The sequence below is a fragment of the Orcinus orca genome, chromosome 3, assembly GCF_937001465.1.
Source record: "Orcinus orca chromosome 3, mOrcOrc1.1, whole genome shotgun sequence".
In the NCBI taxonomy this organism is placed as follows: domain Eukaryota; kingdom Metazoa; phylum Chordata; class Mammalia; order Artiodactyla; family Delphinidae; genus Orcinus; species Orcinus orca.
Window position 1 is genome coordinate 92943928 of NC_064561.1, and position 487587 is coordinate 93431514.

Sequence of the window (487587 nt, forward strand, 5' to 3'; positions counted from 1 at the left end):
ATTCCCTATGTAGAAGACATTTCCAATTTTTTTCATTCTCTCATTCTCTCTAGAAAGTCACCTAACTTGAGTTTTGGTGACCAAAACTCGCCCATCTGAAATGTGAAATAAAGTACAAAGATTGTTGGTGAATCTCTTACTAGAATGTTCAAAGAGAAAATGCAGATAACAACAAATAAACCATAGAATCTGAGCAAGAAAACTGAAGTAATAGTAAAGTACATAAAGACAAATAAATGAAAAAACAAAACAAAACAAAATCATGAAAACCCTTTCTGCCCTCAACCAGCAATTTTCCATAGCAACCTATTCTAATCACAAATAAGAGTGTTCCTGGAAGACCAAGGCTATTGAAAGCATTTTCACTGCCCAACACAAATGTTCTCACGTTAAAAGTGCTGTCAAACAGGCTCCATGGATGGAGCATGTAGGTCACACCACTGAATGAGACATTAAGATTTAAGGTAATTGCAGCTGTCTGCCAACAGTGGGTCAAAACCTGCAATCCAAGACAAAGGCATTCAAAATTTAAAACCCTAGAAATTTTTTAAAATTATAAAATATTTGAGACAAACAAAAAGGTCTAGGATATAGTATAATGAGCACTCATTTACCCATTTGTGTCTCCCCCCATGAGCTTAAGAACTAAAACATTAAAAGTGCAATTTAAGGCCCCTATGTGCCCTTCCCTGACAGCACTATCCTTACTCTTGCCTTAGATTATCAGCATTCTAAATTTGGTGTTTGTCTTTCCCATAAATGTCTTTATACTCTTACTACATATATACATATCTTAAAATAATATGTGTAATTATTTTGTAAAACTTTAAATAAATTGTATCATACTGTCTGCATCCTTCTTGCTTAAACATTGTGAAATTTATCCATGATGATATAGAGTGCTCCTGTTTATTTATTTACTCTGATATAGTGTTTCATTGCACATACATACAATTTGTTTATCCATCCTTCTAGTGATGAACATTTAGTTTATTTCTAATTTGTTCTATTGCCAACAATGCTATTATGAACATTCTTGTTTACTTATCTTTGTGTATATGATTAAATGTTTCTTTAGGGCAGAAGTCAGCAAACTATGCCTTTGGGCCAAATCTGGCCTGTCATCTGTTTTTGTAAATAAAGTTTTATTGGAACACAGCCATATTCATCTGTTTATATATTGTCTATGGTTGCTTTCACGATACAGTGGCAGAACTGAGTAGCTGTGACAGAGAATATATGGCCTGTAAAGCTGAAAATATTTATTATCTGTCTTTTTTACAGAAAAAGTTTGCCAACCCTACTTTAGGGTATAAACTTAGCAGTCATCTGTTTGAAGACTACGTAAGTATTCAATTTTACCAAATGTTGCCAAAGGCCTCCCAAAGTAATGTACCAATTGAGACTCTCTTCAATCCCTATTCTTCAATCCCTATTCTCATTGTTCCTCAACCTCACCAACACTTGGAATCTCAAAAACTTTCAAATTGTGTCCATTTATTTTGCAGTTTCATTTCAAATATCCTGGATTTATTATAATGTTTCATGTCTATATTTGTGAGGTATGTTTCAAGGTAATAACTGAAATGGTAGAGCAATGGTATAACTCCATCCCAAGGTCAGGCTGAGGCACAAAAGTGCCAAAGGACATCTCCCTATTTGTTTCTACATAGAGCTCCTCGTCACAAACATTCCATCCCATTCTCTTTCCCGACACCTTGACCCCAGGCACACTATCTCTAAGGATCTGTGTGTCTGGATCATGTGTACCAAGTTCTTCTATAGCTCATAATTTGATAACTGCTGAATACCCCTTCTACTCCTTCTGTTCACAGATAAATTGCAAGATGAGACATAGTCTCAGAGTGCTTTTTGTTTTGTTTTTGTTTGTTTTTGATGTGGACCATTTTTAAAGTCTTTATTGAATTTGTTACAATATTACTTATGTTTTATGTTCTGGTTTTTTGGCTGCCAGGCATGTGGGATCTTAGCTCCCTGACCAGGGATCGAACCCACACCCCCTGCACTGGAAGGCAAAGTCTCCACCACTGGACTGCCAGGGAAGTTCCCCAGAGGTTTTTTTTGAATAGGGAGAAGAGAGGAGAGAAGTCCTACTGCTTCAGTGTGGGACACATGGTCTCCACACTGTATCTCTGAAGGGCAATTTCTACCACCTATACATGAGGCCAACTAGCTAGGCAGCAGTGAGAATATGTTGAGAGAAGGAAGGATTCAGCTGTGCCTCTGGCTACTCCGAAGGTGAGGTTCCCTGTCTAGGTAACTCTGGATTATCCAGTTTGTTTGTTTTTTTTGCGGTACGCGGGCCTCTCACTGCTGTGGCCTCTCCCCGTTGCGGAGCACAGGCTCCGGACGCACAGGCTCAGCGGCCATGGCTCACGGGCCCAGCCGCTCCGCGGCATGTGGGATCCTCCCGGACCGGGGCACGAACCCGCGTCCCCTGCATCGGCAGGCGGACTCCCAACCACTGCGCCACCAGGGAAGCCCGTGGATTATCCAGTTTTGATTAAGCTCTTTGACGGAAGGAAATCAACTTTTTATCTTCCCAGGGCCTGTAATTTTGTTCTGGAACACAGGTGTTGATTTACAAGAGTCTAGGTTATTATTATTTCATTTATTTAGTTGGCTGTGATAAGGGAAATTCTCCTCCTCATGGATATTTCTATAACCTGGGTAGGTAAATGAGGCAAGAGGGTAGCAGGGGAAGGGCAAGAAGTAAGGGAAGAAGTTTATATGTGACAGTTACTGGCACATACTCAGAGCAATGAAATGTCAAGTTTGCTTCAATTTTGCAGTTAAGGCTGTTGATCTAGGTGAATTTAAAGGCAGATAAAAGAGAAGAGGGAAAACTGGGTGAGGAAAGGAAGAGAGGCAGTCATGATGAAACAAGAACGTAAGGTAGATAGCTAGTGGGAAGCAGCAGCATAGCACAGGGAGATCAGCTCGGTGCTTTGTGACCGCCTGGAGGGGTGGGATAGGGAGGATGGGAGGAAGGGAGATGCAAGAGGGAAGAGATATGGGAACATATGTATATGTATAACTGATTCACATTGTTATAAAGCAGAAACCAACACACCATTGTAAAGCAATTATACTCCAATAAAGATGTAAAAAAAAAAAAAAAAACCAGCATGAAGAGAAGTTGAAGAGAGCAATTAATAATAGATATGAGGGCTTCCCTGGTGGCGCAGTGGTTGAGAATCTGCCTGCAAATGCAGGGGACACGGGTTCGAGCCCTGGTCTGGGAAGATCCCACATGCCGCGGAGCGGCTAGGCCCGTGAGCCACAACTACTGAGTCTGCGTGTCTGGAGCCTGTGCTCCGCAACAAGAGAAGGCACGACAGTGAGAGGCCCGCGCACCGCAATGAAGAGTGGCCCCCGCTTGCCACAACTAGAGAAAGCCCTCGCACAGAAACGAAGACCCAACACAGTCAAAAATAAAAAATAAATTAAAAGAAGGCTCAACATTTAAAAAAAAAGAAAAAAAAATAGATACGATAAGTAATGATTAGCATAACTCCAGCCACGGTGAGGTACAAGTTGGGCAATCATAATACAGGAACGTGTGCTGATACTTAAGGACAAGAGGCAGGAACTTCCCACCATGGGGGTGAGTGATTCAGGGCAGCATAGCTCAAAGCCCTGGCAAGCACATACTTCCCAGAGGGGCAATGAGGAAGCTGGTGCAGTGTGCAGGGAGGCCACTTTGCAGCAGACATGGCCATGGCCATGATACACCTTGGGAATGATTCAATGAATTTCCACTTGAACACTCTGTGCATGGGTACAGGATCATCTGAGGCCATTAGTTTTGTTCCCAAAGATTTTCTCCTGCATTACTGGCAACCTCCTGCACTGCTGTCTTTTCTTCTATCAGACTGGTTGTCTTCTAAAATGTCTGGCTTTTAAGCTTTATCTGAGCTTGCTTTCATTCTCTGGGCATCGTGTGTCCAACCAACATTTATGGAAGGCCAGCTCAATAAATGAGCTTAATTACTAGGAAAACAAAAATTTAAAAAGACACTTCACAGACACTTAAGTCACATTACAGAGTGGAAAGGAGGAGAACATGAACCAAGTGTCTAGACGGGGAGCATGGAGAAATATACTCTTCCTGGGGGAATCGAGGTATATTTTCAGAAGATTTGAGCTAGGTTATGAAAAATAATGGTGAAAGGGGAGAAGGATAGTCCAGGTAGAAGGACCAACATATGTAAAGACACACTGATGTGGAAACACATGGCATGTTTAGGAGAAATACTTTTTAAATAACCACTCCTAGGGGATGGGAATTCTTAGCTTCATGTCCTTGAAATACGAGCACAGGTACCTGTGGAAGTACCAGCAACTGTAAGATGGGTTAGGGCCAGAGAGTGAGGTGTATGACAGCGAAGGAATTGTGACATTATCCTCTAGGGCCCCACACATCTCACTAATGTGAATTTAATTAAAGTGAATGGATATCTAATTTTCAGCCAGGAACATGATTAGCTCTCTCATGACATTCTGGCCAAGATGGAAAAACATGGGCTCTATGATGGCACATTTGGTATATCATGTGATCATCTCCAGATATTGGAAGAACTGTCGGGTAGAAGATGGATTTCATATTTTATGCCCAGATCCAGAGAAGAGCTGGAACTAATAAATGAAAGTTACAGGGAAACATATTACTGGTTTGGGTCAGAAATGCAAAGTAAGAATAAATACGTGAAATGGAAGGTTCCCTTCATGTTACAATGAGGACAGGGAGGTCTAAGCAGTTAAATGCCTCCAGTGTTTGCACAGAGCTAGAAGCTGGGTCCCCAGATTGTCTGGGGCCTTACCCTCGGACCATGCTGTACCTACCTTCTGCTAGGAGCAAAGAGAGGGCAAGAACAGGATGTTAAATAACTTTTTGAAAAATACATTTTGATGACTATTGGTAACCAATACAAAAGACTGACTAAGTGCAAAATGTTGCAGATTATATAAGGACTAACCTATTGTCAGAAACAGATCGATTATTTTAAGAAGAAAAAGAGAGAGTATATGTATTAGTCTGCTAAGACTGCCATAACAAAACATCACATACTGAGTGACTTAAACAACAGAAATTTATTTTCTCACAGTTATGGAGTCTGGAAGTCCAAGATCAAGGTGTCAACAGGATTGGTGTCTTGCCTTTCTCTTTGGCTTTCAGATGACTGCCTTCTCACTGTGTCCTCACATGGCCTATCCTCTGTGTGCACACATCCCTGTGTCTCTTCCTCTTCTTGTAAAGGATATCAGTCCTATTGAATTAGAGCCCCACCTTGATGGCTTCAACCTTAATCACCGCCTTAAAGGCCCCATCTCCAAATACAGTCACATTGGGGGGTTACAGCTTCAACATATGAATTTTTCAGGGACACAGTTCAGTCCATAACAGTATGTAACAGACAGGGAGACACGTCCAGACAAAAGACAGCAGTGTCTGCATTACTGTTCCAAAGAATTCACTCTCACCTCTACCTTGCATGTCCTGTGGCATCTAACTGACCTCTAACACCCTACTTTTTTGCCTTTTACAATTTGTCAAAATAACTATTTATTTATTGACTTTATAGTCAGCTTTTCAACTCTTCCTTTGGAACTCTGAACTCTATTCATGCACCTGCTACTTGTCAGTTTCTAACACAAAGACTTGATCCTCTTGAACTCTCTTGTTTGCCCCAGTTTGACCCTTTCCTATACACTGACTGGAGTATGATCATCCTTCTCCCCCAGCCCCATCCATCTGTGTGCTTTCAGGCTTCTGAGTGGGCCACATCTGCCAGCACAGCTTCCCAATGGAGCTTAAACTATCTGCCAGCAAGTGTTCTTCCACCACTAAACCAGAAGGTCCTTGAGACAAGGACTATGTCTTGTTCATACTTGTGTACTCAAGGCCCACAATAGTGCTTGAAAACATAATAATTTTCTGAAAAATGTTTTGTGTTAAGTGACAAAGAACAAATCAGGTTCCCAGCGAAGATACATGAGGAAGAAGGCTAAATGAAATTGATAGTGAGTCTGGATTTTTTGTTTGCTCTAGTAAGGAAAATGTATCTCCACACGCATTGATATTCTCCTCTACAATCACACTCACCCTCTGCCTGCCTGACATGTAGATGGAATAGGAAAGCATATGTAAAGGGTTGTGGTAAGAGTCACACTCCCAGTGCTTCATTCCTTCTCTCAACCAGCACTTTTTAAGCACCAGCTACAATCAAAGAACGATCACAGTCTGTACATATCCAAAGAGGAATACCATTCTTATACTTCTTAAGGTCATAATCTGTTATGATTAACAGATATGTTAATAAAAGAATAATAATATTGAGTATTTTATTTATATGCCACCTCATTCTACAAAAACAATTTAGAAATTTTACAAAAATTTATATAATGCAGAAATATAAAATTAATAGTTGAGAAAGTTCAAAAAAAAGGAAAAATTTCACATACACGCAGGCCACCCAGGACTCTGTATCTACAGGTGCTAGAAGTATGTTACTAATTGGGCTATAAACTACCTATGACTAATACAGAGAAAAAAACATTCAGTTACAAGACTTGTGGTAAGAAACACAACTTGTCCTTATGTAGAGACCCATAAGTAATTTCCTTCTGTGTCTGTATGAGGGAAACATTGCAGAGATTTTCAAGTCAAGATGACATATTAAGTACACTTAAGGACTTAAGTCCTCACTTCTACTCCAATAACCAAACTACTAAATAAGATATATAAACTATACTTATTTTTATGTACATAATCTGGATGAAAGGAATAATGAGAAATACCCAGGTGTCAGCAATTAGTGCTTTTAGGCTGAGTTCTGGCAGCTCATGGTATAGGAGGCAGATCCTGGGAGTAAACAGAACCATGGGGTCTGTATTTCAACACCAACATGAGGATGAGAGTTAAGAGTTACACATCTCACCCCTGTGGTGAAAAACCACAGTTGGGCCTCCTGTGAGAGAACAGGACCTGGTAAGCAAACCATCCACTCAAGCCATGGTTGGAAATAATTTCCTATGGAATTCCAGAATCTTGGATCTGTGTCATATGATTGCCTAGTTACACTATCTTAATCCAAAAAACCCAGAGCCAAAACACAAATGTAAGAACTTGCCCAGGGACAGTGAAAGCCCCTAGGTAAAGCTGCAAGGGGAAATGTCCACAATCCAGGGTATACATGAGGGAGCTCAGAGAAAGGACGATGCTCCAGGAAAATGAACTCACAGACAAGGATGACACAACACATGAGAATGTCTGGATCCCAAAACCAGACAACACATATAACTCACAGCAAAGAAATAATATGACAATGAGCAATAGATTTTAAAATGAGTACTTTTAAAGTCTTCAAAGATATGAAGAAATTGTTTTTGTGAAACAAACCCAGAAAATTATAAAATAGTAAATTGATATTAAAAGCTCAATAGAAGAATTAAATACTATATTAAAGCAATTAAAAAGAGAATTAATATATTTGAAGAGAAACCTAAGGACATTTTCCAGAATGAAAGAGAAAAATTAATTGAGTTGACAAAAAATTTTTCTTTTTAATTAAGAGACATGAAAGAGAGTATGAGAAGATCCAAAACACATCTAAGAAGCATTCCAGAAAAAGAGGGTAAATTTGGGAAGCAGCAACATTCAAAAAGATAATAGTTGAAAATATTCAGAAGTGAAGAAAGATGTGGAGAGCTTGTGATCTAGAGCTCAAGCTCATTCTTCTCCATTCTTTGATCAAAGAATAAAACTTTCCTTTGCTTCTGTACTGAACTTGTTCTCATTCTACTGGCATGAAGGACACTAGGCAGAAGGACCCTTGTTTGGGCCCAACTCAAAAAGCTCTGCAAAGGTACCTAGAATAAGGGGCTGTCAGGACTGGAAGTTCTAGTCCTCTTTCTTCCTGTCCTACAAAACCACCTCTAAGCTCGGGAGAGTGGCCAAGATGGCAGAGTAGAAGGACTCTAAGATCACCTCCTCTCACAAGCACACCAAAATCACAACAATCTGCACAAGAGTCATCATTGAAAAAGACTGAAATCTACCAGAGAAGATCCTCTACAACTAAAGACATAAAGACAGAACCAAAATGAGACTGTAGGAGGGGCGGACTAGCGGTATAATTAAATCCCATACCCCCCCAGGTGGGCAACCCACAAACTGGAGAATAATTATATTACAGAGTTTCTCCCACAGGCGTGAGAATTCTGAGCCCCACATCAGGCCCCCATCCTGGGGGTCCAGCACTGGAAAGAGAAGACCGCAGAACATTTGTCTTTGAAGGCCAGCGGGGCTTGACTGCAGGAGCTCCACATGACTGGGGGAAATAGAGACTTCACTCTTAAAGGGCACACACAAAATCTCATGTGCACTGTGACCAAGGGCAAAAGCAGTAATCTGATAGGATCCTATCCTTCTGAAACTATTCCAAAAAATTGCAGAGGAAGGAAAACTCTGAAACTTATTCTCTGAGGCCACCATCACCCTGATAACAAAACCAGACAAAGATACCACAAAAAAAGAAAATTACAGGCCAATATTACTGATGAACACAGATGCAAAAATCTTCAACGAAATACTAGCAAACTGACTCCAACAATACATTAAAAGGATCATACACTGTGACCAAGTGGGATTTATCCCAGGGATGCAAGGATTTTTCAATATGTGCAAATCAATCAATGTGATACACCACATCAACAAATTGAAGAATAAAATACCAGGACTTCCCTGGTAGTCCAGTGGTAAAGAATCTGCCTTACAATGTAGGGGACACAGGTTTGATCCCTGGTCAGGGAACTAAGATTCCACATGTCTCAGTGCAAATAAGCCCATGCGCCACAACTACTGAGTTCACATGCCTCAACTAGAGAGGCTGTGTGCCACAAACTACAGAGCCCACGTGTTATGGAAACCGTGCACCACAACTACAGAGCCCATGCGCCCTAGAGCCTGTGCGCCGCAACTAGAGAAGAGAAAAACCCGCACACCACAACTAGAGAGAAGCCCACGCGCCTCAACAAAAGACTCCACACGCCTCAAGGAAGATCCCACGTGCTGCAACTAAGACCCAATGCAGCCAAAAATAAATAAAGCTTAAAAAATATTTTTAAACTATATGATCATCTCAATAGGGGCAGAAAAAGCTTTTGATAAAATTCAACATCCATTTATGATAAAAACTCTTCAGAAAGTGGGCATAGAGGAAACCTACTTCAACATAATAAAGGCCATACATGACAAACCCACAGTTAACATCACACTCAACTATAAAAAGCTAAAGCATTTCCTCTAAGATCAGGAACAAGACAAGGATGCCCACTCTTGCCACTTTTATTCAACATAGTTTTGGAAGTTCTAGCCCCAGCAATCAGAGGAGAAAAAGGAATAAAAGGCATCCAAATTGGAAAAGAAGAAGTAAAACTGCCACTGTTTGTAGATGACATGATGTTATACATAGAAAATCCTAAAGATGCTATCAGAAAATTACTAGAGCTCATCAATGAATTCAGTAAAGTTGCTGGATACAAAATTAATATACAGAAATCTGCTGCATTTCTATACTGACAATGAACTATCAGAAAGAGAAATTAAGGAAACAATCCCATTTACCATCGCATCAAAAAGAATAAAATACCTAGGAATAAACTTACCTAAGGAGATAAAAGACCTGTACTATGAAAACTGTAAGACACTGATGAAAGAAATTGAAGATGACACAGATGGAAAGATATACAGTGTTCTTGGATTGGAAGGATCAACATTGTTAAAATGACCATATTACCCAAGGCAATCTACAGATTCAATGCAATCCCTATCAAATTACCAATGGCATTTTTCACAGAACTAGGACAAAAATTTTTTAAATTTGTATGGAAATACCAAAGACCTTGAATAGCCAAAACAATCCTGAGAAAGAAGAATGAAGCTGGAGATATCACACTCCCTGACTTCAGACTATACTACAAAGCTACAGTCATCAAAACAGTATGGTACTGGCACAAAAACAGAAATATAGATCAATGGAACGGTATAGAAAGCCCAGAAATAAACCCATACACTTATGGGCAATTAATCTATGACAAAGAAGGCAAGAATATACAATGGAGAAAAGGCAGTCTCTTCAATAAGTGGTGCTGGGAAAACTGGACAGCTACATATAAAAGAAGGAAATTAGAACATTCTCTAACACCATATACAAAAATAAACTCAAAATGGATTAAAGACCTAAATATGAAACTGGATACTATAAAACTTCTAGAGGAAAACATTGGCAGAACACTTTTTTACATAAATTGCAGCAATATATTTTTGGATCTGTCTCCTAGAGTAATAGAAATAAAATAAAAAATAAACAAATGGGACAATTAAATTTAAAGCTTTTGCACAGCAAAGGAAACCAATAAACAAAACAAAAAGGCAACCTTCAGACTGGGAGAAAATATTTGCAAACAATGCTACTGAAAGTGATTAAGTTCCAAAATATGCAAACAGCTCATACAGCTTAATATCAAAAAAACAAACAACCCAATCAAAAAGTGGGCAAAACACCTATATAGATATTTCTCCAAAGAAGACATACAGATGGACAACATGCACATGAAAAGGTGTGCAACATCACTGATTATTAGAGAAATGCAAGTCAAAACTACAATGAGGTATCACCTCACACCAGTCAGAATGGCCATCATTAAAAAGTGTACAAATAAGAAACACCGGAGAGGGTGTGGAGAAAAAGAAACCCTCCTACACTATTGGTGGCAATGTAAATTGGTGCAGTCACTATGGAGAACAGTATGGAGTTTCCTTAAAAAACTAAAAATAGAGTTACCATATGATCCTGCAATCCCACTCTTGGGCATATATACAGAGAAAATTTTAATTTCAAAAGATACATGCACCCAAATGTACACAGCAGCACTATTTACAGTAGCCAAAACATGGAAACAACATAAATGTCCATCAACAGATGAATGGGTAAAGAAGATGTGGTACATGTACATAATGGACTATTACTCAGCCATAAAAATAATGTAATAATGCCATTTGCAGCAACATGGATGGACATAGAGATTATCATATTAAGTGAAGTAAGTCAAACAGAGAAAGACAAATATCATATGATATAACTTACATGTGGAATCTTAAAAAAATGATACAAAGGAATTTATTTAAAAAATGGAAATAGAATCGCAGACATAGAAAACAAACTTATGGTTACCAAAGGAGATAGTGGGGAGGGGGAGATAAATTAGGAGTTTGGGATTAACATATACATACTACTATATATAAAATAGATAACCAACAAGGACCTACTGTATAGCACAGGGAACTATATTCAATATCTTGTAATAATCAATAATGTAAAAGAATCTGAAAAAGAATATATATTGGGTTCACCAAAAAGTTCATTCAGGTTTTTCCATAACACCTTACGGAAAAAACCTGAATGAACTTTTTGGCCTACCCAATGTATATATGTATGTATATATAACTGAATCACTTTGCTGTATACTTCAAACTAACACAGCATTGCAAATTAACTACACTTCAATAAAAACACCAAACAAAAAAGATGTGAGTCTTCATTTTTAAAATGCCAATTAAGTACACTGACATACAGTGTAGTGATATTGCAGAATATCAAAGTTAAAGAGAAATCTTCAATTTCCCAGACAGGACAAAAAGAGATTGCTTCCAAAGAATAACACTGGGGGCAAGGGGTGTGGGGGGGCAGGTTTACAGACAAATTGTATATATGAGAAACGAAAGGGGTAACATCATATATAATTGTGATTTGACAAAATAATATAGGTACTTTACCAATTTAATGTCAAAAAATTTCAAAATTTGTTAAAATGGGAAAATTTCTAGGAAATGTTGAATTACCAATATTGAACCATAAGGGATTTTTAAAATCTCAGTGGATCAATACACATTAAAGAAATTGAACAAGCAGTTTACTCCTTCTCACAAAGCCAGAACAATACACCTTTATCAAGCTTAAAGCATAGATAATCCCTATCTTATATAAATTCTTCCAGATAATGCAAAAAAAATTATCTAATCCATTTTATGACATTAGTAAATTTATGCTGAACCAAGACAGAGTACCAGAAAATAAAATTATAAAGAAATCTCCACGTATGACATGAATGAAAAACTTTAAATAAAATATTAGCTAAGGCAGTCTAACTTCATGTCTAAATATATATATAGCTTAATGTAACAAAATACACTATGATCAAGTAGGCTTGGCTGTATAGTTCATCATTAGAAAACTTATCAAGTTAAATACATTAGGGAAAATAGAGATTTTAAAAGTCACAAGAAAAGCATAAAGAACAAAACATATACATTTGGTGACACCAAAATTTTAAAAGATCATCTCAATAGATTTTTTTAAATACTTGATAAAAAATCAACAATACTCATTCATGATTCAAACAATGAAAAAACCCCAGCAAAGTAGTGATAGAAGAGAACTTCTATAAGGGAACTTTCAAAAACTAACAGCAAGTATCTTATGTAATGACAAACTTTAGAAGCATCCTCCTGAAAGCAAGAATAAGGAGATATTTTTCATTATGTAATAAAATTTGTGTGCAGAATTGTTTGTTTCCTACTTCATACAAGGAAAATATCAGATGGGTTAGGGAACTAAATGTGGAAATTAAAACTGCAAACCTATTTAAAAGACAACATGAGTTTCAGATGGGAAGGTTTTCTTAAGCAAGTTACAAAAAAAGTCATAAAGGAAAGATAAACATATTCGACTAAATAAAATATACAATGGCTAAACATCAAAATATACTCTAACTTACTCCATACGTTCATTCATGTAAATTTTAAGAGCAGGCAAAACTAGTCTATGGTGATTGAAATCAGAATAGTGGTTACCTTTGAGGAAGGGATGGGTGGGTAATAATTGGAGAGGTTTATAGCAGGGGGCCTCTGAGTGCTGGTGAAGTTTTTTCTTCCAATCTGGTTGATGATTCCACTTTTTGCAAAGACATCAGGCTGTACATATGTGTGCACTTTTCTGTATGTATATTAACTAAATTTAAAATTTTAAGTAAACACAGATATCTAAACATGATTAAAATGCAGTGTTTGAGGGTATTGGATTAGATATCAAAGAAACTGAGTATCCAGAATATATATTTTTGTAAAAACTCACAAAATCAAATTAAAATAATGTACCAATTTTTTTAACCTATAGCACTGATAAGAACTTTTAAGAACTCGAATATCAAGAGTTAACAAAGAAGTGGAGAAAACTGCATTCTCATACGAAATCAGTGAAAAAATAAACTAGTTTAAACATACTGAAGAACAATTTAGCATCGTTTCTATACAAATTGAAAGTTCATATACCTTACAACTCAATAACTCCACTTTTGCATATACATCATAGAGCAGTATTTTTCAAACTGCATGCTGTGATTCATGAGGGGGTTCTTCAATCAACTTCATGTTTTATAACCAGGTTTTTTTATCATGAAGTGTAAAAACAATAAAACATTTGGAATAAATACCAAAATGCTATACATGGAAAGCTGCCAGCCCAAGACATGCTCTTCACTGAACCAAATGAAGAAACAAAAGAGTCAAGTTTTCCATAAAACCAATCTGATAATTTAATATTTTAAATTCTGAGATTGTCCTTACAACTTTTTTTTACTACAGAAAAGCTCTTTCTATTGTAAATTATGATGACCAAATATTAATGGTGGCTGTTTTTTAATGTTTGCATCTGGCAAAAGTAAAAGTTGGCAAACCCGTGTGTATCCCCAACTTTTTGTTTTTTCTGAAATTTCACTGATCTCTGACATCCCAAAGTCTGGGTGTCACTATTCTACTCCATACCACAGCAGTTCCGAGCAGATCAAAGTCACAGACTGAACCTTTCACACTGTAACTACTGAACTAATCACTCATTCTTTAACACATTCAGTGAATGGATGTTGAGGGGACTGAGGCATAAAGGTCAGTTAGCTTGATTTAATTCCACAGTAAGGTCTTTAAAAATGTGTGCCATTGTTCACAAGGGCATGGCAATGGAGGTGGATGGATTATTACAAATCCATCATGATCTGAAAAACAATCCAGTGGATGGGTCAAAAGCTTCATCTTTATTTGAATATGATAGCATATGAGTGCAGTGCTAGTGATCTAAATAAGCAAGAATGTTGAGGATCAAAAAACAGTGAAGGTCTAGAGCCCACTCGAAGTTGCTCACTGGAGTGCTTGTGACAAACAGAAATGGAAAGAGGTTGGATTCTGAGATGGAATTTACCAGAGCTTTCTTAATCTGACAGTAGAATGAAATAACATTTGATGGGACACAAATGGTAAAAACATGCTAAAAATATTCTAATTTCATCTATAATATTTTCTGTTCATTTAAACTACTTTAAAGAGTTTTATATGGTATTTTAGAGTTGAGCCTATCATATTTCTAGCATGAAAAATACATCCTTTTATTTACTCTACATTTATGATTTTCAAGTAGTCCTATAGTTCCTGTGTATAATTTCTGCTGTTTGTAAATCCTACACTTTAGGAAGTGTCAAATACTGCTAATTCCCTAAAGTCTCCTGAATCTATAAACTAGAGATTCCAAATTTGAATGCTTTTAGGGACTAAGCAATAACATAAACGTGTGAAGTGACAATTTGGAGTAATGAGGACTTAGTGAACAGATTCATGTCTTTTTGTTCTACATGGATTTTGAAAACATGTAGAAACTTAACAGGAGTGTTAGAGAGAGTATCAGTGAGCAATTAGCAAAAACTCTAAGGAAGAAGGGGAGAGAAACTGAGATGGTCCTTTAGAAATGAAGGTCCTGCTTTCTATAACTTAGGGCTCCAGTCAAGGGTACAGTCAAATCTCAGGGAAGGTATAGCAGCCTCCATAAACACAAAGCTCAGGTTGCCTCAGTAGTCCAGTGCTAATACCATGCTAATACCATACTTTCATGCTAATACCATGACCAATAATGACCAAACTTTGTTTTTAACCAACTGCACTTCTTTTCTTACACCTTATTTTTGCCTGAGAAAACCTGTTCATTCTTTAGCATTAGCTAAGAGAAGACTACCCTAAACTTGAATCATTAAAAAATAAATCACTAATTTCATTCTTTAACATGTAGCTGTCCAGTTTTCCCAGCACCACTTACTGAAGAGGCTATCTTTGCTCCATTGTATATTCTGGCCTCCTTTGTCATAGATTAGGTGATCAGAGGTGTGTGGGTTTATCTCTGGGCTTTCTATCCTGCTCCATTGATCTATATTTTTGTTTTTGTTGCAGTACCATACTGTCTTGATTACTGTATTTTTGTAGTAGAGTTTGAAGTCAAGGAGCTTGATTCCTCCAGCTCCATTTTTGTTTCTCAAGATTGCATTTGCTATTCGAGGTCTTTTGTGTTTCCATACAAATTGTAAAATTTTTTTTCTAGTTCTGTGAAAAATGCCATTGGTAATTTGATAGGTATTGCATTGAATCTGCCGAACACCAAACACAAAAATAAATTCAAAATGGATTAAAGACCTAAATGTAAGGTCAGGCACTATAAAGCTCTTAGAGGAAACATAGGCAGAACACTCTTTGACATAAATCATAGCAAGATCTTTTTAAACCCACCTCCTAGAGTAATGAGGATAAAAACAGAAATAAACAAATGGGACCTAATTAAACTTAAAAGCTTTTGCACAGCAAAGGAAACCATAAATAAGATGAAAATACAACCCTCAGAATGGAAGAAAATATTTGCAAATGAAGCAACTGACAAAGGATTAATCTCTAAAACATACAAACAGCTCATGCAGCTCAATATCAAAAAAAACAAACAACCCAATCAAAAAATGGGCGGAAGACCTAAACAGACATTTCTCCAAAGAAGACATACAGATGGCCAACAAACACATGAAAAGATGCTCACCATCATAATTATTAGAGAAATGCAAATCAAAACTTCAATGAGGTATCACCTCACACCAATCAGAATGGCCATCATCAAAAAATCTACAAACAATAAATGATGGAGAGTGTGTGGAGAGAAGGGAACCCTCATGCATTCTTGGTGGGAATGTAAATTGATAACAGCCACTATGGAGAACAGTATGGAGGTTCCTTTAAAAACTTAAAATAGAACTACCATATGACCCTGCCATCCAACTACTGGGCATATACCCAGAGAAAACCATAATTCAAAAAGGCACATGCACCCCAATGTTCACTGCAGCACTATTTACAATAGCCAGAACATGGAAGCAATCTAAATGTCCATCAACAGAGGAATGGATAAAGAAGATGTGGTACATATATACAATGGAATATTACTCAGCCATAAAAAGGAATGAAATTGAGTCATTTGTAGAGACATGGATGGACCTAGAGACTGTCATACAGAGTGAAGTAAGTCAGAAAGAGAAAAACAAATATTGTATATTAACACATATATGTGGAATCTGAACAAATTGGTATAGATAATCTTATTTACAAAGCAGAAATAGAGACACAGATGAACAAATGTATGGATATCAAGGGGGAAGGGGGGTGGGATGAATTGGGAGACTGGGTCTGACATATATACACTATTGATACTATGTATAAAATAGATAATAAGAACCTACTGTATAGCACAGGGAACTCTACTCAGTGCTCTGTGGTGACCTAAATGAGAAGGAAATTCAAAAAAGAGGGGATATATGTATACGTATAGCTGATTCACTTTGCTGTACAGTATAAACTAACACAATATTGTAAAACAACTATACTCCAATTAAAAATAAATAAATAGGGCTTTCCTAGTGGTGCAGTGGTTGAGAGTCCGCCTGCCGATGCAGGGGACACGGGTTCGTGCCCCGGTCCGGGAATATCCCACATGCCGCGGAGCGGCTGGGCTCGTGAGCCATGGCCGCTGAGCCTGCGCGTCTGGAGCCTGTGCTCCGCAACAGGAGAGGCCACAACAGTGAGAGGCCTGCGTACCGGAAAAAAAAACCCAACAAAACCCAAAAAAGAACAACAACAAAAAATAAATAAATAAAAAGAAATCACTGATATGGTAGATGAGCCAATGAAAAGTAATCCACATAATAAAACTGATGTACTCATAACATTCCTCACATTTTCCAATCCTCAACCCTGATAGCTACGCTGCTGAAAAATCAGTATCACAGAAGACATTGTCAAGTACTTTTTCTTTTCTTCTTTAATAGATGTTTCCCTAAATACTCAGTGAATGTGTCAGAGAGTGACCACATCTCAGAGGAACTCTCTGAAGCAGAATCTATAACCCTTATACCAAAATATCATTCCACCAAGAAAACACAGAACAAGAGATGTTTAAAATGGATCATCAAAACCCAGTTCAGAATAAGAGGAAACAAAGAGAGCAATTTGAGAATTGAAGGCAGTCAATTAAACAAGACTGAACTTCTTCCCTGTGGCTCTGTCCATAAATGTATTTTAGGGCTTTCTAACAGGCCATGCTGTTTTCATAGCTGAATTTATTACAGATGTTTCTATGGCACCTTACTCAAATTCACAAGTTTCATATAGTCTGTACTCAAGACCAAAAGCTAGTAAGCTTGACAAAGAAGAAAACGTAGAATGAAGTGATACATGATGGAAAAATAGAAAATTACAGTAAGAAGTGACTCTACTGGTTCAACTCCCTCGTTTTATAGAAACAGAAACTGAGCCCTTGGTAGTGACATGCTCAAATAAGGTGAGTGGCAATCTTGTTCATTTTCTACTACTCTATCTCCATTGGTAAAGGCTTTTTAAAAAATTCTTTCAAAGCATTATCAATGCATATAGGAAAGCAAATTAAACAAATGTACATTTTAAAAAACAATAATAATAAAGCAAGAACTTGTGTAAGCACTACCCATGTAAAGAACTAAAACACTGCCAGTCCCTTGGAAACCCTCACATGCCCCTCCTAATTGCACCCTCTTCCTTCCCTGAAAAGGAAACTAGTCCCTCACTTTAGTGACAACTGTTCACTTGCTTTACTTTATACTTTCACTACTTAGGTACTGTATCCCTAAACAATATATTTTTAGTTTTGTTTATTTAGTGGGATCACATCATTATACGTAAATTTTTATTTCTGACATTTTTCATTCAATGTATATTTGTAAGATTCAACTAAGTTGATGTGTAAAGCTATAATTTGTTCATTTTGTTGCTGTTTAATATTCCATTATGTGAGCATGTCATATCTTATTAATCTTACGGGTATATATCTGTACAGAGTACAATTTCTATGCTGTAGAGTGTGCACATAGTCTACTTAGAACACTTTCAGCAGGAAAAAATATGTAACTCTAATTTAAAATGGCTTAAGCAATAAGAACATTTACTATTTTGCATAATAAGAAATCAAGGCATAGGTAAAGTCCAGTGTTACCTGTTTCAGTGGCTCAACAACGTCATCAAGGACCCAGGCAATTCCATCTCCTGCTCTGATCCTTAATATCTCTCTCACTTTGTTCTCAGGCTAGGTCTTTCATAATCACAAGATAGCTACAGTAGCTTCAGACACCATATCCAATCATGATCACATCCAGAGGAAAAAGAGGCCATCTTCTCCAATGTTTCTCTCTTAAGTGTAACATAACCTTTCCCTGAAGCCCCCAGCAAACTTTCTCTCATCTCATCGGTAAGAATTACATCACTTGCCCCACCTAAATCAACCACTGGATAGGGAAATAAAACTCATCTAAGCCAATCAAGGTGTTCAATACACACTCAGAGGCTGGTGACAGGCCCTGTCCCTGAGCACCTAGCCATAGGAATGAGGTTGTATGCTTGATCTTTTTTCCCTTAAATTTTGCTATCATTAAACATAATGATATATTTGTTTATGGTAGAAAATGAAACTTTAAATCTATAGAAAAGCATAATAGAATAGAATAATATTATAGAATAATAGAATAGAATAATAAACCCCATCCCATGAAACCAGCTCTCAGCTTCACAATTAACTCATGCCCCATCTCCTTGCATCTATATCCCATCCATCTCCCCATTCTCTCCCCAGATTATTCTGAAATAAATCCAGCTGTCATGTTACTTCATCTGTAACTACATCAGTATATGTCTTTAAAAGATAAAGACTCTTTTAAAAAACAAAGCCCCAATACAATTATCACATCTTTAAAAAAAGTTCCCTAAGTCAACAAATATCCTGTTAGTATTCAAACATTTCCAATCATCTCATAAATATGTATCTGTGTGTAGTCTGTGTGTGTGTGTGTGTGTGTGTGTGTATTTACAGTTTGTTTGAGATCCAAATAAGGCCAAAACATTCCAACTGATTGATACATCTCCTAAGCAGGACCAGGTATTCTTGAAAAAAAGTCAGGGTTTTGTAAATGAGGAGGATGGGCATTTAAGGAAATGTGAGCACAGGCTGGAGCCCCCAAACTAACAGGCCTCAACCAGGCTCTGAAAGGTCTTCCTAAAAGACTCATGGACCATGGTCAGTGGCCACACCTAGAAATGTGCAGGTTACAATCTAGAAGACCTCTGTCACTCAAAGGGCAAGAAATATTAAGGATCCAGATTTCTTAGGAAAAGCATATCACAAAGAAATGAGCATCATTAAAAGTTGGGTGGGGAAGAGCATGAAATTAATGCTAATGTCACTGCAGCAAGAATTTGTTTTTAAGAAACCAACCATTAGCAAAAGATTAATAAAGATGGCAAAAGACTAGAAATTTATAATTCCCTGGCAAATGACCCTATTGATTAAAATAAAAAGTATAAAAGATAATGACTTCAACTCACCACTTCTTTGTAGTCAATTTTGCTTTTAATCTACACTTAGTTTTAAAAATTAGGTTGTAAATATTTGAAATGATTGGTATTGAATTTGAAATTGTGATTTTTAAAAAAATGTGGAGTTGAGATAAACTGCTAACAGAAGAAATGATATAGTGCTAATAAGATTTTATGGTATTGTTTATTAATAACTCTCTGGATTCTAAAAATGATTTGTAGTAACAAAGTAAAATATATAGACTTGATAAACTTGGAAAAACATCAAAGCAGAATAAAGGCAAAATTCAAGAAATGAGAGAAGGAAAGGAGATTAATTAAGCAGAAAACATGGGCTAAAAGAAGAGATTGACTATTTTTTTTAAATAATAAAACTTTTTAAAGTTTGCTGTCCTCCTGGGACTTCCCTGATGGTCCAGCAGTTAAGACTCTGCACTCCCAATGCAGGGGGCCGGGGTTTGATCCCTGGTAAGGGTACTAGATCCCGCATGCCACAACTAAGGGCCTGCATGCCGCAACTGAAAGATCCTGCATGCTACAACTAAGACCTGGCTCAGCCAAATCAATCAATAAATATTTAAAAAATAAATAAAAGTTTGCTGTCCTATGTCTCCACTTTTCCAACATATTTTTTTTCTGTCTGACAGTCACAAGACAGAGATAGTAGTTCAATGAGCAGAAAAAAATGTTTACTATCAGCACAGCTTCTCCAGGCGTCGGGCATGGCAGGATGTGCTGAATGGACTAGGACAGTGCTTCTCTACGAGGGAAATCTAGTCCCCCAGGGGACATTTGGCAATGTATGGAGACATTTTGGCTACGTTTATAGCAATAAGGGAGAGGTACTATTGTCAACTAGTGGGTAGAGGCCAATGCTGCTGCTAAACATTCTACAATGCACATAATGCTCCCCTTTCCCCCAGTAAAGAATTATTCAGCACTAAATGTCAATAGGACCAGGTTAAGAATCCCAGATCTAGTGGATGGAGATGCAGAATAATTCCAAGGCACCAGCCCACCATGCATCATTAACATATACAGAAGGACTTCTCTCTCCTTTGTCCAATAAATTCTTTCTCTACAATTTTCTTTCCTCGTTATTACCTTCACCGCAATCAAAATGCATGCTTTAACATCTCACTTCTAGTTTACTGAAAGCTCCCAGATGATCTCCTGGCCCACTTTAGTTCATAAGCTCACAGTTGTCCGACTAATATTTTTTCTGACATTGTAATTCACCCCTTTCACCTAAAGAATGGCAATGGCTTCTGTTTTCCTATGATGTCAAAGCTAAAGTCCTCATCCTGACACCAGACTCATCACCCATTAATGGCTAATTCTTCACTTTTGTAATCTCACCTTAAATCCCCATAGCTCCTCCAGCCAAGACATCTTTCTCCTTTTACTTCCTTCACCTTATTCAACCTGCCTCCTGGTTGTCTCTTGCTGCTTTGGTAAAGAATAATTCTGGGGCTTCCCTGGTGGCGCAGTAGTTGAGAGTCCGCCTGCCGATGCAGGGAACATGGGTTCTTGCCCTGGTCTGGGAAGATCCCACATGCCGCGGAGTGGCTGGGCCCGTAAGCCATGGCCACTGAGCCTGCGCATCCAGAGCCTGTGCTCTGCAACGGGAGAGAGGTCACAACAGTGAGAGGCCCGCGTACCGCAAAAAAAAAAAAAAAAGAATAATTCTGAAAAACCCAACTGCCTTTTAGTTGTTTCCACTGTGATAAGTGGGACAATAGCAGAATCTACTACAAAATTCATGTACTTAAAAGAATTTAAGTATGTTCCTTCTAATATTCTATGTCAGGAAACTGTTTTCAACATTAAAGGTTGAAACAAAAAAACATTTTCAGGCAAAAACAATGTCAACTAATTGTAACTGAGTGCCCCCCAAAACCAAGTTCCCCTGACAGGTTTATGATTAACTTCTCTATCCAAAACTTTATTCTCCTTCTTGTCCTGCCCCCTGCTCCTCTCAGGACTGGGGAGTATCAAAGGAAAGGGGGAACTGAAACCAAGCAGGACCCTATGGGGACCTCCAGAGTACAAAAGCCTCACTGTGTCCCCTGTTTGTTGTTTGTAGAAAAGGGCTTTAGTCTCCTAGGCCTCCCCTGAGTTCCAAAGAGCAGACTTAAGTAATTACTAATTAGGTAAGTGAGGAAATGCAGAAACAAAGGAAAAGCAGTTAAGCAAGAAAAGTAATGACAATAGTTCAGTGATAAAACAGAGTCCTAGTTCCTCCTCAAGGATATACATAACAATTTGATGCATATCTTTGAGTCATTCTGCAAGAACCAAGACCCACAACTAGGTAGAGGATGGTGACTACATGCTGAGCACAAACACATAGAGCCTAGACTGGTTGGAACTAGAAGGTTGATGATTAAGATTCCTGAAACACCACCCTGTTACTTTACCACCAACCAATCAGAAGAAAGTCATGCCTCCTGCAACCCTCACCTCAAATGTTGCCTTTAAAAATCCTCCCTGGAAACCACAGAGGAGTTTGGGTCTTTTGAGTGTGAGCTACCTGTACTCCTTGCTTGGTGCCTGCAATAAACACTGTAATTTCCTTCACCACAACCTGGTGTCAGTAGGTTGGTTTTGCTGCAACGTGGGCCAGGTAGACACAAGTATCGTTTAGTAACATAATCATAATTTTTCCATTTTCCACTCGTCTAATTAATGGAGATTTTCTTTCATGAAAATCTTGGTTTGGAAGCAAGGAAAATTAGGGAGATATCATTCACGTATTTTTTTAAAATTTGGGGTTTTTTAACTTTTAAAAAAGGTACTGCAGGGAGAAATTTTTTAATATACTGAAACCTACTGACTCAAAAAATAAGATTAAAATAAAATACGAAAATTGAGTTTACATTTTTCCACTAAACTCTACTGCAGAAGAGAATTACTCCCTTATTTCTGATAATGCTAAGTCAATATTTATAGTACAGAAATTGAAAACGTTCAGTCTGAATAAAAGAAACATGGGCACTATTTAAAAATATTTAAGAAGTTGTTACACAGAAAGGGGAATAGATAAACTTTCAAAGTTGCTCACAAGGACAGAAGCAGAACAAATAGGAGGCAGTTGCCAGGAGTGAGATTTTGGCTCAATATAAGGACAAAGACCTGCCGCCACTTGATTTTGAAGGACCTTCAGCAATGTTTCAAGACCATCACTTCAGTTAGGAAAATGTGCCCTAATCAAAAACTGATGGCCTTGTCTTCAGCATTCTCTCCTTGATGTTTTATGTACACTACACATGCAGCCCCATTACTTCATATCCTTGGTTACTCAGACCCCTGGGTGTCAGTTTCTCTCAGCATCTGGGCAGCCACCAGTCTCACACACCATATTTCGATGTAATTATGTTGCTTCTTTGCTCATCTGCAGGAGTCCCCTGCTGTGTCCAAAACAAAGTCATAACCACTTAGCATGATTTTCAAGGCCCTTCACAATCGGCAGGCCACCATCAACCTACTCCCCCACCCCAGTGGATAAGTAAATATTTTGATGTAAAATAGGTCAATTTTTTTCAAATTTATTGTTATTTAGAAAAAAGATTTTAACGGAGTTAAAGGACTGAGTTGGTGAAATGTCATAGATAGAAAATGCATCCATATAGTATAAAGGAATTTAACAAAGTCTCTGTAAGACCTTTGTAGTCAAGTTAGAGAAATGTGAACCAGATACTAGGATATTTAGGAGAATCTATAACTAGAAAAGTGACCATCAAGGACTAACTAATTAGGCTGGATAATTACCAGCCTAAAAAGAGATTTCCAGTGGTGGATCACAGAATGCTGTTTGTCCAACAACATGTTTAAAAATATGGAACTCACGTTCATCACATTTACAGATCATGATGCTGAGAGGGAAAGCAAATAAAGTAAATGGCAGAAACAGGACACAAAAAGCCAGGAAGCCGGGATGCTGGATGGAACAAAAGAAGATGAAATTCAACCAGTTCAAAAACCAAACTACAAAAGTACAAGACAGGAAGACAGTGATATTGCAGAACCATTTGTGGAAAAGGCATAAATATTTTACTCAATTGCAAACTTAATATAAGTCAACATGTGACTCTCTCTCCAAAACGAAACTAATATGACCTTGAGTTGTATTAATAGACATACAGTAGCTATAATAAAGGAGATAAATGTTCCTCTGTCCTCTACAACCTAAATTCAAAGGAACTGGTGATATTTAGCCTGAAGAAAGACGGTGGATTGATTGCTCTCTTTAAATATTTAAAGAGGTGTCATGTAGAAGCAGCCCTCAGAAGTCTGACATACAATGGGTAAAATATATGAGGAGATAAATTTGGATTCTTCTTCCTAACAGTGCAAACATCCATGGGAGGGAATAAAGCCTCTATTACCAGACTGGACATTTTATACATGCTGTAGGTTGGATTCAAGTCCTGGAGAAGTGACTGGAGTGAATGAGGTAGGTATTTTGAACTCTGAGATTCTACAACTTGGAGTAACTCACAAAGCTGGGGGTCACTGGGTAAAGCTGTAATGGTGGTGGATTGGGCAAGGTGGGGATTAGTGAAGGAAAGTTGCTCCATCCTCAAAAAGTGTGAAGCAGAACTCTGGCTGTCTCTCAACAAATTTTACTAGAGATGAATTGCACTTCCACACTCATTTGGAATAAAATTTAACAGAATTATAGAGAAAATTCTCTTTCCATTGTATACTTTATAAAAACTTTAAAATGTTTTCCCTTCCTAAACCTGATCTGCAAACTCTCTTTTCTAAACTGTGTACAATGTAGATTTTCCAGGAGTAATTTTTCAACTGTAATAAGTAAAAGCCTAACAACAAGTTGTAGAATAAATCTGTTCCTTGGAACTAAAATGTGTGGTTCTAAATTTATTTTTTTGTTTGAATTTATTTTGTGTTCCCAAGACATCATAAACCTATCTGCCCACATACATGGGTCTCCTCTTCTTACATCAATGTCAAAATGATGGTTTCGGTCTGAGTGTTTTAGTTCTCAACATCAGTGACAGGCATTTGGCCAACATTCCTTCGGGATTTACCTGTGCCGGTTTTGTATCAACAATCCACGGACATGCTCATTCTCTCTGGCTCCTAGGGACTTCCTGGCCTCTAGTCTGCATTTATTTTCCATTCCTACCACTTCACTATGCATTTTTTGAGGCAGTAGCTAAGTCTAGAAATCTTGCTGGCCAGATCTCTTATAGCTTCATTTGCCTGCTTTTCCTTTCTCTTGAGGTGGTGGTTCTCACATTTAGAGTGCTTCCTAATTACCTGGACAGCTGGTTAAAAAATATGGATTTCAAGATCCCATCCTCAGCTGTTCTCATTTAACAGCTGCCTTGAGAGGGGTACACCATTTTTAACAAACCCCAATTCCCCTAGAAGGTTTTTTTTTTTTTAATTTTTTACACAGGAGGTCAACAGATTACACACTGAGAAACAATCTCTAAAGGATTCTAAATTGGAATGAAGAGATGTACTATGTGGTCTTTTTCTCATCAGACCTGAGGAAATTTGTTGATGACCTACATTTTTACAATGATTGGTTAAAAGATATCTCCCTCATCCAAGAAGAGACAGCAATAAATGTAGTTTCATGAATATCTGCTATTCAAATGGTGATCTGTGCAGAGCTTTTTAGAAATACCCCACTCCACACCTACTGCAGAATCAGAACCTGAACTCTAACAGGATATCTGGGCAATTTATATCAACACTAAGATCTGAGAAGCAACTGTGCTAGAGCACATGAAAAAGTGACAAGCAACGTAAGTCATCATACCAGGATTAGATTCAGCTTCAAACAACACAGACCCAAAATAACAGTAGCTTAAACAAGGAAGTTTCTCTCACACATAAAAGTCCACCTATAGGTTAATTAGGGCATATACTGTAACTTTGTTCCATGTGGTCCTCAAGGATCCAGGCTCCTTCTAGATCAGACTGTCGTGTTTTGCTATGCAGAATGTGCACTGCACAACTCTAGGACACCTTTCATATAATAATCAAAACAGATTTGTGAATTGATTATGACAGTTTTCCTGCATCTGGCAATAAAGGGCTTATAGAATGGATGTTTTTTTCTTAATCACAAAAACTTGCTCTTCTGGGCTGATGGCAGAACAGTGTCTAGCTTTCTGCTTATCATCCTTTTGTCCTCCTGCTAAGTTAGATTTCCAGATGTCACATTCACTTTTCAAGCAGAATCCTGGAGGATGGGGCAAAAAGTATGCACCAGCTATCTAGTGCTACTAAATTTATCTGGTGCTGCTACAGTCTTAGCATACATCCCATTGATCAGGCAGGGTACCAGGGATACCCTTTAGCTGCAAAGGAGGCTGGAAAATGTAATCTTTATTCTGGGTAGCCATATGCCCAGCTTAAAAGTCTATTATGAAGAAGAATGGGAAAATCGGCATGAAAAACAACTAGGAATCATATATTTGGGGACAAAGCCATGTAATTCTGAGATTTCTATAGCAAAATAGTCTGCTCTTTTGGAACCTTCTCCACTCAACTAGACGAGTCTAGTTCAAAGTTGAGTCTCTCCAAACTGCCACATTTGATATAGCAACTTCAGCAATGTTTGACAATGTCTCAGTTTTCTTTCCTTTGTCCTGGAGAAGCAGGGGTAGGAAAGTGGTTAGGAGTGAGGCTAGACAGAGTAGCAGAAATGCAGGTGCCAGTTCTGAGGTATAGAGGAAATAATAAAAAGAAAGTAGAAGAAAAACTAGCAAACAAGGTGACCTAATACTGACTCTTAGGGAGTTAAGCTACAGCTTCTTCAATGCTTGTGCTCAAGGCAAGGATTGCCCTAAAGGCAGGAGAGATTGAGTGTGCTAATGGAGGGGTCACCACTCTGGGAAGCAGGTCCAGCTCCAGAATTCATGCAAAATAAAAATGCAGGGTAATTTGTTCAAAAAGAAGGGAGAAGATGCAGTTAAAATATAAAGCTGTTTCCTTTAAAAATATTTTATTATTTATAAAATGTAATAGGGGTGGTAGTAATATATGAGTAAACAATAACTTACAAATTATACAAAAAATAATACTTTGGTACATAATTTTATAATAAGTAATATTTTATTAATGTAATCTCTTGATTGATCACAAGATTTGTTGGATCATTTTTCTGCAAATTCATTTACTAGGTCATCACAATACTTCATTTTCAATTGATATAAACTAAAGTCACATAAATTGTTCCTGGCAAATAAAAGATAGCAAGTAATTTTTTACAGTATTTAATTGTGAGAAGGCTCTTTCAGCTTACATAACTGTTACTAGAGCTATTAAGAGTATTTCATAGACTGTGTCAAAATAGGGATAAATTTCTGATAAACTATTTTGAAACATAAAGTTTAGTATATCTAGAACCAATGATTCTTGCAAAACTTTTTTTTAAAAATTTAATTCCTCATACAAATCCATTTCATGCATCTGAATTTAATTATAAATGTAAATTAGTACAATGGCATTTAAGTATTTCCTCTAAGAGTTCCTGAAATGGAGGTTGTACAAGAAACCAAAAGTGGCGTCATGAATTTGCAAATAATCCAGAAATAATTATTTGCAAATAATTTGCAAATAAACCAAAAGTGGCGTCATGAATTTGCAAATAATCCAGAACACTTGCTTATACATCCTATCATATTTTCAATTAAAAGGAAAAATAAATTTTACAATTGTCATCTTCATTAGTAATTGGTTCATCTGATGCTTCATATGAAAACAGTGTTCTTTTCCATCCAATGGGACAATCTTTACATTTAATTTGTATTTCTAAGCCTGTGGCTATTGATACTGAGCAGGGCCCTGTGGGGCTCCTGGGCACAAAGCCTTTCTGTGTTCCCCATTTCTTTGATTACAGAAAATAGCCTTCATTCAGCCTCCATGACCTTCCCTGAGTTCCAACGGGCAGATTCAGGCAGTTGTTAATTAGGGAACGGAGGGGATTTGAGACCAGGGAGAAACAGTCAAGAGAAACAATAGTGCAACCTTGGGGCAAGGTGCTGGTTCCCTATCAAAGGATACATACAACAATATCTTTGCCTGTTTTGCAGATACTGAAACCCCCTCCAGGTGGGAGAAGTTAACTGTTAATGATGGTATGCTGCCCACAAACGTGTAGACCCCGGACCAGTTGGAACCTGAAGGTTGACGATGCTGACTCCTACTTACCTCACTACCAACCCATCAGAAGAATGTCCACAAGCTGATCATGTCCTCTTTGAACCATTACTATAAAACTTCTCACTATCCTCTCCAAGGGGGGGGACACATACTTTTTCAGGGCAGGAGCCCACTGTATTGCCCTTTGCCTGGCAAAGTAATAAAGCTATCCTTTTCTACTTCACCCCAAACTCTTGTTTTCGAAATTCGATTCTGCACCAGTGTACAGAGAAGCTGAGCTTTTGGCATCACTATTTGCTTTACAATGTTGCAGCAGCTTTCAAACCCAGGGATTCTAAACTCTTTGAAAAAATAATAATTCCCTAATATGCTTTATTGCAAGGTCCATATGTACACTTTTATTTTGCAGATATTTATTAGCAAAATTTACTTAACTGCTGGCAGTTCCTATACCAGCGCTCAGTCCAGAGAATTAATAGTTGTGCTAAAGCCCTAGGGACAAGCTCTCAAGACAACAGACAAGCCAGGGTCATAGCCCCGTCTCAGTACTACAGCCTTCCCAAGGCTGCGCTACTGGCTGTCACCACCGCCAATCTAGACTGGGTCCTGGCCCCAGTGGCTCCCTCCAGGTCTCACATCACCCTAGACTGTCCCAGGACTAAGAGTGCATACAGGGCAACGCTTGGTGCACACACTGCTGCCCACTGCCCGTGCGTATAACACAGTGATTTTAAATTTTTAAACATTACACTCTGTTTAAAGTTATTATAAAATAGTGGCTATATTCCCTGTGCTGTACAATATATTCTTATAGCTTATTCATTTTATACGTGGAAGTTTGTACCTCTTAATTCCCTACCCCTGTCTTGTCCCTCTCCACTGTCCCTCTCCCCACTGGTAACCACTAGTTTGTTCTCTTTATCTGTGAGTCTGTTTCTGTTTTGTTATATTCATTCATTTTATTTTTTAGATTCCACATAGAAGTGATAACATACAGTTTTTGTCTTTCTCTATGTGACTTATTTCACTAACCATGATACCCACCAGGTCCATCTATGTTGTGGTAAATTGCAGAATTTCATTGTTTTTTTGGGGGGCTGAGTAATATTCCTGTGTGTGTATAGATATATATACACCACATCTTATTTACCACTTCATCTGTTGATGGACACTTAGGTTGCTTCCATACCTTGGCAATTGTAAATAATGCTGCTGTGAACATTGGGGTGCATGTATCTTTTCAAATTAGTGTTTTTGTTTTCTTTGGATATATACCTAGGAGTAGAACTGCTCGAGCTTATGGTAGTTCTATTTTTAGGTTCTTGAGGAACCTCCATACTGTTTTCCAAAGTGGCTGCACCAATTTACATTCCCACCAACAGTGTACCAAGGTTGCCTTTTCTCCACATCCTTGCCAACATTTTTATCAGTGGTCTTTTTGATGATAGCCATTCTGACAGGTGTGAGGTAATTTCTCATTGTGGTTTTGATTTGCATTTCTCTGATGATTTGCAATATTGAGCATCTTTCATTTCTTTTCACAAGCCTAAATCAAAGTCCTAAGTTTTGAATCCTTCATTTGTGTTTAGTAAAAAAGGCATATTTGTAAATTATTTAGTGTATATTTACATTTAATTTCTCCTTTTTCTATCCAAGTTACCAGGCTTAATGCTATTTATCTGCCCCTAATTTGCTATAAAGCAAATTGTTTCTGAAATACTTCCCCAAATCACATATACATATATATGTATGCGCTCTATTTCAGTTCTCTATCACTGAACATTTTCCCAATGCTCTGAGTACTACCTACATTTATAGGCTGTAGGCCAACAAGAATTGAGACACATACTGAAAAAACCCTTACCTGAGTCTGTTGCCTTGCTTTCCTATAGCTAGTATGTTCTGTATGGCTTCCTCTTTCCCCAGTCTTTACTTCTACCAATTATTTTGGCTCTGGCCAAGATTTTTACTCTTATTGGCTCACAAAATGTTTGAAAGTGATAGAGTTGGACTTTCCCAAAGAAAGCAAGGAAAATATCATGTTTTATGCTGTATTTATACAAGTTGTAGGGCAACTGATGTTACCCTCAAAGAAAGAGATGTGGAAACATAGGGTGAAGCTAGGCAGACAATTCCGGGATTGGTGGAAATTCAGTGACATTAGAATGGCATCATAAACATCTCTGTAGTTTGGGATAATTGACCTGCCATTGTTGGAAAAACACCTCGAATAAAACCGGCCCTGCAGTAGTCTTGACTTCATGTCATTTGAAGAGAATGGAAGATGTACTGTCAACATAAAGTGCCAGGAATTCATAGTGTTGACAGCTGTTCTGCAACAACCTTATATGACATTGCTAGCAGTCCTATTTCCCAAAACACATCCTCCTTGCCAAACAGTGTGCGCATACATCATACAACAGCATCTTTATATAAAGCTCATCATTACAAGAACTACTGCTATTTAATTTAATCTAATATTAAAATAATTACTCAGCTAACATGAGTTCACTATATTTAAATTCATTTTCCACTTAAATTGCATTTTCAAGATTATCGTATACCTATAAAATAATAGTTGGCAACATCGTCTTTATCAAAACCAAGAACCTATAATGTTTAAGGCACTGGAGAGACACAAAGGTAGGATATATTGTCTCAGCTCTAAAGGAGTTTACAATCCAGTTTGAGGAAAAGGAAAGTATCAGTGAGCATTTACTGAGAACAAAGGCTACGTGAGTGCTGAGGATAGAAAGGATGCCCTGGTAATTAGGAAAAGATACAGAAGGCAAGTGGAACTTGAGCTGGATGCTAGTAAGGATTGGACCTCCATAAGGGGAGAGACTGGTGACAGTCCCAATCCAGAGGTGTGGAGGAAGGAACACAAATAAAGTTTAGGAAGTTGAGTGAAGCACCTGAATTAACTGAAGAGCTTATATAGGCAGTAGTGAGGATGACTGCAATACTTGGGAACCGGTTGGTTGCTTATGATAGAAACTCAACTTGAACTAGTTGAATCAAAAAGAGGAAATCAGGATAGCAGAGTGTCTTACACAATTCAAGAACAGATATCAGGCACAGAACCTGGGAACAACTGGAACCAAGGACTCTTGTCTGTCTTCCTGTTCCTCTGGGCTCATGTTTCATCTTCTCTTCTACTCTGCAGACCAAACTATATGGTAAGAAACATGGATGCCAACACTGCCCCAGTACACATCTTACAGCCTCAGCAATTCAGAGAGAGGGAGAATAGGCTTTGTTCCCAGTTCTAAAATCCCTGAGAAAGACACTGACTGGCTAGGGTATATGACCAGTAGATCCGGAAGCCTAAGGATTAATGTAAGGGAAGCAGGGTCGTTTAGGAAGTGATGAAGTTCTAAGAAAAGTTTTTGAAAAATAAAATGGTTATATACTAAAAATATATACACGTTACATATAGAAACAATATCCATAAACATAGACGTTCACACTGAAAACTAAAAACGCCACATTTTGTGTTCCTTAACTTGGAATTAAAAATGCTAAAAAAACTCACCTCAAAATGCTAACCTGAAATAGATTTGATTCATTCCTGTTATTCTTCCCTAAAATAATTAATTTCACCTGCAACTATTAGAATGCAATGCATTTATCTTAAGGACTCACCGCTGCTTTGTATTCTATGCCAGTGTTTCATCAAATGCACATTCCATCCTCTTGCTTTTCTGTCTTTAAGTTAGGCAGCATATAGAACTGTTTTACAAATTAAGCTGCTTTTTCTTCTAGTTGAAACCTTTTTTTAATGATAATTGAGTGGAACTAAGCTAACCCCGAAGTATAGATTAACTATGTTATATCATGATTTTACGGTACATATTATGTTTTGAGGCCTAAGATTTTACTAATTTCATATAATAAACTGTACTATAAGGAATCATTACTGCCTTCATTCAGAAAAAATTGTATAACAGCTTCTGACTTAAATACGAGCTCTGAATATTTCAATATTATAGTGAAAAGTGTAGTTAGAAGCATGATAGAAAAACTGGTATTTGTTTTATGGCATCCTTGACACTTTAAGAAATGCAGATTCTAGTCTTATTCAAACAGTTTCCACATCTATGACTGGCACGTTTATATTTCCAGGGCTGGAAAGTAGAATACGTCCCAGAATACATTCTCACGGATCCTCAATAGGATTTAACTCTTCCCTTTCCCTGCATTTCCATGGAAATGCATTTATGTGCTTATAAGAGTACTAGTCATAGTCTCTCATAATAAATCACATAATACATTTCACCGTAGTTAGCTCTTTGTGCTAGGAAGTGCTCAATAAAAATGCATTGACTTACTTAGAAAAGCAAAAAAAAAAAAAAGAAAAGAAATGTAGATTCTACACCCAGTGTTCCTTTCGGAATAACTCTGACATCTGTTTCCTAGCACATTACCCTTTGCTGCAGCCCAGTGCCTTCAACCCAAGTCTGTTCTACCATATACCAAAATTTGCCACCCCAAAATGTATCTCCTTGTCGTGAGGATTTATTTAGGTTGATCATTTTTAAGAAACTGAAGACTCAGGAAGTCTTTCTTTTTATCTTCCCCCCTAACTGCTCAAAAGAATGTAGACAGAGGACTGTTCCAGGAAGGGAGCTATCACCATAGATAACTATAGTTTGAACTAGGTGTGACAGTGAGGAAACTAGCAAAGTCTGTCTGTTACAGTTCATCTCTGTATCTCATGTATCTACATGGCCCAGCAAACATTTGCTTTACCAAACATTTGCTTTTCATCTCCATGTGAATTACCTTCCTCCCCTTTGAAGTCCCAGACCCTTACCCCCAACATCCTCTTTTGTCTTTAGCTGTATTTAAGGTGAGGGTTTCAGCCATTTTGGTGAGTTACTCCCTGTTCCTGGGTCTCTCCCATGTATACATGTTATTAATCTTCTGTTTGATTTTCTCCTGCTAATCTGTCTCATGACAGTTTAATCCTTAGAAAGAAAATTTCTTCCTCCTCAACATACCTCAAGGCCAGGGCTCAGCCTCCACTGGAGCAGGAGCCGCATTCTATTCCAGCACCTGAAACGGTGCCAGGGCCACTGGCATTCAGTAAATATTGAATAAATGAAAGCATTACATAAAGTGTTGGCATTCATAGACATAGATTAATAAACACAGAGTAAAAACATCCCCCAAGTAAAAAACGCAAGGTTAAAATGAAGAGGTCAGTGAGGCAGGCCAAACAGCCTATAATTGCTTCCTTTCTTTAAAAATGTCCCTTCATATGCATAAACAGTAAATTATTCTTCACATACAGAGCTGAATAATTCCAACTCCATTCATTCCAATTCTGTTAGTACTTCAGTCTCTAAAGGACAAAGTTTCTTGCTCAGTGTTGGCCAGATGGCTCAGGACACAGCTCTGAAGTACATTCTGATTGTCCAAAGTTTCTTTTGATAAACAGCATGATTGCAACTGACTGGAAAAGTAATTCCTTTTATCAGAAGATACTGGCAACAGAATCATTCTGGACCATAAAATTGCAAAAGGAAATGATAAGAGTGTCAGAAAATTTAATCAATAGGATGAGATCAGTTTTTATTGGGTTCCTTGGATAACCAAACAACACATAGCATATTCTGTGAATTAAGTCTATCCAAGCCCAAACACACAGTTTCACACACTGCACCACATTTCTTTCTGCTACACCCAAGGCATTTTCCTAATTAGCACAAATGAAGGGCATATGGTGGGAAGGAGAGAGACAGCAGGAACCAGGAGTTAGAGGTACCTATGGGGCAATCCAGTGGGAGATATGCAGTAGCAGATATAAAAGTCTTAAGATCAGTAATGCTAACTGATTAGTAATGCTAATCATAGCTAACATGTATTGAACACTTGCTAGGCACTGTGCTATGACCTTCACCATGTGACCTCACTTAAGCCTTGCAACAGTCCTCTGAGTATGCTCTACATCAATCCCCATTTTACAGATAAGGAAATATAGGAAAATATATAAAATATATAAATATATAAATATATAAAATATAAGGAAATATAGAGGGATGAAATAATTTGTTCACAACTAACAATTGTGAATTGGTGAGTTAAAGCTAGCTGATGCCTCTTTCAAAGAAAGAACAGATCTCATGGCAAACACTGTCTCATTATTTTAATCTGCTACAGGAAGAAAAATCTGTTCATTCATTAGGGAACCCACAGAAGCCCAGCCTGATAAATCAGAATCCCACCTAGACAGTTTGTCCTCCTGAAACTGAGCAGGACCCAGTGGGGCTCCTGGGCATGGAAGCCTTTCAAACAGTTGCTAATCAGGGAACAGAGGGGATGCAGAGACAGGGGAGGAGCAGCCAAGAAACAACAGTGCAGCCTTGGGGCAGGGTCCTGGTTCTGCCTCAAGTGATACACATAACAATATCCTTGAGCTCTTTATTGAACTAAAACGTCAACAAATGGAAGATGTTAGCATTCTTCATTCCAGAGAAGCTCAACAAGAGACCACCTGAGGCCAGATTAAAGGAGTGTAGGCCCTGCACACACACTGATCCTTATCAGCAACCCTGCCCTTGAACCACTGCTATAAAACTCCTCACCAAATCCTCCCAGGTTGGGACACAAGTTTTTGAGGGGCAAGAGCCTGCTGTGTCCCCTTTGCCTGGCAAAACAATAAAGCTATTCTTTTCTACTTCACCCAAAACTCTGTCTCTGAGATTTGATTTGGTACTGGTTCACAGTGGACAATTTTCGGCATCATTCCCACCATCATTTATATACCCCAGCAAATTTTTCTTTCTCCAAATAACAAACGTTGACATTCTGAGCCAAAATAGACTTTGAGGCTTTGAGAAATCCCATAAGCCTTTTGCTGATGGAGGTAATATCTCCTCTTCTTTACACCCATGTCACAAAATCTCTGGAATTACTAATGCCCATCTAAAACTTCCATGGTAACCCTGTCTAAGGTTCTTGCCTCCAAATGGTGCTCTCTCTTACCTTTTGAGTCCAGGTAATTCAATTCTGTTTGCCTCCCTTGTTCTCAGTTCCAAATTCTGCAGTTATTTCCTGTACTGCCCCAGAAAACGGAACTAATCTTATCTTGTCCAAGAAATATCAAAGATGTAGTTAGCCCTTTAGAATCTGATACGCTGCCATTTCTTTTTTTCTTTTTTTTTTTTGTGGTACGCAGGCCTCTCACTGCTGTGGCCTCTCCCGTTGTGGAGCACAGGCTCCACACACGCAGGCTCAGCGGCCATGGCTCAGGGGCCCAGCCGCTCCACGGTATGTGGGATCTTCCCGGACCGGGGCACGAACCTGTGTCCCCTGCATCGGCAGGCAGACTCTCAACCACTGTGCCACCAGAGAAGCCCTGCCATTTCTTAATGATGATTTAGGACAGGGATCCCCAAACTATAGCTCACAGGTCAAATCTGGTTTTCTGCTTGTTTGTATAAGTACACTTCATTGGAACACAGCCACATTCATTTGTTCAGGTATTGTCTGTGGCTGCTTTTGTGCTAGAAGAGCAGCATTGAGTAGCTGCAAAAGACACTATATGGCCCACAAAGCTTAAAATATTTACCATCTGGGACTTTACAGAAAAAGTTTTTTGACCCTTGGTCTGGGAGGTTAGATGCGGCACTCTATCACCAGTATGCTTTCTGCAAAATACATAAGATGTGAAAGACAGCAGCCTTAACATAAGGATATTTATTGCTTTCGTAACCTAGAGTCAGCCAGGTTCTAGTTGGTTCATAGATTCAACAATGACATCAGAGACCCAGGTTCTTTATACTTTTCCACTCTGTTATCCTCAGCAGGTTGACTTACCAGTTCAGAGTTTTCAGATGGCTAAACAGCTACAAGCATCCTCACAGGACAGCATCCATAAAAGAAGGAAAGTAAAGGGCAAAGGAGACTTTGACTATATTAAATTCTTTTTTTATCATGAAAGCAAAGCTTTCCCAGAAAACGTCAGTAGAAATTCCCATATTTGGTTGTGTGCATAGCCTTGGACCAATCACAAAGGAAACTGAGATTGCCATGATGGGCTTGGAGCCATGGCTGTCATGCCTGGTTGCATATTAGAATTACCTGCAGAGTAAACAGCAAATTAGAAAACACCAACATCTGTGCCCCATCTCAGACCAATTATGTCAAAAACTCTGAGACTGTTCCTAGCAGTGGCATTTTTCTATAACTCCCAAGAAGATCCCAATAGGTAACCAGGAATGAGAACCACTAGTTAGACAAATCATGATTCATTTCCTGGAGCTAAGCATACTTCCACATGAACAAAAGCAGAGTTCATTTGTCTGGGAAGAAGATGGAACAACAGATGGTTTGGGGTAGGCAACCGATGGTGTTTGCCACAGTCATATACATGGACACTGAAGTAATTCAGATAGATGGTGGACTAATGGGGAAGAGAAGATGAGCAAGGATCCACCCAGAATCCTCAATAAATGGGGAGAAGTACTCAGAAAGTTTCTGGGCAACAACTCCGAGAAGAGTAGAGGGCCATGAACATCAGTGAAGGAGGAACACGCAGATGGAGATCACAGGGGATAGGGAATGTCACAAGAAGCAAGGAATACAGGAAAGAAAGGAGTGCTGAGGATATAATTGGTTCAGTATTAGGCACATTGAGGGTAAAATGTCTATGTTATTTCAACATTCACATGTCTAAAAAAACACCCATCAGTCTAGAATTCAAAAAACCATTCTTTTTTTTTTTTTTTTTGCGGTACGCGGGCCTCTCACTGTTGTGGCCTCTCCCATTGTGGAGCACAGGCTTGGGACGCGCAGGCTCAGCGGCCATGGCTCACAGGCCCAGCTGCTCCGCGGCATGTGGGATCTTCCCAAACCGGGGCACGAACCTGTGTCCCCTGCATCGGCAGGCGGACTCTCAACCACTGTGCCACCAGGGAAGCCCAAAAAAACCATTCTTTATAAGCGTTTTGAGAATGATAGGCAGGAGCCTACTAATAATTTCCCCAGGAAATAGGCGTAAAATGAGTAAGTCTGGAGAAAACCCTATCTATGAGGATGGTGGAAATCATAAGCCTGCGTGAGGTTGTTCTGTGAGATGTGTAAAATACAGAGAAACGCATATAACAATCATAAATCAAGTCTGCTGCCAATTGTTTTAATAGACTAGATGTTTAGAACTATCCTGAACTACTTCTGTTAAAGATAATAGAAATTTGTATGTTTTACTTGACATTTTAAGCCTTGATACTAAAATGAAATCACACTGTTTTCAACTAATAAGACAAAGACAATTACCAGGACAAATCCAGGTCTTCTAATTCCAGATCCCTTGGATTGAGTCCTCACTTAATCCAAAGAATGATTTGCACATAACTGGTAACCACAGAACCTGAGTGACCTTTTGGTCTCCAATGAAACACCCTGGGAAAATTGTTTTCACTGCACTCATTTAAAAACAGTAACTGCTCTACATCATTTAAGATCTTTTGTCAAGGGAATTCAATTAGCATCAGCCTGAGGTCACCTCAGGACTTCTTAAACTTTTTCATCCTGTAAACTCCCCTGGGTTTTCCATGACTCATATCAACTGTCCACAGAAAAATAAATTCCATTTTCACTGTACAGATTCTGCAGTAGCTCTGGTCTCACCCTCAGTATCACATCAAATCTGAAAGGAGGAAGCACCCAAGGGGAGGCAGTAGGTAAAGAATGCCGGGTCACCCATAGTTCACTGCCTCTTCTCCAAATAGCTACTTGGAGCACTGGACTACAGTCTCTGTGACTTCCTGAGAACAGCCCATGATCTCCCTATGAATCAACCAACTCCCAGTGTAGAAAACACTGGGAAAATACTGAACATCTACTTGGTGTAAGTTAAGCAGAACCCAGGAATGCTAAAATAATAATTTGCCAAAGTTGCTATATCAATAGCATTAAAATATCAGCTTAAATCAATAAGCAAATATTTGTTTGCTATTACTAGTAAAATTAAATATGTCACATTCATTAAACTATCATAAACTGAAAATGCCATTCATCAGCCTTTAGTTCAACAAATACTTGAGTGCCTACTATATGCATGTCATGTGCAAGGCCCAAGGTTAGTGGAACACAATTCCTGCTCTTCAGGAAATTTAAAAATCTAAAAATCTAAATAATACCTTTGTTAAAAAGAAAAGTTAATATGATATTTTAATTTGGCACAAAGGTGTCAGAGTAAGCCTCACATTCACTCTTAGAATTCAGATGTGCCTGATATTCCACAGGCTTGATTTAATAGGCTGACCAGGAATCCAACCAAAGGAGCCTCTTGCTAAGATGTCATGAAGACAGGATTAGGTAGGTAAGCCTGGCCTGGTAGAAATGTACTTGCTGTCAGAGGAAGGTAATTCTGACAGCCTTGTCCATCAATTGGAAGTTTCCTCTGCCCTTTGTGTAAAAGCAGAAACAGCTGTTTTCACTAACATCTATAGGTTATTGGAGCAGACAGGACCACAGCTTGGTACTCTTTTTTCTAAGCGACAGGTCTATTAACATGACCAAATCTTAAGCAAATTCAGTCATTTAACAAATATTTATTGAGAGCCTACAATGTGGCAGAAACAGTCACAGGGCTGTGTGGCCTGACAAAAACCATGTAACAAATGAATAATGTACATAATCCATGAAGTAATCAAGCTGATATATTTTAAATTAATGAGGTCCTTATTGGAATGGAGTGTCCAATGGGTGACAAATTTTTAAAGGACATGTGAAGGCTAAACAAGATCCAGAGGACAATGGTAAGGATGATTAATTAGGAAAGGAAATTAGGTTCTATGAGAAAAAGTTAAATTAATTCCAGCTTTAACTTGGAGAAGACTAAGGGCTTACTTGATTATTATCTTTATGATCAGGAGTGGTTTTATGCTTTTCTTTCCCTTAAAGGCCTAGACATAAGAAAAATGGGATAAAATTAAAGCATTTATTTAGGCATTGTTTCAATCAATAAAAACACACAATACAGGCACTGCCTTGTTGCCTAACACAATAGGAGATTGCAGAAGCACAAAGATGAATTACAACATAGTCTCTGCCAGTAGAAGGCATTTCATTTCGCCATAAGAAAGAACTCCTTTGACCAACTAGGTGATAAAATTCAAGAACTGGCTGAAGGAACATATATAAATGCCTAGAGATTGTCAAGAATAATATTGACTGCTATTCAAGATTGTTATGATCGTTATGATCATAGAACTAGATGATTACTGATGTTCCTTTCTAGACTGTGATATAAAACCTGTACCTTAGTTTTACAATCAACAGTTTCCTACAAGTGATGTTAGAAGTGACATATTTGCCCATTGACTAATATTATGATTTCATGGCAAATATTCTTATGTCCATTTTTTAACTGATTTAATTAAAAGCAATACCTAACTCCTTAGATTTAAGTGAAAACATCTGATAAATGATTAAGACAAATGATTAAGAATTTAAACTCTGACAAATGATTAAGAATTTAAACTGTATCAAAATTATTGCCAATAAACAGATTATAGCTATAAAATGAGACTATTCAGAATATGATCATCATCTATATTTTAATTTGGACTGTCAGGTTGAATACACAGTATTACAGACTAGAAAACGAACTATGAAAGCTAAGTCCTTTTCAAGAAATGTAATGAGTACATATAACCCTGAAGCATAGAGTCACACCTAGAACACTTGTTGTTTAACAAGAACACTAAAAAGAATAAAAATATTTGAAGCTGCCTTCTAGATATTTGTACTTGGATATCCCACTAAAATTTCAAATTCAATGCAACAAGAAAAGCGTGAGAAAGCGAGCGAGAGAGAGAGACTTCAACTCAAACCTGTACCTTGTACTCTTTATGTCTTTTAATTATAGGTATCACCATCTTCTCAGTACTTCAGAATAGAAATGTCAACCATCTTTGACTCCTCACTCTCCTTTGTCCCCCAAATTAATTAATTTAGCAATAATTTACTGGGCACTTATCATATGTCTGTCACCACATTAGAGGTTAGGAGTGCAAAAATATATGTCACTGTATTTGCCCTCAAGTATATGGCCATGTAAACCAATTTTCAGTACCACATAATTAGATTGTTTTTGTTTTAATGTCACTGAGATCACTGTAGATTCACATGCAGTGTTATAAGACATAATACAGAGAAAGCTCCTGTACACTTTGCTTCATTTCCCCCAGTGGTAACACCTTACAAAACTACAGTGTATCAAACCAGGATATTTACATTGATCCAATCCTTTCACCTTATTCAGCTTTCCCCAGTTTTACCTGTACTTGTATGTGTGTGTGTGTGTGTGTGTGTGTGTGTGTGTGTGTGTGTGTGTGTGTGTGTGTTTAGTTCTACACAGTATCATCACTTCTGGAGGTTCCTATATCCACCACCACAGTCAAGATACTGAACAATTCCATCACTACAAGCGCTGTGTTGCCCTTTTACAATCACACCCACCCCTATTCGACTGATTTCTAGTCCCCATTTGGGTATCCTTAAAGACTCAGGGATCAGTCTGGCTTCCTTTTGTGAATGTCTCCCAATCCCCTTCCCTCCTCCACCCCCTGATTTATGCTATTATTCTTACTTTAGCTTTCAGCATCATTTTGCTTCTATCATGAAGCTACCAGTGTACTATAGTTTAAAAACTCCTTCTAACATATGTCTGTGGACATCAAATCCACTTCTGATAAGTTTATGGAAATGCAGAAAGTGAGTTGCACATCAATGACGTTGCCAGTTCCAGACATTTTTCAAATACAAGGGCTCAAATGACAAAACTGCCAAGAGTGAGGTCAAGAGGACCACTCATTACGTGGAAGATGTGACCAGACTATTTTTTAATAGTTTTCTCTTAACAATAATACCAATATAACCTGAAACCTTAGAACAAATAAATACAGGATGCAATGCAAAATTTATCCCTTGGTGATGAGCCAATGAATGTGTTGATCTAGTTTGAAATTTATCAGGAAAGCTTGACATCTCCTGCCCTTTAAAAAAAATTTACATAGGGCTTCCCTGGTGGCGCAGTGGTTGAGAGACTGCCTACTGATGCAGGGGACATGGGTTTGTGCCCCGGTCCGGTAAGATCCCACATGCCTCAGAGCGGCTGGGCCCGTGAGCCATGACCACTGAGCCTGCGCGTCCAGAGCCTGTGCTCCGCAACGGGAGAGGCCACAACAGTGAGAGACCCGCGTACCGCAAAAAAAAAAAAAAAAAAAATTACATAAATTATTCTCTAAATCAAGACCAAGTAAATGCCACTTTATTTTTCTCTAATAAAATTAGTATTCTATTCCTATAGTGTACTGATAGCACTCAGTGTATCTTCAATTTAAAGAAAAGGAGGGCTTCCCTGGTAGTGCAATGGTTAAGAACCCGCCTGCCAATGCAGGGGACACGGGTTCGAGGTCCGGGAAGATCCCACATGCCACAGAGCAACTAAGCCTGTGCGCCACAACTACTGAGCCTGCACTCTAGGGCCCATGAGCCACAACTACTGAGCCTGCGTGCCACAGCTACTGAAGCCTGTGCGCCTAGAGCCCGTGCTCCACAACAAGAAAAGCCAATGCAATGAGAAGCCTGCGCACTGCAACGAAGAGCAGCCCCCACTGGACACAACTAAAGAAAGCCCGCATGCAGCAACAAAGACCCAATGCAGCCAAAAATAAATATGTATTTAAAAAAATAAAGAAAGGAAGAAGGAAAAGGAAAAAGGAACAATGCCATACTAACCCTTTAATGTATATAAAATAAATACCATAAAAGGTTAAAGTAGGATTGCTTGGTCTCCTCTCCCCTGAACACACAATCATTAGGAGCTGATCACTGGGACTGTTTCTGAGGTTCTCATATAAACTAAACTTTTATTTGTTTTTATTTCCTGAGGTAAAGCAAATATTTTTTACTTTTTGAAAGAAATTCAGAAACATTGAGGTCATGATTTATATTAAGTCCTAAACTTATAGCCATTATTTCAATTGCATCTTTCGATAGACCTTTAATCAGTTTTTAATCTCACTGACCACAAGTTCCAGGCATGGTAATCAAAATTTCCCTCTAACTTATTGGACCTGAGAGGAGTATAATCTTTTGGAAATTCCAACATAGGCTTAGGTGAACACAGAGATTTCTTTGGAGCCAAATTTTATTTTAGCCCTCTTTTCTGATTAGAAATGAAAATAAAAACTATTTAACCAGTAGGTGTATCAGAGAAATGAATGGCTAGCTGTGCCTTCAAGGGGAAGTACTGCCAGCTAGGCAGGACCCTCATAAACTAATGATAGGCTCAGTTCAGCCATAACGGATAACAGTTACTAATAAAATTGATTTATATAAATGTTTCAACTTCTGTACTTTTCTCCTCCTTTAATACTGAAGAAAGTCAAAAGAAGGAGCTTTAAAAGGAGACTGGAGGAAGGGAAAAAGAAGCTCACTGGAGGGAAGTCAGAGGGTGGAAAAGGAGCCATGGCAGGGAAGTGCAATGAAAATTTTTGATGGATCTATGTTATGTATTAGAGTGTAATAAGAAAATAAATTAAAAAGGAAAGAAAGGAGAGAGCCTTCAAAAGTCCGCCAATGCTTCAATAACAATAAAAATAATGCTAATATAAATAGCTCCCATCTGATTTGTGTTTGGAACTTACAGTGCACTTTCACCCACACCCATTTTCTTTCCTAATCCTCACAATAACTCTTTGAGTTAAAAAAAAAAAAATTACTTAGTTTTATACCACCTAATACTGCAGCATTCAACTGTAGGAATGGCATACCTCTTCTTAGTCGCCCTCTGCATAGACTCTACATTCTCTATCTTTAAACATGCAAGTAGAGTGGTGGATTCAATCATCCACAGTGTGAATAAGATCTGCCAAAACTGCATTGATCTGACAAGATTATGGAATGTTGATTCCTGTGTGTACCTGACCCTACTTCTCAGTGCTCATGTCATGTACCACACTCTAGAAGCTACTTCTTTACTTAATGTGACTTCTGACGATATGGCCAGCGTAAGACATCCTCTCTTAATGACAAATTTGATAGAATTAAAAGGCAACTCGAGGGGCTTCTCCATGAATATGGCAATCTTGTAGTGTTATCTGACAAATCTTTAATTTTTAATTTAATTAGACCTGGTTAAATCCATGTGAACTGAACAGCTGCAATTTAACTGGAAAATTCTTGCCAAGTTCTTCATCCTATTCGTGAAACTTAAGCCTTCAAACAATGATTGGTGGGTCAGAAATGAAAGATAACAGTTTCTAATAGAGTTGCATTTACAAAAATATTTCACATGTTTTGTTAGTTTGTCATCCAGTACATATTTAGTCTAAAATAAAGCAGAAGCCATGAATATTATTATTGTGGCCTGGGTTCTGACCACATGAGACATATATGGCCTCAGACAGAGCACACTGAGTCCGCACTGTGGTCTAGAATAAGGAGGAATTAGCCTTAGATTGGAGCTCATGTCCATGGAGTAGAGTCACATGGACCAAACAGCTAATGGAGTTGAGTTATCAGTGTCTAGGGGCTCAGCCAATTATTTCCCAACTGAGGAGCTTTTTAGAATACAGATTCACAGGCCATTCCCTGGATCTCTTTCACCCATATTTCTTGGTATACTTATGTACCTGAATTTTTCAAAAGTTTCCCAGGTGACTGGATGATCAGTAAGTTTTGGGAAACAGAGGGCTAAACTAAAATTATTCTAAGTGGGCATAAAAAAGGGGAGAGGAGTTCTCCATCTGCTCACAGACAGAAAAAGCCTCCTTAAACTACTTCAGCATCCAGCGCTGCTAACTAGAAGTTTGATTACAATTTGACTCTTACTGCTTTCTTGGCCATCTGTTTGTGTGATTGATTGATTGGTTTTCTCTCTGGAAGCTTTAAACTTTGGAAACCAGAAACCTCATTAGGATGTAGCTCTTTAAGGGCATTCTATCAATCTGAAGACCCAAAACCTTCGGCTCAAGGGAAATTCCTCTAGCTCCTTTTTATCACTTCCATTTCCTATGTTCTCTTTTCCTGAAACTCCTGTTTTATGGGTGTTTAACATCAAGGATTAAAATGCTTGTGCTTCAGGGCTTTCCTGGTGGCGCAGTGGTTGGGAGTCCGCCTGCTGATGCAGGGGATGCGGGTTCGTGCCCCGGTCCGGGAAGATCCCACATGCCGCAGAACGGCTGGGCCCCTGAGCCATGGCCCCTGAGCCATGGCCTCTGAGCCTGCGTGTCCGGAGCCTGTGCTCCGCAACAGGAGAGGTCACAACAGTGAGAGGCCCGCGTACCGCAAAAAAAAAAAAAAAAAAGCTTGTGCTTTAATTTTTAAGTCATTTTTTCCTATCCCTTTCTCTTTTTTCTCCAAATTTTAAAATATTTTATTGTCCAGAACACTAATTCAGCCTTCAGCAATGTTCATTCTGTTTTTCAACCCTTGCATTTGATTTTTTTTCCCTACTCTGCCAATGAGATTTTTAATTTCTAGAACCAATTTGTGTTTTCTAATTACTCATCTTTGTAAGAGTCTTTTCCTCTCCCTCTCTCTCCTCTCCTCATCTTCCTCCTTCTTTGCTTTTCTTTTAATGGATAATAGCCACTTGACTTTCTCTAAAGATACTTTTTATGTGTTTCTTATTAAGTTTGCATCCATTTCTTGAATTATTTCTTTTATAACCTTAGATCTGTGGTTCTGTTACTTCATCTTGTTCCTTCTATTGTTTTTCATCAACTACCTGGTGATAGGTGGCTGTCCATTAATAGCTGGCATGGGTTACTTCTGCAGTGATACAGTTCCAATGTTGCAGCAGGCCTCAACTTTGACTGAAAAGACTGCTTTAAGTTTTTACATAAATTGTTAGGGTGGGTCAAGCAGACAACACCCCTTCAGGCTCCCTGGGCATGGGCAGGCAGGCAGGCTGGGTACGCATCTGCTCTACACCTTGCCAACTTAGGAAGATGTGTACATTGGCAGAGAAGCACTTCAGAGCTTGAAACTCCTGGCAGAGCAGGCTGTTCCCTTTTTTCCCTCTGTGCCTGTGTGCGTTTCATGTCACCACATGATCTGCTCTCCTTCTCACTCAGACCCCTAAAGGCTTTATTTTGATAATACTTTTCAGGCTTACCCTGACACTGAATTTCACTTGTGCCTGTCATACAGTTTAGTGGGGGAAGTGAAAGGACTGACTGTTCTGCTGCTCAGATTTAGCTCCTGTTTAATTACTCCGAGGGCTATTCCTTCACCTCCCTCTCCTCTATATTAGGTCACTCTCAACTTGGAGGATCTCAGGATTGCATTCTCTCTAATTCACAGAAATTCTCAAAATTTTCTGCCTGCTGATGACATTCTTCCTCCTTTTCCAACATTGCTCTGAAATATATACATATATTTTATATACACATACACATTCAGCCACATAAGAGATTCAGGACAAGAGGAAATTTAGATATGCTGTCAGTCTAATCTCCTACAATAACTTCTCTTAGATTTCTCCCATATTAAACCACTGATACATTTGACCCCAGGCACAAACACAAACATTAAACCACACCTTTCCTAAAATACATAAGAAACCAGTGAGTAAAAAAGCCACAAAACTCAAAGGCTAATGACATCTGTTTCTTCATGAAAGCATAAATGGAGGAATTATATTTTATATTGACCATTCTTTTTTTTATTTTCTTTTTCAATGAAAGAAGTTCTATCTGACAAGGTATCTTCTTTGGTAAAGAGGAGCATTGCTAGAGTTGATAAAGCATACCGTTCGACTACATGTAATAGTTTCTATCATTTTCAAAGTATTTAGTCCCAGAGAAACGTAAAGTGAACCCATCATCATGGCCTATTGTGTCATATAAGTTTATAATAAGAATGATGCCTGCAAGGTACTGTGAAAACCTACATTAATAATTCTAAATCTCTTGGATGGTTATCAACCATCTGAATTTACTAGTTACACAAGGAAACTGTTTCTTGCCAAAACACAGAACCACTGGCAGAGGGTTACAACCTCCTATTAATCTGCATACATGCTTCCCTTAGAGACTGAATTTTGAAATCACATAATTCGATATTTGTAAATTCACTCAGGTACATGCTATCTCCCATCTGCCCATAGTGAAGAATCAGGAATCACTCATAAGTCACACACCAATTCTATGTGTCCACCACAACATTAATCACAAATGTGTGTATATATGTATATATATATATATATATACACACACACACACACACACACCATCCAGTTGTGATGTAAACTCAAAACTAAGTGCTTTAGAATCTCCTTATCCTATTTCCAATTCACATCTAGATGGTAAATAGGACGCAAAAAGTGACCTGTAACAAGAACTTGCCTGTCACATATTCATGCATTCAGTTTGGTCTTGAGTTGATGGGAGATGACATTCTACATGGACAAAAATATAAAGGGAGAAAAGCAAAGAGTTTTGATATTAAATGGTAAGTTGTCCAGACTGCCCAGAGCAGTAAACTATAAAATTAACCAATGGGCCAAACGGCCATGAAGGTAAGTTTGAAGTATTTCTAAACACCAGGAGATGGAAATAGAGCTGTAATGGTAGTGCCAAAAGTTGTGATTATCTTTTCTCTGTGAACTTAGAGACATCCTCAAATCAGCCATGTCACACTAGGCTACCCCCCAAATTATAAATTAATAGCAAGCCACCACTAAGGTAGAAAAGAAAGAATCTGAAGAAAGTAAATGCTCGTGCTAGCAGAAGATCCTACAGTATATATGCAATGGAAGAAAAACCTGCCTTGCGTCCCAGAAAGCCAGGGATCTGACAGTATTAAAATGATACATAAGGGACTTCCCTGGTAGCACAGTGGTTAAGAATCCATCTGCCAGTGCAGGGGACACAGGTTCGAGCCCTGGTCCGGGAAGATCCCACATGCCACGGAGCAGCTAAGCCCATGTGCCGCAACTACTGAGGCTGTGCTCTAGAGCCCACGAACCACAACTCCTGAGCCCAAGTGCCACAGCTATTGAAGCCCAGGCACCTAGAGCCCATGCTACGCAACAAGAGAAGCCACTGTAATGAGAAGTCCATGCACCACAACAAAGAGTAGCCCCTGATCGCCACAACTAGAGAAAGCCCGCATGCAGCAACAAAGACACAAGGCAGCCATAAATAAATAAATAAAGTTAAAATGATACGTAAATCATATGCAAAGACAACTTCATTTTGATGGCCTAAGTTGAAAATATTTCCAGTCAAGACTGTGTGTCATGTTATGTTGAGTTTGGAAAAAGAAATAATTATATTATGATCTTTTATTTGTGTATAGAAATGTATTGGACGGATAAATCTAAAAATGTGTGAGGCGTTTCAGGCAGGAAAGTCTGGGGAATAAAGCACCTGTGCTGTATTAGCTTTCTAGAGCTGCCTTTCCTCTATACCTGTGTCCAAATTTCCTCCTCTTATAAGGGCACCAGTCATATTGGATCAGGGCCTACCCTAATGGCCTTAGTTTAACTTAATTACCTCTGTAAGACTCTATCTTTATTTTTTTTTAATTTTTTTAAAAAAATTATTTATTTATTTATTTTTGGCTGCATTGGGTCTTTGTTGCTGCGCACGGGCTTTCTCTAGTTGCGGCAAGTGGGGGCTACTCTTCATTGTGGTGAGCAGGCTTCTCATTGCTGTGGCTTCTTTTGTTGCAAAGCACAGGCTCTAGGCGCGCGGGCTTCAGTAGATGTGGCATGCGGGCTCAGTAGTTGTGGCGCACAGGCTTAGTTGCTCTGCGGCATGTGGGATCTTTCCGGACCAGGGATCGAACCCGTGTCCCCTGCATTGGCAGGCGGATTGTTAACCACTGCACCACCAGGGAAGTCCCAAGACTCTATCTTTAAATACAGTCCCATTCTGAGGTACTGACAGTTAGGACTCCAACATACGTATTTTTGAGAGGACACAATTCAGCCCATAACACATGCTATCTATTTTTGCTATGTTTTTCTGTAAAGAGAGCAGCAGTGAATGGGTGAGGGCAAGGGGGTGGTGGTGGGGAGACTTACCACTGAATTCTAAATAAATAAGTTCACCAGAGCCCACACAACTGAATTAAATGTCAAGCAAGAGCCCACACTCGATGAAAGAAAAACTTCTACATATTCTTGACAAGAAAAGAAGCAGTGGCAATTTGAAGGAGACACACTGGTTCTTGCATGTGGGCCTTATTAATTCGTATTAACAATAATAGTATACAAAGGTATAGCTTCATCAACAAATTAGAGAAACATTATTAATTGCAAAGTGAACAGATAATCTAGGATTATTTAGGATGAGATCAAAGTTAATTACGTATGAAGCTCCTTTACTGGAAAATATGATAAAGTATTTGTGGTATTATTATGATTCGGATATCAAATCAATAATATTGTCTATACTATCTTTTTTCCAGTTTTCTGGTTTCTATATAGCAGTTGGTTTTCATTATTAGGATCAGATTGTTGATTGAGGTGTCTGGCTTCTTTTTTCAATTTTTTTCTTTTTTTTTTTAGAATATCATTAATAGCATATGAGTAGGAATATGAGTAACGTGAAATTTCCTGGCATTTTGACTCTTACTGAAAAATCAGGCAGACCAACAAAAAACTACAGCAAATTCACTTCAGTAGGGTTTTTGACTTTATCTTTATACTCTGCCCTCCAGACCTCATCAGCTCTCTGGAAATGCCACCAAGCAGTCTAGGTTTAAAGAAGTCAAAAGCATTGATGTTTCTTGGCAAACACATATTCCTCCTTTCTGAATCTCAGTCACAGCTCTAAAACTCTATGGGGTGATGCTGGGACCTGCTTGGTTTACCTTGGGATGTGACCTGTTTTAGCTCTTGTGCTGGTGACTCACTGAACACATCTCTTTTATTAATCCTTGTATCTACTGCTATCAATCAACACTGGGGCTGAAACAGCTTTCCCAAATGTCAGAAATAAACACAGTGTTTTCCTGTAAGCTCAGAGGGAAAAAAAGAGATGAGGGCATTGACATATAAAACCATATGCTATATATATTTGGCTTAGAAAGCTAAAGTTTTTAAAATCTGTATTTTAAAAGTTGGGAACCTATTTAATTTTCTCCACTCAGATTCTAGGGGACGTGATTTGTCTATCTTAGCTTTTTTCACTTTTCTGATATCTATATGAGATTGATTGTCATTATTAGGACAAGATTGTTGGTTAAAGCATTTGTATTTTGTTGCTGTTTTTTGCTCGTGTGGTTTTTTTATTCATTTATTTGGAGGAGTTTCATTTTCCATTCATTGGTTTTTCCTGGACAGCCCTCTGTCTCTGCTTGCCATAGTTCATAACTATGGTTACTTTGAATCTTCTCAAAAACAAAGCAAAATCTTTTATCCAAATGAACTGTTTATCCTAAATATTGTTTCCAAACACCGTTTTGTTACAGAGCTCAAAACAAAAGTACCAGTAAACACTGTATGTCTGAAAAATAAAAAGGATAGGATGTGGGGACTCAGCCTCTCCAACACAGAGGCAAAATATAAACACATTTGATAATGAAAGCTTTCTTTTAATACAAATCATAGAAAAATCTTCACACATGTGCTCAGAGACATATAAAAATATTTATGAAGTATAGTTTGAAGTAGGAATAAATAAGGAAACTATGTGTGTTAATGGAGGAGTAGTGAATAAACTATGAAATATCAAATCAATAGAATACTATGCGGCAGTTAAAGGAATGAGGTGGACCTGTATGTATGTAGCAGACATTTACCAGGTCTCTATATTTTGTTTTGCTTTTGGCCATTCAGCCTGCAGACCCATTTCTTTCTTTCTTTTTTTAAATTTTCTAATTGTACTTCTGTTTGAGTTGAGAGGCATTTATTTATTTATTTACTTTTAATGGCTGTGCCGCACAGCATGCGGGATCCTACCTCCCCAACCAGGGATCGAACCTGCGCCCCCTGCATTGGAAGTGCAGAGTCCTAACCACTGGACTGCCAGGGAAGCCCCCCATTTCTTATCTGAAGGGAATTCTCCTTTCACAAGATAGAAACACTTGGTAGATTTAACATGTGACTTGCCCATCTCCTCTATGTGCCCCTGGGTAGGCCCACAAAAATATTCTTTATGCCAAAGATTTTGGATATTTGGTGAAAGAGATACCAGCATCTAGAACATTTAGAAACAAGAATCAGAACAGTGCCTGATGCATAATAAGTGCTCAGTAAGTGTTATCTATTCCTATTATCCATCTACACGGAAATCTACAGCATTAACTGGGAATGTATCAATGCTACTGCACTCTGGCTCTGAGCTAACACTAATTCCTGAGGACCCAGAATATCACTCTAGACTACTGGTCAGAGAGAGGGTATATGGATTCAGATTAAAATGGAATGTTGACAGCCTCGAAGTGGGTTTAGGAGGACCCTGAATTACAAACAAATACAAACTCAGGAGCTGAAGAACGGATATCCTTAATCATAGAGCCCCTCATGATAGCTTCCTGATTCACAGAGTAAAGAATAAAGGACTAAGTAACAAATGAAATACTCTGGAACACGTATCCCTACCACAATATTCAACCAAAAGCCATACTGCAATTCTGAGGACTAGCCAATGTGGTAACACCAGTGAAGATTTGAAATGAATGGGTGGTGGCTTCTATTCTACTACCATTTAATTCTCCAGTTTGGTTGGTTGAAGAAAGATGGAAGAATACTGGAGAGTAACAGTGGGTGAACATAATCCATCTAGTAAGGCTGTTCCCAGAAGCACTCCATTATCAAACAGAAGTAGATTTAAGGATGAGGTTTGAGCAGTTCTGAAAATCCAAGTAAACTGAAAAGGAGATTGCTTATACTTATTTCAGTCCAACTGCAAAGCCACTCTATTGCTGAGAGGATCTTGGAAGCATTTGCCATCAGACTGTGACTGCCCTGGTCCATCTGGCAAAACCATTCCTCTCAAGAGATGGAGACATCACATATCCCTGGACTGGTGCCACTGTGCACTGAGTTTATTTAAAGTCCCCTTCTTCTGGGTCTGGGATTACCAAGACACTGTGATTCCCAAGTTGTTTAACTTTAGGAAAAGAACAGACTGATAATATAACTTTTATTCCTGAAATCATTGTATTTTTCCCATGGTTTCTAACCATGATAAAGCTTCTCAAGAAGGTTTGTATACAGAGAAGGACTGCGTTGATCATGCTCTCACATATACGCTCAGTCCACACAATAGTTATATTTTCCTTTGTTAATAAATCATCATTCTGTGTCTACCTCAGTCATGCAAGTAGTTTGGTAAGCATGAGTCATATTGTCAGGGCCTGGTCACTCCTGGGAAATACAAGTCATTGGAACTTTAAAAGATGACCAAATTTAGCTGGCCTCTCTTTTAGATGACACTGCATGCAGGAGCATATGTCCATTCAAAGCATTTTGAATTTCCTTCCTGTCTTTTAGCTGTTGGTAAGTACCTGCACTTCCATTTTTATTCCTCCATCCTTATTGCATGGTAATTCAATTTCCAGTTACTCTTCTACTCCAAGGTCTTCACTGAAGGTTCTAGAAGGGTTTTCTGGGAACCCACGGTTTTATTGATATTGTTGTCGCTGTTGGAGATTATGGTCACATGATAAAACTAGGCCAGGCTCCAATTTTTCCTTCTCTATCCAACTGTGTCTAGAAACAATTAATACTTGATGTTCATATAACTGAAAAACTGGCTTCTTTATAGGTCTGTGGGATTTTTTTTCCCCAGAGATGCATGTGCTTGTTGATGCCTCTCCAAGAACTCTGCATTTGCCTGTTGCCCAAACCTGTTGCCAAAGCCAGTACTCTTTACTTCCTGAGTCTTACTTAAACACATTAACCTGGATTAAAAAAAAAGCAGTTTTCTGCTGACCTGTCAAAAAATCAACTCCACAAATGATTAAACTTTTCTCAAGTCTTCTTCCAAACAAGTACTGGATTGCCCAGATATTTATCTTGGCAAAAGGAACACTGCAAACCTAGGGCATGCTGGGTAAAAATCCCATCATTAATCCTAAAGAGGTGACTGAGTTTGCTTGGTATTCACCTTTGGCCTTTGGCCAGATATGTAGAAACTTTTTCTTAGTGACAAAATAGACCTAAGGATATTCAGGAGAGAAAGGGAGAAAAGGAGGGAAGAGAGGAGAAGGAAAGGATAATAGAAACATGTAAATAAGAAATGTGTTCCTTTGGGCTTATGCGTCATAGTGTGTTATACTCAAATCCCAAATATAGGTTGAAATTTTATATTGTATTATTTTTGTAATTGGCTTATTAAGAGTAAATTCCCAAAATGGACCTATTACATGTCACAATTTAACAATGGAAGAGCACAGAACTTTAAAAAATTGTTTTAAAAATAATTGATTCTCTAACTCATGAGTTAGCAACTGAATCATTATAGAATAAATGGCTCACCTAAAAAAAAATCTGTTAGAGTTTCATATAAAGTTAGTATTTTTGAACTATTTTAAAAGTAAGTAGTTGTATCACCTAAAATTAAGTTTAGCATTTGATAAAGTCACTTTCCTCAAAGCTCTAAGGATCTTATGTTAGAGCAGTTAGTAAACAATCACATTCCTTTCTTTTTGTGGTTTGATCTGCTTGGTTGATGCCCCATTTAAAAAATATGCTTCAATTAACTAATTCCTTTTACGTGGGATGCCCTATAATATAGTGGACACAACTGTGTTTGTACTTATATGCCTTAAGTAAAATTAATTAACATATAGGATGTTTTAGTTTTTTAGGCCTCCTCAATGGGAAAAATTTATCCTAAATCAATGAACTAGAAATTTAAAATAACACGTGTACACTTATATTAATATAAAACAATAATGATGATGGCATTTACACCTATAGAAGCCATCTAGCTCAATTTATAGATAAGGGCACTGAGGTCAAGAGAATTATAAATTAGATGGCATCTGGCTTCAAAATAGTAAAAATATTTTTGTCCTCTTCTTTTAAAAATCACTCTCAAAAAGCATAGGTAACAAGAAACAGAAACAAAACTTTGACTTCAGTACGACTGAGGCTCTCTATAACCCTGAACCAAATAGTATATGAAAGCTGAGAGCGGATGGAGAAATGGTAAGTGGCTTAGCAGGCAGCAGGAAGATTAAGTCTACAACAGCATGATACAAATGAGAAGCAAGCCATTTCTATCCTAGAATCCTGGAAAGTCTTAGGAAATGGAGGCAGCAGTTGTTAAGGAAGCCAGTTGGAAAATCTCTACGAGGAGCAGTGAGAAGTTCAGGTCCCCACCTCCATAACCAGGCAACATACCTCTTCCACCTCCAACAAAAACTGAACCAGAGGGCCCTAGATTGGGACACCAAGCACAGAGCAGGGTGTACCCTCCAGGCAGGAAGCTGGAAGATCCTCTTTCTGAGAAGAATTGTTCCAGAATAAAAATCAACAGAATCTCACATCCAGAGGGAAAATCTTGCTGACCATCTTGATGGGATCCACCAATCAGTAAGACCCAGCCAAATACACCAATTCCAATCAGTATTTTACTGCTTCTCTCATAAATATAAACATAGTCAAGACTGATTAGACGTTTGAGATATGTGAAAGACAGAGATCAGATCTGCCTTGCTGGGCTTTATGATAATCATATGAGTTTGTAAATTCACAGTGTCTGGCAGTGTGAAGGTGCCTGCAAAGCATCCATAAGGTTCTCAAATAATACTGAATTCAAGTGTACATTTTTCCCCTCCCCAAATCACCAAATATGCATATTTACAGTATACCTTTAAAGGTAAATGGAGCATTTTGTTGCTATTGCTCTTGTTGTGATTTTTGTTTTTAAATAAAGTGGAAGGACTATGTCCTCAGCAGTTTCAAGAAGGATATTTGGAGCATGGATACTATAAAAATTGGAAAATTCCTTGTCTGAAATGCACATTCATGGAGAGTCACACATCTAGCTACACAAAGATTAGATGCACACTTTTCATACAGGTGTGCAAATCAAAACCTCCATGTCTACCTGGAGGTTCTGGAAAGGGATCTTTCACACTGCAATTAAAGAAATCGAAAGCACAGTGATAGTTTTTCTAGATAGGGTGTCTGATCACCAATGTAAATGGCAAAATACATAAGATTAATGTTAATCTGAAGCTCTTTCTCCTCTCTCTTACCAACCCCATCAGCTGGAACAGTCCCACACCTGTCACAGGATCTTTGCTGTGGATCCTTGTGTGACTCCTCATCATGCATCCTTCTTCCTTGAGTAATGGGCCTGGGTGGTACTTCTTACCAACTCTCAGACTAAGTGGTTCACATGGAACCAACTCCATCCTCCCATCCTCAAGTCTAGAGGTGGACACTTGATCCTTGAGGTACAGTCAGAACATCATCCACCTACTCCCAAACACAGTAGTCAGTTAAGCAAAGAGAATATGTCCACATCAGAAAGTTCCAGGCCTTTGGCCATGGGCACAGGGTGAGAATTCTTTCCTTTCTGCAACATGAAAGATGTAAGTCTGAGCTGCTACGGGACAGCTCAAAGAGAAAGCCTACCTGAGAGGGAAGCCAACTTCCAGAGGGATGCAAAACCAAGATTAAAAGGGTGATTTGGTTCTGATTACATCAATACACTGGATCTAGCAGTACTCAAACAAGAAATACCCTAGACTTTTCATGTATATGGGCCAATAAGTCCCCTCTCTAGCTTAAGCCAATTTGGATTGGGTTTCCTATCACTTGAACTAAAAAACCCTAATATAATCCTGAATTTGTACGTAAGTATATTCAAGATAAAACTTTATGGTATAATCTAGTCTCCTTCCTTAGATTGTATACGCTAAACTCCCCCACACATGTCTCACATATAGTCTTCCAGCACAAATATCTATCATATTAATAATAGAGGCTAAAAGTTATTTTTAATTTTCCAACATCTAGTATACTTAATAAGGAGTGCAAAATGCTCAATAAATGTTTATTGAATGATTTGAAAATGACAGGCTGAATAAATGAATGAATAATGTACATCCCTGACCTTGTCTAACATTAATGCATGCAGTATAGATTCTCTATATAGATAATCATTAATCCTAATTTAATGATTTCCAAGAATCGTTAGAAGCTCCCAATCTCCTTCAGTGGAAAGAAAAATATGAAATTAGCTGTATCTAATGCAAACAGAATGTGCCTAAAAAATTCTTAGTGCTTGCTTAGAAATTAAAAAAAAAAAACAAGTTAAACTGGCATTGTTCTTGTCAACTAGAAACTCATCAGCTATTATGGATAATGTATGGAGAGAACTCTAAAGGAAATATGAATCTACAACTGCATGCATACAGTTAAGACAATTACTTTTTAAAAAAATCCTCACATTATACTGATCCCTTTATAGACCTGGGAATTTTCCTCTAAATATACACTAATCTGTTTGTACAATAATAATAATTAAAGTCATTTATTAAGCAATTACCTTGTGCCATACATTGTGAGAAATTCTTTATATACATTACTATTTCTTGAACTCCTCATACCAATTGTACTTAAGATAATTTATCTGAAAGTTTAAATACTGTAAGCATTCAAATAACTAATTTATTCTTAAAAAAAGGTTTTTCATGATTGTCCATTTTTAGTTACACTGTAATAAAAGAGGAGCATTTTGCTACAATATTCTGTGCTAAGAGATGGTGTGACCTCCAAGGCTGCAAATGATAGGAAGGTGATGACAAAATGGACAAGGCAGTGAGGATTACAAAGGATGGTTAGAAAATGATTCTGATGAGGGTCTTTGATGTTGTGAAAATTTCATAAATCCCATGGAACAAAATGTATTCATTGGTAAACAGAAGTTACTCCAAATGCATAGGATGGGAGAGAACCTTGAAAATGAAGGAAGGCACAAGCAAGCAGAGCCCCTGCCTGATCTTTTCCAAAGACCTACTGTATCATCCTCTACTGTGGCTGCTATAGAAAAAGCAAATCCTGATGGTTAGTGATCTTACAAAACCTCTTTCTGCAGATTAGGAACAAATTTCATGTTTTTAAAATAAATTTTGTGCTTAAAAAAATTACCAGACTTTTTTTAGCCATTTTTTTTAAGGAAATCAGTATGGCTTATAAAGTCTGATTTTGCAGTAAAAATTTGGTGGGCAAAATATATAAATATATATAACAACATTTACATCATTAAATATTTATATTTTATGTGATACATATTTTCCTTTCATGGGTAAACAAATATTTTCATTCAGAACATTCGGGCTTCCCTGGTGGTACAGTGCTTGAGAGTCCGCCTGTCGATGCAGGGGACACGGGTTCGTGCCCTGGTCTGGGAAGATCTCACATGCCGCGGAGCGGCTGGGCCCATGAGCCATGGCCGCTGAGCCTGCGCGTCCGGAGCCTGTGCTCCGCAACGGGAGAGGTCACAACAGTGAGAGGCCCGCGTACTGAAAAAAAAAAAAAAAAAAAACTCCACAGATACACAATGAATTCTTTAAGTAATTTGCACGGCATTCAACTCATAAAAAAGATTCTGTAAGACATCTATGCATATTAAATTTGTTCATTTCTTATCATACTTGACATCTCATATTATATACCAAAACTGTCAGACTAAAATGTCTTTTGTAAATCACTGCGCTATTTTGGAGTTAAGATACCTAAAGTAAGAAACATTAATCTGGAATGGGTCAGGTCCTGACAGTCTAAGTAAATGATCTTTTACTGTAGGTAAGAGTACCCACACTTTATTGATGGGGAAAGTGGGGCTCAGAGAAGTTAAGTAATTTTTCCAAGGTCAAAGTGAGCCAAGATTCAAATCCTTGTCTCCCTGATTCCAAAGACCATGCTCTTAACCAGTGTGATTCAAAGAGTAATGACCAAAGGAAATGCAGTATGATTGGTCTGGCATAGCCCATACAGAATACAGTGCATTACACTAGATACAGCAGTGCACAATAAAATATACCAGAATATAACTCCATGAGGTCAAGGATTTTTATTTGTTTTGTTCACTGTTGTAGCTCCAGAACCTATGACAGTTACTAATATATGAGGTACTTAATAAATATTTGTAAAACAAACAGAAAAATGATTACTTCCCTATACTCACTATTAACACAACCTCATGCTTAACTTTTTTAGCAATGAGAAGATAACAGTGTCTTGTATTTACATCTAAAACTCTTGTTTTTTCTCATAAGCAAATGGTAAGTCACAGCTCTTCCATCATGTAAATGTGAAGTGTTTTTAAATTCTACGGGGGGAGAAAGACAATAAATCTGATAAATAAATAAATAACATAGTATACTGAAAAATAAACAAGTGCTATGTAAAAAGAAAAAAAATAGAGCAGGATCAGAAGTGCTGGGAGTTGGGGTGCAGGGGGGTGCAATCATTAGTATTTAATAGTGTGCCAGAGCAGACTTACCGAGAAGGTGACATTTAAGCAGGAGGTTACAGAAAGGCACGCAGGTATCTGGGGGAAGTGTGCTGCAGGCTAAGGGAACAGCCAACTCAGACCCTAAGGTGGGACTGCGACTGGTGTGTCTGAGCAACAGCAAGTGGGCCATTGTGACTGGAGCAGAGTGAGCAAGGAGGAGTCTAGCAGAAGATGAAGTAAAAGTTATGGGAGGAAGGGCAAAGCATGCAGGCTCCAGCAGCCACTGCAAGGTTCTGACTTTTACTCTAAGTGAGATGTAGCAGGATTTTCAGCACAGGCTGCTATATTGAGCACAGACTGAAGGCACCAAAAGCAGAAGCAGAGAGACCAGGAGGAGTTTCCTGCAATAATCCAGGCTAGAGATAATAGTGTCTGGGTCTAGGGTGGTAACAGTAGAGGTGATCAGATGTGATGAGATTTTGGATTTATTTTGAAAGTAGTGTCAACATGCTTTCTCAATATACTGGATATGGAGTGTGAGAGAAAAGGAGACAAAATCAAGGTTTTTAGCCCAAAAAACTTTAAGGATAGAATGCCATTAAGTGAGACGGGGAATGCTATAGATGGAGCAGATTTGGCAGGGGGAAATCGTTCCTAGACAACTGTAAGAATCAGGCATTTGGGAAGGAGATCTAAACTGGACATGCAAATTTGGAAGTCACCAGTATACAGAAACCATGAAACCAGATGATCATCGGGCAATAAATGCAGAAAGAGAAGAAAATCAAGGAGTGAGCCCTACTTCTAGGGCTCATAAAGAAGAAGAGGTTGCAGAGAAGAGAAGTAAAAGCAAACAGACTGAAAATGAGTAGACAATAAAGTAGTGGTAAAAACAAACTAGAATGGTATCTTGGAAGTCAAAGAAAGAATATATCACCCAGAAAGAAAGAGGTAATCAAAGCACCGAAGGGTGCTAACAAATCAACTAAGATGAGGATGAAGAGCAGTTTTAAAAGAATTATGGGGGCAAAATGCTGATTAGAGTGGCTTTAATAGAGAATGGGAAAAGAGAATTAGAGACATTGCCAAATAGACTCCTCTGAGGAGTTTTGCTGCAAAGAACTAAGGCAGAAGATCTAAAGAAGACTTTTTAAGGTAGAAGAAATAATAGTAGGTTTATATTCCTGTGAATGTGATATAGTAGAAAGTGAAAAAAGAAAAGACATTGTAAGAAATCGCAGAACTCCTGGAATTATTTTCTTGAGTAAATGAAAGGGGTGGAATCCAGTGTATATGATGATGGTTTTATGTCTGGTTTAACAGTTTATCTCTCTAGTAACATAAAGGAAGGCAAAGTATGTGGGTGCAGAGGAGATGATGATGGGTGATGTGGAAGTTTTCATGAGATTGCTTACATTTTTTTCAGTGAAAAAGAAGGAAGGTCATCAACTGAGAGTGAGAATGGGGAATGTGATAGTGTTCGAGGAGAGAGAGAAAAAGCCTAAACAGTCGTGTGACAGACTTGGAGAGGGAAGAGATTAGGGACATACAAAATGATCAGTGGCAGCATTAAGGGCTCACTTCAGGTTAGTGGTCATGAATTAAGAGTGAGGCAAGGGGGACTTCCCTGGTGGCCCAGTGGTTAAGGATCTGCCTGCCAATGCAGGGGACATGGGTTCAATTCCTGGTCCGGGAAGATCCCACATGCCGCAAAACAACTAAGCCCGTGCGCCACAACTACTGAGCCTGCGCTCTAGAGCCTGTGAGCCACGACTACTGAGCCCTCGTGCCACAACTACTAAAGCCCACACGCCTAGAGTCCGTGCTCTGCAACAAGAGAAACCACTGCAATGAGAAGCATGCCCACAGCAACAAAGAGTAGCCCCCGCTCTTCGCAACTAGAGAAAGCCCGCGCGCAGCAACGAAGACCCAACGCAGCCAAAAATAAATAAATAAAATAAATAAATTTATTAAAAAAAAAAAAAAAAGAGTGAGGCAAGTCTGCAGGGAGGTGGGCTTTTCTTCAGTCCTGTTTATCCATGGATCCATGTAGAGAGTTGGATTTACCCAGGGTTGTGGTTTTGTAAAGGACAAGGCAAGAGATGGGCAAGTGAGTGATTATAATGATCAACCATGAAATTAGGCTTGGTGAGGGGGAAATAGAGAACAGCAAGGGGGTAAGAGACAATCAAAGGTGGTCGGTAAAATCAATGGAGTTGAGGTATTGAACTTCATCATTTTAACTGGAGCCATTTTTTTTAGCCACTCAACTCTTTTTGAATCTTAATTCTGTTACTAACTATACTGCATTTTTGTATTACATGAAAGTAATGCTAAACTTGGCACTAAATCACTCATTCATTCACCTATTCAAAAATTTTTTTACTGAGTACCAGATGCTGTGGGATATAAAGTTAAATAAGATTGGTCTTTGACCTCAAGAATTTCACAGCCTACAAAAGGAAACAGGCAGGAAAAATGAGGAATTACAGAACAATGTGGTAAATTCTATGAAAAACTACTATAGCAGTACAGAGTGGAGATCTCTAAATCAAACTTAAAGATGACAGAAGACTTCTGAGGTGGTGTTTTGAAGATCAAATAGACAAGCAAACAGGAAATAGAAAAGGGCCTTCCGTGGCTCATCCAAACCATAAATCAAAACACTTATTGAAGCTGGGCCAACTAGAGTCTTGTGGCACACCTCTAAAAATCACCTCCTAAATTATACAATTTCACTAAGTAGCCTTAGCTGTTCTACCAGACCTGACCATTTCACCCAGCTCTGTTTTCTACATCTTGTCCATGAAGCCACCTTGAGTAACTACTTCAAATATCTTGCTGGAATCAAAATGCTCTATACAGTTTCTCTGACCTCCCAATGCAGGGAACCTATCTAAGGGAGAGATTGGTTTGCCATTTGTTCTCAGAAAATTCATTCAGACCCTCACAATTTATCACTGACTTTTTTCCTAAGTGCTAACAAACCACTTGTTTAATATTCTGTTTTAGGATTTTGCCACTAACTTATATCAGATTCATCAACCTGTAACTTGACTGCTTATACAGGATGAAATCAGGGTGGGAATCAAAACCTCATTTTGAAAATATTTTAGGGAGATGACAGTGTTTGAGAGTCACTTTCATGCTAAGGGAATTGAGACAGGAAAGTTATGCCTAAGACAAAGGATGAGGATAGACAGGGTAAGATAAATGGAAAGAAAAGAGAGAACATTAGCCTGGAGAAATGGAGTGTTATTTAAAGTGTTTGCATTCAATCCATGAAGGGGAGTAATCCAGGTCAGCCTGGATAAAGTCCTTAGAAGTCAAAGACTATGTCTTGGTTCTGACATCTGGTAAACGGCTCTCTTGGAGCTTGAGATAAAAGCCAGACTAACTGGGGAAAAACTTGGAAACCACTTTTAAATAAAACAAAGGAAATTCTTTTCTATGACATCACACCAACTCTGCCAAATCCCAGTTTGCCGATGCTTGTCACAATGTTTACAATTAAGAATTTGCATACATAAAAGTCCTTGGCTCCACTGCAGTTCAGCAAGGCTGCCAGGAATCTGGAATAACTCCTTCAAGGGGAAGGGAAAAAAATTTAATTGATGACCGACAAAGAATCACTGCTCAATCCAGATAAAAGAGATTAGTGGGTTAAAGAAATTGCATTAAATGGGTCGGTGAAGGCCTATCTGATAGCCAAGCCACTAATTGCTTTTCTTCTTGTCTTAATTGTAAAAGTTAATCCCCAAGTTTTGTTTTATTTGATTCCTTTAGTTGCCTACATTAATTTTTCAACCTTAAAATCAAAATACAGACTTAATACTGCTTTTATCAAGGTTAAAAACAGTGCCTGACAAGGATGAGGATGGCCAAGGGAGAGACTACTTTTGATTAAATCTTATTTAAAAAAAAAAAAAAACTTTGCTTGAGCAAAGTATCTGACAAGCAGAAAATCCAATATTCTCTGTTGAGTTTTTCCTGGGGAGGCAGGAAATGGAAGCTAGAAATCCTGAAATTGCCAAAATGAAAGCAGTCTGATTAAATTTCTCTCAACTTAACATTGAGAACAATGTATTATTATTCCAAGATTAGCCAGCCCTGAAAACAAGCATGTTTCCTTCAGGGAAGGCAGCTAAGGCAATCAGAACAATATGCCAATTGTTGCCTTCTCGAATATCGTTGAAATACTCCTTCCATTTCAACAGAAAAAAAATTGTTTTAACCAGCATTATTTATGAAACATCAACCAAACAGTGTGAATAATTATATGGGTGGGTACTCGATGGGTAGGTATTGTCTTCTCTGTTGTTTTATATGCTCTGAACAGACAACCATGCTACAAAACCAAGAAATTTTTTTTTTTTTCTTTTTTTTTTTTGCGGTACGCGGGCCTCACTGTTGTGGCCTCGCCCATTGCGGAGCACAGGCTCCAGACGCGCAGGCTCCGCGGCCATGGCTCACGGGCCCAGCCGATCCGCGGCATGTGGGACCTTCCCGGACCGGGGCACGAACCCGTGTCCCCTGCATCAGCAGGCGGACTCTCAACCACTGCGCCACCAGGGAAGCCCAAAACCAAGAAATTTTGAAGACTAAGTCACATGAATAGTTCAAATGAAATATATGCAAAATCAATCTGGCATATTTAATGATGGATCATTGTTATTGTGATTTTATGTTACTGGTGATTATGCATAATTGAATTGGTTTATATATTTATCATAACCAGCATTTTAAACAATTTTTTTCTCTTTTTTTTTTTTTTTTATCTCTCAGTGCCTGCTGTCAGTGTTGCTTGACAGTTTTCTTCACTCCATGGTAGATTTTAATTCTCATCACTTTATTCCCGTCATAGAAGTTAAATTTCTAGACTTGGCACCTCAAATTTAGGCCCAAGGCTCTAGTCTGTGGACCCCTGCCCTACAGGGACTTGCTCACTCCCACCACCACAGCAGGCCTTCAAATGCCATGGAATTAGTCTCCATTCAGGACCCTTGAATTCCTGCTGGCTGAAGAGTGAAGAGAATGAAAATGTTGGTTGTAAGCCTGTGCACGAGCTGGTGATATGGCAAGCACATGCGGGAAGAGGTGTACAGTGCAGGGGTGGAAGAGCAGGTCAGTCTGCCTGCACAGACTGACAAAGGGGTGGATGACAAAGGGAAGAGGCTGATGCCAGGGAGCAAACAGATGTGGAGTTTATAAGCCTACACCCCAATACCTTCTGAGAAAACACAAAGCTGTTTCCATTGTTTTTTTCCTATCTACCTTCTCCTGACGTTTAGCCTTAATATTGCCAGATGCCTTTAAAAATAAGGGACAGCTTATCTCCACATTATTTCACAGACATCTTTTCCGTTTTATGCACTGCCTAGGACTTAGCGTAATGCCTCATATACTATAGGAACTCAATGAATAATTCTTGAATACATTATTTTTAACCGTTTTTGAAAGAAACTGCTCAGTATTGTATGTATATTTCTCACTAGAACCAGGTCATTGACTCACCTAACCAGTTCATAGCTTATTACTAAATTGTTGATCCAGAAACAGTCCAGGCATCCAGGGTATAGCAAGGAGAGAGTGCGCCTGAGTCTAGTTCTGGATTGTTCATCCAGTGTTCTAGGTATAAAACAGGTAGAAATCTATTTTCTGGCTCAAATCTACATTTTGTCTTAAATAATTGTGTGAATTTTTTTTTTTTTTTTTTTTTTTTGCGGTACGCGGGCCTCTCACCGTTGTGGCCTCTCCCGTTGCGGAGCACAGGCTCCGGACACGCAGGCCCAGCGGCCATGGCTCACGAGCCCAGCGGCTCCGCGGCACGTGGGATCCTCCCGGACCGGGGCACGAACCCGTGTCCCCTGCATCGGCAGGCGGACTCTCAACCACTGCGCCACCAGGGAAGCCCAACTGTGTGAATCCAGCTGCTAGATCTTAGAGCATATAGTTATTATACTACCTAGGTTTTCTTGTCTTTAAGAAGAGGGGCTCAACGGGAGAGGCCACAACAGTGAGAGGCCCGCGTACCGCAAAAAAAAAAAAAAAAAAAAAAAGAAGAGGGGCCTATTCATTTCACTACATTTTATTAAGCAGGTCCTGCCTGCAAAGCATTGTGCTCCACACTTCTATAGAGGAGAAACATGACAGTACGGTGCCCTCTATTTTCTTCAGGAGCCGAGACCACCCAAAATAGGTAGGTCTCTATCCTCCTCTAAACATTCACAAGGAAGGGTATTTAGGAACATCTCTTAATAAACAATGTTAATAAAAGTAATTCTTCCTATTTCTTTTCCTTAAATGCCTTTTGGGATTTAACAAGGAAACTGATAAAATGCCTTACATTCCCTAGAGTTAGAAAGCTTTTTATTTCTAATCTAAATCCTGTGTGCTATAGCTTAAATCTACTTCCTCTTATTCTGTTCTCATGCAAGACAGAGAAAAATCATTCATCCTCTTCTATATCCTCTATATAATAGTTCTTCATGTATTAAAGATTTCAGCCTTCATTTCTCCAGGTTGCATAATGCCAATTCCTTTCATTTTATTCATATATCTTATTTTCCCAAGCTTTTAAATTAATTCCATTGCACTCCTCTTGGACTCTATGGATAATGAAATAGTCATGCAGTCCCTTTCAGGTTCCAGTTGGGTAATAAACATTCAAGGAGGGAAGTATTTTTAAACCTTAAATCAGAATCTCATATGACCTGCGGTTTAAAACATTTTTGGAAAGCAGGAGGAGGCTGGAAAGCACATATAATATTGTCACAGAAAGCATGGGAAGAAGTAGGAAAGTACTGTTTGGGTATTGTTATTATTTCATAAAAGAGAAAATTAAAGCATGTGTCACAGCAAATAAGGAAAAGATGCAAGATTAAAGTCACATTTAAAATAACCAGTTGCTGATTCCTGGTTTCCTACCAAATTACTGTCAAATGACTATGATATCTGATCACAGTAATCTGAATTTAAGTTAAAAAAAAACAACACAGTATCACAGTTTAATTGGGCAGTGGGAATTCACTCTACACTGTGGTCATATCATTGTTCTAGAAAGTCTTCCAGTTTTCTCCTCTTCCCTTTCCAACCAAGTTCTGCAGAAGAATTCCTCTCCACTGATATATTCTACAGGGAGAAGTAAGTACAACCTCTGAGATTGTTAACCTACTAGACTTCATCTGATATCTAGAATCAATTAGCATGTATATGAAATATTACTTGCCTGAATTCCTTAACTGATGAATGGATAAATAAAATATGGCATATCCATACAATGGAATATTATTCAGCCACAAAAAGGAATGAAGTACTGACACATGCTACATACCATAGATAAACCTTGAAAACATTATGTTATGTGAAAGAAGCTAGACACAAAAAGCCACATATTGTATGAGTCCATTTGTATGAAATGTCCAAAATAGGCACATCCATAGAAAGAGAAGACAGATTAGTTCTTACCACAGGCTCTGAGGAAGAGGGTTGGGGAGTAACTGCTTGATGTGGACAGCATTTCCATTTGACGTGATGAAAAAGTACTGGAACTCGATAGTCGCGATGGTATTGCAGGGCTCACAAAGCGATATCATCTTTGTGAAGTTCGCCTTATGGAATGTACTTAATACCCCTGAATTGTACACTTTAAAATGGTAAATTGTATGCTATGTGTATTTTACCACAATAAAGAAAACATCAATTTGTATTCTCAGGGAGTGTATGTATTAGCACAAAATGAAGCATAAATAGAGGTGGGACACAAGAGGACCCTTTTGCAAGTTGGTAATCAGTTTAATATTTATTGAGAGCCTACTAAGAGCAAAGTATTGGGCTGAGTGCAGAAACATAGCAGCAAACAGAGACAGATGTGGCCTCTGCCCTAGAACAGCAGTTTAGTGGAGCAGCCATTTTTCCGTTTCTTCTCTCCCACAAGAGATATGTTCACATTCTTAGAGAAAAAATAAGAGGAAAAAAAAACCCCAAAAAGAAACAGACTCTACTGAGCCACCAAATATACCTCTATCTGTAAATAAACAACCAAAAATGAAGCAAATACCTGCTAAAACAAACAGCTGCTAAAAGTTCATCTCGGGTCCTAAAATAAGGATTGGCAAACTTACAGTTAAATTTACTCTTAACCTTATTGGATGCCATGAAAAAGAAGGGATACTATATAGTGTATCTGCACATGATTTCACAAATAGTATGATCCCTATTTGTAATATAAATTACATGTAATTTATCATAAAGAATAAAAATTACAAGAGAGTTTGGATTACTCTTCAATAAACACTAACTCCTACCCTTCCTCACTCCTCCATGGGTTTGGTATATTCCCCTGCCCCGTGGATTAAAGCCTTGGCCACATGACTGACTTTGGCCAGAGGAACCTTAGAGGATGATGGGTGTAGAGAGTTTCTGCTCTTTGCCACAAAAAAGTGCTCTGAGCAGAAACTGGTCCAAGGACAGTGAAAGGGACACAAAACTGAGATAACTCCAATTAGCAGCCTTAAGAAGAATTGCCCAACTGTTCTGGGCTAGATCACTCTGCAGTCAAATATACGCCTTTGAGCATGAGAATAATTTCATGTTGTTGTTTAAGTCATGAAGTTTTGGAGTATTTATGCAGCATTATTGTGGTAATGGCTGATTAATACAATACATACATTGGAATCAGCTGACCCAGAATTCTCCCACAATATATGATTTTTTAAAAAATACTTAGAAAGTTAACCAGCAATAATAAATTAACTTTTTCTTTATATATTTCCTTATTCAGTTATAGATTTAGCATTAAAAATTGTCAACTGTGTAAAATGGAAATTTACACTAAGTAACCTATCTTTTATCTATTAGTATAACTGGTAAGATATGCAAGGATATACTACCGAGATGTTAAGAAATATAGAAACTATATTTGCTTCATATATCCTGATATAATCAGGTTCCAATAAACATTTTGATGAAAGCAAATTAATCACTAATTTGACATTTTCTTTTGGCAAATTAGCACGATTAGGTTTCACATTAAATGAAATGTGTTTGTGCTTAAGTACTTCATCAAAGCAAGATCACTGGTGGCATGGCTAAAGGGATATAATTCAAGTAAATCTCTTCACTATATTCTCCCATTTCAGACATTTCTATTCTTAATTTTCATGTTTTCAGGCCTCAGGCAGAGCTTATAAAGCAATATCACATATTTTTGTGAAATTTTCCTTATGAAATATTGAAGAAGTTTATAGGTAAAGCATCTGGCACGTTCAGAAAACCTTATGATGTTTTTCTTTTAATCTGTGTCCCTCCATTGGTCCAGGTGGAAAACTGACAATACTGTACAGTGACTATTAAGAAGATATTTATAAAAACATTGAGTCTCTTAAAGAAATGTAATTCAGTTTTAACTTTTCATAGGGTGTAAGTTGGTATTTTTCCTAATAAAATGTTAGCTTATGAGGTAAACATTGTTTACAAACTATGATGGAACATCTAATGAAGTTAATTTTCCTCTCATTGGACACTCCCTGCTATTCACAAAAGTTCACTGGATTATGGAAAAGTGCAAAATAATAAAGAAGAAAAAGATGAAACAATGCTTATTAAGAAACACAAACCAAAAAAGGAATTTAATCTTTATGATAATTAGAAAAAAATACTTTAGGATAGATAAGTAATAAAGGCAGGCAAAGAGACACAGTATTCTACTTGCCTGGGATAGCTGAGAGTTAAAAATAACTGTGAAAAGACCAAAACACCCGCCTAAATAGCCACAAGATGAAGTGGAACAGAAACTGCTATTCATTCAATAAACATCAACCATACAGTACGTACTTGATTAGAAGCTTAAATAAATCAAGGGAGTGGAGATTACAGGTTGTAGTAAGTCTGAGAAACTTAAATAATGACTAGAGTAGAAAAACACATCAAGGAATCATGAGTTCTGCCCTGAGGGAAAGAGTAGTCATGAAAAATTCCAGAGGCAGGTCTCCAAAGTAAATTCATTGCATGTGTCCTTTGACTAAATTAGAGCCATGGAAACCTTTTTCTTTTTTTTATTTTTTAAATATTACTGCACTGTAAAGCAATAGGCCTTGTGATCAGAAAGAAAACTTACAGAAAGCAAGAAAAGAAAGTATTTGAGAAGGACTCAAATACTTTAAATACTTCAAAATGAAATCCATCTCCATAATCTTGACCAATTTTTGTTTTTCTTAAAAAGATAACATCCCTTAAGTAAAAAGGGAAAATACCAATGGCAGGTTGAACCTTGAGGAAGAAAAATAGCATCCACTAGAGTCATATCTGCACATCCAAGGACAAACAATGAGACAAGGTTGAAGATGGTACTGGGCCCTGTGTCATCTTTATTTTGTGTGAACCTAACTGGGGTAATCCATCATTATGATCTTTAAAACAAAGAAAATTAGAAGGCAGTACCTCTTTCCCATATATTACCCCAACTTCACGCCCACACATACACCCAGAGTGAGACATGTCTAAAGGCAGATGATGTATCATTTCTGGAAAATGTTTAGAAACAACATACTTGAACTAAGGCTACAGGCTGCCTGCTATCCTAGCTCACACATCAATGCCCCCCACCCCTGACACACACACATAAAATCTTACTTTCCATTTAAGTTTTAATGGGACGATTTAAACAATGCCTACATAAGCATAATGGAGATCCCACCCACTCTCTGACAAACAGCAGATCAAGAGTCTTCATTTATGACCCTAACCCCAATCATCAGGCATCAAGGAGGCCTGTTCACAGAAACTGAGACCTATCCTCCTCTAGGCCTTCTACCTAGATTACCAGTGATAAAGGTGGGGGGGGGGGAGTGTCTTTGCACATTAAGTGACAAGTTCCCCCAGAATCCCAATTCCGCTAAAGTTCAAGGCAGAGCCTCTCCCATCAATAGCAAATCCCAGACTGTGTCTAGTTCAGGGAGATGCATCCCTTAGGCTTTCTAACCCTATGATACAGTGTCAAGCTGGAGTTCATACACTGTCAAAGACCCACTTCCTCATGTCCTGTTGCCTCTGCCAATAGGGATCAAGAGGGAGCTTCAAACACCCAATTGTTCCTGCCCAAAAGACTCAGCTTTGCTACCACTTTCTGCCTTGAATCAATGAGAATGGATCTCACTATAGCCTTTAGCCTTGTATATGTTAATCTTTAGACCAAGGTGTCTAGGTCCACCCTTATCTCCTACCTTGTAATCCCCACAAGGTTCTGCTAGCTCATCTATTCTCTTCTCCCAACCCTCCTGTACTCCTATTACTAGACTTTTGAATTCCATTACTGGCATGGTCCCAAACATCCCCAGCCCCTTCTCCGATTCTCTTTATCTTCTTACTCTAAAGGAAACCTGGAATTGCCCTGAACACACTGATTCCTGCACAGCCCTCTCAAGCGAAGGCTGATTTTCTCCCATAGCCCTTATGTCCCTGAGCACAGGAATGAGGCGGATATCCTCTCTGTTGCTCATTCCTTTCTCAGTTCCACTACCTAAAAACCTCCAGTTGTGTATTTCATGGCATCAGATTATATTATCTCCCATGCCTCAATATTGCTTTATCTACAGATCTTCCACCAGGTTATTCAGTCTTGTGTCTCAAAGACTTTCACTTCTGGCTCATTGTCTTCCTCTCCAGACTACTCCTGTCTTAATTTTTGGAGATTTCAACATTCATGTAGATAATCTTTTCAAGTCCCTAGCTTCTCAGTTCCCTGAACCCCTCTCCTCTAGTGATACTGTTTTCCACATTATTTTAGCCATCTGCTCCCACAGATTTTGTCATTATAACTTCAGCCTCTCCATAAGCATTATTTCACATATTCTACTATTGGATAACCACCTCCTTTTATTCTTCTCACTGTATCTAGCATGCAAACTGGGGCCATCCTTTGGCCCCACTAGGACTCCAGACCACTGGTCTTACCAACTTCCACTGTACCTCACCTTCTTGCTATTTCTCTCCCTTCTTTAACCAGCTTTACTATCATAATCCTTAACTCTCTTGTCCTTCTCTTCCATCATTATAAATACTTGGAAATTTTCTAACCCTGGTTAAAACCTTTCAACCACTACATGTATGCACCTCTGCAGCTGGATGTGGCTTTAAAAAACCACACAACTGGGCTTCCCTGGTGGCACAGTGGTTGAGAGTCCGCCTGCCGATGGAGGGGACACGGGTTCGTGCCCCGGTCCGGGAAGATCCCACATGCCACGGAGCAGCTGGGCCCGTGAGCCATGGCCGCTGAGCCTGCGCCTCCGGAGCCTGTGCTCCGCAACGGGAGAGGCCACAACAGTGAGAGGCCTGTGTACCACAAAAAAAAAAAAAAAAAAAAAAAAAAAAAAAAACCCACACAACTACCTTGATTGGTATCACTTTGAATTCATGATCACAAACCTCAAACAATCCCCTAATGCTCTCTTGCTATCATACTACACTTCTGTAGCCTGTTCATTTTCTACTCTTCCAGAAATTCATTTTACTTTTTCTCATTTCTCCTCAAACTTCCATCATCTCGTCCTGCATCCAAACTCTTGATTATGATTTTGCTTCCAACTTCACTATGAAAACTGAAGCAGCTGGAGGACAACATTCACAAACTCCTACTACCACATCTACCCAATTGCCAGTCTTATATATGTCACCTGTTACCACAGCAGCTTCCTGACTTTCACAGACGAAGCAGCTCCCATAGTACACCAGTTCTTGAGGGCTAGTCTGGGAATCACTCTTGGTGACCCAGTCTAAAACCTGCTCCTCATGTCTTTCCAGATGCCATAATACAAACTTTCCAGCCATAAATTCCTTGTGCTTAAAATAACGAAAGTAGCTTTGTTTATCTGCAGCTTAACTCTCACTGCTACATCAGTCAAAAGTCAACAAAATGCAGTGGAAAAAAATCTAATATGGTTGATAGTTTTTTTTTTTTTAAGGAAATAAAGGAACATACCCAACAAATAACAGATGAAGAAAAGATTTTTGAAATGGGAGATACTCCAGAAAACAGAAGAAAATTTTAGGCAAAACATCTTAAATAGGTAATTGGATCAAAAAGAAGAGATGCAAAAGAACAAAGGAGAGATGCTATTTCAAGTGAAGAAGCTATAAAAGGGAGCCAGAAAAGCTAAGGAGAAAACACCATTACAGAAGTAAAAAATAGATTGAAAGCAGAAAGACAATGAACTAATACTGGTGAAACTGCAATTGTAATATGGAGGGAAGCTCAGGAAAATAACAGAGAAGTGAAGATAATAAACTTCTAAGGTAGTCAATACATAAAGCGGAGAATAGAATGTAAAAATTATTCACCAATATTTCTTTTCTAAAATAACACCTATATGTTAACGTTAAAAGGGCTAACTGTGCTCCATGAAAATACAAAGAATTGTATTTACTAATGATATTATTAGATGTCCAAAACAAAGGAAGACTCTTATAAGTACCTGAGGAAAAGAATCAGATCCCCTACAAGTGTTAAATAAAATAAAATAATCTCAGGCTTCACTTCAGCAACACTGAAGGCCAAAAAAGACAGAGGAACTACATCTACAGACGGTTGAAGGGAAAGGAATAGGATCTAAACACTGTATATCCATTCAGGCTGTAGTGTCTGATGTTATAATACCTAAGGAATAAAAACATTAAAAGCTCTTCTTGAAAAAGAAATATACATGAATTCTTAATGGAGCCAAGTGAAAGATGATCTGGAGTGCAGCAAAAAGAAAAAAGAGAAATGCTTCCTAGATCATTTATAAAATAGATATCACTGCTACCATAATCATACAAAGGTACCTTTAAAAAAGAAAATATAGGTTAATTTCACTTATCTAGTGATAGCCATTCCAGAAAGGCAGGGATGGATCAAAACTAAGAATTCTATTAATAATGTTCACCATATACTCATCTAAATAGATAGCAAAAATGCATTTGATAAAATTTAATTATTTATAAAAATTGGTTTGAAATCATTGATTCTTGATTTTTTAAAATTTCAATAAACATTTATAGTTATTTAATTAACACGGTAGCATATACAACCCCAAAGCCAGCATTATGCTTAATTTAAGACACCAGAAGCATAAATGTTAAAGTAAGCAGTAGGATGAAAAGATGCCTAACATCACTATGACAGCTTCACTTTGCACTAGAAAAAGTCGGAGAACAGAGCACTGGACTAAGATTTAGAAATACAGAAAAGAAAGGCAACATCATTACTATTTACAGACTGTATGACTCTCTCTCTGGAAAACCAGAGGGAAGCAACTTTAAAAGTACTAGCAGGAAACAAAGTATTCAGCACAGAGCTGGATTCAAAATTAATATACAAAAGTCAAAAACTTTATATATTCTTATAAAACGTACTGAAAAAAATATTTATAATAGAAACAAAAACTATAAAACATCCTGGGAAAACTGACCAGAAATACATATTCCCTATAAGAAAAGAGTATAAAATTCCAATAAGGGCCATAAAAGACTTGAAAAATGAGTTTTATTTTATTTTGGGGTAGAAAGACTCAAGAGTTTAAAGCCATCATTTTTTATCAAATTAATCTATAAATCAGTGTTATAAAAATCAATATCCCCACTGTACTTTTAAAGTTGGGTCCAAAATTTGAGCAAAGGAAAGTGAAGGTCTCTTAAATATTCAAATATATTAAAGCCACCATAATGAAAACATCCCAGGATCAGCACAGAAATAGACAGAATTAATAAAAGAAAAGACTCAAGTATATAGAAACATAGTATTTGATAAGGATGGTATTTCAAATCAGTAGAGAGAAAAATGAACTATTGAAAGAAGCAGGTTGTACAATGAACCTGTCATTTGGAAAGGGATAGCAATTTGGAAAATAATTAAATTGAATCCATGACTTATATCTTGTTACAAAATAAATTCCAGAAGAATAAAAACTTACATATAAGGCAAAAAAGTAAATTCACAAATAAACCAAAGGAAACAATGGCAAATGTGTGTCATAAACTTAGAATGCAGCAGGTTATTTCCAAGCATGACATGAAATCTAGAAGCAATAAAATAAATGGACACATACGTTCACATGAAAATCTGAAACTTCTGCAAGGCAAAATATACCATAACAAAATGAAGAAGACAGAGTCGATCAAAGTATAGACAATACAGAGAAAAAACAAAAGTCTAACATCCCTAATATATATTAATATATATAATATATTTATGTATCATATGTTAACATATTAATATATGATATATTAACATTATATAAAAGTCTGTATTTAAAAAGGCAAATAACCCAACAGGAAAAAAATACATATGAACAGGAAACTCACAGAAGAAATTCTGTGGGCCAATAAACTTATAAAAAGAAGCTAAACCTAACAAAGAAATTTAAATTAAAATGGAATTAACAAAGATTAATAAAGACCAACGACAGATACTAGTCAGTATTAATGAGTGTCTAGACAGGTGTAGCTTAATACAACTTTATTTGGCAGAGCAATTAATAACATATCAATTGGCAAAGTATTTACTGACAATCTACTAAAACTCTAAAAGTTCAGAATCTTTGATCTAGCAATGCCACATGTACTAATTTAGAGTACAGAAAGAAGAGTGGGGGAATGAGAATGGGGGGATATGGGGAAGAGGAATAAGGAGAGTAGAATGAAGGGAAGAGGAAGAAGAGAAGGAAAAGGGGAGGAAGCCAGAGGAGGGGGAAGAGGAGGAGGAGAAGGGAGAGAGTCCTATAAAAAATAAAAAATAAACTCTGGAAGAATATAAAGAATATACACAAACTGTTAGTGACAGTTACTTCTGGAGGATGAGGAAATTGCACCTTACTATCAAATATCTGTGTAGCACTTAATTTTTAAATAACAAAAAAATATTATTTTTGAAATCAAATATTTCAAAAGTGAAATGAAATTGCAAGCAAGCTTAGAAAGACAGCATTTCTTCTACATTGATTTCATTGCTAGGTTTTTCCTGCCAAGTGTATATTTAGAGCTCCCATAGATAAAATTTCTGATTTCCATCCCAGTTGTGACCATCCCATCCCCTCTGTTCATGCACTATAAAAACAGAGGAGAATGGAATGGTCTCCATCAAAGCTTTACCCCTTAACACCCAACACTGGCACAATCTATTTCCCCAAAGTGCTCAGATTGTTGATTTTACGAACCATTAGGCAAGAAATGCTGTAAAGCTAGGACTGAGTTATATAAATAATGATCTGAAAGGAATGAAAATGATTGTACTTTGCCAAGTCAGCAATCTAAGAATTCTGTTGGAGAAGGAACAGAAAGTTGTTTACATCAAGATACTCTGAGATGTTTCCAATAAAACTAAAAATCAAAGAAGTTACTTGGACAGGACTGCTCCATAATTAACACTTTGGAAATGTCTTATCAGCAAAAGGTCTCCTAGGAATTGGTATCCCCGCTCAGTGAAGAGGAGGATTTTGACCTTTTGACTTAAAATTTTTGAATCTTTCCTACCATTGATTCAGTACCCAAAAAATCCAATTTAGTATTGACTTCTATATGATAAACAAGATAGTAAATGGATTTATACATATTAATTTTTATGCCTCTACATATTTATATTTTCATAGCCTAGGCAATGATAAAAATGATGAAAGGAACTTGGAAAAAATAGTTTAGTAACCAATTCTCCCAATCAATACACAAATTATTTCAAAGACAGAGAGTCAAAGTTCTCTGAGGCTTTAATTTTCTTCCCACTGAAAAGCATAGACATGACTCAAAGAAACTGAAGTCAACATCAACCCATCTTCTGTAATTTGGAGATAGTTTAGGGGTGTGTGTATTGAATACAGACCTTGGATGGTCCTCTGTGTTCTCTGTGAAGAAAAGCAACAGCTTGCTTCTCTATATCGTTCTCATCTTCTGGGTGACATCTCTCATAGTTGCTAGAGAGCTGTACTTCACAGTCATTTTAATTCAAACCTCACTATGCATTTAGAGTAAAGTAGTCCTTGTCTTTTGTAGTCTGTTTCTAGTTTAGTCTTCAAGTTGAAGTATGTGATCATCTTAAGACAGATCCAAAATTACGACCCTCTGTGAGTAAAACTCCACCACGGCTGACATGGGAAAGAAAGAAATTTTGGTACCAGGTGTTCAAGGGTTAAGATTAGAGGCAGATCATGGCTGAGTATCCATAGAGAATGTACAAACAAGATGGTAATTCATAAGACGTCTTGATCTCATTCAATTTAGAACAAAAAGGAACCTCATACTTTGATAGACATTATCACTGCTCACTAATATCCAGGTCTTCCTCCTGGACACATAATACTGCACCTCCAGGCACACATGTGATTTGGCAGGGTCTAATAACTAATTCTGGTCAATGTTATGACTGGAAGTGCTGCATGCCTCTTCAGGGCAGCAATATTCAATTACTGGCATGAGACCCTACCTGCTGTGCTGACCAGATAAACACTTTATGAAATGAAACTGTCGTGAAATGGTAGTGCATTCTTCATCTTGGGACCACAGATGACTGTGAAGAGCAGAGGTCTACTGCCGGACCTCACTGGGTGTATTCTTGGTTTTAAGCCATTGAGATTTGAGGGATCTGTTACAGCTGCATAACCCAACCTGTCTTGAAAAATGCATATACTCAATCAATTATCATGGTAAAAAATGAAAGATCTTTTTGATGTCATCATTATGACCCACAAAGGTGAGTTGGGGGCGAAGTATTATCATTTCAAATCTAGAATAAAGTTCATGACATAGTTGGCTACACACATAAATGAGCACATATATAAATTGGTGGATAAAAAGATCTTTATAGATAATTTACATAAACTAATAATTGGTTTTTTTCAATTTGCCGTTTATTTCCAAATACTTTGGTTTACTTTTTTTAGTGAATAATATTCAAAGGAGAAAGAAGATGGAGCTAAAAATATAAATTCATCCTCATGTGGTTAACAGCATGTATTATAGGTAAGAAGAGTGCTTTCTCTCTGTTTTAGTAATGGGAAGGAGATATTGTTAAATCAACAATGACATGTTTATAAGCCACAGATGTACCATATAACATGGGGATACATGTTTAGCCTGAGACAGTTCTGTTCTAATGCGACAATTAGCTAGCTTACTGGATATTTTATATTTGCTTAATACAGGTACGTTATCTCTCCTTTCACCCTGCTCTTACCCCACAGGCTCTCATGAATTTTGCGTTCAGCCAACAGGGATGCTCAAGCAGCAAATAAAGAGAGAAGAGAATATGGTCAGGGTATTACGCCCTTAATTCTCTCCTTGGAAAATCACCTCAACCTGGCTGTGTCCCTCAAAAGAATGTCATTGATTGGTTCTCTCAAGGAATTATGCCCTACTCTCATCCTTCTGGCTTCCATTAACATCTCCCCTTGTAGCTTCCAGCCTAGGGGTGGTAACAGCTCCACTATTCCTAGCTCCAGGTTGCTGCACTACCCTTGACATCTTACAGAATTCTACAATAGATCAGACTTAATAAAAGAAACGTTTAGGCATTGGCTCTTACTGGCTATTGAAATGGGGGAGAGAGAATTTATCATTATTCCTTCCATTGAATCACAACACTTGATTTTAAAAACAGAAGTATAACGTAATAAATTGTTCATAACAGAATCCAATTTGTTATTTTACTAGGGCTATCACTTCATGTTTATATAGTATAATAAAATACTTTTGTAAAGAATCTGCACATAAAAAGAGCAATCAACTAGATAGGAGAACAAAACAACTTTTGCAACAAAACTAGTCGACAAAAAAGACCCACATACCCCTAAACACAGCAGGTAACAAAAAATTAACAGCATCCACAAGTTGTACATGGTGTCAGTGTCTATGTGGAAGAAGACAAGAGAGAAGAAATGGGGTGTCTGGTGGATCTGAAAAATGAAAGAGCAAAATAGTGCACAGGTATTCACTGAGAAACAAGACCAGCCAATTTGAAAACAGCAGCCAAAACTGGAAAGCATTTTGCCCAACTCAATAGTAGATGACTGCAAGGGACCCACAGTAAAGTCTGAAAAAGACTGAAGCAGTGTGGGTCACATGAACTGGCAAGACCAAACAGCCAGAATTTCCTTTTGAGAGATCACCCCACGATGGGGAGAAACTTCTTAGAATGAAATAAAAATTCAGGAAAAATTTGGACAACATAGAAAAATGAAAGATAGGGCCCAGGTAAATAGGGAAAGGGAAAGAGACCCAGGAAATCTCAAAAAGTAAGGGAACATATGCTCTAATGCTACAAAAAATATAAAAACTGAAGTGGGAGCACTAAAAATTAAGAAAACTACCTTGAGTAATAGAGCCATAACTTCTAAAAATGTAGGAAAACTAGTTTCACATAAATATGAGCAACAGAAGAGGATCTAGGTCAAATCCAATATAAAGTTATAGGAGGAAAAAAGAGAAAAACCATATACTACCCCTCTGGACACTGAAAACATACTAGAAAGACATAAGCACAAAACAGATCTAATCATGACCTCCCAGATCAAATGAAGCTGTTAAGAAAACTATATAACTTAAAAGAACAACATAAATCAGAATTATAACTCAGAGTGTTAAGAGTTGTTACACCTAAACTGAGCTGTCAGGCCGTTTACACTGAACTCACCATCTCCCTGGCTCTGTACCCACCTGTCACCCACCCACCACCACCTTCCTTCCACTGATTTATGAGGGAAGGTGAGAACAACAGGGACATGGCATTGCTGTCAGGTCAGGAGGCTCCAAGTGCTCCAGCATAAGCCTACAGCAGAGCATGCGGGAAGATCTTGGGAGAACCTGATCATCTTCCCCGGAACCAGGGGGTCACAGAGCTTGGTTTACCCCTCTCACCTGAAGACGTCAGCTGGCCCCAACTGAGAGTGAGAAGAGCCCCTGATGGGTGCAGGCACACATCCACCAATGGCAGGCAAGAGCACTGCCTGCAGGGGACCAGTTCTACCAGAAGGAGGGGGCAGTGGACCACCAGGAGCCGGACCTGAGGGTGAATCTAAAAGCGTCAGTGTGAAGAACGTCACCTGCACCAAGGAAGTGCAGATGGAAGATTCCCTATGGTGAAGCTTCCTAAGAACTCACCAGGGTGGCCTGTGAGAGGAAGAGCACTGAGCAGTTGCTGTGAGGAACACCAGCACCAACCTGGTCGGTTTAGACTCGCATGTCCCATTCCCTCTCTGTCCTCCTCCCCACCCTCACGCTGGAAGAAGCAGAAACAACCTCAAGGACAGGGATAAAGATGTGGAAAACCCAGGAGGTGTAATCATTGGTCAAACTGTGCACACCTTGCCTACTATAGGTTTCACAGGAGCAAGCTGTGAAAGGGGAAAGTTTTTAATTGAGTGAGAGATGGACGTTGCATTTAGACAAGACTGAACTTTCTAATGTCTGAAAATGAGACTGTCTCCAATGCCTGAATATGACCAGAAGACGATGAGATCTGTCCTAGATAATTTCCTGGGGTGGAGAAGGGAGATCAGACAGAAAGGGCTGATCGAGGGCAAGGTGAAATTAAATAATGAAATAAAGTTGCTCCTGCTGGTATCCTACCAATGAAGTGGTTGCACGGTAACATTTCTGGATCTAGCACAGAAGAGCTACACTCTCTGGGACTCCTGAAGAAATAAAATTAACAGATGGTGAGGACTGACTGTGCCCACACTCAGTGTGGGCCCTTAGTCCTTACAACCTAATGATTCAGTACGGATTCATACATTCTAAATCTTACAGGTAAGGAAACTGAGACTCAGAAATTTTATGTAAATTCCCCAAGGATGAAGCTGATAATAAGGATGGCTAGGACATTTGCTGAGTAGGCTGCACCAGCTCTGTGCTGAGTTTTACACTCGTTTCTCATTTAATCCCCCAAACACTTTACGGGGTAGGTTTTATTTTTATGCCCAGGTCAGGAAGTCAAATTCAGGTCTTTGGTGCCTCGTCCTGCTTCACTACCTTGGGCAGTCAGGTGCTTTAGGAAGCCAAAGAAAAGCTTAGTCCAGTGTATCTTTTAGTGAGGAAAAGGTCCCATTGGCACCCTCAGAGCCAAAGAAAATGTGTTCTAGATTTAATGCCCACTTTTCTTTTCATGTCAGAAGCAGGTAGTCGCAACAAAATTACAGAATAGAGTAGATTTTACTCACTATCCAGTTGTATCCCGAAATTACTTGATTCATACCAATAGTTGCTGGGCTGTTTTAAAAATACTCATTTTCTCTATTTAAAGCTGTCAGACACAAACTCTTGGGTTGCAGCCTGATGTAAAATTAACTACCAAGCATACTTCTACTGCCAAGAATAAAAACTCAGAACCATAAAATGTAGATGGCTTACTGTGCTAGAGTTAACGTTATAGTTAGCATTATTAGTTTTCTTCCTAAGGAAGAGCACAATATTAGGTTTGGGACATACCGCTCAGTGCCAGGCAGTCACAGAGAAATATACTTCCAGGAGTCATTGAAACTGTACTAGCTGGAGAGGAAGGATAGATAATCATAGTACACAAGTACACAAATTACACAAGTCAGAAGGACAATGGAGCAGACAGGAAGATGATAATCCTGGTTTCCTTGGGACAGTATAGAATGTGGTATTTGTAAATCTTAGTTACGATGGTACTGAAATCTACAAAGACACCCTCAGTCACGCCTGGGCCCTTTTTTATTTTTAGCTACAAAGTGAGGTTACATTCTGTTCTGTTTCAGTAAGAAATGGATTTTGTTTTGTATTCTCTAGGCTCTGTTTTAATTAAGAAATTCTATGACAAAGAGACAAGTTAATTTCTAGAAATTAATTTTATAACCAAAATCTCTAGGCCCTCCACCCTTTGGCCAAGCTTGTTTTTAGTAAAAATGTATTCTGTAACCAACATCTTTTGTTCATTTGTTGTGTCAGGATTTGTTTTCTGCATTCTTAGTATATAAGACATAGATAAATTCTATGACTCTTGCTGTCCTAGAATTGGTTTTCAAGGTGGACAATGAAAAACGGAGAATTACAAAAGGACCTATAGGAGCCAAGAAACTTTGTCAGATTTCTTAAACACTTCTAACTTCTTAGAGTTTCATGTTATTATCTCCTTTCTTTCCCCCTTGTGATGAGTAGTTGTTAAACCATTAAAATAAAAAGATTCTGTGTTGTCTTTAGGTACAGAAAGCAAAGGAGTTCTCAAAGGGCTGCATCTGAATCCTCAGGCAGAATCATGGAAAGAGGAAACACACACACACACACACACACACACACACACACACACACACACACACACACACACTAAGTATGCAGTAGCATCATTAAACAAGGAAGGATTCCAGGTTCAGGTAAAAAGGAAGACCTTCAAGAAAGAACACCAGAGCCCTGGGAGCATATTTGGGCCAGGCTGAAGTGAGTGGGGAGAACGTTGCGCCACAGCAGTTACAGGTGCATGATCCAAAGGACGCCAACAGGTTTGCATTTAGGTAAAGCGCCATGCCACAGCGAGCATACCGAACCCAGCAAGGTCATGTCACACAAAAATCTTTCTGACTTTCTCCATTTTAAAGGAGATATGGCCAGACCACCTCTCCCTACTAAGACAGTTGGTAGAGAATATCGTAGCATTTATTCTTCTCTGGTATTGTGGGCCTACCAAGCCAAACTAAAAAGCCCCCTTAAACTAAAGACATAAAGTAATTCTCCACAACGTGGTGTGTTGCACAGTCTCAAAATCAAAAGACAATGGATAGCAGAATTGGAAAGTGGATAGGAGAAATGAAAACTGACTGAGTCCTCATATAGAGAAGTTCCCCCTAAAGGAAGCTTTCTTTAATAGCCCTCCCAAGAACAAGCCTCCAAGGAGAAAAGGAAAAAAAAGATTTGTGTACTTTGCACATATTTGGATATTCATACTTGGAACGTCTTTTGAAAACCTCAACAAAATGGCCACAGAAACCTGGATAAACACTGGCAATTTTTAAAGTAACGACTGCTCCCTTCCAAACCAATTTCAGAAGCAACAAAGAGTATAGTACTGCAAGGAGTAATTGAGCAGTCCATAAAAACAATTCTGCTTTATGAAAGTGGGTGATACTCATGTATTACAAGAAACAGGAAACATTCTCTGTTTCTGAAGCATTTATGGTCATGTGTTAGTATTTATATTAACCTGGATTATTCGCTCTTTAATTGTAGGTAATATAGTGCTATCTAAAGTTAGGTCTCTTTTTTTCTTTGTTACATTTTTCTTATGCCACATGTGCTTTTGGGTCAACATTAATGGTGCAGCACAGAAACACACATGCTGGTAATTATATTTTCCTTAAGATGCATTTCTTCTCTGTTGTGGATTAATTCTTATGATCTTTCTCATGACCAAGCAAATCAGATTTATGTTCATGGAACTATAACAAGAATTTTGGAAATGTTTGTAATGGATCCCACATGTTCTGTTTGCTTAGACTCATAAAGCTGGAAGGGAATTTCAAGAGATCATGTGGGGATTTTAGAAACTGAATTTTATATGATCAGATATCATTTACTAATTTTCCAGAAGGACAGATTTCTAAACAAATGGGTAGTTTCTCTTAGGCCTCTGGAGTTCTCACTTCTAAGACTGAACCCACTTTTGTGTAAGAGAATACACTGTTTATAGATAAAGGGAATTCTGATGTCACCCCTGTGAAGACAGCAGAAGGCAAGTGACAGACACCACAGAACACCTTAAACAATTCTGGTATCAAGAGAGACAGATGACACCAGAATTCCAACCAATTAAAAGCATAAAAACATCTATGAGGCATGTATAAGTAGTCATTATTATTTCCTAAAGGTACTAGTGATGCAATATGCAATATAATGTATGTTGAATGTCTGCTTTCCACATGTTGAATCTACAAGGGATAATCCTGCTCAATTACTCTTCAATCAGGAAACTGTTTTATTATTTGGTGTCCCAAATATCGTTTGCCTTGAGGAAACTGAAAAAGTTTAGTCATTTTGGCCAGCCCCCTGCTGCTCAGGCATCCATATTTAAATCATCCAAAACAGGTGGTTGCTTATCTAGTTTTTAAACCCTTTCAAAAACAGGGATCTCAAAACCTCATTACACCAAAATGCTTCCTACATGTAAATTTGCCCTTTGTGTTACTACCAAACTCACTATAATGAGTACACCTTATCATGGCAGCAGATAGATTTTGTAAGTTGGTAAAGAATTAGTAATGCATGATAGGGAGCAAAGAGACAGCTGTAGGAAATAAAGAGGAAGCCTGGGATTAGCTCATGAGCACATGGTGCCTGGTGGCAATTCTCAAACTGTGGCCTGCATCAGAATCACCTGGAGGGCTCATTAAACAGATTGTTGGACCCAGAGCTTCTAATTCAATAAGGCAGTTGTAATGTAATGCATGAAAATTTGCATTTCTAAAAATTTCCCAGTGAGGCTGATACTGCTGGTCCAGGGACCACATTTTGAGACCCACTGGCCTCAAGTATTTGCACCTGCAAAAGCCCTAGCTTCCTGAGATACAACAATATATACAATATAAAGACAGAACAATCTTAGGAAGAAAAAGTTTGCTTTCATTTCTCCTAGAAACATTTTTCACATACCATAAGGATTAGATCAGCAACCATTTGTCTCCCTAATGATGGAGTTAACTGCTCTGATCCAAAAAGACCCTAAATGGTTACTGCTCAGCCTGGAGTGTTACCTCCCTAGGTATTTACATTTCAAAGAGGCATGAGCTCCAAAACTTGAAGACATCCCTTGGTGGCAAAGGTCACATGGCATTCTGGTTCCTGGAGAGATTTTATTTATAAACCGAAGGGCTGAAGTAAAGATTCAGGCCCATTACGTTTCCAGGGAGACACTTTCAGGAGGGGAGGGGTACAGCTGTCTTCTTCCCATTATAAGCAGAGAAAAATCATTTTCCTTGTCTCTCACCTATGGAGTGTTCAGCAGCTCAAGTAGGACATTTGTCCTGTCTTTTTTTCTTTTTAACATCACTTTTTATTTTATTTTATTTATTTTTTGGCCATGTTGGGTCTTCGTTGCTGCGTGCGGGCTTTCTCTAGTTGCAGCGAGCAGGGGCTACTCTTCGTTGCGGTGTGTGGGCTTCTAATTGCGGTGGCTTCTCTTGTTGTGAGCACAGGCTCTAGGTGCGCAGGCTTCAGTAATCACAGCACGCGGACTCAGTAGTTGTGGCTCACAGGCTCTAGAGCACAGGCTCAGTAGTTGTGGCGCACGGGGCTTAGCTGCTCTGCGGCCTGTGGGATCTTCCTGGACCAGGGATCAAACCCGTGTCCTCTGCATTGGCAGGAGGATTCTTAACCACTGAGCCACCAGGGAACCCCCTTGTCCTGACTTTTATCACATCACCCTAGAGGTGAGTTCTGGGGCAAAAGGGGTTGATGTGTTTAAGAAACCTCTCTTACCCACAATACTTTATGTATGCATTTAGGATAAAATTAATAAAAAACAAATATTAAAATCCAACAGCATCCCAACCCTAAATCAGCTCTACTGTGATTAGGATACCTAGCAACTCCTGATAAAGATCAAGACTGCTCCCAATTGATTCAGTAAAAGGAATATTAACAAATTTTATCCAAATGATTTCTTTCTGGTAGAAAAAATAACCCCATATGTTACAGTGTATTGCCTTTCAGGCCATTAACCAGTTTCCAATCTAACTTAAAAATCTCATTCTAAGATTCTCTTATTGAATTTCCTATAAATGTCCAGTTTCTGTACATGTCCAGTGCTACTGTAATCAGCCTTTCATCTTACTGGTTCCTTCATTATTTGATAAGCTAAGTGATATTGTTGACAGGTTGTTTATATTTGTATGAGTTATACTTTTAACTTTGAAAATTTTGTTTACAGGAGGGTCCAGTAGTCATCATTCCAACAAAGCCTGTAGCAACTGGGCTTGCCCCTGGTCTGTGCTGCTACTGCATCTCTACTACCTACTCATGGAAGTATTGACTCTTCTCTTGACAAAAAAGGACTCAGTTTACTTGGGCAGGCACAATCATTCCTCACCTAACATCATGTTCACTCTACCCTGATTGAAATGGGGAAAAATGTTAGCCCTTATATCTGCTCTTCCTTTGACAAAAGGTTCTCCTAGAGCTTTTAAGTAGCACAATTCCAGGCATCCACAGACATTTATATAACCCCCATTTAAATGATGACCTCTGGAGTTGTGCAATATGGGTAGCTCTTGATCAACCCCACTGAGTCTTGTCTTGGGAGGTAAAGATGGATCATTAAAACATTATTTATATTTTATGAGCCTGTGGTTGTAGAACTACACACTCAGCCAGAGGAAGAAGAATCTACTCTGTGTCCACATTTGGAGTTATAAAACTAATGAAGAAGGAGGAAGCTCTAGGCTGCTTAAATGTATATGATGAGCACTTTCCATTTTTCTTGTTCTTATGCAGACAGTCATTCTTTCTCCATATAAGTAAATACATTTAGTCACTTCGTGACTCTCAAGCACTGAAGGAGTACAGACGGCCAGGCTCAGCTGTCTCTACCTGTTTCTTTCCAGAGCACATTTGCCTCAGAAGCAAATTCTGGTTCATCCATCCAGCTGTATACATGGTTTGTAGTGTAACAGCCCTTGGTAGGAGTGATTTTGCTGAACTGTTGTTGGATGTGAAGCCACTGATAATCAACAACCCTGAGAAATTATCAGTGCACCACAGAACTCTGTTGAGAATACCATTCTTTACATTACAAGATGCCATCTCCATTAAGTCTTCATTCAGGAAACAGCTGCCTGTCCCCAGCCTCAGGGATATTTCTGTACCTCTGGAGCCACAGATATGTTCGTATCTTATGTACAACTGACTCCATATGCTTCTTTTCTGAATGGCTTCTAAAATATCAGACATAAGCATAAGGGCCTTTGTAGATCTTTGTGGTTGACTTTTTAGATTATTATTATTATTAATGTTATTTCTTGCTCCATTTTAATATCCATGCCTTTGTGTTGCTTACTTCTCTTTTCCTTTAAAACTGTATCATTTTGCTTTCTCTTGTTCTCATTTCCATCTCTTTCTCTCTCTCCAACCACCCCAACTGTAATACAGTCATACACACACAGACACACACACACACACCTGGAAATGTAAGATCTTTCTGGAACAGGCAGGCAGTAGAAGAAAGAAACTGTGGATTCTCTAAGTCAAGGACTTAGTACTCTAGTTGTCTGTTAACATATGCCCTCATGACTCCACACATTATTCATCTGTCATCCCCCCCACCCTATAGTTTCCAATCTTTCTTCCCTACTTTTATCAGGAACACTAATCAGCTTATCCAATATTCAGTAAGTTTTCAAAAAATGCAGTTCTTGATATTAGGTCGTTCTTTCAATGTTGTCAGGAAACTGGGATGTATCAGTTAAGGGGAGTCATTTGTTTGGGGGAAGCAGTTTTTTGAATTAGTAGGCAGTAATATGTGTATTTATGTCTCTGTGTAGCAAAAATAAAATTTATTACTGCAGAATACGTTTCTGATTGTTTTAAACTTTCATTGACAACCAGCAGCATATGAAGTAACAGAAACAACAGCATTAGACCTAATTATAGCCCACTGGGCATGCTGCCTAAAATGGTCATTTTCTGGCTTCTGTCTAATATAATTCTGTATATTTGGCTTACCCTGCCAATTTAGGTTTTATTTGTCATCACTTATTCAACATTATTCTTAAAGACCTATATCTATCACTAAAAATTCCCAAGCAACTCTAATCATGTAAAGAAAAGAAAAATCTAATTTGTAGAAAATATCTGAGTCCCAACTTTGTTATAAATTCTGAGATTTATTTCTTTAATAATGTATCAAGACAATTTGAATAACAGTCTTTTTATAGGTTTTAATGTTGTAAATTCTAGATGTTAAACTTTTTGCTTTAATTCTCATTATTTCCAGGAACTCAAGTAATTTGGAAAATATTCCTTCAGGTACATAGTATACTAACTAAGGCATTACAGTTTCTTATGTATCGTGATTACTCGTGTAAGATAAGAGCAAGGATAGGGTGAAGGTTACCATTTCCTACCAAAGAGGCTGTGGTACTAAGATCTTCATAGTTCGTGAGTGCTACCTAAATATTTGTTGACTGTGAAAAGAAGACACCCCTTCCAGGGCCCAGTTCCGTCATTCAGTCCATCCACTGGTCTTGGGATACTTGCACTGTGCTGTTACAGCTCTCACTGTCCTTAACCTCTATTCCCTTTCAGCTTACCATGATCTTTGGCTCTTACGCAGACAACATAAGCGGGAAGCATCATTAACATCAAATATGGGGAAAGGTGGGGAAGCTGCAATCCCTCTTCCTTTATTTAAACTGCATAAAAGTTCACAAGGCAGTCATATAGAAAGAAATCATATGTCTCAAATGGATAGTTGTAAAAGTTCCCACACCAGGGCAATAGAAAATGTGAAATGTAACTCATCCCCTTACTCCAACCCGATGATATTCCAAACTCTTCCAAGTTCTAGGGCTGGATCAAGAATTCATGCATGTTGTTGGTTATTTCTAAATATCCCAGATAAGTTACAGCCATTTGGACATGCTTCCTTTCCTCAGAATTCAAAAAAAAGTGACTGAAATCTAAGGCCCACCCCCACCCTATCCCTGGAGACAGCTGAGTCATTCCAAAGCATAAGAAAATTATCTATTCTGGCAAAATTTCCATTCTCCCCTGCTTGCCTCATCTTTATGGCAGTTAGAAACCCATTGCAAAGCTTCTGGTTACATCTGATGACCACATGCATTCACCTAGCCTAACTTGCATAACCCCATTAAAATGACAGGGAAGGAGAAAAAAACAACTATGCCTTATATTAGTTTCCTGAAGCTGCTATAACAAATTATCACAAACTCGGTGACTTAAAAGAAATTGATTCCCTTACAATTCTAGAGGCTAGAGATCTGATATCAATATCACTGGATAGAAATCAAAGTGTTTGCAGGGCCTCTGGAGGCTCTAGAGGAAAGGCTGTTCCTGCCTCCTCCAGCTTCTGGTGGCTGCCAACATTCCTTGGCTTACGGCTGCATCATCCTAACCTCTGCCTCCATGACCACATCCCCTTCTGTCTGTAACAAATCTCCCTCTGCCTCCCTCTTACACGAATATTTGTGGTTGCATTTAGGGCTCACCTGGATATCCAGGATAGTCTCCCATCTCAAGATCTTTAACTTAACCACACCTGCAAAAGTCTCTGCCACATAAGGGAACACTCAGTTTCCAGAGACTAGGACATGGATCTCTTTCAAGGGGGCCATTATTCACCCTACCACATGCCTAAAAAGATATCAGGAGAAGAATCAACAGCATCTAAGGAAGGACAACTTTTTAGATGATTAAAGTAGATGAAGCAGCTCAACATCGCTAATATCAGAGAAATGCAAATCAAAACCACAATGAGACATCACCTCACACCTGTCAGAATGGCGATCATCAAAACGAACACAAATAACCACAAATAACAAATGTTGGTGAGGATGCAGGGAAAAGGGAACACTTGCACACTGTTGGTGGGAATGTAAATTGGTGCAGTCACTGTGAAAAACAGTATGGAAAAAAGAATACTAACAAAAAGTGAGCCACTGCATCCATCCAGTGTCTTTCTCCCAACCTGACAGGAGAGCAGAGATTATGCTGTGGAGAAATAAAGTCAGAAAGGCCTTGCAGTTATGGCCATCAAATAGAATGGAGGAGAGGAGTGTGGCATAGGATGAAAACTAGGGGATAAATTCAAAGTGCACTAGCGAACTAAGGGATATGCAACCCCCTTCCTCTGACCCACTCCCAAAATGCCATCGTATAGCCAAAGGTCAAAGAAATGAGGGATTCCTCTCCGGAAGAAAATAAACAATTTCAGAAATATGCATCTACAAGTAATAACATTTGGGGGCATTCCAATGAAAAGACCAGGTCCTCCTTCTAAGACTTACAGTAGCATGTCTCAAATTTTTGGTCCCTGCACCTCCTTATAGTCATAAAAATTATGGATGCCTCAAAAGAGCTCATGTTTATGCAAATTATAGCTATCAAATTTTACCATTTTAGAAATTAAATTGGGAATTTAAAAAATACTTATTAATTCCTTTCAAAATAACAATAACAAACCTACTACATAACATAAATAACATTTTTATGGAAAATAATTATTCAAAACAAAAAATATTTAGTGGAAGAGTGGTGTTTTGGCAACCTCTTTAATGTCTGTCATAATAAAATACATTTGGGTCTTCATATCTGTTCCTGCATTTAACCTGTTGCAACATGTTGTTTTGTTGAAGTATATGAAGAAAATGCAGCCTCACACTAATATATAGTTGGAAAATGGAAGAGTATTTGAACACACTTTTTGGATAAGTGCAGATTGAAACTCCATCACAACTTGAAAATCAGTAGTTTCTTAAAGGTTACCTTCAGGTAGATCTGAAGTCATATCAGTGAACTTTTTCTACTCTGTTACATTAAAGTCCATTGGTCGATCTTGTACTTTGAACGTATCTTTTGATTTTGTAACATCGTGCATTTATCATTTGGAAAAATCATTGCTCACTGAGTTATAGAGATCTTCCAAATGTTGACACATTTTACTACACAATATCCAAAAAAATCATATTTGTTAATATTACCACTGATTTCATCAGAAAATTCTGTAAGTATTGGTAAGCTGTCAAGTTCCCAGTGACTAATTCAAATGTTCCAAACTTCTGATATTTCTTGAAAGCTTGAATTTTATCATTGGCAAAAAATATTGTGAATTGTTCTCCTTAAAGTGACATACTCACTGTATTCATTTTTAAGAAAATGTCTACAAGATATCCAACTGTGAATGATCATAGTTTGTCTATCACTCATTTTTGCAAATAAAAAGGTTTCCATGAAAAAAATAACTTCAACTCTCAACTCAACTGCACTAGTGCTTTTCCTTGAGACAGCCACTGTATACAGTATGTAGCAGAAGTGCCCTAGGCAGACTTGCCATTTTCTAACACAAAATGTTAAAAAAACGTGTACTCAATTCAAATTTTACTATCTCACCAAGGTCTACCTTAAGTGAATCCAGCATGTTTTCCAATAGCTTGTAGTGGTGAATAATACTGGTATGGTTTGGTGCCATGTCCTTTGTTCATGGCAAAAGCCTTCAGCACTTTCATCCACCAGTGCTTTGCACCATCAGTGCAAATGTTAACACAGTGAAAAAGCAAATAATATCTGGTATTAACATGAAAATAATTTTGACCTCATGAACTCCCTGCAAGTTTCTCTGAGATCTCAGGGGTCCTCAAACAACACTTTGAGAACCACTGCCCTATAATCAAATGAACAAACCCTATCTTTATGTTCTGAGAACACTTTGTGCATTTTAGTCACTTACTTAAAAATATGAAGAGTTAATTAAGAATAACTTTTGTGTTAGGGTTTTTCTAAGACCACCCTCAGGGTCAATGATCACTAGAAGGACTTACAGGACTAGAAAAGCTGTTATACTCATGGTTATATTTCATTACTATAAAAGGATACAGATTAAAATCAGTAAAGGGAAAAGGTATGTGGGTTGAAGTCCAAGAAAAGCCAGGCACAAGTTTCCAGGGTTCCCCTCCCAGAAGAGTCGTATAGGGATACACATAATTCTCCCAGCAATGATATGTGACACATGTAAAGTTGTGCCAATCAGGGAAGCTTGCTGGAGCCTGAGTATCCAGGGTTTTTATTGGGAGTCAGTCATGTAGTCAAGCAGTACTTGTATGACTGATCTCAGCTGCTGAGACTTCAGCCTCCCTCCCCCAGTACAAAACCAGGCATTCACCATAAATCACAGTGTTAGCACAAACTATTGGATCACACTGGTACAGTGTGGCCCAAGGCCTCAAGCTTACAAAATCAATCTTATCAAGTAGAATATTCCAGGGGCTCAGAATTTATCTTACAGGAGCCAGCCAAGGGCCAGTTCTGAAGACAGGCCTTTCTGTGAAATGTGCTGGCTTTAATCCAGGCCTGCTCAGTTAACCCTTTCCTGCTCAACCTGCCTCCAACGTGAAAGAAGAAGATAAAGAGCTCAAAGGAAAATAGAAGAGACAGAAACAAAGCAAAAGAAGAGAAAAATTCAAATAAGTTATAAATAACATCCTCAGTGAAATAAAAGATACTGCATTCATAAAATAATATGGGTAAGCTACACAATGATCAGAGGATAAGAAAGAGCTCTTGGGAATTAGCCATCGCAAAACATCCAAAATAAAGAAATCAGGGCTTCTCTGGTGGTGCAGTGTTTAAGAATCCGCCTGCCAACGCAGGGGACACTGGTTCGATCCCCAGTCCGGGAAGATCCCACATGCCGCGGAGCAGCTAAGCCCGTGTGCAACAACTACTGAGCCTGTGCTCTAGAGCCCATAAGCCACAACTACTGAGCCTGTGTGCCACAACTACTGAAGCCCACGCACCCTAGAGCTCGTGCTCCTCAACAAAAGAAGCCACAAGAATGAGAAGCCCATGCACTGCTACAAAGAGTAGACCCCACTCACTGTGACTAGAGAAAGCCCACACACAGCAACAAAGACCCAATGCAGCCATAAATAAATAAATAAATAAATAAAATTTATTTAAAAAAAGATCAATGTCTCCTAGACTAGATTTGAATCTTAACAAACAAAAAAAAAGAAATCAAATGGTTGAAAGTTAAAACAGAACATATCACCAAGAAACTAGAACAAAAAAGTAGAGTCAGAAAATATGAAAACAATGGTTAAAAAAAAAAAAAAACCCACAAAAATCCCTCTCGAATTGATCCGGGATGGCCAATGAATGAAAGGAGTATGAAAATGAGAGACCAGGGACAATGGAGAGAAATAGCTTAAAGAAGTAACACAAGACATTTTTCCAGAACTATAAGACAAACGTCTACAGTTTGAAAAAGTCTACTGAGTGACTACAGCAATGAAAGAATATGCATCATTTCCAAATTTCAGAATGCCAGAGATAATGAGAAGATGCTAAAACCTGCCAGAGAGAGAAAGCCTGTCAATATAAAAGAATGAGAATGGTATCAAATTTCATAACAGCAATACTGAATGCCAGAAGAAAGTGGAGTAGAGCAATGCTTCAAAATCTAAGGGAAAATATTTTTTCTACTTAAAGTTCTATCCAAGCCAAAATATAAATAAAGTGTGAAAATAAAATAGAGTCAGTTTAGACCCTAAAAGTTTTTTTTTTTAACTGAATGTCCCAGGCACCCTTTTGAAGGATATGCTTCAGCAAAAAAGGGAGTCAGTCAAAAAAGAGAAATTTGTGCACTGTAAGCTCCAAAAAAGTGACTGCAGCAAAGGGCAGTAAGAGTGTCAAGGAAGGTCCAGAATTATCCCATGCATCACTCTGTTTCCTATACAAGTAGGATGATTGTTCAGCCTCTGTTTGTTGGGACAGTACCAGTTTATACAAGTTGGTCATAAAACCTCCTTTAACTCTCAAAAATGTCCAGGTTTGACAATAAATCATATGGTCACTTTAATTAAAAGCCACTGTATCAAACAGCCTAGCTAAGTTATTCTGTGATAACAAACGACCCTAAAATCTCAGTGGTTGACAACAACGGGAATGGAATTACTTCCCTTTAGTGTTTACCATGGGTGTCTCTTCTCCACATCTTCAGTACAAGATCAAGGGTCAAGAGTGGACTCTAGCTGGGGCACGCGAATTGCATAGCAGAAGGAAAAGAATGACAGCAGAACCACATTATGGCTCTTAAATTCTCTGCTGAGAAGCAGCACTTATCACTTCCATTCACGTTATGGGCCAAAGCAAGTTACATGGCTAAGTCTGACACCACTGAGTTGAGAATTAAAAACCTTCTCTAGTGTGATTCCCAGTAAGGAGAGAATCAATTGGGGTTGACGGGAGTAAATTATGTTTCAAAAGTAATTTACATTACCACAGGTATTTAGAACTATTTAGTTTTAAAACTGTGTGTACTTCACTTTAATCAAAATAAAAATTGACTTTAAAGTAGCAATTCATGAAAAGTCCTGATTCTTATCTAGAGAGCAATCAGTTGGATAGATGTGCATTAAATAATCGCATCATTCCTCAATATAGATCTAATGTTGTTTCAGGGAAGTTAGAAGTAGCACCAGAGCTTTCCAAGTGAACAGTGTAAAACACTAGGTAAGACTCTACTCACTCGTGACTTACTACATCACAGGCAAACTGACCTAAGTCTGCTCATTCATTCATTCCTTCATTCAATACACATGTACTGAGCATTAGAAATCCAAACTCAAATAAGATTATATAACTTCCTACAAGGAGCCCTAAATCTTAAGGAAAAAGATGTGAAAATACTGATAATACAATGGGACGTGTACTTTATGCTTTTAATAAAGTACTTTGTGAGCACTGTTAAGTTGATCTTGTTCACTGGTCTGAATCTCACTATCTCCCTCCTGCTCTGGCCTAGCTGAGGCGCTTGGAAATATCTGTGAATTTTTAAACTATATGGCATTTTTATAAGGTGGTTAAATATCCAAATAATCTACAGTGACACTCTTCTCCTTAAGTTCCATGCTAAGTAATCATCTCATGCTATCTACCGAGAGCATCTTTCTCTGGATTGACAGTCATTGCCTACAGTGTAAAGGAAATGACAATAACACAGAAGCATCAGTATAGAAGATGCTATTTCCCAAAGAATATCTGATTCCAATTATGACCATTCACATAAGAATTCTGATTAAGGGAACCTACAATTCCACAACTGTAAAACCCCAAATTATCAGCTAACATGTAAACTTTCACTAGTAAAAAAAAAAAAAAAAAACAAAAACAAGCAACAACAACAGCAAAGTACAGTTGACCCTGAGCAAAATGGGTCTGAACTACACAGGTCCACTCATACACAGATTTTTTTCAATAGTAAATACTACAGTACTACATGGTCCAGCAGTTGAATCTGCAGACGTGGAACTGCAGATACAGAAGAATGACTGTAAAGTTATACACGGATCTCTGACTGGGGTTGGGGGCTCCATGCCCCTAACCCCCACATTCTTCAAGGCTCACCTGTAGAATGAAAGTGTAGAGCATCGTAAATCAAGGCAGAAGGTGAACCAGATAAGAACGAGAGTAGGGGAATTTTCAGGCTCACATTGATGATGCTTCCCTAAAGGCTGCTCCTCACTGGTCCGTGTATTCCTTCTCTGGGTTGAATATTCCTGGCACTGCAATACATCTCTTCCATTTTTCCCTTAACCTCTCCTCACTTCATGAGATTGTACATGCCTATTGTCCTAAGAGTCAAGCAGATCTCAGGCCCCATCTCCTTAATCTCGGGGAGAATGTATTTCCTTCCATTCTCCCAAAGCTAAGATCACCTAGGAGTAGAGAAAGATGAGAAAGTGTAGGCAAAAACCTTCTGAGAGCTGTGCCTTATTACCTACTGGAAATAGCTCTAAGTGCTTTGCATGCAACATCCCACTTCATCTTCCCATGAGACCCATGAGAACTTTTTTTTAAATCTCCATCTTACTGATGAAAAAAATTGTGTCCCAGAAAATGTAATAGTTTGTCCAAGGTCACATTACTAGTAACTGGTGGAGCTAGGATTTGAGCCCCTGTAGGCTTCAGAGCCAATGCCTTAATTATATACTATACTATACCACCTCCATAGCAGCAAATATGAAAGAGACTATAGTGATAGAAACTGAAAAGTAACAAACATCTTGAATATGTGCCAATCCAACAATCTGCAGATAGATTCCACGGAATTAGAAACTTCTGTACTATTTTATGTGGAACATCCACCTTTCCTTTCAAACAACCCCAGCTAGAACAACAACTTGCCAAATGGCTTGAATGCAGTAAGAGCAACTAAACATCTCAAGAACTTATACAAAATCATTTCACAATATATGTAAAACAAATCATCATGCTATATGCCCTCAACTTATATAATAACATATGTCAATTATTTCTCAATAAAACTGGAGAAAAAAGGAAAAAAAAAACCTTAAAACCTAAAATGTTTTCATAGTTACTTCACAGAGCTAGTTTAGCAACTTGATTTATAGTCAACAATTTGTTCCCTGTGGAAAAAAAATTTTTATCATACAGTAGATCTCATATGAATATTCACTCCAAGTTAGTATGAATTTTAAGCATAAGCATTGTGGGGGAAAATAGTGTTCACTTTTTAATTGCTTAGTGTTTAATTTTAAAATATTTCATTTCTATTCAAGTTGTAATCTGAGCAACATAGCCTGCCAAATATTAAAACAAAACTTGTCTTAATTATTAACCATATTTTATAGAAACAAGTTTTATTTATAATCTATTAACAATAAGGAAGAAGACATATAACAATACACATTATTTTTCAGCAGAGATCATCAAGAGATTTGTATTTCAAGTGCTGTATATACTTCAAATATCTAAACCCACATGTATTTATTCTTTGAAAGGAAAAAAGAAAGCAAAAAAGGTCAATTTCTAATTTCACAGAATATTAGTGTGTACTTTGAAAGTACTGATTTTGCCTCTGACAGTTATTTCACTCCATTAGAAAATTATGGCTTAGAGGTTATTAGAAATATAGCAGAATATTACATGTGCATGATGGCAATTTATTACTAAGCTTTCTCAATTTTATTCCCTCTATACTTCCACTTTCCTTTATGCAGACTGCCAGACATGCCACACTACAAAAAAGTAATAATAAGAAATTTTATTTGTTAACTGGATTAGAAGACTTTTCTGGATCATCATTAAACCATTACTATATTTCAAGTTATATTATTCACATACTCTTAGGAATGAAGATAAATATATCTGAGTGTTTTTCTTAGCACACATATTTCTTCATTGAACATGTCTGCCACTTCCTTAATGATTTGAGGATTTTTTTTTTTACATCTTTATTGGAGTATAATTGCTTTACAATGGTGTGTTAGTTTCTGCTTTATAACAAAGTGAATCAGTTATACATATACATATGTTCCCATATTTCTTCCCTCTTGTGTCTCCCTCCCTCCCACCCTCCCTATCCCACCCTTCTAGCTGGTCACAAAGCACCGAGCTGATCTCCCTGTGCTATGCGGCTGCTTCCCACTAGCTATCTATTTTACGTTTGGTAGTGTATATATGTCCATGCCACTCTCTCACTTTGTCACAGCTTACCCTTCCCCTTCCCCATATCCTCAATCCATTCTCTAGTAGGTCTGTGTCTTTATTCCTGTCTTACCCCTAGGTTCTTCATGACATTTTTTTTTTTCTTAAATTCCATATATATGTGTTAGCATACGGTATTTGTCTTTCTCTTTCTGACTTACTTCACTCGAGAAAACATCGGAGGGTTTTTAATGGGGAGGTAACATGACCCAATTTACATTTCTAAAACATCTGTACACTGTATGGAGAATGGATTAAGTATGCAAGAGAAGATGCCAGAAGACATGTAGTGTTGAGATTACATAGGTAGGCTTAAGGTAGAGCTCTAAGATGGAGAAAAGTAGACAGATTTATCATATATTTGAAGGTACAGTCCATAAGACTCAGTGATAAATCTGATAGGTGTTGAAAAAGAAAGAATGACTCTTGGTTTTAGCATTCTATCAATTAGAGATAATTTTATTTTGAGTCATTTTTTCTCTATGTATGAGGAATTTGGATCTCTATTGTATTAATTCAGAGTATATTTTATGAGTATACTTTTCCCACACTTCGCCAATCTGTCAGTACAGTTGATTTCACATCATCAGGGCTATTGTGCCCTTGTTGCCCCAACTCCTGGTGGAGGATCACCCATCCCCCACAAAGGAATTATTTCAAAGGGACTTTCTCAAAGGCCGGGGGAGGCAGAGGTCTCACATAAGCATTAAAACTTCATAGCCTAGAGTTAGGAATCAAACACAAATAAACAAAAGGTTGAATCTTCACTTTTCCTGGAAAAGACTTCTCTTTGGGGAAATATAGTAGAATGCTGATATTTGTAAATATTTAGAATCCAGTGGATTCTATTTGAATATGCTTATGTTTCATAATTTTTCTGATTATCTTTGTTGTTTAACTGAGTAACCACTGGTTTTGACAATCTTCATAAAGCGCTTTTAAGTGGCAAACTGACAGCTTTGATTATGATTATAACAGAAATTGTGTAATGGTATAGAAGTTATATAAAAGTAAAAATAACCATATAATTCAAAGTAATCTTACTTGAGCTCAGTAAAAACTCTGCATTATATAAGAAAGTAAACTGCCTCCCCTTACAAACAGCATTGAAGACCATAAAAATAAGGTGCAAATAGAAAACTCACTTTGTCATTAATTGACATTTACGTGTTTCAATTATATCTAAGTTATTAAAATATAAAAGTTTAAATATTACACAAGAACTTTATGAAGATTGTCTCAGAAGAAAAATATGCTTACTGCTTATCACACTGCATGTGGATCAACTGAAAATTAAGTTTACAATGCTGCTTAAAAAGAGACCAAAAGAATGTCCTAAAGTACTAATTCTGGTTGGTGGTATTATGAGTATTATTCATTTTTTCTTTGTTTATTATATTTTATAATTTTATACTACTAACATGTAAAACTTTTGAGATCAAATAAGGGTTATCGTATTAAATGTAAAAGATAAAGGGCATACATCCTGACTTCAAAGCTACAGAAATTAAAACGTGTGGTACCGGCACAAGAATAGACAAATAGGTCAATGGAACAGAATTTAGAGTCTAGAAATAAACCCTTACGTTTACATTCAATTGGTTTCAAGAAAGGTACCAAGACAATTCAATAGGGTTTTTCAATAAATGATGCTGGGACCACCAAATATCTACATGCAAAAGATGAAACTGGACCCTATCTCACACCATATACAAAAATTAACTCAAAAATTGATCAAAGACTAAACATGAAAGTTAAAGCTATAAAGTTTTTAGAAGAAAACCTAGGCATAAGTCTTTGGGACTCTGAAGTAGTTTTGGGGACTGTGAATTAAGAAATCTTTGGTTTCTTATATGTGACACTAAAAGCGCAAGCAATGAAAGAAAAAGAGAAGTTGGACTGTATTAAAATTTAAAATGTTTATGCTTCAAAGGACACCATCAAGAAAGTGAAATAAGGGGCTTCCCTGGTGGTCCAGTGGTTAAGAATCTGCCTTCTGATGCAGGGGACGCAGGTTTGATCCCTAGTTGGGGAATTAAGATCCCACATGCTGCGGGGTAACAAAGCCCATGTGCCACAACTACTGACCCCATGTGCTCTAGAGCCCGCACGCCACAACTAGAGAGCTCACAAGCCGCTACTACTGAGCCCGCGCACTCTGGAGCCTGCGTGCCACAACTACTGAGCCCGCGTGCTCTAGAGCCCGTGTGCCACAACGAAAGATCCCGCATACCGCAACAAAGATCCCGTGTGCTGCAACTAAGACCCGACACAGCCAAATAAATAAATAAATAAATATTTTAAAAAAAGAAAGTGAAATGACAACCCACAGAATGGGAGAAAACATTTTCAAATTATATACCTGATAAGGGGTTTGTTTCCAGCACATATTTATAATATATGTAAAGAATTCTTGCAACTCAACAATAAAAATCGAATGTCAAATTTTAAAATGGGAAAAGGGTTTGAATATACCTTCTTTCTCCAAAGAAGATACATGAATGAAATAAGCACATGGAAAGATGCTCAACATCATTAGTCATCAGGGAAATGCAAATCAATAACACAATGAGATACCAGTTCACACCATTAAGATGACCGTTATCAAAAAGACATACTGTAATAAGTGTTGGCAAGGAGGTGGAGAAACTGGAACTCTCATACATTGCTAATGGGAATGTAAAATGATACTGACTCTCTTGAAACAGTTTGGCAGTACCTCAAAATATGATACATCGAGTTACTATATAACCCAGCAATTTCACTGCTAAGTATCTACATATGAAACTTATAAAGAATTACGTCCCCACAAACACTTGTTCACAAATAGTGGAAACCCAAATGTCCATCAACTGATGTAAAGACAAACAAAATGTGATCTATCCATACAACGAACTACTATTTGGCAATAAAACAGGATGAAGTACTGATACAATAAGGATGAATGTTGAAAACAATGTGTTAAATGAAGGAAGCCAGACACAAAAGGCCACATGTTATATGAGTCTGTTTACATGAAATGTCCAGAATAGGCAAATCTACAGAAATAGAAAGTAGACTAGTGGTTTCCAGGGACTGAAGGAAGAGGTGAGGTGAGGGTAGAGAGTGACTATTAATAGGTACAGGGTTTCTTTTTGGCATGATGAAATGTTCTAAAATTAGATTTTGCTGAAACTTTCAAAATTTTATAAATATTATAAAAACTATTGAACTGTATGTGCACTCTAAATGAGTGAAATTTATGGTATTTATGTATCAATAAATATTTTTTAAAATATTCACGGCAATAGTGTGACAACATATTATCCTGACAATAATCCTGATATCCATTAACAGTAGAATAGATAAATAAACTTGAATATTTACACTCTGCCATGTCCATGGTGGTGGAAATGAGTGAGCTATATACTAAGAGTATAAATAAAGAAGAATCTCAAAAACCCATCACTGAACAGTAAAAGGAAGGTACAGAAGTACATAGAATGATTACATTTATAGATTTCAGATAGGCAAAACTAAACAAAGTAACTCTTCTCTGACTTGATTACTCGCTTAAAGGGAAAACAAAATCAATGTCATGGTTAACAATTTGTCCCTATTATAAAATCTTTAAGTTTTAAAGTTTAAGATTATTTTGTGGGAAAGAAGCCCTTCTTCTCTAAAAATAGACACCATCAATATCTTTATCTTCATTCTGCACTTTATTTTACCAAATTCTTATTCAAAGAAAATTTAAAAAAAAACTCTTGATAGAAATGTCAATATAAATGATGAAAAAATACTAAACATTACAAAAACATCCACTAAACACTGTAAACATAAGGGTAGGTCCATATTTTATCCCATAGTGATTGATGGCAGATTAAGAGACTGCAATTGAGAACAACAGCATTTTTTGTTCCAATTAGTGATGAAAGATTTCATAGAGTCTCATAATACTTTAAGATTTGTTTCAAACACAAAGAGATTATGAAGTAGAAAGCCTTTAAAACTAAACTGCCTTTATTTTGAGGCCATTTTCTCATTTTACAATTCTCTGCTTATATATTTAAAGTCTGATTGAATGAGAAAGCTACAGTATCCCCACACTTATCAATTTACTATGTGGTTTATAAGATGATTTAGGTTGTATCATTTTTGAAAGAACAGTGAAGGACAAGATTAGTGGGTTCCTGGAGACTCTGATTCAACATTTGAATATTTGAATATAAACATTTGAATATTTTTCAAGGCACCACAGGGAATTTTAAGGAAACCTTTGAATTAGAGACTTTTTAAAGTCCCAATTCCAGTTTTACACTATAAAATACAATAACCATGTAAAGCAACTAGTTAGTAACAACAGGATGGTACTAGGTTAGTAAAGTTATCAAATCACAAATCTTGGAATATAAACACACTGCTTTGTGATGAGCAGAGTAGCTGTTCTATCTGGTAAGAAAAATTGAAATCACATCCACTAGGAAGGCCTGATAGGCACTGAACACAAAATGAGTAACCAGAATTCATTCTTTTAATAAGGTACATTCTTCAAGGCACTTACTCACAGGGAAAATTAGAAATTACGTGATAAGGAGTTCTCATTATCTAGCTGTATGGTAATATTTTTCTTGTAGATATATGTAAACAATCTCTATGCTGTGATTAGATCTCAATTTTTACCCAAAGGTTTTTATGCCTTTCTGCAAAAATGGACATTAGGAATCAAGAGAAAATTATTAAGATTCAGATTTCTCTATTTCTCCAACTTGGCAATGAAGCAGTAACATGGTATGTCAAAAACACCTAGAACTAAAGAACAAATTTAACTCTGCATACCTTATCCATTTGTGGTTATTTACATAATAGTTATCTCCTACAGACTTCACAGAAATTTTAGAAGGCATCTGATTTTTTTTTAAGTGGTTGTCTCATAATATCCTTAAATTCCTTTCAAAGGTAAATTCTCCCTTGGGTTTCCCATGTATGTCCCTTTCTGCAGACATATGTCAATGGAAAGCCAGAGGAATTACCTAAATAGGATGGAGAGAGGGCCAAACATAGTAGTCCAGGCCTGTGTCAGAGTTGAACCTCTTTTGGTTCTACCAATTCCCATCCCCATTTCCACCACGATCCCCTCCCAGCATGCATTATAGGTCTGCTTCTGAATGGTCCTATTTCCACAAAGCTACACATCAACAAGCAAAAGTTTCCTCTTATGTTGTTATTTCTACCTGCAATTGATTTACTGGCTCAACTTCTCTAACGTTCTTTGGAAAAGAAGTTACATAAATAGAAACTTTCTTCTGGTTAGGACATGTTGACTAGAACAAGGTTATCTTTGATTCCTAATATATTTTGAAAGAACAAATACCAACAATTAAACACTGAACATCAATATGTCTTTTGTTTTTTATTCTTTCAAGAAGAAGAAAAATATGAGAATAAGAAAACAAACAACTCTATTAAAAAATGGCCAAAGACCTTAACAGACACCTCACCAAAGAAGATATACAGATGGCAAATAAGCATATGAAAATATGTTCTACATCATATGTCATCAGAGAAATGCAAATTAAAACGACAGTGAGATTCAACTACATACCAATTAGAATGGCCAAACTCCGGAACACTGATAACACGTGATGCTGGTGAGAATACAGAGCAACGGGAACTCTTGTTCATTGCTGATAGGAATGCAAAATAGTACAGCCACTTTAGAAGACAGTTTGGCTGTTTCTTACAAAACTAAACATTCTTTTACCACTTGATCCAGCAATTGTGCTCCTTAATATCTAATCAAAGGAACTGAAAACTTACATCCACACAAAAACCTGCATATGGATGTTTATAGCAGCTTTATTCATAATTACTAAAACTTGGAAGCAACCAAAATGTCCTTTAGTAGGTGAAAGGATAAATAAACTGCGGTACATTCAGACAATGGAATATTATTTGGCATTAAAAGGAAAAATGCTACCCAGCCATGAAAAGACAGAGTAAAGTTAAATACATATTACTAAGTGAATAAAGCTAATATGAGAAGGCAATATACAGTATGATTCCAACTCCATGACAACCTTGAAAAAGAAAACTATGGAGACAGTAAAAAGATCAGTGGTTGTTGGTGTTGAGGGGTGAATAGGCAGAGCACAGAGGATTTTTTAGGGCAATGAAAATACTCTATATGATAATTATGAATATATGTCATATACTTGTCCAGACCCATAGAATGTACAACACCAAGAGTAAACCCTAAGGTAAACTATAGACTTAGGGTGATTATGGTGGGTCAATGTAGGTTTATACTTGGTAAAAAATGTACCATTCTAGTGAATGATATTGATAGTGGTGGGAGCCATCCATGTGTGGGGTAAGGGGGTATGTGGGAAATCTTTTTACCTTTCTCTCAATTTTATTTTAAACCTAAAATTGCTCTAAAAAATAATAAGGTCTTAAATAAAAACAAATATTAATAAAAGGCTGAATAATTTATCAAAATATCACTATGTGCTTTTTATTCTCCCATCCATAGGTATTTTCCCCTCTCCATCCCAAGATTTTCTAAGCTATGTGTCCCCTTGCCTTGCCTCAAATGTTTTCGTGTCCAAATATAAAACAGAAGCTTTTGAGTACCCAGAATATAATACCTTCTCCTGGATTTTATATTCGAAAACTTAAACTCATAGAAGGAATTACTGGGGTTCCAAAGAAAAAGAAGAGAAAGTTGAGGGAATTGAGGTAGGGGGAGGAGGAAGTAGGAGAGCTTCTCTTAAAGAGGTAGGGGACCACAGCTCATCTCCACACAGATGTATCCACATACCCTCTTTCCAAAAGGTGAGTAGCTTTCTTATGGCTCTTAAAGGTAACCTGTGGAAGAGTGATGGGCATAGAATACTAAGAATCATGTCCATGGGAACCTTAGGGAAAGATCTTATGCCCAGTCTTGGCACAGAAATGACAATGCTATAATGTAACTTAGGATATGAACAGTCAAGACTAAAGACTGAGGGCCACAAAAAAGAATGAAATAATACCATTTGCAGCAACATGGATGGACCTAGAGATTATCATACTAAGTGAAGTAAACCTGACAAATATGATGTCACTTATATATAGAATCTAAAAAAAAAAAAAGATACAAATGAACTTATTTACAAAACAGAAACAGTCTCACAGACTTCAAAAGCAAGCTTACAGTTACCAAAGGGGAAAGGTTGGGGGGAGGGATAAATTAGGAGTTTGGGATTAAATATACACACTACTATACATAAAATAATCAACAAGGACCTACTATATGGCACAGGGACCTCTACTTAATATTCTGTAATAACCTATATGGGAAAAGAATCTGAAAAAGAATGGATATATGTATATGTATAACTGAATCGCTTTGCTATACACCTGAAAGTAACACAACATTGTAAACCAACTCTATCAATATAAAAAAAATTAAATAAAAAAAGACTAAAGACCGAGGATATAATGTTCTGAACTGTAACGAACTCTTAAAACCTTTGGGTGATAAAGGTGGCAGGGAAAGAGCCTTAATAATGATTAAGATTTAATTTCTTGGCAGTCTATCAGGATGGGAACTTGGAGAAAATCTGACCTGGAAAAATGAAGGGGATACAATAGTTTCTTATCGCCTCATGTTATAGAATAAATACTAAATTTTCTACCATAACAACATTAGTAGAAAAATTCCATGTATATACACCATACCTTTTCAGCTCAAGTTTAGACGACCAGACAGAATTCTTCCAGAAAACCACTAATCAATTTTTTCAATTTAAGTAAGGTCATCTATAGAACCATCAAGATATTTGATGCAGGGCTTCCCTGGTGGCACAATGGTTAGGAATCTGCCTGCCAAGGTAGGGGACACGGGTTCGATCCCTGGCCCAGGAGGATCCCACATTCCGTGGAGCAACTAAGCCCATGCGCCACAACTACTGAGCCTGCGCTCTAGAGCCCATGAGGCACAACTACTGAAACCCGCACACCTAGAGCTTGTACTCCGCAACACGAGAAGCCCCCACTAGCCACAACCAGAGAAAAGCCTGCGCGCAGCAAAGACCCAACACAACCAAAATTAAAATACATAAATTTTAAAAAATGATATTTGATGCAGTGGCCACAGCAGAAACATGTCTTGTGTGCACAGTAAAGAGTATAAAGTATAACAGATTTCTCTGAGTAACACATAAAAGCCAATCATTTCTTTTCACTCAGTGGAACAAAACCAAAAAGAAATGAACTATAAAAATGCCAGACCTCCACTTCTAAAAGTATGTAATTTTGTTCTCACATGCATGGAAAAAGTCTAAACTTTTGAAGAGTCAACTCAATTCTTTGTATTAACAGTAGGCTATAATTTTTAAAAATAACCTCAGAGAGAATTTATATCTAATTTTAGAGTAGACATTTTCAAATTCACTTGACTATCTTTATAGGAATACTACAGTATAGAAGGTAACTATCTTTATAGGAATTTACAACTTACAAAGCCTGATACTGGAGACAAATCTAAGGAATAAATATAATGCTTGTATGTTTAATTATTTCTTATACACTGCACTTCTTGAAGGCAACAGATCATTCACATTGTAACCCCCTTTGCCCTAGTATATTGCTTTGCACATAGTAGGCATTCAATAAACTTGTTTTGAATTAAATTTAACTCTTTCCTTAAACTTCAGGTTCCTACCCAAAAGTAAACCTGTAGTAGATGATGTGCGTGCCTCTTTTGTTTTTTTTTTGCGTTACGCAGGCCTCTCCCGTTGTGGAGCACAGGCTCCGGGCGCACAGACTCAGCGGCCATGGCTCACGGGCCCAGCCGCTCCCCCGCACGCGGGATCCTCCCAGACCGGGGCACAAACCCGTGTCCCTTGCATCAGCAGGCGGACTCTCAACCACTGCGCCACCAGGGAAGCCCGTGGGTGTCTCTCTTAAATCCCTTTTACAGGTTAATATGCCCATTTCCCAGCTCTTCAAATTGCTATTGCTAACAGCTTGTACCTGTGACCTTCTCCAGAGCATTGCCTCAGCAGGAGATGCCTTGGAAATTATATCACCGTAATCATCCCCAGGGGATGGCCAATGATTGGTCGATATGGGATACAGAGTCTGGTCCTCTTGCCTCAAAGCAGGACAGCTCCAGTTTGGACCATTTATGCCTCAGAGCCCTGTGAATCAGGTTAAGGCTAGACTTTACCCAAGACTTTATCATTGCTCAACTTCTCTGCCTTCCTTATCCTGCTTCCTTTACTCCTTTACAGATTTGTCCTGAAAATCACTTCCTCATCAACTCACATATACCTAAATCTGTGTCTTGGACTCTTCCTTTAATGAATGTGATCTAAGATACAGTGACTCTCGTTCTTGTTTCCCTCTCCCTCTCTCATGCGTGCACCATTCCATTAATACAACCACACCTTCCATAAATTGACTTCAGGTTTATTTCTGCTTAACTCTGCTTAATAAGTATTGACTGTTGCCTGGACTTCACCAAGCAAAGACAAAGGGGTGGTTCCTAAAAAGGCAGAGGGTCCCACACAGGCCTGAGAGGTTTTTCAAGAGAGAATCTTGGAGTTTGCTCCTGCAGTATCAAGACTATTTGAAAGTGTAGTTGCAATGCTGAACATAACCAAATGTAAAATTCAACTAAGGTCTAGATTTTAAGAGAAAATCAGGCTCCTGGCTCTGTGGGAAAAATTCACATTAAAATTATTTGTCATTACTAATTATGACTTAAAATTGTACAGTAACTGGGAAGACCACTAAGATAAGAATCTGGTGACCTCAACACCAACAAATAAAGTATTTAGTTGGCTTACTGTGCAAAAGTTTATAGTAAACTTATATGTGAATATTATATAGATCACAATATTTGAATTACTACAAGATAAAACTTTTTCATGAACATCTAGTAAACAGAAGAGTTGAGGTAAAGTATAGTTTTTACCAACAACAAGGATGGTAAAACAAATGACTACCTTCAAGAGCCAACTCAGTCAGAGGCTTACACTTCCAACTCTTGCTCAGTGTTGATAAATCAGATGACTTCAAGCTGCAACTCTATAATTCTCTTGTTCTTCATAGTCTCAAAGTGAATACAGAAGCTCCAAATATCACATTTCCACATCACTTTCAAAGACAAAAAAGCATGGGGAAGGGTAGCTTTCTCTCACCGGGGAAGAAATCTTTCCCAGGAGCCCCCAGCACATGTCCCGTGGCTCAGATCATTTTCTCTACGTGAAATGTGAACAAAATGGGAGGAGATGGTGGAAAAAGTTTGGGGCCAGGCAACAAACAGTTCTGCTATAGTCAACATAAGTCAAGGAATCCCCTTTAGCAAACCTATTTCCAAGTCTCCTTCTCAAAGTTATAAACAGTCATTTGACCAAACTCAAAGCTTTTTCATCTCAGACAAGATACACTGCTAGTTGTAAGGGAGAGATACATTCATTGCAATTCAAAGTTGTAGACAGTGGCATCGTATAACTTTTCTCAAATAAGGAAAAAGGCCTAAAAATAGAATTGCTTTCCTCTGCACATTTTACAATATTACATAAATGTCCACATATAACAGCTACTAGGTTCATGTTGTCCACTAAGAGGGGGCATGGGTGTAAAGTTAAGAGCACAGAAAGCCAGAGAGAGGTGAGTTCAATCTAGCATCCTTCACTTACCAGCCACGGACCTTGGGTCAGTCATTTTACCTCTGTGTGCCTCAGTTTCACTATCTGCAAAAGGGCCCTATCAATCCCTACCTTGCTCTTTTGAGGATGAAGGTTTACATTTTAAAAAAAAAAAAAGCAGTTTCTGGGCCAGAGTAAGTAGTCAATAAGTGTTAGCTATTATTTTTAGTTCAAGACTCTAAAAGCTGAAACGATGACAGTCATCTAGCCAATTCCCATTCTCTCCCTCAACTAGAGCAAAAAAGTAAAAATGACCAGGATCGGCTTCATCCCTTTCCAACCTAAAGGTTTCTGAGAAGTTATGATTTACTGGTAAGTATTTACAGGCCTGAATGATCCCTTCAGAGAGACTTCCTAAAGCAGGCCTCCTAGAAGACTTGTGACTCACTGGACTTAGCTTCTATTATTCCCATGAACTGTAGTATGGAAATGCAAGAGGGGCTAATCTCATTTTAGTCTATTTTTCATTACCACTAATGGCTTTCACATGTCTTGGTCTGAGTGGTAGGTTTTGTGTGAGTATCTCTTGTTTCAAATGTAAAATAATTGCATGATTATAACAAACATAATTTCCATCCTGTAAGCCTCCTAGACAGCATCAGTTACCCATGCTGAGAAGGAAACAATATTTGGAATGCTTTCCTACATTTCAAAAACACTGTCATCTATGGTACAAAACATATTTTTATTAGTGAAATTCTTCTAGATGCTTTTTTCTCTGCAAAGGTACACCAACCACACGTTAAAGTGAATGGCTTTTCTAACCATACTAGTAATTTTACAATATAGTTTTAAATTTCTCTTTGCTATTCCAGTTATTATACCAAATAAACTATGTCATGAATTAACAATACTTGAGATCTTTAAGTATATAATTAAGAAATTATGGGCTTCCCTGGTGGCGCAGTGGTTGAGAGTCCGCCTGCCGATGCAGGGGACACAGGTTTGTGCCCCGGTCCGGGAGGATCCCACATGCCGCGGAGCGGCTGGGCCCGTGAGCCATGGCCGCTGAGCCTGCGCGTCTGGAGCCTGTGCTCCACAACGGGAGAGGCCACAACAGTGAGAGGCCCGCGTACCGCAAAAAAAAAAAAGAAATTATATAAGTCAATCCTCAGTTCCTAACCATAACTGTCCTGTATTTCATTTTGTCTGGGTCCACTGGTGGAAGGCATCACAATGTACCTAGCATTAAACACCTTCTTTTCGGAACAGATATTTTTGGTTTACAGAAATAAAATACCATGAAATAAAGACAATAGTTTCCAGAGACATTATGAAAAATACATCCAGTAAGAAATTTAAGTCTCTCTCATAAAAAATGAATAAAAATGGATGAATTACTTAACCATATGGAACAATACAGATAACTACATTGCATGCTGTTATACCTAATACAATATATAATAAAAATATATGTCAGTTTTTGCTGCATAGCAAACAACCACAAAATCTCAGTGATATACAACAAAGGCACTTATTGCTTGCTCACTTGTCTGTAGGTCAGTCGGGCTTCAGCTAAAGGCCTGGCATGGCCAGGCTTGACACAAAGCTGTTAGATGATTCCAAGTCCATTCTAGATTCCAGGTCTGTGACTTTCCTTGTCTTGGGCCCAACAGGTTACCCAGGGCATATGCTATCATGGAGATGGCAGAAGAGCATAAAGGCAAGTCCAACATATATAATATGAAACCATTCATGTAAAAGTTTTTAATAAACACAAAAGCAAAACCATGCATTCTTTATGGATATACACATGTATAATAAAGAATAAAAACATGAATGGAAATGGAATGACTTCAATATAGTGAAATGGAGGGAGACGAGATAAACCTGGAGTTTTAGCTATAAAAGTAAAACCTAATTAAAAAGAGAGTCCACAAAAAAAAATATGGCAAAATATGAACATCTCTTAAATCTCAGTGTGTGGTGAGTAAATACATGTCGATTATAATTTTTGTATATTCAAAATAATTCATAATTAGAAATTATGAATGATTTTAAGTTTTTGAAAAACAGCATAAAGACTAACCAATTGCCCATAATACTTCTGGAAAATACTGTTTCATGGGAATCATAGATTAATTGAGCTGAAACAGTATTTGAGAGGGTCTGAAGACTCTACAAATGTCCTCAGTAACTTAGCCATATATTAATAACTCTCACTATCTAGGACTTCCTCTCCTTTCATTGCCATCAGGGGCTTTGTTCAAAACATTCCCATAATTTATGAGAAATCTTGATGTTTGATGACAACTTTAACTGTGCAGTTGACCACACGTACTGAACAATCTGATATTTTCTGGCTTTTTGTCATGCTTATAACTCCCCAGGGGTATTTTTAATACATGGAGATTGTAAGTAGCTAATAGAATGACAGCCAAATCTTATCACCTTCTTTGTTTTAAGGACAGCTCTTATTGGGTTGCAAATAGAGACTGAATTAAAATCTGGATGTGTCCACAAAAAGAGAATGCTCCAACCTGAAAATGGGGTGTTCGGCCAAACTTTACCTAAGGAAAGAGAGCTACCAACATGAACACTGAGTATATATGTTAGCATTTGTTTTACATGTATTTTCCCACAGAATCTTTGCGGGGAGAGTATCCCTTCCTCCATTCTGACTCTCAGTTGAAATTATCACTGTTGTCGTAGTCTCAGCTAAGTGTCACGAAAACAATTTTAAAGGCTGATTCATACCAATATGTAACCTATGTACACACCCCTGGAATTCATACCAATATGTAACCTATGTACACAGCCCTGGAAACAGGTGTAAAAACAAAGTTATTATACTGTGACTGAAAGTGAAGACTAGCTATAATTTCCTTCAAAAGACCGAAATAAAATAGTACTATAGTGTAGAGATACATGGAGATGCTCTAAGGCAGTTCTATTTAGTAAATAAATTAATTAAGCATATTACATTTATTTAGAAAATGATTACAATTGTTCATGGATAACATTAATGAATTTGGAATTCCTGCATCTTAGAACAAATATGGCCAACCAGACAACTCAATGTTTTCCTTAACCTAGAGAAGGCAAATGAAGACACCAAGAGAGAGCAATGGCCCCACAATAGCACAATCTCACTAGATGATAAAATTTTAAGTAAGAAGAAGAATGGTCAAACATACATTATTGGGCAGGAAGTTCTATTTCCCCTGCAGGAATACATCACAGCCCCCGGACTAATGTATTCACCCAATTTCTCACTTTAAGCCCCAGAAGACACCAGCAAGTCTTCTTATTCCATAGAAGAAATTAATATTTTCCCTTCTTTGTAGGCCTGTATCAACTACCTACATAATACAACATACTAGAGGAGCCATGAATAATAGCATGGATTTTAAAAGCCTTCTAAGGCAAGTAATCTCCCTTCTGCTCAGAAAACAAGGCTAAAGTCTCTGACAACAAGCATATAACTAAGTACTCTATAGGCACTATGCTCATTCAACAAGTATTTACTGAGCACCTACTATGTGCCAGATATAATGCTAGACCCTGAGGATACAGTTGATGGCAGGCAGCCTCTCACCCCCAGTAATCCCTACTCCCTGTTATTCATCTTGTGTAATCCCCTCCCCGAGTCACTAGATCCAGTGACTTCCTTTTAATGACTAAAAATGGCAGAAGTGATTGGATGTCACTTCCAAAACTAGAATATGAAAATACTGTAGCTTCTGCCTTAGGTTCATTCAAATTCTCTCTCTCTCTCTCTCTCTCTCACCAGTCACCCTAGGGAAAGCCAGCTTGCCAGGGACAGAGGCAGCCCTGGCCCACATAAATTAGCTTAGAAGTAGATCATCTAGGCCTGCCAACAACCACAGGAGTGAGCTTGAGAGGAAATCCTTCGACCCAACTTCAAAAGAGAGCTTGAGCCGGAGGTACCCAGCTATATCACACGCACATAAATCCAGACCCACAAAAACTGTAAGATAATAAATGTTTGCTGTTTTAAGCTGCTAAATGTGGGGGTAATTTGTTAAGCAACAACAGAAAACTATTACACTATGATTTACAACACAAACAAGGTCCTTGCCTAAGTGCAGCTTACAAATGAGCGGGTAGACATGGATAATAAACACAGACATAGATGATACAATTTTGTATAATTTTAAATGCTATGGGGAAAGTAAAACAAAGTAATGGGATACAGGGTGACTGTATAGGTGGGTGGAAAAAGAAGATCTCTCTGTGGAGACCAAAGTGAAGAGGACCTGAGCAAAAGGATATGTGCTACTGTAATAAATTAAATGAAAAAGTGGATATGAGAATCCAGCTATCTGCTGTTAAGCCAAACATTAAAGAAATTTGCAAAAATGTAAAGCGATGCCATTCTTTTCAGTAATTTTTTTGTTTCGAAAAATAGTTATTTTCAGTAAAATGTGATATGTACTATGTATTATTGCTGTCTTTAAATGAATTAATATTTTTCAATTTTAAAATTTTGTTTCAATTTCTAATATAATAAATCTAAATAGTTATAGCGCACGTAAACAAGGTCTTTTGAGGATCCTCAATAATATTTAAGAGTGTGAAGGGGTCCCAAGACCAAAATAAGTAAGAAAGCTGGTGTAGGTCATGTTATGGTATGGGGTATGGATCTTACTTGAAGCTGAATGGGACTAAACTCCATTGAAGGTTTTTTAAGCAGAATGATATGACCTGATTTAAATTTTTTAAAGATTATTTGGTGTTCCATAAGGAGAACGAACTATGTGGGAGAGAAATGTGGAAATCTGTCAGAACTCGGCAAATAACTACCCACGGATATTTTCATGTGGACCTAAGGAGGACAGTTCATAAACTGAGGGTTGAATTTTTTACAATAGAAAAAGAAAATCCCACACGAAAATAATTTATATCTCTATTTTGCAACTAAAGATTTGCTGGTGTCATATTAATAAAAGATTTGCTAGTACCATATTAATAAAAATAAAGGAATAAATGAATCCTGATGATTTAGACTGCAACATGGAATTTCCTTTTCACTTGTTCCTCAGACCCTAGTGATTTGTTCCAAGCCTTCATGTTGTGTTCTGTGGACTTTACCTAGGCACACCATATAATTTCTAAGCAAAATAGCAAAATTATACTTTGGTGACATTTTCTACAAGACGAAACAATCAGAAAACAGGGCTACCTGCTGGCTGCATTCAGCTTTGCTTTTGCCGTTATGAAATTCATGCTTCTATAAACTGGCAGTAATAGAATTTCATCTGCCTTATAAATAGCACTTTTCGAGATGGATTAAATGTTACCTCTAACAGTGGTGTGCCACAGAAACAGAAAACAAACAAATCAAACCAAAAACCCTCTAATTTTTGCATTGTTGGATGACATGTGGTGGGTTTTTTTTCCTGCCAGGTATCAACTCACAGAAACAATAGGATCTAACTTGAAGTTCTAAAAAGTAAAAATTTCAATTAAACCGAATTACTATGGGTGTTTCAGATATCTTTCCTGAACTTTTCTGCCAACACTAAGGAATACCCAATGCTGTTGATGACTAATAAGTCTAGCTTGATTTCTCTCCCACAAGTAATGTTTCAGGAAATACAGTTAAAATGCTAGGAAAAACAGAAATTATACGTCTTTCTGAACTAAGTGAATTTCTGACCTTGCTCATATCCTCCTTTGTGAATTAATCAAGCATTGAGGTAAATGCCTACCTAGTGTAGCCTAAATACAATATCACATATTTCTCATTACCTTCAGTAATTTCCCTTACTTTACAAGACAAGAAAAGGAAAGGAAACAAAGGAAAAACCTCTGATAATTTTTTTTTTTCCTGAGAAGCAAAGACAAAGCTGATGGCATCAAAGAATAAAATGTAACAGCACAAAGAGAAGTGAAAATCTCTTAAGGATTTGGTGTAGTGTTCCTGAATTGGTCTACAGAATACACTTTTGGCGTAAATTTCTCATCCTGTCTTTCAACACTGAGAAAAGCAAGCAGAAGTAAGATCAGATTTTTTACTTCTCTTTGAGCCAACTTCAGGCAAGCAGTTTTAATACAGCTATTGACCAGTGGCAGAACAGAAATTATTTTCATGGACATGTGATTATGTAATCAAATGTGGAATAAATGCAAACAAACTTGATAATAAATAAGTACAGCTTCTATGAAATGAAAGCATAATTATTTTTTATGCACTCTTTGTAACCCAGTGGAATTTACCAGAGCAAATTTTAAATAGTATGTTTGAAATAGCACTTTATTTGCAGAGATTCATTTACGCAAATTTTCAAAACTGTATTTAAAGTAAAGCACGTCAGGCTTATTAAATTATTTGCCTGATAGCTAGAACAAGGAAACCCTGGAAGTTGGTTTAATTCCCTTCTATTTCTCCCCATCCCACATCCTTTTCCTTCACTCTTACTGAAAAGCTCTCAAGACCTGACTGTTCCAGCTCTGTAGGGTACTAATTGCCATATGAAGCAGGAAGACTTAAACAGAAGAGGCATTAAGGGTGCCAGGGCCAAGCACCTTTGGTGTGTGGCAGCTGCCAGCATCATGTGATTTTAAAAGTTCCAAAAGTCTTCGCTACCCGTCCCCCGACCCCGTCCCAACTTTTGCCCACTGGCTTCTATCTCAGAGCCAGAAATGTCTATAGGTTCCACTCTTTGACCCAAGGAAGTACAGACTCTTGCCTAAATACCAGTATTGCAGAGGAGAGATAGGATAGCAAGATTTAAGTGGAAGGGAAAAGAACTGTGAATTGACACATTAGTGGGAGACTGCAAAATTTAAGCTTATTAAAGTTGAAATGTCATCTACAATATATTTGTATGGGTAAAATAGTACAGGGTCACTAGACTAGAACCTTGGTAGATAAGTAACATAGTGAGTATTGGTGCTCACTTAGTGGGGAAAAGTGAATCTTCCCACTGGAGCAAAAATCCAAAGTCTTGAAGCAAAGCTGATTCAGGAGCTACAGAGAAAGCCAGGCACCAAAGAAGCAAATCAGGTACACATCAGAGGAGTTTTGCTCTGTGGGCTTATTAAAAGAATCATGCAACCTCCTATCTGATAAAAAAGAGTATGATCAGCTTTGTACTCAAACGTGGCCTGGAAATGAAGTAGATTGTCCAGTAGGTTGGCACTAAGGGTCTGTAACTTAAGAGAGAATACTGGACTGGTCATTTAAGATAAAAGAATTACCCACAGTGAGTTGATGGAGGAGTGTGAAGAGGCAACATCACTAGCAAAATATATTAAAGAAACTAGGACAGAGGACATAACTATGAAGACCAGGAGTAGGCACTGAACCAGAAAAGGGGCAAGAGAAGGATTTAGGGAAGGAAAAGAGGAGCCAGAAGGGTGTAGATAACTAAAGAAAGGAAAGAATTTCAAGAAAAAAAAATGTGTGGACAACAGTGTCACCAGAAAGAGAGAGTTAAGCAGAATAAAGACTATTAAGTGATGCTAGAAGAGCAAAGTGGAGGGCATTGGTGAACTTTCAATGCATAGACTCAGTGGAATAGGAAGAAGCATAGGCTTTTACTGAAGACAGTAAAAAGTGAGCATAAATAGGCAAGAAGTGTTCTCACCACAGATCCCTCCAGAAAAGGAACCGGGAGAAAGTTAACTCCCTCTCTAAAGTAACAGATATTGGCTTCTCCTCCAGAAACTTTTGTTAAGGAATGAAGGATGTTCCTCCAAATACTCCCCACTCCATTCCATCCTACCAGCCGACCCACCTGGCAACACTATTTGCCTTCTAGCAGTTTCCCATTCACAGGGTCTCAGTCTACTCCTTTTCTGTACCAGGCCTGGTGGTAAGAATCACTCCTCTCCCTATTTTCAACTAAATCATCTACTTGCCTCTAGATCAGGGTTTCTTGACTTCTGCGCTACTGTCATGTTGAATCCTGTAATTTTTGGTGGGGGTGGGGATTCCTGAGCACTGTAGGATGTTCAGTGGCATCCCTGGCCTTTCCCTGCTAGATGTCAGTAGCATGCTCTCCTACAGTCCTAACAATCAAAAATGTCTCCATATAATGCCAGATGTTCTTCTGGGACAAAATACCTCATCCCCACATCGAGAATCACTGCCATGGACACCTCTGTCCACTGATTCTCCCTGAAAGCCGGTACAGACCCCTTCTCCCACCCAAGATCTCCCATACTGCCTGTCTCTGAAACAAGCAAATGAGATATATATATATATATATATATATATATATATATATATAGCAACCATTTTTCTCTGCAGGTAAAAACTGACAAGGCTTGACAAATATAATCCTGACAAAAGTCCAGTTTCAAGAATGCTAACAAAGTGGCCATGCCCTCATATTCCAGAGAAGCATGATGGAAATGAGGGCTGCAGTTTCCATGCCCCCTTCCTGGGCTTCCTTCTTAGCTAAGCACGGGATATAGCTGCATCCCAGTTATGATGAGACTGGATGCTGGACCCACCTCCTGATTCACAGTCGCACTGGACACAGATATGGACTGCATGGACATTAAATCCAATACGATGGCTTCTTTATTTCATTGTTAGGTTTCAGCTTCATGGTCACCCATTTATGCCAAAAGTCAGTGTAATTTCTCTGCAGTTTGTTCTTATTCTGTGGGGCTCCCCACGCCTATCCTTCAAATATTCAGATTGCCCAGGTTTCAGTCCATTATTTACAGAACTTGCATCATAGTTAGAGTCTTAAGTTTCCAAGCCTGGGATCTTAATCCTTCTCTGGGCCCTTGGGTCAGGAATAGCATCTCCCTTTTGACTCCAAAGCTCCTTCCGTGAATCTCAGGCTGCCCTGCACTAACCTGCACTCACTCAGTTAATGGTGGTGGTCTCCTGGGCTCTGGCTATGTGATCTCCAGTCTCATTTTTCTCTGCACCTTTCATTTGTCTAAAACATCTTTTTATTTGAATGTTGAGAATAGTTTGACATGTTAAGAGTTCCAATAAATTCTTCTCACAGACCAAGCAACATCGTGGGTCCTTAGCTCATTTGAAGAGAAGAAATAGTAGATACACCTTGAGTCCAATAAATTGTTAATATATTTCTGATGGATTACACTAGCTTTGCCTACTTTTCAAAAGCCTCTCTGAGTCATTATTTATGCCCTTTTCCTCATGTCTCTGAGGAAATGTTCTTAACCAGGTAAAGCCATTTTACACAGACAGTAACACTAACTAATAATTTAGTTGACTTTGGGATACATCCCTGACCTGCTAGCCAGCAAAGACATTAAAAGCTCTTGCTTTTAAACAGATTGTCCCTTTCTTTTTGGAAATGTATTTGCATATCTCTTTGGAACCCTCTCTTTGAAAGGCTTCATTGGTTGAACTATACAGCAATACTGATTGGTCCTATAAAAAGGAAAGATGTGCTGTCTTCTATCTTCCTCGTGTTTTTATCATCTTGAGGATGGTTACCATTTATCAAAAACCGTCTATCCTTAGCAATGCTTTCCAATTCATTCCCAGATCAATCAACATGCCTGTAAATATTTTCCTTTCAGCCCTCTGCCCTCATATAAGCATAGAGAGGAATAAATTCCTTCTGGCTAATTCATTTAATCTCTGCTCCAGAAAATAAGCAGATACTTCCTTAAGGCTTTCATTAAAAGACCTTTCCAAATCCTACTGATTCTCCTCTAAAACTATATAGTCTAACATAACCACTGACTCTAGCATATGCTTAACTTGCTTTTAAAAAGAAAAGAAAAAAAGGTCCCAAAATCTCCAAAATGTCAATACAAGAGTCCAGGATATCCACCACGTTACCAAGGACTGATAGTACACACGCACAATGAGATCAGGCCCTCCCTTCAGTGAAGACTCTTGAGAATCTGAAGAATATACACATTGAATTGATCTCTTCATGTCATGGATAAAACTGACAGGAGAGAGCCTTTAGATCATTCTGCTCCCTAACCTGCAAGGTGAAGAATTATCATTTACAACCATAATCTTTTCCCCATTATTGAAAACTCCATAAATACCAGTAACTGTAACTCTTGGTTTATACCAAAACTTTTTATTTAACTGACCTAGGAAGGTTGATTAAAATTCCATTTGGTGTTATACTTTAAAAACACAAGTGAGATGACACCTCTAAGAATACATATACATCCACTTTTTTGAGTCATTTGGAAGGATTATAGAAATAAATGAAATGCACAACAAAAACAGTAGAAGTGAGAATCAGTCCCTGTGGGTGTATGGGGATTGAGTATAAGAGAGGAAGTGATAAACTGGGAAAGGAGAACAGGATGCATCTCTCTTTAGGACACAGAAAATAAAACAGGAAACTGGGGAAGAGTGTAGGAAGGGTTTTCTCCCACTTTTTTCCTCCCACAGGAAATCACTAATACTTTCTGAGAAAAGAGATAAGCCATCCAATTTTTACCCATTAGTGAAACAGCAATTTCTCAACTTAAGCATATTAGTGAGTACTATCCTTTATAATAGCTCAAGAAAATTCTGCTTAGAAAACACATGACAGTAATCCCCACTGTTTCTAAGGTAAACTCACCCTATTTTAAACGTAACTCCAAAAATGTGACTTCTAAAGAACACCAAGCAGATTAATATAGGAAATTCTAAGACCCTGCTAAAAACATGCCAGTGTAATATAATCCTTATACAGAACTGACTGAAGCAAAATGGGCAATATGCAGAAATGTATGCTTTTTAGGGAACATTTTACATTTGAATATATGACATGCCAGCCTTTTTGAGAACCTTTCACAGAAGCAGCTAAGTGGAGCTACTTGGAGTCCCCATTTCCTTCCCTGTCTCCCTCTCTGAATATGACCACCTTAGAAGTAGGTTCAGCTCATCCACTGATCTGGCATTCTTAATCCAGAGTGACCCTTTAAGAGACCAGGCCAATTTTCATGAAGGATGAGGCTGGGACATCCTCCTTCCACCCTTCACTTCCCCTATTCAGGGCTTCACTCCCTGGGCTGTCCCCAGAATTAACCTGGAAGTCCAGCAATCAGAGCAGACAGATATAGATTTGATTTGGTAAAAATCTCCAGGATCAACCCCCAAGCTAACTTCCATCTCTAGAATTTAAGCACCCACCAGCCTTCCCCTAAGTCATTTCACTAGATCATGATGAAAGAAAGTTCAGATCTCTAGTACAATCACAACTTCTGATTCAGAGGAGGAAATCATGGCATTAAAAGTCAAAGCTATTGACAGAGTTTCTCAGCTCATCTGCCTTCTGGTAATATGTGATTCTTTGCATAGTTCGATATTTTATAGCAATTGCAAGAAATAGGTTCTGATCTGTTTGGCCATTTATAATTATTTCAGGATCTCTTTCTACACTTAAAGACTTGAAAACAATAGAGAAATTACATTGTTGACTCCCATGAAATAGCATATATTCAATATAATATATGAATGTGAAATGTTGGGACAGGTCAGAGTTGGTTTACATGAATGTGTTGTAATCTGAATGAAAATACCCCTACATTATTAAAAAGAATATCTAAATTTCATTACCATTTGGTATGCAAGGCTCTGGAGGATCTCCTTCCCCATTTCTGTTTTAGGATCTCTACTCTCCACACATTTGCTAACTCAACTTGCATTGTTTTCTTGACATATATGGGGGGGCGGTAAATCCTACCAGGTTAGCATTTTGACAGCTAGAAGACTAATACCACTATGCAGCATATTCATATATTTCTTGCCTGATAATTAACATCTGTATTTTTGAGATCCAAAGAATCTCAATATCCCAGAAATGCCATGTGACATTAAATATTTCTGTGCTCTTCTTTCCCACTGTTAGAGGCTGAATTGTGTCCCCTCAAAATTCATACGTTGAAGCCCTAACCTCAGAATGTTACCATATTTGGAGATAGGGTCTTTACAGAGGTAATTAAGTTAAAATGAGATCATTAGGGTGGGCCCTCATTCAATATGATTAGTGTCCTCGTAAGAGGAGGAAGCGTGGATACTGACACGTACAGAGGGAAGATGACGTAAAGACACAGGGAGAACATAACCATACACAAGCCAAGGAGAAAGGCTTAGAACAGATCCTTTCCTCATGATCATCAGAAGGAACCAATTTTGCTGACACCTTGATCTTGGACTTGTAGTCTCCAGAACCGTAAGACAATTAATTTCTGTTACCTGAGCCACTTAGTCTGTGGTACTTTGTTATGGCAGCCCTAGCAAACTAATACACTTACCATAGGAAGAAGGGTGCAGGAAGTTTTAAGACGCCAAAAAGGACAGATTGTAAAACAGTAGGAAATGGGGAAGTTCATTAAGATGACAAGTGGGAGCCAACAGGTTACATAAGAGTACAACTGTTAAGCATTCCCAGTAAAAGAAAGGATTAATTTTAGGTTCTGCTGGACCATTCAAAAGGTGTAAATTAAAGAAAATGATCTATCTGTTCCTAGGTTTAAAGAAAAAAATAGAAGAACATTGAAATTCATGAAGATGCAAAGTAGCTAAAAGAAATCTGCCATATTGAAAATATATTAAGATACTGAGTTAAAATAAGTAGTCCTAACATTTGAATACATAAGACATAATACGAAGACATAAGTCTTTGAAGCTGCTCCGTGGCAAATTCTAGGGTTCCTTTCTAATGCTTAAAAAAGTCTCACTAACCGATTTACTCACTGGAAAATGGCAATAGAAAGAGTCCTAAGATATTTGTAGCACAATGCAACCCAGGCTGGTAAGAAATAGATTTCAGTTAAATTGATAGAATAATTGATGATGGATTTTTCCCAATATAATTTTTTAATACATATAAATTTTCTTCTAAAAAACACTGATACATGTATGGCAACTTCAGGTAACTCATTAATCAATTTTGGCCCTCTGTTTCCCCATTTATAAAAATGGAAAATATGTGGTTTATAGCTACATAAATATTTGAGATACTCAGATTGAACTTTTTATCTTCCTGGATAGGAGCCATCAGAAGTGGTACAAGAAAAGGGCATACAATATAAGTGACTTTATTTTTGTTCTCATCATCTTCATTATATCATCTCACTCACTAGGGTGGAGAAATATACCATCTAATGTTTCACAAAAGATAAAGCATTTTTCTGTCTTTCATATTGTGAAGAAGGTTGAATTCTCTTCATCATACATTGCGTTTTTTGTCTCAAGCATCAACCCTCTCCTTTGTTTTCTATTCAAGAGGCAGAATATTGGGTTGATTATCATCCTTAAAGCACACCCTTTGCCAAGGTTTACCATTATTTTTCATTAGTTTCAATTCTGGAAGGAAGGAGCTAGAGCCTATGTAGGTGATGGATGGGGTTAAGGGCCCAAGGACTAACACGACTGTATAAGAAGCTACTGCTGGGTGATATATGGACATATTGGAGTAACACACGCTAAAAATGAGGAGGCAGCATGGAGCAGTTGGCAGGACAACAGGCAGCCTAAATTACATCATTCATTTAATAAGTCTAACATATGGCAGCTATTAGATCTCCAAAACAAACGTAAGACTAACCAAGACTCTCATAGAAAAGAAGCTTCCATTCTTATTTTTGTTTATAAAAGTCCTCAGTCCAAGTTGCAGACAATTCCAACATAATAATAACATGTATTTCTAAATGCAATAATAATACAGACCTTGCCACAAAATTAACAGTTTCACCTGATAACATATAGAATGTTAAATGTTCTTATTTTCATCTTATAAATTTTTTGAGGAGTTCTGTAGGAACTCAATTGGATAATTTAACGGCTTTAAATAGCAATTCTCTAATATATAAATTAACTCATAATTGTTTTCAGAATGAATGATACAAATACTCTATATTAAAGCTGACCTTGCTCAAAGCAAGTGAAACATGCCTTCAATTCTGTCATTCTTCAATTAACCCCATTTTTGTGTTGCAAAAAATGTAGGCGAAAGCTCCAATGATCTTTTGAGAACCTAATCTTGCACTTGTTCTACATGGTTTTTAAATAGTTTCCCTAATCAGGAAAAAGAAGAGAGAGAGAGTAAAAGAGCAAGGTAAAAGCACTATAACCTACTAATAATTGTTGGAATTTTTTTTTATCGTTCTTAAGTAAAACCCTCCATCTAGATTCCAGCTCTTCTGGTGAGACACCCATACAAAACAACTTTGCACCAAAATTCAAATGGGGACCCAGAAATTAGTTCATTCCTCATTGCCTACCTCTGAATTCTATGCTTTATCTATGTCATTCCCAGGCATGACCCAAGGTGCCATCCCCCCTTATCTCTTGAACTTAATCCTGTTCAGTGTAGCCCTTTGCTTCTTTGACTGACTTCTCCTTCCCATCTGACTTCCCTTTTACCTATTGTCTAAGGTTTTACAATGGAGTATCATTCTTCTGCCCAGAAATTTCCAACATTTTAAACCTTTTTAAGAGTGTCATTTCTCTACCCCCGTATCCATTCACCTTTTTCCAGATTGCATTACCCCAATTTTCCTCTGGGAAACCAACTTCTTCCTCATTCTGTCTTCTTATAATAGAGTTAACTTCACCCCTGTCTCCAGAATTAAAGCCAAAAATTAAAGCATAATCAATCAAAGAATTATATTCTACACCCTTCCTCTTCCCATCCATTCCACTATGTGGTGAAGATGAATTTAGAACGAGCATATGAACCAATAAGGTCCAATGAGATGCAAGGAGATGTGCTGGAACTGCTGACAAAGACAAACTCTGTTCTACTGGGCACAGCCTGGGAGGACATGACCTGGAGTATTGGTAGACATATTTCCAATACATGAAGCCCAAGAATGAAGCCACAGTGAATGATCCAAAACCAAGAGATGTGCAAGACCATTGGGAGACCTTTACACTGTCATTTACTTCTTACATTACTATTTAATTATCTCAGGAGTGGAACAGTGTATCCCTTGAGATCAAGCTCCTGGATGTTTCTTTGTACCTTCAACCATGTCTAACACTGTTCTGTACTTTCTCTACCAAGAAAGAGAATTATAATAAATGTAATAAATAATGTGTATATCTTTGCCGAACATTTCATTCACACCCCAAACTGAGATTAATCTGAGAAATGTAAAGTGCTCTTCCCTTAATTTACTTCTCATAGGGTGAGCATCTCACCACACTGAATGTGATTCCAGAATTTAAACAAACTTTAAAAATACAACACTGTCCCTAAATACGAGGCACCTACTTCACATGAAGCGCAACTGAAGATTTAAGAAAGTTTTAGGGTAGTGGTCACTGTAAATTTTTGGTTTAAGTGTTGATTTCATGACCAAACCAAAATAATATGTGACCTTCCTTTGTGTGACAGGCTAGTGCAGACCATGGTCATACTAAGTTCACAAGATGGAGAGATTGATGTGGTTTGAAAGTCTGTAGCAGGAGCTTGATACGGCATTTCTTGATACACTGTAGGAGAAACTTGTCTGTATCTCAGAACCTGAATTCTTTGCCTCTAAAAACTCCCTTGGACGGCCCAAAGAGGTGTTACTGTGAAAACAATTCAAGTTTGCCTCAGAGGGAGTGACCTGGAGACCTCTGACCATAATTTGCTCTCATGAGTGCAGTGGGAGTGGGGGAGATGACTCAGAGAATTCCCAATATAAGTGTGAGAACATGTATACCTCTGTGTTCCTATAAAACATTTTTTCCCTTTTAGCAAGCTCTTATGCTCCTCTGAGCCTCACTGTGGTTTCTGCAGAGGAAACGTGATGAGCAAGAACCCAAGAACGTGAAGGTTCCAGCACCTGGTTATCAGAGTGGGACCTCAGAGAGGTATCAGGGCCTCAAAAAGAGACTGAGGTACATCGAGGAAGGTGGGCCACCAACTGCCTCACACAGACGGCCGTGTCTTAGCATGGTACACAAGCTACCTCCTCTAGCCTGGCAGAGAAGAAAAATCAGAGAGAGCTACCTCACTCCAAGGGGCTGTGAAAACTACTCAGTGTAAAGAATGGAGAGAATGTAGAGACCCACATGGATGGATGACCACAGGGCAAGTGGAACAAGGTACCGTCTGGAAATCCCCATATGGGAAACTGTCTGCTGCTTCAAGGCCCCTGGTACATAGGAACATATGAGAGGCTGTTTTGGTCCCACTTGCCAGGCATTCCATGCAGCCATTCCTCCAGAACTGCACTCAGGCACCAGGGCATGGAGCCCCTCTCTGAGGCTCAGCTTGTTCCCCTTCTCACCCTCCAGCCCAGGGGATCTTTCTCTAATCTTGGAGGAAGCCTGTTTTCTTTCCCCTACAACTTCTAAATATTTTGTCTATACCCAAAATACTCTTAGTTTCCTAAGGATTTAGGGTTTTGGAACACAAGTCTAGAGAGGCTCTTTCTACACTGTCACTTCCCTTCCTGAGGTGATGAGCTCACAGCTGACCATCTGCTCCAATGGAGAGAGGAAAGATGTGCCAAAAGAAATAAAATAATAAATTTCAAAGATATTATTCCACCATATTCTCCTCCTGAATTAAACATTTACATCCCTACAAAGAAAATTTACTCTACTTGCAGGCGTCACTCCTAACCCTCACCAAATGCCCCCTTCAGGTACACACACACCACAGTTCAGACCTGGGTCCAAATCTCAGAAGGATGAGAACTGCTGTGTATAAGGCAGCCCCTGACCACAGGAGTGATATTTTCTCTGGGCTCTCAAAGGTGATTTACATAAGAATAGACCCTGGGTGAATTTTGCCCATATAATTCTCCTTATCTGAGGTCACCCAGGAAATTCTCCCATCTCCCATCAATAATCCCTTTGCCACCTGCTTCCCAAACCAACCCATCATTTCCACTGAATTAAGGAGTCCACTTTACCCAAGAAGTGAAAAACTGTTATTGACTTAAATAAGGCAGCAGGTGTGTGAGCAGGCTCCCCAGCCTGAATTTCCACCATTACTTCATCCCCGACACCTCTGTTACAATATCTCTGGGCTTCACAGGTCTGGAGAAAAAAAGAGATATAAGGGTTTCCTGAGCCCAGACGCTTTCTTAGGTACAAAGTGGCTCTATTCTTTGGTCCTCTAACTTTTCTGAGACCCTTTTATCCTACCCTCACCAAGCAGGACTTAGCTCCAGTGTTAGTGCCTGAGGGTTTCCATTAAGGCAAACTTGCCATTAAAATGGTCCTTTTTTCCTGCAAATGAAACAAAATAGTGGCGTGCTTGTGCTTCACCAGTCTTAGAAAGGTCCTCCAATGCAGAGCAGTGCCCTCTAGAGGCTTAAGAGTCCTGTCTTCTTCTCCAAGACAGTGTCTGACTGTGGCCCTGGCCATTACATTAATCCATAACACAGTAAGGGGACACCCATTCGGCAGAGCAACAGAATCCTTCTGCCTTGGAAGCTACCTTACAAACAGCCTAGGTAAGGGCATCCCAAAAGCGCTGCTGGGCTAAGTACCCATCTATGCCATCTGGCAGGGTCTGAGCTGGTGTTGCCTGCAATCACTCCTTTCTCCTCAGCGTCCACTCTTTACATCCAAAGTCTGAGAAAGATGCCTTGAGAAGAACATTCCATGCATCTAACTTTATAATTACTTTCCTGACACTTATAGAACTCAAATCCATCCATTAACTTTATTAAGGTTACATTTGTCCTCTCTTCCTTCTGCCCACCACCCTCAGGTTGCCCAAAAACTTTAAAGCATTTTTGCAGAACTCTTGCCACCCTGATCTCACTGCAGTCCACAGTTTTCTGATTCCTGGTGTCTTTTGAGTACTAACCTTATCTCTGCATGAGATCATGAATATTGCCCCCAAAGTGACTTGACCCTAATTCTGGAGTGTGTCTGCAATCTCTAGTCCAGAAATATGCTGCATGAGGAATCACAGAAATTCCAGACAGGTCTCCATGAGTATTAGATACAAGTCTCAACCCTCAAAGCAGGTGTGCTACTAACATAATATTACTTCTCTGTGATTCAGTCTAGCTTTTATTTCAAGCTCCATTTCACTGGAGGGGTTAAAATTTAATCTGTTGGTTTAGCATTCTTCCTTTCACACTTTCACTTTCCTGGGTTGCATCTAAGTCTCCAAGGATTCCACAGTGCCATGCTGTTGGTCACCTACTAAGTCACCTGATGTCCCGTCTGGTACTCTCTCACCACCATTAAGACCTCCCTCACTTCTGTCCACAGGGCTCTGGCGAGTTCAGTGACTCTCCCCTCTGCTTCTGAGCCCTGCTTGAGGGATCCAGGAACCTCTGTGAGGCCATCGGTGGCTGACTGCTGAAACACACCACGTAGCAGTTCCCATTCTGGATCTGATTCCTACCGCGTGGTTTCTCCTGGAAAGTGGGACATAGAGCCATACTCACTTGGGCCCCACAAACCTATCTAAGACAGCACATCCTCCAGAATATTTGGAATTAAGTCTCAGAAACACTAGTCATTCTCCACTGAGTGCTTGGTCTCAAAAATTATGCAGCATGCCCATTTTCCACCCATGCATGAAGAAGCAAAGAAAGCTTGTGTGAAAAGAGAAAAGAATTAGTCAAGTCCCCATACAGAAGCAGAGAAATAAAGAAAAAGATCCAGAAAACTGCTACTTGGATCCTAATGGTTTTTTGGTCATAGTACAGTCCCTTGTAAGGCCAGAATGAACCTCTACTTTCAAATTCTGTGATATAAACTTGTATCTTTCCAATAAATTTTAATTTGAGTAGGTAACTATTAAAATGGATTCACATCTTACTTGTAGGTTTGATTTTTTTTTTTTTTTTTTGCGGTATGCGGGTCTATCACTGTTGCGGCCTCTCCCGTGGCGGAGCACAGGCTCCGGACACGCAGGCAGACTCTCAACCACTGCGCCACCAGGGAAGCCCATAGGTTTGATTTTAAAGTCAGTTAAGTGGAAAAAAATCACATACAGTGTTATGTATCCTTAAAATATCTTACATTGCTTAAAAAATATAGAATGCATTTTTTTACAGCTCTGTAAGATGATTTTATTGGCTCCCTAATTAATCCCTTGTAAATGTTTCACCAATTAATTCTTCAACTCTTTCTTCAAGAGTGTAGGTGAATCTACCACTACTAACCTACCTGGTCACATAAATAATACATTTCTTTCCATTGTCAATGATAAGAATAATTTTTTTTTTTTTTTGTGGTACGCGGGCCTCTCACTGTTGTGGCCTCTCCCATTGTGGAGCACAGGCTCCGGACGCGTAAGCTCAGCAGCCATGGCTCACGGGCCTAGCCACTCCACGGCATGTGGGATCTTCCCGGACCGGGGCACGAACCCGTGTCCCCTGCATCGGTAGGCGGACTCTCAACCACTGCGTCACCAGGGAAGCCCAAGAATAATTTTTAAATGAAATCATTTATACATTATCTCCATAGGTTTTGACCAATCTGCACTGAGTACTGACTATTTAAATCCCCTGCATTATTTAAACTCTCTCTCTCAATCTCCTACTCTTTCTCTCTTGCTCTTTTTCTTTGTTTTGAATTTTATTTATTTTATTTTTTTAAACATCAGGTTCTTATTAGTCATCCATTTTATACACATCAGTGTATACATGTCAATCCCAATCTCCCAATTCATCACACCACCCTCCCCCACCAATTTCCCCCCTTGGTGTCCATACATTTGTTCTCTACATCTGTGTCTCAATTTCTGCCCTGCAAACCGGTTCATCTGTACCATTTTTCTGGTTCCACATATATGCATTAATATACGATATTTGTTTTTCTCTTTCTGACTTACTTCACTCTGTATGACAGTCTCTAGATCCATCCATGTCTCTACAAATGACCCAGATTCGTTCCTTTTTATGGCTGAGTAATATTCCATTGTATATATGCAACACATCTTCTTTATCCATTTGTCTGTCAATGGGCATTTAGGTTGCTTCCATGTCCTGGCTATTGTAAATAGAGCTGCAATAAACACTGTGGTACATGACTCCTTTAGAATTATGGTTTTCTCAGGGTATATACCCAGTAGTGGGATTGCAGGGTCATATGGTAATTCTATTTTTAGTTCTTTAAGGAACCTCCATACTGTTCTCCATTATGGAGAACAATTTACATTCCCACTAACAGTGCAAGAGGGTTCCCTTTTCTCTACACCCTCTCCAGCATTTGTTGTTTGTAGATTTCCTGATGATGCCCATTCTAACTGGTGTGAGGTGATACCTCATTGTAGTTTTGATTTGCATTTCTCTAATACTTAGGGATGCTGAGCAGCTTTTCATGTACTTCTTGGCCATCTGTACGTCTTCTCTGGAGAAATGTATATTTAGGTTTTCTGACCATTTTTTGATTGGGTTATTTGTTTTTTTAATATTGAGCTGCATGAGCTGTTTATATATTTTGGAGATTAATCCCTTGTATGTTGATTAGTTTGCAAATATTTTCTCCCATTCTGAGGGTTGTTGTTTCATCTTGTTTGTACTTCGCTTTGCAAAAGCTTTTAAGTTTCATTAGGTGCCATTTGTTTATTTTTGTTTTTATTTCCATTACTCTAGGAGGTGGATCAAAAAAATCTTGCTGTGATTTATGTCAAAGAGTGTTCTTCCTATGTTTTCCTCTAAGAGTTTTATACTGTCCAGTCTTACATTTAGGTCTCTAATCCTTTTTTTTTTTTTTAAAGATGTTTGGGCATAGGAGTTTATTAATTTATTTATCTATTTTTGCTGTGTTGGGTCTTCATTTCCGTGTGAGGGCTTTCTCTAGTTGTGGCAAGCGGGGGCCACTCTTCATCACAGTGCGCGGGCCTCTCACTATCGCGGCCTCTCTTGTTGCAGAGCACAGGCTCCAGACGCGCAGGCTCAGTAGTTGTGGCTCACGGGCCTAGTTGCCCCGCGACTTGTGGGATCCTCCCAGATGAGGGCTCGAACCCATGTCCCCTGCATTAGCAGGCAGATTCTCAACCGCTGTGCGTCCAGGGAAGCCCTCTAATCCATTTTGAGTTTAATTTTGGGTATGGTGTTAGGGAGTGTTCTAATTTCATTCTTTTACATGTACCTGTCCAGTTTTCCCAGCATCCCTTATTGAAGAGACTGTGTTTTCTCCATTATATATCCTTGCCTCCTTTGTCATAGATTAGTTGAACATAGGTTTACCTCTGGGCTTTCTATCCTGTTCCATTGATCTATATTTCTGTATTTGCCAGGACCATACTGTCTTGATTACTGTATCTTTGTGGTATAGTCTGAAGTCAGGGAGTCTGATTCCTCCAGCTCCGTTTTTTTCCCTCAAGATTGCTTTGGCTATTCGGGGTCTTTTGTGTCTCCATAAAAATTTTAAGATTTTTTGTTCTAGTTCTGTACAAAATGCAATTGGTTATTTGATAGGGATTGCACTGAATCTGTAGATTGCTTTGGGTAGTATAGTCATTTTCACAATATTGATTCTTCCAATCCAAGAACATGGTATATCTCTCCATCTGTTTGTATCATCCTTACTTTCTTTCATCAGTGTCTTATAGTATTCTGCATACAGGTCTTTTGTCTCTCTAGGTAGGTTTATTCCTAGGTATTTTATTCTTTTTGTTGCAATGGCAAATGGGAGTGTTTCCTTAATTTCTCTTACAGATTTTTCATCATTAGTGTATAGGAATGCAAGAGATTTCTGTACATTAATTTTGTATCCTGCAACTTTACCAAATTCATTGATTACCTCTAGTAGTTTTCTGGTGGCATCTTTAGGATTCTCTATGTATAGTATCATGTCATCTGCAAAATGACAGTTTTACTTCTTTTCCAACATGGATTCCTTTTATTTCTTTTTCTTCTCTGATTGCTGTGGATAGGACTTCCAAAACTATGTTGCATTTTAGTGGTGATAGTGGACATCTGTCTTGTTCCTGATCTTAGAGGAAATGCTTTCAGTTTTTCACCACTGAGAACGATGTTTGCTGTGGGTTTGTCATATATGGCCTTTGTTATGTTGAGGTAGGTTCCCTCTAAGACCACATTCTGTAGAGTTTTTATCATAGATGGGGGTTGAATTTTGTCAAAAGCTTTTTCTCCATCTATTGAGATGATCATATGGTTTTTATTCTTCAATTTGTTAATATGGTGTATCACACTGATTTGCATATACTGAAGAATCCTTGCATCTCTGGGATAAATCCCACTTGATCATGGTGTATGATCCTTTTAATGTGTTGCTGGATTCTGTGTGCAAGTATTTTGTTGAGGATTTTTGCATCTATGTTCATCAGTGATATTGGTCTGTAATTTTCTTTTTTTGTAGTATCTTTGTCTGGTTTTGGTATCAGGGTGATGGTGGCCTCAAAGAATAAGTTTGGGAGTGTTCCTTCCTCTGCATTTTTTTGGAAGAGTTTGAGAAGGACGGGTGTTAGCTCTTCTATAAATGTTTGATAGAATTAACTTGTGAAGCCATCTGCTCCTGGACTTTTGTTTGTTGGAAGATTTTTAATCACAGTTTCAATTTCATTACTTGTGATTGGTCTGTTAATATTTTCTATTTCTTCCTGGTTCAGTCTTGGAAGGTATACCTTTCTAAGACTTTCTCCATTTCTTCCAGGCTGTCCATTTTATTGTCATAGAGTTGCTTGTAGTAGTCTCTTAGAATGCTTTGTATTTCTATGGTGTCTGTTGTAACTTCTCCTTTTTCATTTCTAATAATATTGATTTGAGTCCTCTCCCTCTTTTTCTTGATGAGTCTGGCTAATGATTAATCAATTTTGTTTATCTTCTCAAAGAACCAGCTTTTAGTTTTATTGATCTTTGCTATCGTTTTCTTTGTTTCTATTTCATTTATTTCTGCTCTGATCTTTATGGTTTCTTTCCCTCTACTAACTTTGTGTTTTGTTTCTTCTTCTTTCTGTAGTTCCTTTAGGTGTAAGATTAGATTGTTTATTTGATATTTGTCTTGTTTCTTGAGGTCGGATTGTAGTGCTATAAACTTCCCTCTTAGAACTGCTTTTGCTGTATCTCATAGGTTTTGGACCGTCGTGTTTTTGTTGTCATTTGTCTCTAGGTATTTTTCAATTTCTTCAGTGATCTCTTGGCTATTTAGTAACATATTGTTTAGCCTCCATGTGTTTGTGTTTTTTACATTTTTTTCCCCTGTAATTGATTTCTAATATAATAGTGTTGTGGTCAGAAAAGATGCTTGATATGATTTCAATTTTCTTAAATTTACTAAGGCTTGATTTGTGACGCAAGATGTGATCTATCCTGGAAAATGTTCCATGAGCATGTGAGAAGACAGTGTAATCTGCTGTTTTTGGATGGAATGTCCTATAAATGTCAATTAAATCTATCTCGTCTATTGTGTCATTTAAAGCTTGTGTTTCCTTAATAATTTTCTGTCTGGATGATCTGTCTGTTGTTGTAAATGAGGTGTTAAAGTCCCCCACTATTACTGTGTTACTGTCGATTTCCTCTTTTAGAGCTGTTAGCAGTTGCCTTATGTATGGAGGTGCTCTTATGTTGCATGCATATATATTTATAATTGTTATATCTTCTTCATGGATTGATCCCTTGCTCATTATGTAGTGTCCTTCCTTATCTCTTGTAACATTCTTTATTTTAAAGTTTATTTTATCTGATATGAGTTTTGCTACTCCAGCTTTCTTTTGATTTCCATTTGCATGGAGTATGTTTTTTCATCCCCTCACTTTCAGTCTGTATGTGTCCCCAGGTCTGAAGTGGGTCTCTTGTAGACAGCATATATATGGGTCTTGTTTTTGTAACCATTCAATGACCCTGTGTCTTTTGGTTGGAGCATTTAATCCATTCCCATTTAAGGTAATTATCAATATATATTTCCTATTACCATTTTCTTTATTGGAATGGGTTTGTTTTTGTAGGTCCTTTGCTTCTCTTGTATTTCCAAATTAGAGAAGTTCCTTTAGCATTTGTTGTAGAGCTGGTTTGGTGGTGCTGAATTCTCTTAGCTTTTGCTTGTCTGTAAAGCTTTTGATTTCTCCATCGAATCTGAATGAGATCCTTGCTGGGTAGAGTAATCTTGGTTGTAGGTTCTTCCCTTTCCTCACTTTAAATATGTCATGCCCCTCCCTTCTGGCTTGTAGAGTTTCTGCTGTGAAATCAGCTGTTAACCTTGTGGGAGTTCCCTTGTATGTTACTTGTTGTTTTTCCCTTATTGATTTTAATAATTTTTCTTTGTCTTTAATTTTTGTCAATTTGATTACTATGTGTCTCGGAGTGTTTCTCCTTGGGTTTATCCTGCCTGGGACTCTCTGTGCTTCCTGGATTTCGGTGGCTATTTCCTTTCCCATGTTAGGGAAGTTTTCGACTATAATCTCTTCAAATATTTTCTTGGGTTCTTTCTCTCTCTCTTCTCCTTGTGGGACCCCTATAATGCAAATGTTGTTGCATTTAATGTTGTCCCAGAGGTCTCTTAGGCTGTCTTCATTTCTTTTCGTTCTTTTTTCTTTATTGTGTTCTGCAGCAGTGAATCCTACCATTCTGTCTTCCAGGTCACTTAACCGTTCTGCCTCAGTTATTTTGCTATTGAGTCCTTCTAGTGTACTTTTCATTTCAGTTATTGTATTGTTCATCTGTTTTTTGTTCTTCAATTTTTCTAGGTGTTTGTTCTTTAATTCTACTAGGTCTTTGTTAAACATTTCTTGCATCTTCTCGATCTTTGCCTCCATTTTTTTCCAAGGTCCTGGATCATCTTCACTATCATTATTCTGAATTCATTTTCTGGAAGGTTGCCTAACTCCACTTCATTTAGTTGTTTTTCTGGGGTTTTATCTTGTTCCTTCATCTAATACATAGCCCTCTGCCTTTTCATTTTTTCTATCTTTCTGTGAATGTGTTTTTTGTTCCACAGGTTGCAGGATCGTAGTTCTTCTTGCTTCTGCTGTCTGCCCTCTGGTGGATGAGGCTATCTAAGAAGCTTGTGCAAGTGTCCTGATGGGAGGGACTGGTGGTGGGTAGAGCTTGCTGTTGCTTTGGTGGCAGAGCTCAGTAAAACTTTAATCTGCTTGTCTGCTGATGGGTGGGGCTGGGTTCCCTCCCTGTTGGTTGTTTGGCTTGAGGTTACCCAGCACTGGTACCTACAGTCTCTTTGGTGGGGCTAATGGCAGACTCTGGGAGGGTTCACACCAAGGAAGTGCTTCCCAGAACTTCTGCTGCCAGTGCCCTTGTCCTCATGGTGAGCCACAGCCACCCCCGCCTCTGCAGGAGACCCTCCAACAGTAGCAGGTAGGTCTGGTTCAGTCTCCCCTGGGGTCAGTGCTCCTTCCCCTGGGTCCGATGTGCACACTACTTTGTGTGTGCCCTCCAAGAGTGGAGTCTCCATTTCCTCCAGTTCTGTCAAAGTCCTGCAATCAAATCCTGCTATCCTTCAAAGTCTGATTCTCTAGGAATTCCTCCTCCTGTTGCCGGACCCCCAGGTTGGGAAGCCTGACGTGGGGCTCAGAACCTTCACTGCAGTGGGCGGACTTCTGTGGTATAAGTGTTCTCCAGTTTGTGAGTCACCCACCCAGCAGTTATGGGATTTGATTTTATTGTGATCGCGCTCCTCCTACCGTCTCATTGTGGCTTCTCCTTTGTCTTTGAATGTGGGGTATCTTTTTTGGTGAGTTCCAGTGTCTTCTTGTCAATGACTGTTCAGCAGTTAGTTGTGATTTCAGTGCTCTCGCAAGAGGGAGCGAGAGCAGGTCCTTCTACTCTGCCATTTTGAACCAATCTCCTGCTTTCTTCATTTGAGGAAATTTTGAAGTTGAGTAAGTTAATTATGCATATGATAAAATGCTATTATACATGCAAACAAGCAGAGGACATAGGGGACCATCTACTTTTAGGACAACTCATATATTTTTCCAATGAGGAAACTAAGGCCCAGAGGGCTCATAGTCACTTCAAAAGTATACAGTAGGGCTTCCCTGGTAGCACAGTGGTTGAGAGTCCGCCTGCCGATGCAGGGGACATGGGTTCGTGCCCCGGACCGGGAGGATACCACATGCCGTGGAGCGGCTGGGCCTGTGAGCCATGGCCGCTGAACCTGCGCGTCTGCAGCCTATGCTCCACAATGGGAGAGGCCACAACAGTGAGAGGCCCGCGTACCACAAAAAGAAAAAAAAAATGTATACAGTAGTGATTAAGAACATAACCTCTGGAATCAGCTACAAGGGTTAAATCCTGCCTTCACTACCTACTAGCTATGTGAGTTTGGGTACATTCCTTAACCTCTCTGGCCTCAATCTTTCCCTCTACAAAATGAGTATGGTTATAATAGTATCTACATTGTTGAGCTGTTGTGATTAAACTTAATAAGTGAAGAGTGTAAATGAATGGTTTTGAACAGTAGCTAGCTTATAATGAATGTTCAATATATGTTAGCTATTGGTTTTTATCTGTCCAACGACATGAGACAATTAGTAGCAGAACTGGAAGAAATATTGAGTTTTCCAAATCCCTGGCAGGTGCTCTCCACTGCGCTAGGCTCTCTATCATGTGCCATCAACACACTGCCTGGCCAATAGTAAGCAGTTAACAGATGTTTACTGGATGAGTGCAGAGGTGTCCACAGAGCAGAAACTCACATGCATAGGTATTTCAGTGACAATAATGGTAAGCCAAGTGGATCCTTGCTAAAATAATGATTTAGTTAGGAAAATATTCAGAATACATTTCTAAATATTCTACAGATTTGATACCAATCGTGTTAAATATATGTATACATAAATATGTATAAAATAATGTGGAAATTCTATGCATCAAAATGTTAACACTATGCTATAAAGTTTGGAGTGGTTTTGTTGTTTTCCTTTGGGCTTTTCTTCATTGTCAAGTGTTCTGCAGGGAGCATGAATTTTTTTTTAACTAGAAGACACAAATAAATGATTTTATTTAAAGGTTATGGATCTAAAGATGAATTGAGTTCAAATGGAAGAATTACTGGTGTTATTTTCAGTAATTCTTCATAATTCCCTAGTTTCATTATGAAGTGTTTATGAATTCAATGTGAACTCAAGGTTATAAAAGTAATTACATTTAGCTTCAATTACAATTAATAATTGTTCCACTTCTGCTCACATGACACCTGGTGGAAATGGGACTGTGGTGTTTGGGCTTAAATGACCTATAAGCACACAGGTGCTATCTAATTAAGAAAAAAAGGTTTTCCAAAGACTTCAGACAGACCACATCCTGGGATCAGAAATGTCACAATGGATTTGAAGTTACATGTCATATACTCCTAAATGAATGAATAAATAAATGCGCAAATGACCAATAATAGGAGGTAGATACCATGTAGTATGTGACACGATGTTGAAAATCATTGCAAGCAAAACATTTAATCCACTGGGGTTTTGTTTTTCAAAGCTTCCCCCTTCTCTTCTCCTTCTGTCCATTCTAGTGAAGTAAAGTGAGTGACTACAAGAGTGCAACACTGGGTGTGGTGGGCAGCCTCTAAAATGGCCCTCAGGGATTCCACCTCCTCATATTCATGCCATTCTATTATCCCCTCCCCTTGAATGTGGGCAAAAGTGACAGACTGTCACTTGCAAGATGAGGTTACAAAAAGACTACAGTTTCCCTCTTGCGCACCCTCTCTCAGTCTCTTGCTTTGAGGGAAGCCAGCTGCCATGTTGTGAGCTGTCTATGACTGGTTCTTGCTTATATGGCAAGGAGCTTATGGCTACATGCAACAGTTAGCAAGGACCTGAGGGCTACCAACAACATGTGTGTCAGCATGGGAAAGCAGATCCTCCCCAGTTGAGGCTTCAGAAGATTACAGATCCAACTTACACCTTGATTGCAGACTTGTGAGGGTCCAGAGGCACACAGTTAAGTCACAGCCAGATTGCTGACCCATAGAAACCCTAAGATAATAATGTTTGTTGTTTTAAGCAACTAAGCTTAGGGGTAATTTGTTATGTGGCAACAGATAGCTTATGGACCAAGGAACAAAAAGAAAGCTTAAATTAATACCATACAATGTAATAAAAATAATAATAAAAATAAGACCCAGAAAAGCTAGAATAATTTGGGGAAAAAAAATAATGTTGTATTAGATCATAATGTAGAATTGGATTATAAAATAAATATATATATATTGATACTGATATAAATAAAGGATTGAAGAAAGGGAGGAAGGAAAGCATATTTCTTACAGAAAAATTCTAATACATACTATCCTCCCCACACTCCAAGGAGGTATAGCTTAATCTCTCTCTTGAGTGTGGGCTGGACTTAAAGACTTATTTCCAAAGAATAGAGTACGGAAAGGGAAAATAGTGCCTTCACAATGGAGAAACCTGGAAAACTCTACCACACCTAAGTGGTCAAGATGAACATCAGCAGGGGTAAGTCATGTGGGTATATATATATCCCTTATGATGTAATGAAAGGGGCACTACAACCCTGTGGTATTCTTGCCCAGAACTCATAACCCAGTCTAATCATGAAAAACATAGCAGACAAACCCATAGTGGGGGATATTCTACAAAATATCTGACCAGTGCTGCTCAAGACTATCAAGATCATGAAAAACAAAGAAGGACTATGAAACTGTCACAGACCAGAGGAGACCAGAGAGACATGACAACTAATGCAATGTGGTACTCTGGATTAGATCCTAGGTCCAAAAAGGAATATTGGTGAAAAAACAAGCCCTGTCCTCTTCTCTCTATATGTTTCTCCTCTTTGTGTCTTTTATAAGGATCTCTGTCATTGGATTTAAGGCCCATTCAGATAATCTAGAACAATCTCATCTTAAAATCCTCAATTTAATTACATCAGCAAAGACTCTTTCTCCAAATAAGGTCACATTCACAGATTCTGGAGGTTGGGATGTGGACATATATTTTGCAGGCCAAGATTCCACCCACTTACAGATGTTAAACATTAGGGGAAGATGGGTGAAGTGTATATGAGAACTTGCTACACACTCTTTGTAAATTTTCTATACACATAAAATTATTCCAAAATAAGAAGCGTACTTAATAAAATAGTTTAGCAAACTTGGCTTATGACATAAATATTCAGAGAATGAAACCATAAAAAGAAGCATCCAGAGACAGATATCCCTATGTAGCCAGCAAAATTGGTGGTAGCTGTTATCTATAAATTTGTGAAGAATAACACGTATATTAATAACAATACTCTTGGATTACTTTTGGTTTTGAAAACATGTCTAAATCACCAGAGACGGAACACCATCCTGATCTTTCAAATACCTTCAACCAGAACTTGGAAGTGAAGAATGTGAAATTGCTTTGTTTGGTTACTTTTCCTCCCCTTTTATTTTTATTTTTTAAATTTTATTTATTATTTTTGGCTGTGTCAGGTCTTCGTTGTTGCGTGTGGGCTTCCTCTAGTTGCGGCGAGCGGGGGCTACTCTTCGTTGCAGTGCGTGGGCTTCTCATTGTGGTGGCTTCTCTTGCTGCAGAGCACAGGCTCTAGGCGCATGGGCTTCAGGAGTTGTGGTGTGTGGGCTCAGTAGTTGTAGCTCGTGGGCTCTAGAGCGCAGGCTCAGTAGTTGGGGCGCACGGGATTCGTTGCTCCGCAGCATGTGGGATCTTCCCGGACCAGGGCTTGAACCCGTGTCCCCTGCATTGGCAGGTGGATTCTTAACCACTGTACCACTAGGGAAGACCCCTCCCCTTTTATTTTATTTTTTTTGAAGTAAAAAGAAATCATTTTAATATACATATTTTCACTCAGTTAATTCAACATGATTTCTACTAGGCATGCATACCCATTTAGTTTGATTTGCTTCATAGTTATTTATTTTTCAAAATGCAGCAACCCTCCCAATGAGATAGTTGAGTTGAACTCTTTATTCTTAAAGAGTACAATGTACCTTGTCCTCAAAGAGTTTTATCAACTTCAACATTTTCAAAGAGCCCTATGAGGCTGCTCAATATGGTGGTTTTTCACTGAAACTTCTTATTTGGAAGATGGCAAAACAGACTAGGATCTTCCCAAGTCTACTGGTTGCTTGTATTCATATTGAAGCTCAGGTGGGTAAGGGGTAGAGACTGAATAATAAGTAGATCACCTCCAAATGCAGCTGGGTGAGAAAGCTTCATTTTTAGAAAGGAAACCAAATCATGAAAACCTTCGTAATGGTGTGATTTGTTTCAGGGTTCTTTTGATACTTAAGAAGGGAATTAATCCTGGTGCACACTACTCTTCTTTACAGCCTTCTAGAGTTTTCTTCTCCAGCCATCGTTCTTTAGCCAGGTGATTTACTGTACTTGCTGCAGAACTGAAAGCATGAAGACTCTGTCTACTTTCATAATCAGAGGTGGTGATAGCCTTTTCATTTCCTGCCAAATGGATCCGACCACACTTTTAACCCTGGTGGCTGCACGTCTTCTTGGACAATACCAGCTCGATTTATGGCTTGTTCCTTCTGGTATTCCTCCAGCCGCATTAGGGGCCGGAAGTAGATGGGGTAGAAGGCGGCGCCAATCAGGGAGATGAAGCAGCCGAAAATGAGCGCGGTGCGCAGGTTCGGGGTCATGGCTCCAGCCGGTGGCCGCCTTGACCAGCCAAGCAGCCCTCACTCTTGGAAACGCGGATCCCGCCAGCGGTATCCCCCCTCCCCTTTTAAATTACAGATTTAGAAGAAGGGTCAATCACTGTAAAATATATATATATTACTTGCAAATTCAACAAATCTTTGATTTTGAGTACTTGTCACATCACAGTAAAATTCCAAACTCTAAAAATTTTGCTGTAATTTATTCAGTGCTTTGAACAAATGCAAGATAAATGGTTCCAATGGCTGATCCTTCCTCTGCATTTATCAACAAAGACATTCCTACAGCTCAGACTTGTGATTTAAAAGCTTAAAATGATTATATGAAGTTGCCCTACTTGAACGTGTTTTTTGGTTTTTTGGTCTTCTTTCTGAGACAGTCCTATCTAATGGCCATGGATCTGTTTTCTTTTAATTTCCTTGGGTTATTTTCCTTAATATCGTAAAATGTGATCTATTATCTCAAATGGTTCATGTTGAAAAGTGATTTCAGGCTTATACAGAATTCTCACTCTCGTAGTTAGAACCCTGCACCTTTTAGTGTAAGGGAAAGAGTCTGCAATCAGATGGCAATCTGATACAGACAAAATCTCAGACCTGGGGTACAGGAACGTCAGGTCCCACAGCCCTGGGATCCAGCCTTGACTGCAGGCCAAATTTCTCTGACTTAGGTAGAGTCATCCATTGCCAGGATGCAGACTAAGAGACAAGAGGGAAAACTGATTCTCCATTCCAAGGTTCTCTGTGCTTCTAAACACAGAATGCACAAACCTCCTTTAAAAAGTCACTTAGAAAGCTCATCAGGGAGAGTGTAATCCCTGTCTTGTTCGCTCCGAGGAGAACATGCTACAGTTCTTTTGATACCCCATCATTTCCTGACCACCAGATTCTAAAATCAGAACCTATTCTTGTGTTAAATTGGCATGTTTACCAATGTAATGAAAAGAAGGTGAACATATAGGCTACTATGATGTTTAAAAACTATATATATGACCTTTTCCCCTATTAGCCAGCTTCTAAGGCATAAAACCATCTGCTTTTCTCACCAATCCAGAGATGTCTTCTTACTTGTCCTCCTTCACCTACCCCTGTCGCATTTGAACCATTTGAACACTCCCTTTCTCATGTTTATATCCCAGGTGTGAGTTCCAGTCAACCTACCTCAAACCAAATGATCTCTGAAATGTTCACAAGTGTTCAGTTCTAATCACTAGTGCTACCTTCTGGGAGAAGCCCTTACTTCAATTGCAGAAAGAAAGTTTCTGACAGTTGTCTCCTTTCATTTTCCACAATCTGTTTGTTTCTATACCTTCCTAATATTCCTTTCGCGGCCCCTCCCGCTGCGGAGCACAGGCTCCGGACGCGCAGGCTCAGCGGCCATGGCTCACGGGCCCAGCCGCTCCGCGGCATGTGGGATCCTCCCCGACCGGGGCACGAACCCGTGTCCCCTGCATCGGCAGGCAGACTCTCAACCACTGCGCCACCAGGGAAGCCCCAATTGTGCATTTTAATCACTGAATTTCATGAGATAAAGTTGCCTATGTGGCCATCCCTTTCCCCCAACACCCTTAGGACTGTTCTAGAGGAAGAATTATAATACCCAGACTTTTAAGCTAGGCATTCACAGAGGGTTTGAGCTAAATTATTTTGGTAGAGGCACAATATGGGGCATCTGAGTCTTAGAGTGCAATACCAGGCTCTGTGTGCCTGCCTCTGCTCCCCATAACCTATCCTTTTGAGGATCCTTGGAGAGAGCTATCCCTGGAATATGCATGGAGACTTTCACCCTAGGCTATAAGATTCCTCAGCTTAAATGATAGCCACTACCACCACTACTCTCCTCAGAATCCTACAGGATTGAGGTCCACTGTCTCTTTCTTCTGTTTGTTGACAGGCTTCTTCTCTTTTTATAGCTCTCAGCATCTTCCACCTTCCCACTTGCCTGAACTCATTGTTTCCTCACTACCTCTAAGTATCATTTAAGAATTTGCTACATACTACAAGTTATTTTATCTATTCTCCTACAAATAACACCTGGTATTTCAAATCATAGCTGTGATGCAAGATAAAAATATGAACTTCCTTTTGTTGTGGATATGAATATGAATAAAAATGCTTATAAGTATGGCTCAAGAAAAACCAATTCATGGACAGTTAATACCTTTACTATAATAAAGAACTCATCATAATAACTTACAAGTCATTCAAAAGTGATCTAAGAACAGGGCTTTAGAAACTAATTAAGTTGTGACATCTGGACTACATAGATCAATCAACAAGACTAGAGAGAAATACTGAAAGAGTGAGATTTTCAGTCAGGAGATTAAGGCTCAAATCCTGTCTCTAACGCTTATTAGCCATGTGACCTTGAGGAAATTTCTTAACTTTTGAAGTATATGTACATAATAATTTTTTTAGTAAATGAGTTATGGTCCCATTTTTCCATGCCTGCCTATACTTATTCCCTTTGGCTTCCAACTCCTCCCATTAAAACTATTTCCTCGTTCTCTGAGTCAGGGCTGGCCTTGTACTTTGGCCAATAGGATGCAGCAGAAGTAGTGAAGTACCAGTGCCTAGTCCGGGCCTTGAGAGGACCTCATGTGCCACTCACTCTCTTGGAAACCTACAACAACCATGTGAGCGAGCCTGGGCTATCCTGCTGGAGACACAGATACCCTTCCAGTTCCAGGAACACAGAAGCAAAAGCAGTTTTCCCTACTGACTCCACTATAGCAAAGTCCTAGACAAGGGCTCTCACTGGCCTTGCTTGGGTCATGTGTCATATCTGAACCAACCACAATAGCCAGGTAAACGGAGCTCTCGGACCCTATGAGTTTCTTTTTTGACTCCGCTGGGTCTTCATTGCTGTGTGCAGGCTTTCTCTAGTTGCGGTGAGCAGAGGCTACTCTTCGTTGCAGTGCACAGGCTTCTTACTGTGGCGGCTTCTCTTGTTGCAGAGCATGGGCTCTAGGCGTGCAGGCTTCAGTAGTTGCAGCACACGGGTTCAGTAGTTGCAGCACGCAGGCCCTAGGGTGCGCTGGCTTCAGTAGTTGCCTGGCTCAGTAGTTGTGGCTCACAGGCTCTAGAGTGCAGGCTCAGTAGTTGTGGCACACAGGCGTAGGTGCTCCACGGCATGTGGGATTTTCCTGGACCAGGGATCGAACCTGTGTCCCCTGCATTGGCAGGTGGATTCTTAACCACTGCACCACCAGGGAAGCCCCTATTAGTTCTTGTGCTGATCCCTGTGTGAAGAGAGGAAGCAGTCTGCACTAAAGGAGTAGAAAAGAATAGGAAATGTGCTGAGTTGCGAAAATAATAGTGCCAGAAGCCTGAAATAATATGTTATTGCTACCCTCCAATTTATTACATATGCAATTCTCCTTCATTATTACTGGACTACATCTTTGTACTTGTAGTCCATAGTCCAGTAAGGCAGAAAGAAGATAATCTGCCCTCAGAAACAGAATTTTGGGCTTTTTGCCGACATCTTTCTCTATAGCCACTCTTTATAATCCTCTTAACCACCACGACATGGAGCAATTCTGGGAACATAAAGGAAATTAAACAAACATATATGTACTTCTAAGGAAAAGCACTTTATTATACTTAACTTTCCGTTCTGTCACCAACATACAAATATTCTCATTGCATTCTAACAGGGTTTTTGGTGTTCTGGATACTGAGATCTTAGAGGCTTAAGATACCATGGCTGAATTTATACCCAGGCTTTAAAGATGATGTCTCTTGTGAACTGAATCATAGGATTGCAGAGACAGAAGAAAACTTAGCGATCACTTAAATCTAAATTGGGTGAAGGGAGACCTTCAAGATGGCAGAGGAGTAAGACACGGAGATCGCCTTCCTCCCCACAAATACATCAGAAATACATCTACATGTGGAACAACTCCTACAGAACACCTACCGAATGCTGGCAGAAGACATCAGACCTCCCAAAAGGCAAGAAACTCCCCACGTACCTGGGTAGGGCAAAAGAAAAAAGAAAAAACAGAGACAAAAGAATAGGGATGGGACCTGCACCTCAGGGAGGGAGCTGTGAAGGAGGAAAAGTTTCCACACACTAGGTAGCCCCTTCGCGGGCAGAGACTGCAGGTGGCGGAGGGGGAAGCTTCGGAGGCACGGAGGAGAGCGCAGCAACAGGGGTGCAGAGGGCAAAGCAGAGAGATTCCCACACAGAGGATCGGTGCCGACCAGCACTCACCAGCCCGAGAGGCTTGTCTGCTAACCCACCAGGACAGGCGGGGCTGGGAGCTGAGGCTCGGGTTTCAGAGGTCAGATCTCAGGGAGAGGACTGGGGTTGGCTGCATGAACACAGCCTGAAGTGGGTTAGTGCACCACGGCTAGCCGGGAGGGAGTCCGGAAAAAACTCTGGACCTGCCTAAGAGGCAAGAGACCACTGTTTCGGGGTGTGCGAGGAGAGGGAATTAAGAGCACCACCTAGACGAGCTCCGGAGACGGCTGCGAGCCATGGCTATCAGCGCGGACCCCAGAGACGGGCATGAGACGCTAAGGGTGCTGCTGCAGCCACCAAGAAGCCTGTGTGCCAGCACAGGTCACTATCCACACCTACCCTCCTGGGAGACTGTGCAGCCCGCCACTGCCAGGGTCCCATGATCCAGGGACAACTTGCCCGGGAGAACACACGGGGCACCTCAGGCTGGTGCAACGTCACGCTGGCCTCTGCAGGCCACAGGCTCACCCCGCATACCGTACCCCTCCCTCCCCCCAGCCTGAGTGAGCCAGAGCCCCCTAATCAGCTGCTACTTTAACCCCGTCCTGTCTGAGCGAAGAAAAGATACCCTCAGGCGACCTACATAGAGAGGTGCATGCAATCCAAAGCTGAACCCCCGGAGCTGTGCAAACAAAGAAGAGAAAGGGAAATTTCTCCCAGCAGCCTTAGGAGCAGCAGATTAAATCTCCACAATCAACCTGATGTACCCTGCATCTGTGGAATACCTGAATAGACAACGAATCATCCCAAAATTGAGGAGGTGGACTTTGGAAGCAACTGTACACTTAGGGTTTGCTATATGCAACTGACTGGTTTCTGGTTTTATGTTTACCTTGGTTTAGTATTTACAGTTTATTATCACTGGTAGACTTGTTTATTGATTTGGTTGCGCTCTTCTTTTTTTAAATATATATTTAGATTTATTTTTCCCCTTTTTCCCTTTTTTGTGAGTGTGTATGTGTATGCTTCTTTGTGTGATTTTGTCTGTATAGCTTTGCTTTTACCATTTGTCCTAGGGTTCTGTTTGTCTGTTTTTTGGGGTGTTTTTTAGTATAGTGTTTAGTGCTTGTTATCACTGGTGGATTTGTTTTTTGCTTTGGTTGCTCTCTTCCTTCTTTCTTTTTTTTATTCCTTTCTTTAAATTTTGGATATTTTAAAATTTTTTTATTTTAATAACTTTATTTCTTTTTATTTTCTCACTCCCTCCTGCCCTCCCTCCCTTCCTTCCTTTCTTTCTTTCCTTTTTCTCCCTTCTCCTCTGAGGCACGTGGCTGACAGAGTCTTGGTGCTCCGACCAGATGTCAGATCTGTGCCTCTGAGGTGGGAGAGCCAAGTTCAGGACACTGGTCCACCAGAGACCTCCTGGCTCCATGTAATATCAAATGGCGAAAGCTCTCCCAGAGATCTCCATCTCAATGCTAAGACCCAGCTCCACTCAACAACCAGCAAGCTACAGTGCTGGACACCCTGTGCCAAACAACTAGCAAGATAGGACACAAACGCACCCATTAGCAGAAAGGCTGCCTAAAATGATAATAAGGTCACAGACACCCCAAAACACACCACCAGAGGTGGTCCTGCCCACCAGAAAGACAAGATCCAGCCTCATCCACCAGAACACAGGCACTAGTCCCCTCCACCAGGAAGCCTACACAACCCACTGAACCAGCCTTAGCCACTGGGGGCAAACACCAAAAATAACAGGAACTAAGAACCTGCAGCCTGCGAAAAGGAGACCACAAACACAGTAAGTTAAGCAAAATGAGAAGACAGTGAAACACACAGAAGATGAAGGAGCAAGGTAAAAACCCACCAGAACAAACAAATGAAGATGAAATAGGCAGTCTACCTGAAAAGGAATTCAGAGTAATGATAGTAAAGATGACCCCAAATATTGGAAATACAATGGAGAAAATACAAGAAACATTTAACAAGGACCTAGAAGAACTAAAGAACAAACAAACAATGATGAACAATGCAAAAAATAAAATTTAAAATTCTCTAGAAGGAATTAATAGCAGAATAACTGAGGCAGAAGAATGGATAAGTGACCTAGAAGATACAATAGTGGAAATAACAACCACAGAACAGAATAAAGAAAAAAGAATGAAAAGAATTGAGGACACTCTCAGAGACTTCTGGGACAACATTAAATGCACCAACATTCGAATTATAGGGATCCCAGAAGAAGAAGAGAAAAAGAAAGGGATTGAGAAAATATTTGAAGAGATTATAGTTGAAAACTTCCCTAATACGGGAAAGGAAATAGTCAATCAAGTCCAGGAAGCACAGAGAGTCCCATACAGGATAAATCCAAGGAGAAACACACCAAGATACATATTAATCAAACTATCAAAAATTAAACACAAAGAAAAAATATTAAAAGCAGCAAGGAAAATACAAGTAACATACAAGGGAACCCCCATAAGGTTAACAGCTGATCTTTCAGCAGAAACTCTGCAAGCCAGAAGGTAGTGGCAAGACATATTTAAAGAGATGAAAGGGAAAAACCTACAACCAAGATTACTCTACCTGGCAAGGATCTCATTCAGATTCGATAGAGAAATTAAAACCTTTACAGACAAGCAAAAGGTAAAAGAATTCAGCATGACCAAACCACCTTTACGACAAATGCTGAAGGAACTTCTCTAGGCAGGAAACAAAAGAGAAGGAAAAGACCTACAATAACAAACCCAAAAACAATTAAGAAAATGGTAATAGGAACATACATATCAATAATTATCTTAAATGTAAATGGATTAAATGCTCCCACCAAAAGACACAAAGTGGCTGAATGGATACAAAAACAAGACCCATATATATGCTGCCTACAAGAGACCCACTAGGGACCTAGGGACCTAGGAGACCTAGGGACACATACAGACTGAAAGTGATGGGATGAAAAAAGATATTCCATGCAAATGGAAATCAAAAGAAAGCTGGAATAGCCATTCTCATATCAGACAAAATAGACTTTAAAATAAAAATTATTACAAGAGACAAAAAAGGACACTACATAATGATCAAGGGATCAATCCAAGAAGAAGATATAACAATTGTAAATATATATGCACGCAACACAGGAGCACCTCAATATACATGGCAACTACTAACAGCTATAAAAGAAGAAAGCCACAGTAACACAATAATAGTGGGGGACCTTAACACCTCACTTACACCAATGGACAGATCATCAAAACAGAAAATTAATAAAGAAACACAGCTTTAAATGACACAACAGACCAGATAGAGTTAATTGATATTTATAGGACATTCCATCCGAAAAGGGCAGATTACACTTTCTTCTCAAGTGCGCACGGAACAGTCTCCAGGATAGATCAGATCTTGGGTCACAAATCAAGCCTCAGTAAATTTAAGAAAACTGAAATCATATCAACCATCTTTTCTGACCATAGTGCTATGAGATTAGAAATCAATTACAGGGAAAAAAAGGTAAAAAACACAAAAACATGGAGGCTAAACAATACATTACTAAATAACCAAGAGATCACTGAAGAAATCAAAAAGGAAATCAAAAAATACCTCGAGACAAATGACAATGAAAACACCATGATCCAAATCCTATGGGATGCAGCAAAAATACACCAAAGTTAGCAGAAGGAAAGAAACCATAAAGATCAAATCAGAAATAAATGAAAAAGAAAGGAAGGAAACAATAGCAAAGATTAATAAAACTAAAAGCTGTTTTTTGGAGAAGACAGACAAAATTGACAAACCATTAGCAAGGCTCATCAAGAAAAAAAAGGAGAAGACTCAAATCAATAGAATTAGAGATGAAAAAGGAGAAGTAACAACTGACAATGCAGAAATACAAAGGGTCATGTGAGATTACTAAAAGCAACTATATGCCAGTAAAATAGACAACATGGAAGAAATGGAAAAATTCTTAGTAAAGCACAACCTTCCAAGATTGAACCAAGAAGAAATAGAAAATATAAACAGACCAATCACAAGCACTGAAATTGAGACTGTGATTAAAAATCTTCCAACAAACAAGAGCCCAGGACCAGATGGCTCCAAAGGTGAATTCTATCAAACATTTAGAGAAGACCTAACACCTATCCTTCTCAAACTCTTCCAAAATATAGCAGAGGGAGGAACACTCCCAAATTCATTCTACGAGGCCACCATCACCCTGATACCAAAACCAGACGAAGATGTCACAAAGAAAGAAAACTACAGGCCAATATCACTAGTGAACACAGATGCAAAACTCCTCAACAAAACACTAGCAAACAGGATCCAACAGCACATTAAAAGGATCATACACCATGATCAAGTGGGGTTTATCCCAGGAAGGCAAGGACTCTTCAATATACTCAAATCAATCAATGTGATAAACCATATTAAAAATTGAAGGAGAGGGCTTCTCTGGTGGCTCAGTGGTTGAGAGTCCGCTTGCCGATGCAGGGGACACGGGTTCGTGCCCCGGTCCGGGAAGATCCCACATGCCGTGGAGCGGTTGGGCCGTGAGCCATGGCCGCTGAGCCTGTGCGACGGAGCCTGTGCTCCACGATGGGAGAGGCCACAACAGTGAGAGGCCTGCGTATCACAAAAAAAAGAAAAAAAGTTGAAGGAGAAAAAACATATCATCATTGCAGTAGATGCAGAAAAAGCTTTTGACAAAATGCAACACCCATTTATGATAAAAACCCTCCATAAAGTTGGCATAGAGGGAACTTACCTCAACATAATAAAGGCCATATATGACAAACCCACAGCCAACATCGTTCTCAATGGTGAAAAACTGAAACCATTTCCTGTAAGATCAGGAAGAAGACAAGGTTGTCCACTCTCACCACTATAATTCAACATAATTTTGGAAGTTTTACCCACAGCAATCAGAGAAGAAAAAGAAATAAAAGGAATCCAAGTCAGAAAAGAAGAAGTAAAACTGTCACTGTTTGCAGATTACATGATACTATACATAGAGAATACTAAAGATGCTACCAGAAAACTAATCAATGAATTTGGTTAAGTAGCAGGGTACAAAATTAATGCACAGAATTCTCTTGCAGAGATTGGTTCAACATGGCGGAGTAGAAGGACATGGTCTAACTCCCTCTTTAGAGAACACTGGAATCACAAGTAAGTGCTGAACAATCATCGACAGAAAGATACTGGAACTCACCAAAAAAGACACCTCACATGCAAAGACAAAGGAGAAGCCACAATGAGATGGTAGGAGGGGCACTATCACAATAAAATCAAATCCCATAACTCCTGGGTGGGTGACTCACAAACTGGAGAACACTTATACCACAGAAGTCCACCCACTGGAGTGAAGGTTCTGAGCCACATGTCAGGCTTCCCAACCTGGGGGTTTGGCAATGGGAGGAGGAATTCCTAGAGGCTCAGACTTTGAAGGCTAGCGGGATTTAATTGCAGGACTTCAGCAGGACTGGGGGAAACAGAGACTCCACTCTTGGAAGGCCCACACAAAGTAGTGTGCGCATCGGGACCCAGGGGAAGGAGCAGTGACCACATAGGAGACTGAACCAGACCTACCTGCTAGTGTTGGAGGGTCTCCTGCAGAGGCGAGGGGCAGCTGTGGCTCACCAAGGAACAAGGACACAGGCAGCAGAAGTTCTCGGAAGTATTCCTTGGCATGAGCCCTCCCAAAGTCGCCATTAGACCAAGCAAAGAGCCCAGATAGGCTCCAGTGTAGGGTTGCCACAGGCCAAACAACCTACAGGGAGGGAACCCAGCCCCACCCATCAGCAGACAAGTGGATTAAAGTATTACTGAGCTCTGCCCACCAGAGCAACAGCCAGCTCTACCCACCACCAGCCCCGCCCATCAGGAAGCCTGCACAAGATTCTTAGATAGCCTCATCCACCAGAGGGCAGACAGCAGAAGCAAGATGAACTATGATCCTGCAGCCTGTGGAACGAAAACCACATTCACAGAAAGATAGACAAGATAAAAAGGCAGAGAGCTTTGTACCAGATGAAGGAACAAGATAAAACCCCAGAAAAACAACTAAATGGAATGGAGATATGAAATCTTCCAGAAAATGAATTCAGAATAATGATATGAAGATGATCCAGGACCCCAGGAAAAGAATGGTGGCAAAGACCAAGAAGATACAAGAAATGTTTAACAAAGATCTAGAAGAATTAAAGAACAAACAAACAGGGATGAACAATACAATACCTGAAATGAAAAATACACTGGAAGGAATCAATAGCAGAATAACTGAGGCAGAAGAATGGATAAGTGACCTGGAAGACAGAATGGTGGAATTCACTGCTGTGGAATAGAATAAGGAAAAAAGAATCAAAAGGAATGAAGACAGCCTAAGAGATCTCTGAGACAACATTAAACACAACAACATTCACATTATAGGGGTCCCAGAAGGAGAAGAGAGAGAGAAAGGATCAGAGAAATATTTGAAGAGATTATGGTTGAAAACTTCCCTAACATGGGAAAGGAAAGAGTCACCAAAGTTCAGGTAGTGCAGAGAGTCCCAGGCAGGATAAATCCAAGGAGAAACATGCTGAGAAACATAGTAATCAAATTGGCAAAAATTAAAGACAAGAAAAATTATTGAAAGCAACAAGGGAAAAATGACAAATAACATACAAGGGAACTCCCATAAGGTTAACAGCTGATTTCTCAGCAGAAACTCTACAAGCCAGAAGGAAGTGGCGTGACATACTTAAAGTGATGAAAGGGAAGAACTTACAACCAATATTACTCTACCCGGCAAGGATCTCATTCAGATTTGACAGAGAAATCAAAAGCTTTACAGACAAGAAAAAGCTAAGACAATTCAGCACCACCAAATCAGTTCTACAGCAAATGGTAAAGGAATGTCCCTAAGTGGGAGACACAAGAGAGGAAAAGGACCAAAAACAAACCCAAAACAATTAAGAAAATGGTAATAGGAACATAGATAGCGAAAATTACCTTAAACGTGAATGGATTAAATGATCCAACCAAAAGACACAGGCTTGCTGAATGGATACAAAAAAAAGACCCATATATATGCTGTCTACAAGAGACCTACTTCAAACCTGGGGACACATACAGACTGAATGTGAGGGGATGGAAAAAGATATTCCATGCAAATGGAAATTAAAAGAAAGCTGGAGTTGCAATACTCACATCAGAAAAAATATGCTTTAAAATAAAGAATGTTACAAGAGACAAGGAAGTACACTACGTAATAATCAAGCGATCATTCCAAGAATTAGACATAACAATTATAAATACATATACACCCAATATAGGAGCACCTCCATATAAAAGGCAACTGCTAACAGCTCCAAAGGAGGAAATCGACAGTAACACAGAAATAGTGGCGGACTTTAACACCTCACTCACACCAATGGAAAGATCATTCAAACAGAAAATTAATAAGGAAACACGAGCTTTAACTGACACAATAGACCAGATAGATTTAATTGATATTTATAAGACATTCCATACGAAAACAGAAGATTACACTTTCTTCTCAAGTGCACACGGAATATTCTCCAGGATAGATCACATCTTGGTTGACAAATCAAGCCTCTGTAAACTTAAGAAAATTGAAATCATATCAAGCATCTTTTCTGACCCCAACACTATGACATTAGAAATCAAGTACAGGGAAAAAACGTAAAATACACAAACACATGGAGGCTAAACAATATGTTACTAAATAACCAAGAGATCACTGAAGCAATCAAAGAGAAAATCAAAAAATACCTAGAGACAAATGACAATGAAAACATGATGAATCAACACCTATGGGATGCAGCAAAAGCAGTGCTAAGAGGGAAGTTTATAGCTATACAAGTCTACCTCAAGAAACAAGAAAACTCTCAAATAAACAATCAAACCTTACACCTACAGCAACTAGAGAAAGAACAAACAAAACCGAAAGTTAGCAGAAGGAAAGAAATCATAAAGATCAGAGCAGAAATAAATGAAATAGAAACAAAGAAAACAACAGCAAAGATCAATAAAACTAAAAGCTGGTTCTTTGACAAGATAAAAAAAATAGATAAACCATTAGCCAGACTCATCAAGAAAAAGAGGGAGAGGACTCAAATCAATAAATTTAGAAATGAAAAAGGAGAAGTTACAACAGACACTGCAGAAATACAAGGCATCCTAAGAGACTAGTACAAGCAACTCTATGCCAATAAAATGGATAACCTGGAAGAAATGGACAAATTCTTAGAAAGGTGTAACCTTCCAAGACTGAACCAGGAAGAAAGAGAATATATGAACAGATCAATCACAAGTAATGAAATTGAAACTGTGATTAAAACTCTTCCAACAAACAAAAACCCAGGACCAGATGGCTTCACAGGTGAATTCTATCAAACATTTAGAGAAGAGCTAACACCCATCCTTCTCAAACTCTTCCAAAAAATTGCAGAGGAAGGAAAACTCCCAAACTCATTCTATGAGGCCACCATCACCCTGATACCAAAACCAGACAAAGACACGACAAGAAAAGAAAATTACAGACCAATATCACTAATGAATATAGATGAAAAAATCCTCAACAAAATACTAGCAAACAGAATTCAACAACATATTAAAAGGATCATACACCATGATCAAGTGGGATTTATCCCAGAGATGCAAGGATTCTTCAATATATGCAAATCAATCAATGTGATACACCATATTAACAAATTGAAGAATAAAAACCATATGATCATCTCAATAGATGCAGGAAAAGCTTATGACAAAATTCAACACCCATTTATGATAAAAAATCTCCAGAAAGTGGGCATAGAGGGGACCTACTTCAACATAATAAAGGCCATATAAGACAAATCCACAGCAAACATCATTCTCAATGGTGAAAAACTGAAAGCATTTCCTCTAAGATCAGGAATGAGATAAGGATGTCCACTCTCACCACTATAATGCAACATAGTTTTGGAAGTCCTACCCACGGCAACCAGAGAAGAAAAAGAAATTAAAGGAATCCAAATTGGAAAAGAAGAAGTAAAACTGTCACTGTTTCCACATGACATGATACTATACATTGAGAATCCTAAAGATGCCACCAGAAAACTACTAGAGCTAATCAATGACTTTGGTAAAGTTGCAGAATACAAAATTAATGCACAGAAATCTCTTGCATTCTTATACACTAATGATGAAAAATCTGAAAGAGAAATTAAGGAAACACTTCCATTTACCATTGCAACAAAAAGATGACAGACCATGTTGTTGACCATTGCAACAAAAAGAAGAAAATACCTAGGAATAAACCTACCTAGGGAGACAAAAGACCTGTATGCAGAAAACCATAAGACACTGATGAAAGAAATTAAAGATGATACCAACAGATGGAGAGATATACCATGTTCTTGCAGATGACATGATCTCTTCAATAAGTGGTGCTAGGAAAACTGGACAGCTATATGTAAAAGAATGAAATTAGAACACTCCCTAAGACCATACACAAAGATAAACTCAAAATGGATTAAAGACCTAAATGTAAGGCCAGACACTATAAAACTCTTAGAAGAAAACATAGGCAGGACACTCTATGACATAAATCACAGCAAGATCCTTTTTGACCCACCTCCTAGAGAAAGGGAAATAAAAACAAAAACAAGCAAATGGGACCTAATGAAACTTAAAATCTTTTGCACAGCAAAGGAAACCTTAAACAAGATGAAAAGACAACCCTCAGAATGGGAGAAAGTATTTGCAAATGAAGCAACTGACAAAGGATTAATCTCCAAAATATACAAGCAGCTCATGCAGCTCAATATCAAAAAAACAACCCAATCCAAAAATGGGCAGAAGACCTAAATAGACATTTCTCCAAAGAAGATATACAGATTGCCAACAAACACATGAAAGGATGTTCAACATCACTCATCATTAGAGAAATGCAAATCAAAACTACAATGAGGTATCACCTCAAACCAGTCAGAATGGCCATCATCAAAAAATCTACAAACAGTGAACGCTGGATAGGGTGTGGAGAAAAGGGAACCCTCTTGCATTGTTGGTGGGAATGTAAATTGATACATCCACTATGGAGAACAGTATGGAGGTTCCTTAAAAAACTAAAAATAGAACTACCATACCACCCAGCAATCCCACTACTGGGCATATACCCTGAGAAAACCATAATTCAAAAAGAGTCATGAGGGCTTCCCTGGTGGTGCAGTGGTTGAGAGTCCGCCTGCCAATGTAGGGCATATGGGTTCATGCCCCAGTCTGGGAAGATCCCACATGCCGGCGGAGCGGCTGGGCCTGTGAGCCATGGCCGCTGAAGCTGTGCGTCCGGAGCCTGTGCTCCACAATGAGAGAGGCCACAACAGTGAGAAGCCTGTGTACCACAAAAAAAAAAAAAAAGAGCCATGTGCCACAATGTTCATTGCAGCACTATTTACAATAGCCAGGACATGGAAGCAACCTAAGTGTCCATCGATAGATGAATGGATAAAGAAGATGTAGCACATATATACAATGGAATATTACTCAGCCATAAACAGAAACGAAATTGAGTTATCTGTAATGAGGTGGATGGACCTAGAGACTATCATACAGAGTGAAGTAAGTCAGAAAGAGAAAAACAAATACCGTATGCTAACACATATATATGGAATCTTAAAAAAAAAAAAGGTTCTGAAGAACCTATGGGCAGGACAGGAATAAAGATGCAGACATTGAGAATGGACTTGAGGACACGGGGAGGGGGAAGGGTAAGCTGGGACGAAGTAAGAGAGTGGCATGGACTTATATACACTACCAAATGTAAAACAGATACCTAGTGGGAAGCAGCGACATAGCACAGGGAGATCAGCTCAGTGCTTTGTGACTAGCTAGAGGGGTGGGATAGGGAGGGTGGGAGGGAGATGCAAGAGGGAGGAGATATATGTATATGTATAGCTGATTCGCTTTGTTATAAAGCAGAAACTAACACACCATTGTAAAGGAATTATACTCCAATAAAGATGTTAAAAAATAAATAAATAGGCTGAAAACAGAAAAGACATCTCAAGTTACAGGCTTTGGGGCCATGCATGGGGCAATTGTTGCTACTGCGGTTCTTGTTCAATGTGTAACACAGATGCTGTATGTATAAATATGTAATCCAGGTATAGTGCTAAACTTTGGAAATACTTTATTCAGTATCATTACAAAGACTGAATGTCTTATAAAATTTAAAACTAATATTAGTTTACAAACTAGTTACACAAACTAGTATAACTTATAACAAACTTGCTACTGTTCAAGAGATCAATCCAGAAATTACGAATTCCAGCAAAGAAGTGAGCAGATTAAGATGTATGTTGCCTACTCATTCTGCCTACTTTATGATGCTCTAATCAGTGTCTCATTTTCGTTTGAACTGAAATGTACACCTTACTGTATAATTTTAAATAGCTAAACTAGTTAAATAAATGATTTGCTTGTGCCAACCCTTTCTGGGCCATGTCAGAGACTCTGACAGGAATTTACAGATAATTATATTACCTTAGACAGCAGTTGTGTTATGAAGAGACTTAAAATTCAAGGACAAACTAAGCCTATTTTTTGCTGCACACATGAGTAAGAAAATGCAGAACTATCTCATGAATTCCAAGAGGTCTGAGAAATTCTTTAATATTTAATTGTATTTAATTGACCATTCCTTTTACCTCCTTGAATTTAGTTTGCCTGTGCCTTTTCATCTATAAAATGTAAAAAACACATGTAGACTGAATCAGCAAAGTTAATACGGGTAAGATGTTTAAAATGCATGTGTTCACAATGCCGTATCTTAGTAAAGCTTATCTATATTAAGTTTAGCAGAGAGGAAAACTACTGGAGAAATGAGAAACACAGAAGATAATCTTAACGCTACATTTAGGCACAAAACACGATCAGCATGCTAAAAGGAAGAAAACACAAAAGTTCAGTTAATTAAATCTTTTCTGGAAAAAATTCCGTATAAGTAAATATTTATAAATACTAAATTAGATAGATAATAGATAGATACCAAAACTTGGTTGTGAAGTAAAATGGAAACAGAATTGCAAAGCTAAAAGGAACCAGGAGATCTACAGGTGAAGAAATTTAGGACCCAAAGAGGTAGGGTGACTTGCTGTTGACACGGCTATTTGGGGACAAAACCACACCTAGAATCTATCCATGGCTCTGGCGTTTCCACTCACTGCCTGTAACCAGTTCATCTATTTATTGAGCTGGTCTGCACAGGCCGTACACAGAAAGCAGCTTTATCTTTTTTTCCACTGCCTCTTCAAACCTGCTTTCTGGGCTCATTTTCTACCTTTGATTGGAAACTTGGGAAGGTCCCATAGTTCTCTTTATCCCTTTAAGTTGCAAGAAAAGTCTTACTTGGGTATTTTAAAACCCCTTTTATTTACTGTCCAAATTCAAAAATCTTCTCTAATTTAAATTGGCTCCATCTTCCTAAGATTTGGGGAGGAGCATGGGGTTAGGTTCTTCTACCTTTCTTGCTCCACCTCTGCCCACGATCACACAGCAAATAAGCAGCAGAGCCAGGATTTGAACCTAGATGGTCTGGCTCTTGTCAGTTAATCTCTTCTCACTGACCTCCTTTTAGTCTCCTCCATCAGGCCCTCTTGCTGGCAGTCCACCTCTCCAGGCAACCTTTTAAAATAACCTCACTTGTGGTCTAGGGGCAACATGCACCTTTGCCACCCCCTTCCTGGTGGTGGAGACTGTTCCCACCAAAGCTCTCTCTCTCTTCTGAACCACTGCAGGCACGGGTAGCTCCAGCCACAGTCTCTCTTAGTGAGCATCACTGCCCTTGAGTCTCCCAAACTTCCATATCTATCAAGTTCTCCCAGCAGTTCCCCACAGGGGGACAGAGATCTTGCAGCATGCCAGTGCCTCTATCTAACAATCTTCATCACCAATTCTTAGGCTCCAACCCAGTGGTGAGCAATGGGCTAATATAGGCAGAACTGGTTGCCCAGTCATATAACACAACCTGCTTAGATATCTCTTCAGGATTTGGAAGTACTTGGTAACTAGAGTGTTTATCTTGGTATTGGGGCTTTGACCATATCTCTGAGGCAACAATAAAGGTCACATTTAAAATCCTGATACTGCCTGTGCTGACTAAAGACATTGAAAAGAAAAAACAACACATATTAGGATTATTTGGATAAATTAATACTGAGAAATCTTTAAAGATGCCTATTCTTAAGGAGTCCTGTTAGCTTAATAATGCATTAAGAAAATAACCATAAACTCTCAGAATTGGAAGGGATTTTTAAACTCATTCAATTATGTATCAGTTGGTAAGATATTTCTAAGCTCTTACCTGTCTATGCTTGAACACCCTAATGATGAGAAACTCACCATCTCTTCAACAGTTTGTGCCCATCTGGGACTGCTTCCAACCATCGGTTATATGAAACTCAAAACTGCCTCCTTAAGGTTTCCACCCCTTGATCTTAATTTGATCCCTTGGGATCACACAGAAAAAGTCTAATCCCCCTCTCACAGGACAGACTTCCAAACATGTGAAGCCAGTGTCACTCCATCTTCTATAATGTACTTTCTAATACCCAGTTCCTTCAGCCACTTCCTTTATAACACAGATTCTATTGTTGTTATCTTGCTTGTCTTTTTCCTGAATAGTCCCTAGCTTGCCTATGGCCCGCCTGAGGTATAGCACCTAGAAATGAAGACAAGATGGTCCAGGCAGGAGAAGAGGAAACATCTCTCTCCTTCAGCATGGCACACTTTTTGATTAATAAAACCTAAGTTAACATTTATGCTGCCGACTGCCATGGTACGTGCTGATTTATACTATATTCACTGCCAACAACATTCCCTTAAGTCTTTCCCAGGTGTGCTACAGCTAAGATATGACTTATCCTGTACACATGCTGTTTATTTCAGGACACAAGTAGTGGTCTTTACATATATGTTCTTTAAAATCATTCTTTTAACACTCATCAGGTTCAAAAAGACTAAGATTTTAGGATCCTGTTTGACCATTTAATTTATCTTCTTTAACTTCATATCATCTCAAACTGTTAAGAGTGTTTTCAACACCTTTATCCAGATCACCAATAAAAAGGATTAAAGGAAAAGGCCAAAGACATCCCTAGAACCATCCCTCCATTTGACATCAACCTATCAAACAACACCCCCGGTACCTATTCAATTAATTATCAATATACACAATGACACGTTTCATTTCAGCCAGAGGTGTATGATAAGAGACTTTGTCTTGTCTTGTTCAAATTCAGATTTCTAGGTTCTCCACCCTTCCCAGCTCTGGAGGTCTGGATGCCTTGTTAAAAAAGAAATTTGGGGGACCTTCCCTTATTGTCCAATGGGTAAGACTCCATGCTTCCAGTGCAGGAGGCCCGGGTTTGATCCCTGGTCAGGAAACTAGATCACACATGCATGCCTCAACTAAGAGTTCGCATGGCGCAACTAAAAAGTCCACATGGCGCAACTAAAAAGTCCACATGATGCAACTAAGAGCCCACATGCCACAACTAAGAGCCTGCATGCCACAATTAAAGATCCCTCATGCCACAACTAAACATGCTGCAATGAAGATCCCATGTGCTGCACCTAAGACTGGGTGCAACCTAAATAAATAAATAAATAAGTATTTTTTTAAAAAAGCATTAAAAAAAAGAAATCTTGCTGTGATGGGTGTTAAACCCATTCTGGCTCCTCATGAATATGTGATGCTGCTTTTAAGGACTCACCAATCACTTATTTGTTAGTACATTACAGAATTGAGACCACGTTCATCGTTATAGACCAGAGTTTATTGAAATTACTTCTTCCCCTTTTTAAAAGTTTGAAGGATCAGAATCCTCAAACTTCTCCCATCTTTCAGCCCTTTTTGGGCTCGCCATGTTGTCTCACAGATTCCTGACAGAGGTTCTGTGTGGTCAATTTCAAGTTGCCTCAGTACTCAGGGATTTAATTTATTCAGCTGAGAGACTTCAGATCTCTAATGGAGCAACTTGGAATTCTCTTTCAGTGACTAAAACAAATATTAACATTAATACAGCTAAAGCAACTGCAGCAGTGGTGGCGACGGCGGCAGGGCAGAGCAGAGCAGGACGGGGCAGCCAGCCGAGCTTGGGGCAAGGGAGCCACAAGCCGCCAGTGCACAGTGTCACCAGTCCACCCACCTGCCCTCTCCCCATGGCGTGGCGGTGGGGAGGAGGCGAGAAACATAGCTACTATTCTAGGTTGTAAAGTGGACGTCTTCTAAAAATTTTCTAACAAGATGGTGGAGTACAAGGACATGCACTCACTCCCTCTTGCGAGAGCGCCGGAATCACAACTAAATGCTGAACAATCATCGACAGGAAGACACTGGAACTCACCAAAAAGATACCCTACATCCAAAGACAAAGGAGAAGCCGCAATGACACAATAGGAGGGGTGCCATCACAGTAAAATCAAATCCCATAACCGCTGGGTGGGTGACTCACAAACTGGAGAACAAATATACCACAGAAGTCCACCCACAAGAGTGAAGGTTCTGAGCCCCACATCAGGCTTCCCAACCTAGGGTTTCCGGCAACAGGAGAAGGAATTCCCAGAGAATCAGACTTTGAAGGCTGGTGGGGTTTGATAGCAGGACTTCGACAGGACTAAGGGTAACAAAGACTCCACTCTTGGAGGACACATACAAAGTACTGTGTGCATCGGGACCCAGGGGAAAGGTGCAGTGACCCCACAAAGAGACTGAACCAGACCTACCTGCTAGTGTTGGAGGGTCTCCTGCAGAGACAGGGGGCAGCTGTGGCTCACCTCGGGGACAAAGACACTGGCAGCAGAAGTTCTGGGAAGCACTTCTTGGTGTGACCCCTCCCGGAGTCTGCCATTAACCCCACCAAAGAGCCTGTAGGCTCCAGTGCTGGGTCACAGCCCAAACAACCAACAAGGAGGGAACTCAGCCCCACCCATCAGCAGACAAGCAGATTAAAGTCTTACTGAGCTCTGCCCAAAAGAACAACACCCAGCTCTACCCACCACCACTCCCTTGCATCAGGAAGCCTGCACAAGCCTCTTAGATAGCCTCGTCCACCAGAGGGCAGACAGCAGAATCAAGAACTACAATCCTGCAGCCTGTGGAACAAAAACCACATTCACAGAAAGATAAACAAAAGGAAAAGGCAGAGAATTATGTACCAGATAAAGGAACAAAATAAAAACACAGAAAAACAACAAAGTAGAGATAGGCAACTTTCCAGAAAAAGAATTCAGAATAATGATAGGGAAGATGATCCAGGACCTCGGAAAAAGAATGGAGGCAAAGATCGAGAAGATGCAAGAAATGTTTAAAAAAGACATAGAAGAATTAAAGAACAAACACCTAGAAAAACTAAAGAACAAACAAACAGATGAACAATACAATAACTGAAATGAAAAATACACTAGAAGGAATCAATAGCAGAATAACTGAGGCAGAAGAACGGATAAGTGACCTGGAAGACAGAATGGTGGAATTCACTGCCGTGGCAGAGAATAAAGAAAAAAGAATGAAAAGAAATGAAGACAGCCTAAGAGACCTCTGGGACAACATTAAATGCACCAACATTTGCATTATAGGGGTCCCAGAAGGAGAAGAGAGGGAAAGGACCCGAGAAAATATTTGAAGAGATTATAGTTGAAAACTTCCCTAACATGGGAAAGGAAATAGCCACCCAAGTCCAGGAAGCGCAGAGAGTCCCAGGCAGGAGAAACCCAAGGAGAAACACATTGAGACATGTAGTAATCAAACTGACAAAAATTAAAGACAAAAAAAATTATTAAAAGCAACAAGGGAAAAACGACAAATAACATACAAGGTAACTCCCATAAGGTTAACAGCTGATTTCTCAACAGAAACTCTACAAACCAGAAGGGAGTGGCACAATATATTTAAAGTGATGAAAGCCAAGAACCTATAACCAAGATTACTCTACCTGGCAAGGATCTCATTAAGATTTGATGGAGAAATGAAAAGTTTTACAGACAAGCAAAAACTAAGAGAATTCAGCACCACCAAACCAGCTCTACAGCAAATGCTAAAGGAACTTCTAAGTGGGAAACACAAGAGAAGAAAAGAACCTACAAAAACAAACCGATAACAATTAAGAAAATGGTAATAGGAACATACATATTGATAATTACCTTAAACATGAATGGATTAAAATGCTCCAACCAAAAGACACAGGCTCATTGAATGGATACAAAAACAAGACCCATATATATGCTGTCTACAAGAGACCCACTTCAGACCTAGGGACACATACAGACTGAAGGTGAGGGTATGGAAAAAGGTATTACAGGCAAATGGAAATCAAAAGAAAGCTGGAGTAGCAATACTCATATCAGATAAAATAGGCTTTACAATAAAGAATGTTAGAAGAGACAAGGAAGGACACTACATAATGACCAAGGGATCAATCCAAAAGGAAGCTATAACAGTTATAAATATATATGCACCTAACATAGGAGCACCTCAATACAAAACGCAAACACTAACAGCTCTAAAAGAGGAAATCAACAGTAACAGAAAAATAGTGAGGGACTTACACAAATGGACAGATCATCCAGAAAAAATTATAAGGGAACACAAGCTTACACCAATGGATTTACACATATGGACAGATCATCCAGAGAGAAAATTATTAAGGAAACACAAGCTTTAAATAACACAATAGACCAGATAGATTTAATTGATATTTATAGGACATACCATCCCAAAACAGCAGATTACACTTTCTTCTCAAATGCACATGGAACATTCTCCAGGATAGATCACATCTTGGATGACAAATAAAGACTCACTAAATTTAAGAAAATTGAAATCATATCAGGCATTTTTTCTGACCACAACACTATGAGATTAGATATCAATTACAGGGAAAAAATTGTAAAAACACAAACGCATGGAGGCTAAACAATACGTTACTAAACAGCCAAGAGATCACTGAAGAAATCAAAGAGGAAATCAAAAAACACCTAGAGACAAATGACAACAAAAACACAATGATCCAAAACCTATGGGATACAGCAAAAGCAGTGCTAAGAGGGAAGTTTATAGCAATACAATCCTACCTCAAGAAACAAGAAAAATCTCAAATAAACAATCTAACCTTACACCTAAAGGAACTAGAGAAAGAAGAACAAACAAAACCCAAAGTTAGTAGAAGGAAAGAAACCATAAAGATCAGAGCAGAAATAAATGAAATAGAAACAAAGAAAATTATGGCAAAGATCAATAAAACTAAAAGCTGGTTCTTTGAGAAGATAAACAAAATTGATTAATCATTAGCCAGACTCATCAAGAAAAAGAGGGAGAGGACTCAAATCAATATTATTAGAAATGAAAAAGGAGAAGTTACAACAGACACCACAGAAATACAAAGCATCATAAGAGACTACTACAAGCAACTCTATGCCCATAAAATGGACAACCTGGAAGAAATGGACAAATTCTTAGAAAGTTATAACCTTCCAAGACTGAAGAAATAGAAAATATGGACAGACCAATCACAAGCACTGAAATTGAAACTGTGATTAAAAATCTTCCAGCAAACAAAAGTCCAGGAGCAGATGGCTTCACAAGTGAATTCTATCAAACGTTTAGAGAAGAGCTAACACCCATCCTTCTCAAACTCTTCCAAATAACTGCAGAGGAAGGAACGCTCCCAGACTCATTATATGAGGCCACAAACACCCTGATACCAAAACCAGACAAAGATACGACAAAAAAAGAAAATTACAGACGAATATCACTGATGAACATAGATGCAAAAATCCTCAACAATATACTAGCAAACAGAATCCACCAGCACATTAAAAGGATCATACACCATGATCAACTGGGATTATCCCAGGGATGCAAGGATTCTTCAATATATGCAAATCAATCAACGTGATACACCATACTAATGAATTGAAGAATAAAAACCATATGATCATCTAAATAGATACATAAAAAGCTTACGACAAAATTCAACACCCATTTATGACAAAAACTCTACAGAAAGTGGACATAGAGGGAACCTACCTCAACATAATAAAGGCCATATATGACAAATCCACAGCAAACATGATTCTCAATGGTGAAAAACTGAAAGCATTTCCTCTAAGATCAGGAACAAGAAAAGGATGTCCACTCTTGCCACTATTATTCAGCGTAGTTTTGGAAGTCCTAGCCACAGCAATAAGAGAAGAAAAAGAAATAAAAGGAATCCAAATTGGAAAAGAAGAAGTAAAACTGTCACTGTCTGTAGATGACATGATACTATATATAGATAATCCTAAATATGCCACCAGAAAACTACTAGAGCTAATCAATGAATCTGGTAAAGTTGCAGGATAAAAGATTAATGCACAGAAATCTCTTGCATTCCTATACACTAACAATGAAATATCAGAAAGAGGAATTAAGGAAGCAATCCCATTCACCATTGCAACAAAAAGAAAAAAATACCTAGGAATAAACCTACCTAAGGAGGTAAAAGACCTGTACTCAGAAAACTATAAGACACTGACGAGAGAAATCAAAGATGACACAAACAGATGGAGAGATATACCATGTTCTTGGATTGGAAGACTCAACATTGTGAAAATGACTATACTACCCAAAGCAATCTACAGATTCAATGCAATCCCTATCAAACTACCAATGGCATTTTTTACAGAACTAGAACAAAAAGTCTTAAAATTTGTATGGAGACACAAAAGACCCCAAATAGCCAAAGCAATCTTCAGGGAAAAAACCGGAGCTGGAAGAATCAGACTCCCTGACTTCAGATTATACTACAAAGTTACAGTAATCAAGACAATATGGTCTTGGCCAAACACAGAAATACAGATCAATGGAACAGGATAGAAAGCCCAGAGATAAACCCACACACATATGGTCACCCTATTTTTGATAAAGGAGGCAAGAATATACAATGGAGGAAAGACAGCCTCTTCAATAAGTGGTGCTGGGAAAACTGCACAGCTACATGTAAAAGAATGAAATTAGAACACCATACACAAAAATAAACTCAAAATGGATTAGAGACCTAAATGTTAAGACCGGACACTATCAAACTCTTTGAGGAAAACATAGGCAGAACACTCTTTGACATAAATCACAGCAAGATCTTTTATGATCCACCTCCTAGAGTAATGGAAATAAAAACAAAAATAAACAAATGGCACCTAATGAAACTTAAAAGCTTTTGCACAGTATAGGAAACCATAGACAAGACAAAAAGACAACCCTCAGAATGGGAGAAAATATTTGCAAACGAATCAACGGACAAAGGACTAATCTCCAAAATATATAAACAGCTCATGCAGCTCAATATTAAAAAAAACAAACAACCCAATCCAAAAATGGGCAGAAGACCTAAATAGACATTTCTCAAAAGAAAACATACAGATGGCCAAGAAGCATATGAAAAGCTCCTCAACATCACTAATTATCAGAGAAATGCAAATCAAAACTACCATGAGGTATCACCTCACACCAGTTAGAATGGGCATCATCAGAAAATCTACAAACAACAAATGCTGGAGAGGGTGTGAAGAAAAGGAAACCCTCTTGTACTGTTGTTGGGAATGTAAATTGATACAGCCACTATGGAGAACAGTATGGAGGCTCCTTAAAAAACTAAAAATAAAATTACCATATGACCCTGCAATTCCACTACTGGGCATATACCCAGAGAAAACCATAATTCAAAAAGGTACATGCGGAGTTCCCTGGTGGCGCAATGGTTAAGAATCCGCCTGCCAAGGCAGGGGACATGGATTCGAGCCCTGGTTCTGGAAGATCCACATGCCACAGAGCAACTAAGCCTGTGTGCCACAACTACTGAGCCCACATGCCACAACTACTGGAGGCTGCGTGCCTAGAGCCCATGCTCTGCAACAAGAGAAGCCACTGCAATGAGAAGCCCATGCACCACAACAATGAGTACCACCAGCTGACCACAACTAAAGAAAAGGCCGCACCCAGCAACGAAGACCCAACGCAGCCAAAAATAAATAAATAAATAAATTTATTTTAAAAAAAAGGAAATACACATGCACCCCATTGTTCATTGCAGCACTATTTACAATAGCCAGGTCATGGAATCAACCAAAATGCCCATTGACAGATCAATGGTTAAAGGATGTGGTACATATATACAATGGAATATTACTCAGCCATAAAAAGGAACGAAATTGGGTCATTTGTAGAGATGTGGATGTACCTAGAGACTGTCATACAGAGTGAAGTAAGTCAGAAAGAGAAAAACAAATATCGTATATTAACACATATATGTGGAATCTATAAAAATGGTACAGATGAACCAGTCTGCAAGGCACAAAGAGAGACACAGATGTAGAGAACAAACATATGGACCCCAAGGGGGGAAAGTGGGGTGGGGTGGGGGGATGCATTGGGAGATTGGGACTGACATGTATACAGTAATATGTATAACATAGATAACTAATAAGAACCTGCTGTATAAAAATTAATAAATATAACACTCCACTGTAAAGCAATTATACTCCAATAAAGGTGTTAAAAATAATAATAATAAATAAATAAAATTAAATTAAAAAAAATACAACTAAAGCCACTCATTAGAAACCCACATTTGGGGGTTTGTGCTGTTGGAGCTATGCTGTGCCTCACAGGAGCACCAGTCTCACAGAAGATTTTCCAATGCTGTCTGCTCCCCCAAAGAAAGACTCTAGCACCACCAAATAGAAAAGTTACTAATATGGAAACAGATGTTCCTAAGAATACTCCTGGAAATCTATGGATATGAAACACATGCCACATATATTTAGTTATAAAAATAAAAAATCTTATTTTTATCTAGCAACTATTTATTTCCAGAAAGTGACTAAGCGCTGCAATCAAGTCATACCTGACTTAAAAAAAAAAGAGACATTGAGCTGTCTAACCCACAAAAGAAGTATCTATTAATAATTCAACTCCAATTGCTATGTATATTTCCTGGCAGGCTGGCTCCTGACTAAAAGCACCAGCTTTATTTTCCTGATTGGCTTAGGACATATAGTTCTGCAGCACAGGAATCTTACCACTGAAAGATGTTTCATTTTTGTCTGGACTGGAATACATAAGATGTTCTTTTGGATTACTCAAAGTAGCATATTAAAACAGGTCTTTCCCATGCAACTTGACCAGATATTTAAAAAAAAAAAAAAATCAAAGCATCACCTCTGAAAAACTAGTATAAAACCAGGTTTAAAAAGCACCTACGGAAGTGGGTGATTCTACTCAAATGTGGATATTCGATTGCTAATTTCATTCCAATTAAAGTGTAACTGAGAATATGCCTCCATAAATTATAGTGCAGGTTTTGTGCTTGGCTTGTACTGCCACCTGGTGGTTTCCTGCATGTACTAATATCAGACTTGTAAGGAATTTCCTGAATTAGCATTCACTTAGCAGTTTCTTTGCAGTATCACTGTCATTGACAAGTCAGTACTTCTGTAAGATCTCTAAAATGGTGATGCAGAAGAGATTGCACATAAAGTCTCTGGTAACTAAGTTAAGACGAACCCCATCTTATTCAAACACATCATTTATATACGAACACAATAAGCATAATGATTAGTAAATTAATAATAATAAATCTGGAAGAAAAAAATTTAAGCCCAATCACACCACATAAGAAGAACAAAATGAAAGAGACAAAGCCTCTTTAAACATAGGCCTGCCGAGCTTTTAGTAATAAATAAATAAATAAATGAATAGGACTTCCCTGGTGGCACAGTGGTTAAGAATCCACCTGCCAATGCAGGGGAGAGGGGTTCAAGCCCTGGTTGGAAGATCCCACATGCCGTGGAGTAACTAAGCCCGTGCTCCACAGCTACCGAGCCTGCGCTCTAGAGCCCAGGAGCCACAACTACTGAGCCCGCGTGCTGCAACTACTTAAGCCCACGCACCTAGAGCCTGTGCTCCGCAACAAAAGAAGCCACCGCAGTGAGAAGCCCGTGCACCCCAACAAAGAGCAGCCCCCGCTTGATGCAACCAGAGAAAACCCGCGGGCAGCAACAAAGACCCAACGTAGTCAAAGGTAAATAAATAAATAAATATTTTAAAAATATATATATGAATATCAGAAAACCAAACTGGAAATTTAGGGGTTTGTATTTATGCAAATGAGTAGTGCTACAAAAATATTTTTCATAGAATCCCTTAAGGTATTAATACTTCTTGATATAGTTCAGAACTCATGTTTCTCTTTTGTGAAATTTCTCTTTTTGGTTTAGGTCTCACGGTGTTCTCAGCATTCAAAAGATTAACATGAATATTTTATTATTAAGCATTGTGTTTGTTAGATTATACCTATTATAAGAATTTGGCCTGTAGATACATGGAATTTCCCTTTAATTACTGACGATAAAGAAGTTTTAAATTTTGCCAAATCAAGATTATCAATTAGTGTTTTACTCCTTCCATTTATTTATTTTTTTAAATAAAGATAATTTATTAATTTGAAAGGTAATACTTTCTCATGGCCAAAACTAGGAAAGTCTCTCTACTACATCACCATTCCTTGTAACCAGTTTCTTCCAGAAACTGCCGCTGATGGTTAAGTTTAGGAAATCCTTTGTACAATCAAACAAATGTTTTCACTTAGCCTTTCTATTAGTTGATTTTTTGTTCCATTTAATTCCTTAAACTACACAGGCCTTATTTTGATTTATATCAAGTAATATTCTTATTTTTTCCAAAATGACAAATCCCTCTTGCCAGTGACAGGTGTGGGTCAAAGCCCTTCCTTCTCTGCTGATTTGTGATGCTTGCTTTAAGACACTTTAAGATGTAACATACAGCACAAACTGTTATCAGTTATATCTTCCATTCCATTGACAGTGAGTGCCTGTGTCAATACTACGCTGAGTTAATTACCTTATAAAGTTGAGAATGTTTTAATATTTAAGTTTAGAATATTTGTTTAACATTTAGTGTTAAGTAAGGAGTTAGTCCTCCACCATTACTCTACTTTTTCTAAATTTTTTCTGGCTATTCTCATCAGTTTCTTATTCCAAATGAACTTCAGAATAATTTTGTGAAGTTCCCAAACAATTTAACCAAGTTACTTTAATAAAGAGACTCTGTGAGAATTGCTCTAAATTATAAATTATTTAGGAAGAATTATTACCTTTACAGATAGCTTGTTAGTAGAAAAACAGGCTTAGTGATAAGCCTTCCAATGCTCTTAAGCTGGACCACTTTTCAAGGAACAAATTGATGAAGAAACTCAAACTGGGTTTTGTGCCTGCAATGTGGCAGGAGGCATGCAGAGAAATCCCCTAATTCAGATTAATTTAAAATGCTGGATAAAATATTTTAAAATGTCTTTCTAAATGCATGGCTGAGTTGGTTGAAAAATAAGGGAAGTCCTCAGGGGCCACACATAAGAGATAGCATGAACCCAAAGTAAGTTCTGGAGCTGGCATTTGCCTGGGACATCTACCTACCTATCCCTGGTGGCTTGCGGCTTAGGCTTCATAGGGCCAGTTGGGAGTTAGGACATCAGGCCTGAACAAGTGGAAAGTAGAACTAATGACCTGTGCATAAAGTTGTGACCCCTGAAAGGTAACACCCCCAGTAAGTGAATTAGGTACGGTGCGGGGGTGGGAGTGAATCACCCTACAGAGAGAAATAGTGGAGATAATTAACCCACTTATTATTAAGAAGGACAAAATGGGGGAAACGTTTCCCTTGAAAGTGACTAACACCAGCCCTCCCTCCTGCAGGAGAGAGCACAGCCTATTCTACGTGGAATGGATGAGACAGTCTGACAGTGCTCCCAGGGTATCAAGTGCCCCAAATGCCTAGCAACACCATACATAAATCTTTTCTAGAGGAACACACCCAAATGATTATCACAACTTAGTTTCCAAAGAACATATGCTTACAGTTTAAAAACAAAACATAAACCTATAAGAAAACAACATGTGACAGTGAGTGGAAACAGTTAAGACAATGCCAATTTTTGACCTTGAGAATATCTAAATGAGTGTGTTTATATTTAAATATAAATCTCGAATATACTTTTTGAGAAATAAAAGGGGGTACCTAACAAAGGAACAAAAGATATCACAAGTAACCTACATCTTTGAAAAAGAACCAAAGAGAAATGCTAGAAAAATAATTTCTAATAATTGACATTAGAAACTCAGTATAGGATCTGGCTCAAGATAGCAATGCAAGAGGCTCCTAAGCTCATCCTGCCACACACACATGGAATCAACAGCTACATACGAAACAACTTCCTCTGAAGGAAATCCAGAAACTACCTGACTCCTACTCAATGGGCAAATGAGAAAAAACCCACATCAAGATAAGTAGGAGAAGCTGAGAAACAATCTCGCCATAAACCCCACCTCTGGTGCAGCAACACCCAACTGGGAGGGAACTCACTACTCCCAGCTTCTTCCTAAGGAGTGAGGGATTTAGACACCCCCAATCTGGTGCCCCAACTTTTAAGACCTCCACCTGAGAGACAGGTGCCCGCAAGACCAGTGGGGCTTGCATCTGTAAGACCTACAAGGCCATAGGGATCTAAAAGATAGTTCATAAAGGGCTCCCACAGACTCACAATGGCTAACCCCCCAGGCCCAGCACAGAACCAGCAGACTGAAACCTGCCCAGTCTTTCCAGAAAAGAGGCCTATTTGCATACTTTGATAGCTATGACCTGAGGGGTAGGCTTCTAATCTAACACACATCAAGGGGCTGACTGCATTTTTTGCTCCCTTCCCCCTACAATTAATGTTTTTGACATGATATCTTACAACTTTTTGTTTTGTATATCCCTTAACTACTCACTGTAGATATAGATGATTTTACTACTTGTACTTTAACTTTCCTACTGCTTTGTAATCAACAGAGTTGATTAACTATGTTTACTGTATACTTGCCTTTACCAGTGAGCTTTTTCCTATTGTAATTTTCACATTTCTAGTAGTGGCCTTTTGTTTTTCCCTTAGAGAAGTCCCTTCATCATTTCCTATAAAGCTGGTTTGGTGGTGCTGAACACTTTTAGCTTTTGCTTGTCCATAAAACTTTTCATGTCCCCATCAAATCTGAATGTAAGCTCTGCTGGGTAGAGTACTCTTAGTTGTAGGCTTTTCCCTTTCATCACTTTACATATATCGTGCCACTCCCTTCTAGCCTGCAGAGTTTCTGCTGAAAAGTCAGCTGGTAGCCCTAGGTGAGTTCCCTTGTAGGAAACTTGTTGCTTTTCCATTGCTACTTTTAATATCCCCTCTTTAACTTTCCTTTTTTTTTCTTTTTTTTTTTTGCGGTACGCAGGCCCCTCACTGCCGTGGCCTCTCCCGTTGCGGAGCACAGGCTCCGGACGCACAGGCTCAGTGGCCATGGCTCACGGGCCCAGCCGCTCTGCGGCAGGTGGGATCTTCCCGGACCGGGGCACGAACCCGCATCCCCTGTATCGACAGGCGGACTCTCAACCACTGCGCCACCAGGGAAGCCCGCTTTTTCCATTTTAATTAAAATGTGTCTTGGTGTGATCCTCTTTAGGCTGATCTTCTTTGGGACTCTCTGTGCTTCCTGGACCAACAAATTTCAAAACACGGCACAATGGATACATTCCTCAGAAGGATAACTTACCAAAACTGCCTAAAGAAAAAACCTGAATGCTTCTACAACCATTAAAGAAATTAATTCAGTAGTTTAAAATCTTCCTACAAAGAAAATACTAGATCGAGAAAGTTCTAAAAGCGAGGTTTGTTTTTTAATTCTGACATTAAATTTTTCAGAGAAGAGGAAAAGTTCTCCAACTAATTTTATAAAGCTAGTATAGGCATACTCCTCAGAACATTTCCCTGATTAATGTTTTCCCAATAAATTAACTCTTGTATTTAATACTCCAACATCATATAACATATATATCATTCAAAACAACATTTCAACAGCGTATATAGGAAATAATATATTTAGGACCCAAAACCCAATACATTTTTACCAGTAACAACAACAAAAACAACAACAACAAAGGTGTGGGAAATGCCCTGAGTTACATTACAAACACAACTGGCAATATGTTCTCAGCATCACGTGTCAGGAAATCAAAAAACACACTGAATATCAATGAAGGGGATATTCACATAGATGCCAGTAGTGATAAAAGAAGCACTAAAGTATCATCCTCAGTGTGAATCATTCTCTGTCACATTTCCATAATGCCTTTCATATTTCATATTACCCTTTTTTCCCCTAGTTTTGTATTATAAGAACCAAAAAAGCTGAGGAAATGTTAAAGATTAATGAAAAAGAAGCAAACCAAGCAGAAAAGCAGTAACAATGAAAGAGAATATGTTACTGCTGACAAAGCAACTATTTGTTAACAACTATATTGTTTGGTGATCAGGAAGCAAAGTTATAGACATTTACAGCCTAATGTTATAGTTTGTTATTTAATTGAGGTTTGTTTACTATATTTTAGTTACATTTTAGGAAATTGGTTTGGGTTAACAAGTAACTCATTATAATTTTACCATTTAAAACAGAGGGCAATAGGCTCTCAATTAATATTTTTGCATAGAATATCTGATTTTCAGAAACAAATTACTAATATTAAGTAGATATCTGTATAATTCTAATATCAAAACGATCAAAGACAGTATGAGAAAGATAATCACAGTCCCCTCTTGTCTGTAAACATAAATTCTAAACAGAATATTTTTTGAAATGACAAGTTTGGTTTCTTCCAGAAATGTAAGATTGGTTCAACATTAGAAAATGTATTAATGCAATTCACCTCATAAACACATTGCAGGAAAAAACCCTATGTTCATCTCAATAGAGGCAGGAAAAAAACATTTAATAAAATTCAACATTCACTCATGATTAAAAAAAAAAACTACTAGCAAACTAAAAATAGGGCACTTCCCTAACCCAATAAACAACAAGAAATGCATTAAAATGTTATACACGTCATACATACATGCTGAAACTTTAAGAGCATTCCTTTAAAGCCGTGAACAAGACAAGGATGTCTATTATCACTCTATTCAACATTGCCCTAGATGTCTTCGTCTCAGCATTCACACACACACACGTGTGCATGATCACACAGTATAAGCAGAAAGAAAGCTTCCACAGATGATATGATTGTTTAAAGGGAAAATCCAAAGAAAATCTACAAATGCTTCTAAATTATAAAAAGTATTCAAATTATTTAATATCTATTGCATATTAAATCAGATCCCTAACACCCAACATAAACAAAATGTCAACCCCATATGGATTAAGCACTTTAAAATGAAATGTGCACTGCTTGTATGCAAAATCTTACTTATGCTCCTGATGAGAAAACTGGAATGGCACAAGGAGTGGGGTAAGAAAAACAGCCCCCTTCTCACTCTCCACCCCTTACAGGGTGCATTATTCTCTTGCTGCCATAACAAATTAACACAAATTTATTATCACAGCTCTGTAGGTTGGAATTCTGTCACGAGTCTCACTGGGCTAAAATCAAGGCATCAGTAGGGCTGTGTTCTTTTCTGGAGACTCCAGGGGAGAATCTGCTTCCACGTACATTCAGGTGGTTGGCAGAATTCAGTTCCATGCAGCTGCAGAAATGAAGTTTCTGTTTCCTTGCTGTCTGTCAACTGAGGGCCATTCCCAGCTTCTAGAGGCTGTCTGTATTCTTTGGCTTCAAGGATCTTCCCCCTCCATCTTCACAGCTAACAATGGGAGGTTGAGTCCCGTTCCTGCCTTCTCTTCTGACACATCTCTGACTCCCCACTTTTCCTCTTCGTTTTTTACCTCCTCATCTCATGGTCCCTCACGTTAATCATATCTGCAAAGCCCCATTTTACTATGTAATGGAACACATTCACAGGTTCTGGGGATTAGGGTGTGGACACCTTTGAGGGACCATTAGTCTGCCTACCATACAGAACAAGGAAACTGGGTCTGTTCCACGCTTGCACTAACACTGTATGTCGTTTGTACATCTTTCCGTAACGCCTCTGCTCCAACAGGGTAGAAAATATCCCCCTTTTCTCACATCCTTTCTGCTTGTGTTGGCTGAATTACTGAATTTTCCTTCCCAGGCTACGTGAGGTCAAAGCAGACAGGAAGATGAAGAATTTAGAATTAATTTCCTAACACCAACATTATCCAATAATTGAAACAAATGCCTCCCCTCTATCTGTTCTTGAACCATCCAGAGTTTAGGGACGATAGGAAAGAATGGGGTGGGAACAAAATGTCAAGCCATTAAAAGAAAAACGGCAGCATAGTTCCCCCTTCCTTAAGAACTCAACCCAAGAAGTTTCCATACCTGGGGTGGCAGCCAACAAGGAGAGTCTAGCTCGTGAGAGTCATTAATTGGGTGTCACTATGTACAATACAGTGTGAGATAATTCAACAAACCTTCCTTAATTCTTTAAACTAACCTATGTGGTACATAGGTAAAGGTATTATCATGTAAAATAGGAACCCTGGGCTTACAGAGGTGGTCATATACCCAAAAGCACAAGCGTCAAAGAGCTGGATCGAAACCTAGGTCTGCTGGCTGCTCAAGCCCAAGGAAATTTCCTCTCCCTGACTTTCCCTAGCAAGAAGGCAAGACTGAAGTTTGTTATAATCCTCAAACGGTACACTTCAGTGTATTCAAATGACACTCTTTGAGGTGTCATTCCCCTTCCCCAACCTTTCTCTCCCCAGATGTTACAGAGAATTCCTGATGAAGGACTTAGAGTTATTTACCTCCTTATTATCATACACATTTACTTCTGTATGGTCACTGTCCCTATTGTCCCAACAGCGATGTTATCATTGAGGCCAGTCCTTGTGTGATGATCACTGGGCTATAGGCTTGAATTTTCTTTTTCTTTTCTTCTTCCTTCCTTCCTTTCCTTTCTTTCTTTCCTCTTTCTCTCTCTCTTTTTTTCCTTTCTTTCCTCCCTCCCTCTCTGTCTCTTTCCTCCCTCCCTCTTTTTCTTTCCCTTCCTTCCTTCCTTCCTCCCTCCCTCCCTTTCTTCCCCTCCCTCCCTCCCTCTCTTTCTTTCTGCAATAAGCTTCAAAGAAACAAAGCAAGGTGCTGGGATGTGGTCTCTCTGGGTGAGTCTCTATAGGACTCACAGGTGCAAGGAGACCCAGGTGCTAACACACAGTCGTAATCACCGCCGTCTTTATCCCTTCAAGGAGTTATGGTTATCAGCAAGAAAGTAATTAACTACCTCTGCTTTCTTTCGGTGGTAATAATTCTAAACTTCCAGCATAAAATCCCAGCTCCTTACCACAGGTACAAAGCCCTACATGATTCGCTCCTGCCTGTCTCTTCCGCTGCCTTGGACGCCGCCTTGCGCTCCACACGCGGCTCCAGTCACGCTGGCCAAGGTCTAGCTTCTGAGCACCTGAAAGGTGACTAGTCTGAACTGAAATGTACTGGAAGCATAAAATACACACTGAGGGCTTCCCTGGTGGCGCAGTGGTTGAGAATCTGCCTGCCAATGCAGGGGACACGGGTTCGAGCCCTGGTCTGGGAGAATCCCACATGCCGCGAAGCAACTAGGCCCGTGAGGCACAACTACTGAGCCTGCGCGTCTGGAGCCTGTGCTCCGCAACAAGAGAGGCCGCGACAGTGAGAGGCCCGCGCACCGCGATGAAGAGTGGCCCCCAACTCGCTGCAACTAGAGAAAAGCCCTCGCACAGTAACGAAGACCCAACACAGCCATAAATAAATAAATAAATCTTAAAAAAATAAAATAAAATACACACTGGATTTTCAAAACCTAGTAGGCATATAAGAATGTAAGGTATATCACTAATAATTTTATAGTGACCACATGTTGAAATGGTTATACTTAGAACATGTTGAGTTCCTCTTAATTTAACTTGTTCCTTTTTAATGTGGCATTTCTAAAATTTTAAAATGACATTCGTGGCTCACACGAGATTCCTACCGGACAGCACGGCTCTATCACATTTTCCCCTCCTTTGTTTCCTTGGCCCTTACACTATCTGGACTTAACAGTGTCCACGTTACCTGTTTAGTGTCTTTCTCACCCAACTAGAACGTAAGACAGGAACTCTGCCTCATTCACATCGGATTCTCAGGCATTTAGAACAGCGTGAAGCACAGTAAGTACTCAATAAATATTTCTGGAATTAATGACCTTACTCTTCCTCAGCTGGAGACGGTGAGCTCTGTCTGTCCTCTCCCAGAACACGAGGTCTCAAGTCTTTTGGGCTACACCCGCAGCTCAGCGCTGACCGTGTGCTCTTGACACCGGGTGGAGGGGTGGTTGGGTATCCACACTGGAAAAACGCGCCTCCCGCGCGGAAAAAGCTTCCCGCCCGACGCCCCCGCGCTCAGCGAACTCGCGCTCCTCAGAACTCTTTTCCCCGGGCAGCCCCGCCCCTCGGCCCATCAATGGGCACTTCGCCCTCCGGCCGCACGGCGGCGTCTCGCCGGGACGCGGCGGCCGATGGTACAGTCCGTCCTCCCCGCGCGCCTCGAGCAGTGGGTCCTTCCAGTCATAGAAAAGCATTGTGGGAAAGCCGCACGTTCTTTCTAACCTCACCTCTCTTTCAGCCTGTACGGCGGCGGAGGTTCGGACGGTCCCGGGCATGTGGCCGCTTGGCCTCCGACGGCTGGGGCGCAGGGCAGGAGCGCGCGGCCGCCCTGAGCCTAGTGAGGCTGGCGCCGCGGCCGGGCCGGGTCCGAGGCTCCCGGTTCCTGAACGCGTGTAGGACAGCGGCCTGGTCTGGCCTCCGCCACGTTGTCGGTGAGACCTCAGAAAGCCCAGAAGCGGCCCCGGGTCTGTGTTCCCATGCCGGGAGATGCGGCGAGGGGGTGAGGGCTTTGGGGTCGATTGGTCATCGACTGTATGTCAGGGAATTTTTAATAGACGCGGGGGTTTCTTGCGTGTGACAGGGAAAGGCCTCACCGTATAACGGCACGTATGCCTACCTTGTCACGGTGGGAAATCAGGTCATCGCAGAAGTGCCATTTCAGATTTAGTTCTTGATAACTGTGTCCTGGTGCAGAACTTGGCGGAAATCGAATGACCATCACCAGCTCTGCAGGCGAGTTTTCATGTTCCTGCAGAACAGATCAGTTGCCTGGAAATTTTAAGGTTTCAGCCATTTGAAAGACGTTAATTTGGTGTTCGTTACCTAGTCGGATGTTGAGTCGTAAAGGAAACTGTAGAGGTGGGCTTAGTTCTTCTCCCAGGTCATCAACACAACAGTTCATCTCAGCCAGCTGTTTTGGGGACCGCAGCTTTGTGCCGCACAGCATTCCTTACGCGGTTTTCTTGCCGCCTTTGTGTTGCCCGTTCACTTTTGGAAACTAGTGGATGAGGTGTCAAAAAAGGCGTAAATCAAACACTTGTGCAGCCTTTTCCTGCCCTAGTGTTTGACATCTTTGGTGTAGGAGCTGCACAAGTAACAGTTATACTCCTATATTATGTACACATGTGGTTTTGATTCTGCCAACGTTAAGTGTATGTTTCTCTTAATAGGTTTTAATTTTTGTTCAGGTGAAAGATGGACGCTTGAAGCATAGACTGCTGCTAGCTGACTACTTACTATCTGGGAGCACAAAGATGACCTAAGGTAGGGTGATAGTTTTGAATTAGAAGTTGTCATACAGCAGTTATTTGTGATGTGAATTTTATCTTTCTAGATTGGGGGGCCTTCTCTAGTGGGTATTAATTAGTTATTAAGGGTTCACTAGTGTTAGTACTGCCGCATCTGTAAACAAATAGTTAACTGCAAATGGGATAGCTTCTTCCCAGTTTGTCATGAAATCTTTACATGATTTTATGTGAATTGTAAAAAACCACTTGCCAGATCTCAGGCATGTTTTATGTTGACATTTAAAGTCCAGAAGTGCATAACTTAATCCAGCGAAGAAGCATGTACTGAAAGTTTTTAAGATGTGGTGCGTGTAAATGTCAAATTGAGTGCCTTATTTTTCTTTTTAGGATGTCCTCGGTGAGGAACTTGACAACTTGATCTTCGAGAGTTGCTTAGAGTATTTACAATTTCCAGGATTGCTAAAAAAATACTGCTTTTGGATAGTCTATAAATGTACATCTAAAACAGTGGGGCTATAAATAAAATAATTTAATGTGCTTCTTGGAGGTTTGTGTGCTAAGTGCCAGAAAATAGCAGAAAATAGCATTTTTTTACTGCCAGAAAATAGCATTTTTTTACTGAAGGATCATAGGGAGGGTACCTCCCTCTCCCAGCAACTTCAAAATTATGTTAAATCTCAGCTGTTAAGATTAACATTCAGTTATAGCGATCACTGATAGCCTCATGAAATGTAGGCTTATGTTAGGCTCCAAGGAGAAACACGTGCTTTCTTGTAGTGCCTCTTGCGTGATGAAGTGAATTAGACTATTTGGTTTCTAGGTCACAGGTGTGCTGTATGTTACTGCATTTTTTTTTTTTAAGCTAAAAGCAAATCTGCCTTCACTTTGCAGGAAAGAACAAATAGTGTATTCGGGCATTCAAAATATTTATTGAAAGCACTGAACTAGGAGCTGGGAACACAATGGTGCACAAACACAGTTCCTCCCTTTGGAAGCTTACCTCTGTTTAAATGGAGGAAATGTCATCACAATTGAAAACTTCGTGAGACAAATTCCATGTATGATAGGATTTGACCCAGTCAGGGAAACCTGAGAAGGCAGTTAGGACTAAGGGTAGGTAAGTATTTATGCAAGGCAAAGCTGACCCCGTGCCATGTACAGAGGCCTTGAACAAAAAAAATGGGTATGACCATAAGTCCAGATTTCTGACTATTGTAGCTTCTTTCCCTCTAAGTGTCATCATTTAGGTAAGAGTTGAGTGCTTAATGAGGCTTGAAGGTGGCCTTTATGGGAGCTCTGGGTGTTACAAAATGAGGCTGAACAGGTAAGAGGCCAGACCACTTAAGGCTCTGTATAAAGCAAGGGAAAATCCATGATGGAAATGCACATTTGCAAGAAAAGGGGTGCTGATGGGCCAACTGGAGGCTACTACCACTGTCTATGCGAGAGATGACCACCTTGGACCAGGGTGGTGGTAAAGTTAAGGAAGAGAGATAGTTTATAGCAGATAGGAGTTAGTAATAAAGGATGTGTCCATAATGACTGCTAGGTGTGTAGTCTTGTACATTTGCAAATCCAGCTGGGGAGCAGCATTTTCAACTAGCTCTATTTGAATTGCCTTAGAAATCTAAGTGACCCCTTGGTACTACACTGGTTTTTAGTCTAAGCTATAGAAATAAACTGTGGGAATAAATGAGATCCACTGGGGTAGTGGAAGAGGGCCTAGATTTGAGATACTCAACTGGAGAGGTAGAACAGCGTGAGCTGCAAAGGATAGTCAAAATGGTAGAAATGGGAAATGCATGAAAGAAACAAAATATTGTAAGGTAGCCTAAAAGTTAACTTGGATTTGGTGACATGAAGGTGAATTTTGAGGTCCACTTTAGTGGACAGATAATCCTTTTTTTTTTTTTTTTTTTTTTTGTGGTACGCGGGCCTCTCACTGTTGTGGCCTCTCCCGTTGCAGAGCACAGGCTCCGGACGCGCAAGCTCAGCGGCAACGGCTCACGGGCCCAGGCAGGTGGACTCTCGGCAGGTGGACTCTCAACCACTGCGCCACCAGGGAAGCCCCTATCCTTTTAAGAAACTTGGAATGGGAGAAAAAAGTGGTAGCTGGAGAAGAATTTGTTGGTGTGAAATTTGGTTCGCTTACTTTTTTTAGATGGTAGTCTAGCTGAGAGGAAGCGGCTGAATATATTAGTACTGGAGAGAGCAGGGATGAGAAGGCTGAAGGAGATGGGCTTGAGAGGACAGGTAGAGGGAACAGGAGAAAGGGAAGGACTAGGGTTGATGGCAGCCATGGCGAGCCTTGTCTGTTGGGTAAGGAGAAGATGAAAGATGTCCTGCATGAGTATTCCTGTTTTTCCTGTAGACTGCAATCATCTGCAGAGAGGAAACGTCTGAAATAGTATTTGGGGAGAATTAGCCAGGCAGACTGGAAGGGACCATTTCAGGTAGAGGGTCATGAATTTATAAGCTGAGGTCAACTGAAATCCACACATAGCCTTTTTTTTTCTGAAAGCACAAGACAAGGACACTAGAAATTAAAAGCAGCACTTAACAAACTTTTTTTTAACATTTGCAAATAATCGTTGGAACTTAATGCCACAAAATACGGTATTACAAAGAACATGTGAATAAAAATATCTGCAGTGTGAAAGCGATGCTTCAGTCATGCATTTGTGCGCAGGCAGATCCACCCAGAGTTGGGAAGGACCTTTTCATCCCACTTGGTGTGCTACTGCACAGCTAGCCGGCTGCAGTCCAGGATTCCAGAACTTTGAACCGAAGCATCTGGTGTTGGTTGTGGCAGACACAAGATAACTTGGGAGTTTCCAGGAAGGAAAACATGGCATCAAGTGAATAAGTTTTAAAATACTGTCTTTCCAGTGACCAAATAAAAAGGCCCTTAGGCACAAATATACTGTAGTTAAACCTTTAAAAGATGCAACAGACTCCATTATTTTCTTCTGAAGAAACACTTCTGCAGGTCCAAGATACTTGAATAATTATAATTCACAGTTTCAAAGTAAAGGTGGCACACACACCCTTCCCACCCCCCCCATCCCTAGCCCTTCACTGGGATTAAGTCTCTATCTTGAGGCGTGAAGCTTGGGTAGTTTTTATTGTTTTTGCTGTGTGTTTTCCAGCCAGATTGCTTGTAGACGTCTGAGATTTTTCTTCAATCAGGCTATCTTTAGACCCGTTTCTTCTCTAGAAAAGAATGCATTTGAAAAATACAGAAAGTAAGATTCAGAGAAGAAACTACAGCCAAATCAATTTTATTAACACAAATACTAAGATTTAAGACATCACATTGTATTTAGGAAAGGTATGTAATGTCAAAAGCTGTTCAAATATTCCCTTTATTTAAATAGTTATGATAAACAACATGAAGATTATGTTTAAATCTTAAAAAAGTTACTCTGACAGTTACATGCATAACAGATCTTACTCATGAAAACCAGGCATAAATCTCAACCCATTCCCCCAATGAAGTGTTATTTCCATGGTAGTTGCTGCTAACCCAGGCTCTCAGGCCTCCTGCTTTTCCAAGGAGGGGCAGAGAGATGAAAAGCATGGGGAGCTGGGGGTAATTTTTACTTTTCCCTGATTGTATTTTCAGTAGTCACTGAAAGAAACCTGTACAACACAATGCCCTGGGGACCCGCATCACTTGGGGCTAGAGCTCCCTGTTAGCTGTGGTGGCCCCATCCTGGAGAAATGGGAGTGGAGCTGCCAGAGCCTGAGCACCACACCCAGGGCTTCTGGAAGTGGGTCATGTCCTCCCACAGCCACAGGTGGAGGCCCTGAGGATGACACCAAAGTGCCTCCACAGCTCCCTCTTCTGCTTAACAGACCTGCTCTTAGCTCCTTCTAGAGATGGCCCAAGCTGTCAGTAGATCTGGCTAACAAGCGTATTTCCTTCCGCACAAGTACCTGCCCATACATAATGAGCTACACTCCAGAATTCATTATTTTGAGATTCATTTGGGCTAAAAATCAACTACCCTCTAAGCGGCTGTCTTTCATCTGTTCCTACAGCTGGCTTGATTTGATTTACTCATATTCAGAGAGGCACCGATGGAGCAACAATTCTGCTAAGCATGAGGAGTACAAATCAAGCTAATTTTGGATCGTCCGACGTTATCTGTTCGGGACAGGTTTCTAGGTAACGGGAGAGGGAGGAGGACACCAGAGCATGAGTAAGTCAGGGCAGGGGAATAGAGAGCTAATATATCAGAAGAATCACTACCTTTTAAGTTTGTTGAGGGCTGAACCTATCTCTTCTGCCTGCACACCTTAAAGGAATAAGGAAAATGAATCAAAGTCCCTAATCCACCCCACTTTTACCAGGCTTCTGCATGAAAAAGTAAGGTGAGGTATAGGCAGGCCAGGCCACTAGCAGAAATCTGGCATCATTCTGGAACTTAGGAAATGCAGCTTTCCCACTTCCCCATATCATTTGCATCCTTTCTCCACATGGCAACCAGATCAGTTGTTTCCTTTTGGCACTCAGAATAAAATGCAAACAAACTCTTTACCATGGCATCTAAGGCCCTGCATTATCCACCCTCCTTCCCCTTTACTCTGCTCAGACCTCAAACACCCCGGCCCTTTCCAGCCTCAGCTCTTTCTTCTGCTTCCATCAGCCTTTCACAAATACATGGCTGGCTCCTTCTCTACCTGTGAGTTTCAGCTTTACAGGTCACTTTCTGAGACCGTCTTTGCCCTATCTTTCTAAAGTGAGGCCATATGTTCGTTTTCTAACTCAGACCTTTGTTTCTTCATAATACTTACCTAGTTGTTGTTTTTTAAATTGTTTTACCTGTTTACTCTTATGTATTATGTGTCAAGGCCAGGAGTCAGCAAACATTTTCTGCAAAGGGCCAGATTATAGACTACCTTCTGTCTCTATTGCATATTCTTTTTCCCTCCCCACAAGCAACCCTTTAAAAACATAAAAACAATTATTAGCTCCTGGACTGTACAGAAACAGGCTGCAGACTAACTTTAGCCCTTGGGCTGTAGTTTGCTGACTGTCCCAGTGAGTGCCTTGTCACTCCTTAGATGTGCTCATTAGATAGCTGTTGAATTCAAAATCAAAGGTTCCCAGAGACAAGCTTAGAATCAGTGCCACTGATTAAAAGGTGCATGTGAGTTGTTCTTGTATGCAGCACAGTGACGGCTATTCTTTCAACATTTCATGTGTATAATTTAAGTTTTTTGAGATTCCTAAATGATGGTGATTAGAGAGTCTAGAGTAGTTGGAAAAGCAAAAATACATGAAATTCCCATTTGTATTGAAGCCAACTTAAATTTAAGACCCAAAAAAAAGAGCTTTGAAAAGTAACAGTGCTTATTAATCTTCCCAGCAACTTTAAGAGGTAGGTTATTATCTACATTGCAAAGAAATTTAGTCTTAGAAGTTAAACAATGTTCAGAGTCACACAAGTGGCGTGTGGAGACAAGGAGACACTAATGCAGGTCCTATCTGAATGTGAAGCCTCAACTAATCATGAATGTAATTTTTTTAAAGTGCTATTGACTTGAAACAAATTGTTTGGATAAACTATTAGCTCTCCCCGATTTATCTAATCAAAAATTACACAGATTTTAGTGGAAGTTGTGGTTAACCACTCAGATCTCCATTCCAGACTGAGGCATTCATTCCCCAGCAGCTTGGAGTGTTGGCTGCCATACAGCTCAAAGCTGAGCCCCTGGGACTTCCCTGGTGGCACAGTGGTTAAGAATCCACCTGCCAATGCAGGGGACATGGGTTCAAGCCCTGGTCCGGGAAGATGCCACATGCCACGGAGCAACTAAGCCCATGTGCCACAACCTCTGAGCCTGCACTCTAGAGCCCACGAGCCACAACTACTGAAGCCCGCGTGCCTAGAGCCCATGCTCCACAACAAGAGAAACCACGGCAGTGAGAAGCCCGCACACCGCAATGAAGAGTAGCCCCTGCTTACCGCAACTAGAGAAAGCTTGCGCACAGCAACAAAGACCCAATGCAGCCAAAAATAAATAAATAAATATTAAAAAAAAACCAAAACTGAGCCCCTCCCCAGGAACAGCCCTGCGCTAAAGAGAGCCACCTTGTTCCAGGTTATGCCCCCTCCCAGGGGCACCCTTTACCCAGTCACTTGCTACATGGTGAGTGTTTAAGGCCCAGCCCCCTTGTCTCCAAGTGGGATGAATCAGAAGAGCCATCTCAGCTCCAGAGCTCCCCATGGGATCATCTGATGCCTTTATTGGGACTATACCACTCAGTTCAACTCTTGCCTATCTCCTAAGAGCACTTTCCAGTATACCTCCTCCATGCAAACCTCCATTGCAGAATCTCTTCCTAGGGAACCTAACCTAAATTAGCACGGGCTTTTTCTGTCCTTGCTCAAGTCACTGACAAAAATGAGTCAAGATAAGCACAGGGCAGTATATGATGGATATGCTGGAGTCAGGGTTCTTAGGTTGTCCATGAACTTCCTGAATTATATGCTTATGTGCATTAAATATGTGCTTACATGCATTTTATGGGGAAGAGACAGTAGCTATAATTGCCTTTCAAAGGGATCCACAATCCAAACAATCCACTGCAAACAACAGGCGGATACTGATCCATTATAAACATCAAGTTTGTTTCTGGAGTAATGATTTAAACAGATATAAATCCATCCAACAACCTTACACAGCCTCCATGTTTTTCTATCGCATTAAAAAAAAATACAATGAGAGATGATGTCAAACACCTTGCTGAAATGTCTGCTACAGTGCTCCCCTGATAACAGCTATCTAATTCAGCTGAGTGTTACATTGATTTTGTTAAGGCAGCTAGATGCTTTGCCATGTCCTTGAATTCCATTTTGACCACATTTTCTAAACATTTCCAGAAGAAAAGTAATTCTCTTTGATGAAGAAGACAGAAATAAAATAGGACTTGAGTAATTCTCTGTCTGCCATCAGTTAACGATCGAACATGGGCCCCCTCTGAGTCTACCACTTTATCCCTGTTTCTCTGGCTCAAAAAATAATCTAGACATACTTTTTAAAATTAGTGAAGCCCATTGTTTCTTTATTCTGGCTCCAAACAATCTTACGATCTTTGTTATCATTGGCTTTGCCCCAAGCCTCAGATCATTTTAGACCTTACACTACCTCTAGCTCGCACCGCTAATGTAACTCTTCCCAGGTTGTGCCTTGTCTTGAACACACACCCTTCCTTCCTTCTCCTTCCATGTTTTGTACATGTTTTTTTTTTAAACACAGAATCTTGTCATCAGTACAACACCTTCTTAAAACTTGATTATTACCTACTTGATGAACTGTGGAGCCACCAGAACCCTGAGCATCTGAAGATCGGGTCACAGGAAGTGGAGGTACAAGATCCGTTTTTGAACTGCAGAGAGTCAGTTTTAGAATTAATGACTGAGGCAGTACCTAGAATCACAATCTGAGGTAGAAAAGGGCTATAGCAAAGTAAGCATGTTTTACATATCTTTGTCTTCCTTACACTGCCTACCACAGTGCTTTACACAGATAGGCATTTAATAAATGTTTTTGAATTCAACGGGTTAAGTAACTTGCCCAAAATCACAGCAAATAACTAGAAGAACCAAGAATATAACATAGGTATGGTTCCCATGTGCTTTTCTTACTGTGATATGTTGTATAAATGGATTTTTGATTTGTTTCTAGAGAAACACTTATTGGCCATTTATTCTTTTTTTATAAATCTATGGAGTTATAGACAGCAATGGCCTATATTTTACAAGCAAAACAAAACAAAAAAAACCCAGCCTATATCTCTCTCCAACGGGCTAGCCTATCTCCCAATTTGTTAATGTTTATCAAAGTTTTAAGCCTTAATTCAGAGTTTAATGGCTGACACTCCTATCCAGCAATACCAAGTACATGAATTTCCATGACTACAGTACTTTTACAAATGGATGCATAGTTATTTCATTAACACATTCATTTAACATATAGTACCTATCATGTCAAGCTGAGATATGGCCACTTTCCTCGAAAGAGAAACTAAATAACACAAAGAAACAAACTACTGTAATATATAACATTTGCTGTGGTAAAAGAAGACAAAATGCCATCAGTTCCAAAAGAAACTCTTATGCCAACTTCTCTCAAATACGGATGCATTTATTATTCAAAATAGAACAGCTCATGCATTTTCTCTTTCTTCTGAAAGCTTCAGTGCATAGCCTGGAAGGGCCATAATTCAGCCTAAGTATAGTCTAGGTCTGTGCTATCCAGTACGGCAGCCACTAGCCACACATGGCTGCTTAAGTTTAAATTAATGAAAATTAATAATATTAGATTTTTAGTTTCTAGGTCACACTAGCCACATTTCAAACACCCCATAGCCACAGACATAGAATACTTCCATCACTGCAGAAAGTTCTATTGTACTGTGCTGTTCTGGAGCCGTGAGGGTGATGATGTACTCACACTTGCCTACTTACTTCACTTCTGAGAGAACGGATCGCTCTCCATCTGAACACTGGGACCTGCGATACTGGCGGTAACTTCGAGGTGAATGAGAATGCCGGATGCGGACTGGGTCACCTTGAGTCCTAAACAAGACACCAAAAACCGTGGAGACAAACACAGCAGAAGTCAGAACAGGATAATTTGGAGATTTTCCTTAATATTGAAACTGCAAAGCAATAATAACTTTGAGAGTTTTAAAAAGAACTTGATTCCTCTAAGCTTGGAAAGCCTAAGTGGCTTCAATCTCACAAGTTAACAAAAGAAAACTGCCTCCATCATACATGAAAATAAAACTTTATAGTACAGTTGACCCTTGATCAATACTGGGTTAGGGATACCAACCCTGAGCGAAGTCGAAAATCCCCATATAACTTTACAGTCTGCCCTCCACGACTGAATCCCTCCATGGATTCAGCCAGCCAGGATCCTTATTTAGTGTAAAAAATCCCAGTATAAGTGGACCACCTACAAACAGGCAGTTAATAAGAGAGAGAGTGATTGCAGTACAGAATGAATAATTAGCTTTAATACCCTCTTTTCTACTTCTTCCTCTATAGTTATTTTTAATTTTAGTTAAAATGTAAAGACAAAGCACTGAATGGAACACCACTGAAGAGTAAGAATGGATTCCTCATTTACAAATATTAATAAAACTTTTTAAAAAAGATTTTCAAAGACATACTCACTCTATTTTAGTGTATGGAATCTCTTTTAATTGTTCTTCTGACAGTCCAGATGGATCCACAAGTTCCTTTCTAGAAGGGAATGAGCATGAGAATTAACGTTTTGATACTGGTATAAATACTAACACCTTTCACAATTGGCAGGTGAGTTTCCCCCTTTCTAATCTTGTTGCAAAACACGGTGTTAATAAAACTAATAGAGTATAAGCCAGGAACGAAGATTTTAAAACTAGGATGTATTTCAGGAAAAAAATGGGAGGAAAACCTTTTCTAGAGCTCTTCTACCTTCTTCCAGTTTTTCTGTATCCAGAATGTAGATGACTCTGCAGCCACCTCCATTTCCCTACAAAAGATCTGCTTCTCTCCCCTGTAGCAGGTGTCTTTTTTTCTTACAAATTTCTTTTCCTTGATATTTATTTATACAATATTGACCTGTCTGAGGTTCATTTACAGGCGAGGCTAACTGGCCTCAGGAGAGGAGATGTCAGGGCTGCCTGCAGAGGTCTGCTGGTGTGGTAAGGCACCACCACTGAGTGCCAGGCTCCACAGAATGACGGCAGTGAAGGCCACCTGACAGGCTTCAGCCCGAGGCTGCCTCTTGGTGTCAGTGGTCTTCCTTGTAAATGCCTTCAAACCACATGGGTTTTAAAAACAGTACTCACTGAATATGCTTCCATAACTCTTCTTTTGCTTGAATATCGGGACTTCTCCTATAAATAGTAAAAACAACACTCATCTCTGCAAACATGCTTCATCTAACAATCTAATCTCTAACTTTAGAAGAGCTACAACATTAACAGTTTCCAGACTGTGAAGTTCTTATTTGCCCGCTGACACCAGACAAGGAAAGACTGGACAGGGAGGGCTAATGTGGGATGGTTAGTACAAAGATACCAGACAATTTATCTGCTAGCCCACTAAAAAAAAAAATCACATAAAAATCAGCCATAACCAGGGCTTCATTTAATGAAAGAGCTTAGAACTACAGGGGCAAATCTACACACCCTCCAGTGGTGGTTTTACAATGAAGAATGATCTGAGGCTTCTGTTTCTGATCCTGCTAATTACTTCTAAGAAAAGGCAAAAGAATTCATCCTGATTCTATTAATATGAACGAGTCCCAACGTGATCTGTGATTACCTAGTGGAAGCAGCCCCGCAAGGGCAAAGAAAATGGTGGGACAGCCAGATTGGCAGACTGTGCGCCACTGACCCACTGTCCTTTCTTGTTGCATCTGATGTTGCATTTCCGGGCCACGGCGTGGGCCCACAAAGCTGGAACCTATCTGTGGCCTGTGCTGCCACGCCCCACATGCCCTTCTCCATCCTATATACAGAGCCCACAGATCTCTTCTGCTCCAAGAACTACTTGAATAGAAACCGTACCACTACTTTTAATTTCCTAGAATGAGAAATTCAAAGCCAGCATTCAGGTGTTCACACTCCCCATAATAGCAATGAGAACTGGAAATCTATGATCACAGCACTTGTTGCCACAGAATGATTTTTTTTTTCCTAGTGAGAAAATAAGCTTTCGTCAGTCCTTTCAAGAGAACCAAGGTCTAATAAAGGCGCCAAGAAAAAACCCAAACCCTAACAATTAAAATGCCTGGAGCTAAACAAAGCCACTGATGTTCTGTCCTGTGGAATTTTACATTCATAATCTGTATCAGCATTTCTGGGCTCAATATTACTTTCAGCATATGATATTATCATTGATTTTGTTTTTCTCAGTTAATAAGGGCATTACTGAAGCATTCTGGTAGGGCTTTCTGAGCTCACAGAATACAATAAATTACTTTCTGGCAATTGAATTGACTAAGTGGCTTTTCCTTTGTGGAGAAAAAAAAAATCTGTAAAGACCTTTTAATCAACTCAAAAGGAGTCAAACACAGAAGATAAGGGGAAGGAGGACTTCCCTGGTGGCGCAGTGGTTAAGAATCCACCTGCCAATGCAGGGGACACGGGTTCGAGCCCCAGTCCGGGAAGATCCCACATGCTGCGGAGCAACTAAGCCCGTGCGCCACAACTACTAAGCCTGTGCTCTAGAGCCCGCGAGCCACAACCACTGAAGCCCGCGCGCCACAACTACTGAAGCCTGTGCACCAAGAGCCCGTGCTCCGCAACGAGAAGCCACCGCAATGAGAAGCCCGCACACCACAACAAAGAGTAACCCCCGCTCGCTGCAACCAGAGAAAGCCACGCGCAGCAACGAAGACCCAACACAGCCAAATATAAATTAATTAATTAAAAAAAAATTTTTTTTTTAAAGAAGATAAGGGGGAGGAGATGAAGCCTTGGTCTCAGACATATAAAATATGGTATTGTTAAAGGTAGAGTTCGTTATAAAGAATAAAATTGTATGCTTAAAAAACTTAAATGCTTCTTTGGAAGGATTTCCTATATGGGATCTGCCTTTCCTACATTTGGCTGGTCTGATTCACTAGACAATAGACAATACATTCAATGATACTTCCAGAGAAGGTGCTAATATTAAAAGCACTAAGCTATTATTCTGTTTCCAGAGAGAGATGGTTCCATTGTAATTATACATCAGCATCTGATTCTTACAGGAAGTCACCCAATAATCCATAGTATTATATAATATCTAGGTTAGGAAGCTACTCTGCTGGGAATCATTCTTATTTCAGGAAGGTGCAGTAGTGAGGCTATCTTCAAGTTAGAGCAGGGTGTCTCAACCTCAGCACTACTGACATTTTGGGTCAGATAATTCTTAGTTGCCGGGGGCTGTCCTGTGCACTGTAGGATGATTAGTAGCACCCACAGCCTTGACCCCTAGATGCAGTAACATCTTCCCAGTGGGACGACCAAAAATGATGCTGGACATTGCCAAATGTCCCTGCCCCAGATTTGAAACCACTGGTCAAAGGTATGATGAGGCACAGCTAAGGTTTCGTGAAGGAACAAAGAGGCCAAGTTATTGTAAAGATCCAGTATGTGGCTACTGAATAGTGTTGGAGAGAATGACACTGAGGCAGGAACTAAATCTTAAAAGAATGAAGGAATAATCTGATGGCATGAGACTCAAAGCTAAGTGCTTTGAGGGAGGAGGGGAGGAGAATGAGAAAAAGCAATGAGGGGCAAGGAGGACACGCCCCCCAAGGCCACCACACCAGGCCTAGTGGTGGTGAAAGATGATGAATATGAGCAACATACAAAAAACTGATAACAATAGATATTTCTGAGTGTTGGAATTGCAAGTAATTTTTTATTTTCTTATTTATACTTCCCTATCGTGTCTGACTTTTTTTTTTTTTTTTTTTTTTGCGGTATGCGGGCCTCTCACTGCTGTGGCCTCTCCCGTTGCGGAGCACAGGCTCCGGACGTGCAGGCCCAGCAGCCATGGCTCACGGGCCCAGCCACTCCGCGGCATGTGGGATCGTCCCGGACCCATGTCCCCTGCATCGGCAGGCGGACTCTCAACCACTGCACCACCAGGGAAGCCCTGATGTTTTTCTTTTAGCCAAGAGAATTTCTTACGTTAATTATCAGAAAAGAAAAAAAAAAAGGTATTTTCATGTTTTAAAAAGCTACTATGGGGGGGAGGGATAAATTAAGAGTTTGAGATTAACATATACATACTACTATATGTAAAAAAGATAAACAACAACGACCTACTGTACAGCACAGGAAACTATATTCAACATCTTGTAATAACCTATAAGGGAAAAGAATCTGAAAAAGCATATGTACAACTGAATCACTTTGCTGTACACCTGAAACTAACACAACATTGTAAATCAACTATACGTCAATTTTTTAAAAAAAGTTATTAATGCTGCAATTCCACAAGAAATGCCTTTCATTCCCATCTCAGAAAAATTAGCAGAAATGTTACCTTAAAAGAAGATCAGTCCTTCTAGCCATAAATATTGGTCTTAAAAAATTCAGGAATTTAGTGTATATGTTTAAATTCTACAGCAACATAATAGTCATATATTTAACCAAACTGAGTTCTGAAATGCCAGCAGTTTCAAACAGCTTTAAGACAAGGAAAAGTCCCAAGGCTATAAAAAAAAAAAAAAAAACGCTAATCTCCAACTGCTAGACTACCTGTGATTTAATAAATTTAAACACAGGCTACATGCTAATGAGAACTATATCATTTTTATGCTGACAACTGCACAAATTTCATCAGTAATTTAGGATGATTTCATTAGGTGCAGCTCAACATCATTTTGTGGATTCAGGAAGCTGTGGAATTTTAACAGCCATTTTTCTTAATTAAAAGGCTTAATTATGTAGGTGTTTTACTTGAACTCTCCAAATAAATTCCTAAGGAAATAAAACCATGAGTTGTCCATAGGTACAATGTATATATAAAATATACATGCAGTCCAGTATTAGTCCAATATCTTTCAAAAGTATCCCTCATACACACCTTATACCAATAACTCAAATTAATATTCACCTTTCAGAGAAATTTCTTTGATGAGACATCATTTAGAAATAATTTTTCTTCTTCCTTATAGTCTTCTTCTGCATCCTCCAAATACTCTAATTATATTACCTAGAAAATATTACACTATAATATATGGCATATATTATATATATAGTGTATATATAATATATGCCATATATTATATAGTACAGCATATAATATATGCTATATATTATAGTATAGTAGATAATATACTATGTTTTATGTATTATATTATACTGAAAATAAAATAATAAGTATGACAGCATTTGACTTATTATTTTTGTGATCTTATACTGACCACTGCTATAGAAGGAAATTTAGAGCTGAAAATGTGTTACTAAGAAAACTAAGTTTACAAAACATCTTTATTTAAAGAATTCAAAGCACTTAACATATATCTCAGAATAGATATGATTAGATGTCTTAATCTTCCCCTCCTTCCCTCTCCCCCTCTCAGAATTAAAGAAAGATTAGAAAGCCAATTAGATTAGAAAGCCACAGAGCCCAGAAACCTAGCTGCTGAATATCGCTCAGGAGTCACTTCCAGGGACTTCACTCTATATCTTTATCTAAGGCCCAGACTTCTGTTCTGTGTTTAACTGGGAACATCCTTCTACCCTGACCACCTCATCTTCCACAGTAGCATTTTTCAATAGAAGTAGTAAGACATTATTACCACCAGGGGGAGCCTGAGCCTTCATGCACACACAGCTTGAACCTATGAGAACTTAACTGTTTCAGCTTTGATGCCTCCTCCAAATATCCCAGTGAGTAAAAATTCATCCATGTAGAAAAGAAGTTTCATCTAAGTTTCCTAATGATAAGAAAACGTTAATGGCAATGCAACTGAAAGATAAACTGGATAAAACCATACTTCTCACATTTTTCTAGATGATATCCAATCATATTTCAGTTTAATGTGTTTTAGGAGAGAAGATTTTGTATTTTATACTACTGTATGTCTCTGGCATTTAATAATAAACACAAGTTTCCAGTTTATCACTGGAGATTTAAAAAACAATCAGTGAATCATGTATGAATGATGTATCATAACATTCATCCTCAGTGGATACCTCTACATGGGCAATTTACAGACACTGTAGTAGGAATTCAAGAATATGGAAGTAACTGAGAGATATGTGGTTTACTATATATCTGAAATGCTACATATACTCATAAATATATCTGAAGAACAATTTTAATTACTTTCTTCAGATGGTGCTCTAACCATGTTTTAACTTAAAAAAAAAAAAAAAGCTGTAGTGATTCCTAAATTCTCAAATTCTAATTTTCATGTGAGTTGGGCCCCACCCGACTCTCTTCACTTCTCAGCTCTTCCTCATTTCAAGGGAAAAAAAATCAAGTACCTTGTTTATACAGATAAACTGAGACCTGGAGAACTTACTAATTACAGTAACTGCAATTAAGTATTTACGCTGTCACTTGACGTATGTGATCGGACTTAATAATGTTCAGCAAAATCTCATGAGGATGGTATCATCTGTGTTGTAGACACGACACTAGAAGTTTGTGGAGATTAGGTAATAAGCTAACACTCGGAGACGCAGAAGGCAGACAGAGGTCTGTCTGACGATAGCACCCAGCAGATATTTTCTTAATTGTCAACAAACCTCGGGTTTTTAATATCATAGCTCAAATAAAAGGCAGAGCCCAGTTTGTCCTAAATAAAGTAATCCATCATCTTGTAGAATTTGAACACTTTTATCCAGTTGCCTACCTGACATTTCCATTTGATCACCCACTTGGTTTTTCAAACCTAATGGAACAGAAATCTTGTCACTTCCCACACATCCCCAAACTACCTCACTCCATCTCATGGATGGAGTGGGTAAAAAGGCATGTCTATCCACTTAATCCATCAACTCAAAATTCATCCACAGTATCTCTCACACTATGAACCTGTTGGCTCTCCTTCCAAAATGTGTGTTCATCCACTTCTCTTCAATTCCACCACCACCTTGCACCTGGACCACCAAAATATTTTTAAATTGCTCTTCCTGCTTCCTTGTCTTTCTCAATCTGCTTTTTACTCAGCAGCCAGAGCAACTTCTGAATGAACTACTCTTAAAACAGATTTTTTTGTTAACTGTACTTTGGCCATATCAGCTATATAGTTAAGCAATCAAGTTCAGTTACAACGTCATCCCACAAACATTTACTAAGTCTTTTCACGGTTTGCTTTAAAACTGAATTCCAGAAAGGTACACATCAAACTCTTAATGGGGTTCTCTCATACAACTGCATTGTTCTGAAATAACCCTCTGTCTGATCTGATATTTTTATCATGAAGGTAAGATTTAAAAGAAAGTTTAAATAAGATTTTAAATTCAAAGTATCATTAGGCTCTTTTCTGATTTCAGTTGATCCGATAGAAGCAATATCCAATTCAAAGATATTACTCTACCTCAAAAGAATATTCTTTTTTGTTTGTTTGTTTGTTGTGCGGTACGCGGGCCTCTCACTGCTGTGGCCACTCCCGTTGTGGAGCACAGGCTCCAGACGCGCAGGCCCAGCGGCCATGGCTCACGGGCCCAGCCGCTCCGCGGGCATGTGGGATCTTCCCAGACCGGGGCACGAACCCGTGTCCCCTGCATCGGCAGGCGGACTCTCAACCACTGCGCCACCAGGGAAGCCCCAAAAGAATATTCTTGAACTTCCACTTCTGGTCCAATGGAGTAACTGGTATCAGACAAACCCTCCCTTCCCATCCTCAAAAACTATAAAACAAAATATACAAAGCAGCTGTTTGTCAGACATTGGGCAACAGATACCATAAGCCTGTGATCTTTGAGAGAAGGGAAACACAAGGTTAACCACCCCCCCACACCCCCCCCAACACCAACTTGCTCAAGTTTTCTGCCTGCTGGCACTTTCCCAATGTGGTACAAGGAGGTGAAACTCAAGAAGCAACAGATTCACAGGGATGAGGAGGTAGAAATCAAACTTTGAGGCTAAAATTTACAGTGCAGGATAAAAGAAAAAAGTGGGACTCGAGAAGTCTGCATGGGGTTTTCCTTAAGAGGTTGGCTGAGAACATTAACTACATTTAATCTATACATAAGCTGGGTGGCACTCTGAGGCCACTGCAAGGCTGAGAGCTGTGTGAAGTGGTAGCAGACAAGGCTCTGTTGCAGTCACAGTGGAGAAGCCACATGCTGAGCACTCTGTGCATTCAACTAAGACTCCAGAAAGGCCAGGCCTTAAGAATAAGGACCAAGACTCAAGTAAAGAACATACCCTAGGCTAAGGACAAAATCTAGAAAGTCCCATCCTATCAAAGCATGAAAAATAAGATCAAGAGGATCCAACAGTAATTCAGTTGCCTTCCAGAACAAAATTTGATACTCTTTAAAGGAAGACAACATAATCCAGACCTCCTACAACATATCCTCTAAAATTTCCAGCATGCAATAAAAAATTATTATACATGCAGAGAGGCAGAAAAATATAGTCATAATCTAGGAAAGAAAAAAAATGTAAGTAGTCAATAGAAATAGATTTTGAAAGACCCAGATATGGGAATTTACCAAGGGCTTTAAAACATCTTTTTTTGGGGGGGGGAGTGGGGGCACTGTGAGGCTTGTGGGATTTTAGTTCCCTGACCAGGGATCAAACCCAGGCCCTCGGCGGTGAGAGCTCAGAGTCCTAACCACTGGACTGCCAGGGAATCCCCCCTAAAACATCTTGTATAAATATATACAACAACTTAAAGGAAAATAGGAACATAATCAATGAATAGATGGGAAATCTCAGCAGAGAAATGGAAAGTATAAAAATAACAAAACTGAAATTCTAAAACAGGGAAGTACAAAGTTCACTGAATGAGTTTAATAGCAGACTGGACTATGAGGGTAGGAGGAAGGGTTGATGAAGTTGAAAACAGGTTAATAGAAATTACCATGATTGAAAAAAGGGAGAAAAATTTGAAACATGAACAGAACCTCAGTTGCTTATGGGACAATATCAAATGGTCTAACATACATACAACTGGATACCCAAAAGGAAAAAGAGAATGAGTCAGAAAAAAGAATTTGAAAAATAATGGCCAAAAATTTCCCCAATTTGGTGAAAAATACCAAATTACAGAAGAAGATGATAGATACAGTTGACCCTTGAACAACATGGGTTCGAACTGCTCGGCTCCACTTATACACAGATTTTTTTCAATAGTAAATACTACAGTACCTATACAGTCCAAAGGTGGTTGAATCCATGGATGTGGAATTGTGGATAAAGGGGAACTACGTATACCAAGGGCCGACTATAAGTTATACATGAATTTTCGAGGGCATGGGAGGGCTGGTGCCCCTAACCCTTGTGTTGTTCAAGGTTCAACTGTATAAAGAAAACCACACTTAGCCACACCATAATCAAAGAGCTACAAAGCTAAAGATAAAGAAAAAAAGTCATAAAAGTAGCTAGTGAAAAAAAGAAAAATTCCATACAGTGTTTACAGAATGAAGGCTAACTTACCACAAATGACAGAGATCAGAAGACAACAGACAATCTCTTTAAGGTGTGAAAGGAAAAACCATCAACCCCAAATTTGATAGATAGTGAAATATCTGTCACAAATAAGAGTAGAATAAAAACATTTTCATATAAAATAAAACAGACAATTTATCAACTACAGACCTGTATTACAAAAAATGCTAAAGGAAGGAAAATGGAACGTTGGATCTAGAGAAAGGAACAGAACAGACAGGTAACAGTAAACTGGGTAACTATTCATTTTCTATTGCCACTGTAACAAACTGCCATAAATTTAGTGGCTTAAAACAATACAAATGTATTATCTTACAATTCTGTAGGTCAGATCTGACACTGGTCTCCCTGGACTAAAATCAAGATGTTGACAGGGCTGCACTCCTTCCAGGGGGCTTTAGGAGAACATCCATTTCCTTGCCTCTTCCAGCTTTCAGAGGCTGCCCACATTCTTGGTTGATGACCCCTTCCTTCCTCCATCTTCAAATCCAGCAACAGCAGGTTAAGCTGTTCTCAAATTGAATTACTCTGACTTCCTCTTCTGTCCCTTTTTCCACTTTTAAGAACCCTTGTTGTTACTTGGGTCCACTTGGATAATTCAGGATAATCTCCTTGGCAGAAGGTCAACTGATTAACAAACTTAATTCCATCTGCAACCTTAATTCCCCTTCGCCATCTAACATAAAATTTCACAAGTTATGGAGATCAAGACATCGACATATCTAGGGGACATTTTCTGCCTACCACATTAACTATAAAATTTTGTTCCTCTTTTCCTGATTTCTTTTAAAAACAATGTACTGTTGAAGCAAAGATGGTAACATTGCAATGTGGGGCTACTAACATGCAAAAATCAAATATAGGACAATAGCACAAGAACAAAGAGGGGATAATTGGAACTATATTTTTCTAAGATTTCTATGTTTTAATAAAATTTTATATTAATCCTAAACAGACTGTGATAAATTAGGAACCATACTGTAAGTCATAAAGAAACCACTAAATAAAATAATAATAAAAAGTAGTATAGGTAAGATGTCAATATAAAAAGTAAAATAGAATACCAAAAAATATTCAGTTAACACAAAATACAATAGAAAAGGAGGAACAAACTAACAAAAAATAGATTCAGTAAACAGGAAGAAAGAGTAAGATGGCAGACTTAAACCCCAAAATATTAATAATTACATGACCCGTAAGCATCCTAAACATTCAATTTAAAAGTTAGAGATGGTCAGACTAGATTAAAAAAAAAAAAAAAAAAAGATCAGGGCTTCCCTGGTGGTGCAGTAGTTGAGAGTCCACCTGCCGATGCAGGGCACACGGGTTCATGCCCCGGTCCGGGAAGATCCCACATGCTGCGGAGCAGCTGGGCCCGTAAGCCACGGCCGCTGAGCCTGCGTGTCCGGAGCCTGTGCTCCACAACGGGAGAGGCCACAACAGTGAGAGGCCTGCGTACCGTTAAAAAAAAAAAAAAAAAAAAACGATCAAATACTGCTGTCTACAAGAGATCAAGAGATGAGCTTAAAGTATTAAAACATATATACCATGCAAAAAGTGAGCATGAAAAAGGTGTAACGGTTATATAAATACATACACATACACACACACACACACACACACACACACACACACACGAGTATGTGGGTATAGTGGACATAGAGAAAAGAGTATTATTATAAAGAGGACATTTCATAATGATAAAAAGAAAGAGAACAAGCCAAGGATGTCTGCTTTCTTAACACTTCGACTCAACATTGTAATTCAACACTATTCTGGAAAATCTAGCCAGTACATTTAGGAAAGAAATAGAAGTAAAAGGCAAAAGATTAGTAATAAAGGAAAGCTGTCTCCGTTCACAGACAAAATGATTGCAAAGGTAGAAAATCCTAAGAAAAAAAATTTTTTAAAGGCTTCCAAGGCTAAAAAGTCAATTTAACAAGGTTACAGGATGGCAAGATAAAATATCAATATTAAAAAAATAATTTGTTTCTATATACTAACAAACAATTTGAAAATAATATTTTACAAAATGTAGTTCAATACCATTGAAAATATTAAATATTTAGGATTAAATTTAACAAAATAAATGCAATAACTATACTGGAAACCTAGAAGCATTGCTGAAAGAAGTTAAAGACTTAAATACATGGATGAGTAGGACACTAATTTTCTCAAAATTGATCGATAGATACTCAACATAATGCTAATCTAAAGTCTACAGGATTTTTTCTTTTTTGTGAGCAAAAACTAACAAGCTGATTCAAAAATTTACATAGAACTGCAAAGGATCTAAAATAGCTAAAACAACCTTGACAAAAAGGACAAAGTTGGACAATTTACACTGCATGATTCAAATCTTACTGTAAAGCTACAGTAACTGAGACAACATGGTGGCTTAAGACTAGACAACAGATCAATGAAACAAAATTGGCCCATATCTAAGCAGTCTATTGATTTTCAACAAAGGCTCTAAGGCATTTCAATGAAGACAGTCTTTTCAACAAATGGTACTGGAAAAACACCTGGAAAAAAAAAAACTTCTCAACATCTACCTCTACCTCATACAATGAACAATTAACTCTAAATGGATCACAGATCTAAATATAAAAGCAAAGTCTACATAGTTGCTACAGGAAGATATGAGAATATCTTTGTGATATTCTTTGGGGTAGGCAAATATTCCCCAAAAAAGCCTTAACTATAAATGAAAAAAAAAGATATACTGGTCTTCATCAAAATTTAATGTCTGCTCACCAAAAGACAATGTTAAGAACATGAAAAAGCAAACCACAGCCGAGAATTCTTTTTCAGATATGTATATTCACAATACACATATCTGAAAAAGAACTTATATCCAGAACATATAAAAAGCCCTACAAATAAATAATAGAAAACAACAATTAAAAATGGGCAAAACTTGAACACTTTTCAAATGAACATATATGGATAACCAATAAGCACAGGAAAATGTGGTTAACTTTGTCAGTCATCAGCAGGGTACTACTACTTCAAGCCAACTAGACGAGCTAAAATTAACAAGACAGACAAAACCAAATATTGGCAAGAATAGAGCAGAACTGAATCTCACACATTGCTAGTGGGAGTATAAAATGATACAGCCTCTCTGGAAATCATTTGAGTAGCTTCTTATAAAATTAAATGTGGTTAGACATATCCTCTAACCGAGCAATTCCACTCAGGTATTTACCCCAAGGCAAAAGATAACATACTCCACAGGTACACTTGTGTGGAGTATCTTGAGCTTTTTCACAACACAGCAAAAACTGCAGACAATCCAAACATCCATCAAGAGGAGAATGGATAAACAAACTGTGGTATAATCGTACAATGGACTAAGCCACATTTTAAGAGAGCATATATTGTATAATTACATTTATGTGACATTCAGTAAGAGAAAAAATCTAATCTATGGTCATAGAAATCAGAACAGTGGCTGCCTATGGGGGATGGGGACTGAACAGAAGGAGTAGGAGGGAACTTTTTAAATTCTGTATCTTGATTGGCATGATGGATACACTATGTATACACTTGTCAAAATTTATAGACTTCTACCCATAAGGTGAGAGCAATTTCACTAGATGTAAATTTCACCTCAAATTACCTCAATTGTGAAAAAGTTTATTCCATAAGGTGTTAAATGAATCTCAGATCACTCAATTAAAAATGATTAAATCCATAGTCCCATGTACAATATTTGCCCCATAATGTAACTGAATTATAGTAACTGTAATACTCAACAACTTTGGATTATTCTCTTTATCAATTTTATCTATAAATGATTATTCACTATTTACTATTGTCCCCAGATATGTATTTCGGCTTCTTCAAAGTTTATATATAGGATTTTTCCTAATTTCATTTTACTTTTCCCTTTATTTAATAAATGAAATTTATTATTGGCATTTAGTTGAATTTAGAGTGCTTTAGAAATAATCAGAAAAACTGAATGCTGTTTTTAAGATTTAATACCAAGTTACCAAAACTTGTGTATAATAAGTCTCTCATAGAAAAAGATTCCACATGGAAGGGTAAAAGCATAGTTGCAAAAGATATGCCCAGGACCATGCTGGGATCGTATCTTGGGGTTCTGTGCCTTTTGGTTAAACTGTCCACAATTACGGCTTGATTCTTCCTGTTCTAAACCTCTCTTTTTTTAATGGAATTAGGGAGAGGTGGTATGCAAGACAAAGGAAACTTTTATTAACTTCTGCTTTAAATTGAACAGTTTAGTTAGTCCAGACGAAAACAAATGGAGTAAAGAATAAATCTATAGGGTGTACAGTGCTTAGTGACTACTTGCAAATTTTCTATTAGAGAAGAAACAGACATCATTCGTTATGATGTACCACTGATAAAAACACACACACATTATGGGTTAACTTCTCATTCGAAAGCAAGTCCCTAAGACTGAGCAGAGTCCCCTAGGGTTATGGGGTGTTCCCTCTGGAGCCTGCTCCTGTCCTCTGTTAAACTGAGCTGGCACCCTTCTGCCCAGCTCCCTCAGAGCTCCCCACCTACCTCTAGAGACTGCCTCCCATCCACTCCCAGGCATCCTCCCACCGCCCTGCTGAGACACCATCCCTCCTTCCACAAGTAGGCAACACCAGACATCTAACCACCCAGGATCATAAAGGGATAGGTAGTTAGGTCCAGCTCACTTTAAAAAGGTATGCTTTGGGGCCGCTCTCGCCTTTTGATTTGGACCACATTCTGTCTATGGAAGGTGTATCTCCCAGGGCCTCTCACCTTCTAAGGTGGCCCACACTCTGACTATGGAGTGTGAATCTCCCTAACCAAAGCTGCTTTCCCACTTAGTTCTCAGGGCAGAGCCCCCTTGCCTGACCGCTTGTGCATACTGTATTAGTAAATCTACTTCTTGCACATCAAAAAAAAAAAAAAAAAAAAAGGTATGCTTTGGGACAAGAGGTGGGTGTGGACAGTCTAAATCTGGATGGTGCAAGCATTTTTGTTTAAGTATAAACTTTATCAGTGCAAAAGAAAATTAATTTGGGGAACTGGCAACCTCATCATCATGGGGTTATTATGCTCACACATGGCACTGCCTAGCAACAGAAGGAGCAGGCCAATCTCAACACGGCTGTAATGAATCACTCACTGACTACTGCTCACAAATGGTGATTTGATGGGAAGTTATTCACATCTGGTTTAATCTGGAACAAGACTTAAGAGGATTCTGCAGACTCAAATTGAGATAAGCAGCAGGTATTTCACCAACTGCCAGGCTCCAGAACAAAGGAGACTATTCCTACTTATTCAGTTGAATATATACCTTTGTTTAAAAACAAAACAAGACATGATTTTGAGATCCTTGTTTTTTATGACATTTTGCTTTGGCTGTGCTCCAACTTCTACTGCTTCAGATATAGTTGATGAGCATAACAAATGTAAGAAGGTATCTATGACAAATAAACAGTGGGATAATCATGGTTGAACTAAATCACTTTAGAAGACCTCAGAGAGACAGCCCAACGTGCCCTAGACTCTGCATGCTAGCAAAAGCTCGGAGTTTTTGAATCAAGGCATAAAAAGAGAGCACATACGAGCGAGATCTGTGCCTGGATCGTCTGTTGTTGGGGTCCGCCTGGTTTTTTTCCTTTTGTCTCCTTAGTACAGCTTCCCACTGAGGCGCCGAATCAACCATATCATTCTCCTGCCGTATTCTGAAAGAAAGACCATTCATCTAAAATTAACATCCACATATGTGGTGCTTTATCAGTTCATCCTAAACATGTTTTTAAAAGTTATTTCGCAATATTACCATAATCACTCAAAGCTAGGAATGTATTAACCGTATCAATATATCCTTAAGTAGATAAGTATATAATATTTATATATAAATACGTAAACATATACTGGTTATTTTCAGACTTCATCCCCGGCTTAAAATTTCCTAGTAAAAAGACATGTGTCAAAAACAAAACTCATTTAAAACATATTTAGGGGCTCCCCTGGTGGCACAGTGGTTAAGAATCTGCCTGCCAATGCAGGGGACACGGGTTCGAGCCCTGATCCGGGAAGATCCCACATGCCACGGAGCAACTAAATCCGTGTGCCACAGCTACTGAGCCTGCGCTCTAGAGCCCGCGAGCCACAACTACTGAGCGCACGTGCTGCAACTACTGAAGCCCGCACGCCTAGAGCCTGTGCTCCGCAACAAGAGAAGCCATCACAATGAGAAGCCCGCACACAGCAATGAAGAGTAGCCCCCGCTCGCCACAACTAGAGAAAGCCCACGCGCAGCAATGAAGACCCAACGCAGCCAAAAATAAATAAATACATTTAAAAATCAAACATATTTAGGTTTCGACTAAAGAAACAGTGGTGTCTGCTACACAGTCTTAAATCATGAATCATTTTATACAAATATACTAAGTAAAACAGCAATGAATAGTTTTCCTTTGAAATGCTCTTAAAAATTCACAAATTGTCCAAGTTTTCATGCACAATAAGTGCCAGATACGATTTCCATTTTTTTAAGACAAGAAGCTACAAATAAAAAAAGTTAAATGTGGTGCATAATGCCTCAGCAACCAAGTAGGCACAGAACATTCTGGTTATGCTGCTCGCATGTTTAAGAGGGAATGAGGGCTGAGCACTCAGCACTCAGCGTGGCCAGGGGCCCTGCAGGGAATGTAAAATGAGGGAAAGGGAAACTGGGGGGAGGGGGTACTGGGGGGCACAGGCACTTGCCATGTAAGAGCACGGGACAATGTTACTTAATCCTCTCAGTTTTTAAAAGATAATCCACAAATCTGGATTTTTTAAAAACAAACTCTTCTATTTTTTAAGTAATGGTAACCAATTATGAATGCGAAATACTGTATTGACCTGGCAAAACCCATCCATGGACCACACAGCCTGCAGAAGTTTCGGACTTTTGATGCATCAAGTCTTTCTAAAAAGAAGGGTGAGGTGTTACAGGGGAGAGAGGGAACCAAGTACTTAATTAAAGCAAGTGCTTAATTAATGTGTAAATAATGTCTGGAATGCACTGCAGTGATGCTGTGAAGCCATGAGTATTTCTTGCAAAAATCAAACACCTGTTATTTGAATCTTTGACTTTGAATTTATGTACGTTCTTGAGGAAGCTGCTCCAGGGTGTTTCTTTCACACTGCTGCTCCCGGGGCGTGGGAGAGCAGCATGGAATTTGCACGGTAATCATCCCAGTACTGTGACTGCATGAGCATAACTGCTTCGAAACAGAAATGAAAAGAATAGACAAGTCTGGAGTCATTTCTCTCACTGAACAGATGTCTTTCCGCTGCCCTGTTACAGCACTTAGTACAGACTGTGGGGTGGATTCCGCTGCCCTGTTACAGCACTTAGTACAGACTGTGGGGTGGATATCTGGATCTGCTTATAATGCAAACCAGTAGAAGAGTGACATATATTCATCTCACTTATACTCAAACAGAGACAATGGAAAGCAAATTCCAGTTTAAAAAAAAAAAGTAGCTTATGGGCTTCCCTGGTGGCACAGTCATTGGGGGTCCGCCTGCCGATGCGGGGGACGCGGGTTCGTGCCCCGTTCCGGGAGGATCCCGCATGCCGCGGAGCGGCTGGGCCCGTGAGCCATGGTCGTTGAGCCTGCGCTCCGCAACGGGAGAGGCCACAACAGTGAGAGGGCCGCGTACCGCATTAAAAAAAAAAAAAAAAAAGTAGCTTATGAGGAAGAAGCTATTTAAATCTCTCTAGATTAAAGAGGAATTGTGTTAAGTAAAAAATTATCTGTAACACATTTCAAGTCTTTGAACTGTATATATTTCCTCACTAAAGCTTTCATTCCTAATAGGCTATTATTTGAATATTAACAGGATACAGTCATGGTATTTTTCACAGATTCAAGAACATAGTTCCCTCTTCTAATGACATGTGCAGAGGAAATGAAAACTGAACATATGAATCTGAATATTAGAAACATCTGAAGAAAAGTATGAGAAGGTATACGACGAGGTCATAATTAGTCACTCTTTGAAGCAAACACTCTCACTTGAAAACTCCATGTGCGCATACACACACACGTGTATGTATATGTATTTTCATAGCCAGAACCTACACCTCTGAGCCATTCCATGTATCACATGACAGCCAGGGAGTGACCCACCAGACCTGCGGGGCAGGGGGGGGAACTGTCCTGGACTCTCCCAGGACTGAGGGATCCAAAAGCTAGGAAGAGACAGTGGGAAGGCGTCAGGCCGGCAAGGAGCTGTCTTCCCTCCCACAGGAACCCACACCTTGCATTGCCGGGGGTAGACATAACACCAGGTCCTGGCAACTCCTAAGCCTGGAGTCTTTTAGACTACAGCTTCCGTTCTGAGCTAAATCGCTGCACAGCTCGTGGACAGGACAAAATTCCACTAATTTTTTTTTTTTTAAATCGGTAAATCAGCATCCTTAAATATTTTTGAGAGGTCAAGCCTGCCAGCAAGGGTGAAACCTGACTGAGGCAAACATACGTTTCCTAGAGAAACATTCCTTAGACAGTTCAAAGGAAGCACAAGCAGTATATGCTCATTCTTCTATTGTGGAATTTAGCTGGCTACTTTCATACTGAGGCTTTACTCTGATAACAAAAATTAAAACTCCTGAGACAAGAGCACACATATTTCTTGTACCTTACTAGTAACAAGAACTAAATCAGAAAGAATTTCAGACGACGGCATGCACCTTTAACTTTTATTTTCCTAATCAAAAAGTCGAAAGTGAGGGCAGTGAAACCATGTCAGTTAATATCCTTGGGACCCACATGTTCCAAAGACAGTTGCCCTCTACTGGGGATACTCTTTCATAAATATTCTAACAAGGTACATTAAAAATGTAAGGCTCATTGGAGAGTCACAACAGAAGCACATTCTCCTGAGTAACGGGTGGTGTGGCTGCCTTAGTCTGTAATGAAGTTTGAAATTACACCCTTACAAAAGGCCTCTGGTTAATGGTACCTCATTACAAGAATGAAAGTGTCATTTCTTCCATCACTGAACTGCTCCAGAAAATACAGATGCTACATGGAAAGGAAAAATCCTAGCCCTAAAGGCAAGGATACTGTAACACTGAGTCCTTATGAGGCAGGAGTTAACTATTTTGTTTATGCATGAGTAACTAAAGAAATCTTTAAATGTAAAAGACATATCCTATCATGATTCTACCTTATAAGTCTCATTTCTCCTTAGGTGTAGCACACACAAAGTGTTGGTTTTTGCTCCTTTCCTGCTACATTTTAATTTTAATGTGGGGATTTACATTATGAAGAATAAAAACACTGTAAGCATTATATCAATATAGTACCTTTTAAAAAGTCAAAACGTCTTATATGACAGTCAGTCATGAAAGTCTTAAGTGGGGAAAGGAGTCCGTTGAAATTTTCACTGGGGATGTATTCATTTTCAAATGTTAAATTTAAAGCTGAACCTCAAAAAATGCTGTTTCTTTCCTGTATCCATTAAGGCAATAACTCTACATGCATCATATTTTGTCTATTTCCTCATGTACAACCAAGGAGAGTTAGCAACTGGGCTAAGAAGCCTTACCGTAAGGTTTTTGCTTTTTAATCAAGGTATGAGGGAGAGCATCGCTCTAGAATACAGCATTCTCCAATAACATTTCAGAATAAGAGAATTCTGATACATTTCCTCCATGTCTCACCAAACTTCAACAGCCTAATTTTTCAGGCTATCCGTGCAATTTAGATTTTAACTGCATTTGTCACTTAAAGTTTGCAAAAGGTTTGGAAGACAAAACGTCATATAATCGTTTGATAACAATAATGAAGATAATGACTGTTCCTAGTCTCTTCTTTCCTATCTTCCCAATTATAGTTCTGCCTCTTCTGCAAAATTCTTCACAGTACCAAATGAATTCCTATACAAATCCCCGCGGGTTTTACTTCATCCTCTACCTTTATCCAGGCAGTTTTGTTCTTAATAGGACCTTCCTTTATACCAGTTCTTAATTCATTTCTCATTCACTGAGATAAAGACCATGTGTAATACTGAACTTGAGAAATCTTAAAGAGCAAGTGTATAATGACGCTTCCATTTCTCATTTACTGAGATAAAGACCATGTGTAATACTGAACTTGAGAAATCTTACAGAGCAAGTGTATAATGACGCTTCCAGGCGATAAGAGCAATACCCATCGCTCCTGAGTTCAGCCTCGTTCCAGCTCTGTCATTATCTGACTCAGAGACCCTGGGCAAAACGCTTAACCTGCTTTGGTAGGTCTGTTTCTTCATCTACTGAATTACTGTAAAGATCCTTTCCAGCTTTAAAATTATGGTTCTCTATTCATGGTTTATTTATAAGCCATTCAGACATGGTAAAAAAAAAAAAAACAAAACTCTCCACTCTTCAGCAATAGCACAACTTCCCAGACAATTGCTTCATACAACCACTCCATCGGTAATATTAAATCTGCAGTTCCCAGCTGACTGTGGACTTGTGTTTCTCATCCACTGCTTATAGCATGGATCACATGCTATAAACCAGTCTTCTTTTTTTTTCAGTAGTTTTTCTTCCCTTGGGAAATTTATGTTGGTTCCAGGCATCTGTCGACATACTCCCTGAAGACCAGCAAGCAAAAAATTCATTTGCTTTTCCCACCTTCCCCCACCATCAATAAATTATTCTTATTTGCTCTTAAAGGTGATTCTATCTCTTCCACTTACTCCTTATGCTCTCCCGGCTAAAATGGGCCGCGTTTGGTGTCATCTCCCTCCCCAAACTCTCCTGCTTTCGTGATCCTTCAACCTGCTCTGCTTTTAGTCATCTGACAGCATTCCTCATTTGCTGCAGCTCCGCACTTCCACAGTCATCTCTGTCAACTTGGATTATACTCTGGAATCCCTAAATAATCCACATCAAATGTCTAAATCTTAATACAACTTATTAAAGTGGAAATCAGAACCCTGTGCCATCTGTACCATGGTGAACATCATTTCCATTGGCTCTGCACGAACTGCTCTCTCCCTACCCGCAATTTTTACCTGGTTTGCAGCCAGCCCCGACACTTCAATCAGGGACAGGGACAGGGACCGGGCAGGAGGGAATGCTTGCAACGAAACAGTTACCTATCTTCAGGCCATGTGGAAGAAACGTCCCTTGGTTTAAGTTTGCCATCATCAAAACCACATTTTTTCCCTAGGGCAGAGGGACAGGAATGCTTTGCTTTGTGTTATCCCTCTAACAACAACAAAACCCTGCCAAAGCCGTGATCTAGATCTCCCTGGCTCAAGTGTATTGTCCCTGTTAGCTGCAGTGCCACAGAGGATGGTTTCTTTCTTTTTTCAGAAAAATAATATCAAAGACCTGTGGAACACATTTAAAATACTTCAAACCATCTTAATCCATTATTCAGATACAGATTCTAAAAGACGTCTAAAAGCAGGAGGAAACTCTAACAACGTTTGTGGAAGAACAAATTCATGTTAGAAATACTGACTTCTTTATTGTGAAAGGGAGCTGGGCCCCACTTTGCAGATCCAACAGGACTTCAGATAACACTGAGCAGCGCTGAACATTCTCATCAATCGAATAGTACCTGCCCATGCAGGGCCCTTTGTGCTTTTCAAAGTGCATCCACTATCTCAGATCTTTATAAACCCCGTGAAGTAGGCGGGGCAGGTATTATCCCACTTTGCATGTGTGAAAATTAAAACTCAGAGGGTAAAGGAACCAGCTCCTAGGCACAAAGATCTTCAAAGCATCTTCAAAATTCGTAACGCACCCGTCCCTCGTTCTTTGTTCTGAGCTTTATTTCACCCACACGCGCACGCACGTGTGCACACACATCACCTCAGGTACATAACTCATGTGATTATGATGCAAACATCCCAGAATGAAACTTGGGAAAGGCCCAAATGGTCCCCTGTTGCCAATTTATTCTAGTCCAGCATTTACCCCCAGCTTCTATCATTTCTCTTACCCTTTTAATCCTCACCAGGCTCCAGAGTTACTTCCACTTTTATGCTTATGCAAAAAACACCAGACTAGTTCTCTGCCTCACTGCCCACCTCCTCCAAATCTCCCACTTCAAATCCTAAAAGCCTAGCAACACATCAAAGCTAATGACTGAGTAATCCACAGATCCTCCCCGGTGAATGCCCAAAGGAGTGCTGATTTTCATCAACAGCACAAAGGATACTTTGCAGACCGGTTTCTTTGAACGTGAAGGATATTTTATTAAGCTCAAGGTATTTTCAGGGAAAGCTGGTTTATGAAAGGCTTCACTCTGATAGGTCTACCTCTTAGGTCCTCCTTCAACAGACACTGTGGGCAAGTCCTGAGCATGGCCCAGGGGCTCAAACCCATAAAGACCAGCTGACTGACCCTTCTGATCTTAGGTACAAGATTCAAAATTCTAACTAGTAAAACATAATGCAATCTAATATTCACGTTAACTTCATGCTGTTTTGTACTTGGTAGGTTTCCAATTTGATGAATTTAATTCAACCGATGTTTTCCCAAATCGGTATAACAAAAAGTAATCTGAAAAGAAATTTGCAGCCTTTTAGTTTTCAATCCTACCAGTGAATTGAATCCTACCAATTCCACTTCCCAATATCAATCTATCTCTCACTATTTAGATCATAATCACCACTTCATAACTTTTTGGAGGTCAGACACCCCCTTAAGAATCTGATTAAATCTACAGACTATCGCCAGAAAATTGTATACTTAGAAACACAAAGAATGTTACATACAATTTCTTGGCGTTATGAGACCCCTAAAACCTACCCATCAATCAGAGGGTAAGAATACCTGGTCTGAAAATACAAATGTGTAAAGTTAGGGTAGATGGGGAAATGGAAGACAAGGTTAAAAGAAAAGTGGAAAAGGTTGGAAAGAGGGTGTAGGAGAGGTGGGGACAGCCAAAGGAAGAGGCAGTGCCTCCAAAATTAGATATTAAACTGTCCGGCTCCCTCCGCCAAAGTGCTATCACCTCTCAGATTTCATTTGGTCTTTGCAGTAACTCATTCAAGAAAGCAGATCAGGTAGTATGCACTCCATTTTAGGGATGAGAAAGCTAAGTTTAAATTTGTTAAATGAGCTGCCCAAGGTCAAACAGCAGGACATGGCAGAACCAAAACCCTGACCCACACCCTTGGGGGTTTTTTGACACATCACTGGCTCCTAAACAGAGACAGAAGTCAGAGAAGACAGGAAAGAAAGAGTGAGAAAGAAGCTAAGAAAAGAAAAAAAAGGGACCTGGGTGAGGAAAAATAATGTGATATAGTAAAAAGGGAGGCAAGAGAAGAGAAATGAAGATGAGGGTGTACGTAGAGACACTGAGGGGAAAATAAGGACTTTCTGTCATCTGAGATGTTATCACAAGAAACTGTGCTCCAACTTCCAGGTATTATACAAAGGGAGGAAAAATCTATTTTCTCAAATCTTAAAATCTAGAGAACTGTAGGTACCCATGCACATTATGAAAACAGTAAGGAAGCAACAACTGAAGTGAAAGGGGATTAAGAAAGACATAAACAATTCCCCAAAGGAGGCTCGAAGCCTCTGGTATTGTCGGAAACTTCTGTGGAATGAAACCCTGCAGTTACTGCACAGCCCTCACCATCTGGCCTCATTAGCTCTAGACCCAAAACTGACAGAGGGGGTGCTTATCTACAGTTATAGTTTTCTAAAACTGAATCTAAACAACAATCCTTGTTTCTGATACTAGCCTTCCAGAGTCGATGTGGATTATGATTTTTTTTTCATGGTTGTTAAAAGCCACAACTACTGCTTTGGATAAAGTTGATCTGTGAACATTGTCTTGTTAACTTGTGTTTCTCCGAACACAAAATCTGAGATACTGAAATTGTCATCCATGGGAACAGCAAGGCAGCTTAAAATCCAATGCGTAGACACAGTGAAAAAACAGTATTTACACAGAATTATCTCCAACCTAATAGGAGAGACCTTCCTTATGTTAAACAAACAAACAAAAACAAAAACAAAAAAATGGCAAGAAAGAGTAGCATAGGAAAGAGCATCCCAAAGACCACACACGGTCTCCAGAAAGTCTCTCTGGAACTCTGTCCAGAGTTCCACTGGACACTTCATGGGCTTCAAAACAGTGCCTGAAAAGCAAATGTGCACAGTCTTTGTTCCTCTGCCTCAGGCTACAGTTCCCCTGGGGAGACAGGAAAGTGGGGTGTGTCGGGTGCAGGCTCTGGTTTCCAAAGTGAGGAAGCATCCGGGTCTGCATTTAGAGACCTTGCTGGCAGGAAGTAGAACATCAACATGTTCAAGATTCACTTTGCCCCATTCTAGGGTTACCAGAGTCCTTTAATAAAAGTACAAAAGACGCCGGTGAGAGCTTGGTTGGGTCACGTTCCCGACCAAAATAAGGAAGGACAACTGAGGTTGAAGAGATTCATTCTCTCCCCCAAAGTAGAAAGTCAGACATCATTTGACAACCCTTCATTACAGACACAAGACATACTGTGTCTGTAATGGGACCATCAGCAGGGCCGCAGTATAAATAAATACTCAGACCCTTGTACCCCGAGGTGGAATGACTGGGTTCTGACAAAATTTTAAAGGCTAATAATGGGACGGAGGGGTTAGCGGCAGCATTGCGTAATGGGTACGTGGCACCCAGGGGCAGTGTAATGTGTTGCACCATCTTTCTCTGCACACTGTACCCACACCAGGATTTTCAGGAGTGGATATGGGAACTGCAAGACATGTTTCTTCCTCTGCCCACTTTTTGCTATGCCTCTGAGAGCTAGAGTCCAGACCTCATCTTCTACAGACACAGGCAACTTGTATAACCCTAGGGCAATATCTCTGCAGGTAAAAGAAATGATTTTGAAAACCTTTGTGTCAGTGTGTTTTGAAAGCAATTTCTCATTAATAGCCTTACAAAGTACATTTGCATTTAAACATTCAGAACCACCATCATTCTAAAATACAGTACAAAGAAAGCCAGTCTAAAAAATTGTTCATGAAATTGGGGTGGGAGGAGAAACTGGGGTAGAGGGAGAAAACACCTAGAAGGAATATTGAAACCAGTGCCCCTAGATCAGTAATGAGCTATTTAGGAACTTGTTGGCAACCTTTAAATAGTGTTTCATTTTAATAGCAAATGTCACCGTGAGCATTTTGGCCTGAAAAGACACTGTTTTTAAACAGGTTACCTTCTGAGAAGTTGAGAATAGAGCACCTATGAGCTCAACTTAGAATACACCAAGCAAAACAGAAATATATTTATTAAGATACTGGCTTGATCAGTAAGTACAAATGGGGGAGGGAGGCTGTTCTGTTTGTTAGTTTTGCTTTATTTTGTGTTGTTTATGCAGAAATACTGAATTTTAGAGCAGGAAGAGGGTACCTGAGGGAGATCTACCCTCCACACTTGGCTTTTTATAGATAAAGAAACTGAAATCATTTCCTTGAGAAAGGTGTCCTTACACACTGAGATCTCACCTCTATCTAGTGTGATGCCAGCCCCTAAGAAGGCTCCACATGGAAAGCTTCCTAAGAAAATGGCCCACTCTTATAATGCTATCTGGGCTGTTATTATACAGGCTTTGTAGTTAGAGAGGGAGGCCAATTCAATGCATGACCAGCACAAGAGCTCTGAGCACTAAAGAAGGACCTTGGAGATTATCTTATCCAACTTCTTCATTTTACAGAGGAGAAAAAGACGGCCCAGAAAAATAAAGCAACCAAGCAAGACTCCACGTCAGGTGAGAACCGGTTTCCCAACAGTGGCCCTACGGACATCCTTGGGGCCAGGTATTTCTTTGCTGTAGAGGGCTGTCCTGTGCAGTGGAGGATGTTTAGCAGCCTCTCTAGCCAGCAGCAATCCCCCCCTACAATTGTGACATCCAAAAGTATCCCAAAACATTGCCAAATGTCCTCAGGGAACACAGGGAAAGACAACTGTCCCCATTTGAGAACCACTGGGTTGGAAACTGGCATAACCAGTAACCAAATCCCTCACCTCGCCAACCTGGTGCTCTTTCATTATATGATCACTTGTTTTCAAATAAGTATTCCAGAACTAGGAAGAACTGATTAGTGCATTAAGCCATCACTGACATTGATTACATGTCAAATCATGTTATTAACAAGCTCTTAAGAATAAGTCTTAAAGATATGAACTAATTGCATTTACCTATCTAACTGTGTGCGCCTGGCACGAATATAAACACGTATTTGCATGTACACATACATAAGGCTGAAACTATGCAACTATGAGTGTCTCGTTTTTTGGCTGGGCAAAGGATAGTGATGTCATGTTAAAAGACACTTCAGGGAGAAATCGCTCTACAAATGGTAAAATTTCTTACCAGCCTTAAACAAATTCACCATGTGTTGTACCTAAATATAGGTCATCATCTTTTTTATTAACAAGAAGGAACCTCACTGTCAAATTGTTTAATCATCTTATTATAAAGATAAGAAACTCAGTCCAAAGAGCTGAGGTTTCCTAAAACCGTGCTTTAAAATCATGCCAGATTCCTTCTTAAACACAGATGAGAAAAATCAGGCATAGAAATTCATAGGACACACAGCTTCTATGACCAGCGGTAGCCTCTGATTTCAGAGTTCCCGTTAACCACGACCTTCCAATATTACCTGTTTCTCTTTTTCCGGTGTTCTCTATTAGAATTTTCTGATTCACTACCACTGCTTGTGTTACAGCGTGAGCGCGACCTGAAAACAAAATAAGAGCAAAAGGAAAAAAAAACACAACCCACATTTATGACAAATGAAAAATTTCAGAAAGGTTCATGTTGGTTCTTTAGAATTAATTTTGCAGTAAAATTACTAATCCAAACATAAGTAGCTGTCGTACCCTCTCCCAGTCAGAGTTTCTCTGTTCAGCCAGGCATCTGAATGTCTACAGAAATGAGAGCAGATTAAAGCAAATGTCACCATGCTCCCTGAAGGGACCACAGAAACAAATACTTCCAACAGAACTCTGACGTGGAAAAGCTAAAAGCCCCTGGGGTGGACTAAATATGGACATAAAGTCCTGTCAAACCCCTACCTTCATGGAGAAAGGGAGAGTTGATTTCCCCTCCCCTTGAATTTGTGCTGGTCCTGTGACTGATTTTTACCAACAGAAGAAGGTGTAAGGGATACTCTGCCAGTTCTAGGACAGTCTCTTAACAGGGCTGGTAGCTTCTGCTTCCTTCTAGCCACCTAAGTTAGCCAGGTGCAGAGACCACAGACAGAGAGAGGTCCCAGATTGCCAGCCATTCTGCCAGGGTCTAGCTAGACTAGCTAACAAACAGAATCACACAAGATATATATGGCTGTTGTTATGTTCAACCACCAAGTTTTGGGTGGTTTTAATGTAGCAAGAGATAACCGAGGGAATTCCCTGGCGGTCCGGTGGTCGAGACTCCACGCTTCCACTGCAGGGGGCACGGGTGTGATCCCTGGTCAGGGAACTAAGATCCTGCATGCCACCGCACGGTGCGGCCAAAAAAAAAAAAAAAGAAAGAAAGAAACAAACAAAAAGAGATAACTGAGACAGCTCCTCTAAGGCAAAAGGAGCAGAAAAAAGAAAAAAAGAGAAACTCCTAAGGATGTTAAGAAAGGAAGACTGAGAACCAGTTGAAGCCAAAATTGATATTTCAAAGTTAAAAAAATTACAATACTCTTAAAAAAAAATTACAATACTCTTAAAGCAGCCACTAATAAAACAAAACATTTTCCCCACTCCTGCCTCAGGTCTGCGCTGTGCTAATCTGCTAAGCCCCCTCCCTCTCCCTTGACCCGCCTTCCAATTTGTTTTCTTTACCTCCTCCTCTGCTTTAGATCTGAGTCCTCACCACTGTTATGGGCTTTCCTATGGAAAACAAACAAACGAAGACATTAAGGAGAAGAGAAAATTATCAGTTGGCTAAGGAAAGCATACCAAAATGAGTTTCACTTCAGTTAACGTACGTCCCTTACAGAGTCATCCGTTCACCAAACACGGCAGTCACACACATATGCTCAGCCCTACAACTGGCCCCAGAAACATAATACCAACTGGCCTCAAGAAGCCAGCAATCTAGCAGGGGCTACAAACAGACCATAAATAACTATGCACAACGTGTCTGGTAAGTTCCATTCATCCAATGAAGGGGCTCATCTGTAGTTCCTAGGTCTGCAAGTGAAACCAAGTGCTAACCTAATTAGGCCCACCAAACCTTACCTGCCTCGCATGCTTTTTTTTTGTGGGGGGGAAGTGGGCTGTGTTGGATCTTAATTGCTGCGCACGGACTTTCTCTAGTTGCAGCAAGCGGGGGCTACTCTTCATTGCAGTGCAGTGGGCTCTAGGCGCACGGGTTTCAGTAGTTGTGGCACACAGGCTCAGGAGTTGTGGCTCGCGGGCTCTAGAGCGCAGGCTCAGTAGTTGTTGAGCATGGGCTTAGCTGCTCCGCGGCATGTGGGATCTTCCCGGACCAGGGATCGAACCCGTGTCCCCTGCATTGGCAGGCGGATTCTTAGCCACTGCGCCACCAGGGAAGTCCTGCCTAGTGTGCTTTCAATTGATTTTAAACTACATGTCCACAGCTTCCTTATACATAACACCTCTCACATATGGGTCACAATAGTAATGGTTGCTTAAGTTGTTTTTCAGGAACTTGGAATTAGTTCTTGCCCAGTTCAGACCGGCTGAAACCACTCACCATTCAACTGGGCTTGCGTGAGTGTCTAATGGATGACCTTTTGATGTCAGAGGGACAAAACCTCCACCCTCAGAACATGTGAACTCCAATATTTTTTGAACATGTGTCCTATGAAGAGCCATGAAGCTCGACTACATTTGCACAGACCACCAATTACCTCCCTCTTCTTACCTCCAGTCACCTCTCCCCACGCCTCAGACCACCCTGCCTCTTTATCCCATGAATAGCCCTAAGCCCTATCTTCAGGGAGGCAGATTTGAGATTTGTTCTCCCTTCACCTTGCTTGGCTGTCTCGTGAATAAACTTTTTCTCTGAAGCAAACCTTGGCATCTCAGCATTGGGCTTGCTGCAAAGTTGGGCAAACAAACCCAATTCAGTAACACAATCAACCAAGCCAAGTTCTGCCATAATCTGACATCAGCTCTCACCCAAATGCCCTTTCCAACACCCTGGCCTCCACGTCCCTTGTCATCGTCTCTAATGACCTCTTCACTACAACTCAGCAACCCCATCATGGTCACACTTTGGACTTTATCATCTGTCACCACCCACAAACACTCTGCTCTCTGACTGAAATCTCCTCTCCTTCCTGAATACCACTTCCTATTTACCTTCAAACAGCTTCGATGGGGCACTCTGGTTAAATATGCGGGCTCTGTAGTCCTGAATGTGAAGCCCATCCCATCCACTGTTAAGTTGTGTGATTTAAACAAATTACTTCTCTACTGAGCCTCAGTTTTAATAATACTTCCCACACAGGGTTGTTATGAGGATAAAATGAATTAATATATTTAAAATGCACAGAGTAGGACCCGGCCCACTGTCAGCACTCAATAAATGCTGGCTATTATTAGTATTACTATTATTGCTTATTCAATGACTTCTGTTCTATCGTTCTTTGACCTCAGTAGTACCATCTGTCTACAGACCTTGCAACTTTCCATCAGTTCCTCACCTTTTTTCGTTCCCTCCCTGACTCAGCTCAGATTTCCATCATCTCAATAACATGTATTCCAGTACTCGAAACTTCCTCCAACTCTGTTTTTTGTTCAGTCTTTTTGTCAAAACCCCAAGTATGGGTGAATCCAACTCTCCAGGTTCTCTGAGCCAGCCGGCAAAAGCTGGCCGAGCAGTGCTGGATGAAGTTACGTAAAAGGGCATATTAGCTACACTACAAATCCATTTGCATAACCTCAAGTAGATCTACAACATGACCCAGCAATCCTACCACCTTTCTCTGATCTAAGTACTCTTCAAACTCTTTTCACCTCGCAACCCTCTACTGCTTCAGCAGATGACTTTGTGTTCTCCTTCCAAAGTGAAAAGTAGCCAGCCATCAGATGGGAACTCTTTCCTCTTCCTGTTACCAAAAATAAAACTGACCAACATCTCCCTCTCTTATTTACAGAACTGTCCTTATAATTAAGGTCAGTCCCTTCACCTGTGCCGTGTGGGTCCCATCACCTCTTATCTACTCAGTGACTGTCAATAACTACCCTCCTATTGCTCACATATATTCAACTTGTCCTCATAGCAAATTGTTTTACCAGCTTTTCAACATTCTCAAGTCTCTCCTATTTAGACATACACATACCTACTTTGACTCCACATCACCCATGATTTCCTGCCCAGTCTCTCCTCTCTCCTTCAAAGCCACACTTCTTGAGAGAGGTGTCTATGCCCTTTGGTCTCCATTTCCTTACCCTTTGTTGTACGTGCCTTTGCACTCCAGTCAGGGCAGACATGGCTCTTTAAGGACACATTCACGACTTTCATTCCCCCATTTTCCTAACATAATTATATCAAATAACATAACACTGATATGTAAACACAATTATATAAGTATTGTTCACAGACGATCTAAACAGTGTTTCGGAACACAATTCCATTCTTGTATGCGTTTAAGTTTTTCTTAGCGATAATAACTGCCAAGTTTTCTACATACCTATCAGCTGCTTAGTTTTCCTTGTGCTTCTCACTGACTCTTCATCCCAACTCTGAGAAAACTGCAAAGCTCCTCCTGAGATGCACGAATACTCAGATAATCTGCAAGTTACATTTATATCCCTCCTGGAGCCCTCTGCCCTCCTGCTCATATCTGAATAGCCTGCTGTCTAGTACTGCTGCACAAATGTCACTTTGATTAACTCTCTTCACCATGAACCAGGGAATTCCTTTTGCTTCTGTTGGATGGTTCCCATATTTCCAGGTCTCATGGCCTCTTGTCTTGGTTTTGGTGGAACTTGTTGACAGACAAAACTGCGTGGCAGGTACATTTTTTGTTTGTTTGTTTTGAGAGCTGAAATTTCTGACAATGTCTTTATTCTACACATACAATTATGGTTTATCTGGGCACAGAATCCTAAATTGAAAATAATCTTCCTTCAGCATTTTGAAGGCAATGCCTCGTTATCTTCTTTCCCTGCGTTTGCTGTTAAGCAGCCCAATGCCATGATTCTGATTTGTCACCATTCATGCATGGACTTTCTTTTCTCTCCCATTTTCCTCCCCGACACCAAGTTTTAAAAATTCTTTCTTAATCTATAATGTTTTGAAATTTAATGGTCTTGGTATGGATCTAATTTTTCAATCTAGTATGACAAATACTCTGTGGGTTCTCTCTATAGAGTTAAATCATTCCGTTCTAGGATATTTTCTTGTACTATTTCTTTTTTTTTTTTTTTGTATTTACTATTTCTTTAATAGTTTCCTCTCCTGCAATTTTTGTCTTTTTTCCCTTAGAAATTTTATTAGTCAAATGATTGATATCCAGGTTCGATCATTTTTAATCCTTATTTCCATGGATTTGTTTTGTTTTGTTTTGGTTCTACTTTGGGAAAGATTTCCTTAACTTTATCTTCCAAACCTTCTATTAATTATGTAAAATTCTACCCCACGAATTTAAAATCTGAAAACTCTTATGCACTCTTTCCTTTCAATACCACAGTTTTCACTTTTCTAAAGATAATAAACTTTTTTAGAAATTTTTCCTTGTTTCTTATATTGTCTCTATTTCCTGTGAGCTCCCACACATGCACTCCTAATTGTTGGTTCAGTCTCTGTCTTTCCAAAGAGATGCTATCCTCAAGTGCCAGGTGATTATGGCTCTCTTCGTATTTAAGCATTAGGCACTAAAAAGACTGGAACCCTCTGGATGGTGCAGTGCATGTTAACTGATGGCCTCACTGCAATGTGGAGCTAAGTAACGTGGGTAGTCTCAACCATTTCATTGGAGGATCCTTTGAAAGCTGCTATCTGTAGGCCTTTCCCCTAGTATCTGTCCATATCCTACAGTGAGATTTTCTAATCTCATGCCTAGGAGATATAAGCCTGGCTTCTAGCAGTCTGGGAATGAAGAGAGACGGAAGCTATTTAGTAACCAGATTTTTCACTCTCTTCATTTTTCACAGGGACACAATTTCTCTAACTCTTTTACAAATTAATCCTCTTCAACTATAGCAAATAAATGCTAAAGTTTCTCACAGCTCTATCACTGGCTTTGTCTTTGCATTCTATCCATACTGTCTATCTAGACAGCCTCAGTTCTATTTCATATTTCAACTAACACCTACGAGAAATCTATATTTCAGTCCAGATGGCTAATCTAGCTCCTGACTTATATCCAACAATCCACGTAAATCCCGCACGTGGACGTCTCAAAGGTACCACAAATTCAACTTACCAACAACCAAACTCAGAGCTATCCTTTTTGAGCCTGTAATGTCCAGGTGGTTCTTATTTCAGTGCATCACACCTCAATCCATGAAATTGCACAAGCCCGGACTCATTCTTGACATCTGTCACTCCTTCACCCCTCATTTTGGTCCTTCTAGTCCCACTGCTTTTACCTCCTACAGGGTCTCAAAACAATTCACTTCCTTATATCTCCACATCACCACCTTAGCGCAAGCTCCCATTCTCTCTCTCCAGGACTCATATGCTGCCTGATCTATTTCCCCTACTACCTTCTCCCACCTTCTCTCCACAGGACAGTAAGGATCACCTTTACCCAAAACAAATGCAACTGTGGTATCACCCCCTTAGAAAAACCACTGGTCTAATGACCAAAATCCTCAACAAAGTCCAGGTGTCTTTTTTTTTTTTTTTGCGGTACGTGGGCCTTCTCACTGTTGTGGCCTCTCCCGCTGCAAAGCACAGGCTCCAGACGTGCAGGCTCAGCGGCCATGGCTCACGGACCCAGCCGCTCCGCGGCATGTGGGATCTTCCCGGACCGGGGCACGAACCCGTGTCCCCTGCATCGGCAGGCGGACTCTCAACCACTGCGCCACCAGAGAAGCCCTCCAGGTGTCCTTTGAGATCTGGCCTCATCTTTCTCTCTGGGCTCATTTCCAACACATTTCTGTTCACTCAGTGCTTGAGCAACACTGGCTTTTCAGCCTTGCTCCCCACTCTGTTCCATCCCAAGGCCCCTGAATATGTTGCCCCCGTTCCTGGAATGATCTTTCCTCTTCTTGCCTGCTCTGGCCTCAGCACCCAGCTCAAGAATCCAACCTCAGGGAACACTTCCCCGACCTCCTTGACTCAAGGACTCAGCAAAACTTCCCCTATTGGTGCTGGTTACACAAGTGTTTGGTTTGTTAAAATTTATCAAGCTGTTATACCTGTGATATGTGTACTTTTCTGGAGACATGTTAGGTTACAATAACAAGTTCTTATAAATCCCTCTAAGCACCCTATTAACTCCCCACTCAAGGACATAGAAAAGTTATAACTGCATAGGCATTTGTGTGATTCGTGTATTTCTTCCCCAAATTGTAAGCTCCCAAAGGGCAGGGACTTTCTCTAGTGCTGTTTAACACAGTGCCTGGCATAAAGTAGGCACTAATTAACATTTCTGAGTGTGAAAATGGACAGGGGTGAAAATAACTTGTACTGGCTAGGAAGTATGCTAGCCTTCTTCTTCTAGAACAGGACTGCTTAAACAAGCAGGCTTCAGGGTCTCCATGAACCTCGAAATATTCTATGAAAATTTGTACATGTATTTAATTAAGTACTTTTTCCTCCTCCGGAATGAATCCAACATTTCATCAGATTCTCAGAGAGTTTTATCACCCAAAAAGGTTAAGGATCAGTGTTCTAGACTCAGCCAGAATTTGATAGATTTATCCATTTAATGACAAACAACTGGCAAAATAGAAAATTTTGATATGTTTTGCAAAATATGTTATCCTGGCCATGCACTGCAAAATAGAATTTTCTATTATTAAATTTAAGTCCTTGAGATTTCTCCATGCTGATGACGAATCTCGGTTTTAAATGTCAGAGTTTATCCAGCTATGCAGGGATTTGTGCTCAAGGGCAAGGTAAATATGTGTGAAAATAAAACAAGACTGAGAAGGACAGGGCAATTATAGGGCATTTAGAGGGGAAAGAAACAAAGAATGAGCTCTAGCTCTTTATACCAACATGTCGCAACGTCTAGTCTCCTCAAAACACACATGCCCAATAAGAGACCTTTCAAGTACCACACAGAACCAGACAGAGGCCCTGATGCTCAGACAAAAAGACTCTCTATAAAATCAAAAGCCTTTCCTCTGGATGGTGCCAATGAAAGGATCCTCTGTCCACGCACCACAATTACTTCTCTGTATTTCACAGGAAGCCAGCAGAAAACGTATCTCAGTAAAAAAGTCATTAAGTCTGGATTTGGGAATATGTGTGCTCCCGACTATTTCAAGCAATTTGTTCGGGGGAAAAAAATGTAAATTTTTATAAATAATGTAAAAACTTGATAAATTCATTTTCAAGCATATTAAAATAAAAATGACCATCTGCTCAATGTGTGTAATTATTTTATTTAGGGAATGCTGAAAAGGTACACTAATAATTTAGGATGAAAAACTATAAAAACCTATCTATTTAACAATCGAACTGTGCCAAATTCTTAATATATTTAGCAGTTCCCACTACCCACATCCCCTGAACACATATATACACACAAATACACTTTAAAGTGTTTCCCAGTGATGTTGCCTTGGTTTTAAGTGTTGTCCAAGATGAACCAATTGTTGGTAGGGAAGGAGGGCAGAAAATCTATTCCCCTGCCTTAAGTGATGACTCATTATCCCTGCCTATTTCAGATGTACAGACCTGGATCCACTTCTAGACTGGAACAGTTACCCACAAGGAAAGCTACCATTTTCTCCCCAAGCCTGTTTTCTCATCTGTAAAAGTGAGATAATAATGCTGGGCCAGGGATTTTCCATCGGTTCTCAGTCCCATCTGGACCCACCGCTAATCTCCCCTGTATTGCCAAGACTGGAGGCCTTAATATCACATCTTCCTGGATTCCTTTGCCACTTAGGCACTCAGGAGAGATATGAAGGCAGGAGGAAAGGGCAAGTGATTTTGCTTCTAGCAGCACCTGTGGCACCCACTGTTGCACTCCTTACAACTGGGGGTGCCACAGTGTTAGCTATGGCGGTGGTACCTCTAGCAGTGGTAGCAAGAGTCACTCCTACAGTGGCAGAGCCCCCGGCAGTGCCAGCAGCAAGTACAGGCACCCGAGGGCCAGCTGAAAGGCGGAAGCAGCCTTGACTCTCTGGGTGACACCCCATCTCTCCTCTTACTCCTGGCCGCACAGTGTCCAGGTCGCAGACGTGCACCACTCTCTGCCTTCTGCTCCTTCAGTCCTGCCCACGTTTGTGTACCAATCCCTGCATTAATCCCTCTCTGCTGGAAAGGCCTAGTGCCTGAATGATATACACACCAATTTCTATAGGGGTATCATAAGGATTAAATGAGATAACACATAGCAAGTAATTTGCTCAGTACTTGGAACATGGTAAATGGAAGCTATTTTTCCATTATTCTATCTAATCGTGTTGCTCACGATCCAGCTCCCCCTTCTCAGTCCTACTAGGTGAAGGTGACGACCTTTCCCTTCTTAATCACCAAAGGATTTCAGTGAAGTTGGACCTGGTTTGAGAAAGCTGGGGATGAAGACCCTGGGAAACTGGCAGAAGTAGAAGACATCAAACAGGGATGGACCAGCAAGTGAGTATGAACAAGGGCAGAGAAAAGAGAAGGGCTTCTGCTTTCTAAATCTTCAGTGTATACAAAAAGAACCTTGACAGTTATCTGAATACATGACCTGAACTTCTCATAATTATAAGTCACTTATAAAATACCATTTATGTAGGTACACGAAGTAAAACACAGTCCCCGTCAGGTAGGAGTGAAATGAGTTTCTCTGCTAAGTGATTTCTAGGTCTTCCTCTCTTGGACCTGTCATATTGCCCAGACTGCTTTGCAGAGACAGTCCAAAATTGCTAGATATGAATTTTTTTTAGTTAAGTACACACACGCAAATATAATCACACAAACAATGTGACCTGCTGGGTAAAATGTAACAGGATTCATTTTCTCTGTTCTTTGAAAGGGGTTTTACTCAAGTTTAAGCAACAATATCAGTCCTGAGAGCAAAGCACTCAGTCTCCACTAAGAGATTTCTCTCTAAACATAATCCTATCTTCTCAGATCAAAACATTTAAATCTTTTATATATTAACATGTATCATTATACAATATATATTATATACACTACATATTATATATACTATATAATATCTATTCTCAAAATACATTATATACATTTTTCAAAATGTAGTCTTAACTACAATACAGAAAGCGAGTTCCCATCAATATTTTATGAAATTATTCTCTGAAACTCTGGCTGTTTAAGAGAAATGCTTCAGGACCCCTAGCTTATTTTATCTCAATTAAAAACAAAACATAAACATATATCCTTATTGTGAAGCAATTATACTCTAATAAAGATGTTTAAAAAAAAACCCGAAAGCATAAGCTCTCTGTTACCATGGGGAGACAAACAATCATTATACTATGAGAGTAACCTGTGATTAAAATGCAGCTGGGATCCAGAGCTTCTGTTGGGGATTTAAAACCAAGGGTCATTCAGCTTACCTCCTCCTGGTGGGCTGTACAGGGTCATGGTCGCTCCCACACGAGGGGTTTCGGCGGCGCGCATAGGGGAACTTGGGAGATTTCGTGCGATCGTTCGGGGAGTTGTAGAGTCCGCTGGAGTGGAAGAGGAAAGGTCAATGATGTCCACAGAGGGCCTGGAGGGGCAACTCCCTAACCTGGATCTAGGGAAGTGTTCATGACTGCACATTTTTTACTGCCTGGAGAATACTGGATCATGGGCACATGGTTCTCTTTGCTGACAAGATTTCTTGAAAGGAAAGAGAAGTAAACAAATCATAAAAATCTTCATTTTGCAAGAACGGGTTTGTCTCACTGGCCTTCAACAGTAAGAAATCAACACACACAAATGATGGCAATAACAACAACAATCTGCACTTATGATGAAACCACCACATGCCAGGTGCTGCCTGAGCTGAGGGCTTTATATTCATTATCTCAGCTTTTCTCCAGATCAACCCTAATCACCAAAGTACAATTATTAGACCCATGTAACAGAAGAGAAAACAGAAATACAGAATGTTTAATTAAGCAGCCAAGTAGAGTAGCTAGGAAAGAGGCAGAGCTAGAATCTGAACCACTGTGTGGTCAGACCTGGAACCACCGTAACTATATGGCCAGTAAGTTATGATGCAGGTCTGCTCCTGGTATGGTAGTTGTGAACAAAAGAAACTCAATATTTCTATATTTCTAGAAATAAAGGTCTACTAGAAGCACTATTCATTAGCTATAGTTTTCAACTCAAGTTTTTACAAGAACTATGAAATTGGGAAAATTACCATTTATATGTCATTTCGCGTATTCTAATGACCACCAAGCCATCCTAATGCTCTTTCAGGCAGTTTCTTAGTATATACAAATTTTCCTTTCTGTCTTTCCAGGAGAAAGTTTCACGTCAGGACACATCCTATTGACCTCTACTTCAGAAGTTCTCGGTCACACAGATGTAGGAATCTGACTGACTTGTCCACAGTTAGCCATCTCCAGCCACAAAGCAGTTGGATTCCATTATTTAACAAGCTGCAATTGCTAACCCCTTTTATACTGTTCTCCTTTATAAAAACTATGATTCTCTTTACCTCTGGGGGCCATTTTCTTCCCACGGCGCATGAGATTTGCTTCTTTGGGTAACAGGGCTGTTTTCATTCTTTGCTTTCTTAAAGCTTTAATTAAAAAACAAAAAGAGGGTAGAAATTAGCTAGAAAATAAAAGGAATTAATTAGCTAGAAAATAAAAGGAAATTAACTCACATACTTATTTCTTCAGTAAAATTATTTAACAAATGTTTTAAAATGTGTTTTTATTTATACCTGTGACTCATTCCAGAAAGAATATAAAGTGGCTACCTTAATTTAAAAAAATACTTGTTTCCAGCAGTACTTTGGGGGTCTCTTTTCCCCTTCTTTCTTTCTAGTTTTACTTCTTTATGTCAACCAAATGCCGAGTCATCAATTGTTAAGAACCTTTCTAAAGAGTCCACCTGCAGGACAGGAAAAAAGGGTACCAGCAAGCAAAGAAAAGAGGCTGATGAGAAAGGAAAGTTGAGTATCTGGGCTCATGAAGCTGGCTCCCTCTTTTCAGCAGTGGTCAGAGACCGCTGGCTTTGGCCTTGGGTCTGAATCTATGCAGGCTGGTCAGCTCTGGGCAGGTTCAGGCTACCGGAACTGACTTTCTCTGCCCCCAGCTTCTGCCATATCTTGGCTTCAACCTTCCAGATCAGAATGACTTTCAAATGCTATTTCCTGACCTAGTATTATCTTTCTGCCCTAAGAATGTAAATATAACTGAGTTGTTATTCAATCCCAACAAATTGTTTTAGAAACACATGGGAGACACAAGGAAAGGATTCATCAGAACTCTTCTGTCACCAGGGGAGTAGGGGAGGTGTGTCACCTCTCACTTCCCCGGGAGACTCCACTTCAGAAAAAGATAGATCTACTTAACTCTTAATCCACTTTTAACCCTGGCTTTTTGAGGAATCCTCTATTTAATAGTCCTGGAATATGGTCAAAGCAGAGTTCTTTGTAACAGTCAAGAAAGAGGAGAGAAAATAACAAGGTCAAAAAAAAAAAAAATAACAAGGTCATTTCAAACAATGAAAATAAACTTGTACCCTAGCATACTATATTCATATAGGAATTAATACAACATAAGCTTAAAAAATTAGATATTTGACAAAGGCACGTAACAGAGCATTAGTAGATAGTAGGTATGTTTTACTTATATATGAGCAATATATTACTCTTATAAAGGTTAAAAAATATTTGGAAGATCAAATTTCTAAAGTAAAACCTTACTTTTGAAATGAGGAAAAGAAATATGGTAGATTTAATACAACAGTAGAGAGTTTGAGTGTGTTTAATAAATCAGAAAGAAAAGAGAAAAGGGAGATTGAGAAATGCAGTAGGGAGATGAAAGGGAAATTGAGAGAGCAGCGAAAGAATGAAATCCTGGGGGGCAAATTAATTGCATTCACTGACTGAGCTATTTCTCATCTGGAACTTGAGTAGGAAAATGTGGCGGCCCTTCAGGTATCAGTCCTATCGGCAAGAATGCAGTTACAGAGGGGATTGAACTCCTGTACATTCTAAAAAGCCTTGGGATCTGAATTTCATGCAAGATTACTGTTCCTATGTTGGACTTACCATAAGCATATCCTGTACATACAGATTAAGATGACTCACTAGCCACAGCTGTGAGGCTGACTAAGGGAAGCACAGTAAACGAAAGTGTAGGCAAAAGCAAAGAACTTGTCATTCCAAAAAGAAAACCTGTACAGGGAGCGTCCTATAACTAAACAAAACAAAATGATGGCAAAACCCTGGGGACACCCTGCAACTCTGAGAAATTTCATAACTTAGAATTATTTTGCTGAGAAATCATAAACTATATCCCTCCCAGTAACAACAACCCAGTTGAATGAAAACACCAGTATTTACTAATGAAAGATGGAGTAGATGATCTAAGAAGTCTCTCAAGGTCATGTATTTCTGACTGCTTGGACTTCTCCATGATGCATGTGGAGCAGTCTCTATAGAGGAAGTGAGCTGATGAAAGCTACTTATTGTATGTGTAACATCCTGTTCCATGAACATAATTCGAGATAGGAAAAAGTGATGCTGAAAGAGCGTCTTAACAAAGAACAAGGCTGATCTTTCAGGGAAACAATCCACATAATATATTAAGAGAAGGTCTTTCTGCTGGGGGAGGCTGCTGGGAAAATTGGTGCAGAGGACCATGACGACTCTTTATACATATGCAATCACTGCCTTCTGAAACCCTGTGCCTCTAAATGCTATAAATCCTCTTTCTAGGGCCACAGTTCAATGCATCGCTGTAATGAACGCAGTACATTGAACGTGAATATGATCTACTTTACTTCCAGGTCCCTCTGAGTTAGTCCATTATATCATGCCATTTAAAAAATCCCATGGAATTTTCACTCTGCTCAGAGAAGGCAGACCACACACTATCTGTGACTTTATCACGCTATGACAGCAGGAGCATTTCCTTCAAATGAGAGGGACATATCCTGATGTTTTATATTTCACTGGCATTTTAAAGTGTTCTTTGGCCCACAGAGTTTTTTTCATCAAAAGTACTAGTTAATTATCAGAGTGAAAAGATTCTTAACCTTGCCAACAGAAAATAAGCATTTCTGTGACAGCATATAGTGGTGTGTCCTTTCAGTTAACCGACTGACCTTTTTACTGGTGAAGGTGCGATAATTTTAGTTGTTCCTTCATTTTCTCCATTTTCCATGTTTGCAGTTACCCGATTTATGCTGTCTGATCCTAGTAGCAAAGAGGGGAAAGAAAGAGATAGTGGAGAAGAAAAGAAAGGAGATAGTGGTCAGAGAAACACAAAGAAGCAAAAACATATTTTTAAATGTAACTTTAGGGACGTCATGGTACATTGTATTGATAAATTTTAATTCCAAATGCATAATGAATTGCCCAATAAATCTGAGTTACTATTTTCTGAAATGTACTAAGCCCTCAACGTAACAATGTCCAAAGGGGTCTAGGTTATGGCACCACTGTAAAATGGTACCTTTAGAGACTTGAAGAGTTAAAAAAGTCCCCACATCAACTGTTAAAATAAGAATCTAAGATATTTAGTACTATTATATTGGAATGTAAGCCATTCCAATCGGTCCTTGATAACTACGTTGTGAAAAAAGTTACTGTCTCTTGGCAGGCCATGACAACCCTCATTCTCAATCAAACCCACCCCAAATATTTTGAACCTGAAAATATTCCAGCTCATAAGGCAAATGGCAAAACCAGAGGACTACAGACGCGAGTTGTAACGCTCACATTAAAAAAAAGTTTTCAAATGTGCTTTTTAATGTAAATATCCCTTAAGGTCTGAAACTGACTTTTTAAAAGCTTTTATTCCGCAGATTTGCATACACGCTAGATGAACCAGCAGAGGGAGCCCCCAGCAGACACAACGTTGGAAATCATGATCCAAATAAAGTGCAGCAGATGGGCCCATCCAGGAAGTCTGGATCCCATTCTTGGGAGGGAGGCAGATAAGCCTGCAGGGGTGAGATGTGCAGCACTGATGAGTAGTCTTCTTTTCTCTAGCGGCGTGGCCCTCACTCTGGGAGGCACAGGGGAAACCAGGGAGGGGATGTCCGAAGCCCTTGTTCAATTAACCAAGTGGCAGGCAGGTGTGTCTTCCTCAGAAAGGCACCTTGTATGTCCACGGATCAGGTCCTTCAATCCAAAGAGTAATCACCCCTAACGGTTTTCGAGTCGTGAGGTGAGTCTGTAATACTAATAAGAGCTAATATTTACTGAGCACTTAACCATGTGTTGGTGCTGCCCCAAGTACTTCCGGGTCTTTTTAATCACATAATCCTAAAAATAATCCTCTAAGGTAGATACTAATATTATCCCCATTTTTTTTTTTTTTTTTTTTTTTTTGCGGTACGCGGTCCTCTCAGTGTTGTGGCCTCTCCCGTTGCGGAGCGCAGGCTCAGCGGCCATGGCTCACGGGCCCAGCCGCTCCGCGGCATGTGGGATCTTCCCGGATCGGGGCACGAACCCATGTGCCCTGCATCGGCAGGCGGACTCTCAACCACTACGCCACCAGGGAAGCCCAATCCCCATTTTTAAAGATAAGAAAAACAGGACTTTGCCAAGGTCCCACAGCTCATGAGTGGGGGGGGGGGGGGGGGGAGGGGAGCAGCTTTAAAACCCAGCAGTCCGGCTCCTGAGTCTTAGCTCTAAGCCACCACAATACACAGCCTTCCATGACCACCTGCACCTCATCCTCAAAAATCAGTCTAAATTAAGGGTCCACTGGGAGAAACAGACTCTTCAGAAGTGAAAAGAATGTCCAATGAGGGGACTTCCCTGGTGGTCCTGTGGGTAGGACTCTGTGCTCCCAATGCAGGGGACCCGGGTTCGATCCCTGGTCAGGGAACTAGATCCCGCATGCATGCCACAACTAAGAGTTCACATGCTGCAACTAAGACCTGGCGCAGCCAAAATAAATAAATAAATAAATATTATATATAAAAAAAAGAATGTCCAATGAGAAGAATATTTAATAGCCAACTAAGAGAAGAATTCTCTCTCAAGGGCAACCAACGCTGAAAGACAACAAGAGAAACAAGTGAGCACCACAAAGTTGGCCATTCCCTCCAGAACACTTGGAGGCAGGTTTGGCTATTCATCAGGAATGATAAACATTAAGGCATACACCTTGAACACAGAAAGAAAACAGTGGTTTCAAATAAGAGCTCCCAAAACTATTATTACAAGGAATTTGACATGGATTCAACATCTGCATTTTGTTCCTATTCTGGAACCCTGAAATGAAAAGGTGAACCTGAAGATATGTGGCATTAAAGGTACGCTCATGTGGGAGCAACATTCAGAATCCAGGCATTAGAAAACAATAACATTGAGATCTACGGGAAATTTCACCAGGTATAATAAATAGAACACAACCAACTCCCGTGAACAACCCCATGTGCTATCAGACATCAGAGTGGCCAGTCACTGTCTATTTTGCCATAACCCTTAATAAAAATCACCTAGGCAGATTCCCAAAATTTCAGGTGCAGATTTCAGATGGAGCTGCTTCTCAAAACTGGAATTCCATGTGGTATGGCCCTGGGACAGTGGCAGGAGGGATTAATTCATTTGTGCCCCAGACAGAATTACCCCAACATCATATTTTTAATTGTTTCGAATACATGTTTTTAAAATGTGGTATTGTTTTCAGCAGGTATTACTAATTTATACTGCAAGGGACCTTCATGTACCCAAGGCTATTTCCCAGGCTGAGCAGTCTTTTCTTTTTGTTTTTTGGCTTGTTTATTTTTTGTTGGAGTGTAGTTGATTTACAATATTGTGTTACTTTCTGCTGTACAGCAAAGTGCATCAGTTATACATATACACATATCTACTCTTTCATTACAGAGTACTGAGTAGAGTTCCCTGTGCTATACAGTAGGTCCTTATTAGTTATCTGTTTTATATATAGTAATGTGTATATGTCAATCCCAATCTCCCAGTTTACCCGTCCCTCCCTCTCCCACCTGGTAACCATAATATTGTTGAGCAGTCTTAGTCTAACAACCTTGAGGAAAGTGAGGCTGCCTGATCACTTTCACCTGGTTTCCTTCCGAAGCTTCCAAAAACTTAATAAACAGGTAGATCAAAAACTGAGCATTATCTTAAAATAGAAAATTTCAAACCATGTATGCATGCGTTTTTTCTTAAAGAAACCAACATTGGGTTATTCACAATATCTAAATCATAATTCTTGACATCAAACACTAAATCTATGGTTTTCCCAAAGAATTTCAGGAAAAAAAATCACACACAAGCTCTCTCTCAGACACTCACAAACACCATAGCCAGGCTTCTTCAAAATAAACTGTTTGACTGACAAGACTATTTTACTAACATAAAATGGTATATATGTTAGTCATATAACTCTCATATACACATCATAACTAGATAGGGTAATACAATTTAATTTATGGCTCTTTTATATTCAAAACAGTGTACTACTAACCAAAAAATCTGTTTATATGTATTTTCCTCCTCTATAGCTATGTGAACTGGACAAGCCTATGGTGTAAAAGCCTTACTAGGAAAACAGACTATAAGGAGAAAAGCTACTTACAAGCCTTAACTCAGTGGGAGCACTTCTGAAGTATCCATTCATATAATATTCATATTTAACTATAAATTACTCTATTCTATTCATGAACGTAGGGTTCTTAAAAAGCCCTAATTAGGCAATACTTATTAGCTTTATATTACTAAATGTGCACTTAAAAGTAATAACTACTTTTTAAATTTTATTTTATTTTATTTTCGGCTGTGTTGGGTCTTCGTTGCTGTGCTCGGGCTTGTCTCTAGTTGCGGTGAGTGGAGGCCACCCTTCTTTGTGGTGCGCGGGCTTCTCATTGTGGTGGCTTCTCTATTGTTGCAGAGCACGGGCTCTAGGCACACAGGCTTCAGTAGTTGCGGCGCGTGGGCTCAGTAGCTGTGGCTCGTAGGCTCTAGAGCGCAGGCTCAGTAGTTGTGGCACATGGGCTTAGCTGCTCTGCAGCATGTGGGATCTTCCCAGACCAGGGATTGAACCCGTGTTGCCTGCATTGGCAGATGGATTCTTAACCACTGCTCCACCAGGGAAGTCCCAATAACTACATTTTTAAAACACTGTATTTTAACCATTGTCCTAATTATGTTAAATGAGTGAGAGTTTTTTTTATAATGCTACCATTTAAGAAGAAAACTAAGCAATTAAGTAAAGTTAGGTTATATATTGCTTACTGAAATCCACAAAGGTGAGAGCGATGGTTATGCATCATCTAGGTTTATTGACTCCATTTTGCTGACATGCACTAACTGCCTTCCCTTTCCAAATGTTTCCTCCCCTCGTCATCCCACCTTCCAGAACCATCCCTCCTACGTTAGCTCAGATTCTTGGACTAGAGAGAAGAGGTGATCTGACAAACCAACCACACTAAAGGGCTCATGTCTTCATGTATTAATTAGTCACAGAATAGTTCCTTCCTTTTTTGGCTCCATTGGGTCGTCGTTGCTGCACAGGCTTTCTCTAGTTGCGGTGAGCAGGGGCTACACTTCGCTGCAGTGCGCGGGCTTCTCATTGTGGTGGCTTCTGTTGTTGCGGAGCACAGGCTCAAGGAGCGTGGGCTTCAGTGATTGCAGCACACGGGCTCAGTAGTTGTGGCACGCGGGCCCTAGAGTGCATGTGCTTCAGTAGTTGTGGTGCACAGGCTTAGTTGCTCCACAGCATGTGGGTTCTTCCCGGACCAGGGATCGAACCCACGTCTCCCGCATTAGCAGGCGGATTCTTAACCACTGCGCCACCAGGGAAGTCCCATAGTTCCATTTTAAAGAGAAAAAGGAAGAGTCAAATATTAACTAAAATAATTAACTGATAACAATGGAATTTCAGGCGTTGCTCCAGGAGAAATTTTGAGGCTGAAGAAATCGTTTTTCACCACTCCTTTTTCATTGTAAATTATAATGGACCACCAGAAAAGAATATAACATACATATATGAACAGTTTAACAAATTTATTATAAAGTGAACAGCTATTTAACTACTACCCACGTCAAGATATAAAACATTAAGGGAAATTTTCCTACACTACACAATCACTCCATTTGGTGTAACTCTTCCTTTCAGATAAGGCCAAACAGTTGTTTTCCATTTAAAATATCTAGAAACACAAATTATCATGTACATATTTCATAAAATATTAATAATACACATAATGAAATTATTAAAATTTAAAATTATTAGTAAACGTGAATAGGCCCTCAAAATCTTAATAAAATGAAGGACATATCATTGTGCTCCCGTGATTGCCAGCACAGTGTCTTATACATGGTGATACTCAGTGAAGGTCTGTTATTATAGAGGATGTATTTCTGTTTCTACTATTTTTTCCACTTGAAGGGAAAATTCAGGATAATGATATTATGTTTAAAATGTGTCAAAACCAAGACAAAAAAAAAAAAAATATCTGGATGTGGCCGTATGGGAAATTCAGGATGAGAGATGACATGCACCACATCCTACAAGCCTGGGCTACTTCTTAGAGCTTTAAAAGCTGCCTTCCACCATAGCATGCAATTCTTTTCTACTCTTTTAAATGAAAGTCACAGATTACCTACAACAAAGGTCAGTTATTGACATGTGGTTACTAAGGCTCCTAGGTTAATCTGTATTTTATTTTACATAAAATATCAACACTAGCAAGACCAGTTAGAATTAGAAGCATCCAGTCCACTTTCCATATTGTTCACACTAAAAAGACAAAGGACTTGGGACTTCCCTGGCAGTCCAGTGGTTAAGACTCTGCGCTTTCATTGCAGGGGGCAAGGGAACATCCCTGGTCGGGGAACTAAGATCTTGCATGCTGCTCGGCTCGGCCCGGGCAGGGGAAGAGACAAAGGGCTTTATTCATGAGACTGGTCACATGTGGAAGAATAAGTTTATCAGGAGACTGCTATAGTTTATTAAGAAGCCAAATCTAGCTCATGACCTGTGATCATTTTTGTCTCTGGACTGTTAGACACTACAGCTTAATACGGGCGCACACAATTCCCTACCAGTTAGGCAGCAGTGCAGTGCCAGTGTCCATAGCTCCATGGTCTTGTCTGTTAATTTTTTAACACCCTATACGCAAATGATTCCAGCCTGTGTGCACCGGACCACGACCAGGCTATTGTGTGGTTTGGCTCTGTTCACGATTGAGCGCACTCATGGTAAGTGACCCTCGCCTTTGGATCAAGAAGAGTGGCTGTCTGAAACACAATCAACTTTCCCAGGATCTGTTTAGCTACCTGGTCTGGGGGCAATTCTTAAAAGTCAACCGGTGATGTCAAGATTTCAAGATGTGGTGCTGAATCCATAGGGATGTTCAATTACAAAAACACTTTGCATTTAAATAGTATTATGAGTTTCACAAAGTTCATAGCTCAGTTTTACACCTGTCAACCTTAGTTAAATGACTGATGTTATTTAAATTGCCATTGCTTTGAATTTACAGAGTAGGCATGGAGGATGAACGTGTGACATTAAAAGAAAAAAGAGAGAATGCCTTCTTCTGTTAAACGGGGAGAAGAACAAATAGCCAATAAGTTAAACTGCATTGTAATACATACATGATTTCATTTTTAAAGCTCTCAAATATGATACATTTGTAAACTTTTAGGTTAAATTTCATCTCACTTATTTTCATTTTCTTTTCTGATCTATGTTTTTAAAACACTGTATCTGATGCTTGAGACAAATAATCAGGACAGATTTTAACTATTCCCAGCACAACAGATTATTAGGTTTCAGTAAAGACAATCTGATTTCATATTATCTGACCCAGAATGACTTATCAGAAGAACTGTGACAGTCATGAATTAAGAATGAGCTAATAACTGGAAATACATTTGAGCTCTCATTTTCACACTGATAGTACAAAATCACTTTGCCTTGGTTTCACCAACTTTAGACTGGGTTACTATGAAAAAAATGGCAGATGGTAGAGCAACTTAGCAAAAATAAAACATATTTTTCTAACACGATGAATTACAGTCAAACAGTAAAATGACCAAGGAAACCTCACATATATTCATTTTTCCCCCATCATCATGAAAGGTTTTATATTTGGCAGAACTGACACTCATGAAATTACATAAAACACAATTAAATTTCAAAACACACGATTTGGAAAATAAAAGTGTTTCAGTGTCCAGTGGCTGATTTTTTTAAAGTTCAAATGCCTGACATCAGCCCATTCATCCCAAAGAGGCAGCCTGCTTCTCTGTTTCTGTATTCAAAAATCCCAAGGGTGATATTTAAACAGTTACTTCTTTACCATAAACATACAGACTTTTAAGACACTGATTTTGCTACATGTCAACTGCAAGATCAAACAAGGCATTCTACTAGAAAGCTGTAGGGTAGATTATAAAGAGTGGGTGCAGATGAGAAAGATGCTAGGAAAATATGTCTATGCACGAAAGATCCCTTCCCTGGTTGGTCTGCTTCCAATTTCTTCTTCCCTGATGCAGCACTCTCCTGGATCCCTCTGCTTTCCTCATGACCAAAACGGTCAACTTGGGAGCATAAGATGAAAGCACTTCATCCTCTGCCCGAGCTACAGAGGCACACACACTGAGAGATGGTCGCAAACACACTTCCTTGCAGGTCAGAAGGCCAGGTTCAAAACCAAGAAAAGCCCTTCTCAGCATCTGTTTACTCCCTCAGGCCCTCAGAGTAGAATGAAAGGGCTGTACCAACTGAAGAACTTCAGGCCCTCAGAGTAGAACAAAAGGGCTGTACCAACTGAAGAACTTGTGATCTACACCTGCGTATGCTTGAGGGGCTGCCAGATGCACTAACAGCAGAGGGGAGCCCATCTTTCCTTTCAGCCCTCCTAGGCCCAATGCCAACACCTCTCTGTGAATGGTTGGCTGGAAGCAGGAAGTGTGGCAAATCTCTTAGATATCAAGTTTTTTCTTCCTGTGATAGGAGGACACAGTTTGAGGGAACAAAACGGAATAAACGCTCACATCCTATCCCAGTACTCTCTTGTACTCCCCCCAGCCTACCACCCCCAACCCCCATCAGCGACACAATTTAGAGCAACATACCACAAACCTTCTCCAGCCATCTTTTCTCAAGCCCCCCATTTATGCTCACTTGGTCTAGGACAGGTGGACAGTTCCACACCTGACCTAAAGTCGGTTCTGTTCCAGAGGAGTGTGCTGGGCCACTGCTCTAGAGGTTTTATTCGATGTAATTACTGTAGTATATAAAGTATAAACAAATACAAAATACATATAATTGTGTGTAAAGATCACTTTAAAAAGGCTTATTTGACTCAGGCAAAATTGAGAAAATTTTTGGTTTTTTCTGCTTCCATATTTGAGTTCATATCTAGGAGGCCTTAACTTGGGGTTCTTTAAGCTTTTTACACAAGTACTCACTAAAAGAATTTGAAAAATGATGTACCTCAGTGCATGTCTGTAAGATGCTATCTAACATTTTGCATCAAAAGTTTAAATAGTACCAAACGATGCCATTTGCAGCATACAGTAAATATTGACATTTTAAAATGTAACTGTTTCCAATCTCTATGTTCATAGAGAACAGTCTGGTGGTTGCCAAGGGGGAAGGAGCTGGGGGAGGGATGGAGTGGGAGGTTGGTTAGCAGGTATAAGCTTTATATATAAGAGAGATAAACAGCAAGGTCCTACTGTACAGCACAGAGAACTACATATAATATCCTATAAAAAACCATAATGGAAAAGAATATAAAAAATAATATATATTTATATATATATATGTATAACTGAATCACCTTGCTGTATAGCAGAAATTAACACACTGTAAATCAACTATAGTTCAATAAAAATATTAAAACTGAAAAAAAATGGGCTTCCCTGGTGGCGCAGTGGTTGAGAGTCCACCTGCCGATGCAGGGGACACGGGTTCGTGCCCTGGTCCGGGAGGATCCCACATGCCGCGGAGCGGCTGGGCCCATAAGCCATGGCCGCTGAGCCTGCGCTTCCGGAGCCTGTGCTCCGCAATGGGAGAGGCCACAACAGTGAGAGGCCCGCGTACCACACACACAAAAAAAAACTGAAAAAAATCAATTAATTAATTAAATGTAACTGTTTCATGACTTTCTTGAATATAACCAGTGTAATAAAATACCATAGAAATTTGATACCCAGTCATTCATTTTAAAAATAGATGAAATGAGTTTAGCATTTGGAAATTTCATAGAATGTTTCTCTTGCAGTTGCAATTCAATTCCATCTCCTCTGCAAAAATGTATCCCAAAGTAATATGTTTTATACTTGAAAGTTTTTATTCATCACTCTATCTTACTTCTGTGACAAAAAAAAAATAGAAATAAGGTAACAGTTTTATTTCCCATGACCATAAAGCTCTACATGGTAAAAATTTTTTCTGAACCAAGTTATCATTACAATTATTAATAGCATACCATATGAATGCTGATAAATAATTATTAAATATAAAAAGTAAGTTTTTATTGAAAAGTAATTCTTAATGAGATAAACAGGGTAGTTTTGTTTTCCCAATGATTACATGGATCTACCCATTCAAGAATATTCTGTGCTAAAATGAAACAGTTTAGCAACAATTCTGCCTTATTTTTATTCGGATAGATTTTCAATACTGAGAAACCCTGTTCGCATTAAGTAGAGATTTATATTATTCTGTTAAGTATTCTGTTATAAAGATATCACCAGTGTCCCAAAGAACTTCTAAGAGTTACATGTAGACCTATAACTCTACAAGTAGTGATATATTACCTAAAATTATTTTGAATTTTCTATCAGGTGGCAAATCAGTTGGGTCCTCCACCAATTTTGGTGAAAGTCAAAATGAGAAAATGACATGCAAGGATATGTCACTTGACAATTAAGATCATTTTACTTTCCCAACACCAACCCAGGAGGTTTAACATGTAAGGCAAAGCAGTGTAACAGATTTGGAATGAGAAAAACGTCTGCCTTTCTTTTAGAAAATGGGAAAACGTCCATTGGGAAGGGGCAAGCCTACTATCACAGGCAGACTGCTCTGAGGAAAGAGAATCTGGAAATTGATTCTATCAAAACTGCCTGGGCCCACATAACCCTTTGGAAGCCCTCTTGTATCTCCTCCCCACCAGGAGCTGCACACTCAGTTCAAAATCTTCTTTCCTAATCCACCCGTCCTTCAAAATCCACTTCCTTCACAACAGCATCATGGATTACACATTTAGCCATAAGCAAACTATCCTCCTGGACACTTACAACTTTCCTTGCTCCAATCCATGACACCTGACACGTGTGCCCGTATTTCAGTTTCTACCTCTTCAGTCTGACAGTGGTTAAGCATACAAGTCATACAAACCCAAATATGTTTCTCAGCTCTGCCAATTTACCCACTGTGTGATCTTGGACAAGTTATTAAACCTCTTTGGGTCTCAGTTTTCTCATCTGTAGAATGGAGATATCACCAACTCCTTACATAGTGGATATGAGGATTACATTAGGTAATTTCTAGAAAGCGTTTAGACAGTGCTTGGCATTTAGCAAGTGCTAAATAACTGCTGTAGTCTTTCTATATGATGAAGTTCCTCTAGATCAGGGGCCAAGTTTTATTCATTTCCTATGCTCCATGGAATAGGGTCTGCACTGGGTGTTTTTTCCAGCACCATCAAGTAATTCTTCAATTCTCAGCAGACACTGACTGGGTATCCTGCAATTCAGCTCTATCCTGACACTATCTACCTGGTAGTGTCAGATCCCACAGGTTAAAGGCTCAGCCCCACAAGACTGCCCTCACTTTAGATACCTGTTACAAGTCCAGGTTGCCACCTGTGCTTCTGACCAACAGGCTATAGATCAGAGGTTCCCAAGACCCCCTCCTAAGATTCAATTCATTTGTTAAATCAGCTAACAGAACTCAGACAATCAGTTACTTACTAGATTGCTGGTTTATTATATATAAAAGGTGTAACTCAGAAACAGCCAGACGAAGAGATGCACAGAGCAAGATACATGGAAAGGGGCATAGAACTTCCATGCTGTAAGCACGCCACTCTTTCCACATCTAGATCTACGTGTTCATCAACCCCTCAGAACCCCATCCTTTCTAAGTTTTTATTACAAAAAAAAATCCTAGGCATGATTGATGAAATCAATTACATAGGCATGACTGAAGAAATTACTGGCCATTGGTGAGTGAGTCAACCTCCAGTGCTTCTCCCCTCCCCAGAAATCAAGGAATGGGACTGAAGTTTCCAACCCTCTATTCAAGATTAGTTTCCCTGGCAACAAGCGCCCCCTCCTTGTTTGGGGCTTTCCAGAAGTCATCTCATTACCATAAATTCAGGTGTGGTTAAAAGGGGCTTGTTATGAATAACAAAAGATGCTCCTTTCACCTTTAGGGTTCTTATCACTTAGGAAATTCCAAGTGTTTTAGGAGCTCTGTGCCAGAAATGGGGATGAAGGCCAAATGATTATTTATTATTATTTTTTTAATGTCCTTATTGGAGTATAATTGCTTTACATTGTTGTGTTAGTTGCTGCTTTATAACAAAGTGAATCAGCTATACATATACACATATCCCCATGTCCCCTCTCTCTTGCGTCTCCCTCCCACTCTCCCTATCCCACCCCTCTAGGTGGTCACAAAGCACCAAGCTGATCTCCCTGTGCTATGTGGCTGCTTCCCATTAGCTATCTACTTTACATTTGGTAGTGTATATATGTCCATGCCACTCTCTCACTTCGTCCCATCTTATCCTTCCCCCTGCCCGTGTCCTCAAGTCCATTCTCTATGTCTGTGTCTTTATTCCTGTCCTGCCCCTAGGTTCTGCAGAACCACTTTTTTTTTAGATTCCATATATATGGGTTAGCATACAGTATTTGCTTTTCTCTTTCTGACTTACTTCACTCTGTATGACAGACTCTAGGTCCATCCACCTCACTACAAATAACTCAATTTCGTTTCTTTTTATGGCTGAGTAATATTCCATTGTATATGTGTGCCACATCTTCTTTTTCCATTCATCTGTTGAGGGACACTTAGGTTGTTTCCACATCCTGGCTATTGTAAATAGTGCTGCAATGAACATTGTGGTACATGACTCTTTCTGAATTATGGTTTTCTCAGGGTATATGCCCAGTAGTGGGATTGCTGGGTCATATGGTAGTTTTCTATTTTTAGTTTTTTAAGGAACCTCCATACTGTTCTCCATAGTGGCTGTATCAATTTACATTCCCACCAACAGTGCCAAGAGGGTTCCCTTTTCTCCACACCCTCTCCAGCATTTATTGTCTGTAGATTTTTTGATGATGGTCATTCTGACTGGTGTGAGATGATATCGCATTGTAGTTTTGACTTGCATTTCTCTAATGATTAGTGATGTTGAGCATCCTTTCATGTGTTTGTTGGCAATCTGTATATCTTCTTTGGAGAAATGTCTATTTAGGTCTTCTGCCCATTTTTGGATTGGGTTGTTTGTTTTTTTGATATTGAGCTGCTTATATATTTTGGAGATTAATCCTTTGTCAGTTGCTTCATTTGCAAATATTTTCTACCATTCTAAGGGTTGTCTTTTCATCTTGTTTATGGTTTCCTTTGCTGCGCAAAGGCTTTTAAGTTTTATTAGGTCCCATTTGTTTATTTTTGTTTTTATTTCCATTTCTCTAGGAGGTGGGTCAAAAAGGATCTTGCTGTGATTTATGTCATGGAGTGCTCTGCCTATGTTTTCCTCTAAGAGTTTTATAGTGTGTGGCCTTACATTTAGGTCTTTAATCCATTTTGAGTTTATTTTTATGTATGGTGTAAGTGTTCTAATTTCATCAAATGATTATTTATTATTAATTACAACATCACAGGTCTTATGCCAAAGAAGCGCTCAATAAATTCTTGTTGAATGAGAAGGTAAAGGGGATAAAAAGTGTCATTTATGATAACTCACTAAGCTATGGTATTTAACTGGAACATACAATACGCCTTTAGCCTTGCGTGCTTTTTTAATTTTGATAGCTATGCATGGAATGCTAAACACTCCCAGAAAGAGTGGAATCATTAACTTTTTAGAGAAAATCTAACCAGCTTGCCATCTATTAAGACATTTTTTACAGAATGAAAATAAACATCAGCTTCAAGGCAGAATAGAAAAGGGTGTCAACAAAGGAAGACAGCCTTGAACAAACCATACACCCGACTCTGTGACCTAACCTAATGCTCCTTGCAATTAACACGGTTACTGCCACTTCCCCTCTTTCATGGGTAAAATGTCCCAAAGAACTTAAATATTTTCTTAAACAAATGACTTGATATAAAATCAGACTGACTTGCTGCTCCTCTGTAAATGCATTCTCTTCAAGAATATCTGCTGAAACAAGCAGATCTAGTGAAGTGAAGGAATCACACAATAGTGGGAAAACCAGAGGATGTATACTTATTTTCAAATCAACTTTCACTTTTTTTGTTTTCCATTCACTTTCCAAGGATGTGCCTTAATATTCCAAAGACCTGGGTTCAAACCCTGCTGCTGCTCTTACTATCTGTGTAACTTTGAATAAGTATTCAATGTTTCTGAGCTACTGTTTCCTCATGTGTAAGATGAGGATACCACCCACCTTCCCACAGGTTTACCAAAAGAATTGCTTCACTTTATGGACAATGAGGTGAAAGCTCAGCATGTTGAATGATGTGTTACAAGTCACAGCCGAGTTAGACCAGGAATTCAAGTCTACTCAGATCAGGTACATGTTTGTTTGTTTGTTTCCTGCCACTGTACCACATGCCTTCTCAATGCAAAGGCTTACATAATCAGTTGCAGGAGTTCTTAGGGTGAAGAGAAAGTGAGGTCACAGATTTGGACCACACCTCAGTTGATCACCTAATTCTGACTTATCAGGTTTGAAGGAGGACAGTCACAATCACACTCTTTCGAAAACAAAGTTAACACTCTCCTAAATTTTCTAGAAATCCTGTCCCAAACTACCCACATAACAACTCTTGGTCAGAATGTCTTGCTCCAATTCCCTTGTAGGACAATTTTTACTAATTTCTTCCCTTCCTGTCTTCAGCTGACCTAGAGAGGACAAACATGCAAAAACTTCACAATACCCATCAAGTGCCCAATAGGTGTGAGAGTTATTACGTCACTGTCTTTTTCCAGACATTCCTCACAGTGCCTAATGATTCTCATCCAGATACCCTCCAGGTTCCAGAACTTGCTACACTTGCAAATCATTTCACCTCTCTGGGCTTCAGTTTCCTTGCCTACAACACAAAGGGATTGTCCTCTATTTCATCTAATCCAAGGACTGTGGGTCCTACATGAGTCTTCCTCCTTTGAAACAAAGCATGCTCTGACTCGAGGATCTACAGTGCAATCTCCTACACTTTAAGGCCTACGTTTAAATGTACAGATATGAAAAAAAATAAAAATAATAAATGTACAGATATGAAAATGTCTTATGCCCTTTGCCTTGAAGACTTGAGCTGTATTTGTAACAGCACAGTAGAAATCCTAACATTTGAATTTGTATGATCTGTCTCGTATCGTTCTATTACTTTTTCCATAAATTATGATGCACGCTTCCTAGCATAATATCAGTGTCCTCATCTGGAAACTTGAACGGACATTTGAAATCATCTTGTGAACTTAAGGCATTCATGACAAGTATCTGAAGGGCTTTGTTAAAGTACAAAATGGTAAAAACACAAATGCTATTAAAGAATACAGAGTAAAAATAAATCTCTCTCCCACTCCGGATTTCTGATTTCTCTTTTTGATTGTATTTTTATGTAATGGGAGCATATTACATGCTGCTGGCCCCCACCCCTGGCTTTTTTTTTTTTTTCTTGCTTATGCTATCTCTTGGATATCCTTCCATATTGACACAAATTTATCACATTCTTTTTTGTTCCTCCTCTCCACATCGCAGACTCTAATTGACCTGGGATCATATTCCAGCTCTGGGGCCCTGGGCAAGTCCTTGCCTCTGTCTTCTCACCTGTTACACTGAGAGTCACAGCACCCTTCTAAAAGAAATGAGGGAGATACTACCTGCATGTGCCTAGTACAGCACTGGGCATGCAGTGATGCTCAATGACTGTTGGTCATTAACATTCCTCTGCCTTGTGGAGCTCCTCAGGGGATCTGACCTTTCAAGGCAGACGTGGTGGGACTATAGAATCGGACCAACACAACGTCAAATCCTGCCCTCAGATTTCTTCTAAGAGACACATGGTATTTCCTAGGGGTACACATCTATTATTTTATTAGGCCAGTTCCCTACTAATGGACATTTAGGTAGTTTTCAGTCTCTGTGATGACAAACACAGCAACAGGCCTGCTCATATTGCAGAAGTGAGGTTGCTGATCTAACAGCTTATTGAGGTTGGGACTTGACTTATGAAATCACAGATCCACAGCCCCAGCTTCTGTTTACTCCTCATTCAACAACTCTGCTTTCCTCCCCGAGCCCTTTCAGCTTAGCCCTTTGTCTTCTGTTTGCACTGCCTGCCTGACATGAAAAGTGGACTTGGATAGGCCTAGTACCTGATTACCTCAAATAGGGAAAACCACCTTATACAGAAGATGAAATGATTAACTATGTGAACTTTAAAACAAGCATACAATCTCATCATTATTATGGATTCACTGTAACGCGTTTGTTATTCCCAATTCATAGCCATAGACTATCCCAGTGGTGCTGGAGCGCCTAGAGAGTGGTGAGCACAGAGTAGGGGTAAAAATAAGGTGAGAAAAATGATTACTCTGGGAAGTAGGAACAGGTTAAGTAGGACGATACCCAACTCTGGGCTCCCAATACTGCCTGACAACAGCTGCCCTTGTGTACCCAGAGATCTTCAGGCAGGCAGGAAAGGAGAAACCTACACACAGGGGGCCCTTTGACTCGCCTACTTCCCTCATACTTGTTTATACCCAATCTTCTAGAATAAATCAGGGGTAACTGATGTCTTTCCAAAGCCCATTCTCTGCACTTGAATGACTCTCTCCACCCATCAATCATAAAAGGCCACACCTCCCTCATATAATTATATTATCCTTTGTATGTGAAGTTGATGCTATATGGTAAATATAATTGAAAGACTCTCAGGTGGACTCACAGGCTGGTCCACACTATGTAGAGAAAGACTCCTTTTGATTTAGGAGAAAGAAACTGAAGTGTACCAAGCCCCTCCACGTTCTTGACACGATGCTGTGCCCAACGCAGACACCATCCCGCATGACAACAACCCGTGAGGCAGGAAGTAATACCCCCACTGGACCCATAAAGAAACTGAGGCTCAGCCTGGTTAAGTGACTTCATCACACTACACAGTTAGTACAGGGATGACTGAGGCTGAACCCAGATTTCTCAGATGTAGCTCAGTCTGATATGCCAGTCTCTACTCACATAGCTTGGCTTTTGTCTGCATTAAAAAAAATAATAATTTTTTTAAATCTATTTTTGATCGCCACAAGCCAAGCTGGGTTTCTGCTGACCTCATGTCTGACATAATGTGCCAACCAGAGCCAGCACTCAGTAAGTGATTATTACTCTCTTGACATTACTAGGTCTCAGCAGCCCAGAGCTTTATACTACATCAAACTGATGAAACTGTACTTCACTATGTCAAAGCATTTCTCTGTCTCTCCTGCTTTGGGCTACACCCAGCTCAGGTCACCAGTAAAGGTCGGTCAGCTACCCACATGTGAATCATTTGCTAGGGGGTTCAGACCTGTGTGGCACCATCATCCCCTAGAGTTGGCCAACCGACCTACCAACTACAAAGTGTTCCTGCTGGGAGTCATGGAGTGTAGAACCTGACCTCCACAGGGGATGCTGCAGAAACCCACAGAGACCCCAGGACAGGTGGATCGGCCGTTCATACCAGCTCTGTCAAACAGAGGTTCTCAAGAGGCAGCCCTCAAGCCATACTGGGCCCTTAGGAATGTTTGATTTAGCACACAGAGACCGTCTTCAAAATGAAATCGATTGCCAAAACTTAAAATTCTGGAAAAGTTTCTATAAATATCTAAATTTCGTGCTTCCCTTGAGACAGTGGAAGACTGGCAACACTGGGTCCTCTCTCCTGCACAGAAACACTGGCTTGGCCTGAGCATAGCTCTCTGCTTCCAGACCAGGCACGAACCATCCTCACTCACAAGTCATTTTCAGGATCCCTCGGGCATTGTGTCTGCAGCGTCTTCCACAGTTCATAGTGGGAATGCCAAAACATCACCCGAACCGGCTTTTCAGTTGTCTGAAGACTACACTGCAACTATTTATTTCTCTGTTCATCAGTACGATATGCTTAAGAACTCAAAATGCTGCATCAGACAATCACAGCATTGTTTATCCACTGTAAATGGTTTCACCCATTACTTTTCTTGCAGCTAATTGTGGATTATAGCTAAACATTTTGTCTTTACTGCCTTTACATTCTGTCTTTACTGCTTTCTTCTTACAGCAGAAACTCTTTTCTGACAGGAACCCACCTTTGTGAGCTGCCAAGAGCTTGTCAGAGAAAGGGCTGTACAAAATATGCACTTTTCCTTCCTGCCATCTCGCCTCCTGCTTTACCCCCAAGCTCCTCTACCGAGCAGATCTGGAGGAATGCTCTGGCTGCCTGCCCTGGCGCTGAACTCCTCTGGGGTGGGGTGGGGGTGGGGCAGAAGGCAGGCTGGGTGCAGGGCTCCTGACTCTGGAATGCGCTTCCTCATCGAGGTGCCAAGGTCTAATCTTGGTGGGTTCTAAACACAATGGCTTTTGAGCTACCAGGGCATTTATTATTCCTGACTGAGAAATAAAAACACAGGCTTTTTAAAGTTGCAGAGAACTGAGATGCAGGTTAAGGGCAGTAGTCATCAAGTTTGACTGAATTACTTTAGCTTCAGAAGAAACAAAATAACGTCTTCTAAAGTTACAAGTCATGTAGTATAAATTAATGATATAAACTAACAAAAAGCTAAAGTCTCCTTTCTATCACAACTTGTTTTTTAGTATCTATAAATGTTAAATGAGAGGTGAGAATTTATGCCAATGACTCTTGGAACTGTATAGCTCTAAAGTTTTATTTTAGAGAGCCTACCAGAATTCAATTTATGAAAATTCATAGCTGGCCTCATTAGAGTTGTTTTTTTTTTTTAAATCTATCTTCTTTTTAAACCACAACTCCATTTTTGCCAAACACAGTACAATCTAATAAAATAAACTTTTTCTACGTTTTAAAATAAGCTTTCTACCATTTTAATTGTCAAAATTTTCAAATAAAAATTTAAGTAATTGTGGCAGGAATATTTAGTAAGGTAATACTTTTGCTTCTCTTTGGTCAATAAAAAATAATTAAAAAAAAAATAAACTACCGTTTTGAGCTATTGTTCCTTTCCTGCCCAGCCACCCATGAACAAATCTCAGGAACAGGGAGCTTTGGAGCAAGGAGGCTGCTCTGGAGCTGAGAGTGTGGGAATCAGAAGTGACAGGGCTGGAGGAGCTGCCAGGAGTGGCAGAAAAGGCTTGGTGGGGAAGGAGATGGAGGCTTGAGGGCTACAGTGACCTAAGGACCTACAGGCCACTCCCCTCCACCACCCGCCACAGCAGAGCCTTAAAGGGGCAGGCTTGACCCTAAGTACAGGAGGCTCCAGGCTTACCAATAACCCCTCCCCTCTCATACTCACAGTGGCCCAGATTCACACAGAATTGCCCTGTTTAATGGGACCTGCTGGGTGGGATAAGGAGCACAGAGTGACTGATGCAGGTGAAGACAAGAGCGCCCTCTTCAATTGTTCCACTCCAAGTCTGAACCCCACCATGACCTTAGAGACTGGGTCTCTCTACCAGCTGGGTTCAACTGAGGCTCAAAGCAGAGTACATTTGAATTAGAGGAAAAAGAATATGTAACATTCAGGGGCTTCCCTGGTGGCACAATGGTTAAGGATCCACCTCCCAATGCAGGGGCATGGGTTTGACCCCTGGTCGGGGAACTAGATCCCACATGCATGCTGCAACTAAGAGTTTGCATGCTACAACTAAGGAGCCCACCTGCCGCAACTGAGACTCAGCACAACCAAAAAAAAAAAAGAATATGTAACATTCAAATAAACATAGAACAACATTATCCCTGCCCCCAGAGCATTCTTCATATGTGCATGACAGCAACTGAAATAACTCTGCATCACAGGCATTGCTAAATGGTCCTTCCCCACCCAGGACAATCATGCTGTCAAGGGCAGGGTCATCTCTGGGTCCCCAGAACACATCACAGTTTTGTTGAAACACAGGCTTCGAAAGTAATTCAAAACCAAAGTGAAATGTACATACAGCAGTCTCAGTTTTTAAACACAGCACTGTATGATCCTCTTTTTTTAGTAAAAATTATAAAAATATACCATTGTTTAAAATACATACAATAAATCAGCATGAATACTTAGAGATATCACTACAAAAATATTCACTTTAGTTACATTTATATTTTTCAAATTTTGAAACAGCTTAAATATCCAAAAACTAACGACTGGTTGAATAAATTATGTCACATCAATGCATCTATGCAGCAGAAAATTATTTGGACATTCAAATGGTGCTATATAAGAACACTTAAAACTTGTTAGAACATATTCATGATATGTTATTAAATAAAAAAGTAAATAAAAACACCGCTATATCATTTTTGCAGAAAAGATATGCAAATGACCAGAAGGCTATATAAAATACTGTTAGCGCTAAGAGAATGGAACTGAACATGAAAGATATTCTTTTTGCGGGGGGGGGGGGAATTCTGAGGTTCCTCAATTTCCTAAAGCGAGGATGTATTTTTATAATAGTAAAAGCATAACATGTGCTGCATTTTTTAAAAGATTCTCAGCCTGATGCTGAGAGGCTGCCCTCGAGCACGCTGGGCTGTGCATTTTGCATCTCCTCAGCCTCCACCCTAGAGGGAGTGTGTTTTAATACAACACTAGTGGGGAGGAGAGACGGATGCGAGGGCTCAGTACAGTTCCAGGCTACTCTGTGAAAACTGCATTTGGCTGGATCTACATAAGCCAGGAGAGAAACAAAAACAAAACCCCTTGTCCCTAAATAAATCAGCTTCTGGAATTTCGGCTTCCAAGGAGAGACAGACAGACAGACAGACACAGTGTTACAGAGGAAGATATTTTTCTAAGAGCACGAGGAGAGGAAAAGGAACAACCTGAGCAGGTCTGTGTAAAAAGCACGTGTGATTCCAGCATCTCAAGTGGAATGAAATGTTGATTTGACACGAGGAATGCTTTTGATATTCTTGGTTGGTCTCAAAATAATTTCATGAGGCCTGGTGTTTAAGAAATAACAAAGGATCTGAAAGTTTGCTTATCAATTATACCACATTGCACTTGATCCAAATGGGATTTAAGACTGATCATATTCAAAGCTAATCACAAAATATTAAGATAAAAATATTAATGTTAAAGCTAGAATTTCTGTCCTAAGTCACCTGCTTATTATGTAATCTGGGCCAAATTACCTTTATAATCTTAGTTTTCCTCATCAGCTAAATGGGGATAATATTACTTATGTGGCAGGTAACCCACTGCAAAATTAAATCATGTCTTATTTTTACCACTGTAGAACCATCAGAAAGAATTTAATTTCCTCTCAGCCCAGTGAGAGGAGGGGACCTACAATCAGATTTAATTTCACTTTAGAAACTGTAAGTCAGGTGACATTCTCATAGCCAGCAGCAGTGGAGCAAACACAAAACACGTTCCTCATAGGCTTGTCATGAGGGTTAAATGAAACAACAGCTGTCATAATGCTTTGCCAACTGTCATTCAATGTTCAGATGTTATTTTTTGATTAGTTATCTATTTTATACATATTAGTATATACATGTCAATCACAATCTCCCAATTCATCCCACCACCACCCCCCAGATGTTAATTATTGTTATTAAAAATTCCATTCTCTTCATACAATATGGCAGAAAGAGCCAGGAGATCTGGCCTCTCGTCCCAGCCCCACCCCTTTCTAGCTACTGGGATCATGTCTTCCTCATCTGTAAATTGGGAACGTAGTGTCTGCCTTGCTTTAACTCACAGGATTACTGGGAGGTTCAAGTGAAATAATATATGTGAAAAGCCGGTGGAGAGTGTTAGACAAGGCTGATCTGTAAGCAAGCCACAAACCAAAGTCAGTAAGATCACTTTAGAGTAAAATTCCGTGAGCTCTGAACATTGAACATGGATTGAAACTGACTGATGAGGTGGTTTATTAAAGAAGTGGTGTGCATTAAAAACAAAAAATCTGAATAACCCAAATGTCCATCAATAGTAGAATGAACAAGGAGCTGTCATACAATAGAAAACTCACTGCAAGAAAAATGAATGCATTTTAGTATATATTACATATAACACTGATAGAAGCAAGACACAAAGGAACACACCCCTTGATTCAATTATATAATGTTTTAAAAATAGGCAAAAAAACTACTTTGTTCAGAGAAGGCTACATAAGTACTAAAATTATAGTGAAAAGTAAAGAAATAATTACCACACAGTCAGACAGAGGTTTTCACTGGTTGGGGAGGGAGGAGAAGGTGAGGATGTGACCAAGCAAACAGCAGGGACTTCTGGGGCTGTAGGCTATGTTAAATTGTGTGTGTGTGTGCATGTGCACGCCTGCGTATATATTTATATATGTATATAAACACACATACACTTATGTGTATGTACATAGGTATATAGTATGTATACTTTATGCACTTTATTATAGATCACAATAAAAGACCAACGATACAAAAAGCTGAATTCTTTACAGACTCTTATGTCAACGGTATTTTTTTTAAGACTTTTGCCAAAGAATGTTTCAATTCCAATCTCAGCTACACCAAACTAAGAAATTACGCAGTTGAGGTTTTATTTAATGCCTTCAAAAAAGAGTTATTAAGTATAGTCATTAAGCAGGCTATGGGGATTCAACTTGCTTACCTGCCTGCTTATTAATAATTTCTGATTGCGTGGACATTTTCTGGGTCAAATTAAAAATTCTACTGTTAACAATTAAAAACCTCCAGGGCTACAGTCACCATTTAAGTGTATGTTACACCAGGAGCCTAAAAGGAAACACAAGGTTACAATGAGGAGTTGGGGGCTCTGTGACTTACCGGCTGGCTGTGTCGGTGCTATTCTCTTAGGGTAAGTCTTGCTTCGACTTCTTGCCACATTCTGATCTGGCCGGGGAAGTTGAATAGAAAGATCTCGACTCATTTGTAACGCTGTCCTGCCACTTGAAAAAACAACATTTTGAGTAACACAGGTAAAACCACACAGCCACAAAATTACACCACAGCTCATGGAGAATATCTGCAGTGTACGGAGAGAAGAAAAAACACAGATTCACACAGGTTATAAGTATATAGGGCTTCCAATTGATTCTCACTGCAATATTAACCAAGGAACTAATAAACTCTAATAGGAAAGATTTAGGTGAGACAGAAGTGCCAACTGAAGAATGTCGCTCGCCACCTGGTTCTACAAGAATGAAGTCACTAGCCACTAAAGTTGCTGACCTTCAATACACTCTGAAAGGAGTTCAGGACAGAGATCAGGAATGAGGCTGGGAACAAGTGGCCGAACAGGCCTTCAGATAGTTAGGTGTTTTCAGGAGAAAATTTTATGAACCCAGTTTCTTGCACCTTCTCATACTTAGAAAAGCGCTAAAAGCATTAACGGAGACATCTGCTCCTCGTTCCTAGTAGCAACCTTCTACAGAGGTGTGTGCTTGACTGCACTCATTCCCTTAGGAGCGGTTCCTCAGAGCTATCTGAGAGGCTCTCTCTCAGCCTCTAGTCCTCAGTAAGCCCCAGATAAAACTGAACTCACAGCTCTCATGTTGAGCTTTTTTTCAGCTGACACAAGGAAGATCTTTCAGAGGGAGAACCAGGAAAGAAAGGATTTATTAAAGGAGGAGTTAGGTTTTGATTTAAGTAGAATGATAAGCTAGAAATAGAGGATGCTGATGGTCTTCCAGCTCTACAACTAAATAGTAAAGAAATTGTGTTGGGCTAAACTACAGAAGGCAATGATTCTACATGAATCAACATGTCCCCGTGCTGTACTTATAAGGCAAGTCATAGAGCCTCCCCAATTGGACCACTTAGTGTGATTTCACTCTGAACCCTGTGACACAATCAACCATTGATTATGCCCACTTCACCTGAGTCAGGAAGTGCCCAGGAAGATTTAAAGCAGCCTAAAACCCCATGCACAGTACCGCTTCCTTAAGAGTATGTGAGGATGCAACAGGGAGAGCTTTCCCTGGGGACAAACTAAGCTACTCAAGGAACTATGTAATTTAATTTGCTGTATTTCAGTCAACATTCATCCTACGAAAAGTTTATTCCACAGCTGAATTTGAGCTAATGAACAACTCTGGCTTTCATGACAGAAAGTATCATTTAGGTACAGAGAAAATGCATTTCTAATTATCTATCAATACTTTGATTCACCACAGTTAAGAGCCACCTAATAGGAAGAAAAAATAGTCTTTTATTGGCCACAAATCCCATTTATCCTACATTTACAGAATATATATTGGTGGCTCTCTCCCTAAAAGAGACTAAATAAGACTTAGAAAGCCAAATTCACCTCCTACGTTCTTCTGTGAAAGCTTCCCCTCCTTACTACCTCATCTACTTTTATTAGAAATAAAGAGAGGCCCAAAACACTCATAAAAAGCAGTTTCTCATCAGGCTAAGTGAGGATATGACTTGATATGAGGAATTAAAATGACAGGTTCCATCCATGTACTTCATATTCAAGACTTCATGGAAACCAGGGGGAGGGGAGGGAGTAGGGGGGAAAACTGTGAGAGATTTTCTTTCACTTGAAATTTAACTACTTTTTTTTTTCCTTATATATAATGAAAATATATAAAAATCTAATAATGTTATTTGATAAGAAAATTATCATTTACCAGCTTTCATTTTGCTGTTTTCTTTTACATATTAATGTATTGTTAATAGACAAGTTCTGGAGACTGGGTTCAAATCCCAGCGATGTCATATCCTAGCTCTCTGACCTTGGGAAACATTACTCAAACTCTGTATCTCCATTTCCTCATTACTAAAGTAAGAATAATACCAATGACCACTTCATAGGCTTATCATGAATGTTAAGTATTAATATTTATACATTTTCTAGAACAATGCCAGGCACATAAAAATATTATATAATTACTAAATACAAGTAAATAATTTTTTAAAAATAATCAATTTGAGAATATTTCTACAGTTTTAACTATTTGTTTTAAAGATAGTACATAAGGTAACACAAATAGCAACATCTCTCCCCTGAAAATCTTAAAAAAATTCTATATAGAGAACAAAATTCCACTATTAGAAATGGTTTGGAGTATGAAGATAACATCTACTTAAAACAAACTTACTCTAAGACTTGGGTAGTATGTACTTCATTGCATAGAGGAAAAAATATTTGCCCTAAAAACATAACCCAATAATATGTGGGCCACTGAGGCATTTTATAATGAGATTTTACTTTATTATTCAATTTTTCCTCATGGTTTCTCTCTCAGGAATAAATGAGAAATGGGAAAATCATATCACAAGATTCATAAAACTAAAGTCCAGAAACATAAACTGATCTTGCACAGGCTGTACGGGACCTGGGACTGGAACAAGCTTTCTGTCCTCCAGCTGGTCAGTGTGGCACAGCTTGGCAGCCTGGGAAAAGGGACAGAGTGCAGAGCCATTTGGTTTAAAGCTACAAGCCCAGGTTAAAACGCAGCTCTGCTATAAGTGTGTGGCCTTCAGCAGGTTATTTTTTAAATCTCCTAGAGCCTCATTTTCCTTATTTATACTTGTTCAGACTACTTCTTAGCAGAAATATCTCTGTACGGTATTCTCAGTATTTTCTTGTAGCAAAAAGCACTTGACATCAGTAGAGATTTTCAGTGTCGGTGAAAGAGCTCTTACACACCCAGTGGCTCTCCATAGTGACAGGACAGAACACTGTCCCCAGGATCGCCCACTTCCCTGCCCCTCACACTGTGGCACACATACTCCCATCCTATGATGAGGCACTGCCAGCAGCCCTTCAGCTTCAAAGTAAGGATACAATCGGCCATCAGTGGGGTAGAGGGAAGAGAACAAGAGGAAAGACACCTGGGTTCAAATCCCAACTTTGCCACTTACTGGTTAAAGGTCTTTAGTTCAGTTACCTTACTTTTGGGGGGCTCATATTTCTTGTCTACAGAAATGAGCATATGATACCTCCTTTGATGGGTCACTGAATGGATTTAATTAAGCAACACAGGTGAAAGTACCTGACACAAAGGAGGTTCTCAGGAGAACTTGGCCTCTCTTCCATCGTTCATGAAATGTGGAAAGCTCGTGTGATTTAAGTTCTACAAGAAGGTCATCAGGGTTCCTGAGGGGTGGTTCTTAGGTCTAAGTGTCATTTCTAGAGTATAAATTCTACACAACTCATTCATTCATCAAAACCAGGAGTCCCCTACAAACTTAACAAAAGGTAGAGGCAAGATTAGTTTTTAAGGGGCTCAGAGAAAAGTGTGTAACGAAATATTTAACCAAAGATTTAATCAATCTCTATTTCAGATTATTGGTTACTGATAATAAAGCAACAAAAGAAGTCAACTGTCAGATCTAAGCTCAGCCTTTTCCCCAAAATGTAATCTTAAATTTTGAAAGGATTGCCTGTCACATTTCACTAAAATTATCTAATTTTCCCCTCTTAAGTAATGACTCGTTTTTCTGTTGGATTCTCCTTGGTATTCTGCAAGCCCTAAGATGCAAGAGAGAAAGTAAAGACTAGAATTCTGTCTTTCTCTATCACATACATCCCACTATAAACACATATACAATTATACACACAGACACCCACACTCACACACCACAGCCGCTGGTTATGCTATTCGTTATCCTCCATGCTCTAAAAGCCTACAGGGTAAAGGAAGGAGCTACCTATGTTTCCAGAGCTCTTCCTTCATTCCAAGATATCTCCAGAACGTCTCAAAATAAAGGAACAGGCATATGATGTTTATTAAAGTTTGGTTGTTATTACTCTTTTGCCAATTAACAGTCCATGTGCTGGCGACCACCCAGCAGTCAGAGACCCATCCCTGCGTAAGCCTGGCTCTGGGCAGTGGGATGAAACACCTTTCTTTCAGAGATGGTGTAATGTTAGTGCTTCCTACATACAGACACTGAGATTTGGATTTCATTAAGACTTACCAAGCAGTTAACACCAGCCACAAAACTGAACAGATTTAGCAGAGTTTCCAATTTGCAAAGGTTATCTTTAATTACTTTTGCGGAAGAAATGATACTCAATATGCAAAATCCAATAACTTTCTAATAATAATTCCCAATAACCACAGCATTTGCATTTCAATAAATTTGAGAAATCAGGTATGGGTAAATTTGTAGAAACCAACTACAGCATACATTAAACAGTATAATTACATTTTTTAACAGTAAGAATATTAAGACAGATGCTTTTTCACTAGCTTCATTTCAGTGACAAAGAGACAGATTTACACATTCACTCTATAACCCTTGAAATGTGTTATGCCCCAACTGGAAGAACAGCCCAAATACTGACTATGAGCTATTTTTCTCAATATAAAAGTAAATACTCTTTCCTTAAATTCCTGTAATTATATCACTATCTAGGGAAGAACCTTGATAACCTGAAGTTTAAATTTTTAGATTCCAATGAATACTTTCCTACAAATATCAAGAACATCTATAACACAATAATACTTAAGTGTTACTTTAAGTCAGCTAATGAGCAAATATCCAAGAGAATAATACGTAAAGATTAATGCACTAAACATTTAATATTAATCACTCCTCTATTGATTATCTCTGGCTTCAAGCAAGACAAAAAAGTGGTTCATCAAAGAGAGGAATTAAAATCTGGCATATCATTATCTTGTAACACTTCACCTGGATTTTTTTTTAAGTCTCCTAAGTAAGCATTTCATTTGGTGATGTCTCCAGTGGAACTGACAGAACACTGTCCCACCTCCCGAGTGCCATTTCTGCACCCTGCTTGGGTTTTATAGGGCCTGGGACCGCCTTACTGCCTGAATAAAACTGTAGCTCTCTGAAGGCAGAGATGGGAAGATCTAATTCTTCGTACCTCTGGGTACCTAACACCCTGTTTTCCACATCACAGGCTCTCCACTTAACAGAACGAATTGAAACAAAACAAATTCTTTTTCAAAACACAGAAGGCTCCCATATTCAAAAAGACACAGGCACCTGCCTGACTGCTGGACAATCAGGCTTTTCCTGCAACATGCTAACAGTCTGACTAATGTTAACAGAAAGGGCTCTGGAGTTCCACTGCCAGGGATTGGACCCCACTTTACTGCTTCCTAGCTGGGTTTCCCTGAGAAGTGACTTGTCGTCTCTGAGCCTTAGTTTCCTCACATATTAATGAGGATAACATTAATAAGACTGCCATGATTAAATGAAGCAATAAATGGAATACATTTAGCACAATACATGGCACTTAGTAACTGCTCTGTAAAGTTAAGATATACTTGCTAGCATTACTATATGTAGGCGTTATGCTACAGAAAACATTTGATTTGACCCATAATATAAAGCAGGGGTCCCCAACCCCCGTGGCCTGTTAGGAACCAGGCCACACAGCAGGAGGTGAGTGGTGGGTGAGAGAGCAAAGCTTCATCTGTATTTACAGCCACTCCCCATTGCTTGCATTACCGCCTGAGCTCCACCTCCTGTCAGCATTATGGTGAGTTGTATAATTATTTCATTATATATTACAATGTAATAATAATATAAATAAAGTGCACAGTAACTGTAATGTGCTTGAATCATCCCAAACCCATCACCACCCACCCCCTCCCCATCCATGGAAAAAACCGTCTGCCACGAAACCGGTCCTTGGTGCCAAAAAGGTTGGGGACCGCTGATATAAAGTATACATTGTGTTACAATAGAGGATCAACTGAATGCCCCAAGAATACCAAAAAACTACTATTCAGAATATCTACTTTGTTTCATAATCACAACATAATTAGAGATAAGTGATAACTGGATCAAAATGAATTTCTGAAGATAATAAGCTCTACTACATCCTAAACACCCTAAGCTTAACCTAGCTAATGTAGAATTTAAATAATTAAACCTAGAAAATCATTTTTGTCAAGACAGTTTAATAGACTGCTATTGCTTATCAAATTCATTGGCACTGTGGAAAAATAAGGAAAAAATCTGATCACAAACTTTAATGTGCATGCATGTATGTGGACAGCTGCATTAAATATTTATTCATACACACCCCACACACAGCCCAGAGGAAAAAAAGGCCATTTACCTATACCGGTGCTTATAACTCAGGGATCCAAACTTGCTGAGTTTTCTTGACAATGAATTTGATTCATTTTCTGGCATTCTAATGAATTTTTAAAAGAAAATTAGATAGAGAATCACAACTATACTTATGCAACACTTGAGCAAAAGCTGTGTAGAAATATGTAACAGTGCAACACTGCTTAACACAGTCAAAATATTTTATTCATTCTACATATCGGCAGGAATAATAATCGATTATTTTTAAGCTAATACTTGACATTCTAGTATTTTATATCTGTATCATGTCAAAACACTCATACTTCCTGAAGACTATCAGATACATCACTGCCCACACAAGGAAGCTTTTATTGTGAATCAATTTAATTTCTCTACTAAATTATCTTGGGAACTTTTGTCACTACACTGATTTACCCAAGCCAAGGTTCTCAGGGCAGTTGATCGTATCTAAAGGGGTGGCTCACTCTTCTTTGTACTTTCCATTCCAGGGTACTTTCAACACACACCTCCATGTGCAGTTCCTAGGCCCAGCCCCACTACACGAGAGGCAATGCCTCAGACCTTTTGGGCTCTATCCCTCTCTTAATACAAACTCCACAACGGACATGGGTCATTTTATAAGGCTACTTCTCTAGCATCATGCTATTTGGGGAATCCGTTCCATGCAAATCAAACACGAATAAGGGGAAGAGTTAATCTAGTTTTAAATTTAAAAACCAAAAGTAGAGTTTCAAGTATTATCTGATAAAATTGAGTTTTATCTTTACACCATAAGGATGTGACACAAACAGGATCCCCACAACCCAATGGTCAATTCTCTACCCTCATCTTACGTGACCTCCCAGGAGCATGCAATGCAGCTGCTAGCTCCTTATTCACTGAGACATTTTTCTTTCTCATATTCCATTTTCCCATACCCTACTGCTTACTTCTTCTTATACTCCCCAGCTGGCTCTTCCTGTCCTCTAAATGCTGGGAGGGTCCCACAGCTCAGTCCCTGGCTTTCTGCTCCTCTCTCTTCACTTTTTCCACAGGTGACCTCATCCAATCCCCTTTGCCTTAATACCCGTGAAATTTATATGGCCAACCTTGGTCTATCCTGTATGCCTTGTATACCCAGCCACCCATTCCATACCTCCAAGCTAACAGTCATTTCAAATTTAGTAAGTCCACAGTAGAACACTTAATTTCCACCAATACCAAAGCTGCACTTTTATTACATAAATGTCAAAAGCAATTGTCCTTGATCCTTTCTTGTAGCATGAGCAAAGAAAATATCTATATATGTGTGTGTGCATGTAAAAATGTTAATAAAAGAGAAACACTGTACATTTCTTCTTGTAGACAGGATAGAATTCTTGTTATAAAAACATATGCACATCAAAAACAATTTAAAAAACAAAAACAAATGCAATTTTCATTTATTAGGACAATGAACAAAGGTTTCACATTAACATACCTAAAAAATGTATGATGTTCTACACTACACTTCCAAAGATGCTTGCAAGCAGTTTTACTTCGAGCTTCAAAAAAGAATGAGGTTTCATTGCACTGAGAGAGAAACAGAGAGAATATAAATTACAGACCACAACATTCTTCAGATGACAGCCACCCTTCTAGGTACCAAAAATTCAAGTAAGCAGAGAAATTACTGTTAACACATTAAAAAAATAATTATCTCTTGATAAAAACACAAAATATAAGTTCCATGTAAATCTTAGTGCCATCACCTTTATTATGTTCTTCTACATCACCCCATGACCACGGATAATCAGAGTGATGGCACTGAAGCACTGCAAACTCTTCCGTCATCAATGGGCGACCAAAACAGGAAAAATACCGACCGTGTGAAAATCAACTCCCCAAAAAAAGAAGACACCCATAAACCCAGTTTTTATGTAATTTTAACTGTATTTTTTTCAGGGATGTACAGGCCACACTTAAACTAAAGAATTTCAAGAGGGGTCGCTGGGAGGTGTGACCACCACAGCAGTGTAATCTGAGAAAGTTAAATAATGTCTCAGGACTGAGTTTCTCCATTCTGCATCAAGTTATTGGGGGAAATAAATTAAATGACATGACAGATGTGAAGTTCCATATATTAGGTATACAATTAATTTTAACTATCATTTTAATCTCGCAGCTACTTATCTATTTTAATACATAAGAAACAAAGGCATTATTAGAGGTAATTTTAACTGTGCAGCAAAAGATACTATTTTTTTTTAAGTGACTGAATAGGAAACCAAGCAAAATACAGTATCCACACTAAAATAATAATAAACCACAAGCTCTGTGAAGTTATATAATTGCTAACTTAGTCTCAAATAAAAAGCAGACTCAAGTCACAAATGCAGAAGTGCCCCTGGAATAAGGTTTCCATGGATTCATAAACACAAAGTTGTCAATGCAGAAGAACAACTGAAACGATTCCTCCCCCTATACACACACTTTTAACAAGGACAGAACATTTATATGCATGAAATTTCTCCAATTTAGGAGTTTATTTGCAAAATGAAAGGGTGTGATGGAAACTGAGCCAATATATGCATGTTACAGCAAGGCTTTGTAATTCCAAAACCTTGTGAGGTGGAAGAAGGAACTCAGGGCAAGTCCCAGGTTTCTAAGTTGGGTGCTGCTAAGTAGTAAAATACAGCAAGTGGAAAAAAATTGGGGAATTGGATGGGGGGGGTAATGGACATTAAGTTCAGGCTATTTTGATTCTGAGATGCTCATGGAACTAGGAACTCAACACGCCTAATGGGCCAGTAAACATGCAAGGGTAGAGCTGAGGAGAGAGGTTGTATCTGCTGGCGCAGATAATTTCACCTGAGAATCTAAAACAGATTGCTCAGGGAGAGAGCACAGAGTGGATAACAGAATCACAGTGAAGATGCTTGTGAAGGTGAAGTGAGAGAGGTCAAAAGGGACCTCAAGGCAATGGTGTCAGAGAGGCTGGAGGAGAGGGCAAGTCTCAAGTGACCCAGAAAGGTCGCAGGGCTTGAAAAGAGGTCACTGCATTTAATGGGAAGAAATCTTCAGTGGCTTTCGTGAAAGGGGTTAAGGATTACAAAATTAGAGGTGATGAAGAAAAGGTGATCAATTCAGAAAGTGTTTTCCTCAAAAGCAAAAGAAACTAGGGGGGAGGTGAGGAGGAAGGGGCACAGAGGAAATCACAGAACATCCTTGGAGGCAGGGTGAGAAACCAAGCCTCCTGTCAGGAGATGGGAATGCTTAGAGGGGAATTTGTCTTCTTTTACTTTTCCTTTTTAAATATATACTCATGGTAACAAACACCAAAAGTTACCAAAGTGGATAACACAATTCTAACTCAATCTCCCTCCTACCACTGTCTCCAATTCCCCTCCTCAGAGGCAACCACTATTAAGAGTTTGTCATATTAACATGCTGGTGTTTTGTTTGTTTGTTTGTTTGCGGTACACGGGCCTCTCACTGTTGTGGCCTCTCCCGTTGCGTAGCACAGGCTCCGGACGCGCAGGCTCAGCGGCCATGGCTCACGGGCCCAGCCGCTCCGAGGCATGTGGGATCTTCCCAGACCGGGGCACGAACCCGTGTCCCCTGCATCGGCACTCAACCACTGCGCCACCAGGGAATCCCATGCCGGTGTTTTAAAGTCACTGGATTATCTGAATATATAATACACAGATCATTAATTTTAAGATAATTTTGCTTCTGGTTGTGTATCAGGATAAATAAGATAAAGCCAGTACATGGGACTTCCCTGGCGATCCAGTGGTTAAGACTCCAGGCTTCCACTGCAGGGGAATGGGTTCGATCCCTGGTAGGGGAACTAAGATCCAGCAAGCCTCACCAAAAAAAAAGCAAAAGAAGAAGCCAGTACAGGACAGGCTGCTCTTCCGCTCCCCAATCTAACACCTTCCTCAGTATATGCACCCATCTCCCTGTCAACAACTGAAACACAAAGTGTGTTAGGACTAACATACTGGGCATTCTCACTGACAAGAAATGGTGGCTACTAGTGACTATTCTGTGACACAGACACCTTCACATTTTAGCAAAAGCATCCACAAATAAGGTGGAATTGACATACTAAATCGAATTTTCACAAAGTGATTTAATTACATATATCATCCAGATTTCCAAAAGTGGAGGAGAAACAAAAAAATGTTCAAACCTGAAAACAAAGTAAATCTCCTTAAACTTTTCTAGGACTGGTTTTCACTTTATTCATCACAGAAACATCTGTATTCTTTTGCTTTTCAAATAGAGACCTGGTCACAGGAAATCTAACTTTTAATATATTTTTTAAAACTACCATCACCTAATGAAAGGATAAAAGGTATTTAAGATCCAACCAGAATTGGGTTTTCTCAAGTTTCTGTGGATACAAATATATTAAAGGAACAAAAGAGCCTCCCACAGGCTCCCTAATTACTTCTGCCCTGTGCAAATGACAAATATAAACTCATTCCCCCATTCATACAGGGCTTTAACACCAGCTGCCTGGTTTTTGTCCCATTGTTAGCAGAATGATCCAAATACTAAAAGGCAAGTTAACATAAATTTAAAAAGAGTCAGGTATTCAGAATAAATTCTGTGTATTTTTGCCACATACAATAACTGCTGGCATAAATGTAACTGATGCGGCATTCAAATGTCTTTCTTTTTGAAACTCTGCTACCTACTAAACCTCTTCTAAATGGACATGGACAATTAGCACCTTTCCATTTGTTCACACAAAGACAAGTAGCTGCTTAGCTTCAGAAGTTCATTTCAACCTATTGCTAAAATACTTTATCCAAGCAACCAACGCTTGCTTTTGGCAAAATTCCTCAAACACCTTCATAGTTTTCGTCATTTTATGCCGGAAGCAAAGCTATGGTGTGAATCTATTTCTTTTCCTTTTATAAAGAGATCAAGCTTAAGTCACCTCTAACTCAGATATCACATGGGGCTTCATCACACTGTGGATCTCTAGGTAAACTGGGCTCAAAGTCCCAATTCCATCATTTGTAAGAATTCAGGACGTAGATTATATGGACGAATTCCCAACCTAACTCCCTCTGTTCTTCTCACTCTTTTCCCATCTTTGCTGGCTATGTTCCTCTTTGCAGCCTTGAAGAAATCAATCTACTTTAGCCTGGCTTCTCTGAATCGTCTTGAGTTTACTGACAGGGCCATGGAGGGGCTCACACGACAAGATGCACAGCAGCTAACTTTCCCTGGGCTCCAGCTTCACTGCCTCTCCCACGCCCAATGGGCTTGCCACACACAGTCCCTACTCTAGCTGGTCCCTCTGCTTCCGTCTTGGGAAGCAGCCACTACTGGACAATCTGCCTTCCCCAGCTTCCCTAGAATTACGAGGACGAACATTTTCTCAATCCTGTCATTATATATTCATCCCACCTCCACGGTCAATAGAAGTAACCTAAGGTACACTGCATAGGTCAAATACTTAAGAGTAAAGAGATTAGTACTTCTAAGATGCAATCATTACATAAATGTTGCAAAGGCCTACAACAGACAGTTTTCTTATCAATGATCCATAAAGGCAGAGGACAGGCTAAAAAGAAGTGCAAAGATTACAAGCCTACAGTTTTATGGCATCTTTTTTCAAATATTCAATCTCTAGAAGATTTATATGTACTTGGCAATTGTTAGCTTACTTTAGACACTAGATGAAATAAAAATCAGGGGGCTAATAGCAAATGATTGAAAGAACTTAATTACTGATAAAGCAAAGGAAGGCAAATGGTGGAACAGAAAAAAAAAATTATTCTTGAACTAAAAAGAAATACCAAAGAAATATCACAAAATTTTAAGTATTAGAGAAATTCTGTCTTTATAAATGGTAAGCCTGAATGATTGCAGTTGTAAAAATTTAACTACGTTTGTGTATGTGAGACAGTGGGCACGATGTTTGTTTTAATCACTTTCCCCATATTTTCCACTGCTTTCTCATCCCGAGTGCAAAGCCAGACAAAGAGTTCAGAGTAACCCCTGCAACCAAAAAATTATCAATCTTGTTATTATTTGGAAAGGGAAGTTAGAGGGAATTTTAAAACACTTGAGTAAAATATTATCTTGTTCTTTCAAGTTTTTTCTTTACAGAGTGCTCCCTAAAAAGTGTTTCTTACATCATTAATGTCTTATGCTATTGGCATAAAAAGAGTTCTATGGTCAAAAAAGTTTGCGAAACACTGGGTTAAACGCTCAGACCTTTTATTGAGCTAATACGTACTGTGACTCTCTAAGAGCTGGTAAGGTAGCTGGTGTTTCCCTGATCTTTATGAGCAAAACCTTTATTTCAACTACTCTGGTTTAGAAAATATAAACATCCCTACACACACACCAGTTATTTTTAAAATTCTTTCTGCAATGCACATAATATAGTTTGAATTAAAAATCACTGTGCATTTCAACAGAGCACTGGAAGAATAACATTAATTTCTATTCCTACATATATGTTGTATTCTACAATAAAAGAACAAAACCAGCAAAAATATTCCAGAACTCTTTTGTCAGCTATGTGGGTTATATTTCAAACTATACACTAAAGATGAAAAACCTTTTTACCTCTTTTACAGATGAATAAATTAATTGCTTGATGAATAATTGTTTATAACTCTTTCTATTTCATAGAAACATAAATTATAGAATTGGAAAGGATGTGTTAGATTGTGCTGTGCATCCCCCCTTTTTCCCTTTCCTCCCAAGAATTCAAAAGGAGAAAATAGGAGCCAAAACATTAGAGAATATTTATATCATGTTTCAGTAAACTCTGAAAACTATTTCATTGAGCTTATTCTGTTTCCTATTTGAAAAAATGCACAGATGCAAACCCAGGATTCCAGATGGCTTACTTTTGTTATTGTTGTTTTTACTCTATCTTTTCCTCATCTTTTCTTTAAAGAAACTGTAGGATTTCCTAAAATGTCAGCATTTCTCTCTTATATTTGCAGATTTCATTTTTTAATGGTAACTAATCTTTATTGCCAGTCTTACAAATGTTTAAAAAATTTTAATAACAAGTGTTACTTAAGCTTGTTAAAATGAAGGCATATCTGGTAAGATCTATTGATACTCTTAATGTAGAAAAATTTTATACCAGAATTTAGACATTCCTTCCAAACAAATGGCTCACTTAATTATGGAGAAACATACTAGCAAATGAAGCAAAGGAAACTCCATGGGCCTGGAAGACCTGAGCTCCCCTTGTTGCCTTGGCAAGAGCTATTCACCAGCCGAGGCTAGTCAAGAACAAGCTGCTGCCTGAGCCCTTTCCTGTGCAAAACTTCAAGAGCTCTAAGTGCATGAGGGCAAAGACACTTCTGACTCAGAGACGTGTACCAGGTGCCTGTTACAAGTCCAACTTTGGACTGGGTTCATTCAACCTCACAACAACCTTGTAAGACAGATTTTATCATCCTCACTTATTAGATAAGGAAATGTAGGCTAAATGTCATTCAGGAAATTGTCCAAAGTTAGAGAAGTGGGAGATCTGGACTTACACCATGCTATCTGACCACTAGTCTAGTAATCCATCACTTAATCTGAAAGACTCCAAACCACACTGTCATATGGAATCAGGATCCAAATGTTACTAATAGAGTCACACCTGTGAACACTTAGGGGAAAAATATAACACCTATAGTTCCAGGTACACTCAACACTGTAGGTGAAATGTATAATGGCACAGAAACTGCGGGTGAAGGTTAGGATGGGGGAATAAGGCAATATCTAACATACCTACACATACACTCACCCTTCCAGCATTCCTACTCCTGGGAATTTACCCCGAAGGCAGCCCTCCAACGATATAAAAATACATATGCCCCAAGTTACAGACTGAAGGAAAATTTTTAATTGCAAACTATCAAGAACTACCTAAACGTCCCAGCATAAGAGATTGGTTGAATAAACTGCTTTACAGACACTCAATGGAGTACTATGCAGATGTACAAGAGAACAAGAAATCTCCAAATGAACTGATACAGAGATTTCTAGGAGGCACCACTAAATGAAAGAAAAAGTGCAAAGAACACATAGAGTATGCTATATTTTATGTAAGAAAGAAAAACACTTTAATATGCTTATCTTTATAAACAGAAATACAAGGAGGAGGATAAACCATAAAACCCTGAAGCTGGTTACCTCCAAAGAAGGGTAAGGGAACGGAACTAAAGGAATATGGGAGTCAGCAATACTTCTGAGTGGGCCTTCTTGCAGAGTTTTTGCCTTTTGGAAGCATGCTAATCTTCTACATCTTCAAAAATTAAAATCAAAGAAAAGAAGATATGAAGGGGGGGCCTATAACTGAAAGCAAACTGAAACAGTTAAACCTAACTAGATCTCAGATGAACCCCAGAGACACAGGAATAGGGAAGGAGGGAAGGAAAGGCCAACCCAAGTACATTTTGAACACGGTATTAGACTCTATACTGTCTTGGCAAGGTGATATACATGAGTGAAAGAATCACACAAAAAAATTGTCAATTTCAGTGGTTTGGCCAAAGCAATTCTGAAACTATTTGAGATGCAGTTTAGGACTGAGCACACAAGTAAATGTATTTCTGTTATTGGGAGCCATGGTTCTCCCAGGCCAAAGAGAGCCTGTACAAAACTGAAATGAGAGGGAGGCTTCCCTGGTGGCGCAGTGGTTAAGAATCTGCCTGCCAGTGCAGGAAAGGTTTGAGCCCTGGTCCGGGAAGATCCCACATACTGCGGAGCAGCTAAGCCCGTGCACCACAACTATTGAGCCTGTGCTCTAGAGCCCGCGAGCCACAACTACTGCGCCCATGTGCTGCAACTACTGAAGCCCATGCTCCTAGAGCCTGTGCTCTGCAACAAGAGAAGCCACCGCAATGAGAAGCCCGAGCACCGCCAACGAAGAGTAGCCCCCGCTCGCCGCAACTAGAGAAAGCCTGAGCACATCAGCAAAGACCCAGCACAGCCAAAAATAAATAAATAAATAAATAAATAAAAGCAATCATTAAAACAAAGTGGAAATGTTCAATTAAATACAATAATAATTTTTTTTAAAAATGAAATGAGGGAAGGAAGAGCAAGCCCTGTGGGGATGGATGGAAACTGGAGGTATGGCATGAACTTATGATTTCTAAAATGTGCAGAAGCATGCTCCTATGCACACGTGTGTGTAAACATATGTATTCATATTTGTACACATGTGTCTATTCATGCTTGTATTCCCTAGCTTTGTCCACTAGAAAGGCTGAGAAGCAAAGTCACCCCAGTAGCAATGACCACACCTAACACCCAGATCTTGACCCTTCCCCACTGAAAGGGACCAGGGCTCTTTGGAGAAATGGCTGATAACAGAGTGGATGCAGGGTAGGTAAAAGATGCACCTGAAATACCAAGCTATACCAACAAAGGAAGAAAGTGACCAAAACAATGGTAAGGGCAGGTCAAAAGGGCACAGGAGTCCCAAAGGGCTCCCACTGGCCAAATCTAGGACAACTTCAATAACAGAATAGTTAGCTACAGTAGTGTATTACAAACCAGTGAAAAAATAGGAGTCAGTCCATGCCAATAACAAATAAAAAGGAGAGAAGGTGAGGCTCTCACCTACAGCGGAGTGCCAAGGGCTGACTGATACATGTGGAGGCAGCAGGACAGCTAGAATATCAGCATTTTGCAAGCATCATAGTAAAAGATCAAATCAGGCAAGAGTCCTCAATGGATGCTAGACCTAAGGTAAATATTGAAGAGCAGGGCACTTGCACTGAATTACATTATCTCTCCACAGATTGCTTATTAGTTGCAAAGGAGAAAAATAAAAACCCAGTAATTATCAAGTGGAAAATTGGGACAACCACGACTGGGTGATCACACTTAACATAACCGATAGGAGGCTGGCAGTGGTTACCATGCACCTCCAGATGTGACACCCTGGGAGACACACAACTTCACCTGTGCTGCTTTCCAGAGGAGAATGCAGAACCTCATTCAATCACAGTGAAACAGACAGATATGAACTGAGCAGATTTCCACAGTTGACCCTTGAACAACAGGGGGTTAGGAGCACCAATCCCCACACGGTCAAGAATCTGGTATAACTTTACAGGCGACCCTCTGGATCCAAGGCTCTGCCTCAGCATGTTCAACTAACCAGAGATCAGGAAGTAACTGTACTACCTATCCAGTGGAAAAAATCTACCTACAGGTGGACCCACGCAGCTCAAACTCCTTGTTCTAGGGTCAACTGTATTTTCAAAAAGTGGAGTAGAATTGTAGTCTTCAAAAATCTCAAAGTCATAAAAAACAAAAATGCTACTAAAATGTTCCAGATTAAAGGAAGCTAAGTTGATTCTACATTGGAGCAGGAAAATACTATAAAAAACTTTATTAGGTCAGCCAACAAAATTGGAATATAGGAAGTAGATGATACAAGTATTCTACCAAGAGGGCAGACAACAGAAGCAAGAAGAACTACAATCCCACAGCCTATGGAACAAAAAACACATTCACAGAAAAACAGACAAGATGAAAATGCAGAGGGCTATGTACCAGATGAAGGAACAACATAAAACTCCAGAAAAACAACCAAATGAAGTGGAGATAGGCAACCTTCCAGAAAAAGAATTCAGAATAATGAGAGTGAAGATGATCCAGGACCTCGGAAAAAGAATGGAGGCAAAGATCGAGAAGATGCAAGAAATGTTTAACAAAGACCTAGAAGAATTAAAGAACAAACAAACAGATGAACAATACAATAAATGAAATGAAAACTACACTACAAGGAATCAATAGCAGAATAACTGAGGCAGAAGAACAGATAAGTGACCTGGAAGACAGAATGGTGGAATTCACTGCTGCAGAACAAAATAAAGAAAAAAAATGAAAAGAAATGAAGACAGCCTAAGAGGCCTCTGGAATAACATTAGACGCAACAACATTTGCATTATAGGGGTCCCAGAAGGAGAAGAGAGACAGAAAGGACCTGAAAAAAATATTTGAAGACATTATAGTCGAAAACTTCCCTAACATGGGAAAAGAAACAGCCAACCAATACCAGGAAGCACAGAGAGTTTCATACAGGATAAACCCAAGGAGAAACACGCCGAGACACATACTAATCAAATTGGCAAAAATTAAAGACAAAGTACTGAAAGCAGCAAGGGAAAAACGACAAATAACATACAAGAGAATTCCCATAAGGTTAACAGCTGATTTCTCAGCAGAAACTCTACAAGCCAAAGGGAGTGGCATGATATACTTAAAGGGATGAAAGGGAAGAACCTACAACCAAGATTACTCTACCTGGCAAGGATCTCACTCAGATTCAATGGAGAAATCAAAAGTTTTACTGACAAGCAAAAGCTAAGAGAATTCATCACCACCAAACCAGCTCTACAACAAATGCTAAAGGAACTTCTCTAAGTGGGAAACACAATTGAAGAAAAGGACCTACAAAAACAAACCCAAAACAATTAAGAAAATGGTCATAGGAACATACATATCGATAATTAACTTAAACGTAAATAGATTAAATGCTCCAACCAAAAGACACAAATTTGCTGAATGGATACAAAAACAAGACCCATTTACATGCTGTCTACAAGAGACCTACTTCAGACCTAGGGACACACACAGACTGAAAGTGAGGGAATGGAAAAAGATATTCCATGCCAATGGAAATCAAAAGAAAGCTGGAGTAGCAATACTCATATCAGATAAAATAGACTTTAAAATAAAGAATATGACAAGAGACAAGGACACTACATAATGATCAAGGGATCAATCCAAGAAGAAGACATAACAATTATAATTATATATGCACCCAACATACGATCACCTCAATACATAAGGCTACTGCTAACAGCTATAAAAGAGGAAATCGACAGTAATACAATAATACCGGGGGAATTTAACACCTCACTTACAGCAATGGACAGATCATCCAAAATAAAATAAATAAGGAAACAGAAGCTTTAAATGACACAAAAGACCAGATAGGCTTAATTGATATTTATAGGACATTCCATCCAAAAACAGCAGATTACACTTCCTTCTCAAGGGCGCACGAAACATTCTCCAGGATACATCACATCTTGGTTCACAAATCAAGCCTCAGTAAATTTAAGAAAACTGAAATCATATCAAGCATCTTTTCTGACCACAACGCTATGAGATTAGAAATGAATTACAGGGAAAAAAACGTAAAAAACACAAACACATGGAGGCTAAACAATACGTTACTAAATAACCAAGAGATCACTGAAGAAATCAAAGAGGAAATCAATAAATACCTAGAGACAAATGACAATGAAAACATGATGATCCAAAACCTATGGGATGCAGCAAAAGCAGTTCTAAGAGGGAAGTTTATAGCTATACAAGCCTACCTCAAGAGACAAGAAAAATCTCAAATAAACAATCTAACCTTACACCTAAAGGAATTAGAGAAAGAAGAACAAACAAAACCCAAAGTTAGCAGAAGGAAAGAAATCATAAAGAGCAGAAATAAATGAAATAGAAACAAAGAAAACAATAGCAAAGATCAATAAAACTAAAAGCTGGGTCTTTGAGAAGATGAACAAAATTGATAAACCATTAGCCAGACTCATCAAGAAAAAGAGGGAGAGGACTCAAATCAGTAAAATTAGAAATGAAAAAGGAGAAGTTACAACAGACACCGCAGAAATACGTAGCATCCTAAGAGACTAGTATAAGCAACTCTATGCCAATAAAATGGACAGCCTGGAAGAAATGGACAAATTTTTAGAAAGGTATAACCTTCCAAGACTGAACCAGAAAAGAAGTAGAAAATATGAACAGACAAATCACAAGTAATGAAATTGAAACTATGATTAAAAATCTTCCAGGACCACATGGCTTCACAGGTGAATTCTATCAAACATTTAGAGAAGAGCTAACACCGATCCTTCTCAAATTCTTCCAAATAACTGCAGAGGAAGGAACACTCCCAAACTCATTCTATGAGGCCACCATCACCCTTATACCAAAACCAGACAAAGATACTACAAAAAAAGAAAATTACAGACCAATATCACTGATGAATATAGATGCAAAAATCCTCAACAAAATACTAGCAAACAGAATCCAACAACACATTAAAAGGATCATACACCATGATCAAGTGGGATTTATCTCAGGGATGCAAGGATTCTTCAATATACGCAAATCAATGTGATACACCATATTAGCAAACTGAAGGATAAAAACCATATGATCATCTCAATAGATGCAGAAAAAGCTTTGGACAAAACTGAACACCTATTTATGATAAAACTCTCCAGAAAGTGGGCATAGAGGGAAACTACCTCAACATAATAAAGGCCATATACGACAAACACACAGCAAACATCATTCTCAATGGTGAAAAACTGAAAGCATTTCCTCTAAGATTAGGAACGAGACAAGGATATACACTCTTGCCACTATTATTCAACATAGTTTTGGAAGTCCTAGCCACAGCAATCAGAGAAGAAAAAGAAATAAAAGGAATCCAAATTGGAAAAGAAGAAGTAAAACTGTCACTGTCTACAGATGACATGATACTATACATAGAGAATCCTAAAGATGCCACCAGAAAACTTCTAGAGCTAATCAGTGAATTCGGTAAAGTTGCAGGATACAAAATTAATACACAGAAATCTCTTGCATTCCTATACACTAATGATGAAAAATCTGAAAGAGAAATTAAGGAAACACTCCCATTTACCACTGCAACAAAAAGAATAAAATACCTAGGAATAAACCTACCTAGGGAGACAAAAAACCTGTATGCAGAAAACTATAAGACACTGATGAAAGAAATTAAAGATGATACCAACAGATGGAGAGATATACCATGTTCTTAGATTGGAAGAATCAATATTGTGAAAATGACTATCCTACCCAAAGCAATCTACAGATTCAATGCAATCCCTATCAAATTACCAATGGCATTTTTTACAGAACTAGAACAAAAAATCTTAAAATTTTTATGAAGACACAAAAGACCCCGAATAGCCAAAGCTGTCTTGAGGGAAAAAAACGGAACTGGAGGAATCAGACTCCCTGACTTCAGACTATACTACAAAGCTACAGTAATCAAGACAATATGGTACTGGCACAAAAACAGAAATAGAGATGAATGGAACAGGATAGAAAGCCCAGAGATAAACCCACGCCCCTACGGTCAACTAATCTATGACAAAGGAGGCAGGGATATACAATGGAGAAAAGAAAGTCTTTTCAATAAGTGGTGCTGGGAAAACTGGATGGCTACATGTAAAAGAATGAAATTAGAACAGTCCCTAACACCATACACAAAAATAAACTCAAAATGGATTAGAGACCTAAATGTAAGACCGGGCACTATGAAACTCTTAGAGGAAAACATAGGAAGAACACTCTTTGACATAAATCACAGCAAGATCTTTTTTGATACACCTCCTAGAGTAATGGAAATAAAAACAAAAATAAATAAATGGGAACCTAATGAAACTTCAAAGCTCTTGCACAGCAAAGGAAACCATAAACAAGACGAAAAGATAACCCTCAGAATGGGAGAAGATATTTGCAAACAAATCAACGGACAAAGGATTAATCTCCAAAATATATAAGCAGCTCATGCAGCTCAATATTCAAGAAACCAACAACCCAATCCAAAAATGGGCAGAAGACCTAAATAGACATTTCTCCAAAGAAGACATACAGATGGCCCAGAAGTACATGAAAAGCTGCTCAACATCACTAATTATTAGAGAAATGCAAATCAAAACTACAATGAGGTATCACCTCACAGCAGTTAGAATGGGCATCATCAGAAAATCTACAAACAACAAATGCAGGAGAGGGTGTGGAGAAAAGGGAACCCTCTTGCACTGTTGGTGGGAATGTAAATTGATACATCCACTATGGAGAACAGTATGGAGGTTCCTTAGAAAACTAAAAATAGAATTACCATATCATCCAGCAATCCCACTACTGGGCATATACCCAGAGAAAACCATAATTCAAAAAGACACATGCAGGCTTCCCTGGTGGCGCAGTGGTTGAGAGTCCGCCTGCTGATGCAGGGGACATGGGTTCGTGCCCTGGTCCGGGAAGAACCCACATGCCATGGAGCGGCTAGGCCCATGAGCCATGGCCGCTGAGCCTGCGCGTCCAGAGCTTATGCTCCGCAATGGGAGAGGCCACAACAGTGAGAGGCCCGCGTACCACAAAAAATAAATAAAAAAATAAAAAAACACATGTACCCAATGTTCATTGCAGCAGTATTTACAATAGCCAGGTCACGGAAGCAACCTAAATGTCCATCGACAGATGAATGGATAAAGAAGTTGTGGTACATATATACAATGGAATATTACTCAGCCATAAAAAGGAATGAAATTGGGTCATTTGTAGAGATGTGGGTGGATCTAGAGACTGTCATACAGAGTGAAGTAAGTCAGAAAGAGAAAAACAAATATTGTATATTAGTGCATACACGTGAAACCCAGAAAAATGGTACAGATGAACCAGTCTGCAGGGCAGAAATAGAGACACAGATGTAGAGAACAAAGATACAGACACTAAGGGGGGAAAGTGGTGGGGGAGGGGTGGTGGTGTGATGAATTGGGAGACTGGGATTGACATATATACACTAATATGTATTAAATGGATAACTAATAAGAACCTGCTGTATAAAAAAATAAATACAATAAAATTCAAAAATTGAAAAAATAAAAGACGTATTCTACCAACATAAATTAAGTTGATAACTGTACTGTGGTCTATGGTCACATTAGAGAACATCTCTATTCTTAGGAAACACACACTGAAGTATTTAGAGACACATGACACGTTAAACTTACTGTTAAATTGTTCAGAAGGAAGTTTGTGTGTGTGGAGAGAGATAACTAAAAAAGGAAATGGAGTAAAATGTTAACAAGTGAACGTGAGTAACATGAGGGGAACTTCTTGTTTGTAATATTTTAATCTTTGCAACTTTTGGTAAATTTGGAATTATTTTCAAATAAAAACAAATTTTACAAATCTGTTTTTATTGGGCTTCCCTGGTGGCGCAGTGGTTGAGGGTCCGCCTGCCGATGCAGGGGACACGGGTTCGTGCCCAGGTCCGGGAAGATCCCACATGCCGCGGAGCGGCTGGGCCCATGAGCCATGGCCACTGAGCCTGCGAGTCCGGAGCCTGTGCTCCGCAACGGGAGAGGCCACAACAGTGAGAGGCCCGTGTATCGCAAGAAAAAAAAAAAAAAAATCTGTAGTTCTATTAAAAACATGAAAGGAACCCCTAGCTTACGTAAGCAAGACCTCTTGGGCTTGTTGACAAACAGTGATAACTCCTGGCCACCGTGACTTCCTCTTCTCAATGCAGGCTGAGAGTTCGGCCAAGTGCATCTAATTACTCGTGGCCAGAGCTGCCAGAAACCTTTTGGTTCTACATCCTGTCACGGGTAGGTTTGGCTGAGGTTAGTTCCATGATGCATCACACGTAAATGTAATCACAGCATTTTTTTTTTCCCACTTATTCAACAAATGTGCTTTGGACCTGCCAACTTCCAGGCCTACTCTGGGGACTGCATTCTTTCCCTGTTAATGAAACCAAGAAATTCAGGTATGATTCTGAATTCCTCCCTGTTTTGCACAAAAAAATTCAATCTGCTACCAATCAGAAGCAATTTTACCTCCTAAATGCCCCTCAAATCTGTCCACTTGCCTCCTTCCTTGTGGTGACTACCCCCTCGTCATCTCCCCTTGATCAGTCTTCAGTCTCCTAACTTGTCTGTCTCTGTTCTCACCTCCACATTCACCCTGCAGCCAGAGTACTCTTTCTGAAAGGTAAATCTGATCACAGTGGGTGAGGCCCTAGGCTTGATGTACCACCCAGTCCCCTCCAGCAGTCCTCCAGTCCATCAGTCAGCATCAAGACCCAGCACACGCACACAGATCAGAGAAATCCTCTCCCAAGAAAGGTAGGACTGCACTAGTGCACTGGGACCATCTCACTTCCCTCCGGCCTTCTACCCTCATCACTAGGGTGGACAGCAGACGTGGAAAACCAACCCTCACTCCCTTTCGAATTTCACAGCCTCTTCGCTTTCATCTGCCTTGAACCCACTGGACCCCGTCTCACTATGTCCCCTATATCTGTTTATGTCAGTCACCCCCAAATAATGCTCAGCATATCCCCTTGTCTATCCCCCCTCCTTCACTGCTACCCACATCCTGAAACACTTCCTTGGTGCCCTCTGGAATTCATAGCCTACCAACAACAGCAAAATCCCCCAGCTCCAATCTGTTCTCTTAAACAGAGAGGGTGCTGCCTTTACCCTCTTGAGCCTGTCAACCCAGGCTCTCCCCTGAGGACAGCGTGCACCGCAGCGCTGATGTGGTGCTGTGCCTTCTGCCCCCACGCTTCTCATATCACTGGGCCTGCAAGTGGGGGAGGATCCTCCTTGCTCCCCATTGCCACTTGCAGACCATGCTCTCTCCCTCCCCATAGAACTCCCAGGTTTGAATGTCATCAGATAATATATATCACCTGTGATCTCTATGGTGGCTGTCGCCCTTAAGTCATCTCCCTCACAGGCTGATGCTACTACACTCTCTGTCACTCTCTCCAATACTACTCTTGCATTAACCACTGGAAATTTTAATATATAAAAAAAAGATCCCTCCCACTCCCAGACATCTCAGTTCCCTGAACTTCTCTTCTCCAACAAGGTTGTCTTCCCCCTCTCTCCACCCTTCACCCCCATGCTCCTAACTCCAGAGCAGGGTTTCTCAGCTTCAGCACTACTGACACTTATTGGGGGAGGAGGGCCTTCCTGTACCAACACCCAGCACTCTGGGAAAGTTTAGCGGCACAGCCAAACTCTACCCTCTAGAAGCCAGCACCATCCCTGCCCAATCCAATGCTGTGACAACCAACAATGTCTCTAGATGTTGCCAAACATCCCCAGGGCTGGGGAGCAGGGGATGAGACGCCATTGCCCCCAGGAGAACCACTGCCCTAGGACTTTCCCTTTACAATAACTGAAGCTCTTCCCTAATCTCAATGCCTAGCACCCAACTTTCTGATCACCACCTCCCTCTCCAGCTAACTCCCTCCAATACTCTACCCCCAACAATCTTTCAACTAAACCAGGACCTCCACCCACAGACTTGACCGCTCTTTCAGTGTCCTCAGTCACCTCCTTATCCAGTTTCAACTCCATGGCAAATCACTATAATCACTCCCCTGCCCCACTGGGTTCCCTTGCCCTTCTCTTTCTTATTGCTTTCTTAACAAAACCAACTCCCCACTTGCTCCAGGCCTGCCCCAGTGCCACTGAATGTGGCTGGAGAAAAGCATACCATGAGTGGGCTCACTTGAAATTATGACACTTCACACCATGAAACTATCATAGTACATCATCAAACCACACGTCCCATGTCCATTTTCTCTCCCAAATTACTATTTAATAGCTTCCTCTTCCTTCAGACCCCAACACATCCTCCCCAACCTCAATCTCAACTGCAGAGCGTGCTACCTAGTTCCCTCAAAATAAAAGCAGAGGGCTTCCCTGGTGGCGCAGTGGTTGAGTCCGTCTGCCGATGCAGGGAACTGGGTTCGTGCCCTGGTCCAGGAAGATCCCACATGCCATGGAGCTGCTAGGCCCAGGAGCCATGGTCGCTGAGCCTGCGCGTCCGGAGCCTGTGCTCCACAACGGGAGAGGCCACAACAGTGAGAGGCCCGCATAACGCAAAAAAATAAAAAAATAAAAAATAAATTAAAAAAAATAAAAGCAGAATGGTCATAAGAGAACAACCACCTTCCCCAATCTACATTCCCACACTCCTTCTTCCTGCCTGCAAACCAGAGATGAACTGCCCTGGCTGCTCTCTAAAACCATGTATATGCCTACATTTATATAACAGCTGGCATCTCCTATCCTCTACTCAGCAAGTACCATTCCAGCATTTCTCTCTCCTACATCAAGTTTTCACCATGTATTGGATCATTCTCATCAGGATATAAATGTGCTATTATTTCTTCCAACTTACAAAACAAAACAACACACACCTCCTCTTGCCCCACTTCCCCTGCCACGTATCTCCCTATTTGTTCCTCTTTGTGTCAAAACTCCTCAGAAGAGCTGTCCACACTCACCATCTCCAATTCCATTCCTCCTATTACCTCTTTTGTTTTTCTTAACATGCATGAATTTAGGTGTCCATTCTCCTATGAATGAACGTCTCTGTTATTTTATTTCTTTTTTACTTTCACGTAAGTGTTGCAAGGAATATCCATGTCCCTTGTGATTCTCTAGGGTACAAAGAGCTAAGAGTGGAGTTGCTAAAACTCACTCTTCAATCCACCGAAACTGGTCTTATCAGTGACCTCCTACATTCCTAAGGTTGATTCTCAGTCCTTATCTAATTTGACATGTCAGCATCATTTGAACCTTACTTAATACATGAATTTCACTTGGCAAAGGTGAGGACAATTTAGGATTCCTTCTACCTCCCTGATTGTTCCTTCTCAGCCTCCTTTTCTGGTTCTTCCTCTTCTCTTCTCATCTACACTCATTCTCCTAGTGACCTCATACAGTGTCATAGCTTTGAATCCAGGGATATGTCAATGATTCTCAAATTTGAATATTCTGCAAAGACATTGGTCCTGAACTCCAGACTCACAGAGCCCACTTACTAAATGTTCCCACTCAGAAGTCTAACAGACACCTCAGACTCATCATGTTAAAAATGGGGCTCCTGGGACTTCCCTGGTGGTGCAGTGGTTAAGAATCTGCCTGCCAATGCAGGGGACACGGGTTCGAGCCTGGTCTGGGAAGATCCCACATGCCGCGGAGCAACTAAGCCCATGTGCCACAACTGCTGAGCTCACGTGCCACAACTACTGAGGCCCACGTGCCTAGAGCCCGTGCTCCACAACAAGAGAAGCCACCACAATGAGAAGTCCGCACACCACAACAAAGAGTAGCCCCCGCTCACCACCACTAGAGAAAGCCCGCGCGCAGCAACGAAGACCCAACACAGCCAAAAATATAAAAAAATAAATAAATTTATAAAAGAAAGAAAAAAAGAAAATATTGTTGGGGATATTGAAAAGAAAAAAGATGAGATTGTTATCTGTGGATACAAAGCAATATATAAACAGATGTTAGACATTATTACTATCTAATAAGATATGTCAATGTGTTTTGTTGGACATGGTAAATATTAAAAAGTGGAATTGGACAGTGTTAGTGGCATAGTGTGACACCAGGAAAATCTTTTATCTGTAGGACATTGCTGTTCTTTTGGGAACTGAATCTCTGAACTTGGCCCTAACAGCTCCTAACATAAAGAGTTAAGTCTCTCTGACTGGACCAGCCGACTGGAAAACCAGAAGAATAAGGATTTCAATCCTTTTCCAAGCTGACTGTGATTATTGTTCCAGGTAATGGGTTTCAGGGGCCTTTTTTATTTAATCTATGATTACAGTTAGGCCTCCATAATAATCAACTTAATTCTACCATTATGTAAATCACCACCTCACAAAGATACCCTGGTGGAGAAAGAAGAAAGAGTCTGCAAAGCCAGAATTCTCAGAAAATGGAGTGCCTTGGTTAAATTAGTGTGCGATTTAATAAAATAAATTTTAGGGCTTCCCTGGTGGTGCAGTGGTTAAGAATCCGCCTGCCAATGCTGGGGACACGGGTTCGATCCCTGAACCGGCAAGATCCCACATGCCATGGAGCAACTATGCCCGTGCGCCACAACTACTGAGGCTGTGCGCCACAACTACTGAGCCCGCGTGGCAAGAGCCCATGCTCCACAACAAGAGAAGCCATGGCAATGAGAAGCCCGCGCACCGCAACGAAGAGTAGCCCCCGCTCGCCACAACTAAAGAAAGCCTGCGCACAGCAACGAAGACCCAATGCAGCCAAAAATAAATTAATTAAATAAATAAATTTTTTAAAAAATTTAAAGAATAAAATAAAATAAATTTTAAAATTCCTTTGATTCAAGCCTGAGTTATATGTGACCTGCTTTGGCACCTTACTAGAGACCACTGCCAGGAGCACACAGTGCCTCAGGCTGCACACAAACAAACATCCGTGCCTTCTCAGAGATGCTACAGCAAAGGGACTGAGCTGTGTGTGTAGGAAACCAGGCCACCCTGTGGAGACTGCCATTTTTTAAAAAAATCACATGCTGACATCAATTTTGTTATCGTTTTCGCTTAATAATGAAGAAATGTAAGAAGCTGAAAGTTCGAGTTAGCTGAAACTTTAACAAATATTTATCCCAAGGTTGTAGAAGACATTTTAAGGCACTGTAATAATAATGCACAAAGAGTTCACCAAAGGCCCTCCTTCACAAAAATAACTTAGGTCTAAATGGAAAAAATGACTTTGAATAATAGTAATGCTTCCATGAAAATTCTTTTTCTTTTTTATATTTTTATTGAGGTATAACACACATAATCTTTTTTTTTTAATTGAGGGAACAGGTGACCTTTTTCTTTTTTCTTTTTTTTTTAAATTAATTTATTTTTGTTGTGTTGGGTCTTCGTTTCTGTGCGAGGGCTTTCTCTAGTTGTGGCAAGCGGGGGCCACTCTTCATCGCGGTGCGCAGGCCTCTCACTATCGCGGCCTTTTTGCGGAGCACAGGCTCCAGACGCGCAGGCTCAGCAGCTGTGGCTCACGGGCCCAGCTGCTCCGCGGCATGTGGGATCCTCCCAGACCAGGGCTTGAACCCGCGTCCCCTGCATCAGCAGGCAGATTCTCAACCACTGCGCCACCAGGGAAGCCCCCTGACATATAATCTTATATTAGTTTCAGGTATACAACATAATGATTTGATATTTGTATACAATGCAAAATGGTCACCACAATAAGTCAAGCTCTGTCACCTTATATAGTTACAGAAAAGTTTTCTTTCTTGTGATGAGAACTTTTAAAGATATACTCTCTTAGAAATGTTCAAATATACAACTTATTTTATCACTGAACGTTTGTACATTTTGACCCCCTTTATACATTTTTACCAACCCCCCAACAAATAATGAATTCTTTGGGAGGAGAATCTTATGTAATATGTACAAGTTTTACAGTGGCAATGATGACATTATTATTATTATTTTCTTTTGGACTACAGGAGTTGGAATTTGGCTACTTAATTTTAAGTTAAAAATAATTTTAGACTTAAATAATTTTAGACTTAAACTAATTTTAGTCTACAAATAATTTTAGACTTATTCAGAATTCCTGAAAACCTTTTCGTTTTGTGAATAGTTTCCCTTGCTGTGCCAAAACTTTTTAGATTGATGTGATCCCTTTGTTTATTTTGTTTTCATGAAAAGCCTTATCATTTTATTATCACTTTCTCTTTTTTTTTGGCTGTGCAGCTTGTGGGATCTTAATCTTAGTTCCCTGACCAGGGATTGAACCCAGGCCCTCAGCAGTGAGAGAGCAGAGTCCTAACCACTAGACTGCCAGGGAATTCCCATTATCACATTCTTATTAAAAACTTGAAATGTTATTTCCAAGTATTAAACAGACCTTACTCCTTGCATTATCAAGTCACATGAAACCAGCAGCAGGATAGGAAGAAAACTGTATAACACTACTATCTAATGAGCTATTCTACAATACTTTTGGATAATTTTAATTCAGTCTTTTATCAGCACATCTTTTAAGGTTGAAGAAAACTGGACTTTCTTCAGACTAGACTGTTGAGAACTACTACAAGCTTTTTAGACTATTCGTTCCTTTAAAAACTAGGAATTTCCCCTCCTTACAAGTTAAAACTCATGTCAAAAATTCAATTTTAGTTTCATCAATAATTGGCAGCATATCACACAGTTCTGGGAGGGATCACTGTATTTTTTCTAGAAGAAGAACCAATAGTAGTATCAGGTTTTCTGATTTGGCAGCCCACCATCCCAGTACATCAGTTCACTGATCAGGCCGCAAGTATTTACTGAGCACCTGCTACACGTGGGGCACTAAACCAGATACCAGGTTCCAACTGTGGTTGCAGCCACTTTGCTTCCTGTATCCCAGCTTGTGGCTGCATCAGCAGATTTTGTTTACTTCTTTCTACAAGTATCTTATTAGAAAGTCAATTCAACACTGTTCACTTAAGTTTTATTTCAGCATAAAGTTAGCATCAAGGAGACAGAAGGATGAATTCTCCTACGTCGTATTTTCATCCACGTATCCCAACATGAATTATAGGAATAGCACTTCAAGGGAGCATTATTTTCACAGGGAGATTAAAAGGAAGCTTTCACATCCTGTCTTCTTTTGCCCAGTTTCCTAAAAGCTACCTGTCAATGCACGAGAGCACCCTGAGGCTCTGACAAACACTGTACCCGCTACCCAAACAGTCCTGGAGGTCACTGCCAACCTGCAGAGTGACCGTCAGCACTTCTGCACCCTTGGCTTACAGCCTCCCTTGAAAGCATCCAGAATTTCCCATATGGTTTATCTACCACGCTCAACTAGGGAAAGAACAGAAGTGTGACTCCCTACAGGTTGTTGTTCAATTGACTTCGGGACAAAATTAGGACACGTTTTATCCCGCATGCAGGCTGCGCCCTTGTAATTATATGAATCTTACCTTCATAGACCATATTAAAGATGGAATTACACTAATAGTGATAATCACATCCTATTCTCTCCTGTGCCCTAGAAAGGTTATTTTTTTTCCTTTGCTAAAACTGAAGTGACATTTCTCCATTACCAACTCATTCATTCCTACTCATTTCCCCTTCCCTTCCTTGACAAATTGTTCACATGAGTCAATTAACCTCCTTCCATGTGGCTGCAGCTGAAGAAAAACATGGCGGTTTTACTTCACCGTGTCTTCTAAGTTATCAATGAGTAGACAAGACTTCCCGTCTCAGGGAAGCTAAGCACTAAACACAAACTTACATCTTTTCCCAGTACTCTGAGTTCAAACTGTGTCTCCTTGAAGTGAACCTTTGTAATCCGAGGCCTGAAAAGCAAAACAGATAGTGGGATGTATTCAGTAGAAAAAGACTGGTTTATAGACTGCTACTGGAATTGTATATAAATGCAGACAAGCTTGGAGTCCCCAGGCCCTGGTGGTGCTGCCTTCCCAGACACAGTGGAGTGCTATGGGCTACCCTATCTCTCTCAGATCCTTCCCCATTTAGAGTTAGAACTCAGAGGAGTCCTGGGCCCACAGACTACCCTGGAATGGGTAGGAAATCCTACTACACACAGTTTCCATGGACAAGAGAGTCGAGAACCAAAATACCTGAAATTTACAGAGAAAAGATACACTGATACGCATTGGAAGAAAACTTATACCCAAGTTCACTCATTTACTTGTCAACCACTGGAAAGGTACCTGTTTGCCTTTCCCCAACTCTTTCAATGACATACAAGTCCCATAAGCCAAATACATACAGCGTACAACTTTAATACCAACTCTGCCCTCAAGTTAAACTTACCAGAAATATTTCCCCACTTGTTTTTTATTCTTGTAGACAACAACACCAACCGGAGTTAATCCTAAGAAATACTCAGATTTGTTTTCTCCCTACAAAAACAAACATATGTTTATAACCATAAATTTGTTCATGTAAAAACTCTTTCTCAAACTGTAACTAGCCATACACACATAATCTGTTGCATAAATACTAGATCTGGTTTTTGAAAGACATCAGCTTAGAAAGCTAGCTAAGCTATCATGGTAGCTAATGTGCTGCTCATTTTTTCCAAAGTTTTTAAGAAAATTTTTCTTAGTGCTTTCTAACTGGTCACCTCAGTTCATTAAGAGAACCTGGACTACCTACCAATCCAGCCACTGACTGATTCACCCCGTGTTGCTTCTACAGTGGTGTTCAACCCTGGTTGCACATTAACCAGGAATCCCTCATGCAGCTTAAAATGCTGATGCCTGGGTACCATCAAAACTGGTTAAATGAGAATCTGTAATGAAGGGGCCCAGGTATCAAAAACACATAAATGCTCCAGGTGATTCTCCTGCGCAGCCAAGAACTGACAACCACTGGCTGCTCTCAAGGGCCCCTTCCAAGGACTCGTCTTGATCTTACTCTCTGATCGGGACAGTCATGAGTCCTGGTTCACCACCGCCCTCCCCAGAAACCTCAGGCAGCCACCTGCAGACATACACATGGATTTTCTGAGGTCTCCAGCATGCTGCTTCCTATTTCCATTTGTGACTTTAAGACTGCTCAAAAATTTTTAAATACGATCTCTTCTGCTAGGTGAAGACTGGAAACCCTTCATTTCCGGGCAATAACAAATCCCAATTAAGAAAGTGGGATCCTGGGCTTCCCTGGTGGCGCAGTGGTTGAGAGTCCGCCTGCCGATGCAGGGGACGCGGGTTCATGCCCCGGTCCGGGAGGATCCCACGTGCCGCGGAGCGGCTGGGCCCGTGAGCCATGGCCGCTGAGCCTGCGCGTCCAGAGCCTGTGCTCCGCAACGGGAGAGGCCACAACAGTGAGAGGCCCCCGTGCCGCAAAAAAAAAAAAAAAGAAAATGGGATTCTGAAATGAAAAGGTCACAGAGTGGATACCAGGAACACACAGAGAATTGTGTTTGTATCCATCTTTTTTCTACCCTAAGGTCAAATAACAGCCTGCAAAGTCAAATTCCCAAGGAACAAAAGATAACTAATATATTTTCAAAAAATATCAGCTGTTGCCCACTTTCAGTTCTAAAAATCCGATTTTAAAGGAATGTATGGAAGATTCTAACGAATTCAGTTCATTTGCCATAAATTTCCACCTCCCACAAAAAAAAATTTTTGAATTAGAATAAACATTATACAAATGCAGAGGCATTTTGCAGAAGACTCTCTCTTTATACATTTCCTATAAAATATATTTTTAAAAAACTGAAAACCTAACAAGATTAATGTGGCTAGAAGAAAAAAAATAATAATTACTCCACAAAGTTTTAGAAGTATTTTTAAAGGACAGCAGTATGGAGCATTTAATGGTTTAATGAGATTAGACTGTAATTTATCAGGGAGCTACTACTTCTCCCAAATATGTAACTTTTATTGCCATATTAACAGTATAACCAGGGATGCTTCTAATTCTTTACAAATAATATGAGATGATTTGTTCTAGCAAACTCTGATGAGCAAAAGACATATTACAAAATGAATACATCAATGAGCTGTTTGCATTACAGTAAGTCTTATCAGGGTTTCTTAAAAATTGAGTTCCAAAAAAAACCCAACTGAGTTCCATAATCCAAATGACAAACATTCAATCTATGTATAATCTTTAGCAATTCACTTCATGTAAAGAATAAGACAACTGGTCCATTTTCTCAAATAATCAGATTTGTCAATTGGTAACTAAACTCTCATAAAATCAAAGACAATGACATTCCAATCTCACTGGTGTAGAATAACCAGTTGGTAACCTTAGAGAAGTGGCTCAAAGTTGAAGATCTGGATCCTGAACACTCAGTACAGATTCAGTGTAAGTGCCCACTGATCATATTCCATAAGTTTTCATCAGCCACTGAAGAAAAACTGCAAAAATTCTCCTATTTATGCAGTGGCAATAACTACAGTAGGCAGTAACCCTAATATTGACAGAACCTGCATATCCAACATAGAACCACCAACAGTTACACATATACTGTTGCCTAAAGTCTACTTTAGCAGGCAGGTGATTTTATGAATGTTTTTCAGCCATAAAATCTATTTTTTGGAAAATCCTCCTGTTTTCTGTCTAATATAATCAATTATAGACCAATTTAAAACTGTTTTGATGTTTAGCTAAGCCCTCTGGAGCTGTTATCCAGGTTGTGTTTTCAAGCCCAGTTAATTGTTTTTCTACACACGGAAATATAATCACAGACCTTTATGCAAAACTCATTAGGCTTTAATCCACGCAGGAGATTCTTTGTGTTCAAAAACATCAGATGAAGAAGTATCATCTGCTCGCTAAACAACAGGACTGCTCCTTTCCTTTGGGAGTTCCAGTGACTTTTTAAGAAAATGTCATCAGCTTAAAATACTGTGTGTTAATTAAATGTTACTCACATAGACAGGATGGAGGTCAACACCGTACATCTCCAGGGATTTAGCAGTCCTCAAATAATTCAGCTCCGCTTCAGAAGGAGCCTGACCCCTACACCCAGCATAAAAACAAAGAGTCTTACTTTACTGATAGCTACTACGCTCACAGGGAACAGAAGCCATTTTCACTATATTCGCTGGAAAAATAAATAATGCTTTGTGCTAATGCAAACATAAGCCTTTGTATTTCAAGAAGACTCTTGCCTTCGTGGTGACAAAATTTTAATACTCTGAGGTGATACTTGTAAGTTAATTTCAGTTACCAAATCTAGTTTTGCTCATTATAGCTGATCTCAGTAGCCCCACATATATTAAAAAGTCTCAGTTTCAGAAACCCCCAAAGAGATTACTGAGCATATAAGCACTCAAATTAAAAAGCATACCCTTTACAGACAGTAAAACGTCTCTGTGTACCGGCAGCTCTCCACCGGGAGGGAAACGAAGGAGAGCAGTGTTGGAGGGAAGAAGAGAATGGGCCCTCACCACCCAACCGGGGCTCATCAGCATCTCCTGAGCACATGTGTAGTCCTTTAGAAACTGTAAAAGTACTTGTCACTTTCTTAATACAAAGTATAAAAATCTTCTCAAAATCTTCATTGGTGACAATATACAGAAAATAGCATTCATTCCTAAAGAGGGTAAGCATCTGCCAGGAATCTCCATGGATGACTGGAACTCTCTCTCTCTCTCTTTCTCTCTCTGTGTGTGTGTGTGTGTGTGTGTATGTGTGTGTGTGTGTGTGTGTGTATGAGAGAGAGAGAGAGAGATTTTTAATGGTTAACAAAAGGAGTCACAAATTTTTAAAAATTAAGAAATCCTGCTTCGATGCAATCCCATGTTTCAGCCATGGTACTCTGGAAAGCCCAGCAATATAATACTTTTGAAATCGATAAAGAAGAATGTTTACCACAAATTAGACACAAGAAAGCTACCAAACCTTGATCAAGCTTTAGTCTTTTAGAAATAACAGTCACGCTGTCAACGCCATGCCATAAAACAGATAAGGTCCTTTATCAAAGCTCCCTGATAATTTCAAAACATAAGTGTACTTGGAAACTCCTAGCAGAATCAGTAATCTCAGGATGTGCCAAACACGGTGCCCTTCATAATGTTATAACAGGTACACTCTTAGCACCCACTTCAGTGAAACCTTAAAACGAAGGACTCTAGAACCAGGCTGGAGAGCATTCTGGGGCATGTTAACACAAGGTGGAAAGCCTAGTTTCTCTGACTGCAATTCAGCAACTGACTTCTGGTGCTACTCACTGAAACAGATCCTTTAGGCAAACATTTTTTGTTGACCAGATTAATTCTACACTTTTTTTCACCTTAACTGTAATACATCTGAAAGAAACCAAGCAAATTCAAAGGGGGATGTTACATAAGAGGCAATAAAGCAAAGTTAATCAGTATAGAGGATTTAACCAAAATAACTATAATTAAATTATAACTTCGATGCTGCAGGCCATTAATTGAAAATCCTACTAGTGGAGTGTGTTTATTTCTCAGAAGCGCATGTGGTGTTAACATAATACCCCTTGAGGCTCCACACTGGCATCATGATCTCCAGATTCATTGCTAGAGACTGAATAGGGCTTTGCTTGTAACTGTGAAGAACTTACATACTTAAGACAGAGCAAATCCAGAATACATTAAGGCTTTTGTGGTAATAACATATATTTATAGTTTAAAAAAAATAAATTTCACAAGGTACTGGTGACTGAAAAAAATAGAAGATTGCAAAATACAGTATGTACAGAATGATTTCATTGTAAAATCATACATACATAAATCTATATAAAATAAATTTTCTCTATGGGAAATCATGCATAGAGAGAGGTCTGAAAGGCCATTAACTAAAAATATGTTGACTTTAGGGACTGGGATTTACTCTCTCTTTTACACTTTTTTTCCCTTTATACTTTTTAAATTGTCTGGGTTTCCTATGTGCATTTTAGTGTTATAAGCAGTAAAAAAAAAAAAAACTTTGAAAAGAAAAAATGTTCAAGGCACAGATGAAGAATTTGTTAAGAAACTTTTCTTAAGCCTGTCAATAGCATAAAATGATGGTTGATGGGCGATGTGACATAAAGTGGGATTCTTTTTCTTCCAGCTTTATTGAGATATAATTGACATATAACATTATATAAGTTAAAGGTGTACAACATGTTGATTTGATACATTTATATACTGCAAAACGGATCACCACTATAGCATAGCCAACACCTCCATCTCGTTACATAATGACCATTTGTTTTTTGTTGTGATAACATTTGAGATCTACTCTCTTAGCAACTTTCAAGTGTTATGGATAGACCTTGAGGGCATAATGCTTAGTGAAGTAAAACAGATAAAGACAAATTCTTGTATAATACCACCTGTATGTGGAATCTAAAAAAGCCAACCTCATAAAAACAGAGACTAGAATGGTAGTTACCAGGGCCTGGGAGGGTAGGGAATGGGGCGATGCGGTGCGGGAAATGGAGAGATGTTGGTCAAAGAATATAAACTTATAGTTTCAAGATGAAGTTCTGGGGCCCTAATGTACAACATGTTGATTATTGTTAATAAAATGTGATTCTTACATTAGAGTTTTATGAATCCTTTCTATAGCTTCTTCAAGTTCTTCCTTCTGATCAGGAACAAACCGGTACTCTGACACATACCCCGCAGTATGCTTATACGGATCATAATCTCCAAGTTCCGCTAAAAAAGAAAGAAACTGTAATTTTTTTCCATTTTAGGAAAATATTCCTAAAAATACAGGAATAAAAGTATTCTTCTCATGCTTAAACATTTTCTTCAAATGCTTTATTAATAAATGTATATAAGATAATAACTAATTTTAGTTTAAAACAACTCTGATGAGAATATATGGATAGTATAAACAAAATCTTATATTAAAAAGATAAAATTTTTGCTTTCTGCAAGACTATGATTATCATTTTCATTTAAGTTATTCTTACCAGTTTATATAAAGTAAAATGTTATAAACAGAATTTAAAGTACATATAATGGAAATGCTTGAGGTGAAAAACAACCATAACCTCTCTCAGACAATGACACCAAGAGATAAATCATGTGGTTCAAAACGTATTTGCCCCACATAATGGTCATGGAAATATAATACAATGCTGCACATAACCCCATTACAGTTTACACAAAGAAACTAGATGAAACCAGAGAGTTCACTATGTTATGCTTATAAAAATTCTCCCTACATTAATCCACCTTCCAAACCCAACCAGTTCCCCAGTTCATTTACACAACATTTTTCCTAGAATATTTTTTCTAAGCTATTTCTGGTCTGCAAGAATCACACAGGCAAGGAACATGCTGTCTCATCAGCCCTATACCCTGCTTGATTCTTAGAAGGGGCTCAGTAAATATAAGTGGAAACAGCCTCAGCTTCAGCCTCCAAAACGACAGTACAACCTGGAGCTGCCCCCATGGCCACCACATGGATGGCAAGAGCTGACGGACAATGGGTGCGGACTGTGGGCCACGCTCTAAACTGGCGATGGACCTGCCCACGTGGAGTCATCACAACAGCCGCTTGGAAGCAGTGGGATCTCTGAGGCAGAGCGGCTCAGAGGGATCAATCAACTCAGGAGGAATGTAGAATAGAACCAATTTTCAGACCTTCCACGGAATCAAGAATCAGTGCTATTCCTGTGACTAAAACTCCATGCAACCTACTACAAGGGATATGTAACTGGCTTCACTTTTACCCCTTCTGAAGGCACAGTGATAAAAACCTGAATTCTGACTAAATTCAATTTCTTTTTAGCAAAATGTCATTTGATAAGAAGAACTTTATAAACTTCCTTAAAAAGAAAAATTCAAACATTCTTCTCAAGAGCTCTGAAGCAAATTTGCTTAAGTGGAACCTACACTGGATGGCATACGCTCCCAGCTGAGCAGCGGTGTTGACAGGGCAGGGCAGCCGGCCCTGAAGGACATCTTGCTTCACCTGCAAGAAAAACTGATATCTAAAAGAGAAATGGAAAAGAGAGATTAATGATATCTTCCACTACCCTGACCTGTAGTTTCAGACCCTGAAACCCATCACCTTTCATGAAAATAAAGCCACTTTCTTCTCTTTTGTGAGGGGGCCGTTGCGTGAACAGGGACTGTTTACACACACTGCAGAGGCAATCAGGGTAGTGGCTAAAGAGTGCAGGCTCTCAAGTTAAACCAACTGGATTGCATCCCAGCTCCAGGACTCACGAGCTCTTGGCCTTGGGCAGCTGCTTCACATAACAGCCAGGCTCTTCAAAGGTAAAAGTGAGACCATGAAGTATCTACACCTCATCAGGTTGACGTGGAGGTTTCATACAAGCTAGTCTCACCATTCTCATCACTGCCACTGCCACTAACACTACAACATGTTCTCACTGGGATGAAAAAATTACAAGGACCCAGCCAATATGCTATGTGTTATCAGGGTCTAAAATCATGGATACAGGACAGAAAGGTCATTATAATGTAATTCCATCAATCCTCCCACTTATTAAGATGCTGCCCATTATCTGCGGCTTTGCTCATTCCACCTGCTAAAAGAAAACCTTGTATAATAATAGTGCTACTGGGCTTCCCTGGTGGCACAGTGGTTAAGAATCTGCCTGCCAATGTAGAGGACATAGGTTCAAGCCCTGGTCCAGGAGGATCCCACATGCCGTGGAGCAAATAAGCCTGTGTGCCACAACTACTGAGCCCATGAGCCACAAATACTGAGCGTGCGTGTCACAACTACTGAAGCCTGCGTGCTACAACTACTGAAGCCCATGCACCTAGAGCCCATGCTCCACAACAGGAGAAGCCACCGCGATGAGAAGCCCGCACACCGCAACGAAGAGTAGCCTCCACTCACCACTACTAGAGAAAGCCCACGCACAGCAACGGAGACCCAACACAGCCACCATAAATAAATAAATGAATGAATGAATGAATAAATAAATAAATAATACTGCTACCCACTGTTTTAAACATTGTAAATATAGTAACTCATTCCAAGTATTTAACAGACAATAACTTATTTAAGACTTTAAAATGAGGTTAGCACTATTATTATCTCTTTTGCAGATGAAGAAGCTAACAGACACAAAAAGATGAAAAAATTTGTCCACGATCTCGCAACTAGTTAAGTAGCATAGCTAGAACTGGAACCCAGGCAATGTGACCCTAGCACTCTCTTAATCAGGATGTTATGCAACCTTAGCTAGCTTTCCCCCACCCCTCTCATTCAGCCTTTCTGCCAGTGGGTGAAAGAGGTTTATGAACCAATACAATGAACCATCCATGCCGTCCTCAGCCGCCATCACTTATTCACACACACACACACACACACACACACACACACACCCCAGGCTGTCTTTTGTGATTTCTCTTTCTTTGCAAGGTGACGCTTGCTGTCATTGGGAATGGCAGGAAAAAAAGCATAGGAAATTAATTGTAAAAATCAGCTGTGGTAAGTTTTTCTTCACCCAAGGCTCACAACCAAAGTTCTTAGTGAATTTTAGATGCTACTCTGATTATTTCTAGAAGACTGATAATCAACTTTGTGCCCACAGGCTTAAGTGAAAATCTGCCTAACACCTTGTGTTTCCCCACTACTCAGTTAGTAAATGTCACCACGGTTCTCCAGACACATAAGCAAGGGAAACCCAGGACAATGTGTAACCCCTGGCACCCACGTTCAATCACTAAACCTGTTTTTTGGAGTCTATACACTGTCTTCCATCTCCTAGTCCAGGTCACTAACTACTGGGTTTCTAAAACCTTCACTACCCTTGCCACTAGTCATACTTATCTCCCTTGCAAAAGACCCTTCCAAGAGGTAACTAGGATAATGTCACTCCCTTGATTTAAAAACAAACAAACAAAACTTAAGACACTTCCCTTTGCCTTCAGGACAAAGTTCAAGATCCCTAAGATAGCTTACAATACTTGCTTATTTCTTGAGCCAAATCTCTTGCCATTACCAATGGCTAACCCCACTCCTTAAGTTGCGTTCACTTTCCCAGCCCTACTAACTACTTTCCATTCCCTGAATGCTCATCTTAGATATCAAATCCAGTTTGTTATAACCATCTGGGTTCCTCTTGAAGAGGAGAAAAGCAGAGTAAAGTGACATTAGCAGAACTGAAATGCAAAAATATAGAGACATTTCCCCAGAATTACTACTGCTTGCTGGAAACTTGTGTTTAGCTTCACTCCCTTCCTCTATTGTTAACTTGGAATCTCTTTTCCTAAAGTGTATTTTTTTGAGTAAATGGGTCACAGAGGCACATTTGTCTTGCTCCATTAAGACTTTTATAACATTTGACTGAATAGTAAAATCTTTTGCCAAATAAAGAAACTGAGGGACCTAATCACATAAGACTTTGCTTCAGAAAGGGAAAGAGAACCAAGGAGATGATTTCTCCTTGCTTTTACAAAGACAGAGCTGAAACAGAGAAAGACAAGCCGGTACAAAGAAAAAGGAACCAGACCCCACTGGTGACTGTATTCCCAGTACCTAGGGTTTAGCACACAGTAACTGCTCAGTAAATAGCTGTTGACTTGATGATAGATATATGAACAGATAGACAGATAGATGAAAATGGAAAAAAATGAACATTCTTTGTTGTCTCTGAGAAATTCATGAAGAAAAAAAAGGACACCTGTTCAAACCTCCCTGGGTAGCCTGCCTTTTAAAGATACTAGAGATCTTTAAGTCATTCCATTAAAAATAATAATCCACTAAAATCAAAGGAGACAAGTAAACTATTTTTAACTAATAATTTTATTAATTTTTATCACAGCATCATATTAGTTTTGTATAAGACAAATCAATGATACAGTAAAATCATCCTTTTACATGCTGAACATTTTATCTTATCTCAGCGCTTGTTTTTAACTATATATAACTTATTTTGTCCATTTATGGGACCTAGACTACAATTTTTTATTTAAATTACAGATTTAGAGTTCCTGAGTCTTTCCTTCTACATCATTCTGATTAAGGCTATGACTGCATGTGTGAGTCCTTCTTTATCTCTGGTTTTAACCCAATAAATCCCAGTTTGCCTAGAACAGTTCTAGCTTAAGTCTGTTACACATTCCCCATTATTAATAACTCTCTTCATCATTCTTCCAAGTGTTAGGATTTGAACAATAAATTATATTGTAACCCTAGTTACACTGTACCCACATTGGGGGAAAAAAAATGTTGATTTAACATGATCCTGGAAGCTTTCCAGAACACACTCTGGTACAAAGCAGAGGCCGCATTACTGGCTATCTCTGTATGTAAATTACCATACTGGTGTACATGCACTGTGGCCCAAGCTAGATTATGAGCCCTGGGGGAGAAGCCCTCCATCTTGCACCCCATCCTCACTCATCAAAACAGTACAACCAGTACAATACAAGAGAAGGGCCTGAAATACTGGTCTTGCCATTTTGTGTTTGTGTGATGTTCATAGAACAGAGCTGAATTGACACCCAGGATGTACAAGTTGCTAAGGACCATAGGCAATTTAGCAAGTGTCAGAGATGAGAAGAACAGGCAAAGGAGATTTGCTTAAAGAAGAGATGCTGTTCTTTCCAGAGCCCAAACAGGAGGTTCTCCTGAGACTTCTGGGGCCCAAGACAGCCAGGAAGGCTCACAGCAACGAAGGCTGAAGTGTATCTTCCAATGACTTGAGACCCTGGTGAGGAAACTGAAAGATATGAGGACAAGTAGAAGTTTGATTTCTGGTGCCAGAAAAATGTGACACTGAGACATCTGGGAGGAGAGCACCTGCCTACAGGAAAGGCAGGACGGTTTTCTGCATCCAACAGAGAGGGATGCAGCCTGTGACAGGAGCCTAATCATTTTGGATGAAACTTAATGTGCAGGACAGAAGGAAATGTTTAAATAATAACATAGTACTGAACACTGTGGGGGAAATAGCATGTATGACTTAAGAAAAAGAAAAGCAGAAGAGAAAGCACCCACTGACTCTCAAGAGAAAATGACAAAGACTGGGAATAACATTTTTGCAGTTTAAAACTGATGATAAACATACAGGAGCAAAGAGTAGCAGTATCACCTTGTATTTATATAGTCCTTTAAAGGTCACAATGTCTTTTGAATCCATACTGAAATGTGACCCACAGCTCAACTCAGATGTGTTGAGACCCATTAACCTCACTTAGAGAAGGAGACAGGGACACCGGAAGAGAATGTGTGACTGAAGGTCACTCAGCTCATAAAGAAGCTAAAACACACTAACCTTAACAAAGAGAAGGATATGGATTACCCAGTAAAATAATAATAAATAATTGACGAGCTTAATGTCAATCCCCAACAAAGTACAATAAAATATTAAAAAACAAACATCTGTTTTCAGAAGCTAAAGTGTATTCATCATGAACAAGTCATTTGGAACTAACATTATTCTCTTTTTAGAAAGAGTTAAAATTTCAGTGTCATCACAAATAGGGTTGTCAGCAAAGCAACAGGCAGACTCACTCACTCAGACCCACTCACTCTCCGTCTTCTCCCTCTGGAGGACTGAAACCATAGCTCTCTTTTGGTCACTATAGAATCTCCTTGTCCTCAGTGCACTGGACAACAATGCTCCACACAGTATTGAAAGGAGGGTGAGTGAGTGAGTGAATTCTGTCTTTATGTACAAATTCAAGAAATGCAGACTAGAAGGCAGTAGTAGGATACTCTGATTAATGGATTGACTTTAACCTGGAAGACCTATCCTCAGGGCTCCAAGTTGGTCTTTTCCTCCCTAATTTTTTAGTCAGTAATTTTAAAATATAAGATAATCATTATTTCTATTTTAACTACCCCTACCATCTACTGAACACTTCATTTTTGCATTATGGTAAGTACTTGGCATGTATTATCTTATATATTCCTCCATCATCTTTTATTTATTTATTTTTGGCCGCGTTGGGTCTCGTTGCTGCGTGCAGGCTTTCCCTAGTTGCGGCGAGCAGGGGCTACTCTTCGTTGTGGTGCGCGGGCTTCTCATTGAGGTGCCTTCTCTTGTTGCGGAGCATGGGCTCTAGGCGCGTGGACTTCAGTAGTTGTGCCTCACGGGCTCTAGAGCACAGGCTCAGTAGTTGTGGCACATGGGCTTAGCTGCTCCGAGGCATGTGGGATCTTCCTGGACCAGGGCTCAAACCCATGTCCCCTGCATTGGCTGGTGGATTCTTAACCAATGCACCACCTGGGAAGTCCCCCATCATCTTTCTGAAGAAATACTATAATGCCATTTTACAGATGAGAAAACTGAGACTTTAAAAGGTTATGTAATCTTCTCAAGATAACACAACCAGTGAGTGGCAGAGCAAGGCTGCAAACCCCAGCCTGCCTGCCTCCAAAGGCTGCCTTCTTAACGAATATGTGCATTATGCCTATCGAATCTGCAGAAGATAGCTACGAATGACACATAATACATGGAAGGCTGTCATAATATTTTGAATCAGAATTGAAAATAAGTTTAACAGATGTCATGAGGACACAAATTATTTTAAAAACTGATAAAGAGAAAAGAGATTAGATTTATTTCGCATAAACCTAGAAAGAAAACCTAGTGCTGATGACAGAAGTTCCAGAGATCTTTTATTTCTTATTGAACTTCCAACTGCTTTGTGAAACAGTAAGGTTTCCTCTCTTTAAAATGTTTAAGAAGAAAGAAGCTGGCTAACATCTCAGGGACTTTTTATAAAAAGGGAGGGTAGGATATATGACCTCAGAGTCCCCCAACTTCATCTATTCAGAAAACATTTTAGAACACATAGCAGGTACTCCCAGTTGAAGCAATTCTATTAACTTATATTTTTCATAGTCTGAAGCCTTATTTTTTAATGTATCCCATTCATCTAAAAAATTTTCCCCCTAGATACAATGTCCTTCTGGAATACGTCATCTAGCATGATAATTTATCTACATGAGAAGATTCAATGCAGTATATATATAATTTTAAAAAGGAAACAAGCTGGGTAGTCATCCACAAGGGTGGGAGTAAAACAAATGGGTTAGATGGTGAAAGAGGTCTGTAACCGTATGTATGAAATTGTGTGACTTTCAAAAAAAACTATACATGGAAGAATAAGTAAAAGCATGTTTAGGGGCTTCCCTGGTGGTGACCCGGTGGTTAAGACTCTGTGCTTCCAATGCAGGGGGCGCAGGTTTGATCCCTGGCTGGGGAACTAAAATCCCACATGCACGCGGCCAAAAAAAAAAGGGAGCTGTGTTTGACTCTGTACTGTATTTTGTCCTTTAACTGTTCTTAGATGGAATCACCACAATAAAAATAATTATTATTTTTTTTTAAAAAAAGCATGTTTATTTGTGATGACCTAGAGGGGTGGGATAGGGAGGCTCAAGAGGGAGGGGATATGGGGATATATGTATACTTATAGCTGATTCACTTTGTTGTACAGCAGAAACCAACATAACATTGTAAAGCAATTATACTCCAATAAAGAAAAAAAAAAAATAAAATAATATAATAAAATTCAGGGAAAAAAAGCATGTTTACTGTAGCTTTATTTTTCATATCAAAAATTACAAACTATGTATAAAATAGATGGAATAAGAACCTACTGTATAACACAGGGAACTATATTCAATATCTTGTAATAACCTATGACAGAAAAGAATCCGAAAAAGAATATATATGTGTATGTATAATGAATCACTTTGCTGTACACCTGAAACACTGTAAATCAACTATACTTCAATTTTAAATTAAATTTCATAAAAAAGAAAAAAGAAATAGAAGAGAGAAAGTAAAGGAAAAAAATTACAAACAACCTAAGAGCCAGTACAGAGTAGGTTGGAACAATTTTCCAATGAACGGAAGCAAGATAAATGTTCGACTTGAAAATGCTGGCCTAAGTATGCTTTTCCTTTAGTAGCTTATTTTGGGGGATTCTGTCTTTTGTCTTCAGTTTTTGCTTTTGCCAAAATTATCTCATGTAATTGACTCCCTTCCCTTTTTAAGGTCCATTATGCCTAACCATTTAAGTTAGCATATTCATGCAAATCAATGATTTTATCTCTAGGATATACTAAGAGTCAGTATACAATAATATCACATTAAATGCTCATTTAACTTACTTAAATTCGACTCTATGTTTTGTACAATAAAAACAAATTATTATAGATCATGGCCACTAACTAAGCCAACAATATCATCTGGTTCTTTACATGAAATGGTCTAAAACTTGAGGAAAAAAAGGCTGTATTCAATATATTGTGCGGTTGTAGATTACACACAAATCCATATGTTCTGCTAATGAGCTGTTAGTAGATTCTAAAGGGAAATTTCTCTTCATCATCAGTATTTGGTAAACAGATGTGAAGTAATGCATTATAAAACACTGCTCTTTCCCCCCCTTCTTAATACTAAATCAAGTATCTTTTGGAATCTAACTCTCATTTAAGATGTAACTCACTGCGGGACTTCCCTGGTGGCGCAGTGGTTAAGAATCGGCCTGCCAGTGCAGGGGACACAGGTTTGATCTCTGGTCCGGGAAGATCCCACATGCCACAGAGCAGCAAAGCCCATGCGCCACAACTACTGAGCCTGCACTCTAGGGACCGTGTGTCGCAACTACTGAGCCCGAGTGCTGCAACTACCAAAGCCCACGTACCTAGAGCCCATGTTCCGCAACAAGAGAAGCCACCACAATGAGAAGCCCGTGCACTGCAAAGAAGAATAGCCCCCGCTCGCCACAACTAGAGAAAGCCCGTGCGCAGCAACGAAGAACCAACGCAGCCAAAAAAAAAAAAAAAAGAAAAAAAAAAGGCTTCCCTGGTGGTGCAGTGGTTGAGAGTCCGCCTGCCGATGCAGGGGATGCAGGTTTGTGCCCTGGTCCGGGAGGATTCCGCGTGCCGCGGAGCGGCTGGGCCTGTGGTCCATGGCCGCTGAGCCTGCGCGTCCAGAGCCTGTGCTCCACAACGGGAGAGGCCGCAGCAGTGAGAGGCCCACGTACCACACACACACACACAAAGACGTAACTCACTGAACCACCAGAGCAAGAGAGAACGAAATAATAAGTGCTAGCATTTATCAAGCACTTAACTACGAGCCGAAAGCACTTAACTATGAGCCGAAACAACCAACTTATAAGAGCTTTACAAACATTATTCCATTTAATGCTTACAAAAACCTTACGATACAGGTACATCTCCAATATTACAGGTGAGGAAATTGAGCACAGAGAGGTTACTGATAACATCAAAATGAAGAACTTTCCTTGTATTTTCATAAAATGTTGTGCCCTGTAATTCCCTAATGAGTTACAGATATAAATGTGCATTTATACCACTTGGACTCAGTTTCCCCATAAGCCCTCAACTCAGAAATCCCTCTTGAATGCAAAGACTCTTCATGAAATTCTAGCCCTGCCTTTGCAAGTGCTCGTTAACAATGTGGTGATAGGAGACGCAAAGCAGATGTCAGCACAGTTCTACAAATGAGGCCTAATTACAGCACTTCAGAGCGGAAGAGAAAAGGTCTGATTAGCTGACCCTCTTCTCATTCTTCTGTGTGCAGTGCAGAATCAAGACAAAAGAAAGTCTAAGGAAAAAGATGAAAGGACAGAATAGAAACAAGACCATAGACTGTCTTAGTTATCAAGGAGATGATTTCCAATTTTCTGAGCAATGCATTAGGCTTTACTCAAGCCAATGACGGTCTCACTAGGAAAACTGACCATTCAGAGTTAAGTTAGGGAAAACGCTTCTGTTTTTGCTATCGCATGCAGGCAGGTTACTAGTGGAATAAGTGAAAACATAATGCTATTGTCTGCTCTTTATAAACCATTTTCAAATGTTGGTGTGGGCTGCTTTAACAATATAATCAATACGAATCAGAAATTCTGTCTTAACTGAAATAAGATATTTGATGACAAAGGTAAAGTAATGCATTAAAAAACACTGGGTTTTTTCTCTCCCTTAATACTAAAAGCAATTATCTTTTCATTTTCCATAGAGATGAATGAAATCCCTGAACAGCTGATATTTAAGCTACAACAATTAAAGAGAAGTGAGTGGCTCTTCAAGTTTATAATTACGTATGCAAACTCAGCATCAAAATACTGTCTCTACATGAATGAATTTATCCATGAAACAGAAACAGACTCACAGACATAGAGAACAGACTTGTGGTTGCCAAGGGGGAGGTGGGGTGGGGGAGGGAGGGATTGGGAGTCTGGAATTAGCAGATGCAAACTATTATATATAGAATGGATAAACAACAAGGTCCTTCTGTATAGCACAGGGAACTATATTCAATATCCTGTAACAAACCATGGGAAAAGAATATGAAGAAGAATATATATGTATATGTATAACTGAATCACTTTGCTGTACAGCAGAAACTAACAAAACATTGTAAATCAACTGTACTTCTACAAAATAAATTTTAAAAAATATATATCCTCCATTTATGCAGTTCAGATGGCTACGTTTACAGGACTACAAAGACTGAATGCATCCTTCATGATAACAATACAGAAATATCCCATCACAGCGATGCAGAATCTATTATCATGTCATCCAGGTCCATTCCATTGTTCAAACACATCTATCGTCAGACACTGAACTGCCTCACACAATGCTAGTTTAAATTTAACTCTCACAGTAGTCCCATTACAAAATGCCTGCAGACACCCATCCAAATATTTGACCCCAATTTGTTTTAAATAAAGCCTTTTGTATATGTCATACATGTACTGATCAAAAGCAAAGTCAGTACTATACCTGGTTATTTCTTCTTTAAGCTTACATGGATCTTCAGCATAGAATTTAATACCAAAATACAATGTATACGGAGGTCCAGCTAAAAATAAGAAATAGAAATTAAATTTCACATTATAAATTAGTCAAAGTAGTAGTGTAATATTACACAACTACTAAAAATTACACTCAGCAAAAATATTTGCAAACCATATACTGGATAAGGGGTTAATATCCAAAATATATGAGGAACTTATACAACTCAATAGCAAAAAACCAAATAACCCAATTAAAATAATGGAACCTAAATAAACATTTTTCCAAAGAAGACATTCAAATGGCCAAAAGATATATGAAAAGATATTCAACATGGCTAATCATCAGGAAAATGCAAATCAAAACCACAGTGAGATGCCAACCTCACAGCTACAAGAAGGGCTATTGTCAAAAAGACAAAAGTGGGGCTTCCCTGGTGGCGCAGTGGTTGAGAGTCCGCCTGCCGATGCAGGGGACACCGGTTCGTGCCCCGGTCCAGGAGGATCCCACATGCCACGGAGCGGCTGGGCCCGTGAGCCATGGCCGCTGAGCCTGCACGTCCGGAGCCTGTGCTCCGCAATGGGAGAGGCCACAACAGTGAGAGGCCCGTGTACCGCAAAAAAAAAAAAAAAAAAAAAAAAGACAAAAGTGTTGATGAGGATGTGGAGAAAGGGGAAGCCTTGTGCACTGTTGGTGGGATGGAAATTGATCAAACCATTAGGGAAAACAGTATGGAAGTTCCTCAGAAAGTTAAAAACAGAGCTACCATATGAGCCAACAATCCCACTACTGGGTATTTATCCAAAGGAAATGAAATCAGGATCTCCAAGAGATGTATGCACCCCCATTTTCACTGCAACATTATTTACAAAAGCCAAGACATGGAAACAACCTATCAGTAGATGAATGTGCACAAAGAAATGGGATATACATACACAATGTAATATTATTCAGCCATGAAAAGAAGGAAATCCTCCCATTTGTGACAACATGGATGAACCTGGAGAACATTAAGCTACGTGCAGCAAGCCAGACACAAAAAAACAAATACTGCCTGATCTCACTTATATGTGGAACCTAAAACAGTCACATGCCTAAGTGCAGAGAGTAGAATGGTGGCTGCCCAGGGCCAGGAGGAGGGAGACATGGGAAGCTGTCAGTCAAACAGTAAAAAGTGTCAGTTATGCAAGATGAATGAGTTCTGGTGATTTAATGTAGAGTTTGTTTACCTATTGTATACTACTACTGTATTACATACTTGAAATTGGCTAAGAGGATAGATCTTAATTTAAATCTTCTCACCCCACGCCCACCCCAGTAACTATGCTGAGGTTATAGATAAATTATTTAGCTTGATGTGGTACTCTTTTCACAATGTATACGTCTGTCAAAACATCAAGTTGTACACCTTAAATATATACAAATTTTTTATGTCAAAGATACCTCAACAAAGTTGTTTAAAAAATTACACTCACCAAGAATTTCTAAAGACAGAAAATGCAAAATGAAAAAACAAGGGTTCAGAATTGGGCAATAGTAAGGCTTCAACTATGTAGTTATCTATGTAGTATGGGTCTATGTGCTCATAAACACAAGAAAAAAGACAGGACCAAATACATTAGAATATTGCCAGTTCTTCTCATCTCTGGTTAGTGAGATAAGCACAAGTTTTATTTACTTCTAATTTTTCCATTTTTCACATTTTCTACAACATATGTATTTTTCATAATGAAGAAAGATTACTGATAAACAAAATGAATAGTTTTAAAAACCACCTAAGTATTGCAAAAAGTACCCCCCAAATCTGCAAAATGGTGGAAACAATTTAAATGCTCAGCAGCAGGTGGACCATTTAAGTCAACCACAGGACATACACAGGGTACCATTCAACCGTTTAAATGGGCAGAGGGGAACTTTACGTACTGATGGGAAAAGATCACCAAGCTCTATTTCTGACTGCAGAAATATGACTCCTTCTGTGTGTAAAAGAAAGTTATCTGTTAAAATATGGGCCCACACCCCAACAGAAGAATGCATAAGAAATTACCAAGAGTGGTAAACTTTGGGAAGAGGGGCTGTAAACTTTTTTTGCCCAGCTTTATTGAGGTATAATTGACAAATTAAATTATAAGATATTTAAAAGTATACATTGTGAAAGCATTTCTCCCCAGCAAGTTAATTAACACATCCATCCCCTCACAAACTAACTTTTCCTTTCAGTGAGAACATTTAAATTCTACTTTTAGCAAAACTGATAAGTCAGAAATTTCTTATCATGTATATCTCTTACCATTTAAAAACAAAATTATCAGTGAGGCTATGTGGTAGGATTAGGAGCAATATTTGTTTCATTCTTAAACTTTTCTGAATCTAAAAATATGTTCTTACATATTTAAGAACACATTTCTCATCTCAGTCATTTACCACACACAGAAGAACTACATGCACAAATACCAAATATATATGAAACAAAATCTGGAATTGTACCTGGGAAAATATAAAATATAATTAAACACTCACACTGTGCAAGAGGACACAAGCCCCTTCGTTTGCCAGCCACATTATATTTTCACTAGAAATATTTCTATTTCAGAAGGTACAAATATAACCTGCACTGTTTCCAAAACTGCATACTTCTGAGCAATGTGGTAACTAGATCTTATATTAAATCTGTTTTAAAATGGATTTGTTACCTGGTGCACCAATCGGTGGTCATAGTTTCTAATTATTTTCTCCAACAAAAGCTCTCCCACACAAATAAAAAAGATATGAAACAGGCACCTGTGTAAAAATACTTCCACCCACACACTGTTATCCCAAGTCTCTGATACTGTATAACAGACATACAGTTTATTTTCATTTTTAACTAAGTAAATAAAGTCACAAATTTAGAAGCTGGGGAGAGGAAGTTACATAGAACAACAGATAACAAAGCCATAATGAACTTATAATATATGAACTATGTTATTATTTATTATTATTATGACACACAAGCTATGTGTATAAAACCCCTGTTCCTGGCACACAGAAGACAAGCAACACTAGGGCCTCGCCCTGCTCCCCTAAGCTACGCCTTCCTGTGTAAGGCACGCCTTAGGCTGGAGCTGTTTTAGAAACTAAATTTTAAAAGAAACTTTGTTACAATTTACGGTTAGAGTTGATTCCATATGTCCGAGTTCTATGTTTCCTTATTTTATTTCTGACAAACAGACCTCTACCCCTGAACACAGATGTCAAGGAGGCACTGACTGTTAAGTATTTAGAAAAGCCAGGAAGTCCACCCGCTGCTGATCTGTGCCAATCAAACTCTGTGTTACTGAGCAGATGGGTCCACCTGCACCTGCAGGACACCAGGGCTGGCATCTGGGGGCAGAATGAGCACAGATGCTGCTGAGATGGTGCACAAAGGGAGGAAGGCCTTGTCCAGACTCCAGAGCTGCTTTTATTCTCTGGAACGTGACAGATTGCACCCTATTGACCAAGCCTAGATAGCTGAAATGTATTTAGCGATGAGCAGTTAAGCAGAAGTTTGAAAAATATATAATGAAAAACATTGTTTGGACTAATTTTCTTTAAGGACTTTTGGCCCAAATCAGCCCTCCCTTTCCCACTTACATACAAAGTGTCTGGTGTCCAAATATATAAATTACTATTCAACTGTATTTGATAATGTGCAAAAATGTTTCCTAAACATCTGATTCCCAACAAGCATCTGGTAACATATGCAAGGCAGGAAAAGCTCCAAGGAGGTAAAGCAACTCGCCCAAGATCCCAATGATGAGAACCACGTTTGCTAGTACTTAGAGTTCAGTGCCTGCTGGCCACTATTGCATACAGGCTCTCAGGGAAAATATTATAACACCTTTAGAGCAAGCAAATACTTCATCTACACATCACTGTTTTATAGATCAATCAAAGGCTAGAGAAATGGAGATTTTGGAGCAAGGATATGTCTACCCAGGTATTTTTTGGCTCCCTAGCCTAAGACTGACTATAAATATCAGGTGCTGATGAAGTAAATTCCTAGATTATCATCTTGATCTATGTCTTTCCACAGAGTCTACCTTTAAGAAATCCTTATGTAAAGTAAGTTAATGTTGTTTTACTCTAGCAAAATAGAAGCCAGAAACTGGGAATCCTCTAATCTACCTTTTGTGAAGACTAATTTCAAGGCCTTTAATGATAATAGTCTCCCATTAGCTCAGGATAACTAAATCATAATGCACCTATGAGAATCCTGACGACTTGCAAATATTCTGTCATTTTTACAGATATTCCTTCTGACTTATCTGCTGGAGATGTGAGAGCCATTCTCCCTCATTAATTATCAAACTATCTTATGAGATAAAAAATTATGCATTATTCACTTACATAACTTTTCTTCAATTGTAATATCAGTGTTTTATTCTTCCTGTACGTCAAATTTTTAATAGGATGACATTTATTTAGGATGAGAAAGTAATTGCATTACAGATTATAGATATTAAACATAATATTTCATGCCATGTAATGAAATAGATACTTCAAATGCTCTTAGGAACACTTGAATAATACACCTTAAATAAAATAATTTCTATTTTTCTTCATCATTTGGGTAGAAATCTCAACTTTTTTCTTATAAAAAAACCTTTGCATTTGTTTTAAAATAACAATTCCTGAAATTGTTGGACTGGTATTTTTTTTATTTTTTTATACAGCAGGTTCTTATTAGTCATCCATTTTATACACATCAGTGTATACATGTCAATCCCAATCGCCCAATTCATCACACCACCACCCTCACCACCACGCGCCCCCGCCGCTTTCCCCGCTTGATGTCCATACGTTTGTTCTCTACATCTGTGTCTCTCTTTCTGCCCTGCAAACTGGTTCATCTGTATCATTTTTCTAGTTGAACTGGTAATAAAATAAGTGGTTCAAATGGACAAGACAGATAGTTACTGTATTTATTATTATACCTGAATATTTTGGAAAAGTGCAGATTCCTAGATCCCAAGGGATGAGACTTGTTAAACTGGAGTGCCTACCATTCACACGAGGATACCTCTTGGAAGTTTTCTGCATTCACATCTAATCACATGAACCTCCTGCTTCTCCTCAGCCTTTAGTGGGCAGTTTGCTCACTCAGGAAGCACGTGGTATTAGAAGTCAGAAGGTCAGGACTTCAGTCATCCCTCCGCTGTCAAGCAGCGTCTCATCCGTGGCAGGTCATAAGCTGTTTCTGATTAGGATTTACTCCTGTGTAGGCTGAGTAGGCAGAACTTGATGATGTCTAAGGTATATATTTTGAGACCTCCAGCCCCATCTTTGAAATCTGTTGCCCACTCCCATCCAGAATGCTGGCCCCTAGCGGCTATGTTTGCACTGACCTTGCAAAAAGCCTAGACATAGCTGACGGGACTGAAGTGAGCTACTGACTCAAACTGGGCTGGTCCGACACCCGCCCTAGAATTCGGAATTGCAATTCAGAGACAGTCAGTGCACTTCTGCCTGTGGCTAGAGCTGTAACTTGGAAACTGAGGAGGCTTAAAGAGAGCCAGGCCACAGACAGAAACAAAAATGATGCTGATGTTCAGAGAAACAGTACTCACTGAGTCCCTGACTGTTCGTTCTGCAGTTCTTAGCTCCCAGTTCCTTTCTGAGGCACAGCTCGGTTCCTGCCCTTGGGGTCCGTAAAGCATCATGGGACCCATTTTACCACAGGGAGTGAGCCAATACACATGGGAAGTACAGACTCAGAATGGGGGTAAGAGAGGCCAGAAGAATCCACTAGATCTTATTAGCAATAATTTGTACATTAAAACAAAATGGTCTAATGATACAGTTTCAGTTTGGGAAGATGGCAAACATTTTGGAGATGGACAGTGGTAATGGTTGCATAACAATGTGAATGTACTTAACGTTGCTGAATTGTACACCCCCAAGTGGTCAAAGTGGTACACCTTATGTTATATACCGATATTTTACCATAATTTTAATAAAGACGATTTAAAAATAACTACTCTTCTGCATACTTAAGGGCTGCAAGTGTGTGTGCACATGCACATTTATAAATAAAAACTTGGGTTATGGAAATTAACCTTAATGAATATAACCTTAATTAGACTCTGAGTCACCTAGTAAGATGCACATTGATAAAATTAAAACCAAAACAGATGGGTCCTTTCTGAAGCCACAGCAATCTTTCAGGTTACGAGGGCACTCCTTAATTACCAACTCAGCCAACTGAATAATGTGAAGGGCAAGACCACTCCTTAACCCAAGAAACCCAAGCACTTTAAAAGGTTGAATGTCCACCTCTTTTTCAAACCAGTGCCTCTCTGCCTTTTCTGTCTGAAGGTGAAATTTTAAAGACAGTGGAAAAGTCACAGACAAAAGTCCAGGCCAGGTGCACACAAAATCCAAATTCAATACTCAGATCCACTCAGAGTCTTTATCTACACAAATCTAACAGAGTTTGCAGAGACCTGGTGACGTACAAACACCCATCTCCATATTCTGGCACTCAAGTGCTAATATTCACCTACGTAGTATTAAAGCCTATTTCTGCACCCATCTAATCATGGACATTATATTATTTTCAAATTTGAACAAAGTTAAAATCAAATACCTACTGTTGATCAGTTCTTTGTGTTCAGCTAGGGTTTTCGCAGGATCCAGCCAATACTGTGTGAGGAAGAAAAGGGTAATTACAGAAATTAGTTGCTTTTCATTGGCCTTCGCTTCAAGAGTATTTGGAAAGTGTTATTTTTTTAAATAACATTTAAATCATAAGTAAGACATTTCATTTATGATATATACACATAAACTTACATAAGAGTTTTCTGCTGCTAGGACATTAAAAGAAAAGAAAAATGTCAGCGTTTGGAGAGAAGCAGAGAAGAGAAACAGGAGAGAGCCCATGCTGGGTTCTTAGTTGAATTCTCATACTGGTTATAAGATCAGTAATATCAAGATGCTAGTGAGTGAGCTTCTTACCGCCTCTGGTGGGAAAACAACGGCTGCAGAGAATGCCCCCCAATCTCTTTCCAGAGTCCCTATAACAATTCCCCTACAGACATGTCTACCCCTAAAATGTCTTTACTCTTTTCATGTCCAGTCCCATCCCTTACAGGTATTGCTGCTAGATGTAAGGAAGAAAGCAACCAAATCAAATCACATCCTCATTAAGTAATCCAGGAGAGGTGGCTCAGCACAGTGACTGAGGGTTCGAGTCCCAGAGCAGACCGGTCTGGATTCTGTCCTGGCTCTCCCCTCATTATCACCATGTAACTTGGAACCAGTTACTGGACCTCTCTCTCTGAACCTTCTTCGTAGGCTTGCTAGGAGGGTTAAATCAACTAAGTCATGCAAAGTCTTCAGAATAGCCCCTGGCTCACACTAAGCACGCAACACACGCTAGTGATGATTATTATTAAGGTGTGATGGTCATTCTTAATAAGCACCATTAGCCAGTCTAAGGTACTTGCTTATTAATTCAAATTAATTTTTGATGAATAGAACTTTAGACAGTGATGGGAGAATTGGGGGCTCTGTGGAGAGGCCTTCCTTTAAATCTCACCTTTGTGAAATAAAATCACTGAAAGAAAAAGAAACAAGCCTTCTGCCTCATCTTCATGTGGAGGAAGCGCAGGGGAGAAGCAAACCAAGTACAAAGGGGACACCCGGGGCTCCCATAGAAGCACACAGTCGAAGGGATCCCACTGCCTGGAAAGTCAGGGGTGGTGGGCAAGGTGGAAACTTTACCCTGCTGTTCTGGCCAAATGCTGGAGATTCCAAGGGCTGAGCTAACCAGTTTCCATGTTCTCATGTTCCCGGATGAAGAAGGACAATTCTCATAGCAGGGCGGTAGGAGCTGGTCCACCTTGAGCCACTTCATTCCTAGCACTCTTGTGTTTGTCCTGGTGGAATCATTCACACTCTCCTGACCACACTGGGTCAAGAATCACAAGCCACAAAAGGAGTCTAAGAGAACCTTCCTGCCCAGCTTCCCTTTCCCTGCCCCTCCACTAAGGGCAGAAATGCTTGCTCTGCTATATAACAGTAGCAGTAATTATAAATAGTAATTATAATATTTTACATAATCCCCTTACCTTTTATTCCTAATTACATATAAAAATCATTCATCCTAAATGAATGTCATAATCATTTTATTGTAAGATTTTATTACAATGCTTAACTCTATTCATGTACACATCATCTTCACTATTTGCCACTTCTAGAGCAGTTTCAGATTTTCCAACTTTTTCAAAAGGTAACCAATATAAACGGGTAGCAACTTATGACACAATGTTCATTATTCCGCTCCTTATCACGTCTCAATTTTTGAAGGTCTAGAAACACTCACTTTTAAAGTAAAAAAGATACATTTGAAGAAGAGGCCATAATCAGTGAACTGCTTTTGAAGCCCACAATGGCTAAAGATGTGGCTTTGGTGTTAAAATAAATGGCTCCCAGGGAAACACTGATTCATTCAAATCAAGTAAAATCAATTCAAATGCTCAGCTGTGTGTTGGACACAGAGCAGACCCTTTCCTCTAGGTATATAAAGCTATGGCTGCTTCCCACAAAATGGAAACATTAGGTGGGTGGACTGTTTCTTGCAATTCATGTTAAACAAAACGGTTTGACTATCCCTGGATTTTTCAAGTAAGATAAAACCAAGGAAAACACACTCAACCATAAACACTTGCATCAGGTTTCTATTGCTGCCATAACAAGTTATCACAAATGTAGAGGCTTACAACACCACCCATTTATTAACTCCAAGGTCTGCAGATGAGTTGGTTTCTTTGCTCTAGGTTTCCCAAGGCCAAAATCAAGATGTCAGCTGGCTGGGGTCCTGGAGGGTTATTTGGGGAGGAGACCCTACCCACAAGAGCACTTTTGGGAGGAGACTTGGAGTTGGGCCATGAGAGGCCTTCCCAGTTTTCTCCAGATGTCAAGGCACACATAATACTAGGCCTTACACTGCACTAAGTGCTTGGGGCAAGAAAGGAGGGGAGGGAAGAGGCCTCTGGTCTTCCTCCTCTGTCTAATCTCATCTTGAAACTAGTAAAAGACAGAAATTGCAAGAGAGTCCCCTTTTAACGTCATCATCTCCCCCCAAAACAAACTTTACAAACATTTTCCTCAAACCAAATCATTGTCTGTCTGTTTTCCCCTCCAGAATGATTTCCAGTCATTAAAAAGCCAAGTAAAGAAAACAAGAAGGAAACTTTAAACAAAATGTAATGGAAAAGACTGGTTAATCTCTTAAAATTTTTCACCTAATGATAGTCTGTACACTTTTAAAATAAATCTTTCCTTGAGAGCAATCAGATTTGTGAGGTGAAAAAGTATAATGAAGTTTCTGAGACGAGTTAGAAATTACAATTTTGCAGCAAAAAAGGAAGCGTCAAGACTCAGCCAGAGGCTGCTCACTGCACATTAGATACGCTAAATATCAATCCAGCGCTTGCCGCGCACGCACTGCATTTGATCTAAATGGAAACCAGGGGTTACAGAGGTCAGACAATGATAAATGCCCCAGAACGTACATAATAAAACACGAGCCACCAGGTTCCATAAGCTAGCATTTAAAATGTAAAACCCACTTACGCTCAACCAAAGGAAAGAAATGGCCTTGGAACCAAAGCAGCCATCCCATGATGACACTTGTCACCACACATTATCAACAAGCGATCAAACACAGCACATGTGTGATCACCATGAAACACATCAGGCAGCTGCTCCGTCACCAGGGAGAAAAAAGGGCACAGAATTTGCCAATGAACACAGCATCCCAGCTTCAGTTTTAGGGTCCACGTTCAGAATATTCACCTATATCCAGAATGGATGTAGGCTCTAAAACTGTGATACCGTTCATTCACTTAACATTTGTGGAATACCCACTACATATATTCTTTATATGTCATGTCAGATCTTGTCTTGGGGAGTGTAGGAAAACACAAATGACTGAAACTTTTCCCTAACCGTGGGGCACCCACAGTTTACCAGACACATAGAGTTGAAATATAATGTGGTGAGATGATCATGTGTATAAGATGAATACATATGAGATAAAAAGGTGATGTAGAAAGAAAATGAGCTCTTCAGGGTAAGTACAGGAAGGCATCATTGAAGAGAAAACCTTTGAACAGCATGCTCGCAAATAAAAAAACTTTCCCAAAATAGAAATGGAGAACACAGCCCTAAGTTTTTATAAGAATGATATCTAACAGCTCCACTGCTCTTAAAGCTAATGGATCCATTTTTAAGTAACAACATAGAACATAATACTCCAAGTCCTTTATAGCTGAGGACTTCCTGAAATCAGTGCTACCCGATAACTAGTAACTGTGCTGCTAAGAAATCATTGTTCCTGAAGGACTTCCAGAAAAAGAAGACCTGAAGGACTTCCAGAAGCAATGTCCCATTCAGTCTTCCCATCTGTCCTGGGTTGGGGGAAAGAGAGACGCAGAGAGCTGAGCAGTGGTCACTGTGGTGCTGGGCTACAGAACAGCTTTCCTGAACTGCGCTTGCTACCTAGACAGTCAGGAGGAGAGACAGCCCCATCTCTCTCATCATCTCTCAACATTCAAGCTGTTCAGTCTCTAGGAAAATCTTTTCATCTTGCCCCCTTCCTGTCCCCCATCTCCTCTCTCTCTATTTCAAACTTACATCCTATAGTTCTGTATATCCCCACAAGCTGAATTAGATCCTATTTTGCAGGAAGATAAGGTAACAATTAACCAAAACAGACCCTGCTCTCTCGTCCTGATTTCTACAGTGGGTTTCCTAACACAGGAGAATGTTAACAAACTGTAACCCCAATACCCAATCACTAAGGAGTCAAGATGACAAGTCCTCCTTGGCAATGACTCTTTGCCAGGGTGCAGGAGTCCAGTAGTTAGGGGGCCTTACCTCTTCAGTCCTGTCAATCTTAATAATGGCATTTATGCAACCCGAAGAGAAATGACAGATGGGCACAAGTTCCTTCTTACTCTCTGACAGTCTTGGTTAAATGCCCTGGGCGTCTTTTATCCACCCTGGCTGATCATGTCTCGATTTCATCAATTTCCTAGGTAACAGTCTCAAAATTAGATTTTAAAACTCTAATGCTGTCCAGTAAACCAATATCCTAATATTCAAAAGATATGTATTAAATTCAGGGTCCAACCTTCCATTTGTCAACTGTTCTTTTGGAGTCTCCTAGAGCTCTAATAGTAGAATAAGCCCTAAAACATCTTATATAAAGCATGGACAGCATCAAATAAAAAGAGCTTTGCTGCATCTTATTTAACACTGAATATAATTCTGACTCACCTTTGGAGAATTTAAGAATACCACAATGATATTTAATAATGTCTCCTCTAGATCAAAAAAAAAAGACTTTAAAAGCACACAGTCTTCATCAATATAACAAAATAACTTCTTGATCTAAGGGAGTATGAAAAGTTGACAATCTATAAGTGACAATGGAGCCAAAAAGATCTCAAAAAAGGATACTACAGCTCATTCCTGCAGAGTTCTAGGACTTGACATAATTTGCACATAGGTTCCCAGAAATCCAGGACTGTGGTGATAGCTATTTGTGCTTTGCCCACACCCATTTTCCAGTGCCCCTGTATAGACACATCTCAGGCCCTCTAAGCAACATTCACAGGACGTGGTTTTAATTTGCTCCTTGGTATCAATCACAGAAGCCTTAGTACCTCAGGTAAAACCACCGTCACAGAGCTAACTCACAGCAGGGACAGAAACCAGGGCTTGCCATGAGGCCATCACTGAAGGAAGTGTGTGGGGGTGGGGGTGGTAACTGGGCCCCATGTTTTCAACAAAAGTGGATTCCAATTAATTACTGTTGGGCCATCTGGCTCCTCAAGAAGTGTCACTGGCCCCAGGGACTATTCCTCAGTTCTTTCACATGGACCCTGGCACCACCTAAGACCTAGAGAAGTAACAACAGTAACAGCTAATGCTTATTAAATGCTTACCATGTGCCAGGCACTGTTGAAGACTTTACACTCATTCACTCATTTAGTCCTCTTAATAACTCGATGAATTAGGAACTACTATAATTACCACTTGACAAATGAGGAAACTGAACCACTGATTAAACAACTTGCCCCAAAATACAGAACAGCAGGTCCAAGGAACGGAAGCCCCTTCCATCTTATATTCAAACCAAGCCATTCTCAAGAATATTGTCCTAATAGGAATGCACAATCTCAATTTCAAGATTTGTACATTCAACTCACTACCAACTCCTCTTTTCCCAGCTCACCCCTGTTAATATTCTGATTCCACCAGGATACACAAGTCAGAGATCCTACTACCTTTTCACCACCTCTCCTCCCTGCCCCAACCCATGTCCTCACTTTGCTCACAATCCATTATCTTCGTTCACTCGCAGTTGTCGTCAGTTCCCTCCAAGATATGCACTGAAAAAAACACCCGCCAACTCTCTGCCTTCTCCATGCCAAAACCTGAGAGGCTGACCATGACTGGAGACTCAAATTGTACAATCACAGATGGGCTCACTTTAAAGTCATTATCAGTAACCCAAGGGAACCCTTGGTACCACCCAGAATCCTACAATATTTTATTCTTTCACCTGCCTGGATAACTCCTTCACACTTTCTCCTCCCCCTTTCTTGCTCTCAGCTGATGATCTTGCTTATCTCACTTAGAAGACTGAAGCCATGAGGAGAGAACATGTATGCATTCTCACAGCATCTACCAACCTGCCTGCATCTGCGCTGGCGTCCTGTCTTCTCTCTGTCTTTTTACTGTGGATGAATGCCCACGCTCCACTTAAGCCCATCCCTTCCCATCTATTCAGGAATTTGGTTCCAGCAATTTTCCGCTCTCTTCCCTGCACCATCAAAGTTTCCCTTTCCACAGAATCATTCCTGGCTGAATACATGCTTTTATTTCTCCCATATTAAACACACACACACACACACACACACACACACACACACACACACACACACACCTTTTTGATCCCTATATCTGCCCATTTTACTTCTGTACTTTAAGTCAAATCTCTGGGAAAAAAATTCTATAGTCTACTTCCTCTCACTCCCTCTTTTTTTTTTTTTTTTTTTCATTTGGTCAGTATTGATTTATTGGATGCATCCCTTCTATACCCAGCAATGTCCTATCTACTTTGGGATGTGCACAGATGCAAAGACATGGCGAGATATAAGACATGGCCCATGAATCAAAAAACTTAGAATTTACTTTGAGATTTAACAACTGTAGCTTGCCTTTACTGGCCTCACTATATGTCTGGAACTATTCTAAGCCCATTTCTGGATTTGTTATCTCGTTTAATTGGTTCAATTGAAAAGGTTCAAGTAGAACAGAAGTTTGATTTTTCCTCACATCACAGTACTGGGCAGATAAATTAGTTGATAGGGCTTGTTATGAGTCGATGAATATGAAATCATTTTCTAAATTATAAAATGCCATATGGGGAGTGTTGGGAATTTCATGTATGGTGGTAATTTGGGGAGTAGTTTCAGGTTAGAGAAGACTTCAAAAAAACAGATAGAGTATAGAGCTTAGATTATGAGTCCCTATTTACAGATGGGGTATTTAAGTCTCTGAAAGGCCTAGTGATGTGTTCAAGGTCATATTGCCAATGAGTCAGGGCATCATTCAAGTCTCCTGACAATGGGTCAGTACCCTTTCCTCTAATCCTAATACCACTGGCCAAGTATACAACCAAGCCAAAAGGAAGACTAAAAGTGTACTGGGGTGGACTAGACAGTCTCAGTTATGGGTTAACATCATTATTTGCTCTAGCACACCAATAATACCCAGAGAAGAAAATAAGGGTCATGGAAAACTCTAATTTGTAGTTTGAAAAAAACAAAAATGAAAACAATGGTATTTTATATGTCTAGCACACCTATTTTGTGCCAGGCATTGTACTAGATGTTTTGCATATTATTTTTTCACATCATCCTTTTGACAACCTTTTAAAAAAAGTACTTTTATCCCCATTTTATAGATGGAGATAGAATGATGGCCCAAAGTTCCACAATGGGCCAACTGGGAAGCAGAGATTCAAACTCAAATATGCCTGTATCCAAAATACATACCATCTCCACTCTCTCACTATGCCTTCACTCAAGTGGAATAAATCTGCTATGTGAACTGTTCTCTAGTCTTCATTATTTATTTTTCCCAAATGTGATCATAATTTCTTATCCAAGGGCTAAGGCCTCTCACCCCCTCTTCAGTCCACTTTAGAACCCACTCTAGCTCCTACTACAATGACCTCCAATAGTTGTTAAATCTAACGACAGGTGAAGAGTCTTCACCCACTGTCTTGAAATACCTTTGTCATGTGGTCTGTAGTACACCACTCCCTCTGTCCTTTCCTCCTACCTTTTTGGCCACATCTTCACAATCTCCTTTGCTGATTGTTCACTGTCTCCTAACCAGGAAAGGCTGGATTGCCCTGGGCTCACATCTTACAACCAGGCTCCTGGCTTTAAATGACATCTATACATGACAACTCCCAAATGTATGGCCAGACCAGAATTGCCCCCTGAAGCCAACTGCCTACTTGACATCTCCACTAAGATGCCTATTAGAATCTTAAAGTTTCCATGTTCAAAGAGGAAATGATGATTCTACTCCCTCCCAGAAAAACCTGTTCTCCTGCAGTCTTCACCATCTCAGTAAACGGTACAAAACTCTTCCATTGGCTCCAGTCAATGCCTCTTTATCATCTGTCTCTTCTATCAATCTGCAAATCCTGTTGGCTTATGTTAAAAATATAAATAGGATCTGTCAAATTCTTACCACTCCCAGGTCCAAGCCGTCATCACCATTCACCTGGATTTCTTAAACAACTCCATTAATGGTATCCCTTCTTCTCTGCATTTAAAGGAATGCTTTAAAATGTAGATCAGATCAGTTTATTCTCCTTCTCAACATCCTCCAGTGGTTTCCCTTCTTACTCAACTAAAATCCAAAGTCCTTATGATGGTCTATAAGGCCATATATGATCTGGCCCTACTCCCCTTCACTCTCCATTGTGTGTTTTGAGAATGAGGCAGCAGGAAGGACCTTAAGGAGACTGTTAGTGGAAGGCGCAGGGCCTTCAAGGGGGCCTAAAGGAAAGCGAAGAGAAAGCTGTTGGAAGCAGGAAGAAAGAAGACCTGACTCTTCAGGCGGAAAGTTTAGCAGTGCTGTTGCCTGGGGCAACATGGAAAATAAAAGATGCACCTAATGAACTAGATGATCCAGATAAGATTTCCAGGTGGACTGGGGAAACTGCTGATTGACTTGCCCCCGACAATGAAATCTAAAAGGAAAGAGAGAAGCTGAAAACAAACTGTGAAATATAAAGGATCCAGGACTTACTAGGCTTGAAATAAAATTCTCTCACCCCTAGACTTATCAGAAGGCAAATGATGCTACAATTAAGAAATGGCTCCTGGGCAAAGACTGAATCCAGAGTGCTGCCAGGAAATTATGAATGTAACTGTAAAACTTTATTAAGTCTTCAAAAGATCTAATATGATGCCTCATAAACTAAGAAAAGGTCCTCTAAGAATCTTAAGGACATTGTTTCCCAAAAGTTTTACAAGGAATCTAAGGTATAGAAGAGCTTATTTCAAAGCGATTTGTCAGTGTTGCCTTTGTCTAATAAAGCTGATTATAAATTGATTCACAAGAAATCCACAAAGTTCTTTGAAGAAATTCTATCAGGGGACTTCCCTGGTGGTCCAGTGGTTAAGAATCCGCCTTCCAATGCAGAGATGCGGGTTCGATCTCTGATCCGGGAACTAAGATCCCACATGCTGTGGGGCAACTAAGCCCACACACTGCAACTACTGAGCCCACACGCCACAATTACAGAGCCCACACGCCACAACTACTGAGCCCACATGCCACAACTAGAGAGAATCCTGTGTGCCGCAACAAAAGATCACGAGTGCCACAACTAAGAACTGATGCAGCCAAAAATAATAAATAATTTTATTTCTATTTATTTATTTTTTTGCGGTACGTGGGCCTCTCACTGTTGTGGCCTCTGCCACAACTGTTGTGGCCTCTGCCGTTGCAGAGCACAGGCTCCAGACGCGCAGGCTCAACGGCCATGGCTCACGGGCCCAGCCGCTCCGCGGCATGTGGGATCTTCCCAGACTGGGGCATGAGCCTGTGTCCCCTGCATTGGCAGGCGGACTCTCAACCACTGCGCCACCAGGGAAGCCCCAATAATTTTTTTTTTTTAAAAAGGAATTATATCAGCTAGAGTTGAAAGGACAGAGATCCTACACACTGAAAAGAGGTCTTTGGACCCCAATCTTCATCAGGCAAAAAGCAGACTGAAAATACTACTCAGCTGCAAACATACATTACTTTTATAGAAAGGGAAGGAAAACTCAGAGAACAGAACCAAAGCCCAGAGGGCAGAGCCAACTGTCACAAGAAGTAAGACCAAGCTCTAATCAAAGAAATGGCTACATGTGCCTAGCTAGATTTCAGAACTGTTATGGACTAGTGATTGCTATGTGCCTCCTGTTTTCCCTCATTCTAAATGCAACTTTTATACCACTTATCCTATCCCATGTGTGTCCCATCACTATATGCTGAATGGTGGTGGGGTATGTGGATATATATTTCTTACCCTCTTAATTCACAGGTCTTCAGATCAAGAGGAACTATATTCAAGGGATTGAACTTGAAGAACAATACCCAAAGAGTCTGCCTTGACGGGCTCTTGGACCTTAAGTCTGAGTCCAATGTCATAATAAATGAGATTTGCGAAGGCCTTGGGAGGGATAGGTGCATTTTATATGTAGGAGGAAGAGAAATAATTTTTGTCTGGAAAATAGACTCTCATGTTTTGAAACATGTGTGCAAATTTAGTTGACACTCCTCCCATCAAACGGGATAATCTAATCTCTCTTCCCTTTAAATGCAGGCTGGCCTTCTCTTCACCTCAAATCAGTAGAATACAGCAAAAGTAATACTCTCTGACTTCTGAGCTTAGTCATAAAAGGTGATACTGCTTTTTCCCCTCCCTCCCTCCCTCCCTCCCTTCCTCTGGATGCCTGCCCTGGGAACCCAAACTCTACCCTGTGAGGAAGGCAAGCAACAACATGTAAAGTCTAGATGTAGGTGTTCTACCACCAGCCAAGCCCAAGCCAGTGCCAACACCAACCACCAGACACATGGCTGAGATTTCAGATAACTTCAGCCTCCAGCCTTTGAGCCTCTCCAGCTGAGACTAAGTGATGCAGAGCTGAGCTGTCCCTGCCAAGCCCTGTCCTCACCACAGGTTTATGAGTAGAGTTGCCTTTTTTTTTTTTTTGGCTGCACTACATGACTTGTGGGATTCTTAGTTCCCCAACCAGGGACTGAACCCACACCCTTGGCAGTGAAAGCACGGAGTCCTAACCACTGGACTGCCAGGGAATTCCCGGAGTTGTCTTAAGTCACTAAATTTTGAGGTGGCTTGTTATACAGCCATGATTAACAGGAACATGTGCCAATTCATCAAGATCTCTTTGATTTCTCACTCTTGCACACAACATGCCTGCTTTTCCTCCTGTGCTTAAATCATCTGTGAACCTGGTGAGCATGCCCTAGCCCTCCATAGCTTCATCCCAGGTCCTGATATCAATATTGTAAGCCCTGGAACATACCTAGAGACTTCCTTCTAAGTTGATATAATTCAAAAATCAGTTCTCTCTGCTTAAGGCTTAACCAACTAAACTATCTTTCAATTTAACCATCATTTTTTCATTTAATCCACAAATATATCAACTTTTCTGTATATCTTTCTGAATTCTAAATATAGTAGTTTTATCACAAATAAAGAGGTCAGACATGAGTTGGTTTTTTGGTTGTTAATAGAACCATGTTGGATTATAGGGACCAACTATTCTATCTCCTAGAAGCCCACAGATCATCCCTTGGACATGCCTTCCTGCCAAGCCACAACTATCTCCAGTGAGGCTGCTCTACAATTGCATCTAACAGGCTGTCGTAATCTCTCAGGGGCCAGTGTATTTAATCACAAATGAGTTTGGATTTCTTCTTCTTTTTTATTTATTTGGTTGCACTGGGTCTCAGTTGCGGCATGCTTGTGGGATCTAGTTCCCTGAGCAGGGATCGAACCCGGGTCCCCTGCATTGGGAGCATGGAGTCTTAACCACTGCGCCACCAGGGAAGTCCCTGGATTTCTTCTTAACAATAAAAACAAACATGTCTTAAGGATGACAGATTCTATGAGAAAAGTCCTGAATGCTGTGAGTGAACTTTAAGATATCAATTTTGTGCTGCTCAAGAGACTTTAGCTCTTCTTCAAGAAGTTTTGTCTATATTTTTGATAACTGAAGTTGCTACCTACACATTTCTAACATCTAGATAAGTGAGCCATCATGGTTTAGACTATGGAATCATTTTCATCTTGAAATATGATCTTAAATCTGCCATGCTCTGAAACTGTAGTAACTGAAATAATACACAGGTGGTTAAACTAGAGTTTGTTTTTAAACTCTGTTCTACTAACTGAATGTAAACATGGCTTTAAGTAACCATGTAATTTGTCACAGAGAAGCCAAGCCAACCCAAGGGGTTATGCAGTAAACAGGACCTGGAGCTCCTATTCAGCACCACTACACACAGTTGTGCCTAACTCCAGAGGCCCGAATTACACGGTGGGTAAAGATGTACATGGCAGCCCTGCCCCTCTTCTCTGCATTTATAGTCTATTTCTCCCTAAATAACCTTAAAAACCTTAAAGTCTCATGACTCTAAAAACCTAGGGACTCCCAAATGTGACTCTAACCTCTCAGAAGCCCAACTACTAGCCTAACATCTCCACCTGGATGTCCACTGGGCGTATGAAGCTTCACCTGTTCAAGCTTCACCTGACTCCCCACTCCCAAAATCCAGCTCCTCAATCAGGTCCCATCACTTCTTAGCTTCAACTTTCAATAGATTCCCATATACCCAGCCTACCATAGGCTGCTGGGCACTCTGTAATATAGACCCTGCCTGCCAGTCACTTTGTCACCCTCCTTCTCACTACTATTAGCACCACTGGTCTTTTTTTCAGTTCTCGAACACTTCATATTTGTCTCTGCCTTAGGCCACTGAACAAGCTGTTCCTTCTGCCTGCCATGCCCCTCCCTTCTTGCCGTTCAAGTCTCAGTTTAAATGTCATCGCAGAGAGGCTGTTTCTGACCACTCAACAGAAGGAGCCTCCCAGTCACTCTGGCACATCTTATATTATTTTCAAAGCACTCATCACTACATGATATTTGAAAACATATTTACGATCTGTCTCTCCCTAGAATATAAACTCCTTAAGGCCAGGGACCTTGTCTCTTGCCGACCACTGCACCCTAGTTGCTGAGACACAGTGGTTACCCAATAAGTATTCGCTCCATGACTCAGCGGAGATGAGAAATAGCAAATGCTCTTATCTCTTCACAGTTCCAGGTCGGGGGCACTGATGAGAGGAAGGATATCACACTGTAAACAAGAAGTTTCCTAAGTGAATATTCTCTATAAAATATCCTGCAACCCCCAAAAAGTGGTGAGCATCAGGGCAAGAAAAAATTAAGCTCCTATATATCGTCAGCTTTTAAAGGGCCTACTTTCATTAACTCAAAAAGCTACTTTGAAAATTCACAGTCCAAAAGAGAAAGTAAGTCTTGCCTCTGTCGCCCTAAAAAGTACCTGCCCAACTCTGAGCAATTCCTGAAGCATCTCTCCCACTAGAACAGGTCACACAAAAATAGACAAACTAGTCATCTTAGCTTTTAGCACATGCAATATATTTGATATTTTATGAAATTCTAGAGAAAATAATATAGAAAATAATGCACTTTATCAGTATGCTTCTGGAACATCCCAATCAAATCTCTTTTTATATTCATGAAGAAACTCCGCTTAAGATTCAGAATAAGGTTAAATCAAGGTCAACGTATCAGAGGTTTGTATCAAAACACTAGATTAAAAAAAAAAAAACCTAGTTTCCTATGATAATCAGGAAAATGTCTAGAATCATTAACTCTAAAACTGCTGCTTTTCCATTAGCCAATCAACTGTCTGAAATTCCATCCTGTATAGCTCATTCTGAGTTAACCAGGTAGAAGGAAAATCTAATAAAATCTTCATGGTAAGGACATCAGCAATATTCTTCTCATGCACTTATACAGCTAAGCAGGTATGGGTCACAGAAACTGGTCACAGAAAACCTGTTTTATTGACAAGAACACTTAGCATACCTGCATATTTTGTTATATATGCAAATATATGTGGATATGTATATACAGGGAAGTTTGTACCATTCCAGATAGTTTTGTTTTAAAGTATTTTGTAACTTTATCATGTCCAAGTGTTTCTCCTTTTAATCTATTTTTTGGTTTACAAAAAAAGAAAAAGACACTGGTGCCATTAACGAAGAAATATAGAATTCAGTGCCTCAACTCACTAAAGCTGGAAGACAAGTTTATGAAAGCTGCAGGGTAAAATATTTTATTATACATGACCCATGGAAGACACATTTGTGCCCATTATTATCAACTATCTGAAGTAAAAGGAAGAGGAAAAAAAGAACTACAAGAGGGTTAGGTTCAAGATATACCATGGAGCCAACTCTAGACAAATCTAGGTCCTTCAAAAGCATTTTTGAAACCATGGCAAAATCAACACACACAACAAACAATCAGAGCAAGCTCTGCTTCTCCCTAAGGGCTAGAGCAGGGAGGAAAGCAGGAGCAGCTGGCAGGTGGACAGGCTCCTCTCTCAGCACTTCCTGGGGTTCTTTCCAGCAGGCCAGCTCCTGAATTCTCACTATGCAGCACATGACTGGGCTCAGAAGAGATCAGACCCACTCTGAATGGAAACCGGCTCCAGAAAAGCACCATCACTTCCTTTCTTAATAGAAACTGTTCAACAGCTATAGAGAAAGACGAAAACCTGTTTTATTGAGAATAGTTTATTATGAACAAATTTTTAAAAACCACGGGACCCACAACCATACAGCCGCCGGTGTCATTACCTGAACGCAAATCCTCATACACTTCCTTCTACCACACACTACACTACCTCTTACTAGAGAGGAGTACTCTCAACAGCACCCCGTAGCTGCCAGCACGCTAAGGATAGCATGTATCTGCAATTTCTTGCAATTCCAGATACTTCCAACGTAACTTCCTAACATCTCAGTAAAGCTTAAAAAAAAATAAATACACACATACCTATATAGATATAGATATCTCCGAAGGCTGGTTAAAATAAACAGCAGCAGAGGTCTTTCTTAAGAGAACCAAAGCAATAAATTCAAAGAACAGCAGGGAAAGGAGGCAGCAAACAGACACAGAAAGGCAAGGCAGAAGCATTCTTGTCAAGGCCTGACCTCTCTCTGGCCTGCCATTTGTCTAGGTGAGAGATCACTTAGTTGGCAGTGGCAGAGGTGGTAACAGAGTGAGAAACAGGACATAAGCCCTCCCCCCTCCCCTCAAGGAGTTTCCAATCAAGTGGGGCATATTATTTAAGAGAAAAACACAATGTGGGACTTGCAGTGTGTGGACAGGGGTTAGCCTAGGGCACTTGTGGGGTGAGAGAAAGCTTCAGGAGGAGACTAATATCAGAGACTGCTCAATCAGGTGGTAAGGAAGAGCAGGATCAACAGGTAAAAATGAGGCGCGGAAGACGAGGAGGGTATTCAGGCCGGGGAAGCAGCAGGTACATCACGGAGACACTACAGTTCAGGTAAGGAGCTGCAGGTAGTTGAGTGTAGCTTTCATGTACCTGCAGTGTGGGTTTGGGGGGAGGATGATTGGTGGGGGACTGAAGAATTACCATGCAAGAAAAGCCCTAGAGCAACCAAGGGCCACATTTCTTGAAGGACCTTGTAATCCTTGTTAAGGAATTCCTGAATTTTCCCTTTGGGACCCATTAAAGAATCTGAAGCCACAGAGGAGACATCCTTAAAGTAGTCTTTCTGAAAGAAAACCGCAACTGCAGGGGGCAAAACATGGGAGGGAGCAAGAGCAAAGACAGGAAGACCAGTCGGAAAGCTTTTGCAGAAATCCAGGCTCCCGTGCTGGATTTTTTTTTTTTTTAATAAATTTATGTATTTATTTGTGGCTGCATTAGGTCTTCGTTGCACACGGGCTTTCTTTAGTTGCGTCGAGCGGGGGCTACTCTTCGTTGCAGTGCGCGGGCTTCTCATTGTGGTGGCTTCTCTTGTTGTGGAGCACAGGCTCTAGGCACGTGGGCTTCAGTAGTTGCAGCTCGTGGGCTCAGTAGTTGTGGCTCACGGGCTCTAGAGCACAGGCTCAGTAGTTGTGGTGCTCGGGCTTAGTTGCTCCACGGCATGTGGGATCTTCTGAGACCAGGGCTTGAACCCGAGTCCCATGCATTGGCAGGCGGATTCTTAACCACTGAGCCACCAGGAAGCACCTCAACCAGGATTCATGGCTGGGAGGTTAAGAGGTAACCATAAGTCCTGCTGACAACTGCTGTCCTAGCTTAGTTACATGACCCTTTTCACTCTCAAAAGTACCCTGGGTTGGGTGATGAATCACACAAGTCATGCTAGTTATTAAGGAGTAGAACTGACAGGACTTGGTGACGGGTTAGTTCTGAGAAGGAGAGACAGTAGAGTTAAGGATGACACCCTAGCGTGAGTGGAGGCATTCACTAAGGTATTCAGACAGAGGGGCAGGCACCTCAGGGATGCAACCATGAGGACTTCCTAAAGGGTACAAAGACAACAGATAGTTTTAAGGGACTTAATTCCCAGATTCTCAACTTCCATATACATTTTTCTTCGCACTTTTATTGAGAAATAATTGGCATCACTGTGTAAGTTTAAGGCATTCAGCACAATGGTATAATTTACCTATATTGTGAAATGATGACCACAATAGGTTCAGCTAACATCCATCTTCTCATATACACACAATGAGAAGAAAAGAAACAAATGGTTCTCCTTTGTGATGAGAACTCTCAGGATTTACCCTCTTAACACACATACTCTTTCTAGACCTGATCTACGTGAGCACAGACCTGATGAGAGGTCCTGCCAGCTCTCCCCTCTTCCCTCTCCTTTCACAACCCTCTTTTCTCATTTACAGCAGGAAGGCACCTCTCACCCTTTTAAACTCTAGGGTGCTCTGCCCCAGGATGTAGAAAATTCCCGAGCAGAAAGATAGAAACATTTTTAAATACCAGTGTCAGCAAAGTTGCCTTAAATAAAACACCCTAAACCAGAAGAACAGGGCTTTCTCTTTCCCTACCTTACACGTCTTTCTGGTGAGGACTAAGCAAAATGAAAGAAACATGGTATGTTGGTCCTTGGCTGGGTTGTTTGGAATTCAGGTATATTATAGAACAAGGCAGCAAAGGGAGTTTGTTTAATGATCTTGCAACTTCCATCGTCCAGCTACTATCAAAATATATAAAAATATGCCTAGCTCATGAGGAAGAGTCCCACAGAATAAAACAAACCAAAGCCCTAGTAAGTCTATCTCATCTAAGTGACAAAACACTGTGCCTTACCTGTCTACCCATCTCAGAAATCAAATTCCAAAGTGAAGTACTCGTCACAGAATACATGTTAACATTTTTATTTAAATTGACAAATGACAGAATGTACACTGGTTTAGCTCAGTGGCTTGATAGTAACTGGCTTTGCCAAAGTAATATGTTGGACATTTTCCATAAACTGGATTAACTAAATCTACAGCTCCACAATTCTGATAAAAATATAAAGTACATAACTATAGATAAAAGCATTTTACCAAAAATCATGTACTGGCAAATGTTCATTAAAATTAACAATTTTTACTTTTCCTAATCCTTTAAAACCAAAGTAGATTACATCAGATGCTGCTAAGTAAAAGAGAAAAAGCAAAATTAATATTGTTTTGATAAATCTTGGTAAAGCATTTTGCATACATCTCCCAGAAATTCTGAAACTGAATTACTATAATGATTAACAAATTGTTCGCCACTCAGGCGGTTTTGATTTCATTGCTTTCAAACTAAACTGAAGGAGAACCCAATGAGGGGTCTGAGAAATCTCTGCTCTCAGAGCAGATTGAGAGGGGTTGGTGATGACTACAGAGCCTTGGAGATACCTGACAGAATACTGAAAATAATTTTAGATGACAGATCACTATGTGATTCTTTTGGCGTATAACTCAGGAGAGTTCAAGGAATTAAGTGATCTTCCTTTATCAAAACTCCTTCCTTTTCAATCTAACTCCTTTAGTAGATAAGGTTACTCAGTGCTCATCCTTATAAAGACAAGAAATGGGAATAAAATTGATGCTGAGCCCTATCTCACTCCAGGAATATATTATAATCATTCAGGGGTACACGAACTAACTGAGAAGAAGCAGCCCATTACTTCATTGAGATGCACTTCCAATAAATGTTCACTTTTTATGTTTAAGAGTTATTGAAATGCATAATATTTTGCTGTTTTAGTTGAAAACCTTGGTAATAATAACTATTCTTATGGCTCAATAATAAAGCCTTAAGGTCTCATGAAATAAACTTTTAAACTTTCAATTTCTATATAAAACATTGTTATGGATAAATATATTTTATTAATAAAAATATAATAAGAGAAAATTCTATGAAGTAGAATACGAAGAAGATAAATGACTTTTAATGTAGAACTTGTTCACGTCTACTTTTTAAACATTGATGATGAGTACCAAAATTGCTATGATATAGAGAAGCATTTAAGAGTATACATTTAAGAGTAATGTGACAGATTTTGCAACGTTGGTACTCATGAGAAACCAAAAATTTGCATCTATTTAAACTCAGGATAAAATTTTTATTCTCAACCTAAAATTATACACAGGTACATAGTTTTTTTTCTTTAATTCTGGAAAATCACTACTGTCAAGAACATTAAAAAAAAAAAAGAGCACATCTGGAGGGAGAGATGATGACTTCAGTTTTGAATATGTTGTGTTGGAGGAACCTTAGGAATATCCAAGTACAGAATAAGAGCAAACACTTATACTGCACTGACCACACCATTTAAAGCACTAGTCTGAGTGTTTATAGACTCCTTTACCCCTCACCACCACCCTTTGAAGCTGGTACTATTATTATCCCCACTTCATAAATGGGGACACTGAGGCCTGGACAAATGAGAAGACTCACCCAATGCCACACACCTCTCCCAAGTATAGAGTTGTATGAATCCAGAGAGTCTGTACACAGTATAATGCCTTGAGATGTCTGGGTTGGTGATACAAATTTGAGGGTCAACTGAGCTTTTAGATAGTAATCTAAACCATGGAGCAGATGAGATTACGTAGGAAGAGTGACATAATCACCAGCAGGAAAATGAGAAGCTTCACTGCTGGGGGTCCCTATGAAGAGCCTCTGGCATTCCCTTCCAGGCCCCTGGACTCATGAAGAGCCTCCAGCCATGTTTGTTTGTGTTTTTTTTCCAGGTACCCTTGATGTTTTGTTATCAGTCCTCCCAGGCTGCTGCACTGTTTATGATGGTCAAAGGGCTACTGAAGAAGATCTTTCTGCTTCTTGATCTTTGCCCTATTCCTTCACCAGATACCTGAAGATGCTTAGATAGTAAAGGCTCTTCCCCCCAGTTTTACTAAGATATAATTGACATATAACACCACAACCAAGTTGGATTCATCCCAGGGTCACGAGGATGGTTCAACATATGCAAATCAATGTTACATACCACATCAATAAAAGACAGAAACCATATGATCATATCAACAGATGCAGAAAAAGTAGGGACTTCTCTGGTGGTCGAATGGTTAAGACTCTGCACTTCCAATGCATGGGACACAGGTTCAATCCCTGGTTGGGGAACTAAGATCCCACATGCCACATGACGCAGCCAAAAAAAGAAAGAAAGGAAAAGAAAAAGCATTCGATAAAATTCAACATATATTCATGATAAAAACTCCTACCAAAGTGGGTATAGAGGAAACATATCTCAACATACTAAAAGCTACTTATGAAAAACCTACAGCCAATATAATACTCAACAGTGAAAAGCTGAAAGCCTTCCTGCTAAAATCTGGAACAAGACAAGGATGCCCACTCTCACCACTTCTCTTCAACATAGTATTAGAAGTTCTAGCTACAGCAATCAGACAAGAAAAAGAAATAAAAGGTATTCAAATTGGTAAGGAATAGGTAAAACTGTCATTATATGCAGATGACAGGATACTAAATATAGAAAACCCTAAAGACTCCACACAAAAACTACTAGAAGCAAAGTAGCAAGATACAAGATTAACCTACAGAAATCGGTTGCATTTCTTTACACTAGCAATGAAATATGAGAAAGGGAATGCAAACAAACAATCCCTTTTAAAACTGCAACAATGAAATAAAATACTTAGGAATAAACCTCACCAAGGAGGTGAAAGACTTACATGCTGAGAACTACAAAACATTAATAAAGGAAAGTGAAGGTGATTCAAAGAAACGGAAAGATATCCCATGCTCCTGAATTGGAAGAATTAATATTGTTAAAATGGCCATCCTACCCAAAGCAATCTACAGATATAATACGATCCCTATCAAATTACCTGAGACATTTTTCACAGAACTAGAAAAAATAATCCTAAAATTTATATGGAATCATAAAAGACCCAGAATTGCCAAAGCAATCCTTAGGACAAATAACAAAGCAGTAGGCATAACCCTCCCAGATTATGGACAATACTACAAAGCTACAGTAATCTAAACAGTATGGTACTGGCGCAGAAACAGACACATGGATCAATGGAACGGAATAGAGAGCCCAAAAATAAACCCAGACACTTATGGATAGTTAATCTTCGACAAAGGAGACAAGAATATACAATGGGGGGCTTCCCTGGTGGCGCAGTGGTTGGGAGTCCGCCTGCCGATGCAGGGGACGCGGATTCGTGCCCCGGTCCGGGAAGATCCCACATGCCGCGGAGCGGCTGGGCCCGGCTGGGCCCGTGAGCCATGGCTGATGAGCCTGCGCGTCCGGAGCCTGTGCTCCGCAACGGGAGAGGCCACAACAGTGAGAGGCCCGCATACCACAAAAAAAAAAAAAAAAAAAAAAAAAGAATATACAATGGGGAAAAGACAATCTCTTCAGCAAGTGGTGTTGGGAGAGTTGGAGAGCTGCATGTAAATCAATGAAGTTAGAACACACCCTCACACCATACACAAAAATAAACTCAAAATGGCTTAAAGACTTAAACATAAGACATGACACCATAAAACTCCTAGAAGAGAACATAGGCAAAACATTCTCTGACATAAATCATACCAATGTTTTCTTAGGTCAGTCTCCCAAGGCCACAGAAATAAAAGCAAAAATAAACAAAGGGGAACCTAATCAAACTTACAAGCTTCTCTACAGCAAAGGAAACCATAAACAAAATGAAAAGACAACCTACAGACTGGGAGAAAATATTTGTAAATGATGAGACAGACAAGAGCTTAATGTCCAAAATATACAAACAGCTCATACAACACAATAACAACAAAAAAACAACCCAACTGAAAAATGGGCAAAAGGTCTAAATAGACATTTCTCCAAAGAAGATATACAGATGGCCAATAGGCATATGAAAAGATGCTCATCATTGCTAACTATTAGAGAAATGCAAATCAAAACTACAATGAGGTACCACCTCATACCAGTCAGAATGGCCATCATTAAAAAGTCTACAAATAACAAATGCTGGAGAGGATATGGAGAAAAGGGAACCCTCCTACACTGTTGGTGGGATTGTAAATTGGCGTAGCCACTATGGAAGATAGTATGGAGGTTCCTCAAAAAACAAAAAATAGAGTGCCATATGATCCAGTAGTCCCATTCCTGGGCATATACCCAGACAAAACTGTAATTCAAAAAGATACATGCACCCCTATGTTCATAGCAGCACTATTCACAATAGTCACGACATAGAAACAACCTAAATGCCCATCGACAGATGAATGGATAAAGAAGATACAGCGTATATATATATATATATATATATATATATATATACACACACACACACACACACACACACACACATACATACATACACATATATACACACATATGTGTGTATATATATATAATGGAATATTACTCAGCCATAAAAAAGAATGAAAATGCCATTTGCAGCAACATGGATGGACCTAGAGATTATCATACTAAATGAAATAAGTCAGAAAGACAAGTACCATATGATATCACTTATATGTGGAATCTAAAATACAACACAAATGAACATATCTACAAAACAGAAACAGACTCACAGACATAGACATCAGACTTGTGGTTGCCAAGGAGGAGCAGGGTGGGGGAGGGAAGAATTGGGAGTTTGGGATTAGCAGATACAAACCAGTATATATAGGATGAATAAACAACAAGGTCCTACTGTGCAGCACAAGGAACTATATTCAGTACCCTGTGCTAAACCAGAATGGAAAAGAATATATATACTTATGACTGAGTCAATTTGCTGCACAGCAGAAATTAATACAACACTGCAAATCAACTATACTTCATTGAAATTTGTTTAAAACAACATTGTATTAGTCCAAGACATACAACATAATGATTCGATATATGTATATATTGGGAAATGATCACCACAATTAAGTTTAGTTAACATCCATCACCTCACACAGTCTTTTTTCCTTGTGACGTGAACTTTCAATACCTAGTCTCTCAAAAACTTTCAAATATACGAAGAGTATTGTTAACTATAGTCACCATGCTGTACATTACATTCCCAGAACTCATCTCATAACTGGAAGATTTTACCTTTTGACCACCTTCGCCCACATCCCCCACCTCCCACCTCTGGAACCACTAATCTGTTACCCGCATCCATGAGTGTGGATTTTATAGATTCCACATATAAGTGAGATCATACAGTCTTTGCCTTTCTCTGTCTCACTTATTTCACTTATCCTAATGTTCCCAAGATCCATCTACGTTGTTGAAAATGGCAGGATTTCCTTCTTTTTATGGTTAAATAACATTCCATTACTTTATTTATACATACATATATCTCACATCTTTACCCATTCAACCACTGATGACACTTAGGTTGTTTCCATGTCTTGGCTATAAAAGTTTCAATTTGTAATAATTCAACATGACAAATTTCATTTCTCTCTTTGCAATAGGACTTGTATGATCACTTACACACATTTTATCAGTCATTACAGGCATTTGCCAGAAGCTAAAGTTACAGAAAGTGAAATCTCACACTCACACTGCAAAATACAACAAATCGTAATGCAAAGAAGAATACCATTACTCATGGCAGCGCCTGCCTGCTAGTGCTCAATGGATGGGATCATTTTTGCTCAATAATCCTCAGAGCACTGGGGGCGGTGGGGAGGATACAAATATATACACAGTTTAGTTTTTATTTTTTTTAAGGAAGTTACTTCAGAAAAAATAGTGCCAGAAGAAGCAGCATTAAGCGTGGGAGCCTATATTCAGTCAGAACATAAGAAAACCATGGACAAAATCAACATTTTTAGGAAAAGGCCGAGGAAAAGTGATCATAAAGAAGACTGAATAGGAATAACCAGAAGAAAACTTGAAAAGAGAAAAAAAAGGAGAACGTGTTGTCAGAAGAGCAAAATGAGAAGATTTTAAGAACAAGGGTCAATGCAACAACAGAAAGGAAGATAAGGGCTGAAAGTGTCACTTGGATGTAGCAGCTAGTGACGACCCTGAGGACCATTTCAGTGTACGATGGGCATCAAAGCTGAACTGTGAGAAGTTTAAGAATGAATGAGATTTGATGGGGACTTCCCTGGTGGTCCAGAGGGTAAGACTCTGCACTCCCAATGCAGAGGGCCCAGGTTCAATCCCTGGTCGGGGAGCTAGATCCCACATGCATGCCGCAACTAAGAGTTTGCGTGCTGCAACTAAGACCCGGAGCACCCTAAATAAATAAATAAATAAATATTTTTTTGAAAAGGATGAATTAGATTTGAGAAGTGGAGGTGATGAATTTAGGCAAAGCTTTCTGGAGTTTAGGTGTGACACAGAGGGAGTCAATATGGTAGTAGACAAAGGATCGCATGGGAGTGGGGGAAGGGTGGTTTTAAATGTGAGAGATTTAAACATGCCCAAACCTTGCCAGAAGAAAGGGAACAGAGAGGTAGAGGGCTGAAGATGCAGAAGAAATGAGAGGTGATAAAATCCAGGGGAGAGGCACTGGGGCTCTTCCACTGAGAGGAGAGGAAAGGATGGGTAAGAAGCAACTAAGTGTGTGAGAAGGGTTAAGGAGTTAGGGGTCTTCCATCAGATTTCTTTTATTGTCTTGGTGAAGAAAAGAAGAGTTCACTGGGGAAGAGGACATTCACATGCTGACTGAATCTGTACGCTACCTGTCTCCCTCCTTCTTTGACTTCTGAAGTCATAGGACAGCAGATTCAGCAGGTTGAATGCCATATTCTGAGAAAAGCTCGACCTGGATAGAATCTGCATTTGAAGGAGTAATTTGTAAAGACACCTCAAGTGCTAACATTAAAACGGGATGTGATTATAACCACTGATTTTAAAACCGGAAGTAGTATTGAGATATCACATTTATTCTTATTACTGCTTTCAATATCAACAAAACTAATCTTCAAAAATCTCCAAAGCTGTTTCAGAGTCCAAAGCTTATTTGATTTTCTCTCTTCTTTCCCCCAGACTGTTTCCTTCTTTCCTCTAGTCCACCTTTTAAAAATATGTATCACCAGCAATATTTTCCTCCATCCTAGTTTCAACAGGAAAGGCCTTCAAAATGTTTAACACCTTATAGTATATGTGTGGTCTCTAATTTGGTCCTACAGCAATCCTGAATGTTGGGTCAGGGAAGGCATTATTCTCAATATTCAGAAAAATGAAGTGACGTGACCATTCTTAGAAACGGACATAGGACTCAGACCTATCTTGAGACTCCAAAGGCAGCTGTCTGTTCTACCACACACACTCCACTTATAATAACTTCTGAACACCCAAAGGCAGCTCATGTTCCTTTCAGCTGCAGAGTAATTTCAAATTCACCCAATTCTTAAAGGGAATAGGCCTGTATCATAATTTCAATTCTCTGCCTATCATTAACAGATCTTACCATCCCTCCCTCATAATAAGGAATCTAGATAATCTTGAAGCGGCAACTAATATTACTCACAGACATACATGTAGCCCTAATCACAGAAATCCTGAGCATCTGCAGAAGGTTATATGCTATTATTACCCAGGAAAGTAACAGTATCTCAGGTTTCTGCCCAATGTGGTGACACCAAACAAGAAGGCCCTCAAGTTTCCACTGAGCAAGCAAGATAAAATGCTTCCCACAGTAACCATCTGTATTGGTTTCTTTCTGCTGCTGCAACAAATGACCATAAATTTATTATCGTACAATTCCGAAGGCCAAAAGTCCAAAATGGTCTCAGTAGGTATAACAGACTGAATGTTTGTGTCCACAGCCGGGAGTTTACATGTTAAAGGCCTAATCCCAATGTGATGGTATTTGGAGGTAGGGCCTTTGGGAGGTGCTTAGGTCAAGCAGGAATGGGATTAGCGCTCTTGTAAGAACTCTTTTACCATGTGAAGTTACAAGAAGTCAGCTGTCCACAACCTGGAAAAGGACCCTCACCAGAACCCAACCACGCTGGCACCCTGCTTTCAGACTTTCAGCCTCTAGAACTGTGAGAAATCAATGTTGCTTGTTTAAACCACCCAGTCTGTGGTAATTTGTTAAAGCAGCCCAAACCGACTAAGACGCTGGGCTTAAAAACCTAAGTGTAGGCAGAGCTGTGCTCCTTCTGGGGGAACCAGGGGAGAACCCTGGCCTTGCCCTTTCCAACTTCTAGAGGCTACCAGCCTTCCTGGCATCAAGGCCTCCTTCCAGCAAATACATGACTTTGACCTCTGCATCCAACTGTCACATCTCCTCTGACTCTCCTGCCTCCTCTTTCATGTATAATAACTCATGTAATTATATTGGTCACACCTGGATAATCTCCCCATCACAAGATCCTTAATTTAGTCACATCTGCAAAGTCCCTGTTGCCATATAAGGTGACATATTCACAGAGGCTGGGGATTAGGACACTGAGCAGAGAGAGCTGGTTACCCATTCAAAGTAAAGACACACCAAGCTAAGCTGCTGGCCACACGCCATAAGGAGAACAGGAAAGTGTTCCCAATGAACGGCCACTCAACTGGTGATAGGCAGGCCTAGAACACACTGGACGCAGCCCACTCTCCCAGCAGTTCTACTGTTCTAGATTAAGAGTCAGTACTTTAAGAGAATTTTAAATATTTACAGCTAGTAAGTGGCAGGGTCATTTGACAAAGCTGGTGTGTTCTTGTAACCCTTATGACAGACGGCCTCACAGACACCTTCCATCACGGCTGGAAATTTTCTGTAAGTTGAACCACGGCCCAGATATAAAAGAGACATACCCCGCACAGACCAGTCTGGATTAAGAACGAACCTGATGACACAGGCCAGAGCAGAACAAAACGGAAGTTCTAGGCCCAGGCTAAGTGCTTTCACTATTGCTGTCTTTAAGGAAAGAAACTGCAAGTACATGAAGCCCACGGTGCATCTTTTTTTTTTAAGATTTTTTTGATGTGGACCATTTTTTTAAAGTCTTTATTGAATTTGTTACAATATTACTTCTGTTTTATGTGTTGGTTTTTTGGCCGCGAGGTATGTGGGATCCCCAACCAGGGATCGAACCCACACCCCCTGCATTGGAAGGCAAAGTCTTAACCACTGGAACGCCAGGGAAGTCTCCCCCATGGTTCATCCTTAAGAGGGTACTTTCTAAAAAAAAGCCTGAGGTAATGCAGGCGGCACTGTGTTAACTCAGTCTCAGTAACCGTGTCTTCACAAAAAAACTGTTTTTATTTTCCAGAGGTTCTTTTACAGACCCATCCTGAGAAGTGAAGTTAAGAAATTATGATGCCCAGAGTGTTCCAGATCAAGTCAGCTGTACCTTAGAGAGACATTAGCTTTAACAAGATTTATTTCTGTCCAGCTGTTACTCTTTACACATACATAACACCTAAATCAATGTGTTTGCTACATGAATTTCCCAGGACTTGGTTCCATGGAATGTACATAAAATCTGTATTTTTTCATTTAATATTCCAGGCAGTAAATTCCCTTTCCTCAGAATTCCTCAGACTACATGAAAAACATAGAAAGCTGCAGAACATGGCCTGCATATGTTAGGTATTCATTAAATAACAGCTGAACGACCACATGAATGCGGCAACACACAAAGGCCTAAATGAGCTCTCTTGTCACAGGTTAATCTGAGAAGTTTGCTTATTGGTAATTACCATTTAACTCTTCTCAACAAACATTAATATGTAAATTGCATAGAGAGTTCTTTTTATTTATTTATTTTTGTCTCTGTTGGGTCTTCGTTGCTGTGCGCAGGCATTCTCTAGTTGCGGCGAGCAGGGGCCACTCTTCGTTGCGGTGCACGGGCTTCTCACTTCAGTGTCTTCTCGTTGCACAACATGGGCTCTAGGCGCACAGGCTTCAGTAGTTGTGGCTCACAGGCTCAGTAGTTGTGGTGCAAGGGCTTACTTACTCCGTGGCATTTGGGATCTTCCCAGACCAGGGCTCGAACCCATGTCCCCTGCATTGGCAGGTGGATTCTTAACCACTGTGCCACGAGGGAAGCCCAAAAGAGAGTTCTTTAGTGCCCAAAGTACGCAAAACCTCTTTATCTTACACACATTCAAGTTGGGATATTATAGTGGTTGAAAAGTCTTGGAGACATGAAGACTGGGTTTGAATTCTGATCTTAATACTTGCTAGTTATGTGACTTTGGAGAAACTGTTTAATCTTTTTAGATTCCGTTTCTTCATCTCTGATGGTAGGATAATAATATTTAACTTGTACAGTTGTCCTGAGCATGTAATGAACACAAGAAAATGTTCAACAGTTCCTGATACATTGATGACAACAATGGTGATGGCTGATACACCTGGATTGAGGCCTCTTGGTTACCCCCATTCTCCAGGACAGACAACAAGCTCCCTGCCATGTGGGGGTCCACATGTCCTAGGGACATATTCATTAGGCATGTTGCATCCTAATTCTCCAGGGTAGCTGCCCATCTTCTCATGCAACACACACTAATTCTCTGAGGTGGGCATAAAGCCCTCCCTAATCCTTCCTTGCCAGCTCTGCAGCCACTGCCAGTCTAACTCAGTTACATCTGCATGCTTATACTTCGACCACACCAGGCTGACTAGCAGTGCTGCAGGCTGCCCAGTCTATTTCCCCACCCCCAGCCAAAGTTCAGGCATGGCCCCAAGGCATGATCCACTGCTGATGGAGGGAGAAGGAGGGAGAGCTTTTCACTGATGTAGCCATCTCTTTTTCCTTGTCATCTTTCTTCCATTTTATCCCCAGCTCCTCATCCCACTATCTCTTTTTATTTGCTTCAAGAGTTGATCTAAGTGGTGCCCATTAGGGCCTCAAAGTCTTCTCTATATAGATCTTAATTACACTAAAGATTGTTACACAGGCATTCCCCATTAAAATAAACTTTCGGGTGCAGAAAGAGTAAAGCAATAAACAAAATCCCATCTAATGGACAGTAATTCAGGTATATTCACAGAAATCATTCCTCTATTTTTAGGACAAGGACTTTTCCCCATGTCCTGTGCTATTCTAACATACAGTTATTCTTATTTACCATAAGTAACTATGGGATATAGACAGTGAACAGGGAAATATGAAGTTAGGTTTACCAACAATCTCCTCAGAAACTTACAGTTGGGGAGGTTGCCCTTCCAGAGTTAAAAAGGCTGCCTGCACTTCTTCCTGAGGGAGATCCCAACTTCTGCCTCAGAACCCAAGAGGAGAAAATCAGGAATGGAATCATGTGTTCCTACCCAGACACACGCTCCCAGCCCTGCAGAAATGATAGGCCTTGAAGAAATGGTTACCTAAAGTCAGAGTAAACTTTCATGAACTTATTCTCATAGCTTCCTACAATTAAAAGGAAAATAAGAGAATACATTTGAACATACAAAGACTAAGTCACATTTACAAATCACCTTTATTTTATCTGAGTTTACTAGAAAGAAATAAATTCAGGAGGCAAAAAAAATAGTTTTTCATGTGATTTACACATCTGATTTATTTTACCAAATAAAAAGCATGACTTAACAGTTTTCTCCTTCTAATTGTATAATTTGTTTTCTCCTAAGACCTGTATCACAAATGCGAACCCTTAGGAATAAATGTAACAGAAAAGAAACTCTGTTCTGAATAAGACCTAGAAAATTTTAAATAAACTACCAGTACCAACTGCTAATTCTTTTGCAATGATATGAACCATTGTTTAAAATTCTCTAGCTTTTCACATCTTTTTCTTTGGAATGTAAAAAAAAAAAGGACAGATAAGGTCTATATAATTTTAGCAAGACAGTCGATCTTTCCAGGCAAGGTCTGACATACTAGATAAGATCAGGAAACTGAATTTCCCTCTGCTAGGAAAAATACGATTTCAAAAATATGAATGTAATGCAAGATATCTTCTATAGCCTTCAATTTAATCTCTCAGTACAGATATACAGTTCTGCTATATTGACTTATGGCCTGTACAAAACAGAATTCAGTGAACTTCTGAGTATGTCCATTCCCTTTCTTTGCATTACGCGTTAATGACCACTCGCCTTTAGAAGGCAATTCCTTCCTATGGAAAGCTAACCAATACACCCAATCTTTTATTCCTGCTATGTGAAATGCTCATGTGAAACGAAACAGGTTATGGAACAAGCTCAAGAAAAATCATAAGTTACCGCCATCAATAGCATTCCGCTTGTCTGCCTCTTCTCATCCTAGCACGTTCTTGGAAACAGGAAAGAAAAGGTCCACTTAGACAATCATGCATCTCAATGAACAGACCCCAGACCCAGATGACCCAGTGGACACTGGGACAACTGAGGAAGAACGTATAAAAAATAAAAGATATGTCAAATACGGTATTTTTAAGGTAAGCATATAAGCATTATAAGCATAAATAAGACTGTCTATCTGAGGTTAAGATCTGTCTTAGACTTTTAAACCAAAAGTCACATTAATGAATATACTTTTGTACCTCAAAATCATCACCTCCAAAGTCTTTCCTCTGTTCATCACCGAGAGACAGCATTTCAGTCTTACCGAATAGAATCTATACTAACCAATGTGGTAAGTTTCTTAGTACCTCTCTACCATCCAACCAGTCAGGAATTCTTGAGTTAAATCCTCATGAACAAATGACATCCTGCACCAAAAATTTGGTTGCCTTTATCACTCTTATTCCATGAAGCTCATGAATGAAAACTCCTACTTATTTTATAATTGCTCATCCAACTTATAAAACTTAGATCGGCACCTTTTTACACTGTATTTCTTTAAATACTCTTTAACCATTTACTTTCTTAAAAAGCAATAATGCCTATCACTTCAAGAGACTAGCCACTTGGCTCCTAACACACATTAAATGGCTAATTCAGTCCTCCTAACAGCACAAAGGGAAAGTACTCTCTATAATATGGCTGCGAAAAAACAGAAACTATGTAAGCCACCTACAAAGAAATCTGCACACACATAAGCTGTGAATCCTACAACTCTACAACTTTTGGCAGAAGTGGAAAAAATACAAAGAAATTAGCAATGGAAAACATGTTTAAGTTTTTCAGTCATTTTCAGTTACAAAAACCTAAAGATCAGGAAAAGCCAGAGATACAGTGAAATTTATACAAGAAAAATTTAATATGAAGTCATTGTACTCACCGTCTGATGGTTTCTGTCACAGTAACGCAGCCCAAAGTAATCTATCTCCACAAGGTTTATGTGACGGAATACGTGCTCAAGGACAACGGAACCTTTCGTTGACTTCTGCAAAAATAATTCACAGTTTTGTTTTATAACAAACACAGTGTGTGTTTTTTTAATAAGGTGCCTTGTCTTTCTCAGTGGGACACAGTCACAGTTCTCATCTTTTATTAGCTTTGCTCACATGGGAACAATTTTATTAGCCCATAGTTCCCTCTTTAAGTTTTGCCTCAATTACAAAGAAAGGGATTTCAGTATTAAATGAATTGCTTTGGAAAACAATTTTTAAATTGTTGTACATTTTAAATTAATATAAGGTCCTTTTCTTACAGTACTGTAAAATATCTTTAAGATGAAATTATTATTTTAATAAAGATAACAGTTTATATGAAGTGCATCTAATAAATTCATCAAAAAAACTTACTTTGGTTAAAAATCCCACAGTTCTTTCACTTTAAAAAGCAATTTTCACCTACATCATTACTCTCACAACTAATGCAGAAAATATATAAAATTAAAATAACAATAGCCAAAGCTTTTTAAATTTTTTTCTTATTTTCTTTAGTAAGGTTTTATGTTTTATTTTTTAATTGAAATATAGTATGCATACAATATTATGTTAGTTTCAAGTGTACTACGTAAGGATTTGACATTTGCATACATTATGAAATGATCACCACAATAAGTTTAACAACCATCTTTTCCCATACGGTTACTATGATATTATTGACCATATTCCTTGTGCTGTATATTACACCCCAATGATTATTTATTACATAACTGGAGGTCTGTACCTCTTAATCCCTTCATCAATTTGGCCCCCTCCCTTCTGGCAACCATCCTTTTGTCCTTTGTATCTACAAGTCTGCCTTCATTTTGTCTTATCAGTTTGTTCTGTTTCTAGATTCCACAGGTATTTGTCTTTCCCTGTCTGACTCATTGCTCTTAGTAAAATACCCTCTAGATCCATCCATTTTGTCACAAATAGCAAGGCTTCTTTTTTTTTTTTTTATGGCTGAGCAGTATTCTACTGTGTATATACACACCGCATCTTTATTCATTCATCTATCAATGAACACTTAGGTTGCTTCTACATCTTGGCTATTGTAAATAATGATGCAATGAACACTGGAGTGCATATATCTTTTCAAATTAGTGTTTTTGATTTCTTCAGGTAAACCCAGAAGTGAAATTCCTGGATTATATGACAGTTCTACATTTAAATTTTCAAGAAACCCCCATACTGTTGTCCATAGTGGCTGAATCAATTTACGTTCCCACCAAAAGTGTACAAGGGTTCCCTTTACTCCATGTTCTCACAAACATTTGTTATTTGTTGCCTTTTGATGATAGCAATTCTGACAAGTATGAGGTGGTTTCTCACTGTGGTTTTGATTTGCATTTTCCTGATGATTAGTGATATAGCGCATCTTTTCATGTATCTGTTGGCCATCAGTTTGCTTTCTTTGGAAAAATGTCTATTCAGGTCCTGTTCCCATTTTTAAATTGGGATGTTTGTTTTTTTACCATTAGGTTGTATGACTTTTTTGTGTACCTTGGATATTAACCCCTTATTGGGTATATTGTTTGCAAATATCTTCTCCAATTCAGTAAGCTGTCTTTTCACTTTTTTGACAGTTTTCTTTCTGTGCAAAAGCTCTTTAGTTTGATGTCGTCCCATTTGTTTATTTTGCTTTTGTTTCCCTTGCCTGAGGAGACAGATCCAAAAAATATATAGCTAAGACTGATGTCAAAGGGCCCACTGTTTGTTTTCTTCTAAGAGTTTTATGGTTTCAGGTCTTACATTTACGTCTTTAATCCATTTTGAGTTTATTTTTGTATATGATGTGAGAAAGTAGTCCAGTTTGATTCTTTTGCATGTAGCTGTCCAGTTTTACAAACACTATTTATTGAAGAAGCTGTCTTTTCCCCATTGTATATTTTCCTGCCTCCTTTGTCATAGATTAATTGACCATATAAGTGTGGGTTCAATTCTAGGCTTTCTGTTCTGTTCCATTGATCTATATGTCTGTTTTTGTGCCAGTACCATATTGTTTTGATTACTGTAGCTCTGTAGTGTAGCTTGAAACCATGGAATGTGATACCTCCAGCTTTGTTTTTCCTTCTCAAGACTGCTTTGGCTATTTGGGGTCTTTTGTGTTTTGATACACATTTTAGAATTATTTGTTCTAGTTCTATAAAAAATTCCACTAGTATTTTGATAGTGATTGTGATGAATCTATAGATTGCCTCAGGGAGTATGGTCATTCTAACCATATTAATTCTTTCAGTATGTAAGTACAGTATATATCTTCTTTTTTTTAAATAAATTTATTTTATTTATTTATTTTTGGCTACATTGGGTCTCCATTGCCATATGCAGGCTTTCTCTAGTTGCAGCAAGTGGGGGCTATTCTTTGCTGTGGTGCACAGGCTTCTCATTGCAGTGGCTTCTTTTGTTGCGGAGCAAGGGCTCTATGTGTGCAGGCTTCAGTAGTTGTGGCATGAGGGCTCAGTAGTTGTGGCTCATGGGCTCTAGAGCACAGGCTCAGTAGTGGTGGCACACAGGCTTAGCTGCTCCACAGCATGTGGGATCTTCCCAGACCAGGGATCGAACCCATGTCCCCTGAAATTGGCAGGTGGATTCTTAACCACTGTGCCACCAGGGAGGTCCCACAGTATATATTTTCATCTATTTGTGTCATCTTCAATTTCTTTCATCAAAGTCTTATAGTTTTCCAAGTACAAGTCTTACTTCTGTGGTTAGATCTACTCCTATTTTACTCTTTTGATATAATTGTGAGACTGTTTTCTGTTTTCTTAATTTCCTTTCCAATAGTTCATTGTTAGTGTACAGAACTGCAACAGATTTCTGTATGTTAATTCTGTATCTTGCAACTTTACTGAATTCATTTATTAGTTCTAATAGATTTCTGATGACATCTTTAGGATTTTCTATATACAGTATAATGTCATCTGCAGATAGTGACAGTTTTATTTCTTCCTTTCCAAACTGGATTCCTTTTATTTCTTTGTCTTATCTAATTGCTGTGGCAAGGACTGCCAATACTATGTTGAATAAAGCGGCAAGAGTGGGCCTCCTTGTCTTGTTCCTGATCTCAGAGGAAATGTTTTTAGCTTTTCACAGCTGAGTATGATGTTGGCTGTAGTTTTGTCATATATGGCCTTTATTTTGTTGAGATATGTTTCCTACATAACCACTTTGTGAAGAGTTTTTTTTTTAATCATAAATTGAGGTTGAATTTTGTCAAAAGCTTTTCCTGCATCTATTGAGATAATTATATAACTTTTATTCTTCAATCTGTTAATGTGGTATGTTACATCGATTGATGTGCTGATATTGAACCATTCTTGCATCCCTGAGATAAATCCCTCTTGATCATGGTATATGATCTTTTTAATGTATTGTTGAATTTGGTTTGCTAATATTTTATTGATGATTTTTGCATCTATGTTTATCAGTGATATTGGCCTCTAATTCTTTTTGTGGGGTCCTTGTCTGGTTTTGTATCAGGATGATGCTACCCTTGTACAATGAGTTTGGAAGCATTCCTTCCTTTGAAATTTTTTGGAATACTTTGAGGACCCATGTTAACTTTTGTTTGTTTGTTTGTTTGTTGGCTGCTTTGGATTTTCATTGCTGTGAGTGTGCTTTCTCTAGCTGCGACGAGCGGGGGCTATTCTTCGTTGCTGTGCATGGACTTCTCTTTGCAGTGGATTCTCTTGTTGCAGATCACAGGCTCTAGGCGCGTGGGCTTCAGTAGTTGTAGCATGAGGACTTAGCAGTTGTGGCTTGTGGTCTCTAGAGCACAGGCTCCATAGTTGTGGCTCAGGGGCTTAGTGGCTCCACAGCATGTGGGATCTTCCCAGACCAGGGCTCGAACCCGTGTCCCCTGCATTGGCAGGCAGATTCTTAACCACTATACCACCAGGCAAGCCCTTAACTCTTATTTAAATGTTTGGTAGTATTCACCTGTGAAGCCATCTGGTACTGGACTTTTATTTACTGGGAGTTTTTTTTTAATTACTGATTCAATTTCATTACTGGTGATTGGTCTGTTCGTATTTCAATTTCTCCCTGATTCAGCCTTGAAACATTGCATGTTTCTAGGAACTTATCCATTTCTTCTAAGCTGTCCATTTTATTGGTGTATAATTGTTCACAGTAATCTCTTAGGATCCTTTGTAGCTCTGTGGTGTCAGGTGTAAATTCTCTCTCATCTCTGATTTTATTTATTTGGGCCCTCTCTTTTTTTCTTGATAAGTCTGGCTAAAGGTTTGTCAATTTTGTTTATCTTTTCAAAGAACCAGCACTTAGTTTCATTGATCTTTTCTACTGTTTTTTCAGTCTCTATTTCATTTATTTCTACTCTGGTCTATGATTTCTTTCCTTCTGTTACCTTTGGGCTTTGTACTTTTTCTAGTTCTTTTAGGTGTAAGGATAGATTGCTTGACATTTTTCTTGTTTTCTGAGGTAGGCTTGTACTGCTATAAACTTCCTTTAGAACTGCTTATGCTGCAGCCCATAGATTTTGGATTGTTATGCTTCCATTTTCATTTGTCCCCAGATTTTTTAATTTTCTCTTTGATTTTTTCGAGTGACTCATTGGTTGTTTAGCAGCATACTGGTTAGCCTACAGGTCTTTGTGTGTTTTGCAGTTTTCTTCTCGTAGTTAGTTTCTAGTCTAACACCAGTGAGGCTGAAAAAGATGTCTGATATAATTTCAATCTTCTTAACTTTATGGAGACTTGTTTTGTATCCTAGCCTGTGATCTATCATGGAGAATGTTCCATGTTCATTTGAAAAGAACGTATTCTGCTGCTTTTGGATGGAATGTTCTAACTGTATCTATTGAGTCTCTCTGATCTAATGTGTCGTTTAAAGCCACTGTTTCCTTACTGATTTTCAGTCTGGATGATCCGTCCATTGATGTAAGTGGGGTGTTGTTTTTGTTTTCGTTTTGCCTGGGCCCAGTGGAATGTGAGGTCTTAGCTCCCTAACCAGGGATCGAACTCATGCCCCCTGAAGTGAAAGAGTGGGGTCCTAACCACTAGAGCAACAGGGAATTCCCTGAAAGTGGGCTGTGAAAGTCCCCTACTATTAATGTGTTACTGTCAATTTCCCCCTTTATGTTTGTTAATATTTGCTGTATGTATTTAGGTGTACCTATGTTGGGTGCATATATATTTACAATTGTTGTATTTTCTTTCTTCTTGAATTGATCCCTTAAATGATTATATACTGTCCTTCTTTGGCTTGTTACAGTCTTTCTTTTAAAGTATATTTTGCCTGATACAAGTATTGCTACCCACCAGCTGTCTTTTCATTTCTCTCTGCATGGAATACTTTTTTCCATCCTCTTACTTTCAGTCTGTGTGTCTTACATCTCAAGTAAGCATATACATGGGTCTTGTTCTTTATCCATTCAGCCACTCTCTCTTTTGACTGGAGCATTTAAAGTAATTGACAGGTATGTAATTACTGCCATTTTGTTAAGTTTTCTGGTTGTTTTTGTAGTTCTTTTTTCTTCCTTTCTCCTATGATAGATTTTTGGTTTGCAGTTACCATAAGGTTCATATTTAACAACCTATATACATGTGATTATTTTAAGACGACGATTTCAAGTTTGAAGACATTCTAACATTAATCTCCCCCCACCGCACTGTTTACAGTGTTTGACATCATATTTTATATCTTTTTGTTCTGTATATCTCTTATATAGTTCTTGTGGATATAGATAATTTTCTATATCTTCTAGCCTTCCTACTAGCTTTATAAGTGGTTGGTCAACTACCTTTACTTTATGTTTGCCTTTACCAATTAGATTTTTCCTTTCATAATTTTCCTATTTCTATTTATGGTCTTTTTCCTTTCCTGCTTAGAGTAGACCCTTTAAAACTTCTTACAAAGCGGATTTTGAGGTGCTGAACTCTTTTAGCTTTTCCTTGTCTGTAAAACTCTTTCCCTCTCCTTCAAATCTGAATGATAGGGACTTCCCTGGTGCTGCAGTGGTTAAGAATCTGCCTGCCAATGAAGGGGACACGGATTCAAGCACTGGTATGGGAAGATCCCACATGCCACAGAGCAACTAAGCCAATGTGCCACAACTACTGAGCCTACACTCTAGAGCCGACGTGCCACAATTACTGAAGCCAACGTACCTAGAGCCCATGCTCTGCAACGACAGAACCCACAGCAATGAGAAGCCCGCGCACCGCAACGAAAGTAGCCCCCACTCGCCGCAACTAGAGAAAGCCCGCACGCAGCAAGGAAGACCTAACGCAGCCAAAAATAAAAAATAAATAAATTTATTTTAAAAAAATCTGGATTAGGGGACTGGTTCAAGATGGTGGAGTAGAAGGACATGCTCTCACTCCCTCTTTTGAAAACATCAGAATCACAACTAACGGCTGAACAATCATCGACAAGAAGACACTAGAACTCACCAAAAAAGATACCCCACATGCAAAGACAAAGGAGAAGCCGCAATGAGATGGTAGGAGGGGTGCTATTACAATGAAATCAACTCCTATAACTGCTGTGTGGGTGACTCACAAACTGGAGAACACTTACCACAGACGTCCACCCATTGGAGTGAAGGTTCTGAGCCACATGTCAGGCTTCCCAACCTGGGGGTCTGGCAACAGGAGGAGGAATTCCTAGAGAATCAGACTTGGAAGGCTAGTGGGATTTGATTGCAGGACTTCAGCAGGACTGGGGGGAAAAGACAGTCCACTCTTGGAGGGCACACACAAAGTAGTGTGTGCATCGGGACACAGGGGAAGGAGCAGTGACCCCATAGGAGACTGAACCAGACCTACCTGCTAGTGTTGGAGGGTTTCCTATAGAGGCAGCGGGTGGCTGTATCTCACTGTGAGGACAAGGACACTGGCAGCAGAAGTTCTGGGAAGTACTCCTTGGTGTGAGCCCTCCCAGAGTCTGCCATTAGCCCCACCAAAGAGCCCGGATAGTCTCCAGTGTTGGGTCACCTCAGGCCAAACAACCAACAGGGAGGGATCCCAGCCCCACCCATCAGCAGTCAAGCAGATTAAAGTTTTACTGAGCTCTGCCCACCAGAGCAACAGCCAGATCTACCCACCACCACTCCCTCCCATCAGGAAACTTCCACAAGCCTCTTAGATAGCCTCATCCACCAGAGGAAAGACAGCAGAAGCAAGAAGAACTACAATCCTGCAACTTCTGGAACAAAAACCACATTCACAGAAAGATAAACAAGATGAAAAGGCAGAGGGCTATGTACCAGATGAAGGAACAAGATAAAACCCCAGACAAACAACTAAATGAAGTGGAGACAGGCTATCTTCCAGACAAAGAATTCAGAATAATGATAGTGAAGATGATCCAGGACCTCGGAAAAAGAATGGAGGCAAAGATTGAGAAGATGCAAGAAATGTTTAACAAAGATCTAAAAGAATTAAAGAACAAACAAACACACATGAACAATACAATAACTGAAATAAAAACTACACTAGAAGGAATCAATAGCAGAATAACTGAGGCAGAAGAACGGATAAGTGACGTGGAAGACAGAATGGTAGAATTCATGCAGCTGTGGAACAGAATAAAGAAAAAAGAACGAAAAGAAATGAAGACAGCCTAAGAGGCCTCTGGGATAAGAAACGCAACAACATGTGCATTATACGGGTCCCAGAGGGAGAAGAAGAGAGAGAAACGACCCAAGAAAATATTTTAAGAGATTATGGTCGAAAACTTCCCTAACATGGGAAAGGAAATAGCCAACCAAGTCCAGGAAGCACAAAGAGTCTGATACAGGATAAACCCAAGGAGAAACACACTGAGACACAAAGTAATCAAATTGGGAAAAAATAAAGAGAAAGAAAAATTATTGAAAGCAGTGAGGGAAAAACAACAAATAACACACAAGGGAACTCCCATAAGGTTAACAGCTGATTTCTCAGCAGAAACTCTACAAGCCAGAAGGAAGTGGCATGACATACTTAAAGTGATGAAAGGGAAGAACCTACAACCAAGATTACACTACCCAGCAAGGACCTCATTCAGATCCAATGGATAAATCAAAAGCATTACAGACAAGCAAAAGCTAAGAGAATTCAGCACCACCAAACCAGCTCTACAACAAATGCTAAAGGAACTTCTCTAAGTGGGAAACACAAGAGAAGAAAAGGACCTACAAAAACAAACCCATAACAATTGAGAAAATGGTAAGAGGAAAATACATATCGATAATTACCTTAAACATGAATGGATTAAATGCTCCAACCAAAACACACAGGCTTGCTAAATGGATACAAAAACAACACCCATATATATGCTATAGAGACCCACTTCAGATGCAGGGACACATACAGACTGAAAGTGAGAGGATGGAAAAAGATATTCCATGAAAATGGAAATCAAAAGAAAGCTGGAGTAGCTATACTCATATCAGATAAAATAGACTTTAAAATAAAGAATGTGACAAGAGACAAGGAAGGACACTACATAATGATCAAGGGATCGATCCAAGAAGAAGATATAACAATTATAAATATATATGCACCCAACATAGGAGCACCTCAATACATAAGGCAACTGCTAACAGCTCTAAAAGAGGAAATAGTCAGTAACACAGTAATAGTGGGGGACTATAACACCTCACCTACACCAATGGACAGATCACCCAAACAGAAAATTAATAAGGAAACACAAGCTTTACAGGAGAAAATAGACCAGATAGATTTGATTGATACTTATAGGACATTCCATCCAAAAAGAGCAGATTACACTTTCTTCTCAACTGCGCACAGAACATTCATCACGTCTCAGTAAATTTAAGAAAACTGAAATCATACAAAGCATCTTTTCTGACCACAGCACTATGAGATTAGAACTGAATTACAGGGAAAAAAAAATGTAAAAAACACAAACACATGGAGGCTAAACAATACGTTACTACATAGCCAAGCAATCACTGAAGAAATCAAAGGGAAATCAAAAAATACCTAGAGACAAATGACAATGAAAACACGATGATCCAAAACCTACGGGATGCAGCAAAAGCAGTTCTAAGAGGGAAGTTTATAGCTATACAAGCTTACCTCAAGAAACAAGAAAAATCTCAAATAAACAATCTAGCCTTACTCCTAAAGGAACTAGAGAAAGAAGAACAAACAAAACCCAAAGTTAGCAGAAGGAAAGAAATCATAAAGATCAGAGCAGAAGTAAATGAAATAGAAACAAAGAAAACAACATCAAAGATTAACAATACTAAAACCTGGTTCTTTGAGGAGAAAAACAAAATGGATAAACCATTAGCCAGACTCATCAAGAAAAAGAGAGAGAGGACTCAAATCAATAAAACTGGAAATGAAAAAGGAGAAGTTATGACTGACACCGCAAAAATACAAAGCATCCTAAGAGACAACTACAAGCAACTCTATGCCAATAAATGGACAACCTGGAAGAAACGGACAAATCCTTAGAAAGGTATAACCTTCAAAGACTGAACCAGGAAGAAATAGAAAATATGAACAGATCAATCACAAGTAATGAAATTGAAACTGTGATTAAAAATCTTCCAACACACAAAAGTCCAGGACTAGATGGCTTCACAGGTGAATTCTATCAAACATTTAGAGAAGAGCTAACACCCATCCTTCTCAAACTCTTCCAAAATATTGCAGAGGAAGGAACACCCCCAAACTCATTCTGTGAGGCCACCATCACCCTGATACCAAAACCAGACAAAGATACTACAAAAAATGAAAAATTACAGACCACTATCACTGATGAATATAGATGCAAAAATCCTCAACAAAATACTAGCAAACATAATCCAACAACACATTAAAAGGATCATACACCATGATCGAGTGGGATTTATCCCAGGGATGCAAGGATTCTTCAATATATGCAAATCAATCAATGTGATACACCATATTAACAAATTGAAGAATAAAAACCATATGATCATCTCAACCGATGCAGAAAAAGCTTTGGACAAAATTCAAAACCCATTTACGATAAAAACTCTCCAGAAAGTGGGCATAGAGGGTACCTACCTCAACATAATAAAGGCCATATATGACAAACCCACAGCAAACATCATTCTCAATGGTGAAAAACTGAAAGCATTTCCTCTAAGATCAGGAACAAGACAAGGATGTCCACTCTCACCACTATTATTCAACATAGTTTTGGAAGTCCTAGCCACAGCAATCGGGAAGAAAAAGAAATAAAAGGAATCCAAATTGGAAAAGAAGAAGTAAAACTGTCACTGTCTGCAGATGACATGATACTATACATAGAGAATCCTAAAGATGCCACCAGAAAACTTCTAGAGCTAATCAGTGAATTCGGTAAAGTTGCAGGATACAAAATTAATACACAGAAATCTCTTGCATTCCTATACACTAATGATGAAAAATCTGAAAGAGAAATTAAGGAAACACTCCCATTTACCACTGCAACAAAAAGAATAAAATACCTAGGAATAAACCTACCTAGGGAGACAAAAAACCTGTATGCAGAAAACTATAAGACACTGATGAAAGAAATTAAAGATGATACCAACAGATGGAGAGATATACCATGTTCTTAGATTGGAAGAATCAATATTGTGAAAATGACTATCCTACCCAAAGCAATCTACAGATTCAATGCAATCCCTATCAAATTACCAATGGCATTTTTTACAGAACTAGAACAAAAAATCTTAAAATTTTTATGGAGACACAAAAGACCCCGAATAGCCAAAGCAGTCTTGAGGGAAAAAAACAGAGCTGGAGGAATCAGACTCCCTGACTTCAGACTATACTACAAAGCTACAGTAATCAAGACAATATGGTACTGGCACAAAAACAGAAATAGAGATGAATGGAACAGGATAGAAAGCCCAGAGATAAACCCACGCACCTACGGTCAACTAATCTATGACAAAAGAGGCAAGGATATACAATGGAGAAAAGAAAGTCTTTTCAATAAGTGGTGCTGGGAAAACTGGATGGCTACATGTAAAAGAATGAAATTAGAACAGTCCCTAACACCATACACAAAAATAAACTCAAAATGGATTAGAGACCTAAATGTAAGACCGGGCACTATGAAACTCTTAGAGGAAAACATAGGAAGAATACTCTTTGATATAAATCACAGCAAGATCTTTTTTGATCCACCTCCTAGAGTAATGGAAATAAAAACAAAAGTAAACAAATGGGACCTAATGAAACTTCAAAGCTTTTGCACAGCAAAGGAAACCATAAACAAGACGAAAAGACAACCCTCAGAAAAAAAAAAAAAAAAAAGACAACCCTCAGAATGGGAGAAAATATTTGCAAATGAATCATCAAAGGATTAATCTCCAAAATATATAAACAGCTCATGCAGCTCAATATTAAAAAAGCAAACAACCCAATCCAAAAATGGGCAAAAGACCTCAATAGACATTTCTCCAAAGAAGACATACAGATGGCCAAGAAGCACATGAAAAGCTGCTCACCATCACTAATCATTAGAGAAATGCCAATCAAAACTACAGTGAGGTATCACCTCACACCAGTTAGAATGGGCATCATCAGAAAATCTACAAACAACAAATGCTGGAGAGGGTGTGGAGAAAAGGGAACCCTCTTGCACTGTTGGTGGGAATGTAAATTGATACAGTCACTATGGAGAACAGTATGGAGGTTCCTTAAAGAATTAAAAATAGAATTGCCATATGACCCAGCAATCCCACTACTGGGCATATAATCAGAGGAAAACATAATTCAAAAAGACACATGCACCCCAATGTTCATTGCAGCACTATTTACAATAGCCAGGTCATGGAATCAACTGAAATGCCCATCGACAGACGAATGGATAAAGAAGATGTGGTACATATATACAGTGGAATATTACTCAGCCATGAAAAGGAACGAAATTGGGTCATTTGTGGAGATGTGGCTGCATCTAGAGACTATCATACAGAGTGAAGTAAGTCAGAAAGAGAAAAACAAATATCGTATATTAACACATATATGTGGAACCTAGAAAATGGTACAGATGAACTGGTTTGCAGAGCAGAAAACTGGACACAGATGTAGAGAACAAATGTATGGACACCAAAGGGGGAAAGCGGCAGGGGGTGGAGGGGTGTTGTGATGAATTGGGAGATTGGGGTTGACATGTGTACACTGATGTGTATCAGATGGATGACTAATAAGAAAATAAACATTAAAAAAAGGTATCAGCTTCATTAAAACAACAAATACTGTAAAGTTTCTTAACTGAAATGAATCTGAGCTTGGAAAAAAGAGGGATGTGTTGATTAGAACACTGTACAGGGATTAATTAGTTAATAGTTTCTAAAAATAGTTAAAATAATGAAATTGTATGTGTCAGTAAAGAATAAGCATATGATAATGCTTTCCATTAAAAAAAAAAAAAAAGATCTGAATGATAGCTTTGCCGGGTAGAATAATCACAGTTGTAGCTTTCTTCCTTTCATCACTTTGAATGTATCATGCTACTCCCTTCTGGTCTGCAGAGTTTCTGCTGAAAAGTCAGCTCACAGTCTTACAGGAGGTCCCTTGAATATGACTAGTTGCTTTTCTCTTGCTGCTTAACATTCTCTCTTCATGTTTAATTTCTGCCATTTTAATTAAAATATTTTTTCATGTGGACCTCTTTGGATTCTTCCTGTTTGGACTCTGTGCTTCATGGACCTGGATGTCTATTTCTTTTCTCAGGTTAGGGTAGTTTTCAGCTATTATTTCTTGAAGTAAATTTTCTGCCCCTTTCTCTCTTCTCTTTCTGGGGCCCCTATAATGCAAAATGCTAGTACAACTGATATTGTCTCAGAGGTATCTTAAACTATTCTCATTTTTCTTTATTTCTTTCCTTTTTTTTTTTTTCTATTCAGTTTAGGTGATTTCCACTACTTTGTCTTCTAGGTTGCTGATCCGGTGTTCTGTATCATCTAATCTACTGTTGATTCCTTCTAATGTATTTCTGATTTGTTACTGTATTCTTCAGCTTTGCTTGGGTCTTTATATTTTCTTACTCTTGGTTAAACTTCTCACTGTGTTCATCCATTTTTCCCCCAGGTTCACTGAGCATCTTTGTGATCAGTACCTTGAACTCTATCAGGTAGATTGTTTAACTCCACTTCAGTTAGTTCTTTTTCTGAGGTTCTGCCTTGTTCCTTCATTTGGAATATATTCACCTGTCTCCTCATTTTGCCTAATTCTCTGTGTTTATTCCTATTTATTAGGTAGCTCGATTATGTTTCCCAGTCTTGAAGAAGTAGCTTTATATAGGAGACATCCTGTGGGTCCCAGCAGCATAGTCCCCTCTAGTCACCAGAGCAATTTGCTCTAGGGTTCTCCTGTACATTGCCCTTCTCTGGTGGTGGGTCCAACTACTGTGGGTGCAGTAATAGGCAAGACTGGCCTCCAGCTCAGTTGGCTGCCAGGTCCTGCCTTGTGCTGTGGTTGCCAGCCCAGCGTTGGGCAGAGCTGGGTCCCAGCATAGGTGGCTTTGTGGCCCTGAGTGTTCTGGAACTGGTGCTGGCCTGCTGGTGGACAAGTAAACCCCTGGCACTAACAGGCTAGAGGGAAAACTCCAAAATGTCCCTTGCCAGCACCTGTGTCTTCATGGTAAAACAAAAATGGCTGCTGCAGCATCTATGTCACCAAAGGGAATCCCACTTGCTTCCTGCCTCTCCAGGAGACTCTCTGAGATCAGCAAGTGGGCCTGACCCAGGCTTTCTTCGAATTACTGGCTCTGTGCTGGGACTCAAAGCATATGACGTTTTGCATTCACCCTTTAAGAGTACAGTCTTTGTCTCCTACAGCCCTCCAGCTCTCCCATACGTAAGCCTCACTGGCCTTCAAAGCCAGACATTCTGGGGGCTTGTCTTCCCAATGCAAACCCCTTGGGCTGGGGAACCCAATGTGGGACCTGGACCCCTTGCGCTTTAGGGAAAACTTCTGCAATGGCAGTTATCCTCCCATTTGTGGGTCACCTTCCCAGGGGTGTAGGACTTGACTGTAATGAATCTCTCGTACCCATCTCATTGTGGTTCCTTCTTTTCATCTTTGCTTGTGGAAAATCTTTTTTGCCACTCTTCAGGTTGTTCCCAGAGGTAGTTGCTCTGTAAATGGTTGTAATTTGATGTGCCCATGGGAAGAGGTGAGCTCAAGGTCTTCCTACTCTACCATCTTGGCCACTATGACCAAAGCTTTTATTTTCAATCCTTAACTAATAAACCTAAAGATAAAAACCACCAAAGTTAACCTTCTGAAAAGCCCTTGTGAAGATATTTGACTTTATCTCTTTCACATAAGCACAGACATAAGGAAAATATTTCCCTTACCTGTTTGGTAAATGCTAATACCTGTCTAAAAAATCTAATCTCTCTTCTCCCCCTCCCACTACATCATCTTTAAATGAAGATTATCATCTAATATATTAAATATTATTCACACATAAGATAAACATTTAATCAGCAAACATTACTCCATATACACATTAATCTTGAAAAGAATCCATTTTGATGGTATATGTACAGATACAGATTTTCCTTTCTTTTTTCCCATCAATGACAGGTACAACAGGGTAGTAAAAGAAATCCCCAAGATGTCACACATTATGTTAATGAAGCAGGGCTTTGTTCAGTTGCACTTTCCTCAAAGAATTACCATTACACACTCACTCATGTATGATAAGAACACTGCACTGTTTTTAGAAAATGTATTGTAATATAAGGGAAACGTTTTTGATTAAATATATAATGAAGTGGGTGATAAGAGGTGATAAAAGCACACACTGTGAGAAGACAGTTCTTGTTAAAAATCGCACAGATATTTCGTTTTACTCTAAATTACCTTAGTTAAACTTAACTGGTCCTTTATTCAAAATCCATTTGATAATTTATAAACAAAAAGCCCTTCCATGATAAATCTTTAGGTTCTTAGACATTTTCTGCTATAATAACAGTGCCACATCCAGAAAATGTCTCTTTGTGCTCATGTCCCTATGTCTTTAACTAAGGTAAAAATCTGTTGGTGAAATTACTCATTCAAAGGATAGGCCTACTTAAAATTACAATGGGCACTGCAAAAAAGACCATTACAATTCATTCAATGAGAGTACATGTCTCAATACCCTTGCCAGCATTTGGAATGAGCAAAATTTTTCCAATCTGACTGAGCAAAAAAGAGGGGAGGGGGTAATTATTTTAATTTGCGTTTTCCTAACACTGATAGAAGTGCTCTAGCATGTGCTGACTAACCAATCACGTTTCCCAGCACTTTGGTTAGGTATTCTCTAACTCAAAGTTTATAAGCAAATTCTCTTTAATACTTCTAATACTTGTACAATTTCACTTAGTATATTTAGTTCTTCACTCCATCAAGAAACTATTTCTGTGCTTGGGATAAGGGCCTAATTTCGTTTCCAAATGGACAGACAACTACACCACCATTTACCTAAAAGTCCATCATTTCCCTTTTGATTGAAGCAACTTTATCATCTACTAAATGAATCCTCATTCTAGGCCATGAATTACTCCTGGACTAATCCTCCAAGATTTTATTAACTTTAGTTTAATACAGTTTGTTGATATCGATCATTCTCTTTCAAATTTGTCTCTGCCAATTCTTAGGCATTTTTCTCTACTACAGGAAGTTTAGAACCAGCTTGCCAATTTAATAAACAATTCTGTTAAGAATCTGACTGGAATTAAATTGAATTGACAGACTGGATAACTTGGGAGGTAATGATATGATATTTACAAAGTGAAACCTATATGGTTTTCTTTGATATTCATCAAGGAAATTTTATACTTTTTTCATGGAGGTCTTACAAAATTCTACTTAGGCTTTGTGGTAGGCAAAAGTTACAAAATGCCCCCTCCCCCCAAAAGAAATGTCCTGCTCTAATCCCTGAAACCAGTGAGTATGTTAAAATATCAGCCCTCTTATTGTGTCATATGTCACAATTTTGACATTAAAATAGGAAGATTATTGGAGTGCGTCAGACCTAATCACTTGGGCCCTAGTAAGCAAAGCACTTTCTACAGCAAAAGAGGAAGGCAGAAGGGAAGTCAGAGATATTTAAAGCATGAGAACAACTCCATAGGTTCTTGCCGCTTGAAAGATGGAGGGGGCCATATTAAGCAGCCTCAAGGAGCTGAGAGTAATCCCCAGTTGACAGCCAGTAAGGAAATGGGAATCTCAGGCTTGCAACCACTAGAACTGGATTTTGCTAACAACCTGGAAGACTTTGAGAGTATATTCTTCCCCAGGGCCTTCAGATAAGAGACCAGCTGACCAGCACCTTGATTTCAGCCTTCTGGGCCTGAGAAAAGAACCCACTCATGCCGTCCTGGACTTCAGTCCTTCAGAATGGTGAGATAACGAATAGGAGTATGTTTAAACCACTCATTAGTGGTAATTCGTTATGCAGCAATAGAAAACTAATACAGGCTTATTCTTAGCTTTTTTTTTTTATCGTTTTACTGTTATACTATACTTTCTGACTGGCTATCGTTAATCTATTGGAAAGCAACTGATTTTCTCCACTGCAGGTTCTACAGATACCACATGACAGTTGCTTGGGTCTTCTCCTCATCCTAATATCCACAGCCACTAAACTTGAAGCAATCCTCAATCCATCACTACGCCCTCCCATGGTTCTCCGGCCCATGTTCTGGGCTACAGTTTTCACCTTCAATTGTTTTATGTTTGCCTTTTCGTCTCAGGAATTTTTCTCAAACAATTTTTGGCCAACTGAGACCAGCCTATTTTTCAGGTGGTTCTGGAAAATGCACCTGTATCTTTCCTATTCAAAATAGTTCTGGGGCTTCCCTGGTGGCGCAGTGGTTGAGAGTCCGCCTGCCGATGCAGGAGTCACAGGTTTGTGCCCCAGTCCGGGAAGATCCCACATGCCGCGGAGCGGCTGGGCCCGTGAGCCATGGCCGCTGAGCCTGCGCGTCCACAACGTGCAGGCCACAACAGTGAGAGGCCCGCGTACCGCAAAAAAAAAAAAAAAACATAGCTCTGGAAGGCTGGCATACCAGCCAGTGTTCCACCTTGATCTCATGTTCCACCTTGATCTCATTTCCCCTTTGGGTCCGTTCTCCTATCCAGGCACAGACAGGAACAGGTAGAGCCACAGAACTCCACCTAATCCTTCTATCCCAAGCAGGTAAAAAAAGTGCTTCATGAAAAAAAGAGGAATGAATTATGCTTGAAATTACAGCACTGAAACAGGGCAGATTTTTAAAAATATACATCTAAATCAAGGTTGTCTTTATACAAAAACATTTTATACCTCTATTTCCACAAGAAATGTTAGCCTTTTCACACATATCATCTACTCAAAAAGCATAAAAAAAGATAAAATGCCCTGCTTATGAAGAAAATACACAAAGGCAAGCTTGGAAAACCAGCTTAGAAGTTTGGAAAGTCTATGGAGATTGCAAAAATTTAATGCAAGAATCACCGTCTCCAAAACTATCATTGGAAAAATACCAGAACGTAAGTCTGTTGATCCTGTGACAGTTGTGCATTTATATAGAATCTGGTACTGAAAATACTTTACAAATATTAGCCTTTAGCATATGTTATCCTCTACAGAGAAACCACAAGGAAAGCATGCAGTGTTATGCAATGAATCCAGAGCTGACCTAAGAAAAAAACATGATGTTTCATGATTCCTTCTACAGCTTTCTGTACATTACAGGTGTGTCTGCACACATGCCTGGAACAGAGCCAGGTGGACCTCAGAAATTCTATATTTCTGTCACTTCTTCAAGCAAACATGTACATGAAAACCGCTTAACTTCTCATCTGTTATACTGCAATATGACAAGACTCAGGAAGCTTGGATGCCAGCAATACACTAGCTACTGGGGCAGGGTGACACCACCAGCTCACATTTCTGCCCGTCCTACACGAACTGACCCCTTTCAGTCTCACTCCCCCTCAGTTGTATTACATGGGGATGTCTTCTGCTTTTACACTTATGGATAATTTCATTCTTCACATGGGTTCTTCACAGACACTGCCTGTGGGCTATATGTTGCAGTTTGAGTTGAAAGTCTTCAGGTTCTGAAGAAATCATCCTTGAATAAAGAAATTAAGAACTGATAGAGAACTGACATGAGAGCCAAAGAACAAACTAGAAACACACTGGGCAAGGAAGAGGCCAGTCCAGGATTCATTACTAGAAAAGGACAAGAAAATATCATCAAGGATATTATGAAAGAAACATGACTTCCTTCAAACATTTATTGAGTACCTCTTACATGCCAGCAAGTGATTAATATCTATAAGATGGAAGAAGTACACTAATAAGAATGCAGAGGAGGGACTTCCTTGGTGGCTCAGTGGTTAAGAATCTGCCTGCCAATGCAGGGGACATGGGTTCGATCCCTGATCTGGGAAGATCCCACATGCTGTGGAGCAACTAAGCCCATGCACCACAACTACTGAGCCTGTGCTCTAGAGCCCGCGAGCCACAACTACTGAACCCGCATGCCACAAATACTGAAGCCCACGCACGCTGTGGCCCGTGTGCCGCAACTACAGAGCTTGCATGCTGCAGCTACTGAAGCCCGCGCCCACACTCCACAACAAAAGAAGCCACCGCAATGAGAAGCCGGCGCACCACAACGAAGAGTAGCGCCTGCCCGCCACAACTAGAGAAAGCCCACACACAGCAATGAAGACCCAATGCAGCCAAAATTTCTTTTAAGTTTTTTAATAATAATAAAAAATTAAAAAAAAAAAAAAGACTGCCATAGGAGAGTCAGGCGCACCTGGAATATAATACCAAGAACCTTGATGGAGGAAGCAGGTGACTGGCCTATCAGAACCCTGGAGAAGCCGGGGGGGCTATGGAGCGATAAGAAATTCTAGAAAGTGAGACAAGGAAGGACTTGGTTTTCAGAAGCTTTTTTGTACATTTGTCTAGTAACTATGCACGTCTTATCTGAGTAAAAAAAAATTTTTTTTTTTTTTTTTTTTTTTGTGCGGTATGCGGGCCTCTCACTGCTGTGGCCTATCCCGTTGCGGAGCACAGGCTCCGGATGCGCAGGCTCAGCGGCCATGGCTCACGGGCCCAGCCGCTCCGCGGCATGTGGGATCTTCCCGGACCGGGGCACGAACCCGTGTCCCCTGCGTCGGCAGGCGGACTCTCAACCACTGCGCCACCAGGGAAGCCCTAAAAAAAATTTTTAAAGAAAAAATATGCCAAGTAGGAACTAGTCATTATCTTTTTCTTCCTCACAGCTATAGCTATTTTGTAGATTTGGTTCATGTGCTATGAGGTATTAAGTAAGGAAAATGCGGAGAGAGAAGATAGCACTATGATGGTGAGCTGTCAACATTCTGACCACGTTTACACCAACAATTCACACTCGCAGCCCTCAAAACAGTGACTTTAAGACTTTTTAATCTGAATTCTTCCCAAGCCCTTTGAGCAGGCAGACCTAACTATTCTAGGCCATCATATACCAGCGTGGAGGCCAAGTGCCCCCAATCCTTGAAACGCTGAGACACAGGCTTCACTTCCAAGGGAGGTGGTTCGTTTCACCTGAAGTTTAATATAAACTTATTTCTTAACTTCACTTCTTTCAGTGTTTGGCAAAGGAAACTCATGAATGTGATTGTATTTAGCACCATTCCAAGTCCTTCTGACCATTTCTAGAAGAAATCTCTGCCAAAATGAGAAAATCAACAAGATGCTATAAAATAAGACATAACTACAACCAAAGCACTTGGCAACATGCCCAAGGATTTTCTGGAAAATGAATAAAATATTGTCATAGACAGATAAGGCACATCCACTACTGAGACTTTTGAGAGAATGAGTTGAGTGCCAACACAAATAACAGAAAAAGAATTTCATGAGGTCTCCCCGCATCCTGGCTTGTCTGTACTGTTCCCTTTTTGTGGAACATCTTCCCTCCTCTCTGTCCTCAACAAAACCCCACTTACCCTTCAGGACCAAGTGCAAATACCACCTTCTCCATAAAGCCTGTCCGTATCCCCTTAACCTCATTATGACCTCGGCCTCCACTGGACTTACAAAGTGTCTTACTTTTGTCCTTCTCCGAGACTTACACTATTCTGCCTTTATTAAAGCCATTTGATACTTCTCTTAACTTCGCCACAAATATTTAGACATTTTGAAAGCAGGTGCTGAACATTACACACCACTTCCTTTCCATGTCAGTCCAATAATCCATACACAGTAAGACCCCCCGAAAGTTCACTGAATAAGTACTAAGGGCCAAGAAACACGGAAGAGAAAGATGCAGTATTGGAAACATGGTGGCCTAGGAATTAAACTTCTCTTCCTGTCTCTCAATGAAGATTTCCATTTTTCTTGACCAATCAAACCTATGAGAGTGAAGAAAGATGGATGGATTCAGTTATCCTGCTGACCTCAGTATAACCACTGACTCAAAGCTACTTGGTCTATGTTTAATTTGAAAAGCATACATTTGTTTCAGTGCTAATATAATTTCAGAAGACTTAATAGACTATGACGTTGGTATCTTACTTTTTTTTAAGTATCTTACATTTGAAATTTGTAAGATACAAAAAAATTAGAGGCCTGATATTCAATTTTTATACATCAAATATAAAGACACACAGTTTTCTTTATGCAATAAAATAAATCTGACAAGAATTTGGATTTCCATCATCAGGAAAACAAAAAAGATTGGATATGAGGCAGTTAAGAAGAAAATAAAGAAACAAAGGAAGCTTCTGACTTTTTATAACTCCATTCAGAAAAACTTCATTTAAATGTTACAATTTATTAATTTACTTTTCAAATGAAAGTAAATAAATGCCTGTGACATATTTCTGGATGGTAAATTATATGCCACTTAAATCTCAGCAAATAGAGAAATAGATTACTTTCATTACTGACATCCTAGCAACATCCTGGAAAGAATGGAGCTACAAGAGGCTTATAATCACAGAGAAAGACTCCCAGGCAGGATAAATTTATTTGAAAATACCATCAGTGAGGCTTTCAACCAGAACAAAGGATTCTTCAAATGAGTAACAACACCTTTGCAGATTAACATGACATTACAAACCAGAAAGGCAGGTTTTTACCAGCTGCACAGAATGATAACTATTACGTTCCACACAAACAGCTTACTCCTTCACAAAGGGGAAATGAACCCTTCGAAAAATTCTTTAATGTTAAGCCTATAAAAATTCACTATACTTTTATTTAATATTCTTGACATAATAGATTTCAGTTTCTCTGGGAAAGCAGAAAAGACGTTAATTTTTTTTTTTAGCTCAGGGTCGTTAGGATAACGTAAAGCAGGGGCAATGGAGGAGACACTCCTCAGGCACCAATGGTAACTGCTTCTCAGACCAAGTACTGTTAACCACCATCTGAAGGTTTTTTATTTTTTTTAATTAATTTATTTATTTTTGGCTGTGTTGGGTGAGCGCGGGCTTTCTCTAGTTGCGGCGAGCAGGGGCTACTCTTCGTTGTGGTGCGCAGGTTTCTCACTGCAGTGGCTTCTCTTCTTGCGGAGCACAGGCTCTAGGTGCACAGGCTTCAGTAGTTGTGGCACACAGGCTCAGTAGTTGTGGCACACGGGCTCAGTAGTTGTGGCTCATGGGCTCAGTAGTTGTGGTACACGGGCTTAGTTGCTCCACGGCATGTGGGATCTTCCCAGACCAGGGCTCGAACCTGTGTCCCCTGCACTGGTTGGTGGATTCTTAACCACTGCGCCACCAGGGAAGTCCCCATCTGAAGGTTTCTGACTATGAGTTACCTTCACTTTAGGTGAAGGAATTAAAATGTGTTTATTTTTCAAGGTACTGCCTATGGTTTTCATACATAAAAGCTTGTTTGCACTGATGAACTTTTCTCAGACTTTAATGTTTCTATTGCTGTGTAACCAACACCTCCAAACTTAGTGGCTTCAAGCCACCATCACAATTAGCTCATGATTATGCCATCTGGGCAGGGCTAAGAAGGGACAGCTAGTGTCTGCTCTGTCTGCTGTTGGCTCAAGAGGTTCCCGTAGGCTCAAGTACCTGAGATGGTTTCATTCAATAGTGACATCTCACCTCAGGTGACTGGAATGGCTGGGGGCTGGCGGGGCCTCTCTCCCCGACCTCACAGTCTCTCCTGCTCCGAGGCCTTTCTCCCAGTAAGGCAGTCCGACTTCATTACATGGTGACTGGGAGCTCTGAGAGAGCAAGAAGAGATACTGCCCAGTTTCTCAAGGCCCAGGCCCAGCAGACCGTCACTCTTGCTACACCCTATCTGTCAAAGTCAGTCACAGGAGCAGTCCAGATGGAAAGGTAAGGGAAAGAGACTCCATCTCTTGAAAGGAGAAATGACATGAAGGTACAGGGAGTGACTGGAAGAATTGCTGGTGGTCGTCTTTGTAGACAATCTACCATATTTCACTTCCTGATCTCTCTCTATACCTGTTATATTCTTTTTTTTCCTCTGCTGAACTCATCTTCACTGTAATGTTTCAAATTACAGGCATACCTCATTTTAATGTACTTCCGTTTATTGTGCTTTGCAGATTCTGAGTCTTCTACAATGTGGAGGTATGCGGCAACCTTGCATCAAGCAAGTCTATCGGCACCATTTTTCTGACAGCATTTGCTCACTTCATGCCTCTGGTCACATTTTGGTAATTCTCAGAATATTTCAAACTTTTTCATTATTATTATATTTGTCATAGTGATCTTCAATGTTGTACTGCAAAAAGATTATAACTTGATGAAGGTTCAGATGATGGTTAGCATTTTTCAGCAATAAAGAATTTTTTAATTAAGGTATGTCCTTTTTTTTTAGACTTTATGTTATTGGACATTTAATAGACTATGGTATAGTGTAAACATAACTTTTATATGCAATGGGAAACCAAAAAATTCACATAACTCACTTTATTGTAATATTCTCTTTATTGTGGTAGTCTGGAACCCAACACACAATATCTCCAAGGTACACCTATATATGTTTGGATAGAGCAGATCACCTTTCTTCCATCAGCTTTAAATACGTCATGTGACAGGCAGTATGACTTGTACAGGACACCCAAACTCTTCTTGTAACTTACTATACTGTTCTTGTTTTGTAACTTAGCTCTTATCTGGTACTAGAAAGTAGATTAGGCTTTTGTACTTTTTGTAGGGTTTTTTTTTTCTATTTTACATGCATTTATTTTATTCTGTTCACATTGCACAATTGTTATATAACCTACATTTCCATTATAACTGAGCCATACACGCAGCTGTGACTCCACAGTACAATCACAAAGTGGTATCAGATTTAAAATGCATAACCCAAAAGTGAATGATGACTTTTACTTTCATGTCTCAAACACTTAGAGGGGTGGAAAAAATTAGTTCCTCCTCCTCTCTCTTCCTTCCTGAATAACTGAAACATTCCATTGAAAAGCCACTAGGGTCCCTTCCTCAATACTTGTTAGGGATACGTAGTGGTTATCTGGCGCGGCTGGACGTTGAGCCAGACAGTTGTCTGAGTAGGGATGGCCGCTGAGGAAGGCAGCGGCCAGAGTTGGCAGGTGGGTTACACACAGAGGAATTAAGCAATAAGTAAGTATACGGTGAAAAACAGGAGCCAGGTTTCTTCTGTTAGAGAAGGGGAGTTACAAAAACGAGAAAACGAAACTGTGGACATGGAGGTACCAATATGAGTACATGACTTAGTATGTTCAGATAAACATAGGTGTGTATGTATACACACCCCATTCCTCTAGATCTGCCCCCTGAGATGGCATGGGAGCAGTGACACCCGGATAGCAAGGACCAACCTGGTGCCTAGATCTTTGGTTTCTAAATATCATCCTCTACTCCTTTGAAAACAGACTGATTCAAGGCTGGGACAGGGAAGTAAAGGGGCTAAAATGCTTTTTTATTACCAGAAAGGAATGGAGTACTCAAAGAATGATGGGGTCCCTTTCAAAAGAATAGAGGTGTTAGCTTGAAGGGACTCTTACTGGTCAAATCTGGGGCAATTTGAACATCAATATAAGGGAAAACATCAGATTATAATACTCTGAGAGGAATCCCTGAGTCCATGTGAAATACAAACATATTAATGAATAAACAGAAGAGAAAATGTTTTTTATAATAAAATGCCAACTTATAAATGCAGAAGGAATGACAGAATTAGAAAATGACCATCATAGTTATAACTGATTCAGTGAAGAATCATCAGCAATGCTAAAAGGAGTGGGTGAAAAGTCAGAGGAGGAATGGAATATTTTACGAGGTCTCAGAATATCTCCCCACAAAATATTTATTACAAAGGATAAAACAGAAACTTTACAGTGGAAAAAACCTGGCAGTCAAAGCAATGAAGTTAATTTTACCAATAGTGGGACAAATTGACACCATGTACCACCTGAAAGGATGCAACCAATATAGCACCACTTCTGTGTTTTTCCTGCCAAAGATACTTAAGCTAAATTTAATACTGAGGAAACATCAGACAAGCCCAAATTGAGGGATACTGTACAAAACACCTGGCCTAGTCTCTTCAAAAATAATAAGTACTGAGTAACCATTCCAGACTGAAGGAGAGTTAAACAACATGTTAGCAAGATACCATGAATAATCTGGATTGGATTATTTTGTTCTAAAGGGGACAATATTGGGATAACTGACAAAATTTGAACGAGGCCTTGGATTAAATAGCCAGACTGTATCTCATTTCCTGATGCTGACAGTTGTGCCATGATTATGCAGTAGAGGGTCCTTGTTTGTAGGTAATTTGGAATAAGGCATTCAGTGGTAAAAAGTCATGTTTTCAACTTACTCACAAATGGTTCAGTAAGAGAGAGAAAAAATAATGATAAAACCTATGTGGTAAAATGTTAACTGTATCTATGGGTGAGGGGTAATTGAATTTACACTGTTTAGAATTCACTCAGCCTCCCAACTTGAAGATTATATGATTTTTTATGAAATTTGGGGGAAATTCCAAATTTAAAAGATAAAGTGAAGCTTTGGTAATATTTTATTATGTCATAATAATTCAAAGTCATATAAGCCAAAATCACATAAAACAACAAAACTGCTAACACTAATTCTTAATGGCACATACTAGTACTTTACATATACTAACTCAATGCTCACAGCCGCCCTGTGAGTTGGAGATGATACTGTAGCCGACACTTACTATCGGCCATGCACTGGGCACTGTTCTAAGAACACCACATCTTTCCGTAAAGGGGAAATTCATTTAATCCTCATAGCAACTCAAGGAAATAGATGTTATTATTTTCCTCACTCTACAGATAAGATAATTAGAACCCATGGGTTAAGTAAGAGCACACAGACAGTAAATAACAGAGCCAGGATTAAAACCTAGGCTGTCTGGCTCTAGAACCTGTGCTCCAAAACGCCCTCACACTGTACTGGGAAAGCTAAAGAAGAGGTGTGAGGCCAGAATTCTCTCAAAACTCCTAGGGAGAGTTTCTTAAAATCTGTATCAGAGCCAAAGGACCCACCTGGGTTAACCACAGATTTTAAAGCTCCCTAAAATGACCTGGCCAGAAATCTAAGTTGGTTCTACTTGGAAAGACACTGTGACTGGTCCTCGGAGGGGCTGTCTCACCCTACCGACGCCAGCAGACATCAAGGGTCACTGTACTGGTGACTTAAACCACTCAAGGACCAAATCATCTCCTCCAAATACCTCAGTTGATGGGTCCCAGTTTGACGGCTTATACTCATCCATTATCTCACACACACTTTTATCTTCCAGTACTTGATTTACCATGGCCCAAGAGCCCTCTTAGCCTGTCTGAGGACAAGGCATCCACTAAAAGACAAAGAAAAATTACAGCCCAAGTAAGAAGTCTCAAGCCACTTGAGTGAGGGAGACCAAGATGAACAACTAGAACAGTGTCTATAAAAAGACCAAAGAAAATAAGGGAGAAAAGGCAACGGGGATTTTCAAGGAGATACGGTTAGAACACACCAAAAAAGGCCTTTTAAAATCAAATTAAAATTTCAAAAGACACAATGGAAAAGGGCACGATCAGTACTGAGAACATTCAGTGTTCTGAAAGATCAGACAAGCATAAGTGAAAATACTAGAGAAATGGAAGACATAGCCAGAAGACAGAACATGCAGAAAACAGGTTTTCCTGGAGGAGGAGAAACAGTAACAAAAAAATAAATTGGAAGGGAAAGTGGGAGAGGACAAAACAAAAGAAAACCTCCCTGAACTGAAAAGGGATAATTCTCTAGACTGAGAGGGCTCACAGAAAGCTCAGGCAGCATTAATGAGGAATAAAAAAGACACATGCCTAGGCTTGTGAAATACTTAAACTGAGAAGGAAAATCATCTGCAACCACATATCTTACTATGTTCATTAACATGACTTTACTATTTCAGGAAACCCTTAGCCAGGAAGATGAAGTTATAAATAATTTTATTGTTTCAGGAACTTTCCAAAACCCATTTATTTAAACAATAGACAGCTCAACTAATCCTTATGAGAGTCAATATCCCTTACTTAGCCCACCGTTCTTAAACTGTTTTATCAAAAACTTGGTCTAATTCTATGTCCTTGCACTGAACAGCCTGCCTCAAACCAGACCTTAACGAACCTCATAAATCCCCCATCTCTGTCCTCCCTCCTCTGAAACACTCAGTGTCATGGTCCCCCTCACTGCCGTAAGCAATAAACTTGGCTTTTTTTTTATCTATAGGTTATTCTGCAGTCTTTTCAGAGTCAGCAGCCAGAGACTCAAGATTAAGAGGAAATCATATAGTTACTCAAACAAGTTGAACACAGGACTTACAGGGGAAGAAGGATCAGATTAGAATCAGATTTCTCAACTGCAATACTGAAAGCTAGAGCACACTTAAAGAGGGACTACTGAGAGAAAAAGCCCAACCAAGCTGTTCTTCACCTGTCAGAGAAGACAAAAACCCTTTCTTGAATATGGGAAAGTAAGAAGCTACTTAACCAATGAACTCAACCTGAGCAGATCTTGGAAGATGTGCTCTAACTAGACAGAGCCCTCAAGATGGGCAAGACAAAGAGGGGGGAAGCGGCACAATGTAACGGGACGAAGCTACTATGACTTGGAATTTATAGTTTATAATTTAAATGTTTATTAAGAGACATACAATAAGAAGAAACTTAACAGATGAGAATAAAAAATTCTAACCTGTCTAGGTAAAACCCAAGGTGGGGGGATATTTATTATTTAATTTTTTATGTTAATATAGAATTTTTAATTGTAGCCGCTCTGGAAGTATCCAGTGGGAAAGGAACCACTAAAAGGATGAACAAGCAAAGAATGTCCATGTTAATGATGAGGCTGGTAGAGAACTGAGCAGAAATGTGACCATGGAGCAAAAGAAAGGAAAAGAAGAGCAAACAACAACAAAGTATAATAAATGATAAATTAAAAATAGATGGCAAGAATAAAAACACATGTAACATTTAGGATGATAAATGTCAGTGGTGAAGGAGTGACAATCTTTTAAAAAGTAACCAGACAGTAGCTATCACAGGTACCCTTAGAACAAGCTATCTGACTCTGGGGGATCCATTTTACGGAAATGAAAAGCACCAGCTATATAGTCAAGGATGTTTACTGCAGCACTGAGAGTGGCAAAATGAAATCCCCCAACCTGCATGGCCACCAACAGAAGAATTATTGAATAAACCATAGTCATTCAAAATAAGAAATTATGCAACAATTAAAAAGGGTTGAATAAATATGTGCTAAGTTGAAGTGATATTCATAAGATATTTTACTTACAAAAGCAGAGTCGTGTTTTAAGTGGGTGATGAGGAATTAAGTTTTTCTCTATGCATCTCTACATTTTTTTAATTTATTACAACATTATGTTTTACTTTTGCAATTTCAAATTTCAGAATTTCAAATTTTGTAACTTCAAAACCATCTAAGAGGCCTTCCCTGGTGGCGCAGTGGTTGAGAGTCCGCCTGCCGATGCGGAGGACATGGGTTCGTGCCCCGGTCCAGGAAGATCCCACATGCTGCAGAGCGGCTGGGCCCGTGAGCCATGGCAGCTGAGCCCGCGCATCCGGAGCCTGCGCTCCGCAACGGGAGAGGCCACAACAGTGAGAGCCCGCGTACCGGGGGGGGGGAAAAAAAAAAAATCTAAGAAAAAGAAAAGAAAAGGTGGTAGGGAGGTCATTCCTTGGCAAGAGAACAGCACAGATCAGTGTTCAGAGGCAGCTGAAGGTGAGTCAGGGACCTGGGTTTTATCCAGCTCTGCTCCTGACTCACTGAACCTCAGGCAGGCTGCTTAACCACGCAGGGTCCCAGTTTCTTCATTTGCGAAATGGGATCACTGAACTAAATAAAGATCCTTTCCGGCTCTGGCAGTCAATGAATATGTAACAAAAACTGCAGACTGAATACTCTGGAAACCCACACTCTCTGCCTCTTTCTCTGTGAACTTACACTTATCCAAAATCTAGGCAAGGGTGAGTGCCGCCAGTCCACCTGAAAGCCATGCCTAACCCCCAACCAGAAGGAAATTCCACCAGGGCGTTATCAAGAGAACAGCCAGATCTACACAGAGACAGCACAAAACCTGTTCACTGGAGTCCCTTCGTCAAACAGGGCCCTCCCAGTTTCATAGAAGAGGCAATAAAACATAGAAGGGTCGATACCCCTTGGTATTACTGGCCAAGGGGTAATTCAAAATAATTAGGTTTCTTTTCATCTCAAATTTCTGAAAAAGATATATATTTTAAAAAAGGGGTGGGGAGTACTATCAGAACAGAAGTAAAAAAAAAAAAAAAAAAGTTTTACAAATTGGCTTTAGTCATTGAAAGCTTTCTACTCACCATGCCTCTAAAGACAGGGTATTGTTCCAATGCCCTGTTATTTCACTTAGGGTTCCTACCTCAGCACTCCTGAACAGTATGTAATGTACAGCAGTTCACAGTGCAAAGGCTGGTGCTCTCAACTCACCCTGTCTCCTTTGTTTGCATCCCTACTTCCTTTTTCTTGTCCCTGCTCTCCGCTTTTAAGAATCAACCAAATGACTAAAGCCACTTACACACCTACACCATGTAAGTTCTACAGTCAACCAAAAATCTTCAGAGGCAACAGAGCACTAACAGGATCACAGAATCAATTATCTATTGACTCAACAAACATTCACTGAGCATCTACCATACACTGTGCTAGAGACTTTCAATATCTCATTTAACCCTCACAACAAGTGCATAAGTCAGTAGCAGCCTCAATTTTACATATGGGGAAACTAATGCTCAGGAAGGTCAGCTGAGTGACTTGCCAAAGCCATGGAACCAGTTAAGTGCTGAAGCTGAGATATTCACATGAGGAAGGGCTCATGGTCATGGTCCTTCCTGAACATGATGTTAAGGCTCAGAAGAGCAGACAGTATTTCTGGCTAGAATAATTAGAAAAGGCTTCCTTAAAGAAAAGAAATTCAACATATTATGGAGTAAACATGGCTTTTTTAAAGAAGGACCCTCCATGTTTAAATTTAATGATTCTAAGAAATAAATATCTTCTAAACCTCCTTTTAAGGATAGAAAATGTCAAAACTATCTGTACCTACTCAATAAGACATTTTTCTATTTAACAGAAATTGTAAGCTACAAACTTCAGCTGTAAACAGAAGCACTTTGAATATAGTGAACAATCAATAACTACTCTTGGATACAGACAGGAAAGGAAAGGAGAACAGGCAAGCACTGGATTCGAAGTGGGGTCTGGTTGTCCAGTCAATCCACCCTTCATGGTCATTGCAGTTCTACAACTTTTAATTACGTGCAGTCTCCACTATCAGTTTATTTTATTTCTTCTTCATATCTTCATTTTATTTCTAGTATTTGGGCAAGTTATAGTCCTTTAAAAAGATGCTGTAAAATATTAGGAGAGAAAGATCCTATAAATCAAAATAATCTTAGTTGAATTCAAGTTTCCCAAAGAAATAATATTGTGAATAAAGAGTTGTTTACTGCAGAAAAGGTTATGTATCTGATAGTCCTTGTGCAGAAAAGGGTTGTGTACCTGATAACTATTTTAATGGTTGTATCTAAACTGTTTTTTTTTAATGAAGTGATTTTGGATTTTGTTATAAAGTAATGAAATAGAGCTAACTTAAGAATTTGCCCCAGAACTGAGTAATAAACAGAGTTGAGACTGGAATCCAACTCTCCTAACTGCTCAATGTATATCCCGCTCATCTAAAATGTTGGTCACTTTGTAAACACTTTGTAAGCAACCAATATTCCCCTAAAAAGTTTCAAGAAAATCAAATTTTCCTCATTCAAACTATATTGTACCATTGACATTTTTATGAAATTTTAATATTTAACTCATTAATCCTCAAGTAGCAAAGCACCTAATAAAACTTCTCAATTCCTTGGATTTTTTTTGGGGGGGGGGGCGGGTGGTAAAACAGTTAATACATTAGAAGGAAATAAAACTGTATTAAAAGAATGTGAATCACCAACTCCTAAATCACAGGTCTTACAGATAAATTTTTCTGTGGCACTTATTAAAGCACAGTTCATCCAATTTCTCCATTCTAAGGAAGTTTAAACTGCACAGGGAAATGTTGACAAGGGCCAAGAGGCATGGTCTCTGTTTCAAAGCAACTTGAACAATGTGCATTTAAGCAGCCCCTATCCCCTGAGAGCTATGCATCCAATAGGGTAGCCGCCAGCCACATGTGGCTATTGAATAAATGTGTCTGGTCCAAATTGAGAGGTGCCGTAAGTATAAAATACACACTGGGGGCTTCCCTGGTGGTGCAGTGGTTGAGAGTCCGTCTGCCGATGCAGGGGACATGGGTTCGTGCCCCGGTCTGGGAAGATCCACATTCCATGGAGCGGTTGGGCCCGTGAGCCATGGCCGCTGAGCCTGTGCGTCCGGAGCCTGTGCTCCGCAACGGGAGGGGCCACAACAGTGAGAGGCCCGCGTACCGCAAAAAAATAAATAAATAAAATAGTAAAAAAAAAATACACACTGGATTTTGAAGACAATATAAAAACAGAACAATTTTTATATTAACTATACATCAAAATAATATTTTAGATATATTGGGTTATAGAAAACGTTATTAAAATTAACTTTTTAAATGTACCTACTAGAAAATTTTAAATTATCGATGTATTTCACATTATATTTTTTTTGGACAGCACTATACTGAAGCTTTTCTTGATAAAGGAACACAACTGTTGACAGCGGGTTCCCTGGGTTGGCAAAAGGGTTCTGACAGTCCTGATAACTAATTCTGTTATGACAGACCCTCCCTATCTAGTCCTGGCTCTGATCTTAACTAGGTGGGTGACCGAAAGCTGCCCCTTAACCTCTCCAGCCCTAAATCCTCATCTGTAAATCTGGAGAACTAATACCAAGGCATCATTTTAAACAATGAAGACACTGAGACCACATTTCCTGCCTTCCGGTTCATTATTCCTTTCACTGCACAACTGCATCACACCGCTTTCCTGATTTTATCTGTTCAGTGACCCCACAGTGCATCTCCAATCCCAGGGACCGGCCTGAAAATGGGTGTCACTCTACAGGAAAAGGAGAGTGTAGACGAATCTGAGCAGATCTATCCCACCACGGGGGATATTTTCAGCACCCCGACCCCCTCCTCAGCTGAAAGTGAGAGGACTTTCCCACAGTGGGTGGCCCACGGGACTATTTGCAGCATCAAAGGGAGGCAGAGTACTGGGCATCTTCAGAGCTCCAGGCAAGGCTGTGTGACCTAAGGCAAGTCTGCTGAATCATAGTCACACTCAGTTTCCTCACCAGCAAAATGCATTAATAACACCTGCCCAACCCACATCATGGGCTGGTTTGGAAGATCAAATAAAACCTATCTGGAAGCTGTTGAAAAGCACAAAGCACCACATACACAGTCACGGTCTCACTCCTTTCATAAAATGCTAGCCTGTGCACAATCACAGTGTGCTCTGCGCTAACCAGGCTCTGCGGCACTGTAAGATAATAAGGGCACAGTTTGATACCTGGCTAAATTCATTTAGTTTTTAGGTGAAAAAAAGAATAGATGTAGATCTCTTATTTTTTAAGTTTTTTTAAAAAACCAGGATGATGCCAAGTAATGAACAGCTTACCTCCATCCCGCATTTACTATGTACCAGGAATTGTTCCACATTCTTAATATTATCAGATTTGATCAGAACAACTTATGTTAGAGATGAGGAAACTAAAGTGCAGAGTAACTATGCCTTATACGTGGTAGGAAGAAACAAGATTTGACCCCAGGCCACCTGGCTATGCAGTCCATGCTCACACCTGCTGCCAACGTGCAGAGTATACTCTCTCTTGGTAGAAATAAAAAGGCCTAATACTTGTGCGTCTATGTATCAGTAAGTGTCAACATATGCATATTTTATATAGATTTGGAAGAAATTATTAATAGTGATTACCTTCAGAGAGAGCAGTTAGCAGGATGGGGTGTGCACAGGGTGACAGGCTTTTACTCTTCATTCTATAAACTCCTGTGCTGGTTCAAGCTTCTGACCTGTGCACCTTGTTTATGTCCACAGACTATTTTAAGTAAGGGAAGTCATCTTTCAACACGCTAAGGAGCTACCTTTCTATTCTTACAAATCCTTAAACCAGCAGAGCAGGAAAGCCACTGACTCTGCGTCCACAAACCCAAGCCCCAATTCCAATTCCAATTCCCACTACTTAACACTCATGGACATTTGGAGAACTTCCTTAGCCCTCTGGGGTCAGCTGCTTCTTCTACAAGGAAAAAACTCCACCTTCCTCACAGGCTTGCTGTGAAGATCAATGCATGCCAAGAATCCGGTCCCAAACTGGTGCCCAGCCATCGCTGAAGAATATTACTTCCGCTCCATCCCCCTTTATAACTACTCAGATCTGCTGGTTTTACACATGAAACAAGGAGATGTGTTGACCTGCTGCACCAGACAGATGGCCCCAAACTGGAGGTGAACTCTGCTTCCTGGTTTCCTTATTTATAATAGGCAGTGGGCACACGTGCTCGGGATCCCCCAGCACTGGAGAAGTGAGGGTTCCCTGGGGTTTCAGAGGGCTGGTATGTCCTGCTTCCCACTGGGGTGTTGAACCAAAGAAATACTGGGAATCCAGGGCCAGAGCAGCAGAGGGCACCAGGCTAGGGCCACCTGGGCAGGACCCTCTGGGTACTGCTGCTGCATCCTGACAAGTCTCATCAGAGCAGAGCATCAGGTCTCAGCCCCCAGGAATAAGCACCCACCAGTCCCCCAACCAACGTGGGCAGCAGCAGCTGGCGGGCAGCTAACTCAACAAAGGATCTGCTGTCCATGGTACCCAAGGGGTACCTGCTTCTGGGTACATGTGAGAACAGCCTGGATTGCTTTTTCAAAATACTGATCCTTCACCTCCAACCCTGAGCCGTCCAGGCGACTGCCAATGGGCAGACAGGCATTAGAATCACAGCAAGTATTTCTTATTAAGGAACAGGATGCTACCAAGTAGCTCCCTCTCAAAACAGGTGAACTGGGAACAGAAACTGAAGAAACCTAAGGGATCTGGTCTGTGGGAGCAGGAATGAAAGCAAAGACATTCGTGACCTCCACTTCTATCCTCTAGGAGGCAGGTACAACATTACAAGAGTTCTGCCTCTGAAGCTCTAATTCCAAAATCTTAAGAAGGTGAAAAGTAAAACAGTCTTCTTGGTTTTAGCTCTCGATTCCAAACCATCTCATCAACTTATTTTACTCTTGAACCATTCTTGCTGACACACAGCCTTAGGTGGGGTGGTACCACTTCTGTTATTTGGAGTAATCATCTGGCTTAGGGACCACCCAGGACCATTTAAGTGTGACAAGGTCTGCCATGAAATAACTGCTTATGGGTTTTTATTTTTTTAAGTCAGTACCAGACTCACAGACATAGAGAACAGACTTGTGGTTACCAAGGGGGAAGGGGGGGAAGGGATGGACTGGGAGTTTGGCTTTAGCAGATGCAAACTATTTTATATGGAATGGATAAACAACAAGGTCCTACTGTATAGCACGGGGAACTATATTCAATATCCTGTGATAAACCATAATGGAAAAGAATATAAAAAAGAATGTATGTATAACTGAATCACTTTGCTGTATAACAGAAATTAACACAACATTGTAAATCAACTATACTTCAATAAATAAATAAATAAAAATAACATCTGTAATAAAACTCTGCACTACAAGAGATGTGGGCACTACTGCTCCTGAATGACACCAGGCCCTCTCTGAAATCACCCTTCCAGTCCCCAGTCCAGGCACTCTTTTTCCACTTCTGGTTGTCTTTCATTTCTCTCTTTCTTTCCTAACAAGTCTTATATTTGACTGACACCCCAAGCTATATTTTAAGCCCCACTGATAGCTCTCAGAATAACATGGATTACCAATAGTACAGTTAAAGTTAGGAATTGAAAACATACACAGATACGGTAGAACTATAGCTTTTTAAAAATTGACCTATTTTTTAAAAGCACATGAATATTTTTGTACTTTTGCTTATGTACTTTGTGGCTCTTTACATATAGTAAAAGACTTCTTCCTTTACTGTTTTAAAAGCAACACAACATACCAATCAAGAGACTAGTGTTCAAGGTTTGGGGAAAGGTTCTTCATAGGCTCAGATCATTCACAGCATGCGGTAGAGGAAGAACAGGGAGATGGTGGGTACTGATATTTAAGCATAAGTCACGTTTGTTCTTAATACTATCGAGTTCCCAACTCCTGCAAATGCTAAGAATACTGAAATCACTAGTAGCCACTTTGCTGAGCAGGAGCCCTAACTGCAGGACTGTTTTTCCCTCCATCAGCTTAATGCCTGAAACTAACACAATACTGCAAATCAACCACACTTCAAAATAATAATAATAGGGGCTTCCCTGGTGGCGCAGTGGCTGAGAGTCCGCCTGCCGATGCAGGGGACACGGGTTCGTGCCCTGGTCTGGGAAGATCGCACATGCCGCGGAGCGGCTGGGCCCGTGAGCCATGGCTGCTGCGCCTGCGCGTCCGCAGCCTGTACTCCGCAACGGGAGAGGCCACGACAGTGAGAGGCCCGCGTACCACAAATAATAATAATAAATAATAATAATAAAATGGAGGCATCCCTGAAAAGCTTAAAGTATATCACTTTGGGAATGAGCCTCTCACTAAGGAGCTACATTCCTGAGCAGGTTTCATTTCCCAGGCAAGACCCCTAATTTCTCCTGGTTCTGCTGGGCCCTCCCCTCTAGGAAATATATGGGGGTGGGGGAGACATCGAGCAGGGGGGATGGGAAAATGATAGGAATGTGCATGTCAGCTCTGCTGACCCCACCAGCTGATTAAGGAGCCTCACTGCTGGTCTCCACGGGAAGCTGCAGCCAGCCTCAGACGGAAGGATAATGGTTGTGACACCAAACCCCAGGAGACGGGGTGTTGATGAATATTAAACAAACACACAGACAGACAAAGCAGAGATGATCCAAGATACTATGTTTGCACTCCCTGTTCTCAGAAATGGATAGCTTGGCCACAAAGGGAAGATGTGTCTTCCCCAAACTGCTTGACTTCCTCTGGTCCTCTTTTCTTCCCCCACTCTCTCCTCCACTTACACGCTGTTAAGAGATCTCTCTCTGACTGCTACATATTGACAGCAATTCTGATCCCACTCTTTCCAGGACACGTCACCAGCTCGGCTTTTGCATAAATGCTTCTCTGGCAACCTAGCTGCCTGCCGGGGCCCCTGACCAGCCAGGAGGGGTATCACATTGAATTATTCTATGTGCACACTCCGTGATGTTGCCATCGGTTTCCCCTGTAGGTTTACATAAACAGCTTACTCAGCACCCACTTCAGGTCATCTCAAGGACCACAAAGCATGATTAACAGTGAGTCTAAGAAAATGAAAAGTAAGAGATGAGGGGTGTGAGTGTTTCACAGACTCCTCAATGGGCAAAGCCAAACATTAAATTCTGACAGAGAAAAGAACTGCAAAAAACATTCGTGACAACCTTAGGAAACATACTACTAAATTCTGGCCTAGAATGGGATTTTTCATTTCCATTAAGTTTAAGTAGCACAAGAAGAACTACTCTGTCATCAGAAAAAAAAGCCAGGGTGGCTTTGCACTGATTGGGCACAAGGGGCCTGGACACGGGATGCCTTGTTTGGATCCAACCAAGGCCCTGCACGGTGGACCTGAGAGCAGGGGGAAGATCTCCATCACTGAAAGGCAGAAAACCAAAGGCAACTCCACTAGAGTCTGAATCCACCCAAGCACCAAACTCACAGAAGGACACTCCTTCCTCAGCAGTTAGAAATCTTTTCAGTCTTATAAAGAATTAATCTATTGTCTTTAACCAGGAAAAGGTAAACATAATATAAATTTATAGGCAGAAAAATATCACCACTACTTTTTGTTTGAAACTCTTCTTTTTTTAAAAAAACCAGATCTATACAACCAAAGGAAATGAGGAATATGATAAAATCACTGGAATAGGTTTGGATGCTTCTAGATATTCAAGTCTACTAACCCAGGCCCACAAATCGGCATTTCTCAGGTAGTTCATTTTACCCCATTATACCAGCCAGACACTGTGATGATCAGGACAAGATCTCCTGACGCAAATCTGTCATGGCTCTCCATCTCCACCACCACCACCTGTTCCGAGCCATCTAGACTACCGCAGCTGCCTCCTAACTGGTCTCCCGCCTAAGCACAGAAGCTAGCTCTCTCAATCCGGAAGCAGTATGCATTGCTGACATTATTATCCCTCAGTATTTGTCTTTCAGACCTGTCACGTGCAGATTTTGTAAGATGCAAGAACATTTCATCATTAATACTGATGATGCATGTATACTGAGATTTTTCACTCACATAGGAATTAGAATTTATTGCTTTTCCTCTGTTATAACTTTCTAAGATATCTAACTATATTTAAGTTTCTCTTAAAGCCTATAATTTGATCTTAATACAGACCTAACTGATCCGTTTTAGTAAGTTTTGCCACAATTTGGGTTGGTCTGTATCCATCTAGCACAGACTCTAACTGGACCACATTCCCTCCGTTGACCAATGTTTTCTGAGCATTTACTATATTCAAGGCACTGTGCTAAGTACTAATGTAACGTAACAGTAATGCTACTAATAACTGACACATTTACTGAACACTTAAAATGAGCAGACTCTGTTTTAAGTGCTTCCATGCAGTATCTCAGTTATCACAGGAGGCTTGTGAGACTGATAATACTCCTACCTCCTTTCACCGATGAGAAACTGCAGGCTTACAGAAGCAAAGCCATTCACGTACAGTGCCACAGTAAGTGGTGGGACAGCAAACCTCCTGAGTTCATATTCCCCACTATACTATATCCTAAGACCCCAATATCAGTAAAGTATCCCTTGCCCTCAAGAATGTGAAAATACCTAAGAAGTGGTGAAAGCATGTAAACAAATAGCCTTCTCTGACCTGTACTGTAAGGAAACTACCAGGGGACTTCCCTGGTGGTGCAGTGGTTAAGAATCCGCCTGCCAATAAAGGGGACACGGGTTTGATCCCTGGTCCGGGAAGATGCCACATGCCGCAGAGCAACTAAGCCCGTGCACCACAACTGCTGAGCCTGTGCACCTAGAGCCCATGCTCCGCAACAAGAGAAACCACCGCAATGAGAAGCCCGTGCACCACAACGAAGAGTAGCCCCTGCTCACCGCAACTAGAGAAAGCCCACACACAGCAACGAAGACCCAACGCAGCCAAAAATAAATTTATTTATATATTTATTAAAAAAAAAAAACTGCCAGGAAGAAGATGTTATGAGAATTGGGAGGAGGAAGTGGACTGTTTCATTAGCATAATCAGGGCAGGCTTTTCAGAGAAGGAAGCCTTTGGGCCACTCCTTGCAAGTGAAGGTCAGAAGCAGGCATTCCTGCAGGAGGAAACAGCAGGAACAAAGACACCATGGTAGGAAGACACGGGGCACATAAAGAGACAGAAAAGGACTCCACTGGGCCAAGTGCAAGGTCCCTCCTGAACACATCACCTCTTCTCCATCCCCTCGGTCTCAGGTCACGCCCTCATCCTTCCTCCAGCCCACGTCCCTGCCTCTTGCCCTCCTGTCCCCTTTTCTAATACAGATGCTGACAGCGTTCCTCTCACGAAAAACCTGCCCACAAAGTCAAATCTTCTTGGTATGATATTCAAATCCAAGTTACCAATGTCTCCACGCCTCTCACTCCCAAATATCCCATCTAACCTGTTCCCCAGCCAAACCAAATCTCTTCCTTCCCCTAAGCAGACTGTCTTTTCTCACGCCCCAGACCCTCCCACAGGGTACCTCCTCTCTCTCGAAGGCCTTCCTCTCTTGTCTGTTGGTGAACTCCTACCAGCTCTTCCCTTGGCAGCTGTCCCAGAGCCACTGCCCACCCTCGCCCTGGCTCACCTCAGCCAGTCCAGCCTCCCTGCTGTTCCCTGAACGAGCCTACCACATGGTCATGCCAGGGGCACTGCACTGGCTTCCCAGCACCAGAAAACCTCTCCCACCACATGTTCTGCAGTCGTTCCCACACTTTCTCCAGATGAAGGGGCTTCCTCTTGCAGCCTATGTGAAAAAGAACACCCCCTACACACATACCCCAGCCTGCCTCATTCCCTTCACACTGCTTTATTTTCTTCGTAGCCTTTATCACAACTTGATATACACACAGAAAGACCCACACACATTTTTTATTGTGTATTTTTTAGGGCCTACCTCAATCTCCACAATAGGGCTGGCAGACTATAATGCATGGGCCAAATCCAGCCCACCGCCTAGGCTTTGATTAGAAAAAAGGCACCCCATTATTTTCCATATTGCTATGGCAGGGTTGAATAGTTGGGACCTCATGACCCACAAAGTCTAAAATATTTCCTACCTGATCCTTTACAGAAAAGGTTTGCCAGCCGTGCTCTCGAGTGTCAGGCAATCTGCCTCTCTGTCCCCTCCGTGCTCACAGTTTACCTCCAGACCTACTGTTGCATTACATAGCAAGCAGCAGGCACTCAGAAACCATTTATTAAATGGAAGACAGGGAGATGGACGGGGAAGTGTGAAAGGAAAGGAGTAAATGGATGCAAGAGAGGCCGGAGAGGAAATCAACAGGCCTGGTGACTGCGTGCAGGTGCCAGGAAAAAGAGAAGGAATCACGCAACAGAAGGATTTCAAACTTGGCTGTGTTCCTCAGGCAAAGGAGGAGGTTCTAATCAAACCACAAACACAAGTTCTGCATCAGGGCTGGCTGTCTCCCTATTGATGGGTTTGAAATGAAGGTGTCAGGCTCCTTGGCAAGGTCGGTCAATGACCCACAGCACAGCCCCTCTTAATAAACTGGCTCCATTATTATGGGATTGAAATATATACTGGAGATTCAAAGTTTTGGTAACCAGAGATAACATGCTTAAATTTGAACAGCTAACAACAGAGTAACAAGTAAATACATATAAGCCAATTTATAAATTTTAAATGTTTATAAGCAAATAGAAAACCTTAGACCTGATGGAGGAGATCCTTTAATAATTAGCAAATCTTACTCTCTGGGTTAACAAATGAGAAACTAGGACCCAGACTGGTTAAGTCACCCAGCTGGTTAAGAGGAGGAGGCTGGAATAGAACCCAGAACTCTTGCCGAGGGGCCCGGGGCTCTTCCCATCATCAGTGCTCACAGCAGCACCAGGAGTCAGGAGGGAGGTCCTGCCGACTTCCAGCACTTTCATTGAAGCACTGGGGACAGAAGCAAGACTGCACAGGACTGAGGGAGCAAATGAGGGAAACAAAGAACTGTCCAATTAGGAACACCAATGGGGACTTCCAGCCCACTTGACCTTTCTGTAGCACAGTCGTTCTCAAAATTTAGGCTGCATCACAATCAACTGGTGCTGTGGTTAAAACAGGTGGCTGGCCCACCCCAGAGTTCCCTCTTCAGTTGGTCTGGGGTGGGCCCAAGAACATGCACTTTTAACAAGTTCCCAGGTGATGCTAATGCGGCAGGTCCAGAGATCACACTCTGGGAACCACTGTGGCAGCAACTGACCTTGACCCGTCCTGTGGCTTTCCTGACTCCTCTCTCACCTGGATCTTCACCTCTCTCTCTGGCCACCAGTTTGAGAAGTCTGTCTATGAAAAGAAGAGGGGAAACAGGGCAGTGGCAGCTGCAAGTTCAAGGAAGATGAAAGAACCTGAGCTTGTTCACAACACATCAGAGCCGCTCTTAGTGAGGGAGCACAGAAGGTGGGGACAGGAAAGAATGGCAGACGTCTGAGCAGACAGAAGGGCACAGAATCTATCCAGACATTAGTGACAAGCCCAGTGCCCTAGAGGTCAAGCAATGAATAATTTTGCAAGTGTGTCAGGATGAATGTCTCAAAGTGAACGCTATCTACCTCAAAACAATTCCTGTGATTATTACGCTGCTTTGCCAATAGGGCAGACAAACTGTCAAAACAGTTTAGTGCTTCCTCTAGAATTGCCTGCTGAGAATGTAGCACATTCTTTAAATATCCTCAACTTTTGCAGATGGCCATTTGAGGGTGGCTGTAAGTTGGGAAAAGTCCAAAACATTATCTGAAGACCAGTCTTAGTAAAGGAGTTGAGTACACCGAATAACACGATATTTCTTAGTTAAAAACCAATACATTGAAAGTAAGACTGATTTCTTTAAGCAATAATGGGAGTACCATTATTATATGTATAAAGTCTGCTGAAAAATACTCATAGATACATAAGTTATGATATTCTTAAAATTGGTCTTCTCGATTTTATAACTGCAAGATTGAGGTTTAAGTCATCAAACAAAAATTATGTGTGTGTATATATATATATACACATATATATATATACACACAGAATATATATATTCTGTGTATGTATGTATGTATGTATACATATGGAAAAGAACAGATGATAGAGACTGACTTGCCATCACCTTTCTCTTGTTATAATCCTCCCATGAAACCAACAGTGTTGGGGCACTAAATCTAGGTCATCAGGTCCCTGCCTCAGGAAGAAAAGATCTTCATTGGTGAACCAGATGCTGGGGAGGGGGAGAAATTGGCTGGAAGCTCCGGCTCTATAATCAGACAGACCTCGTTCGAATCCCGGCTCCACCACTTCCTTAACGTGTAACTTTAGAAAAGCAACCTTCCAAAGCACAAGATTTCCCATTTTAAAAATACAACTGGTAGTTAAGAACTGCCTCACAGGATGGCTTTGAGAATTAAATGACAAGATCCTGTACTGTGCATGGCTGGCACATGCCGCTTCATTGTAAGGTGTCCTCCATGCTAGCTGTCACTGTCACAGCTCTCACGGATCTGCTAAGGTCAGGATGCCCCTGTGGAGCCTGGACGTGCCCCGTGCTCCATCCCCCTCTATCCTATCACGAACACTAAAGCCAGCTCCAGAAACCTGGGAGAGTCAGTGAGGACTGTTACAAATCCTACTTCTTCCAAACAGGATTTAGAACCAACTAAGGCCTCCATTCTTCAACATCATTGAGGTCCCCACTCCCTGGGGAGTCACCAGGGGCTGGCTAGAGCCATCTTCTCCCTAGAGCTCCTCTGGCCAATGCATCTATGCCTCTTCCTCACAGATCTGCCTCATCTGCCCTATCTTTCCATCTTATTACATTTTGCCTTCTAATTTGATTTTCTATTCCTCCTCCTACTAATAAAGGCCATAAATTACTGGGCACTTAATGTGACCAGACACTATTCTAGAGCACTTTACAGGGATCATCTCATTTTATTTCCACAACAACCCTTTGAGGCTGCAACTACTGTTATCCCAGTTTTCAGAGAGGAAAAAATGAGACACAGAGAAGTCAAGCAACTTGCTCAAGGTCACACAGCCAACAAGCCATGAAGCCAGGATTCAAACACAAGCCATGTCATTCAGAGCCCGTGCTCCAAACTATACACCTCCTCATACAAACGTCCAACCGGATTTCAATGATCCCAAGTCACAAGCATTCTAAAGCTGCCTGACCATATCCAGCAATGATCCCAGCTTCCATCCTCAGGCCTTTATTTCCCAGTATGAAAAAAGGACCATGCATCTTCAAGTTTTGTTTTTTAAGAAAACTTCAACTTACTACTTCCCTCCCCTCCCTCCGAAAGGCAAAAATTGGCCTCTTCTGAAAGCACGACCATGTGTTTCAGTTTCTCAGTGAGAAGAAAGTTTATTCAGTTCATTTTTCTCAAGTGTTATAACAGAGCAGCCGTCTTGCAAAACACTACTAACAAGCAGAAAATGGTAAATACATAATAGAGAGACAGCATTCCTGGAAAAGCATTACACTTCTGTTGAGGATTCTTCAACTGGTACACATTTTATGTGGCTGCCACGTTACCAAAAATCACATTACCCATTTTAGATAAAGAAATCAATAACCAAGTATGAAGTATACGTCACATGTAGGGAGACAGTGAACGGGCAAAGGCTCTGATCCTGTTGGGGTTTGCAAGCATTTATATTTGCCCTACTACACGCCTAACTGTCAAGGTGCCAAGATACAGAAAGCATTTTAAGGTTTATCTTCTCATTTTTGACAGCTTGAGAAGAAAACGAAATATTTCTTAATGTTTGTTTTCGTTTCCTAGAGTTGACATAACAAAGTACCACAAACTGGGTGACTTAAAGGACAGAGACTGATTGTCTCACAGTTCTGGAAGCCAGAAGTCCTAGGTCAGGCTTGGTTCCTCCTGAGGGTTACAGCGAAAATCTATTCCATGTCTCTCTCTTAGCTTCTCATAGCCTCAGGCTTTCCTTCACTTGTAGATGGCATTCTCCCTGTGTGTTCACATCATCTTCCTTCTTTTTATAAGGGCACAGCCATACTGGATAAGGACCCACCCTAATGACCTCATCTTAACTAGATCATCTGCAAAGACCCTATTTCCAGTGAAGGTCACATTCACAGGTACTGGGGGTTAGGACTTCAGTATCTTTCGGGAAGACACAATTCAACCCATTCCAATGCCTAACAGGGAATCTGTCTTAGATTGCTTCCTTCAATATGATTTTCCAGTTCTCATATAAAGATTAAATAGTAACAAAAACAGATCCCTGCTCTGAATATAATAAATTATTTTCAATGCTATATAACAACATATTAAGGTTTTATTTTTACCTTTCACCTTTACTGGTTCTCAAATAACTATATATGCATGTCTGCCAATTTTATTTTGTGATGTCCATTTTCCTTACAAATAATCCACTTAAAATGATGTACAGTTTATCTTACTCCTGTATGTACTCCCTGGGTAAAGATCCAAATTAGACAGCAAGCCCATAGCATTCATTCAGCCCTAATATAACCTTAAGTACTGTTCATAAGTAAGTATCCATTTACACATACACAAGGACCTTCACACCTACTGTTCACTCTGCAAGAATATTTCTTTCTAACAAATAGCCAGATGGTTTGCTCCCTTCATTCAAGTTTCTGGTCAAATGTTACCTCATCAAAAGTCCACAACTACTGCTCTAAAACAGCAATCCTCCCCACATCCCATCACTCTTAGCCCCTTCACCCAACTTTATTCTTCTTCTTAACACTTACTGTATATTTATTTTTTCATTCTGTAATAGGTCTCCTCTTGCCAGATGGAATAGGGACTTTGTTTTAGTTCATTACTCTTTCCCTGAGCCTGGCAGATACAGCACTTCATAAATTTTAGTTGAATTTATTGAATAAATCCTTATCAGATTCCAAAAATCCCACATATAATTCATTGTGTTCAATTATAATGCATTAACCTTCCTACTTGAAACTAATACAAATGTTGCTTACCTCCCTCACAACCAATTCTTCAAGAAATAAGTTTACAAAAATACATATTTTCTGTGTGTGTGCATACAGAAAATGATTTTAATACCAGAGGTCACCAAACGTAGCTCTGACGCTTTAGCTGTCAACTGAAATATGGTAGTAGGATTCTCTAATACCTCTTTCATAACCTCACAAATGAACAAAGCATGTAAACTATTATAAACATCTTTGTTGATGGCTCACATCCAATTATATGAAAGGAAGTCATTTTAAATATTAGAAGCTATATTGCTCATCCTTAACTACATGCCTTGAAAAATAGGGCACTCTAAAGACAGAATCCTGTATCTAAAAAAATACTGAAGAATATTTTTGGGCAGTAATCTAAAATTCTGTATATCATTTTAGCTTAGGTGAAGACAGTATAACAGGATTGAATATGCAATTAATTATGTCAAAATTCCTTCAAATATCTTTATTTAAAGCCAAATATCAATTCCATCCTATAGAACGGACCAAAATAATTCATAAAACACCATGCAAAGTTATCTGCAATTGGAAACTATACATTGTCAGAGAAATATATTCTTGGGAGACACTGTTAAAAACTTCACTTTTTAAAAAGAGAGGTTAATCAGTAAAGTAACCCTTTCCATTAAAGACCATTTCCTTAAAGATAGTGGGCAACAAAAAGAAATACCGCATACAGTGTGCAGGAAGACAACCATGCTTCCTGGACACAATAAACGTTGTCCCAGCTGGCTTGCCAATTTCTTTTCCTTCCATTTCTTCATTCCTTTCCACTATTCTTTCTCCTTCTATCTCTCTTTCCATTGAATTGTAGACATATGAAATATACCTTATCACTGGTACTTCCAGATAACTTTTTTAAAGCATTGACTGCCATGTATTTCTAGAAACTGTGATCAGCCCAATCCAGTGGGGTGGGTTTGAGATGCCCCGCAGTCCTGAGTGGGTGGGTTGGCAGGGGGTTCTACAGAGAGTAGCAACTGCACTGGGCACATTTTCCAGACCCGTTTATCAGCCAGGCAATGTCCCCACGCGCTGCATTAGGTACCAGTTTAATCCAATACACGTGAAAGGAATTAGAGCTGGAGGCGTCTACTCCTCTTTGGCATGTTGAGCTGCAGCAGGCTCCACGGCCACTTAGGTTGAGGAAGTAAGGGGTGGTCTTGAGGGAAGGGCAGCCACTAAGACTCACGGGGATTAGTTTGTAGGCTTCCAGCTAGCAGATGGGCATACAAAATAGGAAAATTCCAGTGCACATAGACACTCAGGTTTTGTATCAAGTTGCTAAACTTCAGAGGCATTCAGTCCCAAGAGTGCATTTTAGCATTCCATCTTGTTGACACAAATCTCTCCTAACCCAGGAGAGAAAAACAATCTAGAAAATGCACAAGGCACTTCGAACAGAAGAGTTTCTAAACAGGTTTCTTAGAGGATTTCTATAATGTTTAAGTGATTTAAAATAAAAATGTCATATTCAGAATGAGGCCTGTAGGAACAGATTCCATTTTAAAGCAACTGAAATACAAAACACAAATAGGAATCTGGGAATAGTAGGCAGTTGATTTCACAGACAAGTAAATACTTTCTGTAGCAGTCTTTTACATTAAGGGTCCTCAAGTGCTTTCAAGCATTAACTGGTTTCATTCTCCCAATAGCCTTGGAAAGTCACTCAGTAAAATTTGGTTTCATAATTTCAAACATGTTGAGGTTCCTAAGAGGCAACCAAGATGAATTTCTCATCCCTGTGTTTAAGAGGAAATATAGTATGCAGCACAGCGATTAAGAATTCAAAGTCTGGATCCAGACAGCCTCACTTTGAACCTTAATTTGGAGACAAACCTGGCTTTGAGTCCAGCTTACACAACCGACCCTTGACTGTGTCATCTATAAAATGAGTAGGACACAGTATCTAAAAAGGACAAATCACCCAATATTTTCAACAAATAACTAGTAAATCAGAGAAAGAGAACTTACAGTTTTGAAGACACACACATCTACCAATTGCAAGGTACAGTTTCTCTTTGTATTCTGACCCAAACTATTAAAAAATACATACTTTATCACACTTATGAAACAAGTGGAAATGTTAATACTGCCTGGATTTTTTTTTTTTTTTTTTTTTTTTGGTTGGCAGTACGCGGGGCTCTCACTGTTGTGGCCTCTCCCGTTGCGGAGCACAGGCTCCAGATGCGCAGGCTCAGCAGCCATGGCTCACGGGCCCAGCCGCTCCGCAGCATGTGGGATCTTCCTGGACCAGGGCACGAACCCGTGTCCCCTGCATCGGCAGGCGGACTCTCGACCACTGGGCCACCAGGGAAGCCCCTGACTGGATATTTGATCATATTAAGGAATAACTATTAAATTCTTGGCAAGATAATAGGATTATGTTATATGAAAAGAGCTCTTACCTTCTTAAGCCATGGTCTCCAGTACCACAGCCACTAACCACATGTGGCTGTTTAACTCTCAATTAATTAAAATTAAACACAAGTAAAATTTTATTTTCTCAGTCTCTAGCCACATTCCAACTGCTCAATAGCTACGTGTAGCTAGTGGCTACAGATATAGAATAAATACCTCTGTCATAGCAGAAAATTCTGTTGGACTGAACTGGGCTAGAAATATATACCTACTGAATCATTTGTGGATGAAATGATGACTGGGATTTGCCTCAAAATAAAATAGGAAGAGGAGAAGTGGATGAAGGTGTGGATGAGGTAAAAGTGGTTTATGGTCGTTGCAGGGGGAAATGAGGGTACATGAACGCAGTTCATTAACATATTCTCTGTGACAGTCACACCTTTATGAGTCAACATGGCCGGGCTATAGTCCCCAGTTTTTCAATCACTTATCTAGGTGTCGCTATGAAGCTATTTTGTAGAGTTGAGTTGATAGACAGTTCTTTGATTTCACTGACAAGGACAAGGGAGATCAATTCATTTGCACAGAAATCTTAGGTTACTAGAAACACTGGGACAAGACTGTTAGTCACAAGAATCCACAATTACTTTTGCGTTCTCTTTCCAAGATTTCCAGTAATGTGGAATGCCAAATCATTCATTCACACAGATATAACTATATGTTATATTTTCATCAAATATCTGATAGAAAAGATCTTCAAAGTTAGATAAATTAGATACTTTTCACCTAACAAAAAAAAGAGAAAGAACTTGTATGATGCCTAAAGATTAATAAATAGAAATTGAAAGAAGTTAAACTGTGAGAATAGATACTGCCTTATGGTTTTCATAAAAATATGTTAGCCATAGAGGTTCATAAACAGAAACACGGCAGCCATACACCATACTATAGCCCTGCACCATACTATAAACAGAAATATGGCAGCCGTATACCTTACTACAGTATGGCAGCCCACCATACTACAGGCCTGCATACCATGTACAAGCATATCATACTTTATAGTGTTATTTTATAGTCATAACCAAAAATAAATGTTAGTGAAACAAAACTTGCAAATCATCATGTCCCTGTTCCATCAGACAACACAAGTTTTAGGCACAGAAATCCTCTGTGAGACTTCTCAGGCCACAGCTTTAAAAGGACAGCTATATCCAGATGAATTCTTAAATCCCCAGTGCTCTTTACAGCTTTTTAACACCAAGGCGGAAGACCTGAGAGTCAATGCCCAACATTTGGCATTTTGACAGTTACAGCCTGAACAGCCAGCTGTATGTCTGACTCTAACCCCAAACCAAAGTTGGGCACAAAACCAGTAAACCAACAGTGCCCTGAGCCACAGTATGGAGAGAACCACTGAGGTACACACATAGTTCTGTAAGGAAACAATAAGCAAATAGCAAAGCAAGTGAAAGCTACAAGTAGCATCATCTAGCCACAAAAGTGAGCTGGAATAAACAAAAGATGGTTAGATACACATACATACACACCAGCATTTTCAAAGTGCGATCCATTAAGAGGGCCCACATTATTTGCCTCTTTCACTGTGTTGACATCTGCACTGATGGTGGAAAAGCAATAGTCAGTAAAAAGATGACAAAAATACAGAAGGAATCAGTTGAATTTTTAAAAACTGAGCAACACTGGCAATTCACCAAGTGGTGTAGATAATTCATATCTGCTTATTAAAGTGCAGAATTTAGGTAAGTACTAATACTTTAATTACAGATTATCCACTCCCCCAATTTCATCTCCTACAGGCAAGACTTGGCATCTTGGAGCCATTAACTTGCTTCAGCTGAGGACATGTGTTTGCTCTGTTCATATGGAAATTGAGACACAGATGTAGAGAACAAACGTATGGACACCAAGGGGGGAAGTGCGGGGGGGAGGGGGATGAATTGGGAGATTGGGATTGACATGTGTACACTGATGTGTATTAAATGGATGACTAATAATAAAATAAATAAATAAATAAACATTAAAAAAACTTCACTATATCAGATATGTTATTTTTTAGGTTCACCATAATAATAAACCAATTTGCTAGACAATAAATATCTCAAAAAGTATATAATTTTATTTCTAACCTCTGTTCTCAAAAGTGTTTCTGTTTGCTATAATGGAAAAGAATCTGAAAAAGAATATATCCTTTTTTCTTTTTTTTTTTTTTTTTTTTTTTGTGGTACGCAGGCCTCTTACTGTTGTGGCCTCTCCCGTTGTGGAGCACAGGCTCCGGACGTGCAGGCTCAGTGGCCATGGCTCACAGGCCCAGCCGCTCTGCAGCATGTGGGATCTTCCCGGACCGGGGCACAAACCCATGTCCCCTGCATCGGCAGGCAGACTCTCAACCACTGCGCCACCAGGGAAACCCTATATATTCTTTTTTATATATATATTTATATATATATAAAACTGAATCACTGTGCTGTATACCTGAATCACTGTAAATCAACTATATTTCAATAAATAAATAATTTTTTAAAAAAACATGCATTTGGACCTTCACACACCATTTTTTAATTTATTTATTTATTTTTGGCTGTATTGGGTTTTCATTGCTGCACACAGGTTTTCTCTAGTTGAGGCGAGCGGGGGCTACTCTGCATTGCAGTGTGCGGGCTTCTCATTGCAGTGGCTTCTCTCGTTGCACAGCATGGGCTCTAGGCACGCGGGCTTCAGTAGTTGCGGCACGTGGGCTCAGTAGTGTGGCTCACGGGCTCTAGAGCACAGGCTCAGTAGTTGTGGCGCATGGGCTTAGTTGCTCTGTGGCATGTGGGATCTTCCTGGACCAGGGCTCGAACCTGTGTCCCCTGCATTGGCAGGTGGATTCTTAACCACTGTTCCACCAGGAAAGCCATTCACGCACCTTTTAATTATCCATTTTATAAGTGGCTTCTCTTCTTCCCCACTTGACCCTTGAGCATCCATTTAAAATATAACTGAATACTTGTGGAGCAGAGTGGTGACAGAAAGACTGAACTAGCAGAAATTTGGAGAAAAGCTTAAGTCTGAGAAGCTGAGCAGCCAAAGGCCATAGTTTCAATGTAAGATCGGAGTGGGGCACAGACAAGGGCTAGCCTGTGCCTCCCACACTCCAGCAGAGTAAAAAAGGAGCCCCAGTACCATCACCTCCCTGGGCTCCTCACCCAGCCACAGATGCCCAGCCTCAAACCCTCCCATAAACCCTCTAACTTCCTTCTTGCTGCCAGAGCATCTTTCCAGCACTCCACCTTCACACTTTTCCTCTGACAAAAGCCCTGAAAGGCTCCCTACCACTTACCACATCTGCACTATTTAGGCTGGCACTCTATTCTGTGACTCAAATTATCCTTCTGTGTGAATATCCCAATACACCCTTGCATCAATCAAACTGAAATATCCAACATAAGCCAGCATGGGCCACACTTCTTACCACGACTCACGGTGTCCCTCTACCTGGATTGCTTCAGCCTCACTCTAGTCTCTGCCCGCTGAAATTCTTACCTGTCCTTCAAGGTTCTCCTCAAGCCAACTCCTTCATGAAACGTTCTATAAAATGCCCCACTCTGTCCACTTATCACCTCGTGCCTGTATTAGAATCAAATGGTACACATATATTCTTTTCCTAGTAGCTTATAATCACCCCCAAAAGCCATGGCTTTCATGTTTTATTTATTTCTCTTTATATCTCTAAGAACAAAGATAGTCCTCCTAGACTGCTAAATAATCATTTTCAGATATCAATAATAACGGGCCCAAACCCTATTTCATGAAAAGCCATTTTATTAGAAAATGTGATGTAAAAACACAAGAGTCCTAAATGTTTCTTGGCTGCAGACAAAACCTAAAACATCTGGGAAGTCCCATGAGTCCCTCTGCAGGGACAGTGGGGAGGCAGGTGTATGAGGAAGGTGTGGGGGGTGCAGGGGGCTGCGATCAAGGCAGACCTGCAAAGTGAGACAGCACGTGACGAGTGACGTGACAGTGGTATTAATGAAGCGGTCAGGTGTTTTGTGGACAGAGAAAGTGAACCTCGACAATGAGCCCCCAAACATCTATTAGGGACTCCATCTGTCCGTTCAGAAGCACACATGTGCAAATCAAGAATGTGTTTCAAGTTATCTCCAAACAAGCTATGTACTCCCAGTACAGAATCATCCTAGAGCCTCATCCCGTTCAATAATGTTACTAAGTCTGTGAGTCTGTTTCTGTTTTGTAAATAAGATCACTTGTATCACTTTTTTCACTTTTTTGGAGAGGAAAGGAGAGACTTGGCAAAGCCCCAGTATAGGACGATGGGGCTTGGGTGACCTGCTGGAGAGGTGAGCCTTAGAAAGGAGTGGGGCTTCTCTTCTGAGATGAGGGAAGGAACGAAGAGTGGGCGCTGCTCCTGAGGAATGTGAAGGTGGAAGGGAGGGAAGCACAGGAGTTTACACTGCACTGCCTCCAGGTGAGAGGTAGGGGCATTTGCTGAGGCTGGCAGAGGCGGGAGATCAGGATGCCAGGGGTGAAAAGGTCTGCAGCAGCCACTATGGGGGAAAAGAGAGAGTTGTGTAAGTGTGACTTAAGGCAGGGGTCCCCAACCCCTGGGCCAAGAACCAGTAATGGTCTGTGGCCTGTTAGGAACCAGGCTGCACAGCAGGAGGTGGGAGGTGAGCAGTGGGCAAGCAAGCGAAGCTTCATCTGTATGTGCAGCCGCTCCCCATGGCTCACATTATCGCCTGAGCCCTGCCTCCTGTCAGATCAGCCACAGCATTAGATTCTCATAGGCGCTCTCGAACCCTACTGTGAACTGCGCATGCGAGGGATCTAGGTTGTGCGCTCCTCATGAGAATCCAATGCCTGATAATCTCAGGTGGAGCTGAGGCGGGGATGCTAGCGCTGGGGAGCGGCTGCAAATACAGATTATCATTAGCAGAGAGGTTTGACTGCACAGAGACCATAATAAATCAATTGCTTGCAGACTCATATCAAAACCCTATCAGCAAGTGGCAAGTGAAAACAAGCTCAGGGCTCCCACTGATTCTGCATTATGGCGAGTTGCATAATTATTTCATTATATATTACAATGTAATAATAATAGAAATAAAGTGCACAATAAATGTAATGTGCTTGAATCATCCCGAAACTATCCCCCCACCCCCTCACCCCTGGTCCGTGGAAAAACTGTCTTCCATGAAACCGGTCCCTGGTGCCAAAAAGGTTGGGGACCGCTGACTTAAAGGACTGCTGTGCAGATACGAGTTTCTAAATGAGACTGAAAAATTAAGGCAACATCTGTTTGAAGACAGATGATTTTCTCTAGCAGCACTGGAGCCAGGGGCAGCAAGGAACGTCAACACCTCCACATCCAGCATCAGAGCTGGCCACTGTGGGCACAGCAGGAAAGGAAAGAAAACAGAAGACACAGAGGAAATGTCTAGGACATTACTGATCCTGGAGTCCAAAACTGAATGGAAAAATAGAATGAAAGCCTGGAGGAAGCTGACGGGGAAAATGGGTAGGTGGAGAGGCTGACTAAGTAAATGAGCTAGAGAGAAGACAGAATAGGAGACTCCGGTTAAAGAGGGATTTGTGAGTTAAAGATTTTGCAAAGCAGACAAGTTCCAAGTGATGACAAGGCCAGGGTTAAGCCATGTCAGTGCTATAAGGAACAGTGAAGGTCATGGGGTCAAGGAAGCAGACAGCGTGAGGGATGGAACGCGTCATAGTATAGCTAGCGCTGTCGAACAGAACTGCTGCCAGGACAGAAATATCCTGTATCTACCTGGTCCAATACAGCCGTCACTAGCCACAGGGGGCAATGGAGCACTTGAGATGTGCCAAGCAGACTGAAGGACTGAGTTTTTACTTATTTCAACCTTCATTTATTTAAATTTAAATGAACACAATCAGCTAGAAGCTACCATACTAAGTAGTGCAGATGTAGAGCAATGGTTCTCAACTTTAACTACACAATGGAATCACCTGGGGAGACTTAAGTACAGCTACCTGGGTCCTGCTCCTCAGAGATTCTTATTAGTTTCAGGCATGTGCCTTAAGCATCAGCACTTTTTAAAGCTCCCAGGATATACTGGTTAAGAACATGGACTCTGGAATCAGATTACCTGAGTTCAAAACCCATACCTGCTGGTTGAGTTCTGCGACTTCAAGCAAATAACCTCATCTGTGAAATGGGAATAATGACAGTACCTACCTCGGAGAGCTATTCTGAGGATTGACTTTTATATAAACTTGCTTTAAAAATAGTGCCTGGGGACTTCCCTGGTGGTCCAGTGGCTAAGACTCCGTGCTTCCAACGCAGGGGGCATGGGTTCAATCCCTGGTCAGGGAACTAGATCCCACATGCGGTGCAGTGAGGCCAAAATAATTAAATTAAATAAATAAAATTTAAAAAAATAAAAATAGTGCCTGGCACATAACAAGAACTCATTAAATGTTAGTTATTATGATTCCAGATGGCTGCTGGAGTCACCTAGGCTGACAACTACAGGGAAAACAGTGGGTGTGAGCTGCCAAGCACCTAAATCTGTGTTGAGGAGGAACCCACATGTCAGGAATAGATTGAGTTGAAGATAAGGAGAAGGCAAGAGAGGACAATAAACGAAGGGAAGAGAAACAACCTGGAAGGGGCAGTGATAAGGCAAGTAAAAGCAGACCGCACTCCCTGGCTAAATGATATACTACCATTGGGCAAGGGAGGATGGGAAGAGGCATGTCAGGAGAAAGCCAAATTTGAGGCAGGGTAAGGAAGGACATGGAAGAAACATTTAATTCAGTTTGACAAAACCCCACCCATTCCCCTAAAAAAGTGAACATAAGCTATCAGTCAAGTACTGCTTTTTGTACGTTTTTCCCTGCCATATAGTTACCCTGTACAAAAAATATCCAGGAAAGGCTTCTGATAGATGAAAAGCCCATTTTCTGATTAGGACTCCAAAACAAACAGCAGCCTCTGCACAAGTGAACAATAAATACTTCATGATTCATAGTTGGTCTAGTTCAAACAGGGCTTATGGATGCTGAAGTCTTTGCAAACTATATGCCAAGATGCTACTAGCAAACCTGTTTTATCTGCTTTTTTTTTTTTTTTTTTTTTTTTTTTGCGGTACGCAGGCCAGGCCTCTCACTGTTGTGGCCTCTCCCGTTGCGGAGCACAGGCTCCGGACGCGCAGGCTCAGCGGCCATGGCTCACGGGCCCAGCCGCTCTGCGGCATGTGGGATCTTCCCGGACTGGGGCACGAACCCGTGTCCCCTGCATCAGCAGGCGGACTCCCAACCACTGCGCCACCAGGGAAGCCCTCTCTGCATTTTTAACTATGTCTTTTATAAGTCTCAGAGAACACTAATGCCATTAATAAGCATAGCATATTACCATCAGGTAAGAAAAACTATTACACGTGACTAAAGAAAGAAGTTTTGTGTTTTTTTTTTTAATTTGATTTAAGAACAGGTAACAGGGGCTTCCTTGTCAGAAAAAGAAACACCTAAGCACCTCTTTTCTACAAGCATGTTTCACACTTCAAACTGATATTTCACTGGCTGTGGAGTGCTACATGTGTTTATGTACAGCACAAATTGAGTTTCACAACGGAAACTCAATTTCCAATATGATGAAGGTCACTTCTGGTACCTCATTAGGAGCCGGTCTGAGAGCATTAAGAATGTGTGAAAACAAACACGCTCTTTCAATCAAACCTTCTCCTAACACAACTACAAGCTCTGCAGGAACTACCTTTTGCAACAGACCACCACCCATGAAGAATTCCACTCCTTCACCTGCTGGCCCTTACCGACTCCTAGGGTTGCCCTTCTTATAGGTATACTGAGTGATCTTCGAGCTGGAAACAAAAGCATAACAAACCACGTTCCACTTGCTTTGATTCCCTCAGACAGCAATCCTTCCCTTTCCACTTCTGAAAAGTTAGAGCTCCACTAAATCCTAAGGACCTAAAACACCATACTAACAGTCAAAGTCAAGTTTACTGTAGTCAGGTGAATCATATTTTGGCCTCCTGCATCACACAGTGGGTCCAATAAATCCATGGACCCACCCTATGGTTATTTTTCAGTTTCTGAATGTGTTATTGAGTAAATATGCTCCACCACTGATAGACTTCCCACAATGGCTCCATGACCACTGGGTATGGGCCATTATGATAGGAATGACAAAGTGACCTCCCTACTAGGATAGTAAACCAAAGGAAATATTACATCCACGGGAAAACTGCAGAGATTAATACCACCACCAAAAACTTGAAATTTTCAAGGATCACATTCACCTCTTTGGTCCATGCAGAGAACGGACAGATCTTAGAGAACGGCTCAAGCAGTGGCTCCAATGTAGCTGGCTTTACCAAATGAGGTACCTTCTCTGGAGCAAATCCAGCTCCTGACACCTGATAGGAAGCTACTCACCTGGAAAATGCTTTACCAATATGCAAGGAACACAAGAAACCATTTACTTTTATTTCAGGTCAAGTTCAAGAATACAGTTTCAACATTCTTGAATCGGGGTTTTAACAACTCTCCTCTCTGCCATACTTAGTCTACAGAGACCTTGCTTGTCTTCACATCCTACAGACCATCACACTGGTCTGCTGCACTGACTACACCATGCAGACTAGACTTGATGAACAGGACATAAATTCCTTGGTGTCTTAGTATAATGCATCCAAGCTTGATGGTGAAAAAAACACCATGAAAATTCAAGGGCTGCCACGTCAGTAAAGTTTCTGGGGATACAGTGGTCTAGAACATGTTGGAACATCCCCTCCAAAGTGAAATGCAAATTGCTGAACCTGGAACTGCTTACTATTGAAAAAGAGGCACAACTCTTCACGGGCCTCTTTACATTTTAAAGACAATACATTTATACACACGTATAGGTTACCTTTACTAGGTAACCTTAAAGATCACCAGTGGTGAGTAGGGCCCAGAGCAAGAGGTGGTTAGGCAGCATGTCTGGTCTGCAGTACCAACTGCTATGCCACTTGGGTCTTAAGATGCAGCAGGTCCAATTAGTTGCATTTAATAAAATCCAGAGAATCACAGCACCCACCCTCTAAGGTTCTTGAATAAAGCCATGCCCTCTTCTGCAGATAACGGTCTTTTTAAGAAAAGACTCCTGGCTTGCAACTAGCCTTTGGCAGAGCCTGATGAAAAGATATCAAGTGACTTGTGACCTGAGCTGCCTATAATGATCTGAATGCTATCTGACCCACCAGACCATAAGGTTGGGCCTGTGCAGAAGCAATCAACCATCAAAAGTGAATGGTGTAAAAGAGACTGGGCTAAAGCAGGTCTACAGGGCACAAGAAATCATACAAGCAGATGGCTCAGACACCTCTACTGCCTACTCCTATTATATTACCACACCTAGAGCTTCATGGAGAATTTCTTATGATCAGCTGACTGAGAAGGAAACTTGGGCCTGGTTAAGAGAGAGTTTGTACGGTATCTGGCACCAAGCAAAAGAGGACTGTTGCAGCCTCGCATCTCCAATGAACAGCATCCCTGAAATACTTCGAGAAGAGAAATCATCCTAGCAGACACAAGTGTGACCACTACTTTCGCTTGTCCACTTGATCAACACTGAGAAATGGCCAGAATTATGGATCTACACTGAGTCATGGGCAAGAGCTAATGGTTACCCTGGATGCTCAAGAACTTGGGGAAAAACACTATTGGGAGAGAGGGTACAAGAAGATCTAGAAAGAGGTATATGGAAGGACCTCTCAGGATGATCACAGTATGTGAAAAATGTTTTTCTCCCGTGTGGATATACACTGAAGGGCATCCACCGCAGAGGGGCCTCTCAATAATCAAGTAAACAAAATCACAAATCTCTGGCTGTCAGTTAGCCTCTGTCACCAGCCACCCCAGGACATCCTCAACAGACGGACTAGAAGTGGCCATGGTGACCATAGCAGAGGCTATGCATGGATTCCACACAAGGACTTCTCACAAAGGCTAACCTGGCTCCTGCCAACAGTAAGTACCTAACTTGCCAATAGAAGAAACCAATCCTCAGTCCCCAAGACTTCCCCAAGGGAAGTCCCCCTTCCCCTGAAGGAGCAGGCAGCCACTGGGTGGAAGATAGATTACACTGGACCCTTTCCATCAAGGAGCAGGTAATGATTTGTCCTCACTGTTTCCGTCCAACTTATACACACACACACACACATATATATACATATACACCATGTTATTTGCTTTTCCTCACTTCTTTCTCTACCCTTTTTAAGAAGGATTCGCCATGGTGGTGAACTTTACAATTTAGTTTCTAGATTACAGAATATTCCATGAAATTGTGAATAAATTAGAAGAGACAAGAACTACATCCGTAGACAGATACTGTTAACTATCACCCAACTATGAAGTTCTTAATCTGAAATCCTGATGTGAGCACATGATTAATCATTAGGAAACCTAAAATCCCCCTGCAATCATATGGGGGCAAAAACACACACATAAGAATAGCAAACATTTATAAGACTGACAATAAAGAGGTTTGAGGGCTTCCCTGGTGGCGCAGTGGTTGAGAGTCCGCCTGCCGATGCAGAGGACACGGGTTCGTGCCCCGGTCCAGGAGGATCCCACATGCCGCGGAGCGGCTGGGTCCGTGAGCCATGGCCGCTGAGCCTGCGCGTTCGGAGCCTGTGCTCCGCAACGGGAGAGGCCACAGCAGTGAGAGGCCCATGTACCACAAAAAAAAAAAAAAAAAAAAAAAGAGGTTTGACAAGCACGTGGAGCAACTGGAATTCTCATATATTGCAATTTGGAGCATAAATTGGTATATCCACTTTGGAAAACTATCAGCTACACATACACATACTCTGTGACCCAGTAATTCTACTTCTTCGCTATACACGTAAGATGAGTAAGTGCACATATCCACCAAAAGACATGTATAAGAATGTTCAGAATAGCTTTATATATAACAGTTAAATGCTGTCAACAGAATGGATAAATTGTATTATACTCATATAATGGAATACCAGAAAAAAGCAAAGAACTTCTGCTACAGGCAACCACATGCAAGAATCCCAAAGCATAATGCTAAGTGAAAGAAGCAGAACATAGAAGAGTACATATTTCATTATTCCACTTATGCAATGTCAAAAACAGGCTAAATTAAGGTACAGTGCTGAAAGTCAGAATAGCGGTTTACCTCTGGGTGGGTGAGTGAAAGGGGGAGAGAGGTACTGTTTCAAAAGGTACACAAGGGAGCCTCCTTGGGAACTGAAAATATTCTGCATCTTGATCTGGACAGTGTTTATACAATTGTATTTATATGTAAAAATGCATCCAGCTATATACTTAAGATTTGTGTACTTTACTGTATGTTATACCTCCATAAAATTGTTCTTAAAAGATTTATGTATATGTACATATTCTTAGAAGAGAATCCAGAGGTTTTTTTCTTTTCCCAGGTTCGCTAATGGGTCCAACAAAGATAACGAAAGCCAGAGATATTCAAATTTTCAGCCGAGTGCTTGCTTAGAGAAACTTCCGTCTCTCTACATAGCCAGAGGCAGCCAATTATCTACCATAGCTGATTTCAAAAGCTTTCACTTCCTTATGCTCTCTAATCTTAATGTGGTTGGAATAACAATGATTGAGTTTCAAATTTGAAAAAATTTACTTGCTGCTTCAGTTTCAAGGATAAGTAGGGAAAAAGTCCTTGAAAGCCTTGATGAGTTTATGTTAAATATGTCATGTATCACTACGTTTTAAAATGTTAACCTTATTATGATACACCATCTTCCCTTTCTATCTCAACATACTATGTTTCAAATTTCAAAGTATATATTTGAACTCTGTAATTACTTAAAATTATATTTTCTTAAAAAAAAACTCTTGTCCAGACTAGATCCAATAGAAATCCAATACATTTGTAAAAGTGTAATCAGATAGGGTAGCGGGGGTCCCTAGAGAAAGAGAACCAGGCATGGCTTTCTTGACATAAGAGAAGTCATTTTTGGCCTAAGCCATTGTGTGATTTAAGCCTGGCCACAAAGCTTGTCCTTGAACAGGTCTCAGTCATATCAGGGGAACAAAAGAATGCAGAAACAACCTTATCAGGCAAGAGAAGTAACAATAGCAAAGATAGCAAATCAGTTGTAAACACTCCCAATTCTGTATCAGTGGTAAAGATGAGACTAAAGCACAGTCTGAGCTGTTCTACAGAATTTAAATCACCCCCCCTTGGGGGCTCACCCACCAGAAATCTAAGGGATGATGATGTCAACCTTTTCTGACCCTCATGACTTCAATCAACTAAAGCTTGGACTCTGCCTACCACCCAAGCCCCTTCATGAATATGCATGTACCCTTAGCTTAAAACTTCCCCAGTTTTGCTGATGGGGAGACACTGCTTTGGGAGAGATGCCTGGTGTTCTCCTTACTTGCTGCAAATAATAAATCCTTCCTTCTCCCCATCTTTGGCTTGTTTGTGTCTTTTGGCTCAACACCCACCAACAGGCAAACTCAGTTTTAGGGTAACAAAAGGAATTAAGGAAAATACGCAAATCCAATTCTAAAAATGTTTTATTATGTTGACATTTTTTTTCCTTCTTTCTTGATAAGCCAGGCCATTAAGGCAAACTTTTAAATTCTTAGGTTATTTACTATACTAAACCAAATAGGCTTGTCTACCATTAGACTATTAAGTTTATAAAACAAGCAGACCATTAATTTTAAAAGTCAAGCAAAACACTGACCTCAGTTTACCATTAATATCAATTCCACTGAGGTTATTTAGATATTAAAGACTGATTTCTTTTACTAATTTTTATTGTTACAATGTTGTGTTAGCCTCCACTGCACAACAAAATGAATCAGCCGTACATATACAGATATCCCCTCCCTTTTGGACTTCCCTCCCATTTAGGTTACCACAGTACATTAGGTAGAGTTCCCTGTGCTATACACTATGTTCCCATCAGTTGTCTATTTTATACATAGTATCAATAATGTATATGTGTCAATCCTAGTCTCCCAATTCCTCCCACCCCATCCCTTTCCCCCTTGGTATCCATACATTTGTTCTCTACGCCTGCGTCTCTACTTCTGCTTTGCAAATATGATCATCTATACCATTTTTTGAGATTCCAAATATATGCATTATTATACGATATTTGCTTTTTCTGAAAGACTGATTTTTTAAGTGAACTTTTATTTTAAAATAGTTTTAGACATAGAAAAGTTGCAAAGATGATGTAGAGTTCCCATAAACCTGGCACCCCATTTCCTCTACTGTTAACATCTGACATTATCATGGTACATTTGTTACAACTAAAGAACCAACACTGGTACATTTCTATGAACAAACTTCCAGACAATATCTGAATTTCACTAGTTCTTCCCTAATGTCTAAGATTCTATCCAGAACACCATATTACATTTAGTGATCACATTTCCTTAGCTTTTGGTCTGTGACAGTTTCTCAGACTTGCCTTAAGTTTGATAACCTTGACAATTTTAAGAAGTACTGAGTTGAGGAATGTCCCTCAATCTGGATTTGTCTTATGTTTTTCCTAGAAGGCTTTGGTTTTGCAAACATCAAATTTCAAAATATTCAACTCAAAGATTTCTGACAGGACAAGGTACAAAGCAAAAATTTTGTCCTTTATCTCCCCATTTATTCAATGAAAAATGCACTATATTCTGGGAAGGAGCCAACTACAGCTTTAAATTCCAGACTGCAGGTACAGAACTTAAGCAATAGGAAATTAAGCTGAAGAGTGTTGCTGGGGGACAAATCACAAGAAACCTAGAGAAAGTGAGCCTGAGAAAGACTAAGTGCCAAGGAAACATTTCGGGAGAGCTGGGAGAAAACTCACCTGGCATCTACTGTGCCCCAGGCACCACTCTGAAGCTAGAGTTCAACTACAGGAACTGTACTGACTGTTGCCCCCCGGCCACTACCTACCTTTGCCCAACTCTCCCGCAGCTATTCATTGCAGCCTGTCTTTCTTTGTAAGCTGTCTCTAATCATTTTCAGAAAAAGAAAAGAAAGTGGTCAGGTCCCAGCAGGAAAGAGCATTACCAACAGAGTAACTGTGATTAATCAAGGAGCATCTACAGAGATGTGGGCAGAGAAACCAACCTGAGATGGTACAGTACCCTGGGGTACGCAACCATGGGAAGCTGCTCCACACCGAGTTTGAAATAACAAGGAACGAAAGGAAATACTAAAATCCTGGAAGAATAGTGACTGGGAAAAGGGCTACTTGACAGGAGCTTAGGGGAACAGACTTTCCCACCTCACTCTCCTGTCCTCCCACCCTGCTAGAGCCTTCCATCGGCCAGAACCAAGGAGACCAGAAGGCAAACAAGTTGACTACACAGGTCAGCATCCCAGAGCACAGAACAGAGTGGATTAGGATGGGGAAAGGATCTGGAGGGGCCAATAAAAGACAGGCAGTGCAGAAAGGAAGGCACCCTTCAGACAGCTATTTGCATTTTGATATTTGTTCGTCTGTCATATCACCACTACTGTACTGTGAACTCCTGGAAGAGGGGGATTTACAGAAATAATCTTAGGTCCAACACAAACCTCCTAGTAGGCCATGGGGGTCTATCTGAAAGAAAAAAGGCAACATACCCATCTCATCTAGTAGTCAGGATGGAACTTGGGTCCACCACAGCATGACTCTGCTGCAGGGAAGGCACACAAGCACCCAGACTAACCGCTCAGCTCTGCCCCACACCCCATGTCAATACAGAACAGAGTCTGCACCTATGGTCCCAGGCCAGTGCCTATGTTCTAACAAGGAAGAACCTAACCACTGGGTCATCCTGCCCAATACTTCATAAGCTCCAGGGCTGGACCTTGAATCTACACTTGATAAACTGAGAACAAAATAAAACTTCATTTACATTTCACTCCACTTCTCCAAATAATTTGTCTTGCTTAAGAGCCTATAAAACCAGTTGTCTGGAGACTTTTAATGAGGTACTAGAACTTCTATGTTTATATAAACAGCAGACTTCCCTTATCACCCACTACTTGCATAAAGTTCCCTGAATAAAGGCCCTGCAATGCCCTCCCCATCCTTCCCCTGCCCTCCTGTCTTGGGGCCCTTGCCATCTTCCACGGTGGTACTTTCCACTCCACATTCCCTACCTGGCAGCTCCTTCCAGGACAAGTAGATGCCTCCTTATTTCTTCTGACTTCCTCCCAGACCAGCACTGTACTAGGCAACACAGTAAGTGCCTAAGGAATTCATGCACTGAATGTGCTGTGCACAAATGCCTTTGCATTTAATAAAAACACCCATTCCTCTTTTCGGAAATGCAATGAAAATATGAAAGGTTGAAGGACCACAGGAATGACATGTACATTTCATTATGATCGTGCTGTCAATAAAGTTCCAAGTCGCTATTTTAACAAACCATGAACAGCCTGCGCCATCAAACAAAGAACACAAAATACCATCACCCACAATGAAACCTCTGCAGCGGTGTAGCAATGAGCCATCATGTTCACCTTACCAGGAATACAAAGCAGATGATTTAATATTGTTCTTTATAAAAGGAGATGATCAATAATTGCATTTAATTTATCAAAATGGGTTTGTACAGGGACTACTTGGTAGGAAAAAATAGCTCATAAGGCTTATGATATAAAATAATTTAAAAGCAGCCAACAGGGCTTCCCTGGTGGCGCAGTGGTTGAGAGTCCGCCTGCCGATGCAGGGGACACGGCTTCGTGCCCCGGTCCGGGAAGATCCCACGTGCCGCGGAGCAGCTGGGCCCATGAGCCATGGCTGCTGAGCCTGCGCATCCGGAGCCTGTGCTCCGCAACGGGAGAGGCCACAACAGAGAGAGGCCCGCGTACCGCAAAAAAAAAAAAAGCAGCCAACATAAATAATTTTTGTAGCTTTTAAGTCTTTTATTAATCTTATTACTCAATTATCATTTTTAAAGATATGAGGAGTAAACTTTCAGAACAGATTGGCCTTCTAACGGAACATCTTCATACCTATCTCATCTCTCTGCCTTCACTTGTAAAGTACTTCTATTCCCTCCTCATCATTGATCTAAGAGCATGGATTCTCTTCTTGGACACCATTCCTTCCATACTACGGTTGACACTATTCTCTTGTCTCCTCTGGCCATTTGTTGTCCCCTCCCTTCTATCACCATCTTGTCCCCATGGACTCATACTTCCTTTACAGCTCATATATACCCCTTAGTCACTCAAATCCTTTAAAAAAATAATAATAACCAATAGGGACTTCCCTGGCAGTCCAGGTTAAGGCTCTGTGCTTCCAATGCAGGGGGCGTGGGTTCAATCTCACATGCCGCGTGGTGCAGCCAAAAAATTAAAATAAATAAATAAAATTTAAATTTAAAAATAACGAATAATAATCTCCCTGGCCCATACGTAAGTCCCTCCAATTGCTGCCCATTGCTTTCCTCCTTCTCACTTGAAAGACTGTTGGTGCTCTGGCCTCCTGCATCTTTACTTCGTGCCCCTCCTTTTCTTGAGCCAAGGCCAGACACCATCATGCTACTGCATCTGCTCTCCCAAAGGCCACCAATTTCTTATAGATGCCAAACCCACTGATTACATTTCAGTCTGTGTCTTGCTGGCCTTCTCTGCCATGTTTTATACCACTGACCTCTCCTTCCCGTGACTACTATAATGCAATTTTTTCATTTCTGGTTGTTATGGAGTTCTCTAACCATTCCTGCTTACTTTGCTTTCTCGGTGTTTCCCTGCCCACTTCTTAAACATTACTGTCCCTAATGGATCTCTTTTGATACTGCCTCTGTCTTTCTCTCTGCCTTCTCACCCCTCTGTCAACAATTCTCTTTCATCCCTCCCACTGCCTTGCCCCCTTCTCGCTCTTTCCAAGCTCTCCTTGGAGTAGACAGTTGTATCCACTTCCACGGTTCTAACTCTCACCTTTCACTAAATGCTCCCTAAGTCTTTTCTCCAGCTACAGAAATATACTTAGATGGCAGCTTTGATGCCTACAGTGTTTCAGACTCAACATGAATGCCCAAGGGTAGCCTAGCCACCATTAGTCTGGCAAGCCAGGGATCTGGAATCAACCTAACCTCTTCCTCATTTTCCAAATCTTCCAAGTCTTACCTACTAAGTATTTTTAAAACCCATCGCCCCCCCACCTTCCTTTCCACACAGACTTCCCAATACTAATTTAGGTTCTTACTGTCTCACCTGGACCACTGCAAAGTCTCTAACAGAGCTTCCTGGTTCTCCTTATTTTGAACCTGGTTCTCCTTAATTCTGAACCTCCTTCATTTCACTTCCCTGACACAGCCCTGCCAGATCTACTGAAAACACAAATGTCTATCAGCAGCCCAGTCAAAACCCTTAAGAGGACCTTCCATTAACTCTGCTCATAGAGCATAAAGGTCCTCCCATTCCAGGCCCACCTACTCCCCTAGCTTTATGTCCCACCTAGTCTCTACTTGGTTTCATGTTCTAGCAATACAGAACTGACTGCTGTCACCTGCCTGTGCTCCCCAGGGCTATGCCATGGCTCTGTGTCTTTGCTCATGCTATTTGATCTTCTGCGGAATTCTCCTCATACCCTCCCTTCCCTGAAAAAGTCATATTCATTCTTCTGGTCTCAGGTGACATCTCCTCTAGGTAGCCTCCTTGGCCTCATTAATTAAAATCACCTGTTTCTGTGTTGCCTCCAGAGGGTAGGGACCCTGTCCTATTTAGTGGTGTATTCTCAGGGCATAGCATAGCACAGAGGCACAAGAAATGTTTACTGAATCAAAGAGCCTTAATGAAGGTAATTGGACTTGAAGCAAAAGTTAGTATGATTAAAAACATCTGAGGGGTATTTTGAATATCATTTAGATTTGGATCAAATTACTGGTAAATTAAGAGGACCTAAAGAAAAATTCTTGGAGGTAAAAGCTTTGGTGAGCCCTGAGAACACTATCTTTTCCTTCATTATAACTGCAAACAAAACAATACCGGAAATCAGACTAGCACATTTCATTGTTTCTATTGCAGTAGATTTTCAAAGGAGACTTATTTCTCTTGTAGTCATTCTTCTGTTCAGGGACTTGAAGGAACAGCTGCATAATCAGATCTAGATATGATATTTCTTTAATGAATGAATTAGAAAAACTTAGGAATGTATTTGAGTTTATTTGAAACAGCCATAAATCTTGTGACTTTATTTTCAATGCTTTGCTTATATTAAATGATTTATGACAACATGATCCTAGTTTAATGTTAAGAAACATGGCTCATGAAATGACTTCCAAAAAAGCTAAATTAATTCACCCACATGTGTTCCACTACTTGAGAAAGGCCAATGTCCTCATACTACTTTAAGTGTTTCTATACAGCACTGAATACAGACCGCTTACAAACTTGGGGCTCTTTATATAATATAATGAGCACCATGTGCTATGTTGGGTTTTTTCATTCATTTATTTAATATTTTCCAAATTCTTAAGATAGTTGTTTTATCTCCATTGTGTAACTGAAGAAATGTTCAGAAATAACCAGCGTGCCACTGGAAATTGCTGGGAGGCAGCAGAAATGCTGTCAGGGCGGTGGGGCAGCTTATCCTCTGGGAGTCCTGAGCTTTCTGATGGGACAAGAGGACACCAGGGCACAGACCCCTTGGCCCACTTAGCCTGGAGCAAAAGGTACTGAAACTTGGGGAAGGCTCCCTGGCTTCTAAGCTCTGCATTAATCTCCGATGAACACCCCAGGTTGCTTACCTGCTTCTGCTGCTTCCCTACTCTGGGATGTAGGTCTGCAGAACTGTTTCTACTCTGTAGCAATCCTTGGCTCCTTTTAACCACTTTTGCTCCTCTACAGAACTGGTAACTTTTCCATCATGCAGGAATTACTCCATAGTTTTCATCTGTCAGTGGCATTCTATACCTTTCTTGAATTTTACAGATTTTTTCTCTCTCCTTTTTCAAATTTTTATTCATTTATATATTTTTTGGCTGCGCCGTGAGGCTTGCAGGATCTTAGTACCCCGACCAGGGATCGAACCCAGGTCCCCATAGTGAAAGTGCCAAGTCCTAACCACTAGACCGCCAGGGAATTCCCAGATTTTTTCTCTTCCAACAGTATTTTTTCTGTCATTTTCACTGCATTTTTAAGCATATGGATGGTAATGGATGTGTTTCCCATATTCATAAAATGGCATCCTAATCAATTCAGATATTTGATTGATAACCATATCATCGACTTGGTCTAGATTAAATAAAAATACTCATGGATTTCTTTAAAAAGATTAATTTTTCAAGTTACAAATCCTCAAAAGTTAGTTATGCTCCAAAAGTCTGTAAACTGGTTGTTTAGAACATAGATTTTTTTTTTCCTATCAGCAATAATTTTATTCATTCACGCAACACCTATCATGTACAAAGTACTGTTTTAAGTGATGGAGATACTATAGGAAATAAAACAGAGAAGGTCCCCATCTATTACAATTCCTGTAATTTAGGAAAACTTTGGTATAAACAATGAGCACTGTGTGTACTGTATATTTACATAATGACTTATGGACACCCTAGCAGTCGTCAGTTAGCATTTCAAGTTCTGTTATCAGGAGTTCACACTCCTGCTTAGCACTTTAAGTATCATTATTTTAAAATACAACAAAAGGTTTGTTAATTAGCAAACTGTTTGAAGGAATGAGAAGTAATTTTGATTTGTGAAAAGAGTGGTGTCCAAGATATGTGGCTGGTTAAGATTATACAGACTCCACCATCTCTGCAAGACCAAGACATCAAATATCTGGCAAGGCCAAAAATCTGACACCTGTAATGTGTGACTCAAGATCTGGAACCTTTGTGCTGCTTCTCTCCACCCCTCAGGAGACTCTCTTGCTTGACTTGAGTCACAGCTCGCCAGCCTCGTCATCAGAACATCATCACTGCACTTGTACTGGAGGAACCTCAGCGCCCAAAGACAGTGTGGGGACTCATCCAGAGTGACCAGACGGTATGTGGCTCTGGACCTGCTGGCACTGCTTTCTCATAAACAACTGTAAGCCTGGCAGAATTAAGATGAGAAATTGCTTTCATTGTTATTTCCCAGCTGGAAGCCAAAGCCTGGAGAGAGGGTTGTAGAGCACCCACTTATTTCTAGATTTTGGAGGTCTCCAATATTAAACAAAAGAACCCAACAATGCTGGAAGGCCAGACTGACTTAAGTCAGCCTGTAACACAGACCTCGTGGAGTTTATATTCTAGCAGAAGAGATGGATAACAGCAAGTAAATAAGTACCTATCAACAGTGGTATTATTAAGAAGGAAATAAGCAGAATGATAAGGAAGGCCCTTCCAGGAGGGGATATCTGAGCTGAATGTGCACTAGTCATGAGAGGAGGAGCACATCCCAAGTGTAGGAAGCTACAAGTACAAATTCACCTGCTGCCCAATCTGGAATTGGATTTTTTTTTTCACATATATGTCAAATGTGCAGAAACTGGTAGCCACCTATATTTTATGTCCATTTAAACAATACGAAGAGCTAATTTATTGAGCATTTGTTGTCATATGCCACTGTCGACTAAAAAAATCATTACACAACCTGAAAGTTGAGAATTATGTTTTATTTGGCCGAGAAAACTGAGGACTTAAGCCCAGAAGACAGTCTCTCAGACAGCTCTGAGGGACTGCTTCAAAGAGGTGAAGGAAGAACCAGGTATAGGAGTTTTGCAACAAAAACCAGGTAGTCAAACATCAAAATATTACTGTTAATTAAAGAAAACCAGACATCTCCTCAATGAATTTAGTGCTTTTCTATGTTTGGGCAGATGCAAGAGGCTGGGCTGATTGAAATCATTCCTTTGATATACACCTTAACTATCTAGGGCCAGTATCCTACTCTTCTCCATTCTGAATCCCCTCAGGGCGCACACAGTTGGGGATGGCTGCAGTACCTGCTGGCTTGGTGGTCACAACATCCTTTGTTTACTGATATGTCAGGCGACATTTTTCATCCACACCTTGAACTGTTTTAGAGCTTTCAATGTATTAACTAATGTCATCCTCAGAAAAATTCGATTTCCATTTTATAAAAGGGGACACTGAAAAACTAAAAAGCTAAGTAACTAGCAAGCAACAGAGGCAGGATTAGAACTAGCCAGTCTGCCCATGGTCCCCAGGCTCTTAACCACTTGAGCTGCCTCTTCAAAGCCTCATTTTGGTTATTCATTCTTCAGGAATAAACTGAAACTGCAGTCAACCACCGAAAGGTCCATGATTCAATGGAAAGAGGGAGTATCCAACTTTTATATTTTAATGGGGAAACGTTGAGGTGAATGTTTATATGGTTTCTATAGTGCTGAAATTACGTGAGTTTGTTTCCATCAAGTTCTGGATCACTTCCAGAAAATCAGGTTAATATGGGAAGAAGAGAAAACATTCATTTTTCACTGAGTATGTGGTAAAGAGAGCAACGCATGCACACACTTGTCAGTTCTGCCAGAGCGCAAGTCTGCAGGGAGGAAGCACCCATCTTCTGTAAGACCTTCCCACAAAGAGAATTATGAGTGTGGAATGAGTGCTCAGTTCAGAAATAAATGGCATTCTTCAAATGTCAGAAGCATCCCCACAGAATAGCACAGGCCCCCAACAAGACTGCTAAGCTGGTGTTACAAGCTATGGCCATACAGAAGGAGCTCATCCATGCTGACAGTGATGGGGGCTAGAAACAAAAGGCCAAGAATATTCTCATTATCCAACAGCCCCCTACGTTAACCCTCTAAGAATGAGTAGAAGTGTTTCCTAAATTTAGAATTCCGAACCACGGGATTCTTATCACCCAGAGCTCCAGACCAAAAAATGTGTGTGTGTGTGTGTGTATGAAATATCAGTATTCAGGGGGATGAACACTTTTGACAGTTAAAGATGATGAAAAGGGGTAAAGTCTTCTAAATAAACATGATTCATACTATAAAACATCGCATTAGTCCAGTCACCTAGGTTACCTAACAATAGGCGTTATAAACATCACTCACAGACAGCAGTATTTTGCCTTCCAGGACTTCATGGTGCATCTCAAAACAATTCCACCAGTAAGAGAGCCCTGCCAACGCCCATCCCTGGGTGCTGGGGCTTACCACCAATGTGAGCTTTCTCCGGAGTCCTACCTAGTTTGGCTTTTTTCTTTAAAAATGCATGCAAACTTTACATTCTATTCTAAAAAAGATCTGTTTTGCTTTTTCCCGTTTTTGCAAGGTAATTTAAAACATGATTTTTCTACAGGGCAGAACTGGCACTCCAGGAAGATGGGTCAAGTTTATCCTGTGACTTTTCACATCTTCCCCCACCCCCCCATCCCTGCCACTGAGAATGGATATAAACAAAACTTTGAGTTTAAGGCCAAGGCTTTTAAAAAATGTAAGAATCCATAACGTGATGGTCAATATTCAGGTTCTTTTTGTCTGCAGAATGGCAGCTCTCAACTCCAGCTGCACATTACCTGGGGAGCTTTTTAAAAATACCACTGCCTAAGCTCCACTCCAGATCAACTGAATCAAAATCTCAGGGTAGAAGAAGAGACCATCATGTATAGTTGCTGCTTTCAGCTCCACTGGGGGACTTTAACGGGTTGAGAACCACTGCGTAGAGGATACTAAAGAAATATCAAGGCCCCAGAGTGATGGTGGAACACTAAAGCCAAGCAATCCTCTTGCCCCTTCTTCCTAAGAACCCCTTGGAGACACAGACAGTAATTAGGTGACAACTTCCCCCACTCCCCTTTCGAGTGGGATCAAAACCAGAAGGTTGAAATGAGATCTCAAAATCTCATAATACATAACAAAATCTCATAACATAATACAAAAATGTCCAGGTTTTGTTCAAAAATCACTCATCACACCAAGAACGAGGAAGATCTCCAACAGAATGAAAAAAGACAAAACAACAGATTTCCACATCAAGATGACAAAGATGTTAGAATTATCTGACAAAGATTTTTATGTAGACATGATAAAAATTCTTCAAGGAGCCATTATGAAGATGCTAGATAAACTGAGGGAAATGCTACCATGTTCTTCAGGTCCTTGAAGTAGGTTCATCACTAGCCCGGACAGAAGTGTGCAGGTGTGGGCTGGTGCAGGCTGGGAAGCTTCTTTGGGGGAAGGATCCCATGGGACTCCATCCCAGCTGTACACTGGCCTGTTCACTATAAGTTGCCTTTGTCTTTTTTTTTTTTTTAAATAAATTTTTTTTAAATAAATTTTTTTAAATAAATTTTTAAATAAATTTTTTTAAATAAATAAATAAATTTTTTTTAAATAAATTTTTTAAATAAATTTTTAAAATAAATTTACTTATTTTATTTATTTATTTTTGGCTGTGTTGGGTCTTCATTGCTGCGCATGGGCTTTCTCTAGTTGTGGCGAGCGGGGGCTAATCTTCGTTGTGGTGCGTGGGCCTCTCATTGCAGTGGCTTCTCTTTCTGCGGAGCATGGACTCTAGGCGCACAGGCTTCAGTAGTTGTGGCACGTGGGCTCAGGAGTTGTGGCTCACGGGCTTTAGAGCGCAGGCTCAGTAGTTGTGGCGCACGGGCTTAGTTGCTCCGCGGCATGTGGGATCATCCCGGACCAGGGCTCGAACCTGTGTCCCCTGCACTGGCAGGCAGGTTCTTAGCCACTGCACCACCAGGGACCAAGTTGCCTTTGTCTTAATGGATCTAATCTGACTTTCTGAATAAGACTGTTGAATGAGTCAAAGATGAGGACCACTGAGGGGAGCTACCCCTCTGGGGACTGACTGACTGACAGTGTCTGTGTCTCCAAAGGCTTCAGATGTGAAGAAGGGACAAGAGGACTGATCCCAGGGGCTGGCTTTGACTTGACACAGAAAGTAAGAATGCAAGTAAAAACTGCTATGGATTTCATCAAAATTAATAATTTCTATTTAGCAAAATATCCAGTAAAGAGGATAAAAAGACAAGCTACAGACTGAGAGAAAATATTTGCAAACTACATATCCAAAGAAAGGACTAATACCTAGAATACACAAAGCACTCAAAAAATTCAACAGCAGGAAAACAAACAATCCATTTAGAAAGTCAGCAAAGATAGAAAGAGACACTTCACCACAGGATATACAGGTAACACATGAAAAGATATTCCACATATTTAGCTACTAGGGAAGTGCAAATTAAAACTACAATGAGCAATTCTCTGTTGAACAACAACAGAACAAACAAAAAACTACTATGAGATATCACTACATACCAAACAGAATAAAAGTAGTGACAACACCAAATGCTGGCGAGGATGCAGAGAAACTGGGTCGCTCACATATTGCTGGTGGGACTATAAAACGGTATAGCCGCTGTGGAAAACAGTTTGTCAGCTTCTTAAAAAACTAAACATGCACCTGCCACGTGACCCAGTAATTGTACTCTTCAGCATTTATCCCAGAGGAATGAAATTTTTATTTTCATACATAAAATGTATGTATGAATATTTGTAACAGCTTTGTTCATCAAGCCAAAAATTGTGAAAAACCCAGTGTCCTTCAGCAGGTGGATTAGTTAACCAAACTGCGGTTGCATCCAAACCATGGAATACACGCAAAACCTGGATGAACCTCCGGAGACGTATGCTGCACGAAAAAAGCCTTTCCAAATGGCTCCACTGATAGAACGTTCTTGAAATGATAAGACCATAGAAAGAGAGAAAAGATTAGTGGTAACAAGTTTAAGGAGAGGCAGAAGTGGTGGAGACGTGGATGTGGCTATAAAAGAGCACTGGGAGGAAGCTCTGTGGTGATGGGAATGCTCTGGATCTTGACTGCATCTATGTCAATACCCTGGCTGTGATACTGGACTACAGTTTTGCAAGAAGTTACCATCAGGGGAAACTGAATAAAGGGACACAGGTTCTCTCTGTGTAGTATTTCTTACAACTGCATGTGAATTCTCTCATAATAAAAAGTTTAATTAAAAAAAAAAAAAAGGCTACCAGCCCACTGAACATTAACTGCAACATACAGAGAACAGCAAGTACCTGGAAGTGACTTTTATGTATATTCAAGATTATTATTTATGGGCCATATTTATTTATTTATTTATTTATTTATTTATTTATTTATTTATTTTTGGTACGCAGGCCACTCACTGTTGTGGCCTCTCCCGTTGCAGAGCACAGGCTCCGGATGTGCAGGCTCAGCGGCCATGGCTCACGGGCCCAGCCGCTCCGCGGCATGTGGGATCTTCCCGGACCGGGACACGAACCCGTGTCCCCTACATCGGCAGGCGGACTCTCAACCACTGCGCCACCAGGGAAGCCCCTATGGGCCATTTTTAGCTCTAACATTTCATCCATGATTCATGAGTCCCAGCAACCTAATTTTATTCAATAAAGGAGGGGACCCCATAGCCTTGCCAAGACTAATATTTCCTTGGTGACATTCAATATAATATTAGCTATCAAGCCTATGACACACACAGCCTCTAGTGACCATTTTCTATGCTGCTACTTGCTTTGATCTCTTCCATCTCTTTAGCGAAAGATGCTAAAATGCCCATCTATCCAGTAGTACGACCTTTCCAGTTCTGTCTTTCAGACTAACATTTTCATATGAACTGGAAAAAAGCCACTACTCCTAATGCTTCATCTTTCCTGTCACAAACCCAACTCTCAGGGGAAACCAAAAAGGGTATTACTCTACAGTGTATTTAGGACAACAAGAATTCATCTATTTTTACATTTGGAGGATTCTGAATCCACAATTATTGGGTCCAAAAACAACAGAAACAAAAAACTTCCACCTTCGCTTTTTACCTACAAGGATAGTCATTAAAACTTTCCAAGACATAAGCATCCATGTACCTCATCTACAGGGAGTAACTTATTTCAACGTGGGAAAGTGAAAACCTATCCTGAATTTAAAACACTCCAGAGGGAATATCTACAATCCATTCCACTGCTTATTCTGATACTTCACAACTTTCATTGGTCAAGCCATGCTATCTTCTGCATCACATCTTCGTAAAAATTGTGTCTGTTTCCTCTCATGACTGGAGGAATTCGTTTTCACACAATGTTAGCCACTCCTAAGAATGCCAGATTGGCTGGGTCAGAGAGCACTCAGCATTTGGCTTACACACATTGAACTAGATCAATCTGAAAGACAAGGAAATTCCAGGGGCCGTTCCTGTTCCTGCAGCTTCAGTTCCCTGATGCCTCTCTCAGGTGTGCTTTGAAACAGAGTCTGATCTTAGTGGTTCAGGTGCATTCCTTTTTTTTTTTTTTTTAAACAACACAAAGCCTCTAAACACAAGCCTCCTTCTTCATTTGTCTGATGTGCAATTGAACATATAGTAATAGTTCCAAAGCAAGACAAAACACGGGCCCTGTTTAACAGCCGGTAGTGCAGTTTCCATGGGGGAACCTTTCTAAAGGTATTTTTTAAGTCTAATTTTGACTTAAAATTAAGTCTTATTTTGCGTCAGGGGCTAAATATGGAAACCATTCCACTGTGATATGCTCCCTGTAAATCCGTACCTGTCCTCCTGTGGCTTGGGTGTGTGCAGGTGTGAGCATCCATGAACACCTTTACACAAGTGTAGAGCACACCGGGCCAGCACCAAACCAGCGCTTCCTCACCATCTCTGCAGATACTCATTCTCTGAGGGGCCAGTACACTGGGGAAGCCAAGGCAGCCCCCCAGCTTTCAGTGGACATGAATGGAGGCAAAAGAACATATATATCTCCCCTCAAACATTTGGAAAGTTCTTCTTAAAATAATTAGGGGCTTCCCTGGTGGCGCAGTGGTTGAGAGTCCACCTGCCAATGCAGGGGACATGGGTTCGTGCCCCGGTCCGGGAAGATCCCACATGCCGCAGAGCGGCTGGGCCGCTGAGCCTGCGCATCTGGAGCCTGTGCTCCGCAACGGGAGAGGCCACGACAGTGAGAGGCCTGTGTACTGCAAAAAATAAAAAATAAAATAAAATAAGTAAGCCACGGGTATATAATGCACAGTATGGTGAGTATAGCTAATATTTATTGTACATTTGGAAGTTGCTAAGAGAACAGGTCTTAAAATTCTCATCATGAGAAAAAATAAAGTGTAACTATGCGTGATGGATGCTAATATTGTAGAGATAATTTCACAATATATACATATATCAAATCCTTATGTTGTACACCTGAAACTAATACAATGTTATGCATCAATTATACCTCAATAAAAAAAATTACAACTTCTTTAACCTGAGTTTAAAGGCAAAATAATGGTAAACATGTTGCAATTAACATGGCAAACCAAGGCTAACTTTACTGTTAAAAAAATAATAATAAAAATATGATCCTGTTGTGAAATGGACTGTCAGTAAAATGCCCATTTAGAGGCTGAGAACCTTCGACCCCAGCCAAATTTCTGCCACACACATACATGAATTTTTCCTTCTTATGGAAGCAGATGGGAGTGGAAGGTATATACTTCCTAGGTATCAAACTAAAGAAGAATGAGTAATTTGTCAAAACCCTGACTGAAGTGGTTTTATTTAAATTTATGTTAAAAAGGCAAAAGAAAAGTCCTGATGGGATTTTGCCTGGGTTTGAAGACATTTCAGCAGGAGCGGTAAATAAATTTTTCCCTAGGACTCAATATATGCTGGGAAAAATAATACAAAGAACAAAGCCATCCATTTCCTAGGGTGGTATCTCTGAAACTGCCTCTGTGGTCAGTCTTGATCATTCCATGACCTCATGACCCTTCAATCCACTGAAGCTTCCCACCTTCAGGAAATAGCTGTAAATAGCACATATGATCCTGGGATATGGATTCATCTCTACCTTTTATAAAGACCTGGAGAAGCCCTTGTCAGCAGAAGCTACCTTCCTCTAAACTCTGCCAGGTACTCCCCCCGACAGCCTGCAGCTTGACAGTGTGAGCTGTCCCAGCCAATGGAACCTGCAGAAAAGGAAGTCTGATGGGGCTGTGCTGCTTCCGGGGAAAATGCTCCTCTCTTATGAAAAGAGATGTACCTGTCTCAGTCAGGGTCCCTGGAAGAAACACAGTGTGGACTCAGGTTGTATAATCTGGGAAAGTCTAACAAGGTGTATTGTAGAGTATTGGTACAGTACAGAAAACCATTAGAGACTGCATTATCCCAGAGTTGGTAACAAACTTGTAACCACCAGACAACCATGAAAAAAGCCAAGAAACAGAAAAGCCAATCCAGAGCTGTTAACCTTGAACCAATCCCGAACTGCCTGACTCCAGAGAAAAATAAACTTGTTACCTAAAGCCAAAATACCATCAATTAAAAAATAAAATCCATTGACCAGTCTCTGTTTTATCAGTCACTGAAATTATCTCCTCACTGAGATTAAACGAATTAAAATTATAGTCTAAGTGACAGAGATGAGGCAGCCCCAAACCCAGAAGATGTTGAGAGACTTCATTGGACCAAAGGACACAAACCTCAAAGGAGGGAAACAAATGGGTAATACCTAACCTCACCAATGAATTTTTAAGAGGCAAATTTGTATTTCTCAAATCTTCAAATACTATATATCACTCAGATGAGATTTCAGTCTCACAAGCTTGTGGTAGGTGTTCAAATTGGTAGAATTTCTGAAAATAATGTGAGCACCATGTATCGATTTCTTTGTCACTAGAACATTACTCCTTTCTCCCCCTAAGCTTTACTGTCTCAGAAATAAAGTTGTGAGCTCACTGTTAGCCAAATTAACTTTTTTAATATGGCTTAATTAGTCCTTTCAGTTACACTTACTTCTAGCTACTTTAATAAAGAATTCAGCCCCAGCGCTTTATATTTTTAAAAGGCATAATGGGATGAAGCAATGCCGTGCATCCTCTCAGCTGTGAGGTGGGTCTTTATGAAGCACAGCTGTTTGCACTAAGACCTAACGAAGGCACTATCACCCACGAATGGGCATCGTATGTTAAACCCTGCAAACATACAGTGAAGAAAGAAACAGCCCCTGGACACCAGCCTCATAAACCCAGTGCATAAAATTGCTCAAGCCTTACGTAAAATATCCTTACAGCAAATTACTCCTGTCTGATCCTAAACTATTTCCAATGGTACATCAAACCTTCAGTAATACATTTTATTAGCTTAAAAATTAACACTTGATTTTGATAGCTTCTAAAAGGCTTACACATCCACAGTAATTATTTTTAGGAATACAGAGACTTCCCAGTTCATCTATACGGCCCAATACTGATTTAAAAGGATGCTCAGGGAATGGGTTTTCTGGGTAATTGAATTTTCCAGGTTGTTTTAATCTAATAAATGATTGTTGAATTTAACTGTCAGGCTCTGATCTGTGAAAGATATAAGAAATTGGACTGAGCACTAACTTCAGGATAGATTGTAGAAATAAAGTTTTAAAACAAATCTCTGGGGCTTCCCTGGTGTAACAGTGGTTAAGAATCTACCTGCCGGGGCTTCCCTGGTGGCGCAGTGGTTGGGAGTCCGCCTGCCGATGCAGGGGACGTAGGTTCGTGTCCCAGTCCGGGAGGATCCCGCATGCCGCAGAGCGGCTGGGCCCATGAGCCGTGGCCGCTGAGCCTGCACGTCTGGAGCCTGTGCTCCGCGGCGGGAGAGGACACAATAGTGAGAGGCTCGCATACCACAAAAAAAAAAAAACAAAAGAATCTACCTGCCAATGCAGGAGACACAGGTTTGAGCCCTGGTCCAGGAAGATCCCACATTCCGGGGAGCAACTAAGCCCATGCGTCACAACTCCTGAGCCTGCGCTCTAGAGCCCACGAGCCACAACTACTGAGCCGGCGTGACTAGAGCCCGTGCTCCACAACAAGAGAAGCCACCGCAATGAGAAGCATGAGCACTGCAACGAAGAACAGCCCCCGCTCACTGCAACTAGAGAAAGCCCGTGTGCAGCAACGAAGACCCAACACAGCCACAAATAAATAAATAAATTGATTAAAACATAAAACCAATCTCTGATATCACCTTTCTTTTTAATCCCATATTTAGGATCATAAATATAGGACACATCTCAAAATTGAGGTTATAGATTCCAGTTACTTTGGACAGTAAAGGAAGATACTATAGACATGACACTGGAAGACTGAATAGATGGAGAGGCTCAGTGGAAACGGAGAAAGCAGAAGCAACTGAGTTGACACAACAAACACTGGTGGTAGACTCTTTTCCGCTCCACCACCCTACCTGACACTGACCTTACCATTAAGACAGCCTACCAGTGGGTCCCCGTTTTAGCTAAAAAGATTAAGGGAAGAGGAAAAAAAAAAAAAAAAAAAGAAAAAAAGAGCAAATTGCCACCTGGATCCCTTAACTGTGTGTGTCCACCTGGAAGACCCACATCTACCCCAAGAGACATGGGCCTCACATCTGATACAGAAAATTAAAGCCCAGAGAAGAGCATTACCTTCCCAGTGGGACTAACTACAGCATAGCACTGACCTGCAGAGACTTAGCCATTCATACACGGAGGAGGAAGGCCTGAAGGCTGCTTGCCCTTCAGCTTTGTCAGCAAGTGCCCCGAGGGACTGATTCAGGGTCCTGCACTACTGAGGATGAAGCTCACTGAACTGGAGGCCCTCGATGGTCTCTCCCCTCAAACTCTGTTCAAAAAAGTCCCTAGGCTGACTCACATGGCTGCTGACTTTGGCCAGATCCAGATGCAACCAGGGATTAAGCTAGCTGCATGAAGTCCGGGTACCTGAGGCTGACCATGTCCAACACAGGGGCCCTCCCTGAGCCCACCTCGACCACCATCCCCACAGGACACCCCAGCTTCCATCAGGGCTCCAAAGCCTTCCCATCACTTTAAGTATCTCAAAGGTAATGAACCACCACTAGAACAAAAGTGTCAAACTTTGCCTAGAATGGGCTAATGACAGTTTCTTACTAAGTGGCTATATTTTAAGGAAGCTGTGTTAAATAATTTGCAAAATTTCCTTTGAGTTGCCAAATAATATAACATTTATCACAAAGTCCTCCAAACTGTAGATTTGGGAAGTTTCTACACTGTCCAATATACATTATCTGTAAGTGAGATTTTATATGAAACAGTTCTGTAGATTGTAGGCTTCATCAGAATGCTGAGGCATTCCTATACAATCACATTAAAGAGAAAAATTAGACATTCAGATTAACCCTAAGAGATTGATTCAAAACTCACAAAATACATTCTTAATGTTCCACCTTCACTGCCTTAAAAAGAAATGTAAAAGTTGTGTGCCCAATTGATAACAACAATAATAAAGGGAAAAGGAACTAAACCACCCGAATCTTCTACCAGCCCATGAGGACCAGCAGAGAGAAGTTTTACGATACCAAACCCAAGAGTTTCTCACTAGGGGCTATGCCACAGAGGAGATTTAGATATTCTAGTTGTTCCCGCAGATATTCACAGATCATTAAATTAATTCAAAACCCAACAGGGTAGCAAACTAACAACTTACCCTTACATGATTACAGCCTGCAAATTTTCACCAATCTCCTTCCTTCCCATTATTTAAAAGGGCAAGCAGCCGAAGGTCGAAGTTTGAAAGTGCAGGGCAGAGCTGTTGCTAGAGCAGACTTAAGGAAGGCAAATGGTAGGGGAGGAGCCTGGAAAGGCTAAGTCTGGAAACAGATCAGTGGACCAACCTGGCTTGGGTTCCTTGCTCTCGCATCCTGAAGTGTATCTGAAACACGAGGGGGAGGTTTTTTAACTTTATCCAAGCCCAGATCCCACCCAGACCACTTGAATCAGAACCTCTCAGGTTGTTTTCAAGGCTCCCCCAAGTGACTATTGTGCCATCAGGGGTCAGCCCCACTGGCCTGAGAAGGAGTGAAAAAGGAAAATGGAAGGCAGGAACAGATAACCTGCGTTCAAAACACCTCAGGTCCACAGGCTGCCCTGACATAAGTCTGTTCTGTGCCCACTTGGGGAGCAGAAGGCTCTCTCAAAGGCCTGGCCCAGCCATACATCCACCTGGTCCATTTCTGTGTGCAGGGTCAGCTCCAAGCTCTTCTCTCCCTTTGCTCTGTTGCTCTATCGTTAAGTGCCATGCAGAACAACTGTCTGTTATGTTCCGAAGGGCATCTTGGTGGGACCCCGGAAAACAGAGAGGGACTGTGGAAACACTGCCTGTGAGGGATCTGGTGAGCCAGCTGAGCAGTGAGTTTCCAGGCTCATTACTCTCCCCTTTTAGCCCCCTGCTACGAGTTCTCAGACATAAACACACACTTAAGAGTAAATTATTGGTTTGCGGGTCTCTGAAGCAGTTGCTTCTTAAATTAATGAGCTGTGAACTTATGCTAAAGTAACTTCTCACCCCAGAAGAGAACTGTTGTATATGAAAAAAACCAAATGTCTGGGGCTTAGCAGGAGGTTCAGAGCACAAGAGTGGGGGGAAAAAACAAAAGAAAGTACAATAATTTAAAATGCAAAACTAACATTTTCTAATATGAGAAATATATTTCATCCAAAATTATTTCCCTGTATGGGGATAGATTTGTACTGGCATTTTTAATAAACTGGGTGGTTCTGCCTCATGGTCTCTTGATGAGGCTGTAGTCAGATTATCAGCCCACGGCTGCAGTCAGCTGAAGGCTTGAATGGGCCAACAGACTAAATTTCAAAATGGCTCGCTCACCAGGCCACTGGCAAGGGATTTGCTTTTAAAACCAACTATATATTCACTTATTTAATAAGCAATTGATAGACTTGATCAAAAAACAATTTTTACCAAAACAATCTTCACATATTATACACATATCTTGTATGTTTAAAAATGTATACAGTATCTCTTGAACACCACCTGTGCATTCTTCCTGCTATGTTTGGTGATCTTAAGAACACCAAATGCATGTAAACTGAGTGATGGGTGTAATATGGATTTAAACTTAGAGAAAGGAATTGTGACCAAAATGAAGAAGAAATTTTTTTTTAAATACCAAAAAAATGTAAATAACCAATGAACATGAAAAAACACTCAAAAGTAATCAAAAATATAAAACCTTCACATTTTCCTTAACAAACTGACAAGGATATTTTATATGCTAATATTCGATGCTTGTGAAAACTCTTGAGTACAAAATAAAATAATAATGATAATAATAATGATAATAGCAGCCAGGGTGCATTCTCAGTTAATCGTCATCACTATCCTATAAGGAAGGTATGAAAGAAATGAAGAGAAAGGGATCCGGTAAACTCAGCACATGACTGGCAAGCAGCTGACCCAGGGCTGACCACAGCTGTGCTGACTCAATATCCTAAACGTTAAACCTTACCCTAAAGTGCAGCCTATGTAGGAAATATCTGGCCCTATGAAACAAGAGCCTCAAAAACCTCCAAGCCCTTGGATCCAGAAATCCCCCTTCTAGAGTACTCAGGCTGGAGACAATCATAAACTAAGCCACTAAGCTAAGGAATGCATGCAGCATGTTCATACAGTGGTGTATAAAATAAACTGGCCAGAGTGGAATAGTTAGAACAGGATCATATAGCTTTCAAGACAGAAGGCAGCTTTAGAGATTACTTAGTCCAACCCATTCACTGTACAGGGATGATTATTCAATATGAAAAAAATCTAACAACTTTTTTTTCCCCAATGTGGGGAGACATGGGGGACTCTTTAAAAAAAAAAATGGCCTTTCCTTACTTTTTCCTAGGACTGCCCAATTTCCAAACTCAGCAGTTTAATGGGAGGGAAGGTCTATCAGCCTCTATAATAAACAGTGCCAAAATAAATGCCTTTTTAGAACTTGGGTTTTCTTTCTTTCACATATGGTCCTCCCCGGAGGCCTGTCTTTGCTATAGAGTCGGAAATTACAACTAACTTGTGTGACAGTTACTGATTTGAGTTCATAGGCTCTGAGTAAAACATACATGGGCTTTAAAACATAGGCTTCTAAGTGGCTCATCCAGTACCTCTGAGACTTTTTTTCCTTACTGTCAGGGTGTTTTCTGAAAGGAAGAAGCTATTGGGAGCCTAGCCTTAAAAAAGGGGTGGGGGGGGTGGGTGCGGTATCCAGTACATCTTGACTAGAGCCAGCAGAGAAATGTGTTTAGCCCACATTAAAAAGAGGTGTTCCACCAGTCAGAATGGCCATCATTAAAAAGTCTACAAATAACAAATGCTAGAGAGGGTGTGGAGAAAAGGAAACCCTACTACCCTTCTGGTGGGAATGTAAGTTGGTGCAGCCACTGTGGAAAACAGTATGGAGTTTCCTCAGAAAACTAAACATAGCATTACCATATGATACAACAATCCCGCTCCTGGGCATATACCCATACAAAACTATAATTCAAAGAGATACATGCACCCTTATGTTCATAGCAGCACTATTCACAATAGCCAAGATATGGAAACAACCTAAATGTCCATCAACAGATGAATGGATAGAGAAGATTTGGTACGTATATACAATGGAATATTACTCAGCCATAAAAAAGAATGAAATAATGCCGTATGCAGCAACATGGATGCAACTAGAGATTATCATACTAAGTGAAGTAAGTCAGAAAGAGAAAGACAAATACCACATGATATCACTTATCTGTGGAATCTAAAATACAACACAAATGAACCTATCTACAAAACAGAAACAAACTCACAGACATAGAGATCAGACTTGTGGCTGCCATGGCAGCGGGGAGGGGAGGGAGAGGGATGGACTGGGAGGCTGGGGTTGGTAGATGCAAACTATTACACTTAGAATGGATAAACAACCAGGTCCTACTGTAGAGCACAGGGAAATATATCCAATCTCTTGGGATAAACCATAATGGAAAAGAATATTTAAAAAAGAATGTCTATGTGTGTAAAAGTGAGTCACTTTGCTGTACAGCAGAGATTGGCACAGCATTGTAAATCAACTATACTTCAATAAAAAATTTAAAAGTAAACGTAAAAAATGAAAGCATAAAAAAAAAGAGGTGGTCATTCAATAAGTATTTACTATGAGCCCACTGTGTGCCAGACACTGTAGTTGATGTTGAGCAGATCTCAGTGGACAAATCCTAAAAAAACTCCTGCCCTCATGAAGCATATATTCTAGTACATTCTAGTGGAGAAGGCAGGCAACAAACAAAATCAGTAAGTAAATTATACACTGTGTTAGAAGGTGGTAGGTATGATGAAGAGAAATAAAGCAGAAGGGGCTTAGGGAAGGTATATGCAGAGGGCTCAAGGAAGGTCTCAGAAAGGAGACACTTGAGCAGAGACCTGAAGGGACGAGGGTAAGCCAGGCAGAATTCTAGGGAAAAGCATTCCCAGCAGAAGGAACAGCAGGAGCTAAGGCCCCAAGGCAGAGACCAGCTGCGCGTATGAGAAACAAATAGACTTTACTCCTAACATCTTCATGACTCTAAAACCTTAGAACTCAGAGTACTTAACATTAATTATTTTACTGTCTTTTAAGAACTCTCTTTTTTTAATTATTTATTTGTTTATTTTATTTTTGGCTGCGTCAGGTCTTAGTTGCGGCAGGCGGGATCTTCGTTGAGGCGTGCGGGATCTTTCACTGTGGTGCACGGGTTTCTCTCTAGTAGTGGCGTGCAGGTTTTTTCTTCTCTAGTTGTGGTGCTCGGGCTCCAGGGTGTGTAGGCTCTGTAGTTTGTGGCATGCAGACTCTAGTTGAGGCACACGAGCTCAGTAGTTGTGGTGCGCAGGCTTAGTTGCCCTGCAGCATGTGAGATCTTAGTTCCCCGACCAGGGATTGAACCCCCATCCCCTGCATTGGAAGGCAGATTCTTTACCACTGGACCTCCAGGGAAGTCCCTGTCTTTTAAGAATTCTCTTTAAAAGTAAACCTAAAGGCTTTCATGTTTAAAGCAGCCATCCAAAAGCAAAAAACACTGTGTTTTGAGGGCACGTTTCTCGAGAAAATGGACACCCACTAACGAGCACACCTAAACAAAACTGCTGTGACCTTGATCTCAGGTAGGTCACATTCAGTAAGACACCTGCTGAAGGTAAAATTATAATTAGACAAATCAGTCATCCCAGGAAATGCACTTTAGCACGTAGGTGGGGTTCTAGAGGCAGACCAGTACACAGGTGAGAGGAGGGAAGCAAGAAGCTGTCAATCAGCAGAAATGGAATTCTGAATCCATCCTCTCCCCACCTCCCCTACCAGGTACTCTCACCCCTACCCACATTAAACCTTCCAGCCACTCATTTTCCATCAATATTCTTCTCTAAACACCCTCCCTCACTTAGGATGGTAACAAATCACCAGCTCTTTCATTTATCCTCCTGACTGTACTCCAGACACACTGGGTTCTTCCTGTTTCTGCTTCAGGGCCTTTGCACCAGCTGTTCACTCTGCCTAGAACTTCTGCTTCCCCATCACTCCTACTCAACCCAAGTATGACCCCCTCAGGAAACTTCCCTCCCATTCCATCAGAGTCCCTGTTGTACACTCTCGTGTCACTGCCAATGTTTCCTCCCCACACCTGGGCGCTCACACACCTGGGCATTCATACACCTGGGTGCTCACACACCTGGCCGCTCACACACCTGCTCCCCTGCTGAGCTGTGTGAGTTGGCCTCATCACTGCATCCAGGGCCCAGCCCAGTGCCTGACACCTGGAAGGTTCTCCAAATAAATCTGTTCTGTGAATGACTATCCAAAACATCCTTACTATCTTTTTTTTTTTTTTTACTCCACGTCACGGTGGAATCCCAGCTCTCATCACCTCACCACTGACTGCTTTCCCAGATTTCAGGCTCCTCTCGCTCCAATCCAGTCTGTAGTTGTTACCTGCCAACTTATCTTCCTAAAATACCACCAGGACTCTCCTCTGCTTTGACTTATCATTCAGCAGGGTCTTACCTCCTTTTCTTTTTTTTTTTTTTTGCGGTACGCGGGCCTCTCCCCGTTGTGGCCTCTCCCATTGCACAGCACAGGCTCCGGACGTGCAGGCTCAGCGGCCACGGCTCACGGGCCCAGCCGCTCTGCGGCATGTGGGATCTTCCCAGACCGGGACACGAACCCATGTCCCCTGCATCGGCAGGCGGACTCTCAACCACTGCGCCACCAGGGAAGCCCTTAGCTCCTTTTCATGGTTTTCAAGTCCTTCCCTTACTGAATAACACCAACTGGATGCCATCTGGTTTTCCCCTTTGCTTCCAGGTTCGGCCAGCCTCCTCAGTGTCCCAGCAGTTCTACTGGGCAACCCTTCATTTTCTGTGTATCTAAAGTCCACTTATCCTTAAAAGTCAACTTCAAGACACACTTCTCCATGAGACCCTTCATGTCCCACACATCAATATCATACTTCCAGCCCTAGTATAGATTTAACTGTTCTCTTAAAATTTCACTTATGTTCATGTTGTATCACCCATAACAGGCTGACTAGTGTCAAAAAGAAGGAAAAGGTCACATTTACTGAACATCACTGGGTATTAGACATTTCATGTAGTATAAAATATCTGCGTGCATGGTGAGTACTGTTAAAACATCCATTGAATTGACTGGCTCACATTTTCTTATGGGCAGCCTTTAATGGCCTATGTGCTTACTCTATGAAGTAGCCTTAAAGACGAAAATAATAATGCCCCCACCCCCACCCCAAAAAAACCGGAGTAACCAAAAATCCAAAATGCTCATGAGTCTGAGAAAGAACAGGCAGCTTCACTCTCCTTTCCCTACGACCAAATCAATCATTCAGGTTGCTGAAAACAGGAAATCTAATTGATTTTCCTGGACCCTGTCCACTCTATGTGGGGAGCTGAACAAGCCACAGTAATCTGTGAAACCTGAGTAATGAAAAGCTGATTGTGGCTCCAGACTAGATAAACCACAGACACGATCTCCAGATATGAAAACTTGCACCTGTCATCACAGCCACCTTAGACACAGCCCATCAGACTTTCAGAGCTAGAAGGAAGCTCAGCTATTTATTCTAATGGTCAAATGCTTGTGTCAAACATACAATTAACGTATTCGCTACCCAGGGTCTGCAGAATCCTTTCCTCACGCTTCACTCAGTTAAGAACTAAAAGTTCCTGTGTAAGGAAACTATTTCTCAGTCAAGGTTGTCTCATTAATTTTGAAGATCTTTTTTTAAACATTATCCCTGCATGCACTGACACAACCAGAAATACCAGATTCATGTAATAACAAATATACACGTGGATTGTATGTGCTTTATTCTCAGCCCAAAAGTTTTAATTTATGGGGAAGTGGAAAATCTATTAGTAATCGGTATAAAAATTACAGATGTTTCTAAATATTTGGGTTCTGGGACTTCCCTGGTGGCACAGGGAAGAATTAAGAATTCTTAAGAATTAAGAATTCAGGCGGTTAAGAATCCGCCTGCCAATGTAGGGAACATGGGTTCAGTCCCTGGTCCAGGAAGATCCCACATGCCTCAGAGCAGCTAAGCCCGTGAGCCACAACTACTGAGCCCTCGTGCCACAACTACTGAAGCCCGCACGCCTAGAGCCCGTGCTCCGCAACAAGAGCAGCCACCGCAGTAAGAAGCCCACACACCACAATGAAGAGTAGACCCTGCTCGCCGCAACTAGAGAAAGCCCGCGTGCAGCAACGAAGACCCAACCCAGCCAAAAATAAAAATAAATAAATTTTTTAAAATATATAAATAAATATTTGGGTTCTTACTGGCTCTTACTCCTTTATTTTCCTTCAAGAGGACTCTAACACAACCTAACACAAGAAATGGCAGCCAAATTGACCCAAGGGGTGTCAATGAATCTACCGTGAAGAGATTGGCCAATAAACTAGAGCCAAACTCTTTGACAAATATTATACATGCAGAGAGACCCAAAATATTCCAGTTTAAGCCATTTGTTCATCATTTTTAGCTGAGCATGCTTAGAAAACTAGCAACTTGACATATCTAATAAGCCATGGGTTCCACTCAAGAGCAGCAGAATTATTAAATGTAGGGAGAAATGGTACATTTTGTTGCCACTTTGCCATCCCAATCTCAGGCAGAAAGCACAAAATTAACCATTTGAGGACAAAAGTGTAAACGTACACTGGTAAAGCCAACACAGAGGTAGGCCTGTGCTGAAAACCACAACAGTCTCTGTCAGGAACTTGGCTTTGCTCAACTCAGCACTAACTGAAGCAAATGGAAAAGCACAAGGAGGACCCAGTGATCTGTAAGCGAGTTGACACAAAATCACCACCCTTCCCTTAGGAAAAAAAATCTCTGTGTCCTTTCCAACTTTTCAATTATACCAGATGGGAAGCATTTTAAAACAAGAATCAATTCACAATGAAACTTTTCAAAATAACAGTTTTTTTAAGTAAAGCAAGGTACATCTTGTTGAATATGCACACCTGTTTTCAGTAGCCCCGATGCTCACACTTGAAGAAAATGTTGTTTCAGAACATAAATACTGCTCATCTTTTGAAAACAACATTTAAAAGCAAGAAAAATGGTTTCCTAGAGAGAAGTTAGTCATACATTTACTCTTTTTTAAAAATTTATTTTATTGAAGTATAGTTGACTTACAATGTTGTATTAGTCTCTGCTGTACAGCAAAGTGATTCAGTTATACATGCACATATATATTGTTCTGCACAGTCTTTTATTAATGGTTTATTAAAGGGTATTGAATATAGTTCCCTATACTATACATAGGACCTTGTTGTTTACCCATTCTATATGCAATAGTCTGCATCTGCTAATCCCAAACTCCCACACCCCCTCCCCCTTGGCAACTAGAAGTCTGTTCTCTACATACATTTACTCTTAAACACAACTACCCAAATATTAAAATGGTAGTTAAACACAAGGTCACTTATCTTTCTCCCTCTGGCACGTGCACACACACACACACACACACACACACACACAGGAGTTCAGCATTTTCAAACAGAAGGAAGTCTCAAGAATTTTTATCCTGAAAACACACAAGAAGCTCAAGTTTTTTCACCACCGCTCACAAAGGAAATTTGTGACTTAAGGGGATTGATCTGCTGTCAGCCTGGGGTCTGGTTTCCTTTATAGCTGTTCTTTGGTAGTCACCATAATGGCTGTGTCAATACTGATGTTTCCATGACATTGTCACAGCCTGCTATCCCTGGGTGCATGTAATGGCATAAAGGCATTCTAAGGGAAAAGTTCTTCAGGGTTTGCCAGACAAAGATTTTAGAAAATAATGATTTGTTGAAGTTCTCATGATCCTCAAAAAATGGCTATTCAGATTCTTACAAAGGTTAAATCATAATACACTAAATGTCTTCATCACAGAACTCAACAAAAGAATTGCAAGTCTTCATTTTTGACTCATAATTTATTCCAACAAGGAATTTTAATGAGTAAATCCTGCCAGGCTTCCAAATCTAAGCTTCATTTTTGAAACACCTTTATCAAGTGATGAGGATTATCTAAATTGAACTTAGCTCTTTCTGCTTGGACAGGCAAGCTGACTACTATGCTACCGGAAGTGCAAAGGGATTTATTTTCAGTTATGACCTTTAAAAATTTGAAAAGCTGTACGTGAAGGTCAACATCAAAAAAGAAAGAGAGAGAGAGAGAGAGAGAAGAAAAGAAGGAGGGAGGAAGCTGGTAGCTGTTTTCAAAGTAATCTCTGTCCAACCAAATAAATCAGTTTTCTAGTCAGCAAATGCAAATACAAATAATAAAAAGCCTTTTAAGGAAAACTGGGTTTTTTTTCTCATTGTTTAAAACTTTCTAAGGACATTCTAAGTCATCATTTCACTTTTCTTTTAATTCCTCATAAGGCTTAGCACTATATGATGACATAATAATAACTGCTAATATTTGTTATTTCTCATGTTATCATGTGCCAGCCACTATTCTCAGCCCTTACATGTATTATTTCATTCAAACCTCATAGCAATCTATGAAGTAGATAGTAGTGTTATCCTCATTTCACTGATGATGAGACTGAGGCAAAAGGCCACTAGTTAGTAAATGACAGAGCCACAGGATAATAATTATTAACACTCCAAAGCACTTTAAACTTTTGCAAGAGTTTTTTCAGCCGTTACCTTCCTTGGGGGTCTCACAATACTTTGATATTGACGGAATAACATAAGCATCAGTTTAATTTTACAAATGGAAAAACTAAGGCTCCAAAACTTTGACTTTTGCAAGGTAGGAAATGAAGGAACTGGCAAAGGAATCCAGATTTTCTGAGTCTATATTCTCTGCTTCTCTCACCATGCAGGCTTTCTTTCTCACTGTAGATCCTCAATACAAGTATTTTCAAAACAAAACTCTAGACTTCTCAAAGCATAAGTCTAGCTCCAGATGGTTAAAAATGTATCTAATTCACCTTTTTACCCCCCACGTCAGGTACAGTGCCTGGCACAGAGCACACTATGAGTCTGCATACTCCCCAGACGCCCATCTTCCTCCACCAAACTCACTTCTCTGTGTTCACGCTACCCTGCAGTCCTTGACCACCTTCAGAGCCATGGTTCATCCTCTCAAGTCATCACTCTGAGGAGGCCAGAGTCTATATAAATCCTCAATCCAGAACCCAGAAAGATAGGAAAACTGAAAGCTTTACGTTTGATGCCAAAACTCACTTGATGACTACGGCAGTCCATCTTCAAGATGGCTCTCAGTGATGCCCGCCCCCCGGTATTCACACCCTTATACAATGCCCTCTCACTCCAAGGTTAGCTGGTGTGACCAATAAAATACCATGGAAGTAACAGGATATTATATGCGACTGTGGCTTCCATCTTGGGCTTTCTTTCTCTCTAAAATCGCTTGCTATGTAGGGAAGCCAGCTGCCATGTTGTGAGGACACCCAGGAGCCTATGAAGAGGCTCATGTGGTGAGGAACCATGACCTGCCAACACGCCTGTGAGCAGGCTTGGAAGCAGACCCACCATCCCCAGATTACCAATGCCTCAGGCACAATTTGAGTGCAGCCTCAGAGAGACCCTGAACCAGAATCATTCAGTGAAGCTGCTCCTGGATTCCGGACCCACAGAATCTGTTTGGGATAAATGTTTGTTCTTTTAAGCTGCTAAGTTTTGAATGTAACATGGCACACAGCAACAGATAACTAATACAGAGACAAAATCCATTATAAACTGGCAGAAGGCAACTTATAGTCTCTATTTACCCCACTTATTGTGAATATCCAAATCATGAGCTGTGCAAATATTAATGTGCTTGTTTTATGAGATATCAGCCCAAACCTGGCCAGGGATATTGCATAATGGATGGTTTATACACCATATTACCTTGCTGGAATCTGAAAAATTTTGAATCTTCAAACACACCTACCCCAAGGGTTTCAAATAAGGCACTGCAAACCTATATCCACTTTTTCTAAAATTCCTTTCCTGATTGACCCCACCTCGGCATATAAGAAACATCATTTCTTATAAGAATGTCTATACCTCTTAGAATCTCCACCATATAACCCACTACTTGATTATGAACTGTATTGAATTCTGTTGTTTTATAAGTAAATATTTGTCTTTCCACCTAAAAGTTAAATTTCTTTTAACTTTTTAAACTTCTTTTAATTATGAGGCAAACTCCATTCCTCATATTAAACCTAAACTGTCATTTCTCATGACATCACCATTTTTAACTGACAGGATTAGTAAAACATTAAGACAGCAAACTTGTGTCTGTCTCTTCTTTCTTCCCCTCCTCCAATTTATTTTACCACCGAGGACTGCATTTGTTAGCATTGGGACTTTTTTGAGTCATACTGGGGTACAATGATTTTAAAACCTCAAGCTTTTAAACATGACTTATATGTTCTGTATAATGTTCAGTTTGTAACTTTTTAAAGTGTGGATATAGAGAGGGATAAGTAGGAAATATAAGAATTGGTTATTTGGGGAGCTTTTTTACTTACAGTATTTAAAAATGCAAGAGTCTGGATGTGAAATTATGTAAATTTCACTCAAATACTTATGAATCAAATCACTGTTGAACAAAAGATTTGTTGCTGTGTAATTACTGTCTTGTATGCATTTGAAAGAATTAAATATAATGTTTGAAAGAAAAAAAAAAAAGGCAAGAGTGTTCCCTCTATTTCATCATCCCTACCAGAAATTCTGGGTGCTACTGGGTACACAAGCTCTGAATAAAATCTCCTAAAAGTGAGTTCACAAAGCAATACCCACAATTACAGACACACAGCACTGGTCCAGACCCCCATACACCCTCACACTCAAAACCTGTTTATCTTCATGTAACTACCCCAGAACGTTATGTAAAAACAGCATCTGAAAGAAAAAGAAGCTGGCTCTCTGAGGAATTCTGGAAATTTTGCACATCCTCCAAGTGCCCTTGTAAACAGCAGCAGATGCATGAAATAATCATTATCGGGGGAAAGATCTATTAGCCTCCTGATGATTGGCCCATCTTAAACCTTTCAGCAAAAGAGCAATTTTACCTTTCTACTTTCCTCTCTTGCACCCTCCCTCAGGCAATAAGAAGGGTTACTAATCAGTTTTTAATTTTCTTTCCTGGAGAGATACCAGAATGGAGCTATAAGAATTCAGGATAAAGACTTTACAAATAAAGGCCGAGGAAAAACTCTGAGTGATATGAGCTCTAAAACCATGGCCATAACCATAAATTATTCTAGGCCTTTTAAATAAATAAGCATTTTCAAAAAAGCCAAAAAATTAAAATGCAATGCAGTTGGTATCATTCTGAAAAGACATTCCACATAAGCAGACTCTTTTCCAAATTGGGAGGGGGGAAGAAAAAGATTCTTTAGGACAAAAGAGTCTCTCCCTCATAAAATCTACACAGAAAGAGTTCCACAAATCCAAATGCCAAGGCTGCAGAAGGTAATCAAGCCAGATGTAGGCCTAGAAGGACTTAATTTAAGCATGGGGGGCGGGGGGGGGGGGGCGGAAACGGGGAAGGGTTGGGAGCATGGAAGAGATGGGATTGGCAATAAACCTAGATGATTTTCAATAAATTCTGACCTCTTCCCCTATAATCAGCTCTCAGCCCTTCCTCCCTTGCAGGCTTCAAAGAAACTGAGGGTGGGTGAGCACTGAGAAATTACCAGACAGGAAACCAAGAGACAGGGTTCTAGGACCATGTGCTGGGCTCTGGCAAATCACTGCCCCTCCCTGGGTCCCTGTTCCCACAGCTGTGGAATGAGAGGACTGGATTAGATGATTCTAAATGCCCATGCCGAGTCTAGCGTTCTATGGTAAGTGAAAGCCAGGCTGTTGTAACTCATGTCATCTCTTCCACATTCTCCCCGGGTGTCTGCTGCATTTTGGAGCAGCATCACAGGGCTGAATTAACTAAGGATGTGTGACCACACTCAGATTTGGTGCAGAGAACCAGACAGTTGAACTACTGGGCAAAGAATGAGTGGCTGGCAAAAAAAAAAAAAAAAAAGCAATGACAAGTAGAAACCAATTTGTGTGAAAGATTTTGACACACACAGCTGTGGCATTATCTAGATTCTAGACATCTGAAATTTTCTTCACAGAGGAAACTGCCTGTAGCCTGCGTATCTACTGGGATTTGTCAAGTGTTTGAATACTACCAGTTTTAAAATGCACAATCCAGACAAAAGCTGTAGAGCTTCTATTATGCCACTTTCAATACCACTAAGATTTGCTACCATTTGCCCCAGTCATAGGGAATTCAATTCCATGAAGCCACGGTTGCTCCCTAGGCTTCAACCTGCAATCACACTAGGAATCCTGGAAGTTCAAGGTTGAAAGGAAGTCATGGGGATTGGGGAGGGTGTGTGCATTCAGAAGTGGTCTTCTAGCCACCTACATTATTTTCCCAGGAGGAGAACACTGCACATTGCACTCTCAGGACAAATCTCTAGTAAATTCTCAGTGTGTTGCCAAGTAATAGATGAAATCCGCATACCTATTTAAATGACATTAACTTTTTGAACATGCTACATCTTCACCTACCAAAACTAACGAAGAAAGTTATTCATAAAACATATGCTAATACTCTTTTCCAGCCCTCTATCAAGTGATTTACAGAAGAGCCTGGAAGGACCAAAGGCAAATCCTTTACACAACGTAAACAGCAACACTCAAAAGCTTATACAGAAAAGATTTTGGAAATCTAAATATTCAACAACCAAGGTTTCAAGTTACAAAAGCAACAGCAGCATGACTAAAACAATCCTTCTATCAATCAGTCTTTCTTCAAATATGACAAATATTTACTGAGCACCACCATGGGCCCGCCACTCTTCTAGGCGCTCAGGGATTTAAAAGTGAATAAAATATATAATACTTAACTGCCACCAGGAAGTTTACAGGAAATTTTGCTCAAAATATTAAATGTCATATTTGTTTTAACTGGGAGTGTTTTCTCTGCTGAATTACACACACCTACCCTGCCAAGGAATTAGTAAAACTAAACAAGATGCATAGATAGGCATGTCAATCAATGGAACAGAAATGGGAGTCCAGAAATTAACCTTCATATTTATTGTCAATTGATTTTTTGATAACAGTGCCAAGACAATTCAATGGGAAAAAATCGTTTTTTCAACAAATGAGCTGGGGCCACTGGATATCCACGCAATATAATGAAGAATGGATCATAGACCTAAATGTAAGAGCTAAAGCCATAAAACTCTTTAAAAATATACAAGTAAATCTCCATAACTTTGGCATAGGCGATGGCTGCTCAGATATGACTCCAAAAGCGCAGGAAACAAAAGGATAAATTGGACTCCATCAAAATTTAAAACTTTTGTATATGAAAGGACACTGTCAAGAAAGTAAAAAAAAAACCCATAGGAGAAAATATTTTCAAATCAAGTATCTGACAAAAAGCTTGTATACAGAATATATATGTGTATATACATATATATATATATATATATATACTTTAAACACTTATACTCAATGATAAAAAGAAAAATAACCCAATTTTTTTAACTGGCAAAGAATAGATATTTCTCCAAAGAAGATATACAAATGGCCAATAAGGACATGAAAAGATGCTCAACGTCACTATTTTTCAGGAAAGTGCAAATCAAAATGACAATGAGATACCACTTCACATCCAAAAGGGTAGTTATAATCAAAAAGAGTAAAACAAGTGTTGGTGAGAATGTGGGGAAATTGAAGCCCTTAGACATTGCTAGTGGGGATGTAAAATGGTGCAGCCACTGTGGAAAACAGTTTGCAAGTTCCTCAAACTGTTAAACCTATGACCCAGCAATTCCACTCCTAGGTACATATGCAAGAGAAATTAAAACACATGTCCACATAAAGACTTACACATGAATCTTCATAGCAAAATTATTTATAATAGCCAAAGTCCATCAACTGATGAATGGACAAATATGGTATATCCATGCTATGGACTATTATTCAGCAAAAAAGTGGCTGAAATACTGATACATACATTATGAATGAACCTTGAAAACATTATGCAAAGTGAAGCCAGTCACAAAAGACCATATATTATACAAATCCACTTATATGAAATGTCCAGAATATGCAAATCTGTAGAGGCAGAAAGATTAGTGGTTGCCTAGCAGGAGCAGGTAAGAGGGTTGGGAGGAAATGAGGAGTGACTGCTAGTAAGTATAAGGTGTCTTTGTGGAGTAATGAAATGTTCTAAAATTCATTGTGATGGTGGTTGCACAACTCTGTAAATATATGAAAAGCCATTGAATTGCACACCTTAAATGGGTGACTCATATGGTCTGTGATTTATATCTCAATAAACCTGTTTTTAAAAATTAAATGAGAAATTAAGGAGTCAAGGAGGTACACTCCTTGTACCAGGGAACCTAGAAAGTAAAGAGGTGAAAGATGTCTTTTCTTTCTCAGATTCACTGCTTATGTCGATCTGGAAGTACTTTTCTTATTCAGATTAATTCACCCAGTCAACAATCGTTCATTGATTCCTTAGGAACTCGGCTTGACTTGGGGATCCCATAAAAAAGATATAGTCCCCTCCCTCAAGGCTTTCCATCTCCAGTAACAACAGCTCCCTCTCATTAGGCACAGGGCTCAGGGTTTCACGTGCAGTATCTCAGGATAATAAGCTGGAGAGCTTGACCCTAATTTTACAGATGAGGAAGCTGACTCTAAGGGTATGTGACCTGACCACATTTACAGCACTAACACATGGAAAGGAGACCTGAAGCCAGATTTATCTATGACCTAGACCCATTCTCTCTTCATCTTACTATACTGCTCCCAGGGCAAGGTGGGCAGGAAAGTACGGAAACTCCTGCAATGAAAGGCAGGCCAGATTCAGATCAGGAGAGGGCCTCTCCAGTGCTTCACCAAGGAGAAGTCTTCAGAGAAGGTGGCATTTGAGCAGAACCCTGCTTGACGAGAGCTGGGACTTCACTCAAACAAGATGAGGTGGGGTGGGGCTTTCCGGACAGAAAAAGACCAGGGTGAGAGGGAGTGTGGAGAATTCAGACTAGAATGCAGCTCCCTCTGGCTAGAATCCGTGAGAGGCATATGGTAGCAGTGGGAGGAAGGTCAGATAGAGGTGGGGTCCGATCATGAAGGGCCATGGTGCTCAGGAATATAAACTAGGCCACAGAGGTTGAGAACCCGTGGGAGTATCCAAGCCAGGGTGAGAGAGGCCACGCTAGAGGCAGTCACAGGGGATCATGCTGGTGGCTACTACAGGTGTCCAGCTGAGAACTGAGAGTGGTCCAGATCAGGGCAGGAGCAATCAGAGGAGGGGAGAAGAGATGAATCTGGAATATATTTAAGAGGTGGAATTACAACACCTGGAAGGCTGTGGAAATTTACAGAGAGCCCAGGCGCCAGGATCCTGACCAGAGGGGCAGAGGGCCAATAGCACCCACAACTCCTACCTTTCCTCTGACTGAACCCCTCCCCCAGGTGCCAGCTGCCTTGGGAAAATGGATTCCACCCCCACCCAGTCCCAGGGAGAATCTGTTGCCCTAAAGGTGATCCCATTGCCATTATAGCTCAAGAATGGCCACAAGACTTGTTCTGCTAAAAGACACAAGGGAAAGTCTGGTGGGGAACTTGGGGAGAAGGAGTCTTCTCTCCTTTCTGAAGAAGAGCCTGTCTCTATTCCCAACTCACATATTGCCATGTGCAAATATTGTCTCTAGAACCATTACCCATCTGCATATGATCCTGTCTCCCAAGATGACAGAGCCCAGAAGAGATGGAGAGAAGCTGGGAACCTGACGTGAACAAATAAGCTTCCTCACGTTAAGAGAATCTGCAATGGAATCTCTGCAACCGAGAATCAAAGCATCCTAACTGATGAAGACGGAGAGTGGCCTCATTCGCCAAACTAGGCAGCACAAGAAGAGAGAGTCTGGAGCGAACAGAAGGGCTTAGACATCGAGTGTGACCTCCAGTAGGCAATCAGAAATACAAGTCAGGTAAGAGTGAGGAAGTCTGGACTAGGGGTACAGATGAGAAGTTTCAGCATCCCAGTGGTAGCTGAGGCAATGTGAATAAAAATACAGAGACCTGAAAAGTCACTGGTACCTATGGATATCGAACCACCACTGTTCCCCCACTTCTAACAACCACCCATGCCTCTCAGAGAGCCAGTGTCACTTTGGGCAGGGGTGGGGGATTAGATATCCCAAACTGGAATTCAGAAAAAAAATTATTAGCAAATAAGAGATCACACATAACGATAGCTATCATTTATTGAGCACCTTTTATCCTACGTGCCTAAAATTCTTTTCTCAAATTTGCACAGTCATCCCATGAGGCAGTTATCACACTTCTCAGCTTACAAATGAGGAAAGGGAGGCTAGTTCAAAGAAGAGTCCTGTGGTCCATCGCAAGACCAACAATTTCATGGTAAACCAGGATTTAAACACAGGGCAGGATAGGGGAAGGGGAGAGATTGAAGATGACCACACAGCACCCCAGTTAGGAGGCTGGTTGGTGCAAAGTGGGAGCAGTGAGGATGGTGGATAAAAACCAATTTTGACAAGTGATAATTAAGGCAGCAGAGGCTCCAAGACCGCTTCTCAAACACGGCTCTGAATGAAGGGCAAAGTGGGACGTGAGTGGTTTAAAAACTCAAACGGTCTCGGTGGGCTAGCTCAGAAACTTGACCCCATTCAAGTCACTGTTCCTATGGAAAGCTGTATTCTACGCAAGGTACTTTCTACCCAACTTCCAGGACACTGTGCCCACAGAGTTGGTAGCGCTGAGCATCACTAACTGCGCTTCCTCACGTGCTCAGAACACGGCATTTCTCGACAATCTGCTGCCATATTTGATTCCCTCCTTGGTCTCAGTCGGCTGATTCCTCCTCTGCCATCTGACCTTTTGGTCACTGACCATGGGGGTTAGCACTCAGCACCTCTCGGGTTTCCCTGCCTGCCACAATCTCCCTTGTTTTAACTTCCACTTGGCATGTCAGTATCCTTGAAAACAAACTTCTTACCCCTTTGGAAGCCACTGCCAGGCCCTCTCATGACTTCAGCGATGACTGGGAGAGCCTCTGCAGAGAGCCATCTCAGCCTTTGGGGATTCAGCAAGAGTGTTTAGTTACAGAGAAATGGATTACCAACAGGCGGCACTAAGGAAAAGTGACTGTTTCACTTTAAAAAAAAAAAAAAAAAAAAACAGGAAATCATGGTTCAGAGGGCACAGGAATGCAATCCACATTTCTGAGAATGCTACAGACTCTCCCAAGTGTGGTAACAGGCTTTTTGAGTCACAAACTAAACTGGCTGGTTCCTGACCTTAACACACCTAGTCGAGACCCAAACAAGTGATAACAGAGGCCTGGTTACACTTAACACGTGAGACTTAGAAACAAATCTTGCTACGCAGGAGCAAACGTCAGTTACTCTTACCCCCTAAAGCAGGCTAACCAGGAGCATTATGTATAAGCTGTACGTGTGGCTAAAATATCAGAGACAAAAGCTCAGTCAAAGCAGTCAACCCCAGAGAAGCTGCAGGGTTATGACAAATCTGATGTCTGATGTGTCCTGTTTATAACAGGCCTGCAGAAAAATCCATTGTGCGTCGGAATGTAAAACTTAACATTTGTCATAAAAACCCAGTACTTAACTTCTCGACCCTGTGTTTTCCATTATGCCTTAGAGCAGGGTCAGATGAGGTTCAGGAGTAAAATGGGTGGTACAGCAAGATTAAAAATTATACCAATGGTCCCCGATTGTGTAAACCCACACTGTGAAACCAACTGATACTGTTCTCCAATGGTTTACAGAATAGGAGACAAGGAAGAAAAGCAAAGTGTGAGGATCTATTATCCATTCGTGAAATATGCCCTTCTTCCAATAGACTCTCGACCTATAAGGGGAAAGTTCTACTTTTTAAAAAGAGAGAGAGAGGGAAGGATTCAGTAGTTACTTCTACACTACAAAGATGTTGGTAACTCGTGTTTTCTAAAATGGCCACTAGTCAGCTCTTCAATGCGCTACATGCACCCAGTCCACTGCACCATCTCATTTTCTACCCATTATCAATATAAAAATTAGAGTATCTTGGCAACAGATTTTTCACAGTGAGATTCTCTTTATTCTAGGTCTCTTCGAGTAAAAATAAAATGGCAAAGGAACCTCATTACCCAGAAGATTTTCAATATGGCCTATTCCAACGGTAACACTCCATTCATTCTTCTATTCAAATTACAGTGAATAAGCATCTATTACACGTGGTGTACAGCTCTAGCTGCTGGGGATCACGGGCGAGGGCTTTCAGGCTTCTGGGGGAGACAGACGTGTCCAGAAATAATGCCTGCAGTGTGGTAAGGGCTATAACAAGAAGCGTGCAAGACACTGACAAGCACTTAACTTTGCCAGGGCACGCCGGGTCTAAGTCTTTCTAGCAGATGGGACGCTCGGTTCAAGTCTTAAAGGATGAGCTCAGATGAGTGTGTGCTTAGGGAAACACAAAACAGTGCCACTCAGTGGGAATCCCAAGCATAAGGCACAAGCAAGTCTGGTATGTTTGGGAGACTGAGCATTTGTGCGTGCCCATATAGAGCAAGTCGTTTGGGTAGGCACACAGAACTGCTGAAGGTCTAGAGCAGGGAGGGTGGCAAATCAGACAGTGAAGGGTGGACTTTATATGCAGACAGGAATGAAGCACTAAAAGAAAGAGAGGATAAGGAACGGAGGAGAAAGAATCTAGACCAACATTTTCTGAGGGCTCACCACATGCAAAGCACCTTGAACTTATGAAGTGGGTATGACTTTGTTCCCATTTTACAGATGGGGAAATTGAGATTCAGAGAAGAAAAGTGTCTTTCTGGAGGCCCCACAGCTAATAAGTAATCAGTGGAGCCAAAATGTAAATCCAGGTGGTCTGATGCTACAGCCCATGCTTTTCATCACTTCAGTATATTGCTCCTAGTCTAAGAATATTAAGCAAGTTAAAGATACAGATTCCATATTGTTTTCACTGACCTATAAGGCACATGACTCACTCCTCCAAAAGAGAAAAAAGAAGGCATCCAAAAGTCAGTTTGCATCCAATGTGTACCAAATAAAGGAGAATAAAGGAAACTGCTACCCACCACAGCAGTGGTTCTCAAATGAGGGTGATTTTGCCCATCAGGGGACATTGGGCAACATCTAGGCAGATTTTTGGTTGTTAGAACTAGGCAAGAGGTGCTACTGGCATCTCATGGGCAGAGGCTACAAATACTGCTAATTATCCTGCCATGGAGCAGACAGCATCCCACAACAAAGAACTGTCTGGCCGGACTAAGATACAACCTGACACAAACCACTGAAGAAAAGATGAGTTTCCCATCTTGTTTTGTAATAAAAATAACCAACCATTGTCCATACAGCTAATGGACAGTCGAGTCTGGACTTCTGACCCTGCAACTTAGATTTAACTCTATCACCATCTGCTACGGTCTGAACGTTTGTGCCCTCCTGAAATTCATATGTCGGAAACTTAACTCCCAAGGTAATGTGTTTTAGGAGGTGGGGCCTTTGAGATTAGCACCCTTATTTTTAAAAAAAGGCCAAAAGAGCTCCCTAGGCCCTTTTACCACATGAGGATACAACAAGTTTTCAACCTGGAAGAGGGCCCTCACCTGAGCCTGTGGTATTTTCTTATAGCAGCCTGAACAGGCTAAGATACCACCCATGCTCAAAAGAAACAAAAGCTCTGCATTAGTTTAAGTTTAGTTCAAAGTCCGTTTAAGCTTAACATTACAGAATTCAAGGACAATTACACTAGTGGGGCTGCAAAAAGTATGATTCACCATCAACCAAGAAAAGTGTAAGTCCCTATAAAAGGATAGCTAGCCATTACCTGCTAGAGGTAACAAACAGTTCTTTCCCCATTATATTGCTTTTAAATCACTTTTAAACCATAAATGATAAATGACATTTTTAATAATTTTTTTCAAGAAAAACTTCTTGTAAAATTGAGGGGGCACTTAAGTCTGAGGATGTAATGTATAACATGGTATTTATAGGTGATAAGGCTGTATTGTATAATTGAAATTTGCTAAGAGAATAGAACTGAACTGTTCTCAACAACAAAAGAACAGTAAATATGTGAGGTGATGAAATGTTAATAACTCAATGGTGGGATGGTGGGAATCCTTTCACTATATATATATATTATATCATCACGTTGCACACTTTAAATATATTACAGTTTCATTTTCAATTATACCTCAATAAAGCTGAAAAAAATACTTTCAATCGTTTTTTAAAAACAAAAAAAATATGAAGGGGCATTTATACAGTAGCTGATCTTAAACAGTCACAACATGGATATCATATCTGAATTTTAGAAACCTAGATGCAGTGTGGAAGAGTGTGTAACTATCCCAGTTACATCTAATTTACTAATTTACTAACCACAGCCTAATTTACTAACTACAGCCAATCTTACATTAACAGAAATGTTGGTGTATGATTACTTGCTTCAACCTATGTTTATAAGGTCCCTGACTGTGTACCTTATGTAGTTGATATTAAAAGGTATAGATATACACTTAATGAGATTTGTGAAAAACTATTGTTTTTCACTTTTTCCAAATTTTCTCAGATGTTTTCTTTACCAGTCCAAATGGAGTGAAAATTACAATCCATGGTAAGGGAGACGCATATAATTTAAGTCCCCAACTTCTGTTTTTCTAGTTTATTAGGAAGTTTCTGATCAAAACATCAAAATTGACTCATAATATTCCCTCAGGAACCTCAGGATGATTAGGAAGTAACTTCATTTAAAAGTTAACGGATGAATCTAACTTTGTGAATTGTATGCTATATCTCAATAAAGCAGTTTTTTTAAAAAGTTAATGGAATTTCCATCTTGCTGTCATATTGGTTTCATTAATTTAGTCAAATACACTGAGGCAAAAATAAGCACCTCAGTGTTTATTACATTACTACTCAGAGGACTAAAATCTTGCTGAAATGAAAATACTAATCTAGTTCACATTTGCAGCAGCAATTATGAGGACTAAATCATCAAACCTTGTGATTTTTTTCCCTAAAAATCTTTTGCTAATCAAATGACAACTTATAAAAGTAGTCTGAGCCACATTCAAGTTTTGCTTTCTAAGAGAACTAAAAGAAGGAACTCTACCTCCCCCAGGACATAACAAAAGTTTCCCTGAACAAACACTGCTCAAAAAACCAAGAGACCAACCACAGCAGAAATTCTTACTAAAATAAACAACAGAGATAGCAGCAGAGAACAAACAGCTAAAAGCTATTGTGTGGCTCGACACACAACCAATAACATTCAGTTTATATAAACTTGGGTTTTTAAATCTTGCAGAGGGCTCAAACTACGAACTGCACGCAAAAGACTTTCTGCTTGACAAGGTGAGGTTAGCTCTAAAACAAGTTAAGAAGGCAAATTGCTACATCACATTAGTATGAATACAGACACTGGGTTTTATTTTTCTAATTATTTTTAAAACAGAAAATTATTTTCCATTTAAGTGCTACTCATCTTAACACATAAGATGTGTAACTATTGTCTTCAGGCTGAAATGCTTTCCATAGGACACACGTTGATTTTTTTTTTTTAAGTTGATGAAAAACTTTGATCTGAGTTGCAGAAAAATCACTTCATAACTAACTTTTCAATGAGCAATTTGGTGCTTAAAGAAATCCAGAGAGTGTTTTTCAAAATAGCACACAGAAAAAAATGTTTTACCAAGCTTCTCTCATATGTTTTCTACTTAAATTTACTACAATTAATCTTCTTTAACCTACAATGCATTATTATAACAGTAATGCCAGCAAATTCTTAAGTAATCATTTAGGAATCAGTAAAATTCCTTCCATTAAGGGATGAAATATGTGAATAATTTTACCACAGAATTAGATACCTTCATTTGAGAAAGAATGTGAAAAGGGGTCATCTCAAAATAAATATTAGATAATATTTTTGAAAAAAGATTTTTCTATTTTAATTTCAGGGGAAAATGTCACATGCTTAACTTCGACTTTAATTAGTGATAATCAAAATTATCAAGAGTACTATCCTGGGGGGAAAACATTGTAATAGTAGTTATTGGCTATTAAGTTTGGAGGAATTGCTTACTATTTCACTTACAAACTAAAGTAGGAGTTAAAGAAAAAAATAATAATAATAAAGCAGGAGTTAAAGAAAGTGCCAAGTATGTACAGAACAATAATATACATATATTCATTCAATGTTTGAATACCATCTACGTGCAAGATGCTGTTCATACGTTATACCATTTGTAAATATATATATATGTGTTTAATTTAGTACGTACCACAAGCAGATAGGTGCTTAACACATGCATTTTATGGTAGCATGGTAGTTACAGATAATGTGGTTAACTTCAGCAGACATCTGTGTTATACATATGGCCATCAAAATAATTGTGGCATGCTTTTGTTACACTGAAAGAGGGCAAGCCTGTTGCAAAATGATTACTTCCAACAAAAGCATGCTTAAATTATTGTTCAGTTAAATGGCACATATCCAAAATAACAGCATTATAAAGTTGCTATTGCATTTGAATCCCTCACCAATTTTTGACCTATTTGTAAAACAAGATAAGCACCATCAGGATATAAAAAGTAATTATGGATCAGGATTTTTAATTCATGTTTCTTTGACAAAATTATTCCATTTGATTCCGAGTCTTGGCTGCTCTCGTGACAGAATAATGTACATGTTCCACAACTGACAGGAGTAGGGCTTTCATGATTAAATAGGAAGCTCACACACCAGATGACTTTAGACTTCAGAAAGATTTCTATGTTTTTTTAGTAACAGATCATCAGTTATCTTTCTCTAATTGTTTCGAAGCCAAAGAGAATCTATGTATTATCAAAAATGTATGATTTTTTTTTTTACTTTTGTCTATTTTGTGCTCACAGTACTCCAAAGAATGTTACGTCATCTTGTAAAGTAAGTTCTTTTCCTGATTTCATAGGGGTGGGGGGGATTGGGAGTTGGAACATAAAAGGCTAAAAATATACAATGAACACTCTCCCCCCCCAGAGTCTTTTATTGTCCTTGAAAGGAAACACTAAATGAGAATCTGATTGACTTTTGCTTATTAAAATTACAGAAGAAACAATATTCAAAACAATTTCCTAAAGGGTTAACTGTATCTTGTGGCTTTAATTGATCATTTTTGCCCTCTTTCTCTGACAAAAAAAAAAAAAAAATGACAGCTGTGAAATTAAAATTCTGTACACCAAGAACGGTAATAACAAAGCTGAAGCTTTTGGCCAAGAACATTTACTCTAGTGTGCATAAAGCTATGTAAAATCTGATTCACACAAGGAAATGCCCAGAGCCTACGCCATTAGGATTAACTTCTGAGATGACAAGACTAGGACAAGACAATTGGCAGCCTGAACTTGATTTCTCAGACAGCCTCCTTGGCGGGGGGAGGGGGACGGTTTCCCTTCATCAGACTCAGCTGCTGAGGTATCTAAAATGCCTAAATGATTTAAAACTGAAGGAGAAAGGGAAACAAAACACTCGGGATTCCGATCATCTCTAGGTAGCTACGTTGTTGCGAGAGAAAAACTAGCGCGCAGGCGCGTCAGTCAGGTTGTCAACCGTAAACATAAGAGCTCGCCAAAATTAAGGAAGTGAATGTCTGCAAGCTCCCACAGCCTTTTTGTTTGGGTTCTCTAGGTTAATACCAGTAATTGCATTATAATGACCTACGAAGAGACGCAAAGTTATTACCTCGTTTGGAGAGATGTTTACTTAAATGTTGGGATAAACCAGGTGGCTTTTGGAAAAGGAAATTATTTTCCGGCCAAACGTAGCATTACCCAACCACAAACACAGGCGACACAATCACAACCACCCAATAAATGTGTTTCAACGAGTGAATTATTTTACTTCCCCAATAATCCTATCAAGAAAAAAGGTCTTCAACAAAGCCGAGGGAGATCGTGCCTTCAACACTGTATGCTGCCCGTACAATCAATTCTGCGCCTCTTTGGGAGCTGCGGGGGCCTTAAACGCTTTTGGAGGAAAACGACGTAGGGAAGTTTGGGTCTCAGCTTCAGGACGGTGGATTGCAGCTGAGAGCTTGGTGCATGGACCCTCCTACAAGGCGTCAAACTTACTTTCCTTTATGAAGGACTCAGAGTTAACTCACCCTGACTCGTCCACCCTCCACCTGAGCGCGGGGGGCAGCTGCCGTTCGTTCCCACCGTGCAGAGACGCCACCGCCGTCCGCCCCGCCCGGGTGACAGCCCTGGGACAATGCCGCGGAACCCCCGAGCCTGCCCGGCTACGCACCCCCGACCCCGAACATGCCCCCGGCCCGCGCCTACCTTGATGCCCTGCTGCTGGGTGGTGAGGGTTAACTTGGATTCATTCAGAAGCAAAACTTCGCAGTAAAATTCTTCCGGAACAGCGCAGAAACAGCCCATGTCGGCTGTGGCCGGCCTCAGCCAGAGGAGAAAGCTGCGACCCAGGCGCTGAGCCGCCCCCTCCCCTCAAGCGCGAGGCATTAAGTTATTGTCCGCACCGCGGCGAGGTCGAGAGGACCAGTTCCCGGCGGGGTCCAGCGCGGCGTGGACCAGCAGCGCGGCGCGGACCAGCCGCCCGGCGCGGACGTAAGGTAAGGAGGGCGGGGAAGCCCGGGAGAGAGTCAGCGCCCGCGAGCGGCCAGGGAAGCGCCGGAGGAACTGGGCGCAGAGGGCGGCGGCGCGTCCCCGCGCATCCTGCGGCTCCGGCTCCTCCGAAGGCGGGGGTACCGCGGCCCCAACCGCAGCCCTGGGGACGACAAAAATCTCCTGTCAAAGGATACAAGAGGCAAGAAAAGGGAGGGACGAGAGCTCTAGGCCGTCCCCGTACTTGGAAGCCCCTAGAAGCTCTGCAGCCGCCTCCACCCACGCCCGCCTGGAGCGCTGCAGCCACGCACCGGCCTCCTCTCCGCCTCCGGGGTCCCCAGCGGACGCGCACTTCCAGCTCCGACCCCACCCCGCAACCCCCGGTCCGGTCCGCCGACTGGGGAGCACTCGGCTGTTCCTTTGTATCAGGGGTACCCACGACGTCCCGGCCCCACTGCAGGGGCAGTGGCGAGGGTCGTCACTCAGTCGTCTACCTCCACCTCCACCTTCCCAACCCGCGGGCACCGAGAAGCCCGAAAAGGGTCGGAAAGGGCTTCGGGCTCCTTACCGCGACCGGCGAGTGGAGGTCAGCTCGTCGCGGGGCGCAGCTCCCGTCTGAGGATCCCCGAGTTCATCACGGGGCTACGTGTGGCCAAGTTGAAGCTTTCCCTCCGAGAACCCCCTGCCCGGGCGGCGGAGTGCTGCTTCCCCGGGAGATTCAGAGAAGCGGGCAGTCGGGGGACTTGCGGGCGGAGGAGCGGCCGCCCCGGCTGGGAACGCGGCCGGCGGGCTGGTGGGGTTTGCCCTGGGCGCGCCAGGCCGCAGCGGCTCCCGGGAAAGTTCTCTTAGCGGCGCAAGGGATGGCGCCCCGGGCGGGAGTAGCCCAGGTGCAGCTGGGCCGGGCCCGGGCGTCTACAAAAGGCCCTGGAGCGAAGTGGGGACCCAGTGGCCGGGAAGGGGGCGCCCCTTCTGGGCGGGGTCTCGGCCGGGGATGGAGGGTGGAGCGGAGGTGGTCAAATGGCGAGGTGCGGAGAGGTCCGCACAGGAACCTGCGCGACGCAGGAGCGGGTCCGCCTAGCCGTCGCAGGCCCTGGCCCGGCTCGCTGTATGGGTTTCCCGGGGAGACCTGGAGGCTTGCTCTAGGAAGGCAGGCGCAGCGAGGGTCGGACCCCGGCTTTCCGCGCTCCCAGTCCCACGCCCTCCGCGGGACCGGCTGTGTCCAGGATTGGCGGGCACAATAGCTCTGAGGCTGCAGTGACCCCTGGTGGGAACTCGTGTCCGTGCACAAGCAACCGAGGCTGAGCAGCGGGTGAGGCAAGGCCCCCGCTGGCCTTCGGAGCAGGTGCAGTTTGTGCACTTCAGCTGGGAACCAGAAGCAAGTTAATGCAAGTGAAATAGGAGACACAAGGGGAGGACGCGGGCCGGGGAGGACGCGGGCCGGGGAGGACGCGGGACAGGGTGGACGGTAGGCCTCCCAGAAATCTTCTCTACTTTACATTGAGTATTAGAAAGAGCGAGAGTTTGGGTATCAGACGGTTTTGAGCTCTCTCCTTTACCACTTTTAAACTACGGAGCCCAAGTGCGAAAAATTTGCTTAAAGCCTAGGACGCTACTACTTAAAAAAAAAAAAAAAAAAACACCTGGCATCCACAGCACAGTAGAATTATAGAATGGAAATGCACAATGCAACTTTAGAAGGAATTTCCTCCCATAGTGGTTTGCCACAAAGGACCTTCTGTAGAAAGCCTCCTTCCCTGTTATCTCAGCCCCATCTAAACATAAATTAGCACAACCTCCAAAGCGTGATAAACCCACTATGTTTGGTATGAACTTTACCTAAAGCTAAGAATCAAACCCTGCTTTATCTTTCAAACTTACCGTGAAATTGAAGCAGGTTTCGAAATTCTAACCAAATTCTGTGTCCAACTTTGGGTTGCACTGGCAAAGTTTTGCCTCCCGTGAGCTGACATCTTATTATTCTAGATTTTAGTGTCTTTACTTGGGGAAGCTTTTCTTTTCTGTAATATAATTCCTCACACAAATTACCAAATGTGACTGAAAGATTGCATAACAGATTTTCATTCTTTACCACAATATCCAATAGAGCCACCTAAGCTTACAAAAACAAAAGATAAGGCCCAAGTGTAATCATTTGCTTGCCAGTTTTGAGTTTTGCTGCCCCCTGTTTTATGTTCTTTGATTTTGTGATTTTGTTTCGCTTTACCTCCAATGGTAATGGAAAGGCTGGGGGTTTGGGGTGGGGCAGGGATTCTGTTCTAGGCTCCTCACAAGGGAAAGTACAAAGCCATGGAGTCCTGTACATATGACAGCCTTTTCTGGATGACACATTTTCTTTTCCATGTCTTTATTGGGATGGAGAAAACAAAATCCACTTAACACAAAATTAGAGTTTCCTGGAGAAAATAGGAATTCCACAGGTGTTTTGTTGTTGTTGTTAAACAGCCTATTGAGCTATGGAAACCAAGCAGGACACTGTGGGGCCTTCCTGGGAACAGACCCCACCCTCATGTCCCCTTGCCTCTTGTTTATATTATAGAAAAGCTTTAGTCTCCTAGGCCTTCCCCAAGTTCCAAAGGGAAAATTTAATCAGAGAAGTGAGAAAATGCAGAAACAGAGGAAAACAGTGAAGCAAGACAAAATAATAATAGTTTAGCCATAAAACAAAGGACCTTTAGTTCCTCCTCAAGGACTTATAGATAATGTTCTGAGCCGTATCCTTGAGTTGTTTTGAAGATGCTAAAATCCCACCAGGTGGAAGGAGTTAACTGCATGTAGACCCCAGACCAGTTCAAACCAGAAGGTTGGTGATGTTAACTTCTGAAACACCACCCTGTTACCTCACCACCAACCATTCAGAAGGATATCCACCCTCTCCCTCACCTTGTCTTTAAAAACCCTTCCAGGAAAGCCATCGGGGAGTTCAGGTCTTTGTGACCATGAGCTGCCCGTTCTCCTTGCTTGGCCCTATGTTGGGTGCCTTGCAATAAACACTGAACTTTCATTCACCACAACCCGGTCGGGAGATTGGCTTTACTTTGGGTGGGCTAGCAGACCCAATTTTGGTTCAGGAACACTATAACTGGCACACAGTAAACTGTGTATATTTGAAGGATACAGTTTGTAAGTTTTGACTTATGCATACATGAAACCATCACCACAGTCAAGCTAGTAAACCTGTCCATCCCCCCCCTAGAGTTTGCTCCGGTACCTTTGTAATCTCTCCCTGTCACTCCTCACCACACCTCACCTCCCCAGCAACCACAGACCTTCTTTCCGTCACTATCAGTTATCGCCATTTTCTGGAGTTTTATATAAATGGCATAATAGTGCCAACTCTTTTCTTTTGGTCTGGTTTATTTCATTTAGCATAATTATTGTGATATTTATCCATGTTGCTGTGTATATCAATCGTTTGTTCATTTGTATTATTCAGTAATATTCCTTTGAACATGTGTATGCCACCATTTGTTTATGCATTCATTTGTGTGGTTTCTAGTTTTTGACTATTACAAATAATATAAATATTACAGATCCTGCTATGAGGACTATACTAGTGAGCTCCGGCCACCAAAACAAAAAGCCATAACTGGGTGGCTTAAATAACAGGCACTTATTTTCTCACAGTTCTGAATGCTGGAAGTCTAATCAGGATGGTTCCTTTCTGTTGAAACCTCTTCTCCTGACTTACAGGTGGCTGCCTTCCCACTGCATGCTCCCATGATCTCCTCTTTGCTGGGAGCTGTTGGGGAGAGCATGAGCTCTGTGTGTCTTCTCTCATAAGAACACCAAACCTATTCTGTCAGGGCCCCACCCTTATGATCCTTTTAACCTTAATTACTGCCTTATAGGCCCTATCTCCAAATACAGTCACCTTAGGGGTTAGAGCTTCATCATATAAATTTGGAGGGGACACAGTTCAGTCCATAGCAAGGATCCATGTCTTTGTGTGGACATGTGCTTTTATTTCTTTTGAAATAAAAAAGAATAGAATCATTGGACTAGAAGATAGACAAATGGCAAATAAGCACATGAAAAGATGCTCAACATTATTTGTCATCAGGGAAGTGCAAATTCAAATCACCGTAAGATACCACTACAGTCCTAATAGAATGGCTACTACACCACCATACCAAGTGTTGGTGCAGGTGAGGAGCAATTTGTGTTCTCATACGCTGCTGGTATGAATGTAAGATGGAACAACCACTTTGGATAACACTTTGAGAGTTTCTCAAAAAGTTGAACATATAACCATCCACAGGATTTTGGAGGAAAACTTTCTCTGCCTATACAGAGAAACAAATTAACAAGATACTACTCAAACATTTTGTCCCCAGGAAAACCATATAGTTTTTCAACATGTGCATAACATAATACAGTCTATTTAAAGCCTCGTGTCAAAACCTTTGATCTCTCTTCAGAGATTTTTAAGAAAGTATTTTCTTTGGTCAAGATGACATTTTGTCGTAATAAGCCCATGTAGATGAATCAAATGACAAACAAATTCAGAGTAGATACAATTTTATGGAAATATGTAGACCATCTGTGAAGGACTGCAGGAATCTCATCCTGGAAGAAGCAGTTTCACTTTACATAAAACAGGCCCCTACCCTTTGCTGAAACATGCACTTCAAAATGCCAGACACAGCATTCTGTTTAAAGCACCATATTCTCTTTAAGATGTGTTTAAACAATCTGTCTTATGTCATCTTTTTATAATTTTATATTTTCCAAATTTCAGAAAGTTAACTAATTTGAAAAAAGAAAAAACACTTTTAAAACATTGACATAAATAAGTTAATTACTTAAATACCTGAAGGCTATGCAGTAGAATCACAAGGAAGACTTGTTAAAACACAGATTCTGGCCCCATCCCCAGATCTTTGAATTCAGTGGGTCTGGAATGGGGCCTGAGAATTTACATTTCTAACAAGTTCCCAGGTGAATGCTGCTGCTGCTTGGGAACTACACTTAGAACCACTGCTTTAGAGCTTATCTCTCAAAAAATATAATAAAAGTTGTTCCTAATTACCTACAAATAGTATTTTAAAAGGGGAAAGTTCATTCTTTACCAGCAGCCTCCCTCTTACTCTACCTCATCCATCAAAATAATGCCTGTCAAAGAAAAGAGTATTGAAGACCTTGCCCAGTAGGTTACATCACAAAGAGTAGTTTTTAAGGAAGGGAGATATCCCTATTTGAGTTTCATCATATTATGGCCTAGTCTATTCGGATACCCTCCTCATTTTTCTTTCTCATATAGTATGTACCCAGGCGCATCCAGTTTTTAAGCCCATCCTGCCTTCTGACTCACTTCATATAAATGTCATTAACCAGCTATCCTCTCTTCTAAGTAGTGAAGCTTTAGATCCCATTTGTTGAAACGCCTCAAAGGTGTTACTCACATTTCAAGGGAAATCATCTCCCAAGATAGTTATCTAAGCTGTTTCTTCATCCTTGTGATCTCCATATAAATGTTCTTTGGGGTTTAGGGGAAATTCTAATTTTGTACAGTTTGGGTTTTTTTTGTTTGTTTGTTTGTTTGTGTTGGGTCTTCATTGCTCTGCGCAGGCTTTCTCTAGTTGCAACGAGCTGGGGCCACTCTTCGTTGCAGGGCAGGGGCTTCTCATTGTGGTGGCTTCTCTTGTTTCGGAGCACAGGGTCTAGGTACACGGGCTTCAGTAGTTGTGGCACACGGGCTCAGTAGTTATGGCTCTAGGGCGCAGGCTCAGTACTTGTGGTGCACAGGCTTAGTTGCTCTGCGGCATGTGGGATCTTCCCGGACCAGGGCTTTAACCCATGTCCCCTGCATTGGTGGGTGGATTCTTAACCACTGAACCACCAGGGAAGTCCCTTTTGCACAGTTTTTAATCCTTTTTGGTGAATGCATCAGTATGGTTTGTATTTGGTATAAAAGGTTTGGAAACTTGACTTTGAAATACCCTAGTCTCCCCTTATCTGTTCAAATATATACTAGCAAAAAATGGAAGCAGGAGAGCTAGTCAATAAGTCTAGTTCGTTTGGGGATATTTTTTGAATTTTTTAAACAGCAGATTAACATCTTTGCCTGTTGGATTGAGATTCCAAAGTTTGGCAAGTGTGGGTTAAATGGGTATTTTGATACATTGTTGGTGGAATTATAGATTGATTCAGGCTTTCTGAAGTGCAATATGTCATAAATACAATAATTTAAATATGCATACACTCTGACACAGAAATTCAATTTCTAGGAATTTATCCTTATCAAATAATAGACACAGATGTATGTAAAAAGATATTTACTACAGCATGTTTATAATATTAAAACTTTTTAAACAATCCAAGGGCCCCAAAATAGAGAGTTATTAAACTAATTTTCATGTATGTGTATAATAGAATACCCAGCAGTTGTTAGAAAAGATGAGAGTAATGTATATGCACTGACATGGAAGTTCTCTTAGGTAAGCAGTGAAGTAAAAAGAGAGCAGCTTATATAATAGTGCAAACAGAAACATCCATGTTTTTTTGTTTTTAAAAGAATGTTTGGATTTTTTACAATGAGCATGAATTAGTTTAAAATAAAAATCAATCTTTATGTGAAATAATTGTCAAATTACCAGTTAGTGAAACTGGCCTTCATTTAAGAATGAATGCCTTTTCTAAGTCCTAACCTGGACGCTAATGTGTTGACTATTTTGCCTGGTTCATATATTCTGGTTTGTGCCCTGAATAAAGCATATCAATTTAACTTTATTAACATCAATTTAGTGATACAGGTATTAATCCACCTAAACAAATTTGAGGAAAAGGATAAGGAATTTAGCTTTTAGTTACATGCAATTATTTTGATTTTGTCAGACAAGCCATGTGACCTTAGAGAAGTCCCATCATTTATAAAATAAGGGACCTGGGACTTATGGTGCCTCTTGATATTCATGCCCAGCATGCTGCTTTCCCACCCCTCTCTTCTAGAAACGACACATTGCTCTTTCTGTAAGGGTGCTACCCCAAAGGAACAACCCAGTGTAACGTCTGGCAAAGAAACATCTGGAGTAGATGACCTCTGTACTCATGTCTAACCTTCTGATTCTGATATTAGGAAATTGTCAAGAAAAACTGAATACAGTCATTTTCTACAGGGAGGGAGATTGGTGGACAGGACTAGAATGGAGACAACGTTTGCCATATTCCTTTTTACACATTTGGAGTTTTGTACCCTCATTCTGTGCATGTGTTACTTAGTCACCTCAGAAGTAAGTATTTTAAGTCACTTTTAAAAAGACAAAGTATAGTTTATGATCTCATCTTTTTAAATGGATCGGATAGATTAAGGATTGGATTTATGTATGTGAAAATAACAGTGATTATCTCTTTGTGGTAGAACTGTGAGCGAATTTTATTTTCTATGATTTTATTTATTTTTGTGAATTTTCTTCCATGAATATCACCCCTGTGGCCAGGTAAATCTTTTTAATTTTAAGCATTAATCTTACAAAATAAAAATGTGAAGTAAAGAGCAAAAGGAGGCCAAATGAGCACATCAAAACAAGGGGAGAAGTTATCACACAGTCTCTATTAGCAATCACGTCACCTAACACAGGCATGCTCTCAGGGCATGGCCTGGGAATCACTGACTTTCAGCCCCTCAGTCCTCATCCCCTTTCACCATATGAGCCGTTTTCTTAGCTTAAAACCTTCATCTTCCTAAAATCCTCCTCTTTCAAAATCTCCACCCACTGCCCCATTTTCAGCTCAGTAAGTCCACTCTCTGCTCAGGTATCCACTTTGTCCTCCCTCCTCCAGGAAACTCCTTTGACTCCTGGGTCTGGGTTGGGTCCCAATCTAATCTGCATTATTACCACCCTCTTACTAGACTGTCGTTCCTCAACTCTGGGCCATGTTTGGCTTGTTCACTGTTATGTCCCAAGCACCGGTCACAGTACTTAACTGACAGTGAACTCTCAATAAATATGTGTTGAATGAATGAATGAGATCACTTGTACAGGCTCCAGCTGTGGCATGCTACCTGCACATTTCTTTTGAGCACCCTCAACTGGCCTTGATTCCCTTCCCAAAAAACTCTTACTTTGCCAGCTATCTATATTCTCAACCAAAAGCAGCTTTTACTGATGTAGTAATAAAGAGTTGGAGTAAGCATAAAACCTTTGTCATATATTGAAATGTGCACTTTACCCTTGAAGCTTCTCATTGCCTTGTGTATTACTGGATTTTGTGGCTGTCGCCTGGATCTCAGAAGTGTTGTGAGGTATCCCCTTATTTTCTGTAGAAAGTAACCTGAATGAGCAATTAGGGCAGTGGTGAAAACTTAAGGCTTTCTTTGTGCAAACTTACAGACCAGAGTTTACGGTCAAGGTATATTAAATAAATACCAAATACTATTAGAAGTAGCATTTGAGCTGATATCTAAGATGATACTGATAAAAGAGTTACAATAATCTGTTCCTTTAGAAAGCTTGGTTGAGTTCCCCAAGAGGAGGATTAATCTCTAATAAGTGTTTTTTGTTTTGTTTTGTTTTTGGCTGGGTTGGGTCTTTGTTGCTGAGCATGGGCTTTCTCTAGCTGCAGCGAGCGTTGGCTACTCTTCTTTGCGGTGCGTGGGCTTCTCATTGCGGTGGCTTCTCTTGTTGCAGAGCACGGGCTCTAGGCGCGTGAGCTTCAGTAGTTGCGATGTGCGGGCTCAGTAGTTGTGGCTCATGGGCTTAGTTGCTCCGCAGCATGTAGGATCTTCCCGGACCAGGGATCAAACCCGTGTCCCCTGCATTGGCAAGCAGATTCTTAACCACTGCGCCACCAGGTAAGTCCCTAATAAGTCATTTAATCTGGGTTTAGGGGATGCTTTATTGATATTATGATTGGAGTTGTTGTTGTTGGTAATATTATAAAACAGCAGCAAGCAATATAATTACATAGGACCTATGGCATGTGAAATCTGGAAAGAATTTTAATGATAACCTAATCCTAACTTTTAATTATTTTATGGATGAATGTATTGAGACACAAAGAGATGAAATGTTTAACTCTTGACAGAGTTGGATTTAACCACAGGACTCCTGCCCCTTAATTCTTTTTTTTTTAATTGAAGTATAGTTGATTTACAATATTATGTTAGTTTCAGGTGAACAGCAAAGTGATTCGATTATATGTTTTTTGACATTATTTTCCATTATAGGTTATTACAAGATATTGAATATAATTCCCTGTGCTATACAGTAAATCCTTGTTGTTTATCTATTTATGTATGGTAGTTTGTATTTGTTAATGCCATGCTCCTAATTTGTCCCTTCCTTCCTCCCTCTCCCCTTTGATAACCATAAGTTTGTTTTCTATGTCTGTGAGTCTGTTTCTGTTTTATATATAGATTCATTTGTATTAGTTTTTAGATTCCTCATATAAGCGATACCATATAGAACTTATCTTTGTCTGATTTACTTCACTAAGTATAATATTCTCTAGGTCCATCCATGTTGCTGCAAATGGCAATATTTCATTTTTTTATGGCTGAGTAGTAGTGCATTTTGTGTGTGTGTGTGTGTGTGTGTGTGTGTGTGTGTATTTCACATCTTCTTAAACCAATTGTCTAGTGATGGGCACTTGGGTTGTTTCTATGTCTTGACTACTGTAAATAGTGCTGCTATGAACATTGGGGTGCATGTATTTTTTGAATTGGTTCTCATCCTTTCTGAATATATACCCAGGAATGGGATTGCTGGATCAAATGGTAGCTCTATTTTTAGTTTTTTAAGGAACCTCCATACTGTTTTCCATTGTGGCTGCACCAATTTACATTCCCACCAACAGTGTAGAAAGGTTCCCTTTTCTGCACACCCACTCCAGCATTTATTATTTATAGATTTCTTGATGATAACCATTCTGACCAGTGTGAGGTGTTGCCTCATTGAAGTTTCGATTTGCATTTCTCTATTAATTAGTGATGCTGAGCATCTTTTCCTATACCTGTTGGCCATATGCATGTTGTCTTTGAAAAAAAAAGTCTATTTAGGTTTTCTGCCCATTTTTTGATTGGGTTGTTTGTTTTTTGATACTGAATTATATGAGCTCTTTTAATATTTTGGAAAATAACCCCATGTCGGTCACATCATTTGCATATATTTTCTCCCAGTCTGTAGGTTGTCTTTTCTCTTGTTGATGGTTTCTTTTGTTGTGCAAAAGCTTTAAGTTTAATTAGGTCCCGTTTGTTTATTTTTGCATTTACTTCTTTTGCCTTGGGAGACTGATCTAAAAACATATTGCTACGATTTATGTCCAGAAATGTTTTGCCAATGTTCTTTTCTAGGATTTTTATGGTTTCATGTATTATATTTAGGTCTTTAAACCATTTTGAGTTTATTTTTGTATATGGTGTGAGGGAGTATTCTAATTTCATTGATTTAAATGTAGCTGTACAGCTTTCCCAAAACCACTTGTTGAAGAGACCGTCTTTTCTCCATTGTATATTCCTGCCTCCTTTGTTATAGATTAATTGACTGTAGGTGTGTGGGTTTATTTCTGCGCTCTCCATTCTGTTCACTTGATCTATATGTCTGTTTTTGTGCCAATATCATGCTATTTGGAGGTGTGGAAGTTTTATGCCTCCAGCTTTGTTCTTTTTCTTCAGGATTGATTTGGCAATTCTGGGCCCTTTTTGGTTGCATATAAATTTGAGGATTGTTTGTTCTAGTTCTATGAAAAATGTCATGGTTATTTTGATTGCATTAAATCTGTAGATTGTTTTGGGTAGTATGGCCATTTTAACAATATTAATTCTTCCAATCCAAGAGCATGGTTATCTTTTCATTTCTTTGAATCATCTTCAGTTTCTTTTATCAGTGTTTTGTAGTTTTTGGCATGTAGGTCTTTCACACCTTTGGTTAAGTTTATTCCTACGAATTTTTTTTAACATGACTTTTATTTATTTATTTACTTTTGGCCTCACCATATATCTTGTGGGATCTTAGTTCCCCGACCAGGGATTGTACCCAGGCTGTCAGGAGTGAGAGCTTGGAGTCCTAACCACTGTATTGCCAGGGAATTCCCAACATGATTTTAAATGGTTTATGTTTTTAATTTCTCTTTATGATAGTTCATTATTAGTGTAAAGAAATGCAACAGCCCTCTATATATTAATCTTGTATCCTGATACCTTTCTGAATTTATTTATTAGTTCTAATAGTTTTCATGTGGAGACCTCAGGGTTATCTATATAGTGTATCGTGTCATCTGCAAATAGTGACAGTCTTACCTCTTCCCTTCCAATTTGTAAACCTTTTATTTCCTTTTCTTGTCTGATTGCTGTGGCTAGGACTTCCAATACTATGTTGAATAGAAATGGTGTGAGTGGACATCCTTGTTTTGTTCCTCAGTTTAGTGGGAAGGCTTTCAGCTGTTCACCCTTGAGTATTATGTTGGCTGTGGGTTTGTCATAAACGGCTTTTATTATGTTGATATATGTTCCCTCTATATCCACTTGGGGGAGAGTTTTTTTCAGGAAGGGATACTGAATTTTTTCAAATGCTTTTTCTTCATCTCTTTAGATGATCATGTGATTTTACCTTTACTTTTGTTAATGTGGTGTATCACATTGATTGATTTGCATATGTTGAACCATCCTTGCATCCCAGGAATGAATCCAACTTGATCATGATGTATGATGCTTTCCATGCATTGTTGGACTTGGTTTGCTAATATTTTGTTTAGGATTTTTGCATCTATAGTCATAAAGGTATTGGCCTGTAATTTTCTTTTTTTGTAATGTCTTTGTATGGTTTTTGTATCAGGGTGATGGTGGCTTCATCGAATGAATTTGGGAGTATTCCCTCCTCTTCAGTTTTTTGAAATAGTTTGAGAAGGATAGATATAAGTTCTTCCTTGTATGGTTGGCAGAATTCCCCAGTGAAGCCATCTAGTCCTGGACTTTTGCTTGCACAGAGTTGTTTTTGTTTTTGTTTTGTTTTTACAAATTCTATTTTACTAGTGATCAGTCTGTTCAAATTATCTGTTTTTTCTCGATTCAGTTTTGGCAAGCTGTATGTTTCTAGAAATTTGTCCATTTCTTCTAGGTTGTCCAATTTGTTGGCATATAACTGTTCTTAGTATTCTCTTATGATTTTTTTGTGTTTCTGTTGTTATGTCTCCTCTTTCATTTCTCATTTTGTTTATTTGGGTCCTCTCTCTTATCTTCTTAGTGAGCCTGGCTAGAAGTTTGTCAATTTTGTTTATCTTTTAAAAAAATAACTGTTGGTTTTATTGATCTTTTCTATTTTTTTTAATCTCTATTTCATTTATTTCTTCTTTGATCTTTATTATATCCTTCCTTCTTCTGACTTTGGGTTTTGTTTGTTCTTCTTTTTCTAATTATTTTAGGCGGTGGTTTAGGTTGTTTATTTGAGATTTTTCTTATTTCTTGAGGAAGGCCTGTATCACTATGAACTTCCCTCTTGTAACTGCTTTTCCTGTATCTCATCAATTTTGTGGGGTTTTTTTTCATTTTCATTTGTCTTGAGGTATTTTCTAATTTCTTTTTTGATTTCATCATTGACCCATTACTTTTTTTTAGTAGCATGTTGTTTAGTCTCCATGTGTTCATCTTTTCCCATTTTTCTTTCTGTGGTTGATTTCTAGTTTCATATATTTGTGGTCAGAAAAGATGCTTAAAATGATTTCTATCCTCTTAAATTTGTTGAGGCTTGTTTTGTGACCTAGTATGTGGTCTGTCCTAGAGAACGTTCTATGCATGCTTGAAAAGAATGTGTATTCTGGTTTTGAGGGATGTAGTGTCAGGTAGGTATCACAAGGTTGAAGCTGCCAGTGCAAGGCTCTCTCTGCCCTGATTTTTAGCAGGCCAGCACACATGCGCTCCTCTTCAGTAGAGCCTCAGCTTCTCCAGCCCTACTATCTGTCTCAGCAGATTTCCCAGCAGGCAAGGGGGCTGTCTCTGTGCATGACCCCCGGACTGGGACCTCCAGTTTATAGCTTATCCTGCTCAGTCCCCAGGGTAAGGGTCCACCCATGTGGACCTTCTGCTTTTTATAGATCCCTCCTAGAGACACAGGTCCTGACCTGATGCCTTTTTTTTCCATCTTACCCAGTTGCATTGAGATCTTTCTTGTAGCTTTTGTTGTATAGGAGTTCTTCTACCAGTTTCCAGTTAGTTTTCCATGACAGTGTTCCATATGTAGATTTTTTTAATATGTTTGTGGGGGGAGGTGAGTTCCATGTCCTCCTACTCCACCATCTTGATACCCCTCTCCTTAAGTCTTAATTTGTTAATTTTTTCATTTATAATTTCTCTTTACTTGCAATATAACATCACCCAAAACTCTAGGAAAGTATGAAGTTAAGCTTTGCTGTGTATACATATACTATATATATCAATAATGTATATGAATAGTGAATATGCTTAGTCCAGGTTGTAGGTAAGTCCAGGTTGTAGGTAAGATAAAGCAATATTTAAGAGGGGGTATATATCCAACCATAATCAAATTACTATATTTCATTGACTCTAAGATGCCACTGATTCCATTAGTAACTTATTTTTTTACCACCAAGAAAGAAAGAATTAATTGATGACACTATCAATTATGAGAGATATCCCAATTTCAGAAATACTAACATGTGGGAAAAAATGTCATCTTGAAAACTAACAAAGTATGATGATAATTAGGATTATGTTTATACTACTCTTTTCTGCTAAAATAATTGATTAATGTTACCAATGTCTCTGTATTTATATGATGCTCATTGGTAAATATAAGTGAAGGACACAGATATAAGTATTTTCATGTAACATGTATACAAGAAAAAATGCATGTATGTAATTTTTTTGTAAATCAAATGATAGGAGGATGCTTTTGAAAACCCAACTTAAACCAATCTTTAAAATAGAGTTTATTGCCTTGCTGACTACAAATTTCAAGCATCATCCAAGAACTCACTCTGATTCCCTGTGACCTTTTACCTATACCACCTCCATGTATTGGTCTTTTTAACTCAGCCTGTTTTCTCTTGAAGCAATCAGATGCTGGAGTAATTCCAATACTCACATCTGTTGTCCACACCACACCGAGAAAAGGGTGTAAACCATCCTAACTTTCTTAGTTGGAGGCCCAGGGTTCACTCTGATGGACCAGCTTGAGTCACACGCAGTTCAATGGAGTTATTAGGAGCATAGATTCCAGAGCCAAACTACCTGAGTTCAGAATCCAACCCAGCTCACTCTTTGCAAGCTCTGAGCCTCAGAGCAGCACAAAGAGGTGGTTATAATAGCACCTACCTCATGCGGTTGTTGTGAGGGTTAAATGGACTAATGCAGTCATTAGAACAGTGCCTGGCACTTAGTACATCCTATGAAAGTATTTTTGATGATGATGGTGATGACGATGATGATGACGGTGATGGTGATGGTTGTGGTGGTGGTGGTGATGATGATGGTGTTGTTCATCCCTGAAACAATCACTGTGGCTAGAGGGAAAATGTACTGAAAGGCTTAGCCTAGGTCAGAAGTCACCTCCCGAGTGATAGGCAGCATTTGCTTCTCTGGAATCACATGGATCCCCAAATAGGGGCACTGAAAAGGAATGATTAGGCATTTGAAGAATAGAAAGCAGCTAGGAGTAACCGACAAATGTCCACTATCCAAATCATGGTTTAAATACACAGGTTTGTTTGACAAATCATATTTGGAAATGAGGGCCATGTATTCAAGGTAAATAATCATCCTTTGCCTTATATCTTTGACAAATATCTATTTTCATGTACCAAGTTTCTATGTTGTATGAATTATACATTTAAAAAGTGGTACTCAGACTCCCCTTTTCCTCACATATTTCCATTCATTTTACTACTCAGTCATGACATTGACAACCCACTGTGTACCAGACTTAGCAATGAGCAAACTGCACATGGTTTCTGCCCTCATGGAGTTTGCAGTCTCACAGAATGATAGTTCTTAGCAAGCATTCATCTTCCTTTAGTTAGATCACTATTGTATAAGATACAAGTGAAAATAAGACTCTAGAAGATCATTATGTGAATTTTGGGGGTTGAGGAGATTATTTTTGACTCTAGTATTATAATTATAAATGTGGTTTTTTTTGTTTGTTTCTGAGGTATGCGGGCCTCTCACTGTTGTGGCCTCTCCCGTTGCGGAGCACAGGCTCCGGACGCGCAGGCTCAGCAGCCATGGCTCACGGGCCCAGCCGCTCCGCGGCATGTGGGATCTTCCCGGACCGGGGCATGAACCCGTGTCCCCTGCATCGGCAGGCGGACTCTCAACCACTGCGCCACCAGGGAAACCCTATAAATGTTTTTATCGATCTGTCTTCCCTATTAGACTATGAGCTGCTTGAAGGCAGAGGCTGCACCTTATTCCGCTTCTTACCTGTAACACCTAAAGTACTGCCTGGCACATCATATGTATCCCCAGCTTTTAATGAATCAATTTAGTCTCTACTCCAAAAAAGTAGTATGTGTGGCTGCAGTGGATTAGAGTTAGGTAGGAAGAAGTATTTCCTGAGTATTTATCCAAAAGATACTTCTGATTTTGCAGTTTATGATATCTTGAGGTTAAAGTTTACCTTCCCCTTACCTATATATCAAAGCAAAATATGGCATATAATCTGCCTCTGAAATTAAACCCCAGTTTTTAACTGGGCATTTTCCCCAAATTCCCTTGCTAGTAGATATATCCATGTGGCTCAGACCTGGCCGGTGAGGTATAAGTGTTAAGTATTCAATGGTACTTCCTGAGAGCCTTTTAAAAGTCTTCCTAAAAGTCTTTAACAAGAAGAAAGGAGACGTACAACATCTGTCATCCCTGCTGGTGGCTGGCATTTGAATGGGATGGCTGGAACTCAAAAAACCTGGTCAAGACAATGGCAGGGAAGAAGAAAGGAGCCTATACCCAGCACACATGGAAGCACCACAGTAGCCTGGGGCAGCCTGTCTTGGCTTTTTTATGAGAAAGGAAGAAAGAAATGTCCACCTGTTCAAACCCCTGTTGTTTGTTTTTGGGGAGTTGTTTTGCCGTTTTGTTACAGGTGGCCAAATGTAATCCTGTGTGAAACCCACAGCCGTGTTTCTAACTGTATAGAATAGCAAAGAACTAAATAACCTACACACCTTTTTTTTTAAGTACCACTTACTTATGTGCTCTATGCTACTCCTTGAAAATAAGTTTTGTCTATTATTGAAGGAAAATATTTAACTTCTCTGATTCTGTATATCCTTAAAATTTGTAAATTCCATTTCTTTGAAAATCTATTACTCAGACTTCTTAATTAATTCAGAAAAAATTAGGAGAAAAGAAGGAATCTCTTCCTCTGTAGAAGTCACCATGGCCACCTGCAGCAGCAGCCTGACTAGCCTTGCCCCTCCTTTGGCCACTCTGGGCTTGAGAAACGGGAACGGGGGCAGAAAGCAAAGGTGGGTGAGGAGATACTCCAGAGTTACTTCTTGTTACTCAGAAATCATTGTAACTAGCTTTTTAAAATCCACAGCCCTTTTCCCCAGGCCTGTTGTATAATTAACCTCACTTGAGGTTCTAAACCCTGTGACAAAGACAGGGCCAGTATTATACTCATTGTGAGACTGAGTAAACTGGGGCTCAGAGAGGTGATAGTACTCCCCCAGCCAGTGGTGTTGTGGGGAGAGGGGGTCTGTTCCACGCGGGCGTGCTGTAGTTGCCTACGCACTCATGGGTCCGACCCAATCGAATAATTCCTCCTTTTTAAAGTAAAGGTGAAATAAAACAAAGGTATGCTCCTCTTCAGTCTGATTTAACAAAGCCTCCCATGGGACCATCTTGAGGTTAGGCAATCGATATCCATCCTATTTTTCCTTTTCTGGATTTCAGCTTTCGCAAGTGGACTTTGGTGAAAGAATTGGGCGTGGGGGTGGATTAAGGTACCAACGGGAGAGCCTTATTGATATTTCAGTCTCTTCCCAGACTGTGCTTCTGAATGACCGAGGCCCCTGCTTGCTGGGCTGGCGAGCCCCCTGACTGATCAAACCTGCCAGCACACTTCAGCTGGCACGCCAGGAAACATATGGTGTCAGGTCAATATTTACCTTCATTTGACGCCTGCAGCACTTCATCTATTTATTTATTTATTCAGCAGGCAATTAAGCTTCATGGAGCAAAACCCCTTTGTTCTCTACTTAGGTTACTGGATATCAGAGCTGTGGCAAACAGCTTTCAGACAAGACCATCCAACCCTTAGTGCGCAATGTTTGCATACCATTGCTTCTCCTATGAGAGGAAAAAGGAATACACAAACATATGCACACATATATATTGGGACTATATTATTATGTACAGAAGAATACATTATTAGTAATATAGTAAATATAAATATGTTTATATTTATTTTTATATATTTATATATATATCTCTATATAGTATTTATTATATATTTAATATATATTTATATATAGAAATATTTTTGTATACAATATAAATATATTATCTGAGAAACCCTATATAATATTCTTTTTAATTTAGGCATACATCATGTCAATGTGTTACTGGTGTTTTTTGGTACCTTGAGAGGCTTTTGTAAATAGAAAAGATTATTGAGGAACTTCATTTCTTTGATAAGTTATGTATTAAAATTAAATATGGAAAGTCTAGGTCTTTTCTGAGCTTTTAGTTCACTTACAAATATTATTATTCTGTTCACACAACTAACAAATTTTAACAGTCACTTTTAAGGAAGGTTTGATTAATGTATTAAATTAATATACAAACTGAGTTCATAAAAAGAAACCCTCAAACATTTTAAACAGAGTTTTTACATTTTATTTCTATCTTAAGTATTTCAACTCTCTAAAGAACAAGCCAACCCTTTTTAAGAACCTAAATTACTCATACATGGCTATTAAGCATATTTTTTAAATGTTTTAAGATTTCTAATCCTGTTTTTAGACTTACTAACATATCCTTATATTTTCCAACTTAAAGTCACAGGTTTAAATTAATTATTCAATTATAAATTTATATAGGAAACAAGGTTACTTGTTGACTCTAACAGGCTCAGTTCCCTTAAATATAACAAATACTTAAAGTACGAAATATGCACAGGTCCCTTAAGAAAAAAATTATTGATGTCCTAAGTTTGTCTCTGTATTGAATTCTGAATCTTCCTGAGAGTAAAAGATGCTTTATAACTAAGGAAACAATGTCATCCCAAGTAATTTTGGGATTACCGTCTCAACATGCTAACATTTCTTCAAGATCACAGATTTTAACTGGGACGTGAGGTTAAGGGTTAGAAATGTGCAGCACCATCTTCCTCCCAACCCCTATGGTCATGCTGAGCCCCTTCTCATAGTCACTGTGTAAATGCCAAGTGACTGGGTTTAAGACTCTCCTGACCCTAAAGGGTGGTAGGCTCTAAACAGTGGATGCGCTAAAATCTTTTCTCCCCATTCTGCTGTCCCCACCCTTGCACTTGAGCCAGTAACTTGGGAGAAGTCTCCTCCCTCTCGCTCAATTCATAATCTAGCCAAACAGTCACCAGATTATTCCTATTTCACCTACAACCTCTGAAATCTCTCTCAAATCTGCCCCTATTCTCCTTCCCCACACCTGTTGCCTGAGTCCAGGCTTCATCATTTCTGCCTCTGGTTGCTCAGTAGCCCCCTCACCAGTCTCGCCTGTCCAGGGGCTCTACACAAGCCTCCTCCTTCGATCATGTTGATAAAAAGTATCCCCCATCACTGCCATTTACAAACACCTTCTGCACACCAGGCAATAAGCCAGGTGTTCTACCTATGTTTTCCCATTGGCTTTCACCAGAGCCCTGCATAAGACAAATCATTGCCTCATTTTAAGATGAACATATTGAGACTCAAAAAGTTTAAGTAACTTTTTCAAGATCCCAGAGCTAGTGCATAAATAAATCAGGATTTAAACCCAATGCTCAGCAGTTCCCCAAACAAGCCTTGTCTCCCTTCTCCAGCTATAACACTCCTACTGTTTTCAGAACTATATTCATGGATCTCTTCCTCTGAGAAGACTGCCCTACTCCCCACCCCAGTCTGATTTCGGTATCTCTACCTTGGTTTCCATAGCACTTTCTACATTGCTTTATCTGAGCACTAAGCACACTTTACTATAAATGATTTGTTTACACTTCTTTACCTTCCCAGCATCAAGGAAACTGCCTGGCACGCTGATAAATAAATGTGAGTGAGGATGGGGATGGGAAGAAGCAAACGAACAGCTCCTTGCTGTGACTCAAGCACAGGTTTTATTTAGAGACCAAAAGACTCCATCACTTACTAGTCCAGTGACCTTGGGCAAGTCTTCTAACCTTTCTGGTATTAACTCAGTGATCAAACAAGAATAATAATTCCTCTTGCTGGGTTGTTGTGAGAATAAAATTAATATATACGAAGAATGCTAGGCATACTGCTTGACCCATAAACAATAAATGGCTACATTATGATATCGTTGTGATTATTGACCACCAAGGAAGTTGTTTGTGAGTAGGGTGACATAAATGAGGTATATAAAAGTGGAGTACCTTGCAGGCAATAGCCTGGCCTCTCTGGGGACCAGCAACAGATCTGCTCTATCTCTAGATACAGCTCCCTTTCAACCTAATCAGAGGATGCTGAAAGTCTCCCCTTTTCCATGGTTTATTCTAATTGAAATCTGCAAACGTTTACTGAGTTCCCACTGTGTGCCTTGTAGAATACACACTAATGAGAACAGGCCTCTGCCCTCCAGGAGTTGGTTCTATTGCTCACAGGGAAAAGACTAACACACACCAGTATGGACCCAGAGGAGACCCATGACTGGTCCCAGTGGAGCTGGGAACACACTAAGGGGTAAATAAAGAGACAGTCAGTGGAATCAGATGAGTAATTCATCATCCCAGGGCAAGTTTGGATTGTGGAGAGCCCAAAGCAGCGACAATATGAAATACGAAATTGTAGACCAAGCTAGAGAGCTCTTAACGTAAACTTTCGTGTTTGGGTACAACGGATTGATGTAACTAAATCAAAGCCCTCAAATATACCCAGATTGTGCCGTTCCATATGTGACTTTGTGTAGAGCAGGAATTGGATTGTGACAGAACTTCAATCTCTGATCTACTTTACCATCTTCTAAACTTTTTTTCGTATATTATTTCATTGGATTCTCATAACCAGCCATGGCATCGGAACTTTCTCCTGCCATTCCAGGTTAATACAGTTTATCTAGGTGATAGCCTGTGTTGTGTGATTTGACAGGAAGATACAGATTCCAAAAGCTCTCCATCTCCCAGAAATTTCACCATCACTAATACATTCCTTTGGGTTGACAACTGACTCTTGGAAGGTCACATGTTAAGTTGCTATCTTGCGTATTTTGGTATGACTTACTTAATTATCCTCTTAATAACTAATTGAAAGCACAAAATAAGAAAATACTTATTAAGTACCTACAATGTGACAGACAGGCTAGAGGGTGGGACACAGTAATGAATGGGTTGCAATCCCTGCCCTCCAGTGGCTCACAGCTTAATGCCTAGAGCCTTTTGAAGCCTGCAGCACTGCCAGTGGGAGGCCCTGTGGTCAAGAGTTCTGGGTAATCCAGGATGGCATGAGGGCTCAGACCAAAAGGTAAGAGGAAGAGCTTAATGTACATTTGAGCTATTTCACCGTTTGGTCTAGGGCAGTCTTGTGTCCTGGTCTCTGCAGTCTGTTCTCACCTCTGCCTCCTGAGGCACCTGCATTGTACCACCCCGACCTTGAGTATTCATGTAGGTGGCCTGTCGATTTCGCATCCTGAGGGCTTGCTTTGATAGTACCCACTCCTCTCCAGCCACTGCCCTAGTGCCAGACCCTCATTTTCTTGCATCAGACTTCTCTTCACAGCCATTTACTCATCTCCCTGTCTCCAGCCCTGTGACTATCCATCACTCTTCCTGAACTGCAGCCAGAGCATCCTTCTGAAGCACTACATCTGATCTTCATCACCTCTTAGATCTCATCGTTCCACTCCCCAGGTAAAATTCTGCCAGGGGTTCCCCCTGCAGATACAAGCTCCCCACCACATACCCAGGTCTCACCCTGTGTACTTTTCCCCACAAACACCCACTCACCGAGTTCTAGCCAAAATGAACCATAGCCCAAGGAGGATATGTGTACTTTTATTTCTAATAGATTCCACCAGATTTCTTTTCCCACAGTTGTAGCAACTATTTCTCCCCATCCTCGCTAGCCTTTTAAAATTTTGCCAGCCTGATGTCTGAAACTAATATCTCATTGTTGTTTAAATCAATGTTTTCCCTTGACCTCTAATGAGGCTGGACATATTTTTATATGTTTATTAAAGATTAGGATTTCCTCCTCTATAAATTGCCTTTTCATAACCCTTCCTCAATTTTCTGTGAGTGTTTATCTTTTTCTCATTAACTTGTAGAAGCTCTCTGTGGTACTAACTTTTTAATTTTCTAGTAAACATAATAGCTAACCATTACTGAATGCTTTTATGTACCAGGCACTGTTTCCCCAGTCAGTTCTAGGTCTTTGATTTTGTTCATGTTACAGTTTTCTAAGTATAAATTACTAAGTGTTTAAAGAAAAATCGATAAATGAATGAGTGAATGAATTGAAAGAATAAAATATGTGAGTTTTATTTGCCCCCAAAGACTGGCTTTTTGATCAGGGGCTATTTCATCGTAGGATTTCTCTGTATTGTCTTGTGCCCCTTTATCACTTTCCAATCACCACTCTCTGCCTCTTGTTTGGCCAGGTAGTAAGTACAGTACACCAGAGACTCTTAATAATGCTTTCAAAATGAGAAGAACGCCTTTCTCTGCCTTAAATTTTAAGCTTTGGAAAAAGACTTAGGAAATACACACTCAAGGTGAGAAGAGGAAATGCTTCTTGTTTCATGAATTGTATGGAGGGAGCCATTTTTAGTTACCAGGAAATAATAAGCCTAGCACATAGGGATATAAAAGATCTTAGCAATGAGGCAACTAAAATTGTAATGTTATTTCTTTAATATATTATATCCTTCTGGGAGGAGTTTATAAAATCCTTCCTAGCTTATGAAGTACCAACCAGCCTGCAGAACTCTAGAGGAATTTCTTCCTTGTTTCCACCAAAAGGAGCAGAATCCTCAACAACTGGGCGAAGTAGAATGGCCGAAAAATATTAAACCAGAATCAGAGGTTTCACCCCAAAGCATGGATTGGATGATTTTCTTTCAATCTTAGAAGAGCTTTGCACTTGAATTTTTGCCTGTATACCCCAGTGGAATTCAAGATTAATTTTTTCCTTCAAGATCCCCACCCGGTTCCTTCTGCTGAATCTACAAAGCAACCTCAACCTCTCCTTTCTTGTCTACTCTTTCCCTCCCTCTACCCTCCACCCCAGTTTTCCTCTAGTAGACCTTTCTCTTAAATGACTCATAAATTAAAGTCCGTGCATTTGCGACACATTGTGTGTTACTTGCAGATAAAGCACTTAAGTGTTTCATTTGGAATCAAACACAGTTTCCTGAGGAAATAACTGAAATCACAGAATTGTTGAATAAGCTGATAAGCAAAATCAGGTCACCAGGCAAAAGTTATCTTTTTTGACCAAAGAATCTAAAGCAGCTTTACAAAGACACACAAACAGAAAGGCCTCGGTCCGAGAAATCACTTAGGTCAGACCCTAAATACAGGACTATAGGCTGTCAGAAAATAAAGTTTTCAATAAAAATGAAGAGCAGCACCAAGTCCCAGAAACTCATCCTGAATAACTGCAAAAGCCGCCTCCCTGGTGATGGATTCATGACATCCGGCTTCAGTGGTTCACCTGTCTCCTGGCTGGAAGCAGAGGTCCAGGCGGGAAGATCAAAACACTGGTCCATAACTTATTGTAGCCTGAGGATGATCACTGACGTCAGACTGTAGTGAACCCTGAGTAGGATCAATTCATTCACTCATTCATTATTCAACGAATCTTTATCGAGCACATACTCTATCAGCAATACACTAGGTCCTCGTGGGGAAAAACAGTCCCTGTTGGAAATCTAGCAGAGGTAGTCAAGTCAAATGCCAATAGAAGCAGGCAGGTAACGTAAATGAGGCAGGCTAGGGGGAACTGGGAATTGCGGTGGCCTGAAGAGTAGAGGCTCCGTCGCAAAGAGTCTGCCTTGACAGAGAAAGACAAGGATCATATGGTATCACTTATATGTGGAATCTAAAAAGTGATACAAATGAGCTTATTTACAAAATTAAAACAGACTCAGAACAAAAACAAAAAAATTTATGGTTACCACAGGGGAAGAGGGTGTGAGGAGGATAAATTAGAAGTTTGGGATTAACATGCACACTACTATACACACTACTATATATAAAATAGACACACTACTATATATAAAATAGATAAACAACAAGGACCTATTGTATAGCACGGAGAACTATATTCAATATCTTGTAATTACCTATAATGGAAAAGAATATATATATATATATATATGAAAGAATATATATATATAACTGAATCACTTTGCCATATACCTGAAACTAACACAACATTGAAAGTCAATTATACTTCAATTAAAAAAAAAAAGAAGGTGCCTTTATTCAGCTCCATTGATTATTACTATAAGGGAGCATGAGCTCAATATTGCCACATTTTCCAGTTTTTAAAAAAGCCTCACATCCCAATTTTATTGAGAAATTTCTTCTGCTTAAAAACTGACAACTATTTTCAATTTGTAAAAAATACCGTGTCAGCAAAATATGACTGCAAGGCCAAATTCAACCTGAGCAGCCAGAAAACAACCTCTGCAATAGAACATAGTATAGTACAATATTTAAAACACAAGCAGTGAATTTCACAAAGCGTTGCCATTTCCCTCTCCCTCTCCCCTCAACTTTTGGAAATATCTACAACGGAGCAGCTACTCTTACAATATGTTGACATAAAATAAGTTTTTTAAAATGTTTGGATTATGTTACTGGAAATCTCTCCCTACCCCAATCCCCTAGCACCATTTGAGGTGCCTGGGATTTCCTATGCAATGACTGTAAAGATAGGAACCTTTCTAATCAAGCGTCCTTACCACCCACACTTCATTGGTCTTCTTGTGTTTTTTTTTCCCCCCCGTGGCTGTCTCAAGATCTACATAGTAGATATGTATGCTGAAACTCAGGCCCTCCTGGCACTGCAAAACCTCACTGATTTTTACAAAGGGGAAGTCACTTTTTCCTTTCGGGGGCAATTGCCACCTTCTCTCTATATATTCCCAGAAAGTCTCCCACTCTTGTTCTTCAGCACCAGCCAGCATATCACACCCACCCTATAGCTAATGCAGCCCTTACTGCAGCAGTATGCAAATTAGACAAAGGGAGCCTTGACTCCAAGGCACTTCATTAAGACTTGTTGGGAGATTGTCAGAACATGCAAATCTCTGACTTCTTCATGAATGGGCTCCCTTACAGTTGTGTAATACACAATCTACACACCAGTAAGGGGTGGTCCTGTGCCCATCCCCTCCAGGGATACTTCTCTCCAATCCATCCTCAAACTCCTTTTCTTTTGGCACCTCATAGACCCACGGCCCTTGGTTTTCAACTTCCTGTCTTCACAATTAATCAGCCAGTTAATAATGAAGGACCTAAACTATATGCTCCCACCCCTAGGTCTAAATCTTATAAAGGATTGACAAGCAGAATCACCTTTGTCAGGCTATGTGAGAGGGATGCTTTGAACAGCCTGGAAAAGGGTGGGATGTGGCAGCTTTCTAAGGATTCTTGAATCTGGGCTTCAGAAAAGAGACTGAAAAATGACAGCCAGAACTGCAAACTAGTTCAATCTATCCTAAGACAGAATTTTGTTTCCTTTTGTTTTTGCAAGCACATTGTGTCCTAAAACTTGTATTTTTATGCTTTTAGGACTTTAACCCCTCCTTTCAACGGACTTATATACTACGTGAATTAAGAAATAGATTCTGTTCTTAAAACAAAGACCCAAAGTAACAGTGACTTAAATGAAATGCTTTTGTTTTTTCTCTCATGTAATATAATTCTAGCATAAGCATTACAGAGCTAAGATGACAGACTTGTGGTGTGTGAGACCCAGGTCCTTTCTGTGTTGTTGCTCAGCCAAGGTATTGTCCTCATCTGAGTGGTCCTAGATGGCTGACTACCACAAGGAACAGGTTCCTGCTGATGCGAAAGAAAGAAGGAGAAGGGGAGGGTGTGTGCATTCTCCATAATTGCACAACCAAGAAGTTACCCTTATCATTTCTGCTCATACCGCATTGGCTAGAGCTTAATCACAAGGTATCTTAGTCTTCTCAAGCTGCCATAACCAAGGCATTGCAAATAACAGAATTTTTTTTCTCACAGTTCTGGAGGCTGGGAAGTCCCAGATCAAGGTGCTGGCTGATTTAGTTTCTAGTGATAGCTCTCTTCTTGGCTTGCAGACAGCAGCCTTTTCACTGTGTCCTCACATGGTAGAGAAAGAGAGAGAGATTTCGTCCTCTTCTTAGAATGCCACAGTCCGATTGGATTAGGGGCCCGCACTTATGACCACATTTACCTTTAATTACCTCCTAAAGGCCCTATCTCCACATACAGTCACATGGTGCTGGTGTGATGGGGAGGGTAGAGGGCAGTAGGCTTCAACATATGAATTTGGGAGGACACAATTCAGTCCATAACACATGGCCTCACCTAGTTGCAAGGGAGCCTGAGAAGTGTAGTGTATGTTCTGGGCAGGATTCTATTGCTAATCCTGGAGGTCCATTAGTAGTCTCTTGTACAACCCAACTTTTTACCTCCCCAGTTCTTCTGGGCATTTCCTTTAGCAATACTATTTGAATGTCTTCGTTATTTTATTTTCAGTTTTTGTTATCCCAACAACAGTCATATCTGTATTCAGAAATAAATACACTGTAAAGACCAACATAAGTGATGTTCTTATTACCCACCATTGCTGTAGTTGAATGTTAATTTAGCCTTTCAGAGAACACAAGTGGCCAGTGAGGGAATGCTAATTGTATAAAACCATTTTAATTTACTAAAACATGTAAAACAAACGAAAATAGTGTCACCTTTTGTTTTTCTACTAGTGACTGGCTCAGCTTCTGCTCCGTAGCCTTGTTACATGATAGGAGTGAGGCACTGCTCAGACTCCTCACTTGACTCAGAGAGCTGACCACATCCTGCAAAATTGGATTTTAAAAATATGTAAATTCAGGTCAAACAGCCCCACATCTGAGATTTAATGGCTAATCTGTTCAGACAGCTGCTTCTTGGCTGGTAAATTACAAGGTGACTGAGTTCATTAAGATTTTCACACACAACTAGCTCCTCAAATTGTATTTCATACTTTTCTAAGGCTTTCATGGACAAAGCTAGTCAGATGAGCTATGGTTATAGCAGAAAGAGCCAATCTGTCGCCATTCGTTTTCCAATAGACAAAGAAGCATTATTTTCAGGTTGATTAAAACTGGTCACTCAAGCCAAATTCCAGGATGAGGTCATGAAGATCAGTCACTGTAGTGTTTATTGCCAAAGGCAACTGAGGAAAGAGTCCAGTTTAGTTTGCTGAAAGACATAGGGCCAAAAATTCTAATTAAACTTTAAAATTACGTTACCTTTATGCATATTATCCTGCACACATTAAAAATAACAATGCCAAATGCAGGTCCTTAAATATTAGTCAGATGTATGGACATGGTTTAAAGTTTCCACATCATTGGGTTACATCAGGCGTGGTTTATTATTATTGCTCTTCTCTTTCCTCTTTTTGGACAATTGAAACTTTATTTGTTTTATGAAACTACATTTATAAGCAAAATAATGTGGAATATGCTTTATTCTGCTCATACAATGTATTTAATATTATTTTATTATTAAATATGAGGGAATTTTAATAAGTAATAACTTCACTCAAACTTTCTCATATGTAGTATGAGTTACTTTATTTCCACAGAACTGTCTAGCCAATGAATTCAAATTACTTTGAATTCTTAAAACAACTGAGTCTTTTGCTATAAGCATGTTATGATAAAATCTCACAAACTGACAATAAGGAAATGGCTATTCTACGAAGTGAGAATTCTTAATCACAAAATATTTTTAAAGATAATTTACTCTTAATGTAGTACATATAATATGTAAATGAGGATTAAAATAAACTAGTATTTTTTGGACAATAAACACAAGCATTTAACACAAAATAACTTATTGCTAAAATCAGAAGTTGAAGGCTCAAAGAATAAATTGTTAATTTATGAGCACTTGATTTGGAAAATTAAAAAGTGATCAGTTTTAGACTAAACTGCTTTTTCTAACCAGTAAGGCCATGAAATAGAACACAAATTACTTTCAATCATAATCAATAGGAATCAATTATACCTTGAATTGTCAAAAATTGAAAATGAAATAATAATGAGACTTAAGAGTCCCATTGGTTCTTGGAATATAACCAAAGGAATTAAGCTTTAAAATATGTGAAAAGTCCTATCTACATGCTTTGCTATTCATTAAAAAAAAAAAACTGTTAGTAATCAAAATGTCTTTTTATAGAATGTAGTTATAAAGTCATTTAAAACTGCACTCAAAAGAATATGAAATAACATGGAAAATAGTTATGATATAATGTTAAGTATAAAAAGCAAGTTCTTAGATTTTTTTCTCCCAAAGGAATGAATTACTGAGGTGGGAAATAATTTTGGTTGTCATTGATAGAAACGATGAGAAAGAGCCATATTTAATGCCTCCCGATCTAATGCTATAAATTTAATAGTGAAATACAACATTGCAAACATCAATTCCACTTATCTCCAGCAGGGCATTTACTTGAAATCCATACATGTTAACTACTTCTTCCAGTTTCTCCCCGGTATCCCAGATGTAAAATGTTTTGTAGAATGCGTTGGACTCCAGGGGGTGCAGGCAGGAAGCACCTTCATTTTTCTCCCACTTTGATCTTCAGATATCTCCCATCGTGTTTCCCTTCTTGGCCCCTGGATGAGAGCTTGAGCAGATCCTAAAGATTTGCAGTCCCTTTCAGAGATTAAAAGGTTTAACTTTCAGGCACAGTGTTAACAAATCCCGTAGGATAAAATGAAAACTTTGATCTCTCCAGCTTCTCCCTGCCACCATCCACAGACTAGCAGTGGGGAAGGGGGCTTGATCTACTCCATATTTTCACAATTCCCTGACGTGGCTCCTCCACTTTTCCTCTCCTACTCAGTGTGCACCCTTTGGCTCCTCCAGGGTTGGAGGAGATGGCAGGGAGAGGAGATAGACAGGTAAGGAGGTAAACAGTTATGACTGAATGGGTGCTGTTCAAATGTGGTGTTTGTGACTCCTGCGTGGCAGATGCACCAAAGCTGGCTCTCTTTTGGGGGGTTCTTTGCCCTCAAATACCTCCAGCACTATGTGTGCATTGATGTGGGTGGTGCACTCCCCAGACGACTACTTGTTCCCACCTCCCCAAATCCTGTTTCCATTGCAATGTCCCACGATGGCCACTCTGGCCCAGGGAATCTACTGTCCCTCAAGGGAAGCACAGCCAGCATTGCCTCACTGCAGCTGCTTCCCTTGCCCTGCTTCAGGGGCAGGTCCAGAGGACCTCGAACCTTAGAAGTTTCCTGGCAGGAGTCAGACCCCAGATGCTCTAAACGCTGGGAGTCATGTGTCACAGTCTTCTGTGAACGCTCTCACCAGTGGCCATTCCAGGACCATAGCTTTGTAAGGGTTTATGGAGGAGCCCCCTCACTTGGCTGGAGGTGGGAGAGGGTAGCACCATCTCTCTCCCAGTGGGAGCGGAGGGCCATGCCACAGAGCTCAGTGCCCACCAGACTTCCAAGAAAGCCTCATTCTCAATCCTTCGCTAAACCTGGAAAAGGCAGCAGAGCCAGTTTGGAGTCACCTCTTAACAAGTCCTATAGAGATGGTCTAGCACCTCTCCAAAACATGGGTCCACTTGCCATGAATTGTTCTCAACTGAAATTAAGAAAAATCCTCTTTGCTGTTATGTACAATACCCCTCGCTCGTTAATAAATAGTATTCCTCTAGTGCCTCTGCTCAATTCCAGTGGATTACCCTAAAAATCAAATGGCAAGTCAGTTTCAAGTAGTTTTGGTTTTCTGCTCAATCACTCCAAGATACTAAGGCTTTCTTAAATAGACTATATGAATATTCAGGTCAGTCTGTTTTCTGCAGTGATTTGTACCGGGGATTCAGACGGGACCAGACTTGTCTGCTGATTTGGTAAGGCAGGCCTGCCAGAGGGTCTGCTTTGTTTTGTTGGTTGAAAAAGAAGAGAAGCAGGAGCCCAAGTCCCAGAGGGAAGGAGATGTGGGGGAATGAGGTAGAGTTTCAGTGATGCTCCTTGGCCAGCCCCATGGGCAGGGGTTGAGTCAATGGAGAGAGTGGCTGCAGGCAGAGGCTGAAGGAGCTGTTTATATAAGGGACTCTGTATGACACTGAGACATGAGGATGTAGGCAGTGCTGCTTCTATGCCCAGATAAGGGGGAAGCACCTTCTCCCCAGTCAGGCACAGGCCACAGTGTGCCTTCAGAACACGAAACATTCCAAAGAGGGCAGCATAGCCATTCATTGGCAGCTTTGGAGGCAGGAGGCAGCCCCTTTGGCCAGGACATCAGTAGAGTCTCAGTGAGCCTCTGTGACAGTGGCAGTGGATATTAACAAGTCAGATCCTGCAAACTCCCGAGCGGAAGTTAAATCATGTATCTTCTATGTGCTTCAAGCAGCTCCAAGTCCAGGTTCTCTGGGTGCTATCCAGTCCCCCTTCAAATGTAGCTCTTCATGTTTAACCAAGTCAAGCAACCCTATATAAAATAGTGGATAGAGAAGAGAATAACTTCAATAACATCTCTCATTTGGGAAAAGAGAGAACACAGTAGTCCCGGGACTATAGCATATATTATCTCCTGCTGGACAGGAATAGCAGGGACTCCATGCCCTTGTGGTCCTTGGTCTATCCACCGGCTGCCCCAGCTTCTGACCTTGGGAGGCATCTCCTTGGCTCATAGATTTCCATGACCACTCGTTCTCCTTTCTGAAGACCTCCCTCGTCTAATAACCCAGAACAACAATGGAAATTGGGGCTGTTCTGGTGGCTGTACGTCTTTCTGAGATCACTTTCTATTGATGCAAGTCCTAGAGGCTCGAGCAGGTTGAACCATGCTTAGGGGTTTTCTGACCATGATACTCCTTAAAAAAACATAGTAGGCTTCAATCCCATGGACTATTAACCAATGCCTTAGATCTATGCGAGTCATAGACTTTGGATATAGAACCTGGACTTCAAAATTTTTTAGCCTACAAATAGGCCTGGGTGCCTGTGCTAGTTTTATGGTACCCCTTTGGCCTCTGCCCCAGGACAATTTAAAACAATAGAGGTAAGGCAAAAACCATTAATCTGCCCCTTCTCTGCAGCCACATCCAAGGTGACATTCACAGTGAGAGTGATCGTCCCTGTTACAGTGGGCAGGAGCTGCATGGAAGAGCTCAGCGAGTCAAGTCCTGGGTCTCATATTAATCCCTACCTATGGCTCTTGCCTCTCCGCTTTTCTCTGGCATTAGATTTGCGAGAGAACGTGTTTTTTCACAAATATTACAGGATCTGGATCTTAAACTAGACTAAACACTTACAGATAGAATAAGCTCTCTTAGCAAAGTTGTGTTTTCCTCCCCCTCTATTAAAGGCCATTTATTGGGGCATTATTAATTGGATGTCTAATTAGTGTTTACTGTAGCTAGCTTATAGTTACAGTTTATGTTCTGTGTGTAAATGTGTATCATTTAGGGCCAGCTACAAAATTTGCAGAGTCCAGAACAAAAGGAAAATGTAGCGCCTCTTGTTCAAAACAAACAAACAAAATGCTATTAAAGGTACTACAATATAAAGCTTTTTCTTTTCTTCTGTGTGCTCTCTCTCAACTTACCCTATGTTTATAAATTTCTACTTATTCTAAGTAAAGAAAAATTAAGATTTTAAATTATTAGCATGAATTTTTGCCATTCATTTTTATATTGGGTGATGCTGTTTTTAAATGCAAATACAAGAACATTTAACTTGTATATGGGGTTACTGAAATTATACCATTTGTATTTTGCAGCTTATACATATATATGCATTTTGTTCTTACTGAACAGTGAAACACTGCGCAAAACTAACTCAACTGTTTTTATTTTGCTTCTTGATACTTACATATTCTATTAGCATTCTCTACCTAAGCCTTCTGTTGAGGGAAGGAGGACTGAAAGGAAAAGGAACTATGGGTTACCCTATATTTCTCTTTTCTTCTATGTCATAATTTTCAGTGCAGGTTGGTTAATATTGGTAAATAAGAAGGATATGATAGAGTTCCTTGGTTGTTCTTATTTCTTAGAATGCCTTTGCCTTCTTTCTGCGTTTGGAGCAAATTTTGGTTGAAACAGAGAACATGGTCTCCTGGGGCTGTCAATGCCATCATTTACTCTGTTGTAGATGTAGCATAAATGCTTACTTTGTTCTTGCTTTGAGTCTTGCTCAACTCGCAACCACCGGCATTCTGTGCTCATGGTGTACCACAGGTACAATATGCAAATGAGGCAGCAAGGAGTGGAGGACACGCAAGTTTGCAAGTACCTCCTCTGCTCCTGTGTGTGTTCTATGGTTCCATCAGAGTTTATTTACAATACAACAATTCAAAGATAAAATTATTAAGAATATCAAGACAGCAGCAGCAGAGCATTAAACCAAGCATGGTATCTTTCTAAGCACTGAGCCCTGTGTGACTCCACAGGCTGCTTGCCCATGAAGCTGGCTTATGAAGCTGGCCCTGATGGTGTTATGTAGTAGTCATTGTTCTCAATGCTTTTCCTATTTTAATGAATTTAACCCTCTCAATATGGTGCACACTTCATATTTGGTCTATATGATATTCTCTGACTAACAGCTTCGTGGTCAGGATTTACTGGAGTATGTCTTTGCCTGAAGCTGTAATGTCAAAATATCACTTCTTATAGTATACCTACTTAGTGCATTTGGAGTGAAAAAGTCATGAAGACAACAAAAACAACAAAAGGAGTCTTTGTCCAGAAATGGATGACTTTTAAGGAGCTATATAGTAAAAAAGCACCAACTGAATAGTCATTTTATGAGGTAAGTCTGTATTCATTACATTGACCAAAATTCTTGCTAAATAGTAATCAGGAAACCAGGCTTCATCTATTGTTTTGCTCTATCATCTTTAGCACACAGAATTCATGCTAATGGTTGGAAGATGACTGTTCCAACTTTAGGCATCATGTTTATAGTCTAGGGAGAAAGAACAGTAACCCAGCCTTAGAGACTTCTAGAAAGAAGTCTCTACATTTCAGTACCCACAATTATGTTATCTATAGCTGCAAGGGAGTCTGAAAGATGTGTATTTTAGCTTTCAGTCTCTTTAGTAGAGAAAGGCAAGAAAAAGGGGGTTTGTGAAAGCCTCTTGGATAGTCCATCCAGGGTGTCCACCACAGTCTACCCTCTTGGCTACACATAATTCACACATTTCCTTATTTTCATATATTCATTTCATGTGGAATACATTTACTTCTTCTCCCAAGGAATAATCTCTAGTTACTACATTCAAGTCAAAGTCTAGTATCTCTATGTAAGATCCAGTCCTTTTCAATAGTTCTGGCTGTAGTTCCCTGTGACTTGGTAAACTTAAGTTTAAAATTAATGATATCTGTACAAAACGTAAGGTAGATAGCTAGTGCGAAGCAGCCGCATGGCACAGGGATATCAGCTCGGTGCTTTGTGACTGCCTGGAGGGGTGGGATAGGGAGGGTGGGAGGGAGGAAGATGCAAGAGGGAAGAGATATGGGAACATATGTATATGTCCAACTGATTCACTTTGTTATAAAGCAGAAACTAACACACCATTGTAAAGCAATTATACCCCAATAAAGATGTTAAAAATAAAATTAAATAAATAAATAAATAAAATTAATGATATCTGATCCAAATACACCGAGTATATGATGATGGAGGAAGAAACAGGATAACTACAATTTTAAAAACTCCCATTTAGGAAGGTACAGATGGGAAACACACAGCCCATATTACATCCTGCTGGACAGTAAGAGTAAGAATGAGGCCCTTGTGCTTAGGCAATGGAGTTTTTCTCCTCTGACCCTGGCTCTGCCCTCTGGGGAAATCCTCTTTGTTTTCCTTTGCCCCATGGCTATACATTTGGAGAAGACATTCCCTAGTTACTGTCTCTTGTGGCCACATCTGACGTGAGCATTTAGGAGGATGCTCTTCCTAGAGGTTTCTTAGCTTTTGAAAATCTTTCTCTAGGTTTGAATTCTGGCTAAGAGGCCAGTTAGGGACCAGTTGTCAACCAGTCTTGAGTTTGCTTTTTGTTTCATTTTGCTGTTGTTTTTGTTGTTGCAATAGAATTTCACCATAAAATAGTCTTCTACATTAGCTTCTATCATTTTCCTTCCAGAACTATGCTCTACTCATCTCACCCCTGCTCTGTGCTCTGGGAAGCTGACCTGTATGCATGACCTCAATGATTCCGTTGCTGTCTGGCTTTCTGTTGGGTTTGGCCAATGGTATGGAGAATCTGGTAGAAGGTCACAGAGAGAGGAGAGGGAAATCAGGGTATCTTTCCCCTAGATAGCTTTCTGCTGGGTTGCCATGGGCCTATCAAAGGTCATAGCTCCTGTTGAATGACCTTTCTCTGAATTCCAATAACTGCTCCCTCCCCTTGCCCTTCAGGTTTAAGAGTGGCAATGGCTCCCTGCCATTACTCCACCTGGGGGCCACAGTGTCCCCTGTAGTTTCCCTACACCCTTCTCATATCTCTGTCCCTTTCAAAAACTCTCCTCAAATTACCCACATGCATTATGCTCTCCATTTCCTTCCAGAATTCTAATTACTACAACTTCCAGTTTATTTGCTTCTGGTCAAATATGTATGTAGGTATATATGTTTTAGAAAATTGCATAGTGTCATGAAAATTTTGAGAAACTTGAAATTTATCTTATACAGTGGATGGAGAATCAAATCAAATTGTGGGTCACCATTATCATACAGCTGAGTGTATTATTATTATTATACAGCTAAAGGTCCTGTAAATGTTTGAAAGTAATAGGATAAGAATGCAATGAGGTAAATGCTATACCATTTAAATTCATGGGTGGTTTCAGAAATTAGCGAAGGATAAGTGTAGCATTATTACTTCCACTTTACAGCTGGGAAGAGTAAAGTCCAGATAGGTTAAGTGACTTGGCCATTAATAAGTAGCAGTGCTGAGATTTCAATTCAAGGAGTCTGGCTCCAAATTCTGGGCTCTTACCTTCACCCACTGATTCTCTGGGCGGTACCTGGAAACAGTTGGACCTCGGGCAGGTTCAGGCATAGCACACATGTTAGAAAGGCCAGATCCTAAATTTTAAACCACATGGTGTCCTGTAATTTCTCACAGTTAAGTAAAGAGACCATTTTGGAGCTGGGAAACAAACTCAGATTTTTTTGAAAACCGTAGGATTCTATGACTCTTAGAAACTAGCCACAGTATACAGTTTGAGTTAGTTTCTCCTCTCTCTATGTTTCCATTGACACCATGAACACACCACTGTTATAGCTTTTATTACAGGGCTGTAATTGTTTTTTTGTGTCTATCTTCTGGTCTGTGAGCTCTTTAAAGGAAAAAAAATTATGTCTTATTCATCTTCATTAATGCTCTATAATATGGAACATTCAATGAAGGACCAATTAATATCTAACCTATAAATATCTATCTAATCATATCTTAGTTTGGCCATCCATGCAGCTAGCCACAACGTAGGTGAATTTCTATTGATTTGATTGTCACTAGTTATTACATCTTTTAGGACCCAATTAGTATTTTTACTCTTATCAGTATTGAGACAGATTTTAACATTTAATATGGACATGCATAAAAAACTAAAAGCTAAGCAACAAGAGATAAAAAATAACAACAAACAACAACAAAAGAAACGAAACCTGGTGTCCCTAAATTGAGCCTTAGAAACATGAATCAAAAGAAGGTGTATTATTAATTACGTCCTAAAAACATTCTGGTTTATATCCAGCTCAGTTAGCCCCTTTAAGGGGCTGCACCCAGACCAGGAAAACACACAGACAGCACAGCAAGAAATAACAGAGAAACTTCTACTTGGTTACTCTCTGCTGAACCTTGGAACATTGGGTTTTTATCAACTTTCTGCTGGATTATTTTTATTACAACTTTCTTCTTAGCTTCTCTGAGCAGGAGAAAGATTACTGAGATATTTAGCTCATTTTCTCTTCCTTCAGCATTTCAATGGGGCATGGGGTGGTGTTGAAGACGGTTTGTCTGGGCGTGGATATTGTGATGGCTCTGTGTTGCTTTGTTTCCTATATCTTATCCTTGGTAGTAACATGGATGTTGGCAGTGCTAAAAGTACATCTATTCCCCCAATTCCCTCCATCTGGCTTGACAAATTAGCTCAAGCCATATGCTATATCTACCTATCTTAGGCACAGTGGAGCATTCATTCAACAATATTCATTCACCCAGCTGTCTGAACACCTATTTTGTGCCGAACACCATGACAGAGATCAGATTGGTGAGATAGTCCTTACTCTCAGTAGTTTAAAGTCTACTACGGAGCCAAGATAATCTTACCTGGAACAAACAGTAAACAATATGGAAGAGATTATAATATATGATAACTTCTTTTAATTAAACCTTTTATTTTGAAATAATTGTAGACTCACATGCATTTGTTAGAAAAACGCTTTACTCAGTTTCTTCCCAATGCCAATATCTTACAAAACCATAGTACAAAATCACAACCAGGATATTGACATTGATACAGTCAAGATACATGGAATGTATTTGATGGAAATGATGGTCCATGTAAATGATGGAAATTTCCATCATTTCTGTGAGCACAAGGATCCCTCAAGTTTTCTTTAATAGACACATCCATTTTCCTCCTGATACCACCCCCTCCTTAACTCCTGGCAACCACTAATCTGTAATCCACTTCTATAAATATGTTATTTCAATGGAATCATATAATGTGTAGCAACTTGGGATTGGCTTTTTTCACTCAGCATAATTCTTTGAAGATTCATCCAGGTTGTTGTGAGTACAAATAGCTTGTTCTTTTTATTGCTGAGTAATATTCCAGGGTATGGATTATCACTGTTTAACTCTTCACCTGTTGAAGGACATTTGGGTTGTTTCCAGTTTGGAGCTATTATGTATGAAGTTGCTAATAAATGTTCATGTAAAATTATTTTTTTGTGAACATACTTTACATTTCTCTGGGATACCCAGGAGTTGGATTACTTGGTTGTATGGTAGCTACACATTTAGCTTTATAAGAAACTGCCAAATCATTTTCCAGAGTAAATGTACCACTTTACATTCTCACCAAAGGTGTATGAGTGATCCATTTCTCCACATCCTTGTCAGCATTTGGTGTTGTCATTATTTTTATTTTAGTCATTCTAATAGGTGTGTAGTGATATCTCATTGTAGTTTTAATTTGTATTTCCCTAATGGCTAATGATGTCAACATCTTTTCATGTATTTATTTGCCATTTCTATATTATTTGGTGAAAATTCTCTTCATGTATTTGCTGATGTTCTAAATGAACTGTCTGCTTTTTTACTTTTGAGTTCAAGAGTTCTTCTCATATTGTACATACTAGTGCTTTGTTTGGATATGTGGCTTGCAAATAGCTTTTCTCTCCTCCTCCTACCAGGGTCCTTTACAGGGTAAAATTTTTCATTCTGATGAAGCCCAATTTATCAATTTTTTTGTTTTATATAGATCATACTTTTGGTGTCAAATCTGAGAACATATTGCCAAGTCCTAGATACCAAAGATTTTCTCCTATGCTTTTTTCCTAAGAGTTTTATCATTTTACATTTAAGTCATTATCCATTTTGAGTTATTTTTTATATAAGGCATAAGACTTTTGTCAAATTTCTTTTCTTCTCATTTATTTATTTATTTATTTATGGCCTATGGATGTCCACTTGCTCCAGCATGATTTGTTTTGCTATCTTTCCTCCATAGAATTGTTTCTGCACCTTTGTCAAGAAACAGTTGGGCATATTTGTGTAGGTCTATTTCTGGATTCTCTATTTTGTTCCATTGATCTATGTGATTGTCCCTCTGCCAATATCATATAGTCTTGGTTACTTTCATTATATAATGTCTAGAAATTAGGTAGTTGGTTCCTCCCACTTTATTCTTCAAAAAAATTTTTAGCTATTGTAGTTTCTTCACCTGTCCATATAAATTTTGGAACAGTTTTGTCTTGATCTACAAAAAATCTTGCTGGGATTTTGATAGGAATTGTGTTAAACATGTATATATCAATAGGAGAGAAATGATACCTTTATTATGTTGAATCTTCTAATCCATGAACATGGTATGTCCCTATACACATTTTGCTAGATTTACACCTAAGTAAGTGTTGTTGTTTTTTTTGAGCATTTACAAATGGTATTGCATTTTAAATTTTGATTTTCACATGTTCACTGCAACAGGAATGACCTCATTACTGTATTACCAGATAATCGTGAAAGTCCTGACTCTCTTTGAGGCCTCCTCTGAGACCTCTCCAGGGAAAGGGAGATGGATGGAATCCCAAGCTCCCTAGTTGACCCTCTGTGACACCACCCCACTCAGAGTGTTGGGTGTCTAATTACAGCCTCACAAGTATGGAAGGCTAGGCTCCCCATTTGGCCTTTGCTGGCATGGGTGGGAGTGAAGCTGTAGTGTCTTCTGTGATGTTTGGCTGGAGTAGAGCTGTTATTATCTAGAAGTTTTCTGTCTTGCCAGATTTCCCTTTTCTTGGTCCTTTGGATATAGTCTTTTGTTGGGGTTTTGTTTTGTTTTGTTTTGTTTCAGTCTGCCTATTTAGCATTTCTAAGCTACTCGCTGCTTCAGCTCCAAGTTCGGGCATATGAGACAAAAAGAAAACCCAGGGAACTCACCACTGTATTATTCTTTGTGTCCCCAAGTCTTTAGCTGTTTTGCCTTTTTCTCTGTAATTTCCAGAGTCTTCTGATGTGTTGGAAAAACACATCTACTCCTTCTCCCTGGAAGTGAAACTAACATTTTCAACATAAATAAGATGTTGTCCACAGAGAAGCAGGTTGGGCTAATGAGGATTGAGATGGTAGAAACAGGTCTGAAACTAGCTTTCAAAAATAGTAAATGAGGAGAGTAAGAAAGAAGAGGAGAAATGAGAGGGGCAGAAAAAGAAGGCACTTCTAGGAGGACATGAGGCTGGGAATCTCTAGGATGTGAGCAGACCAGCTTGACTAGAATGGCGAGTTCATACTTGAGTAGAGCAGAGATGATAATAAGAGACTATTACGTTTGTTTGGTACTTAGTACCTTTCATGCATTCAGCTAAGAACTTGAGATATATTGTCTTATTTACTCATAATTCTTTGAGGTGACTTGCATTTTTCAGATGAGTAAAATGAAGCTCAGAGAAATAACACAATGCATCCAAGATCACATATTTAGTAAACAGTGAAGCCTGGATTGAACTCATGTCTTTTTAATGCCATAGAACATGTTTATAATCACTAGATCTTACTGCATGATAAGAGAGCACTCATATTATGAGCTCCCGGAAATCCAAGCAATGAGTTTGAAGTCAATTCCTTGGAAGATGAATAAATTGATAAAACTGATGTTAAAGGAGATTGATCTATTAGTGGAAGGCAGAATATACTAAAGCTGGAAAAATGAGATCACTGCCTAACTATAGAAAACTTGCTTGTTCATTTTGCATTTAATTCATTCATTCAACAAATGTTTATTACATGCTATATTAGTAAGGATTCCACCAGAGCAACAGAACCAGTAGGATATATCCAGTAGGGGGAAAAGAGGGAGAGAGATACACACGCATACACAAATAAGGTCTTTGCAAGTGTAATAAAGTTAAGATGAAGTTATACTGGATTAGGGTGAGTCCTAAATCCAATGTCCTTATGAGAAGAGGGAGGGCTTCCCTGGTGGCGCGGTGGTTGAGAGTCCACCTGTCGATGCAGGGGACACGCGTTCGTGCCCCGGTCCGGGAGGATCCCACGTGCCGCGGAGCAGCTGGGCCCGTGAGCCATGGCCGCTGAGCCTGCACGTTCGGAGCCTGTGCTCTGCAACAGGAGAGGCCACAACAGTGAGAGGCCCGCGTACCGCAAAAAAAAAAAAGAAGAAGAGGGAAATTTGGACACAGATAGAGACACAGGGGAGAAGGCCATGTGAAAATGGAGGCAGAGATTCCAGTGATGCATCTATAAGCCAAGGTGTGTGAAGAATTGGCAGCAACCACCAGAAGTTAGAAGAGGCAAAGAAGGATTCTTCCCAAGAGTCTTTGGAGGGAGCATGGCTCTGTCAACAACTTGGTTTTGGATTTCTGGCCTCCAGAACTGTGGGAGAATAAATTTCTGTTGTTTTAAGGCACACAATATGTGGTAATTTGTTACCGCATCCCTAGGAAACTAATACAGGAACTAGGTTCAGTGAGCAGTGTGAAAGGTGGATGAAGATCCAGAAATGGAGACAAAACTAAAAACTAGGAATGAGGTGGAATTGGCTAGAGCAGATCAGGGGAGATGTAATGAATCTTCTTGGTAAAGAAATAGAACTACAGTGTCTGTGCCTTGTATTATTGTCCTGGCATGTGGGTTTGACGGAATGACTTAAGGCCAAAAGGTCAGAGAAATCAAGGACATAAGCATTTTTGAAGATATATATTTAATATCCATTAGTAGACCTGTCTTAGGGGAAAAGTGTAGGGAAATTAAGACAGAGGGATGACTGATCCTTAGGATTAATTAAACTTGCAAGAAGGAAGGGGAGCCATCAGAGGAGAGCGAGAAGGGATCATGAAAGAGATGGGTAAATAGTAGTGATTTACTACCATGTGAGATGAGGAAAGAAAGGACAAGGGCATCTGTTAACTAGACCACAAGCACCTGGAGGGCAGGGTCTTTGTACTTTCAGTAGCTACAAGAGTGCCTGGTCCAGAGTAGGCGTTTAACAAATATTTACCAAATTAATAAAGAGCCATTTTCTAATACAGGAGAAAACGAGAATGAAGATAGAAAAAGGGTATATGATTTAAGCAAATAGGAGACCCTAAAATCCCAATTAAAAACGAATCTACTGGGCTTCCCTGGTGGTGCAGTGGTTGAGAGTCCGCCTGCCGATGCAGGGGACACGGGTTCGTGCCCCGGTCCGGGAAAATCCCACATGCCGCGGAGCGGCTGGGCCCGTGAGCCATGGCCGCTGAGCCTGCGCGTCCGGAGCCTCTGTTCCGCAGCGGGAGAGGACACAACAGTGAGAGGCCCGCATACCGCAAAAAAAAAAAAAAAAAAAAAAAACGAATCTACTGATTCTTGTCATGTTAGAAGTCAGAGAAAACTAAAAAATTATGTAGTCCACCTCTTCATTTTACAGATGAGGAAACTGAGGTCCAGAGAGATTGCTTTTGTGACTCTTGGCTTTTTTGAACCGAAGGTGCCTTCTGTAACTGGCAGGTGATTTTGTGTTGCAGCTGATACTAACTCCTTTCAATCATCAAGTTTCTAGTTAATTTTTTTTCCTATCCTTCAATGAAAGTATCAGTCAAGCTTAGTTGTTAAAAGCAAAACTGAGAATTTGGCAGCTACAGAGCTAAAATATGAAAGCTCTGAAAGGAACGATAAAGGGTGAATTTCATGATAGTAATTTGAGGTCACCAGCTAGAACCCAGACTCCCTTCGGATGATGGATAAGGTCACGTGCAGGGTATTTAACATAACTCTTAGGGCTTGGAGATGAGGACAGCAGGTCTAGAACTACTAGAGTTTCCAATCAGAAAATGGACTTTAACAACAATTAAATTCATCCCAAATTAGATGTTTTCATGACTCCTCTCTGACATCCTTGCTGGGACTTGCCAAAGTCCCTGCTGCCAAGCAGATGACTGTGGCTGGGCCCCACAGGGGACCATTAGAGAGCAGGACCTGTAGTGGCAGCGAGAGGACACAAACCCAAAACCACCAAAGAAAACAGCTCTCAGCTGAGAAAACCCTGCTAACATAGGTAGGGCTTCTGGAGCCTAACTGCAAAGCCTGTTTATTAACTTGCTAAGAAAGAATTAAAACAATCCTTTGAAATACTGATCATCTCTCAAGGTATATTTCTGGTCTCCTAAGATTGACTCATCTATTCCTCCACCTTTTTTTCTTTCTTTAGTTTTTACATCCGGGAGGATAGGATGTTCCACTCCAGTACAAACCTGCAGTGACTGAGTGATCTGACTAATCAGACACTAAAATAGGTTCTGCTTAGAAAGCAGCTCTAGATTGGAGGCTATCATCCCAATCTTATTTCAATCAAGAATTTCAATTGATTTTGTTTTGAATTTCAGTTTCTTTGATTGGAGATTTTGAAAAAGAACAAGAAACAATAAAAAATAGGCTTGTGGGGTGTGCTCAGGCTGACCATCTGCCGGAGAAGGCAGCCAGCTTTCTGCATCCTGGTGGCTCCAACAACGTAGGGCTCTGAGGCCTTGAGGAAGGACAGGAAGGTGCTGATGAAGGGTTTTCTAAGACTACTCATTAAATGAGTTGGTTGGAGGATTAAAAATCTCTACATGTAACAAAGTAAAGAACTGCCTCAGGAAGTACCAAAAATTCAGTTAGGTACACATGCCAAAAACATATACAATATTATATTCTATTTTTAAACTTTTTTTTTTTGCAGAATAAGGTATGCAAATAAGAAGATAACAGGCAATTATCAAATTCACTCATTTGACACCAATCCTATGCCAATACAGTGCTCTTGACTTTTGCTTTTCTGGATGTCTCAAGATTAAAACCAATTTGAATCTCCTATTTTGTACTTTGTGTTTGAAGATATCATTCAAGTACTTAGAAGTAACTTCTAAGTGGTTGAGAGTCCGCCTGCCGATGCAGGGGACACGGGTTCGTGCCCCGGTCCGGGAAGATCCCACATGCCGCGGAGCGGCTGGACCCGTGAGCCATGGCTGCTGAGCCTGCGCGTCCGGAGCCTATGCTCCGCAACGGGAGAGGCCATAGCAGGGAGAGGCCCACGTACCACATAAAAAAAAAAAGAAAAAAGAAAAGAAGTAACTTCTGACTGAGACATAACACAGAGATAAAAAATAAAAACAATGATAATTTTTATTGAAAGTCACCAACTATTTCAATGACTAACTGGAAAAGATAGAAACAAGAAATCTGTCTGATTTAAGAAAATGTACTCTCTCCTAAGTAAAAAGCAGAATGAGACACATTCAACTAGTCAAACACCTGGCAACACCTGAATCCATCTTTCTGACCCCAAGGGCAACTGCCACATTTATCACCAACAGAATCCTTAATATAATAAAAAGTGACTTATTGTTCCCAGTTAGAAATGTCGCATGAAATAATGGAATGATAAGGCCATTCAGGAGAAATCAAAATTGACTGGTAGATTTACAATAGCTATCAGGCTTAATTTTCAATATGTAACCGAGCAGGACCCTATGTGGCCTTCCCAGGACAGACCTCTCCCCATGTCCTCTGTCTGCCTCTTGTCTGTAGAAAAACTTTAGCCTCCTAGGCCTTCCCTGAGTTCCAAAGAATAAATTTAATCAGAGTAATGAGAAAATGCAGAAAGAAAGGAAAATAGTCAAGCAAGAAAAAATAATAATAATTTAGCTATTAAACAAAGTAAAAGACCTTTAGGTCCTCCTCAAGGGCTATAGATAATATTCTGAGCCATATCCTTTGAGCTGTTTTGCAGATACTAAAACCCTCACCAGGTGGGAAAAGTTAACTGTATGCTGACCACCAGCAGGTAGACCCCAGACCGGTTGGAACATAGATAATGTTGACTCCCAATTACCTCACCATCAACTAATCAGAAGAATGTCCACGAGCTGATCACATATGCCCCCAACCCCACTTCCTCACCCTGTCTTTAAAAAACTTTCCATGAAAGCCATCGGGGAGTTTGGGCCTTTTGAACATTAGCTTAGTGCCAGTAGACTGGCTTTACTGCTTGACAGACAAGCCGACCCGTTTGACTCGGTAACAAATATGTAGCTATAAGGAGACCACTGACATTTGTCATTTAAATGAAGGGCTAAATTATGTTTAATGTGGTTTATTTTCCTTGATTTTGCTTGATTCATCCTAACACATACAATCGTAGCATTTGTTATACGTCCTACAGAAAGCACCAATTCATTGTTTGTTGAGAAAAGATTTTAAATGCTCAGTAGCCTGGAGCTGAAAAGGCTAATCAGTTTTTACAAATCAAAATAATACCTTGTAAAGCTAAATAGCATGTGTCTTCACAGTTGAATTGTATCAGATTCTATAACACAAGAAACAGAACATTGCTGGCCTGCTAGATACCTCATCTGAGCTTTAGGCAAATCACTTCAACTAGGATCTATGGTTCTTCAATAACAAAGAGAAGTCAAGCATATACAAAGGGGAATGCATGTTTCAAGAATGTGTCTCTGGCATTTAATCCACTAAATTATCTCATAAAGTGTTTCTTTGCTGTTTTTTTTTTTTAAGAAATTAGCTCTTTTTTGGGGGTGGGGGTCTTTATTGAATTTGTTACAATATTGCTTCTGTTTTATGTTTTGATTTTTTGGCTGCAAGGCATGTGGGATCTCAGCTCCCCAACCAGGGATCGAACCCACACACCCTGCATTGGAAGGCAAACTCAACCACTGGACCACCAGGGAAGTGCCTCTTTGCTGTCTTAAGTAGGTGCTTTGGGGATTCATCAGTGTGATTTGTGGATATTTGAAGCAATGCAGGAAATGCCAGAAAGTGCCCTGATTACCTGTAGATGTTTTTCTTGCCTCTGAAGTGAAGATTACACTCACAAAATAAGGTTTAAATTAGACCCTTCTCTCCCCTCTCTACTGCTGTGTTCTCTGCCCCCAAATCTTCTGCTCCAGCCCTAGTTTTGTGCCTACATCACTCCAGCCTTGGCATCGGCTTACCTGTGTTGTCACTCTAGATCACCACACTGCACATACAAGGGGGTACCTGCAGCTCATCTTCAACGACCAGTTGTTGGGTGGAATAGGAGTATCTCAGGATGTCTGAAGCTCTTAGACCAGTGCTCTGAGCATACTCCTGTTTCTACAACGTTAGCGCCCCAACCTCTATCCCTGGTTCAAAGCAGCCTTCATTCCCAAAATGACAGTGGCAAGACTACTGGGCTGAATAAAGAATTCAGTCCCAGACCTATGGCCCATCAGCTGCAGGAAACCCTCATTTCCTAGGTTACCACAGCTCCCTGTGTATGACTTTTAGAGTGCACTTTTTTTTATCAGTGTTATTGATACATAATTGATGTATAATAAATTTCACAAATTTAGACTATAGAATTTGATAAATTTTGTCTGACATATACATCTGTGAAACTGTCACCATAGTTAAGATCGTAAACAAATTTATCACCTCAGGCCCTCCCCACCTCCCTGCACTGACAACCACTGATCCACTTTTTGTCACCATAGATTAGTCTGCATTTTCTAGAATTCTATGGAATTATGGAATTAAATGGAATTATGAAGTGTGTACCATTTTTTTTGGAGGGGGGCGTCTGGCCTCTTTCACTCAGAGTAAATATTCTGAGTTTCATCCACATCATAGTATATATCAATAGTTGGTTTCTTTTTATTTCTGAGTAGTATTCCATTGTATGGATATGCCATAATTTGTTAATGCATTTACCTGTTGAGAAACATTGTTGTTTCCAGTTTGGAACTATATGCTATGAATATTCATGTACTAGTCTTTTTTATGGATGTATAGTTTCATTTCCCTATAAGTGGGATGGCTGGATCATATGGTGTATATTTAACATTTTTAAGAAACTGCCATTGTTTTCCAAAGTGATTATGCCATTTGGTGTGATCAGTGTATTAGTCCCTATGGCTGCTGAAACAAATTACCATGAATCTGGTGACTTAAAGCAACAGAAATTTATTCTCTTACAGCTCTAGAGGCCAAAAGTCCAAAATCAGTATCACTGGGTTGAAATCAAGTGTTAGTGGGGCCACATTCCCTTGTAAGAGAGAATCTGTTTCATGCCTTTTCCAGCTTCTGGTGGTTGCCTGCATTCCTTGACCTGTGGCTGCATCACCCTGGTCTCTGCTTCTGTGATCACATTGCTTCCTCCTCTTCTGTCTGTGAAATCTCCCTCTGCCTCTCTCTTATAAAAACACTCATGATGGCATTCAGGGTCCACCCATTCAGGGTCCATAATATTCTCAGGATTAGACTGTTAACTCAGTCACATCTCCAAAGACACCCTTCCCCCTTTTTGGCCATGTAAGGCAACAGTCTCAGGTTCCATGAATTAGAATGTGGATAGCTTTGATCAGGGGGCATTTTTAAGCCCACCACAGACAGTCTTTTTAATTTCAGTCATTTTAACAGGTTTGTAGTAGTATCACAATATGGTTTTAATTTGCATTTTTCTGATGGCTAATGATATTGAGCAACTTTTCCTGTGTTTAGTTATATTTATATATCTTCTTTGGTGAAGTATGTGTTCAAATATTTTGCCCATTTTGGTTTTTTTGCCTATTTTTAAGTTGGATTGTTCATTTTCTTATTTTTGAGCTTTGAGATTTCTTTATATATTCTGCAAGGAAGTTCTTTATCAGCTATATAATTTATAGCATTTCTTCCTATATGTGGTTTGTTTCTCATTCTCTTTTTATATATATATATTTATTTATTTATTTATTTAATTTATTTATTTTGGGCTGTGTTGGGTCTTCATTGCTCTGTGTGGGCTTTCTCTAGTTGTGGCAAGTGGGGGCTACTCTTCATTGTGATGCGAAGGCTTCTCATTGCAGTGGCTTCTCTTGTTGTGGAGCACAGGCTCTAGGCATGTGGGCTTCAGTTGTTGTGGCTCGCAGGCTCTAGAGCGCAGGCTCAGTAGTTGTGGTGCACGGACTTAGTTGCTTGGCGGCATGTGGGACCTTCCTGGACCAGGGCTTAAACCCGTGTCCTGCATTGGCAGATGGATTCTTAACCACTGCACCACCAGGGAAGCCCTCTTTCTCATTCTCTTTGACAGCATTTCTTTCTTTCTTTTTTTTTTTATTTTTTGGCTGCTTTGGGTCTTTGTTGCTGCACTCGGGCTTTCTGGCTTTCTCTAGTTGCGGTGAGCTGGGGCTACTCTTCTGGGGGCTACTCTTCATTGCAGTGCACAGACTTCTCATTGTGGTGGCTTCTCTTGTTGCGGAGCATGGGCTCTAGGCACGCGGGCTTCAGTTGTTGTGGTGCATGGGCTCAGTAGCTGTGCCTTGCAGGCTCTAGAGCGCAGCCTCAGTAGTTGTGGCGCACGGGCTTAGTTGCTCCTTGGCATGTGGGATCTTCCCAGGCCAGGGATAGAGCCCATGTCTGCTGCACGGGCGGGCAGATTCTTTTTTTTTTTTAATAGATCTTTACTGGAGTATAATTGCTTCACAATACTGTTAGTTTCTGTTGCACAACAAAGTGAATCAGCCATATGCATAAACATGTCCTCATATCCCCTCCCTCTTGAGCCTCCCTATCCCACCCCTCTAGGTCATCACAAAGCACCGAACCTATCTCCTTGTGCTGTGCTGCTGCTTCCCACCAGCCAACTATTTTACATTCGGTAGTGTATATATGTCGATGCTACTCTCACTTCGCCCCAGCTTCACCCTCCCACCCCATGTCCTCAAGTTCACTCTCTATGTCTCCCTCTTTATTCGGCAGGTGGATTCTTAACCACTGTGCCACCAGGGAAGTCCCAACAGCATTTCTTGATTTGTATCATAATTCATCCCTTTTAGACCTTCTGGACTGGACCCCTTAAGGGCATGGACTATAAACTATTCCTTCTATGTCCTCAGCACCCATTACAATGCCTGACATGTAAAAGATCTTCATTGAATATTTACTGTTCTTCTCTTCATTGCTCATCCTTTTCATAAGGTCACATTTAAAAAGCAAAATTTCTCATATTATTAACATAATTTCAGTGTGGTCTATTTAAGATGTAGTTTATTTAATTTATTTTTTATTGAGATATAATTTGCAAGTTATAAAAATTCACCCTCTTAAAGTGTACAATTCAGTGGTTGTTAGTATATTTATAAGGTTGGGCAACCATCACCACTGTCTAATTCCAGAACATTTTCATCACCACGAAAAGAAACTCCATGCCCATTAGTATCACATCCCATTCCCTTCTCCCCCCTCCACCCTCCATGATCCCTGGCAACCATTAATCTACTTTCTGTCTCTATGGTGTTGTGTATTCTGGACATGTCATATAAATGAAGTCCCATGATCACCATCTGCAAGCTGGAGACCCAGGAAAGCCAATGGTGTAGTTCAGTCTGAATCCAAAGAACTGAGAACCAGGGGAGTCAATGGTGCAATTCCCAGTCCAAGGGCAAGAGAAGACCGATGTTTCAGCTCATCCAGTCAGGCAGAAAAGCAAAGTCTTCCTTCCTCTGCCTTCTTTTTCTGTTCAGGCCCTCAGTAGATTGGATGATGTGCACCCACATTGGGGAGGGCAATCTGCTTTACTGTCTACCAGTTCAGATGCTAATCTCACAGACACATGTAGAAATAATGTCTAGCCAAGTATCTAGGCACCTCCTGATCCAGTCAAGTTAACGCATAAAATTAGCTATCATAAAGATCATCCACATTGTATCATGTATTAGTACGTCATCCCTTTTTATGATTAAATAATATTCCATTATATGCATATACCGCATTTTGTTTATCCATCCATCGGTGGTTGGAAATTTGAGCTGTTTCAGCTTTTTAGCTACTATGCATAATGATGCTATCAACATTCATGTAAAATTTTTTGGTTTAATATATGTTTTTAATTCTCTTGGGCATATACCTAGAAGTGGAATTGTTGGGTTGTACGGTAATGCTATGCTAAACGTTTTGAGGACCTTCCAACTGTTTTCCAAAGTGGCTGTACCATTTTACATTACCATCAGGAATGTATGAGGGGGTCCTATTTTCCCACATTCTCTCCAACATTTATTATTACCTGTCTTTTTTATCATGGCCATCCTAGTGGGTATGAAATGGTTTTGCTTTGCATTTCTCTAATGACTAATGATGTTGGCATCTTTTCACTTGTTTATTGGTTAATAGCTGATTTAAAGTCTATGGTATGTCTGGTGATTTCAACATCTGAACTTCCCCAGGGACCATTCCTATTACATTGTATTTGCTATTTTCTTTCCTGTTTAAAGGGCCATATTTTGTTTCTTGGCACACTTGTAGTTTTTTTGTTAAAAACTGGACATTTAAATAATAAATTGTGGCAACTCTGAAAATCAGATTCTCTCCCCTTCCCAGCATTTGTTGTTGTTGCTGGTGGTTGTTGTTTGTTTGTTTTAGTGGCTTTTCTGAACAATAAATTCTGTATTCTTTGTTGTGTGAGGTTGCTGAAGTCTCTGCTCAGTTAACTTAGTGGTCAGGTAATCACTGGGCAGAGATTTCCTTAGATGGCTGGAACCAGTGTATCTCCCAGTCTTTGCCGAAGGGCTCTGTGTGCATGTTGGAGCATGCCTTCAACATTCATTCAGGAAGTTAACAACTCTGCCTTAGCTTCCACTTTCTATTGTGTGGGCCCTCAAGGTCATCCAGAGCTGAGAGCTAAGGACCTCCTCAGGTCTTTCCACAGCGTGCATGGAGTTCTGGGCATACATAGCCCCATACATACACTTGACTTTCTAGATTCTTAGGAATATGTCAGAGCTTTCAAAGTCCCTATGGACATCTTATGCCCCATATTTTCCTTTAAAGCTTTTTTGGTTAGCGTATTGTTTATCCCAACTTTATTTGTCACTCCTGTCAACCAGAGAGTTAAACAATTGCCACTAATTGTTTGGCCAAACACCCCTGTGGAAAATGCTTTTCCCACTAGATGAACTCCACGCTGAGTCATGTCAAATATAGACAGCCTTGCAAGTAGGGTCTTCCAGGAACCACCAGGCAAGTCAAAGGATGATAATTCTCTGGAAATGAGGCTTTGAAGGGCGTCTAACTCCATTCAGCAACTTCCAGTGGTTGCCAGGTTACCAATTTTTGAGATGATTGCAGGCTGTTTGTTTTCAAGGCAGTATGGAGCTAGAGAAGGGGGTTGGAAGAGGGCAAGTTAAAATGCCACAAATCTCACTGTTTTTGCTGAGATTGAGCCATTTTTTCCTGAATAAACACTCCTCAGATTGCTGCAAGGCTTGGGGTTTATATCTAGAGTTCTGAAAAAGTGAACTGAAAATTTTTAGCAGTTTTCTTCTTCCTTTTATAAAGAATTTGTGGTGGTCCTTACTCTGCCATTTTCTCTAACATTACTCCTCTGTAGCTTATTTAAGGTGACATATTTTGCCACTCAAATGGTTGTATCCAATTACCATATTTTTGCATGGCTAACTCCTACAAATCCTTAGGACTCAGCTCAAGAGCCCCTTCCTTGAGCAATGGAACACTTTCCGTAAATTAAATCAGATGCAGAAGCTGATTAAGGGAATCAGATGCTGTCCCAGCTGCTCTTGTTCAATGAGTGAATGAGGAGAACTGGATCTATGCCAAGTCAGCATTCACTTTTCCCAGTTCCCCCCACCTCCTCCCTATAGTAGCCCTTGAAGCACTGCCTCTGAGAGCCTGAGGCTCTGCAGATCATAGCATGAAATTCTAAAGCAGAGGAATTCTTGGGGGGATTTCAGAAAGCAGATTCAAGCAGCAGGCTGTCAGTTGGGCTGGCTAACATCAAAATCCTTTCTAACCAGAAATTATATGTTTTCTTGAATGAAAAGAATGAACAATTACTCCGATGATTCACTAACAAGGCCATTGTATTTTTTTTACAAAATTATAGAAATATGTAAATTACTGATACGTGCCCCCCGCCAAAGAAAATTCACTACCTATTAGAAATATGAATATAAGAAAAGTTTTCTTAATCTATTATGAAGATTCTTGTAGAGAAATGTTGGCTAAGAATTTTGAAGACCATTGGCACAGGTATATTGATACTACCACTGCCTTGGATCATATCTAAGTTTTTCAAATTAGACAATTAGTATGAATCAACCTGAACATCCCCTGGGACATGTGAGTCCTATTTTGGAGACCATAGTGTTAAATTTTTTTTAATGGGCTATAATGTTATTTCTAAGTGGATTTAGAGCATTTTTAATGTACAGAATTAAGAAAATCGGACATTTATTGGTTTTATATAACATAATGCATTTATAGACTGGTGTAATATGTTGTGGAAAGAAAAAACTGTTGGGAAACTAATACCAATAAATAGTGGTTGATTATGGTACTGCTGATATTTTAAACAGCTCTCTTTTAGGACTTCCCTGGTGGTCCAGTGGTTGGGACTCCGTGCTTCCACTGCAGGAGGCGCGGGTTCAACCCCTGGTTGGGGAACTAGGATCCCGTATGCCATGCAGCACAGTCAAATAAATAAATAAAAATAAAATCATTGAACAGCTCTCTTCATATACTATTTAGACAAAATAACCAAAAATTTTAGACTTACGGGATTATAATGAAGACAGTCATTCATACCTAAAGTTCTAAAGCAAAGCAAAGAGAAATTGAGGCTGCCCAGTTATCCTGTGAAGTTTGTCATTGAAGACCTCTAGCCTAGGTGACTCAGAGAGAATAAAATGCTCTTCTGGGCTTCCCTGGTGGCGCAGTGGTTGAGAGTCCGCCTGCCGCTGCAGGGGACACGGGTTCGTGACCCGGTCCGGGAAGATCCCACATGCCGCGGAGCGGCTGGGCCCGTGAGCCATGGCCGCTGAGCCTGCGCGTCTGGAGCCTGTGCTCCGCAACGGGAGAGGCCACAACAGTGAGAGGCCCGCGTACCGCAAAAAAAAAAAAAAAAAAAGAATAAAATGCTCTTCTTTTAATAACAGATTTTTGCCTGAATAACTCAGACAATTTCATTGATATTTCAATTAGCATTATCCATAAAATCATTTAAGTAAGAAGTTTTAAAATTAGAACCTCTAACTGAGGCATTCAAAACAAAAGATACAACATTCCAAAGCAAAGTGAAAGTTGGTTGTATGGCCATTTTAAAAATAACTTTATATTTTGAAATAGTTCAAGACTTCCAAGAAATTACAAAAATAGTTCAGAGGGTCTCATGCACCCTTCACCAAGCTTTATATAATGTTAATATCTTACATAGCCATTATATGTCAAAACTAGAATTGCATAACTCTTAAACTCCCCATTCATGTTGAGCCTATAAAAGCATCAAGTTGCTGGAGTCAAAATATAGGATTTTTGAAGGATGATACTTCTTCAGAAAGAACTCTGGGTATACAATGTTCATTGCAGCTCTATTTACAATAGCCAGGACATGGAAGCAACCTAAGTGTCCATTGACAGATGAATGGATAAAGAAGATGTGGCACATATATACAATGGAATATTACTCAGCCATAAAGGGAAACAAAATTGAGTTATTTGTAGTGAGGTGAATGGACCTAGAGACTGTCATACAGAGTGAAGTAAATCAGAAAGATACAAACAAATACCATATGCTAACATACATATATGGAATCTAAAAAAAAAAAAAAGGTTCTGAAGAACCTAGGGGTAGGATAGGAATAAAGACGCAGACGTAGAGAATGGACTTAAGGACACGGGGAGGGGGAAAGGTAAGCTGGGACGAAGTGAGAGAGTGGCATTGACATATATACACTACCAAGTGTAAAATAGATAGCTAGTGGGAAGCAGCTGCATAGCACAGGGAGATCAGCTGGGTGCTTTGTGACCACCTAGAGGGATGCATACGGAAGGTGGGAGGGAGACGCAAGAGGGAGGAGACATGGGGATATGTGTATATGTATAGCTGATTCACTTTGTTATAAAGCAGAAACTAACACACCACTGTAAAGCAATTACACTCCAATAAAGATGTTTTTAAATTTTAAATAAATAAATAAATAAAAAAACAAACAAACCAACCTCTGGGTATGCTAGGGGTCCCCCCTAATGCTTCATCCACAAGCGACCACAGATCTATAACAAATTTTATTTTCTATTATTTCTAAGAGGCCCTAACTGTCTGGAAAACTGTAGGAGAATAAAACCTTAAGGTAATTATATGCGTTTTTGGTTTGGCTTTGGTTTTTTATTTCCTTAAAGCTTGGCAGCTTTTACTATTTTCTAATTCAAGGAGAATATTCAACAACAACAAAAAATTGTCTCTAGGTAACTGTGATACAAGACTTCAAAGGCAAAATTTCTTTTTCTTTAAATCTCTCATGAGCATATCTCTAATGTTATTTCTACTTTTGTAGCTGTCTCATTTTAGCAAAATTGTCATTGAAATCTACTTGGGAGAGAAGGGGAACGGCAGTCATATGCTCAGTGTGGTTTTTATCTGCCTGAACACAGACCAAACGCCTGCAGGTCTGTACCCTGGCAAGTCATACTTTATCACTGAGCATGCCTTTGTACCTCACTTCATGACTCAGTGCTTGACTGGTCCACCTCCTTCCAATTCTGCATCACCCATGTCCTCTCCACTCAGCTGAACCTCTTCTTTTGATCTATCTTTTCAGGTTTGGATTCTTCCTGGGATTTTTGCAATCCCTCAAATCTTAGACTTGGTCCACTAAAAATAGGGCATGTTTAATTCAAAATCCAATACCTTCACTTCATTCCTTTTGGGGAAAAAATTAATCATTTTATTTCTTATGTTAATGTTGTTGATCTTATTTTCAATTCATCTCTGCATTTCCTACTTTACCTAGCAGAGTGCCTTGGACATAATAGGAAATGAGTGAATGTCTAATGAATGGATGGATTCCTTCCATAAAGGAAGGAGCTGAAAGGATGACGAATTAAGGCAATTAGCCAGATAATTAAAACATTTTAAATTAAACATATAGAGACTGTCATACAGAGTGAAGTAAGTCAGAAAGAGAAAAACAAATATCGTATATTAACACATATATGTGGAACCTAGAAAAATGGTACAGATGAACTGGTTTGCAGGGCAGAAATAGAGACACAGATGTAGAGGACAAACGTATGGACACCAAGTGGGGAAAGTGGCGGGGGTGGTGGTGGGGTGGTGGGGTGATGAATTGGGAGATTGGGACTGACATGTATACACTGATGTGTATCAAATGGATGACTAATAAGAAAATAAATTTTTTAAAAAACACATTTTTTTCTAACATTTGGACAGTTCAGCAAGAGTTTTTTTTAATTATACAGATAATTACTTTAATATACCACATCACTCTTTGCACATGTGTGAGACCCAATATTTATATACAAATACAGTCTTACAAAAAGTAGGTAACCCCAGTTGGATTAAAAATCATGTTCATGGAAAATTTCTAAATGAATACAAAAGATACTGTTACCAATAAATATTATTTCTGGAGAGTGAGGAAAGGGAATTTTTTGATCAATGAGGTCACCAGACTTACAATTTTTACAGTGTATGCTTCTGTACTGTTTTTTTAATTAATTTATCTTCTTTCTTTCTTTCTTCCTTCCTTCCTTCTGTCCTTCCTTCCTTCCTTTCCTTCTTTCTTTCTTTCTTTCTTCCTTCCTTCCTTCCTTCCTTCCCTTCTTTCCTTCTTTCTTCCTTCCTTCCTTCCTTCCTTTCTTTCCTTCCTTCTTTCTTCCTTCCTTCCTCCCTCCCTCCCTCTCTCTCTCTCTCCATTCCTTCCTTCCTTCCTTCCTTCCTTCCTTCCTTTCTTTCTTTCTTTCTTTTCTTTTCTTTTCTTTTCTTTTCTTTTCTTTTCTTTTCTTTTCTTTTCTTTTCTTTTCTTTTCTTTCTTTCCTCTCCCATGCCACACGGCTTGTGGGATCTTAGTTCCCCAACCAGGGATTGAACCTGGGCCCTCGGCAGTGAAAACATGAGTGCAGAGTCCTAACCACTGGACCGCCAGGGAATTCCCACTTCTGTACTGTTTTAATTTTTCATGAGCATGTATTACTTTTCAATATTAATTTTTAAGATTATATTAACTAAGCAGAAAGCTAAGCAGAGGTACTGTGGTCCTGAACTTTTGAGCTTATAGCCTTCATTGACTCATAGTGGGGAACACAAAAACAAATGCCTCCAGAGCACAGGCAGGTAATGTAAGTAAGCAAACTGGGCTGCAAATAGATTATGGCAAAGGGGGCAGTGCCTGCTCTGTCTAAAGTGGCCAGGTGCTACCCAATTAGCAACTCTAGCTAATTGCTGCTATGCAGGAATATGGGTCCAATGCTGTCATCACTCAATTTTCAAAGGAAGTTAGAGGTCTGGAAAATTTTTGGTGTAATTTCCTGATTTTTAAATGAAAGCAATTGATTTTAAAATTTTATAGTTTAAGATGTAGACCAAACAAAACATGTCTATGGCCCAGATCCAACCTGTGGGTCACCAGTTTGCAAGCTCTGACTTAGGTAGTAGTTTAGAATAATTTGTTTGTTCTTTTAAAAACAGATGAGATGTTTCAGGAAATTTACTCATCTGTTGCCTGTTTTCCTCCTATCCAGAATAGCAGTCAGTGTTCCAGAGCATACAAAAAGCTTTAGGTATTGCCATGATGACTGAGCTATTAGGACCCAGAAACTGTCAAGCCTCTGCAGACTTGCTAACTGATTCCCAATCAGCATAGCATTCTGGGGCCAGTCACAAAGAATAAGGTCTCAGGCGTGGTAGCAGCTTTTCCTGAGAAGGCTGTGAAGGCCAAGAATTGAAATGAGGTTGATAGAAAAGAATCAAATTGGAGTGGTCTTCAAGCCTTAGAGTTATGGCCAATTGGATTATAAACTTTCAAATAGTCATGGTGGCCAAATTTAGATTATGCCTAATGTGATGTTTGGGTATGAGCAGGGTTCAAGACAAATAAAAAGCATTTATTCCACATAAAGACATTGGGAGGCAGATACACATTTAGAAAGATGAGTACCTCCCAGCTTCAGGCTTAGTATTCAAGGTCGAGCCATAAGGGAAGAATAATTCAGAATAACCCAATGGAGTCTGTTTTTCACTTAAAATCATTTTTATCACCATTCAATAAAGACCATGAAGATAGTGCAGTTACCCTGCAAATGAATTCTGTCAAGTCACTTGCTCAATTAAGGTTTCATGCCAGGTATTTTCCCCTTACAGATAACAATGTCTGCCATACCACTCACCAGCACTCGCCATTGAAAACTTAGCTGAAAGCCAAGAAATAAATAACATTAACCAACAAAAGCCCTCAAAGCATCCAAAATTACCTTTGCAAGGCCAGGAAGTAAGGACCACAAGGCTGTTTAGAGGGGCATCTCTCCCTCCACACAGCACATGTTGAGACTAGTTGGCACACAACGCTGAGAAAATAGACTCTGGTTCTTCAGTTCAAGGAGGTTGGAAGCAGCAAATGAATACAATACAGCACTTCGTAGGCACTCCATATATTTATCAAGTGATATATATGAATACTGGAAACAAAACACAGCTAAAACTATCAGCCAGCTGCCTGACAGGAAGAGAGAAGGCAGATATCCTGAAGAGTTGACACAGACTTAAAATAACACCTTGGTCTGAAGATATTAAGGGTGGGAATAAAGCTCCTGAAAGCCTCACTCTACTCTGCACAGTGCCAAGCTGCTGCTCTTCCCTGGTTGAGAGGGTCTGCTCTGGGGCCCGGATGCCTGGGTTCCATTGTTACCAACAGGCTGGTTGAAGTGGGACAAGTAGCTTAACCTCTCCTTTTTTTTTTTTTTTTTTGTTGAAGTATAGTTGATTTACAATGTTGTGTTAGTTTCAGGTGTACAGCAAAGTGATTCAGTTATACGTATACATATATGCATTCTTTTTCAGATTCTTTTCCCTTATAGGTTATTACAAAATACTGAGTGTAGTTCCCTGTGCTATACAGTAGGTCCTTGTTGGTTATCTATTTTATATTTTTATGTATATCGGTGTGTGTGTGTGTGTGTGTGTTAACCTCTCTTAACTTGGATTTCCTCATCTACAAAATCTATCTGCCTCATAGGGTTATGAGGATTCAATGAGTTAACGTTTGTTAAAAAAAAAAAAAAACAACAACTTAGAAGAGTGCCACATACATAAAGAATACTCAATAAGGTTATCTCTGAATGAGGGTACTGTGTCATCCCTGAAAAAGAGTAGATTATGTTCAGGATAATCTAATTAATAAGACAGGAAGTAAGTAACAAATGTATGGCAGACCCTCTCCCAAAATTCTTAAAACAAAAAGTTTTGGTTGGGGCTTCCCTGGTGGCGCAGTGGTTGGGAGTCCGCCTGCCGACGCAGAGGACATGGGTTCGTGCCCCGGTCCGGGAAGATCCCACGTGCCACGAAGCGGCTGGGCCCGTGAGCCATGTCCGCTGAGCCTGCGCGTCCGGAGCCTGTGCTCTGCAACGGGAGAGGCCACAACAGTGAGAGGCCCGCGTACCGCAAAAAAAAAAAAAAAGTATTGAAGAGGCTGAGCTTTATACTTTATACTTTTCATTCCATCATAAAGGAGGGCTAAAAAAAATTTCAGCCTTCTATAAACTCCTTCAGAATCAGAAGTGTATAACTGCCTTTATTTCCCCTCTCAATGACTAGCATAGGATTAAAACTGTTTGGCCTCATTTTTGGCCATTTGAGTCTGACGGACCCTCACCCACACATAAGCAAGATTGAAGCACTGTTTAAATTTGGATTCAGAATACCCTAGCCATGCTTTCCTCTTGATTTCAATTTCCTTCTGTTTCTCTTATCTCCCCTGCTTCAAACTCCTGACTCCATTGCCCAGCTTTGGCCTCCATATTTGCCCCATGGATTTGGTGTTCGCCTTTCCTCCCCGCTGTGTTCTGACATCAGTCACTCACTACTTGAACCGTCATCATCTACGCTCTCACCAGTGCTGGCTACATAATCTGTGGAGCCCAGTGAAAAATGAAAAAGTGAGGCCTCTTGTTTAAAAAGCAGAAGAAAAAGTTTTTCCCTTTTTCTTTGTGGTCCCTCTCTTGACTTGTCATGGTGTTTTATACTTGCTGCTTGATGTTGCACTCCCTCATGCTTGAGGACACTTGAGGGACGAGTGTGTCCCAGTCCCACAACTCAACAGGCGGCCCGTGTGTGGCATGCCTGGCCCCATCCCTTCCTGCCTCATGCCCAGGCCCCAACCAATGGATGCTGGGGGCGCTGGCAGTTGAGAAGCAGAGAGCAAGAAGTGGTGAAAAGCAAGATGGCTTATGAGCTGAAGCCCCAAGTCCCTGGTTCATGCTCCATTGTCCCATCCAACTTCACTTATAAAACACAAATTCAAAAATTAAATTATTAAAAATTTCAAGATGGCGATCACAGAGCATTAAACTTGAAGCATGGCATCCTTCTCAGCAGAAGGCTTTGCACATCTGCACTGGTTGCAGGCTCATGATGCATGAGCCCTGCCTGCCACCTTGGAGTTCTAAAT

At 39.9% G+C, this 487587-nt stretch overlaps 2 protein-coding genes, 2 non-coding genes and 1 pseudogene across 10 annotated transcripts; 2 read left to right on the forward strand and 3 right to left on the reverse strand.

The window, feature by feature from the left end:
* Positions 1-65181: 65181 nt before the first annotated feature.
* Positions 65182-430875, reverse strand: EPB41L4A (erythrocyte membrane protein band 4.1 like 4A). Of its 7 annotated transcripts, none has more exons than XM_033423776.2 (26): positions 430633-430875; positions 429783-430227; positions 392905-393138; positions 326817-326921; positions 296630-296681; positions 290004-290082; positions 280136-280233; positions 278827-278947; positions 276206-276293; positions 273627-273715; positions 273082-273145; positions 250656-250747; positions 249201-249278; positions 242975-243096; positions 220974-221064; positions 218350-218433; positions 217253-217366; positions 208430-208477; positions 207256-207333; positions 196211-196330; positions 182339-182386; positions 181680-181748; positions 180966-181076; positions 179799-179884; positions 176741-176786; positions 174968-175698 (listed from the first exon to the last, which is right to left on the reverse strand). In XM_033423776.2, the coding sequence occupies exons 3-26, from the start codon at positions 393004-393006 to the stop codon at positions 175671-175673; spliced, it is 2013 nt and encodes a 670-aa protein (XP_033279667.1). In that variant the 5' UTR covers positions 393007-393138; positions 429783-430227; positions 430633-430875; the 3' UTR covers positions 174968-175670. The 7 variants fall into 7 exon arrangements, with proteins under 7 accessions (XP_049563464.1, XP_033279667.1, XP_049563463.1 ...); XM_033423778.2 differs by having other exon boundaries at positions 175562-175698; positions 179803-179884; XM_049707507.1 differs by lacking the exons at positions 174968-175698; positions 176741-176786 and adding an exon at positions 65182-65307 and having other exon boundaries at positions 179803-179884.
* On the reverse strand, positions 134812-135733 carry LOC101276745 (small integral membrane protein 20). The gene has a single exon (XM_004267457.4). The coding sequence runs from the start codon at positions 135655-135657 to the stop codon at positions 135454-135456; it is 204 nt and encodes a 67-aa protein (XP_004267505.1). The 5' UTR covers positions 135658-135733; the 3' UTR covers positions 134812-135453.
* On the forward strand, positions 172205-172339 carry LOC117200573 (small nucleolar RNA SNORA13). Its single transcript, XR_004482168.1, has one exon. It is a non-coding gene; the product is annotated as a small nucleolar RNA SNORA13 (small nucleolar RNA).
* Positions 429880-486077, forward strand: LOC125963964 (translation initiation factor IF-2-like; annotated as a pseudogene).
* TRNAM-CAU (transfer RNA methionine (anticodon CAU)) lies at positions 483996-484074 on the reverse strand. The gene is given in 2 exon segments: positions 483996-484031; positions 484038-484074. It is a non-coding gene; the product is annotated as a tRNA-Met (tRNA).
* Positions 486078-487587: the final 1510 nt, after the last annotated feature.

Bases quoted from the DNA above. Each gene is read 5' to 3' on its own strand.
- LOC101276745 (XM_004267457.4), bottom strand. From the start codon at position 135,657: ATGACCCCGAACCTGCGCACCGCGCTCATTTTCGGCTGCTTCATCTCC.
- EPB41L4A (XM_049707506.1), bottom strand. From the start codon at position 393,006: ATGACGAGGCTGGCGAGCTGTGACTCAAGTCAAGCAAGAGAGTCTCCT. The intron at 208,478-217,252 runs GTAAGCTGAATG...TGTTTTCCATAG, and splicing joins GTACAGCCCACCAGGAGGAG to GAAAGCCCATAACAGTGGTG. The intron at 181,749-182,338 runs GTGAGTACTGTT...ATTCCCTTCTAG, and splicing joins GAGTTATGGAAGCATATTCA to AAAGGAACTTGTGGATCCAT.